At 42.1% G+C, this 516,812-nt stretch overlaps 10 protein-coding genes, 2 long non-coding RNA genes and 2 pseudogenes across 27 annotated transcripts; 7 read left to right on the top strand and 7 right to left on the bottom strand.

Moving 5' to 3' along the window:
• Positions 1 to 13,145: 13,145 nt before the first annotated feature.
• LOC136991179 (U2 spliceosomal RNA) lies at positions 13,146 to 13,260 on the bottom strand (annotated as a pseudogene).
• Positions 13,261 to 20,337: 7,077 nt separating this feature from the next.
• Positions 20,338 to 33,779, bottom strand: PARP11 (poly(ADP-ribose) polymerase family member 11). 3 transcript variants are annotated; one of them, XM_013956260.2, is made up of 8 exons: positions 33,709 to 33,779; positions 29,479 to 29,607; positions 29,265 to 29,385; positions 28,019 to 28,094; positions 26,400 to 26,472; positions 26,182 to 26,312; positions 21,375 to 21,526; positions 20,338 to 20,945 (listed from the first exon to the last, which is right to left on the bottom strand). In XM_013956260.2, the coding sequence occupies exons 2-8, from the start codon at positions 29,566 to 29,568 to the stop codon at positions 20,632 to 20,634; spliced, it is 957 nt and encodes a 318-aa protein (XP_013811714.1). In that variant the 5' UTR covers positions 29,569 to 29,607; positions 33,709 to 33,779; the 3' UTR covers positions 20,338 to 20,631. The 3 variants fall into 3 exon arrangements, with proteins under 3 accessions (XP_013811714.1, XP_013811715.2, XP_013811716.1); XM_013956261.2 differs by lacking the exon at positions 33,709 to 33,779 and adding an exon at positions 32,963 to 33,137; XM_013956262.2 differs by lacking the exon at positions 33,709 to 33,779 and adding an exon at positions 30,046 to 30,100.
• An 18,306-nt stretch (positions 33,780 to 52,085) lies between these two features.
• On the bottom strand, positions 52,086 to 259,187 carry TSPAN9 (tetraspanin 9). Of its 6 annotated transcripts, none has more exons than XM_067304123.1 (9): positions 259,116 to 259,139; positions 246,513 to 246,557; positions 160,119 to 160,198; positions 61,760 to 61,951; positions 59,718 to 59,792; positions 57,975 to 58,076; positions 57,264 to 57,395; positions 57,068 to 57,151; positions 52,086 to 56,247 (listed from the first exon to the last, which is right to left on the bottom strand). In XM_067304123.1, exons 3-9 carry the CDS (start codon positions 160,179 to 160,181, stop codon positions 56,176 to 56,178), a joined length of 720 nt encoding a protein of 239 aa, XP_067160224.1. In that variant the 5' UTR covers positions 160,182 to 160,198; positions 246,513 to 246,557; positions 259,116 to 259,139; the 3' UTR covers positions 52,086 to 56,175. The 6 variants fall into 6 exon arrangements, with proteins under 6 accessions (XP_067160224.1, XP_013811695.1, XP_067160231.1 ...); XM_013956241.2 differs by lacking the exon at positions 259,116 to 259,139 and adding an exon at positions 257,993 to 258,008; XM_067304130.1 differs by lacking the exon at positions 246,513 to 246,557 and having other exon boundaries at positions 259,116 to 259,187.
• A 10,057-nt stretch (positions 259,188 to 269,244) lies between these two features.
• On the bottom strand, positions 269,245 to 324,237 carry TEAD4 (TEA domain transcription factor 4). The gene is made up of 12 exons (XM_013956250.1): positions 324,216 to 324,237; positions 309,662 to 309,916; positions 291,079 to 291,143; positions 290,070 to 290,132; positions 286,097 to 286,231; positions 285,214 to 285,257; positions 282,516 to 282,571; positions 281,658 to 281,788; positions 280,170 to 280,343; positions 273,883 to 274,023; positions 272,239 to 272,391; positions 269,245 to 269,485 (listed from the first exon to the last, which is right to left on the bottom strand). The coding sequence occupies exons 1-12, from the start codon at positions 324,235 to 324,237 to the stop codon at positions 269,372 to 269,374; spliced, it is 1,353 nt and encodes a 450-aa protein (XP_013811704.1). The 3' UTR covers positions 269,245 to 269,371.
• A 4,961-nt stretch (positions 324,238 to 329,198) lies between these two features.
• On the bottom strand, positions 329,199 to 364,491 carry TULP3 (TUB like protein 3). 2 transcript variants are annotated; one of them, XM_013956254.2, is made up of 11 exons: positions 364,453 to 364,491; positions 348,546 to 348,597; positions 343,731 to 343,893; positions 341,661 to 341,837; positions 339,987 to 340,120; positions 339,201 to 339,398; positions 338,593 to 338,705; positions 338,045 to 338,159; positions 335,951 to 336,049; positions 332,171 to 332,342; positions 329,199 to 331,666 (listed from the first exon to the last, which is right to left on the bottom strand). In XM_013956254.2, the coding sequence occupies exons 2-11, from the start codon at positions 348,576 to 348,578 to the stop codon at positions 331,533 to 331,535; spliced, it is 1,338 nt and encodes a 445-aa protein (XP_013811708.1). In that variant the 5' UTR covers positions 348,579 to 348,597; positions 364,453 to 364,491; the 3' UTR covers positions 329,199 to 331,532. The 2 variants fall into 2 exon arrangements, with proteins under 2 accessions (XP_013811708.1, XP_067160161.1); XM_067304060.1 differs by lacking the exon at positions 364,453 to 364,491 and adding an exon at positions 358,542 to 358,555.
• On the bottom strand, positions 363,118 to 368,156 carry RHNO1 (RAD9-HUS1-RAD1 interacting nuclear orphan 1). Its single transcript, XM_013956255.2, has 3 exons — positions 368,134 to 368,156; positions 366,676 to 366,944; positions 363,118 to 365,111 (listed from the first exon to the last, which is right to left on the bottom strand). Exons 2-3 carry the CDS (start codon positions 366,841 to 366,843, stop codon positions 364,473 to 364,475), a joined length of 807 nt encoding a protein of 268 aa, XP_013811709.1. The 5' UTR covers positions 366,844 to 366,944; positions 368,134 to 368,156; the 3' UTR covers positions 363,118 to 364,472.
• A 365-nt stretch (positions 368,157 to 368,521) lies between these two features.
• On the top strand, positions 368,522 to 378,506 carry FOXM1 (forkhead box M1). 4 transcript variants are annotated; one of them, XM_067289836.1, is made up of 9 exons: positions 368,522 to 368,577; positions 370,111 to 370,707; positions 371,830 to 371,978; positions 372,194 to 372,406; positions 372,821 to 372,949; positions 373,544 to 373,588; positions 374,536 to 374,611; positions 375,082 to 375,263; positions 376,298 to 378,506. In XM_067289836.1, exons 2-9 carry the CDS (start codon positions 370,158 to 370,160, stop codon positions 377,345 to 377,347), a joined length of 2,394 nt encoding a protein of 797 aa, XP_067145937.1. In that variant the 5' UTR covers positions 368,522 to 368,577; positions 370,111 to 370,157; the 3' UTR covers positions 377,348 to 378,506. The 4 variants fall into 4 exon arrangements, with proteins under 4 accessions (XP_067145937.1, XP_013811711.1, XP_013811713.1 ...); XM_013956257.1 differs by having other exon boundaries at positions 374,533 to 374,611; XM_013956258.1 differs by lacking the exon at positions 368,522 to 368,577 and adding an exon at positions 368,735 to 368,777 and having other exon boundaries at positions 374,533 to 374,611.
• A 5,271-nt stretch (positions 378,507 to 383,777) lies between these two features.
• On the top strand, positions 383,778 to 384,635 carry TEX52 (testis expressed 52). The gene is given in 4 exon segments (XM_067293501.1): positions 383,778 to 383,876; positions 384,168 to 384,284; positions 384,286 to 384,508; positions 384,511 to 384,635. Coding segments are annotated over 4 exon segments (564 nt in total).
• A 25,360-nt stretch (positions 384,636 to 409,995) lies between these two features.
• NRIP2 (nuclear receptor interacting protein 2) lies at positions 409,996 to 427,753 on the top strand. 2 transcript variants are annotated; one of them, XM_013956236.2, is made up of 6 exons: positions 409,996 to 410,402; positions 415,933 to 416,109; positions 422,202 to 422,284; positions 422,777 to 422,904; positions 425,629 to 425,681; positions 426,547 to 427,753. In XM_013956236.2, the coding sequence occupies exons 1-6, from the start codon at positions 410,172 to 410,174 to the stop codon at positions 426,637 to 426,639; spliced, it is 765 nt and encodes a 254-aa protein (XP_013811690.1). In that variant the 5' UTR covers positions 409,996 to 410,171; the 3' UTR covers positions 426,640 to 427,753. The 2 variants fall into 2 exon arrangements, with proteins under 2 accessions (XP_013811690.1, XP_013811691.1); XM_013956237.2 differs by lacking the exon at positions 415,933 to 416,109 and having other exon boundaries at positions 425,629 to 426,607.
• A 6,389-nt stretch (positions 427,754 to 434,142) lies between these two features.
• FKBP4 (FKBP prolyl isomerase 4) lies at positions 434,143 to 471,303 on the bottom strand. 4 transcript variants are annotated; one of them, XM_067304004.1, is made up of 20 exons: positions 471,047 to 471,303; positions 465,401 to 465,545; positions 463,965 to 464,107; positions 459,345 to 459,465; positions 458,652 to 458,808; positions 458,184 to 458,274; positions 457,754 to 457,837; positions 456,862 to 457,047; positions 456,136 to 456,375; positions 445,773 to 445,868; positions 445,280 to 445,321; positions 444,269 to 444,449; positions 443,801 to 443,940; positions 443,211 to 443,359; positions 441,892 to 441,986; positions 439,264 to 439,317; positions 437,541 to 437,632; positions 436,029 to 436,146; positions 435,224 to 435,397; positions 434,143 to 435,062 (listed from the first exon to the last, which is right to left on the bottom strand). In XM_067304004.1, the coding sequence occupies exons 1-20, from the start codon at positions 471,128 to 471,130 to the stop codon at positions 434,914 to 434,916; spliced, it is 2,541 nt and encodes an 846-aa protein (XP_067160105.1). In that variant the 5' UTR covers positions 471,131 to 471,303; the 3' UTR covers positions 434,143 to 434,913. The 4 variants fall into 4 exon arrangements, with proteins under 4 accessions (XP_067160105.1, XP_067160120.1, XP_067160113.1 ...); XM_067304019.1 differs by lacking the exon at positions 471,047 to 471,303 and adding an exon at positions 470,541 to 470,697; XM_067304012.1 differs by lacking the exon at positions 445,280 to 445,321.
• Positions 446,926 to 449,896, top strand: LOC136993264 (uncharacterized). The gene is made up of 2 exons (XR_010885513.1): positions 446,926 to 447,776; positions 448,144 to 449,896. It is a non-coding gene; the product is annotated as an uncharacterized lncRNA (long non-coding RNA).
• A 9,800-nt stretch (positions 471,304 to 481,103) lies between the features above and the next one.
• On the top strand, positions 481,104 to 496,279 carry LOC106495713 (TRPM8 channel-associated factor 2-like). The gene is given in 10 exon segments (XM_013956233.2): positions 481,104 to 481,866; positions 484,155 to 485,125; positions 487,119 to 487,147; positions 487,149 to 487,214; positions 488,191 to 488,242; positions 488,245 to 488,403; positions 489,142 to 489,309; positions 489,312 to 489,380; positions 491,164 to 491,501; positions 494,998 to 496,279. Coding segments are annotated over 10 exon segments (2,754 nt in total). The 5' UTR covers positions 481,104 to 481,210; the 3' UTR covers positions 495,244 to 496,279.
• A 10,094-nt stretch (positions 496,280 to 506,373) lies between these two features.
• LOC136991141 (uncharacterized) lies at positions 506,374 to 508,337 on the top strand. Its single transcript, XR_010883176.1, has 3 exons — positions 506,374 to 506,556; positions 507,398 to 507,492; positions 507,968 to 508,337. It is a non-coding gene; the product is annotated as an uncharacterized lncRNA (long non-coding RNA).
• Positions 508,338 to 510,204: 1,867 nt separating this feature from the next.
• LOC136991570 (C-type lectin domain family 4 member D-like) lies at positions 510,205 to 512,072 on the top strand (annotated as a pseudogene).
• Positions 512,073 to 516,812: the final 4,740 nt, after the last annotated feature.

Raw genomic sequence — 516,812 nt, 5'->3', positions numbered from 1 at the left:
GCTTGTCCACAACAGGATCTTAAGGTGCAGCTGATGGAAATGGGCCAGCTTCTCAAACTGTCCCAAGTCCAGTTGCCCATGTACAGAAGATGACAACAGATGACAGAACTGATTTCACATCCAATTGATTCAGAGATTTCAAGTAGCCCAAAGTATATTTTGAAAAACGTCATGCTACGATGTGTAAATGTCTGCATCTGGGACCAGGTTCTCTGAGAACATCCCTCCCCCCCCAGAAGAGAAAAAAACTCGACTTAGTTCTCATCGCTGTAGATGTTGCAATGGCAGAAGAGCTCTTAAGGCATGGTCCTCATGATATATTCCCATTCAGCATACTTGCTAGAGCAATTCACCCAGTTGTGTTTGACTTCACAATGGGCATCTTCATGAACTGAGAAATACTTAGAAGGAAATTAAAAGGGACAGCTGAAATAGCAATACAATGGCAGGTGGCATAAAGATGTTTATAGGCATATAACATGTTACATATATAATGATTAAATGTATTATATTACCTGCTCAGTGTACATATATAGCCACAAAAGGCTATGAAACAGACTGCCTCCAAAACTGTCTGCTTCACACAATTATACATGATTAAATAACAGTATAAAGACAGCAATTAGAAGTAAAAAGCTCTTTATAAAGTAGAAGTTGTTTAAAAATAAGAAAAATGGAGAAAAAAAGCATAAATCAGCAAGTAAAATCATAAGATGGCACAATTAAGATTTTTGAAGAGCAACTTAGGAACACTCCAGTTAACACCAAAAACATTGTCAAACAAACCAGAAGCTCAAGCCTGTTGCCAGGATCTGTGGGGCAAGTAGACAACAGAGATAAAGCAAAGTTTGGCCAGAGCTGGAAAAGCTAGGCGAATTGATGTTCAGTATGGAAGATTAGATAACTTCCTTTTCTTTATTAAGTATGAAGAACAGTCTTGGGACTGAAGCATTGGTAGGGGAGGCCTTAGAACACAATACAACAAATTGTAACATATCACAAAGAGATAGCATTCACCCAAATGTTCCAAGGGAATTTAAATATGAAAATGTTGAACTGTTGATTAAATCAGTACAGTGCTAAAGGAGTGGAAGATGATGGATATGGTTAACTACCAACCTGTAAAATGCCATACTGGACAAATTGACCAAACCAAAAAAGAAAACCAGCAGACACATGAATCAATGTGTTAGAATGGAGGAGAGTCAAAGTGGTTTTGCAGAGGGAAGTCATATCTCAAAGAACCAATGTCACATGAACAAAAGGAATCGGGTAGGTAAAATATATTTAGATTTTCAAGAAGTTTGACAGGGTTCCTCATTAAAAGGTCTTTGAAGACCTAGGCTGTCATGAGAGAAAGGGAAATGTCTTCTTGTGGCTTAAAAAGTAATGAAAAGATAGGAAAATAAAAGGTGTGAATACTCATTTTCAAAATGAAAGGAGACTGGCTGATAATACATAATTAGTAGTAAGTAGTAAGAAATTAAATTGACCGTGAAGAGTTGCAGAAGTATCTTATAAGAAGAGCCCAAGTAGGTAATTAAGTGGATATCCCTATCCAAAAAGTGTGGAAGAACTGGAAGGGACACAGAAGAGTATCAAGACTATGAAACAGCTTCTGTATGAACAGAGGTTAATATATTAGGAACCCTTGCACTAGCAAAGAAATGACTCAGAACATCACCAGGAAGCACTGAGAAGTCAAACCAAGAATGACTGTTGTTTGTTCTTCACAAAACAACCACTCCTATGTTTTCTGTTATGAGAAAGGGACCAGTCATTCTGTTCGACTCCCCTTTGTTTCTCACAAAACATTGTGGACAGAAGGGAAATCATCAGGCAGTGTGCTAACAATAGGAAGCTTCTCATAACACACAAATTATGGAATTCACTGGTAAGAGATATGGTGAAGTGATTAGACAAATTCATGGAAGAAAGCTCCTTCAAGAGCTATTAAACATGAAATGCAAAATCAAGATCAGTTAAGTGCTGAAACTATTTACCATTGACACATTGTAGGAGAGGAAATGTCACTTTCTACTTGTTGTGCTTCTTACACTTTAAACATTTGCTCCTAACCTCTATCAGACAGGATACTGGGCTAGGCAGTGGCCATTCTGAGGTTGCCATGTAGCATGGAGGAGTTCACAGACAAAACAAATTCAATCTTAAGAATAGCTATTTTGTAACTTTAAACCTTTTTCAAGCGCTGAATTCTGTTCTTAACTAGATATGTGGGTATTGCTCAAATGATCAGGATGTGGCTTATATTTTCCTTGAAAATATTTTTAAGTAATGAAGACACACGCTTCTGTTTTTCTTAACGGTCTCTATGTTGATCACATCTCAGTGCAGATATTGAATTTCAGGACCTCAAAACCACAACACATGCCTTTCCAGTCTTGAATTTTTCCCACTCAGCGTGAAAGTCCTTCTACAGATAGCTACCAACAATCTTCTGTCTTCTGATAATACAGTATCAGAGACTGAGCCGACAAGTGGAGATGCTAAAACAAATTGACAAATTTGTTAGCAGTCCCAGATGGTACACAGTGCAGAATTCTGATGGAACTTAAAAGACAGCATGACCAACCTATTAGCAGAAAGACATAGAATTTTGAATAATTTAGGTTGGAAGAGACCTCTGGAAGTCTTCTAGTCCTACTCAACCAGGTCTAATCACATCAGGTTGCTCAGGGACTTGTCCAGTCAAGTCTTGAACATCTCCAAGGATGGAGATTCCGTAGCCTCGCTGGGACACCTGTTCCACTATTTGAACACTCTCATGGGTAAAAAAAGAAATAAAAATCCTTAAATCTGATTGGAATTTTCCATGTTCTGAATTGTGTCTGTTGCCTCTCATCCTATCTCTGCATACCTTCAAGAAGCATCTAGCTTTGTCTTTTTTGTAGCTTCCAATGAGGTCATTGCAAACAGCAATAATGTCTTCCCTGAGCCTTCTGTTTTTAAGTCCGAACAAACCCAGGTCTCTCAACCTCTCCTCATATGCCATGTGCTCCAGCCCTCTGACCAGCTTGGTGGCCCTCCACTAGACTTGCTGCAGTATGTCCATGTCTTTCTTGCAATGGGAACCCAAAAGTGGAAACAATACTCCAGATACAATCTCACAAGTATCAAATAGAAGAACTTCTCCAGACCTGCAGGCTACACTCTTACTAGTATCACTCATGATGCAGTTGGGCTTCCTTGCTGCAAGGGAACACTGCTGACTCATGTACAACTTGTCCACCAGGACCTCCAGATCCCTTTCTGCAGAGCTGCTTCCTAGATAGTCAGGGTTTGGTCTGTACTGTTGCATGGGGTTATTCCATCCCAGATGCAGGACTTCATATTTGTTTTTGTTGAACTTCATGAGTTGAACTGTCCAGGTCCCTCTGAAGAGCAGCCCTGCCCTCTAGCTTACTGGCCACTCCCCACAGTCTGGTGTCATCTGCAAACTTGCTGAGAGAGAACTCTATCCTATTATCCAGGTCATTAATGAAGACATTAAACAGTGTTGGTCCCAGTACTGATCCCTGAAGAATGCCACTAGTTACTGGCCACAAGCTAGGCTTAGCACCACTGATCACAGTTCCCTGAGCCCAGCCATCAGACCATTTTCCATGCACCTTTTCATCTACTTACCCAGCCTGTGTCACACCAACCTGGTGATAAGGGGACTATGCAAGACTATATCAAAAGCCTTGCTAAGGTCAGAGTATATGACACCCACTGCCCTCCCCTTGTCCACAGCACCAGCCACTTCATCACTGAAAGTTCAGGCATGATTTGTCCATGTTGGCAGCTCCCAATCAGCTTCTTGTGTTTAGAAATAGAAGAAGATGGTGGCAACATGAGACCCATTCATTTTATGTCCTCTGCTTTAAAATACAACTTTTTGATTTTGCTTTTTGATTTTGCTTTTTTAGCAGAGTGGGGAAAAGAGTTAAAAAAAATTGGGGGCTTGGATCAAAGTTTTCATAGGCAGGAGGAGTGGCAGGAATCAGGAGCAACTATCTATGTCTCTTAGAGGACTATCAACAGCTCACTGTAAGAGACTGTAATTATCAAACCCCAGAAAAGCCACACAAGGAATGAACTACTTTCACAGACTGCATAAGAGTGAGTTTATCCCATTGAAATTCGGTTGGATTAGAATATCTGGTTCATGTATACTACCTTGAAAATCTCAGCCTCCAAGATGCTGAAGAAACATGTTTCAGAGTAGAAATATGCTTTCAAAACTGCAGTCATGGTGACTGTGATTTCTCTCAGGGGTTTCAGATCTCTTACCTTCATATACACTCAGTTCCCTAACTGATAAGGGCAGAGTCAAAGACCCTGACAGATTTCTGCAGCCAGAAATCTATTCTTCAGACAGAGCCAGAATCAAATCCATGATGTCAGAGACTATGAAACTAACTTCAAGGAGAAGGAGTCCAAGAATAAACGTTTTACTTTTGCATATGCAAGAATCTACTTCTTAGCATAAAGAAGCCTAAGTTCTTAGGCTTAAATTACAGTGGTGAACAGAACACTTTAAAGAATTCCGCCCTTTTATATTGGTCCAAAATTGTCCTCAGTGACGTCTAGGGTACAAATTCACTTGCTTTCTTTCAAGGAATAAAACAATAGCAAGAACATTTGAAAAATCTAAGGGTGCAAACCAAAAGATATTGTCCAGAGCCAGGATCTTTCTGACTGCTATGTTTAATGTAAAAGGAGTTAGAAACTGGATGACAGTCTCTACCACTGGGTTATGCGAATGCCAGAACTGTGAACAGCAGCAGGTGCTAGGCACAGGACAGCTTGCAGCACTAAGTCAGGAAATGCCAAACACAATATAAAAAGAAAAACCCTACCCTTTAAATAAAACAGCCTGTGTTGCGGTGATGGGTGTTTATTTCAGTCTGGAGAGCCATCATACTGTCAGGATGCAAAGGGTAGGTTTCTTTCCATGTTAAGGCTTTTAGTAACAGGCCTACTTTTCCACAATAATGCAGCTTTTAATTGCCTTTAAAATTACGCAACCTGAGGGAACGCAACAGTAAAGCTCAACATTCTTTCATCATATGTTTCCCTTTTTTATGCCAAGGGATCAGAAGAAAAATCACAGAAACTAGAGATGTAAACACAATGCAAGAAATGTACAGCTTGGCTATAAAAATGGAAACTGTATTAACTGACAGCTAGGAAACTGGAGGTCCTGCAGCTTGACCTGCTCTTGAATCACCTCACTTTCCAGAGTAAAGAAAATGTTTGACTTTTCATGCTAGTGTGACTTTAAAGATAGAGATATACTCCAAAATTGCAATGGTATAACTGCTTTGCAAGGCTATATTGGGGAAAAAAAGCATGGCTTTTTTTTTTTTCCTTCCTCTCTTTCTTTCTTTAAGATCGAGCTTTAATCGTGGAGTGACTATTTTGGTCATTTATTCCAATCCCCCTGCTCAAAGCATGATCAACTAAAGCAGGTTGTTCAGGGCCTTATTCAGTCAGGTTTTAAAAAGCTTCTAGGATGGAGACTCTGCAACTTCTCTGGGCAACCTGTTGCAGTATTTGACCACCCTCACAGTAAAAAGGGGTTTTCTCATGTTTAAATGGAATTTCTGGTATATCAGTTTGTGTCCGTTGCCTCCGGTCCTTTCACTGGGCACTACTGTAAAGAATCTGGCTTTGTCCTCTTTTCTCACCCCCTCCCCCAACCCAGCAAGCCTTTTCTTCTTGAGGCTACACAATCCCTGTTCTCTCAGCATTGCCTCATGTGTCAGATACTCTAGTAGCTTACTCATCTTTGCTGGATTTGCTCCAGTATGCCCATATCTTCCTTACACTGGGTAGCCCAGGACTGGCATAGCATTCCAGGTGTGGTCTCACCAGGGCTGAGCAGAGGGGAAGAATCACCTCCCCTGACTTGCTTGCAATTCTCTTCCTTACATAGCCCAGGATGCTGCTGGCCTTCTTAGTTGCAAGGGCACATTGCTGGCTCATGTTCAGCTTGTTGTCCACCAGGACCCTCATATACTTTTTTCCAGCCAATACTGGTGCATGAGATTATCCCTCCTCAGGTGCAGGACTTTGTATTTCCCTTGTTGAACTTCATGAGGTTCCTCTCTGTCCATTTCTCCAGCCTGCTGAGGTCCTTCTAAGTGGTAGCACAACCATGTGGTGTATCAATCACTCCTAATTTTGTATCATCTAAAAACTTCCTGAGGGTACACTCTGTCCCATCATTCAGGTCATTAATGAAGATATTAAACGATCCTGGTCCTAGTATCAACCCCTGGGTAACAATCCCTAGGGGACACCACTAGTGACTAGCCTCCAGCTGGACTCTGTGCCACTGATTGCAACCCTTTGAGCCCAGCAATCCAGCCATTTTTCAATCCACTTCACAGTCCATTTATCCAATCCATTACTTCATCAGCTTGTCAATGATGATGTTGGGTAGACAATGTCAAAAGCCTTACTAAAATCAAGGGAAACAACATCCACTGCTCTCCCCTCATCCACAGAACTTGTCATTTCCTTGTAGAAAGCTATATCAGATTGATTTCCCCTTTGTAAATCCATGCTGTCTACTCACAGTCACCTTCTTGTCCTTAGTATGTTTGGAAATAGTTTACAGGAGGGTCTGCTCCAACACCTTCCCAAGATCAAGGTGAAGTTAGCCAGGTGCCTGTAGTTCCCCAGATCCTTCTTCTTGCCCCTCTTGAAGATGGGTGTGACGTTTGCTTTCTTCAAGTCCTCAGGAACCTCCCCTGATTACCATGACCTTTCAAAGATAATCAAGAGTCGCCTGACAGTGATATCAGGCAGCTCCCTCAACACTTGTGGATGTAACCCATCAGTTCCCATGGACTTGTGTATATTCAGTTTGTTTAAATATTCCCTAATCTGATCCTCCTCTACTGAGGGTAAGTCTTCATTGCACCAGACTGTCATTTCTCTAAGGGGCCTGGGAATCCTGAGGGCAAATCTTACCAATAAGAAGGCAGCACTGAGTACCTTTTCCTTTCTAGCCTTTTCCATGCCCTTTGTTACCAGGTCTTCTGCCCCATTCAGCAGCAGGCCCACATTTCCCCTAATTTTTTGCTGCTGCTGATATATCTGTAGAAGCCTTTTTTGTTGTCCTTTGCACCCCTCACCAGATTCAACTCCAGGCAGGCTTTGGCTTTCCTCACCCCATACCTGCATGCTCAGACAGTGCCTCTATATAGCAGGTCATCTGACCCTGCTATCACCTCTTGTATGCTTCCTTTTTATGTTTGAGTTTAGTCTGGAGCTCCTTATTTATCCATGCAGGCCTCCTGCCACTTTTGCTTGACTTTCTGGACACCAGGTTAGACCATTCTTGAGCTTAATGTATAATACATGAAATAATAACAAGAAAAATATTTCCTACCCTGTAACCTGCATTAGAAATGTTTTTTCTTAAATCTTAGCTAAACATTGGTACATGATATTGTGGGTTAATTAAAGCTGTTGCATAAACTGGCACTTTTTCCAGTAAGACAACATCAACTCCATCCTAAAGCATGAATTAATAGGTATATTTGTGTAAATCAACAGTTTAAAAAGCAAGAAGACTAAAGATATGCATTACTTATTTGCCCTGCCCCTCAGGAGACAGTATCCGTTCTTCCCAATTGCAGGTCAGAGAGCTCAGAAGTCTGCTTGTGGCTTTCAAAGCAAACCAAATTAGCTATCTAATCTACAGTGACCTTTTTTGTCCCCCTTAAAAAGTACAGTCTTCATGTATTCCTCATGTTTACCATGCTCCTCTGATCCCTTTCTCTTGAGGCTAAGCAAAACCATTTCTGAAATATTAAGAGCCACAACATTCCCAGTGGGACCTGCAATCAGCTCTTCATGTTCATTTTTTTCATATCACATCTCACAGCCACAGCCTTCAGATTGCTCAAACTAAAATGGATTAGCTTTTCAAGTAAAAACCAAACCAAACCACAGTTTAGGGAAACTTTACTGCAAGGATGTGGAGCCAGAAGTATAGTAGATAGAACTCTTCAAGTCTGTACCATAACATGGCTCTAATTTACTAAAGAGTCCACAGTTTGCTGAACCGTAAACTGGTCTTAAAAACATGCCATCATTAAAGATCTTGAGCTATTTCCCTAAGAGAAGGTGATCCTCCCTTAGGGAGGTGATCCTTCCCCTCTACTCAGCCCTCCTGAGGGCACACCTGGAGTAGTGTGCAGTTCTGGGCTCCCCAGCACCAGAGGAATGTGGATTTACTGGATCACGTTCAGCAAAGGGCTACTAAGATGATTAAGGGACTAGAGCATCTCTCATATGAGGAAAGGCTGAGAGAGCTGGGACTATCAGGCCTGGAGAAGAGAAGACTTCGGAGGGATCTTATCAATGCATTTAAATATCTGAAAGAAGGGTATAAAGACGATGGGGCCAGACTCTACTCAGTGGTGTCCAACGATAGGACGAGAAGCAACAGGCACAAACTGAAACACAGGAAGATCCATCTGAACATGAGGAAAAATTTCTTTACTGTGAGGGTGACTGAGCACTGGAACAGGTTGCCCAGAGAAGTTGTGGAGTCTCCATCCTTGGAGATATTCAAAAGCCATCTGGACACAACCCTGGGCAAAAATGCTCTAGGTGATGCTGTTTGAGTAGGGGGTTGGACTAGATGATCTCCAGAGGTCCTTTCCAACCTCAACCATTCTGTGATTCTGTGTGATTCTGTGAATGGAAAGGTGTCCTGGATCAAATCCAACACTATTTATATACTGCCTATCTAAATTCTCCTATGATTATATTGTGTGGGTAAACTGTGCATTTTTGCCTTCAACCAGTGAATCTGTGGTAAAGCATTACATAGATTCTATTTTCCAGCCCACAAACAGCTGCAGTGCAATGAAAGCTAAAAGCTCTACATTAAACACTCTGGGAGGAAGGGAGGCGGCTAACAAGGTTCAGTTTAAATGCATAGTTATTATAAAAAGAACTATATTGTCTTTCCTAAAGCACATGCTATAAATAGGATAGAGTGTCAAAGAGTGTTCAGTGAAGGATTCTCTGGGTCAAAGGGAAACTTTCAGAAACTAGCCATCTTATGACCATGTGTGATAAAACCCCATTTTTTACAAAGAGACAGAGAAAGCTCATATTGTGAGCTTGTAAATCAATAATGTTTATTACCATAGTAGCTAAAGGCCAAGAAAACATGGAGGTCTATTGCAATAACTAGTATATGCACACAACAGTAGAAAACTCCTGTCCAGAAATCAAATGCTTCTTAGAGTAAAAAGATTTAAAACAACATAGTTGCCTCTGATTCATTAACATAAAACAGAACGCTTTCCTCTCTCCATCGCATAGGAGTGGCCAATTAGGAAAGTACAGTAAAAGTGATATTTGACTCTTGTCACAGAAATACTGCCTGGAAAGAGCTTACAACACAGGCAAGGGAAGAGGGTTTAAGACAAGGTGTATGCAACATCTCTGGTTTGGGGATTTTCCAGGAGACATGTTGGCCCCATGGGCAGCCAGTTATGCTTACAGCAGCTCAATATGGTTCACTAAAAGCAGCAGTACTTTGAGCATATCCCCACACTCCTTACAACAGTGCTTACAAGAGATGCTATAGATACGTCTCTCATTTCTGACAATTCTCTATCATTCGTGTACCACTTCTACCAGTCTGCCTTCATCACAAAGTATCAAGATAGGTGAAAATTTGACTCCAGGCCCTTCTGACTCTCCATCCAATATTCTATCACACTGAGAATACAACAGGTTGCTGAGCATTCAGAAAGATGAACAGCATGGAAAGTGAGCTTAAAAATTTTAAAGGGCAGATTCAGGACAGTATTTTCTTTACATTCTCTCCCCTTCTTGCTCCCTCCTCTTCTTCGTTTTTTTGTTTGTTTGTTTGTTTGTTTCACAGAATCACAGAATGGTTGAGGTTAGAAGGGACCTCTAGAGATCATCTAAGACCACCCCCCCTGCTCAAGCAGAGTCACCTAGAGCACGTTGCACAGGATCACATCCAGGCAGGTTTTAAATATCTCCAGAGAAGGAGACTCCACAACCTCTCTGGGCAACCTCTTCCAGTGCTCTGTAACCCTCACAGTCAAGAAGTTTTTCCTTATGTTCAGATGGAACTGTCTGTGTTTCAGTTTGTACCCGTTGCCTCGTGTCCTGTCACTGGGCACCACTGAAAAGAGTATGACTCCATCCTCTTGACACTCTCCATTTACATATTTGTATACATTGATAAGATCCCCCCTCAGTCTTCTCTAGGCTAAACAGGCCCAGCTCTCTCAGTCTTTCCTCATAAGGGAGATGCTCCAGTCCCCTAATCATCTTTGTAGCCCTCCGCTGGACTTGCTCCAGTAGTGCCACATCCCTCTTGTACTGGGGAGCCCAGAACTGGACACACTACTCCACATGTGGCCTCAGCAGGGCTGAGTCAAGGGGGGGGGGGGGAGGCTCACCTCCCTCCACCTGCTGACAACACTCTTCCTGATGCACCCCCCCCCCCAGGATACCATTGGCCTTCTTGGCCACAAGGGCACATTGCTGCCTCATGCTTAACTTGGTGTCCAGCAGCGCTCCCAGGTCCTTCTCTGCAGAGCTGCTTTCCAGCAGCTCAGCCCCCAGCCTGTCCTGCTGCAGGGCCTTATTCCCCCCTCGGTGCAGGACCCTGCAATTGCCTTTGTTGAACTTCAGGAGGTTCCTGCCTGCTCATCTCGCCAGCCCCCTCTGACCGGCAGCATGGCCCTCTGCTGCATCAGCCACTCCTCCCCGGTTTGTATCATCAGCAAACTTGCCGAGGAGGCACTCTGTCCCTTCAGCCAGGTCGCTGATGAAGAAGTTGAGCAAGACTGGACCCAGGACTGCCCCCTGGCGCGGCGACGCTAGCTACAGGCCTCCACCTAGACTCTCCACATCAGTGGAGCACAACCCTCTGAGCTCTGCCAGCCAGCCAGTTCTCAAGCCACCTCACCGGCCACTCATCTAACCCACGCTTCCTGAGCTTGCCTATGAGGATGTTACAGGAGACAGTGTGGAAAGCCTTCCTGAAGTCAAGGTCGACAACATCCACTGCTCTCGCCTCATCTACCCAGGCAGGCATTCCAGCATAGAAGGCTATCAGATCGGTTAAGCATCATTTCCCCTCGGGGAAGGCACGCTGACCACTCCTGCTCGCCTTCTGGTCCGCCACAGCCTTAGAGATGGCCCCCAGGACGAGCTGCTCCATCACCTTTCGAGGGATGGAGGTGAGCCTGACTGGCCTGTAGTTCCCTGGGTGCTCCTTCTTGCCCTTTTCGAAGAGTGGGGTGACGCTGGCTTTCCTCCGGTCCTCAGGCACCTCTCCTGTTCTCCAGGACCTTGCAAAGATGATGGAGAGTGGCCTAGCAATAACATCCGCCAGCTCCCTCAGCACTCGTGGGTGCATCCCAGCGGGGCCCATGGATTTGTGGGTGTCAGGTTTCACTAAATGATCTCTAACCCCATCCTCCTCAACCAACGGGAAGGCTTCCTTTCTCCAGACTTTCTCTCTTGCCTCCAGCGTCTGCGAGTCCTGAGGGCTGGCCTGAGCAGGAAAGACTGACGCAAAGGCGGCATTCAGTAACTCTGCCTTCTCTCACCAGGGCAGCCACCCCATTCAGCAGCGGGCCCGCATTTTCCCTAGTCTTCCTTTTGCTCCTGATGTATGCGAAGAAGCCCTTCTTCTTGTCCTTGACATCCCTTGCCAGATTTAATTCCAAATGGGCCCTGGCCTTCCTCGTCGCATCCCTGCAGACGCTGACAACGTGCCTATAGCCCTCCCAAGTGGCCTGTCCTCCTTTCCACATTCTCTCTACTTCCTTCTTCTGGCTGAGTTTTGCCAGAAGCTCCTTGCTCAGCCATGCAGGCCTCCTGCCTCCTTACTCATAGCGATGCTCCGATCTTGAGCTTGCAGGAAGTGATGCTTGACAGTAACCAGCTCTCTTGGGCACCCCCCGCTCCTTCTAGGGCCCTAACCCATGGGATTCCTCCAAGTAGGTCCCTGAAGAGGCCAAAGTTTGCTCTGCTGAAGTCCAGGGCTGCGATCCTGCTTATTGCCCTGCCTCCTCCTCGCAGCATCCTGAACTCCACCATCTCGCGGTCACTGCCCCCAAGGCTGCCCCCGACCTTCGCATCTTCGGCCAGTCCTTCTCTGTTTGTTAGTACGAGGTGCAGCAGCAGCACACCTCTCCTCGTTGGCTCCTCCACCACCTGTGTCCAAAAGTTATCACCAATGCTCTGCAGGAACTTCCTGGAGTGTTTGTGCCTAGCTGTGTTGTGTCTCCAGCAGCTATCAGGCTGGTTGAAGTCCCCCACGAGAACTGGCGCCCGTGATCGTGAGGCTACTTCCAGCTGCCTGTAGAAGGCCTCCGCCACTTCCTCTTCCTGATCAGGTGGCCTGTAGTAAACACCCACCACAGTGTCCCCCATGCTAGCCTGCCCTTTAATCCTTCCCCATAAGCTCTCGACTCGCTCTTCAGCCACCCCTAGGCAGAGCTCAATACATTCCAGTTGCTGTCTCAGTTGCTGAGGAGGCACTTTGTCCCTTCATCCAGGTTACTGATGAAGAAGTTGAACAATATTGGATCCAGGACTGATCCCTGGGGCGGCGACGCTAGCTACAGGCCTCCAACTAGGCTCTGCACCACTGATCACAATCCTCTGAGCAACTCCACCACCTCTTTCCTGGCCTGTCCTTCCTAAAAAGCACGTAGCCATCCATGACAACATTCCAGTCATGCGAGCTATCCCACCACATCTCTGTAATTGCAATGAGATCATGGCTCTGTGATCATACACAGATCTCCAGTTCTTGTTTATTCCCCATGCTGCATGCATTGGTGTACAGGCATTTCAGAGAGGTAATTCAGCGTGCAGGTTTCCCAGGGGGGTACAAGAGGATCCCCTATAGTCATGTCTTGTGCGTACTTCCTTGGCTGCGTGCACCTGCTGGAGGTATCCCGACTTGAGCCGTGTTTTGCCAACTACCCGGTCACTCTAACGCTCCCCTTCCGCCATCTTTCCTAGTTTAAAGCCCTCCTTACCAGGCTGGCCAACCTGTTGGCAAAGACACGTGTGCCCCACTTAGTGAGGCAGACAAAAAAAAAAAAAAAAAAAATTGGCCACAGATCTGTTTAATATAAAGTCCTCTCATTGAGAACATATCAGATATTAAACTGATAAGAACAGATACTATACTTGATCTTAGCCAAAAGGCCGAGAAGCGATTGTTTTTTACATTTATCTCTTTTTCCAGGTTTTCCTTTTCTTGTCCCTGTCTCATCCCACTGGTCTGGGTCAAAATCTTTTCTACATCAAAAAAAATTCAGTCTGGACCTGCTGTTTAAAAGCCACTCTCCTATACACTCAGAATTTAGTTGATAGTGCTTTGACAGAAATGCAGCATTCTTTACAGTCGTGTTAACACATGTATGAAGAAAGTATTTGTGTCAGCTGGCCCTTTTATACAAGAAGTAAAGTAATTCCACCGGTTAATAGATAGATAACTGTACAGTATATCCAATCATCCTTTGATAGCCTAATTTGCAACAAGCTTTCTGAGTTGAAGACTTGGGTCTACTTTCTTGAACAACCCTCACTTGCTCAAAGGTAGATATTGAGTGAAAAAAGCTGCCTAGCCACCACCAGGATTGTAACCTATCACATCACTTAATATAATGCAACAGATTGCATTAGTGTGTTACAAAGAGCAGCAAGAGGTAGTAGCCAGACTCAGTGGCAAGCTGTATATAGGAAGAGAAAATCCATACTCCATATGTGTTATAAATATGTAAGACAAAAGATGAGAGGGGAGGAGAGGCACAAAAAGGTGAAGAATCAGGCTGAAGTCACATCATTTCAGTGGCAGGACCAGGAAGCACAAGCTAACTGCTGTTCCAATTCCTATACCTTAAGCCATATGCAAGGCTATTCCAATTAATGTACTTAAAGCTGATTTTTTCTACATATGTTTTAAGTAATTAGGTGATCCTTCTTTTAAGGACTCAGTCTGTCATATGAAGCAACTGTATTGTGCCTGCAATACATTCATCTATAGATGAGTAAAGGCATTGCCTTTCAGGTCTTTTCTGCCTGCTTTAGCATGATGGCCTTCTCATGATGTTTGAGGTGGTGGATTCTCATCTTTACAGCTGACAACATTCCATGCAGGAGGGACTATAAATTGGGGCTACTGCCAAAGAGACAAGTCCCTCATTCCTGTCACATTTGTCCCTGACCCCCTTCTTCCATTCTCCTCTGTGCAAGCAGTTTTTTATGCAGCAGCATGAGACCAGAAAAGGGAACTGAATTGCATTGTTAAAAAATCCAAACCATCCGCCCCACCCCAAATTAGATTTTAACATACAGCTTTTATTATCTGGTTTACTTTATGACAACAGGAACACAAGCAGAAGGTGGGGAATAGAAAGAGGGAGGTGAGCAGGCCTTTTGTCTTGTATTGTTCCTGAAACCAGAACGTAAGTCAGGTAATCACCACCTGTAATTTGTTTACATATTACATTGCTTTATTAGCCAAAGGGGGAAAAAAAACTTATCAGTGGAGAATCCGACTAAAGAGAAGAAATATTTAAGGTTGTTCTTTCCTGTCTCAACATGATTTCTTTCCTTTGAAGTAAAATTTAGCGTATATTGACTTTCAGACTGAAACAGGAAACTGGTCTAGCTGTTCTTCGTTTTAAATTGGATACACAATGTTTTTTCCACTATCAGCCTTCTGATAGGCACACTCTCAGTCCACAAACCAAGCAGCTTCCCTGGATGCTGACAGATTTCTCCTTTCTTATTCTTCTTTCATCCCTCTCTAGCTGCAAATCAATTTATCCTTTTTAAAAGAAGGAAAATATTGGAAAACAAACAAACAAACAAACAAACAAAAAGCCTCAAAGGCATCCTCATGCAACAGGCAGACAAAACACAAACCCAGAAATTAATGACATTTCCAGTTAACAAAGTCAATAGCTGAGAAGGACATAGCTTAAAACAACTGTTTCGAGCAGTGAAGTTAAAAAACAAGCTCTTCATCAGGCCAGTCACAAGCTCTTCTGCAAAAGACTCTAAATATACTAGCTGTAAATGAAATCTTTAAATGTGAACCCAATGGGCAAACATTGCATTGATAACAACTCTGCAAACAGTCAGGACCAGCTGGTTTACTGTCTTATTTAATGTGACAACAGTATCAAACAAATATCAGCTCAAAGCACACAAGGAAAAGACTCATTTTATGGTATTCCATGGAACTGATTAAAGTCTGAACGGGCAGAGTTTAGCTTGAGTATTACATCAGATCACCCTTTTCCCGTATTGTACATCCTCTCTCCCTTACACCACAAATTTTCTTTTTCACTCCCCTACACTGAATATTTTCCTACTTCTGCGCATTCAAGTAGGTCCTTTAAAATCAAGGGATCCACCCAAAAGAACTTACAAGCTTCCAGTCTTTGTGTTCATCTTGGCTGCCTCCTGCCCAGGTGTCAGGATGAAAACTAGGTGCAAATAATTCTACTATGAGCCTTCATTCTGTAAGAATGAAATGTGGGTGTGTAACGCAGGAGGGCTGCAAGACCTCTCCAACTATATCCCCAAGTTAGGACAAATGTGGGACCAGAATTGCAGAGCACATTACATAGCACAATCATCTGTCAATTTACAGCCGAAAAGTTCTTTTCTTTCTTGCACAGGTCACAAATTCCCTTATTTCCTGCCCTATACTCAAGTAGTTTGGAAAAGCTTGAGTACCATACTCCAGATCTACATCTGGAATAAAAACTGCTTTGAAAACCCACAAGGACATCACTTTTGTGACCACAGTCTCTCTCCATTTGCTATGCAATACAATTTTTCTGCAAAAAATGTTTGACCTCTAGTATAGCTTGCTGACATAAGCTGTTCAAATCTGTAAAAGACAGAAATAAAGTCGGTGAATTCATAAACAACATAAGTGGATTCTATCTTCATTAAAGAGGAAAAAAACCCAAACACACACAACTGAGCTATCAAATTCTTCTTTTGGCTACTCAAAAGTGTATGTCTTTAAAGTTCCCCACTAACTCTCTAGGGTTGTGTCAGTGGAGAAAGGACAAGCAAGAGAAGCATGGGGGAGCACAAACACATTAAAGTATTCCATCTAGTCCCCACTATTTTTTGGTGTCTCTAAATAGTAGATGTCTTGTCAAAAGTAGATGGCTATACTGGATCAGATCTAAGTTCTTCTAGCAGTCTGCTGTTTTGGACAGTGGTTAATAACAATCATGGTTATATCATCGACAAACATGCTGGTCAAGGGAATTTTAAGACTGGCATTAAAGGATGTTTTAAGGGCTGCTTCCTCCAGCAGATTCTGGGACTTGAGGATTCCTCCTGCCCAGTCACTAGAGCCCAGACCAGTATGCCCAGGGGTCTCTCTCTCCCAGGCTGATGGATGTGGCTGCTGCTCTCCTGTTTGCTCAACCAGTAGCGCAGCTTGGCATTTATTCCAGACACACACACACAGAGGACACTAACATGACCAGCTACACAGATTGCCACGGACGGGGCACTGTCTTTTAACAACAATCACATTTAACACTACCAGAACTCACATAAAACATAAGTATAGATAGCCAGATCCCATTCCTCCTCTCCAGCTGATCAAGTTCACTAGTGAAAACACACACACTCTAAATCCACAAGCACACACACATTCAGATTCCTTGAATATCAGCACTGGCTCTCTGCCTGTCTAATATCTATGTCAGGATCCTGGGCCCTCTTATGCATTATAAAGGTCTACTCACTGGCTAGTCCAACTTGATGCTCACTAGCTAACAGATGCATGCACTCACACACTTGTCTCACCAGCACACCCATACTCATGGATCCCTCAAATATCAACACAGACTCTCAGCCTGCCTAATATATATGCCTGGACCGTGGGCCTCCTACTCACTGACTAGTCCATCTTGAAGTTTGCCAGCAAATTTTACACCCCTCCCCCCAGTTTAGGGGAAAAAATATAAATACTCCAGCCCCCTCACTTGCCAATGCCCAGGCACACAAGCCCTATTGCCTGTTGTCCCCACTGCAGTTGCTGATGCTGAGACCCTCACCTTTTCCAGTTGCTGATACCACAGACATGGGGGCTGCTATAGCCCATGGTCTGACTCCAGTTGCTGGCACTTAATTCACTCACTCCAGCATCTCTAGTTGCTGGCACCCAAGCCTTGCACCACTCACACATGGGATAAAGAGTAAGATTACACTGAAAAATAGTTAAGAAAGGATTTAACAAAATAGGCTAGACTGCAGTGATCAGGCATAGGGCTTAGGCAGACAAAAATATTGACCAGCAGCTGCTTACACACAACTGGCCCCTTTTATCTCCCCTCCTATTCCCTGATGTTCCCTCCTTATTCCTCCCCGATCCCCTTTCCCTAAACTTTCCTTAATAAACCTTATATAGTCCCACAGACCCCTCTCAAATATCCAAAATCTTCATATGTTAGTCTTATTTCTCCCTTCTTATCGGTTACAAAGTCCAGGCTGGCCCTCTCCAGAGCTATGCTCTGTAGTTTCCTAATGGCCTGTCAGTTAATGTCTGAAGAGCTTTGCTCTTTGTCATTGTCTTCCTTATTGCTTATCTATCAGGTCTGTGTCCCTGTGTTTTGTTTATTGCTTTCCCTTTTACATTTTTAGTTCAAAGGGGATAATAAGTCCTTGAGCTGATAACCTTAGTGAAGCAAATACCCTCACATTCCACATACCCTTACAGCAACAAAATCTCTCATCCTAGTGAGGAACTGCATGGAGAGTTATTCACAAAAATTAGTCTTTGCTTTAGCACTTTTAAGTAAGAGGACAGCCCCAAATGGGAGGAGGGGGGGAACAAACAAACAAACAAACCCCCTCCCCCCACTCACACACAGATAAGGTTCCTTGAAGAGATATCTAACAAAATTAAGCCAGGCGAGTGGGAAAAGTAAAGGATGCATCTGAAATCACTGCATCAAATAATATTTTCTTTGCTGCCATTGAACTACTGCCTACTATACAGTGGTCTAATGTATCAATCTCTGTTTCTGCATCTGAACAGCAGTCTACAAAATGCACAAAGATCACAAACTTCATAACAGTGGTCACTCCAATTAAGTGACAAATATACAAATTAAAAACAAACAAACAAAGGACAGCCCAACTTAGTATTTTAAATACTATTCAAATCTTGAAGAGTTGGTTTCTCCATCTTCTGTGGATGGCTTCAGTATTTTATAAAGATTAAGCAGATACCTTTAGTATCAAGATTCATCAGCGAAAGGCAGTCACAAGGAAACAGAACACTACACTTGGGGGGGGAAAAAAAAAAGAGAGAGAGAGAGAGAGAGAGAGAAAAGAATGGAATTGTAATTGTGCCATGACTTGACAAATTAAGATTCTACCATTCAATTTCATTGAGTTTAGGTAATAAACAAGACACCAGCACACAAGCTACTGGGAAAAAAAAAAAAAGGCATCAAGCTCAGTATGACTTATATTTTGTGTCCATGGGACACTATAAGAAACTTTAGTTTTCTTAGCTACAAAGCCCAGTTCAGACTTCCAAACAAATAAAAACACATCAAAGGAACATCAGCACATGTATTTGTTAGTTTCACAGTGTATGTTTTATAGAATACCATATACAAATTAAGAGCAAATCAAAGTATTAACAGCACATGTATTTGTTAGTTTCATAGAGTGCATGTTCTATATAATATTGTATAAAAATAAAGAGGACTTGGTAACACACAAACTCCCTACATGACTTGCTATTTAATATTTTATGAGATATAGGAAGCAATGTGCCTTCTGCACAGCTGGCACATTAGTGAATCCAAACAATCACACCCACAACAGGACCTAAAGGTTCCAACTGGAATCAGGGATCACAGATCCTATTGTGCTAAGATAAAGGAAGATGCATCCTTGTCCTAAACAGTTTAGGGACAGAAGCAAAAGCTTCTATGAAATTTTAAATAAAAACAAACAGCAGACAACCAACTTGTACAAGATCCACTAACAGGCAGAGATATTGGGGCTAGGGAGAAAGAGATGCTTGTGTGTTCAGTTATGATGCCAGATACATATGTAGCCATGTTCTACTTCCAGTTCCATGGGTTTAAATATGATTTTCAGCAGGTTTGGTCACACAGACTGCAGAGCCTTTCGAACACAATAATTTTTAAATACAGCCTTTGATTCAAGAAGTCCGTTAATAATTCCATGGCAGATCAATAAAGACCACTCTATAGCTGCCATGGTTATATACCATATACTGTGTCAGTAAGCATCTGTTAGTGGTCATAGTCAAAGGCAAGCTTCTAGGCTTTAAGAATCCATTGTTAGACCCTTAGTGTTCTCTAAGTCCTTCAACAAAGAAAAATACTAGGGACACAATTTCATGGCAAACCATTTAACATTTCAGTGTATTTCACAGTAATATTCCCCTGTTCCTTCTTCAGGTATTTGGGTAGTCAAGTTTTGTCTTTACCCAAATCTTGTCTCTTTACTCTTTCTACATGGCAAAACCTGATTCACAGAGAACTATTCTACACCAGTGTTATTGAAAGCTTTTTATTAAAGTTCTTAAAAATGAAAGGATGTTTTATTTTGAAATTTTCATTGTTGGTTTAACTCTGTATTATTCCCAGTAAAGTTAATCTAAACATTGTCTTCAGCAACAGCAAGTACACCAGCACTGAGTTCTTCAACCCTGACAAGACAAGAAACACAGCAGCACAAGTACAGAAGCCAACTGCAGGCACATGCATGTGCACACACAATAACAAAAACATCAAAAAATTCTGTGGAATAAAAGCCAAATGTATTATTCAACAACTGATATCCCAGTACTGAGCTCAACAGTTATATACATAAACAACAACCACAACAACTTTAGGGTATCATTTCTGTCAAAACCAAAGTTCAACTTCTAAGAGTTCTGTAATTTTGCATTTATAGTTGAAGCAGTACCAAGTACGTAAAGTTAAACATAGCAGCTTTGGTGAACTTTAGGCCCTTTCATCTGTTTTCTCCAGATGGGTTCTTCGTCGGTTTAGATTTCAAACTAAGATCTCCGAATGCAAAGCAACACGTACTACAGAATACACACACACACACATAGCCAAGTCCCCTGTTCGTTTTTTTTTTGAATTATAAAAACAATCTTTATAAAAGATTAATTTCATTCATATGCATACTGTATCATAGGCATATTTCTACCACATGAATAAATACTTGTAATATATTAAGAAAATCAGAACATAAATCTTGCCTTTGAAAACTTACCAACACCCAATTTATTTAAGGCTCACTAAGCAATTTCAAATTTGTTATAATCCCTACATTTGAAAAAGGTATCAGTAAAGTTTATTTACAGATTTTAAAAGGAGTTGGACAATGTCTTTTAAATACTTAACAGCTCCACCCCCAACATATGCTTCCACCCCCCCCCCACTTCACCTCTGTCCTTTCATTCTTCATGTTTTTATATTGTTGTATTTGCGAAAGGAACAAAATATCAAAAAAGACACAAACAAATATTCAGTTCAGCTCCTTTCAAACTTAACAAAACTCTATTAAATACTCCGGATAGATCTGGTTGGCATCAAAGATAACAAAGATCTTTGGGTTCCAGGTATTATCCACACAGCTGTCATACAAGTTCACAAAACTTCCATCTTTCGAAGGAGGCCTCATGTATTTTGAATCACCATTGATATAGTCACCAGTTAATACACGAGCAAGAAACATGACTTTATCTGGTCTATGCAGATGAGGTTGCAGATTCACACCATGAATTTGAAAAGTATCTCCATGCTTTATATCTTCTTTGCAGAAACGACTGGAATATGATGCATCTCTTGCAAAATAGGTCCCTTTCAAAAAAAAATCTGATGACATTCTTATCATGACAGCTTTACTACTAGTGCACTGATAGAGATATGAAAATGATGCAAGATGTCTGTTCTTTAATATTCATTAGCAATCCAATGATTATTTTCTAAATCATTAGATTACAGAAACATGAGCCAAATATTCTTAGTGTAAACATTTTAGTAGGGAGGTCATCTTGTGAGTCAACACTGCTTGCTATTTCCCCCCATCCAGTCCTACCAGCCAGCTGTTAAAATTAAATTGCTTACAGCATCCTAGCTTTCTTAATTACACTTGACCTCAAAACCAGAGCTATATTAAACAGCTCTTCACATATATAGAGAGAATAACTCAAAGAACATTATGAGGAACATTTAACAATGCTGAACCGTTAAGATTACTGAACTGTTGCATGTGACAAAAATATTTACCTTTTCCATATACAGCAGCATGCATGCCATTTATTCTCCAATCAAAGTTATGAATACATATGGCTTCTACAAATTCATTACTGGTGCCATGAAATAACATCTGCTCATTAATAGCGGGGACACCTCTTTTCTTCTTTAGCTGAGCTTTTTTCCTACAGAGAAGAAACAATATAGCATTACAAACATCTGTACAATCAAATTAAGTTTCCACTCTGAAAACACTACAGAGAGGACAGACCTAAAACAGTATAAATTTCACTTTCAGAAGTGACTAGAGAATCCTAGTTCTCAAACAGACCAAAATTCTTAAGATAAATGTTTAACAATCACATATTTCTGGATGCTGTGGACTATTTTCAGAACCTAAGTTTACCAAAAAATGGTTTTTTTTTAAAACCAATTTTTTCAACTCTGCTCATCTGACATTATTTTCAGAACGGTCATTTTCTACAGATTTATTTTTAAAAGAAAAAAATTATTTTTCCATGGTGTGCTTTGTTTTTGTTCCCTTCATCTACTTAGATAGCATGTGGTGGCTTAAAAATCAACTAGTAGCTTATAAAGTATAATGACCCAAATAAAATAACAAAATCCATTAAAATAAAATTACCTAAAATTTTACCTAAAATTATGTCTACAGGATTATTTAATAACCGTTTTATGAATTAATGGTTCACATGCTTCGTAACAGAGATAGGTCTTGCTTTGAGAGGATTCTAGCATTTTGAAAAAAAATTCAGTAGATATATATTACATGTCAACCTATATTACACTCTCATGGGCAGAAGACCATGGCACTCCTACAAAGGACAGATATTTTCCATCAATCTTTGTTTGAGTGAGTTTCCATCAGCTAGGTTTTCCACAACGATCCATGAAGAACTGGACTCTGGAGCTATGTCTAAACCACTGGCTATTCACAGACATGAGCCTTGACTGTCCAGAAAAAAACAAGCTGGAGTATATCATAGCTTTGTTCTTGTCTGCATACCTGCATTTTTTTTCCCACAAAAGCACAGTGCATTGGGGGAGATGAGAAGGAAGGAACATTCTTAGGTTTATCAAACTAAGCAATTTACTTATAACTGGAGTGCGTACCTGAACTGCAGAAGTACAGTTTAGATGTAGTCTGAGGAGGTCAGTCTACCAACAAGGCCCAATGAAAGAGATATGCAGCAAAGATTCTTAATATTAAAGGCATTACATTATCTATCACTCTTATTAAATGTACTAATAAATAAATTGAGTAATGGCAATCTTGCAGGAGTTAGCTTGAAAGATATATTTATTCTGTTTTATTGGACTTTTTTCTTAACATTATGCATAGTGAAATAAACTATGTATTGACAATGTTTTAATATGGCATGCAAAAAATGGCTTCCAAATTAGAAGAGGAGCAGTAGAAACTCAAAAGCATCTGGGAGATGTCGTTAATAAACTTATTTGTGGCATTTTTTGTCAGAGGCAGAGAGGTTCCAGGCACCCAACTTTTACTCCATTTGCAACTCAACAGAACCCAGGAGCCAAGATTCCCTGCCTAACCGCTGCTCTTCTCAAGATGCAACAGCTCCACCTCACACCCAAATGCCAACAATGCGGAGTATCATTTGAAAATTTTCAAGTAGTCTTTGGCACCCTGTATGGCTGCCTGCTGAACCCTGACAAAGTATAAAGGTAGCCTAGAGTAACTTTTCTTTATATAGAACAGAACAGATTTATTACAATTACCTGAAATGTTCTGTAACAGTCTTTTGCAAATCTCTGACCAGTTAGATATCATAAAACTAATTTAAAATAGTCAACAATATGGGAGCTATTAAAACAAACGTGTTTTGACCTCTACAATGATGCAAATATCCTTTCAAGCAGTGCTCTTTTAATTACTGACCTGATAATAGACTATATTCAGCAGATCAGGAAGCTGGTTCTGCAGACTGCAGAAACACCGCAGCGGGACATTTGTTGATTTGGAATATAACTGTATTGTATCTCTAGAAGTCAAATTATACCAAAAAACATCATCTAACACTTTCCACCAGCACTGATAAGCTAATCCAGTAAAACAAAAGTTGTCTATCCACCGCTCAGAAGGCTCTCATACAGCCAGTCTGCTTAAGAAAGGAGAAACCTAAAGCAAAATTAGATACCCATAGACATGCTGTTCGTACATAAGCAGATTCCTTCTAAAGATGGCCAGCAATCTCAGTGACAAAGCAATGTTTTCTGCTTGCTATTACTCATAATTTGCTTATTAGTACATTTAACAGTAGAGACAGATAATCTTGTAGTAGTCAGCTTGAAAGATGTATTTATCCTGTTACATTGTTTTAGCGTTATTTAGTGCTATCTTCCACTTCTTCTACAAATCCAAATTTAAGATGCATGAGCCAAAAAATGCTAGATTAAGATTCATATTCTATTACTTTCACCTTCCCTCATTGGACATGAAAAGAACTTTTAGTGAATGTAAAATGTTGGAATTCTTACTTCTGTGTAATATATTACTGGGCAATAATCTCTTCATCAGTGTGCAAGCCCATCTACTGCAAATGACAGAATGGTAACGTACAACCCACAACTGGAGAGAAAGAAAAGCAGCTAAGCCTTAATTGCATATATGTATTCTAGCAATAAGTTATGTAGTCATTTATATTTTTTTCCATAAAGAAAAAAGTTTAAAGAAAAATGACTTTTCTTCATATACCTTTATTCAGATACAGCTACTAAAAAGTATGGTTTTGTAGTTGCAGTCATATGGCAATACTGTAATATTCATGATGTGTGAAATTGTAATTTCCATCCTCGTTTCATACTTTAAGAATATTATAGCACAAAATCCATAGACTTAGAATTCCTAAATCATGAATTCTACCCACTGTCCAACCTGGAAAACTAGTAGACTCTCCAAATGATCATCAGTTCCTTATCTAAGCAAAAAGTTGTTGGGTTTTTGATGGATGGGGGAAGGGAGAGTTGTTTGTTTTCTGCGGTTTTTTTTTCATCTATACTGAGGACTCAGAACTGGAGACATCTAGTTTAAAGTCTGCTTGCCATTCTTATTCTCAAAAATTTACACATTAAAATGGTACAAATATAGCTCTACAGAAACTTAATTTGAACTAAAAGCTGATATACTATAGAACAGAAAAGTAGATGTTAAAACATGGCCAAGCAAATAAGTCTTTATATTTAAATATGTAAACATATCTACAGATTAACAATTAACAGAAGGCTAAGTCTCCGAAACAGGAATTTGAATTCATCTCTTCATGCATATTCATGATATATCTCAATATATAATAATGAATTACAGAGTTTTCAAAAAACAAAGCATACAACCATCATAATTTTTGATATATGTCTCCTCAGTATTTCTTCACTACTTAAACTCATTATTTTTAATAACACAATACATCTTTAAAATTGACTCTCATGTTCCCTTGCCTGGAGACGAGACTGAGAACTTTCGTCAAATACAACTGCTTAAGACTAGGAAATACTAGGAAAGAAGCAGAAACAGAACTTCAGCGCTTCCAGTTCTTCCAGCCCAGCAAAATATGAAAGGGAAAAGCAGAGAAACTAGAAATAGCTTTGGTAACACACTAAACTTGGAGAAATGACATGATTATGTGCTAACTGGACACTTAGTCCTACCATGTGTTTCATAAAGTTGAGAAATTTGACAAGCCCCAAATATTCTTTTCCTTTTTTAACTAGAATACAACTACTACAAGCCTGTCAAGGTTCATTTTACAAAAAGCTTATTTTTCTCCTCTTTACTTCACTATAAATATCACAGGCCTCTACCACATGGACATCCTGAACACTGACCACATGTGAGCACAGGAAACGCAGACAGGGAGGAGTTTGAAAAAAGCTGATTTCTTCTTTTTAGACACAAACAACTGACATCCATAGGCTAATATGTCAATCTCTTGGCATTTTCACATATTCTTTACCAATTGACCAATCATTTCTTGCTCGAAGACTTCCTATCTTTAAAAATGGTATGAAACTGAAAGAGTCTAGCACCTCGTTCTCCTTCAGGAGAGGGTATTGCTTCTACATAAGAAGAATAGGGACTTCTCAAACTTTTCCCAAAGAAATAAAAAGGTTTAGTTCAAATCAAACTATTTATAGGAATGTTAAAGTTAAAAATAACTTTGTCAAATTCTCCAAGAGATTGACATTACTGTAAGAGAATGATAGCAGTGCCAAACATAGCACACTAATTAAAAAATTCTTGGAACGATTAACTTTAATATGGCTGCAAAGTCAGAGCTGAATTATATATTCCTCAAAATTCCAGTTCATTTTGGTTCTTCCCTAGAAGCCCTAGAGCTAACATTTTGGGAATGTTAACCCATAGCAGTAAATGGCTCTAGCCAGTATGACAACTTTGCTATCATTTTTTCCTCCTTTACAAGTAGTAATTATGTATTTAACAAACCAATATATCAAGGTATTAAATATTGATTTATATGCAACTTGTTAGATTAGAATGATACTTGAAGATGATAAATGCCATCACCTTCCAACACATCAGTTTGATCTGCGCTACATCCACATCTAATGCATTTATACAAGTATTACAGTTCTCCACATGTAGAAGTTTCAGAGCTTGAAATTTTGAATACAATCATAGAGGAATGACAAGTAAGCAAATGAAGATAAAACTGATAAAAAATAACAGAATTATTTTAGTCACTTTATAATAAAAGCAATTAGACATATTTCTGCATCATGCCTTCAGTATTTGCCTCTGTTAACAGTCCTAAAATAATATTGGTTTTCGAAATAATCTCACCTGCAAAAAAACTCCCACAAGTCTAGATTTTGTATTCTCTTAATTCTTTTAATTCGGTGGTTATCCATTGTTTTTCCAAACAGACTAGAAACTTCATTATATTCATTTGTTTTCTTTTGCAAAGGAATAAGCTGGAAAGAAAAAGGTTAGTACAATTTCACTGAGATGCACTATTTGATTACCACGTGTCTTTGGCCAGCTCACATACAAACTCTTACCTGATATGGCTCCTCAGTATTTACATTCTCCCAGTGTGAAGGCATAGGGATAGCCTCATTTTCACAGATGAAACTTAAAAAAAAAATCAAAGACATGAGGCATTTTCTTTCTTCACTGGAATGCCTGTTCTGTACAATACATTACAAAAAAAGCTAATACAAAACTACATAGGGTTTTAATTCTCACAGAGACAATAGGTAAGGTCAAAGTCAAGAGGTCTTATTTTGTATTCAAATTCTGGCTTTGCTTATTGTAAACAAACCATGGTAATGAACAATTTTAATACACCATCTATGCAATAAAAGATCAGAAGGTAAATTACAAAAGGTAGTCAGAAAGGTCAGCAACACTGATTTAGAAACACGGGAGTATAGATGTAGCTTGAACTTTCCAAAGTAACAGGAATTACAGTTTGCCTAAGACTCTGGAAACTAAGCCCTCATTTTAAGTGTTTAAAAGCATCATGCTGCAAGTATACGCTTGAAAATTACGGTTGAACTTGTTTATATACAAAAATGTGTATTTTGAGCATATACATAAATGCGCATATATAGTAGTGTTTAAATCATAAAAAAGAGACTAAATTAATCAATCTCTTGAAAGTAAAGAACAGTGTCATCACGTGAAAACAGAGGATACTGTGATACAGTACCAAATGCAATTCTTCAATAAACAAAATAACAAAACTGAATTTCCACAATATTACATGCATTCTTAAGCAAGCATCCCTTGAAAAAGTAACAGTTGACACTTCAAAAAACAAAGGTTTTCAGAATGTCAGTATAAAGATTGCTACAACATTCATTATAAATGTCAAATTTTGTTCTGAAAGTAAAACCAGACTACAATTCAGAATTAAAATTATTTCTAATAAATTATTGAAAACAATCTCACAATCCACATAGTCAATGTTATCTGTGGTATTATCACTGCATAGATCAGTTTGTTGTTTAGTGAACATCCAATTTTCATCAGCACAGTTCTACATCTAATGACTGATCAAAAGGTAAGAAAGAAACTTACAATCTAAAGCAATTAGACTCATAAGACCAGCTGGTCATTATGATGCAATTTCTTGTCATTTCACATTATCTTAGAGAAAATTATGAAAACAACTGCAGGCAAAAAAATATAACTCAATCTTCTTGACTGTTACAATATTAGTTCTACATTATTTATGAGGTCATTATTAAAATTTAACAAAACTCCATTCTTTGCTGCTGCTTCTCCACAGCAACTCTGATTCAATAGGTATTTATAGCAGGGGACTCCAAAGGGGCTAAAGTCAGGCATAGCTATAAGAACCTTGCAAGCTGGATGTGAATATTCAGTATGCCTTACAAGTAATTCCTCTCCCACTCTCCCAAGCTCTTTACTTTCTCCAAAATAAAACACAAAAAAAAAAACAAGCTAAAAATTTTTTTCACTCATCCCCTGTGAAATTTCTTCCTTCTTCACTTGACTTGCTCTCTCCTACCCGATTCCACCTCTCAAATTGTTTGATGTAAAAAATAATAAATGTAAACAATATAAAACATATTTTTGTTTCATTTTATTCAGAAGAATCAAGATAAAATTCAAATAAGGAAAATTCAAATAATTCATTTTATTTCCTTACCTGAAAGCACTGATAGAAAAGGGAGCTCGCTTTATTGGACGTTGCTTAAGGGTAGTTAGATTGGTTTGTTTCATCACTGAGCATAAAACAAGAGTTAGGATGAAAGTTTCTGGAATTCATCTACAGCATATGAAACACTTAAGTGTCATTTTTCTTAACAGCATTACTACTTCAAAAGTTGCCTGACAGGAATTCCTATTTTAACAATTAACAAATCAATATGTTAGATAAACATTTTGAAATACTGGCCTCAGAATCATCATTGTTTGTAACAGTTGGCAAAACCTGCAAATACTGTACAAAAGAAATATGTTTATTGTTAGAATACTATTGGTGAAATATTCACCCCCATCATCAATGGCAAAACTTCCACTGACTTTAATACAACTAAAATGGCAAAATACAGCACTGCATCAGTTATACATACCTATCTATTATTTTTAATGCAAAAAGTCATGATCTATGAGATTTGTAAAGTTGTTTAGCATTTGTATTTGGTTTTGTTTTTATTACAGATGCAAAACAAAGGTTTTTCTAACAGACATTTCAACAAAAGCAAACACGAAACTCCTCCTATTGTCCTGTAGTACTTTACTCCCAGTACATCACTGTTCTACCCACTCCCCTCTCTTATTTGAAATACTATTATTTTCTTTGACCTGGAAGAGATTTCTGTATAAGATAAAGGTAAGTTGATAAATGCCATTAGAATCCAATAATAGTCTGTAATTTACAAGTATGGCATGAGTGCACTCTTTACAGTTTACTAGAAAAGTGTTTTGGGTATCTCCTTGTATTCCAACAACAGAATTGGCTTAAAGCACCTGCTGAATTACAAAATCACTTTAATGCCAGTATTTTGCAGAAAGCTTCCATCACATCAATGTTTCTTATAGAGACTCTGAATGGAAGATTTTTTTCAAGCCTACAAGCTGTTTTATGTTAAAGAACAAAGCTCAAACTTCCCAGTACCATGAACGTATGCTAGATACTACCTGCAGCTAAGGTAAGCAGAGGTAAAATGCTGGAGCGCTACTACACAAGGCATTCTACCTTATTAGTAAACTACACTAGAAAATTTAACAGTGCAGCTGCCTCCAAAATCTCACGCGTACCTTACAATAAAGAGCTTTCCAATTATGAGTTTTTGCACCAGATATGAGGAAAATACACTAGTTGATTTGTTCATTCAGCAAGTTATCTGACACCTCCCATTACTTAATTTATTCTATGACAAGAGACATACCTGAAAAGTCTAATGTGTAGTTAAATTTTGCAGTAGTAAAAGAAACAGATCCTTGTGGGTTTGTTCTGAAGCTCCTTTCAATATCTTCACTGCTAACTGAGCAATGACTGTTTGAATCAGTCTTTAAAACAAATCAAAAGCACATTTAGGTAAATTCAGTAGTAGTTTGACACATGGAAATCATCATAGCTAACATAACTTCATATGTAGTTACCTGAAACATATGCCATTTACCACACTCAGCCAAATAAAACCAGCCCCACTGGGTGTCCGAGGTATCCATCTCTTCAACTGCACTTTCCATCTTTGGAAAAAATTCTTCTGCTGCTTTTTGAAGTATTTCCTGCAATGTTCAGACACATGCAAAAAAAAGTCTTCTATGATACTATTTGCAAAAATGCACTATTTGAGAAATTCAGCAAGGAATAAAAAAGCAGAATAATGTAAAACGAGAAAAAAAAACAAAAAGCAGAGGGGCATATTTGTTTTCTCTTTCTTAAAGAAAATTTCTCTATTTCCTACTTATCCAGTTTAAAAAAATATTACCTGTAAAGTGAGTTAAACATTTGCAAAGCTAACTCTTTCTCAAATGTTTACAGACATGTCATCAGGTCAAGAACTATAGGCTTTGTCACATCAAAAAGAGGTGCTAAATTCACAATGACGGACATATGAGCAAATCCAGTCATAAATACAATAGGCTCCAAGTAACATACTACTCAGAAATAAGATATTGGGGTTACATCCAATAGTTTGACAAAAACATCTACTACATACTCACCAGCAGTCAACAAATCAGATGGGATGTTAAGAGTTGCTAGAAAAAATTTACAGACCAAAACAAGCACCATTATGTCACTGTTAAGTCCACAGTGCATTATTCCTCAACACTGCACGATGATTTGTTTCCCCCCAAATGAAAAAAATCCTTGAAAATGCCTTGAAAAGGATACAGTAAAATTATGAAAAGTGCAGAGAAGGCTGCCAAAAAAACCCCCCAAAAAACAAAAAACAAGCAGAATGGCTTCCACACAAGGAATGACTACAAAAGCTAGGATTCTTCAGGATGGAAGAAAGAACTGAGGAGAGGATATAACAGAAGGCTACAAAATCATGGCAGAGTTGAATAGAGAATAACTGATTACATTTTCTTCCAGACTAAGAAGGGGATGTCTAACAAAACTTGTAAGTGTTAAGTTCAAAACAAATGAGAGGAAACGTCTTCATAAAATAGATGGCTAAACTACGGAATTCTTTTGCATGGTATGCTGTGGTTCCTGAAAGCTTATGCAAATTCAAAAAGTGACTGGACAAGTTCATAGAAAAGACAACCAATGGCTATACCAGGAAAACTTCACAACAGCTCCCACCAGATTTCAACTTAACAATAAAATCCTGAAAATTCTGAAAGAATTTGACTCCACCTGCATATATCTCCTAACTTGTCAAAACCAGTTAATAAACAACAGTAAAAATGCTAATGAGGGCAAAAAAGTTTCAGAGAAACAGGCTTACCCAACTCTCATAAAGAGTTAGCAATTCATCCAATCTAACTGATTAACCAAGACTGGCACTCTTCTCAACTTTTTCCTCAACTTAACTTTTGCTTCCAAAAAGTGAAACACCACACTCCAGCACAAATAAGTCAAAACATTCTCCAGCTAACAGTTTGGATATTTCAGTTGCTTCCTGGACACTCCAACCCAGAAAACAAGAGACCTTCAGAAGGCACCTTGGAGATGAAGAAGTATGAGCCAACTGGCCAGTGCTATTGAGGCAGGAAATGAGAGCAGATTGTGCTCTTCTAGCAATACCTTCCTCCATATTTTTCCCAAGCAAACCTTCAATGGTGTTTTCAAAAATCATAGAAATTGCTTCATGGAATTATCTAGAGACTGTCTCAAATAAGGCATGATTTCTAATTAGCAAAAGCTCCTACAAATCTAAATGCTTAGAAAACAGGGAAATCAGTGATAGACCTCCACGACATCGCTAAATTGCAGAATCCCAGGGCACACCTATTTCAGCACAAATGGAAGCACATCCATTCTTTCCAGCAGGAAGGCCTGATGAAATGAGAGCTCCATACAACACTGAAAGGTCTTGGCAGCTTACTTTCATTATTTAAATCTACAAGGATAACTGCCTCAATTTTAAGCAGAAAGGCCATATTTTCACCTACAGGCTGAGTTACTGTAGTCTACACTTCTTTAAGACTAAGAAGAAAGAGGAAAACTTTTCTGGGGTACATTTTAGTTTTCTCATTTTCGCACTAGAATAACCAGACCTCAGGTCCATCCAACATTAGTTCAGGGCCTGAATCTGATCATTCAAATTACTAATGGCTTTGGAACAGTTACAAACAGAGAGGATATGTTCATCTGCACCTATCAACACACTTATACTCCTCTGGGAGCAGTACAGTCCCCGGGAGGGAAAGGGGGGAAGAAACTTGAAACAGTTATTCCCATAACTTTCAAAAATGTTACTTCCAGTCCACACATTATCCCAGTCAGAATCTTGCGTAGATTCCTGGATACTTCTAAGTATGGAAGAAGGATGCAAGCCGTAAACGCTAAAAAGAAAACCTGAGAGCTGGTCTGAAAGGTAATCCAAATCCCACATGCTCAAAACAAAATTGCTCAATTTACTGATGAATTTAAAATCAAATCCACTCCATTTACAAAGAACAGGTAGTTTTTTGTCCGAAATCTCTGAATGCATGTGCAGTGAGCAGAAACTCTTAGCGTTTTTTTTCTGGATGACTAGAATCAAAGATGCAGCAATGAGAATTTCAATGTTATTGCTAACAGAGGAGCTTTCAACTCCCATTACTAGCACTGTTACTACTGGCCCAGGAGTTATCATGAACTGAGTAAAAGTCACAACTATTACTCTGACAGCAGAAAGTTTCTTCTAATAAGAATGAATGCTTGTTGTGTCATGAAAGTGCTGCAACTGAATGGCTGTAATGCTAACACACTTGCTCATTTCTCAGGAAGTTTTAAATAAATGATAAATATGTTTTACGGTGCCTCCAGATGGGCTATTCTGTTTTCTTTTGCTATCCACATCCATTTGTTGGATTGTGCTTTAGTGCTGGAGACTCTTTTGCCAACAATCAGTAACTCTGCATAGTTCCTGGCTGGGTCAACTAGCAGCCCTAAGCGAGACTCCAGCCCTTCCTTAGGCAGCAAAGTATCTGAGAAGGAGACTTTCCTGAGATGAGAGCACAGTGCTGGGAAGGGGTGGCAGAGAAGAAAGAACAGCATTAGCACAGGTACAGGCCATGACCTGAGGAGCCAGCTCAGAGGGACGAGGCCCTCTGCAGCTGCATTGTCACTTCTGCAGAGGACCACTGCTGTGATCGCCCCTTTTCCTACCCTCCTCCAGAGCTGAGCCCGTAAGAGCTCAGGGACGGGGTGTGGGGAGATAGCTAAATGTACCAACAGTTCCTCCCCCATCTGACTCCTAGCCCTCCCTCAAAGAGAGCGGTGGCGGCCTGTGCCTCCCCGTGCCCAACCTGGCAACACGGTCTCTCAGCGCGCGCTCACTCGCCTGCAGGGGGTGGGGCAGAGCGGGACGGGCCGAGAGCGGCCTGCAGCCTGGAGCGCGCCTACCGAGGAGGAGGCAGGCGGAGAGGGAACGAAACGAAAGGAGTGGCCGTTTCCCCCGTCCCCCTCCCCACGCGCACTCACCGCATCGGCCGCCCACCCCGGGCTCGCTCCCCACATGTTGCCCGGAGGATGGGGAGAAGTGGCGGGGGGGGGGGGGGGGAAGCAGGCCGAGCCCGGCCGCTCGGGGCTCGTCACTGCTCAGGTTCCCCAGCGCTTCCGTTATCGGTGGCAGAAGAAAAGGGAGGAGCAACAGCTGTTATAGGTAGGGCTATATCGGTTCGTCACACAGAGGGGCGAGGCCTGGTATGCAAATTTGACGCGAAGTAGGCGGGAGCCTGGGAGGCAGTTGAGGGAGGAGGCTTGGGGCAGGGGTGGTTGCGTTGGGCGCCCCTTCGCGCCGCGGGCGGGGGGAGGAAGGAGGCACAGGCCGTATGGAGCTGGGCCTTGCCTGCCTACCTTGTACTGTGGCCATCTCTTGGCCTCGCAGCGTGGTGGCATTGCCATGACCCTCACCCGTCAGCCCTGCGGCCTCTGGCAGTCTTGTCAGTACGTTGTGGTATGGGTAGCAGTTTTGGCTGTGAGATGCTCAATTCAGTGTGCCTCACTTCTCTGTACCCTGCAGCTTTGTTTTTATTTTCTTTAATTTTTGGCTGTCATCATGGATAGCAATGGGTCTAGTCTCCAGAAAGAGTTTTCACAGCCCGTAAGGGGCCAGGCCACATGTGCCTGTATATGTGCCATATATTCTCTGCCACATAGCATTTAAAGAATCGGTACTGCGCTAGCACCTTGTAGGACAGTGAAAGTGACAACTCTGAAGTGATTACCTAATGCAGAGAGGAAGTGAAAACTGCAGCTTGTTGCAGGCATTCATCAGCTGGACTTTCAGAGCTTGAAAAATGAACACCTAGTGGCATCTTTACATTGTAATTCAGATCTAGAAGCAAAAGCAGTTGTAGGACTTCTTACTGAGGAGGGCCATAGTCATGAATGTAGCTCATCCCAGCCTTTCTGTGCAGAGTCTAGAATGAGAGCTGTAGAGTGGAAAAACAGGCGGTTAATCAGCCCCAAGAAGCTTGCTAACTCACACTGCCGTTGGTTAGTGGACAGTAAATTCCAAGCTGGAAACTTCACAGAACAGGCAGTTGTCATGCAGTCACGTGAAGCCATTAAAGTACATCCTGCTGTGAAGGTTGTTCATTGGGCAGCATTCCAGAAACAACACAGGTGGATTGAAAATGATGAATTTCTCATATTCTGAAGGAGTGTCAAACAGGATGTATACCCAGATTCTGGCCTTGCTGACCTTGTCTCTCAATACATAGTTAGGAGAGGTTATTTTTTCTGATGTTAAGCAACCTTGGGTGAATCACTGAGGGCAGTTCACTGGCAAGCATGTGATGCCCATGTCTTCAGGAGCTGAGGAATTTACCAGAAGTAGGGATATCTCTTCCCAGACAGGATATTCATATTGGTATGGTTGAAAAACACATAATGACTGTGTGGACCGATCCTGTCTGTGAGGTCCTAATTTATGAATCTGTAAAAAGGATAGATATAAGGGTGGTGTTACCACCATAGCTGTTGCAGCATGCCTGCTGAATGCCCTTTTTTTTCCTTGGAAAGATGCTGCCAGTGCTTTATGTCTAACCTGAGCCTCTGTGAGTCTTTTGCTCCTATTATTACTGCTGCCTGTTGTGTATTTTTTGAAGTACATGGGGGAACCTTCCAACAGGGTGACAATTGGAAGTGGTCAGGCTGTTTGCAGAATTTGCATAAGTAAATATGAAGACAGTTACTGTATCCCAACATGGAACTGTCTAGCAGCCAAAAGTTTTAAAGAGGTTTCTGCTGTTATGCCTTGAAGTGTGGGATAGAGCTGGGAATTTTTTGTGTCTGTTTCTTCCCTGTCGTTGTAGGATAATTAATAATGGAACAGAAGCCTCTTACAAGGCAAGAACATCTTAGATAGATACAATCAAAATAAAGCTTTTTAGAATGACTATATTCTTAGCAAGCTACATGCCAATGCCAGACTCTTCACAGCAACAATTTAAAAAACTTTAAAAGCAGTTATCTCCAAAGAATTCTGTGGATATCTTACATACTATGTGAAACTAACAGCAGTTCTGGTGAAGACATAATTGCAGTAATTGGCTCCCATGAGCCTGTACTAAAAGCAGCAAAAAGGCAGAAACTGGAGAGGTTTGGACACATGACTGGAGTTACAAACACAGGGAATGGTCGAATGGAAGTGGAAGAGAGATTCCCTGGTACTGCCTGGCACATAAATCATAGAATCATAGAAGGATTTGGGTTTGAAAGAACTTGTGAAGGTCTCTAGTCCAAACTCCTGATCAAAGCAGGCCTAACTTCAAAGCTAGATCAGGTTGCTCAGTTCCTTTTTCCAGACAAGTTATAAAAATCTCCAAAGATGGATATTTTACAGTGTCTCCAGGCATATGTTCCAATGATGAACCACTCTTAGGGGCAAGAATTTTTGTCCTTATGTCCAACATGAACTTCCTGTATTGCAACTTGTGTACATTGTCTCTTGTCCTGTCACTTTGGCCTGTGAGAAGAGCTCCCTCAGCCTTTCTTCATATGTCTTTACCTGGACAGGGAAATAGCAGATACAACTTTTACAAGCTGCTAAAGATCACCTGGAAGATCTACCTGAAGTAGAGGGAAATTATAATCAGTGCCTGAACATAATGCTCCTTTAATTGGCTCAGTTGGGGGATTATAGGATTGTAGGAGAATTCAGGTTGGCATGGATCTCAGGAGGTTATCTAGTCCAACCTCCTGCTCGAAGCAGGGTCAACTATGAGGTCAGGTCAAGTTATTCAGGGCTTTATTCAGCTGGTTCTTGAAAATCTATGAGATCGGAGACCGCACAACCTCTCAGGGCAACCTGTTCCAATGCTTGACTGCCCTCATGGTGAATGTCATGCTATGAAGGTTCAATAGTAACAACTTAGACAGTAACGTAATAAAAAATATATTTATTTCCTCATGCAAGCTCTCGGATTTGTAACACCCATTAAAATAATGCAAGTACTAATTTAGAAAGGATAACCCCAAACCATTGGCTACTGCACTGATAATTGGAAACACTGCTTATCCCAGCTTGAAAGCTAGCTTGTTCACTCTCTTAGTGAGAGGACTTTCAACCTCGAGGAGTTACCTTAACCCAGCGTCCCAGGAAAAGGGGAGGGGGGGAATACTCATGGTCCAGCCGGGGAGGATGGTCAGGTCACGTTCCCATCCCCTGCTCAAACTCTCTTAGCTTCCAAGCTTCCTTTTATGCAACTGGGACTCTGGGCAAACAATGCTTTTGCTGACCTCTGCCAGTCGCACAGTCACAGCACTGTTTCTTCTTTTTCTGCTTAGAAAGTCCATGCTAGTGAGGGAAGACCGCCATACCTCCCTATCACCTCCTCCCTCCCTGAAGTCCATGCAGTTTCTATCCCACGACCTTGCACATATTAGTTGGCAAACTTCTTCAGTCCTGTTAACTCTTTACTCACTCTTCAGTGAACAAGCTTTTCTCTATATCCATTTGGAACATCTCATTTCAACTTAAGTCCATTGTCTCTTGTCTTCCCAGCTCCCTCTGTGAAGAGCTTGACCCTCTCTTCTTGATCACCTACCTAGGTATTGGAAGATTGCTATTAGGCACCCCCAGAACCTTCTCTTCTCCAGGCTGAACAAGCCCTGTTCCCTCAGCCTCTCCTCACAGGGCAGGTGCTCCAGGCCATCTTGGTGGTCATCTGCTGAACTTGTTTCAGTTGATTAATGTCCTTCTTGTACTGATGGACCCACAACTGGATGCAATATTCTAGATAGTGTCTCACAAATGCTAATAATCCTTTCCCTTGATCTACTGGCTATGGTCTTGTTAATACAGCACAGGATGTAGTTGGCCTTCTTTGCTGCCACAGCACACTGCTGGCTCATATTCAGCTTTCTGTGCAGCAAGACCCCAGGTCTTTTTCAGGAGAGCTGCTCACCAGCCTGTCAGTCCCAAGGCTGTGCCACTGCATTGCCAGGGGTTATTCCTTCCCAAGTGCAGGACTTTGTTCTTCTTCTTGTTCAAGTTCATAAGGTTCCTGACAGCCCATTCCTCCAGCTTGTCTATGTCCCTCTGAATAGCAGCTCTGCCCTTAAGTTTATCAGCTAGGATAAGATAAGGAAGAAAACTGCCATAATACATTCTCTGAGAGAGAAGTGGGTGATTCTTTAGTGTCTGCCACTTCATAATAAATTAATTTTTAATAATCATTAAAATTTTGAATTAATGCAATGGAGACATAACGTAAATGATAATTAAATTTAGTTGGGCTAGTGTAGATGGGAACATCTCATTCCTTTGGTGCTTTTTTTGGTGAGACTGACTGAAAGCCATGGTCCCCAGCAGTATCTATTCTTCTCCTTAATCCATGGAGAACACAGTCTGCAGCCAAGAGACCTCTTCACTTTTCTCCTATATTCTCAGGTGTCCTTTTTTTTCCCCCCAGCCTTCTCACGCTCTCTTATGCCCAATACTTTGCCATAACTTGGTTGCTTAAAATTATCAGATGCGTTTCTGTCTCTTTGCATGTTAAGACTGAGGTCCTGTGCCTCAAACTCTCATCTTTTTGGCGAGAAGAGGGTCCAGGAAGTCCTATAATCTGCAGCTGACATTAAGAGCACATAAATGCAAATAGATGTACTTGTAGCAGCATCAGAAGGGCAGAGAGCTGGAAGGTCTTTTTTTTTTTTCTCTCTCTCTTTTTTTTCTTTTTTTTTTTCCTCTTTTTTTTTTTTTTGTGGTCCAGTACAGAAGGACAGGGAAGGATTTCACAGCAGAGCTCAGGGGAACCAGGATGCTTGGATACCTGGACTCATTTTAGACTCTTACCTTTACTAGGCTGCTGCAACCATGCATCACTAACTGCAGCACAGCATGACAGTGAGACCCAACCCAGTCATCCAAAACACAGGCAATCAGAGAATGAGATCTCAAGAGCAGAGAGGTTGCTGACATCAGTTCAGTTTCTGAAGTATGACAGCTGAATGGGGCTGATTCTCACTGCCTTGGCTGTAGTGCTGCACCCTCTGCACTGTTCTAATGACCAGCTGCCTCCTGCAGACTGCTTTCTCCCCACAAGACCACTGTCAACCACATCAAAGGTCGACCTCCCCCAAGATCCTGTTTGGCAGCTTTGGCTTTCTCAGGGAGGAGCTGAAGCAATTTTATTTTGTACCAACCAGGTGGAACCAGGAGAAAAGGGAGGTGCTGAAGCAGCTGGGTCCAGTTGATGCCCAGTGTGGATGCACCAGCTGACTGTGGGCTGTGAGGACTTGATCCACCAAGGCCTGGATACCATTCTTCAGCACTGTGTGGTCATAGTGGTGAGTAGCATGTAGCTGGGCATGCTCATCACTGTTAGCTTCTTTCTCCTCATCTGCCCTGTCAGGAGATCTTCCCCAACAGAAAATGGTGCAGCCAGAGCCTGTCCATAGTCATGGAAAGTGTTCTGGGCCTATGGGATTGATCCTCCATGTTGTTTCTTCCCCTCCCAGCTGGCCATAAAGGGGTTCTGCAAGCCCTCAGGTTCAGGCTGAATGCCAGCACTGTTGAGTCTGGACAAGTGGTTACAATGTTTGAATGGAAGTTCCTCTAAGAAGCTGCCTGCCACGTACTGGCAGCCCTCATCCGTGGCACCTGGAACATCTTGCAGCGTTACATCTGCCCCACTCTACACAGCTCAGCACCACTATTAAAGAGAACACAATGGAGTGTTTGAGCACATGGAAAAGGTGACTGGCCATCCCAACAGCTGTTCCACTCTGAGAACAACAGCCCCTACACCCCACTTACCAGCTTCAAGCATGCCAAACCTGTGGGTCATCTCCTTCTCAGCACTATCCTCCATCTTGTTTTCCAGCCCAGCAGCCCATTGAAGAACAACCCCAGCTTGCCCAAGGCGCTGCAGTGGTGCGAATACCAGGTCTTTGACTGTGAGCAATCCCCCAAAATAAAGCAGCCACGCGGTGCATTTAAGAACCTCTCCCTCCAGTAGCTAAATTCCTCTACCTTTCTCCACTATGCCCTCAGGGAGCCTGGCTAATGGTTTATTGTCACATAAGTGCTTCTAGTGTGGTGTGAAGCAGTCCCCTCCTGGGTGAAGAAAGGAGTGACATTTGGGGTTTCATTTCAAATGAATTGGGACAAGTCTATTTTCTTTTTTTTTTTTTTATTTATTTCCTTCCCAAAGGATTTGAGTTGGAATCTGGCCATCTGTTTCTAAGTGGAAGGGATAACTACTTTCTGCAGATTGGGTGAAAAAACAGACATCTTGGCTCCAAGCCTACCCTGCTCTTCTCCTCAACTTGGGATAATGAAATCTCAGTGTACTTTATGAATTCAAGAGGGCCTTCTCTTGCCACCTGGGAAAAGAGCTGAGAGCTTATCAGACACCTCAGTGCAAAATTGCCACACTTCTGAAGTGCCTTTAAATAACTGGGGCTGACTTCTTGCCTTTATAGTGTAATCACATGGTCCCTCATGGCAACAGAGCTACAGGGAGGGGGACTGGATGTGAAAGTGTGAAGACAAACTGCCTTAGCCACACTGGAGGAAGAGATAAGAACAGCTGCAAGAAGGGGACAAGGCTGGTACTCCCTATTTCCCACCCCTTTGTTGTTGCAAACTGAAGGAGCAACAGCAAGAGCTGATCCTGCACGCCCTTCTCACTTCCCTGCTGAAAGGGAGAGGCACTAGCCCATACCAACCACTACAGCCATCCCCATCCCCACCTTCAGCACCACAGCTCCAGCTATCATTACTGCCACTATCCCTGCTCACCCTCCACTCTCAACCTGTCTGGATGGACTGCTTCATTCTGCACACTCAGTAGGAACCAATGACTGAGGTTCCTCCCCAGCTGCACACAAAACTACTATGGTGCTGCCTGGATTACCCAGTGCCTAGAGAGAGAGAACCTGCTGCTCTGCTCCTCTCCTCAACTACTAAAATGAATCTGAGGAAGGGTTACTGTGCCCCACACCTCCTCTGGTGCCCTTTGAGCTTTTTCCCTCCCATTCTACAAAGCACTCTATTCTCCTGTCTCAGCAATCACCAAGGACGTATGCTTTGGGAAAAATCCTTGCTGAATCCCTGCTGCACAACCACATCTCCATGGGCAGGTGGCATTGACCTATCAGGTGAGATGGAGGGTGGTCTGGGTGAGAAGCACCAGGAGTGGCGACATCATGAACTAGCCTCAGTAGGAGTTGGGATACCCCTCCTGTTTCCCAGCATCTGGTCGGACCTACTCACTGCATTCCCCACTGCTTAACCCAGGACAGGACTGCTGTGAATAGCCTTCTCTCCCCTATTTCCAGCATGTCCCACTTACCACCAGAAGAGAGTGAGGGCCCCCAGAGGCTCTGGATCTTGGATCTGATTCCACAGTCCATCAGGGACAGAAGCTGAGAAATCCTTCATGAGTGCACAGGCATAGTCAGGGTGCTCTGGCTCATGCTCTGCCTGTAGGGATTGAGAGACACTGGCTCACACACACATGAAGTGCATGAGGTCACAGCTTCCTCCCATTCCTCCAAATCTTCTTGCTGAGCATTTGTACACATTGCTCCTCATGCCCTTCATTGAAACCTTTTACCTCAGAGGAACACTCACTTGAGAGATGCTGCGTCAGCTTCTTCCTTACCAAGGTACCATGCCCAGCATCAGGAATAGGGAGGATTACAGGGGAAAACCAACCATGGTGGGGGCCATTTCCATTCCCTTATTCTCTTCTGTTTTCAGGCAGAGCTCGAGAGGCAGGTTCCAGTGGCTCCTACAGACCTCCAGGGAAGGAAAGGCACTGCCCACAAGGTGCCCCTTCACATCCGTCATTTATTATCTTGGTTCCTTTCGCCTTTGCCTCTCTCCCAGCTATTCCTCCCTCAGACAATTTGATTCTCCAAGCATCCTATGCTGTATTTGACCCATTTGGCAGGGATCTTTGTATCTTGTCTCTCTTGTCTTTCCAAATGAAGTCTGAGTGCAGCAGTGGAGCAGATGAAGGTGTTGTGGACCTTCTGATATGGTGGGCAGAGCAGTAGAGACGAATCACTGACCAGTGCATGAGTGAATGAAATCACACTACACAGCTGCTTTCAGACCTCAGTGACCTTGCAATCTCCATCCCAGCTGCCCTTCCTGATGCTCAGTCTCTGTCCTGTCAGAAAGGGGGCCCATCCCACATGGGGTCATTCACAGGGTGGAGGGGGCACTGAAAGATGGTCTCAGCCCCTGAACACTTATTGCAGCTGCTGGACAAAACATGGCAGTGCAACAGAGCTGGGAAAAGCTTCTGCCTGTTAGCAGAGAGACAGAGGGAGAGGACGCTGTCCCTGCCATCCAGCAGTTCCTATCCCTTATGCCTATCCCTTTGGTTCACACTCTTGATTCTCCCCTCTTTCCTTCTCTGCCATTTTATCACACATATTGTACCTGGCCTCTTTTCTAGGCATTTCCCCTCCTCCGCACCAGTCCCTCTCATCAGGTCTGCTGAATGGGGAGCTGGAGGAAGCCCTGTACGCACACAGTGCCCTGCATGTTCCACTCTAGTCCACTGGTCTAGGATGGTCCTGACATACAAAGGTGTGACTGGAGTGCCACAAGGCTGAGGACACTTTCATCTGCTTGATGGTCTCCTCTCGATAGAGGAACATAGTCACTCTGCTGCTCTTTCATCTACATTCACTAAGGAAAACATGGGAAAAGAAGACACTTTCCATGGCCATGCCTAGCCCTGGTGCCTTCTTAGCTTCACTGTGCGTTTGCAAGCCTGGCTACATAAGGCCCTGTTCCCCAGCCAATAAGACTCTTTCTGATTATTTCCTATTCCTGCAGCCCCTGTGAAGGAGACAGCAAGGGACAAAGCATGAAAGGGGAGGCCTGGCCTGCTCTGTGTCTTGCTTCTTTGGACCTCAGAGATGGGCTGTGTGATGACAGGGATAGTGTAGGTCAAGCAACATGCCTCCCCACCCCCGCAGCCTGCAACCCTCATTCTTCTTGGGGAAAGGGAGATGGGAACAGTGCTTCCAGGTCTCACTAATCTGAGACACTGGGAGGGACAGAAAGAATGTCCATGAAGCAGAGGTACATCTGCAATAGGCACAGCTGGAACATGCACTTTCTGTGACAGTGCTGGAAAAAGACTGAGTGAAAATTTTATTGCCATCAGTATCTGTTTTGTCCCTTGATCCATGGAGGCCGGAATCCTCAGGAAAGAACATTCATCATCTCCCTTCATTTTTCAAGGTACAGTCTCTGGAAGGGCTGGAATGTTAGCTCATTAATTCACTGGGTGGTCTAGGAACTCCACAGTTAGGCTCTGCACACATGAGACAATAGACTGATTTGAGACAATGAACTGACTTGAGACAAGGTGATTGACTAACTCCTACCTGCCTTCACACCAAAACATTTGATTAATTGTTACAGAAGTTCTGTAGGTGGGAATTTCAGACAGTCCTGGAGCTTCCCCTAGGCCGTTGCTGTTGTGTATAGGGCAACTGATAAGCACTATTAGTATATTTCAGTGTGCTGATTAACATCCTGGATGGAGAATCTTCCTGTCCCAGAGATTCTCACAGGCAATTTCTGCTGCAGAATTGACCAAACTGGACATAGATAAGATACTTGTAAATAGTTGAAACTGTACCCGCAGATGCAGTAATGGTCACAGGACAGTCTCTTGTACATACTGAAGACAGGCTATGCTCTGCATGTAGTTTAAGATAATCAATACCTAAGGATCGTGCATGTACTAGAGAACATTGGGGCAGCTAGATTATAAGAATTCAGCAGAACAACATTTCAGAGAGTCTCATCCGATCCAGCTGAAGGTGCGTGCTATTGCAAGGGCCCTTGCAACACAAGAGTTCCATAGCCATCTTGACAGTGACCAGCTATCCTGTTCAAGATTCCTCACATGAATGTTACTCTACACAAAGGGACCAATGTGTTGGCTTTTTTTTTTTACCACAATCTGTCTAGAAGTGTCTGTGAAACACTAGTGACAGCAGATCATGCGGGAGATCTGCCTTTGTTGTGGTGCTGAGCTTCCAACTAAAGGAGGTGTGTGGAGGGAAGTAAGCAGGCTTTGTAGCATCAGGGACAATGAACAGGAGATTGGCAGGTCTTTTTCTCTGCCCCTGCAGAGAAAAGAACCTGAGCACCGCATTGCATGGAAGAAAGGGCAGTTTGTGGCTATGCTTGAATGAATGAAGGGAGGGAGACTGGAAGCTTGTGAACAACTCCTGACAACAGAAAGAAGGCACCTTCCCCACCTGCACATGACCTTTTATAAAACAGGTATAAGATAGTACATGAGGAGGAGGAACAAGCATCAAGGGATGCATCAGAGCCAGCTGAGCTTGAACCACATCTGAACTGGCACCAGGAGGAAGTGGTGTATGACACTGGTTGGAGACTCCCTTCTATGGGGTAAAGAGGTACACATCTACTGACCTTACCTGCTAGCTCACATGATCTGTTGCTTGCTGGGGGCTCAGACTGGGGATGTTGCAGAGAGCACCAAAGCTTGTCTGGACTTGGGACTGTTACCCCCAGCTGCTCATCCATGTGTGTACCAATGATACTGTCGATGGAGGCCTTATCAAACCAAGAGTGACTACAGGGCACTGGGGCCCAGGTGCTGTTCTCCTTGGTCCTGCCAGTGAAGAGGAAGGGCTTGGGTAGGAGGGGACCCAACCTGCTGGGTAGCCATGGATCCTGGTTGCACACCTAGTGTTGCAGGCAGAGCTTTGGCTTTTATGACCGTGGACCTCTCTTTGAGGAATGGGGAGTGCTGGGCACAGGCTCCTGGACACAGGATGCCTCTGACCAAGTAAGACAAAGGCATCTTTGCCAACAGGCTTTCTAACCTAGCCAGGAGGGCTCTAAACTAGATTCATCTGGGGATGAGGACCAAAGCCTGAAAAAAAGGGGGAGGCAAAGGCAGCAGTGAGGAAGTGCCTGGTGAAAAGGGTTTTCACACTTCTGTCAGAGAGCAGCAAGAGCAGGGATACTCCATGAGAGGGGCAAGCCAGGATGACCACAGCAAGGGCAATGCCCTCAACAACCAGGGTGTACTCCCACAGGACCTGAACAGCGTGGGCAGAGCTGGTGTGTTGGTAACAGGGTCCACCAACACTCCCAGACAAGGCAAGGTAATGAATCAGGTCATGGTCCATCCAGGGAGTCCAGTCAGGAACAGCAAGAGATGCCAGGGTGTCAGGGCACAGAGTGCATGCCCCCTGCTAGGAGTTTAGTTGGCTAAGTCTGGGAGGTCAAGGCAGGGAGCCTGCCCTGGAGGGCGAAGGGGCGCAGGAGAGCTGGTCAGTCGTCAAAACACAAGTACAGTCCATTCTGATGTGGGGGAAGTCTACCAGACCTGGCAGAAGGCTAGCATGGCTAAGCAAGGCACTCCTGACTGAGGTTAACTGCTGAAAGGAAGAGCACAGAAGACAGAAGAGGAGGGCAGGCTACTCTTGTGGAATAGAGGCATTGCCTAAATATGACAGGATGGAATTTGGAAAGCCAAAGCTCAGCTGCAGTTGAAACTAGTGGGCGATGTGGAGGGCAACATGAAGGGCTTCTATAAAAATGCTGGCAGTAAAAGGGAGATGAGGGAAAATGTGGACCCTCTGCTAAATGGGGCAGGGGACCTAGTGAGAAAGGATATGGAAAAGACTGAAATAGTCAGTGCATTCTTTGCCTTGGTTTTTACTTGTGTAAGGTGTGCTCTTAGGCCTCCCAGGTCCCTGAGCCTGGTGGCAGAACCTGGCAACGCAGAGAGGAAGACTGCTGTGGAGACCACTTAAGCAAACTGGACATACATAAGTCCATGGGTCCACCTTGAATGCTTCGAAAGGTGCTGAGGGGGGTGACCAAAGTCATTGTGAGGCTGCTCTCATCTTTGAAAGGTCATAGAGACCAGGGGAGATTCCTGGAATGTGACACAACAGCCTTCCAGAAAGGCACCTCCATCTTCCAGAAAGGCAAGAAGAAGGATCCAGAGAACTGCAGGCAGGTCAGCCTAATCTCAGTCCCTGGGAAGGTCTTAGAGCAAATCCTCATGCAATCTGTTTCCAGCCATATGAATGACAAGAAACTGACTGGGAACAGCCAGCATGGATTTACTGATGGAAAATCATGCCTGACCAATCTGATAGGTTTCTAACAATGAGATAACTGTTTTGGTTGGATGAATGGAGAGCAGTTTTTTTTGACTTGGACTTAAGCAAGGTGGCCTTTGTCACAGTTTGCCATAGTATCATTATGGCCAAATAGCTGAGATAATGTTTGGATAAGTGGACAATAGGGTAGGTGAATAACTGGCTGGACCATCAGGCTCCAAGGCTTATGATCAGCCTCTCTGAACAGCTAGTTTATTAGCTATGTCCCTCAGGGGTTGATACTGGGACTAATATTGTTAATGTCTTTTTTTAAAGACAGCAGGTCAAGAAACATGATTATTCCCTTTCATATAGTACTGCAACCTGGAGTGCTGTGTCCAGTTTGGGGCTCCCCACTGGAAGAAAGACATGGACATACTGGAGCAAGTCCAGGAGAGATCCATCAGGATTGTTTGGGAGACAGAAATGCATGACATACAAGGATAATTTGAGAGAAGTGGGTTAGTTAGAGAGAGTCAGAGGTGGGAGTAGAGGGTCTCATTGCTGTCTTTGTCTGTCACTGGTGCTCATGAGACTGCATCTGGTGTACTGTGCCCAATTTGGGGCTCCACAGTAGAAGAAAGAAACTGACATATTGGAGTGAGTCCAGCAGAGGTCAATTAAGATGATTTGGGGGCTGGAACACATGACATACAAGGAGAATTTGAGAAAGCTGAGTTCAGTTTTAGGAAGAAAAAGGGGGAAACCTCATTGCAGTCTTCAGTTCACTGTGCAGATGGTTTAGAGAAGATGGAACTAGGCTTTTCTCAGCTATGTATAGCGAAAGGATGATAGGCATCCATTCCATTAGAACATGGAAAATTCTGATTAGCTATTAAGAAAAAAACTTCACCATAAATGTAGTCAAACACTGGGTCAGGTTGCCCAAAGAGGTGGTGGACCTACTTTCCATTCTTGGAGGTATTCATAACTTGAATGGATAAGACCCTGAGCAGCCTGATGTAAGTTGGGAGGTTATACTAAGATGACCTCTAGAGGTCCCTTCCAACTTAAAATATTATATGATTTTTTTTTCCCACAGCTCTTAAGTTCACATTCCAGTACTCTCTCTTACACAAAGTTTTTGCGCTCAGTTGTCTCTGATTCTCTTCAGTGCTTTCCTGGTTTCACTGAGATGTGGACTTGGTCTCTGGTGGTCCAGACCTATTCTTCCTGCAGAGTGCAGAAAGTACCTCAAACTACAGAATACAGCAAGAGTAACTAAGTGGATGCACTGGAACCAGAATCAGAGGGGAAAAGACCTGAAGGCATGCTTTTGCTCTTCTGGAGATATAAAAGACCATATTCTCTGGTAAGGAAAAACATTGCACCAAAGTCTATAAAAATAAGGGCCCAGAACCCCTGGACACCTGTATTTTCCTGCCTGGAAGAACCATGTATCACTGCCACAGCAGCACTGCACTGAGACTCAAATCCTGAGCCAGCCAACAAATGCCTCAGCACTCAGGGAATGAAGGACTGTCTGGGTGCCAGCACCAGGGCAGAGTCTCCCAGAGAGGATACAGATGACAGGGCTGCATTCAGGAGCTGATGTGACTGTGTCCCACTGACCCAAAGCTGCAGTGCTCTGCTTTAACCACCATTCTTGCTTCCCTTCCTGTCATCTTCTGAAGATGGATCTTCAGCATGTCAAGCTGCACAGCCACAAAGACTTTGCCTTAGCTTGTTCACCCTAAACACACCTTAAAAATGTGCCCTGTGTATAGGGAAGAAAGAGTTTTCCCTAGACAGGCACCATCCTGCCCTCCTTCCTGTGCAATGCAATACCCTGCTGGAAGGGGAATGCCAGGCCACCAGCTCTCCTTGTGACCAACAGCAAAAGAAACACGCCAGACAGCTACTGCAGCCCCACATAGGATTTGGACTGTGGAGGCACAAAACCTCCTTCAGCTCTGTGGGTCCATGCAGAAGACACGTGACAAGTCCTGTCCAGTCTCTAGGCAGGGACAAACTCTCTACAAGGCAGATGCAAAGTCCCTGCCTCAAGACCCTGCCACAGCCTCCTTGTGTCCTCCTCTTACCCCTCCCACCCACCTCCCAATCTCTCTCACTCATTCAAAGAGCTACTCTGCATGCTTTCAGAGGGTGTTTGATGCTATCTGCCCCAGGTGTACTCTGCATTCAGTGGGGTTCTTCTAGTCTGTCTCCTACTTTCTTGGCTCTCCAGTGGTACTGTGTTCTTCTTGGGCTCTTAACATCTTTACTTCTTTCTTGGTCTCTGTGAGGCTACTTTCTGCTCTCTCAGGATTCTTTCAGGCATTCTGCTAATTTTTTTTTCACCTCTTCAAGGCTATTGTATGCTCTCTGGGCCACTTTCAGAATCTTAGCTACTTTTTTCCACCTCTCTGACGCTCGTCTCTGTTATTCCTGGCAGGTGCAGGCTTTCTACTATTTTGTTGCTTTCTCTAAGATTACTCTGTCTTCACGGAAGCTCTTTCAGGCTCTGTTCTGGATTCTCAGCCTCTGCAAGGCTACTCTGTGCTCTCTGGGACTCTTGGAACCTCTCTACTGCTTTCCTGGCCTCTCCAAAGCTGCTATGGCTCTCTACCATGCTTTTAGCCCACTTATTCTCTCTGAGGCCTCTCTGTGATCTTTGGAGCACTTTCAGGCTTTCTGCTAATTTCTTGACTTCTCTGAAGCTAATATGGTTTTTCCAGGGCTGTTTCAGGCTCTCTTCTAGTTTCTTGGCATCTCAACAGCTACTCTGCTTTCTCCTGTGACTTTTTCAGCTTTTCTGCTTCTTTTATCCCTTCTCCAAGGTTTTTCTCTGTTTTGCATAGCTCTTTCAGCTGCTCTCTTGGAAACTGCAGGTGTACTCTTTGTTCTCCTAGTGGTCTATTAGACTCTCCACTACTTTATTGTTATCTGCAAGATCTGTGGTGTGTTCTCCATGGTTCTTTCCTGCTTTCTACTAGTTTCTTTGCCTCCTTGGGGCTATGCTGTGTTCTCTGAGTCTTCTACAGACTTTTGGCTCTGTTTTTCCCCCTCTTCTTTGATGCTAGCCTTTGGGGCACTTTTTTTTTTTGTCTTCTCTGAGACTACCCTTGGTCCTCTGAAGCTCTTTTAGTATCTCTGAAACTTTCTTGTTATCTCTGAGATAACTCTATCTATCTTGTTATCTATTCTGTATTCTCTTGGTGGTGGGGTGTGACGGTGTGCTTCTCCCCCCCCCCCATGTGCTCTCTCTCCCTCAACCTGACCTCCCTGTAAATAGCACATATGTAGGGGCTAATTGAGCATATGCCAACTAAGATCCATCTAGCATGTAAATATGACTATGAATCAATCATCTCCCTCCCCATAAATAGGGGGCAGCCCAGAGCCCATTGAGCTCTCCTGCACAGCAGCGGGCTGCACTGCAGAACCTCCTCTTGAGCAGGGATGCCTCTCAAGATTACTCCTCGAGGTTGAGAGATTCCTTACCCACGACAGATCCTCGGTAAGCAATTAATAGCATGCTGAGCTTTTGTGAACTTTGTGAAACTTTGCTAAGTTATATCTCTGATTAATTGTGCACATAAACCCTTAGACTGAGTCTGAGACTAGGATCGGATCCAGCCGCACCTATGCTCCTCTCAGGAGGAGTTTAGAAAGCAAGGGGGTCCTTTCCAAACCTCGTGACTCAACAGGCAGGTCTCCTTTGCACACACCCTTTTAGGCATAAACCATTGACCAAGTCCAGGACTACGATGGGATCCAGCCGCACCCAGGCTCCTCTGAGGAGGAGTTTGGAAAGCAAGGGGTTCCAGTTCGAACCTCATGAGTCAACAGGAGGGTCCCCTTTGCACACACTCCTTTAGACCTGAACTGAACTTTTGACCAAGTCTGGGACTAAGATTGGATCCAACTGCACCTAGGCTCCTCTCTGAAGCAGTTTAGAAAGCAAGGGGGTCTTTTCTGAACCTCATGACTCAACGGGAGGGTCTCCGTTGCGTGTGCATCTGACCCTGCCCTTCATGCAGTAAATAACTGAGTGAACCTTGCCAATTGAACCTTGTTAAATCACTCTTATTAATGACTGAACTTTGTTAAGTCGCTATCTTACTGCAATAAACATAGTACTATTTCCCTCTTATGAGTGAAGTGCATCACTCCTCCGCGACATGGTGCAGGGGTGTCTTTTGACTTCTTTGGTTTTTGGCCTCTCTGACACTACTACACTTTGTTCCCTAGGGCACTTCCACGCTTTCTTGCCATTTTTGAGGCTCCTCTATGTTCTCTGAATCTCTTTCAGGCTCTCTATTGCTTTGTTGGCCTCTGCTTGGCTCCACTGTCTTGTCTGGGGATCTTTCAGCCTATCTTCTACTTTTCTGGCATTCAGAGGGCTTTGATCTCTGGGTATCTCAGTATTTCACTTATTTTCATGGTTTCTCTGAGGCTCCTCAGTGTCCTCTGGGTGTCTTTCAAGTGGTGTACTACTTTGTCCTCTCTTCAGCTGCTCCCTATTCTCTGGGACACTTTCAAACTCTCTTCTGTATTACTAGCTTCTCAAAAACAATCTGCTGTTCTTTGGGGGAACTTTGAGACCTGTTTCTATTTTCTTAGAGTATTGATTTGAAGGAGGAAATAGTTTAATCTGGAGTCATGATAAGGATCAGGGTTGAAAGAAAAAAAGAGAGTGCAAAGCCAAACTTGGAAGTCATGCTGGAAAGGTGCAAACAAACAAAAGCAAGGGTTCTCCTCTGAGGACTATGGAGCTTGTGGTTGGAGTGAGGTCCTTGCCCTATGATTCAGGCTAGAAATAGGGTTCTATTTGAGAGAAAGTATAGCACAATGGTTGAAGGGAAGGGGGCTTGAAAGGAACTGCCAAAGGAAACTGAGGGCTGCAAAAGAATTTTCCTCTGAAGAACACTGAGTTTTCCCAGGGAGTGAGGTCTCAGATCTGTGCATCAGCCTCAGGTTACAGTTAGGCTTAGGGCTAGGGTGGCAAAAGAGAGAAAGTGCAGTGCTACACTTGGAGCAGGGTTGCCAAAAGAAATCAAGAAATGTCAAAAATTGTCCTCTGAGGAGTATGGAGTCTCTGGAGGAAGTGGGGTCATAGGACTATAGGTCTGCCTAGGGTTAGGGCTGAGAAAAAATACAGTATTACAGTTGGAGTGTGGCTAGAAAGGGACTGCCAAAGAAAAGTGAGGGCTGCAGAAAGAATTATTTTCTCAGTAATAAAATCAAAATAATGAATAAAAAGGAAGCAGGGTCCTTTGCCTATGGGTCAACCTAAGGTTTGGACTGTGGTTTGAGTTAACTGATGGTACTGCATTAAACTTAGAGTGGGCTGAAAAGGGCCTGCCAAAGGAAAGTACGTGCTGCAAAGGAATTCTCCTCTGAGGAATGCAGAATCTGTGGAGTTAGGTTAGAGTTGAGAATAAAAGAAAGCACAACATAACATTTGCAGTGTAGCTGGAAAGGGCCTGCCAAAGGAAAGCGTTGGCTACAAATAGAATTGCTCTCTGAGGAAAACCAAGTTTCTAGCATGAGTGAGGTCTCCATCAGGGCCTACAGGTTATGGTTAAGGTTGCAGAAATAGAAAGCACAGAGCTATAGTTGGAGTGGGTCTGGGAAAGGCCTGGCAAAGAAGAGTGAGAGCTGCAAAAACAATTCCGTTCCAAGAAAGACTGAGTATCTGGAGAGAGCAGGGTCTCTGGCCCATAAAACACTTAAGGACTGAGAGAATACGCAGTGCTACATTTTGCAGTGGGGCTAGTGAGGGACTGCAGGACAACGCAGACTACAGTTAGAACTCACCTATGAGCAGCATTGAGTCTATTCACAGATTGGAGTGTTTGGACTGGGAGTCAGCTTAGATTTTGGGTTAGGATTGACAGAAAGGGAAAGTGAAGTACTACAGTTGAAGCGGGACTGGGAAGGGGCTGCCAACAGAAAGCGAGGGCTGCAAAGAGAATTTTTCTCCAGGGACTGCTGTCTCCAGAGGGTTAGGGGTCTCCTTCAACACAGATATCCTCTTGCTTTAATCTTCTCCATCTTATCTCACATTATTCTGTACCTCGTCCCTCTCTCCCTCAGTGCATATATTTTCCAATTCCAACCCCCCCCCCCCATAGGGGCATGCCCTCTGTCCTGATCTCAGCTCACATCCTCACCCCCATACAGACGCCCCTTCTCTTTCAATTTCCAGTCCTCCTCCTCTCAGCACACATGACCTCTATTTTCAGTCCTCTTCCTCTCTCCATCCAATTCTAGTCTTCTCATTCTCACTCCAGTTCCAATCCTCTCAATTCACATTTCTCCAGATGCAGTTCCTCTTGCTCCAGGTCCAGTCTTCATTCTCCTGACAAACATCCTCCAGTTCTAGTCACTCAAAGCACATATGCTCCAGCACCAGTCTTCTCCTTAACCCACATAATATCCAGCTTATCTTCTCCGCCTCAGTTCAGACTAACTCCAGTCCTCTCCCTTTCACCTCACATACCTTCCCCAGCTTTAGTGGGGGAAGCTTACAACTTCCACTGTACAACCTCCAGCTCCAGTCCTCTTCCACTCAACCCATATACTACCCAGCTCATCTTCTCCCTTTCAGCCTTTTAACTGCAAGACATAAAAGTCATATATACCAGCTTACACTTAACACATGTATGCTCTAACTCATTCTCACCCTCTATCCCTACAGAGCTTCAAAATCTAGTCCTCTCCCTCTGTCCTACATCTCCTGCCCTTTCCCCCTCAATGCAGATCCTCTCCAGCCCCAGCCCTCTTCCTTTCAGCCACTACCCATCCAATCGCCCAAACTTCTATCCATCCTTCCTCCTTTCTTTCAACTCCCTCTAAGCCCCTGAAGGGCTCAATATTTACCCATCCATTCAAACACTTTTTGTAGCACCATAGACAAATTTAGGTTGGAATGGATCTCTAGAAGTCATCTTTTGGGCTTTTTTGCCCCCTTTTGATATTGAGGTAATTGGGGGTGGGGGAGAAATGAGATCAAAGATGCACCTTAAAAAAAAATCCTTTATTATTATATCATCCTAATAAAAATCTTTCATATAAAGGCTAAAGTAGGTAGAACTTTAGAAGAAACACTGGTGCAAACATTACCTGGTAGGAATAGCACATCATCTGCTACTGTCTATTATCTACTGCACAACAGATGGCCACAGATGGCCAATACATGGCCAAACATCTCCAGGTTTCCACATGTGACCTACAGGATGAAACTGCTCAACTCTCTGGAAAGAAATTACATCAGAATTATAAGCATGCCCTATTCCATTCTGCTCCTGTCTGCCTCCCAAGAACCCTCTGCTAGGAAAACACCTTTTCCCTTCTTGCCTTTTCTATGCCTTCCCAACACACTGTCCGAGAAAGACCATGGGGTTCCATTGTCCTCTACTTGCACCCTTCCTATATGTGAGCTCCTGTATTAATGGCGGGTGGAAAGCAGGGAGGTTGGCCTAACATGAGCATAGACCGGGAGCTCAATGCAACACATACACATCTCCTGTCACCCTGGAGACATTATGCCATTGCTCTTATCATCTCATGTGCCATTTAGCCATGGGCAGACAGTGTGTTCTTTTCAATGCCCTTCATCTGGGCTTTCTACAACTGCCCTAGCACTACCAGGAGGCAATGGAATGATTACTCCTGCAGCCTTTGAGCAGAGGTGCCCTATGCCCAGCCAACCTTCCTCTCTTTTTTCTTTTGGCTCAGTTCTCCCAGTATATCTCGGCTTAAGTTCTGTTACAGCTTCCAACCATGAAGCACAATGAGACAGCAGGTATACTACAGTCTAAAGTAACATTCAGAGAAACAGCACTTTTTACACACCTGAACTGTGCTGTCAAAAGTTAGAGAGAGGTATGCATTTATACAGATGCAAATCAATATTTGGGTACACTAAAAATACTTTTACTCAATATCAGTTTTTATTTAAAAACATGCTAAAAACTTGTAGTTAAATAACTAGTGACATGTGGGGAAAACACCGATGGCCACCTACCAGCATAAGTAAAAAAAAGTGCATACATACAGGAGACTGAGTTTTGTTTGATCAAGCAGTTACAGGACATTTAGTGCTTTCTCTGACAGGCTGACTATTGCAGCCTCACACTTTCCAAGGCTGTTTTTTGTTGCCTGGAGAATGGCATCTTTTCTGCTCCCTTCAACAAGAGATGCTGGTCATCTCCTCCCACATCAGTGAGTCAGCTAGAGACACAGTCAGCCCTGCTCTTGACTCCCTTCCTGTAGGTGACTTTGTAGAGATGTATAAATGAAACTTGTGTAACTATCTCACTTAATACTGTGCTTAAAATGCCAAAAGTAGTCACTGAAAAAAGATTTCAGGATCTATGCTGCTATCAGATCATGAAACAGAATGAAGAATTCTAGAAAAATAAGTTTGGATGGGAGGCAAAATAGCTGAGTTTGCAACTACACATTTCATCTCTTGAGTTACTCATAAACATGTTTTATTCCCTTATTATTTTACTGATATATTTTACCATTTTTGTACAAAAACTGACTGCAGATTAAAATTTAAGATGTGGCAGGTACCACTGTGCGACCCAAAAGGACAGATATGAATGCTCCTGGTCAATCATGCTCTTTTTGAATCCCAGAGAAAGATAGAGAAACCTAAGCATCTCTTTCCAAAAAAAGCTAAGCACCTCTGTCCAAAGGGAGAGAGCAGCGAATCCATCAAATGAAAATCATCTTGTCTTGCAAAAATGGGAACCCATCTTAGCAACTCTGGATACAGTCTCACACGTAGCAGCAAGTATGTTGGGCATCAGAGACCCTTCTTCAACATGGAACATCCATCTCCAGTGGGGTCAGATGCTCCTGGTCCCAGTTTTTTTTTAGAAATGGAAGTAAACCTAGATTCAGTTTCTGTGCTTTCCCCCACTCCTCTCCTGACTCTTTCAAAGGCAATACAAATGAAATAGCTGAGCCTATATGGTGCTGTCTGCTTCTGTTGGAAACAAGAGGCCTGAGAAACTTTGGACACCATGCTCAGATGGGCAAAGGCCATGCTCTAAGAATAATAACCTCCTCTTTCACTGCAACAGCCAAATTCACCTCCATCTCCCATACTCCTTCTTGTCACACTGACCTCATAGGAACTTGAAAATGAAATACAGTTCACACAAAACATTATTGCTGCCAGATGTACAGATGTATGCAGGACCTGGTAGGAAGATAAACACCTCCCAACACCTCCCAGATAGGAACTGGTCCAAGAACTATTTCAGCCCACCAGCAAAAGACTGGTTGAATGATACATTAAAAACGACGTATTTTTAGAGTTTAAAATAAAAATATTCAGACTGGACGTTAGGAGAAACCTCTTTACCAGGAGATTAGTTTGACGTGGCATGGCACTGAAAGGGATACTGCAGCGGTACAAAATCACCATCCTCAGCAGTTTCTGAGATTCAGTCCAACAATGTCACAGTCAACCCCATCTCACATGGGTCACAGTCCCCCTTTGAGAATGATGTCAGACAAAGTAACCTCTGAAGGTCCCTTCTGACTGCTACTAATGCAAAAAGCATGGTGTTGAACCCTGACTAGGCATCCTCCAATGGGTGATGCTTCCTTCCTTCACAAAGCAACACAACTTAAGACGGACCTCTGCAAAAACCTGGAATAAAATGGAAACGGGGGCTGCTTGCAGCGAAGCAGCATTCAAACTAGAGAAATATATATTCAAGCAGGAATGTGGGTAAAAATATGCATCTCTGAACTACCACACTGGATGGACTTGGCAGCTCCCCAGCAAGAACCAGTTCTATGCTGGAGGTGTGAAAACACATATTGGCTCCAAGTGCTGTTTCAGAAATCACCCCTTTCCTGAAACATCTGCTCACCTTTAATCAACCTTACCTTCCTCACTGCCCAAAGCCACCTTGTCAGCTCAGGGAGACAGCTGTCATCTGTCTGAGGAAACCCCTTCAATGAAGGGCATGGTATGACAAGGGCACCAACAAATTGCCATCCCCCTTTCTCATACCCAGTAGCATACCATGCCTTGGGTGACATTTTGGAAACTGACAACACAGCTTGTAAAGTCTGCTGCCAACTGCTCAGCAAGTCAGACTGCAATTCTCTCCTTTGTGCCAGGGAACAACCACTTGCTCAGTAAATACTCTTAGCCTTTGAAGTAGGGTGACATCAAAGCACTCAGTGAGGGGCAGCAATTGCAGAGCCGGATATTGCTTTGGGTGAATAAAAGCATTAGAACTTAGCCTCACGGGAGCAGGAAGCTCGCCATCCAGCCCAATGGGAGGGCATTGCATTCTGTCCAAGGAAAAGAGCCTCTGATGTGAAAGGACCACCTTTGATACAGTAAGGGCATTAAGGCCCTGACAAAGGTGGAAGACGCCTTTTCATGGACTTGAGAAAAGTTATGTCTTTATTTGCCCCCACCAACCACCAGCTTTGAAAAACACGTCCTCTGGAGATCGCACAGTAGTTCCCAAATTAAGGTACAATAAATGTGTAAAACAGAAACTGTAAAAAGTTATAAATCAGGCAACTAAATTCTAAACTACATCCATCATCATAATAATAATCATTATCATAATAAAAAAGTATACACCATAAGGTACAAGAAGCTGCAAACCAAGCAGCTCCAGTTCCTAGAACTCTCAGTTTGAGTGGCTTTTCCAAGTCTTCCAGTAAGTTGGACATGAAGATTGAAACAGAAGACTTTGTAGAATTCTCCCTTAAAGTTGAACACACATCATTTGAGCGCATATGGTATGGATTAGTACAGCAAAACATTTTCTTAAATAAAGTTAAGGAAACATTCTAATAGCAGATCTATGACTTAGTATAGAAACCCATTTGTCCGGGTTCCCCACCACCACCCCTTTTTGGCAAATAAATGGCAAATGTGAAACAGACAAAAAATGAGTCACAAGTTGTGATAATAATCGGACAAGTAACGACGAAGTCGATCAGTCAATAGGACGGATTCTCTCAGCAGGGTCAGGCTCAATACTCTTTGTGGTCATTCCATTTGTTCATTTTTATGGTGGGATAGAAGGGCTGATGTGATTAATGTTTCAGAGACTTTAGGCATCATATTTTTTGCCAGTCCTGTGAATCTGCTGGAAGAGTGTCATGGAAAAGGCCATGCCAAGTATCTGAAGGAAAGCAAACAGTGAAGGTTTCAGTACAGGAAGACTGCCAAAACGGCACTGCTGACCAGTGTTCGCAGTCCAACTGCAGTTCTAAAAGTCATTCTAGGCTAGTCACATTTCTTAAGCCCAGAGCTACAACACTGACCAGTAAACTTGGGTGTGTGTTGTTCAAGCCCACAGCAATATCTGAAGATGTATCTGTTAAGAGCACAGATGGAGACACAAAAGAGCTCTCAGGGCTCTTTGTCACATGTGCAACAATTTTTCAGAACTGACACATGAATCACTTTTCTTTTTTACTCAAGGGTTTCTGCTTGGTTAGCCAGGTAACTGTGACCAAAAATATGGGGATCTGGCATTCTCCCCCCCAAAATACCATAGTTATGCCAGAGGCAAAAAGCCTTAACAGATGATGATGATCCTTTGCATTTTTTTTTTTAAAGAAACATTCACCTACTCAATTCAGTGGCCATGATTTAACTCATTTTGGCAATTTCCAGAACAGGCTTCCAAAACTAAAAAAGAATACTTCCTTAAGGGACAAAGTAACAAATGGCTAAACCTGAAAACTCCGAAGTGGTGCTCTGAAGTCAAATGCACATAAGCAAAACCCCACTGTAACATGTCTTCTTTGAGGGACTGACAGCTGACCTACTTTTGCTTTCTGAGTAGATGACCTCAAATGGACTAGTAAAACAAATCTGACATTTTTGAAAACATGACCAAACTCAAAGTGGTTGAGGACCACTTTTCACACAGCAGAAACAAGAATGCTGACAGTAACAAATTAAGGCCATGTTGACACATATCATACTGGAATTACCTGCATTATGAGGATGCACATCCCAATTGAGCCAAGGACATGCTTATTCTCATCGAACCAAATCATAACTTTCTCGTAACAGCCCTGAAAGATGAAAATGGAATTCCCAAGGTCACATTTCTTTCACATGCTCTCCCTTTCTTTTCTTCCTTCCCACTCCTCCCAAAGTCTACAGCTTGGGCAAAGTGAGCCTTACCGTTTTCCACACTAATTCGGTGGAGTTCCGTCCACAATCTTGGGAGTTTTCTGTACAACATCGGTCTGGGACAGTGTTTTCTCCCAGTACTGGGTACCAATCCGTAAAGTCATTCACACCACAGCATTTCATCTATGGCAAAAGTACAGGGTCAATAAATGAACTTATTAACTTGCACCACTGAAAAAAGAATACCACCATAAACTTTTATTTCTACTAAACCATGGTATATTTTCAACAGGGCTGCCACAACACTTTTGCATTTTTAAGTACTTTGTGCCCAGCACCTCTCTAAAAGCAAACACTTAAAAACAAACAAACAAAACCCAAACTGTCCCACACTATGGGGGGACTATGACAAGTCATTCTTGTCATAGAGACATGAGCCCAATCTGCCCACAACTGCAGACCTGCCAAAGCCTAGCTAGGATTCAAGCTGCAGTTCTGACTTACCATCTGTGCAGGTTTTGCTGCTTCTCATCTCACTCAGATCATCCTTTCAGGTGATAGATGCAGAGAATCTAAGAGAGGTGAGCCTCTTTCACCTTACAAGTACACTTTGTTCCTGGGTTACAGAGTACTCCCTGGATGTTCAAGAGTTCAAAACCAGAAATCAAAGCCTGCACTAACTATCTTTTAGATGGGGCATGGTTGTCGCAGTTAAGAGAATGAGACAGCCTATTATGGCCAAATTGTTAATTTTTCCATTACCTCTGCTTGAATGATATTCCAGGCATTTTTCAGTCCAACATTATTTTCTGAATTGTACAGCTTCATACCTTCCTTCAGATCCTTCCTTGCGCTCTCACTGACCTGCATCACATAAAAAATACAGCAAGTCAGTGCACTGTTATTCTGAGGAAAGAACCCAATGGTACAGACCTGCGTACAGAACACATCTCCCTTACCTTCTATCACCAGACACTTGACCTGGGTACAAAAGCTCCCTCATACTTTCAACACTCTTGCAAAGCAGTGGGACTTTCAGCATCTGCCCAGACCTAGTCTCTCCCTCACCTTGCAAAATCCTGGATTAATTCTCATGAGGTAGGAGAGCAAACAGCTTCCCTTCTACTAAGGGTCCATCATACAGTCATCACCTGATCCAAACTAACTGAAGAGTGATCAGCAGAAACCTGCTGAGCTTACACTAATTTTGGCAAAGAGATGACTGTTGGCAATACCCCAGAGCAACCTTTTCTGACAGTAACACTACTTTCACTTGCTAAAATCTTAAAACCAAAGTCCCAACCTCCCAGTTGTAATGTAGTTGTCCCTTGCACAGGTTCTAGAAGGCTATAATCAATGACCAATACAAAACCAATTGAAAAAGGACATTATTGTTGTTCTTGTGGGGACAGGCTTGTGGGCTTTAATGTTTTGCAAATCTGCCCTTCTTTCTTTAAGAGAAGAAAGCTAGAATGCTTGACACAGGATCTGATATGTCCCATTTCTTGTATCAACTTCAGTCAGAGCCTGCGATCCTGGATGCAAAGAGAAAGGCACCTCGGCTCTGACAGCCAAACCCAAGGAGACTCTGGAAAAAGGCTAAAAACAGCCTGCAACTCAACAGTGAGCTGGCAGTGGAGCAAGGATTAACCTATAGGTCCTGGCCATTAAGGTTAATTATTTCATAGGATCTGTTTCATCCCTCTTTCACATCCCATTCAAAATCATAAGTTCACCCCAGATCCCTGAAATAGGCAGGCATCATAATGACAACCTGGAAAGAGATACAAATCTGATAGGAGCTTTGTTTTAAAATCAGGCTGGATATGCCCATCCCTTAGATTTTGTCCTGTGTATAGCAGAGCTCTCCAGTTCTCTGAGGATTTTTCCAGTCATACATATCTGCTAGACCAGCCATTTACATCCATTTTTCTTAACCTCTATTAGATAGCAGGCTAGCTTCCTACAGATGGGCTTTATGAGAAGCTGCTTCTTGATCTGCCCCCCACCTTTTGTCAAACTGTCTGGGACAGCCTGGTCAAGTGAGTCGCCTGCTGGCAGAAGTGCATCTGGAAACATCTGTGAAAATCCCAGATTTCACTCCTCTAGTCCTGTTGAAGGGGATTATTGACCTTAAGAGGCTAATGAGGCATGATGTGGCTCCTCGCCCACGACCCAGGTCCAAAAGATGCTCAGCTTCTTGCGGAGACAGAAAACAGCTATAATGAAGGGTATCTTAGCTTTTAGGAGAAGACTAAAAAGGAGGCCCTGGACCAGGAGTTTTGTTTTGGGGAGGAAACTGATAAGCTCAGCAGGTTCTTATCTTTCCTCCTGTTTGTCCTCCTCACCCTGCAGAAAGAACTTGCATAAAACAGCCAAGATCTCAAGGTTAGACCTTCAAAGTGAAGAGCAAGGAGAACCCACATACCTTCATCAATCAAAAGCAAACAGAACATGGTTTACCTGCTAGAAATTATAATCAATCTATATGGCATATTTGCTTACCTTGTCCATATAAACAAAGAACAAAATGAGTAATATCAGCTCTGCCAGGAGAATTATCAGCAAAACGATGAAAAACTAGAACAAAGAAGAACAGACTGTGTATACACACTTGCCAAATAAAGTGCAGCCCTGGGGTTTCTAGATGACAGACAGTGGTCATGACAATCTGACCTTAAATCCCATAGATTTAAATCCCTTAAATCCCATTGTGGAATAGCCACAAAAATGGACACTAGAAGCAGTAAGAGCTATCCCATGTAGTTTCCACAGACTTCTTCTAGAAACCCTGGTAACCCAGAGAGCCTCTTTCACCTTTCACCCCATCCAAACTCTCTACACAGGAAGTGTCTTACATCATATCTCACTGAGAGCATCTTTCTTTCCTGACATACATCCTCTCTATGTTTGGGCACCGTACTTCTTCCAGTGTGTTACAGAAGTCCCCAAACATTTTTGACACTGCTATACATAAAATATAGCAGAAGACACTCAACACTGTGGGGTTTTCTGAGTCCTTTGCTGTTTGTGAAAATCTGAAGACTATAGCCCTTGTCCTCCAAACCCTCCCTCTGTTTCCAAAAACATGCAAATCTGATTTCAAACTACTCAGGCATATTAATACAATATTGCCCCTATAGCTCCCATAGGGTTCTCCATTCCTGAGGAAGCTCACTGACAGCGTTCTCTAAATCTTAGGTTTTGCCCTATTATCAATTTCAGGTTTCAGTGGTGCTTGTATCTTGCTTGTTTTGACTGCTGTCACAGCATGCAGCCATAATAGCCTCCGTACAGTCTACAAAACAGATGCTAAGCCCATTACCACAATGATCAATGTGACCTGGCACAGGAATGATTTCCTAACAGGTAGGCTTTAACCATACCTGACTGCCTGTTTGCATAATCATTATATTACTCTGCGCTTCTATCCCTAACTCTCTGTAGCTGAAATACCTCTCTGCAGGGGCAGCCCAAGCATGAACTCCAGCAGTTTCTCACTACTTTTCATGCCCACTAGAGATCTTTACAGTAGTAGCAGTAGTATGCTGCATAGACATGGCAACCCCCACACAAGCACTGGGGGAGATGAGGTATGAGGTGCGGCAAGCTCTCCAGTCAGAAACTCATGATATAACCCATGATATAAAAAGACTTCTGCAGAACCTTGTAAGAATATAAGCACACTCTTTTAAAAAAAAAAAAAGTTTCAGCTGGTGAACAACAGGTGTGCATTTCTGCCCCATTTTAATTCTCTGAGGTAGTCTAAGGAATGCTGCTCAGCTGTTCCCTACCACCAGCTAAGGGAGCTTTCTACACAAGGAAAACTGCATGCTCTTCAATGTCACAGCAGTTGTGACTCACAAGCTCTGACTGAATCGGAATCTGGCTGCTTTGAAAGCCCTCCTCTCACCCTCTGCCACAATACCCATCTCCTCCTAAGGGGGGTGGGGGGGCATGATGAAGTCTCCTGTGTTGATGTGAGAGCAGTGATCCACAGTGTATTGTCTGAGAGGACTTCCCATTTCTGTGCTTCACTATTGGATAAAGGCTGCCAAGGCTCAGGGCTTTTTTTATATACCTATAAGGCCTGGCAGAGACTCTAACTTCTTAACTTTGAGACAGATGGATTCCAATAACCTCTGACACAGGCCTTAGATAAGAGCAAAATTGAGAACAGCTATGAGTGGCTGTGAGTGGCATCCAAAAGCAGCTGTGCTTAAGATTTGTCAGACAATCCTTCCAATAGACTCTTCCAGAAAGACCATCAAATTAGTCCTACAGTTGATGTTTAATTTTCCAGAGGCATCTGATCACAATTTGCTTTGCTATCTAATACACCATGGTGCACAGTAACAAGAATACATTTGCAAATATGTCAGTGATATTACTGTAAATCTGTGGAATGTCCTACTGCAAGACTCAAGATGTTGAAAGCCAGGAGCAATACTAGTGATCCACAGAACTATTTTGCACTGGTCATTTAAATAAAATATTCACAAAGCAAAGGTCACTGGTCTTAGTGAAAAGGGGAATTGATGTCTTACACTCAACAGGAGGCACTTGTTTTCCTTGATAGCACCTAGACAGCCCAGAAAGCCGGTCACCATGATGACTGTGCCAATGGCAATGACTAGGTTGGCAGCTGAAAGCGACGGAAAGCTGGGAGAAAATGTGGCGAAGTTTCCTTGTGACACTGACAGCCAGATTCCCACGCCCAGCAGCCCACAGCCACATAACTGCAAAGAGATAAACAAAAGAAAGGCTTCAGTGTTACAATAAATGGCACTGGCTCCTTCCCCCTACTCTGAGAGGACAGAATTTCTGAGACAAATTCTCAGGTAACTATTCCACAGTAATGCTCTCACTGGGTTGGTGCTGAAACAAAGTGAAATTAAATGTTCTTACCTAGACTCGAGCAAGTAACCTATACTCATAACCTATTCAAAAGCCACTGAATGGCAGAACTCTGTTTTTAAAGATTCAGTAAGCAAATCCAGGGTTGCCTACTGATCTCCCACCAGCACAATCCAATGCCATTTTTCTGTAGGAAGAAAAAAAACATTATTTGAAGGAATGCCCCATAGCACACATTTGTGCAGTTGCACACCATGTCTCAGAGGATCCAGCCCCATAGTTCCTCAGCCTCCAACAGGCAAGGAAGTTTTGGAGAAAACTACAATCAAAATTATCACTCCAATAAATATTTGCACTATGGCCCACTGCCCAGCCAGGCTACTGTCTGGGTTTTAGGATGAGTTCTCATAGCACTACTGTTGTTTGCCAGTCCTTAATGTGGCAGAAAACAGATTTCTATGTTTATTATCCATAGGGAGGTCATCTTCTGCTACTGTCAGTGAGAGAATCTGAAGGAAATGCAAAGCTGCTAATAAAGCATAAAATTAGCTTTACCTTGTGTCTTACCCTTAACACCACCATGTCAGGTTAAGGAAATAAGGTTCCCACCCTAGTCACAGAGCAGGTCTTTAGAACAATGGCCAATAGTATTGTGCTACAGAGGGCCTAAAAGCTGGCTGTCTTTTAGCACTTGCTCAAAATAGCTGTTATGCAGCTTCATACCTGATTTATGAGCAGTGTACAGTGAAATCAGAAGCAGGAGGTAGTTGTGCTTTAATTAAACCTGCGAGCTACTTAGCAACAGCATTTACAGTTTCCTGCCAAATCCAGGTCAGAGGTGAAGTTCCCATCACCTTTACTAGGAAGGAGATCAAAGCACATCCCCCACAAAACTCAAGAGCATTTTGCTGCAACTTAACTGAACCACTGCAGAGGGAAGACATAACCCCAAATCATTACTCGCAGTGGCATCTAAAGCTGCTGGGGCTCACCTGTCAGCACCCACAAGCAGCCAGAGGAACAGAAGTTCCTGCCATCTAGCAGGCTTGCCATACCAGCTCTACCCCATTATAACATCTGCCCTCCACAAACCTAAAACTTCTACTCAAACTGCATACTTGAGATCAGAGAACAGTACCTTCGCTAAAAGAGGGTTCAGTTCTGCCCTGTGATGAGCACTAACCTAGCGCAATGAAGAGGCACAGACTTAACCTTTTGGGCAAATATGCTCACTTCTCCCTGAGATACTTTCACCAGCAGGACAGATAGTTCAGGGTACAATTGGCTCCTTTTGGTTGTGCTGCTTCGCAGGCCATGAAAGAAAAACTAAAACAGTATTTTCTTGCATTCATTTTCACCTTATCTGTGAGTCTGGCTTATGTTTTTATAATCATATGCATGGTTACTTTCTTCCACTTCCCCTGTGACCCTTCTGCCCCTTCCAAACCCCCTTTCTAGTTTGCCTGGGGCTTTTGAAAGTGCTTTGCATCTAGTGAGATTCACCAGTTTGGTGAAGAAGTGAGACAAGGAGTGGGTGTCATGTAAGATTCTCATAGGAATTCCCATGGGAGGCAGAGTAATTCTGCAAGTAACCAAGTCCATGACAGCCAACATCAAGCAAACCAGTAGCACAGTGTAAAGAGGGATGCCTAGGCAGAGAGAGAAAAAGAGATGGGGATGAACTACATTGCATTGGTGGTTATTTCCAGACCCCCTTGCACCTAACCATCAGCAGACATCCCGGGCGGTGGGGGTGGGGGGAACCACCCACTGTCTAAAGCTCCCAAACACTTACGAGAATCACAGGGGAAATTTTCAGTGTCCTTGTAAGGAAGCTTGGAAGCACCTCTGCTTCCAATGCTGAACACACAATAACTTCACTGAGCATGTTGGGGAGTTTTGCTTTGTTGGGTATGGAGAGATGTCACAATACATATTTCCTGTATCAGAGCTGGATGCAACTGCAACATGAGCATGTGCAGCAGGGAAAAAGTCAGACAACTACTTTCCCTATGAAAAGACTGAGACAAAACATAACACATGCCTGTGGCAGAAAGGGATACAGGACCCTCACTTCTTTCCCCCAAATCCATCCTCTCTAAGTAATAGTCTTTAAGTGTTTTCTCATTGCCTTTCATGGTATGTCAGCATGGCCAATGTGAATTGGAATAATTCCAATGTGGGGAACAGGATGGGAGCAAAGCACAAGTCCCCTGATCACATCCTGCTGCCGCTGTGGACATCACCAGAGGTTTAAAACTGTCTACAGTTTACGAAATCAGTCATCCTATCACTCCTGTTTTAAATTTCATCTACTCTACCCTTGAACTGCTGCAGTTTTGGCATCTCAAGCTCTCTCAGGAATCCATTCTGTGACCCAGCTGCTTCAACTGTTAGATGAGAACTGCAGGCAGCTGTTCAGGCTGGGAGCTTGATGGTTCATGAGATTAGAAGCAACTCTCACCACGCAGGATACATTTAAGGTTTTAATTACCAGTGGCATTTCTAAGCTGCCAGGGCCATACATTGCCAATAGCTGATGGTGCTTCAATTGACAACTTCGTGACAGCCCATGGAGAAGACTGTAAACGTTTCCAAAGTAGTTTCTATCACCCCTACCCAACAATGAAATTGTTCACTGAAACTTTCCTGCAGAAGCTGAATTCAGACTTAGAAGGTTATTCACAGACTTGTTGCTTGAATTTTCATACCCTATTAGGCTCAGAAATCACAGCCCTAGCTCAAGTATTTTAGACGTGGGCAGTGAATTCTGAACTCATCAGCACAAAAGCAATAGGTCATTGCAGATAGATAAGGGGGTGTTAAAAGAAAGATGAGAGCAAAAGGCTTATAGAGGAAGGACAAGTAAAAGGAGCACATGGGATCAAGGGAAAAAATCAGCCAATAAAGGGTCAGACCTCAGAATCCAACACTACAATGAGCTGAGGATAATAGCAGAAGAACTAGAAGAAAGAAAGAAACCCTTACCAACATCATTTTCCCACAAGAGAGAGCATTCCTTCAGTTGCTTGTGGTAGCCCACCCTAGTACTTTGGTAAACTCATGAGCAAAACACCTTGCTTTTTGGCAAAAGACTAATCACCCACAGCACCCATACTTTTTCATGGTGTCTCTAGCAGGGAAGAAGCATTTCATGCTTGGCATTTGCAAAAAATCTCGGGGATTAGCAACACACCTGTACTGTCCGAATACAGACCAAGAGAGTACACTATGAGAATACACAACTCGACTTGAATACCAGGCATCTGAACACCTGGGAGAAAAGTCCTTTAAAATGAGAAATGAAGAGGTATGTCAGCTGAGGCAGCAGGCACATTCAGATTCGCTCTTTTCTCCTATAAGGCCAATGCCTTGCTGAAGATAACCATGTCGTCTGTATGTGGGGATTAACTCCTTTCCAGCTGCGGCAGTGATAGGGTTAACATGCCAAAGTGCACACTGTGAGTACAATGCCTTTCAGAGCTTTCTGACCACACGCATTAGTGCAATATTAAAATTATACCATGGTATCTGTAGTGACCACCATATCACCATGGCTGATTTTACAGGCCCAGTGGGCAACACGCAAAAAGCAAGCTAAGGAAAGTTCCCCATTTCACGTTTTTTACTTCCCAAAGTAAGATTTGTCCATACCTAAATTATTGTGAATTTAGATAATTAACCCTGAAGGTTACATAATGAAATCAGATGATGGAGGGAATATTAAACACAAACAGATTTATCTGCACTGACTAAAGAGAATGAAGTAGTTGGGAACACTTGAAAGAGATTTCAAGATGAAAGAAATGACATACTAAAGACTTTCACAAGGTGGCATCCCATACCAAATAGAGCTGCCACAGTTTATGTTTCAGTCAAATTTTATTTTCTATCTCTCCAGCTGCTCCTCAGGTTTTGCAGTTTGTTCTCTGTTTTTACATCATTTATCATTCTACTGAGTAGCTATATGCTACTCGGTTGTTGCTAAAATGTATGTTGATGCTAAAAATTTACATTTTAACCTCAGGTCCCAGGATAAATTTTATTCTCGCTCTTGCTCATGCTCCCCCCAAAATCCAAAATAAACTAAACTGCATGCAACCATACCACCAAAGGTAGTTAGAATTCTAGCAATAAAATAGCTTTTTCTGACACTTTATTCTCCCAGTCTCGTTTTCTACACACAGTGAACATGCTGTAAAAATGCTCTCACTGCCATTTATTCTCACAGCTTTCATCTTTCTCCCCCTTTGGTAGAACAGCATCTTGGAGAGTGAAAGCATAAAAAGTCTTCTTATTCATTCCTCTTTCATCATATAATTATTTAATATATGCTGCTTGGTATTTAGTTACACAAGAGTGACAGCACTGCTGTTCCTTCTCTGGGGAAATGGATCAACAGTCTAAAAATTTCACTAGGTTTTTCCTCTCCAAAGATGTTGGCTCATTTCCCTCTTACAATTAGAAATTATCATCCCTCAGAGAGCTCCCCAAATCTCCCCTTCCCCTGGTGCTTTTTATGTTGGGAAGGATGCTGCGGAACACTACCATAGAGCCAGTCATATACACAGACATATATACTCACTTATAGGGTAATTTGCTCAAGCTATGTCATGTATATTTTGAGCTTGAAAGCAAACGAGAAACACAAACTTTCCTCACTGTTTCTCCCTCACTTTGCTATTTTACTGAATGAATGCCTGAATTCTCTTCAGTACCTCAACATCTCTCTGGCATCATGATTGTGCCCTGAAAACAGAGCATTCTAGGTATATTGAGGAGAATCTCAAATAGTTTCAAATGCTTTGAGACAAATTACAAATCCTCAGATATAAACCCAAAAGGAAGTCCTTTCCTGAGCAGCACAATTGTCAGAGTGGGAAAGGGACTATTTTATTTTCTTCTTGATTGTTCAGCAAGATGTGAACTAATACACCACCACAACCTTTGACAATACAGTGCCATATCCAAATTTGGTTGCCTTAACCCAAATAAGATATAGCAAGAGATTACAAGGCCTAGAGAAGGACAACACAGATGGTCAGAGGTATACCAATACTAACATATTGTACAGAAGGAGATTGTGCACAGGATTATCTAGCCTGGAAGGAATTACTAGATGGGATGTGAATGAAATATTCACAACTCTAGATGTCAGTATGAAAGCCAATCAGCCTATCTCTTTAATCTTCTCCAATAATAAGAACAAAGGGAACAATTAGCAATTATTGTGCAGTAGGTTTAACTTCACACAACTGAGAAGCAAATTGATAAATTCTGCAGTAGGTGATTACAAGAACCAAATACTGTGACCACAATTGCCAGAAAGGGCTAGATAATTCTTTTATCAGTAACAGCATTTGTAGTTTTGCAAGCATATACAAAGGTAATGACATTTCATGCTTCCCAGAGTAAGATAATGCATGCAGAATTCCAGTAAAACTACCAAGCAGCAAACAAGCTGGGGTAGAGAAGGGATAGGATATGCCATTCTGGTAAGGTTTATGGATAGAATAATATTGACAGACTTACCCCAGAAGTAAGTCATTGAACAGCATCAGGAAACAGGAATCTGATAAGGAAGGGACTACCTAGAGGAAAAGGCACAAGACCATACTCTACTGTCTTTTGGCATCCTTCCATCCCATGCACACAGTGTGTGGCAGAAAAACTGCACAACAGGGCAGGGGAGAGATGGTGGGGAGGGAAAGGGAGGGTAGATTTACTCCTGACATCAGACATTCTGCCACTGGTGAAACACCAGGGGAGCTCTAAACAGACTTGGAACAGAACAGAGACACAGAGAAAGCAAATGCTGAGGGACAACTACTAGGGACAAAAAGAAGAGACAAGTGTCTCAGGCTGTACCTTCACACTGAATAACACACTTTAGGCCATTTAGGCCAGATACAGAGAACGGAAAGCTCCCCAACCTTCCTCTGCAGTGTGCGAGAACAAGCAATCTTGATGGAAGCAAAGATGATATGATGAAAAATACACGGAACAGCTTAAATATGGCCACCATGGAAATGATCTGAGGCACAGGAGACTTCTCAAGAGGAATTATGATAGCATGAATGTGCAAATGAGTGTCAATGCTGGGAATTGATCTCAGGACAACTGCAGTGATGAAAATAACACTCTGGATTAGGCTTTGATAGGCCTCTATTTAAACAAGGCAACATGGAGATCATCTGCACCAAAAGGACAAGCACAAGGTCACATGGACAAAAGGCAAAAATGTCTTCCAGCATCCAGCACCCATTGAAACCCTCCCTTCTGTTGGGATCAAGAACACTTTGTAAAAGCTGTCAGTAATATTTTTCCTCTATTTGCTACATCCTAGGAGAAACAGATTATCTGCCTCAGCCCTTCTTTTCAAGACAGAGTGATTTTCCACCATTTCTCCAACTGTCCCTCTGGACCAGTCAGTGTGCAGGGGAGAGGAGGGGCAGAACAGGCCTTATAAGGTTAGCAGAGTCTTTCGTCTCACTGTGTCCTTCCCTCCCCACCCTTCTTTCCCCCTCTTTTTATGGTATCTTAGCCAGCTCACAGTTTTCATTTGGAAGTGGGAAGCAGCACATCTTGGAAAACAGTTTGAAAGGCTGCTCTTTCCCACCATGCAGGAATTTTAGAGAGATCTTCTATTACAAAATAAAGATGGACATCTTCCTGTTTATTAGCTGGAAACCTGATTCAAAGGCTCTTCAGATCAGCAGGAAGAGGTCACATCTTCAGCGTATTTTGGATCTGGTGTTTCATTTAGAAGTAGTCTGGTGTGCAGATTCAAAATAGTAACAGATACTGTTGAAAAAAACACCATCCTGTTTTCCTGTCTCAACAGACACAGGCATCTCAATTCTTGTTTCAATGCACATTAACCAAAGTTTTGGAAGATTTGACCTTGATCAAATATTCCTTGAACAGCTTGATCCATCCAGAAAGATAATCACCAGAAATAAAAGGAGTTTTTTAAACTATTGCAATGTAGTAACTGCTCTGCTGAGAGCACAAAATAGTCTATTATGCAAATAAGATTTAAAAAAAAGAAAAAGAAAAATGAAGGATTCGGGCAGACTTGAAGCTCAGGAACAGAGCCATTACATTCATTTACTGTCAGAGGGAGGTACTCAATTTTTGCCCTTCTAGTTCACTTCCCTGAATTACAGGTCAGAATGATTGTTGAAGGAAGAGGCAGGGGTGAGAATTACATGGTTTCTCCCACTTCAAATCAGAGATATACTTCCTGTTAGGCATTTTTGAATGTCACTTGCCCTCTCTGGATTTGGGTGATTCATCATTCTCTGGAAGGGACGGGCCCTTTCTATCCTTAAAGGAGATTTTCAAGTTAGATTTCCTGCTCTGTCTTGCTGATCCACAGGATTCATCAAAACTGGAGCTTAACAGCTGAAAGTCTCAGAGAGAAAGCCTCTTGCAAAGCAAGATCATCCTCTGAATATGATCCAATATAAGGCAAATTGTATATCTTCTAATTCTCTTGGAGGCCAAAATCCATAGACTAGAAATGAGAATGGAATGTGGAAGTGGGAGAACATATTTAATAATGTCTACTTAGTGCTACTGCAATAACAATATGGCAAAAATTTAAACTCCTCTCCTATCATTCCTACAAACTGGACATTGATACAAGGCAAAGGAATTATTCCTGTGTGTCCTTTGAGTCTAGTGCTGTGACAGCTGTAATGACTGCTTGTCTGTAATTAACATACAGCACTGGAATCTGCAAACGCCAAACTTGCTTAATTCATCCTACAGAGAAAGCAACTATCCCCTTCCTGGAGTCATCCCCCAGCAGTACCGTCAGAGTTGTCCCGTAAAAACTGAAATGAGGGATCAGGATTCTGATTTTTTGTGGGGCTAACAGAGGGACAGCTGCCCTGAGGAGCATTTAATTCTTGAATCTTGAGTGATATTTTCAGAAACATCTGAAACTTGTAAATTACGTTGCAGCATAAAGCCTTAAGCTTTGGCTTGGATGCTCTTACATAGTCACATTAGAGTCCTCCTAGCAGAAATTCAAGGCTGTATTTCAGTAGCATAATATTCTAACTGAAAATTTTGCTTCAGATATGTCTTTCATTCTTTTTGTAGATCTAAGATCTGTGTGTGAAGCTGCTTCATTCAGGTTCTGTATCAAGCCTGACTGGTGTTCGGTATAGGACTTATTTTGCAAAAGAAATTTGTAAGAGCTGGGCTTGTTTAGTTTATCATAGACAGCTTAGCCTCTTCTTTGCCTACTTGAAGGGCAGCTTGGATGGTTCAGGTTGCACATTAGAAGACACTTTCACCAGGAAGTTAGTCCAGCAGTGGAAGAGGTCACCAGAGAAATGGTGAAATCTCCTACCTTAGAGTTTTTCAGTGCTTGGCTACAAACAGCCGTGGCTGACCTGACCTAGCACTTGCAACAGTACCACTTCAGCATGACTTTCAGAGATTCCTTCCAAGCAACATTTCTAAGATTTTATGATTTTCAACCCAGAATTCAGCTGACCATGTTCTTCCTCATTAGTAAAAAGTCCATCAACCAGGCCATTTGTCATGAGCACAACAAATCTACTACCTTTGGAAGGACAAATGCTCTCAGCTCTCACTGTATTCGAGCTGTATTCTCTGTGCACACACTCTCTCTCTCCCTCCCCCCTCTCCTTTTTTTCCACCAAGAGCCAGTATCTGCCCTGCACAGGTAAAGAATAAGCCCCTTCTGTTATTACAGCTTGTGTCCAATGCGAACACAGCCCTGATTTGCTAATGATTGTTGTTAATTATCTAGAATAGGCAGTAAACATCTTGTTAATGAAATTCCTAGTTAATAAATTGTAAGCAGTTAACACACAAATGAGGACAAAAGTAATAGAAAGGGACTTGGAGAGACTGCAAACACTGACAGGAAACAAACAAGAAACTTAAAGGAAATTAACACATCTGCAGAATTAAATTCCAAAATGCAGACTTTCTACAGGACAATTTGAGGAAACTTGACAGGAAAAAAAAAAGAAAAAAAAGGGGGGGGAGGTCAAAGCAAATGAGACATTACGTCGGACTGCAGCATTTCTTCCCCTAAAAGTCCACAGCAATTTTGAATGGTATGCACAAAGGCAACAAAGGGAAACACAACAAAGCTGCCCCAGTCTGCAGCCCGCAGAGCAGCTGTCTGGGAAAGGCCAAATATAGTCCTGGGAATGTCAGTATTATCAGCTTTTTGTATATAACATGCAGCACCCAAAGTGCACTAGAGACTGAAAATTTGAAGGGGATTCAGAGATGCTGTATAAAGAAAGATTAAAACATACATAACATAGTTAAACTCAGGGCAGAGGGGGAAATGGGGCAGAACAGATAGACTTGGAAACACTATTATGTCTCTAAAATAAAAAACAGAACACTTTGTGAGCGATATTTAAGTCTTATAGATTGGGGTATGAGTAAACCTTAGCAGGATAAAATTAATAGAAAATAAACAAAGGAAAGGGACAGCTGTTTTAAATCACCTGGGGAGAAACACAGAATAGACCTCAGAAAATCTAACACTGCTTTTGGCCCTCCATTATCCAGGGATATCATAAAAAGTTAGACCAATAGGAATATTTATCTGATCTATGGCACACAACAGCATATAGAAGTGGCTAAAGATATCAAATTTATTTCAAAGGAATGAAAAACACCTGTGAAATCAAGCTAACTTAGAAGAGCAGATTTTCTGGAGCAGCTTAGGTTAAATCACTTATCACCTATGCATTTCAGCTCTCTCTCAGAAAAATGAACGTACTACTACATCAGCCCTCTAGGGACCAAGGATGGTACCTTGTTATGCACAGTAAGTCCCTGCCTTGTTTGAGACCTCCCATTTCTGTTGTAAATGCATGTAATTAAAAAATATACTTAAAAATTATAGATTAACTACAGAGACACCTGAAAGCAGGACTACCAGAACCTCACTCACACATCTTCTGGATGACAAAGCACAGAAAGACCAATTAGAGTTACAAATATCAGAGAACATCTGTATAATCCAGGGAATAACTAATCCAGAAGGAATGTAGTCATTCCACATCCTGACTGGATGGGAGCTTAATGTATAATTCATACAATTAAAAGCTTGTGGTTCCTACAGAAATATTAAGCTGGTGCACATAATCAAATAGGCAATTATACTGTCCTTGGTAACAGACTTGACATCAACAGTTCCTTTAAAATAGAGTATCTAAGCATTATGCACATTCTTCATATTAAACCATTCTTCTCATTGGCAAGCATGGGGATAGCAGCAGAACTAGTCTCTTAGCAGTTCATCATTTGAATGAAAATACAAGGTATCAGCCTAACAAAACAATCCTCAGCATTAAGCTCTATTTCTTAAAAACTCATAACTGTAAAAAACACCTTTCTCAAATGCAAAGTTTGAAGATTAAAGTCAGTCTCCCTTTAATTCTTGCAAATGAGCCTCTCTCTACACATACTTCAAACTGAAATCAGGCAGCAAATTCCAATGCTGTCTTTTACTACACCACTTTTGAAACTATTTTTCATAAGGAAATCAGTTTAGATCTTTTCCTATGTAATATCATTAATTTAACAACAGAAGTCTAAAGTGCTTGTATTTTATTTTCCTAATTTTTTCCTTGAGATTAATTTCACTTGAAACGTGAATCCAATCTGAAAACCAGCTAGACAGAAAGATCCCTTCTTTTCAATTTACCTGCTCTGTTATATGCCTTCAGATCTGAGTTTGGCAGCAAAAGTAAATAGATGTTGTTGCTTAATTCCATTAGGCCTCCAGAACAGAAAGAGAAATTGTACCTCCAATTCTTGGATTCATTAGCAGAATATTTTACTGCAATCCCTCAAACTTACGCAAGCATAACAATGCACAAGTCTTGTACATGTTAGAGAGCATGATTTGCCTAATAAAAGTATTTTGATTCTTTTAATTATTCAAACCTATTTCCAAAACCATTTGATTCACAGACTCAAAACCAAAACTCAAGGGTTTGGAAGCTGGAAGGAGACTTCTCAGATCCTCACCTGGATATTTCAAGGGAGAAACATATTTACCAAGACAGTTTTCAGAGTTAAAATACAGCACATCTAAATCACAGTCCAAAATCCAGTACATGAGGGCCCAAAGAGAAATGTATCAGACAGAACAGGAAATCCTATTTTATTCCATTGACAGTAGGAAAAAAACCCACCACAGAGCCATGATTTGCTGAGTTCTCCCAGTGCTCTAATTTTAAAGCAGCTGCATTAAAGCTTTTTGAAGACAGAGCTGTATGGATGATCACAGGACTACAACAAATATGTTTAAAACAATATGTTAAATTCATATCTTATGTATTTGCGCAAACATAGAGGCATGTATCTACGGTATTATTTTCTGAAATGTATGTCCCCATCTAGTTTCTTTCATACACTTTCTGCCCCACATGGAGAACAGTCCGTTTGTGGCAAGTCCACTGTCAAGCATACCTTTGCACATTTAGCCTTCACAGTCATAACTTCATGAAATCTAGCTACCTCCCTCAGTCATGTGTTATTAATCTCTCTTCCTGAACCAATCTGCCCGTAGCCTCTTTATCCTCTTTGTTTATTTTAATCATCTGCTCTATTTTTAATACCAAAATAAAAGCAGCAATACCAAGCAAAATTCAAAAATTTCAAGGACTTGCTGGGACAACAGTCAGCAACCCTCACCCAAGATTCATCTAAAAAGTACTAAGAAACTTTCCAACCCCAAAGAAGTTACCATAATTTAATGTATTCTCTTGAAGACATACCGCAGGACTTAGCCAAGACAACAATGTCTCAAGCACTTAGCGTTCTGCATCAGCTCAAAAGATGCTAACGGGGCTTAAACTAAATTCTGTAAATCCACTCGTCTCCTTCGCTTTCAGGTGTTGGAGACATTTCTGAGACAAGATGTAAGGAAATCCTCTACAGAGGTGAGTTGTAAACCAATCATTGTAGTGTGAAAAGTAACAGCAAGTCATGTGACGAGGAAGTTGGACCACCATTAGCATTTTCTCTTGGTCAATTTATATGTTAAAATAACACAAAACTGTAGGGGATGCCTCTCTCCTCTCACTCATTTCTGTCATCCTCTTGCACCACTGACATCTGTTTATGGAGTAAAACTAACTTCCATTTACACTTCATTTTAAGTCAGATAATAGCATGGCTTCCATGCTGAACATAAGGAGAAACTTCTTTTTTGTAAGGGTGACTGAGCACTGGAACAGGTTGCTCAGAGAGGTTGTGGAGTCTCCATCCTTGGAGATATTCAACAGCCATCTGGACAGGGTCCTGGGCAATATGCTCTAGGTGACCCTGCTTGAGCAGGGGGGGCGGACCAGATGATCTTCAGAGGTCCCTTCCAACCTCAACCATTCTGTAATTCTGTGATTCCAGGCCTCAGCAAACTTGTATTTTTTAAGCTTTCAGTACAACTAAAATTTCAATACCAAAATATAACAGACAACAGGAATGAAGGCAGGAAAAAAAATGTTTGCCCTCAGCACTACCTACTCTTCTTGGTATTGAAGTACAATTTTGTGTTAAAAAATAGTGATAATAATAAACAGATTGAGGGGTTTGCTCTGCATTCATTAGGAACAAGATAATCAGTAACTATATTAAATCTACCAGAACAAAAGCTGTATTACAACTGGCTAGTTCAGTGCAGATGTCATTTTTCTTTGGTAGTATTCAAAGCAATCCTGCCTGTCTGTATTAGTATGTTTTGTTCTGGAGTTACTGCCTCCTACCAGATAACACCTCCTGATGAACTGGGAACTCCTCCTACTTATTCTTAAATAACCTGGCAAGAGGTCTTCAATTAAAAAGATGTTACACGTTATTCATCTATTGCCTGGACTGTCATCTGTATCTCATTACTTGCAAAGATTTTTAAAAGCTGAGGCAAATAAAACCTTCTACCTCTAGCCTGTTGGAAGTAGGACAAGGCTGAACACAATTCCCTTCAGAGAAAATGCTAATAAGGACTGACATTATACAGGGGCCAGATAAATAAAAGAGGGTAGGACAACAGCCACAGCTGCAGTGAGGAGAATTATATGCATCAGAGAGTAGACAGATGACTTCTCAGTGAACTGAATCTTGTTTTGCCCTTCTGTTCAGAGATGTCCTTTGGGGATGTGAAAAATAGCCAATTACACTGGCTCAGGAATAAACATGAAAATTCAGTAAAAAAATTCAGCTAATTCCAGGTGAACAAATACCTTTGCTGTCTCAAAGCTAACATGTGACTGTTGCATCAGACCACTTAACAAATACAGACGCATGCTGCAAACTGTCTTCAAGTCCAACACTCCTCCCAATACAAAAAACTGAAAAGCTTTCACTCATTTGTCTGAAAGCAGACCGAGGACTACTGATAATATTATCGATGCAGGAAAAAGAACGAAATGCTCCAATTCTTATGCAGAATATGTAACCTGCCAAACACTACAACAAGTAGTGAAGAGACGAACCTGAAGAGCAATAGACACCAGAGTGGGTTATTTAAGGTAGTAGAGTACTGAGGGCAGGTCTGATCCTGTTCAGGGTTGAGCAACTTCAATGGTCCAGATGCCATCAGATCAATTGCAAAGCACCCATGGATGGTGCTAGGTGTGAAAGATATGTTCCCATTGTATCTAGCTCTATATTTAAAGATACTCCTTAGTATTCTCAGAGGATCATGGGACTTCTTCAGATTCCAAGGTCACCTCACACTAGAATGGGTGGAGCTGGAGTGAAGAGTATCACAAACCAGATGGAAACAGAGACCGGGCTACTTCAGTCACTGTTATGCTATTTTTTTTCCATATACCATGATGAAACATTCTTTGTACCATAAAGACTAGACAAGAAGTTACTGTTGCCAGATAAGAGAAGTGATGTTATCTTGGAATCTTGAAAGCCTTTTGAAGGGGAAAAAGAGACTGGGACAAAATAATTCCTAGCAACCTACTCTTAGTCTCAGCAATGATTAACACCTCCTGCAATTATCATTACTAACATGTGAGCATTCATGATGCATATACATTTAATATTAAGAGGACAAGGGGACAGGCACTGCTAATAGAACAGACAGCACAGGCCATGATGCAGCGATTTCAGAGGAATAGAAACAGGTGAGCCTAAAAGGGACAGCCTAGAAAAGGCAAGAGAAAGCCACTTGAACAAGACAAACATGGACATATGGCAACTGTAAGATAAGCTCATGTATCTTTTTTTTTTTTTCTTTTAAACAGGCCAGACTGAGGAGGAATTGGGGCAGCAAGGAAACATCCATGGCCTTAAGAATTCACAATAGATGAAATAACTTTGAATACCAACATAAACAGGCTCTGCAATCAGTACATATCACAATGACATCTGCTGTCCCTGATACCTAGGGCAAAGAGCAAGGAGTGGCTGGCTGATTTGTGCCTTAGACTGCCCTATTATATGTTCATTTTGCTAACATGCCTACTGGATTAAATATTTCAGGTGGAAAGCATTTTGTGTTGTCTGTGCCTTTAACAATCTGACTGAGACTAGTGTGAAGGAGAGAAAAGTGCTTCCCATTGGAGTCCACTAACTCCTCCTTTAGTCTTCCTAAAGACAAATGCAACAGGTATAACTGTACAAGCAAACACTAGACTCCAGCAAAAATTAACATTCTCACAAAACCATTATATAAAAATACCTTTCAATACAACCTATAGGTAGAGCTGCAGGTATTGAGACCCACTGCAAGAATCATCAGGTCTCTGCAAGTTCTCCACAAACTTCCCATGTATTCTCAGCTCTGGGACTAGGTTAGCTGCACAGAAATTATTATCAAGATAAGGAAGGCTAAGTGAGCAAGTGATGAGTAAGGCTCCTTCCTCCTCTTTCAGTGCATCTCCAGTGATCATCTCTTTAGACCACACAAATTCAGCAAATACAAAAGCTTCCAGTTTGATAACATTACATTTGAACATGGTGAGAAGTACCTGAGGACTGCTGTGGTCACAGCTGGAAAGTTCTGGGACTACAGAAGACAGTTGCATCCCACTGTATGTTCTCTTATACATTTCTTTGTATCCACTTCCGCACCGATATGGAGATTTTACACCAGTCAGACTGGAAGTAATAAGTGCCCTATATTTTGGAGCTGAAAAGCTCAAATAAAATTCAATGATCAACAGAGAAGGTCACGGCTGGAAGTGTGGCAAGTAGCATAAAACAATTCCCCATAACTCTTTCATTGACAAGGGTTACAAAGCTTTCTGAAGGCTTTATTGTTACTGGACAGAGCAATAAAAAGATTAACTAGTGGTAACTATCTTGAATGAAATACTCCTTAACAACTCATATTCAGTTCACTATGACCTTGCAGTCAAGTTGATTTTAGTCTACTTTGTGCTTTTACCTAACAGCAGTTTTGTAATATGGCTGCAACCAGTCAATAAAGATAACAAAGAGCACCCTTTAATAAAGTATTCAAGATTAAGATAAAGAAAGCTTTTGGCCACCACACCATCTAGGAGATCTCCCAATCTCATATTTCTGCTCTGCTACTCTGTCCATGTGAAAGTTAGAACATACCAAATACCAGAAACCAAAGGTAAAATGTAAAGCCCTTTCTCATAGGCATATTTTACTGCATAAAAGGCACAGTTACTGATAACAAACACACTGACAGCAGCAGCAGCAGCACTATTTGAGAAAATCACTACTTACGTCATATGCACCCACGGAAAGAAAAGCATTATGCAGATTCTGTAAGGAACAAAACTCTGTGCCCACAAGACTCATCTGGTATGATGCAGTGAGACCACTGTTAAGGGCTCAAGTGTTCCATGCCAACATTGGACAAATGTAACATTTCCTCTGTGTGGTTCTTTCCATAACTCCCCCTCCCCTCAAGCTTTTCTTCAGACTGATGTATTTATTTCAGTTTACAGGAAAAAGAAGCAAGTTACTCCACCACAGACAATGTAATGAAACCTGGATTCCTGTAGATTTGTGACTCATGGTTGGATTTCCTGGTTTCTGATATGCTGTGAACCAACTTCTTTTAACGCTTGTCCTCTTAGAGGACATTTACAACAACTTGCTCATGTGTGGATCTAATCTAATCTAATTAGATGCCCCTAGCATCTAAATAAAACTGAGGCTTATTCTGCAGGCTTCCTCTTATGCAGGAAGGAACAATAGCAAGATGCGTCCACTATCCTGTTATCTCCTCAGTTTTACTTTTGTCCTTGAAGATGACAATAAAATGAAAATTATGTCCTACTAAAGAAAACACAAGACTGTTTATGGAGTTTCATCCTTTGCCAAAACAGACACCCAGTTTGAGCTAGTCACAATATACAGTGAAAGTTAGCCTCAAAAGTCATCTCCAAAGGTAAACACACCAGTTTGGGGGGGGGTGTTACCGACCAGCAAATCCCTACAGTGGAGGGGGAGATTGACAAGGGCGATGTGCCCATGAAGCTCAGGGAAGAATGTAGGGTGTGACTGACCACAGCTGTTGCACAGAAAGCTGACTTTATCTCAACACAAAGGGGACCAAAAGGGGACAAAAGGGACAGAGGGTGGCCTTTGTTTTAGATGAACAGCTATGTCAGTTGAGTGAATCAACTGGTGCTGTAAATGTTTCTCCTGAGTTCATCAAAAGAGTGTGAACATCTCCCTGAGTTAGCCAGACCAGCATGGGGGTTGGGGGCTGGAGTGTATATGTGGCTCAGGCCAACACAGATTATAAAAACTGAACAACTAACAAAAGAATTTCAGAGAGCAACAGGCTTGAGCTGGTTTCAACCCACGTATTCCTTCCTGGTGACTGTCCCACCCAGCGTTGTGACAGTGAGCATACGCATATTATAGAGACTGGTAATAAGGATTACACTTGTATAGTGATTGAACTGTATATTGCAATTGCTATGTTTTGCTAGAGTGTAACTTACACTTGTACTGTGATTTTAGCATATTGCTGTTATCACTCTGCTAAAACAAAAACCCTATGTAACATCAAATATCTTCAAATAAGTAAATTTTGATATTAAACATTGCATCCTCCATGTGTGGAGTATCTAAAAGAACTTGGTGAGAGAGTATTGGACTCTGATATTTATTGGCATCCCGGACAGCACATTCCTGAGAGTGAATGTTATCAATCATCTTGATAACATATTGGCAACACCGGGATTTCTGATTTAGGATTATAGTTGTGAATAAAAGCCTGACAGAGGCGACTTGCAATGGCTGGGAAGGTTAGTGACAAGACTGGCTGCAGATGGGACCACTATCATTAAAGAGGGTATAAACCATTATGAATCGTAACAAAGGCTGGAAAAAGCCAGCCAATAAATTTGAAAAAAGAGGGATGGAAAAATCCTATCTGGGATTTTTCATGGTTAGAACAACATTGTACTGATCCTAGTGATATTTGGGATGAATTTGAAAAATGGAGAAGTTCTAAAAAGTTGACGACAGGAAAGCAAAAAGCAGGTTTGTGCTTCCCATTAGGAAGTTGCTTGCAAGCAGTAGTGAAGTTTGAAGAGGATACATGTAGGAACAACATGCTAGAGAGAGAGAAAGAAACAGTTATAAAAGATAACATGATGTATAAAATGAGATATATAGAGCTAAAAAATCAGGATAGGTTCTTAGAATCAAAATTGCAGCCCCATATCATAGTTGATGCCCACATAACATGGGGATCATACTATACATACTACAGTCTACTCAAATAGACTCTGTTAAAGTAATGACTGCTATGTATACTGAGGACGATGAATGGTCAGGAGATATCTGGTTTGATGCCAATTCTCCCGATCCTCCTTACAATGATGATTCAGATGACCCTGAAGAAGGAAATAATGTGAAAGTGATTGCTCTCATGATAAAAATCAAGCAAACACCAGATGCACCCACTTGGACAACCGCGAGAGTTTTACTTCCTCAGAGTTAACTGATCTCCAAAGTAAGTTTTCAGCTAAAGCCGGAGATATGCCCCTAGAATGGATGGCCCGTATATGAGGAAAAGGAGCAAATCAGGTTATCCACATCATGGATGAGGCTCAAAGTTTAGTATTAAGACCAGGGATTCTCCTACCAACTCCCACACCACAGCAAGCTGACTCGCTGTGGGGCTGCGCTGTGCGCTGGGCCATGCAACTCCCCACCAGTGAAAGGGGTGGGAAAATTAATGGTTGTGGGAGAGCACACAGGAGTTGCAGACTGCTATGCTAAAATTTGCCATCTTGGACATGCTGAGTAGACCAGAGTCTGTAGGTCACAATGGGCAACCCCCAAATATTAACTCTAGGCAATCCCATGCAACTCAGGGGGGTATGCATCCTGTAGTTAAAGGAGCAACTGCAGCACTTAAGCCTCTTGCTCTTTCTACAATGACAGGAATAAATGCAGATACTTGGTGGCAGACAGTTTTGCAGCCCTTATATGAAACATCATATACCCTTATATGAAACATCAGGCTCTAAGGTGAAGGTTAGGACCATGCAAACGGTTAAACCCAGCCACAACACTATCCATTCCAATCAAATACTAAAGGCGAAAATCCTCCAGAGGGTGCATCTGAGGAATGTAGTGGTGTTTGGCGAAAATGCTTAGATACAGGGTTAACAAAGTGGCAACTGCATGGTCTTCCAACTGCACTGCTAAAACAATCAGCAGGAGAAACTCAAGCACAGGTATTAGGACCAGCTCCTCACATATATCCAAAGCTAGAAGATATCACTCAACACTTTGAGCAAAGAGATTCAAATGAATAGGGGAGCCGGCTCGGCTCCGCTGTCCAGGTCATGACCACTGAGGCAGCTTCACAGAACCAGAGTCCGGAAAGGCTGGTCGCTGTAAATAATAAGTAGAGCACAACATTTGTCATTGATACAGGCGTGCAGGTTTCAATGATAGATCAGTGTACCTATGAAGGTAAAGCTCCTTTAAAGAACCAAGCAGTTTCAGTAGCAGGCATTAATGATGCAATTAATGCTTATGCAGTTCTACTGGCTAAATTAATATTGTCCAACGAATGTATTGTACGACCCCTGTTGTTATTGGGCAAAATAAATATTCTAGGAATAGATATTCTTAAAGGACAGTCTTGGATAAATGGCTTGGGTAAATGGGAAATTGGTAGTCCTCCAGTTACAAGAAAAAATAAACTCCATATGATTAAGTCTATAAATCTCCTACAAATAGCCCCACCCCTGTCTAACAGCACACCAGTTAACATTCATCAGTATAAGCTACCTGCTCCTACCATAAAACCTGTGGCAGAATTAGTCAAACAATTAGAGCAACAGAGTGTTATAGAAAAAAAGCCATTCACCACATAACAGCCCAATATGGCCTGTTAAAACCAGATGGGACATCGCGCATGACTACTGACTATAGGGCTTTAAATAAAGCAACTGGCCCTTTAGCAGCCAGTATTCCTAACATAGTAGCTATAGTTAATACAATAAATGAATGTGGTTTTCCATGGATTGGAATGTTAGATATAAAAGATAAGTTCTTTATGAACCCAATACAAGAGCAAGACAAGCCAAAGTTTGCTTTTACTTGGGGTGGAACACAGTACACATTTAATTGCCTACCCCAAGGTTTTAAGCATAGCCCCACCATTGTTTGTGCTATGTTAGCTAAAGAACTAGAATCAATCACCCTCCCACCTTAAGGAACAATATATAGATGATATTCTAATCAGAGGAACGCATGAGAAAACGGTTCGCCACAGTATGAATGCTATTGCAAGGAGCCAGTTGTGCCTATACAGACTCATATGCTGTATGGGCTGGTGCCACACGGTGGCTAGGAAATTGGGTGAAAAAAAATTGGCAAGTAAATGGTAGAGACATATGGGGAAAAACACAATGGGAAAGGATTTATGATATAGCTCAATCTAAGAACATATCCATAGGATAGATATCTGCACACCAAAAACCTAAAGGCAAAGTGGAATCAGATGGCTGATCATTTGGCTAGAATAAATGCATTACAAAATTCTGAGGCAGAATGGCTAGGTAAGTGGTTATATGAATGGCTAGGACACACTGGGAGTTATGATGGCCTGTGACGAAAGCTCTGACAAAACAAATAGTAGACTCGTGCCATTTTTGTCAAATGGTACAGTACATGTCAAAAGGACAACAAAGAAGGTAAACTACTCTGGGAAACTTGGCAAGTAGATTATATTGGTCCCTTAGAGTAAACACCTGAAGGCTGGAAATATATCCTTACAGAAGTAGAAATAACTAGTAGTATAGGCAATGTGAACCCCACCCAAGCTACAACTGGTCTAGCAACCGTTGCTGGTTTAAACTGGTGGTTTGCTACTTTCCCCTTGCCCAGAAGAATACAATCTGATAACGGATCCCTTTTTAAGAATAAAGTAGTGCAAACTCGGTGTGCTTCAAATGGAGTACAATGGACTTTCCACCTACCATATTGACCTCGAAGTAACAGCATAGTAGAAAGGTGGAATGGACTACTAAAACAACCACAAGACAAGACTGAATCTATTAATAGCTCTAAGTGGGGATCCCATTTGTGTAAAGTTGTTAGTCAGTTAACTAAGTGACAAACTCCCATGGGAAGTCCCGTAGATAAGGGGTTCATGTCAGCAGCTGCACAAATTCCTGTTAAAACAGAAGTAAAATGCTGTTGACATCCTGGAGATGAGGTTGTGGTTAAACACCTGTGGAGGGATGCTCCCAGCTTCCCCCCCATCTTGTGCCAGTTACAAGCAGTCTGCATTCCTGTGCCTCACACTCCAAAAGGGAGGATGTCAAGACCTTGAGATAAGGCCTGCTTGGATGTCAGGACCTTGGGAAATGAAGCCTACTCTCACTGCTGGGGCAGTGTTAATTATTGTGGCCTGGAATTAACTCCTCCTTGTCGGGACCTTGAGAGACAACACTTGCTCTCACCGCTGGGGCAGTGTTAATCATTGCAGTCTGGAATTAACTCCTCCTTATCCCAGCTATGGGATCTCTCCTTGGGACCACCACTGCAAGAGTAAAGCAGTCATTCGCAGTCACTCAAACTCCTTTCTTCAGTGCTGAAGAGTGCTCAAGGCAGCTAGCCTGCTGTTGGGGTTGTTTGGCCACCTCCCCACTCCATGACTGTGGGTGAGATCGTCATAACAACCATGGAGGAGAGTTGAACCCTGCAGCAGCCAAAAGCTAGGGACTGTACCTGCATGAAGAGAACTGCAACTGGCCTAGCGACTCCACCTCCACCCTTCCCTGAAGGGTATAAATAGTTTGGCCCTGGGGCCATCTTTGTCTCTTCATGGGTGACAGTGGGTCTGCCAACTTGCAGAACCCCTCAGGATGGGGACGCCCTTCCGCAGTTACTTCCCTGGGATTGAGTGTACGTTGGCCGCTGAGGCAACACGTGGGTAAGATCAATCAGAATTGGTTTGCCTAGTTCATTCGTTTGGGTAGTTACAGTTAGTATAAAATAGCTAGCTTTGTCTGTTTACTGAGTAGTTGCCGTTAGGTTAACTTTTAGTGTAATTGGAAAGTAAGTATTCTAGTTGAGCTAAGTTTCCGTTGATAAGAATTGTTGCTTTGTACCATTATAACTTGTGCAGTAAAATTTGATCTTTGAAATAAGTTGTGGAGTCGTGCAGTAAATCTCCTTCTCCCCCTCTTCCCCTCCCTTGAGCCACATGAAACCCACACGATCTGGGACTGTAAGGTAGTTGGTCGTTGTGCGACAACACCCAATTCAGGGATCGATCTGGATGACTCTGTTGTTTTACAAAGGAAAAGGAGCATGGGATGCTGTAGACACTAAAGGGATTAAGTTAACCACAACTGAGGTTTGGATTATGTCCAAGACCTATGTGTCTTCTCTTGCAGGAAAATGGAGTGTTGCCTTACCTCCGTGGGAACTCTGATAACCGGAACATACACCTGAAACCTGTGTCTAACAGGTTCTACCTTTTCACTTTGCCCATGGAATAACTTGGGTATTGAAGATAAGTCACGACCCATCTTTAGAACTACAGTTACAGGAGGAATACCATCACTAACTCTAAGATCTAAGGTTAATTTAAATGTAACTGTAATAATACTGGATGGGAAGCTGCACATGGTTTTGACAAGAGAGTGAAATGGGTACTACAGATATGTAAGGCAACTAGTCATACATTAGTGGCCCACAAGAATTATACTCTAACTATAAACAATGAGAACAACATAATAATATATGGTAACTTTTCTGTAAACACCAGTAATAATCGATGGGCAAGTCAATATAAATGGCCAAAATTAAGGTGCCACTTGTTCCTGATTGTGTATCTTATAAAACATCCCCCCAAAATCTTAAATAAACTGGTCAGAGAGTACTGGACTTTTTTTTTTTTTTAATCCCAGGTGCTATTTGTTTGTTTTTGCTAACACATGCTTGACTCAAAAACTTAACAGACAGAAGAAAATAAATCCTTCAATTGAGGCCTAAAAATATCTCCCATTTCTCTACCTCTGACTCCCTATTCACAAGTTAGCAACTTATAGTTCATATCCATTTTTTTCCTCCCATTTCTACAGGTCATCTGTAAGTAGTTTATCAAGAAACCAGTCAAACAGTCTGCTCTTTTAGTAAGTCCAGAACGTACTCTGAAGTCCACTGGCCCCTGTTACTAAGAACAAGCTACTTGGTGCACTGATCCTGGTGTCTTAATGGAACTAGTTATTTGTCAACCACAGACAAGAAACCAACCGACTTTGGTCATAAGATGTCTTATTAATTCCTAATTTGAATGGATTTATTTCAAATAAAAGATTCATCACCTTTCTTGGTCTCTCATCTAACTTTGTGAAGAAAAAAAATAACTGATAAGAACATAACAAAGACTATCCAGTAGCCACCCTTTAAATCTACAAGCACAACTGCAACATTGTATGACTTCAATTTGTACCCAAGTCAACTGCCTTATCTGTCAGGCTACCAAAACAACTCTTACAAGGAAATGCACTAAATTTAAAAAAGCTACACATATAAATCATATAAAACATGTGACGTCCCACAGTTCATGAGCTCCTTTTTTAGTTCATCACTGTTTTGGCAAAAGAGACATAAGACATCACCAAACAAGGGGGACTTTTCCCTGGACTGGAACTGTTCTGAGTGAATCTTTAAGAATGTGATAGTCAAAATGAGTTAGTTACCACCTTTACTCTGCAAAAGTAATTATTCCAGTTCTCTTTCTTGTTACACAAGTTTTATACTCCTGTTCTTCATGTTACCCAAACCAAAGGAGTCACATTGATTAGCCCCATACTGGTGTAAAGAAATGGAGAACCAAGACTTATCCTAGGGCAATACACTGGAATTTTGTAACATGACTCATAGAGGTAGATAGACAGATATAAATATATAAAGCAATACAGGACAGTTCTAATGGGATGAGAATATGTGCAAAACAAGCCAGTATGAATAATGATTGGAGTCTCCTAGCCACCTTTTCATTTTCCCATCAGTCTGGATGATACATACAAATTAGCCATTATAGGGAGCAAAGTCATTATTGTACTGTTCTTAAGGGAGTCACAAGCCTTCTATTATTTCTAAAATACAAGTTTTCCCATCTATAAGATTAGATAATACCACTTCTCTACCCCACAGAGGTATTTTCTTTTTCTAATTCCAACATCATTATAAGAAAAACCAAATAATTAAAGCACCAGAATAAATCAGGGGTACACTTACAGACAAAAATAAAATATGCAAACAGAACATGAGACAAGAAAAACCCTTATCTCCTCACCCCACACAGCCCATCCTTTTGTGCACAGTTTTTGTGATTTTTGCACTGCTACGGCACTTTTGTAGTGTCTAGAAACACTGAGCACAGAACCCTCAAAAAGGTAAGCCATATCTCTATTTTCAGTCACGGTAGTTATCTTCATGAGAGAGCATTTGCTGGTGAAATCTGCAATCTGACTTACCACCTGGAAGACAAGAAAACAGATCTGTAGATAAGCAATGACTTTTCCATGGTAATACCTGAAGGTAAACTCAAGTGATCGAGCAGCACAAATCACCACAAATAAATAGTAGGTGAATCTGGGAATGTACAGCAGAATTTGCAGCTCCCCAGTCATCTAGTCTAACATTTCAGCATTAAACTCAAACCACACTGCTCAAGATTAAGAACACACAACAGGAGACATTATTTAAAGCAGCCTGTAGATACTATACTAATTAGATCCTTCTCTCACTCTCACGTCATTATTACTGCTTGCAGTGATCATCAAATCGAGGACGCCATTCATCATGAAAACACTATACTAATATCATCACAATTTTATCACATAGTCTATGCTAACAGCAATATAATGGTGATGAACTTAAATAATCCTCCATGGATTCTGAGAACTCAATGTTTATTCAGAGATAATTACTACATTACGTAATAAATTTTTACAAGATAAATCTTTATATAAGAACATATAAGATTCCAGAAACAGTGAAAATTTCTTCTGGTTTGAACTCAAAAGGCCAACATTTTTTTTTTTTCCTAAATTGTCCAGTCCTGCTATATTTACAGCTAACATTTGTCGTAACTTTAAGTACCTAAGAGTATCCTTTTCAGTGGAACTAAGAACCTACAACATTCACTCATTTCAGCTATTGTTTTGGGGGCCATTTCAGTCTGCAGAACTGTCAGTGAGGTATTCCAGAAGTAAACAAAGCTCTCCAAATTAGCAGATACTTATGCAGTATCTGCAGTACATGAGGAAGAGAATCTTGAGTCACCTGTCTGCCCCTCCCTTTTTACCATCCCATCCTAGCACTGTAGCTGTTGTCTGTAACTATCTAAATACATATATCTAACCAGGATCTGTGACCCCCTCCATAACTCCTCTAACTTCTCCTGTTCCCTATATAATTGTAAGGAGCCTCACACAACTGAGAATTGCCTCAAAGGATCAGTCCTTACTGAGAACAAGCTCTGAGCGGCAGTCTTTTGCTCACTGGATTTTCTTGATGTAACTCTTCTTGGTGCCATTTTGTGCCTCTGTATTTTGGCCCATTGTTACCATGGCTTAAACTAATGTGCAGCACTAATTATCTAGAGTCATCCCACAATGATGATATGACTGGCTTTATACAAGGACAGATATATACAGGCCACACGCATGGCTGAGAGGCTTGTGGAGTCACAGAGAGACTAACAAAAGTAAAAACATAACTACAGGCTCCTAAATCCATATTTGGGTATCTTTGTGAGTTTAAAATACTAAGGAAAGAACAGTCTTTGTCAAACTGAAGTGCATAGCGATGCACAGCTATCCATAGTCTCCAAACACAGATAAATCTCTAACAAAACCAGCAAAGTTTATTGTTATGAAGGGAGCATGCTTTACGGCTTTATGGCTGCTGAAGGATGTCTCGGTGCACATGTATAGGACTAGCGGATTCTCTCCTGAGGGTGACAATTCATAACACCCACTATGTGGAAAGGCATTTGTTTAAACAGCTCTATATGCCAACAGAAGATGGGTCTGTCAACATCAGTTTCTGAACACTTTATGTCCTTATATATGTATCCCTCAATGCCTTTAGTGATCCATTTGTATAGCACAAATTCAGTTATCCAGAAATGACAACTTCCAGTGTCAGGGGTTTATATTTATAGATCATCAACTTTTCTCACTTTTGTTTCTGTGCTTCCTTTCTAGCCCTCCTTCCAAGCCTGGTATGCCTGGAACATCTCTCCCACAAGGGTTTGCCAAATCACCACCCCTTTTATGTATTCCAGCCCATTTGGGAGGAAACTCAGGCTGTGCTGAGGCTGCCCATTTACTATATAAAGACCTGACAATTATCTGTTATTAAAGCACAGACAACATACTCGGCTCCATGCAAGGCACAACAATGAAAACCATCTCCACGTCACGATTACATTTTAGCTAAGGCAGAAGGAAATCAACTGAACTTGAACTGAGGATCTCGGTAGCTAAAACTGATGTGAGCTGATGTAGCTCACGGTAGCTAAGCAATAAAGGCCTACCACATGGGGATCAGAGCAACTTGTTTTCCCTGTAAGGAGACACAGAGAGGGGTCTGTCACTCACACACAAGCACTCTAATGGCTTACATATGCCATGAAGGGTTTATAATCTGGCAGCCATAAGAAGGCAGAAGACAGAGGAAGAAGAGCGGCCAGCAACCACATCCAAAAGCTTAAGCAATGTATAAGTGAAATCTCCAAATCTTTAAAAATGGAAGTGGTTAAACAAACCCAGAAAAGCAGTTCTATCTGTATCAGAGGCATGTATCATTCAACACGTGCTGAGATTGATTCATATGAATCTTGAACATCCTTTATTATTTCAGCAGATTTCATAATAAAGCTCCAGTTGTTGGCTTTTAATCTGTGCAGTATAATCTGCTTGCATTAGACTGCTTGTCATGATAAAATCGTATCAGGGACATCATCTCACATGGCATCTCACTACTGACTTGTCTCACACAAACTAGTCACTGGAAAATACAGCTAAACCTAAGCTGCAAGCTGTGCTATAGATTTTAATGCAAACACATGGACTAAATGAACGCATTGACTAAAACAATCTTCCCAGCAGAGGGAGTGCCAAGAGATTTCAATCTTTTCAGTCTCTGTCCAGAAAGCTTTCCAAAAATTTTTCCTCTGATCCACAAGTTCAAATAGCTTTTGCTTCAGCTGGGACACCTACAAAACACAGCCCTTGCTCACCTAGCTTTCTATATGCTTCCATCTCTTTTGCTGCATACCTCAAAAAGTAGCCACAGTGGCTTTCAGTTAATGTTGCCAAGTGTGAAACCCATCCAACAAGACCTTAAAGTCAGGGAAGACCTATCTAATTCCTAATTTGACTTCATATGTACTGTGAACTCACATGTTCCTTCACACCACTTATCCTCTGAACTTAAACACATTACAAAGCAAATCCAAACCTAAGCATGCTTTGTCATTTACCATGCATGTCTAGCCAGGGCTTGAGCCCTGTGCCTTGGCCCAGTGAACCTCCCAGCTCATGCTTTTATATACAAATTATAATACAATCGAACACAACTCACAGCTGCAAAATGTAAGGCAATAACCAGATGAAGTGAGTGCTGAGTTATGGAAAGTCTTCTACTCCTGTATAAAGTCAGAGAGTTTAGCTCAAACCACCTGTTATTTAAGTTCACTGTTTGAATTTGCAGCAGGCCTGATCTGAGGAAGAGCAAGCATCAAACTAAATTCTGCAGCAGCAGCAACCAGCGTCCCCTCTTGCAGATTAGCAGTTGGGATTCTTGCATGGCTTCCTATCCATGCTGCAGGCAAGAGGGAGCTCAGCTTCCTCCAGGATGCGTGGCTCTTGTCTGTCTTTAGGCAACGGGTCAAAAGGGACCAGAGCGCTTAACAGTTTGAATGAGTCTAAACTGAGGCACAAAGAAAAATGAGCATAGCACAAAGTATATTAAAAAGACTTTCAGATCCTCACCCTAGACACAAAGCCTAAATTATTCTGAATCTGAGACTAGGAACGGCACGCTGATAGCCAGAGAGAGATATCAGCGTTCTCCCCGGACGTGGAAAAGGAGTGCCTTGCTATTTATACTAGGATCCCTTTGGAGTGACCTATTTTCTCAAAAACAGCTCTTCTAATGGGTCAGGGTCAATGCAGATTGATTTAAATCAGAGCTATTTAAACCACCAACTTCAATCATAATTTAAATCAAGAGCAAGAAATTTTGATTAAATCACTGATTTTAACTCTGTGTTGCAGTAGTAGTCTTCAGTCAGCTTCCTTCAAACGTTATTAAATGTAACATTTGGTCAGGCCAGAAGAGAAGCTATGGTTAGACACCTAGTAGAATTCTTTTTATTGTTACTATGTTAGAAAGCAGTGAATGATTTGGTTTTTTACTTCCTATTTGCCTTTTTTTTTTAAATTCATGGTTCACATCAAAACTGAATTTAGATAGAAATTGGAATTCTATTAAAAAACACGATATCAGTATTTCAGAAGTAGATTGATTAGTTACTAGTTACACAGAACTACCTTTAGTGTGCTGGACATAAGAAACTAGGAGAACTGTCAAACCATATTTTCCAGTTTAAATGGATTTACTCAACAGTGGAAGTATTACCTGTAGTAAATGAACTGAACATTTCTGATCACTAAATTTTTTGAGGTTGTAGAAACAGTAGTTCTCATATACTAATACTTCATTATCTTTTTGTGTTCAAAAACAGAAAGCAAGTTTGTCTGCTTTCTCAGCTACCAGTTTTTCAGTGCTGAACGGACTAGTCACTGAAAAGTACTAAATGAATAATCTGAAATGAAAGCTACCGCTGTCAAAAGCTTTGGTTCCAGCTGCTCATCTAAGACTTCCACAAAGGTTTTGGCTTGCCTTCTTTGCAAAAATTGACAATGAAATGCACTCCTTGAATATTTTTAACTTGCCTTTTCAGAGATTATAGTCATAAAATGGATCATCAATATTTCAAACAGGTTTTATTTTTCAATAGAAAAATGGAGTTAAATCAAAAAGTCCAATGTGATTTTTTTCCCAGCTTAAAATGTAGACAGTTAACAACTAGGAAAAACTGTAGAGGACTTTCTTGCCAAAGCATGAATGAATTCTGGTAATTGACAAATTCTTCACCTTTTCTCTTTCCTGTGGATATTGACCATTTACAACTTGCACCACGAAATGCTAGTGGCTCAGTGGCTCAAAAGCAGTCAGCACATCCCCTAACCTTAAACTCAGAGTTTAATGATTTTTTTGCTGAAGTAGTACACTAAAGTATAGCAAAATAAATAAATTTGCTTAATTCGATTTATCTTGCTTTGGGTCTATTTCTTTGATTTCCCCTCATTTCAGTAACAGGCTAACTCCAGCCACTTCACTCTTACCTTTCTCCCTTACGTCTCTGCAGAAGATTCTTTGTTAATGCTTCTCTCCTACCTGACAAACCACATCTCTCTCCCCTCCTCCTCCCTCTCTCCCTCTGTCTCCCCCCCCTTTTTTTTTCTCCCTTCCTCTTCCTCCCTCTTTTCTGTTCCAGCTATCCCCTTGAAACATAATCCCAGCTCTTCCTTTGCTCCCACATTATGTCCTCACACCATCTTCTTTCTCTCAGCACATATCTTTTGCCACCTCTTTATTCTGTTATCTCCGCCCTACTGCACTGGTTTATTCCCCATAGCACACTGCTTTGAGACCCCACTTCACCATCACTCAGGTACAACCTCCCTGATTCTCTTAGATCCTTATAGGGTTTACCTCTGCCTTCCTTTCCCCTCCCTATTGATGCAGAGCCTATTTCTGCTATTAAGGTTAATGAGACCACTGCTTCCCATCTCCTGAAGGCTTTAAAAAGGGGGCCTGCTGAGGCAGTTCTGGGGACACAGAAGATGACAGGAACTTCTTGCTTTGCTAGCAGTATGGGGGATGACTGAAAAATTAGACTAGGCAGTATATTAACAGAACAAAGACGACTATCATAATTTACGAACTCAGTCATTTGGGATAGGTTTGGGCATACTACATACAATACAACCAAAACTGCAGCCTCTGCTTCCCCAATTTTCTCCCTTCAGGATTTTCCTCCTTTAGAATGCTACTTGTATGTACTTTGCAGAGTCTAATTCCCTCACCCTAATCTTTGCACATCTATGATTAAAATCAAAGGATGAAACACCAAGACTGCAGTTTTTGTATAAACCCTTCTCTCCCCAACACCTTCCAGTCCCTAGTTCGACTTCTCTATCTGCTTGATTTTTTTCCCCTTCTACCAGTTTTTCTTTCCTGTTTCAGAAGACTGCCAGGTTCTGCTTCTGTCTCAGTTTGGTTACATTTCCCTAATTTGATATCCCAGTTTCACTCATATTGTCCTTATTCTTCCAAGTTCTTCTCCCTTTCAAAGAACAAACGTTATTTTCACTTTTTTTTTTTTAAGCCCATTTCCAGTTGTATTTATGCTGAAAGGGCAGGGAGATGACAGATCAGATGCTATATGGATTCAAACTGAAGTAGGAATGGAACAATATGTCTTCATACCATGGTTAAAATAGCCATGTGAAATGAATATCATACTCAAATTCATTCAGCTGTAACAAACAAGGAAAAACATTTCCATAATAAGCAGAGACCTGAGAATAACCGTGAAGACCAGTTAACCGTGAAAAAACGGGTCCATGCTGCTTCTCTAGACACCTTGGTCTGTTAGGCTGCTTTATCGCTATTAAAACAGCACTGTTTCAGTTTGCTTAGGTGTTTTTGTCTCAGATGTAACTGTGATGATTTTGCAGTCCTACCTCTGCATGTTGCTGTCTGTCCCTTAAAAATGCAGCCGAGGTAAATGCTCTAGAAACACTGTAGATTTTCCACAAGTTATAATTTAGTTCATTCACCAAGGAAGTGAAAGTCCCTCCTTCTCCCTTTGCCCACAACAGAAGTCCTTGACATTTCCATTTTTCTATTTTATTTCTTAATATTTCCATTTCACATGCTGGGTGACCAGGGGAATTGTTGTTCCCCATACGCAAACAAAACAGGAGCATGAAATATCGTATTTTACAAGCAAAAAACTTACTTGGATCACACAGCTTCTTAACCTGAAAAATCTCACTCAAAGAATAGGGACTACTTGCAAGAGTCCACAAAGCTTGCATTTCACAGTGAGAACAAAAAATAATGGGATAAATAACTTTTTACTTTTGTGGAATTCATGCATTTGGACATAAGTTATCATTATTATACCAATCATTTACCAGTTCAGGTGTCTCACTAGGTTCATCTACATGCCTGTCATTAAATAATTGGTCCCAGTCATAGGAAGCAATAGAGAAGCTATGATTACAGGTTTGGTCAAAAATAGAAGGGAAATAAAATGCAAGACTCCAACTGACAATTCTGGTATGCCACTATTAACCAAGAGAACACTGTAGAATGCACTGGCTCAGCATGGGTGTGAAGGAAAAGGGAGCACATAAAAGAAAAATCATGTGTTCTTCTCAAATCAAAACAATTCAAAGATGCATAAATAAATTTGACTTCAATACCTAGGTCAGCAAAGTAGCAGTACATAATTGAAAAGGATACTCATCTGTTTCACAGTGTTGGTGGAAGTAGTAAAATAAAAGTTTGTATGGTTTATCCATGTGAAATGATAGTTTTACTTCACATTTTTTTGTGCAATGTTTCCCAGAGGCACGCATGATTTGATTCTGAGATGCACCAAGCCTTTCCCCACAGCAAAGACCATCAGAATCACTCTGGCATGTGCACAGCACATTTCAGACACTAAACTAAACCCCTGTGATGACCTCTAATGCTTTTCTTCCCCTTGCCTATCTCTCCAAAAGTAGGTAGGGTAAGTGGTTGCAGTATCACCATCCTCAGCCCTGAGAGTATGGAAGCAATTTCCTTTTACACAGTTTAAAATAGAAATACAAACCTTGCCAATGGATGAAATCTGCATCGTGTAACATTTGGCAACCAGCATAACTACTGAACAGCTGACTTTTACTGCAATGACATTATTAATTATATCTTTCTTGCCAAACAAGCACTGTAACTGAGCCTTTGCAATATACATGTTTGCTAAACCGATCATACAGTAAGTATGTAGCTGTCCCATGCCTACTAAAAAGATCCATTTGATCCAGCCAAGTTACCATCTGACTGCAAAGAGCTACTATATAAGGGCCAGAGACAGTGCGGTAATCAGAGGGGGGGTGTGTTCCATCCACCTCATCAGACATGGGACAAGAGCCATTCTCAACATTCTTCCCAGCTTGCTGAGACACCAACAACATGAGACAGTCATTCATGCCTACTGACTAATTTGCATAAAACTCTCCTGCAGGCTGAAATATCTTCCTTTTGGACATTTTCCATCTAATTCTTTTTTTAATTGAAATCAGCTGAAGCATCTCAAAAGTCCGTGTATGCCTGCAGACATATATTAAGGGAGCTCAGATATGCACAGCATGTAAAATTAACTCAGTCAAAAGCCAGGACTTAATTCAGGAAACAGAAAAGCTGACAGAAGCCATCACATCCCTAGTCCTTACTGCCTTGAGCCTCAATACTGTGCAAATGTTCTAACCCTACTCACATCAAGTCAACCCAAGAAATATTTGATAGATGTCTAAGTGCCTGCATATTAAATTCCAACAAAATGATCAAGTGCTCTCTGTCCCAAACCCCAATGTACAACCATCATGTCAACCTATCCCTTTTGGCTTTCCTGTTTCACTCACCCAAGCTCTCAGCAGTTCTACCAACTCCTAGTTCCTGATGTCTGACACTATTTCCCTCACACACAGACTCTTGGGGGTCTTCATACTTTAAGATGTTTGGCTTGAATCTGTTGGTTTCCTTCACTTCCCTGATAGTTCCCTCCCAAGTAATCAGAAGCCAGGTGATAAGCAGCACAGAAGCTCCTGGCCACCTATTTGCCTTGAGATCCCTTGGTAACACATAGTCAAGGTGGGATGTATGCTGTCCTCCAATAGACCTCCTATTGTGACTACCTCCAGCACATATAACTACACATCAAAGTTTGTGAGCAGTTCCACTAACTCCATAAACTTGTCTAATTCTAACAGTAGCTTACTGAAACAGGCAAATTAACAGAGTTGGATTGATGCAATCTACACAGGCCCTAATCTGAAGCCCCCTGGAGTCATCAAAAATGCACTGCATCAATTCAGTTGGCTTTGGATTAAGCCATAAACAAGCATATTTAGATGAATGATAACGTCCTGGTATGAAGAAGGCCACAAGGCATAGTCCCTACCACTGCCTCTATACTTAAATGTGAAAATGTGCAGTACTGTTCTCACTTGTCAAAGCTACAGATGGAACCTGTTTTGAATGTCCAGGAAAGTGATGATTGCCACCACGGGATCACTAATCTTCCTCTCACTCTGCAAATGTACCCTGCTTTATCAGTGGATATTTTTTAATTAGAATTATATTCAAGTACATGATACTGTATTTGAACTGACAAGCTATTTCATGTTTCATGGGTCATTCCCAGTACTATCTGGCAGCTTTAACTCCATCATCATACTGCTAAAAATTAAAGCTGCATTAGGAATAAAAATATTAAACCGAAAATTAGAGCAGTGTAGTGCACAACAGTGAGGGCAGAGCACCCCCACATTTCTAATATTGATAAGTCAGTCACTATTGCTTCTTGACAACGAGAAACTACTTACAGTTCACACAGAAGGGTCAGCCTTCCATTTCCAGGGAAGAAGAGGGAACAGTAAGAAGCACAGATCTAATGGCAGGATTCAGGGGATGCCAGTTCCATTCCAAAACATTAGCATTAATGAAAACATAGGAAATCCCCATCATATGTTGCAGTCAAGGCTCCAGAACCACTGTGCACAGATAAGATCTGTGTGCCTTACTGGATAAAAAGACCACTCACAGAAGATAGCACCAGAGAAAGGGTGAAAAGAATGCATATATATTTCAATGACTACTTACCTGGTTTTGTATTGATCCACAGTGGAAAGTTCTTTGAGCTGTAAATTCGGTGATACAACCAAGTGACAACCCCGCAAGAGGGAGTGGGTGAAAGTTCCAAAGGAGCACAAACATGTGCTTTATGGAGTCTGCCACAGTAGTCCCTCAATTCTGTGACTGAAATTGCCCTACACATATGTCAATGGCATGATCAAGTCAGATTGAAGCTGTTAAACTGTTCATTTCTGGGAAGAAGCCTCTGTGAAATGGAAACACTGTTTAAGAGGCTGAACTATTCCTGATAAAACTCATGCTGAATTAAGGCTGATAACACTGATAAGACATAATACTAATGCCTAATTATAACGTTGCTTATCGCCCTTGACCTCCTGTGTTCAAAGGAATACAAATTTGCTTAGGAAAGTAACATTGCTCAAGCCACAGCAAGTGTGCTTTATTATGATGATAACTTTTATCATTCAAATTCTTCTTTGTTCAGTTGTTGAAGAAGCAGGTTGGCATAAAGCAGAAAAGTATAGTGCTAAGAGGAACTAGTCTAGGTAATGACACTGGTTTTGCTGTGTTATGTTTGGCAAGTCACTTTGCCTTGCTGTATTTTTGATCTTCAATTGGAAAATTATGTTCACCTGCTCTTGTAAATGGCTTCGAAAAACACTGATGAAAAGCAGCAGGTAGGTGCTAAACAATATTCTTATTGCTCAAATCCTTCTCAAATGGGTGGCTTCACTTCTGGAATTACTAACCCCCAGCCTCAGCTTAGAAAAGAGGTACAGAGTAACCCCAGAATGATTCCAGCCTTGAAAATGCCACACTGCTGTTAACTCTCTCCTCTCCTCCCCCCAGAAATTGCAATGAAGACACTATCTAGTCTTAACTCAGGCAGTCCAGTGTTCTTTTTCTTTGGAAATATTTTAGAAACCAAACCTAGAAGAAATCTGATTCCAGCTGCCTGGAAAAACAAAAATGACATACTATATTAAGTTCATCAGCGTTGCAGTATTTTTATACAACACAAATTAGTCCTATAATAGGAAGGCCTTAGCAGAGCTACACAGTCCTTAGGAAAAAAAGGAGTATTAACATAAACTTGGTATTGTTATCTTTGGAGTATGATAAAGAAGTTTTTGTTTTCAGCTCTCAAGGAAAAAAAAAAACACTAAACAAGGCCTTGAATGCCTCCTCTTCCGCCTTCTGCGCTCTTCCTTTCAGCAGTTAACCTCAGTCAGGAGTGCCTTGCTTAGCCATGCTAGCCTTCTGCCAGGCCTGGTAGACTTCCCCCACATCAGAATGGACTGTACTTGTGTTTTGACGACTGACCAGCTCTCCTGCGCCCCTTCGCCCTCCAGGGCAGGCTCCCTGCCTTGACCTCCCAGACTTAGCCAACTAAACTCCTAGCAGGGGGCATGCACTCTGTGCCCTGACACCCTGGCATCTCTTGCTGTTCCTGACTGGACTCCCTGGATGGACCATGACCTGATTCATTACCTTGCCTTGTCTGGGAGTGTTGGTGGACCCTGTTACCAACACACCAGCTCTGCCCACCCTGTTCAGGTCCTGTGGGAGTACACCCTGGTTGTTGAGGGCATTGCCCTTGCTGTGGTCATCCTGGCTTGCCCCTCTCATGGAGTATCCCTGCTCTTGCTGCTCTCTGACAGAAGTGTGAAAACCCTTTTCACCAGGCACTTCCTCACTGCTGCCTTTGCCTCCCCCTTTTTTTCAGGCTTTGGTCCTCATCCCCAGATGAATCTAGTTTAGAGCCCTCCTGGCTAGGTTAGAAAGCCTGTTGGCAAAGATGCCTTTGTCTTACTTGGTCAGAGGCATCCTGTGTCCAGGAGCCTGTGCCCAGCACTCCCCATTCCTCAAAGAGAGGTCCACGGTCATAAAAGCCAAAGCTCTGCCTGCAACACTAGGTGTGCAACCAGGATCCATGGCTACCCAGCAGGTTGGGTCCCCTCCTACCCAAGCCCTTCCTCTTCACTGGCAGGACCAAGGAGAACAGCACCTGGGCCCCAGTGCCCTGTAGTCACTCTTGGTTTGATAAGGCCTCCATCGACAGTATCATTGGTACACACATGGATGAGCAGCTGGGGGTAACAGTCCCAAGTCCAGACATATCTTAGCAGCTTTTCTACAACATTCTATATATGAGCACTCATCCAGTAGCAGCTCTCCTGAGAAATCAAATTTCATCAGCAGATGAGTCCCTCTAACCCCCACAGAAGGGAGTCTCCAAATAGTATCACATATCACTTCTTGGTGCTGATTTAGGTGTGGTTCAGATTCATGTTGCTCTGATGCTTTCCTTGAGCTTGTATGGAAGTATTCACTGCTCATTCAAATGTCATCTCTAAGCTCTCCCTCCTTCCTTGCAATTCTCAGGCTCTTGCTTCTGCAGGTTCTCTACAAAGATCCTGTCAATCTCCTGTTTGTCTTCCCAGTTGGCAATCTGTTCACCATCTCTTGCAGCTCCTTATTCGGTGACTTAGTGACTCAACCATGAGTGCATCCCCAACATGCGATGCCACTGTCACACCCAGCCTCACAATAGGCACTGGGTTCTCACCAAATGGTGATGTTCTCTTTCAGGGCTCTGTTTCAGCTAAAGAGTTCAATGTGCCGAGGTAGCTGCTCCTGACAATGCCATGATACGTCCTGTGGCACATCCACCATTCCTGCACAGTATCAGAGAGTCCCACACTGTCTTGAGCAGAGGTTCTGGGCCTTCTTTGCATCCTCTTCTGTGTAAACTGCCACATTAACTACCTAAATCTCTGTTAGCCACATTCTTACCCTGACCACTTTTAAGAAATACAAAAAGAATAGCATAATTGCTACTAAGAAATGCAACTCAAATGTCATGGTAGGGGCTATATAGCAATTACGTCAAGGACACAACGTTCTAAGCTTCCACTCCTAATTCGTCTCCTGGCATGTCATATGACCTCAGACTAGTCAGTTCACAATCTGAGCTAGATGTATTGCCTCTGTTGATCTGTAAAGCTAGAAGATCCTTGAACTAGACAAAGTATCTTAGTTATCACTATATAAACATAATTACTTCCTCAAACATTCAATCTACAGCCCAAAAATTGTGCAAGGCCAAAGTACAGATGCGGATACACACATATGTGGCAGACCATTCAGTCAAGTACAACCACCCTCAGTTTATTCCTCTTTGCCTTCTCCTCACCCCATTCATGAAGAAAATTCAAGATACTTTTCAGTACACTGGGTGTACAATTGTAGCACAGTCTAAGCAAGCTAACTCTGGAACTGGGAGCATGGTGCACCTGCATCCTAGATTCAAAAGAGGCAGCAGTATACCAGGGTACTGACAAGCTAGACTGTGTCTAGATGCAAGGCAGAAGGGCTGTGCTGTGTTGTGGCTTAGGTCAACATTAACTTGGAGGTCTTTTGGCTTTGCTCTATGGACTAACCTCCTGCTGGAAAATCCTCAAGATAACTTGCTAAACACATGCCTTGCCACTTTCAACCAAACATTTTCTATACTATTTCCCAAAGCCAGAGACAGAAGAGTCTATTTTAAGAATACCTCTGTTTTTTCTCACCTAATGCAGAATTTTTTGCACACATACTAAACCACTTGCCACTGGATGTACAATCAAGTATAAACTTAACTACCAGAGACAGCCACCCCATTTCCTCTGTAACCTCTACAACAAAGGTAGAAACAAAAAACGATCACTAAGAATTCAAATTGAACAGTTGATGCTACACAAAACATTGAAAGAGCACACAGGTCAAAAATAAAGCAGGACTAGCCAGCTTAAATGAAATGTGTTGGAATCATTTGTTTTAAGCATCGCTTGTTTGAAAAGAATTACATCTGTCCAAGTACATTTATGAGGAGGCAGCTCAGGATTAATTTCTGCACAAATGAATCCTTCCTTGGTGACAAGCAGTATATGGCAATTCCTCTGCTGCAGTAAAAACTTTCAAAGGCTATTTCCTCCATAAATTCCGTAGGAATCTCTAGGGCAGAATGGTTTCTTAATTCATTTTCTAACAGTCCTTGTAAGAAGAAGAAATGTTTGAAGAAGCTTAAGTATTCCTTTGTTAAAGGTGGCAGTGGCTCCCACTTAATGGTAATGCAGTCATTTCACTGATTTTCAGAAAGGCAAAAAGCCTTGAAGACTACTCTTGTTAGAAAAAGACTAGCGTCCTTAATAAATACAGATTGTAAATCCACTTTCCAAAATGTTTTTAGATTAAGCCTTCAGATTAAATTAAGGCTTGATTTGCCTAATTCAGAGATTGGATGGGTTATGTGCTGGGGGAAGCTGACAGAAGTTCATTTAAGGAAGGTACTACATTTAAATCCATTATTCTAAATTTATTTCTGAGCCAGACTTTTTGATTTCACTGTCATTGCCATATATATGCATGTGTGTGAAAAGAATATCTACTGTATGCATCCAAAAAGCTGAGGTCTGGAGAATAAACTACACAAATGGTAGAAAGACTTCAAAATATTCCATTCATATCTATCTTTATTTCCTTGTAAAGAATGAGACACTGACCTGTTGTTTCCTGAATAGCACCACATTAGAGGTAGAGCCTTTAGTGGTGACTACAGTGTGAAAATTAAAGAGTAAAAGAATCTGAGCATAAACTGTTTTCTTAAACAGAAAGAATGAAATTCTGACTGCAGTGAAATGATAGCATAGCTGCTGCTGACTTCGTTCAACAGAGTCACAGAAAGGAGGGAGGATAGTAAACCTTCGTGATCCTCTTCATAAAACAAGGATACATACCACAAAACTCAAAAAAATCAAAGCAAAAGAAGGATAAGAAGGGCAAGGACTCTAGCTTACAGCTGACAGGCAGGGGCTTAAAGCAGGATCCAAGGAATCTCACTGCCCCATTTCTAAACAGGGCTGGGCTAAGCACACAGCTAGATCCCTGGCATCTTCAGCCCCTGTAGCCCCGGCCAGTTCACCAGCCACCATAACTTGGGATACAAATGACTGTGCCACTCACTCAACACAGATCGAGTTCAGGAATCACTTGAGAGAAAGCTGCAAGTTGGCCACTACTGCTAAAGCCCTCAGCCTTGAGCACAGGAGTGCTCATAAGTGGAAAATACAAGTGGAAAATGACTGCTGCCAGGAAAAAAAAAGTTACCTGAAAGCTTGAATGTTCATTTATACTACTAGTCGTGCAAGAAAGTGAGATCACATGTTTAGATCTGATCCAAGCTTCTGCTGCAACTAAATTAAAGTGGATACTGAAAAAGTTCACTTAGTTGCTTGAAATCACTACTGTCTTTCAGTCGCTTGAATGCACAAATGATCTTAGCGCTGTTCAAAGACTGAATACTGGAGACAACGGCAACAATTTTTCCAAACTTTGGATCATTCTGTAGATCTCAGGTGCTGAAATGCAGTTTGGTGAATAACTAAGAATGTATATGAAATTCCAGTTTCCACCACACTACCTGAACAGCTGTTTTTCAGGGAAAACACTTTTGGGGAGACTTAAAGAAAGATGTGGAAATGTTGAAAATTAGTTTTAAGCACCCAGTTTCAAAAATTTAGTCATATATTTTCTTTCACATTTTAGAGACTGGTGACCTGAAGGACCTTACCTTTTTTTTTTGGGGGGGGGGGGGCAGCCCAAGAAAGACTAAGTTGGAAATGGAATAATGGGTCCCAAGATCTTGGTCAAATCTCTACTTAGCATGTTGATGACACACGCTGACAGAAAAAAAATTACACATTACCCTTTAGTGCAATGAATAAAAGCTAGACAACAAAAGCAGCTAAAAATAGGCACTCAAATACATGGCACAGACAGACAAAAGAGTAAAAAATTGCTGATGTGTATAACACAGGTTTGCAGTAACACAGGTGCTTAATGGGACTTAGAATTTCAAGGATTTTTGAAGTATGAAGCACTGCCAGATTATTAGCTCACATATGTTAAACATATTGTCAGATAGCTGTCCCCTGGTAAAACCTAATAAAAAATTACCATCTATTCCTGCAGCACGTGGCTTTGCAGCAAGAATGTAGAAAGAATGAGCTTTATGCCCACAGCTAAGAGTTAGATGGAAGAGGATACCAACTATTTTACTTATGAAAGTCTAACTGAAACACACAAGAGCACATGTCTGATCTAGATTTCCAACGGTTTTTAGCTAGTGGGAATATATATCAACTGGTGGTGTAGGTGCAGCGTACTTCCTTTTCTGTGGTTATTTTGCCAGGTTTAGTGCTGGTGAAGAAAATAACTCAGAAAGACTTTACTGAGGTGATCATTTGCAAAGTTCTGGTGGGAAGAGACCCCACTGTTCCCAGTGGGGGAGCCAACCCAAGATGTTTGTTTTCTTGCTAAGAAATGCAACATATCAAGGTTGCTACAGACTTGTTAGTCCCCAAGAACTGTGTAAAGACATTTAAGACCTTGGAAGCTACTGACACAGGCTGATTAAGAACAAGAACCAAAATCAAATTCAAATAGATCACAGAAATATCTTACTGGGAACAGACTCATAACTGGAGGTGGCAGCAAACTGAGAAAACCACGCACAGCACAACTTCCTCATCTCAGTATGCTAGTACTCTGTAAATGAATATTCCAGAAATAGCTGTCTAAAATGAAAGAAAGATGGAAATTCTCATATACCACTTTATGAAGGAGAACAGTCTGACTTCAACTTGAATTAACAGAGCCTTTCCCATTCCAGCCAGTCATCTGCTGAACAGTGTTTTCAGGCATCAAGGTGTAAACAACTGCCAATGAGCCTATCAAACAGAAGAAAAAGAGATGGTTTCCCTATTACAGGAACAAAGACATCCCCAAGAATCAATAGCTTTTAGTCACCTCACCCATTTTTTTCAAAGAGAGTAATACACAATGTTCAGTCCTGAAGCAGACTGATGTACCTTTCACTTCACTGGGGTCAACAGTGTTCACAAGGGCAGAATTCAGCAAGAAAAATGAACTGGCCTAAGTTACAGAGCTATGTGCGACTAACCCAGGAACAAAGAGCAAAAAGGAGAGATTTTCAAGCCCATTCTCTAATTGCTGTTCATATGTCTTATTCTATTTCTTTACCCCAAAACATGATTTTTACTTGCGTAACCTCTCTCTCTCGGAGCAGCTGATACCCTTCATTCCCAATGTGGCTGTTTAGAATAGTTAGGGAATCAAATTAAAATAGCTACTCGCATCAATAGTTTGGATTTTCTGGCCCTAAACGATAGGCTCTGCTTAGTGGTGCTAAGATTGGTACAAGATTTGAGAGGACCGTATTTGCAGTTTCCTAATTTTAGGTCTTCCCTGTGGACTATTCCAGCAGCCAAGAACTGAGAGAGAGGAAGAATTTCTCTGGCCATGCTTATGTGGGCTGAATTCCCAAGCGACCTAAAGATATAACTCTTTACAGTTGATAAAGTTGTGTCAAGCAGCCCCAGAAAGACCTGAGGGGGGAAAAAAAAATCCTGTCAAATGGGCAGAAGAATGAAGATGTTTTACACAGCTATTAGCAAAAGCTTCCCAAATTGTTTCTAATCCCAAAAGAATTTTTAATAACAACCCAATATCTATATGAAGAGAAATCAGAAAGAGCAGTAACAGCTTCTTGTTCACTTAGTAAGCATTATGGATTGCACGCTGCCAAATTACATCAACTTCTTTTCCCCTCCCTTAAAAGTTGGTGAATGACTCATTTATATAAAAAGAAGACAGAGGGAGTATACCATCTGATCACAGCTCATATATAACGCTACTATATAATGTTATTAATATTCAATTTCATGGTATGGATTTAATGATGACTAGATCACCCCACTTCTGGACAGGGAGACCATTCCTGTACTCTGAAGAATCTTCACCACTTTTTACAATGCCTTACTAATCTTAACAATAGGAATTACTGTATTGCATACAAATTACAGCTCTCTGGTGTGAATACTTGGAATATCCAATAGAAACAACACAATATCTTCATAAAGGGAACACTGCCTTCAGTATCAAAATACAGGCTGCAAGCATTTTTGCTAAGCTGGGCTTCATTTTTTGAATTCATTTTTCATTTTTTGAATTGGGCATTCAGAACTTGGGCTGAAGTCAGAAGAAACTGAAGATAATCAATACCTTGGTAAATCAGGCCTGAAGCGCATAGTGCTAGTGGATGCATGAACAAGAGAATAGTGTGACTCTCAAGACCTAGAGTCTATCTTCAGCATGACACTGGCCTGTTGGAGGGCATTCAAGGAATGATTTCATTGCCCATGACTTGGTTTCTTCATTAATAAAATAGGTTTAAGGATATTTACCTCCTTTGAAAAGCACTTTTTGATTAGCTAATGAAAAGCACTATAGAAGAATCACTCAGCTCCCCTCCTCATACTGTGTTTGTACAATAAGAACCACAGCTCCTAATTAGCACTCAAGGATCCTACAACAATAAAAACAAAATCAGTGATTTTAACGATAATAATCACCAGGAGGGATCATCACTTAACCAAGCCACCCATTGCTACTTACTTGATCATCAAATCCACAATAAAAAAGCAAACCCCAACCATCTGAAATCTAGTAGTCCTTGCATAGCTTTACCTCATGTTGCAGCACTAAAAGGAAAACAGGCTCTTTACAGAATCATCCATCCTCTCCTTGCAATAACCAAGTTCTTCTTAGTAGTCTTCCATCCACACACTCATCATGTCCAAGCCTGCTTAGCTGCTCCATACAATGAAAGGCAAAGTTGTCAAGAACTTACTTTTCAAAGAGAATTGGTCTGACTTTCCACCAAGTCATTATACATAAAGCAATACAAATTAGGTGGCAACAGATCCTTGCCGCTAACAACTTGGGCTGGATTTGAAATTGTGACCTGCTGTGCAATGCTTTATATCTCAATCTAGTGAGTGGTTCCTGTTTTTTCCTGGGCTCAGATGTAAAAGAATATCATTATGGTGGTATTCCTTTGTCATAACATTTTTTCTTGAATATTACCTTATTACATAGACATACATTGTCCATTACTACCATACCCTCAGCCAGATGGCTGTCTTTATAAATGTTCTGGAGACACCATGTGGCCAAGGCACATATTGGTAATGGACAACTTGTATCTGCATAATGAGATCAGATTAAAGGGAAAAAACTACAAATAAGTAGTATTTAGATACTTTTATTCTTTTAGTCTTTAAATACTAGTAAAGGACTAATGAGCTGCCACATCTGCTTACTACTGGTCTGCATTTTGCATTACTGAATGAAAATCCATTAGAATTCACTGATGCTGATGCTGCACTCCCTTAATCAAGTATACTTCTTGCACTCTATACAACAGTGATTTTTATTTCATGGATCCCTGCAGACCCACAGATTTTCTTTTTCTTTTTGAATCTCTTAAAAGTAACCAGAAAGACCAGCAAGTATATGCATGCTATGCAACAACAAACATATATGGCAATTATAAATGAATCCTTAAGAGACTGCATGGTAAAAAATAGTCAGAAAGTCACTACCACAGCACACCAGAGCAGCGATCCCTTTAGGACAATTTGGTATATCTCCTAGCAGATGCAGGGGGAAGCTTCTGGAGAACATTTGGAAATTAAAAGTGAAAACACAGGACCAAACCCACTCAGTTTCCAAAGAAATTTGAAGTTATTTCTATCTTGTAGAAAACACTGTACATAGCTGGACCCAGGGAGCTTCTCCAGTGTAGACTCAGGCTAAATGATACACAGAACATTTTCAATAATGTAATTTTCTAACTGTAGTGACTTTCTCAGTTCTAAACAAGGCCAAGTACTGCATCTCAGTGAAGCTGATTTTCAGTCTTATTTTAAGCTTCCTTATTTCATCTACTGACTATTCCTGTATGATAATGAGCAAAACAGTTTTTAATTCTTCTTGCAACCAAAGATGATTGAAGTGTATACCCTCAAACTTCTCCCTAAAATTTAGGAAAGTGCAGAAATATCTATGGATAAGAACATAAACATTATTGCAACAGGATAGTCCAAACGCAGGTAAGGAGAAATCAACCAATTGGTGACCTTTTCCCCCCCTTCTTTCATCCCTCTGTCCACACAGGTACATATATACACAGAGAGTAAACCAGATGCTTTGTCAAAAATAAAAAATAAAAAATCCATCTCTGCATCTGTTTTATGCATGCACAAGCATGTGTGCACATAATTAAATTAAAAAGTGAGATTACACTTTCTGTCTCAGTAGATTCATAAGGATGCCTGGAGATTGCCATTACAAAGGTCAATGAAATTCATAGCTACAAAGAAGACAAAAATGTTTCAATGTCTAAGCATTATTTTCTTTTGTTAACATCTACTTTAACTAATTCATTGCAAATGGTCTGAGGAAAGTTCCACTTTCTAATAGCTCCACATTTCCTCCTCATACAAAGAGAAAGTCAGAAAGTTCCAGCATCCTTAGAGAGGATCAATGACAAGAGTCAACATCAGTATTTCAAAAGCTAAAGCCAAGACATTTCTTTTTTAAAGAAGGAAAGATAATCCCAATTATTCAGTTTCTGTCTATATGACAAGGAGTAGGAGACAAGAGCAAAATACTGTTTTCGCTTTGTTGGCCTCCCTGAATCCTGGCAGCTAAATCTGCTTTTGCTATACTCTCTATATATATACACTCACTGATTAAAAGCAAGTTATGCAATGGAAGAAGTGTCCATTGGCTTCTGAAAACCTATTAAACAGAAGGCTCCAGTGCAAGAATTGTGCAAGAAGGCAGGGATTTTTTTTTCCCCATATCACCTTAATGGCATTCTTCTGTTTATGAAATGTTCAATTGCTGACTCTTCTATGAAGCTAATCTTCCTTATAATCCAAGTATGTTCACAACAGTTTCAGTATCTGTATCTACAGCTCACCAGATGTTTTGATAGTATATTGTGAGTTCTGTTTCTCAAATGTGTAGGTTCGGCTAGTTCTAACACCGAGACTAAAAAGCTTTACCCTGGAAGGATGTATTCTAAATTTTGCAGTGTCAGGGCCCTGAGCACCCCACCCAGGGATTTTGCTGCCTGTGCTCAAGGCTAACTTTGATATGGTGCAGCTGTGTGGCCTTGAATAAGACCGCTGTGAAAGGAGTTGTGTTAGAAAGAGCTGTTAGAAGCCTCCCCCACTTTCCTCTCTGTAACTGCATTTAAGCTCAGGCTCTTGCTCTTTTGTCCTTGCCTGAACTACATTGCAGCTTATGCCCAGCCACACACCTGATACATACACTGATCTACACTCTGACTCTCATGTGCTGACTTGATTTCCTGGCTTGACCTCAGATCTACCTCATCATTACAGGCCTGTCTGGTGATCACTGGACTGTTGGCTGAACCAGGCTATCATCACCAGATCCATTTTGCCCTCCTTGCTCAGGCACTGCAGGACTGCACCCCTTGATGCTGACATCGCTGTCCCTGCCTACCTTGCTTCCACCCCCAGCTCTTGGCTCACCTTTCCTCATGGAGCAGCTCACTCTTGCTGCTTCCTGACATACATAAATCTCATGTGTAAGAGAGACAAAGGCTCCAAATTATTTACAGTAGTACCTGAAAGCCCAAGCTCAGTCAGCTAAATCGCTCTCTAAAGTACGAAGAGTAACTTTTTTGAAGATTATAACCACTATTTGCAACTTTCTTTGGGTCCCAAGTACCTAGTAACATTCAGATCAGAGCAAAGTGACTACATAAACACCTAATAAAGCTAGAGAGGATGAAGGATGACCAATATATCCTTTTTTTCCTATTTATTAAAGGTGGCACATAAAAATGCTGAAAAAGTTGAAGGTGAAGGCATTCCCCTTTCAATAGTGAAAAGACAAGAGACACACTCAAAAACACTGTACTTTATTTATTTATTGCTATTGAGTAGTAAAACCTCTGAGTCACATTTTCTCACAGAGGTATTTGAATGGTATTTAGTCCCTCATGTTCTATTAAGATCACTTCTAATGAGTGTTATTTTTAAAATATACACAGAGGACTATTTTGTAACTGCAAGAGGACATCATGAGGCAAGTGCATGATACTGTGAAAGCATTGCTTCATAGCTGGTAGGAGAATTCTGCTCCAAATGTCACCTTCTCTTTTCCATAAAGAACAGCAGTGTCATAGCATGACAGTACATTAGTCAGTCATGAAATTCTTGCTATGTTAGATAATCCTATGCCACTGAAGTTGTACTGCCACTACTTGCAAGAAGGTTAATGGAAACAGGTTTAGTCTAGAGAGTACGTGATTGCAATTTGCAGATGCTTAAGGAACTGAAGAGCCTTTCCCCCATTAATATGATCAGCACAGGAGCTAGGCATGTTCTCTGACAGAAATACTTTGAAACTACCCCACAGAGGCTGGGAAACTCCAAGTAGGAACAGATGCTACCAGAACACAAAGTGATGCCATATAGGTAGCTTATGGTGGCATGGAGGCAAGCGTCAATCATATTTCTTATTCCAAGTTCAGTACCCAAGTTTCTAGTATTCTACTACATAACATTTGATCTAGTAAGGCAATTCTTAAGACCCCACCACTCCAGTAGCTTGTCTTTGACAACAGGGCAAAACCAGATGTATCAAAGGGAAGCATAATAAGCAAAATACTTCCATGAAAGTTAAAGAATATCAGCTGACGTCCTAGAGACAGAGATCAAGATTAAGCCACAAAACAAATGAGATTTTCTTTTCCTCTGATATTAGACTAGTAGGTAGTCTTGTCATGCTGAAGCCCAAACTCTCTTCGCATCATATTGGTGCTAATAGCATCTTGTAGCAATGAATTTCACAGCCAGAGCATGCACCGTGACCACAGCATCTTGAGAACTTTCTGAGTTTCAAATGTTTTGCATCTTCCTTTCTCACATATTGTATAACAAGATGAAGAGAAATTACAGATTCACTTCTTTATAAAATTTCATTATTTTGTACTCCATTTTTGCTTTATTCTTAAACTGTATTATTCACCATTCAATTCATTTCTAGGACAATTCCAGTCTTCTCAGGCTCTTCATTGTTGTTACATCTCTCTGAAGTGAAGAACAGAGAAAACTTGCTCCTTCACACCAAAAGCACCTTTGAAAAGAAAAAGGATCTTTTCTTCCTCTAGGAAGTGACAGTATTTTATCCCACCTGTTTCCAGTACAGATAAAGCTCTAACATAAGACATATCATCACACAAAGAAAAACTGTAGATTGGACCTTCCACAGCTCATCTCCCTCTGACGTGTTTTCAGTCAACCATGAGCAATTACAACTTGGCCTGCAATCCCACCAACCTCTGCAATTCATTCCTCCAGAAGTGTTAAAGGTAAACGCATTTCTTTTGAGCATAGACAAGCGATCACTGTCAATTTTTAAAGGCCTACAGTTTAAAAAATAAAACAGAAAACCAATTATTTCTTACATTGTTAATCCATACCAAAGTGATTGTTCCCTGCTCTTTTCATGCAGAAAAGCTGCTTAGCTTTGTTTGCTAACAAATACCCACTCGACTGCTGACACTCAGTGAAAATTCAGGGATCTTTCATAAGGAATTGGATAATTCTGTATCAAGGTCATGTGATTGCCTCCCTGATGAAGCCAACATATCAAAGCAGGCAGCCGCTAGCCTAAGAGCTGAGTACAGCATCTATTTTCACATGGGACTCACTGTGTCACTTGGCAGAATTCTATTCTATATTAAGTGGGTAAGATAAACCAAAGCAATGAACCATGGAAGCTGAGTCTCTCTCTCCCTGTTACTGCACCCAGAGCTAAAATGCCAGCAAAACGAAACCTGCCCCACGCCAGAAAAGTGTATGCTGAACAAGCATTTTGTGTCTTGCTTGGTCCTTTATTCTGATAAGGAAAGGCTAGGCTCAGCTTCATTAATAATTGAAATTAAATATGCATAAATTATATTCACTGATCAGAGTGAGAAATAATCCTCTGTGGCAATACATGTTTCAAAATGCCGTATTCCAAAAAATACTACTGTGTGCTAACATACAGTATGCTACCAATTAAGAATTCTGTCCAAATTACAAACTTTTTAAAAAATAAAAACAAATTTCTTTCTTAATCCTAAACTGGCATGAGACAGAGAGAAAAAAAAAGGAAACAGAAAATTATGCTGCAGAAACAGTAAGCCAGAGCTCTTGGGAGGGAGCAGTGTACACCCACTGAAATGAATCTCAGAGCAGAAATATTTTTTTTCGAAGAAGAGAAAGTTTTTGTTTTTCTTCATCACTTATTAAAAAAATTACAGACACTTCATGAAAATGTAGCTTTAAAAGGGAAATATTGTCAAGGAGCTTAGGCTTAACATTCAGTCTAGTAATAAAACTGACAGATGGAAGGAGAGGACAGAAATGAAATGAAGTGAAATTCAATTAAGACAAGTATGAAGCGATTCACATTGATTATTCCTTCCTAATGCAGAAAAACAAAATGGGGGTTAAATGGCTTGGCAGCTGTTCCAAATGGACAAATCTCATTTGTCACACTGAGCACTAAACTGAATACTCAGTTTGGATGCCAAGATGATAATCCTCCCAAAATGGAAAAATGACAATCTCAGTTGATGACATATAAACAAGTTTTTCTGTTTGGTTGGTTGGTTTTGGTTTTTTTTTTTGTTTGTTTTTAACATAAGTGAATCCATCAGACTGGATTGTTTCTTAAGGCAAACGGGAGGCTAATGGTTCTTAATTTGCTGTTTAGCCACCAAAAGCTAGAGGTCTTCCTGTTCTGAAGTACTGCTCACTGGCTAACATAAACTGGGGCTGCAAGCTGGCAGTTTGGCTTCCCAAATCAGGCTCCTGGAATGGAGATGCCTCACTAGACACCCTTGCCTGGAAACCTCAGCCACTATTTCTCACTTGAAAAATTCAGCAGTACAACTAAATTTACTCTTACTTACTGCATGAGTCTCTCTATAAGGTAAAGCCCTGCATTAAGAAATTTATATATTTTATTTTTCCTTAAACAAGTCTCTCTTTCTTTAAATTAAGCTAACTCTATGTTATGTGATGAGTAATGCCAATGAATGAGGGGTTACAATAACACAATAAATTTAGAAAGCAAATATAAGACAGGATATATGCACAGCTGAGGGAAGAGCTCTACCCAGGACATGGAAGGCTTGCGAAAAAAGGGAAATGAAAATCTCATTTCCCCATTAGTCAGTAAAAAAAGAATTAGGAATCCAGTTTTCTCAGGCTGCTGCAGAGAAGGTTAAATTTAAGACACATCATGTTTTAAGGAAGTGAAGAGAATGAAAATAACAGCATTTTCTATAGAAGAAGTAGTAGAACAATGAGTGCTCGGAACCTTAGAGTCATGATCACCTTGGTGATCTGAGTGCAAAGGAATTCTATTATTCTGCAAAATGGCGGGAGGAATTGAGGATAATCATAATTAAACCCAAATGCTGGGGGCGTTTTGAGACATCTGTTTTTTCTTAGAATGACAGCAGTGTTTTTCAACGGATGACAAACAAAACCAAACAAACCCTAAGCCAAGAATCCAAGATAAAAAAAACCCTTAGAAAAAAGACTGGGAGCATAGGGTCTTTTGATCACCCAAATTTTCCTGGTATCCCCTTGGCCTCAGGGCATACAGTTACCTTTTAGTTAAAATTCAAGTCCTCCTCCCTACCCCCAGCACTTTCAAGCTTTCTATAAACAGCCTGTACAAGCTATTCCTTTCTACTTTGTCATAGGGTTGTCTTTCACTTCTCAAAGTCCATTTCTGATGGTCTTGAAGTTAGCACTTACGTTTTACTGGATTTGTTGCTGCAGTGTCACATGTGAAAAGCTACCAGCTGACTCTGAAATTTCAGCTCCTCTTCTGTCTCAGCTGTTTGAACTAGACCACTTGCACAACTGCCCCATTTAACAGTCACAGCTGGTGCCCAGCAGCAGGAGCTGGAAACACTTTGCTGAAGCACTTCTTCACCTGAAGTCTCCTGTTTGGGTTACGGTGCTGCCCAACAGCCAGAGACTGCACTCCTTGTTTTGTCATGGTTCTGACTATTTGTTCACCCCCTAGCAGTGTAGGCATATACACTGATGACAGTGGTTAAACCTTTTGAATGGCTGGATAGGTCACAACATTAGTATCATCCACTTAGTAAAAATTCAGTCCAATTTATTTCTTTCCTCCCCACCAAACACCTTCCTTTCTGCATAGAAGCTTTAGAAATGCTTAACTATAGGGTTTAAATTACATAAAAGTCAGTCACAATGAGCAGCAATGAAGTTAAGAAAACACAAAGGTCCCTTACAGACCCTTCCTTCCCCTGTGGGGAGAAGGACATGGTCTAATGAAGAGGGCTTTCCCAGTGAAATTCCTGTGGATTTTTAAAGCTCCTGTCATGTTTAGGTGCACAACCAACCATTAGATTACAAACATGTGGGTTATCACCAAAAAATGCAGAATCATTCCTGCAGAAACTTGTAATTACAGCATGGTCTTGCCAGGAAGACAATGCAGAGTAAAACATCTACACAAGTAATCACTCTCCCCTCCCCAAGTATTGACGTGCAGAGTTTGCATGCAATACAGAACACAGTTTGTGCATAAAACAGAATTTATACACCCACCCATACCCAAAATTCTACACTTAAAATGACACTAGACATACTCTCAGTTCAAACAGCTTTTTCTTTGACGCAAACACCCTTGTTAGCTTTGTTAAAAAATTGAGGGGATTAAACATCTGATTTTTCTACCTGCTCATTATTTTTGCATTCATTTTGAATATCAAACAATTTGATAAGTGATAAACATATGTGACACTTTGAAAGAGAACAAAATGTAAGGTATACTGTTTCTCTGCCTGTGCATCTGACTTGAACTGGAATCTCTCCGAGACAGAAATGCTGTCTCCCCCTTTATATAGTATCAACAGCATTGGCTCAGCAAGTATAAATAACAATGCTCAGCAATTATACCACAAAAACAAACCACATAATTCATATCAAACCCTACAGGGGGACACTAGCTGATAAGATCATCTGCAAAAGAAAGCAGGATGTAGGTAGATTTCAAAACTGAAGAAAGAAGTAGGGAGGGAGCGGCCAATGGAAGGACTGGCACAGAGAAGACAATTCTCTCAGGCTACAATGCTCTTGTCACAGAAAGGACCAACAAAGCCTAGCCACTTCATGACAGTAAATGAACCACACTGAACAGAATTGTTATCTACAGGGGAGGGCACAGAGTCTACGAGAGACAAGGAAAGAGCTGAAAAACACATGTTTTAGAAGAACCAGAGCTCTGTAGCTGGAAGGGAGAACTAGCTGAGAAAATGGTGCAGGAGTCTGGGGGCTTGTTGAAGAGCTGTGAGATGCTGGAGTTGTGGAGCTAACCCCAGTCACAACCCAGCAATTACTCCTCCCTTCCCAGCTTTTCCAATCAAAAGGCAATTGGAGGCTGAAATAAAAATAATCAGTGTATTTAAACCATCAAAGCAATAAAACCAGTGATAAATGCAACAGTCAGACCTACAGTGCATTACAGTAATTGGGTGGGTTTTTTTAAGCTTTATGGGGAAAAAGTAATAGGTGTTTGATTTTTCCGGTCAGAAAAGGCATGCAAAATGCAAGCCAAAGGCCTGATGTCTGTATTATTCCCTGGGGAAGCAACCTCATAGAAATAACGTGAAACGGAAGTATGTTTTCCCCTTCCCTTCTCCTTCCACATTCTCAGCCTCTTCCCAACTCCCTCTTCATTCTGGCATTTTCCCTCTTTTCTCTTAAACCACCCAAATCTTTTGTTTCTCCCCTGAAGTCTTTCTGCTGCTCCATTTCTCTGTTGCTTACTGGCCTGCAGCCATCACCTTTTTCCATTTCCTTTCCTGCATACTACACTACAGCATGTTGCCTCTGCCTCTCTGCTCTGTCCCCTCAACACCCATTTTGCAACCAGCCTGCATAACAGAGAATGAAACTGCCTGTCTTTTAATAAGGTTATTGGCCAGTACACAGCAACATGAGTTGTCAACCATTCTGAAACAGGGCAGGGGAGATTCTGAGTGCCTGGACAATAAGGAGAGGGAAGGAGATTTCTGTGAGGGAGTTACCAATTCTGCCCTGAACACAAATGCAGCCCATGGCAAGATAATCCCTCTGTTGTACATAAGGCAGGGAAAGATTGCTGCTGGAAGGCACTGAATATGCCAGTGCTCTTGCTGCAGTGACAAGGAGCACTCTTGGCTGCTTTTATGCAGTGGACTTGGGCGAAGGTGTGGCAACAGCAGCACTTGAAAATGGACAAAGCATAAATACTTTCACTGTTTAGCAAGGCTGAAATTAAATCACCTTGGAATACCAGAGCTGGAGTGGATTTCTAGACACACTGCTTCATGAAAACGATTTACTTCTGTAGTGTTATATACTGGCTCATCCACAGGGGGATCTCTCTCACGTTTTACATTCTCTGCAGGACAAAGCAGTAATGGCTTTTCCCCAAAATGGAAGTTTTGCTCTTCTTTATTTTCGTCCATTGTTTTTCCTCTAATCAGAATCCTGTGCTCACTCTGGACGGAGCCAAATAATTCTTCATGTTATCTTTCAAGGAAACATTTTAAGATACTGAAGTTGAAAGATGAAGTCTAGAAATAATCACTGTAAGGAAAAAGCAGCATGGTACTTGCTCTAATTACTAGAGGCAGAAATAAAATACTTGTCTCCACTAATTCTTAAATACAATTTTAAAGGTATCATCAAGTGAGCCTATAAAACATAAGACTTCTTTTTAAATCCATAAGATGGATTTATTTCTATCCCACCACTTTAATTTCATTTTGTCATAAAAAGTTAACTATTACTATAGAAAGTAAATTTCATTTATATCATATAAAGCTAATTATTTTTATGGTACCCACTCCTGCAATAGGCTCTTGACAATACTACTGAAAAGAAAAGGAATAACATTTCCAAAGATGCTACACCCATTTGCAGTACCCACTTTAGCTACTTCGGGATCATCGGAAATCAACTAGAGTTAGAATAGTCAATTCCTACATAAATTCTTTTGGATGTTTCATTCTGGTACTGCATTATGACAAGCTTATTATCTGATTCTAATCACATCAGTTTGTGGAATGGACACTGGTCTACTAAATTATTCTGTATTTTTGCTGCATAAATACTTAGAAGGCACTTTTGTAGAGGCAGAAGCTTTTAGGTAGTTTTCTTATATTGAAACTTTATTGGAAGAGGTAAATTAACTAGCAAAAAAGCCCCCTAAACCCACAAAGACATAGTCTGAAGTCTTATCTCTATGAACAGTCTATTACACACCGATGATGTTGAACAAGAAGTTCCTGTACTAGTTGGAGGAGAGGGAAGAAAGCTATTGCATGTTGTGGTGAGTCACTTATAAAATACTTGCCACAAATACAAAAAATAAGTCGACCTCTTTTTTGATGCTATATAAATCCATTTGATATGCTTCCCTTTCCACCGTCTTTTCTATCATCAGTCTAAGCTGCCAAGAAAAAAAACCCAACATGAAAAATTAGTGAAAGCTATTAAAAAGGAGTAAGAGGTCCATATGAAAACTGTAATTTTTATAGCTAATTATTTTCTCAGCTTTGGAATTCCAACCTGCAAGAACACATTTACAGTTCATAAACACGATTAAAAAGGTTTTTGCAAAATTCATAACTGTCACAGATGGAAGCAGTTACACCCTTCAGCATAAGCACAACAGCTGGCTGTTTGAACTGTAAGCAGCTGGATGGAATCTACTTTCAAGCCAAGCAGTTAAGAAAAATACAGAGAAATAAACTACCTCTACTACTTTCAAATCTGAGAATCAAAAAAGAATGTGGAGGAAAACATAAATCAGAACAAAATAAAACCCTAAAGTAATTCTTTATAAAGAGTTTTAATCTGTCATCTCAAAAATATACCATACAACAGCATTTACAGAGCAGACAAACTCTTACAGTTGTGCTGGACATAAAGCACTAGCACATTCAGTTATGATTTTGGGAGGAAGATCAGGCAGAATAAAGTATATTTTGGTCTGAGCAAGAGTAGCAGAGCTCTACAAGATTTCATCTTATTTTAAATAAAGTATATACATTATAATTATATTATTCTAATTTTTTTTTAGCTCCTCTCCAAACATCTAACCAATTAGACTTAAAAATAAAACTAGTTCTAACATCAGTTCAATCTGTGCACTAATATTGGAACTTCAGGTATTCCTTTAGTCATTAAAAAGTTAGTATAGCATACAACGGAAAAACACTCACCAGAACACTAAATTTGTCATACATCCCACATGACCATATCTTATGTAAGTACTCTGATCAAGAGGCGAGCACACAGCTGAAGTAAAATTCATCATGTACCTTCTCTGATGCTCAGCTTTTCTTATTTTTTCCTAAACACTGAATTTATATAGAAAAAAATATCACTGAAAATGCAATGCACCTGGCTTTTGTGCACTGGAATATGTGCATATACATGTCACACATCCCTCCACTTTCATTATATGCAGAATTTGTCATAAGATATCAGATCACTGGGCCATCAAATTCAGTCAGTTGCCTCTGACAATGGCCAGTCATATCTAGTTGAATGTGAGGTCATCCCTTACTATGGAAAATATTCCCAGCTGAAAACAGAGTCCTTAGAAAACATGCATTTAACAAGAAGACTCCAAACTCCTTTATCTTTGAAGGAAGTTCATTAATAAATTTGAGAAGAAGATTCCTCTTATCAAAGAAAGGTAATGTCTGACATGTCTGAGACCAAAAGAAGGATTCTGATCCTGTACATCTTCAGTCATGCTAATAAATCTTTTGCCTTCAGTGGGACCACATCCGCAGATAAAGCCTCCTAAGGCAAATACATTTAACAGGAATAAGATCTCAGAACTTATATGAGTGAACATCACAAGAAGCAGTCATTCTGATCCCTAACATCACAGGTGGAACTAGCCATGGCATGACTGCCTGGTGAGAAACAGCAAGGGAAGAGCTGCACTTTTGTGTTGCTGTATCACGCATGCAGGGAAACATGAGAGGCGCAGAAAGGTGCTAATGAAGGCACTCTCCCCACAGCAATCACGCCTTTGCAGAAATTCGTAGATAGGAATGATAGTATTAGTCTATACTTCTAAGACTGTTAGCTTGGGATTACTGAATTCTCCACCAACACTAACAGTTGCATTAGTCTTACTCCTTACACAGATGTGTTCTCACATGAAGAAAACCATCTGCTCCCAAACCAGGACAAGCAGAATTGCAGTTGATGCACTGACTGGAGTCCTCAGTGTGTTTCTCTTCCTGCTTGTACCACTCAGCTGTGCCCCATTTCTCATTTTGAAGTCACATCACCATTGGCAGAAAAAGCAATACTTCTCAAAGAGGCATAATGAAAGGTGCATTGCTCCCCAAAAGGGCTACTAATAGGTCTGCTGTCCTTGCTTCCAGGCTACTCTGCCTCAGGTCCAGGCAGCTTCACATTCCCTAACAGAGTGTCCCAGAGGTGTGCATTAACCTGAAAGGAGGTCTCCAAATACAGAAAAGCACTTAAAAGCACTACTAACTTTAAAGCGTGTTGAGCTCAGGCCTAAGTCTCATACACCTTTACAGTGTTTCCTGCTGTTTATAAAAAGGAGTTTAACTCCACGTTTTACAAGTTTGTCAGACATAGGATTAAAACCTGGTTTTCCCCAATGACACTTCAGAACAGTAAAGCAAGGCTATAAACTAAATACATAGATTAATGTATGGTATGTCAAATAAAATTGCCATTCCAAATGATCAGTTCAGATACATCATGCAGGACACCATACATGCTAAACAAAACAAGTCTGTCTGAGCATAAAGCATGCCACACCATTCTTATCCAAATCAGAAGCACTACCACTGAAGCCTTTTTTTTGGTCTCTCTGTTAGCTCGCCTTTAATTAGTAAGGGGTTGCTCATCATTTTATAAGTGATTATTTTACAGTGATCATGCAATCATTGAAAGTTCTCTTGTGATTTGGTTCATTAAAAAAAACAAGAATCCACAGACTATATATGGTGTACACCTAAGGAAAAGCCAGAGACTCAGAGGCAGTAGATACACAGAGAAAAAGAACTAAATACAGGTAGTTAGATATCTGTGCCGCAGCACACGACACATAAAAACACTAACCACAATCAGTTCTGATGAACAGAAATACTGATGGTGTTTTTGTGGGCAGACAAAACAATTAAGCAAGGTCTTGAAATGCACATACCATGTAAAAACTAGCACCACTTATTACAGCACTCTGAAAAGCATCAGTAAACGACCCAAGGAATATTTGCAAGTCATTATAATCACCGTATTTTAGGAAGAGTACTACTGCAGAAGAAAGCAATTTAGATGACTCAATTTTAGGTCTGAGCTGAGAGAGTTGATTATTTAGACTTGGCTTTCATAGCTCTGACAAACGGAGACCAGCAAATGCTGGAGAAAAATCAGACTCTTAAAAGAAAGGAACAGATTGATGCCAATAAGCAATCTGAGATGGTACCTAATTTTAAATAATCATGAACTGAAAGAAATACAGTCAATATTTCTGAAGTCCAGAAATAAATAATCCTGTAAATTTCACCTGTGTTGCCCAAGAACCTCTCTCTTCCTCACCATACAAATCTTTCCTTTTTATCAAAGGTGCATGTTGTAAGACAGAGAGACGCCTACAGTAATAACAAAAAACAGAATGATGATCCCAGCTTGGGACATGGGTGCATGCCCTGCAGAAGTGAACAATGACTCTGGATATGATTTCCTGGATTCATCTTCTTGACTATTAACCTTTTAAAATCGCTAAGGCTTTTAATTTAAAATTCCTGCGCCAAGTAGCATTCAAATAGAAATCTTTTTAATACTGCAACTTTGACGGTCCTGCAGCAACAATGTGCTTAAACAACTAAGCCTCAATACTTCCATGAAGTGGGTACCACTGCATTTTCCTGTAAAGATAACAAAACAGAACAAACAAACAAAAAAGGACAGAGTGTAGTGGCCAGTGGAATTGTGACAGAAAGTCATCAGCAGCCCCTGAAACAGAGCTCTCAAGAATGAGTTCGCAGTTCCCTACCCAGTAAAGAACGCACTTAATTTATTTTAAGTACATTTTCAAAGGCAGAAAAATGAGCGAGCCACCCAGCTTCCACTAAAAGGCAACTTAGAATTAGTATGGGCAGGAGAGAGAAGCCAGTTCTCATTTACGTCTTTTAAAATCCCTTTGCAAGGGCCTTAGAGAAGTACCTCAGTCAAAAAAAAGCACTTGACAAAAGCTCAGGCAAAAAGTAGTTAAAGTGGAGAGAGATTTCTTAAGGAAGTGATGTATTTTAGACTGTGTAGACAGATGTAGGCTGTATTTTAGGATCTGAGGCAGTAAGCTTTATTAAAACTCAGCAGTTAAACAGGCAGGTCACAATGACCCCCTCCACCATATTGGTTCTTCAATAATTACTATTTTTCAGAAAGAAGCTAAAGGAAAAACACAGGCTTATAACTGGTGTATTAAATAAATAATGAGCAAGAGGGAAAATATAGCACTGTGTAGACCTCAGTTCAATCTCCTCTCCCAAGAATATGCACAACCTGGGTCTGGTTCTTCTATTTTATTGTGTGTAGTTCTGCACCTACCCTAATTTACATGTGGCATGCAAGACTGCTGCATTCTCAATTAGCTGATCCTCCACCGCTTGTTAAATTAGGTTTTATATTAAGTCAGTAATTGCCTTCATGGAGCTTGAGGTTTCAGACTAGTTGAAGAAAAAAGAGGGCAGGGAGACAAAAGTAAAGAGTAAACGATGAAGTGATGAGCACAGAGATGTCAGCACTGGCAAAAGGCACACATCAGGAACTGATAGGTCTTTCAAGCTGCCATTCACTGGTGACAGAAAGAAGTACCCAGGATTGTCAAAGGAGCTCGATGGCATCTTTCAAATGGAGTAAACAAGAAGTTCCTGATGAACTTCCCATTTAGATTTTTTTCATGTTATTTTTTTGGAATAAAAAGTATACTTAAGAATCATGAAACTATTTGTTGATTCACTGGTGTATCAACCATTCCCCCATGGTTGCCCGAAATACAGCAGGAAGAATGAAGCCATATTTCTTTCAGAACATCTGCATTCACAGAACATTTTTTCACACAATTCTTATCCCCCCCTTCTTTTTTTAATGTTACTGCACAACTTGCCATTTTGCAGTGAGCATACTATTTTGCACAGCTTATTCTCACTCCTGAAGTTTTGCTACAGCAATATTTAAGTTGACTAATTTACCAGTAAAAATCTCTGGGTCAATGCCATGCCATTAGTTACACAAAACGATGCACACTCCCCTCAAAAGTTGACTAATTTTCCACTCTGAATCAGGGTCCCCTTCCTTCCATACTTATCAAAAATGTTAATTATTTATTTCTAGGCATGTCAACTCTATTAGAATTATCAATAAACTCCCCACCCTTACTTTTCCTTTGTCTCCTTTTTCATTTAATTTGATTGTGCTAGGAAGTCAGAGGATATTTTTGGGTTTTACAAAACAAAACACTACTTGTGCTATGAACTAACATAGGAGCACAAAATGGAGATGGCATCTTGGAGAGGAAGAGCAATCACTATTGACTGGCACACCTTGGATGCTGCTCTACATTCACTGCATAATATAGAGATGGCCCAGGATGCATGGGAAATCTGAAGGCCAGATAGACTGGTTCTGTAGGCAAGATCCAATCCTTGGGCTGCATGATAGACACTCCACAGCTAGACAGGCAAGATAGACAAAGCAAAGGAAAATAAAGCTGACTCCATTTTGTTGAAAGCAAGAAGCAAGGAAAAAAAGTGATCCCAAAGGTCCACAGCAAAATCAAAAGCTCAGTATAGATATTGCCAAGTCCCCATCTTAATTATCCTTGACCTCTTCCAACACAATACAAACCTGAAAGAAAATTCAATACTAGACAAAGAGATTGAACACGAACTGCAAGATCATGTTGAAATGTTAGTGTATTTGGGGAACGAGGGGCAGGAGACAACTAATTCCATGACAGACATTGCAACCTTAACAAATAAGTAGTTGTTGCCATTTCTTATCTCTACATTTGGGGTGCTCTTCAAGACATCCCAAACTTCCTTGCTTCTACAAATTGTGACATCACAGAGAAGGATTATGACATCAGATGAAGCAAAAGCAGATGGAGTACCAAAGCAATAAATGCCTTTTCATGGATATGGTTTACCCATTTAGGAGGGAAGAAACTGCATAGAAACAGATGAACAGAACTGTCTGTAAATATGATGTTTTCTAATGTTTTCCTAGAAAGCAGGTAACCATGGCTCTTTAGCATCACTGTGCAGGCTGTCTTTGCAACAATGTCATTAACAAGCACACACAAATTATCAAGAGAATATCACAGTTTATAGCGTAAAAGCAATATTACCATTGTTTATCTGGGATGTAAAGGCTTCTTTTTATAAACTTAAAAAAAACAGCTTATCAAGCTCTATACCTAGGGAAATGAAGTAGCAATGGGTTTAGAAAGATAGCTTTAGCATTTTTAAATAATCCTATTCTTTCCATTTTAGTCCCATTTGGCTGGCAGAATGCCACCACAGTATGCAATTTAATACAGTCATAGCTGTCACAGGACTTGCTAGATTGCTCTACCCATGGACTGTCTTCTATATATAACTGATAAGAGCTTGCATAATTAAAGTTGCATTTAGAATTCTCAGCTAGGTAACTAACTGCTCTTTGTGCTGAGCTTTCCTTATATAAGGAACACGAGCTTTCCTCATAACAGTAATTTTTCTTCTTCAAAAATGCTTAATAGCAGCCTCAAATGTTTTGATGTTATATTTACAATAATCTTCAATCTTAACAAGGGCTGTAATTTTAGAACCTGATGCAAATCCTTTGAACTTGCAGTATTAAACTGCAGACTTTTTCTTGATATAGAATAGAAGCAGAATTTCATGAGTGTTTTTTGAGTGTTACAGAAGGAACAGTGTGTATATTATTATTATCCACTGAATTATGAAACACCTGTGATTCCTTTTCCTGAAATTCAGCAAGTGCATCTCACTTCATACACAGCACAAAGAAAAGCTGTCAAAACCATGTATACTTGCAAAGCTACTGGGGAAAAGTAAATTTTATGCAGAACCGCGTTACTGTTACTTCCAAAGGAAACCAAACACACCTAAATGTGATGCAAGGCTTTCCCTTCCCAGGCAGGGAGCAAGATATCACAAGAACAAGATCTTACACGACAAACATGGGAGGTATTACATTTCTAGTCCACAGGACTATTTATCATAGAATCTTTTGCTTGTAATTCAGAAAGCTTTCCGCATCAAAGGAACTCTTGATTTGTGTGTCAGTTATGTACTTGTGTACTAATTCATATAATAAATAGAAAAGTTTTTGAACCACAGAGGCTGAACAGAATTAATTTATGATAGCATCTTTAGGGCAGTCTAATTTTTTTCTTGTTTGGCACAAGGCAATGAAAAAAAAAGTTAAGTGCTAAGCACTCAGTACCTCTTTAACATCAGTGGAAGCTCAATACCTTTGCAGGGGAAAAGAAGCCACTTATTTGGCAGCCAGTTAATTCATTTGGTGGCCAGTTAATTCGAAGACATTCATTTTCTTAAAAACAGCAGCTGCAGTAAATGTGATATGCTGCAGCATGAGTATTTCCCAAGATGCTTTTGAACTTCCTTTTATCACTATTTGTTCCTCTATTATTTTCTAATAAGTTGGCAAAAAGCCCCCAATATACCATGAAAATAAGGTCTGAGCCTTCTAACAAACTTTTACAGCTGCTAAAACAGAATTCAGTTCACTAGCAGTGCTTCATGCAACATTAAAGTTATGCAAAGGCTTCACATTCTTTCAAAAGCTTTCAAGAAATTTTTCTGACAGGCTCCATTTTGCTCATTTTTAAATAACGTTCAGAGATGTCTATTAACCCCAGCCAAGTGTAGGCCATTTTGACCCTATACATATTTAAAGTAGTCAGAAATCAAAAGAATTGAATTCTCTATTATACAGCTCTAAACATTTTGGTCCAAGTGCAACATAATGAAGGGGAGGAAAGTCTCCCCTTTCCCCTCACTTCCCACACTCGCCCAAAAAGGGGAGACACTACAGTAATAATCCTTCTGTGAAAACGGTGACTGCTGTCCAGTCCCCTCAAATTCCCATGCTATGGTCTAAACCCCTAACACCACAGATAATAAGATACCTGATCCTTAGAATACCCTTAGAAAATGCACATGTTCTGTACCTCACAGCTCACTTGCCACCAATATCTGTGCATGCCGAGACTTTATAAAGATGTTACAATGAGACATCTGCACACTATCTTCTGAGCACACAGGTAACTGCATCTGCAGGTGGTACAGTTTCCAGTTATCTATCTATCTGACTTCCTTTCCTGTACTACTGAAACATTTCACAAGCACTAATGAATTTCTCCAGGCAATAACCATGCAAATTAAACACGATTATCTCCATTTGAGAGGTGAAGAACAGATACACGCAAGGAGTGAGTGCACTGCTCAAGGCTGCATTGAAATTCTGTGAAACAACCATAATCAGAATCACAGCTTGCCCTATAAAGCTGTCCTTCCTGCCATGCTGTCTTGGCTGAACAGGTCAAAAAGAAGCGATAATATGATCTTTTGCATCTCAAGTTTGAGACAAAATTATTACCTCCGAGTGAAACAAGATGAAAATGTCAAGAACTGTAAGACTTCCTGTGGCATGCCACAGCAAACACTTCAGTACATGTAAGTAATTTATCCCTAATACTCTTAACAAATTGCTTATATCAGGGCTGTCCCACCAGTACTCCAAAATGTAGCTGTGTCAGAGCTAAAAGTGGCTACTTTCATCATGCAGAAATAAATCTGCAGCAGCTTGTAGTGAGTTTATATTGTTTGGGAGCACAGATGACACCAGTATCCTACTCAGGAGCTTTTCAGAACACTTGTCCTGAGCCATCAACTTTCATTAACTTTAAGTCTGAGGCAGGTGGGTGTCAAACCTAGCTGCTTCCTTGTAAAACCTATGGGTGTGATTTAGATTTGAAGAAACGTAGGGGTGAGAGGGGTTCAGACCTAACAGAGAGCTTGTATGCCTGCAATCATCTTTTTGTCTTTGTTTTAGTATCAGTTGGCATAATAAAAGCAGTATGTTTCTCTACAAACTCTGCCTTGCTTATAGCCTCAGAGTTTTGCACTACAATAACCCTACTTCTTCGAGAATTTCATCCTAGACCACAAAGAAAAAAACTCAGTGATCACATTAGAAACTCCCCATCACAAACAGCTTGATGACAACAGGACTGATGCTAGTAAGCAAGAGTATTTATTTATAGCAACTCAGTATCCTTCAAGGAACTTTAGCTGACAATGCCACAGCTGAGCACAGCACAGTGACAATAGTTTCTTGCAACTTGACACTCATACACCTGTAAACACAGCTGTCATTGTTTTCTCTCCTCCCCTCCTCTGCACTTGTTGCAAGCAGGTGCAATTTCAAATGGCACCTTCCCGAGTGATTTTTGCCACATTCAAGATTTAGAAACAAGCAAACACAACGCCTAGAAGCTTGGTTTTGATGGGTTTTGTGTTTGTTTGTTTTGCTGCTTAGGGCATATAAAACACAGATTTGCTAGTTTTGCAGTATTCCTAACATCGGGGAGCCACCAGGCAGCTGACTGGTGCAACTTGGTTATGAAAGCAAAGCAAACAGGCACAGATTTTGGCTTAGAAAGGAAATTTCCCTGAAGCAGGAATTCTAGGCTCCACAGGCAGTAACTTGCTTACTCTGCAACACTGTCCGCTCCTAAGGATCACATGGTCATTTCTGACTAACAAAGATAATGTTCATACTGCTGCACAGACCTAGAACTCTAGACCTTTCCTGCAGCATGTGATAGTTTTCATAAGTATTTCATTCTTTGTAAAAAAGACATTTTGTTTGTTTTAATTTACCAGAGCATTTTGTGACTAATGCATGTGGACAGCACAGCTCAGAGTGGGTGCTTATGAAGCCTTTCTGCACTGGACATGTATCACACTGTTGTATGCCTGAACAAATCTGTCCTGGCTTCTTATCTTACCAGCAAGCCTGAGAAAATGCCTGAAATGGGCTCACGCTGTTCCTACAGAATCTGTTATCATAAGGGCCACACAAACAGCAGCAAACAAATATCTAATGTAACTTAGAGGATGAAGAGATCAGCCCATGATTTAAAACCCTATAAGCTTTCAGTGTCATACACAACAGCTGGGTGCAAACAATAATTTTCAGGTGCACTGATTCTGTCCAGGTAGCTTAGCAATGATCAGAGGCACATTTAATGGATCTGAAGCAGCATGGGTTGTGTATCATGTAGCTCAGGCTATCCCAAGGAAGCCACTGATGCAACCAGTAGCTGAATGTCTCCCCCTTTCACCCATTTTGGCAACCATCTTGCCAAAAATGATAAGTCCTAATGACAGAAAATCATCAGTGTTCCCATTTCACATTAAACAGAAAACACCAGAGGCAGGAGCTACATCACAGCACAATCGATGTGAGGCCCTTCTACACCATTTACATTGGATGGAAACGTGTAAGTCAGCCAGCCAACCACTCTTAATATATCTGAAATCAGCATTGTGATTCAAATGTCTACTGCTGAGACAACACATGTGGCAACCTATAGAGCTGAGATTAGAACCTGGTACTACTTGCTGGCACAGTCTTTTCTGTATCAGAAAAGGCTTAAAGGCCAGGAACAAATCCCCTGAATGGAAGCTACACAGGTCTCAAAGGACTTCATCTTACTGAGATGACAGTGAAGCTTTAGCTTTAATATGAGAGTTGTAGGCAAAATCACCAAACACATCATTCCAGCAATCCTCTCTGCAGAAGCCTGTTTCTTACTGCAGTAAGGCATATTTATCTGTTTCTGAATGAGAACACAGAACACCATCTGCTGATTGCCAACATCACATCCTGCAGCAAACAGCCTCTCTTTAGTATCACACAGTCCAGTCCTCACCAAGCCCTACTCCAGCATAGACTGCACAACCAGACAACAGCTCAGCTCAAGATGGTGTGATATGAGACTGTCAGATTCCACTACCTGGTGTGACAGGGACTTATCTTTCATAAAAATTTCAGACATTTATTGAGGGTTTTTGCTTCAGTGCATACTTTTCCACAATAGGTCTCTAGATTGTTAAAGTCCCCCAAGAGTTCCCAAGTCATTTGTTCCAGCTATCTGTCTCTATTTCCCCTACCAGCTATTCACCTTCATATTCCCTTTCATTAAGCATCTAAAACAGACTCCAACCATAAAGGATCTTCTACTATTTTCCTCTCACTTTTTTCTATACAGAGCATTCCATCTGCACTATCACTATAGCCCAAAGTCACTGCCTATGTCTGAGTGCAAATTTCCTCTCACAACCACTTCTACACAGTGTCTAACCTTCCATATTGCATCCCAGCTGCACAAGCCTTCCTGTCATGTCTCTAACAATACCACAGGCAAGACAAAGTAAGACTTTTCACCAGTATTTATCAATTCAAACTCACCATCAGCCTCTGCCCCTGGACTGAAAGAATCACTTGTTGCATTCCTCAGGAGAACAGAATATCATGGACCTGTTCCTTTCTTCCCATCATCAGCTGTGGAACCAATGTTCATGAGCAGCAGAAGGTTCAAAGGTTTTTTTAAGGTCCATGAATTTACTACATCTGGGCACAACAAGCCTGATGGCATCAGAAAGAGACACTCTTTTCGCAACACTTTCAGCCTCCCTTTGCATACATCAACTCATCTAAAACACCAAAAGTGCTTTCTTTCCCCTGAGTGCATCCTTTAATTAATGGATGTACCTCATCCTTTAATTTCCCATGGTGCTCCACAGATCCTTTTGATGCACAGGTGAATCACTTCTACCTGTTTACTAGCACTCCCCAGCAAGCCTTAAAAGGCTGCAAAACAGAAAGATGCCATACTTGTGATATAGGTACTGTTACATTTCCTTCCTTTAAAAAGGTGGCTGCCTGCTCACACTACATACTCACAAACTTATGTCCTCCATCTTTCCCTCCCACAAAGACAGCCTTATTCAGCCTCCCTCAAAGACAGTGTTTCCTTACTAAAGTCCTTGGGTTTTCTCACACATAAAATATTTTGAGTATATGATACCTCTACCAGGATGACACAAGACTCACAGCAGGGAGTTAGCTTCACGTCAATACTTTCATTCTCAGCTTCTGGCTTTAGTTCTTAAGCCTACTACTGATTGTTAACACTTGCACCTAGCTCTGATGTTGACACCTAATGGCTGTCAACTTGCTGTGTGACCCTGGGCACATCATTTCAATTTTGTATCCCATCTTTCTTATTTGCAAAGAGCTTTTAACTGTCTGATGGAGGAAGCCACTCATTCCAAATGCCAAATACTCTTACAGCAAGCATGCTGAGATCCTGTGATGAAAAGTTTTACAGAAGTCTAAGGTGTTAGTAAAATGTTATTATTAACATGGATATGATTTGAACTTATCATTACCGGAACTTCCAGGTAGCTTTTCCCTCCCAGAGAGGGCATCAGAAGCAAGAAACAGTACTGCAAGAAAACTAGCATTACATGAAGGGTACAATAGTAACAATGGACATTTTTTTTATTTTAGATGAAGACAGACCACAGTATTTTTTTTTCCTCATGAGTTAAACCACAACAATAATGATGTTTTTACAATTTCTGGCATCAATCAACACTAGAAGGAACAAGCAAGGTGGTTTTCCTCCAACTGTACAAGACAGAAGGGGGGAAAAAAGAGTTCTAGCAGTGGGGGGGGGGGAAAAAAAAAAAAAAGAGTAAAATGCTGACATCCTGACTTAGCTCTAAGCTTATCCACCTCACAAAAAGAAACATTCATATTCCTAGCTATCTATCTATCTATAGAGAAATAGGTCAGCACTTATTTCCTTTATCTTTATAACAAAATAATTTGAGTTGGTGTGCAGTTTAATTTCTGTCTACTATTAAAGTCATGATACACATACACGCACGCACTTTTGTACAGCAACTCTGAGAAATTAATTCATGGTATAAAGTAACTTCAATTTTTAACAATTTTACAAAGGTGTGCTGGGCAATTTGACTTTGGAATCAGGCCAAATCTAAAATGCTTTACGGCAGCTGTCATTGCTTGTCTGTCATGCATCAGAAGATGTCAGGTCATACTATGACATCAAGTGAGAACAAACATCCTTTTGTCTAAACTACTGTCTAGTTCCAATGGTTTCATGATGTCTCTTGTGCACATTCCTTATACCTTTAGTTGATATCTGGCAGCAGATTACAAGTAAAATTCCACTTGTGCCTGTCCATTGTCTATTCTTTCCTATCATAAATATGACAAAAGAAACACAAATATTCTTAGGGGTTTAGTCGACTTTAAGCCTTGCCAGTTAAAATTTAACAGTATAACTCATTAGCAATCTCCAGTCACTCAGCACCTAGACCAGCAGCTTTCTGCTAGTTCTGTGGATTCGCAATTACAGTTCCTATTATTTATTATTCTTCTCCAACTGCAGAAGATCTGCAAGTACCTTAGGCAAAAATGAGACATAACAAAGTATTCTCATTGCTTGTCCAAAACTTTCTCTAATATGCAAACTAGTCAACCAAAAAGCTCTTCTGTGGAAAATATTTCAAGTGCACTATGCCAAATTAATTAATATACCAAATTAATTTACTGAATCACTGCTGACAATCACAGAAGTCAAACACCTGCACTTATTTTCTTCATTTATTACAGTAGTCAAGCTTTTGTTATGGTGAGAGAGGAGTGTGCACTTACCATTAGACTGAGAAACTTGCTTCTTTACTGTGTCTGACTATCAGTAGAGCCTTTCCATTAACATATTCCCAAATACAATTTATCACATTTATCCAAACTAAAGTTGTAAAAGTGCCTAATATGAAGAAGACAGGGCCAAACTGTAAAGTTACCACAGCATACCAAACATACATCCTAAGAAGTGTCACCATGACCCAAGATTTCACACTTGAAAACAAACAATATAGTGGATATTTGAAGACAAGTATATGAAAAACAGCATCTAGGGGATGCATAAGCAGCATAATTGCTCTAAACAGAATGCTGTTGCAAGCTGGTTATTCAAGATAGTTCAGTCTGATTCAAGGTAGTTCGGTCTGATCCCTCTTTACATAGTAATCGACTTTTAAAGTCTATGAACCTATATTGTAAAAATATGTAAAAATTAGCTTGGTAAAGGACATGTAATTTAGGTGTAACTGCTTGTATTTGTTTCATGTATTACTACTACAGCACATTTCTCTTGCTAATGTCTTTAAACTATGAGCAAACTGCAATTACTCTACATTGATTTTAAAAGCAACCTTAGCACAATAATGTCTCCAATTTGTAAGCAAAACAGCAGCAGTATAAATCAAACTGTTAAAGTCACTGTTTGAGCCAAACAAGAACGAGTGAATAGAGAGCAGGCATGGAGATTTGTCCTTAGATCTCTGTATATTAAAAGTGTGGACTTTAGTACCATTACACTGTACTTCATGTCATTCACACAGCATAGAAACAGAATTGCTGAATGATGGTAACTTTAATTAAACCTTTTCCCTTATTCCCCATCATTAGTCAATATACACAGAACTGAAAGTGACTTGCAGTTTGTTCCAGCAAGGTTAAGAAGCAGGGACACAAGAAAGCCATTTGCTTAAAATTACAAGCCTTTCACATAAGGCTTTACAGTGGAAATGCTATTAAAATCTCTAATCACTGTGCCATGAAAATATGACATAAGAGCAGGATTTTGAATGAGCAATTGGTAATTACTTGACAGGAGATTTGATTAGATGATTCTCTGTATAATGTAATGAAGCACCGTATGTCAGCATAGATTAAGCCTTCAGTGCACTCTCAGACTAATGAAACTAGAGAACTGCATTTTATTTAGTAGTTTCTGGCACAGAAGACTAGAGAATTTTTATAGTTAAACATGTGTGCTGCTTACAATAACATACATCTGAGAAACAGGCAACAAAATTAAAAAAAAAAAAAGAAAAAGACTACCATTACAATGAGGCTCCGCCGCCTCTTCATCCATACCCAGTGCAAATGTGCTCAGCCCACAAATGAAAGGCTTATTTTTCATCCTGCCAGCTTCTAGAAGGCCACCCGAGAGATGTGCTGGGCTTCCTGACTTTTGCCTTATCCATAACAGAGGTCTCAACAACTGGCTATGGGATTCACAGCTGAAGGAAACGCCAGCACTGCTGCCATATCTGCCTAGATGCCACAGGCACTGAAAGACTGCAGAGTTGCTCTGGACAGCAAGACACGTGGCTAAAGCAGAGTCAGGGCCTGAGACAGATACCTGCTCTCAGCCGGACCCCTGCTCTAAGGGGGGAATGCACAGAACTGTTTTCTGACTTCCAAAAGGAGAGTCTTGAGTAGCTTCAGGTATACCAGAGAGGAAGGGAGTGTCTTCTTCAGTGGTCCTGGCAGAGGGACAGAGGAAGCCTTTGCTAGTCTCAGCTGTCCCCAAAAACGTAGAGGCCACAAAGCCACCACAAAACAACAAGTATTTCCTCTGACTATCATTTTAATACCAAAATAAGAAGTTGCTGCTGCTGCACTCTCACCAGAAAATGGCTGCAAGGCACTTAATTTTCCCACTAATTAAATCCTACCTCTAAATGTAGAGGTAATCGATGTGTCAACATAGGCAAAAGAAGCAATCCTCCACATAAAAGCAACAGAGTTGCTTCTACCACTCAATACTGGATGATGGATGCTGTTGTTTTCTGTAAAGGATTGCTTCTGTGAGCCACGCAGCAGCTGTGGTTATAAACCTTCTTATAAAAGGTGCCTCTCATCCTATCATACTCCTCCCTGCAACTCATCCCCACCAAACACACCTCCTCAGTGCTTCAGCTATAAAAACTCCTGTGCCATGTTTTGAACATGTATGGTTCAGCTACGTGTTCACTGACAGCTTTATCTCCCAAACACTGCTTTCTTCTTTGCTAGCCTCACTGCATGGGATCAATTCAATGCTTAAAATTGTAGACAGATGCCCGGTCCTCTTATATTCCTTTTTTAAAAGTTCTCACAAAATGGCAGCCAACTGTTCCCAATTAGACTGATTATCACCAGCCAGGACTTTGAGCACTGAGAACCTAACACACACCAGTGAATTCACTATTTGCCATTAACTTAACTTTTTGACTGGGCATAAACAACTATATTCAGTCAAATTCCTTAACTACAGTCTTTAAGGGACAAAGACTATCTTCAACGCATTCATTTGTAGCAACTACTACAACGGTGGGCTTACTGGAATCTGTCAAATGCTACCGAAGTAATAAATCTGGTAGAGAGTTACAGGAGAGCCAAAACAGCTTTTAGCAGGGAAACATGTAACTTTAGAGCAATTCTTCCTTGTCTTCTTTGTTTTACAGACTCAAACACACACAGAGTTAGCAAGCAGTGTCCAGAGCTGTTGTCAGCATTTTTGTAATTCTAGCATGACTTTTTTTTTTTTTTCCTTCCAATCTATCCAAATTATTAGCTCTGGGTAGGAAACTGTGTTTGACTTAGTCTGCCTCTCAAATTCTTGCTGGAAAGTTGCAAACTCACTGGCAACTGAGGCATTGCAAATGAAAGTACTCACACACCCTTCGCTTAAGCCATGCAGCTACTGCAGGTCACTGTCAGTGTGCTCAACAATGCTTCAGAGTTCTTACAGCTCCATCACCATGCTTCTAAATAACTCCTAATCTTCCTTTAAAAGAAGAATGTTTTAAGAGGGCACCAGAAATTTAGTCATAATTGGGGGATACAGGTTTCATGTAGGTTTAGATGATCTTCTGAAGGAAGTCACTTAATAAATGTTTTGTGGTTTAGCTGTGATCTAGTGCATTCAGCCATAAAACCAAGGCATTGTCCAGTCTTTCACCATTTAAACTATAAATGCAAAGACACAGGGATGGGAGCAGACCAGGGATGATGGCTGGCCAAGGGATACTCAACCTTTCACCTCCATCTAGGTCACCAGTTTGAAAAAGACTCTGGTTCTTGAAAGGCAGAAAAAACTGCTACCTGACAGTTATTTCTATTCCTTAGGAAAGGCACTGCCTGCCCATCCCAGTTTTCATAGATAGCTACCCACATCAACTGGCAGGGTTTCTAATATCTAATCAGCAATAACAGGGAATGAACAGACACAGAGACAATTAACATCTCCAATTATCGTTCCCCTCTGGAACACTATCAGGGTGCAGAGCTGGCTGGACAGGCGTTGGAGGCTTGCCTGACAGAACCCAAACTCATCCATTCTGCAGCCAGAAACATGCTTACATTAAGGCTAGCAAATAGCTAACCTTTCACTGACACTGGAGGCTTCAACACAGATGAACAGAAGGGAATTGCCCTTTCAAGAAGAGAGAGATAAATAGCTCAGTCTGTTCCTCTGGCAGCACTTCTTTAATCAAAGACTTTCCAAACTCTAATGCACAGCACCTGAGGCAGATGAAGGGACAATTCAGGTCAGTTCATATTTTAACTTTTTCTGAAATCGTTTAGATGCCATTCTTCTAAAGTTGTTTAAATACAAGGAAATATTACATTAGTCACATGAAACATTGGCTGAAGGACCATCATATATCTGAATTCCAGCACATTCATGGCTTTGACTCCTGCCTGCACATACATCAGATAAAAGAGAGGTTATCACAATGGTTCATATAACACCATCTGACTAGAAACCAGCTCTCTAGGCACGCATCACAGTCATCGCAAATGGGTATAAATGAGAACAGATGCTATCAGAATCCACTCCCAAAACACTTGGGGAAAAGTTCATTCCCTCCCCACTTCTCTGCTACTTTAGAAACACCCCTTGCCGTAGAATACCCAAGGTTCACAACCCTACAAGCAGCAAAATTGCAGCTCCTGGCTATATCAGAACACTCGCAATTGGTGGTGGCAGTGGGGGGCATTGGATAGAGCCTTGAACTCTGCTCACAAGTGGGAGAACAGGAAACAACAGTGGCTTTCCAGAACCCACCACTCCAACACACAATATGCTGGGCTTGGCATGCAGATATATCCCTTAACTTCCTGATGTCACATTCAGCAGCCCCCCAAATATTGCTTGCTTCCTTCTGCAGGGATTGCATTACCCAGCAGCTTGCTTCTGGCTGCATGACTAAACCCCACACAGCGGCTAACCTTGAAGTGTTCAAGAGCTACAAAGGAGCCATCCTAAAGTATATGCTTTAGGCACTCAACAGCTGAGTTCCTTCCTAATACCAGAAACAGAAAATCTCCCAGAGAGAGCAGTAACAAAAACATCTTACTTAATAAAGTACACAATGAGTAGCTGTGGCTTCCAGCAAACTTTGTCTCCCTGTTAATTCAGCTATATTCAGAGGTGAATACAATCAGAGATGGCTGCTAAAGCAGCTTATGATATAGCTGAAGAGAACACCATGAAAATATTCAGAAATGTATTTAAAATTTAATCTCTATTTAGAGACTTCATTTCCAGATGCTGCTAAAATGTATATGATAAATAAGCACTACACTCAGCAATCTCTGGTGGCATGAAAAGTGCTGATTAAGCATTTTATCCTTTTGTGAAACAGATTTCAAAAATAATACAGCACAGTTCATGACTTAAAAAAATCAAACCCAGCCTGTATTGCAGTTATATAAGAAATTTTGTTATATGAGGAAAGGAGAAAAATCAATTCTACTTTAATAGCATTATTGTTTATTTGCATGCACCCATGCTAGGCAAGATACTGTTCTAACATATAAGGAAGCCCAACTGTTGCCCCCAAAAGCTCCACATGAAACCAGCACTGGAATTTCAAATCACAGAAGAAATAATAAGAACTAGAAAGTATTTCAAGAGAGTGCTGCAGCTACTTGATACTCTTTGCTTTGAAATATTCTGCTTTGCTGTCACTTCCACACCTAAAATTGGTCCTCACCATTATAGCCAGGAATGATTTCACTATCCTCTAGAGTACTTAACTCACTTTTTTGTATTAACTCCCTTGTTCTGAACACTCCTTTCAGTTCTCTCAGTAAATGGGTCCATTTGAACATAAGAGAGCAAGGTGCTGAGTTATCACTCACCTTCCACTGAAAACACAAACAGCTGAGCATAATCAGTCAAGGGAAGGACTTGCTCTTATTTCTCTCTTTCACTTCTGACTTCATGCCAATTCCTTCTACTATGACTGCCTTCCAAATGCACCTGTTCCCCTTTTTACCTCTTTACTTCATTTGTTTACAGCAAAAATTATCAACCAGATCCATCCAAAACTCATGCTTAAAAGCTCAAAAAAAAAGACAGAAAGATTTTTATAAGTAATATATTCACAATTCTTTTTCTGTCTTTCTTTTTCCCCTTACGCCTTTTGACTCAGTTTGCAAGCTTTTCTCCAAAACTGTCAGGGCTCATGTTTTGTCTAGTTTTCTGGTTTGGTTTAGGTTTTCTTCAGCTAGTGCTTTGAAATAATCACATCTACAGCCTTAAGATAACTGTTGAATGATTTGAGATGCTAAATCATGATATTTGGCAATACTGAAATCTTCCAGTGTTGAATCGCTACATCAATATCTTGCTATACATCAGCTATATCATTGTTTGCTAGTAAAATCTTCCTATCCATTCCACTGGTTTCAAATGGAACTTTAATTCAGTCAAGGAAGGTATCATCAGTAGGTTTGTAACGTGCTGTATCTACTCATATGGTGCTAACACATGCACTTCATACTAAGCATGAGCTACTACAGAAAGAGAAGGAATTTAGTTTGAATCAGGAAAGCAGAACAGCAAAACAAATCAAGTTAATGCTGACAAAACAAACCGCTCAGAATGAACATGCAGTACTGCAGGTGTTTAATAGAACTGGATTTTTCTTTTTTTCATAAGTTTGAGAGCCTCTTCATTGTTTTATTTAGTCAGAACATTTAGTCAGAAAACAAAGAACCAAAAAGCCTATTTAGAATAGCCTATCTCTTCTTCTCCTCTTTTTCCATTCTCTGCTTTTCTGCTCACTGAACTAAGATACACTATAAGCCTTACAAGACAATATATCAACCTTAATATGTGCATAACACAAACGTGGAAAATTGTTCTCTCGGATGGTCACATTCTGCTGTTCAATAATGGGGTAACTAAGGAATCAGGAGAAGAGAGTCAGGAATCATTAAGAAAAAAGAAAGAAAAACTAGAGTTTGATTAGCAGACTGCTCAGAAGCTGTGATAACATGCACTTACTTTCATTCAGCAGTCAAAAAATAAATGGAGACCTGGGCATTTTGTCAGGGGGTTGCTTTTAAACAATAAAAACAGCACTAAGAAAAGTGTGTTGCATTCTCCCAATCCAGCACAAACACCGTAACAAGCAAAGAATTATTCTGTTCCTCAGGCCTGGCTACTTCAAATATCACTTGTGCTCATGTAGATATGGGGGCCATGCCAAGTCAGTAGTGAGAGAGATCTTACCCCTACCTCAGTCCTGGGCCACTTGCAGGCCAGTTGCTGTGGTCTGCATGAACTGACTCACCAAACCACTGTGATTTCTTTATTTGATTGCTAAAAGGCATGCAACCAGCAAGTTCTGCAGAGAACAAAGGAGCGAAAAATCCACTTATCCAGGGCTAATTTTTACATAAATACTCATTATAAAGTAACTATACTCAAGGGCACTAACAAGAACAGCAGATGTGTTTATGGCAAGTGTTCCCCAGTACCACAAACAAATAGTGAGATCTCCACAGTAGCTGGAAGAGAGTCACTTTGCAAGCAGGTGGTTTGGTGAACAGTCCAGAATTCTCTTAAGACAATCCTGATCAGAGAAAACTCCTCTCAAAGCAGCAGCACTACTCCAAAGCTAAGTGCCCTTTCCTCCTTGCTATCAAAGATGGGGAGCTGGCTCATGTAAGCTGCTTAAAAAGCTATGCAGCCTTTTCACTAGTGGCCAAGTAGCTGCCCTGATGATAGCAGTCACCTGTTATGTGACACTTTCCATCCCAGCACCATCTCTCCCCAAGTGTACGTGCAATGTTTTGTTGGAAATGAATGAGTAGATTCAATTGGGACTATCTGTATTCCCCAACATATCTTAAAGGCAAGCTCTGGAACGAAGTGCCACTCCCCATTTTGTGTCCATAGACACTTATGCAATATTACCCTCTCCTTCTCTGCATTCATCCCAAGCCATGTAGAACTTGGTACCAAGAACCAAGACCACAGGCCAAGAAAAGGAGTCCCAGCTTATTCCATAGTAGGGAAAATGGGTACTTATGATGCCTAGAGAGATTCTTCTCTTATTCTAGCTAGCTGCTTGCTTCTGCTTGCTCCAACTCCTGCTTTCACAGCTGGCTGATCTTAGCTCTGCCCTACCCACTTTCCCTATCTTCTTTGGCCTTGAGTCTCATGCAGTCCCACCTCTTTTACATTTCTTTTGTCTTCCTATGTCTTGTGAGTTAGCTCGTCCTCTCCTGAATGAATCCCAGTCTTGTTTCAGAGAAACTTCTATCATCATCTCATTATTCACTTTGCTTGCATATTTTTATCCCTTTACCTGCCTTATCTACTGAGTCTGTAAGCTCTCAAAACAAGCTTGCCTACAGTTCTGCATTTATACAACACCTTGCACAACCAGGCCCAGGTCTCTACTAGTCTCCAGACAGCATTCTGACACTTGTTTTAAGGCTTTTTTCTCCAGCTGTATTATTCAGTCAAATAAACATATTATCTCTTCCTACAACCTCAACATAATAAGAGGAATGGTAATCCTGGGGTTTGTCGAGGGCAATCTCCTCCTTTATCTTCCATTGCTGATAAAGGTTAGTTAGACTAGCCACTGATAATAATAATGATGGTGACACCAACAGCAGCAGCATGGTGTGAGTTCCATGGAATCAGCACAGGGTACAGCAAGGCAAGCATCTAACTGTACTCAGTGATACAAAGCAATTGTTTGGGACATGAGTTGAAGAACAGTCTGCCCACTAGGACGCTGGGTGGAATTTAAGAAGGCAGCACATAATTAGCCAGGCTAGTCTTGGCTAGGACACCAGGATTAGCACTCCAGCACTTCTGAAAAGTGGCCAGGAAGGCTGTTTTGCCTCTCATCCAAAGGAAATAAAGCAGTCATCTGCTAGATGGCTCCCAAACACTATGTGAGGCATCATTTCTACCTAGGTTTGGGAAAAGTGCCTTTACTGATCTTCCTAAGTGACTTGTAGCAACAATGAAACCCGTAAGCATTACACTGGACCAGTTTCAATCCAGAAAACCAAGCACTCCTCCCTGGGTAATCAAAAACACACTCTTTACTACCTCAGTTTTTCCTTAGATTTCTCAGCCAATTGCAGGGTGACATTAAACAAAACAATGACCTAGTTTTGACATTGCAATTTCATAATGTAAAGATGACCTAATTCCTCTCCAGTCCCAAAATCACTCTTCTTGATAACACACGTCCTCTCTAGAGCATTTGATGTTACGCTTGGCAATAAGAGGACTAGATGGAATATGTTGGATATGTACATTGAAAATTCAAAAACCTTGATTTTCCTTGAGATAATTAGAATGAGGTGTGCAAACACAAAAAAGGAGTATGGACTTTATTAACGTGCAGCTCTACATGCTAAGATATGGGTAATCAAACCTCATGCTTCAGCAAGTACTATGATCACTTCAGGGGTCATGGAGGAAAGTTGTTTTCTCCCCAAAGTACAACACTGTTCAGTTGTTCAGATGCACAGAAGTTGTATTTAATTTTCTTTGGCAACACCAGATATTGGCCCTAACAAGGCCCAAAAGAAAGGTCTTGGTTGAGCAGTTCTGATTAGCATTAGCAAGTGAATAGAGCCAAAGACATCTGGCAAATGAAAACATGATAGATTCTTACCATATTATTAATCTGATCAAAAAGGGTCTACACAAATAAAAATAAATAAATAATCAATCTTGGGCCCTAACAAACAAATTTAACAGAAAAATGCACTTACAATCCTCCAAAAACAGACAAATCAATGAGGATACAGAGCAGGTTAGCCTAATTTACCATCATACACAGCTAAAAAGAGTGGAGGAGGATAAGCTAGGGAATGGTCACGGGTTTTTCAGGGAACAGGCTAACTGTCTGTGTTCATTAACACAAGCATGTGGGGAAGAGCTGTGCAGCATGACAGTGGGCAAGAAGTATCAGCATCCTAAATGCATGATCTTACTTCATTAGAGAAGTGCAAAAGATGAAGGTAAGTTTTACCTTCCACTCTTTCTACATTAGGAAGAACTAAAATATATAAAGGTTAACTTCTCTTAGAGCAACACCTTTTAACTGTTACACCACTATATGCAGGCACACACACAGTGTAGTTATTTGCAACCATCATTAAATGGCTTGGAATTGGATTCTTTTAGTTCATAAAAACACTAACAATAAAGTTGTCAAATATTTGATTAAAATGAGGGCTACCTTGTTGGATTTCTTTCTAGCCAGAATGCTTGCTCAGCATTCACTTTTCACTTCTGTGATCTTTTTCTCTTTGAAAGGCCACACATGTCTATGACAGCCTTATGTTAAATTATCTGTGAATTTCTACATACAAAATTCAAGGTATTTTCTTTGAAAAGAGTACTACTCATGAACTCATGAGTTCCCACTACTTCCTCCTATTGACATCAGTTGCAAAATTCCCATGCAGTTTAAAAGAAGCAAGATACCTCCTCCACTCTGGCATAAGAAACTCAAACAAAAATGTTTTTTGAAGCAACAAGACTGCATGCGCTAAACAAAATGCCAGGCTTGACCATGAGGAAAATCTTCCTTTCATAAAGACAACTGATTCAGTAAAAGCAATAGGATGAAATGTAACACTTCCAGACTCCTCCTGGCTCAGACCTATTGCTATTGTATCAATGTAGCAGTATCCTCACTGGAAAGGATACACCGTAGCCCTTCTCTCTCCCTCACAAGTACTCTCCTGTAACAGACTGTTAAGTTTACACCTGGCAAGCTCAGTTCTCATTAGCCATCCCCCAAGAATATGACAACTCCTGCTCATTGTTTTTTTCAGTGAATATCTGCTTCATTTCATGGTAAACAGCAGCCAGCAAAACAAAAGTCAATTTCTACACTGAGGGTGTCTGGAGAGGCTGGACTGCAGATCCCTAAGCGACACAGTTAGAGGGGTTGTCCCTCAAACTCAGGGGAGGATTCATAGAGTATATTTCATATTCCCTTCAGCTTTCAACTAATTCTCTCTTTTCAAGAGTTCTCCCCACATTTACAATCAACTGCTCCACAATTATTTTTAGAACACAATGATCATATATACAGACTAGAGAAAGACTAGCTAGCTTTATAAAAGCATAGATTTACTGTTTCTCCCCTCCTGCAACTCCTCTCCTCGTCCCCAGTTGGAAAAGCCAGAGGGACAGCAAAGAGACAAAGCACCTTTTTCAAATTTCCCTTAGCTCCTGCAGTCTACAGACCACTGTGAATTCAGCATCACTTCAGAATGGAGACATTGTGGAAACTGGAAGTGTCTACAGACTTACTGACTTCAAAAAACCTCTAACACTCTAGAAAGCCCATCATCACCTAGAGGCCCTAACTGAAAGAAGAGCAGTATTGCATTTGAGAACTTTAACCAAGCCTCTGGAGACATGGGTTCAATTCTCAGCTCTTTTATATGTCACACTGTAACTTCATGTTCCAGTTCACCATCTGTAAAATATATGGAGTACTTCCTATGTCTGTCTTGCCTGTTTCAGATCACAGACTCTCAGTTGCTGGGAGCACCTTCTACTGTCCCTTCATTCAGAAGCTCATCAAATAGAGCCTCAGTTGCTCAGAGGTATCCTCAGAAGGTACTCTATGGTATGGCAACACTGGCAGAGTCCCACTGTGCTCCTCTCCAGGCTATCAGTAGGGTCCCAACAAGAGCGGTAGACTTGCACAGACATAAAATAACAGAGATTAAAGCCTCCTTCCATGACTAACTTCTTGGCTAGTGAGCATGTAGCATGTACCGGGACTTAAGTCATTTTTAGGCTTCTCTTTGCAGGTCACTTATCAATTCTCCACTTGCTTCAAACCTCCCCTGAGCCTATCAACAACCTGACTGCATGAAAAAGGCTAACAAAAAGAAAAAATAAAAGCAGATCACTGTTGGGAACTAGGTCATTTTAACTCAAGTTAAACACACAAGAAATAACAGAAAGCTTCAAACGTCTACCAAAACATCAAATCATTACAAAAGATTTCTGCTTTCCTGTTTTCAAACAGTATGGATTGTTTGACCTTTTAAAACCCAATAAAACAGTGACATACTCCAATACAGAAAAAGTTGCTTTAGAGAGCTGTGTTTATATGAAGAAAATATTAATTTCTTAATCTTTAAAAAGAATATAAATTTTCTTGTATTATTCCCCTCAGCTAATAAGACTGTGCAAAGCAAGACTGCAAAAATCTTAAACTGATTAATATCCAAGTTTTGTTGGTTACAAAGTTTCATCTTCATATTTCATCTTTTGTGTAGTACTGTCTCAAATCATTCTGAAATTGAGTATTTGTGACCAGTATGCCAGTCAGTAAAGAACAGCTCTTTTCTACTACCAGGTCTGATTCCTAGAGAAAAAATTACAATTATCAGGACAAGTTTGTTTTATGTGGCATTGATGACATACAATCCCTTCCACAGGCAACTGTATTTTCCATTCCAAGCAAAAATGTTTTCTGTCCTGAGTATCAGTAATTTAACCTCTCAAGCTGTTTGGATTGGGCATGACCCTCTTTCAAAAGACAATGGTTAAAAAAAAAAAAAAAAAGGAGTAGGGAGGTCCACTGTTACATCATATCTCCATTTTTTTGCATCAGTAATGCTTGGTTCGCAGTTATCAAAGATGGCTTTATTTTTCTTTCTGCTGACTCTGAATCCTGAAACATCAGTCTTGGGTTTTACAATCAAGCTGACTTATTTTCTTTGGTCATACTTTCACTAACAGCAAAGCTTTTTGCTAGACAAATTCTGCTCTTCAGGAAGTTGGTGCAATGCTACTGTGAAGGGTCTTGCTGACTGGACAAAGCAACCAGTTCTGTGAATCATGTAGAACCACTCCTGGGCTGGATAAGCACTAAGAGAAGGAGAAGTGAAAAGCTCTCCAACTGACTCTGTAACCAAAGTTATTAGATACTACTACATAGATCACAGGTGGCTAACCTATGGCACTTGAGCCATGTATAGTTCAAATGCTTCAAGTGCAGATGAAAACAATGGGTCAACCCTAGCTGACTACATATCAGGTTAGCCTCATGCAGCAACTGAGCAGAGAGACCTGTAAGAAGCTGCTGTCATCTCACACTCTCAAATTACTCATCGAACCCCCTTCTCCAGAACTCTCTTAGGTATGACATATGCGCCCTGCAGCACCCTGCTGCCCGAGAAATCTAATGCAAGTCTCTCAGGGTTGGGAGGGTTGGCCAGCAATGAATACACCCACAAACATACATGCTAAATGTCACTTTTATACAGCTCTCAGGCCACAAGCAACATGGCTAATAAAATGTCATCTTCCCTGCTTGCTACTCCACAGGTTGTTACAACTACAGCACAAAACAAAAGAGAAAAAAAGAGCAGAGAGAATCTATAGCAGACAGGAGATCTGACTCAAAGAGAGAAGTACACAGTGCTCTTCCCAGTTCTGCCATGACCTGCGCATGACCCTGGTCAGGCACAAACCCACTCACATATCACAGGCATCCACCTTGAAATCCAAGAGAAAGACAATTGCTCTCCTTAAGGAAGTGCTATGAAATCTGACAAAGAAAAGTGTATTAACATTCCTTGTACCCATCTCCCTCTTGGATTTTTTTTGGTCAGTCTTTCCTTCAGGAGGATTAGCACAGGAAAAGAAATGGGCTTCTCCTGAAGTCCTGACTGACTTTATTTATATATTTGATTGATTGGTTTACACTTCTGAAAGGCAGCAGTAGGAAGCAAACTGCATGTAACCACCAAGCAAACTTGGATCCACCCAGGTCCCTGGGCTCTTCTGACTTCTGAGCCCCACTTTTTGCTTAGAAAACTGGAAGAACCACTTGCTTTGGAAAGCAAGGTCCTTCATCTACAACACAGGCAACAACAATATATGACATTCTCATGACTTCCTCTGCAGATGCATCCCAAACCTGTTTGGAAGGCATCACCACCAGGCATCTTTTTGTAAGCAAATCTAATAAAGGAAGCCTCTGTAAAGAAAATGCCTCAAGGCTGCAGCAGTTCAGTAGCAGCTATGGCAATGGGTTTTGTGCTATTAAGCTTGCACTCACTATGCTATGGAAAGTCCCCATGAAGTCATGCATAAATAGAGTTCTTTATGCTTTTGCCATGGGATCACATGGGGGCATCAGTCCAGAATGAGCAGGAATCTCTTTTACAAAATCACACTATTCTGGAGGTAGAAGAATGGGTACATTTAAGCAGCTCTTCCCAATTCAGTACCTTTGAATAAATGTTAAATAAAAGTTCATGTCATTTGTCAGCTGAAATGTATTTGTTATCCCTATTGTTATAGTTGAACAACCAGGCACTGAAAACAACATTTAAAAGACTCTTCCTAATTAAGACATTAAACAGAGATAACTTGCCATCATGTGACTCAACAGCAACAAAATCAAGAGGACAGCTTTTGCTCAATGCCAAAGACATTTTAAATTAAGTCTCCCACAAAATGACAATCCTATTTATCTGAAACAAGCAAAGAAAACCCAGTAAAAAAGCTAGAACAGAGCAATGTGCCCTGGGAGTCTGCAAATTGGAAATACCTTTGCCATTGATCACTTAGAGAGACGCATAACTGAACATTCAGGATAAGATTCATCTCACTTTGTTTTAGCCATCTACAAATTAACCAGAAGCCCCAGAAGCTCTTGTAATCATGTTCACCTAGCCAATTTTAAGCATCTACCTTAGAACAAGTCCCTCTTGTCTATGAAGGGAGTTTTTGAGGAACCTCTCAGACACAGCATCCATAGGATAGATCTCCATAGCAAGCATACCATAGATAGATAAGTAAGGCAAGATGAATTATGTCTGCGGTTTGGAAAGACAATGAAGTTTTCAAGACACAAAAAAAACCCCACCTCTGTCACAAGCTGTTGAGAGCAAGCTTAACAAATCAAGATGCACTAGCTTCTTCACATTCCACCTGGCAAGTCCCTGAATACTGTACCAGGCATTCAGGAGGTTTGATCACTGGCCCTAGACCTATTCTTTTTCAGTGAGCTGACTTCAGTCGGCAAGGTCCAGCCAGTGAGGAATGCTTTCAAAAAAACTGTTTTTGATTTTGGATGTTCCAGTCCAGTTCAGGACTTCCCTTTAAAAATTTTTGTTCTCGTCTGTTTTTTTGTTTTGTTTTGTTTTTTACAACTGATGGCTCAAGCAGCAATCTCAAGTGTTAAGTGTTATAAAATAACAACTTTACTGAAAAATACATACTATTAAAAAGGCTGAGCAAATAGGAGAAAGATTATGATATATGATTATAGAAAGCATAGGGGGTAAAATCACTGCTTCCCTCTTCATAAATTTATTGTAATAAGTTATGAAGATGTCACTTGAAATTAATGACAAATGAAATAAGAACAGGCAGATAAAAATATTCATGTACCTTCTAGAATTCCTTGCTGCAGAAAACCTTTGATTCAAGTATTGACACTGGCTAATTGAGAGGACTATAAGGCTTACAAGAAAAATTTTTATGACTGTGTATGATGAAGTCTTACAGGGAATAAAAGGATAGGAGCACACACCAGGAAAAAAAAACCCAGTCTCTGTCCAAATGTGGTGTTTATCTTAGACATTTTAATGTTAACTATTGTCAAATACTCAAAACCAATTTAAGTTAGGCATATTCATGACCAAAAGTGCTTAGTTGTTCTCCAGTGCCTCTCATTTCACCCTGGAGAACTATCCCTTTTACATCCTCTTATTGCTTCTTCTCTCTCTGGAACACCAGGTAAAAGGCTGCCTCTGATGAATCTCAAAGAGCTGAGCTGTGCTGTGTGATCAGAACAATCTCAAACCCTGCTCATGTGCAATGTCATGATCTATAGCAGTGTTTCTTAACCACTTTTCAACTAATGTAAGGGACACCTAGTATAAAAAAAAACAAGCACCCCCAATACTGCCTAATCTTTCAGGAGAAAAAAATAATTCAGGGGCCATCTAGCACAGTGATGACATTGTCACGTCTCTGTAGCAAGTTTTATGTTCCCATGGTTTTTTCTTTCTGCCATGTGCTCCTGATTCTGTACACTGCCTTTTGTTTCAGCATTTCAGTGCACATTCCAGCCCTAAGACAGATCTTAAGTCTTATATAATCCTGAGTAGCGCCATAATGCAGTAAACCTGTTTTTCCCCTTCATGCTATTGTTTTTGAACACTTCCTTTGCTAAGCCTACCCATAACACAGATAACCTTGAGCTGACCAGCCAGTGAATACATTGCATCAAGGACCAGCCATAAATTTGCACTGATATTGCAGCAAAAAGAGCCAGAATGTCACATCAAGTTGTGGTCTCATAAGAGCAAACAGAGGTAGGAGACACTACAAGGCAGAAACAATGAGGGAAGAAGCCTCTCCCTCAGGCTGCAATGAAGCAAAAAATTATGCTAGAGGTTGTCATTATAGCAGGATTGTAATTATAGCTTCTAGAACCCTTTACCAATGAGTTGAAGACAAAAAGAAGGATCTTTAAAGGGTGCTGAGCTTCTTTCAACATCTCAGAAAAAAATATAATGAATGTGGCTGCCTACCTATTATCCACTCAAAAATCTGAAGTCATGTCAGAGGAATTATGCGGGCGCAGGCACAGTGCTATCAGATTTATAAAAGCAGCACCTCACACAAGTGCAAATGAACCTTCTCAGCTTTCTTTGACAGAGGCTGTGAAAGAAAGCAAATAAGCAAGCAGCTGTTATTCCTCACAAATCCTGATCATAACCTGCTCAGGACCTCTGCTTCCCTCACTCAGTTGCTCAAATTTTGAATCACAACAGGGCAGGTAGTACATCAGTACTAGCAAGGCTGGAAGTGGACAAGAAGTAGGTTCGGTATACAGCTAAACCTGGGGCAGTGACAATTTGCATGCTGGTGATCCTGGCAAAAGGAAGGAGGCAGGAAGAGATTGGCTGGGGTGGGAGCGGGAGAAGAAATGGAGGAAGCTTTGATCCTCCCCATTTTCTTTCATATTTCTTTATGATGCACATAGTACAGCTTTAAAAAAAGCAAAAGTTCTTCTGTGCATGTGTTCACACAAGCAGGAGGCCATAGAGGATTACAGTAATGTTGCTGTCCTCCTCTTATATTAATTTTATGCATATCTTCCTTAAACATGTTTGCTGGAGAACTCTTTGTAGATTCAAAATGGGAATCTCCAAACTGGGGTTTGGGTAATAAGCAAACAGAAACCATCTGGGTCCAAAAGAGAGTTCTTTCTCCTTTCCATTTTTCTGGCTTCACTCCCTGACCTTCTTGCAGTGCCATAATGCTCTCCGTTCTCCAGCTGTCCTGAGACTCTCCCAAGACACAGGAATTGGGACAGCCAACACCTACATTTCCAAAATGGAACAGTTACACACACACACCCCACAAAAGCTGGTGAGACAACCTATGAGCAAGAACAAATCTCTTTTCCCATTTTTTGCAGGTCACCCTTTCAGATTTAAAAAAAAAAAAAGTGCTGTGAAGAAACAATAGTTTCAAGAGAAACACATTCCAGGGTAGGAAATAGAAACAAATTCCAGTGGTTAAGAATCAGCAAAATTAGGAATAAGTAATAGTCGTTATACCAATGAAATTCATGGTGATGTTTCTATTTGTAGAACACACAAGAAAATTCACGGTGAAGTTTCTAATTTGGATGTATGGGAGAAGTACATAATTCAGTCAATCTTCAGCATGCAGCAAGTATTTAAGCTTTCCAAAACCATGCCCTGCTACAATCAGGATATGCCACTTTGAATGGATTTGGGGGAACTCATTAAATCACTTGGTTATTATTCAAACCACAGGAATGTGAACTATATTGGCAAAATGGAACAATCGGATAGCAAAGAGCTATTCTCTGGAGTCTGCATTAATCAGCCCAACAAGCTGTCACTAAGGTCAGGTCCTAACGTAGCATCCAACCAGTGGAGAAAAAATCCCCAAGACTGCTGAAATGGGAACAGTTCACCCATTTAAGCTTGTCCCCAGAGGCCTGTGTCGACCGCTGATTACTGCTCACACACAGCTATGGAAGCTTTTAAGTGAGAAACCTGCATTCTTGGACCTTCCAAAACTGTGTGTGATGTGGAAACATACTTGAACACAGATATTTTCTGTGAGGACAAGCAAGATAAAGTATCATGAAAGAAATACGGTTTGGCTGCAATATAGCCCTCTAAAGAAAACATATTCAGGAACTTTAAAAATGGATTAAAAATAGGACGCGTCACAACAGATGCACTGTTGGGAAACACACAAAGTTGTCATGGAGTCTGCACTTTAACAAAACGTCAGAACCCTCCCCCCCACCTCTATTTCTGCAGACTACTTTCCACAGAGACACATTGTACTCAAGGTTTAGTTGTTCCCTGCCCCCATCCCCCCAATTTCAGTCTAAAATATAAAGCATCCATTTTAAAGTGTCATGTGTGAGAGACCACCCTAAAAATTAGCTTTTTATAAAAAGAGATCAACCCCCCTCAAGCCCCAGTAAAAATCAAGAGATCGTGAAATGTCATGGTTCTGAGAAACACGCCCTGTTAATGAGACTAAACAGAGAAAACAAATACTGGCTGGGCTGCAAGAGTCACAATCAGACCAGAAATACTGTGGAAAGCAAACAAGCAGCTGGCAGTCCAAATAAATACTGCAAAGCAGTGTAACATTTAGCAATGCATAAAAATCAATATACTATGCTAGAAAACACAATCTACACACTGCTGCTGCTTGGATGGGAGAGTGACAAGATCAATGCTTTTGTTCTTGTCAGCACTTGTGCCAACTGTACAATCAGGCTAGATGGAGTTTAAAACTAAGTACGACTTACAGTGACACAGCTGCATGATGGGCTACCAAAAGTGCTGAATGGCACAGAAAGGAGCCAAAGTGTTTTAGCTGAAGCATATTTCAGGAGAGATTGAGTAAGCATAAGGGAAAGAAGTCAGATTCACTCTTTCAGGGACAATACAATAAAAGGACAAAAATATTTAATTGCAGTATCATATTATGAATGTACATGCTCAAAAGTAAGGAATGAAAGTTTTCTACCCTCATAGTAAAGTTTATTCATCTCCCTGAACTCTACATAGAGTGATGTGCATTCCACTGTGCTAAAAGCTGTGTTAAAAGCAGTACACCGGGACAGCAAAAATATTAGTGTAAGCATCCCAATCACGTGTCAGGCTGCATCAGCAAGAGTATACCCAGCAGATCAAGGGATGTGATTATTCCATTTTATTCAGCACTTGTTAGGCACACTTGGAATACTGTGTCCGGGCTTGGACCTCCCAGGTAGGAAAGACATTGAAAATCTGGAAATGGTTGAGAAAAGGGTCACCAAGATTATTACTGGACTGGAGAACTTGACAAAGGAAGAAAAGTTGAAGGAATTGAGTTTCTTCAGCCTAGAGAAAAGAAGGCTTGGAGGGATCTAATCACAGTCTGTCAATTACCTAAAAGGCAGTAACAGAGAAGATGGAGATTCTCTGTTCATGAGGACGTGCAGTGTCAGGACAAGCAATGGGCTTGTTGCTGCAGGGAAAATCTTGGTCTGGATGTAAGGAAACATTTCTGCAGTTTGAGAACCATTAAATATTGGAATAGGTTACCCAGACAAATGGTGGAATTTCTCTTGCTGTAAATATTCAAGGCTTAGCTTCATAGGGCCCTGGATAATTTAATCTAAGGCCCTGCTTTCAAGAGAAGGTTGGACCAGATGATCTCTAGAGGTCTCTGTCAACCTAGACTTTTTCTTTGTTATGTTAAGCACTGCTAAACACTACTTCTGTTGTTGTTTGTCTCATTTTTAAATTAAATTTCTCTGATCTTTCTTCCCATTCTAGTAATAAAAACAAACAAACAAAAAAGGATGAGAAGCAGAAAGGACAGTTCCCTGTTTTTCTGAATGACTATAAGCATCTGTTGAAATTATCAAGCAGTAGGCTTAAAAGGAAGTGTTCTTTGACACAGCACATATTTAAAGAAGGGAACTCACTGGCATAGAATTCTGGAAGGCCAAAGGATAAATGGATTCAAAGGTATTATACAAATTTGTCTAAGTCCTTTAGTGTCTATTAAGCGCAAAGGATATAGCTGCCACCTCCAGTTTATGAAATCCCTAATCCAGTGTCCCCTGGAAAATGGGAAAGTAAGCTGAGGGAAGATTACTTTGCATTTATCCAATTTCATAACTGCTTTGCTTTGCATTCTTTAGCAGCTGCCTTCAGAGACAGGATATGAGGTAGATGAACTTAGGTCTGATCCAATATACTCAGTTTTATATTCAAGTCTCACATATCAGAGATAAACCAAACCAAATATATTTGTAACCCCACCATTGTTTATTTGGATCATCAATTCAGATGCTCACAGCAGAATGGAAAAAGCCTCATCACTGACATCTAACAAACCATGAAAGATAAGAATACTTTATTTCAAGTAAGTTATAGACGGAAGAAGAGGCTAAGAAATAAAACAAAAGAAAATGCAACAATAAGGCCAACTTCCATTTCTACCACAAGGCAGAAAGAGAGAGTTAAAATTCTCAAGACCTTCCAATCTACCAGAGTAATAGATAGTTCTGTCATGCTAAGATCATACATCATAGACACCTCTGCAGGTCACATCTATAAGCACAGTAGATAAAACCTAAAAAAAGAACTCCAAATGAAAAAGCAAACACAACAGCAACAAAAAACAGGATTGAAGATAACATTGGCTATCTGCATTTTAAAGTACTCCCAATAAGACACAAAACCACTGTTGCACTGGAAGACATAAGCCCAGCACCCTCCTGGATGCTGTCAGTGGGGAAAAAAAAATCCCACAGAGTTCTTTCCACATCCCACCGCCTGAAAAAGCCATTAGAGCAAACACTGCTCTGACAATAGGAGACAAAAATAAGGCTTGAGGGGCTCCAAAAAGTAAAAAAATATATATTATTACCAGATATCAAATACAAAGCTTTTTAATCAATAAGTTCTTTCTTCTCACCTCCACCTTTCATAAGTGTTAAATATAATGTCAGTGTATTTATCATTTATGGAATGGTTCTATTAGCTGGCTTGGAGTGGTAAAGAAAAACATTGCAATGGCCACTGGAAAGAGAGACATCCCATAACAAAGTCTTCACTGTGACTGAAGTCCCTTGACAGTCTCAAGAAGAGAACTTTATTTTTCTTACTGACACTTTGGGGAGGACAAGTTTAGGAATTATGCTACGTGTCACAAGGAAACTTTCACTAGAAGCCAGTGATGTGCTAGACTTCCGGAGGACACACCCAAAAAAGAGGATAGTCTAAGGTCCTAAAACTGAAAGGATTTCTGTGCCTGCAGACCATCCTGCACAAGCATGTGGAGTTCAGGGGTGGCTTGCTTGCATCAAGTCTCTCACAAGGCACAGGGTCTAACATATGGCATGTGGGTTAAGACACTTACCAAGGACTTTAGAAATCTGGATTCAAATTTGGTTTGATCTTGTACAAGTTACTTAGTAGGACACATCTACAGCATGAATACAGGCAGATTTATGCTGTCTTTGCTCAAGCTAATCTGGAAATGAAAGTGTAGGGAAGAAGACTGCAGTCACACCCCAGTTGGAGGTGCATGATAAGCAGGATCTCTGAGCTGATGGACAATGCCACGCAAACACAGCTGAACAGAACTCAACACAAGTCCACCCACACTGAACTGCGCTATACATGGACTTGCTAACTCTGGTCTCCAATAGCTCTCAACCGTCTACCTTGTGCTCTGCTGCAGACATTCCCTTTGCTTCAGTGGCTCTGTTTTCCATCTGTATCATTAGGATAAGAGCACTGCCCATACCTACGTAGGCATCAAGAGGATCACATGAAGCAAACCTAAGGCATTCTGGCATTATGGCAACACATAAAATATTAATTCCTTAAAGTAGTGAAAACAAAGATGACTGGCCTATCAAACTCCAAGGAAAGAGCAACTAAGAACATAAACCTTGTTTTTTCTAAATTAACTATGTCTTGGTTCACATCCTGAGGACTCTGAGGAAGAGGCACCCTTAGCTATGGCATGGCCAAAGCTAAATGAACTGGAATGGGGAAATTAAATAGGTCACTGTGATTCCTGGCTAGCAATTTAGTTTAAAACTGCTGCTTATAATGAAATGAAATGTTTACACTTCTGAATTGCAGTCCAGTGACAGGCAGCTCTTTTACCTGGTTTAAGACCATAACTGGCTGGAAGGTCTCCAAGACTATACTGAAGAAAAAATTAGCTTTATGAAGGAACCAAGCTAGTCAGCAGTGACATAGCTACTAACAAAATATAAGTATTGGTCATGCAGCAGCAGCATTTAAACAGAAGAGTGCTTAATAATACATTCAAAAAGACTGAAAGAACAAACCTCTGATTCAGAAGTAGCCCTTCTAGTAACTGAAAGCTTAAAAGGTGGAAAAAAATCTAGAAGGCTCCAAAAATACGTAGTAGATCATGCTAGAATTAAAAGAATTATGAGAAAGAGATTCCCATCCAAATCAAGCCATCTAAAAGGAAAAATCAGAACATGCGCTATAGGCTCAGGAAATACAAAAAGTTAATAAAGCACAAGTGGTCACATGCAGAGATCGATCGTGTTAGATTAACAAAGCTTATGTGGACCTCAGTTCTCTAAGCCAGCACATTAAGCTGGCATATTTTACTGAATGCTTACATACACATTAGTGTGTACTGGATATGAATACATTTGGACACTTACAAATGCAAATTAGATCCTCACACATACATTTTCATATATTAAAGATGACAACAGGAGTCCTGCCATTAATTTTACTGAGGTGTGGAACTGGGCTATTACCTTCACTTCTTATCTCTTACTTTGGAGCTCCGGAAGATATGGGTTTCAGGTGTGGAGAGGAAAAATATGTGTTTGGAAATGGTGGGAACAGAAGGTGTCGCAGATACAATGTGTATCACTGCACAGGCATAGCCACACACATCAGCACTAAATTTTATCTGCAAGGTTAAAAATACATTTTTAAAGTCCTTGGTTTAAAAGCAGTGCAAAAATAGTACAATGCCTATTCTTTTCCCTCTTTTTCATTTTTACATTATTTCAGACTCAGTGATTGGACAATACTGTATACACAGATGATTACAAACAACAGAATTGTTTTGAGTTAACTGCTGCCATAGTTAACTGTTACACATTTACACATTCTATCTGCAGAGTAAACTGCTTTGTTTCAGTTAACATGCTTTGCACCACACATGCAGCATGGTAGAAGTATGCACATAAGCAACTAAAACATCTCTGCTAATGACTAGTAATTCATTAAGCTGATGAACCCCTACAGCTTATAATCCTCTGTTAATAATCTTATCATCCATAGCATATGATTTTCTTGTTTCAGTCCTCTTCATCATAAAAAAAAAAAAGAGAGAAAGTTATTTTAGGAAAAAATACTTGTACATCACAGCCCCTTACAGTCTAAGAAATTAATAGTTCTGTAATTGTCAAGAGATTAGCACACCGTTTGCTTCTGTTTTTTATTCCTTGCAACAACTCTCAACACATGTTATACTCTTCTCAAATACTTAAGGGTGCTTTGAGGATGTGCATTTAGGAATCAGCAATCATCTCATCATTTCCTACTGTAGACCTACAATTTATACCTACAGCAGTTGAAATTGCATGTGAATGCAAGTAAGACAGAAGTTTGGGGGAATCCATAAAATAAATCAGAAAGATACAAATTCTATGTCTGACATCTCATGACTTGCCAGGGTTGTACTGGAACAAACATGAAAGACACTTACTAGTTCAAAATATTTCCAAAAGTATACACCTCTGGTGCAGTGATTAGAAACAGCACGAAGATTTTGGTTCAGGAGATACAGAAGACAGGCAAAAGGTTTCATGAATCACAAAAGGACAAGATTGCCAAATTCAGCTTGTAATAAGGATCAAGTACATTCAACAAGAATTGATGGGTGCAAAATTCCTTCCCCAATAAAATAGAAGCACAGGGGTTTTTTTGTTTGTTTTTTTGTAAACATTAATTCTTTTGACTTGGAAAATTATATTTTCATTTACTGCATTTAACGACAAACACACAGGAAGCAAAATAGAGTAAAAGTAATTGCAAGCTAGTCATTCTGTGCTGAAAGGGATGCAAGGGGTAACCAACAGGTTTGTGTTCCCAGCCAGCGTAGAGTACAAAATCTTGTGTTCTGGATGGAAGATCAGACAAGACAGCCAGTGTGCCAACTGTGACACTAGACACCTATATGTGAGTGGGGATGGTTGTAGTGGTTGTAGGGACTTGGCTACGGTTTGATCAAAGACAACCACAAAAATTGCCTGAATATATTGTAACCCTGTGGAAAAACCTAGCCTTACCTGCACTATCTCAGCAGTGATAATCCATTGGCCATGGTGCCAAGTTTTGGCTGACACTAATGAAGATGAGCTGCAATGATTTTTAAAAATCATAGTGACAGTGGGCTGCAAGAATATTCACTATCCCTGCTATACTGGATGGAATAGTTAAAGAGGTTTGGATAGCAGCATGAACTTTGGCCCAGCTCATGAAAAGCAGGAGGAAGGAAGAAGGATTATCTCAGTCAAATTTCCAAACATTTGGAAGTTCGATTATCTCTGCTCAATACATACAGCAATTTAATTTGCTTCTAAGCAGTAAGGGGCTGAACTGAATGGAGATGTTCTGTCTGAATTGATTTAAAGCTAATTTGTTTTGGAGAGTTGTGAAATTGCTTTAAGTTCAGTGCCTGCAGTCATTTCTGTAAAGTGGTATTAAAATGATTAAGTCTTATGTGACCTCCCAAACAGGTTCAGCAAATATTCACTATTTAATACCACACCTTCAGCCACATCAGGTTCTTTTACTTTGCTGACATGGCGTGGCTTATTTATTTCTGCAGGATAATTCAGGCAGAGCTCCAGATACCCAGCAGAATTTCTCCTTTGATTCAAAGTTTCACTGAGCTGCTGAAAGGTTAGGTTACTTTACCAATGATAAGAAATGAACACAGAAGAACTACTAAGTATATTACACAATATTAACAGTGAGTCTGTGATGACTCAGCTGCCCGTTAGGCACATCCAATTTTTTTTTTTTTTAATGTACAATGAAACCCCAATTAACTTTACTTACCACAAATTGGACTGCATGCTCTGATCTTTTGTACCCAGGTCTTGTTCTGTCTCAGCAGCATTTAAATAAACAAATTACATGCCTCCTCTGACAGCCAGATAATAGAGTTACATGCTCATCCTACTCTATCTGCGTGAAGAAGATTATACCGCTTTGGACTGGCCTCCTGCACACTTACTTAGAAGGTGGCAGGAACAGACAAAAAGGAAGCATGAAAACAAGCCAAACTGAGTAGCTTACTGAAATGTTCTGTATGGTCTATGAGCCCAGAGGTAAGTAAGAAACATTACAGTTTTTAAGCTTATTAAAAGTTAGCAATAATTGTATCCCATGCTTATAACCTTAGCTTTATAAAAGTTGATATCATCATTACTTTTAAAATTTAGGGGAATCGAGTCACAGAAGGCTGAAGAAATTTGCTCAAGGTCACACAGTCAATCAGAGGATATGAGGAAGAGAACCTGAATCATATATTTAAAGAAAGAGGTTTAACTCTGTGACCAGGGGAGAGGGGGACCAGTCAATTATTTTCCATTTCCAAACTGTATTCTGCTTCTCACATTCAGTGGCTATACATCATTATCAATACATCATTTATCCATAATAACAGACACAAATGGCTTTTATACCTACCTACAGCTAGAGTAAAAATAGTTTCAAAAATTCCACACTGAAGGAAAAACAAAAACAAAAAGCAATGGAAAAAAACAACTTGATCAGAATACAGTGTTAGGAAAGAGCAGTAAGTGAGAGGAATACTGTGTAAAGTGTTGTATCAGATGTCTCCCCTGTCGAGTTTAAATAGCTTAGACTCATTCCCTTAAAAATGGTTATGGAGCTCCTGCCACCTGGATTAACTAGTCTAACACAGCTCTGAAATACACCTCATAAAACTGGTCTCAGGCTTCAATAATATTTGACCATTATTCTCTAATGTCACCTGAACATACAATATATTCATAAGGACATCACTCAGCTTGAACTAAATATAACTTCTCCTCCCAGCCAAAATGCTGACATGCAGAAACATTTGCCTAATTGTACCCCAACACTGACATGCATGGTTGCATAAGCCCACTCAATAATGGTATACCATTTGGAGAAGAAACTAAAGCTAAAAGCTAGAATCTTTTCAAAATATCTTGAATCTCTATTAAAACCTGATTTTTTTTCTATCAATGAGACCGAAAATATTAGCCCTGTGAATATTAAGACTATTCCTTTTTGCAGATTTCAGTATGCTGCTCTTAAAGTGATTTCTTTTTCTTTTTTTGAGTAGTCCTACTTTCATGGGATTGTACTGCAGTTGTCACTGGACTGCTCACTTATGTCATTACAGCCAAAATATGACAGAAATAAATACTGCCATTATGTCACGGGACAAGCATCTCAGGGTCATTCACTGTCTCTCCTTGTCATTATTCCCTGTGTCAGAAAACTGCAGCATACAGGGCACAGAATATATTGGTTACAAGATCATGCAGTCAGGGCTGGACAATAAAAGGGAGTGAATTTGATTGTGTTCCCTGTTCTAAGCTGTCTGTAGTTTGTCATTTTTTTCTCATTTCAGGGACTCCACAAATGTCATTAAACCTGAAAGATTAACTTTCAGTTATGTATAGGACAAAGCCTGTTCACAAGCTTCAACTGTTTGTCCAGCAGGTTCAGATAAGCATTAATGCTTTGTACTTCAAACTAAATAGTGTGTTATAGTATATATTCCAGCTGGGAAGAAAAATACCTTCAAGTATGGATTACCCTATACAAACCATTCTAGAATTCTTAGTTGCTTTACAGTATTAATATCTGTGACAGCAGCCTCACCCAAAGAGACAATAGACATGCTCGTTCTCTTTCAGTTCGATCCCAGACCTCAGACTTCAGTAAAAAGTGACTTGCATGGTTGCTGAACTATTGCATTTATGTTCACTGATAAATACACAACAACATTTTTCATTTATAAGATTGTAAGACTAAATTAGACAAATAATTAATCAAAAAAAACTTTAAGAGCATTAGCATTTATCTATTATTTTCACAGCAAAGAATCAGTGAACAATTTACTGTGTTTAACTTTTTGCTATTACTTCTGGGCTAGCCAGCTTTCCAGCCCACGTTTTTCTCTTCTAGTCTTATATTTTAGCAGAAGGAAAATGCCTACAACCTATTATAAAATTTACTTTAAAATTGAGTATCAAATATCTGAATTTGGAAAGTTCACTCAGTTTAATTTAGATAAATGTTAACTACCGTTTAAGGTTAATTATAGCATTAATAAATAGATATTATTCCTAATCATAATAGGTATTATTCCTATCAGAAGATTTTTATAGTAGTCTAAATTTAAACTTAATTTAACAAATAAACCACATTAAGGGACTTTCTGGCTATACTTAACTTTCTTACCAATTGCAACAAAGAAAACATCAAGATTTAATAATCTTGCCAGATATTTCCTCCAACAAAATGCATTATATTAAACTTAAGTAATGCTAAAACCTAACAAAATGTGTATTATGAATGTTTCAATGTACATGGAATCATTAATCTTAGTTAAATGAACAGAACAAACTAAAATTGATCCATGATCAAGCATTATGTGCAAAGTTTTCTACTGAAGTTTTGATAATTTATTCCTGTCACTTTAAACTTTCCCTTTTAGGACACTATGAAATTCTCATTTCACAAATGAAACTTCTTTTTCAAAATTTCTGTTTTGTAGAAATTTTTTTATAGGCAGTAAGATTTTCCGATATACTCTGTGAAAACAATTCATCTAATTCTTTTGCCTAATTTCACTGAAGTGAAATCCATCCTATAAACACCTATGCCCTAATCTTTGTACTTGGTTACTATTCTTCTTGGCAATTAAGATGCTATCTGTAGAAATTTAAAAAAAAAAATCAATATTCAATTCTTTCTACAGGGCTATATTGGCTACTTTGCCATCTCCATACATGTGCACGTAAATATTCCTGAAGGCAAATTAAATCAACTAACGTATGTACTTGCCCAGGCCCTTTGCAAAACATATTATGCACTTAGATGAATTCACTGTAAATCATCATCCTAGCCACACAATTAAATACTATAAGCTTTCTTAACCCTCAGCTCAGACTTTCTTAATCTCCAAAAGAAAGCAATGCCAGATGGCCAAGAACAACTGCTAAGAATCACAGATGGCCACAGAGAAATACCTGAAGTTCTTAGTGATACAGTGGAGAAACACCTTCTGTTTTAATTTACTGTTAGGCCCCTCTTTGATCAACTTGCTTTGCAGAACTCACCTGCAATCCTTCCACATTAACTAACAGATCTGTTACTAATTTTCAAGAACTATATTTTGTTGTCTTGAATCTAATTCACCAATATTGAATTTTTATTGGGCAGCAACAACACACCACCTCTTTCTCAAAGTAGTCACTGTGGCAGTATGTTTGGTACCTAAAAACAGAGACAACCTACTAATCACTGCACATTTCCATTATCCTCAAATAGACACTTAGGTGGTCTTCAAATGTGTATGGGCTGGCTGTCAGGCTGGAGGACCAGTACAGCTCGCTGCCGCATGATGGACAGATTAGGTCCCAGTCTTTTTCTTGGTGTCAAGAAGCAAACAATGGAAAAAGATTCTTATTCTACAGAAGAACATCCTTCTTTGGGCCAACATGCAAGAGCAACCCTGAGGACCTTTCATGATAATAGTACCCAGCCTTCCTGGGACACCAAAGGTTACCACCACTTTTCATGTGGCAGGAGAAATATCCACCAACTTCTAAGAAACACCAGTTTACTACAGGATAATAATGCTTCACATGAGCCAAGCTCTCTGCACCTGCAGGCTCAAAACAATGTAGCTTTGTGGCATGTAAGCTGGTCAGTCAGACTGCCCATTAACTGCTTCATTCACCACACAGCTGCTAGACTGGCACCTGTTTAAAGACTCCCTGAAACACAGTTTTTCTACTACAGTCTCCAGTTGCCTAAATCAATGTCTGCATAAAAATCCTGCTTCTCGCACAGAAGTGGTCTCTTTACCTCTGAGGACCAGGAGTCTCATTCTGCTTTAAACTACAGGCTGAGACAGATTTCATGCTCAAAAATTGGTCTCTCTCTTTTTTAAAGGAAATCACCTTGCATTACAAAAGATGACAGTCATTGCTCAAGACAAGGCCACAACTTCATGGTTTTGGACTTGGGTATGTTAACAAAACTTCAGAAGGAGCAATGCTCAAAATGCAGAGGGGTGCTGCAGTCCCAGACTGGGCCCTGATAGTGATGTGGGAGAGAGGCTTTGGACTGTAACAGCCCAGTGTGCTAGGAGACCAGGACTGAGGAGAACTGGCAAACGTGGGAATGGGAGCAAAGGGCTGAAAGGGAAGACAGGATTCAAACAACAGGGAGTGCTTTAGGGCAGGGTAGGAGTGCAGGTACTGACAGAGCTATATGGAGAACCCAGGGCTGGGCTAGCAGAAAACTACAGGATAGGAGCGAGGGACACTGACAAGAGCACAGTGTCAGCAAGGAGCATACACAGAACTCAGCTAACATCCAAAGCCTGTCAAACAGTTATGGTGGAACTAGCATAGTCTCCAGGTATGAAGCCAGAGACGGCAAACTACAGAACACCTGTCTATAGTATGCTTCAGTCTAGTTATCATTTTCATGAAGAAAAAGAGGTGACAGTTGTATTCATCTGAGTCCCCCAAGACACAGGACAATAAAACGGCCTATTTAAAAAAAAAAAAAAAAAAGAGAATCCAGCAAGACTGCAGTCCTCTTCTGAAAACACTGGAAAGTTGCACAGGAACCTCAAGACTGATCTGTAAGATTGAATTTAAGTCAGCTAAAGTAAAAAAAGCAGAACTTCAGAACAATCTAAACATGGCTAGTAGATCAAATTTCTGTTGTAAACTACTTAAAAAGTATTTGACATCTTGCATTCAGCTTTTCTCTATAAACCCTCAGATTCATTATTCTACAGCACCATTTACATTTTGCGTAGCCTGGCTCATACAAAAAGCATTTTTAGAGTATCAAACAGAGATGCAGTGACAAAGATTAATAATAAAGAAAAGTGGTAAAAACCCAGCAAGCAAAGGCATGTTGGGAAGGGGAAAAAGGGAATTCAGAGGTTAGATTAAGAGCTGAGGAAGCACAGGGGTACTAGAGACCTGTTCCAGGTGGTAGTAGGTAAGTCCTAGCCCAAGAAGCAATGTGTTTGTCCAAAGTCTAGTGGGAGCTGAATAGGGGGAATACAGAGATGAACACAGAGAGGAGGCTGGAAATACTTTGTGCAAGTTCAAGAAAAGGAAAAATGGATATGGAAGCCCTGCCTGCACACAGTCAAGAAAAATGCTGCTTGGGAGGGAGATAAAAGGAAAGAAAGATATTGAGTCTAAGGAGATGAGGGGAATGGCAAGGTATTCCTAATGGCTGATCCCAGAGAACATAAGCAATGACATCAAGAGGGCTATTCCAAAACTAATTGCAACATATAGCATGAGAAAAAGAGAAATACTTCCAAGGTGTCACAGCAATGCAGCCTTTGGGTCATATAGCCAGTCTGATATAAAGCTAGTGTCTTCAAAGGGATATATTCCAGAAACAGGTGAGGAAACTTGGAAACTTTCTGGTAGGGTTGGTGTACAGGAAAAAACAAACAAACAAAAAAAAACACAGATGAACCAAGGAGCTTGGATCAGATGTTCTTCAGAGGCCAGTCCCACTTTTCTATTTAATAAAGATTTCCACCTTCCTATTTAAGTAAGATTCCCACACCTTCAATGGCTGCAACATTTCAGTTTATTACTGCTAAAGCTCACTATTGCATGCTTGGTCTGGTCCAACACCATACCAAATCTCCCATTACCTCTTGCTCTTAAAGGTTATTTCAGTATATGGGTCATGACAAACAGAGAGGCTGTTAGTAAGACTCCAGATTTGAACATAGCTACCTCTGCTGTAGAGATATCAATCTGAACTAGACTGTTAATGCCCCTTCTTCTTCCAAAATAAATCCAGAGAATGTGTTTTCATTTACTTCTGAGTACTCTATATTTCTGGATTACAACCTTGAATCATTTTACTCATGCGCCCAAGCATTACAGCCATAAAGAAAGCAGTGACCTTTGATTTCAGTTAAGCAAACCAATTTCATACTGGGCTGTATTCATGAAAAATCAATATTTCAATTAGCTTGTGATTTTCCCAACCTTGTTCACTCAAGGATGCCCAGCTGATGGTTGACTTGAACCTTAGCTCCCTCCCTTGCACATGGCATTACTTTGCTCAAAGTATTCATTATGCTTTTAATCTGCTTGCTGAGGCACTGTTACAACTCCTTATGCCTCTTGGCTGATGGAGGAAAATCAATTTTGATCCCTCAAAAAAAAGCACTAGCTTCCAACTTCACATGCCAGTTTGGACAACTGCAGCTGAAACTGAATACAGATTAATTCATCATTTCAATCATTCCACATTTATGCTGACACCTTAAGTGGTTAGAGTATTTTATTTTTTTTTAATGAAGAAATGAGACTGAACTTCCTTCAAATGAAAAAGCAGTTTGTCAAATGAAGTTTACAAAAAAGTGGAATTTATGGCGACAATGAGAATGTACTTGAAATTTAAATTAACCTGCAGTTTAATGCAACATGAGGTATTACAACAGAATGCAAAAACCCTGCTACAACAGGATTTTAATGCTAAAACAGTTTTGCCCTTCCTTAAATAACCCAGTTCAAAACACATATTAGAACCTTGAGCTTTAAGAATTGGTAGTCAAAGTACAGTAAGCAGGTGTCAATAAGGATACAAAAAACAAGTACATTTTCCTATTAGGCATAGGTTTAACACTGAAAATATTCCTTACGTTTATGAGAGAGAGGGAGAGAAGTGGCGGGGAGCTTACTGTAGTGCTTTAAAGATGCACTGTACACATAATGCAGTAGTACAGGATACACTAACAAATGAAGACAACTGAAAAGGCAGTACTCACCCAAAATATTAAATTGAAAAGGAACATCACATATTTCAAACAACACAGGCAGCCTCTTGCCATGTTGAACTTCTTAAATTCTAAAAGGAAAACAAAGGATAGATCCAGGTAAAAGACCACATATTTGCTGCCTTTGGGTGCACTGTATTTGTCACTTTTTACGCCAGTCCCAGTCCCAACGCCGGTCCCAGTTCCGACCCCGGTGTGGCTCTGTGTGCGTGATCCAGCTGTACCATAGAAAGCTCCAGCAGTAAAACCTCGACCAAATTGCTTCCCTGAGGTAGAAGGTTTAGCAAAGTCAGAGTCTTTGCTATCCAAAGATGGACTCCGGTGAATTGAAGAATCCTCACTACTTGACTTTTCCATGATCTCTCTTTTCACTGTTGTCAGATTTAATGTTTAGCATTTCTCAGCATTAAATGCAGTGCCTCGCAAACTCCACAATACTACAAGGGCTGTTTGTGTTTTGCTTCTCTTTTTCTTTGTACGTAAATCAGATAATGACTGCAAAATTCATTGCCATATTCACTGCATTGTTGCTGCTTTTATCTGTTTTTTTATACCACAGTAGGCTGTACTCTATCTATCTGTAGTGTGGATTCACACATTAATATCTCATGCAGAAGCATACTCATGATGTATCTTGATGAATCAGTTATGCGGAACTTCAATTTTATTCAAAAGAGCCATAAGCTCACTCTCTCTGTCCTTAGTCCACAGCCCCTGATCTATCCGCAGCAGATGGTCCTTGCATCCATTTCCAAAAAGCTTCTGCAGTACACCTGGGAGACTTTCCTCTAGCCTGAGCACTTTTCTTGCTCTCAGCTTTCCTCTCTCTCTCCCTCTAACTGCTTCTCATACGCTGTTGCTTTTTTTTTTTTCCCCACCCGTTTGCAGTATCTCAATCAGTACTCAGCTATTGGAGCACACTGTGTTGCACTGCTGTTGACGTGAAATCATCAGCAACTGCAACCACTGGGCATTTCTCACAGAAATCCCTGACCTAACTATCAAGTAATAAATCCACCCTCTTGGTTGCCCCTCCCCTCTGCTTTCCATCTAACCAATGAGAAGAAGCACTCTCCCCCAGGGCACACCTCCATGACATAATATCTTTAATAGGATTAGAATTACTCTTGACTATACAAGTGCACAACAGAAAATCTCTTTAAATGTCAAGTACTGTTTGGCTGTTTGAGAGTTAGAACCATGAGGTAACGATACTCCTTTCCTGCAATAAAATATTGCAAACGTGTAGATACATAGGAGCTAACCTGTCCCTGCTCATGAAATTAACAGTAACGTTCGCATTTTTTTCTGACTTAAACAAATGCCATGGGACAAGGAACTGGAACAGACTAATACATTGAATAGGCACATGTGTCAATTAAATATGAACATAGTGTGACACCATCAACTGTGATATAATTAATCATAACAAGAAAAGCAGAGCTGCTCTCTCCTACAGGATAATCAAACAATTCTTAAATTTCTTGAAATGTAAGGGTATCTGAACCTTCAACTATTTACACACTATTTAAGTGGTAGGTCAGAGATTACTCCTGCATACAGTAATCAGTCATTCTACATTGCGTGTAACCTGTGAATCAGAAACACTGACTCAAATGCTGTATTTCTTTACCAGAGAGCAATGCAACATACCTGCTAGGACTTGAACACAGGGGGCATGAGTGTGCACGTGTGCCTAGGTACATGTGAGCGAGTGCTGGGAGGGGAGGGATAGAAATCCTGGTGCTTTCGGGGTTGTTTCATATTGGTTGGATACAATGTATTATACAGTAGATGGTAAGTGTAAAAAGAGCACACTGATAGCACAAAGCAATAAAACAGATTTATAATGCAGGTTATTCTTTTCTTTTTGTAAAGAAAGAAATGATATTAGGAGACTATTATCAGTGAAGCAAAGCTACCAGAAAAAGCAAAAATTATGCAGAATTTCAACCGACCTTTTCACATGCATGTTATAATGCACTGTTTAATTATTTTATCAGATACCTTTGAGAAAAGACAGTATAACATTTCTTCAATCTTAGACATCTACGGCCGGCAGCCACTTATAATACTATTATTTTTATATAATAACATCAGAATCTACATCCTAAAGTTATGCTGTATCTTTATTGATAGGCTTCTTCTGTGACAAGATCCCTCTACCATTAACTACTTCATGCCATGAAATAAACAGTATATGTACATGTAATTTTTCTCTCATCTCTTCTGCTCCCCATTAGAATAACATTTAAAACATGCCCAAGCCCATATCAAACATGTTTGTTCTTTAAAAGTCATTCCAGAACTACCTGCATCAAGTTTCTCCATCATGTGACTGCAAGATAATGACCCAGTAGTCCCTATGGTCCAGTGCAGCAGAAAAAAGGCTACACAGAAAACACCCATGCAAAAAAAGATAAATTAGCAGTGACCACAGTGGCATTTCTATACATGTCTGTGATGCACATGCCACCTTCACAGCGAGCAGTCAACAAAGGCCAATATGCTTAGAAGAAAACATGGGAGAGACTTCTAGATACCCGCTTCAGCCACTAGAACCTGTGGGATGAATAGCATTTGAAGCATGCCTTAGTATGGTTTTAGAAACTTCAAGAAGCTCTTCTTTTTGAAAGTTTAGTTACTGCCTGAGTAAAGTTGTGCCATTTCAACTCTATGCTGCAAGTAACTATTTTCACAGGTTTTTACTTGTCACACAGAATTGAGCCCTCAGCCAAAAATAGTATGAAAATTTACAAGTATTTTAAAGCATTTTTCTTCTCCTGCACCCATTGGCTTATCAATGCAGAACCACTGTTGTTCAACAGGTACACAATCATTTCAAGTTGTCATAAAATTTACACTGACATAGACTAGAAAGCAAAGAGATAAGATCTTCAGAGGAAAAAAAAATTATGGTGTGTACTCATGAAAACCAATGCTTTATAAATCTCTGCCTTGACTTCCAACTGTTACATGACAATAATAATTTATCTGATCTCCCCAAGGTTAAAAAATTTGAAGGAATACTTTGTAGCAAAAAACCCTCCAGAAATCCAGCCATCAGAGTTTGCAAACAGTGGAAACATTTCTATTGGTGGTTAATAACAAACAACCAAAAAAGTAGTTCCCCACCCCAAGCTTTTTTTTTTTTTTTTAAACAAGTTTTCATTATTGGGTCACATTTAAGTTTTCTATTTTTGCATTCAAATACTACAAAATATTTGCTTTCTTTACCATTACTTGTAACACACCTTTCATAAAAAACTGGTTCGCATCAGAGTTTTTACTTTAGAAGGAACAACAAAAGGAACAAGTATGGCCCATACCCACCTTCAAAATCCAAACCTGAGCAACGGACAGCGGGGCACAAAGTTCCTAATCAGTCTGCCCTTCTGCTAAGTACAAAGGAAACGAGTGACTCTCTTAGGGTTAGGCTTTTGCCACCAGGGAGATTTTACAAGCTTCAATAACCTTCTGCCACTTGAATCGGAGGCCACAGAGCAGCATTACAGATTAGATGCCACTTCCTCCTACTGGAACAACTCGGTACTTATGTAGCTCAGTTAATAAACCACACAGAACTGCTTATTTAGCCTGAAAAAGCTGTATCTGTTACCCAAGTTCTGACTGGCCATTACCCTTAAATCTGCATTTAATTGAGACTTCACTTGTTAGAGTTGCAGCAAGACCCTTTAGCAGTACCTAAACATTGTCCACTTGTCAGTGTAACCTCTGCACAGGAAAGAATGCCTTTTGCCTCACTGCAGATCTCACCTCTGTTGAGGAAATAGAACATGAAAAACATTCAAAAATCCATTCTGTACTTCATCAATCTTTGATTACTGAATCACAGAATTTTTCCCCCTACATGAAAAAAAAAAAAAATCCTTTCAGTCCCACACAAAAGTGCCTGGGACAAAAAAACCAAACTTCAGCCCATGGCATCCAAATAGCTCAAGCAAGTATTAAAGGAGAGAATTTAGAGCACTTTTGCTTACCAGGTAGGCAAAGGAATGTCCCAGTATGTGCAGCAGAAGGAAAGGAAAGGAAAGGAAAGGAAGGGTATTAGTAACAAGGTCCAAACAATACAAGCTGGTTCTCCAACTGATATTGATTTGCACAGTTCCCTCCTGGGCGCAGCACGGCATAGTCCTAAAAATACAGATCCCAAATCCTCCAATTTTTATTGTAAGTCACCAAGTACATGGTATTTTTCTTGGCCCTTAGTTTTATCCTACCAGGAGTTCAGTGTCAACTACACACAATTACAGTGTTCCTGAACCCCTCCACTTGTTTCTGATCTCTTCAGCTGTTTTGCACAACTAGTTTGTGGAGCCACATTGCAAACCAGAGCAGGCAACTGACAAAACTTATATACATATTCATAACTATGTATTTATAAAGACATAATACAGATATAAACATATTTAACCAACATATATAACTGATGCATATATTTCCCTTTGTAAAAGTCCCTGACCCATTTATAAGACAGTCCCCTAAATGGCCATGCTGATCCACTGATAGGGATAAGAATAGAAGCAAATGCTGAAGTCTGAGCAAAAATATCTTAAGCTGGTGTTATGACCCCATGATTCCAGCTTGAAAATATTAAACTTTAGGAGTTTTTAAAAAGGGAAATCAAAACTGTAGCCACTGTGATATATGAACATTTTACAATCTATTATATATATTACCTTGCAATTTCAATTATGTAGGACAACACTACCGTTGCCATTTTATAAACAGGGAACTTGAGGACCAAGCCATTTGCTGAGGATCAACAGGAAATAGCTGGCAGAGGAACAAACTGAATCTAGACCTCCCTTGGCTCTGAGTAGGGCACTAACATTGCACCATTTTCAAATTAATTATTTTTAGAAATCATGAGTTTTAAGAATCCTGCTGCATGATTTTGGAACTATATTGGGCCCTAAAGAGAGATACACAACTGTATACACTATCAAACATTCCAGGGATACCATTCGTAAATTCATTGTTTTCTTGTAAATGATATTGACCAAGACTTCCATTATAAAAACCCTCCTCAGAGCGCTCTAGGGAGACAAAGAACCTAGACATAAACATAAGGTGAACACAAACTCGATGACTATGTCTTTCCAGTCAGCAGTTCAAATCACTGCTCAGAATCCTGAAATGCCATGAAAAGGAGATATGTAAAAAGAGTTGGAAAGAACAGCCTATTACTCTGGCAGAGGGAGCCTCTATGTTTTTTCCAAAGCAGCACAAACAAGCTAAAAGCAAAAATAAACCAAAAAATCCCTGGTATACAGATGAAAATTTAGTTTAGGAAATATATATATTTGATTTTGGAATAAGTTTAAAAGGGATATAATGTAAAAAAAATCTGAATAACTGAAATGAAGTGTCATCTGAGAGACAGAAAACACTGTTCTCAGGACTTGCATGCTCCTGCCTCTACAACATAGAGCTTACAAACTCTGGCAAGTCAAAATACCCTGACTTTGAGGTCCCCCAGCGATCCCAAGCTGCAGGATTTATAACAAAGATCCTGGAAGCTCTGAAGGTTGTGTCCCACACGCTGGGGCCTTCCAAGCTCCCAGCTCTCATGTTGTAAATACAAAGCATTCTGCCAGGCTGGATGGAAACAAGGTAGATTTCTAAGAAAACTCTGTACAGTAGACAAGGTTTGGAACCTGTCAGTATTTTTCAGAAACAAATATCTCAACACATATTTCACCTTTGATACATCCTAATTTTCCAACAGGAAAAGTATTCCATTAGAAACAAACAGATCTACTGTTACTTCAGTTCTGGACTTTCCTACTCACTGATAAGAACTTCCCACATTACTTAGAGCATATATGAGCAGCTTGTATGTTATAAATACTACAAAGAATCACTACCAAGTGTTCAGAAAAGAGCAAAATGTGTGATTAGTTTCCCCAGTGTAAACAAGAGCCATTTCAGGACCTGGGGCAGGTAAATGCGCATACAAAGTCTGAAGGAAAGCACACACACTGAAGTAGGAAAGCCAGGTAAACACAATGTGATGGGTTGCTAGAGATCAAGCTCTACTTTCCTGGACTCTACTTATGGACCAATGACTGCATGGCTGAAGCAAAAGGAGGCCTGGCACAGATACAGGAGTGGGACAGCAGTCCAAAATGCAGGAACTATGTAGAGGAGAGCCCCTGAAAAGACATGGAGTTTGAGGTCTCTGGAGACAAGATCTGTTCTTATAGAAATTAAGTCTCCAGCTACCTCAATTCAACACCTACCTCTATCAGTTCTGACCTCACCCAGAGAAACTACCTTTTCTTGAATTGTTACTGGAGAGAAAATGAATTCATTTGTTTCCTCTGGCACAAAGGCACTAGCATAACAGCTCACAGTTGCCTTATCAAAGACACAATAGCCATCCTTGTCCACCCAAGGTGCAGAAGTCAAATCTCTTTGAATGGCCTAAACCAACACTTACCTAATTTATACTTACATATAATAATAAGAACAGTTTAGCCTTCTAGCACATGTCCTCACTGGATGCAAGTACAGAGTTTTGGCTAGACAGCCACAGATGACCATGAAAATAAGACCCAGTTGTAGAACTTTCCATTGTGCCAAACATCTGTGGCATTTGGTCCCTGGGATTTCCTTTAAAGATAGTTTACTGTCAACAGCACACATATGCCTGAGGTTTGAGATTTAAGATTTTACACCAGTGACAACAGGTCATTCTGTTTCAAAATTGTACACGGGAATTAGTTGTAACACGTCAGGAGCCTTAACCTGCTGTGATCAAATGCAAATGACAGAATGATATGCTAATGTACCAGAGATATGGGGAATAAGTGTCAAAGTGCAATATAGAGTCCCAAAGCTAAAATACTGTCATTATGTTACACGTTCAATGACAGCTGTCTCAATTTATTATCAGTTGCAACAATCTCGTACCTGATAAATGGCTTGATACCTTCTAACAACAAGACCAGAACAGCAGTCCATAATACTCAGATAAAACATAAGTAAATACCTATCAACATGTCCAGACTACTTAAGTTTTTGAAAGATAATTCTAGCACACACAAATGTGATGAATACAGTGGTATATTACCATGGAGCAGTGGAAACTAACTGACCAAGCAAATCCAGTCTTTTTACAAGATTTACAGAGAACACAGGCATGAAAGTTTGCAAATCCCTTGCTTCTTCAGGCACTGGTAGGATGGCCTGGAATTTACAACCGGCTCACTCAGAATCTTCTGCTATGGGAAATCTCCAAGGAAATACTCAGCGCATCCTGATCAGCCTTACACTTTGTGATTTTCACCTCACCTTAAAACATAAAATGGCACATTAAAAGGGCACACTACTAGACTGGCTTAAATGATACATAGTTCTGGGGAAAACGGTTATGTTTGATAAGCGCAGTCCATTATCTGACCACACACAGTGTCCTATCTTATAAATAAATTCAATATTTCAACATTTCATTTACTGCTTTTACTGCAATTTTCTGTGTTTGCATTTCTTTCAGGTAGAGCTTTGATTAGCCTTTGTGTCTCACCAATGACATTTAAAGGGACTCTCAGACTGAACAGGAAAGAACGCCTGGGTTTCAGAAACTAAAGAAAAACATTACTTTATAAAAAATAAAAATCCCACTATCTACATTTAAGCTTTTAAATTGAAACATTTGTACTAGTACATTAGTTTTTTGGTTTCTGTTTTCACTTTACAAAGAGCACTGTGAACTACACTAGATCTGAAAGGAGTCCTATAAAGATTATTTCTAGAATACAATTCACCATTGATATTTTTGCCTTTAAGAACTATAGTCTAGAAAGTCTGTTTGTCATTTGCTTCTGGGAAGCCCTGGATGTCAGAACCTTCTTGGGCTTGGTAGTGTGTAATTGGAGGCCAAGACAACCTGCACAGAGTCTACAATCCTGGCATAAAACAAGCAACAAATAGCTGGATTTGAAGAGGTCAGGAAAGCATAATAACTACACCTAACATTATTAAAAGCTCACAAACTACCTTACCAATTCTCCCACTAGTAGATGTTAGAAAATATTGGGGCAAGAAAACAGGACTTGCCCAATCAGATCAGCCTGTCCTATCAGACAGCAGAGGGTACAAGATGCTTTAGAAAAGTTTGCTTATGTCCTTACGTATAAGAATTTGTATCCTTCTAATCATGTTTTTTTTTAATCTCATCTTCTATAGCAGTGAACACATCGTTCTAGCTACATTGACAGTTAATCCTTCCTTAATTCTGCTGGGATCTTGGCCTCAATATCTTCCAGCAGTAAGTTCCATAGGTACGCATTATTTTAAAAAAACAGCTTCTTCTTATTTGCTGTCAGTATTATGACTTTCAGTTTCAGTATTTGTCCCCCGCTCTGGCATTTGCCATCTTCACACAATTCTTTATTTTGTAAATCTCTATTATGTCCCAGGTTATTTGTTCTGCACTTCTAATCTTTTCAGTGTCTCCTCTTATTGAAGACTCTCCAACTCCCTAATAATTTCAGGCAGCCATCTTAGGGCTTCTTTCTGTTTGAGCTATATGTTTTTTGAGACAAGCACCATAACCTTTTCTGATCTGCTGAAGACAAGATCTTTTTCTTTTTTTTAAAGGACAAAATTTAACATCCAAATTTAAACAAATTCAATCAATTCTGTTCCTGTCAACAGCTTATCTTCAGGAAAATGAAGTCATTTAGATTCAACAGACCCTTCTTCATCATTCCTATTCTGCTTTTTTATTTCAGATTCAAAATTCGGTCTCTGAAAAGCCCACTATATTCTAATCTGGAGCCTAATAGGAAAACCCTTGTAGTTTAAATTCTGTATCATATCTGCAGGAGGGGAGGGTGTTCTCTCGCTACAGAAGCATTAGTTTAATAGTTGTTATTTACAAATTCCTCAATATCCCTATCTTCAAGTAAGGGACTCCCTGTAGAGAAGCTAACATAAGCTGAATGAAGTGTTGGTCAGCAATGATGCAAATAAATATGTGGCACCAACTGCCGTCCCTTTCCAGCACACAAAAAAGCATATGTACAGAATTGTTTTTTACTGCGCATGCAGAGAAAACAAGATTAAGGGAGCAGAAAGTTGTCAACAATGGGCAGGAAGGCAGCAGCCCCATAGCACTGATGCCCCCATGCAATGAAACTTCAGAAATCAGATCTCTAAACCCACACTTTAAAAATTAAAAAAGAAAGCAGGAAGCAGGGAGGTGAGGGCTCTTTACCACATAACTTTTGCAGGGATAAGTTCCATGATCTGAGTGCTTCTCTTCCACTCCCACTTTAAATTACAGTTTATATTTTTATGACATCCCAATTGCAAGAGCTACAGATTAAAGAAACTTAGCAAATAGCACAATACTTTTGCCTATCATGACAGATGACATCCCTTCCTCCTTGTAGCCAGTGTAGGAGGAATTCATTAATATGAGAAACACCTGTCCAGTGTATAAGAATCCCTTAAACAAAATCAAATGGTTATTCTCTAACCTCTATTTTAAAAAGGCCATCCTTCATCAGCAGTCTGGTGTTCTGAACCAAGTGGCAGCTGGCATCTATGCTCTAATATAACTATGACACTTCAAACAACCACACAAACTAACATAAATAGTTCCACCTGAAAAAAGAGCCAAGAGAATAATGTGAGTATTCACTTTTAAAAGACAACACACCTCTCTCCAAACTACTTAATTATGCCATGACAGGACATTTGCAGGCACATTCCTTTCATAATTGAGTGAATTCCTTCATTGCTAAAATATTCATTTTTGGCACATAAGCATAAGCAGGTGTGATTCCATGAATAGAGGCATTTAAAACCACTGTGTCAGGGCTGGCAGACAGACAGATGTCTACAATGGGCAGCTCTCTTACTGCATTATCTGCAGCTCCCTCCCCCTTAATTCATCACTAGCCCATCCTCCTATTTAAGATATTGCTGAGAGTGCCTGACTGATTGCCTCACTGGAGAACAATCTCCTCAGAGACGGTGAGCTATCAAAAGGCTCTTTACCAGCAGCATTTCCAAGCAAAACCTAATTCCAGATTCCATGTTCAGGTCAAAAAGCCACAGCTCTCACTAAGGAACCAAACTGCCAAATGAGTTAAGTATCTGGTAAAGACCCAGAGCCAGTAGCCTCACAGCAGAAAGCTATCACCAGAATGGGCTGAGTTCAAGCCACAGTACAAGGTTCCCCTCTGTTGGGCCCTCAACGTGACTCAGGGCAGCAATCTCTGGAAGCAAGGGTGGCATCTAGCCTCTAGAGCTATTAAATCCCCAGCCTGTTCCCTGCCCTCCCTAAGGGCTAGCAACTGTGGTAACAAGCTCTATTGCCTAGTAATTCCTCATCACCTCCCCTTTTGTCTTTCAAGAGACATTCCTGAAACTATGAGAAACATATTTTGAATAATTCAAGATGAAAGTGCAGATACATGAGGTGCCATTAATAGTACTTCTAAAGTTCCAGTCAAACTACTGCACAATAGTTATATTTTACCCAGCCAGTTTGTGCTGGACTCTCTTCTATGGCTTCCCACAAGTTTCTGCAATATCTACGCAGCGCAAAGCCCAAGGATTTCCTTCCTGTCTTCAAGCTGTTTAGTGTGGAGGGTCATGACAGGGTTAAACTGGTGGAAAGTTTCAAGCAGCAAGCAACAGGAACCTCAGACAAACGTACCCAAGGACACTGGTGCAGCTGGGAATGATACATCCTGAGAAAGTACAGATAAACTAGCAGAAGCCAGTGGGAACCAAGGTTTAGGGCAAGACAGCTTTTCTAAACAAGTAGCAAGGTACAAGGCATGACCGCTGCGTGCGTGATTGGTGTAATGATTGGCTACCTGTGACATAATCTGCATGATGATTGGCCTAGCAAAGTGTGTCTGTGAAACCACTGAAGCAGCTAACTTTTTAAATATGCTCAGAAACAAACAATAAAGGTCTCAGGACGCAAACCCTCCTGAGTCCGTGCCATTCATCTGCCACAGTTTAGATTTATAAAGGCAGTCTTATTTGAGCATCTGCATCTACCCTTCCACAAAGCTTCTTGCTTATTTTGTTGCATCACCGTGGAATACTGGCAACTTCAACATTAAAAATAGGATGTGTCTGCAATGTAATAGTCATGCAATTAACACTTCTGCTTTGCCAACAACAACAAAGTCAGATTTGAACCCCAAGAGGATGCAGATACTTTATCCATCTTAGTCATCTCACAAGAATGAAGCTAAATGGTTCTTATCTATTCTGCATGAGATACAAGAAAGGGTGTAAAAATGAAACCAAGGTAAACCTCTTAGTGTAATCCAGCAGGTTTATGTAACGGTGCTGCTATTCATAAGCTTTGTGATCAGCATCAGCTCTTATTACAGGAGTGTGAGAGTTTTAAAATAACAAAGGAGGAAAGGGAAGGGTAAAAAAAAATAGGGTACGATTTGACATGATGCAGTCTGTCAATTCACAAAAATTATACAGCAGTTCAATTACCTGATCTACAGTATAAGCCATTTAACTTTTTACTGTGTATTGATTAATGAGCCATTTTAAATGCAGAAATCTTACTACAATATGTAATCTATAGTTTTATGACCTTATCCACATTAAGGAGGACTCATTTACACTTGGTGAGAATGCTATGTGCTAGCTGTAATATCAGGCATTCAGAGCCTAATATGGGGTGTAAAGAATGTATGAAAGCATGTTCGACTCCTTGCCAAAAGCCAAGCCACATTCACTTCAGTTTTGAAAAAGTTTATTTGTACCATCAACATCTCTCAGGGATGAGAAAACCAAAATATTCCTGATCAGCAGCCAGCAATTAAAAACCCTGCAAAAATTCCTGATAATGGCATTTGAGAGACAAAAAAAGGTGTTTTTAGAAGAGGAATTACTTGTATTATTCAATCTGCTATGATCCATTTAAGCATGTAACAAGTATGCAGTAGTTATGGTATGAAATATCAGTTGGCCTTTAGAAGCAGCACTGTATTAATTCATCAAAGGCAGATATTTTCCGTTTGAAAATTAATTGGGACACTGGCATTTTGTTTCAGAAATAACCAATATGATGCTGCATGCTATGCTGTGCGCATTGATTCAGAGGAATCTACCAAATACACGGTCATAAATGCTTAGTAACTGGTGTGCACCAGGATGGGTCTTCAAACAACATGAACTAAAGGCTGTCAAAACACCATACCACATAAGGGAAGATGCCGTTAGGTTTGGTCCAGGTATGCCTTGTAGGAGTCAAATTTGATGCTCACAGGAATAATATGCAAATAACCCTTCTCTCATCTCTCCCCACTGTGCAAGTCTACCCTAATTTCAAGCCTAGCCTTTCAAACCTAGCCTAATTTCACCAAAAAGGCTTTCCAGACTTTTTCCGTTCAGAGGAGTAAGTACACAGTAAACTTGCGATGATACATTCCACACAGTAGTGTATTGTTTGTTTTTTGTTACTAGTTTAATGCCAGAGTCTCACTGAATGCTTCCTACCCTGTACACTGAAAACAAAGGTTCAGAAATTCTAACTATATTAAGTAATTTTGCCTGAGACAGGGCGAGAAAAGCCCTTCTCAGTTCCAGACTGCTGTACCATTGAAGCTCTATAGGTTTAAAGAGAACAAAAAGCAATAAAAACTTTATCAATAGAATCAGGAGCTATGGATCTCTGAACAAACAAAGGGAACAGAGCTGAAGAGTAAGAAGGCGCCATTTCTCTTTCTACACAGAATACTCTTCCAAACAGAACGATGCTTTGCATCTGTCCTGTAATTCGATGTCAGGTTTATATATTAGGTTGCAAAAAAGACTGAAAAAGTTTCTTGATCTTTTCAAAAAATATTACTCTAGTTCAGTGCCTCTCAAAGACTGCCTATGACCGTTTTGTAGCAGAGCTTTCACCTCAATATATAAAGATGCCTAAGTTTTGTTCACAGCTAATATGCCTGCTATGTATATGTAGGATGTCTCAAACATTAATGATCTCTAATTGAGTCTTTTAGACTACATCAATACCCAAGCTGTAGGCAGGTGGAGGTGGGGGGATAATAATGAATTGTTCCCTAATGAATCATTCACAGACACCATAGCCTTCAAAACGTCTATCTCATGATTATCCTAATACATTTTAAGCATCCCTCCTATTTAAGGTACAGTTATTTTTATTTTAAAATAAAGAATAAATACTTAAAGAATCCAAAACAGATTTGCACATTGTATCCAGCATTCTCAAAGAGTGTGTGTATGTGTTTGGGGTGGGGCAGGGGGAGAGTATCATTTCAAGGCCAGGCATGGTACTGTACACTAGTGCTGCAAAGCTCTGTTAACCAGATGCCCTCTCAGATTTCACAGGCTGGGCTGGTCACCAGTAGCCCTGTGTGCACAATCTGTAAATCACATTTTTAAAGCAACTAGGAATCCTTCAGAATGAAAAACCAGATACGTATTATTGACACAGATTTCTAATAATGCTGAGAAAACTAAAAGCATTGACTTCTATTAAAAAAAAGGGGGGGGGAAGAGATCTCCTTAGCGGCAGAATGCCAATTAAAGGTATCTTTAAGATGTGCTACATACTACGTTGAAATAAAATTTTCAGCCTGGAAAATGTTAATATTAGGGCTTTAAGCAGACATAAAATCTGGACCAGATGTTCTGCCTACCACCTAAAATACTGTCACTTTTCAGGAGGCTAAACAGTGTCTTCCAATACCTAAAGGGTAGTTACAGAAGATGGAGGTACTCTCTTCACAAGGATGCATGGTGACAGGACAAGCAATAGAAACAAGTTGCTTCAGGGGAAAATTTGGTCTGGATATAAGAAAAAAACACTTTTCAGCATAAGAACAATTAAATGTTGGAAGAGACTGTTCAGAGAAATGGTGGAATCTTCCTTGCTGGAATTATTCAAGACTCAGTTTGAAAGGGCCCTGGATAACCATGTTCGCTTCCAACTTATACTAAGATTCTAGCATTTTGTTCTAATATGCAAAACATGAGTGAGTCTCTGACCCTGAAGATGGGCTGTATGATTCTCTGCCACAGCTCAGCTCCTCCCCAGAGCATGAAAGACTGGGATTAAACTCCATGGTGCAAAGCTCTCTATAGACAGAGTAGTAGTTACTTACATAAACACAATGTAAGCACAGTTGGTAAGTGTCAGTAAGACACTGAAATACTGGTAAACTGAAGATACGTAATCTGAAACTGCAATCACTCTGACAAGAGAAAAAAAAAAGTGCTTCTTATCAATAGCTAGATTTGGCTAACTAGCAACTTCCTCATCCTACCAACTGAGTTTCTACAGAGCATAAAGCCTGTCTGATCTTTGTGAATTATTTTGGTAATTATTCTTTCTAATCTGTTGGCTAGTGTCTTGGCCAAGGTTTTGAAATCCACATTTAACAGAAGAAACAACACAACAAACTCCAGTCTTTCCCATCACCATGTTCTGCATCTTTTCTGTCCTACTAGAGAGTGAATCCCATACAGGAATTTGTCAGAATGAAGGGCCTTCCCCAAAGAGAAGAATATAACTTATCTGAAAAAACAGGGATTAGTAATTCTTTAAAGACTTTAGTAACTTCTACAGGAAACCCATCTGGCCCCAGGGATTTACCAGTTGCACAGATGAAGGGTTGGATTAATCTCAACAGTAAATTTCTTAAAGATCCCACATTACAGATGTTTATATGGGAAAAGAAACTTTGATACTCAAGCGCAAAGATATAGAATTTCTTTTGATGTTGCTGCTATGTCATGACAGTGGAAGACTACTTAAGGATTTCAGTCCAGAAAGCTGATAGTTTTAGACCAACCCATTGCCTTAACTGGGCATTATCAACAAAAAATAATGCCAGTTTTTAAAAGCAGCATTGCAAGCTGTTTCAGACACACTTAATGTCCCACGTACCTCCCTAGAGCTTTCCTACATACTATTCTCTTCTTGCAAGCATTTCTCTCTCCCTAGTGAGGCAGAAGGGAGAGTCAGTGAAACTTTGCACAAAAACAATCAATCAATGGAGAGGAGAGGAGGGGAAGGAGAATAGGGGCAGGAGAAAAAGGAGAGAGAAAAAATGCTTTTGCTCGCTCAGTCACCTTAGATCAGGACATCCCGGATGCCAGTGTAATAAGATTGAATAAAACTTTTCAAACAGGAGCCTGACTTGAGCAGCTGTTGTTCCTCTAAGTGCTAAAAGAGATATCAGATTGAGTGTATGAATAAAGTATATTGGTCTGATTACTAAAGCCTTTTATTAAAAGACCCAGTAAAGGGCTAGTCTTTCAAAGGAAAATCCAGGGCAATTTACTTTGTCCAGGCCCTCTGAGCATCCACAAATAATTGCCTAATTGTTAGAGCCTATAACAGTTGTGAACAATCTCAATCCCATCACTGGGCTGAGCCCACCTACATGTTTTATTCTGCAGCGGACACATTGGGTGCAATTTTCTTTGAGATCTTAAATTATTACTCCCATTGTCTCTAACCTCTTTGTCACAAGCCCCTCCACTGTAATCATTAGCACAGGGGAACACCTCCTCTTCAGTGTTTTGCTGCGTGTTTACTGTGCTATAGGAAGAAAATAAACAAACATGCTTTTTTTCCTTCAGTGCTGATAATGTTAAAGAGACACTTTGAGAAAACTGCTGAGAGAATTTAAATCTTTTTAACTACAAAATACAATTAATTTTGATGATCGAATACAAGAATTTACTCAGATACCTATAAAGCTCTGTGTGTTCCTTTCATTTTTGAAGAATTGAAAGGATTTTCATACCCTGACACAATTTATTATTTCAAGGCTAATCTGGGTAGCCATGCAACTTGACAATAGCATTTTTTCTGATAGCAAGTGACAATATTCTACACTAATCTAATATTGCCTGCTGTTACTCAGCAGAAAAACAACACAGGGGTAAGCCATAGTCCAAAAAAACAGACAAAAAAAAAACCCCACATGGCAAAGCTCCTATAGATTTAAAAAGTTATTCTGTTCCTAACCAGATCAGGTCTCCCTGAGAGTTTTTAAATTCTCATTTCAGCATCTCAGTACAGCTAAATGCATAGCTAAGGAGCTGCAAGAATCAAAGGCAGGGATGGACATGTAGAAAATTAACTGAACTTCCTTTTTAAGATCTGAAAAGAAATACAGTCAGTGACAAACCTGAGAAATTTAGTGGTATTGTGGTTTCCTTTTTTCCAATAGAGAGGCCTAAACTATTATACATTTCTTCAGAATGTTTCTCTGCCCTCTTCTCCAAAGTCTAAATGGTTACTGTCCTTCTGCAGGTGTACCTGGGTCCTGACCTCATCAGAGTACTCCTCCATGGAAGCATTTCAGAAAGTCATCTGAATGATCAGAGAACACACTTTGAATTCTAGTTTATCCTGGAGGTCTCTTTGCCTTGGTACTTTTTAAACAAAACAAAACATGTCTTTGCTATAAGCAAAGTTGCAACATGGCAGCAACAACAGATTCTAGCCATTCTTCCTTCCCTAAATCACACAGCTTATTTTCATTCTGGATTCCTAAGGAAATAAGGTTCATTCAACTGGACTGTTTATCAGAACCTTTCAGTAATTTTTTGAGACGACTTGACAGCCTCAGTGAAATTTGAGGGAAGGGAACAGGCAGAGTGCAACACAGGTCATGGGAACCCCCACAGAGCTCACGGCAGCATGCGTTTGTCCTGTCAACAGCTGCAAGGTGGAACAGTCCGCAAGACTCACCCAAAGGCTGTGTGACCAACAAGCACGCACATGTATCCAGACTAGCACCCTGTACAGCCCAAACAGATAAAATGGGGATATGAAGACAAGCTGGAGGTCTTGGAGTGTGTGTGGGAGTAGAAGGGGGAGGGGAAAGGTGGGGCAGGAAGGGAGAAGTCTGTACTGAGGTTAACCATAAACATAAGTACAAAAGAAAATCAGGACTCATTCATTCTGCTTTTGGGAGAATTATTTAACTTTGAAAGATACAAGACAATTGAAGCTGGGAGGCCATACATTCGACTCTAAGGGTGTTGTGCATAGCAGCCTCAAGTACACATTTCAATGGAAGCAGTAAATGAATATTCACAAGTCAGGTCAAGGCAGTTTGATAGCTGTTCCCATGAACCATAGGCATGTCAGATTGCCCCAGACTCTTCCACAGCTGGGCATTCTGGAAGGAAATTTATGGATTCCCACCAAGAAGGGGCCATGACTTGGCTGGAGGGCAGAAACTCCATGTATTAAAATGAATGTCATTTCTATTTCTACACCTATCAGAAATAAGTAAATACTTTATTGCATTTTTTTGGAACAACTGAACCTGATTCACAGGCATTCCTGGAATCACAACAGGGAACAGGGAGCTAAAAAAAATGACATGCCTCATATGAGAGCCACTCCACTGAAGCTGAGACAGAGTGCTTCAGTAAAGCCATTAGAGGGATTTTGATTGAAGCTGTCAGTTGAGCAGGAGTCAACATGAATGCAACAATTGAAGTAACATGGTTAGGAGGAGAAGAGGCAGGAGCTCACTTTAAAGGCTGTCCTGATAAAATCACTGAAAAAAGAATTCTAAAATGCTAACAGATTTTAGACATTTGACATGCAGCCCTTGCAGTTCTCAAGCACTGCTGAAGCAGACCACTCCCAATAACACTGTCTTTTTTTTTAAAAAAAATATCACAACTGCTGTTTTCTACAATATGCACAAAACCAGATACAAAAATCAAAGCAACATGCCACACCCTAAAAGCACTGAGGGTCCAAGTAATATAATTCCTTACCTCAATTTTAAGGATCTCCACACCAACAGGAGAACAGAATACCTTGGCCAGGTATTCTGAAGTCACCCAGAACACAAGATAAATGCCAAGGTGAAACTGCAGACAGAGAGCACTAGTGACAGTTCAAGCCGTTAAGCTTATATACACAAAAAAGACTAATAATATTCACTGGTATATGTTTATTTCTCTACTTCAGCTAGCCAACAAATCTTCAAGACTCTCACAAAGACTTGTAACTGGGATCCAGACCTCATGCAATACCTTCACCCTATGAACATCTCTCCTTGAGGTTATGTTCTGATTGAAACTTACCTCCCAAGAAGCCGTGATTTAACCAGCTCATTAGTCCCAACATTCTTTCTCCAAGAGTACAAACCACCCTTATCTAAATCTTAGTTGTGCTAATGTCCTTCTTAGCAGACAGAGAAGTAAACAAAACTTGATAAGGGTTGCCCTGACCCTTAACTATCTCTAAAAAAAAATAAAAAATAAATAAAAAGCTTAAGAGAGAATCACAGAATGGTTGAGGTTGGAAGGGACCTCTGGAGATCATCTAGTCCAACCCTCCTGCTCAAACAGGGTCATCTAGAGCACGTTGCACAGGATCGCGTCCAGGCGGGTTTTGAATATCTCCAGAGAAGGAGACTCCACAACCTCTCTGGGCAACCTGTTCTAGTGCTCTGTCACCCTCAAAGTAAAGAAGTGAGACAGTTTGTGATAAAAACTCTTTTCAGCCCAGGAAGGTGAGGTCAATCACTACCGCATAAATTCTTTACAAACAGCTTTTATGCAATGAGATTAAATATACAGATCACATGTTTTCACATAAAGGATAATAATTCACGTGGCTCAATCAGCTCTCAGCTTGCACCTATAACATGGTAGAACTGAACCACTCTGCATGCTGAAGGGTCAAGGTGGTGGGGAGGTTGTGAAAAACAATAAAGAATTTGAGGGATTCCATGATAGTTACACTAAACTCTGAGCCAATCATCATTTTCTGCTTTGTGTTTTACAGCTCTTAGATCTGGTCCCTGACTTCAGTTTCTAACCTAAGGTTGCAATACAAACAATAATCAAATAAACTTTGGCATTGTCCAAACCTGTTGAAAGCAGGTGCACGCAATTCTCATTGACAGAAGTGAGCCATGGATCTGGTACTTCTACTTATTCTTACACAATTGCTCACAACCATGGTAACAATAGTAAAAAAACCAAACTTATCCACTCCCTTGCTAGCATGGACAAACCTTATCCAGGAGCAGTGGAGTCAGAGGACATTCTAGATTGCAGGGTGCTTTCTGAAATGATATAGACTGTGCGTCATACAAAATACACATCATCAGTGCTATTTTACAAGCGATATTCTGAAGCCCTACTATACAAAAACACACTTTCAGCTGTGTATCCTTTTCCTAATACTGCTGAAGACCACAACACCTTCCTTCACAAGCTGTGACATTAAGCCCCATGCTCCCATAACTATGGGAAAATTCATTCAATTCATGGTCTGAACAGCCCTGGGTGCAACCAATTCCATCAGTCATTTTCAAGCCCAGCTTATCCTTGCAATACAGATGCTTCCAGAAAAAGAATGTTATCAACAGGTCATCCTAGTACTTCCAAAATACTGATGTGGATAGGACAGTTTGTACAAAAAAATTCTGCCAACAATTTATCATGTTGTTCAAGCCCAATGGTATGGCAAGTAGTTTAAGCTGGCCATGACTATTGGCACCAGCAAGGCTGCTTCACCTGCTCAGAGGCAGTTCTAGAATACCAGCTGCTGTTTTCAGCACCACATCTCTTTTGAAAACCTCTCCCCTCACTTCCATTTAGTATATAGGCTTCAGATAGTTCTCCCCAGATTTAACAGTTCTCAAAGTTGAATCTCATTTTATTTTCTCCTTACATGTCTAACCCCATTGTCCCATTTGTGTTATTTTTCTGCTCTCACTGAGGCTCACAGTTCCCAATTTATCTTCAAAGCTCATTAAAGTATTTTTTCTCATCCTCCCATATAATTAATAGAAATGTTAAACAACACTAGTCTAACTCCCAAGTCCTCTGTTTTCATATGTAACTAATGCATTGTTGTTGATAATCAACTTTTGTTTACTACCTTTCACCAGATTTTCAATACATCCGATACTCTTCCTACCAAAACCAATTTCAATGAATCTTCAGGTTAGAAAGCAATCTTATACCTTCTTCCCTCTTCCTTCCCTAAATCCGTTAATTTTGTAATTCTATCAAAAAGCAATTACATTGTCTGAGGAGATTTATTTTATATGAACTCATGTTGTTATTATTTACAGTTCTGTCCTCTTGCAGACTCTTGGTTTTGCATACCCTTTTAATATCAGGCCCATTATTTTACTAGCAGTTATACTTTCAGGACAGCAATTGCTAAGAACCCTTTGCCTTCCTTTTGAAGTTCAGTACTACAGTTGCCACTTCATTCATTCACTGACAGTCTCTTTTAGCTACTATCCCACAAAAACAATTGTCAGTGGCAGTGTAAAAAGGCTTGCTAAATTCAGATTATATAGAGTCTGTGATAGGAGGAGAGGAAAATATCGACCAGTTTTTCACATACTCCCTTAATTACTACTTAATATTAAAAGAAAATTTAATGGTCAGCCTTCTGCTACAAGAGACCATTTAATAATACTGTTTGGACTCACAGAACAATTTAGGTTGGAAGGGACCTCCAGAGGTCACCTAAGTCCAACCAGTGCTCAGAGTAGGGCCAACTTCAAAGCTATATCATGTCACTTAGGGCCTTGTCCAGTTAAATTTAGAAAACCTCCAAGGCTGGTGATTCCACAGCTTCTCAGGGTAACCTCTTCCCAGAGCACTGCAGCACTCTCAGGGAAGAATTTTTTTCCTCATGTCCAGCTGGAACTTACCTTGTCATCAGCTGCGACCACTGCCCCTTGTCTTTTCTGTGCATCTCTGAGAAGAGACTGACTACATCTTCTCTACAAGCCCCTTCAGGTACAGAGGACTATGTAAATTAGCCTGTTATTGAGGCTAAATGAATACAGTTATGTAAGCCTTGTATGTCATGTGCTCTAGCCCCTTAAAAAACCTACTAGCCTTTTACTGGATTTACTTGTCAGCATCTCTCAGTGGGAGGCCTAAAACTTGACACAGTATTCCAGATGTGGCTTCAAGAGCAAAAGGAAATAATCACTTCCCTTGCTTACTGGCTACACTCTCATCATTGAAGCATAGTGTGCAGTTGGCCTTCATCACCACAAAGATACTCATCTGAGTTATCAAGAGCACACAAATGATACGTTCAGCTTACATGTCTAATACACCGAAAGATAAAATTTGCAGTTGCTTTATACAAGCTTCCTCATGCTTTTAACCAGTTTTCCTCTGTCAATAAGCAAAACCAGACAACAGTGAAAAACAACTTATTGAATTGGCTCATGTGTGGAGGAGGCAGCATTTGACCAAAGTCTGTTACTTGGACCCTAATGTTAGAGAAACAGGGAAGATAGGTAAGTTGCAGACAGGATCATCAGAATGCAGTCAGAAAAAAAAAAGATATACAAGTCTCAAAGATGGAAATAGGTGACAAGCAGGAGTGACAAGAGAGAAGAGTTGCAACAGACAGGCCAGATAAGAGAAGATGGATAGGAATTCAGACCTAGAATTTCCTAGAAATGGAAATACATACAACAGAAGCAAAAGCAAGGTAGTAGGGTACAAACTGTTTTTATGCCAGGGGGTTGAGCAGCACGGAAGGGAGGGAAGGCCAGCACAGACAAGAACAGGTAGTGACAGCAGCTCGGTCACTTCAGAAGATTTAGATTTTACTAAGCTAGGAGGGGTAGGAAAATACATGGAAAAAGAAAGACATTTCTCATGTGTGTGCATAAAGGTCGCAAAATAAAACACTAACTCAGGTGAGCTTTTACACATGCCTCTGTATAAATTAGATTGGGAAAGAGATTTTTTAGAACCAACCATATTACAGGGAACATATAAGGTGGAGAAGAGAAATGAGTGAAGATGGTCTGGTTTCTCACATGGACACTGTCACAAATCAAGAAAAAGACAAGACTAAAGCACGGCAAAGATTTTAAGGGGCAAGTTCTGTTAACTGTAGGTACTAATAAACTGAAGGTATAGGAAAACAATGAAGGCACAAACAAGACTGATATAGTGATAGGAGGAGGAAGGAAGAGAAGCAAGGCAGAGAACAGGAGGTCAGGGGAAGTGGCAAAAGATGGTTAAAAGTGAACAGCACAGCAACTGTGCCACATCATCTCTATAGAAATTAACAGTTAAACTGCAACAGCAATGAATAAAGCAGTGGAACTATACACAGAAAAGGTTTAAAGCAAGAGGATTCAAGTTGGCAGTAGCTAATAAAACAAATGAACAGCAGGCCTCAATGAGCACAAGGAGAGGAGTTCTGAGGACATTTCAGCAGGGTCATGCTGTTCTGGTACAAGGCGCAAGCCAATGGCTCCAGCAGAAAAATAAAGGGGCAGTGCTGTCCAGGAGTCCATGAAGGGAGGAAGGACACAGGAATTGTACATTGTATTTGTTCTTGTGTTTTACTTCAGCTGTCTGTGCTAGGATGCATACATTAGCCCCTGTTTTCCACCCTGCATTAATAGCAATGGCCTCATGGACCCAGAGTGACTGTTACAGTTCAGGCATAACACAGACTAGCTTTACTCCCAAGATGTTTATTGTATTCATGCTTAACAAGGAAGCTAAAAAAAGAAAAACAAACAGTGAAGAAACAGAATGGCTTAAAAGTAAAAAGGTTTCTTTGCAAACACTTGAGGGCTGTTATGAGACAAAGGCCTATAGACCACACAGATCACAAGCCTAAAGAAGTCTCCTCTCTGTCAAGAGGCCAGCTCTTCGTGACAGTGGTTTGGGGAACCAGGCAAAAATGCCACACACTGCTGTACCTTTGAGGGAAGCTAGGCTTCCCTTGTTTGCCATGTAGGAATGGTAAGGAGCTGAGAAAATCTCCTGCTGCTTTGCTCCCAGCGTTAAGTAATGTCTGCTTAGTCTCTAAATCATCAGTGATCAAAGATCAACAGGGGAAAAAATAGAAACAACTGAATGTGCAGGACTTTCTAGATAATTGCAACTGATCCACTGTGTGCTGAATTTGAGGTCTGCTCTGAAAATGGGACAATTCTGCTCCAGAAGAAATAGAAATACAGGGTCTGACATCTGAGAGGAGAGGTCTTACAGACCAAGAAGGAAACAAGGCAGCATCTAGCCCTGTAACCATCACAAAAAAAATATAATTTAATGTCATTTTGATTTTCTTCATCTCTAGTACTTTCAAGATTCTTGGAAGAGGAAAAGGACTCAGGCACTAAGGGGTGTCTGCAAACACTTCAAGAACTTTTCTGTCATGGTTTCGAAATACAAGAAGTGCAGCTCTATGTTCAATTACATACAGAGTTTATCTTGTAAAAATCTGTACAAGAAACATTTCTGAGCCAAACTTCACATGATGCTTCCTCCTTTATATCACAGTTTCACTGTCCAAAATCACCAGAAAAGTCACACATGCACATGGATGACAAAATCCACCAGAAGTTATTTTTAAATAAATACACCATTATCAATTATCAGCATTAGTAACAGCATACTGTACTGCTGACAAAACCAGCTGTGCACTTCTGCACAGTCTGCCCTCATAATCAGATTAGCCAAACTCTTCTACTCAGGATGTCCTAGAGTGCAGGCATTGTGTGTCCTGGAAAAACTTAGCAGGGATGGACCAATGTTATTATTCAACAGCCAGATTTCTGAGATGGAGAAAGGCCAATTGAATGTGCCAGAAGGATGCATAGAGTATAAGACATATGACTGCAAGCACAGTCCCAGTTGCTAACACAGGCAGAGGCCCAAGAATACTGTGTTACTACTCATTTGTGTAAAAGGTACCAAATTCTTTATAAATCCCTTTATTCTCAAATGTCCTTTTCAAAAAAACAAACACACACACACACACACACACACACACAAAAAAACCCCAACAAAACAACCCCCCCACACTTTTCTCCCATAGATATACACACATACAGACACAAGCACATCCTCTGGATCCCTCCAGTAACTGGTCTTAGACACCTAGTTTATCCAGTGCCGGACCACTGATTCCCCTGGTCTCCCAGTTACCTCATGCACACACAAAAGTGTCTCTCTGGTAGCTGGTTCAGACCTATGGCTTTCCCCGTAGCTGACCATCAGACTCCCCCGGTCTGCCTAGCAGCTGGCTTGGATGTTCTGGTCCCTCCACAAGCGGACTGCTGTCAGAGCCTCTGGTCTTTCCAATACCTGGCCCAGACTTACTGGAGCCAGGTATTGGAGAGTCGATATCTCTTCTCCTACTCGCTGGCTAGTCTACTATTACGTTCACTAGCAATTATGCACACAGATATACACACCTACACACAATATGCACGTATTCTGGTCTCTCCAGATACTGGCCCTACAGATGCATGACCCCTATGACCCCAGCCCATTCTCTAGCTGCTGACACTTAGACCTCCATACACACACATGCACACAGAATAGAGATCTTCTCACCCAGAAAAATAGTTAGAAATAAAGTTGAATTAGAAGACAGGACAGACTGCAGTGATTAGGCACAGGGCATGGCCAGACAACCATACTGACCAGCAACCTGTTTACATGCAGCTGGCCACTTTTATCCCCTTTCCTCAGTGTTTTCCCATACTTGTTCAGCCCCTAATGCACCTTGATGCCTCCCTTTGGTCCTTCCTTTAAACATCCCATAGTAAGTCTTGCACAATCCCCAAATGCTCTTCCCAGCACCCTATGATGAGTCCCATACCCCTGCAGGCAGTAACCTCCCTCAGACAGTAAGGTGATCTGGGGAGCCTCTCCCACTGATGCTTGATGGGTTTCCAAACCTGGACTGATCACTCTCCTGTGATAGCCCTGGGAGGAGCCAGAGCAGGGTGCTGCACTGGTTTGGTTAGTGGGGTTCCTCCGCCTGCCATTGCTCCTCTGCTCCCTTGTGTTTACAAAGATGAGCCTTTAATCACGTAACCTAACATAATCCTCTGGAATTTGAGCTGAATGAGTGGATCGTGAGTGCATTCTGCTTACCCATCACAGGTTTTCTCCCACAGAATCAGTCTAGGCAAGGGGAGGAGAAATCAGTCTAAGGGGCTGCATATGAATATGAACATGCAGTTGTTTTCATAAACTTGCAGAAGTCCCTTGTTAAATATCGGCATGAAAATTTAGAACTTGCTCTTAAACATTAAAATTACTCTCTTTCTCTCTCTCTCTCTCTCTCTCTCTCTGTGCGCACATGAGTTTATAAAATATATGAATAAAATGATGGATTTACACCATTTTGCTGCCGGCTGCCAGCAGGGACACTAAACTAAAAAGTGTACAGCCCCAGAGATACTTTGCCCAGTGATTTGTTTCTTGTGAGATGTCTTTGAAAACTATTTATTCTTCGCTGAAACCCTGCATTTATCAACACAGTCACCTACACATTTAGAATGATCAAATTGTGGTGTCTTATTAAAAAGTCTCCTGCTCTGCACACTGGAAATTAAGTAAAATCAAATATGCTGTTTTCAGCCCTTCTTTTCTTTTTCTTTGTTGCCTTTGTAATATCTTAAAAAAGAAATAGACAGGGAAAGCAACCTCCTACAAATTTAGAGTAATGTGGAAGAGTGCTAAGTTTGTTCTGCAAGAGAAAAGGGCTAGGCAAAAGAGAATGAACTGCTTTGATGTTCAGAATAATTCCTGAACACAGAATGAGTCCTTAGAGATAAACGCTATGGATTGCATAGCAGAGTAATAGGAGTTGACTCAGCACAGAAAGGTAAACTCAAGAACAAGTAACACCAGGACTGCATGGAATACAGAAAGTGAGCAGAGGATCACAATTTCTCAACATATTTAAGATGGACTGCAGAAAGCTCTAAGAATTTTACTTTAAAACACTATTCCACATGAGCTTTCAAGTGAAGACAATCTGGATACCATCCTCATGAAGAACAAAGCTTCTTTGCACTGTACATAGCTATTTATTCAATAATTACCTCATCGTTAACAGTGCTCTAGATTGCAGGGTTTTGTCAACCTTAGCCCTTGCAAGTCCAAACTCCTGAGTTTCTCTATCTCCTCATTTTCTCTGCAGCACCTCACCCTTCCCATGTGCTGACATTAATACCTATTCAGTGAGACATCTCAAGAAGCTGCACCAAGCAAAATCTATCCTTCGGAAAAAAGCACCATCAGTCTGTGGCCAGTTGAGCTCTGCAGGGTACCAGCACAAGGAAGAAAGTGTGCTCATGGGAAAGGAGGGCAGGGCTGGATTACAGCAATTCCAATTTAGGTCAGCTTCAGCAGCTGTGGAACCACAGCCTAAATGTCTCCATTCTGTAACACTTACCCTCTGGATATTCTTCTGCAGTAGGACAGGCCTGTTATCCTATTTCACAGATGGCACAGGGATGCCAAGTAAATTGCCAAAGCTCACACAGGAAACCTCTGTCAAGAGTGGGAAGCTGAGTTTACGTTTCCCATGATTAAAGTGGTGCCTGCTCCAACAACTGGACTGAGTCACTTGAAGCTGTCTCTGCAGCAAAGAGCTGGAATCCTAAGAGACAATGGAAGTACTATTTTAAAGGGGGGAAGCCGATACCCGTATGAGAAAAGTGACTTTCCCCAAGTCAGAGGCAGGTGTCCTGTGATAGAACCACAGGCAAAAATTAATTCTGAACACCATAAGTTTATGTTTACAAGACAGTCCTTGCCTAATATTATATATCCACATCTTCTAGGATCCTAAAATGAGTAACTTTCATTTTTTAATAACCCCTTAGGTTCTCCTTTTCAGTGAGGGAGAAAACAAAAGTCTAAAGAGCCAGCTGATGAAGACCAACAAAATACATTCAATACGTGAGCAATGTTTCAGTTTTGCTGCTTGATTCTTCTTGAGAAGACATCCTTTGGCAAAATCAAAAGTAGCACTTGCAAATAATTTCTTAGCCAGGGCACAGAGGAGTACTAAGAGAACATTAATGTTTGTGCATCAAGTCCTATTTTTATGTCTCATAAGGCACTTCGATTTTTTTGTCTATATATGAATCTAGTAAGCCAAGACAGGTTCTCTCTTTTAGCTTAAATAAAAACAGGAGTACAATGATGGTATTTCACAACCAACAGATCCTCTGAACTTTCATCTCTTACCAACCTAGAAACTTTTACATTCTCCCTGTCACCTTTCTCAGCTTTTGATCACTCTCCTGCTACTCCATCTGTGGTAGCGGTGACAGTGTTTTACCAGAGGCTTTAGATGCTAAAGGGTATAAGGAAGAAGGTTATACATAAAGTATCTATTTCCAGCACAAGAATGCAAGCATGCAACTATCACATGACAGAGAACTCAGCTCAAATAGAAAGTGTAAGCCCAAACATATCACAGTACTTGGAGGACTGCATCTTGAGAAATCAGTGAGAAACCAGGGGGAGAATGAACAATTACTTAGGTCTAAAAGCAGAAAGGAGACTATAAGGCAGACACTGGAGTTTTATAAGGGAGGCTGGAGAGCACCTCACAGACTTAGGCTGAAAGACTCAGCATATAAAAATAGCAGAACAAAAGTCACAGAGAAAGCTCAAAAAAGAAAAATGCTGTAGTGGAAAAATGGCTACTTTGGGGGTGAGGGAGGGCGAGGGTGTTAATATTAAAGTTTTTGTCTTAGGTCTAGATTCTTAAGACAGCTCAGAGCCCAACAGCCTTACTTTCAGTAAATAAATATCCAAAGACACTCAGCACTCTACAGGTCTTCCCCATAGATGACTGTGTCTCAATAGACATTCGCAGGAATGATGGATTTTGAGGTGACCACATGAGAACTAACCCATTTTAAAAGATCTATTCCTAGATTTTTTCTTCCCTCACAAAAAAAAAAAAAAAAGAAACAAAACAAATCCCGAACGCTCAATGCCAAACTCAAGTATTGCATAATTGTTTTGAAGGTCACACCTTGGATGAGTTAGGAACATATAGGCTATGTGTACAGCTTAGGAATACCAATATAATTTCATTCCAACTCTCCCACCCCACTGACTGCAGAATTGCAGCTTTCCATTTACATACATAAATTCAAATAATGCTGCCATCAGTAATGTATTACCCACAGAGAGAATAAGGGACCTGTTCTTATCAGTTAAAATGATCTTTCATGGTTGAAGCTTATAGCACTCAACTCTGATCACAACAGGGCGTTATTTAGATCACACGTGAATAATTTTTGCTTTCTCTATAAACTCCTGCTTATGTGTGTGCTAGAACACAGGTCTAGTTGAACACCACCACGGAAAAAGACAGGTAAGTATTTAAGGAAATAATTCACAATTATTGTTGGCTTCCTTTGTGGAAGGGACAAAAAAGAACCAAGAAATTATTCTGAGATGGCAAAAACAGCCAACATATTAGTCTTAGATACTAGAAGAAAGTAGGGAGGAACACACAACGTTATTAGGGAGTTAGTTGAATTAACCCCATAAACAGGGAAGGGACATTCAAAAACATCACTTTCAAGTCCTCAGGCACAGGTGATATTTCAGTCAAAATGTTCTTCAGAAGCAAGAGAGATATTTATTGTCAGATTTAATGATAAAATACAACAAGTGAAGAAAAGCCAATCATTCCATCCTTACAAGAGCCAATTCCAAGAGCATGCCTTATTTGCAATTATAAAAGTATCAATACATTTATTTATAAATACATTTAAAAAATGCATGTTGTCTTCAAAGGAAGCTGTATACCAGGGACATGTTTCTCCATGTCTACTTTCCACATAAGAAGCGGTTTGTTAAATACCATGCAGGATTTTTAAAACTCATTAGAATGGTGTAGAAAACACAGCTGCTTACACTGACAACCTTCGGAAATACCAGTAGGAGAAGCAGTGCAGGATGTCCCCTTCCCCTTCCCTAGACACATCCCCCTCCAGCACAAAGAATAGAAAAAAAGCCATGAAAAGTAATTGATAAGGGGGAGACTGAAGGCATAGAGCAGCAACAAAGAACAACACAGATATGAAAAACCTGCAGAGCACAGAGACATGAAAAGAACAGATGAGGAGAATGGGACTAAAATAAAATCACAGATACACGAGTCACAACTGAAGCAGCATAGTGGAGACAATCTTATCTTGTAGGGAAGGGAAACTTCCTCCAAGAAAGAAATAAATCACTCCTTAACAGAGTATAGAGGGAGACTCAATTGCCTTTTTAAATATTCCACTGCACAACTAACAGCTGCAAAGCCCAAAGGCAAAGGGTCCAACTCTCTTTAGTGCACAAGGAGGAAAACCATTCTGCAAACACTGAGGTAACATACAACATCAGCAATCGTGGCAGAGATTAGTGTTGAGAATCTAAGGCTGCCTGCCTGCAACCCACAACAGCAACATAACACACATGGAACAGTTGAGGGGGATTTACGTTTGCTTTTTTAAAATCTGGAAACTAATGCACAGAGATCTACATTAAGAGGACATCACAGCTGCAAATTCACCAGCAAAATGCTGGGAAGCATCATTATCAGCCTGCTCCAGGACCACCACAGGCTTATTTCTCATGTGACCACTTCCCTGCTCCAGGAGCGTGACCAGCTTGCTCTGGAGAGGAATCAGGAATGTGTACGAGATAGCCCATATCCTCACTTGTTACACAACAAGAAGGTACGGAGTCAAGGCAGCCAGGGATTGCACTAACAGGAAGAATGCTCTTGCAGTCAAGGCAGCTGATTCCTGTCCTTGGAATCCAATGCCACCCTTGCCTTTACCACAGAGTTTTTATGCAATGCATAACCAGATTTCTCACATAACAGCTACTAATCGTGTTCCTTGTCCTTGAGTTGTGTTGAGACCGAGGTTGCTTTACAGACAGAAAGACATTTTGCACCTACAGCTATACCTACAATTACAAGAGGACCTCCACCGTGAGCACGTGCTGTTATTTAACACCAAGTGTTAAACACCAGTTCAGGACACCAGTGTCCTGAAAAATTATAGGATCTAAAAATCTGGGCAGTTAAAACAGGGAAATTTTTTGAACTAGCTTGTATCTCACTCTCATGCATTAAAAGGGAGAAAAGCAACCTCCACTTTCCTTCAAATGAGTACCCCGGAAGATGAAGTCCTAATGGTTTATGAAGCACTCCAGTATCATCACAATAAGGTCATGTTAGGTTGTCTTCAGAGCAGAGTTTGAACATCACGCACTAATTACAACTGAACAATGAACAAAAAGCAAAATAGTGACTAGGTATTCCTTGGCTGCACGGTGCAGCATACAACTCTGAGGTGAGGCAGCATCTCAGGGAAACAACTGGATGTGATTCCATACTGACAAGCAGCATCACAATGACTCCACATATGGGGAATGAATAAAAGTCATGGAAGTTACCTTAAGCCCAGTGTTCCCCCTAACTTTCAGAGAATTAGAGTTACAGCAAAGTAGGGCTCAAGAATTCATTTAGCACACCCCTCTCTCCAAAAGCAGGATGAACAGACACAGACATCTGCTCAGCAGGGAAGCCATGTACCAGTTTCAGCTCAGCCAGATGCTGCATGCCACTGTCACAGCTGGGAAACAGGAGAGATGCCCTGTAAATACCCCAAGATGCCCCAAGAAACTAGTAGAAGAAATACACTACCTCTCAACAAGACTGGGGAATACGTCTGCCAGACCTCACTAAAACTGCACGAAAAATCTACTCACTGACCAGGGCTGCACTCACCATCTGAGTAGTTTGTGCAATATCTGTTCCTAAAAGTCTCCAAAGATGGAGGCTCTGCACCTTCTTCCATCAGCCTATTTCAAGGCTGTCCTTTCTTCAGTGTTAAGAACAGCCACCTTGAGCCCCCTTTGCCTCCTCCTTCTTGACAGTACTTAACTTCCGCAACCTCAGTAATGCTCTTTTAGCTTCCTCTTTAGTAGGTAAAACTGATACAGTTTATTCCTATTATTGATTTTACTGTATTTGCAACACAGCTTATTATATGTTGTCATGTAGAAACAATACAGCTGCATCTGTACAAAGTCTATTTGTAGCCCAACTCTTCCTTACAGTCTATTCTGAAACACAAGAAGTCACTTTCTCCACACTAAGGTAACATCATAACATGACAACATCACAGGAATTCAGTTACCAGGATCGTTTTCTGCCTTGGCACCTCTGCTGAGACCGCAAATAGGCAGTAAGCAGTGAAACTGCTTTTCTGTATCAGAAATCTCTGCCCACTAACTAAGGTCTGGACTGGAGCTCATTTCTCACAGGTCAGCAAAAAGCTATCAGATGGCAACAAATTTCAGACCTTACCAGCCTGGACTGGATGCAAACCAATGATATGGACATGGAGAGACTATTATGATTTGTACTGATCATACATACCATCCAGACCTCCTGGAATTTTTTCCTTAAAGGTAGTGGAATGATGGGCTTAAGGGAAAAGCCAAAAGGAATACAGCTAGGAAAAAGAGGCAAGCTGCAATATTCTACAACTTGAAAGATTTAAGAGAAGTTCACAGAATCACACAAAATTGCTGAGGTTGGAAGGGACCTCTGGAGATCATCTAGTCCAACACCCCTGCTCAAGCAGGGTCACCTAGAGCACATTGCACAGGATCGCGTCCAGGCGTGTTTTGAATATCTCCAGAGAGGAGACTCCACAACCACTCTGGGCAACCTCTTCCAGTGCTCTGTCATCCTCACAGTGAAAAAGTATTTCCTCATGTTCAGATGGAACTGTCTGTGTTTCAGTTTGTGCCCGTTGCCTTGTGTCCTGTCGCTCAGCACCACTGAAAAGAGTCTGGTCCCATCCTCTCGACACCCTCCCTTCAGATACTTGTACACATTGATAAGATCTCCTCCCAGCCTTCTCTTCTCCAGGCTAAACAGGCCCAGCTCTCTCAGTCTTTCCTCATAAGAGAGAGCTGCTCCAGTGCCCTCATCATCTCTGTAGCCCTTCGCTGGACTTGCTCCAGTAGTGCCACATCCCTCTCGTACTGGGGAGCCCAGAACTGGACACACTACTCCACATGTGGCCTCAGCAGGGCTGAGTCGAGGGGGAGGCTCACCTCCCTCCACCTGCTGACAACTCTTCCTGATGCACCCCATGATACCATTGGCCTTCTTGGCCACAAGGGCACATTGCTGCCTCGTGCTTAACTTGGTGTCCAGCAGCACTCCCAGGTCCTTCTCTGCAGAGTTGCTTTCCAGCAGCTCAGCCCCCAGCCTGTCCTGCTGCACGGCCTTATTCCCCCCTCGGTGCAGGACCCTGCAATTGCCTTTGTTGAACTTCAGGAGGTTCCTGCCTGCTCATCTCGCCAGCCCCCTCTGACCAGCAGCACGGCCCTCTGCTGCATCAGCCACTCCTCCCCGGTTTGTATCATCAGCAAACTTGCCGAGGAGGCACTCTGTCCCTTCAGCCAGGTCGCTGATGAAGAAGTTGAGCAAGACTGGACCCAGGACTGACCCCTGGCGCGGCGACGCTAGCTACAGGCCTCCACCTAGACTCTCCACATCAGTGGAGCACAACCCTCTGAGCTCTGCCAGCCAGCCAGTTCTCAAGCCACCTCACCAGCCACTCATCTAACCCACACTTCCTGAGCTTACCTATGAGGATGTTACAGGAGACAGTGTGGAAAGCCTTCCTGAAGTCAAGGTCGACAACATCCACTGCTCTCGCCTCATCTACCCAGGCAGTCATTCCAGCATAGAAGGCTATCAGATCGGTTAAGCATCATTTCCCCTCGGGGAAGGCACGCTGACCACTCCTGCTCGCCTTCTGGTCTGCCACAGCCTTAGAGATGGCCCCCAGGACGAGCTGCCCCTCACCTTTCGAGGGATGGAGGTGAGCCTGACTGGCCTGTAGTTCCCTGGGTGCTCCTTCTTGCCCTTTTTGAAGAGTGGGGTGACGCTGGCTTTCTTCCGGTCCTCAGGCACCTCTCCTGTTCTCCAGGACCTTGCAAAGATGATGGAGAGTGGCTTAGCAATAACATCCGCCAGCTCCCTCAGCACTCGTGGGTGCATCCCATCAGGGCCCATGGATTTGTGGGTGTCAGGTTTCACTAAATGATCTCTAACCCCATCCTCCTCAGCCAAGGGGAAGGCTTCCTTTCTCCAGACTTTCTCTCTTGCCTCCAGCATCTGCGAGTCCTGAGGGCTGGCCTGAGCAGGAAAGACTGACGCAAAGGAGGCATTCAGTAACTCTGCCTTCTCTCACCAGGGCAGCCACCCCATTCAGCAGCGGGCCTGCATTTTCCCTAGTCTTCCTTTTGCTCCTGATGTATGCGAAGAAGCCCTTCTTCTTGTCCTTGACATCCCTTGCCAGATTTAATTCCAAATGGGCCCTGGCCTTCCTCGTCACATCCCTGCATACTCTAACAGCATTCCTATAGTCCTCCCTATAGTCCTCCCAAGTGGCCTGTCCCCCTTTCCACATTCTCTCTACTTCCTTCTTCTGGTTGAGTTTTGCCAGGAGCTCCTTGCTCAGCCATGCAGGTCTCCTACCTCCTTTGCTTGACTTCCTACTCATAGTAGTACTCAAGTTCAGAGAAATATTTTCAAGTTTCTGTATGTAGAATCTCATCTTGGGCAGGGGAGACCAAGAAAGGTTCTTTCATCCATTAAGATTTATGATTACTCTTAATCAGCATTCCTTCCACCTCTGTTTTACCACAGCAGTTTCTTAGTTCAGTACATGGCCATTAAGATAACACAGGGAAACACCTGAAGCAAGCTTTAAATAAAACAGTCTCATCACAATATGTATTAAAACTGAAAGTCGCCTTGGAACCTAAATGCTCATCAGCCTCCCCATATCAGCAAGGCTTTTATCAGAGAGAAAACAAACAATCATTCCCTGATGGAAAGACCACCCATTAGGTGGTCTCACCCTCTCACAGCTGTGAGAATGTCTTATGCAGAGGTTCCTGAGGTTTCTTTCATGATGCCAAGGTTTTTATTTTATTTCATTCTTTCCAGAAGACAGACAACTGCTTTATATGCTTTTAGTTATAACTTCCCAGAAAATTAAGGGAAGCAGCTAACAAAAATCTCACCAACCATAATTTATAACATATGCCAATGAAAAGTAACTTAAAGTTAGGTTCCACGTTCAGTAACTGTATCATCTGTTTGTGAAAAAAAAGAAGTTAGGAGACAGTGATTCCAAGGATAGAATCTCAGGTTAGGATCAGGCTATTGTAACTGAGTTGATCAGAGGTGCTTGTGTTTTATGGTCTTCATTCAGAAAGGGCTGAATATAACCATATAACATAAACAGTGCAGCTCTGAGTAAAAGGACACTAATTTACTTTGCCTGGAAAAGGCTCTTAGCTTTTTCCTGGTAATTACACTGAAATGCAAACTAACTGTAGAGTTACCAGGGAGCAACCATGGGGAGAAAAACAGAAACATACTTTCAGTGGGATTTGAACTTGGAAAAATAATCCTGGAATGTTCAGAACATGCACCATCACTTTCATCTCCTCAGGTGAAAGTTCGCACAGCTCAGCTCTACTAAAGCATTTGAAACAGCAAGGGGAAAGGGAATCATAGCAGTACTGAGAGGGAATGTGCAGTGCCTCTAATGAATGGCTCAGTGCCCAGACAGCTGCTGCACAAATGCCAAAACTGGGACCTTCACTGCTTCAGCTGAATCCGTCTTCAAGTTTTGAATTACAGACAAATAACTCACTTTATGGGATTCTGCTGCAACATGGCAATGCAGAGATTGCTTGCCACATGTGTCTTTTTCATTCCTGAATTGAAGCCCTGAAGGGAAACTAGCTTCTCCAACAGTCTTGTATAGCAGCTAAAGAATATATATCAGCAGTTTTATATTGGAGCTAGTAAGAATTAACACTATCCCAGATCTCTTTTTGTCTTGTAAATGCAAAAAGCTACATAAATATCACAATTGAGTTCAGACAGCCCGTTTTTTAAAAACAAAAAATTAAAAAGCTATGGTCCACAGAGCAACTGAAAGAAAATGAGTTTTTTTTAAATAGGGTGAACAATTTTGAGGGAGATAGATTGCTGCATTTTAAAGATGAGCCATTTCAGTTTCTACATTGTAGACAGAAAAATGTTTAAATATATATATATATATCAGATGTACTTTCAATTATACGGCATATTTTTCTTCTAAATTGAATTTAGCAAGAATTCCAAATTATGACGGCTTTTAAGAACTAAAAAATTTTGAATTAGATAAGCATATGTGACTATTCCAGGTTTGCTGTTAAACAAAGTATAGAATAGAACTGGGGGATGTCACCCTTGATGGCAGCAATATTTTCTGAGAATGTGTTAATTTCAGTTTAGTCAACTAGTTCATTTCTGCCTCCGCCTCATATGAAGTTAGGAGCTCAATGAAACTGACAAAAAAAAAAGTAAAACTCATTTTCTTCCAATCTACAGATGGTGCACCAGCCTAGAGGTCCATGTTTATATACAGTGACTAAGCATAACCAGTTCAACAGACTACAGATACTTTGTCCTTTATTTAAAATACTAGTTTTAAATGCAAAGTATGTTTATAAAAACATTTTTCTTTAAGCCTCCAGCACAATTAATGTAGCCTAATTTAACTAATAACAAATTTGTATAGTTTTAAGCGAGTTCCAGACTTCAATCCACATCCAGTGGATGTGGATTATGATACATAATCATAAGTATTACACCAGCAATACTTTATGAGTTTTTAACATAATGAAAAATCATGTAGTAATTAAAAATCTCAGTCAATGGACCATTCATTATATGAGTAGAAATAGTATAACCCATAACTATTTCCCTCTCTTGCAGCAAAAAATAAATCAAAGTTTATCTGCCATTGTGAATGGACCCATTTTTCCTGCAGGATAACAACTAAATTAATAATGCAAAACAAGAATAAACCTGACCCTTTCCTTTTTGATTATTTAAATTATAATAAAATTGGCAATTTAAAACTGGCCACTACAGAAAAAAATAGGAGATTTTGTTTTAGACTTTTTAACCTCTTAGATATAGCAGAATGAAAGTTTTGTTTTTTCCGTTTTCTGAAAATGGATGATTCTGCTGTGGACTTAGAGTTCTTCCATCCTTAAACTTCTCACACAGTTCATAAAGTGTTGGAATTACGTACATTAAAAACAAAAGGTAGAGATCTTTAAGTAGTCATTTATTTCAAAATTTAAGCAATTTGATAGATGTCATACTACAACTTTCGAATTACCAAAGAGGTCTTTTTAAATTTAGCCAGACCTGAGTTTCTATTGATAGAGGTTGAAAAAAACATGAAAGAGTCTTCCAAGCTTTCTTTAATCAGCACAAACAAGAGGGAAAAAAATATGCAGAAGCTCATTTTTCCTTCCTTATGTGCCAATTTGCCATTGCTTTGTCAAGGTTTTTACAGCTCTTTCACTTGTTTTAACAAAGTTGGAATAAAATTTATCTGAGAAGAATCTAGCACAGTTCTACAAAAGCACTAAAGTCCACATACCTCACTGAAATCACCTGAAGAAAAGCAAATTCACATCTTTCCCTGTAGCTATTGCTGACTGAAAGAAGTTTTCTACAAGTCTGAGACAACAGAGCACCAGTGTATCTGTTTATATCACCAGACCTCTGCTTTGGCAACTGCAAGTAGTTTAGGTTTGTTTTCAGAAAGAAGCTCAGAGTGGTCAGAATGAAAAAGGTGAGAAATAAAGCTTGAGGTCTGATGTGAAACAAAGAAAGCAAGGGTTAAGATCGGTAGATCACAACTTAAACAAGAAGTGTCTGAGCTTTCACTGAAAATTTACAGAGTGATTGGGATATGTTTTGTCAATGTCATACCGACCTGGAAAGAACTGCTGATAAATAGTGTCAGCTATTTATCAGTTTCTCTTCCGTTTTGCACTTATTTCCATTTCCCTTTCAATGCTGATGGTGAATGAGAAACAGCAGAAAGGGCGACTTCTTGTTATGCATCGCAGACTTCTGTTAACATTGTATTTGCACACAGGGTCCTTATGTGAAGGCATTGCACAGGGAGTTAAGGAGTTGTAGCACACCATGTCTACAACACCAAAGCAGGCATCCTTTCTCTAGCTTCCTCCCTTCCCTTCCAGCTGCACTGCTTCCATTTGGTGACCACAACAAACCGTACTTTATATGACTGCCATGCAGGCACAGGCAACTAACAGATAACTGATGTGGATTATGACTGAACAAGATTCAAACTCTTAGCAAGCAGTACACAAACAGGTAAAGTTCTGTTCAACAAGATTACACCTGAGAAACAGCACCTAAGTGGAAGATACAGCACTACCCAAGGAAGGGCTCCTGAGAGATGGATGCTGCTTCTCGCTTTGACACAGGCTTGGTATGTGGCGTGAAACAGGTCATCTCTCTCTCAGCATCATTCTTTCTCTGTCTGTCTACTGACAGTTCAAGCTCTTTGGTTCAAGCACTACCTCTTCAGACTGTTCTTCACAGCAGAAGTAACTTGAGTTTTTTCTTGTCTTTTTCATAATACACTAATGTTTTTCATCTGGACATCAGATAAAGCCAGGTGCTACTTTTGCTGGTACCAGTTTGCAAGACTGAGGACAACTAACTAATCACTCCTATGTCAACAGCCTTTCAATGCCTACCCAGAAGTCCTCCTTCCCCTGCAGGCCCCGCAAACCACATGCCTAAGTGGACAGGCAAGTTCTCCTACAATTAACCATAAAAAAGTAATCTTGCAGCACAAAGCAAAATCAAAACATGTCCACCCACAGAAGTCCCATAGATGCACATGAGGGAAGCTGGCTTCCAGAAAAAACAAAGCCAAGTAGACAATCTCAGGTTCAGCTTTAAGATATGGGTACTCACACCCAACCACAAACCATCAGGGATACCACTGCAGTAACAACAGTGATCTCACCAAACTTCAGCATTCATATGGACTGTTTCATCATGTAATGACACTTTAATGAAAGCAAGTAAAAACAATATAATTTCTCTACATATAAAGCCACTCCCAATTCCAATGTTGTGATCTATGGCTTGACAGCATTTCATCCTCTTGTGTAGGTTTATTTCTTTTTAATACAGTAGCATGGTTTTATTTCAAAGAACAGGCTTAAATAATATTCAGTCATTCATTTTCCTAAATGGTGCTGCATTGTCAGCACCCTATAATCATTTTAATATATGAATGCAGTAGTTCAAAATAAAAGTATTACATTTATGCAGTGTTGCAGCACTTTTGGCATAAATCACACATTGCTAGATGTTTTGCATGATAATGCAGCTTGTACAAAACTAGCAGGCTCTTGAAAATGCCTTGTATTACAGACTAGCCAGCAGAAGATGTATTACATTTATAATGTAATTCTTGTTGCCAGTACTGTGCAATTAAATTCAATATAAATTATCACTATAAAAAATAAAATCCAGTTAAGTCCAAACTGCCAGCCAACTAGAGCAAGAGGGTCTTACCTTAAAATATCTAGCACTTGCAGCTCTCATTATTGTGTCATTATTTCTTGCATATACCTGCCTACCTTTTGTCGTCCCAGTTCCAGAAAGCATGCAATTACAACACCTTCATCTTTACATGTAAAGTGTCTAACCCTCAAGGTTGAAGATTAAGACTAGACAACATAAAAAAAAACAAATTCCCAAGGTGCTGTTTATAAGAATAGCAAGACTTTCAATGCTTAGGCCTTCCCATGCGCTACAGGCATCCCACTCTTTGGAAAAAAGGGAAACGTTTGTGCCTAGTAACCCAGCAGCACCCAGAAAGAACATTCCCAAAAGGGAGTTTTGTAATTACAGCCATTCGATGGAGAAAACTCCACTCTCAACAACTGAGGCATGGGATAAGGCTTTTATCCAACTCAAGTACTCAAATGTGGAGCAATAAGAGACCCCTCATATGCTCAGAGTACAGATAAAGTACACCTTTCTATGGCCATGCTCCAGCAACACTCCTCAGACAAGCCAGCATGCAACTACATCACAGCTAAAAGCTGGGACATCATCAGAACCCTCTCAAACCCAACGATAAATGCATTTTGTTCTCAACACAGTGCAGTGCTGGAGAAGGTCCTGACTAGTTCACTGACTGACTCACACAACCACGTTTTTAATAGGGAAATAACTATAGGAACAATTTCAACAGGGCCCAAACTTCACATTAACTGTTTTATTGACAGTCAGGATTCTTGTAGAACCAAGCAGGCTACCCATTAAGATGAAGCAGATGACAGCCAAAGTAGTACAGAACGGGTGTTCCAAGAATTGTTTTGGTGTCATCTACTTACCGAAGACAGTCAGAGTAGGAAACTTCTTAGTTGCTTGGTTTCAGAACTCTGTTCAAAGAATCACTGAAGTTCCAAAAAAAAAAAAAAAAAAGCATTGCAGGTTCAAGGTAATATCCATGACTAATGTGAAATGAACTGTCTACTGCTTCTCAGATGGTCTTACAAGTCTGTGAAACCTGGATAATAAATAGTTGGCTTGGTTTTTAGAAAGAAATTAATTAGTAAAAATGTCAAACAGTAACTCCTTAGACAAACACAGAAACCTCACATTCAAAGTTTAATGAGGATTGGATTATCGTCTTAGTGGTCCAAACTAAGAATACCACCCAACTTTTGAAACTTGTTTGCTTAGAGTTCTGAAATTGATATTTAAATTCAATTTGTAAAACTGTCAAGTATCCACAATTTTATTACAAATCTTTTAAGGAAAAAATGGAAAAACAGATTCAAGTTTGTATTTTTATGTGCAAAAGTTTGAAAACGTTGTTGTAAACATAGCTCTGTGGACAGAGTTCCACCATCATCGACATTTCATCTGTTCTGAGTCAAAACACAAACTATGTGGAATAACTTTGGAAATAAGAAAAAAGAATAGAAAAGAAGCTACATAGATTTGTCAAATTGTCTTCAAGAGGAAAAAAGTTTTAAATTCAATCCTACAATTACAACTCCAGCTTATAACTTCATTAACAGCTTTGCAAATTTTTCTAGTTAAACTGGGCATTAGTTTTTTAAAACAAAAAAAAAGACAGCACTGTAAAAAAAGTCATGATCAAATTCCAAATACACTAAATACAACAGAATTTTTGACTTCAACATTCATGGATTAGAACTTTAGTATTAAAAAATAGCGTTCAGGTGAGATTCAAGCATCAAGCCTTAATAGAACTCAAAAATGCCTGACTCCTGCATCAAATAAAAAAAGAAAATAGTTCCACGGCAATCATATTTTAAAATTAAAAATTAGAAATAAAAATTTCCATCAACACATGCAGGAATAAACAGCTTTAAAACAAGGTAGGAGAGGCATGCTTCAACATACACTCCTTCACCCAAATGAGACAGATCCATCATCATACTCTGAGTTGGGTATTTGTAAAGGTACACTAAAACTCAAAATAAGGAGGGTGCTAAAGTTACTGAGGGTGACAGGAAACCTAGCAGAGTAAGAAGTTTTAGACAGTTATTCACAGATATTTTCCTATGAGAAAAGAATGGTAAGAATGTAGCTTGAACATTAACAAATCCACTAGAATATCAGTCTGCCTGGTATAGTCAGCAGGTTTGGACAGGGGGGGTCAGTGGGTCTGGAAATCCAAACTTTAGCTTGTAATCAGAAAAATCCTGCTTCAGATATTTGAACCGGCAGCTAGAAATATGTAATACAATATAGAGCTCTCCTAAAAAGGTATCCAGCTAGATGGAGCTTATACTGTGTATATGAGGTACATGACTGTAGCCAATGCCAGGTTTAAAATGTAGCTGAAAAAAAGCTAATGTCACTGAAACCCTTTATTATTCTGTAGGGACCCATTCAAAAGTGAGTGACATGGTCAAAACCTGAATTTCCTTCCTGTTCTTTCTTTGGAAATGGCACTGCAGATTGTGTGTGCAATTCCTCAATTAGAATGTCAATGGATCAGAAATTAAAGATACACAGAAAATAAATGAGAATGGAATTTTAAAAGAAGATCATTCAAAATGTGGCCTGGGCAACACGAACTAGTTACTAGTTACTAATGTTTTCCTGTCAAGTAGGAAGAGACATGCAGGGAAATTCTACAGGAGTCCCATTTCATATCCAGCAAATAGTCAAGAATTTCATTGTCAACTTAAGAAATGAGAAGTACAGTAAAAAGCAGAAGGCCCAGAATTAACTACTTTCCTGATGCTTTAGCACAGCAAAGACGTGCAAGACCTCTTTCATATTGTTCTCCCAACCCACCTACACACCCCCAAGTAATATCACTATGTAGTGCTGATTTTGCAGAGTACCAATTTTTCTTCAAAGAACACTGCTAAATACAGCACACTACACAAGAAGCTCTATGAGGTTCAGCCAAGGAGCAGCTCATACGTTAGACAGTTTGGGCTTTTTTGAGAAAACAGAGTATTCAATGAATAATAAATAAATAAAGGAGCTGAAAGAACAGATTTGGGAATTATTAGGAAATACTTATCTGGCAGGAGAGAGCAGGCAAGAATCAATGAGGCTTGTTAAAGATAAGTCCATAAAACAACATTGTTAACTGAATTATCAACATGTGACACAAACCAGGTAACTGTTCCTCATCCCTAATGAAGTTGGGAATCAGTTTTCAGTATCCGGTTTCAGATCAGTGCTCCCAGAGTTTAAAAGCACTGTTTACAATGATCTCCTCACAACCTTTAAGCCAAGAAACACAAGGTAAAAGCTAGCTTTCAGCACTGTTTTCTGAGAACATTAGCCATGCTGGATGCAGTTTGCAGCCACCAGCATTCAACACCAGTTGGAGGAGGACCAAACATTCTCTCCTGGATGGAACTTATCACAATCACATGGCCAACAAGTCACAGACTCCTCAAGAAAACAGATCTCTCTTGACTAGTAAGTCAGTAAGAAACAGATGGGTCCATTCAAGATGCTGACAAAGCCACAGTTATTTACAAAAAGTTGCCTTCCCCTTTTCTCAAAATGTTCCGAGTATCACTCAGATAGTGGGAGACAGTACCTGCAGCCCCTAGGACTTCCAAGAGACTCAGAAGGATTTCCATCTAGTATCTCTTTGACTTAAAGGTTTAAAGGTAATCATCAGAAGCATTCACTTGAAAAGAGTTCTCCATTCTGCCTTTATATCAGCAAAGGCTCAGTAGCACAGGACATCCTTCCTGAAGTATTAAAACATAGAAAGGACACATACAGTGCTCATCGGTGGGAAATTTCAAGAGTTGAGAAGCAGAGGAACACTCTCCAAGCTTCATACAATGGAGTCCTAACTGTATTCAGCAAATATTCTTCTGCCTAGGAGCCGGTTCCTGCTCTCACTCTAAGCTACCAAAGCAACTGAGAATTCAGTGAAGCTGTATTTGACACCATCACTTCCTCCCCTTTGGTATCCCACCTTGCTGACCACTACTAGACAGGATAAGACATGTGGATGTGCTCCAGTTCTGCTGGCAAACAACTCACACTCAGCAGGGGACATGCCTTTATGCCAACACCAGCTAACATGTCCATGGACTTCACCGCCAATGACCAATAACCGTTACCAACTCAGTTTACAAAACCTGTAGAGGTGACATCATATTGCCTTCACTTTATTAACATCTTCCGAAAGATAGGCATAAGAAGGCCATGCTTCTTGCACAGCATCTCTGCCGAACCCCCAAAGGTTCAAATATCTCCACACTAAGTGCTCAGGTTCTGTTCTATTCCTTCACAGAAATATGCAGAAATGATGCATCTTGGTCTCACTGCATGTTCAAAGCAAAAGGCAGCAATATCTTAGCTAACTATGGCAGCAGTAAAGAGAAATTAGCACTTACAAAGAGCAGCAGTGGCAGAATACAAAGCAGAACAAGATAATGGTGATCCTGAGAAGCTTCTGAATAACTGCCTGTCCACAGTTGAGAAGCAGCAATTGTCCAGCAGTGAAACCACCACAGAAGTAAAGATTCAACAGTCATCAGCAGAGAAATTCCTTTTGTCCTAACTCTAAACAGGACATCCCCTTCCCAAATACTGCTTTAGTCACATCATGTCAAGCATTCATTACACACCCCTTCCTCAATTTGTCCACCACACTGTGCTAGCCCTAGAGACAGACAGACGAATTGGATGTTCACATGACATGATCTGTTCAACTGATAAGTAACACAGATCTCATAATGCCTCACTTCAATATTGCTCTGTCTTCATTGGATTCTGTACACCTCAATCTTGCTCTTCCTTATTTGTTTATATTAGTGCTTTCATCGCATTGCTGACTTTTTCAAGGCACTAAAACAGGCTAGGCCCTTGCTTTGTTAGAGGACACTTCATCCAGGATACATGGGAACAATCAATGCCAATAAGAATGTATCAGCAGGAAAAGACAACTAGGGAAAACATGGGCCCACTGCTGAAGGCCAAAGAGTACCTGGTAACAAAGAATACAGAAAAAGATGAAGTACTCAGTGTTTTCTTCACCTCAGTCTTTACTGGTAAGATTGGACTTCAGAAATCCCAGGTCACTGTGAAAGGGGACTGAGTGTGTGAGACTTTCCCTGGAAAAGTCTGGAGCAAGAAGACTTACCCTCAGTGGAGGAGGATCAGGTTAGGGCATATTTAAACAGACTGGACATACACATGTCCATGGGACCCAATGGGATGCACCCAGCAGTGCTGAGGGAACTCACCAATGTGATTGCAAGGCCACTCTCAATGAGTTCCCTGAGAACTAGAAGAAAGCAAATGTCACCTCTATCATCAAGATGGGCAAGAAAGAGGATCCAGGGAACCAGTCAGCCTCACCTCAATTGTGGGAAGATGATAGAGCAAACCCTCCTGGAAACCATTTCCAAACACACTAAGGACAAGAAGATGACTGAGAGTAGTCAGTGTGGATTTACAAAGGGGAAATCATGCCTGACCAACGTGACAGCCTTCTATGACTTCTATGACTGGTTTCATGGATGAGAGGAGAGTGGTGGATGTGTTTACTTCGACTTTGGTAAGGCTTTTGATACTGCCTCCCATAACATCCTCATAGAAAAACTAGTGAAGTACAGGACAGGCTAGACAAATCAACAGTAAGTTCAAGGGTGGATTGAAATATGGCTGAATTGCTGGGCTCAAAGAGTTGGGATCAGCAGCCGGCAGTCCAGCGGAAGACCAGTCACTAAAGGAGTACCCCAGGGTCGATACTGGGTCCAATACTGTTTAACATTTTTACTGGTGACATTAGCAGCAAGACAAATACACCCTCAGCAAGTTTGCAGTTGACACAAAACTGGGAGGAGTGGCTAGAACTCCAGAGGGTTGTGCTGCTATTCAGAGGGACCTTGACAGGCTGGAGAAATGGGCCAATAAGAACTTCACAAAGTTCAACAAAGGGAAATTTAAAGTCCTGCACCTGGACAGGAATAACCCCATGCACCAGGACAGGCTGGGGCAGACTGACTGGAAAGCAGCTTTGCAGAAAAGGACCTGGTGGTCCTGGAGGACAAGTTGAACATGAGCCAGCAATGCATCCCTGAGGCAAAGAAGGCCTGCTATTATCCTGGGCTGCATTAGGAAGAGTGTTGTCAGCAGGCTGAAGGTGGTGATCCTTCTCCTCTACTCAGCACTGGTGAGGCCACATCTGGAGTACTGTGTCCAATTCTGGGCTCCCCAGTGCAAGAAATATATGGACATACTGGAGCAAGTCTATCAAAGGACCATGAAGATGATTAAAGGATTGTAATATCTGACATATGAGAAGAGGCTGAGACAGCTGGGATTGTTTAGGCTGAAGAAGAGAAGGCTCAGGGAGGATCTTATTAAAATGTATAAATACATGATTTGGGGGGGGGGGGCAGGGGGCAGGGGTTGTGAAAAAGATGGAACCACTCTTCTCAGTGGTGCCCAGCGAAAGGACAAGAGGAAATGGACACTAATTGAAATACATGAAATTCTGTTTAAACATAAGAAAAATCTTTTTTTACTTTAAGGGTGGATCAAACACTGGAACTGGTTGCCCAGAGAAGTCGTAGATTCTCCATCCCTAGAGATATTCAAAACCCAACTAGACAAGGTCATGAGCAACCTACTCTAGCTGACCCTGCTTTGAGCAGGGGGTTGAACTAGACAGCTACAGCATAACTGTAGAATATACTTTCCTGCAGATTATTAAAAGTAATACTAACGTACTTGTATATCAAGTTTAGAGATAACTAATTCAATGCAATTGGTACCACACATGAGGCAAAACCTAACAGCTCACTCAGGGTCTCTTCTACACACAAATAATTCAATATGAATTGTGTAGATATGACAAACAAGACAGCAGTACAGGACCAAGGTACAAACATGTTAGAACTCCAAGCTCATCCTGGGGTCAAAATTAAGATGCACTGCCAAGGTAGTGGAAGGAGCCCAGGATTGGAATAGCAGAGGAGACTGTAAGGAAAGGGCAATAGCACTGCCTGAGTAGAAGGAAGCCAAGATGAGTGCCACAGGGACAAGGCAGAAATGAAGACAGTGGAAAGGAAGAACTTCACAAAAGCAATTGATTCAAACACACACATTTACAGAAACCTAAAAATCTACTGAAAAAATACATATGTACAGACAGAAGATTAAGAATATTAAAATGGGCAGTGGTTTCATACCTACTTTTTTTTTTTTTTTTTTTTTTTTTTAGGATCGGGCATCTAGTATCTGATGCAACTGTGACAGTCAGTGAGTGACATGGCACCAAAACTGCCAAAAGTAATAAATAACCCGTATCCAAGGTTAAATCAGATATCAATAAGGCTCACTATAGTACAGTGGCATTTGAAAAAAAGAACATGGGACAATAAAACCATAACCACTTGCTGCCAGCAAGCATGCAAATCTCAGCATTCACATTTCTGGGACCTGTGTGTGCCTCTTACCAAGAAATCGAGCCTTTCAGCATTCAAAGGGATGTGGTCCTTTGGCTGCAGATCGCCTAGCAATAATACACATGCAAGGCACACAAACGACATTCCCCTTAGCACAGAAAGGACTGTGGTGCTAATGGGAAATGTGGTATTTGGAGAAAATGATGAAGTTCCAACAGCTGCAGCACACTGGGAGGGGGGGGAAAGAGAGAGGGGGAGAGGGGGAGAGAGAGACACAGCAGGAGGGAGAGCAGAGACTGGAGCCAACCTAACCCCTGAATCAAAACAACGTAAGGAGATGTTATTTGGGACAACAGAGAGATATCTTTGGAGTTCCCACACCCTTTTCCTCTCTCTTACATTTTACCAGTTGCAGCCAGGAAAGTAATAGTGCATAAATAGAATAACCTAAAATTGTTCTCATCAACCGTGTCAGGCCATCATTCATCACACCATGAATCTTCTCTATATAAGCACTTAAACACACTGATGATGGGTAGTAGAGAAAAGCCCTTTACAGACAAATAAATGCAAAGATGATCAGTAATACAGCCAAGCATCAATCACTGTTAGGTCCCGCACAAAGCTGTTTTGCAGCTACCCAGTACTTTAAAAAAATGTAATAGAAGTCATACAAAAACAGAAATGAGAAAAAAATAATAAAAACTTTTAAAACTCCATCTGCTCTGCATGGAGTTGGGTCAAAGGCTGGGGCCTGCTAACTCACCTTCTTGCAGGTGGTGACTGTTAGGTTATGTGATAAATAGCTCATCTCCTCACACACAAAGGAGCACAGAGGAACAACGGCAGGTGGGAACTACTCCCAGGCCCATCACAGAAGAGCCATCAGCCCAGAAAAGGCTCATCACCACAAACACAAAGGAGCACGGAGAGAACCCAAACAACTCCCTCAGAGACACGGGCCCTGCCCTGGCCCCTCCCGGGGCTGTCCCAGGAGGGCCATCAGCCCCAGGGTCCACGGGTGAAACCCACCAGATCAGTCAACAGGAGCAGCTCTCCTGGTCATCCGAGACACCCACGGGGTTACTGCCTAGGGCCGTGGGATACATTATGGGATGCAGGGCAAGAGCATTTCGGGATTGCATCAGGCTTATTATGGGTGGCTTAGAGGAGGAACCAAAGGTGGGAAAAGGGAAGGATCGAGGTGGTCTGGGGAGGAACAAATGTGGGAAAATAGAGGCATAATGGCATAAAAGGGGCCAGTCGCATTTAAACAGGTTGCTGGGCCTGAGCAGTGCAGTCTGTCCCGCCTTCTTATTAAACTGAGTGGAGACCACAGGTCACAGGGCCCATGTTTCTGTGGTGCCAGCAACTGGAGTGAGTGAGGGTATGTGTGTCAGTCTGTCATCACTATCAAACAGCAAGCTGGGCTTGGAAGTCGTGGCCAGGGAAGAGAGTTTCTAGACACCACTCTTTTTCTTTTGAGAGGGAGGGGAAGGAAAACTTGAATGAGTGAATTTTAAAGGCAAATAAAACAAATACAAAACATAGCTTTACAAGAAAATAGAAGTGGTAGAAAGAGGGGACAAAGTCTTAATGTTCCCCCTCCCCCTTATTTCTCAGCTCTGGTTCCCTCACTTCCTACCAACATCCGACTTGCTTCCATCATAGTGCCGGGGTCTGCCCTTGTCACACGGCCCAGCACTGGAAAAGGTATATGCAGGTTATTTTTCACCCCCCATTCACACTGGGGCTGCCATCCACACTGCCAATGTAATCTGATTTTTCTTCCTATTTTGTTTTAACCTGGATATATGAACATGTATACTTCCTACACTGCATATAGTTCAGGTTCCTTGCATTAGAAGCCTCAGCAATACCGTATCACTTCTCTTGTTTTATTAGCATTACCTCAAAGAACAATTAGAGTAGCTTTCATAGCCCTTAAAAGATCCACATGCTAAATGTTTCACATGCACAGTTTTTCTCCCAGGTGCTTGTCAGGTATTTGGTTAAAAAGATGCAAACACAAATCATGTTTTAAACCTCAGAAATATCCCCTCCATTGTTTGCTGCCTTGATTTTATAATAGCTCACTCAGGCATACCAGTCCTTAGAAAAATGGCATGGCAGAGGCTGGAGTACAGTTACACACGGGAACTGTCTGGTCCATCAGAATGCATCAGAAGATGAGTAAGGCCACTGCTTTGAGGCCTCTTCATTAAGCTTGGTTCAACAACCCAAGCTAATTATCGCTCCAGACTGTGTCACCCTGAGCACAATCTAATTCTTCAAGCATTCTGAGGAACAAGGTAGCAGTTATCTGCATTTCTAGTGCAGAGGGATGAACAACGTAAGTGAAGAAAATATATAAAAAGAAACCAAGCTCTTTAAAGGACTTCCCACAGTACAATAGCCCTCTCCCCCAAAAAGTTTTTTTTTTTCCTCCCTCCCTTATTTGCACACCAAATTTACTCTATGAGCTTTAGACTATGCAGAGAAAGAGCAAGGAAGGAAAGCTTACAGGAGGCCATCTTTAAACACATTATTGGTAATTATTTTGTGTTTTTAAATTTACTTTCAATTGAAATGATTTTTCTCATGCATGCTTACAGACTAAGGAAAACAGGTACTCCTGGAGAGCAATGTAAATAAACCACTCCAGCAGCCATGTTTGTTCTTTGTTTTGAAAAGACCAGAATTACAGTAGCACATGCACATTTTTCATCAACACTCCTTTTTTTTTTTAAATTACATTTTCAGATTATGTTCTCCTGTCCTGTACATGTTTTTATGCTACATGAACAGACACAACATCCCTTTGTGTTGCTCCACATCTTGGACAGTTGCACACTCCTGACCAAACAATGAGCTGGTGGGAAACAGAGCTGATCTTAACTCACTGAAGAATAAGTTCAGTGAGACATGAAGATGCTCAGTTTGATTTTTTTTCCAGTCTAGAGATCACGAAATAAGGCTCCAAATGAGCCATTGGCTCACACAATACAGTTTTGTTCAGTGCTTGCTTGATTTGGGGGGAGAAATTTTTGTTTTTCTCACTGCAAAGTGAGCATCTTATTTGTAGGAACAAAAGCCTGTTTAAAAGCCGTTAAACAATTAGTGGTGATGATGTATTATATGAAGCAAAAGCAGAAAAAAATTCAAGCTACTAACTTTTACTCCTTTGTCTCAAGTGGTCATCCATTTTCTGCATACTGGCTACACAAAGTTGTGATAGAAACATACCATCCCTAGTAATCAGCTGCATGAAAACCAATTTCATTTTGTCAAGTCAATACTTTTTACAAGCAGTATCCCATCTAGCAGATAGGAATTTTGAGGCAGAGAGTGGTAAAACTATTGCACCATCATCATAAAATGGGTCAAAGAACCAGGAACAGAATTCCCAGTTCCCCTGGCTCTCCCTGATCATATCCCTTTCCACTGGGTCATAGCTGCCATATAGAGTCAATGCACTCATCAGCTCAAACTCTCTGAAGACTGCTAACTGCTCTCCATCTTCCCCCACTCTCAGGTCCCGAGTTTTCTGATGCCATAGGTGCTTTCTAAACACCCAAGTGAGAGTCAGAGTTGACCACCATTTGGAAGGCAATCAGAAGCATGCTCTTGCATATAAATTTAAGCCCTTTTCTACAGTGGGATAGGAATGCACAGCTGTTACTACATGTCATTTCAGAGAGGCATCAGTAATTTGACATTCATGACCACCACAAGCACTCTCTGAAACTCTGCCCTACTAAGGTCCTGGCTGGCAATCTGCCAGGCCTGTGGTGGGTAGGACCACTGCACATAAAACCTATCAGATTGCATACTGCCTTTGTCATTTCTGGAAATTGGATGAAACAAGAGGACTACTGCAACACTTCACCTTGGTCCCACTGACCTCCTACCTCATATGTAGATGGAGCATTACTCTGTAGTCTTATGGAGATGTAGTCAACAAATAATACACATCCCAGCATGCACTGTATCACTCTGATTCTGGTGACTTTGAGTTATGGAATATTTGATGATACTCCACAGCAGAAAAATAAATGCAGTTCAGCATGTTCAGTAAGACAAAAAAACTTCTAAACAAGAATTCCTTACTGCAGCATCTTTCAAATCAAAGAGCTTCTGTTTAGCACTTACGCATTGACAAAGCTCTTGGTAGAAGCAGTCATAGTCTGGGTCTGGTGTATATTTTATCCTAAAAACATACGATTATAAAAAGCCAGGAAGCCAAGTAGTTGTTGGTGAATCATCTAGAAGAAATCATCTAGAAAATACACCTTCAAATGAAGTCTTTAAATTTGGTGTAATGGGGTTTTCAAATACAGTCTAACAGTTCAAGCAAGAAATTATGGCATACTGCCTGCAGACTTACAGGTTCTCCTCTCAGCTACAACCCGGACTTCATAGGTGGCTACACCAGGTCACTTCACGCTACCAATGCTCTGGGATCCCACATCCAGAAGGGGCATGGTAAAAAACACCCATCTTTATACCCCACTTCGGGATCTTCAGGCTTACACAGCAGCAAACCTTTCGTCCTTCAGCTGCCTGGGACATAAAGCTCAGCTAGCCTACAGAGAATGTGATACGTGCTAATTTGTTACATCAACTCGGGAAGTGATTGTACGATGAAACTAGGCGCTAAGTATGGGCTAAACTACAACATCCTGTAATGAGAACATGTCCCCCACCTGAGATGATTTCACTGAGCTAGCGAAACTGCAATGTTAGTTTAGATTACCTAATATGGCGGTATTGCACAACTGTATTGTGAAATGTGTGCACACGACCTGAAGGTCATCACTCACAACGCCGAGGAAGACTCCAGCCTTCATCCCCACGACCACCAGAGGGCTGAAGAAGACTCCCTAGCAACAGTCGGCGCAACCGCAGAAGTTACAGGAAGTGCCACGTATACCCGGAACTAGAGCCGCATATAAGGAGACTGTGAGCGGGGGAATTTTGCGCGCCGTTGGTGGAGCAGAGACTCCCCGGCCGCCCAGTGCTGTTTTGCTTACTTGTGACTTGCTCAATTATTTTATTAAATTGGAATTAATGCAACCCAGTTAGAGTGGTCGTTACGATTTGTCACGTTTACCTATAACAGAGAAGACCGAGGGAAAAGAAGAGAAAAGAGGGGAAATGGAAACATGGGGAAAAATAAAATGTTAAGTGATTTTCTCCTCTCAGCTGTTTGACTATCACATTTTCATTGCCTTCATCAAGAATATTTCGGCAGTTTTCTGTTCTACCTGTAGTGAGCAAGAAGCTGAAGCAGCATCTTTTTTGCAGACAAACAGTTGAAAGTTGTGAGCTAATGAAAGCAGAGATGTATATTTTCAGTATATGGTGGAGAACCAGCTGCACAGTGATTACAGAAATTGGAGTCCTCTGGCCAGATGGCAGTATTTACATAAGCAAGAGAAGAACAGTATAGTTTAAATCAGGAGCTCAACAGTATCCCAGTGTGTTGACTGCTGGAGACAATTTATTTTCAGTACAGACTTTCTTTACTTTTATACATTCCAAAGCTACTCCTTAAGTTATCATTCCTCTGCTGAGCCCAGATTTGGTCCTGGTTTCAGTTCAATACAAGTCATTTACCAAGTGTATCTTGGACCACTTGGTGTCAACATTTTAATTCAGTTTTTTATGAGGACAGTCTCACACTCAGTGTGTGAGGGTATCTCATGCAGCTCTGTGTATTTTAAAATAAGATCAAGATGCCCTGTGGACTGTAGTTTACACATACCAAGCAGCTATGACTGCAGAGAACCACACCACGTCATATAGTCTGAACAGCTACGATCACTGTTACCTCAGGGATCTCCACTCCAGAGCACTGGGCAGAACAGACCCACCCTACCACATACCAACCATCTGCAAGCAAGCCACAGCCATTGGCGACAAGACCCTTTCACAATGCAATCACAGCAAATGAAGAAGCTAAAACCACGACCAGAGCTCTGAAGAGCCCTATTGACCAAATGGACAGAGTAAACATTGCCCACAAAACGGTACTTTAGCAAGTACTGCTGCCCATAGGCCAATGAAGGCTTGGTGTCATTTGTCTACTCTTGAGTTTTGCCAGTACAGCCATGCTCTCTTCCTCAAGTCCATCCTTAAATTGACAGATACACCTGGAAGTTTATACTTAAGTGCCATTACATCAGGAAAAAAATGTATTTGTATGTCTTTCCACTTAAAGAACTGATTTAAACTGCAGCTCAAAAAGGAAGTTTACTTATGTACTTCTACAAGCAAAAAATTTTACAGAATAATAAATAAGCTAGAACACTAAGCTCCCATATGGCTACTACTGCACATCCTCAGTGCATTTACAGCATTACATTTTATTTCTTTCAACTCTTCAGCTTCCTGATTTGGCTTCCAGGCTACTGAATAGTTACTTTTCCTGAATTTTAAAGTTCTTGCTTCTTCTACACCAGTTCCTCAAGCATAATTCACTTGGCTGGCACAGTCACACCAAAGCAACTTACAGACATCCCACCAAACTATGTATTTTCCAGTCTGTACAACCCCCTGTTTTACACTAGAACAAAATAAAACCTCAGGTTCTGATACCACAGAAAAGTTCCTTTCCTTCCAATCTCGTATCTTCTGAGAAATTCTGTTTTTGGATTTTCTCTCAGGCTGCTCTTTACATTCCAATAATTAGAATCCCCCAGCTTCTTTTATCAGCCACACATCCTTCACCGCTGTTTATCTGTTTTAGAGTTACTTTATTTACTCTGTCCTGCCATGCCTTTAGTCAAAATAATGCTGCCAAATATATCTGCATCAAAGAAACAGACCACTGTGGCTAAGCACATAGAAGTGCACACTGCATTTAGTATGAAGCCAAACTGTTCAGTTCAGTGCTTTCAGGAGAATGACTGATAGAAAGTGCAGCCTGGGTCACCACATTCAGGTCTCCACTTTCATGGTTTACTCCCTTATATACACTCCCTCATGAACTTAAGCTCTGTTTTAAAACTTACTGCATTTCATACTCTTGCTACTGCTAACAGAAGGTCATGCCATTGCTTGTATAGGTAGAGGCTCCCCTGTCCCTAAACTTTATAATGAATCTTACAGAATCTGGGAATTTTCTTAAAGTGCTAGCTGATGGGATCAAGCTGTTACTTAAAAGTCTAAGCTTTCACCAAAATATGTCTTTCTAGTCCTAAACAATAAAATGTTTGAAAATACGAACTTCCAGCATTCAAGAAAGCAAACATACTTTACACTGGGGGATTTTTTTTTAATTTCATTATTTTCAGTAGTCTGACTCATTTTCAAATGATGAAGAATAGTAAGTGTGCAACCAAACTGTGAAGACAATCCAAATAAAGTACTGTGAGTGACGTAACATCTGTAATATCATGATCTCTGCCATCCGCAGAAAACACTGCTAACACTCAACTACGTCCTTTCCCCACTCCAGATGTGACAGTGATTGGAAAGAACTTTATTTAACAATTTGCAAATTGTTATTAAGAAAGTGTCTGACTACATCGCTGGTGCCCAGTCAGTGCAGAATCACACTAAATAAAACCACAGGCAAAGCAAACAGCATTGTGCAGGCTATCTGCCAATTAGCAGATCCAGTGGGCAGAAAAGAAACCCTTCCAGCAAAAACAAGGCCTTTTCATGTCACCCCTTAACAGAATTGAGACACTTCCCAAGAGATTCCTTCCCCAGAGACGTGTAGGTGCTACAAAGTATCTGTCAGCTGCAGGTCATTGGTCCATCTTCAAACGCACTCGATTCTTCATGGGATAACTTCAGTTACTATTTGTTTTATATTATTTAAGGTAATTGCTATTAATACTGTATAGGCAGTTCAACAGAGAAGTAAGGCAGTAACTACCACATTACCATATTCTGCAAAAAATTCTTCTTCATGAATTATTGCAGCAAATTAGCATCTGACAGGTACCTAGGGAATGGAAAGAAGAAGAAATTATCCAAATTCAAAACTTGATAAATAACTGAGTTTTTAAAAGACAGTCTGATATCTTTAAAAAGAAAAAAAAGCTAACTTAGGAGAAACTCTTTCTTCTGCTCTGCACTTCCTTTATGGTCCTGTTCTCTTTCCCTACAGCTACACAGATTCTTGAATGAAAAAGGAAAGGTGACACCTGCCATTTGAAACAAAACCAATAGTCATCCTAATTTCTGACCTTCCCATGTCAATCTAGTTTTTAGCAGGTCCATGCATCTTTCCATGCAATACTGCAGGCAGCTGTAACAAAGCTGCCCTTCTGGATCATCTATTCAGGAAAGCTTTGTTTCTCTAATACCTGCCAGAAAGGTATTCTCTAGGGGATGTGCAAGATAAAAGGGTCTCAAGAGCAACCTGAAACAGGAATTAATCATATAAACTGCATGATAACTGCATTCTGAATTATCAATCAGATTAAACTGGTAAATGGTCTTTACAATAGAGAAAGCATTAACAAGACAAACCATCCTCTCAAGCTAAGTAAATACTAGGAAGTTTGATATAATATATGCAAGTTTGTGGCAAACATTCCAATTATGGGAGAATTTCTATACGATTCAGTAGGAACAAAACTCAGAGAAATGTGATGAGTTTCTACAGAAGTGTACTAAAGAAATCCCTGTTACCTAAATGTACTACAGAAAGTAAATACTACATACTTTCTAGAAGGACTGACTGTGCAAAATACCTGATCAAAGACTGCTGGTGACTTTTTAGCAATTTGAGCAGTTTCAAGCTATTGGGCAGGTAGATTGAGTAAAACTATGAATTAATTTTATAACAGGCTAACTTAACTTGTCCTGAGGTCTCTTCTTCCCAGAGACTGGTCGTGGTGCTTGTATTTGCTCTCTAAAGCAACTAAGCTTGTATTCTGTGACTGGGAGATGCTTTTACCTGCTTAGCACTTCCCTCCCTCTTTTGTTAAACCTGAGCGAGAAAAAACCTGAGCGAGAAAAGCCTGCATGCTTTCAGAAACTTCCTATCTTCCTTAGACAAGCTACTACTGCCCTTCTGACACACAACAATACCCTTTTCTTGCATACTGTACTATGATGCAAAGTAGAGGCCACTTCCTAGGAAATTCCGCATTTAGCTTTGGAATAAATTCTAAGGGAAAGTATAGCTTTAGCACTTATGCTATGCTAATTGTGAGCTGACACAACCTCCAGCCCAGAGCTGCTCCCTGCTGAAACTATAGCAATTAGAAAGGGTCCTGACAGATCAACAGATAGGAAACCCAAGAGGAATAAATCAGCCGGCCCAGTGGAGAAAATGTTAAGGTGCTAACCAAATTTAAGTAGCAAGGGTGGGCATTCTCTTATTCTTTGGGAAGTCTACAAAGCAGAATGGCTGCAGGTTTAACATTTCACATGCAGATGCCTATATTATCATTAGTCCTGAAAAGCACATATTAGTAGCAGTCACTTTAAAACAAGGAACACATCCAGTTTGAATCTGTAATAAACACACATAGTTAACGAAATTTTCCCTGTTTTTCCCAGCTTTCCATCTCATACAATATACAAAACAAAGTGTCAAACCTTCCACAAGTCTGTTTTCTTTTACAACGTAACTTTGAAGTTTAACTATTATTGTTCTCAAGCTCTTAGTGTTTACCTAGGTGGATAAGAGATTGCTATATAAACTAGGTATTTGATTTGAAGCACAAGAGGAATTCTGTACTCTCCCCTTCTAACGTTGTGACGATAGAGGGTTTAAAGCCATATAAATCACAGTACTGCAGTTCGGTATACTTATGCAACTAATGGCAAAAGACAGAGATGCCCAGCAAGCAGGGGAGAGAGGAAAGAACAGGAACAACACAAGGCATGCTACGTGTTCAGTTTGCATACACGTCAGAGATCACTGGAAAGTAGAAAAAAAGTGTTTACACAGAAACAGCTGTTTCTCTGTGTTCTCTTTACTCTTGATAACCAGGCACCCCATATTAAAAAAATCCCACTGAAAAGTTACATAAGGAGTTTCTTCCCCATCAAAAGCCCAAATTACTGTGCTGTCAAGAACACACCTTTTTGTTAAGATGGAAGTTTTGCTTTCAATAAATCTATCGATTGAAAGTAACTGTTTGGGAATTGAGTAATTCCTATACTGTCAATGATTGTACTGAAAATCTCGTAATTTCTCCTAAAGGCCCAACTCACGCAGTTCTCCAAAGATACAAGTCTAGATATGTTTTTTCAAGTGTGTTTTCACTTCTCCTGATTCCAGAAATCATTGTTTTAAAGTATTCTGTGTGCGCTTAAACACCAAAAGAAAATATCCCCATTGATCCCACCAAGAAAAAAAAAGAATTCTTTAATTTTACCTGTTCTATCACATCAGGGAGGCCTGATTCATACTTCGAAAAATAAGTAGCACTGACAGTTAATACTAAAAAGCCTTTCCATCTTCAAAGCAAAGCCATGTTTCACATGAGAAAATCTACTCTCTAGAATGGTGAAGCCTTTGGGTTGCTGGCAAATTGCCCATGAGAATGTTGCTTGGGCCAACTTGAATACTTGTGATATAAGGATGTTTACAGAAAGACACCAATTATGAAGTGCTGTGGAGCCAAATTAATATGACTAAACAATTTAAATGAGAGAAGGAAGAGTCAGCACTGGACTTACAATTTTACAAACCCTCTTAAGTTTTTCTAGCTAAGGCTGAGTCAGCCATGACCCTGAGAAAGTTTGAACTTTCAAGTATCTACTGAACCTTGAATCAATCATTCATTCAGCCTACCTTTAGGTACAAGAAATAAAGCAGAAAATTTTTTAGAAGTGTGGAAACACTCTGGTTTTTTTAATAGCTTCATATATTACACAGATTATATAGATTTGCGGAAATTCCCAGCAACCTTGTATGTTCCACATCTTTATTCTAAAAGCAATTTTACAGAAAAGGGGAAAAAATGAAAACCCCCACAAAACAGCACCTGTTGTATAAATTAACTGACATTTTCTTTTTTCTTTTTTTTTTTCCCCTCTCTCATTTCTTTCCCCCCCCTCCCCCTTCTTTAATGGCAACTTTGCCAAGAGGCTCATAATTTGTATGTAGAGACAGAAAGGAAAAAAACAAGTATATAAAACTTGTAAGAGACTCTGCCTAGATCTGAGCACTACTCAGTTTCTGTAGTTTTTACTGGAACACTGTAAGGGTGTTAACCTGGTTTAAAATAAAAAAAAAGTTGTTTCTTCCAATGTTTCTGAAATGCTAAGTCCCAGACCAGTTATAATTTATATAGCATAAAAGTGTACTATGCCCTTATTAGATCCCTACCACACCATTAGCTAGAACTCCTTATAAACTGTTAGCTCCAGAGTCATTTTCAGATCAACCAATTCTGCAAGAGAGCTATTAGAATCAAGTTACATTGGGTGTTTAAGGAAAACCAAACTAGGAATTTGCCAGGAACAGGTGCCAGTTAGAGGCTATAGCCAACAGAATTATTTTGCTCCTGCATCTCATTATAGCAATGCTCCTCATTGATCTCCCAGTCACATCTTGCCACAACAGTGCGTGAACTTGTCACCTCCAGATTAGACTCCTGAGGCCTACGTGGTGTGATACCATCCAGGCTCTGAAGCTGGCAAGGAATGATGAAGGATTTATTAGGTGGCATGGTACCACTGGAGCACATCAGACTCATGTTCCAAGGATTTGCCCTGGTAAGCTTTAAAATGCATGGTTCTGATTTTAACCATTAAAGATCCAAATTGCTTGAGAGACAATCGAGAGACTAAGCCCCTGGTGACACGCTTAATTTAACAACTGTGGCCTTGGAGAACCAACTGAAAAGAAACTGCCAATGGGTGTTCTCAAAGATGGGTTCTTGATTTGATTTGTTCATGCCTACAGAGAGTTCAACACAGTCTAAATTTATCTGGACGCGTGAGGCCGCTCTTTCTCACCTCTCCCAAGCCTTTCCCAAGCTCTAGCGAAAGGATGGGTTGGAGATTATGGGTGGCTGACCTATAAGTAGTCCTTTTATCTGCATTTCATTTGTCAAGCAAAGGACCTGTATCATAAAAAATGCACTTACAGACTTCAGTTGCATTTCAAAAAAAACATAACCTTGATGTTCAAAAAGCCTAAATCTTGTAGACTTAGCAAAAACCTTTCCCATACAGATATTCTGACCATCTCACCTGACCTCCTAAGCAACACAGAGCACAGAAATTCACCTAGTAATTCCTCTCTGACAACCATCACTTCTGGTTCAGTTGGAGCGTGTATTTTGGAAAGACCTCCAAATTTTTCTGTAGTTACTTCCAGTTAAGGCTGGTCTAATCCATTTTGAACCAACACGATCATCACAAATCCATGAAATTCCTAAAGGAAATATTAGCAAATAAATCACACTACTCATCTCCATAACCACACCTGTCAACGCCTCTCTTGGTTTGTACATAAGAACACGACATCCCCTTTCAATTTAAATAGGGTTTACACATCCAGTTAAAAAAAAAAAATACAGACAGGGGCTACCTCCAAGTGTTTACTTTAAAGACATGTAATTTAAGCATATTATCAAAATACAATCATCTACCTCAGAAATATCTTCAAAAGCTTCCACACTCAAAGTCTTTTCTGAAATCACTGAAAACAATTTTCTCTATTAAAAAAACCCACTAAACTATTTTCTTCTCATTCAAAACATTTCCCACTATTTCCCATTCTCTGCATCACCTGCAGTTAAAAAAAAAAATCCCACATATTTTTTAAAGTCAAATGTATTTCCTACAAGTATGACATCCAGGTCAGATTTTAAGCAAGTAAATACACATATTGTAAGGTGCAGTTTTGTATAGAAGGGAGCAGCTGTAGAATTACTTTAGGAAGGGACATACTCCCGAAGTGTTGATCCATGGCATTTTGTGTCACTGAGAAGAAGGTAATATCTAAGTGGTTTAGATAGTAGCATTGCCTTCACTACTGATTTCCCACATTGTTAGGAACAGGAAATACACTAAGCAACCATAACTGAGTTTGTTTGTGAAAAGTTCCTGCATTGTATGACTCAAGCTCCCCCTAAAAAAAGAAGAAAAAACTTCCTGCAAACACATTTATATTTGTCTTTTTTTTTTCCCCCCTCCTATGGATTACAATCACTGTATATGACCCAGCATACAAATTATGATGACAGGCTTGGTCATGGGAAACAGTAACTAATCACAACCCAAAACTGACCAAAAATAAAATGCTTGTAGATTTTGTCTCTTTTTTAGAGAATGACATTACCATGCAACAAATAAACCTATTTTGTATTGCTCCCTCCTCCCCTAAAAAGCCTCTGTAAAATTGAAATATAATATTATGTCACTTGGCAATGTATCAGGATTTATTGTCTGTGAAAAGACAGCTAAAGGCCATACCAGATGCTTCTTTATCAGAAAACTAAAAGAAACTGAGCAAGACAGAGGAGGTTTTTCCATGTTTGTTCTCAGGGGTTTGACACCCTTAGGGACAAAGAGACCATTACATTAGTTCCTCACAGAATTAACTAACTTATAAGTGGAATTTAAGCTATTCTGATCACCAGCCAAACCAGTGCAGTGGTGCTGTTACCAATACCAGTCCAACCCACATTACGCAGAAAGAGACACAGGGTATACAAGCTAGTGCTGCTGCAAAGCTCTTCCACTGGGAGACTTTTCTCAACTCCTGATCTTCCAGAGAAGGCAGGATTATGGAGGAAAGTCTGCATATTTGACTCCTATTACTTCCTCACACACAAGCACACCACATTGCAACAGAGGAAACACGGTTGTTTGCTTAGCCATTCCCATCCCACCCAGATAGACTGAAGTGTAGTATGGAGAGATGCCCAATGTTTACTTACAGTGATAGAGAAGAGATTCCAGGTAGAAGAGAACAAGGCTCTTAGCCTCCTACCATAGGGCCGTTTTACCATCCTGATCTGTTTGACTCCTTCTGACTGCCCCAGTCTAGTCTGCTTTCCGTCCCATGAGACAGAGGTCTGCTGCAAGCAGAGCTCAAACAAGATCAAAATAAAAGCCCATGGTGTATGAGAGGTAAACAGTAATGACACTAGCACAATTTTCTATGTCCAAAACTTCAAAAGTTTATATTTTCTTGAAGGACTCCTTCCTTTAAACTCTCACACATATCACCATCAGAGGAAGCTGTACTGGAATATCAAAATATAAAAAGGTTGATATGAACTTTTCTTCTGAGAGTACAACATAATTGTTGCCAGGACATTGCATAACCAGGTGAAAAATGAAGCAAGCTACTAATAGGTAAGTCTTCCTATTGCTCATATTCTAAATGGAAAAGCAGAGCAAGAGCAAAGTAACAGATGCCTACTAGGAACTTTAAATACAAAATTTTTTAATATTAAGATGTAAAGTGTGCCTCCTAGAAAATGATTTCTTTTACAAAAGCCACACTAGAAGAGGGATGGCTGATAAAGCAGTAAAATTCAAATACAATTTGCCCTACAATGTCATCATAACAGCATTGTTGTTCCTCCAGGTCTATTCCCTACATACAGCCAATTTCATCCTTAAATGTAATGACCAAAATAGCCAACAATCTAAGAGGAGAGCCAATAATCCTTCCTCTTTGTCCTGTGGAGGCAATGCAGTTCAGAGAAAAGGAGCTGAAGTTTACCCTTGACTATAAGTCACCAAAATAATTTACTAAAGTTCAATTGGTTTCATATCTGCACATCTACAAACAACGAGATTGCATAGTGACAATTCAGGGCATAATCACGACCCAGCAATTAAGCATCACTGGAAGAAAATCTGGCCCTCAGCAACTTCTATTGTATTGGTTATAAATAAAGCCTGCTTTCATTCCTCAATTTATAAGGCTGGCAATTAGGAGGAGGAAAAAAAAAAAAAGCTACCTTTTGCTCATTTTAATTGGTTCCTTCTTGTAATGCAGACCAACAAGAAAAGTGCTCTACTACTGTATTTTTTTAGAATTACTCCTAATAGAAATCTAGCTCTGACTAAAATACAGTTAAGACCATGGCACTGCTCAAATACCAAGCAGCCCTGCACTTGGTGGAACCCCATATGAAAGAATTAAGCAGACATCAGCCATTTTCATACTTTATCTATCAGTTCGGCTGCTGTAGGAGTAAACTGATTAATGCCTGTGGAAGTAAAATAGTTAATGCCTCATAGGCATTAACTTCATTAGCTTCTGCTTGGATCTGAACTTACATTGCATTCTGGTTACTCCACTACAACTCTCATGTCAGTGTCAGATTCACACATTCTGCTTAGCCTGGGAGAACTGCAGACTGCACCCTGTCAACCCTCCCTGGTGCCACTCAGAGAGGTGAGGCACCTTCTGAAATCCCCCCGGGGCTTCAGCCAAGGATCGTCTAAGAGGCTCCTGTGGCATTCTTGGACTGTCGAATCTGAACCTTTAATGCAGGTCAGTCCAGAACCTAAATACTGGCTAAAAGAAGAAAAGGTATTTACAATTTTGGTAATTCTGGTGAGATTATAGAGAGGTAGGTCAGGAAAGTCCAGGTTGCAGTTATAAATATAGCATCAATGTGGAATCAAAGAACTGGGTGCAGGACAACTCTGGAACCATATGCAGCTGCCCTGAGAGACTCCCAAGCCACCCCAGCAATGACTGTTGTAACTTGAATGTGAGGGCATGCGGTGGTGGGTTAGTCCTTGACTGCCAGTTATCCTCTTCCCTCCCCTGTCTCCAGCTCCAGCAGAAGCCTCCTTGGGCTCCGCTGCTAACAACCCTAACCAAGACAGTGGGCTCGGGCTAGACATGATGACCAGGAGGACCTGTTGTGTGTTTTGTCTTTTTCCCTTAAGTCTCTGGTTTTACTGTGGGGGTGGATAACCACCTTGGCAGTGGAGACCATGGGCTGATACTCAGGCAGCCCAGGTTCATTCTGACTTCCCTTCATCTCCCTGAACAAGTGAAAATGCAAACCGGACAACATACATATACATGTATATGTACATATTAAAAAAAAAACCAAAACCTGCAGGTATTTACATAAATGGAATTTCTGGACCAGGGATGATTCCTCTAGGCAGTTTCTTGTAGAAGGTACCTTCAACTTAGACAAAATAGTGCACTTAAGGGGCACCTTGGTCCAGAGGACCTAAAGTACCCCCAGGTCAGAACAGAATCCCACACTAGAAGTTTGAGACACTCTAAGGAAAAATTGAAAGATCAAGTAAAGCATCTTAAGGGGTAGTTAGAAAATACCAAATCCCTGCTAACCCTAGTGCTGCCTTACACCCTTTTCTCCCCAAAGAATCGCCTCAGATGGAGGAAGAAACTAGGAAGGATGTTTTAGAGTTCCCTTGCCCTCCACCCTGTAATACTGGAGGTGCCACATTGCCAATATAACACAGACAGCCTGGGAGACAGGGGCAGGCTGTGGCCAATGCAAATTAGGACAGCCATTCTGACACAGCAAAAGCAGGAAATGAATAGTGTTAAATGGTCTTTTACAAGAGAAACAAAAAGGAAAAGGTTGAATTTTCCAGCAGAAGCAGCCAGTGCTGCAGTGAGGATGGAGACAGTGGTGAGGGCAGAGACAGTGTTAGCACGCACTGCTGCTGCTGCCACACAACTCCAGCTGCCCTGGGTGCCTAGGCAGCTGCAAGAAGACTAGGCAGGGACACCAACCCCTCCACAGGCAGAGCCAGCAGAGGCGGTTCGGAAAACAAGCAGGTTTCAAAGAATGATAAAACACTGGAACTAGTCCAGGTTGTAATACTTCCTAACCGCAACAATCTATAAGCAGCCTGGGCAATATCTGCTAGTGATGATGTGCAGCAGTGGGACTGAGAAAGAGCTATAGGTACAAAGCACTGTGCGAGAAAGATACTAGGAGTCCCAGGCATGGTAGGAGGGGAGAACCCTGCAGGTGAAGCCCTTCACATGTTTTCCAGACAAGTCTGAAAGTAAAGAAAAGAGGCACATGCACAAGAACACCTGTCTATTATCGGATGTAAAGCAGCTAGATTGAAAGGTTTGAGCAGAGCAAATCCAAAAGACATCAACATAAAAGAAGCAGTTTACACTTAGCGTTAGTATTGTTAAATTCAGTGCTGTGTTCCCAAGAAAGCGACGGGAGTATATGCCTGAAAGAAATTTAGGAGGGGTATCAAACAATGGAAAAAAGGATTGAAACAGAGGAATGCTAACCAAGTGCTGTCAATACTTTAAAAGTTGAAAAAAAATAGTGGATTAAGCATGTATATGTGAAGTTTTAAGGAGGGGATAATTAATGATAAAATATTCCAATTGATTTGGAATAGAGCGCACTTTGAAAGCCAACAGTTACACAGTAACATAATTCTACTTGGTGTGCTAACACCAACATTTTTTTTTAGAGTGAAGAAAAGGTAAAATAAAAAAAGAGAGAGAGAGACATCATGGTAAAACTTATGCATTAATGTAATGAGTGTTCATTTAAATTAAAATATAAAGCTCATCTGTTATAGAGAAAAGATGGAACCAACAAATAACAAACATGGATGGGGTACTGGGGAACAGTTGTTTAAGAATATTAGCTAATGAATTGGATTAAAAATGTGAAAGCAAAGATGCACAAGATCTTTGCTATTTTCATCTTCCGGGGTAGCATAGAAGAACAAGCAATCTGTCACAATCCTATGGATATTATTAATTGTATGTTGCTTATCTTGTTCTTTGCTGTTTTTATTTTGTTTTATTATCGTATATGAATGGATGAAAGGAAAAGTATAATCTCTTTTTTTAGATCAGTTGCTGTGGCTGAAATTCAAAGAGAAACATAAGAATAAACTAAGGTAACAAGGAGAAAATTGATCCAATTTAAAGGGTCTTCATCTCCAGACAAGAGAAACCCTGTTTCCCTTGGTGAGGATGGACATACCCTCTATTATGAATAGTGATAGTTATTAACAGATCACCAGCCTATGACACAACGCCTGTCTTTGTAACACAGAAAACATGTAAATGTAAATGTGTATCTGCAAAAACATAATGTCTTGAGTACTATGAAAAACAAAAATGAATCAGTTAAGTATAAAAAATTCTACCATGATAAATTACCTACTCTTAGTGTGGCTTTACAACACCAGAACTGGGAAGACCGCACCTTCACATAGCATAGTTTTGAATATATTTTAGAACACTTATGTATAAATGGATGGTCTTCAGATGGGTAGAAAACTGAAAGTTCCTAGTTATGGGGATATCAAAACACTACATATGTGTATGATATGTAATCATGTATCAATCCAATGAAAAAATTGTTTTGTTATAAAGGAAACAACCAGGTGATTTTAGAAACAAACAGCAGAACTGTTTCTGCGACAAGAGCCCTGCACCAGCGACAGGCAGCCCAGCGAGGGGGAACATCCCAGGCTGCCTCTTTGGAAGGATACCAGCAAAGGAGGAATCACTTATATGCATGAACTAAATAGGAGTAGATACCAGCCTTCAATCACTAGATCATTGTTTAGATCAAAATTTAACCAGATAAGAATATGAAATTTATTCTTTGGTTTCTAATGGTCCTCTAATTATTCATGTGGGATCCAGCTGTGTTTGTGTGCACACCCAATATCCAGAAATGACTGAAATCCCCTCAGCGTATATAAGATGCCTGATAACACATATGTACATAACAGAACTTTAATTAAAAGGTATGACTGAATTATGCAATGCTTTTAGAAGTGACATGAAAGTTACTAAAAACTTTTCTGTAATTTTGAATGTGTCCTTGTCATTTTAGGTATGTTCTCAGTACAGTTTGAGGCCTATCCTTGTAGAAATGCAGATGCTACAACTGTTGCCAAAAAAAAAAAAGTTACCAAGAGAACTAATTCCTTGGTTCAGTATTCCCCTAACATTAGATAGCAAGAGGGGGACCCATTTTACCAGACAAGTAACGCAGAAAATTTGTGCAACCCTACAAACAGAACATTTCATTGTGCTCATCACCCCCAATCCAGTGGGGCTGTAGAAAGGAAAAACTTTAATTTGAAAACCAAATTGGCAAAGATTTGTGCAGAGGCTGGCCTGAAATGGCCAGATGCATTGCCTTTTGCATTAATGCATCTAAGAAGTACAGTGAATATAAAACATGGGCTGTCACCTCATGAGATCTGAACAGGCAGCCCTATGCAGCTGCCTCACACAGCACCCTTAACTCCTACACAGACAAACTTGCCATTGACAGATGACACACTTCTAAAATATTGTCAGGCATTAATGAGATGTAATAAGGTCTTTCCACACATAGGTGAAAGGAGCCTTACCTGAACCTGCAACTGAAGTCTGTCACTCCTTGAAACCAGGAGACTGGGTCTACATTAAGGTATATCAGCAAACACATGCACTTCGACTGTGCTGGAAAGGACCTTATCAGGCGCTGTTAAATACCCACACTGCAGTACAGTGCAAGGGCCTGCCCAGCTGGATTCATGCTTTCCAGTGCAGAAAGGTCGCGCCACCTGCAGACACAACGCAGATGACACCACTGCCACAGGAGAGCCGAACAACCCTATGAGCTTTGAACAAACACCAACACAAGTACTATCTACAGCCGCACAAGCAGACTTTAGTTACCACCTGAACTTCTTGCTACCTTATTCATTTTAAGAATCATAACCATTTCAGGACTCTATATCTAGTTTTACATTCCAGTCCTGTGCTAACTTGTAAAAATCATTATATTATAGACCATGAAGAATGAATACTACTAATCCGTGGGAATAACTGAAAAACAATTGGAATTCAGAAATTCCCCAAGGCATTACCATTTCTGTAGTATTTACTCTCTTGTTTATTGTATTAGTCTCTTGCAGGAAACCTAAATTTTAATCATGAAATGGTATTGGATTAGTTTGTGGGTAACCATAGGCACATCAATAATAATCGACCCAAGAAACATCCCTTATTACAAGTGCACCAAAATTTAGCAGCAATTCTAAATATTAGTAATTGCTGGATTTGTCATCACAGAATCACAGAATCACAGAATTGCTGAGGTTGGAAGGGACCTCTGGAGATCATCTAGTCCAACACCCCTGCTCAAGCAGGGTCACCTAGAGCACATTGCACAGGATCGCGTCCAGGCGTGTTTTGAATATCTCCAGAGAAGGAGACTCCACAACCACTCTGGGCAACCTCTTCCAGTGCTCTGTCACCCTCACAGTGAAAAAGTATTTCCTCATGTTCAGATGGAACTGTCTGTGTTTCAGTTTGTGCCCGTTGCCTCGTGTCCTGTCGCTCAGCACCACTGAAAAGAGTCTGGTCCCATCCTCTCGACACCCTCCCTTCAGATACTTGTACACATTGATAAGATCTCCTCCCAGCCTTCTCTTCTCCAGGCTAAACAGGCCCAGCTCTCTCAGTCTTTCCTCATAAGAGAGAGCTGCTCCAGTGCCCTCATCATCTCTGTAGCCCTTCGCTGGACTTGCTCCAGTAGTGCCACATCCCTCTCGTACTGGGGTGCCCAGAACTGGACGCACTACTCCACATGTGGCCTCAGCAGGGCTGAGTCGAGGAGGGGGGGGGGGGGAGGCTCACCTCCCTCCACCTGCTGACAACACTCTTCCTGATGCACCCCAGGATACCATTGGCCTTCTTGGCCACAAGGGCACATTGCTGCCTCGTGCTTAACTTGGTGTCCAGCAGCACTCCCAGGTCCTTCTCTGCAGAGCTGCTTTCCAGCAGCTCAGCCCCCAGCCTGTCCTGATGCAGGGCCTTATTCCTCCCTCGCTGCAGGACCCTGCAATTGCCTTTGTTGAACTTCAGGAGGTTCCTGCCTGCTCATCTCGCCAGCCCCCTCTGACCAGCAGCACGGCCCTCTGCTGCATCAGCCACTCCTCCCCGGTTTGTATCATCAGCAAACTTGCCGAGGAGGCACTCTGTCCCTTCAGCCAGGTCGCTGATGAAGAAGTTGAGCAAGACTGGACCCAGGACTGACCCCTGGCGCGGCGACGCTAGCTACAGGCCTCCACCTAGACTCTCCACATCAGTGGAGCACAACCCTCTGAGCTCTGCCAGCCAGCCAGTTCTCAAGCCACCTCACCAGCCACTCATCTAACCCACACTTCCTGAGCTTACCTATGAGGATGTTACAGGAGACAGTGTGGAAAGCCTTCCTGAAGTCAAGGTCGACAACATCCACTGCTCTCGCCTCATCTACCCAGGCAGTCATTCCAGCATAGAAGGCTATCAGATCGGTTAAGCATCATTTCCCCTCGGGGAAGGCACGCTGACCACTCCTGCTCGCCTTCTGGTCCGCCACAGCCTTAGAGATGGCCCCCAGGACGAGCTGCTCCATCACCTTTCGAGGGATGGAGGTGAGCCTGACTGGCCTGTAGTTCCCTGGGTGCTCCTTCTTGCCCTTTTTGAAGGGTGGGGTGATGCTGGCTTTCTTCCGGTCCTCAGGCACCTCTCCTGTTCTCCAGGACCTTGCAAAGATGATGGAGAGTGGCTTAGCAATAACATCTGCCAGCTCCCTCAGCACTCGTGGGTGCATCCCATCAGGGCCCATGGATTCGTGGGCGCCAAGTTTGCTTAAATGATCTCTAACCCCATCCTCCTCAACCAAGGGAAAGTCTTCCTTTCTCCAGACTTTCTCTCTTGTCTCCAGGGTCTGGGGTTCCTGAGGGCTGGCCTGAGCAGGAAAGACTGACGCAAAGGCGGCATTCAGTAACTCTGCCTTCTCTGCATCCTTTGTCACCAGGGCACCCACCCCATTCAGCAGCGGGCCCACATTTTCCCTAGTCTTCCTTTTGCTCCTGATGTATGCGAAGAAGCCCTTCTTCTTGTCCTTGACATCCCTTGCCAGATTTAATTCCAAATGGGCCCTGGCCTTCCTCGTCGCATCCCTGCAGACGCTGACAACGTGCCTATAGTCCTCCCAAGTGGCCTGTCCCCCTTTCCACATTCTCTCTACTTCCTTCTTCTGGCTGAGTTTTGCCAGGAGCTCCTTGCTCAGCCATGCAGGCCTCCTACCTCCTTTGCTTGACTTCCTACTCATAGGGATGCACCGCTCTTGAGCCTGGAGGAGGTGATGTTTGAATATTAACCAGCTCTCTTGAACGCCCCTTCCTTCTAGGGCCCTAACACATGGGATTCCTATCCAATAATGTACGGGACCCGATAGGATTGTTTCCCCTGAAACAATCATCTGAAATATGGCTCATAAATAAAATTGTCTTTATGTTAGCCAACAAATACCATGATTCAGCACATTAGTATCCACAAAATAAGCCAATGGTCCAGTAGATTTTAAATTAACAGGGAACCAGAAGATCAAATTTCCCTGGTGTCTCTCTTCAAAAAAAATAGGTTGCACCCTGTTGGTAATATTCCAAATTCTCAATGCCAATATACCCTCACTCTCAATCTAACTTCCAGTTGGTGGGCAGATGATGGACCCTGGGAATTGATGCTGTCTATACGGAGGCTCGATGTACCTGGGAATTTTCTGAACCAAACTTTGCATCCCCCAAACGGAATGTAACTGTTTATATTAATGATTGTATGTATCTAACACTGGATTTGTGTTAATGAACAACTCTCATAATGATGTCGAATCAGATGAATATCCTGAACATAGTGCTGCCACCAGAGTAAGAACAGGAATTATGGCAGGAATTTATGGCCAACTTATATGTGGGTTTAACCACTGAATTTTTTAATTTTCTATACCCTTTACTAACCAGGATGAATATAAAAAGGTAAAACTTGGCATAAATCAACCAACATCTTGGGAGAAGTAAATTATTTAAACAATATTTTTAAAATTTCCTGGATTACATTTTATCCGTGGAAACAACACAAGGAAAACTCCACCCATATCTTGGGTAGAAATATGCTCACTAGATTATATTATCCCAAATATTATTTAATATATTAAAAAAAATACCACTCACAGGTACGTAATCAAGGAAGCTTTGCCCATCAAATTACAAAAAGGAGTTGCAATAATCTTCTTGCGTACTAAAAAAGCTGATTTCATCAATTTGCACATGCTGTATTGCCTGCTCTTGGAATAACCAAATTAAAAAAGCCATCATCAATATTTCAGCCACACTACAACAAGGTCTAAACAAAACACTAAGTGCTATACAAGACATGCAAACTGAAATTTCTTCGCTGGCAAACATTGTGGCTGAAAATAGAATGGCCCTAGACATATCGACACCTTCTCAAGGAGCTGTGTGCCTTAATACCACCTGTTGTACCTATATTGATCAAAGTGGTCAGATCATATGAGATGCCAACAAAATTAAAGAAACTGTAATAGTCTTACATAAAGTAGCTGAACAAAAACCTTTTGATTGCTGAAGTTGGCTCCCAGACCTAAGAGGATGGTTAGGAAAACTGCTTAAGATGGTGTTAAAGTATATTTTATTAAATGTTATTGACCTTGGTAATTGTATATGTATTAGTTCTGTTAACCTTACATTGTGGCAAATTGATGTGTAAAAATTAGACCAAGGTACAACCCAAGCAGAGGCCCAGATAATGATCATGAATATATTAAAGGGTAAGGATGAAAAAAAGGAAGTACTTTGACTAATGACTATCAATGATTATAAAGGCTAGAGGCAAGAATGGATGATGGGACAGCACTGCCTATGCAGTGATCTGTCCTGGCTTCCCAGGAGTTGTGAGCAGGGCATCTCTGACCCTTCCATTGTACTCTAGACCTTTAAGATGATGTGAGACTACAAATCTCAAAGGAAGGAATGTGAAAGTAAACTGGTTAATGCCCGTGGAAGCAAAATAGTTAACGCCTCATAGGCCTTTGCAGGCCTATCTAGCAAAAAAAAAAAGAAAAAAAAAATCTGCAATGACCTTGCTGAAGTCTGTCTTCCTGGCTATTAAAGGAATGTACCGTCTGTAAAAAAACTGTATTATCTGTTCTGTTGGGGCCTCCTCTCCTGAAGTGATTCATGTGCTTTTTCTGTTTAGCCACACACCTGGAGTCCTGTGAAGCATAAGTCATATAATCCAAAGGTTTATTAACTCTATAACAGCCTCATTAGGGGGAGTTCACATCCACAGAAGCTGCCACTCTGCTGCTCTGAGTTCTCCCATAGAGCTACAGTGATAAACTGCTTCTGCTCGAACCTGAAACTACATTGCATTCTGGTTACTCCGCAACACTGGTGATACTTCTGCTGTGTACAAAACTGCTAAGGAATCATTATAGGATGCACATGTGTGAAGGTGTGAGGGAGTACACAAGTCCTTATCTATGAGGCTGGGGCACACAACCATCCACCATAATTTTTAACTTTTGTCTAGAGAGCACGAAACGTGTAACAACTTCTTTACAGGTGGTTTGGTTCACTAGGACTTGAGGGTATCAGACCACCTGAAAAATCAAAGTGGGCACTTTAATTTCAAGCTCTCTTGGGATACGCAATACACAGAGTTGACAACTTTCAGAAAGTTCCACATGTGATATTCTGGTAAGCAAGAACAAGTCATCCATTTAGCCCCCAAGCTCTCCTCCAGGCAACTGGAACTGGCATGGGAGGGACAGAAGTCTAAGTCCTAGTGCATTAAAATGCAAGAAGGAGGCAGAGAGGGATTAGGGGAGCCGAGACCAGGTAAAGTGTTCAAAGAAGCTTACATCAACAACACCTATTGGTAATGGCCAATCGCTGAGCAGAATCTATTAGGAGGACTGTGGAGAGACTCAAAGAAGCCCAAGACAGATAGGAGAGCATAGTGCTGAGGGACCAGAGAAGACAACTGCGTATCAGGCTGTTTTACAAGGAGAAAGAGTAACTCCTTCTATCCCTCCCATTACACCTACTTCTGATTAGAGCATGCTGCCACCACCCCCAACTTCCCCTACCCCACGGTTCTCCGCTGGCCTAATGCCAAGAAGGACTGCCAGGAAACAGAGAGGCTGCCTGCAACCACATGTCCCAGTGGACCTTCTCCACAGCCTGATGACGCAGATTCTGCCCTGCTGAACGCATGAGTACTCAGCATAGTGTGTATACAGAGGCACAACAGAGCAACAAACTGAATGATACTGGATAGTACTAGATACAAATTATACAGTCTCTCTCCTGGCTCTTTAACTGGGCCTAACCAATATGAAATAACAGTAAAGAGTGTCACTTCAGTCAACATCTTGGATCCAATGTGAAAAAAACAGAGAGAATAGTCCATTCACTGTATTCCTCCTCCTCTCCACGTCACTTATCCTCCGCAATCCCTATGGGAAAAGCTTCATTTTTATTTCATCCTTAGCTTGATAAAAAGCATCTTCCAGTTCTACAACAGGAAACATACTTCCTTGCTAATCTGAGTCACATCTTTCTGAAGTTTTCAATTTATTAGGCCTGGATGGTGACCAACAGCTTCTCAGGTGCATAGTAACCCTTTATGTTATGATTCCCCTCCTTGTTTTACAGGAACTAGTTATTCTACATCAGCCTTGGTCCATGAGTGTGCTGATAGATACTCCCTGCAACATAAAGAGGAAATGGTGGGAGAAACCAAACAATTCTTGAAGGCACAAATAAATGCAGCATTTTCAAGATGCCACCAAAAACAAAAACAAAACACTATAAAGCCACTCCATTCTCAGCTGGCTCCAGTCCAGGCCATTCTCTTCTCAAACCTCAGAGAACTGCAGTTCACAGTTCTTTATCAATCCCAACATCACAAGCCAAACCACAGTCCAGTATCTGCAACCAGTCTTTTTTTTTTTTTTAATAAACAATGAATTTGGTTTTGCTCCTTGTGTCTATAGCTTACATTTTTTAATTCTTCTCTCTGCCTCTGAGAGCTAAGAAAAGCTTTCAGTAAAAATAGAGAAAAATCAAAAGTTTCTTAAAATAACATGATTCCAGGAGCTTAGCTTGAAAGAGAAAACATTCTGTCTTGACTGTCGCTGTAAAATTGCTAGGGTGCGATATGTTCCTAAAAGGGGCCTTAGTTACTTCTCAGAATACCTAATTTGTAGAGATGAAACCCAAAATATCTGATACCAATCCAAGGAAAAATCAGATTAATTTCTTGCGGTAATCTTAACTCACAAGGAGTTCCTTTCTTAAAGTCTCAGTGTTATCATTTTGTTATTGTGGCAAATACCTTTCAATGTTCAAGTGCAAATAAACATTTGATCATTCGACTGCTGAACTTTATTGTTCAGCACTCTCAATAAGTCTAAAGGATTCAAAAGAGGAAGAGAGGAAAAAAACCCTCAAAAGATACATGACTATCCAACTCACTAGCCAAGATATAATAGGTTCTTATAGCCAGAAGAAGAGATGAATACCAAACCACTGAAAATATACCCTCTGAAATAACTTACAAAGTGTAGCATGTTTCACTATGGATGTCATCACACTTTCTTAAGAGAATATGTAATATTTCCAGTTTTAGGTTTAAGTCAATAAAAAAATGCTGTGACAATTTTTATGTGAGCTGTTTTAACTGTTTTGAACTTTTCTTTTTAAAGGCTTCCTATTGGATATTGTTCTCCAATTACTGAGAGGGTAAAATAATGCATCTGCAAGTACACAAGCTTCCATTTTGAAGCTTAGCTTGGGAAAAAGAGATTACTTTGAAACAAAGCATACAGTAGGGAAACAGACCATGGAATTCAATTTAAAATTACATTCAAACAAAAACTACAAAATAATTCAGAAGTGCTACAAAATAAACAAAATGGACAGCATAGATCTTTAATACATTCCCATCCCTGTCTTTGACAGAAAGTCAAGTTACAGTGCTGCTGCTCTATAGACTTAGCTTATTGTATACATGGACTTTGAATTTAATCTTAGTGCGTACTGTCTCTTGTTTCTGAAACAAGATAGTTCAAATCATCCATCTAATCATATAGGAAGTACAAGCAACATATCCTCATCGCTACTAAAATAGGAAGCTATTTTCCTTCCCTGACTTCTAGCAGTCTGATTGCAAGACAGTGCTATAAAAACACATAGAAGGGTACGTTGGAAGCTAGATGTTTAGTTTTTAAAAGTACTGAAAGAAGAAATTAAATTAACCTAAACATCATCTTAATGGCAGTCAACAAATCTCTTCTTCCTGCAATGAAGAATGAAAGTTGTTCTCCTAAACTGAGTTTCCCAATAGAACTGAAGTGTTTCAACTGCCATCTAGTGTTAAAATGAATGCATACATAGTCGAGGGCAAGACTTTTTAGAAAGATACATGAGTTAAGATCTTACACTGATTAACAAGACACCACAATAAATAAAAATAAAGTTGAAAATTAAAAAGCAGATTTTTAGAAGAGTAGTGGGACATTTCTGGGTCCAAAATGAAGGTTTCCAAACACATCTTTGAAAGATGTGATTCTGCTCCACGGCAGTTGGCTATATGAAATCATGTTTTCTTTCCAGTCAGTTTCAGCCCTACATTTCTGTGAATACTGAAAACAGTGCCCAAGAAAAAGTTCTGCTTGATGCTGATGAAGTGAATGACTAGAATTTTAAAAGACAAAGAATTAATAATCTATTTCCATAGCCTAAGCTGCAAGAAAAAACAAAATTTTTAAACCAGAGGAGAACTACTGAAAATTAATGGGATTTTACAATTCACTTTAAATAAAGCCATTTATATAAACATGCAGCTGAAAATTTCTCCTCCTCCTCCTCATGCCCTTACCCATGAGTTTTAACTGAAGTTTAACTATCATGTTGAACAAGGAAATCTCAAAGAGAAATCATTTCTAAAGGGCATAAAGTCCCTCACCAGTAAATTAAATGAAATCCTGAATACCAATAGCAAAATAATGACTGAAGGTAACATGCTGAAAAGAGAGGCTCCTAAGAATATGAGGTAGATAGAAGAAATGCTCTGACAGAAGTGGTCAATATAAGCTATCTAATGAGCAAAAAAAGGAAAATACAGATAAGGTTTTCATGACTAGGAAAAAAACCAAAATCACCACCTTTGGATTGCTAAATGAAGTTTAGCCAGGGTTACTACTGAAGGACCCAGGGCCAAGTCTAAAGATAGATATAATGCACATAGTTCCACTGAAATCAGTGGATCCCTTATTCACAGTAGGTTTGTAGCATGAGATACAGAGCTAGTACTGACCAAGTTTGCTGCAGAACCAGTACAGTGCTGTTCCTGAACTAATTAATCGTGCTGAGAGATAAGGGTGATCAGCTCAGTTGTAATGCTGTAATAACACAGCTACTCTGCTTTCAGGACTTACATAATATCTCCACATGCTACCATTCACACCATTTAGGTGCACCGCTTCAGTCTGCAGCAGCTGAGGGTTTTCTGAATGCAGTGTCTGATGTTGCATATGTACTTCTGTATTTGCAAGATTAAAATTTATATTTATTATTGCCTACCAGCAGGCCTGTCACATCACCAAAATCTACATTACATCTAGTTCAGGCCTGCAGTCTCAGCAGAGTTAGTAGACTGGTATGAAACAAACTTTCTAGTTCTCAAACCAGGGAAGGAGAGACTGGCAGGTCTTTAATGACAACCTTCTCAAAGCACAAGAACAGTCCATTCCCATACTCAGGAGAATGAGTATATATATCAGAAGACTGGTTTGGTTAAACAGGGAACTTATGACTGAGCTCCAGTGCAAAAAGGACATTTACAAGAGATAGAAGTGAGGACAGGCTACAGAGGAGAAATACAGAAACTCTGCCCTGGAGCATAAAGTGTTGCTAGGAAAGTCAAAGCTCTACTTAAGTTGAAACTGGCAAGGGACATCAAGGCCAGTAAGAGCTACATTAGAACTAAAACAACAAACAAGGAAAATGTTGGCTTGCTGCTGAATGGGGCAGATGATATAGTGACAGCAGATACAGATGCAACTGAGGTTCTTAATGACTTCTTTGCCTCAGTTTTCACCAGTGAGATCTCAGGCCCCTGTGTCTCAAGACAGGCTTCAAGGAGAATAGGAATTAGCAGTAGCAGAAGAGGACTGTGAGTCAAGGATTTCTTAAAAAGACTTCAACCCTGTAAGTCCATGGGACCATATGGGATGCACCCTAAGGTGCTGAAAGAATTGGTCAATGTCATAGCAAGACTGCTTTCTATCACATTTGAAAGGTTGCAGAGATCAGGGTATGCCCCCCATGACTGGAGAAAGGAAAATATTGCACCCATCTTCAAAGAGGACAAAATGGACAATCCAGGCAACTATAGGCTGGTCAGCCTCACTTCAGTCCCTGGGAATATCACGAAGCAAGTCTCCTTGGAACACATTTCTAGGCATATGAAGATGATGCTGGTGAGTGAGAACAGCCAGCATGAATTTACCAAAGGTAAATCATGCCTGACCAACTTGATTGCCTTGTGTGATAAAACAACTGGATTTGTAGACAAGGGGAGAGCGGTGGATATCATCTACCTCAGCTGTAGCAAGTCTTGCAATACTGCCTCCCTAAATTTTCTTGTATTGAAGTTATGACCCTGCAGTCTGGATGGGCAAACAACTAGATGGGTAAAAAGCTGTTTGGATGGTGCATCTCAGAGGATAGTGGTTAATGGGTCAGATTCTACCTGGAGGCCAGCAACAAGGAGCAGTACTTGAGGCTTGTCCTGTTCAACTTTTTATCTTAACTGTTTATCTCTATCAATGACTTAGAGAAGGCATTGGAGTGTACTCATTAAGTTCGCAGATGACAGGAAACTGGGGGATGCAGGCATATGCTCCAGGACAGGGCTATCATTCAGAAGGACCTAGACAGTCTGGAGGAACAGGTCATCAGGAACATGAAATTTGATATGGACAGGTGCAAAGTCCTGCACCTGGAATGGACTAACCCTCTACAAAATCCAGGCTGAGGACAGACTGTCTAAGAAAAAGCTCTGCTGAAGAGGACATGGGATGTCGTGGTGGACATCAGGCTTAACATCAGTCAGAATTATGCTGTGGCATCCACAGGAGTACACTTAGTAGATCAAGGAAGTGATTATTCTACTTTACTCAGCACTATACTGTATCCAGTTTTGGACCCTCTGGTACAAGAAAGATGCTGATAAACTTGAGTGAGTCTAGCCAAAGGCCACCAAGATGCTCAGAGAGCTAGAGAACAGGACCTGAGAGGAGAGGCTGAGGGAACTGAACTTGTTTAGCCTGGGGAAGGCTTTGGGGAGACTTAACAGCAGCTTTTCAAAGCCTAGGAGGTTACCAAGAAGAAAGAGTCAGGCTCTTTACTGAGAAATGCAGTAGGTCAACAAGAGACAATAAATTGACATTGCTCATAAATTGAAACAGTGGAGGTAACAACTGAAGATAAAGGGGAAAAAAATCACTGCTGTGAAGCACTGGAACAGGTGTCCAGAAAGGCTGTGGAATTTCTTGCTTTGAGTGCAGGAGTTGGACTAGATGATCTCCTGAGATCCCTTCCAACCTGAATGATTTTGTGGTTCTGATATGTTTTATCTGCAGAACTCTACAGCACACCATTTGCAGACACTATATTCATCAATAGGGCATGGACCTAGGATGACTGGCATAAACACAGAAATACCTCATCAATTAGATCACGATGGTTACTGTGCCAGGTGTTAGCTCGAGATGTAATCTCACCTTACAACCCTGACCACAAGGGAGTCTGGAAGAATCACAGATTCAATACCCTTTGTGATAGCAACATCACATACATCAGTATTTCCTTTTGGGTACTCATCACTCTGAAGCAACAGCATTCATAAATGCTGTTAGAAGATGGTATTTGAAATGGCATTAACAGATGGCACCTGCCTATACCAGGGTTTCCTGTTCTGCATTCATGAGGAGTGCTGTCACATGTTTGTAGTACAGAGGAATGTTTGGGCTGCTCACCCACAGCTTCTGTGCTTAGTTAGTTGTTTCAGGGAAAGTGAAATTAGTGTCCCCACCTCCTCCTTATGTTTCCCTCAGTACAACTGCAGTGATATGGGTGCCCAGATGCATAAGGCAGTACAGACATGAGTCAGTCTGGAAGCAAGTCTTTGGAAACTTTCCCTGCTGCAGACGGTCCCCCTCAGCCCATGTATCACATCTATAGTGACATTATCCATATTATATCTGTTCCATAAGAACAATCATTAGCAGGAAGCCTGCCAGTTGTAGAATAGTATCAAGTAGCTGACCACACTAGTCAGTGATGGGACCCACAGTTAATGTCATCAATCTAGATTAAGACGTCATGCCAATCATGAGCAGGCTTGCTGACACCAAACTCTGAGGGCAGTGATAACCCAGCAGGGCCAACCCAAATCATTGCCTAGAATGCACAGTCTGAGGTAAGACTTGGCTTCGAGTTGCTCCCATGACTCAGTTACACATACAGTCACCCACATTACACAGCTACTTTTGTTCAGTAGTTTTGTGAAATCTCTCTCTCTCTTTCTCTCTCTCTCAAAAAAAAGACTGTTCACACCATTATTAGCAGCAGGCATTACATCACAGTAAGCACCCTAGATATCTGAAGCACGATTAAATACTTATGAGGACAAAAGATAAATACAGTTTGAAAAAAAAGAGAATGCTATTTATAAATATTTAAAAGGAACATCAGTGTACCTAAAATACAGGAGATCAGAGTTCATCAAGTATAGAAATTTCAAAAACACTTTCCTCAGCTACATCCCTCCATGGTGGTGTTGCTTTCACTGGCATCCACTCCGACCACATGCACATTCACAGCATGTGAATGTAATTCTGAATAGGTGCTCTCAGATACCACAACCAGCACACATACCATAGTTTGGGAACCTCTGTTAGCACAGTCTCCTGTCCAGCAAATCACTTTTAGACAATAACCCACCTAGCCCCAAGCACACCATCTTTGCTGTCCAACAGCTGTGGGCAGACTAACTCCCTTATGGCTCCGCAGCCTGTTCCCTTTCTCCCTCTTTCTGTTTTTTCCCCCCTCCTGTAAGTGCAGTTCCATTGCATGACAGAAGTTACTAATAAGGGAGGAAAATGCCTCCGTTTTTTTGCTGAATAATAAATATACATCTAACCACATGTAATAACCTTCCATTCACGTGGTGCAACACAGGTGCACTGTTCTGACAGTGCTAGAAGTTCACCTGTCGCTTGACAGGAAGCATGTGGGCACCTTGGTCAGATCAGAGTGAAGACACCATTCTGCTCAGCATGGAAGTGCTTCACATGAGAAAATACAGGATGCTGTGCAGTCCTGAAATGCTGGGCATTATATCCTTACAGGAAGGGACAAAAATTTCATAGCAGTCAGTAAAGAGGGAATTTGTTCCCACTTGAAAATCTCTAATTAAACACAACAGGTAGAGACTAGGCTTAAAAGCTGAAACCAGAGGTTTAATATCCCTCTCCAAGTAGGTTTTCTTCACTATATTTGGACATTCATATCTACATATATGCCCAACCTGTTTCGAATGCACTTGACTCACAAACCCACCACCTAGCTTGATGATGACTTCTACAACGTGCTGTATGAAAAAGTAGTACACAATTTTCTTTCATTCTTTTCCCACCTGTTGTTTCACTGAACTTGCCTTTCTTGTATTATGACAGAAAGGGATCAAAAGCTTTGTTGGAAGACTACCAAACTCAAAGATAAGACGACCTATATAAGAATACTATATATTTTGAATTTTAAGTATTTACTTCACATTTTTATTCTAATTGGGTGTCCATGGAATTATGGTAGCACAAATAAAAATGCATAAGATGAATTAACTGAGTGGTTATTTTGAAACACAGGGATACAAACATGGCTTTCTGTAAACTGAGTGCAGAGAACAAAAATGGACATAAAGTCACCAAACAATTTCAGTATTTTAACCTATAAAAATGTTGAAGAATAACCCTATCCTCTCTCTTCACCCACTCGCCCTTAAAGAGAGAATTTGCATGTCCATATTACATTCTTTCTTTCTACATACTGCTACTACCTTCTTATTCATCTAAGGCTCATCAGCCTCATATAATACATTTCAAATAGGGTAGTTCTAGATGCTTTAACAAACAGGAATTTGTCTGAGCTTGGCTGGATTCCCTCAACCACACACTCATCCACCAGTTGTAGATGGCTGGTACTAGCCAACTGTAAGCCACTGTTCCTGAACAAGTAACAATTGTTAAAACAACTTAGAGTTTAGTCTATTCATTGTTCTGCACTGCTATCAAAAGAAACACTCACATGAAGATACAAAAGCAGGAAACATTTAAAAAGTACATTCCTTGGCACCAGCCCTTTGCCTGCTGAAGTCTTAATTGCACAGTGCATCATACCAATAAATAGAAGATGTACTCTGCACAGCTTTAAAAGAAAATAAGTAGATTGAAGACTAAAGCAGCAAACACTTGTGACTTGTAACAAATCTTAACAAAGGTCAATGCTGCCCCCAGGATTTTTATTTCAGCCGTTAGCTTTAAGTGCCAGACAGATAAAAAAAGTTAGTGGGTGTCAAAGGTAATAATTAATACACTGACATACACATACAGCCATAGACACTGGCTTTCCACAGATTCTCTCTTTTTAAATTAGTTTACAAATTACAAGAAAGGATACCAGTGAGTTTTAATAGCTTACTAGTTGTCTGATGAAAAACTACCGAATATCAATATTCAGTTAACCTCAGGAGTTATCTTCCTATTTACATGTCTCTGGACTGACCTGAACAGCACCAAGTATCAAAGGTGTGACTGGACAAAGAGCACACTCAACAGTTTTTCCTCTGTGAGGTCTCCCTACTAACCCATGCAAAAATCAGCTCCCAGAGCAACTTTTAATTTCTAGGAGATGAACAGAACCACGAACCACAGAAAAGAACAAGTTTAATGTTGCATATTTTAAGCAACACTGATCATAATGCCCTTAAGTTTACATTGTGTCGCACCTGTTAAAATACTAACATCAAAATACTGAATAAAAAGTACATATATAGCCTTCACTAACTTCTTGATCATTTTTATGTTCTTTTATAATATGTACAAGGCATGTAAGAAAAAAAGAAAGAAAGAAGTGTTATCAGAGAAGCATTAAAACACTTAAACATATTTTAGAATCCATAAATGCTATTTAGGCTAAAAATGAATTCCTGGAGAAAATATAAATTAAAATAATTGTTAAATATTGTAAAAGTATGCTCCTAGAAAAGCAAATACATTTTAAAATAACAATTGCATGAAAAAATTAGAGACTTCCGAAACTATCTAATTTTTAGTTTCACCTTAATTTGCACGAACACATCAAAAAGATTACAGAAATCAACAGCAAAAAAGAAATATATCATGATGAGTTTTGTGCAGTAACTGGTTTTAACATATTTATTATTTTCAGCAGCATTGTATGACAAGTCCATTATTTTCAGTTTCTTTATGCTGGGAACAATTCCAAAGTAACTCTTTAGTATCCATGTTGTGTGTGCGGACACTCATTCAAGAGGCAGAGCACCTGCAAAGTCTGATTCTGCTTTAAGTTTACATTTTACCCAAATTCAAACCAACTTTTCTGCAGGGATGAGATTTCCTGCTTTTGCAACTGCCTCCCAAAAATCTGCATGGCCTGCCCCGCTTAGATTCATTCACACTGTTCTTTAGCCATACATGGTTCATTCTCCATGCTCCTGAGCACTTAGCAGCTCCAGCTCCCTTCATTCTTGCCACTGTTAGAAAAGTATAATCAAACCTGACTTAATGCTCTTCTCTGGAAGAGAAAGTAAAAATAAATACACAAAGGCAAACCAAATGCTAGCAACCTGGGGTGCAAATTTTATCCATCTTACTTAGTATCAAATGGGAGAACCCAAAACATTTGCTGCTTAACCTTTCTGGTCCATATGATGGAGTGCTTTGTCAGCTGGTATTTCTCTCAGTTTCATTCTGACTTTATTTAATGCCTGGCTTTGTACTAAATACCTCACCAAAATCCAAACAGGTTTCAACTATCAAGTCAGTCAGATAATTGCATCAGATAAGAGTCTGGGATTTCCTTGATATAACCCGATTATAATAAGCAGAACTTTCCAGTTGAGTTACTTTGGGGAATCTCTCCATGGGCCTCTAAAAAACAATAGTGAGGGCAAATTAGAGGAAATAAAATAGGCTTTCCTTCTCACATCCTGAGCACTATATAGCCACAGTGTATTCATGTGATGCTTTTCTTGTTAATGATACTGCATTATCTTTTATGCCCTCAGATTTTGCACACCAAATCCTAGCTAACTGACCATTTGTTTCCTAATTCCTCTATTATCCTTCTTAAACAGTCCTGGATTGAGGACTTTAGAACAGGAAAACTTCTACAATATTGGGTCAGCTAATCCCCCTGTGACACTGAGGCAATATAGATCAAGTAGTGAAGGAACTGGCAAGCTGGGAAAGATAAAACAGTTGAACAGCACAGTTTAACTGAGAGCATCACAGGGCTGAATACAGGATAACAGCATCACAGTCCTTCAAAGGTAGGAACACAAAGGAGAGAGCATTTACTCAGCATGACAGAGGGGACAGAACTAGGATTAATGACCAGTCTTGTTGCTTACATATATGCCCAGCTTCTTTCAAATGCACCGAACTGTCAGCCCAAGCACCTACCTTGGCAGCAACTTCTACGATCCATAATGATACTCTATACAAAAACAATACAATGTCCATCAAGAAAAAACTTCCCTGCTTCTGCCTGGAGGGAAACCCAGCTGACTGGAAGTTTTCAGCAACTGAATCAGACAAAATGCCAGGAAGCACACTAATAGGAAACAAATTGATATTAGCTCTACTTATGGCTGGGAAATTTAATGTTTTCCCTCCCTCTCCATCTCTAACCTCTGTGATACTACCAAAGCTTCTGCTAAGTGACAGAGATATCCCTGAAAATGATGGAGAAGAGATCAAAGTTACAAGCCAGCAAAGTTGCACAGCTCCTGAAATTTCCACTTATGCCCACATATTTCCACCTGTAGAGCCACAGACTGGCCTAATTTCTCTCCTACATCAAAAGAAACTGTTCAGGGAGAACGAAGGTAATAATTTTATGTGAAGGAAAGCACAAAGAGTGCAAAGAATCTACTGATGATTTCTTTAACGATGTAAGCTTTCGCACCCTAATAAATTCATTTTCTTGGTTCCTTAAAACAACTGCACCTAACCATACAAAGTTTCTCTGAAGCTGAGCAGCATGAACAGTGTAGTGTCAATAATGAACAGCCAGGCAAGGATTTTAAATACGACAACTCAAAACCGGAGTTCAAAGTGGTTTGAATTGACTGTACAGGGAGCTGCACCTCCAGTGCAAAATGTTTAAGGACTATGAATAGAAAGACCAAAAACCATTACTTTAACAAATTAAATTTAGTTCACAGTTCTCCAGTAGGCTAGCATAAGATCATATACACACATCACTATAAAAAAATGATGCCTTTCCATTTCATCAGAGATGCAGAAAGCATGCTGCACGCAAAAAAAACATATACCATGGACCAGATCATACCACAGAGAGAAGTACCTGATTGCTTTCAGAGACAGCTATGCCAGAGAACTGCTGTATGGAATGTATCCAGGCACCACAGCTCTGCAGTGGCTTTGTGACGATGAGGAAAAACAAGCTAAGGAAGACCAGAGAGCGAGGCTCCATCAGTAATCACATTGCTCTCTGCATTCTCTCTCACCTGACAGACAAGTAAGAGACAGCCTGATCTAAACACTCATAAGCAGAAGATTTATTTTCCTTTGCATGTATGTGTCACTTTAGACTCAAATGAAAATTCTTCTCCATATTAAAAAAAAATTAAATAAAAACTGACCTGTGGGAGTATGCCACAAAGCTGATATTCCAGTGTAGCAGAAGTAATAAGAAAACATGTTTTCTTGATGACTGTGGCACCAAAGAGAACTTCTGAAGTTAATTAATGATAGGGGCAAAAATTCCAGGTTAAAGCAACCTGAAAAGAGCTGATGATTAACTCTACCAGTACTTCTGGGATAAATCATTTTCCTTTCCCCATAACGAATTTATCTTTCACCAGTGGGGTGCTCTTATACACTGAGGTTTAAGTTTATGGCACATTAAAGCTTAGCTATATCATATTACTCAGGAACTTGCAGGACTGAATCATTTACAATTCTGTCTTGAGGCCTTAGAATCCAGTTTAAAACCGAGACCCCTGTAAATGAAATTACCTTGACCTAGCAAATGGCCAATCCCAAGGCTGTTGCCCAGTGGAATTTTCCTTTCCTCAAGCTATCCTATTAGGACTCTTAATAATGTTAGTGACCTTGATCTAACCCTATCCATTTAAGTGGACAAGCAGTATCTTCATCTGACAAAGTAAGAGACCTATGTCAAGAAGTTACCTAAATCAGACAAAAATGAAATGTTAGCTAGACTGTGGAACACCAAGGCACATTGCACTCTTTTTACAAATAAAGATCTCTTACATGACTCAGGTCATCAAGTTGCTTCTGTAATTGTAAGACAGTCAAAGAGGTTAACAAAATTTGTTCTCACACCTCTCTTGCTCACCTTGCTTATCTGATCTCATTTTGGATTAAACTGTGCGGTTTACTTTTGTACAGTACTTATCACACCCTCCTCTCTGTATCTTGCTTTGCTCAGTGTGGTACAAAGACTTTGGTAGAAATAAACCTGCTTAAAGTCCAGAATAAACTAGATAAATGAAAAAGAACTGCCCCAATTTAAAGACAGGGAAAGGGGATGACTTATCCAAGGCCACCCGAGGAGATCCCACACTCTCTTGGATGAGTAAGGCATGGTACAATCTCACCACCCCTGCACAACAGTATCCTTAAACATTTAAAATCCATTATTCAATACATCCTATTATACGTTCAACTGTCCATCTCATTTGAAATGGCTGCCTGCCAAAAGCATATCATCACAAAGCTTCTCACACATCCTTTTTGGTTCCATTGCAGAACGGTGAGAACAAGTTGGGCTCACAGTGCTTTAATTAATTTTAAAAAATGAGAACCCAAGAAGTGGTGTTTTTAAAATATAACTGAAGACCATCTCTACTAATCAACCAAGCGTGACTTCTCTACTAAGCAGTTTCCTACAATAAGTTTTGCAATACACTTCATTTAATTTTGAATGATAAAGAGGAATATTTCACTCGACTTGTGCGTGCATTTTATCAACACAAGCTAGCAAGGCATTCAATCACCTTATTTTAACCAATCAATATATTGTGCAGATATTAGAAATTCAATTATTTAAAACCCTTTAATATACATAAATACAAGTATTTTTCACAGTAAAAAGCACACTTCCCATTCTGCTCAGCATGACAAAGTCCTATCTTCTTAGGAGAAATGGATACTTTTGAAAAGAAAATCCCTCAATTACAGCAAGGGGGTTTCTAAAATCCTGTAACTAACACTGATCAGCATGCTAAGAAAATGAGGTAATTTGGGGGCCTGAATTAGAGAGGGGATACCAATTTTTCAGTCTGCTGTGAAACTGATTTCAGGACCATAATGGAAAGGGGAGAGAACTGCATATTACCATACATGCAAGAAGAATGTTAGAAATATGCTGTTTATTTTCTCTCTCTCTGATGGATGTGCATTCTTTTCTACTCCTCAATGATGTGATTCACAGATCAGCATTCTGGGAACCAAGCCTATGCCCACTTACCAGTGTGATCATTTAGCATAATTAGCATATAACATTTCTGCACTGCCATGATCTTAGACCAGATTTGTAATGTAAATATTTGGCAAATACTACATCCCATGCCCATGATCGTGTAACTTAAGACACCCACTTGGTGCACATTCTTTTCTGGGGACAGAGTTAAGGCTGCCGCGGGATTTCTCACTTTCATAACATAAGCGAGTTGGAACATCATATTTATTGTTACATTAATTTCTGCAGCATCAAATTTTAAAGGGGTGGAAACGAGATGAAAAATATCACAATACAACAATCATTTCAAGTGGCATAAGGAGAGTCAGTAAGAAAACCCTTGTGCCAAAAAATTGACCATTTCAGGCTTCCCCAAATATCTTTTCACTGGTGTACTCCATCACCTAAGAGTCCAGCTTTTCTGAGAACACAGGAATCAATGGAGTACCTTTCAGTATGATTCAGAGCATGGCACACATGCAAAAATAATCCAAACAATCATTACAAGATATCAATATACAACAGCCTTACAAGGAGACACATTCTATGCCTAAACCCAGGCTGTTTATATCTGGCTTAAAATCTGCAGCATGAGATTTTATAGGTTCTTTATCTTATATACTGTAACATTTTGTCTCATATACTGCAAATATGGATGATACCTATATCAATGCCTAACACTCTCCATCTCTTTCTTCACTCTGTCTGGCAACAAGAAGTTCCAGAAGCTATTTATGCCCAATAGCACAGGTAGGGATTTTTTAAGCTTGTTGTATATCTCTTACTATACACCTTATTACTAATTTTTTCACAGAAATATACAGATCCCACAATAAGATTTTCCATAACAGTTAGACCACAGAACTACTGCTGCGGCATCCAAAAATTCTGGTTGTTATCTTTCTCAGTTCTCCCTTACAGGAACAACTTCCCAAGGTCAATCTATCTGTGCCATATCCCTGAGAGGGAGTCATTAGGTTTGTATGTCATCACCTGAAACAATTTTCTGGTTGATTTACACAACAGTAAAGAAAAATTTCAACATTTCCTTTTCTTAACCTCACCTAATATTTTCCTTGCCTTTTCCAATTGCAAGGAAGAGATTTTTTTCCTCTACATCACTGACACATAATAACAAACTAATTTTCATTCATTCTTTCAAGCTTTCGTCATATCACTCCTCCAGCCTGAACTCTAAACACTTCTGCAGTTGCAGCTTGCTGTAACTCACTGGTCACTCAAAATATACAACAGCAGATGTTATTTGCCTGCAGTTGTCTTTACAAGTTTTACACAAGCAGCACAAAAATACACAGTGCTGCTGTCAAGCTGATGACCGGACTATTATTGCTCTGCTGCTCCTGTTCATACAGCCTATCAACCTGCATCCCTCACCGCCTTTGGCAGCATACACGGCTATTAATCAAAAAGGTGGTTCCTTTTCTTCCATTCTCTGATGGTCAGGAAGCTGCTTCCTCTACTGTGTCCAAAGAGCAATAAAAGAAAGGCAGTGACACATTTTCTACTCACTTGTTAGCCAAGGCCAGACACTTGAATAACTAGGGTGTGCAAAGAAACGAAGTGCCAGCTTCACATTCCATCCCACAGCTGCACTAGGGCACCAAACTTGAGGATAACAGTGGGTACCTCCAGACTGGCACATTTTTCAAAGCCTCTTTATAAACATATGCTTGCAAAAGTGGACAAAACTTACATGGCCAAATATAAGTAGTCCATATACTTAATATCAGTAGCAACGATGATAGAGCTCTTCTTTTCCCTCCAAATGTCAGAGACAGGTAAAAAAACAGAGGCAGAATGATATTTGTATATAATGAATAGAACTAATATCCTTCTCCATTACACCTCCTTCAGTAACTACAGCAGCACTTGGAGACATCTCCGCCAACAACAACCTTACTCTGGACTCTCAGCATTTAAGACAAAAAAATAACACGTTACAAAAAGGTTTCTTAAGTGTTGGCCCAGCTCTGCTCCTCTTAATATCAGTGGGAACAAAGTTAAAGATCACACTGACTGATTCTAAATATCCCTCGCAGAAATCCTACTCACCTGCGGTATTTTTATGTATGCCAGTGGAAAACTCCTGGACAAAACCTGAAGGGATGAGGAAGACAAAAATAAATTTTGTTACCTTCTGGACCCACCTCTCATCACAAGCATACTTCCCTCGAGAAGACAGAAAGGAGGGTTTCAGGAAAAAAAAAAAGTTATGTCAAATCCCACATGCTTCTGAACAAAAGGAATAAGGCTAAACAGCCTGGTCTCTATGATCATAATATACTGATTGTATTTGGACAAGAACTCAGATAATGGCAATAGGTAAAATATTAAAACAGACTCAGAGAGAGTAAGGGGAAGAGAGAGACCTTTGTGTGTCTAGTTAAATCAGATTCACTATTCAGAAAAATCCAATGCTCCTTCCCCTTTGTGTTTAGGTCCCCTATCACCACCAAGACATCTGAGTACCTGTACAGCACCAAGAACCAAAATTAAGCAAGATTTCTCCTACTGAACTCTCCTGCACTAGCCCCACTTTCTGATTGGTCTCACCTTTGCTTCTAGCACAACAAAACACTGCTGTAGTGAAAAACACAAAACCAAAACAACAACATGAAGCACCTCAACTGTACACCTTCCACTTCCTCCAATTCATACAGATACTTCCAGGGTTGTATCAGCACCACCCCAATGCTAGAAGGATGCTGCAAAAATAGCTAGGTGGCAAGAATGAGACCAGGACTTCCTCCAACCAAGTGGAAGTGCTCAGTGCCATCTCCAGTGTTTAAAAACCCATGAAAATTATTGCAGCTGCATACAAAAACTATGGGCTCTTTATTAACAAGCCTTCACAAAACTAGTTCAATGGAAATGTTTCCATTATTCCTTTGGGGTTTTTTTAATGAGTATTTTCCCTCTATCTGTGTAACTGTATCATGTGTAAGATTCTGAAACACTATTTCCAGAGTCTAGAGGGCATCAAAAGTACTCAAGCACATCTATAAGAAAATAATTAATTTTTTTTAATGTTTTCAGATTTCTAACATAAGACATTATTTGTAAGGCAGGTAAGAAAACCCAGTTTTGAGAATGGCATTTTCAAAGCTTGACTATTGTCCCATTCCAAACAGTGAGCAAGAAGCTAATTAGATGCTTTCATCTTTAATCTTTTCACATTCAGCTTTAAGAACTAATCTATCCTTAATCTCTCCTTTGTGTCTGTAGCCAAGAGAAGGTCTTGTTGATTTCTCAGTTCACAGTCTACTTAACCTACCTTCTCAAGCACATGGACTCCTCAACAGATCACGCACATCACTTCTATGCACTTTCTATAAAGTAAACTAATACTGTATGAACTCAAGGCTAATCCCTGATGTCAGGGACGTGTGCATCAAGCACATGCAGGCACTTCCGTAGATACACAGGAGACAACTTTATTTCAGCAACCAAGTTATTCATATAGAAGTTGAATGTGGCTTAGCAAAAAAAAAAAAGTCTAGAATGAAATAAACGAAATAATCCAAGTTCTCCATAGTTTCACTAAGCAGGTGTTAGCCAATTATCCAGACTGATGCCACAAAGCAGCATGCTGTCATCTTCATTTAAAAATCAACTTAATTCACCACTAATGTAAGCCAGTTATCGGTGTAGCATGATGTGTAGCACAGGCAGAAATACTGGTCCAAAATGTGCCCTTCCAGCCATGTAATCCAATATGCAAGCAGTAATCCTAGTCACATCAGAGATACACTCATTGGCTTGATGGGGAACGTAAGGCAGACCCATATAGTAAAATTAAAAAAGCAAAAGCAAAAGCCTCCAAGGAAACTGTTAGACGAACAGACAAGCTTTTGCTGTAGATCAAGGCAAAAGCTGATAACAAAGAAACAAGAACCTTCTGGCAGAGTGGAACGCAAGTTGGTGAGGAAACAATTCACAAGCTCAGTTCATGCCCCCCTTGATTTACTACAGGCCTCAGTTAAGTACAGGCTGTTGTAACAAATGATGATGGAAGGAACAGACAGCCCTTGAGTCCTTGAGAAACTAACATGTTTCACTCTGTTTTCTAAAAGAGTGGGAAACTGTACTCAACAGCCAGGCAACTCATCCAATCCACTGCTCACAGCAAAAGGAGGGCAGGAGATAGGTCTGCCTTCCAAGCCAGGATTCTTGTAACCAGACAGTTGGGGAAAAAAAAGCAGAAAAAAAAAATAAAGCTCTTTTCTCTTCTAGAAAGCTCAATGCTATGTAAGCACTTATCTCCTTACAACCATTAGGTACATTACCACATCTGTCCTCTAAAATAAAGCACACACATCTTTCAGTTCCTCAAATCATGTCCCAAGGGCAAGCAAAGCTTTTTTTGTTTTTTAAATGGATGCCTCAGACTAATGCCATCAGCACTAGGTAAGCGCCTACTTTGGTGTCACTGACAGCTTTGAGTTTGCTGTGGGGATATTTTGCACCTGAAACATGGGACAAGTGCCTTTTATTAATCAAAATAAAAGCTACACCTCTATCCACTAACTTATCTCTCAAACAGTAACAGGCCTGTCTAGTGATTCAAGCTGAAACAGCCTGATAGTTATCTTCTATTGACTTCAGAGGAACATAGAGCAAAGAACATAACCTCTCAATGCCTCTTAACAGTAATGCCTTGGCACCTCCAAAAGAGACAAGTGTCTTGAGGAGAGTTCAAGAAGTGACTTTGAAGTCTAAAAACAGAGGAATGAAACACTGTTTGCTAAAGCAGGAAGAAAGGTGTAGATTCCTGCAAACTTAGCAGCATTTCTTCTTAAAGCCCTTTAAAAAACAGCTGCAAATCTAAATGACTTGAGCTACAGTTTTGTTTCTCCTGTGGTGGTTTAATGTAAAAACGGGGGGGGACACACACACAACTACAACTACACACACCAAAACAGGATAACCTAGTTCTACTAAGTACATTCATGAACTTCCTCAGCTCTTCAAAGAGGAGAGGGGAACAACAAGGAAGAGTGGAAGATAGAGACTACATAGCTGGGAAAACCAGGCTACTTTCAGACCCTAGCTAAAATTTTTGCTTACTTAAAAGAAAGCAAGACATAGTAGATATCACTTAGGGGTCCCTGGAGAGTAGGAAACTCCAACTAGTAGAGTGAGAAAAGGAAAGCCTAAGAGCAAAAGAGAGAAAGAACTCAAGATGAATTAAATTGTTTAGGAAAGACCTCCTTGAGAAAGGTGTCTTGAGAATAGACTCAAAAAGGGAAAGTCTCTTATATAACTCTTAGGAGATATTCTATGGTAACCACCCCGCAAGGAAAGGGTGGGAGAACATGGAACAAGAAAAATTCAGAACCATGCAGATGAATTTACATGGGTGCAGGGACTTAAGAATCTCTCTCTATTCTCATTTCCTCCTGCTGGTTCTCCACAGGAGATCCCTTCTGTTTCACAGTCCTTTTCACTTTGTCTTCTATATTCAGAATAGAGAACACTCCCAAACAACTCCTGTTCACAGCAAAGTCTCTTCCTCTCTTTTATACCCTTCTTTATGGACCACTGGTTCCAGCAATTACTCTTAACAGGAGTTTCTTATTCTAATCTATAATTGCATTCACCTGAAATATTATCCTGGATCTTCCCCATTACCAACATAAAACAGGAACAGCTTCACAGTGTAATGCCAAGCCCATCCCCCACCTCAAGCGCCTCTGAGGGGAATAAGTTGAAATTTTTTTCCAGAGTTGCAGTTCTTCACTTTCCTCTTCCTCTTTTATGTCACCAAATAGCTAGGTAATAGGTATCTACAGGATTTATATACTCCCTCTAGCTGCCTCTGTTGCTATCAAAAGCATCCCAGGTGCTATGAAATGCAAGATTCTTTCCTGTTCTGTCACTTTCCCTGTTTCTGGCAAACAGATCACCAGAGTCTTTTTAACACTCAGAGCCACTGTTAACTTGACAAAACTCAGAGACAGCAAAGCAGCACTGAAGAGACCCATCTGAATACTTTGCCATAAGAAACAGCATCACTTTAAATTATTTATATTTGGAAGGTTTCCTTTACAGGCTTTTAAGCCAGCCATTTAGTTTTATTTCACAAGGAGATGTACTCTGGACAGCTGGTCAGTAAAGGTCTCTTCAATTGCCAGAGCCATTATCCCATTTCCCTGATGCTATCTTCCCCATATGTATATAAATACACATAAACAGCACTGTCCTCAAGTTAACAAGGAAACAACATGCTAGACATTCTTAGCATGTTGCATTCAATCCTCCATAGCTTCAGATGCACTTTCTTCAATCAAGGTAGAGCAGCATCCTTCATTTGCATAAGATTACACTCTCAACATAAAATTCAAAGCAAAGCTGATTTTGAGATAAGTAGATATTTGAGAAATCACAAAACTGTTTAAAACAAAGCTAGCTGAACATCCCAGGCAGAGTCATCTTACTCTGAACTATGTATGCAGAACTAGGGTAAAAAATGGTGACTAGGTCACACAGAAGAAAATATGCTTTCAAAAACTTTCTTGAATTATTTAAAAAAAACGAGAAAATCCAGATAGAAAGTCTCCTTACATGTGCTCAATATGAGTTCTGAGGATGGCTGCAAACACCATAAAAACAGTGTTTATCACCATACAAACAGTGTTTATCACCATACTGCCATATCTCCCTTCAGCAGATAGCATTCACTATTAAACTGCAAAAGACTAAGAGCTGAGGTTAGTAACAGTAGAGTATGTAAGGGTGTTTCAGAGACTTTGAACCTCTGTAGCCATATTCATTTGGAAATTAGTAGCGATTAACTGAAGGTTTTACAGAGCAGTGCAGACTTCTGACATAGATAAAACTGTATCAGTCAGAAAGTACTCATCTAGCCTTGTCACAACATTATCTTTCCAAAGAGTCCTTCTCACCAGTGTCCTATACCCAGGAGTCCTTCGACTTCAAGCCCTGCCTCACTCAATCCTTCAGGTCAAATGACTTTAATTAGAAGGTAACTTGAAGGACACCAAATACAGGAAAGCTCAAGGAGCCCTCTACTCCTAGGATTTAAGTTAATCCCACTTCCCCAGCACAGAGTCGCAAGCTTTGAGCTTGTGACCCTCAAACCCACTATGTGTGATATTTCAGTTTCTCTTCCTCTGTTCACTGTGCCACCTTATCCTTCCTTTTCAGTCTTTCCTCCCAGGGGATGGCTGCAGACTTCCTCTCCCTTAGCCTACTGCCTTCACAAGACTCCTGCAATTTCACTTACTCCCTCTTGAGTTCCTTCCTCAGTCTAGCCCTGTCGCCTCCCCAGGCATGCCCCATAAGGTTAATACAGCTCTCATGATCCTGTGCCTCCATGAACCTGATATATCCCAGCATATCCTTATTATGAGAATACACAGATCAGTCCAAGCAATTATAAATCAGTGAAGACTGCCCACAGCAAAGGCAGTTCTACTTTAACAGTATCAGTGTAAAAACCCAATGTCAGTTCACACCATTAAGCTGGTTCTAGAGACATGCAGTGGCTCGACCTCAGAAATATAATTAGCTTTTCACTAGTTAATGCAGTTTGTTTCCTTTTCTGCGCTTTTAACAACAGGGATCATGAAAATAAACTCCCTAGCTATTAGTCATTTCCACCTTCAGAAATATCAGGCATTAGAACAACATGACAGAGTTTGCACTTGAAAGGCTATGACAGCCAACAGAAAATATGTTTTTAAAAGAACTTAAATAATAAAAATATTCCTACTGTACATTTTGAAATAAAGACCAATGTAAACTTCAAATCTTTTAAATTGCTGTTATTACTTCAGAGTTATTGTAATATGTATCGTATTCACTTCACTGAAAAGAAATACTAAGCTTAATTAATTCCTTTGTCCATTTAAAGTTATTGGAGCTACAAATGCTTATGATTCAGGCTGCCTCATTTCCCTGAAGCTAGTAAAGAACTCCCAGAACACGTCTATCTGTTTTAAATGCTTGGTTTAAAAAGTTCTTCAACAATAGGATTTTTCACCCTTCCTCAACTAGCAGTATGACAGCCTAATACATCCCACTGTCATCAAAATGGAGTTAATTACCCATTGGGGATGCCATGTTTCCTATATGTGCTTTCTCCTGTGTGAAATGTGGAATTCAGATGCACTCTGTTCTACTTTGCTTGCAGTCAGGGCAAAGGCAGCAGTGCTTTGCCCAAGGACATGCCCTAAGCTACAAACTCCAGCCCTCAAGGTTTATTTTTGACAGCAAGGAATACAAGTGGTGAATAACAGCAAAAATGGTTTAATATAATCTGAAGTGTTTTCCAAAGCAGTCTGTAAAGGAAAGGAAAAGTTTAAGACTGGTACCCCCTAACGAAAGGGATAGACTTCTTCTCACAGAGACACTTCATGATGTTCCCAAAGACACCTGTGCAATAAAGAAAGCATCTAAAATCTTGCAGTGGAGACCAACATCCTACCTCATTACAAACTGCACAGAAAGGACACTACAAAAGTGGAGGAAGTAACCCATAAAGCCTGAGGTGATGGTCTTTTTCCAGGAAGCATAGCACTGACATCCAGCCATTTGAGTTTCACTTAAGAGAGGCTGGAAGGAGCAGCAGAGTGTTGGGGAGGCAGCTTCAGCAGACCAGGAGAGCTGGAGAGAGAGGACGGAGTATACTCTTTTGTCACCAAGAGAGCATTTTGTTACACATGAGCAAACAATGTAAAAGTTTATTTCTTCCCAATGAGAACTTTAATAAAAATGAAATTCTACCATGCACTGCACTGAGTAAAGAGGAGAAGACAGTTCACAGAATGGCTGAGATTGAAAGGGACCTCTGGAGATCATCTTGTCCAAGCAGGGTCACCTAGAGTGCGTTGCCCAGGACCCTGTCCAGAGAGCTTTTGAATATCTCCAAGGATGGAGACTCCACAACTGCTCTGGGCAACCTGATCCAGTGCTCAGTCACTCTCACAGTAAAGAAGTTTTTTCTTAGATTCAAACAGTCCTTCCTGTGTTTCAGTTTGTGCCCACTGCCTCTCATCCTGTCACCACTGAGAAGAGTTTGGCCCCATCCTCTTTACACCTTCCCTTCAGATATTTAAACTTATTTATAAGATTCCACTAGGCCTCCTCTTCTCTATGCTAAACAGTCCCAGCTCTCTCAGCCTTTCCTCAGAGGAGAGATGCTCCAGTTCCTCAGCCATCTTAGTGGCCCTTTGCTGAATTCACTCCAGTAGCTCCATATCTCTCTTACACCAGGGAGCCCAGAACCGGACACAGTACTCCAGATGCAGCCTCACCAGGGCCGAGTGGAGTGGAAGGACCATCTCCCTCAACCTGCAGCGCTATTCCTAATGCAGCCCAAGATACCATTGGCCTTCTTGGCCACAAAGGCACATTGCTGGCTCATGGTCAGCTTGGTGTCCACCAGCACCCCCAGCTCCTTCTCCGCAGAGCTGCTTTCCAGCAGGTCAGCCCCCAGCCTGCACTGGTGCATGAGGTTATTCCTCTCTACGTGCAGGGCCCTGCACTTGCCTTTATTGAATTTCACGAGGTTCCTGTCTTTCCATCTCTCAAGCCTGTCAAGATCCCACTGAATGACAGCACAGCCCTCTGGCATATCAGCCACCCCTCCCAGTTCTGTATCATCAGCAAACTTGCTGAGGGTATGATTCACCGTATCATCCAGGTCATCAGTGAAAAGTTGAACAGTACTGACCCTTGGGACACAAGCCTAGTGACCGGCATCCAGCTAGGCTTTGCACCACTGATCATGACCCTCTCAGCTCGGCCATGCAGCCAGCTTTCAACCCACCTCACTGTCTGCTCATCTAGCCCATACTTTATCCGCTTGCCTATGAGGTTGTTATGGGAGACAGTGTCAAAAGCCTTCCTGAAGTCAAGGTAGACAACATCCACTGCTCTCCCCTCATCCACCCAGACAGTCATTCCAGCACAGAAGGCTATTAGGTTGGTAAAGCATGATTTCCCCTCTGTGAATCCATGCTGACTACTCCCAGTCACCTTCTTATCCTTCATATGCTTGGAAAGGGTATACAGGATGAGCTGCTCCATCACCTTTCCAGGGATGGAGGTGAGGCTGACTGGCCTGTAGTTTCCTGGGTCCTCCTTCTTGCCCTTTTTGAAGACTGGAGCGACATTTGCTTTCTTCCAGTCCTCAGGCACCTCTCCTGATCTCCATGACCTTTCACAGATGATTGAGAGTGGCCTTGCAATAACATCGGCCAGCTCCCTCAGCACTCGTGGGTACAACCCATCAGGGTCCGTCGACTTGTGGATTTCCAGTTTGCTTAAGTGATCCCTAACCCGATCTTCCTCCACCAAGGCAAAGTCTTCCTTTCTCCAGAATTTCTTCCTGGTCTAAACAGCCAGGGATTTCTGAAGATTAATCTTACCAGTAAAGACCGAGGCAAAGAAGGCATTTCGTACCTCAGCCTTTTCTCTATCTCTTGTCACCAGGGCCCCTTTCCCATTCAGCACTGGGCCCACTTTTCCCCTAGTCTTCCTTTTGCTACTGATAAACTTACAGAAGCCCTTCTTGTTGTCCTTGACATCCCTCACCAGATTAAACTCCAGATGGGCCCTAGCCTTCCTAGCCCCATCCCTGCATACTCAGACAACATCCCTATATTCCTCCCAGGTTACTTGTCCCTGCTTCTACCTTCTATATACTTCCTTTTTATGTTTGAGTTTTGCCAGGAGCTCCTTGTTCATCCATGCAGGTCTCCTGTTCTCTCCAGTTCCTTAACATATTCCTGCTTTATCACAATTGTAGTGTTATGCAGAGAGGAAAAAGCAATGACTCATTCCTGATCCACTCATATTCTCTGGATATTGCTAAGCTGGCCATGGGCAGGGTTGACTCGACCCTCAGGTCCATAACAAATCACATGACAAGTGGAGAAATACTATGCTGATCCTAACATATTTATTCTATTTTCTAAAGAGTCAAAGAAGGTAACCCTCAACTATGAACTTTTTCCCGATCATATATTGTCTTTTTCCGAGCGCAACACCCTGCTGTACTGTCATAACACTCCCTACATGAACTTTGAAAGAACAGGGCTTGACCTTTTCCAGAAATCATCTTTAAATGACTTTACCCTAAAAAACAGCTTTGTACATTGGAGATCCCCAAAAGAAAGTAATTTTCCAAATAAAAGGATTCTTCAGTCATCCCACACCTTTCCAGAATATGCCCTTACCATAGTAAGGACATTTTAACATTAATTTAAGTTTTAAAAATTCCTTTATTAAATATCTTAGCAACACATCAGCATCCTAAAACCTTTCTCTGTTTCTCATCTGTGCTAATTACAACTACTGCCTTAGTTCGCATGTAACCAGCTCTTTCCTTCTCAGCCCAAACTTCTCTTTGCTCTTACAGTCAGAGAATTCAGGTTAGAGCAAGCTTCAAGAGGTCATTAATCCAGCTCCTGCTCAACACAGGGTCAGCTGTGAAGTCAGAACAGGACTCTGCCCAGGGCTCAGGGCTTTATCTAGTCAGGTCTTGAAAACTTGCGAGGACGGAGACTGCACAACCTCTCTGGGCAACCTGTTCCAACACTTGACTGCCCTCATGGTAAAAAAAGTTTTTCCTTATATCTAGGTTGAACTTCTTGTTTCAACTTATTTGTTGTCTCTCATCCTATCCCCATGCACCACTGTATAGAGCCTAGTTCTGTCTCATGATAACTTCCTCTCAGGTATTTGAGGCTACTATTAGGTCCCCTCAAAGCCATCCCTTCTCCAGGCTGAACAAGCCCCATTCCCTCAGCTTCACCTCATAGTGTGTCAGGGCTCTAGCACACTACCTTAGGCCCTGAATGGCCCTGACCAGCCTCACGTGGGGACTCTACCCACACCCTCTGCCCATGGGCTCCATTTAAGCTCAGGCCTGGGCCTTCAGTCCCTGCTTGAGCTATGTTGTAGCCATGTCCGTCTCCAGCTCTGTCGCAGCCATGCCTGTATCTGGCCATGGGCCCTGACCTGCAGAATGACTTCCTAGCTTGACCTCAGACCTGCCTCAACACTATGGACTTGCACTGGACTGTGTCTGACCTTCGTTACCATCACTGGACCTGACTCTGACCTGCTGATTGACTTACCATGTTGACCTTGGACCTGCCTTGTCACCATGAATTTTTCTGGTGATCTGGACTCTCAGTTGACTCTGGCTGCCATCCTGGGTTTGCCCCACTCACTTCACTCAGGTTCAGCAGGTACAGCGGAAATGGGGTTTCACTTGTCAAATCCAAGAGCAATGGAAATGTTAGTATACTGTTTCTAAAACAAGCAGTGTCTTGTGATCAAGGCCCAACAAACTCCATGGCATGTCTCAGAGAGCATTACTGTGAGACAAAGTCCTGGATTCTCTAGTAGAAGCTTTGCTACAATTTCAAACGCATTTAAAAGTTAAACTAACTCTTCCAATCAGTGCTGCAGTCTTAACATTGCTTTGCTATTTTATGCTGTTCCTGTGCTTCTCTTCTTTTAGCACAGTATTTTGGTTTTGGTATTTTAGGGGGGGAAGGGGTTAACACATTGAAAATACACAGTTGTATTGGAAACACCCCCACGAACAGGCTGAAGTTTGGGCTGCTTTGGAAGAAAATAATTTAAAAATAGCAAGGAAAGCAAGTACTGTGGAATATGCATCTCTGATCGATAAATATTTTCTGTTATAATAATCACAATACCTAAGATAACACCAACATTCACGAAGATGGTCATTAGGTTTCAAAATTAACCCTCCACCCTCCTCAAGGGAGATAAGCATGATCATTTTAACTTCTGAGCTTTGTCTGAATCATGCAAATGATGCTGCATGAGTTATACTCTGACCTCAAGGTCTTCTTATGCAGCTTTACCAACAAAAAAAATTTAAAGAAAGTGCAGATGCCCAGAAACAAGTTTGCCATAAATTCCACATCCCTATAATAGAAAAGGCCTTGTTTGTAGGGATTGCAATTTGAAGAGCACAGGTCTAAAAATAGGAAAGTGAAAGATCTGGAGGCAAAAGCTACATTAGCTCCATCAGTTTTCATTCCTACAGCTCAAAAAAAAAAAGCAAAATGGAAGCAAAGAGCATAGAACAACGACAAATAACTTTTTCTTTTTTTTGATTAACGCTTTTATTAATCCTTGGCATTATCAATTACACACATCCTATCTACAAATTATCTTTTGAAAAAAATATATATATATTTTAACTGCTAAATTTGGCCTCTTATTCAATGCTGATATAACTCTTCTGAATTTATTTCTTCAGCAGTAATTACCTGTGCCATTATATTTACTGGCTGTAAAGAACTTCAGCTATCAACTGACCAAATAAACTACTAAAGCTATCTGTGGCACCTGCAACTAAGAGCTTTGCTACAGTAATATGTTAAGTCTTCCTATCCACATGGTGAAGATAAAGTTTAGGCCCATCTAGGAATAACAAAGCACAAAGAAACTGAAAGATTTGACTATTATGGCTGTTCTGGAGAATACCCAACCTCTTCCCAGTCAAGTCTCAGGTAACTCACCCAAAGTCTTAAAATAAGTCCAGTGCAGAGTCAGGTAGGAAATTCAGGTGTTCCCAATCCTAGTCCTGTGGTTCAAACCACAAAAGTACACAGAGTAAAAGCACAGAACAAAAGAGCTGATAAAAGGGCTAAGTCAGGAAATGCAATTTTATTCACCTTTGCAGTCTAGCTCTTCCCCAACACAGCATCCTCATACCACAGATCCTCTTCTCTGCCCATCTGACATTTCCTGAGCTGAAGGCCTTTTTGAGAGGCAGAGCTCAAATTGGAGCTCCCACCTCCCATCAGAATCTGGGTGACAGGCAAGTACCAAGATTCAGCAAGAAAAGTTTCCAAAAGCTTGAACAGAAAAAGAGCTGCAGTCAAGTATCCAGGGGAAAGCCAGAACCTGTTAGCGCACCTCTGTGGGCAGCTTATGAGGGTCTGCCCCATCACCAGCCCCGATGCTTTTTTCCCCGATCACCTTCCCTGAGCCGCAGCTTCCCTCCAGCCACCCAGACCTCGCGCCTACAGCCTCACTCGTGCCCTACCCTCCGCAGCGGCTTCTCCCCACTCCCCCCTGCCCAAGGCTCAGCTCTGGTCCACACCTGTGCCCTGCACTGCAGCTATGGGGAGAATGGGAGGGAAGAAGAAAGAAAACCTCCCCTCCTGCAAACAAGCAGCACAGTATTTCAGGTGCATTTTCCCTCTGTGGCGGGGAGAACCCCCCGGATGAAGCCATCTGTTCCCACGAGACACAGACAACACGCATCTTCTAGCTCAGAGCAGGACTGTGCACACAGACCCGTCCCTCTCCACTAACTTTCCCATTTCCGCAAAAATTGCAGAGCCGCTGACCCGGGGGAGGGGAAGGGAGAGAGGAGAGAGCACTGTTTTCACCACACAGCTCTTCACCCCTGCGAGTCACCCTTACCCTCTCACAGCCTCCTCCCGCCCATCAGGCCCTCCCCGGCGCCTCCACCGCCAGGCCGGGCCCCCCGGCCCCGTGCCGCCGGCTCCCCACAGCACCCCGGCCCCGGACCAGCTTCCCCCCCTCGCCGTCCCGCTTCTTCCAGTTCCCCAGGCCAGGAAGTATCCGCAACTGTCCCGCCTACTCTTCTCACCCCGCAGCGCCCGCACTCACCCGCGCCTCCCTGATCTGATCTGATCTGATCTGAGCCGAGGCGGGCTGGGCCGGGCCGGGCCGGGCCGGATGGGGCCGAGTTCTGGGGGAGCTGCAGCCGCACGGCGGGACACGGCTCCAGCTCCTGCCAGCGGAAACGGGAGGAGGAGCTCGGAGCCGAGCTAGTGAGCCGGGAGGAGCTGGGGGCGCTGCCCGGGGGGGCGGTGCAGCCCCGCGGGGTGGGGACGCCGCTGCTGCCTTCCCCCAGCGCAGGCCAGGCCCTTCGCGCCGGGTCGGGCTTCCACCCGCGCAGTGCCTTGCCGGCGCTAGCCAGGCCGAGCCCTGAGCAGGGGGCTGTGGACGTCGTGCTGCGCATCCCCTTTCGAAGACATCTACTTAGGGCCTGCTTCCCCTCACCTGCGCCCCAAGGGCCCTACTGCACCGTGTGCAGCCGATGCACCCCAGGATGCACAAGATCCCCCCGGGATGTCCCCAGGGGCCCCGCTGCTCCATGTGCAGCCCACGAACCCCAGGACACACGAATCTCCCTGGGATGCCCCCGAGGGCCCTGCCACTCTGTGTGCAGCTGATACACCCCAGGATGCACGGGCTCCGCCTGGGACACCCCTGGATGGAGTCCATGCGCAGCCTGTGTCTGCATCCTCCAGGGGCTGGAGTTTGCTCTGAGGCTGGCGTGTCAGCGATTGTCTCTCTCCCTTCCCCAGCTGCATTTCCTGAGAGGCCAACAGTTTAATGCCTACTCTGCTATAACAGGCACAGGCAGTAGCCACCCTAAGCTGTGTAAACCAGCAGGCCAGGATGAATGCAACCCACTGGTACCTAGGCTGTTAATGCAAATGGCAAACTCTGAACTAAGCTCCAAAGCCCACAACTGTCAATACATTGTTACAGCTTCTAGCACAGAGAGTAAGATGCTTGTTTGAGCTCACTGCCCATGCAGCAGGAGTCTGCATTCTCCACAGCACGTTAATCTGTGATGCTGGAGATCCTACAGAAAGTCCTCCACCTGCCTTCTCCTAGGTGTCAGTGGAAGTGCAACAAAAAGTTAATGGAGCCAACTTCAAACACTGTGTCCAGCAGAGCTGTCTCTACAGCCCTAATACAGCTGGGGAAGGTCCCAGTGTGGATAATTAGTGGAAATGGTGTGTCAGGAGCAAGTGACAGAGGGGAAGAGACATCAATAGAAAAAGACCAGTGTAGTTATGAAGGTGGGCTTGTAGGAGGGGCAAACTATATTTTACAGTATGTAAAGAGCACCTCAAGGCTCTTCCTGTAGGTACTTCTGCAGAAGGAAGCTGTTTCACATTCTTCAGTCCTCATGTTTTCTCATTTTCTTAGCAGCACTGTTGTTATACTTCTCAATTCAAGGTCATGTTCACATCAGATACGTTCTCTCATGCCTTCTTCTGGATTATCAATAATGGAGATATACAGTCTTTATCCTGAGCCATATCATGCCTTTGATTCTGTCCTATGTGGATTCTTATACCCTGCTTGATGCACCAGAATCTGAGCATGCTGACAGTAGTACTGCCAGCAACACAGCTATCACCTGCCACACGTTTACCTCTCTCTTCCCCTGGGAGAGAAGCATGTGCAGCAGTGTTCTGTTCTTCATTTATTTATGTATAAAAATACAGAAATGTTGCTATGTGTTTACCTTAAAACAAGCAATGAGGGAAGCATGTGTTACAATGTAGCAGAAGATAAAGAGGTCTGTGGAGAGAAGATTATTGAGCTCTTTGCTTCTACGACATGAAAAAGCTCCATCTCCTGTTAGAGAAGCTGTAGTTGTAATGCAGTAACTCCCTTTGTAAATGAGGAGTAAAGGATCTTCATTTCAGAACTGTTGTCAATCATTTAAATAACTCAGGCTCAGACGATGGTGTACCTTGAAGATAAAGAGCCACTTCCTCAGAGATGATTTGGTGCAGCACAGGAAACCAGTGCAGATAATGGAGGACAAATTTGACAAGCTTTTAGTAGCAGAGACAACATGCTGCTGTATTCCTTACCTGCTGTCATTTTCTAAGCACAAGCAGTTTTATACTCAGGTGTACTGCATTTCTGTAGCTCAAGTGAAATATAAAGGATGAATAGCTGAGGTAAAGTCATCATTTGGAGTCTATCTTGGAAAGAAGGTAAAACATGCTACTGTATGACACATGGGATCATACAGATCATACATAAGGTATTACACATAGGTATTACTGAGGATATCAGCATCACTGAAACTAGGATGTGGAGTGACTGACACCACAGAAGTGTTTTCTACAAAGAGACTGCATTAGGCTGCAGATCTGTCCTTGATATGCTAATAAGCATAGAAAAGTAATCTCTTTAGAGTTTGATTTCAGCTTCAGCTAGCTGTCTTTCACATGTGAGCAAATCTAACATGGAGGCACTCTAGTAGTCTTCATACCATTGCATTCAATGAGGAACAGAAGGAGTTGCACCTCAATAGCAGTATACAAACACTTGAATCTATGGCATCTGACCAACAAACCTGAAGGCTGCATACAGCTGTTGAAAATAGATAATAGTACCTCCATTTGAGGGATCTAGAAATAGACATGCAGCTTTCCAGTGTGACTTGCTGGGTATACCCCCTCACTCGTAACAGGCTGCATTGGGTCCCAGACACCTCTCTGAGATGAAATAATAGCATGGCAACAGTACTGAATACTGCAGGAAAATTAGGGAGGGTGAAAATGAAAGTCTGTCCTTCTCCCTTTGGCAGAAACGGATCATCCATCTAGCCTGTCTAGCTTTGCTATATTCAGAGCAGGTTCTTCCCATCTTTATTATCAGAACAAGCACCAGTATTTTGTGACTCATTTAAGAGGTCAAAAATGGCACAGATGACAGGTTTGGAGCCTTGAGTACTTGCTGAATCCACACATTCAATTATGCAGATGCAAGCAAAATGTGAATACAAGTGCATGTAGGAAAGATATGCTTTTTAGATACCTTTCTGATTTTGCATGATGTGGTGCCTAAGAGGAGGATTGTCAAAAAGCCCAGACCTTCGTAAAGTGTGGGGCACACCTTGATGGGAGGGGAAGCTGCTCTCAGGGTCCTGAGTGCACTAATAGGCTTCAATTGCCCTCAACAGCCTGACCTGGAATCTCCATCCATGCAACCACTGTGATTAGCCCAGGAGCTTCATTTAAGTTTAGGCCTGGGCACTCTAGGCCTTGTCTGAGCTACATGGTAGGCGTACCAATGTTTAGTTCTGGTTCCTGAATTGTTGATTGGCTTTCCTAGATTGACTTCAGCCCAAACTCATTACCTGTCCTTTTTCTGATGGTGACTGGACTATCAGTGGAATCTGTTGCAGCCCCTGCTCTGGTCCCCTGCTTAGATGCTGTGGGACTGCACCCTGGTCTGTGAGGTCACTAACAGAGCTGTGGTCAACCTCAGCTCCTGGTCTGCCTTCCTTCATAGCATAGCCCTGCTCTTGCTGCTCCCTGACAAGGATGCCAGTTCTCAACTGCCCTTGCTACTCAGCATTGATGCAGACTGCGCACATAGGAATGATGAAGCAGCATGACTCCTTGGCAGCTCCTTCAGAGCATTCTGTGGGCTTCAGCACAAACTTCAGTACAGCTTTAGCACAAGCTTAAGGGCATTCTCACCTGTCTGAATCAGTTCATGTACTTTGCTGTCACCACTCAAGTTCTTCTCCTCTTTCATTGGGTCCAAAATGTCAAAGAGTCAAGGAAAATGAGTTGGATAATGGGGAAGAAAAAGTCACTGGGAAACCATTGTGCCAAAGGCCAAAGCTGGTGTGCAATACTCAAAGAAAGACCGATCCTTGGGTTTAGATACTGAAAGAGAAGGGGCTCCTACTGCTGCCTTTAGATCTACTTACATGTTATATTTTCTTTGCTGGCAATGTCAGCTTAAGAAGTTCCCACCCTCTCATCACAGATAAATAAATGAATTCAAATGAACTTGTCTTGCCTGAAGTGTTTCTTTTGGCTTTGAAGTGAAGATGAAGGGAGGACTTCTGACTTATTTAGCCCCTTGTTGTACAGACCACAGGTCTGAACACCCCTGCTCGGTTGTGTCTTATCTCAGAAGGCTGTCTTTAAATGGAATCATTTCAGTGATCCAGTTTGGCATGACTCCACAAGCAGTTGTAGCTACATAACTGAGGGCTGATAAGCTGAAGTGTGTGGGTTAGAAAAGAAAGGAGCAAGGGTTGAGTGGAAACTTTTGAGCTGCTTTCTCCTGAAGAAAACATGGATATTTAGATTCCAGTTCTATCACTTCATTTTCTAATGCCCCAGTGTTGTGGCTGTAAAGTGATCAGGGGAATCAGCTTTGGTGCCCTGCTTTTTGTTTTTACAACAAGTTCTTACAGGTTAAGATTAGTATTTGCCAAGGGTATATCTGTGCTCCAGCACAAATTGTGCTCATAAGATGCTCTACAGCCTAATATATTTTTGGTTGTTTAGAGTATAATTTAGCCATTCCTCTTGAAGCTGGGCTAGGTCTTTTTTAACATGTTGCTTTTTTTGGTGTTTGCTTTGCTTTATTTTCAGCAGAATTGCAGCTGGCTCTTAGTTTTGTTTTGCTGCCTGGTTTCTTCCAAGAAAGCAAGCCTTGGGGACAGAGATCTTCAGCCCTTTCAATTTCTGAAGTATTTATGCATGGATCTCACCCAGTCTGCAAGGGGAAGAAGCCTTTTAGTTCAGGTCGGAATTTCCAGTCTTCCTTCTGGCTCATGGATAATGCAGCTCTATTAAATATACTTCATCTGGCAGCCCTCCATAAAAGTGAGCTTTACCAGACACATGAATATTCTGTTGGTTTCTCTTCTAGGTTTGGAAGGTAGGTAGATGTCTCTTGCCAATGCCAGTTATTGACATGAAAGAGGTATGAACTCCATGAGCAAGAGGAGAGAGAAAGAGTGCCAGAGAAGAGGCTTTCATTGCTGCTAGGTGCCCCTAAACAGTCTGTCCTAGATTTGCTCAGTTGTTCAGCTTGTTCCTTGTATTCATTGTTTTGATAACATCTTACAGCTATGCTAGCTTGGTTTTATTTATTATCAGATGCTTGACAAAGCAGACTTATAGGGTTCATCTCCCTGGACTCCTCCACTGGGGCTGCTGTGCCAGTGCAAACCTGCAGTGGATGCATGCAAGGCACCAGGTGCATGTCTGCAGAAGAGCCATAACACACATTACAAGCAGTTTTCCATTTCTGGGGACTACACACTGCCCTTTTTCTGTACAAGCTTCAATCTCAAACCATATTTGCTGTCCAAAAATTTCAAAATTTGCTATCTGTGTTGGCCGAATATATTTTCCCTAGAGTCAGTCTTTTTCTCATTAGTGGGCTTTATCTGGTTTGTTGTGTGTTCTACACCATGCTTTGGGGATTAGGGAGGGAATTGCGTAGGGCTGCAAAGAGCAGGTGCGTGCATGGCTAGTGAGCTGTAGCCAGTTGGTGCCATTCGTACCTGAGTGGCCGACTGTGGGGGCTGGGGATTACAGAGAAGCAGGTAATTTGGTCCATGCTGTGTGATGACACTACTGTGGTTAGCAGTGACACTTGATGGACAGAGTGGGTCTGCACCTGCCTGGGTTTTGGCTGTGTAACACAGAACATCAGGCATTTCAAGATGCTGTGTTTTCTGGATGTTTAAAGTCCTGTCCTTGGCTTGCCTTTATTCAAGCTTGGTTACCAGCTATACCAGATCTTATGGAAAGGTATTGGCAGTATGCAATGGAGAACCCTGTCAACTTGGCTACTGCCACTAGATCTGAAATACAATCTGCTAGTTCTGTGTTGCTGTTTGGAAGTCAGCTATAGAAGGTGCTTGTGGGTGCTGGAGAGGGTAGCCACAGCAGGAGCCTCTTGCACAGGCAGATAGGTGCAAAAAGTACCACTCTCCTCTTTAGCCAGTTTTGGCTCCTGCATGGAGAAAGTTAACAGTACTAGCCATGCACATTCCTTAGAAGCAGCCTCTGGCAGTGTAAGGTCTGCAAGATCAAGGGAAGATCCCTTCAGTGTATTAAAAAATAAAATGGACCCCTCTTCCCATCACAAGAATCAAACCATCTTTCCCCAGCTCCAACTTCATGGCATCACCTTTGCTATCCTCTTAACCTACAAAGCACAAGTTCTGACCTAGATGGAGGTCCCAAGCAGAAAAGTGCAGAGTGCATGACAGAGAAGCTATAGGAGCTGCTACCTCACATGGAAAGATACCACCACATGCCAGCTGCTCTACAGAATGGCTGGTAAAGACTCATCCCTTTGAGGGATGTCCTACATGCAGGCAGAAACCTGCACTTGAGCGGTTAAAACAGAGCAACCGGCATGCAATAACTTAATGGGAAAGTAAGTCAATTAGTTTCTCCTCCACATTGAATTGAATATCCAGACCCATGTGGACTCCAGAAGTGCAGGGCCCCAAGCAGGGCTATATGCCATAAGGCTAGTCTTGGTGCAGCTTGTACTTACCTGAGTACAGAAACTGCAACCGCATGAGAATCACATCCAGGAGGGCTTTGTAGGCAACCATACTCTGGTCTTCCATTTGAAATCTCTATTAAGACGGAAATCTTTGGGACCAGTCATGCACTAGGCCACATGAAATATCCTGTGTAGGGCCTGACATCACCTCCTTCACAGGTAGTGAAATCTTCATCCGCCAGTGTATGTCTGCACTTCATTGAGTGGGTAGCATTATGAGACTACTTTCATCTGGCTCTTATGTTCATCTGTCATTTAGTTTTGCATTTGTGCATCTGTTCTTTGGCAATCAGCTCCAACACGCTTTATTTTTTAGCATGCTCTGATTATGTGCAAAACCTCTCATGCCTCAGTACCTGTCAGGCACTGGATACCTTTCTGACAGGTATCTAATTTACCTTTCAGTTGTCATCTGTCTCTGTTTTTTAAGAACATTTTAAATTATATTTCAAATCGCCCTTTTCATTCATACTCCCAGTTCAAGCCTAGTATTTCAACAGGGTTCAAGTCACTGTTTATAGTTCTCTCTACATACTCAATTGACAAAATCTTCCTTCAGCACCATCTGCAGATTAATTTAGCCTAGTGTTTTCTTCCTTTTCCAGATCACTGATGAAGATGTTGAAAGAGAATGGGCCTATATTGATCTTTTCAGTCATACCAGAGAAATTTGCCATTGTCTTTATTGATGATCTTCTAGTTCTTTCCTTTTCATCTAACTGCTAACAGCCACACCAGTGTGAAATCATACTTCAGACAAAATTTTTTAGGAGATCCCACATGAAAAATTTACTGTAATAAACTTGTCTAACTCACTTGATTTATGAGTTCAGTTTTAGTAGTGTGTTTCTTATTGTTGCTTGGATATGACTTGCTTGTGAGGAATCACAGCATTCAGGTGCAACATGGCGTCAGGAAAGATTGCATTGAAACTTAAGATCATAAACTAAGTACTGTGAAGGACTGGAAAGTTTATACTATGCTGGAGAAAGTATTATAGGCCTGGGCAGGTTCTACACATGGGTTGGGCAACAGTTCAGTAAAGGAAACACAATACTGTCAGTCAGCGAAAAGCAAGAGGAATACTAAAGATTTTAAGTCATTGAAGGGAACATTGCATGTTTCTCTATGCTCACTAGGTAGCAGAGGACAATTGTTCCTGCTAGCAGCTTCAAAATAAAACCATGATGATATGAAGGCATTAGCAGGTTCATCCTCCTAAGAACTGCATGGAGTAGCTGAAGCTACCATTATCCAGCTAAGTTCAGTTGATAACAGAATTTGTTTAAAGCTGGGTAAGACAAAGCAGTTAGTGAAGCTGGTAAGGAAGCTAAAGAGAGCAACAAGGAAGCACAGCTAGTGAAAAATTAGATCATTGAAACAAACATCTAAGGTAGCAGATTGCCCAAAGGGGAGAAAGAGGTGGGGAGCCAGAGAGCCCCAGGTAGGTGAAATTGATGCGACGGAAACAGCCATCAAAGGCAATGAGAAGAAGTGATGACAGTGCCTGTTCTTAAAACATACCAGTGCTTTGAGCATAATGAGGAGTTTGGAGATGATTTGGTACAATATCAGATCGTGTTTAAAAGGAAAGTTTTCCAGTAAAGTAATTCCCCCCTTCAGAATCTGATATACCAGTAGCGGTGCATACTGCAAGATGGCTAGCTAAGCATTTTTGATGAATTTCAGTGAGAAGATGGGGGATATTCACCTATATGTGTGAAAAAGCCCAGTGGAGACTTAAACCTTCATGTTCTTAAAGGATTCATTTGACTCCATAAAACATGGGAAGAACATTCTATAGGAGTGGGAGAGTTTCAAACTTTAAAGGGAGTTGGGATTTAAACCTGCAGGAAATGAGTGCCAGTTTATGAGGAGATTTCTGGAGTACCTGGTAAATGAGCACAAGTCACAACTTCAAATCCAGAAACAAAACATGGTCAGGAAGATGGATAGGAATCTGGAGGAGATATGTAGGTCTGTGGGCCTCTACAGATGCTATGGGAAGATTTGTACAGTATCTTCAGGGAGCCTACAGCACCTTTTTACCAGTTGACTGAGAGTTATATGGGGGGGTACCAACAAGCTCAGGAATTCTTCAGAGAAGTCAGATTTCATCTATGTGTGGCTCAAGTCCTTACCACCTGGCATTCCAACAAATCCTTTGGTTTCTACCAATGAACATCTCAGATGTCTCAGGTGCCGGTGAGTATTTTCTCTGTGCCAAAAATGCATGGATGGAAATATCTGACACAAATGTGAGAGGTGTTTCCTAAGGTGGTGTGATGAACTGTGGAAAGAGTAGATGTAACAGCATTTATACAAATCTGTACCAAGGGACTGTGCCTGGCCATCCAATAAATTGCCTGCTCAGTGGTTGCCAGACAGTATTACACAACCCACTTCTTTCCTCAGAGTCACATGAAAGGCTTCCCCCACATTAGCAGCACTGTAGGGACCAAGATTACTGCCTCTCAATGTCTTCAAAGTAAACAACTTCTTTTACAAGGAAAACAGAAAGGTTGTTTGCCTTGCAAACATGGAAAGCTAACCTGTTTTCATTCTTCTCTCTCCTCATTTTCCTGTGATTTGCTGGCCTCATGGCACTCTTTGCAATACCTGTGCACCTCACTGTCTGCAACAACCAGGTATAACAATTTGATCTGTGAGGGTGGTTGAAAACTGGAAAAGGTTGCCCAGAGAGGTTGTGGTGTCTCCATCCTTGGAGATATTCAAAAGCCAGCTGGACATGGCCCTGGGCAACCTACTCTAGCTGACCATGCTTAAGCAGGAGGGTGGGACCAGATGATCTCCAGAGGTCTCTTCCAATGTCAACTGTACTCTGATTCTGTAATCTTGGTAGACAATTATTTTGCTGCTGCACAAGGAAAGAGCAGTGTCTACCTCCATGAGCTGCACAGGGAGAACAGGAGCAAAAGCAGCAAGAATTATTTAGTCAGTCAAGTCAGCAGATCTGACACATGGAGGAAATCTGCTAGAAGGACAACATGATTTAACATACTCAATTTTCTAAGCACAACTGCATTTTAAAGGTCAGCTTTAAAGGCAGAAGAAAGGTTAGCCTCTCACTATTGTGCATGGAAGAGAGGAAAACTATGTCCAGCCTCCAACAGTATAGCTGAAGGAGGATGTGACTGCCCATCTGCGAAGGCAGACAGCTAGACAGGCAGATGTGTAGGTTATTATGTGCATCTCTACACACATATGCATATGCCCGTGAATGTCTAACTGTACATGTATCTATACATACATATAGGAAGTATGTCTGTGCATGTGTAGACCTATGAATTTATACATATGAGTGCACACACACACAGAGGGCATATCACACACCCTTTCAACCGGTACTTAAGTGGTCTAGCTTGTGGAAGCTGCTACCACTGCCATAGCTGCATGCTCAGGTGCATACCAGTCTTTTTATCTGCATGATCACACCCGGTGCCTGCTCTGAGGCCTGGTTTCCCAGTGTGGGGGATACATCCCAGAGAATGCTGTTTGTAGTTAAACCCCTTTGCAATTATTTGCCTGTTTCTTCGACTCCAAGTCTTTTCCCCACTTGCACAAACCTGGAGATACAAACTTATTATTTGGCCCTCTCAATTATAAAACAGCTCAGAGGTGCTTTTCTGAAAATACACAATATCTGCAGTTTATTTTTCGAGTTGACAGTGGGGTATGGGGGGGTGCTCAAGCATGGGCATTTTCTTCAGACATATATCCCATGGATGACTTGGGGTAGAGAGTCTCTAGTCCTTCACCAGCCGGTAGATGTGATGCTGGGCACCGTGGTCACTAGTTGACACCTCAAAAACATATGCTATGCACAGCAAGATCTCCTGTGTGTCCCTGTTTGTCACAACCTAGACAGAAATGGAGAGGAAGCTGAGATGGCAACTGCTATTGTGCTGCTTACAAATTGCAATACATTTAACATAGAGCAAAAAGTCAATAATAGGCAAAGAACAGAGAATCACAGGAATGGTACACAGCTCAGCCGCCATAACTCTCAATTCACGTGCCCACACAACCAGCAAAGGAAACCCTTTAAGCCCTTTCCAAGCATCAAGACTACAGTGCAGTGAAAAGACAGGGAGGTGAGCAGAGTCCACTGTGGAGGAAAGAAAATTGAAATCAAGCAGTGACAGGGAAGTGGGTTTATTGGGCCCAGGAGCAAGCATGTGGTTCCCTTGCTTGAAGAGACAGCAAGTTACCCTGCTCCCCACCCCTTTGTGTTGCAGATTTCAGGAGAGAGAAGGTGCTTTGTGGAAAACCTCTCTTTGCTCTGTTCTTTGGGTTTTGAGACGTCATTTGCTGTGGCACATCTGCTCCTGCTCATGTGATGATATACCACAGCCATGAACAGTTCCTTCCCTCCATCTGTTCCTGCTTGTCAGTGGTAGACATAGACTGTGAGGATCACAGAGTATTTCTCATTATACAGGAGACATAGAAGTCTGACTTCTTTACACCTCCCATTCCATACGCTGTAGATGTCAGGAGAATAATGACTATTATACTCATGTATTCTTACAGAAGCTTGCTTCTCTTTTTGTGCTTCTTTCTCTGTGGTACCTTTGGAACCTCTGCAACCTAGTCCAGTGTCACTGAACTGCAATGCAGTCTGGTGATGGAGCAGTGCTGTCTAAGCTTCAGAAGCACTCACTGCCTACACTACATAGCAGGGACAGGTGAAATGTTGCACTCAGAGCTTCTAGCTCAGCTTTCCGTTCTCCCGTATGTCTGACACCACAGGCCTTTGCACACTCTCATAATTCAGGTTTGTGCCACAGCTTAAGATTCAAGCAGTTCTTTCCTGCTGGAGGAGCAACATTTTGATCAGGAGTAGCACTGACTCATCTGCAGAAGAAAAGGATACCAGCTGGAGGCTTGTACTGTACCAAAGCCCAGCCACCCTTGTGAAAACAGAAAGAAAACAGATGCTTTCAGACTTGCTTATTAATTTTAGCAGCTTGATTTTAGTCTATTTTTTTTTCTTTCCTTACTTTATGATTGGTTTTGCAGCTGAACTAACACTTCTCCTTCCCTCTGTAGAGTTGTGAATTATCTGCATCTGGGAATGGTAAGGCACCAGAGCCCCTTTGGAAGATCTACACCAAAATGGGCTCTGAAATCTCAGTGCTAGATACAGAGCAATGTACAAAGCAAGATAAACTATGATTGTGAAAGTAGGGGTATCTAAACTCATAAAAGGGTCTAGAAAAAGTATAATTAGACTTGCCTCAGAACTTGGCAGTGGGAACTGAGGTCTAGCAGCATGCCTTGCATTAAGAATGACCATTTTTCACCTCTCTGTTGGGGGGGTGGAAAATTCTCAGCCTGCCGCTCAGAGAGCAGGACTGCAAAATTACAACGGAAATATGTGAAAGGCCATGCCAGCACCCACATGAAATATGCTTCTCTGTGACTGCAGGTGAGAGAAGGCCATGAGATTATTCAGAACATAAAGTCCCAGAGGACATATATCTATATGACAGCTTCGTTCATAAATCTAGAGCAAGCCCAGGGCTGGCTGAGGAATGATGCGTGCAGAAAGCAGTTACAGCATTCCTCAATATGAATTGCAGCACACAGGCCTTTCATCTCTCTGGCTCTGCCCATTTCATACCTTTGCTCACCTGAAAAAAAACCCATAGCATTTACATTCATCTTTTCTTCCAGGCACTAAGAGCTTGGTACAAACATGAAAGAGCAAAGCCTTCTAAAGCCCTGTGGGGTATACGGATGCTATCAGCCTTGTTTTATAGTTGAAGTACCTGAGCCACAGGGCAGTGAAATGAATTGCCTGAAGTCCCACAGGATCTTCAGCAGATGGAATGAAGACCACTTGATTTCCATTCTTTCATATAGCTTCTACCGTTTCTTCCACTTACCCAACCTCAGGTTCTCTGGGGGAAGATCTGTGGCACACCTTGTGGAGGTGAGGACAGAACTCACAGCCCGTTAAGAAAATATACCTTTTAAGCTATCTTTGCCTTCTTCCCCCAATTTAGGCTTTTCAGAGCCTGGAAAGGCTACACAGACAATAATGGAAATCTAGTTACTGTAGCCTTATAGTACTGCCCTACCTAGAGGCTGCAGCACTTCATGAAGGTGTCACAGTGCTTCCCACAACATGCTCCTTCCTCTACATTCTTTCCAGGTTCAGGATGGACCTGAGGAAGCAACCTTTTTCTTCTGCCTACTCAGGATGGAAAATTCTCTCCATGCCAAAACCGTATGGCCACTTGATAGTATTCTTGCTTTTTTACCTTGCAAAAGGGGCCTCAATGTCTGTCTAATAATGGAACAAGCATTTTTATTATTGCAACTTTTGCATCCTCGTTCTTCCTGTATCTCTCTGTCTCAGCAGTTCTCCTTTCATCTTTCCTTTTTCTTGCTCTTACTCAGGGCTCTCATTTTTTTCTGCTGCTTCTCTGTATGAGCTATGCTCTCTAGAGATCCATAAATTGTCCTGAGGTGCAATCTGCATGATATAACTAAGTGCAGTTAGATACTGAGCTGTAAAAGGAAATCTGCTTTGACTCATAACTGTGAACCCCTACATGGGGCTTTTATGTTTCTAAACTTCAGCAAAAACAGTTCAATGTCCCACCTGTAAAATAGTAAAGTTCTCCAGCACACTGTTCATCATATACTTCTCAGGGAGGTGCTTGAGTTTATGGATGAAGTTAATCATATATTCACAGAGAGGGGAGCGGTGGATGCGATAGGAATAGTGTCCATTTTCATAGTGTGCATACTCTGTCTGCAACGTAAAACAGAAAAGGGGCATGTGGGGTGCGGGGTTAAGGTTATCACATTAATCACATAAAGGGACTCTGAACAGGAAAAATTACCGCAACATTTTCAAGTCATTTTGCTAATGTTAATGAGCTGATTAATCATTCCTCTACAGTACTCCACAGCAAGGCCAGTCTGCTTGAGTCCTCTGATTTCTTCAACTTTTTTTTTTGTTTGTTTTGTTTTGTTTTTTTTTAAGAACAATGGGTTCCAGCTTACAAGTGTAAAACTGCCAAGGAGCTGTGAAAGGTAACTAAGAGGAGCAAACCAATTGTCAGCTATATTAGGGTCTGCATTTCTACTGGAAAAGCATTAGGTGTCAGTAAACTAAAAAAGTTAAAAATGACTGCTCTTAGCAAGAATAGGAAGCTCCTAGTAATGATGGTAATCATACGCTCAGGGAGCTTCACAGCTGGGGAGGACTAGAGCCTTCTGTGCTACCCTTCAGAAGAGGGGATGGCACATACAGGGCCTTGGGTCTGGCTACTGTTACACAGAGGGATTTTTCCTCACATTCACATCTTAGCTCCTGTATATTTCATCTTCCTTTGAACAGAAGCTGACACTGGATTTTATCATTTCACAGCGAACCCTTAAATGCCTTTTACCTCCTTTCATTCTACAAGATTGATGTCCTCTCTCATGCACCATGATACCCTTCCTTGGCTTATGTATCCCATCATATGACCACACAGAAATTCATAACCAGACTTCAGGCATGCTATCATGTGGCTGGAGATGGGTCCTGGGGAAGAATGTAGCTTAGAGCTGATTACTGACACTAGAATGCACAGTTTTGTGAACAGAACTGTCCTTCGGCACCTAAAAGCTTCTTGAGAAAGAAGGCAACAGGGAGTCAGAGCAGCTGTCTTAGCAAGTGAATCTGGCATCAGAAAGAAGAATTTCTTCAATACCAGATATATATAAAATTAAGCAGCCCCACTGTTGCTAGAGCTGTAAGTATACAAGCACTAACAAAAGCCTCAAAATCATAAACCTATAGTCTATAAATGATTACAATCTATTAATTTGTGACTATACCCTATAAATGATCTGTTTAAAACCACTGATGAGAATGAGGTGTTGTCTACTTGCTTTCAGCTTTCTGGACTACAAAGACATGGGCCCAGGTTTCCCAGCTTCTCTCTGCTCCCAAGAAGCTGAGTCTCATGTATTCACATGTTTTCAGAAGCTGAGACTCAAGGAAAAAGCAGCAAACAGTACCAGACCTTCAATGAAGTCTTGAGAAAGGGCCACGTTGCAGGCTGGAGCATTCTTACACTTGCATGTCTCAGAAATAACAATCTATGGCATGAATGTCAGTGCTTCTCCAGTCCACCTCCCTAACAAAAAGCATGGGATACATTTTGCCTTGAGATATATGCAGCATGCAAGTACTTGCAGCAACAGAACAGCAGCCCTGAGAGAGCCTTGCACCCAGGTGACTGCTGCATACCTCCACTTTCTCCACCACCTGCTTTCCAAAGGAGCATACTTTAGTGGAACAGGTAATGACCATGTTTTCAGGGCTCTCATATTGGCTGGAAACACCATAGAAAGATCTGGATTCATCTTCAATTTTGGTGTTCAAATCAGCCTGCAAAAGAAGAAGAAGAAAAAGAAAAAAGGCAAGAAGAATAGATGGTTATCAAGTGTGGTGGTCTTTACCATGACCTAAAGGAGTTTTGCTTGGCCAAGATCGGAAGGTATTGGAGTGCCCAAAGATCCTTAATCAGATTAATGAGCATCAAACAAGTAGAGGAAAGGTAAAAAACATGCACTAAAATCCAGTTCCCAGTTTGGAAAATGGTGGTGGGGATTTGCATATACTTTGAGGAAATCTAGTGGAATATACTCTGATCTTTAAAAACATACAACACAGTCTGTTGCCTTAGCTGATATTTACCATAATGGGACAGTGCCAGGATGACATGCAGGTACTCAAGAAGCACATGGAGGGCAGACAGGAGGACATTGTAGAGACAGGGCAATGTGACAGATAGGCTAGACTAGGCTGCCTCCCTGAGGAGGAAAGTTAAGGGTACAGCAATTGCAAAAAAGCTTTTTTTTCCATTCTGGAGATGCAGTGAGGGGAAAGAGAGCAAGGAGAAGGAAAATGGGAGTGAAGGAAGAGCATTAGATATGGTGATCCTGACTATGGTATGAAGAATATAAGTAGACAGGATGCAACATGAGGAAGGTAGCTTGATGATGGATCCAACCCAGTTCCACCTAAGCCCAAACCCAGTTGGCCAGTTTTCAAATGCAGGTCCCTACCATCGGTCAGCTGAAGCCTCATGTTGAGATGTGACTCCTTAACTCCCAACATATGGCTCCCTCAAACTTCCACCAGGGGTCATTCTAACCCTGCTTACGAAAAGAAGAGCAGCAAGGTTTACTTGCACCCTGGAAATAAAAAGCAGGTGGGAATGCCCAGCTCGGCTTCCTCCCTTTCAAAACTAAGAGGGTAGAGCTTGTCTGTACTCAGTAAGCTCAGGTGCTAACTTACACTACCCGAAAACCAATGACCAGTTCCCCTGGGTTATTTCAGTCTATTCTATTCTTCCTGCTGAGTTGAGGGAAACAGGAAACAAGAAATAGTGTTTCTGCTATAATGCATTCTATTGCCCTGTCCACAGTGCAAAAAGGACTCTGTATTAAATGCAATTCTAGCATGTTTTTCCTATCTAGTGTCAGTGGTGACTTTTTTATCCAAAATCTAGAGTAGCCTCTAAGACAGGCAATGTTAGCCTGGGAACTGAAGCACCTCAATAATGAAACTCCCTTTTCTTTGCCATACACAATACCTGTCCTTTCTACCATGAGACAATACTGTTAGCTTATTTCTCTAAAGTGGCAATTTCACAAGAGGTTTAAGTCAATCTACATCTGTGTTGCTAGTAGAAAGCAGCAATGCAGCTGTCTGCCCATACACAGCCACACACGCCTGCTGCTGTCCTTGTGCCACCACTAGCAATTGTGCAACTCTGCAATTAGACCAGAGAGCTGATCCCAGCTGAAACACTTTCTTGTTTTGGTGGGTTAGTCAGACAAAAAAGCTCACCTGAATCTCCACGTGGATGCAGGGGAAGGAAGAGGTGAGAACACACACACAAAAGTTGAGGGTGCAAGGCTGTCTATTTCGATAGAAGCACAGGCTCAGCATGGCTCGAGCGTTTTGGGAAACCACACCTCAAAGCTGTAGTTTGATGAACATGAAGGTGGTCCTGCCACCAAAAGCAGTCTCACTGTCCCACAGCAGTTTGTGCCTCCCCATCCCTCTTGTGCTGGCAGAAACTTTTGTGTAGCTGTAGCACAAAACCAACCGAGGAACTGCTCAGTTAGTTCTCAGTGGGATCAGTTCCCAGACGTGGTTCAGAAATGCTAGTATGCATTCACACAAAGAGCATCTGTTGAGAGGATGAGCAGCAATGGGGAAAATAGAGTGCAGGACTGCTTCTTACAGCAAATGAGTTTGAGTACTTAACTATAGCAGAATACCTGCAAGAAGCCAGAAAGTCACTACATTGCCATTCCTTTCAAGTCAAAAGTTTGGCTCTGAAAGTCAGGCTGGGTGATCTAGGATCTCTGTACCATACCACTCACCAGCAGCTCCCACGTCACAGACTTATGGCCACAGAAGAACTTATCGCTTTGCCAAGAGCGATACCAAGACCATTAGAAGTGCTGTGTAATAATATCCAGTATTTCTCCTCACTCCAGTTCCCCTGGCAGTTAACTTGCTATGTCGGGCACATGGAGGATGAAGATGAGTGGAAAAGGAATAAAATAAATCATTTCCCCATTTATTTCACCAAATCAAGTTCCATTTTCCACTTAGCACAATACTCGGACGCTGATGCCACTCTGCCTTTATGCATGCGTATTTCCACCTGGAAAAAAACTACCATCTGCCTTAGATAAATGATGCCACAGAAAGGCCAAGCCAACAAGATGAAAGAATGGTTGAATGTTTCAGGATCAACACTGGCTGGCAGTACTAGGAATGAATATACAGGTTTCTCTCTGCCCTTAATGGAGAGCATAACAGCACAGTATTTAACTACATGATCAAAAACCACTCTTCAAAATGACATACTGTTGTTTCCTACAGTTTCCACCGAAACTCTCAATAGATGTAGCATCTTTGCCACAGATTATGGATGAAAGAAATCCACTTGTCTTCTTTTCTGTGATTCCAACTCTGAAGTAGAATCTCTTCCTCTGAAGTAGTGACAAATATTTAACTATTGTAAATCAGCTTGGTTCTACTCACATAACAGGATTATACCAGTTTACAGCAGCTGTGGACCCATCCCTTTTATGTCTTCCTAAATTTGTCAGCTCCTACATACTACATATTAAAGAGCACCCTTTGATTTATCAGGGGAGAGTAGTACAAAGCTGACGATTATTTTTTTTCCTCACATCTGCTTCTCCTTAGGAGGTAGTTTCACTAAACAATTTATCCAGCTGAATACGTTCCCATCTTCTCTTGCCACTTTATCCCTTCTTGGCCCCACAATTTTCTGTCTCCTCCCTGTGCTGAAAACAGATTTGGGGCCCACAAGTCAAACCACATCAGTAAAACAATTTGTGTTTAACATTTTTTTAAATCATTTTACGTCATTTGGATTGGCACCACTGAGGCAGTGATAATGTCTCCACAAGGTTTGGAAACAAGTGGTTGGAAGAAGACTGGAAATCTTCACACTGGCATGACCATCAGAAAGATTAATGCAGTGTTGTTTTCCCATGGCTTGTCTACACTGAGGTCTGGAGCATATGTGGGCAAATCCAGGCTAGATTTAACTCGGTAGCACAGGTGTTAATAGGAACAAGGAAGGCATAGGCATTACACAGACTTCTTCATAATTCAGGCTGCCTAGTGAATTTTTATGGCCCCTGCTGAAGTCCTCGCTATCGAATGTCCCCTACTACAGTTTATCCAGCTTCTTTACTCCCACCACAAAAATGTATACTGTATATTAGAGAGTAGCAAAGCTACTCTGTCCTGGTTTAGGTTTTATCAGGTTACCGTAATACTCTTTTTACATAACAATGCAGCTCACTGGACTGTTTACTTGACCCACACTTTAGATGTCTGAATAAAGATTAATTCTTCCCCTTCTCCAAAGAGGAACCAGACTGGGAGTACTTTACAATATTGTTAAGCCGTTTCCTTGGGCGTTAGGTGATACGCATGGACCCAATCCTGCTTTCTAAATAAATTGTTCCACTGAGTCAAAAGAACAAAGGGTCAAGGCTACAGAGTGCAAGGGATAGCTTGGTCTGACCACAGCTACATAAACATAGAGGAGGTCCCCACTGCAGAACCAGACAAAGGTTTTTAGGTTCTCACCAGTAAAGTTAAGGTCACATTCCCATGAACTCTTAAATATGGTAAATTCAAAAACAGGTACAGTCAATACGAGGTAAAGCAGAAGTCCACTTCATGAGAAGCTTGACAGAAGTGTAAAAAGCCACTGCAGGTGCCTTCACAAGTTGGCAAGCCTCCCACCAAAAGATCAGACTGTAGAATTTCACACCTAATTAACACCTAATTAATCACCATTAAACTATTTGTCAGGAAGCAAAATTATGGTAATATTGTTTGAATTAAGTAGTCATCACCATTCACTAACATCATTTCCAAACACTTTCCTGGGAGCCCTGTCCCAATGAAGCAATGGGATCATGTTTGAACCACCTGATGTTTACACTGCACCCTTTATTCCAAATCACTTAAAATATTATGCACTAGGTTTTTCAGTTGTCTTAGGGAGTCAGTCAGCAAAAGTGGGGCACCCATCTCTGTCACCTCTGAATATATCAGCACATAAACACATATACATGGAATTTCAGTAACTCCAGAAAATAATAGTAGCAGCCAGCCAAGGGTTCTGATTAGTGTTTGCAGGAAAATGGAGCTGTAGCACCTCAGACAGATAGATACTGCCCCAAGCTGCTGGCTTCTGCCCTCTCATGGAAGTTACTGCTCCTGTTCCAGGGACGATTTAGCACACATATCTGCACTTGAATTATTTACAGCCTGGTTTATTCATGTAAACTGAAAATGGTAGTGACATATATGAATACAATGAACAAAGAACTGCAGGAGCTCAGGAGTGGATCTCCAATCTGTTCAGCTTTTCCTGCTATGGAGATGATTACTTCCTGGTGGGAGGGAAGGCAAAGGACTGAAAGAAGTAACATCATTATTTGCCATAGCCAAATCAACCTGTAAATGTGAACTGGAGACTCAGGTAAGTCCCAAACAGATATGGTTAAACTTCCCAGTATTACACCAGAACAAAATCTTACAGCATCTCATGGGGTCTTTAATGGACAAAAGAGCTACTGCTTTGAAGGTAACGTCTACAAATGCTACAGCCTCCATGCCCAGATTCCTATGAGCTCCTCACAACACCTAGGCCAGCAGGACTGAAAGCTGCCTTGCTGCTTTGAGGAAAGGACTCCTCCTTTCTCTGCACTTCCAAAGTTTCTTTCTCTACAGAAAAGTTTGTTCCAAATCATACCCAGTCCTGTGCCTGCTCACAGATCTCCCTGCCCAGTCTGTACCAGGCACAACGCTGAGCAGAGAAACGTCTACTCTACTCTGTCCAGTGCATTCCATTCCTTCAAGATGCAAGGGAATAATAATATTATTAATATTATTAATGATAATATTAATAATATTATTGACTATGATTTGAAGTGAATTAATCTTCCCAGCAATTCAGCAAGTAGGAAGGTCAAAACATAACTCTACATGTGATTCAGACTTGGGAGACTAGAACCTAGGTTTCTCAGTTCCTCATCAGCTAATGCTCTAGTTGCTCACCAAACAAGCAAAATAACTCTTGAGCATGTACCTTATCCCAGCCTAGGCAGCCAAAGGAGAAACAGCCAGGACTTAGGAAAGCCCCCAGGCACTGTGCTGAGTTGAATTGTAAGTGGTAAACTTAAGGTGAAAGGCTCCATATCCCATTACACATTCCCTCAGCCATCTAGACTGCCATTGCCCCAAGCTGCTATTATTTTTAATTGCGTAATACCTATGATAACATCTAAAACCAGAAGTATTTTGCTTGTACCCTGAAGCATAATGGCACATGTTTTGCAAATATCTGCTAGGTCATGAAAATATTATCCAGGCCAATTGATTGAATAGATTTTTGCCAGGCTGATTTCTTCCAATTTACCAGAAGTAATTTCAGCAATATATTATCAGAATAAGCCAATTTTGTGATATGTGTCTGTCCTTGTGCCTGCAGTAAATGCACATTTGTAAATTATTGGTACTTGGATAACACAACATGCACCTAATTAGATAGGAAAAGAGATGGAAAAATGCTGCCTCTGACTAAGTTACTCAGCACTGAGGAAAGTGAACACATATGCAAAGGAGAATGCAAAGGAGAATAATTTCCTCTGAATTCACCTGTTACACATAAATAAAAATTTCAAAGGGCCCAAGTCACCATTGGTAAATAAACTCTCCAAGCACTAGTCAAGAAGAACTGTACAGAAGACATGAAGGATTTGTCTTGCTCCAGGCCAGAATGTGGGCCTTTTGCAATCAAGTAAAGATACCAGCTGACAGTTGTGGCTGTATGAACAGTTTCCTGCACAGCAAAAATTTGTTAGATCTTTGTTAGTCTTTAACAGCTACTGAGGCCACCACTTTTACAGTGAGAACTTGACAGTAAATGGGTACCCTGCAAAGGGTCCTTCCCTTACCCAGAATTTGACAAGGAAGAAGGCATTAGCTGGCCCCCTTTCAAAGAGCTCCTTCAAGCCCCCTTTCTTCTCAGGGAACTTGTCATAGATCTGCCGGATATCCACTGCCTCGAGGTAGGGGTCATTGTAGCTGGGGCTTGACTGCCCAATGTGCACAAACAGGTGTTTGTTATACTGCAAGGAGAGGAAAAACATGGAATTAGGAAATCGTTCAGTACATACTGAACACTCACAGTTCTTCAGAGAAGAAAAGCTGAGACTTTTCAGCAAACTGGTTGAGTCCATCTCAGCACAGAAATCCAAAGAGCTCTGGACAGGGTCAGACCATTAAAAAAGAACTTCAAGCCCAGGAAGTGTGCAGTTCACTTACCAATTCATGCGGGGAGTGTGAACAGTAAACAAAAGGGTGTGCTGCAGAAAATGGTAGGAGTGATTAGACTGAAAGCTTTGTGCCCCCCTACCAAGCAAGGACTGAACTAACACTCCAGAACTGTGACAATAGATGCTCTGTCATCTTTATCTAGAAGTGAGGGGTAAGGCCTGACTACTTGATGTCAATGAAGATTTGATATCACTTTCTAAGAGAGCAGAGGTATTAGCACAAATATCTCGGCTAACACCAGCTCAAACAGTTATTTCTTTCCTATTGATACACCCATACTTCTTGCTTTGTCTGAAACATTGTTTTTTTTCCTATATTTACTCCTAAACCATCGCCTCATGCTGCTGTTCTATAGTCAGAAATACCCTGAGATGCAGAATGTTACCTGTCTCAGGTCACTCAGCCAACAAGCATCACAGCTTCCTGTCCTGTGAAGTGCTGTCTGAAATCCCACAGCAGTGCGCCAGCCAAATATTGGCACCAAATACATTTCTGAACAGCAGTTTTCCTGTCTCAGAGACAGGAAACATAATTGGCCCAGCACCAATGTATGTCTCAAGATGCAGATTCACAAGGCTTTCAAGAGACATGCAGATCTTACTTCCATTTTATAGGTGGCACCATGGAAACACAATGATGCAAATTCGTCCCAGTTGCCCCCAAATAAATTTCAGTTCTTCTCAACACACCAGAGAGATGACATGTGGCTTCAGGTGATCTTACCACCCTCTGATTCTGGGTCTGTCCTCAAAGGCAAAGAATAGCTTTTGTTGTATTTGTACAGATTGTACAGAGGCTGTACAATTGGTTTATGACCTCAGCGCCTTGAACTCTGGTACACATATAGAAACAACAATGATACTGGAAGGGGAGACCAGAAACAGAAGACAGAGCTTGCTATATTGCTTTTAAGCAATTCTGTCCTCTAAGTGGAGAATCTGTTTTAACTGGGTTCTGTGTTTCCCAAAGATGCCTTTCTATTCTCAGTAGATCAATGAAGCAAGTATTTCCACACATATATAGTAGTGCATAACACATCCATGATGAACAGAAGCTACCTGGAGACCAAAAATAAATGAGGGGTGGCAGTCAGGTGTGTATCTTACTGTGTCTTGGTCTTGTTGTTGTTCCAAGAACGCAGAGAATTCTAACATCCAAAGTTTGGAGCTAGCCACCCTTCGTCCTTGCCAAGCTGGTGCTGATGGGGAAGGTGAGAGACCAGTAGGAGGCTCAAACCCTAAGCAAACAGGATTTATATAACAAAATTTAGAAAGAGACAAGTTGGTAACAGCTTTCAAGTAAAGCACCTGTTGTTGGAGCTGACTAATTAGATTTGATTCTGACTTCAGTCTTCATGCAGAAATAACATTCACAGGCTCCTCGCTCCACCTGTGCTCTAAACAGCTTGTCAGTTATCCTCAGCTAAGACAGTGTTGGTATGATGTAAAAGCCAATCTAGCTGATTCTGAAACCTCACCAACTTTAAAATGAGCCTGATTGAGCCCTGAGGTATCACAGAGAATGAGCATCACCATTAACATCACCATTAGCCTCTCACAATAGGGGAATTCAGAAGGAAAAGCTCCACTTAACCAGGCACTGAAAAGGCAATAGTGGCATGATGGGAAACAATGCATTCCAGCAAATACAGCATGGTGGAAGGACAGTAGAGATATGTAAACTCGTATTTTCTGTTGAGCCAGGGAGAAAAGAAACCTAAAACCAACCAAAAAAACAGGGAAAAATATTTTTCAAAATACGGCAAAATTAAAAATTTTCAGCTCTCAGTAAAACGATGGGAGCCAGTGGTAAGGGGAAATCATATACAAATTTTGAGCTCACTGAAATATTTCTATAGGCCCAATCTTTTTTTTTAATTAGCCGTTTTTAACCTTTTTTAAAGCATTGGCTACTTTGAAGGTAGAATATAATTTCAGCACAAGGAACTGTATTTCCTTACCTACCTGGTAAGGGAAGCGGAGGTTGTACAGCATAGGGTTGTTGAGGAAAAGGTTTCACGCTACAGAAACACACAAGAGAGACGGTTAATAGTAACAAAAAACAAAAGGAAAGTAAAAGAATCTTGGCCAACCGTGCAAATTAGATTAAGTATTTCTCCTGATGGACTTATTGGCGTAAGTGGCTTTGCAAAGTACATTTGTGCGGGCAAGAGAGGGTCAAGAGAAGAACTCAAGAAACAAAAACAGCCTGGGTTCGACTGAGTAAGTCTTCCCTGCAGATATACAACAAGATCCCCAGATTTATTTTATTTGGAAATCTTTATTCAGCTTGTCAACATAGGCACTAGGACCCATTTATTTACTTTTTCCTTTCACCTTTGGATGGATTTAAATACATGCAAGTCGGTATATTTCTAGGCTGGGCTCCTCCCAGACTTTTAGGTCCAGATTTTCAGAGCTGTTCAACATCCACAATTGAACCTAGTTTCTCAAGACTGCTCAGCCCCATTTTAACACCACTGTAGGAAAAAACTGCACCTAGAGATAACATTTGACCTCAGGGGCAGCAGATATTTTGAGCTTGTAAAAGAACCTTTCACACTGACCCTTCCCGATTCACTTTCAAGCTAAAGGCATAAAATATACCTTTCATTCCTCTCAGAACTGCTCCAGTCCATTTACTAACCATTTTCCCCCTCAAGATCGCTTAACAGGATCTGTTCCCTGATCTACCCCACAAACATTAGCAATAGCACAAGAAGACAGCAGGAACACATGGCTAGGGGTGAAGAACTAGCCTCCCTCTAAGCAGCTTGTATTTAAGTTGGCTTGCAGTGCTCACAGAACCATTTCCTGTTAGGTTATGTGATAAATAGCTCATCTCCACACACACAAAGGAGCACAGAGGAACAACGGCAGGTGGGAACTACTCCCAGGCCCATCACAGAAGAGCCATCAGCCCAGAAAAGGCTCATCACCACAAACACAAAGGAGCACGGAGAGAACCCAAACAACCCCCTCAGAGACACGGGCCCTGCCCCGGCCCCTCCCGGGGCTGTCCCAGGAGGGCCATCAGCCCCAGGGTCCACGGGTGAAACCCACCAGATCAGTCAACAGGAGCAGCTCTCCTGGTCATCCGAGACACCCACGGGGTTACTGCCTAGGGCCGTGGGATACATTATGGGATGCAGGGCAAGAGCATTTCGGGATTGCATCAGGCTTATTATGGGTGGCTTAGGGGAGGAACCAAAGGTGGGAAAAGGGAAGGATCGAGGTGGTCTGGGGAGGAACAAATGTGGGAAAATAGAGGCATAATGGCATAAAAGGGGCCAGTCGCATTTAAACAGGTTGCTGGGCCTGAGCAGTGCAGTCTGTCCCGCCTTCTTATTAAACTGAGTGGAGACCACAGGTCACAGGGCCCATGTTTCTGTGGTGCCAGCAACTGGAGTGAGTGAGGGTATGTGTGTCAGTCTGTCATCACTATCAAACAGCAAGCTGGACTAGTCAGCAAGTAGGTCAAGTGGCTTGGGAGCCAGCACCTGGAGGAGTTGGCTACTGGAGAGACCGAAGGGGTCCAGGTCAACTGCTGGAGATCGTGGGGCCTAGGAGTTGGCTGAGAGGGGCTTGCGCGCGCGCGTGTGTGTGTGTGTGTGTCTGTCTGTCTGTATGAAAGGCAACTGGGAAGAACAAGGATCCAGAGCCAGCTACTGGATGGACTGTGTGTCTAAGCCCAATTACTGGAAGAATCCACAATGCATGTGCGTGTATGTGTGTGTGAGTGAGAAGGTTGCTACCAGCAACTGGAGTGGGGCTGCAGGTCTGGGGGATCGCATACTCAAGTGCCACCAACTGGGGAAATGGGGGATCCAGGACCAGCTACTGGATGGACTGTGCGACAAAGGCCAGCTACTGGGGAATCCATACTGTGTGTTTATGTGTGTGTGGGCTACACGTGTTTGTGTGTCCGTTAGTGAGGGGGACAGAATCAGCTACTGGAGTGGGGCTGCGGGCCTCAGGGACTTGCATTCCCAGGTGTGAGCAACTGGGGAGACCAGGGATCCAGGGGTCAGCTATGGGATAGACAGAGGGTCTAAGAAGCCCAGCTACTAGAGGGATCCACATCGCATATATGTATATATTTCCCTTATGGGCCTTCATCCTCATCAGCCAGAGAGAACAGGATGAGGCCATTGGTGCTGTTTCTGTTTGCGTGTCTGGGGAGAGTTTCTGTCTGTGTTGATCTGTGTGGCTGACTGTATGTGTGTGTATGTGTATTGTATACATATGTTTGTGTGTCTGCCTATTGGGAATACATGTTCAGCCTTGCTACTGGTTGGACTTGGGGGCATAGAGCTGTGGCAGCCTCACCTCTACCAGGCTGCCAGATTCAGCAGCTCCCTAACATAATCCACACTAGGCTGCTTGAGTCATGGGACATCTTAAAGGGGTGTAATCCATGTTGAAGGAACTGTAGGAAAGCATAGGTTTTTATCTATTTAAGGCTCTCTTATGATTCTCAGTTCATCTTCAACCAGAGGCCTTGAGCCTCAGATCCATGGTCAGGGAATCTGTCTGTCTGAGAACAAGGACTACTTTATCTTAGCATTTCCTAAATCTTGAATAAGCTAACAGTATTCCTCAGGAAGCATACAGGGAGTAGCAGAAACACCTGCTTCAAATGCTCAGGGGAAGGAATACTCACTCTTGGGAAGATCTGACTTGGCCTGGCAAAGCTCCTTGCCAAAACTGCAAGAGAACAACATACAGACAAAAGTCACCACCCTCAGGCTAGAGATGAAAGCAAGGCTTACTTCTGTTTGAGGAAAACTGCAAGCTCCCAGGCTTTGAAAAGAGCAGATTAGCTATATCTTCCCTTTCTGTCTTCCTGGTTTCATCCCTGTGGGGGTGCTGACTGGTCTCAGCTTTCTTTCTATACACTAATAGTAGTGACACGCAAGTGACTGACCCAATAGCAGTTTTAATGTTAAATACTGTGCATGCATCCTGTACCTAAGTCTCCAGAACCTTTATGATGCTTCCCCTCTTGGAGGGAGCATTTTCCCCAGGAGAACCTCACAGGAGTAGTTTGGCAGAAATCAATGTTCAGCAAAGCTGACTAGGCCCAGCTTCAAGGTTAGGGCATGCTGACAGGCCTTCCTCTCTTAAAGGTTTTATACAACGGCCATCAATTTGTGATCTACATACTCAGGAGCATACTGTTCCAATGGTGAACTTGGGAAAGGGTCAGGATGGCCCAAACAGTTTTATCCAGCAAGATTGTGGACTGAGAGAGGGATACAGAGATCTAAAAATATTTCAGACAGTTGAAAACCCAAAGGATCTCATTCTTCTCTCACTTGTGTCATTTTAGAAAAAGCATACAGTGAAAATCTATTGTTTTACATGTGAGCAGAGAATCAGATGCAAACTATTGCAGCCACATGACAAATTTGCTCTACAAAGATAGTGTCTTTTGGCCTCATTCTTTTTGATATGTCCCCAGGATGTTCCTAAACAGGTCCCAATACCCTTTCAAATATTCGAGTCTCCTCTGCCCAACACCTCCCAGTCTCTGATTCACTCACCCCAGAAACAGCAGGGTAGGCTGGTCGTGGGAGACCGGGCAAGGCCATTTTACTATGGAAGGCCGTTGCGGAGATAATCTGGGCAGATGACATTGTAGCCATACTTTGCATGGCTTTATCTTTAGCTGCCTGATCCTATGGGCAAGAGGAGAAAGAGAAAAAACAGAATGATTATAATGATAAATACATTTCCTGGTCTAATACTGCATAACCAGGATTTCTCACCCCCTTCTTTGTAGGAGACAAGCATTTCTGAAAACCAGGACAGCAGATTTACAACAATCCTAAGAATTCTTCAAAGCTAAAGTCTCTTGCCCATTCCTGCAGCTTCAGATATGACTGATCTTCCTTTCTGAAATGCTGGGACCATTCCTGTGTTTATTCCTGTGTTTTAATCACTGGTAAGAACATTCAATGGGAAAGATGCTTGATCATCAAAAAGACACTAAAAACAACCTCATTATTAAAACAGAAGGAGTTTGTCATCATGACTGCAAAAATACAACCTCAGTTTGGGATTGCACTAGTCTCAGAGTTGATCATTTTAGTCCCATCCCTGGGGAGACAGGCAATCTCCCAGGGCACACATATTAGGACATTCTTTTTTGTATTTTAACATGGCTGTGGAATTGCACACGTTTTTTAGAAGCAATGACACAGTGCAACAACTAGGGGGTCTAATGTATGTTTAAAACTAAAAGCATTCTTCATTTCTTCTACCAAGAAAAGGGCAAGCAGAAGAACTTCCCCACGTACTGCCTTTCTTCCTACTCCTAAAACTAATCTTTATCCTTCAGAGACTCTACTTTTAACTGTGACATTGTAATTATAATTGTAATGGCAATGCCACAGGTGAGTTCCCTGGCTTAGAGAAGTTGTTGAAAGAGGTAAGCTCTTTTCTTTTTCAGCAACTCTCATCTCCTGCTTGCATTCATTTAGCCTGCTGATTTTAGTAACTGCAGTAAGTTCTCACTGTTAGGTCTCCATTCGCTTTACCACCCCCACTTTCTCTGAGGTTTTCTAAGTTTAAATCCTAGGGATTCTGTTGCATGTAAGAGAAAAACATTTAGAGGAAGTATAAAAAAAGCTCAATAATAAATGATAATTTATAAGTGGAATGATCTATAGAAATGGCCACAACTTGGATATCATCTTCTTTACATCTGTGACTCCTGTTAGTACCATTCAAGTGTATGGAAGGGAAACATTTTAATTGCTGAGAACATTCCTAAGCCTCTCCAAAGCTAAGGGAAAGTTTTTCAGAATCCAGTTTAAATGATGCTGTGGGGAATACTTTAAAGCTTACCTGCAACATTTTTAAAGGGTAAGCATTCTTTTCACTTTTTTTTTTCATGACACATATAAGGACCATTTCCCAGCTGCCAGTACCGAAAAAGGTTTTTTTTCTCTCCTTACTTTCTTACTAGAAAATAATGTTTTGTCTACCTGAGTTTATGGAGCAGAGAAAAGATTTTAACTATCATCTCCTGTTCTGTTTTTCTGTTTCGCTTAAATGCCTGACAGGCTGCTGGAAAAAAAACACGTCTTCATCAAAGACATCTCCTTTCTCTTTCAGCTAATAGTTCTGTATTCATTTGTCTTTTGCATTTCTAGTACAAAAAACCCATGCAATTGATGCTTAAATAATAAACCGAAAATGAAGCAACAAAAAGTCTTATTAAAATATTTGCATTTTTTGTTTACTGTTTTGTCCTTCTCAAAACACACTGGAAGAACCCCCTCCCCCCCAAATTCCCTCTTTTTCCCTTAGTACAGGTGACATCTATTAACCACATAGGACATTGAAAACTACTGACATCTGGGGACATATTTTTCTTCAAGCTTTACCCTACTTCCCTATCTCTGTTATAGGCAATATGCACACTTATGGAAGACACCCCAGTTCATGTTGAGAAAATAGTACTACATTAATTGCTCTAATAAGTCATAACGTGGCAGCTCTTATCTCTAGGATGTAAACATGAAAATGTATACTTGGCATGGAAAATGAACAGTGATAGAAGAACACACAGCTCTCAGCAAGAACTTGGAAGAAGGGCAGCAGCTTTTGTGATTTCATTTCCTTGCTCTATGAAAATGACTAGGGAAAGCAAAGAAGTAAATGAGTTGAATCAGTGCTACAGACTTGCCTCTGCAGGCAGAAAGGAACAGTCTGGTACTGAGGAATGGTTCACTGCAAGCAGCTGAGTAGAGCTCACAGCATGGCCCGAAGTAGTGTAAAAGGAGAACAACCGATGGCTCCATGGAGCTCCCTGAAACACCTTCATTCCCTGAGAACAAAAAAGGCTTGCTCCTGTGTGCTAAGTGGAAACTGGCTCGGCTGGCTGGCTTTTCAATCATGCCAAATCCCACAGCTGTGACACGCAAGGAATGGAATCAAGGTTACAGATATAAGCAGCACCAAGTCTTTTAATGCCCTGGGCAGTTGTTGTTTCCTACTTGCTCGAACTTGTCACTCAAGCAGGCCTCCACCTGAATTGACCACTTAACGGCACCACAGGCTTCAGGCTTAGGCAGCCCTACCTAGAAGCACTGAATTAGACAGTTGTAATTTGTAACTTCTTTCCCTTATCAGAGCAGCTGGAAACACAACAGGCTAATTACAGACACAGCACTGTTTTCTAAAATGGAGCCAGGAATGGGATGGGGGGATACAGTCATGACTCTTGGAGATAATCACTGCTCACAACAGAGATGCATGCAATTCAGCACTGGTCAGGATTGAGTGCCAACAGTTCACTCACAGACAGTCCACTCCTCATGAGGCCAACAGAGAAACGGCCCAGATAGCCAAGAAGAAGCACCTTCTAGAAACTGTCCACTTAACAGTCAGGGCTGGACTGGTCTGTCAAGACTATCATTATCATCCAAAGCATAAAAGATCAGGGAGAATGTGCTTCATACAGGGAAGGAAACACGATTCCCTCCTGATCACTTATTGGCATATCAAATAGGGAAGGTCAGTGTGTACCTTACTTCCCTGTCTGTCTTGATGGCACAGAACAAGGATTGGACCTCTCTTCTTGCTCAACAGGCCCTTTCTGGACAGCTCACATTCTAGCAGGGAGAACCCTCTTGTGCAATTGTCACCCATAAGCTTGACCTTCTTGACATTTACATCAATTCAGTCTGAGCATATAAACCATTTTCCTGCTTCAAATCTGAGTGAAAATAAATGTCAAGAGCTATCAGTTCATTAGCTTGTTCTCCGAGCTCTTCCTGTGGAAAGAAAAACACTGAGGTTTACTTAAGCAAGTGGGCAGAACTCAGCCATGTTTCTTCTGATCAACCCAGGCCTCTTCAAATCAAGTCTGAATTAATCAAAGGGCAAAGTCAACTCAGCTGGCACCATTTTCCCTGAGAAGATGCCAGACAGCTTTGTTACTTCCTCGCAGTGGTTATGCCAACTCAGGACACTATTTCTTGCAGACAAGTCCACAGCACTACCAGTAGTAGAGGTGGAACTAGTGCTGCAGTAACTGTAAGACTACACTTTCCCAAGGCTACCACAACGTAAGGGACTGAAGTACTGGCCAGCATTTGTAACCATAACCCCCTCCTTCTCAAGTAACAATACTAATGAGGATACCCAGCCGCTGGGTCATTCACCAACATTCCATAACCCCCCTCCTTTTCAAGTAAACACTTCTCCCTTATTCCCCAGGGACTCTCAGACCTGGACGACAGCAGCATAAACTAGAGGCAAAATATAAGACACATCAAAACTAAAGGTATTGTTTCTTTATTCTTTAAATAGAATTGCCTCAGACGTCACAGAGCCTCAACAATACAAATGTTTGCACAACACTTCCTGAGAAGTACCTTTTCCTTCCCAGCTTACTAGAGTTTGTGGCTGATCTCACCCTTTATCGAGGCCATTCAAGGAGGGAAAGGATGAGCGAATGTCTGACTGGGGGGGCTTGAAAGATATGTTAAAGGATACACATCATACCTTGAGCTTAGCTTGGATCTCTCGAGCTTTTCGCCTTGCCAGGACCTGGATATGACTAGATACCTGCATTGAAAGACAAAATCCATCTTTATTCCAGAGAAGTAGTTGGTAGCACTTGCAGAAGTAAACAACATACTTTGGGCACCTTGAGCAATAGGTAATTATTTAGGATTTTCTCCTTCTTTTTTAGTTTGTTTGAGATAGCAGTGAGATGCTTCTCTGAACATAAATTAACTGTCATGAAGTGAGATGGGGGAGAAGCAGAAATGGACCATTTAAGGCCTCTTTCATTCAAATGGCTTTATCAATCCAGAGACCTCTCTAAAACTGCAGAACCCACCCTTAATTCTGGGGGTTAAGAGTTCTGATCTCTTTGCTCCTCAATTTAGCCTCCTCTTAGGAGAAGGGAAACACATGTTCTGCATCCCTAGCCATTATACAGTGACCCTCAGAACTTCTCTATATCTAGTCTGGGCTGAAATGCATCACAGAATCATAGAATAATTTAAGTAGAAGGACCTATGGAGGCCATACAGTCAACCTCCTACTCAAAGCAGGTCCAGGTTACTCAGGAATTTCCCAGCATTGTCTTGACTGTCATTCCCAAATCACATAGAAATTCCTTTATGCCAAGTGTTTTGAAAATCACCATTGCTGTCCATCCATCTGGGCTGAAGAAAGAACCTTGATATAGAAGGCCATACTTACACACTGATGGTCACAGAAATGCTCATTTGTAGACCAGACAAATAAAATTGCACACTGCTTAGCAGCAGAAAACATTGTGTGTCGTGATGTGATTGGGAGGGATGAGCGTCACAGTCCAATTGTAGAATTTGTGAGCTGACTCTGCCCACCACTCTTATTAGCCAGCTCAGCACAACAATCTCTTTCGAAGAAAGCCAGAAGCTAATAGCAAGTGAGCAGCAAAGGAATTTGTTCTCACAAGCCCTCTCCATGTGGAATGGCACAAAGCAGCTAATGTTCACAGAGGAAACTTTACACTTACCTGTTTCCTTGTGCGTGTTTTCCCTGTTCTCAGCTTAATATAGCGGGCAATCAGCTCGTTTCGGCCTGGAACAGAGAAATAATGCAAACACAAGTTCAGAGAGCTATGACCACAGGCAAAAGATGCATAATGGAACTTTATATCATAGAGGTCAGCAGAGAGATAACATGCTCTCACACTATCTTCTATCTCAGGAAGATCCTCATTCAGTTCACGTTGTAGAGGCCACAGTTTTAGAAGCAGAACTTTGGGCTGCAAGTTGTATTTCCCAACTTGCATCTGTATAGCTTAAAATGATCAGTAAAAAGGGGAATTAAATGCTTTGTTTAATACTTGTATTACCATGGTGTATAGAAGCTGTAAGCACGGATCAAGACCATCAGTACAGAGAACAAAAAAGAAAGCTCCTTGTCCTAAAGCACTCAGAATCTAACTACAGGAAAATAAACAACAAAAAACAATGCAGAAGTACATGGAAATAGTTAGATGGTATTTATCAGTGTGACATAACACCATGAATGAAGTGTTTTCAGGCTCTTGTAGCCATTACAGAAAAGGAGCATTCTTCAAAGAGATATAGAGAAGGAAGCTTAGCTTTGTGGAAGTTAATGGGGAGCTCCCATATTATGGGGAGCTCCCATAAACAGGAAAGTGGGGCACAGGCTGGGAAAGATGAAGGAATGCTTGTTTGAACAGAAAACAAGTGGTCACTGAAGGTTTTACATCTCGATTGTAAGAGATGCCAAAGTGAGATTAGGCCGTTCAGGGCCCAGGGAAATGAAGACAAGCAGCTCTATGTGCTGCTTGTCAGTGTGAGAGAGAAGAAAAGGCCAGTGAAGAGATGCAAACAAAAGATGGTCATGGTGACAGATGAGGGAAATTGCAGTAACAGAACCATGAATGAAATGAATAATGAAACGTAAAGCTAGGAGGTCACTGGTACAGAATTTGAAATTGCTTGGAACAAGAGCAGAAGACCGGAGAAGACCGAGGTCCAGAAATTAAAATCAGAAAGAAAAGCAGACAAGAGAAGGCTGAGCTACCGACAACTTCAGCAGCGAACAGGAGAATAAAGCCTAGACTCTGATTCACAGCTAGCACTATAAAACTACTTGAGAGTGTATACCAAGACATGAGGCAGACTATGCAGGTTCCATAAACTCCCATGTGCCAAGTCTGACCAGATATCCAGATTCTCTTCCCTTCTTTTGAACAGCAAGAGCGTGATGGAGGAATAAAGAGCAGAAATAGAAAAGCAGCAGTTGCGCATCTGATGTCTAGGCTGATTCAAGGCAGGAAATGTGAGAGAAAGACCAAGCTTTGCAAAAAATACATCTGTGTTGACCACACTAGTGGTGACACGGTACCTTCAGAAGAAGTCGGAGTGGGAAGTGCAAGGCTGTGAGAAATCTTATATGTCTGCAACTGTTTAAGGAATAGAGAAGGAATAGACTGGGAAACAAAGCCGCAACTCTTGTAAAGCTTATTTATAACAAAGGTCTGATTTTTCTCCTTTTCTTTAAAAGGAAATGTTAAAAAAAAACACATTATTTTCTATGAAATACTTAAGGAGTGAATGGAGAACTTGTACATGAAAACATCACAGAAATCAAGAAAGCAAGCACTGAAGAAAGGGGCGATTTTTATTCAGATGGTTTAATATTCCATGAAAGAGTTGTCACTAGTTTTTATTTTAAACCCTTATTTAACTCAACCTCTGAATAAACTGAATGCAAAGAAGGACTCAGTGCTAGAGATTGACCACCCAAGCCTTTATGGAAGGTCTAGCAAAACCCCTAATTCCATCTGTTTCAGAAACAGAATGTAAACATTCATGATTGCATTTATGCCATGTTCATGAAATGTAACCAAAGCACAGTTAAGGATGGGAAAGCATTTTACACTCACAGATCTTAATCTTTTCCTAATGATGTCATTACAGAAGCTCTCCTTGCTCCCCTGGGAGAAGAATCAGTTTCACAGCTGAAAAGAGAGGACAACTCCAACTCCTCTATACACAAATTAAGAACTATTTCTGTGCCAGAAACACAATGCCCAGCATGTAGCACTCTGACCTCTTCAGTTCCCACAGTTCCAGCATAGCACCGTCACGTGCCCAGGACAGTAAGATGGGACCAGATGCTGTTATGCTACCTTCCACCTGGCTGTTTTGACAACTAATGTAACCATTTTTACAAAGCTGAGACCAATTGCTTATGAGACACATCTGCACCACTTTCTTCTAGTGCCCAGAATAGTATTTATGGCTTTCCAAAGCCTCCATCTGTTGGACATGGATCAGATTCACAAGGTAAGAAACAACAGAAGTGATGGGGAAAATGCATGGCTACCATAGATGCTGACATAATCCAGAGTTTCAGAAGGACACAGTTTGACACACATCAGAGGTGGGAAATGAGGAAGACAAAATAAGGTGCTCAAACCCTATTATCTATAAAGAAGGAATGTGTATCTGCACCAAGAGAAACTTCCTTTGGGGGAGACAGAACGAGTCAATGAAAAACTAGCCCTGAGAAGAACTGGATGAGTAAAATTTCAGGCAGACAAACTTTAATAGGTGGTAAATTGGGCTATACCAACAATCTGAACGCGTGGAAGCTTTTCAGACACTGGCTGAGGATGGATCATCCTTGCATCAGAACTAAATTTTAATAGATTCTCAACTAAATATTTTAAGTGTTATGGGACAGGTTTAGCTTTGTTGTGATTCCAAGAAAGTCAGGGAATTATACAGAGAGAGCACAATCCCTCGCAACTGTCTGAACTGGGCATAAATATCAGGGTTTTGGTAGCAGAGGGCTGCAGGGATGATCTGTGTGGGAAGAGGCCATGAACTGTCCTGTGCCAGCTACAGCTAGTTCAAAAACAGATTAAAAACAACCCATTGTATGCCAAAACTTCAACCACTCAGGAGTACATGTCACGTCTGCTCAAACATATTTAGGAAAGGGTAGTAGCCACTAGGGACAGAAGACACAGGTGGACACACAGAAGGACATATGTGAGGACTCACATGAAGAGACACAAAAGGAGACACATGAGGACACACAAAAGGGGACGCAAAAAGGAAAAACATGAGAAGACACAGGAAGATATACAAAAGGCAGGGAGGAACATGGGAGGAAATATACAGAGAGATGTGTTTGGAGAAAAGGAAGGAGAAATGGGGAAGACACATGGAAGGAGACAATAGGGGAGACATAGCTGGAGACACACTCTTGAAAGGAGGCACTCCATACCAGAGGAGGTAGGCCCCTGAGCGGACTATTGCCTGTGGACAACCCATGCCACAGCAGGTACACCTCTGAAGGGATTGTAGCCTGTGGAGAACCCACGCTGGGGCAGGAACACCCCCAAAGGTACTGTGGCCCATGAAGGAACTCATGCCCAAGCAGGCACACCCTTGAAGGGACTGCAGCCCATGGATAAGCCACGCAGGAGTGAGTTCACCCTGAAAGGACTGCGGCCTGTAGAGGACCTATGCTGCAGCAGGTACACACCCAAAGTGACTGCAGCCTGTGGAGAAACCGCACCAGAGCATAGGAGCAGTAAGAAACAAGGAGCAGTGGAAGAAAAAAGTAAGAAGCAAGGAGCAGCAGAAAGAAATCATCTTACGAGCTGACCCAACCTCCTGTGCAGTGCATTGCCTCAGCTAAAGGAATTGGGAGGGACTGAGTGTAATACATGGCAAAAACAAGGGAAGCTGAGACTAGGAAGGGGGGAGGGAGAGAGATGGTGGACTGAAACTGAAGCTGGGGAAGGGGGAGGAAAGGTGTTTCCCCAAGGGTTTAATTGTTTTTCTTCTTGTTTTTCTCAGTACCTAAATCAGGAAATAAAAGTTTATGTTAATTGGCAACAAATTCAATAGAGTGAAATTCCTCAAATTAAGACCATTTTGCCCATAACAGTATCAGCAAAAATTACAAAGCTCTTTCATGTCATGTTCTTCACTGGAGAAGACTGAGGAGAAGGGGAATAAAGATACTGGTAGCAAAAACAGGTCACCTCACAAAGACATTATCATCACAGTTACCAAAGACAGAACTATGCAAATCGCCAAGCCTAGCAATCTCCCAGCAGGAAGGTATTAAATTACAAAAATTCAAAACTGCAAAAGAAGCAAGTCCTGTATGTCTTTTGTTTTCCTTATTAGAAGTTAGATGTATGCAGACATTAGACTGCTGGCAGTCTGTTGGTTCACAGACTATGGAAAGCACTTCCTTTGTTTCATAACCCTGGTTACAGGGTAAGCAAAAGCTAGCACTCCTCTCTCAGCTGGAACAGACAGAGCTGTCATAAGCTGTCAGATGGTTCATTTTTTAGGACCATGTAAAGCGTCCCTCAGTAATCTGATCATATGTTGTGTTCTTAGAATAACTCCTCTTGAGGCCTGCCATGGTCGCCAGAACCTGCCAACAGTTGTGATTCTTCTGTTGAAACTGAGCATTAGGTTTCATGAAGCTTTAGCCAACATACCAACTGCAGCCCAACACCCAAAAGCCCTTTATCCTCCCTGAAGCCTTCCCCTTGGAGGCACGTTATGAAAAAAAAGAGGAGGAAAGCGAGAGATCTCATGTTCTTTACTCATACTCCTAACAGACAAACTTTTAAGGGCATCAGTTCCACTCCCACCCCCTCTCACACTGAATTGCAAAATTTTGCATTCAGCAGTTATCAGAAAAGTGTTGTTCACAGAGGTGCAGAGGCTTTTAGATTCTGCATTCTACACCTGTGCTTATTCCTATGTAACAGGAGAGAAGTATCTCCCTCCAAGGGGGGCGGAGGGGGAGCAGGAGAAATTGAGGAAATTCCCAGAGCCATAGAAGACATTTCCAAATCCTACTTCACAGCTTCGTGTTGGCTCTCTGCTAGTAATGGTATAATACTGCTTGTACAAGAGGCAGATAAAGCTTCTTTTTAAGCCTGGGAATTGTCTTATCCTAGCACATCTGTTGACAGAGATGGATGGAAGAACCAAAAGCCTCTCTTCTAGATGGATAAGAGCTAAGAACTCATAGTGATTTCTGCAAAATCTTTCCAGTGGGAAACTGTGTGAAAGTATTGCTTCTTGATAGAGATAACTGCTGTCTTCCCAAAGGAAATGTATGCACCTACCTATGAAGTGCAGCAAAGATAAGAGATCTATAGAAGCAAAAATCCAGCTGTACCCAGTGAAAGGTTAACTGAAGCAAGGTCCATGGAGCTATCTTAACCATTATTTCAATCTGTTTGTATCACTTAATGATAGCTCCCGGGACATCACTGTCTCCTGAACTTGCTATGCATACAGTTAACTGTTTGCTACAATCAACATATACATAACATAACGGACTGCATGCAGTGGACACAGCATGACAAATAAATCTAGACACAAAAGGGAAGTTAAGGATATCCAGCTGTCCACCAAATGTTAATGCTTCTCTATGCACACAAATCAAAATTAACTGCAGAGCAAGTCTTAGATTCCCCTAGAATGACACTTAAGACAAAAGCAGTGTGTGTTATGTTCATGAGTGCATGCACAATATGAGCTAAACTGTCACAGGGTCTGCCCATACTTAGCTGCGCAACTTTACTTTTCATCAGTCTCATTCCACTGCTTCCTCCTCCCAACTACACTAATGCCCTCCTGAGCATCACCTTTTCCACAAACAGGGAATTTGTCAAAAACTTTTTGTCCTTCTGCTGGCTAATCCTGTCTTCTCAGCAAGATACCCAGACACTTGGCTCTTACTGATATCTTCCTTCCTTCCTTTAATGCCATCTTTATTAGACTTTCCCTCCCTCACAAACCATCTTCCTTTTCTTACCAAAACCTTGGTGAGGAGCTTCTGTTAGCCTCCCTGTTTTCCATCCCAGCTTTTTCCAGGCAAGAAGATATGCCATCAACACCCTTTCCTTCTCTGGCTTGGGTTCCCTTCGTCCCTTCTTATCTTCCTTGGCTTTTGGCTATCACTAATGTCACATCTTTCTTGATTACTTAGCATGCTTGTTTTCACCCTTAAAATCTCTTTTTTAGGGAACTTGTCTATGGAGCTTTAAAATTTGGCTTCTCTCTCTCCTATAGCTCCTTCTCTTTCTTGGTATACCATGTATATCATACAGTGCTGATGTTCAGCACTCAAGATTCTTCCACAGGCTTAATCCTTCCCTCCCTCTCTGTTTCAGTGCCTACTTTTACTATTAATTCCATTACCACAGCTGAAACTATCCCGGAAGCCAACAGAAATTCTACAATAACCATTTTCCTATTCATTCCTATCTCTCAACCTTTCCACTTCCCTCCACCCTTGCTCCTCCACCATTATTCTCTGAACGCTGCAGTTTGCTCTTTACCAGCAGTCTTCAATTTTTGTTGATACGCACAAACTAAGTATACTGAGCAAGAAATGGTGTCTTATTTTTCCCATTTATCTGGACTGCAACAATGGCAAATCCATCTGGCCAGTGGCCCTGACAACAATGGACATTCTCAAGAGCAGCATGTTGACTGTGTGTCAGGCACTAAAGACAACTCTCTAAACGATATTAATAATGACAAAGTTCACTCTGATCAGGTTCCTTTCAGGCTTCTTAACAACCTAATTTCTCCTTAAATGGCCAATGCTGAATCCAGAGAAACGTATTCAGAAGACAATATAAGAACTTAAATACATCACTATGATCATCATCCTGGGATCACTTTGCATGAAACAGACCACAGAAAATCACATGCAAACATGGGCCATTGGCCAATCATATCTGGACATCTCTTCCCAGCCACAGCAGAACCACAGTGCTGAATAGTCAGGTTTGAGTTCCCATAGTACAGTTACACATGCCAGAGAATTTCATATTCAATTGTGAGAAGAAAGTTTCATCACTCTGATCATTTACTCCATGCTCAAATTTGCTCAGTTTTAACTTTTAACCTTCCATGAAAAGATTCCCTGTGCTCATGGAGTCCCTAAAAAAAGATTTTGCGATGAAGACTCAAAGTGAGCTGAGCCAGTACTTCTGAAAAATTATAAAAACAATTAGATCCCTAAAAAATATGACAATGAAGCGATCAGCATCACCACATCTTCAGTTCTGCTCTGACATACCCATTTTGACTGTGCAAGTGCTGAGCTCCTTCCTACTCTGAAATGACACAGAAGTTGAGGCCTTGTCACTACGCAGATTGCACTAGTTAAACTGAACCAGGACCATTTCACAGGACACACACCCTTTTAGAAAGAACATGCTACACTTTTCAATTAAAAATCTAAATGTGCTTTACAGAGATGACCAAGTTAGATTTCTCCCCATACTATATATGGGGAAACAGTGGTTTGGTGATCAATCTGTCTGAGGTTCCAGTTACTTAGCTGTTCCAGTTACTAATTGGCATAAATACTGGAACCCTGTCTTGCATAAATGGCCTTCTGCTGGGAAGGGTCAGATTTATTTCTCTCATTTCCACCATATAGCTTAAATCCACACCTAGAAATACAAGAACTGCTATCCCCATTCAGAAACTGATCTTTCTTGGTGTCCAGTTTAAGATTCTTCATGCAAAGTGCATGAATGAGGGATAATGATCACAGAATCACAGAATGGCTGAGGTTGGAAGGAACCTCTGGAGATCAACTAGTCCAACACCCCTGCTCAAGCAGGGTCACCTAGAGCACATTGCACAGGACCCTGTCCAGACAGCTTTTAAATATCTCCAGAGAAGGAGACTCCACAACCTCTCTGGGCAACTTCTTCCAGTGCTCTGTCACCCTCACAGTCAAGAAGTTTTTCCTCATGTTCAGACGGACCTTCCTGTGTTTCAATTTGTGCCAACTGCCTCTCATCCTATCGCTGGGCACCACTGAGAAGAGTCTGGCTCCATCCTCTTTACACCCTCCCTTCAGGTACTTACACACGTTGATAAGATCTCCCCTAAGTCTTCTCTTCTCCAGGCTGAACAGGCCCAGCTCTCTCAGCCTTTCCTCATAGGAGAGATGCTCCAGTCCATTAATCATCTTAGTAGCCCTTTGCTGGACTCACTCCAGTAGCTCCATGTCTCTCTTGTATTGGGGAGCCCAAAACTGGACACAATACTCCAGATGCAGCCTCATGAGGGCTGAGTAGAGGAGGAGGATTACCTCCCTTGATATAATAATAATAATAGTAATTACAGAACCTGTAGGCTTTGGGAAGCTTCTTGCTGGTTCCAAACAATGAGTGGAGATAGATGGAAAGTTAGTCACCACAGGTGTAGTTACACCAACATATTCTTCATCAGCAAAGCTACTTGAAGATGTTCCCCTTTCCTCAGGTGGTCATTCCTGCCCAGTGCAATACTCCATCATCTCCTGCCTGCAGCTGTACCAATTAAATTGCTGGAAGAAGGTGCAGGGGGAGAGGGCACATTTTGTAAATTAGATTACCAAAATTAAAAAAAAAAAAAACAAAAATAAAAGTCTCTCCTCCCCCTAAAAGAAAAAATTGGATTTTTTTTGGTTATATTTCTTTTCAGTCTGTTTGTTTTTAATTGGATTGCTGATCCAGTTCCCATTGTGGCCACATTAACCACAGCACTGGCACAACAGAGAGAACAAAGTAAGAACCAGGGTGAAACTTCTTAAACCATCTTTGCCATCAGAGAAGCTGTAGCCTGGAACTCTATTCCACCTAGCCCTCATGCACAGACTGGTATGAGACAGGGCAAGGTCTTCCTGTCCTTGCATCATTTGCCTAATGGCTAGGCAGAATTAAAGTGCCTCCTAATTACTGCCCAAAAGGCATGTGGGGTTGCTCCTTGGAAAGATGAACTTTTACTAAGGTGCAGCAACATATGCATGCAGCAATCCCTTACCATCAGTCTACTGAAAAGCTCCAGGCTACACAGCTCTGCATCACACCTCAGCCTTGAGTGCAGTTTTTTGGTGCATAAATTGAATGTCCTAATCAGCTGCGTTTTCCCACATTATCACCTCAGCCCATAGAATTGCAAGATAATCCTTCCAATAAAGCACTCTTTCATATATACATTAAGGGCTGCAGCAGAAACAGATCAGGGACCTGTTCTGGTGCTTCCTAGAGTAAGACTGATGAGAATCTTACAGGCACTGTCTAGATTCATTTTGGCTGGGAAACCCCACAATTATACCAAGGCAGCTGTTTCTAATAACATGAATCTTTCATATGCCAGAGAGTGTAGCAGATACTACCTGAAACAGCCAATGAGAATCTGCATGGAAAGTTGTGTCAGACTGACAGCTTTCAGTCTCTTAGGTCACCTATAAACAAAACTATACATGCACAAGCATATTTTTACTCAGTAAGGCCCAAGTTCAGAAAAACATGATTATTCAGGGTAGCACTGCAACCTATGCTCAACTCCAACAACACCCTATAGTTCCCATGTGTCCAAGTCCTACATTAGGGACCTAGACACCTGCCAAACTCTTCCTTAGGTCAGTGAAAGTCTTTCTGCTTGTTTCAATAGCTTCCAATGGCTAAGGTGATATTTGAAAGCAACTCTCAATAGTGCTTCACTGATATTACTTCAAAGGAAAGCAAAAGCTTCAGCACCTTCCCTCCTTTTGACCTGCCATCAGCTACCTCTGTTGGCACCAATAGCGTACTGTTTCTTGCACGCTTTGCCCAAGTACTAATCTGTTTTGTGCACATAACTAGATGGCAGGTTGACCAAGTACAAAAAACTCCAACTATCATAGAAATCAGGACTGGAAGGGGGAAGGGGTCTGTGAGATTCAGACCCTTGCTGTGTGACCAGCAGAAAACCGTGCAGTTCTCAGTGCATGTGGCCTAGTCTGGCTTAGTTCTATGATGAGCTGGGACTGCTTTGCTTGCCTTCTAAGACAAGGACCCAGTCCAGCCCAGCTAACTGGAAAATATGCAGCAGCTTCAGGGAGAGCAAAAGCACACAGAGACTGTTCTTTAATTATATGAAGAAATGAATACTGATTTTGTATGAGGAATGGCTCCAACTCAGCGTTTCCTAAGGAAATATACCCTTGGCCTCAACACAACAGCCCTTCAGCACGGAGCTGTATACCATCCCAATACAAGCAACAATGGTTGTTAAGGAAGCCATATTTTTTAATAGGTGAAAATAAAATATTCATCATTGCTGGTTATAGAAGAACATGGACAATTCTGCAAAAAAATGAGGTTTTGTAGGTACTGTCTGGATCACTTCCTGGGTAACTGAAATCTGTCAAGCTCATAAAATTTCCTTGCAGTAGCTTGTGATTATTTTCCCCCTATCTTTCTGTTCTTAACACTGGCACAGTTCTGTTCTACGTTCTTTAAACACCTGTTCCCCAACTGAGTTTACAGCACTGCCTGACAGAGAGCTGGGCAACTGTAATTCGGGGAGTGACATGAGGGCAGGAACAAGAGGCTTACAAGAACTATCTAAGCTGCCAGTGCTACCTAAAAAACGCACACAGATTCAAAGGAAACTTGCAAGTATCTAGGTGCTTCAACTTCCTTCTAGCTGAAAGCTGCTGTATCTAGAATGTCAAATCACCCTCCTCCAATTGCAAGCATAAAAGATCAGGCTAGACATGAATAGCTTAAGTAGACCTGTGCCTCTGGGCACAGGAATGGACTACATGATGTTTGAAGGTCCCTTCCAGGCCTGTTTTATATGATTCTGCAACTAAAGATGATGATGCAGTCTCCAGTCAAGGCTCAAGGCAACGTCATGCTAAATCCCACACATGCACATGTGTTTCACTGTAATACTGTCATGCTTAGAAACAGGCCTGTGTCTATAGCACTTGCAATCAACAGCTTGGGTCATTCCTATTGGGTTATCTCATAAAGCACTGGTCATGCTCCCTGTGTTCAGTCCACAGACTCACATCTGAGCTCCTGAACAGGGATTTTCAATTCCTGCACACATTGCGCTCTAGGGGAAAGAAGAGTGATTCTAAAGTCATTTCAGATGGAAGAGTTTCAATGAAAACGGTATAATTTCCTGTTCAAGAAGCTATGGACGGAGCAAGACAGAGTCTGCATGCGTGTGTGTGTGCTGAGCTGCCGAAAGTTTGAGGGAGCACCCAGAAGATGGGTCAGAAGTCCAAGGTGACAATTAACAAGGAGCAGCTGCTGGTTATGCACCCTTCAGCAGCAGGTGGGTCCGGGCCGCAGAGGTTTAGGTCAGCTCTGCCAGTGACCAACAGACTTGCAAGACCATCTGTCCGGGTGCAAACTGCACACAGCCTTCCTAGTTTTGTTGCCCAGATCTTCATTATACAGGGACAATACAGGGTTTGTTATGGAGTAGCTAATGAACAGCTGATTAAAACCAATAACAGTTCTAGTTCTCCTGTACTCCTTTTCTGGATCCTATATGAATGAGAGTACTGTCTCTTCTTTTAGCTGTAATATTGTCTTTCTCTCATCAAGTGGCTTTTCTTTCCTTTCGGGCCAAAACTCTTAAGGCAATGGAACCTGGGAAGGTTATGTTATCTTGCCTTGTTTTTGCCTAAAAAATGTGCACAGATATTTTAATATGCAATAAAGTTTTGCTAAGCTATATTTCACACATGCCTGGCCACTCTAAGGCATACATTTAAAAGAAAATTGATTCATGTGATAGACTTCACCTGCTTGCACTGTTGAAGCAAGAAAGCTCCTATTTTCCTATGGCCAGGTCTCTGTACAATCTGTGTATTCAGACTCATCCACTACCTCTATGTATGTAGATCCCCCTGCTTGAGAAATGCTATTACCCTCCTCTACCCAATGTCTGACTAAAGAACAGAATTAAGATAAATTCTGAGAAATTAAAGGGCTTGTGAGTCCACTGGTCTAACAGACTTATTCACATCACAGAAACACAGACAGTATAAAACATAATACTAACAAATTTGAAAAATCTGCAGCTATTCACAGTGAAAAGTAATATTTGGTCACCAGCTAATGCCTACTGTCCTCTGTTTCTTGTGTAAAATCATAGTATGTTTAATCTAAAATCCATCTCTCATTGATACAAAGCACCATCCCACCAGGCTATCCTTTGGGACTAGTTTCACAGATATATTCCTTATAGTTTTCTCTAATATAGTTTTAAAAGTCCCAAATAACAGTGGAAGAGAAATCTCTTCCTTGTGGAAGAGAAATCCCCCAGCACAGGACATTATGCCGCCACAAAGCTGCTTCTGATATCTATCCTATATTTCTTCTTTCTCTCCCATTAATCCTAGTCATGCTCATATGTTCCACAGAAAATAATCCCTGTCCCTCCTAAATGTTAACACCCTTCAGATATTTTTAGACTGTTAGTATGTGTCCTCCCCCCTTTCAGTCATTGCTTAGCCAAGCTATGTATATTTAGCTACTTTAATCTTTCCTCCTAAATCAGTCCCTTCAACTCCCAGATCAATATTAAGTCTGGTATGCTTGCTGCTCTTCTCAGAACTTACTCTATGTTTTTGAGATCTTTCTGGCAACGCATTTGTAAAAACCTGGCCAGAAGAGAGACTCATATGTGTTTGTTTTCAGAGAAAAGAAACCCAAACCAGTGGACATCTATTTTCATTTTCCATATTTGATGTTACCAGGAACCGAATTCAATCTGAAGCTGTAAATGAATGTCTTGTATATATAAGAACACATTAGCAATTGGAAATATTTGGATCCAATTGTGAAGGAACTCTGTGTTTTTAAAAATGGAAAATAACACTAGGGCATTTTACTAAATCTTTCAGAAAATAACTGGAAATGTGTAAAGCACAGCAGAAGCAAAACAATGACTGCAAGAAGTGAAAACATTGACTAATGAAATTGAAACAGGTACTCTCAGATGTAAGGTAGAAGAGTGGATGCAGCTACAAACCATAAGGCTGGCTTAGCAAACAGGAAATCTGATATACTGGCAGTGTAATTTACAAAATAAAAAAGAAGAACGAGTACCTTGCAGAGAAATATACTCCTCCCAATCAACTCAGTCTTGCAGCATTACTAAATATTTGAAATTTAGAAATAAAGCCAGAGGAAGAGCAAAAAAGGTCATGGAGATTTGTTAATGAAGGCAGTTACTTGAACATGAGGAAAGCTCTGTGACTGCAGACATATATACAGGGAAAAACTTAAGCCTACATAGCACTGCTGGCTTTAGGCCTGATAAAAAAAAAAGGGAATACAGAGCTGCTAAAAATTATGAAGGGACTAGAGAAGATTTGTGCCATTTTTTTAAACAACAAAATAAAGAAAAAAAAGTAGTCATAATTTAGAGAACATCTAGGGCACAATAAAACCATTAATTTATTTTTGTTCATTTCACTACTAGGCATGTTAAAGAAAGAAGCCACAATAGTTTGATATTAACTGTTTGGGGTTTTTTTTCTGCTGCAAATACCAGCAGTTTCCTGGCTAGTGGGCATTTCAAAAGAGGTAAATTCCTCAATTCTCAGGAAATGGTTGGAACTTGTGGAAAAATATTTCTTTATATTTTTGCATGGAACACACAGAAGATATCAGTTAAACGGAAATGCAGTTTAACATGAAGAGCCCTAAAGTCAGCTTACAAAGAAGATGGAAGGAAAAACTTCACAAACTCCAGCAAAAGCTTAATCTGTTGCAAAAATCTCCAGAAATCTGGATTTATATAGTTAAAAACAAAGAACTAGAACCACATAAGGGCAAAATTGAAAGCTTACTTAGTGAAATAAAGTCTTGTTAATTAAGCAATGTTGCTGATCTCAATACAAAAGTCACACCTACACCAGAAAAGAAGAAAGGAGGAGAAAAGCCTGCATCCTGACTGATTGTCCATAGATTTAAGTTTCAACTGTCTTGTAGTGTTAAACTCCCTTAAAACAGGAGATTCAATTTTGTTACCAAAACTGCAGGATAAAGGGCTGTTCTATGGTTCTTTAGGTCACAGTGATGGAAGGGATAGGAACTGCAAACGTATCTCCCTGAGGAATGTCACAGCTGAAATCCAAATTCTGCAACTGCCTGGGCCAGGCAGTTCAATCTCAACTAAGCACGTCTTCAGCATGTTCTGATCACTTGCACTGAGACAGCATAAGGTGAGATGCTAAACCAGACAGAGAAAAATACTGACACCTTGAAGGTTTTCATGTGTATAATAGCTGCCATGCTCCTCCCCTTAAGGACAAAAAGGGTTTAAGAACAGGGACAGGCAGCATATATTTTGTTTCTTCAGATTTGTTTGCTTTTCAGTTTTGCTGTTAGCTGGATATTAGAGGTTGGGGAAAACATTAACTAGTAATGTATTACTTTGAGATGAAGACAATATTCTTTTCATTTGCCTTGTCACTTCAGAAGGGGGGGGTGGGATGAACTACCTATGACATGGTAGTTTTCAGCATCAGACTGACCTTTTATAGCAGCTTATTTCATGTTGCAGACTCAAGTCTTTGCAGTTCACTGCAAAGGTTCAGGTTTTAACTGCAAAAGCTTCAGGTTTTAACCAGTAACATGGTTAAGTATGCTTCTCCTGGCATTCAACTTCTAAGTTTTGAAAATTGTTAAGAAGACAATTTCTATCAGTCATAAGAGGGCTTTTACTCACAAAGAGAGGGCACCAGCTGCAGAGATGACTGCCTCCAGCTGTCTGCCCCACAGAAACAGCTGTGCTGTTTGGAAACCAGCTGCTAAACTACCGCGACCTACAGAAGAGCATTCTAACACAAAAAACCCCACTAATTCCAGCTTGCCTTACAAAACAGTGCTCTAAATGTTGGTTCAGAAACAGCTAGATGTTTGTGCAATGGAACACTGGACAGCTAGGGTAGTCACTCTATCAGCAATCCCAAGCTTTACTTCCTTGCGTGTAAATCAACGCCCCAGCTGTGTTTTGTCAAACTAAATCTCACTGTGCTATTTTCTATTTTTTATTTCTCTGTCCTCACTGGTGTTAGCAGCCCCTCTCTATTTAGCATCTCCATGCAAATCACACTGAGGTAGTAAGGCTTTTCCCTTGTCTTTCTCCAGACCAGATGCCAGGAGATCCTGACTCTAACACCAAGCTCTGTGATTACCTTTCTGGTACAAATGCTACTGATATCATTTCTCCCATGGAAAAATACAGTTGGAAAAGGTAAAAGTCAGGTTCATAATACCACGTTCCCATGGTATTCAAGTAGGCAACACTATTATGAAAATAATACCACAGCACCTTAGTGGTTATCAAAAGACACCTGATCGGTAAGTTAATATGCCCTGGACTCACTGCTTTTAACGTCAACAGAATGATCAGGAGAAAAGATAGGATCCCATAGCAAATAAGATAGCTTTTTATGCTTCAAGCATGTGGTAGGCAGAGACTGCTGGAGAAGACAGCGAAGGCTTGTACCTGAGCAGTGATATGGTCTAAGCTTATTTGGTCAGATTGCTGCCTATGGTAATGGAATATGACCAGAAGGAAAAAAAGAAAAGAAAGAGGAAGAGGAGAAAAAAGTCAAAGGCCCCAAGTCACTCTACAGAGAGGAACTTAGCTGACCTACAGATGTAGTAGGAATCATGTCCACTCAGCAAACTCCACACAGTAATGAGCAGTGTAATCTGAAGAGCTGTGAGCAGCAAGACAACCCTGAGGAGGCTAGGGAACATGAGCATGAGGCCCTGTGTATAGACTGAAACGATTTTAACAAAAGGTGCAGTTTTAAACCTATTTAAACAAAACAGTGCAAGTTCTTCATATTCACTTGGTTCTCAAGTTTAGCTTGTTCAACAAGTAAAAGCTATGGAACTACAACTAACTTTAAACTGATTACTGGTTGCCCCCCAACAGGTGAAAGCTGTATAAATTCCACAGGCAAGAGATCCTATGACGTGAAATATCATGCCCAAAAGAATGTATGTTCCATGCAAGCCATCACCAAGTGGGAAACAATAGTAAGGTTCTCCTTTTGTCAAGGGAAAGAGCTCCTGCAGTTCTCCGTAACGCTTCTACGCCATGGTTCAGTGAGTTGTTTGCAAATCAGTCAGGGGACAGCTAAACAATCTTCCCTTGGATGCAGGGCCTGCTCCACGTACAGCTTGTCCTGTTCTGTGAATTGGCTCATAAGCAGTGAGGATGAAATCAGGGACTATATTTATTCTCCCTGCTTGGTCATATCTTTCTACGGATCACAGGCTGGGCCCCTCTTCCTTGGCATGGATGCTAAAGACTAGTATGCAAAGGAGGGCATAAATCAGAGTCTAGAGCTCTGTCAGGAGTACATTGAACTAACTGTCCACGCTGGGAACAGGTGCAGTGAAGGCAAGCAGGGACACTGTCCCATTTTGGGGGTGGGGATGGATTTTGCAGAAAATCTATTCATTTCTTCTCCCAGAGCCTAGTCTAGACTTTTCACCCTGCACATAGATTATTTACCTTCTGTACCTTACAGGTTAAGTTAACTAGAGACTTTCCACCAAAACTCAGTGCATGCTGGGTCAGATCCCAGTTAAGTCTCTTCTGTTTCTGCAGCTCACTCTACTTTGGTTTTGCTTTTGCTCCCACAATTCTCTTATTTCTTTTCCAGTCCATTTCACTCCCAGCCCCAAAGCTGAAGTATTTCAGAGACAAGGGCTATGCAGAATGATTAGCAAATGAAGACAGTCTTAAAACACATCTGTTTCATTAGTAATTTTAAGGATCAGCTGTCACAAACTAGCATGGACTTACAATGGCGAGGAGCACGTTACTACTCTATCCTTTGTAAACCTGACGAGCCACAGGGTAGATTTTCAAGTCAAATTTTAATTGTTCAACATTTCAAGCAAGCATTGCTTCTGAAAGAAGCAGTCCTACCCTCACCTCAACCACGGCTGCTCATTCCCATCTCCATCATCCCTTCCCTAAGTGCAAGCACAAGCAGTTGTGCAGCAAGGCAGTGAAACAGATCATGGATCCAAATTAAAGTTCCCTCCTTCTCCATTTTTGGCCATGTTAGTTTTAAGCTGGATCAGTTCCCTGGTCTGTTCCATGTCATGGTCATAAAAATATTTGTACCAGCACAGAGCAGGAATTGATGTCTACATCAGAATGCTGCCTAGTCTTAGGGTGATCACACTCAACATGGAAGTGTAGTTCTGCAATCAATTTTCTGCCACAGCAAAGCAGGTTCAAGATATTGCTGCCTTCTCCCTTCCTTGTTTCCCATGGTGCAACATGCCATTTCTCCCACTGTGTCAGCCAAACTGTTTTTACAGTTATGATTAAACCTGATCATAAGATGGAAGTGGAATTTGGCTTCAAGTTTACAGCTATAGGCGTGGCAGCTAGCCCAGTCCAAAACTATCACAAAATCTAGATCAGCAGTTGTGCTTGTGTGGATGAGAAAAGCTAGGAAGAGAACCTAACTAAACTCTGCACTGAAGATGACATCTCTCTCTCTATATATAATTATGAGTATGCACACACTTAAGCCATCCAGTGTAAATAAGACCTTGTAAACAAGACTCCATCCAAGCCACCATAGCAGTCTATTCCCTAGCTGAAGGAACAATGACCTGATGGATTGGACAGAAACCTGCAAAATGACGTGTGAAATGCTGCATATGAAGCTTCAGGGTATGGTGCTCCCACGGTGGGGCCTGCAGAGCCACACAGATTCAATAAACTGTAAAGGAAGAAAAAACTCTGAGTATCCGGGGCAGCAGAGGGCTGTTTTCCACAAGATTATTGCAAGTGCAATGAGAAATAGTTTTAACCTTGGACTTTTACCGAAAGATTGTGCACTCTCAGCCTCTGCTTTGCTTTTGAGTCACAGAAGTACCAGATGCCTCCTTCCAAACTAAACAATCCAGCCCAGACCTGCTTTCTGTGGACAACAGCAAGAGAGAATTTTTAACAGCTGTGGAATGGGTGAAAAATCACTTCTATCACCTAGAAGTTGGCTTCTGCTGCAGCTGCAGGCCAGTACTTCTCTGCTTTCAGGACTGAGTAGCATGCTAGCTGAGAACAACTCACAGGTGACAGACATTCATGCTAGTGCTGTAAGAAGACAAACTAGAGTGAAAGAGAGCAGCCAGAGGGGTCTGGTTTCTGCTCAGACTTTTCCCTTTAAGTATAGGTAGCTAAAGAACTGTATACTGTATGCTTGTACAACACCAGCAGGGCCATTCAGGGGTTCAGGAGCTCAATCCGTGACCTTCAGCACCAGAGACACAGACCTTTACCAGTTAGAATAACAAGAAGGTTAGAGAGGGCAATAGAAGATACCTTAAAAGATGGATTTATTCACATCCATGGAGCCATTATATTATACTTATCCAAAACTTAGCTCAGCAGCATGCCCAGCTCTGGGATCTACCTTCTTGGTTCTCCCCTGAAACAGACACCCTTTAACTTGCAATGTTTTTGATTTGGGGAGTGTGTGTGTGTTTCTGTTTGTGTGGGGGGCTGGGAGGGGGGGAGGAACAGGGAAGTTTAAAATCTTATGCTAATTAAAATCTTCACTGACTTTCCTAAATATAACTTGAAGTGACCAACTGCTTCCATTTGGGATAGCCCAAGAGGAAGGAAATAGTTCAGAACATCATTTGATACAAGGCAAGTGGCTTGCACAGGGCAAGTTGTCTGAGGTGCTGTGATGGGCCCTTTCTTTCTCCTTACCATACATCTTGCCTTCGTCTGACAAGATAATCTTCCGCCGTCCACATGGTGGGTAGATGGCTAGCGCTTCCTGGAAGCTCTGCTCAATGTCTGGACTCCATACACCCTCAGCATCATTGTCAATTGGTTTGTCCAAGGCCTCACTGCCCCCCGAGTCGTTGCTCCCCTCAGGGGAGGTGGGAGAGCTCCACTCGTTGGAGGTAATGGTGCCAGCTAGAAACTCCAAGGTGCCAAGTGGAGATGCAGACTCAGAACCTGCAATGACAAACACATCCCATCTTTCAGTTAGAAATCCTCCTCTCTAGGAAAACAGAGGAGATACTAAAGAAAAAAACCTAACAAATACTCAATGAGGAACCCATGTGTGCATGAATTGGCCTTCCCAAGAGTGGAGCACTTCAGTTAACAGCAGAGTTCTACCAAATGCAGAGTTCTGTCTCAACAGGCTCTATCCCTCTGCTCTATCTTGAGATTCAAGCACACAACTGAATAACCAAAACGGAAGGGGTCTACCAGCTTGGCATAGCAACTAACTATATGTGCTCCTAACTCATAACTCATGTGAGTTTTAAGTTCTTCCACCAAGGCTTAAGCAAACACATTTTACTTCAATTTTACCTTAAATGGTAACTCAACCACGTGGTTGATATCATTACCATTGAGATAAAAGCCTTTTCTTCTGCAGACCCTTCTGCTAGAAGAGCCTGCTCTGGATCTTTTTGGCTCACTAGCTCTATATCACTTTCCAATTTCCTTCAAAAGCCTTTGTCTCTTAGTTTCCTTTCCCCTCTGCTGTCATTATCTTTGTAATGTCATTTAACTTTCTGAAGCATGCATACAGGGATTCAGTCTGGGTGAATGACATGACACAAAATAAAGCTGTGATGAATTATCTAGTCATCACTGAGCACTGGGATTGGAATTTTCTTAGATACTGTTTCACTGGACTGGAGTTAGTGGTTGGTGTCATTTTTAAACACTGACATTTCTGCTTCTTAATGATCAGCTGCACTTTTAAAAAGCAGTTCCTGGAGCCAGGCAGTTTAATGGAATGTCTCCCAAATCTCAGCATTATACGCTGGCAGGGGCAGAAGGCACCATGAGTTAAAGGATAAAGGCCTTGGGTTGCAGGTCAAGAATCTTGGGTGCTTAGCTTGTTTCTACCACTCATCTTCAGAATGACCTTGGGCAAATCCCTTACAGTTCTCTGCGGCTCTCTGCCCCTTTATCCTTTACAGATCTTGGGCTATTAGATTGCCAGTGGACAGGAGTAGAAACTTGAACCTAAGTAGGCAGCTACTAGCTCTTGAAAACTACAATAAGTTATAGTCTACTTATAAACCCCTGCAATAAGACAGAAGTCATTAACTGGAGCTGCTAAAACTGTGGTTCAGAAAACACTTCTGGACCATATGGATGCTTCCAGCCAAACACACAGACAAATGTCTTCTACAGACCTCAACCATTCCCCTGCTTCAATTCCAAAACTGTTTACCTTTTTAATAGCTTTATTATCTGAGCCACAAAGAAGGCTCACAAACCACCAGCTAACCTCGTGAAACAAAATAAGAGAGCTCAAAACTTTCTTGTGTATCACCACACTGAGCTGAGTAGCAATGAAATCACAATATGACTTTTTTGCAAGAGCAACAGAATCATCAAGAGCTCAGACATTCCAAGACAGACTGGCTCAGAAATATCACAGTGATGATGATAAGCAGGACAGAGGAGAAGACTGGGCATGGTCTAAATGGAAAAGTATCTAGAATAAAATTAGTGTAGTTTTGCCAAACCCTAGCTGGTAAAAAGATAAAGCAGACCCATTCAGTCAACTTCAAATTTTCAAAAATTCAGGGCTCAGGCATCCAGAAACTCTCATGACATTGACTTAAAAATGTGACATCATGGGCTCCTTTTTATTCTCTGTATTGTTTCTGACCTCTTTGAATTTCATGCTTTGCAAACTTTTCTCCAAGACCATGATTGGCTATATATATATATTTTTTTTAATAAAAGCTGAAATTCTGATGAATTTTATCACTTCAAAAGCTGAAACTGTAAAAGGTTGTAAAATTGACAACACTGGTTCTCAGAAGGTTCTACTGCTCTTTAATGACTTTAGGCAGCAGCAAATATCTATTTTACATCTCCATAAGCTCAAGAAACAAGTAAGATAACACTGGGTGTTTGTATAATAAATTTTTGGATGCAGTATACTTCTCACATCATGATGCAGAGTATCAACAAGTGGTTGAGATGGAAATTCAGAAAATCTAGTACAAGACTTATTTCTCCTGTTAGGATGTTTGGAATATATGAACCACTAGTATGGCCTACCACCATCCATCAGTCCATTTCAATCCCTACATTACATTATTTTAATCCTCTTGACCCATGCTATGCATTTTTAGCACTGTAATAAATGTGGGAAGAAATACAAATTGGGAGGGAGGGGGGGAAGGGAGCTCGGACTTTATCACTCGGACAGATATCTAAAGCAGACTGTGAATGGCACCAAAGCAGGCAGTGTGGCTTTTAGAGGCCCTGAAATAAATGATAACAGTTGCTTCCTTCAGTAAGCATCTATCACCAATGCTCTCCCTTTCATTGGCAGATGCTCAACAAAAAATTATGTGGGTATTTGAGAGACTCTGCTGCTGGGGAAGCAGAGAGTAGAGGAGTAAGTTTCCACATGGAGACTCAGACACAGGAAGAGAAACAGAAGCTACCTGTTTCAGCTGTTCTTTTGAGGTTTCCCCAGGCATCCCTCATCCCTGGTGGCTATCCACACTCTGCATATTTAATGAACATTAAAATCTCCACAGACACAAGGCAAAGACTAGTTTTAACTTAGGCTGACAGACTGAGAAATGGAGGCGTGCATAAAGAAGCCTAAGGTTTGATGTAGGAAATGTATTCATACTGCAAACAGCACAGGGAGCTGCAATTGTCAAAATAGTCAACAGGCTCTCCACCAAGTAAAAACATACTCTTACTGCTCAGCAGTAGGACTTCCAAAGCCACTGGGAAGCTACAGCCACTGCTCTCAAGAGCCGAATCCCCCAGCAATGTGTGTGAGCAGACAAAATCATGTCCTAGGCAATGTATGGCCATCAAACATAGAAAGAATCAGTTCTGAACCAAGTTACTTTAATCTCAATGCCCCTGCAGACATGGATGAACACCTAGCAGCCAATTTGAGCAAGATGCGCTCTATGCTGGAAACTGAACAAACACATCCGAGACATAACTTTTCTTTTTGCCTCTGCATCCACACTCTAGAAGTTGCTGCCTGATCATTTCATGTTTATGAGGCTTCAGTTCTGTGCCAACCATCTTTAGTGATGGAGGAAGCTCTAGGTCCTTTCTGGTCCAAGCTCCAAAATAAGTAGAGGAGGAAACACATGCTGTATGCAGCACACTGTCAACTCCCAGGACTCTTTTCTCCAAATACAAAAGAAAAGCTGCACTGACTTCAGCTAAAGTTGTTTCAATATTCAGGAGAATCCACAGAACAAGAAACAGAATATCTGAACCTTATCTCACACTGGTCTAAATCAAGGGAGATGGGGAACATTGAAGCAATGAGAGAAGAAATGGGATTAATCTTGAAGTGACTAGATGCATTTAAAAAAATTTAAAAAAAAATAAAAGGTTTCTTCTCATTTTTCATCCTAGATCAGCAATGTTAGTCCTAGCCCAAGCTACACCTAAGTCAGTAGGCAATGACAAGCACTATCATGGCCAATCCTAACTTTTCTATACCTTGGAGCCTGATTCTCCTCTGCCTTCTTGTCACTAAAGCTATTCCTGACTGATGGTGAGGGAAGTGGAATTGGGTGGATTGTAAAATTAAGCAGAATGTTTGGTGATCTCTGCCTGAAAAATCAAAAATCACCAGTACACTAATACTAATCAGTCTTCTTTCTGACAGCTTAAGAAGAAATGCCACAGACTGAAATGACCATGAAAATCTCTCATTCAGTAATGTGCTGGGGGCTTTAAGGGACTGCTTCATGTTAAGAACTTAAAGGGCCTGTGCAGTTTTCTTAAATAATTTTGCTCAAATAGTATGCTCCATGTGCAATACCACCCAGATCAGAGAAAAGAAACACTAGTATGGCTAAATTTGGACAGATGCTACCTGGGTCTGTAGCTCTCTTCAGCTGAACACTTCAGGCCTTCAGTGTCCTAGGCTGTTGAACAGAACTTTGAACTGGCTGAAGTAGCCATTTATTAAACCAAGCAAAGCAAACTATAGAGAAAGTGGGGGCCAAACTCTATGGTAAAAGGTTTGGTAGTATGGCAAGACAAAAAACTGTCAGTGGAATCACTTTCCATCAGAAAAGGAGTCTGATCAGAATTAGAACATTTATGTTGAATATATTGTTAATAGGAAAGGTTTAAATAATATTCATTAATGTCTAACTACTTTGCTTTTCAGCATCTAGATTTCAATTTGCTTCTATTTTCCTATTCAATAATAACTATATACATACAGTAACTTTAATGGTGTTTTGTTTTATTGAGTGTTCTAGTATCCTAAGGTATTTTAGTATTTGTAATTTTTTTTTTTTTTAATTTCTGCTTGTGGCAGAGTCTGTAACCACAAAGTCTTCTTCTGTTGTGGGAGGAATCTGATTCTGAAAGGGAGTTTCTCACTAAACAGACAGACTTGCCCAAATCTGAATGCCCTCACTAGCCACAGTTCTTTCGGACAACAACCTCCGACTCTGCTGATCCTCTCTCATAATGGCAAACTTTGCTAGAGCTTCCAGGCTAGATTCCCTCTTTAGATTCCCTCAGTTTTAACCTTCCACTCCTTTTCTTAGCTTTTGCATTTCTGGTCTTGTACCTTACAGTGATTCTTATTCTGATCCCATTCTTTATTATTTTGCTGAGAGATGATTAACTATCTTTCTTTGCGGACTCCAGTCATGCCCTCTCTACAAGGATCAAAGACACTAGCCCCTCACAACACCTCCACCTCATCACCACATCTCCATTTCCTTGTTACGTTGCCCTCTGTTCAAACATTCTCAGTCCCTGTATTTCTTTCTGCCATGGCCCATCTCTAATTCACAGCACTCACAGAGGCAGCCTTTTGGGTCAGAGGAAAGGAAAACCATGGAGAACAGCACAAAAATCTTTCAGCTCCAGCAGCTTCGGTTTAATTGTTCTGCTACTGATAATTTCAATGCTAGCTCTCTTCCCTCTCACACATGGCATCTCATTGAGATTCAGAGATCCTGCAGGGCTAGACAGCTGCCAAGAGCCCTTCAGCAGAGGACTCACTGACAGGGAGTGCATCTTTAATAGACTCTACAGTCTGACACATCTGCTTTCTAATATCAGTCCCACACTTAACTGCTGTTGGTAACAGCTCCCTCCTAAGTGTTTGTAGCAGCTGCTCAACACAAAATCATACTTTCCTGAGGATCTGAAAAACTGTAGCCAGCTGTCTCCAGTTGTTCAGTTTTCTTAGAGCTGCTCTGTCCAAAAGACTCTCCCCCCCTCCCCCCCCCATGTCCACCCCCTTTCCCTCCTGGAATCAGTATCAAGCATGATACACTAAGCAAAGACGCCCCTATTTACTCCTCTCGGGCAGGAATGCTTGCCAGTACAGCCTTGGGGAGTCTGACAACATGGTTCTAGTCTCGGTTCTGAGCAGGCTTCACTCTGAGCAAGTCACTTCACTTTACTGTGGACCCCTCTTCCTCACCTCATCCTTTGCCTCATTTAATGGAATTGCAAGCTCTTGGGGCAGGCACTGCTTCTCATTACAGGTATTCCTTGGTGTTATTGTAATGCAAATAAAAATGCACAATTCTGGCACTTGCTGGCTTGGTAACATGAGCCAAATACTGCTACTACAGAGGATCCGAACCACAGCATTTTCATGTCTGATCACCAACAGACGCAGTCAAATAGATAATTTCAAAAAAGAATGAGTCCAGCCAGAAGAGATGTCCTACTGGTCAAACTATAGCTTTAGAGAAGTAGTTTATAGCAATAAGAAAACCTGGAAACAGCAAGAACCTGTTACTTCCATGCAGAATATACTAACAAGTGTGTTTCCACAATGTAGTGTAGTAATACAAGGAGATTTGGTTTTAGAAAACTAACAGTTTGGAACATGAGGAAAGCTACTGAGTAAGGCACAGTGGCACACAGTGCTGAAACTTACCAGCAGAAGACAGTAGGGAAATTCTACAGGACACTACAGGCATACCTCGGAGATATTGTGGGTTCAGTTGCAGAGCACCGCCATAAAGTGAATATCGCAATAAAGCAAGACACATGAATTTTTTGGTTTCCCAGTGCATATAAAAGTTATGTTTACACTATACTGTAGTCTATTAAGTGTGCAATAGCATTATGTCTAAAAAGACAATGTACAAAATGTGACACAGAGACACAAAGTGAGCACATGCTGTTGGAAAAATGGCACCAATAGACTTGCTTGACACAGGGTTGCCACAAACCTTCAATTTGTTTAAAAAAAAAAAAAAAGCAATATCTGCAAAGCGCAATAAAGCAAAGAGCAATGAAATGACATATGCCTGTACAATAATGGCTCAGTTCCTCTGAAAGAGAAGAATGAGTGCAATCAGTAGATGAGTAGCTCCAAGGGGGAACAACTCAAAGATTGCAAGAGAAGAAAAAAAAAAAAAAGTACTGGAAAGGGCAAAGGTGGGGAAGCACCTATGCATTAGTAATTACCTTGCAACCAGTCACTCGGGCTCCCCAGAAACTGTACTCTAGTCATTAAATCAGTCTAAAGCCAGAGACACTCTGGTTCTGTCAGAAGCTCCAGTGACATCGGAGACAAGCAGGAACAGTTCACAGATACTTTTCAGAGGGCTTCACTCCTTCTGTAACAACTTATCCAAGTGTTGAGACTGTTTACAATCTCAGCTTTCGCCCTGGGCCTCCTGCAATCCCTGTGCAATGCTGACTATTACCTGTGAATACCCCTGTCCATCCAGGACACCAAAGAATCACTGCTGAATCCTGTGAGTAAAACCAGTCCGGGTAGGTGTTACATTGTGTAGGTGAAGCAAAAACTCTTTAACAGGCAGCAGCACAAGGCCAGGCCAGGAAGAAAGGAGAACTGAGATTTCCCTATGTGCATCAGGCAAGGTGATGCAATCACTACATTTCATCTAGAGATTGTGCTCTGAGATTTTTGTCTCTTTCTAAGCACTGAATAAGACTAGTCTACAAAGGAAGGAGTACTACTAGTCTCAGATCACATCTGACATGCGCTTGGGCTCCAGCAGAATGCTTATCACACTGCCTAGCACAAGATCAGGCTCGGTTTACTTGGTACACTGAAACTGCCTGCAGCAGCTGCTGTTCAAAAGGCACCCGACTTCCTGAGCAAAGCAAAACAACACTCAAATTATTGCAGTAGTTGAGCTCTGGCTGAAACAGAGAGAGGATGTAGTGTCCAGCACAGTGATATAAATCAAAACAAGGAGAGACGAGAACTTCTATCAGTACAGCCCTGGATAATGCAGTCAAACAGGATGTGATAAGATAAGACTGTGTGTGGCCTTGCACACCATCCACTCAGTTACATTTGTGATAAATGAAACAGAACACAAAGTCTTGCTGCCCTAAGGAGAAGAAGAAAGAAAAAAGAAAAAAAGAAAGAAAAGGCAAATGCCCACTGAGAAGCTGGTTCTGTTCCCACTAGTCCAGGGTGGCCAATTTGGGGATTAATTGTGAGCCACAAACAGTTCAGATATAGCTCCCCTGTATGGGCTATGTTACAAGGTCACTAGCCAGGGACTGTGCTGACAAAATGACTACTGGGTAATCTACATCTCAACTGGAAGAGAAAATGAGCCAGAAAGGGCAGCTGAGACTGACACTGCCAGGTTGCCCTGGGATCCAACAACACACTGGGCTGGCCCCAGCCCTCAAAGGAACAGTGCAGTTCCTGGGGAGTCACTGTTATCTCGCACGTGGGAGCTCTTCCCAGAGTTCCCATTCTCCCTGATGTCCCGAGACATGTGGCATGTGTCTCGCAGCTTTCCAAACAGATGAAGGTTGTGGTAGGGTGGAAAGGGTTAGCCAGGCTTGTGCTAGTAGCAGTTATATTCCCAACAAGCATGGAGCTGGTTAGGAAGGAATTACCCAGGAAGAAGTACAATAATCATGTTCCTTTACTACCACAGAATCATCTGTAGTGTTAACTAACATGTTTAAAGCATGACTGACTCTTCAAGTACAGGCAAGTGTAGAGACTGATTAAAATGACTTAGGTCTTACCAAATCAAACTTAAGGCAGAAATAAATCATGCTTAGCATTTTACCAAAGAGTATTCTTTACCTTAGTATTAAAGGTTAGGGAACTTTTAACAGGAACCTAAAAAAGTCTTGCTCCTAAATTCACTGAAAGGCAGTTCTCTGAAAATCTCATTGTCAGACTCAGAGAGCCCCCCTTTGACGTATGAAAAAACTATAGCACAAAGAGGCAAAAATCAGACTGAGGGTAAAATACAGTCAAGAATTTCAAGACAAGAAAAGATGACCTTTAAAAGCAATTTGTAATCGCAGGTGCTTTAACTTCAAAGGGGCTCATTTTTCTTTGGATTGAAGTTTAATACTTTCTGGAAATCGCGCATCTTTTGAGTCTATCAAGTATTCCAAAATTGAGGGACTCATAATTTGGATATTACAAAACATGAGGGCATTAAGTGGTTGTTTCCCATTCCTGACTTCTGTTCATGATGCCTCTCATCTTCTTGTCTAGGACTCAAGGGTAGATGTCCTAAAAAACCTCACGACTGTGACATACTTAGGTTCCCATGACACCAATGGCATAATTTCACATGAATTCAGACAGGAGACAGATGTTGATCCTCTCTAAAATCTCATCCAAAGCAGTGAAAATATTCAGCTCCAAAACAATAACGAGCCTACAACAAAAGCAATAGCTGAACGCGGGCTAACAGTCTTTCCACGGAATAGATGCAAGCACTGACCACAGCTCATGAGCGCAGCCAGATTTCCACATTTGTAGTGTTTTCAGGTAGTCTGTGCTGTGGAACAATCTGTGCATCGCCCTGTCCAGCCAGGGCTAAGAAGGTCCATTATTAAAGCCCCAAGACAAAAACAAACCACACACAGGCAGACTGTGCATATAAAATGGGACCTCAGTTCAGTCAACCAACTAAGCATATGCCCTGACTGTAGTAGGAGTTAAGCAGGAGCTAAAAGGTATTTGGTAATTTTGATAAACCAGTGCCTAAAAGTAAGGAACAACCATGAAGCATATATGCCCCATGGATGAGCTCTACTCACTACTGCCTACCAAGCAGCATGTTCTCTGGGGACTCAGAACCCACCTCAGCTCAGAGTTGGAGTACACACACTCCATCTGAAACATGCAGCAAGTGAACACTCACTGTTTACAGCTCAAAAAACTCAAAAGATCATTTCTTAAGGACTGACACTCAGAAAAGGCCACCAGATTTGTTCTTCCATAATGCCTGAATCTTGCTAGCAGACAAGCAGATGCCAGACATTTTAGCCAGTTCTCCCACCAGCTGACAGTGGAGCTGTCCTCAACTCAGAGTAGTGTAATTTTGTGGTCAGAACCCTTCCCTTCGGAAATAAGAGCGTGTTTACTGCCACAATTTAAACTGCTATATACGGATTTCACAGAAAGCAAGCAAAAACCGTGAGCACCTCTAACTACGACCCCCAACTCTCAAACTGGAAGCGCTAAGCAGAGAAAGAGGAAAAAGAAAAAGCAAAAACTGAAAAACACAAGTTAAACTTACCCCTAGATATTACAGGAAAGCACAAACCTTCTAATTTATCTCTTTGCCCTTCCAGCCCCTTCTCCCCAGGAAGGTCAGCAGGTTGTACACCTTCTGCTGGATTAATCTACAGGGGAACAAGGGCAGCCAGCCAAGCAAAACTAGATTCTTAAAGGGACACAGCCAACATAGACTTGACTCCATTTTTTTTAGAACATGTTCTTACAAATAAAAGCTGTGACCAAAAACAAACAGTGGAAAAAGATGTTTCTTCTTTAATTTTCAGTTAGCTTACTAGATGGATACAATACAGCCATTTTCATTGTTTGTCCTGCAGAGTCATTTTCTTCTATTTGTGTAGATGTTTCACACATGAATGAGGGAGGGAAAAGAATTTTTTTTTTTAAGTTAGTGAGATAAAGTAAAAAGTGGTAAGTAAGGAGAAAGTCCTCTTATGCAAACCTATTTCAGACCTCTCTTTCTCCCCCCCGCCAAGCTGACAAGATTTTCAAACCAAGAGAACCTCTCTAAATCCTGCTACTCTGATATCAATGAGTTTTATTTCAATGACCTGTTCAGGAGATGCATGGTCAGGCAAGATGAACTTACATACATCTGTAAATCATCCTTTCTTTTGCATTTTCCTATCTCAGTTAACACATGTTCAATGCTCTCCTGACTTTTCCTTCAGTTAAAGCAGTTCTGGTTACAATAGATTAGACTTTGTCTGGACATCTGTCATTAATGGTTACCATACTGTTCGAAAGGAAGCACTCTGAGGACTATGGTAATTTATTTTCTCTTTGGCAATAGCAAAGCAGAATTTTCAAAGGCTTGTATCCAGGCTTTGAAAGCCACTCACAGTCATGTCTCAGAAGCACAGCAAAGTAAAACATCTAGCTATTAGCAATCATATTCTAAGATATGAACAAGGTAACTATAAAACTACAACGGAACAGAAAAACAGAGCCAATGACTCAGCCAGTGGCACCAGGAACTGGAAAACCTGCCCCTCCCTATCAGGAAAATATCTAATTCATATGGTGTTAAAAACAAAGGGGATTGACTGATCATCTCCAGAAAAAGGAGGACCTCAGGGGCAGGAACAAAACAAAACAAAAATCAAAAAAAAAAAAAAAAAATTCCCCCACCAATCCTCTCACCATGTAGTCTCAGATCTTGTAGTGCGCTCCATGCAGGCATACCGCTGATTTTTTGTAAGGCTCTTTCCCAGATCATGGCTGTAGAAAGTAACGTGTTAGGTATTTATTTAACATGGCGATGAGCATATTGCAGAAACCGCGGGAATGAGAGGGGAGTGTATTATGAACAATAAGTAGCATGAGTTTATAAATGCTACTGTAAATCTTGATAAACTTGATTGCTTTTCAAAGGAGGAGAGAATTACTATGAAGTTAGAAAATGAAAAGAATACAGTGGATGATGTAACAGGTTTACATTTAGAATTGCATTTGCTACTTTCTAAGGAAATCATAGCTGAAAATTAATTTAAATTGCTTGGATAGTATTGCTTATATGATCAGTAAATTAACTAACAGCTTCAAAACTAAAAATAATGATATATACTCATGTAACCAACAGTCACAGGGATGTCTATTGGTTTGTTGCAGGGATCTGTGCTAGTCCAGTTTTACTAATTAATGATCTAGAAGACTGGAACAGGCATGTTAATGAAATTTGCAGATGATATAGAATGAAATTTACAAACACCAGTGTGCAGAGACAATTCAAAGGGATTCAGACAGCTCAAAAAACAAGACAACAAGGGTGGAAAAATATCCCAAAATAAGACTCTCTGGAAAAATGTAAGGCCAAGAAATTGAAGAAACACCAACAGAAAACCAGAGATAAATCAAGTGAAGAAAAAGCCCTGTTAGAAGCAGGAGCTCAAAACATGCAAGAGTGAGAATGAGAGAGCAGCTTGAAAAGCAAATACTTCTACAAAATAATGGATGTAACTTTTGTTTGTCTGTGCTCAGCTATCACTTCATGCAACAAAGAGATATGAATCACCTCCAACATGTGGAATATCACATCTCATTCTGCAAAAAGGACAATGGACAAATTGAAGAAAGCTCAGAGAAGAGTATCACAACAATCATTAGGCCTGGAAGGACAGACATTGAAAAATATTAAAAACTGAGTCTGTTTAATAGTCTGTAACAACTTAGAAGGTGCAAATGCCAAAAAAGAGAAAAAACAATCATTTCAAAGAAGTGCACCAAGGCAAAAACTGTTGCAGTAGAATACGACGAATTAGTCTGAATGTCAGGTAAACTTTCCTGATGACACTGGGCTATGGAAAAGCTGCCTATGAAAATTAATGGAAGATCCACTGCGTGGTATTTAGAAAAAAAGAATGGACAAAGGACAAATCTGAGCTATAGGGATGGTATGATAGATCTTTACAAAGAAGTTAACACTGAATTGTTGCTTTCCTAAGATACAGTCCAGTGGCCAGGTAAGACAGAAAATCATGTGACTACCACAGAAGTGACTACAGGCCTAGTCCAAGGAACACTGGTCCCAAAGAGCTGGCATAAGATGACAATACTGCCAAGAGAAACAGCCCCAATCTTCCCCACCACTCAACTCTAGTCATTGTGCCTCATCAACCACACACACCAGCATTTATGTGACCATATGGTTAACCGGACTGGGGAACAGATCTGGCTGAAAACTAATTCGCTAAAAGATAGGGTTATTTTTCATCTGGATCAGCTCCCTGGCATGGGAGCTCCCTGGGTCAACAACTGGCAGTGCAAATACCCACACCAGCGACAAAGGAAAGTACCACCACCAGTAGAGAAACGCACAATTGGAGGCTGTGTGGACAGCTTCTTTCTTCAGCAGTACCAGTCTAAAATATTTGTTGACCCACCCCTTGAACTCTGTTGAGATGGAACAAAGAGCTCAAAGATACGGTCAGGAAAAAAAAAAAAAAAAAAATCCCACGTTACTAAGAAAGGAAAGCTGTGAGGATGAGTACAGCATCATTCCAAACAGGAATAATTTCAGGCAGGAACTACTGGAGACTCTGTACTTTTCAACAGCCTTCTCAAAACTCTACTTATTGTACGAGTTCTGTAAAACAAACATCTGACTGAAAGAACAACAACTGTGACTTTATTTTAAACACAAGCAAGATTCTGTGCCATGGAGCCCTTCTTCTCTTCAGAGCTTGGTAGTACTGTACTCATGCAGTTTTTCACAGAATTTCCATGATATATGAACATTAAAACATGTACCACAGTAATAACTTAAAATACTTTAAAACTGACAGTAAAATTAATTCAAAATCCAAAAGATGTACCAGGAAGCCAAGAGAGTGGGGAAATTCCTAACATCTACCACCAACAGGAATTCTCATGTACACTGATTCCTCCAGAAATCACCTCTGAGAGGCCACGACCAATGAGCGGATACTCCTGTTCAGACATAACAGACGTGTCACACTCTTGAGTTTGATCGAAAAGTCCAGACCAGGATTTTGGAAAAACCCGTAAGGTGACTCTGCAACCCTGGTTGGCTGCCTTTAAACTCGCCTGTGAAATAAACTTCCAAAGAGAACCACTGAGTCCCTCAGCATCCAACAGCTTTCATAAAGAAATCCCTCTGTATTCACTACAGCACAGCCCGGGCTTTTCTCTGTCGTAAGAAAAAGCTATCACGACCAAAAGTTTTTAACTTTACTGCTGATCGTAGAGCAGCTTTAACCAGGCCCTAACCCTTGTTATACCATCAGTCTCTGTTTTGCCCCTTGTTCTGTCCCTCTCCCTCCTCTCCCTTGCTCTATGCCCTATCCTACTGCCTATTTCTCTCTGTAGAGGCATAAACAACAAAGTTTCCAACATCTACACAGACGGACAGACAGGTGAATAAATGCTCCATCCAGTCTGTACACAGGCAGTGGGATCAAGTCTAGGGGAAGCCAATCTGTTCTGAGTGGTAGGAGACAAGAAAGAAAGAAAAAAAATTTCTTTTTCCCCTCTCTCCCACCTATCCCCCTGTGTCTGAAAAGTATTGGGTCATTTATCTGTCGAGTGCTCAGAGAGCTCATATCTTAAGGTTAGAAGTGCAGCTTCAGGTTCAAAGAAAGCAAGACAAAGGTAGATTGTTTTTTTACTTTTTTTACATATAAAACATCATAAAGAACTTTACCAAAGTCCTTTTTTGCCTTTTTGAGTTACACTCCCCCCCTCCCCCGCTTCTACAAAAAAGCACTGTCTTCAGCATCATATGCAAGGAGTTAAGTGGAATTATCTACATGAGACAAAAGATAAGTTAGGGAAGCTTTTTTGTTTGCTTTGTTTTTAAAAATCCCTTCCCGAGGCATGCCACCAAATTTCAACTGCTCTAACTTCTGAATAACTTATGTATGAAAACAGTATTATTTCATCTTTTGATTGCCATATAAAAAACCTCACATGCTTTTTCATGGACGGGCTTTTTTTCCCCAAAAACATCTTCCAGAATTTATAGTAAAAATCATACCCTTACTACAGAACGTCCTAATCCTCCTCTCCACCCTCCCCTCAAAACATCTCTATAAAAAGGTACAGAAATCTATTTTTTCTCCATTAGAATTACTAGCAGTTTTCTCTTGCTACAACAAGCTGCCGAGTTCCCAAAATCCCAGCGCATAAACGGAATGGGGGAAGCGGCCAGCAGCCTCCATTGAGAATTTCCTGATCACTTCCTTTGTACATTTGTGCCTTTTCTGTCACACACGACCAGCTTCAAACCCTTCCTTTTACCTTTTCTCCAGCAGGCACCCATTCCCCTTTGCTCCGCGCGGAAGCGAGTGTGAAATTGCGTGTTCTGACCTGAGCAAGCGGAGAGCGGCTGTTGTTCTGCAAAGGCAACGGGGACCGGCTTCAAATCCTTCTTCTGCTCCAGGACTTTCTGCCAAAAGAGCAGATGAGGATTATTACTATGTGCCTGCCTCTCTCTCTCTCTCTCTCGCCCGATTCCCACCCCCGAGTCTTCAGGGGTGGGAGAAAGGGTTGGGCCGGGAGAGCAGGCAGAGCAGTTTCTCACTGAACACCGCCAAAGCAGCGAGAGAAAAAAGTTGTCAGGGAGCCGCGTCTGCCCCCAGCACGGCTGTATCTGGGCTTTGGGGCTCCCCCCTCGCGGGTCCCGCCGCCGCAGCGCAAACAATGCCGGCAGGGCATGCCCGATGGCCGAGCTGGCCGGGGAGCGGGGAGGCAAGTAGAGGCAGTAAACGTGAGTGGGAGAAGGGACGTAAAGCACCCCCCAGGGCAGGGGAAGGCAACTCACCTGAGGAGCGCGAGAAGGCAGCGGGACGACAAACGCAAGCAGCAGCGGGAAAGGGAGGAGGCGGCCGGGCAGCAGTTTGGGAGGAAAAGGAAAGGTTTTTATTTCCCCTGGAGTTTGAAAGGAGGAAGTGAGGAATGCGAGGAATGAGAGCTGGTATGAAATGAACGCGGCCGAGGGAGGGGACTCCTGTCTAACGTAGAGGCTGGAACAGGGCTGGGGAGGGAACTGCCCCCGGGGGGGAGGTGAAAGAAAGGCTGAGGCGGAGTTCGGAACAAAACCCAGCGGGGATCGGCGCTCGCTGGCCCAGGGCGTGTGTGACCACGGAGGAGGGAACACGGGCAATAGCCGGAAGAAAGGGGCGGGGGAGGCGCGGGAAGGCGCTGCCCCACGAACAAGGAAGCACAGGAAGGAAACTCCAGGCATCCGCAAAGGAAGGGGGGGGAGGGGAGGGGAGGGGAAGGGGGAGCCTGGCGGCAGGAGCCCCAGCAAGTGTCGGGAGCGGCGGCCAGACGGCCCAGGAAGCCTCCAGAAATCAGTGCGGCGCAGAGGGCGGCGGCGGCACCAGAGGAGGGGGCGCCTGGGCCGGGCAGAGAAGTTGGAGTCCGTGTTTGGGCTGGGTCGTCCTCCTCTCGGTGGAAGAACCGTGAAAACACTCCTGCTTGCCTGCTGCTTTCCTAAACTTGGGGACACAGACGGGAGCCAAACACCCCCAACAGACGGCAGGGGCTGCTGGAATATCCACCGCGCCAAGACGGTGCCGCCCGCGGCTGCGCAGCCCCTCCCGGCCCCGGCAGGGGCTTACTGTCTCTTATTCAGCGGTCACAGTCACTTACACCTTTGGTCAGTCTATGACAGCTTCTGCTGCCCTCCTGTTAAATTTTCATCAGCATTCTTTCTCCTTTGCTGTTGTCATACTCGGAAATAGATCACCATAAACATCTGAAAAAGCAAAACCACAGTCAAAAATAAGCCAAGGGACTTTAGCCATTTCTGTCTGGAGCACTGTAACTGTGGGCACTTTTCACTGCCTGTGTGCCTATCCCCCTTTTCATTTTAATGTGCACAAAAATCATCTTACTGATTATGAAATCCTAACTTCAAAATCCCTTTTGCATATCATGATAGCTAAAGAAAACTTTACCTTTAGGCTGTTATGTTAAAATGTAGCACATCATCCTGATTCAGCATTGCCCCACTCTTTCCTTATACATCCTTGCCTTCCTGCCTCTTTTGTCTTTTTTCCTACATTCATTTAGAAAATTTTGGGGGATGGTTGATTGTTTTGTGCCATGTAGCACAAGGGGTCCCAACCCAAGTAATACCAGGCCAGTAATAACGCTGAATTGAAAAAAGAAGTATATTGGTAAAAAGCCTATTACACTGTTAAGTGCATGCATACTAGAGAGTTTTAACCAGTTGATCAGCAAAAACCATATAAAGTAGCAAAAATGATCTATTTTCCAAGTTACATGTATACTAGAAACACTTGACCAGCATAGGAGTGCTGCACTAGAAAATGCTGATACAATGAAGTTCAGAGCTGCACTAGAGTTGAAAAGACACATCCCTAAGAACAAAAGCAGACAGTCCTAGCAAAATTGCAAATTTAATAAATATAAATACATCCTATTAGGGGCTTTGGACAGTGCAGCTACAACAACAAAACAATCAAACTTCTTCATGTCTCCAGCAGGTGACATTGTCACAGATGTTTGTAGCGTGCATATAACTACCTGTGCTAGAGTTACAACAAAGTTGGTTTTGTCTGAAACTTCAATCTATTCAGGAAATGGTCTGAGAAAAATCTCAGCTTTTGGTAAGGAAAACCCAAAGCTAAGAAGTTCATAACTCTTTCAGTTGCATAGGAAAGCCTGAAAACAGGACCTAAATGCATTCTAAAGCCTCAGAAACCAGATGGCAAAAAGCACCACTTTCAAAAAAATTAGTCTTGTGATTTGGAAAGCAATTTTTTTTTTCTGAGGTTGGCAGTGCTGAAGATAACTATTGCTGGTAATCTTTTTAAATACAATTATTTTTCTTTGTAATGCAATGCCGTAATCATTTTATGAATACTTAAGGAAAAATTTTTCTGATGCAACTGTAGGAATCAGAAGTATATACAATATAAATAAGAGGAAGTTACTAAATTCAATTAAATTATTCAGCCTTTTTTAATATAAAGCCCTATAATGATCTCATCCAGCTACTGCTTCTATTAAGTCCTATGAAAAATATGTAATTTTATGAAAAATGAGCATATATAAAAGGTAGGTCATTTCTCTTCGCATCTGCTCCCTCTGCGAACTCTAGGCCAGGTCTGATGATAATGTGACTAATGAACAGTTTTGCTCCCATTCTCCTGCAGAATCAACATAGCTCAAAGAGAAGGAATTGAATCCTATTCCTTCCTGTGAATCATCACATAAATTGTTTGCAGGACTCCAGTCAAATCCACTCAAAAGAATGGAGTATTCCCCCCCCCCCCCCCAGTGGTGATGGTGAAGCAAACCATTCTGCTTAGAACGGGAAGCAGAGGGAGCTGGGCAAGCTGAACAGACCTAACTCCCTGACCCTTTACTCTGTTTAGCTGAATGATTTTGATATGCAACTTTTAAAATAAAGACACTGTTCACAGTAAAATATGCCCCTTAATAAATAGAGGGCTCAACTCAATTAAGCATTAAGAAAAATCAATCCTATGTTTTCTTCTGCATTTTAAGCTGTTTTGTTGTAGAGAGTGCAGTGGTCCCCCTTGTCTGGTCATTTACTTAAAGTAATATTTCCACCAATTCCATCCTCTAGAATATATTCATCTATGTATATAATCTCTAAATTAAATGTTAAAATACCAGAGTAGGTTACAGTTATAATAGCCTTTACCTTAACACATTTTGGTGAAGTCTGGTTTGCTTCTGGATTTGTTTCCTCCCATCTTGGGACCAAAGAAGTGACTTCCAACTTCCAGCAGGGAAAGAGTAACTCCACATAGAACATGTTAAGGGACAGAATGAGAAGACAAAAACTCTAGAATGTGCAGTTCAAGAGATGTAACAGTAACAGCTGGTACAGGGTCTCTGCCTTCTTTCATTGCAGGGCTTCTGATTCTTACTACCTCACAGTTGTAGAGGTTCTTCCCCTGTTAGTAAGGAAACCCTCACACCACAGTTGTCTGTGCACTGGTCTAGGTAGCAACAAATTGCTCAGCTATAGATATCTTAGTTTCTTTCTAAGTTCTGGGATTCAGCTGTAGTGACTCCAAACTACAGTTAAGGACAACAATTTGACACTATAGCTGAGAGGTTGGAACTGACTATCAAATAAGAAGCCAGTCCATAATTCTGTTTCACAGGACTTTGCACAAACTCTCAGCTCTTGGCCTATAAACCATGAGGAAGGCTTGCTTGCCTTCTGTAACAGGGACAGGAAATCTAATTCAATTACAACTGAGAGGTTTATAGAACTATTAATATCAGCAAGTGGAAGAGTACTCTAAGTACTGTCTGCATAATAATTCTATTATACTTTAGCAAAAACTCTGCTATTGCTAATACCAAATTCAGCAGCAAAACTTCAATGAGAGTGGGACTCATCCCTAAAAAGAACAAGAAATTATTCATTGCCTTTGATGTTTGTGAGCCTATGAGCTGTTGTAGTCTGCTATGCCTGCCTTTAGGATTCATACTTAACAGTTTAATATGATGCTTTCCTTGTTCTAAGCTCTTCTTGGGATTTCCTGGATGTTACATTTGTATGCAAAGGTAAATAAGTGGCAACTAATATTACTTTACTGAGCAAATCACAGTTTTCCCTCCCAACTATACCTAATTTGGCTGAGATGGAAAGAGTTGGAAGAAGAGATAGTGAGCAGCTTGCATCAAAGAATAGGGCCTACACAGACAGCCGTGTCAGTATTTGATTGTTGGAACCACTGTATCTCCGCTTAGTGAGGTTCATACGTCTTCCAGTGAAAATAAGAAACATAATCATTTCAACTTTGTGTTCCTCTTTGCCTTACATTATTTCAGTTCTTGATTCAGAAATATATTGTGTTGTACTTGGCATGTACAAAGGCTTCAGATGGAGGGTAGGAAAATGCATAAAGAACCATCCCAAAAGCCCTAGCTGGAGGCTGGGAGAAGCACTAAGAATATGGGGAAGAGAAGTGTAACTAGCTTGAACAAAGAATCAAACAGGAATCAAGAACAGCACAGGAAGCTTCCTGGTGGTGGAAAAACAGGCAGTAGCCCTTACATTCATTCTCATACTTTTAAATGTATGTAAAAACCACCACAAAGGAAGAGAGAATTGAGAATTATAAAGGAAAAAGGGGAGTAAGAAGAGAGATGAAGTATGAGAAGACAGGAAGAATGTGAGGTAGCAGGTAGTACAGGAGGAACAAAAAACCACCCACACATAACAGCAAAATCCTACAAAAATAATTTGGAATTAAAGAGTTTTTAAATTTATAAATTAGTTTATTTTCATTAAGATATAAAAGTTGTAAATACAATTCATGTAATACAGTAGCTAATCAAAGAGCACTGAAGCAGTTCATCTGTCTGCATAATTTGACAGAAAGACCTAGAGGTCAGGGTGACTCTGCTAGGATCATTTTGAAGCCAACAAATAGCTTGAAAAGCCATTGCTGACTGACCTAAGTGAAAGGATGAGTAAAGGGATGCTACCATGGTCTTCTCAGTACAGAGAAAATTGTCTTGAGCTGGAAATTAGTGTCCTATCTTCAGGTCACCACAAACTAACAGAAGGCAGTCATACAGTCCAAGTCAAAAGACAAACAAACAAACAACCCCCCCCCCCAAAAAAAAAAAAAAACCCAAAAACGATCAAGACAGATTTTGAACCGATTTCTTAGTTTTTCTGGAAGGGTAAAGGGAGTGCAGAGCCATCAGGCGAGAACTCATCAGAGCACAGCTGGAAAACACTGCCAGGTCTTGTTCCGAGGCTGAAGAGCATGAAGTACACAAGCACAGAAGACACATACAATTCGATTTCTCTTTGTCAAGTGCTCTGCCAATGAGATCACTCTCAAGACAACAGCTCCCCAGCTAATGTAGAATGGGCATCAGAGAGAAGCATTTTCTAGAGCTGGAGCCCTCAGCAACAATTCACAATTTACAGTTAAATACAGAGTTACACATAAGTATGATCAATATTTTTTTTCCTGGCAATATCAGAAAATGTCTTTACAAATTTTCATTATTTTGAAAGACCACGTGGTATCTACCACTGTGAGGACTCAGGAGACCAAAAACAATAAAGCTGGCCTTTGGGAGCATGAAACAGAGCTAGTCTGCTGACAATGACAATATGCAATAGGAGAACACCTATTCTTGGTTCAATGGAGGGATACAGTTTTCCAGAATCATCATGGATATGCATAATGTCACAAAATAGGCAAGCTAGTAGCTGTTCTTTGCTTTAGTACGCAGCAGATGTGTGGACTATGAAGCTTACATGACAGTGTGCAGCAATTCACTCTGATGAGTCAAGGCGATTTCAATCAAGAAATGTTCCATGCTAGGTCCTGCATTCTCCATGTTGTACAATCCAGCATTAAATATGGAACAGCAGAAGGACACATTGCAGAACCCCATGATGCAACTTTTTTTTAAACTTACTGGTGCCTTTGAAAACACCCGTACTCTCCTTTGGAAAGAGGTTTCTCCTTCCTATATTCAGATTAAAAATATTTACATAAAATATATTTCAATAGGTCATGATTTGAGATATTATGTTAAACAAAAAATGAATTCAGCCAGTAGCTTATTCCTAAAAATGTGACAAATTTTACAAACAGTATACAAATTGAAAAAAAAAATAAAAATCCTGATCTGCTTAGAGTCAGAACACTACTACTGTTCAGTCAGAACACTACTTTTCAGGAATAGTACTGTAAATTGTTACAATACTACCTTCAGCCAAATTCAGTCAGATTCTATCATCTATTCAATCTCATTTTTCAAGCAGTTAAGAATAAGAGAAAGAATGGATATGATATAATATCACCAACTAAGAAGGGACTATTGGAGATCTGATTCTTCTTTATTTGGTAAAAAGATCGTCAAGGGATATGGAGCAATTAGAATAATGAAAGGGAACTTGACCATCAGCCTTAACAGAGAACCATTCTTCAGAGTAAGAGAGAAGTGGATTATTAAAACCAGTGTCTCATTCCAGCTCTTTATTCGTTGAATACTACCTACAATTGCACAGAGGCATAAGCTGAACCCTTCCCTCTGTTTCTGTGAATGTTGTAACAGACAGCAAGATAACACACAGAGCAAAATAGAATACATACCATAACTATCCTCCTTTCTCTGAATTAATCTCTTCAGGAACTGAGTAAGATCAGCAGCATCAGCTCCAGGGGCACTGCTGAAGATCCAAGGTATATGGACACTAAACCACCATTTTTCTAATTCCAGCTGAACACGTTCCAATTAGTAGCCTAAATTTCTTAGCCTGCTCTCATGCAGCATCTGTTTCAGAATTTTGAAAGCAGTATTAATACTGACTACAAAAACATTATGCATATGCCTTGTTCTTCCACAATACGTACAAAGAGTGCTCCGTCTTGGGACAGTCTCCCAAGATAGTCTACTGTTGACTACCACAATGCCCTTAGGCCTGCTATTTACTTTCTAATAAGTCTGCAGAAATTTGTCCTCCAGTTCCCTCCCATCCCCAGTGTGTTTCTCATTACTCCACCTGGAACTCATACAACAAGATGCAGGGATGACAGTGAGTTCCATGTCTCAAGTCTGTTGTCTCGCTCATTCACAGGCCAATTTACTATCAAAGCTGGAAAGTCCAATAGCAAAGGCCTGGAGAGCACAGAGAGGGTAATTATAGTCCAGAGTGAACACATCTTCTGCTACACGACCAAACTGCATCACAATGTAGTCAGCTGGGGAAAAAAGAAAGACTCAGAGAACAGCAATTTCACATGGAGGCAAAAAAACTACAAACAAACAAATCAAACCAGGAGTCAAACAATACCAAATATATGTGGTTGGTGTATCTATTCCTTCTTACCAAATTGGCCTTAAAATCTGTTCTCTAGAGTGACTGTGTTGCTGGGATTACCTTCTTTCACAGAGCCAAGGCTCAAACCACTATTTGGTTGGGCAGAAGGTGTCATGTTAATCCTTTTCTTTCCCTTCAGGAGGCTTGCATTTGTCCCCTATTTTGGTGCAGCTGTGGACAGCAGCCTCTGCACCCACCTCAGAAAAAGGGAAGTCTCATATCATTTGCTTGATAGATCAGAAGTCCCCAGTATCCCCTGGGCTGAATTTCTCCACTCAGTCTCCCTTCTCCAGGAAGGGTGTCCTACATCTCCCAAACCTCACAAAATATACTGGGATTTCCCTGTTGTAATGACAGCCCCACAAGCTCTCCAAGAGACTCTTACGGTCATTGTCATGGACAATCTGGAAGTTCTTCACTGAGGCCTGAGTGACTCTCCCATGGAAGTTCAAAACATAGGATTGAGTATCATCATTCCAGACTGGAGCCTTGTTGTGTAGCTCAATGAGGTTCTCCAAGTTTTTGTTTTGCCACTTTGATAGCAGACTCTCATGCTCCTGTTCAGAAGAAATAAATATGTTTATCAGATTTGGAACGGCTCTGTTTTCAAGTACTGCCTCTCAAGTGTATGCACTCTATCACTTGAAAGTCATTCTGTGTTTGAGGGAACACAATGACAGCACTTAAACTTTGTCCTACTGAAAATATCCTACAGGTACCAGGCAGATACTTTCCCACATTTCCAGTCCAAGGGTTTCTTTCCCCTCAATAACCTATCATCATATCTCTAACCAAAGAAGAAAAAAAAGAGCGAAAGAGAACAAGTGTGAGCTCCACAGGTCACAGGTATTTATTTTTTCCACAGACTATCACCCTGCTGGCAGGAATCATTTCCAAGACTCACATAAGCTTTCTCCGACAGGATCTCCAACTTTTAAACAAAGAAAAATCATCTAATTTAACTCCAGAGTGCCAGGCCCTAGGGTGTTTCTGTAGGAAGTCTAAAGGCTACAGTGGGCTGCAAGTATGCCTTAAGTAGGTTAAATGTCATTCTACCAGGTCTAATAAGAGAAATAAAATAAGAAACACAGAGACGAGAGAGAGAGAGAGAAAAAAAAAAAAGGTAAAACAACACATTATGTTTGAGAAACAGAGGGAATTATAAGGAGCTGCCAACAGTAGTGAGGAAAACACATGACCTATGATTTAATTTTAAAAGTTATGCAACAAATAAAATCCAGCCTGAAATAATATAAGCTAAAAGCTACCAAGAAAAAGAATCCAAACTGAAGTTATTTAATGGGAAGGAGATGATCTGGAAAAAACCTCTTGTGCAGGTCTAGCAAATACAACTATGGCAGATGTTTTAGTACTAGTATATACAGATATGATAATGGATTTTTGAGGATAATCAATTTTTATATTTTCATTAAAGCTTATTGTTCAAGTTAATCTACTTACTTTATATCTTTATTTTTATATTTGTCTGCTTTTATAAACATGCAAAGAGAACTTCGAGAATAGTTGCCAAACTGCATTTAGAAATGCAATTTTTTCTCCTTTAAAGTGGGGACAGTATTGCTTAACTGATGGCATCAGACTACGGAGAAGGAAGCAAAAACGAAATGTCAAACTGCTACCCTGCAGGCTTTGACAACATCTCAGAACAACTTTGTATTTCAGCCTTGACCACTGCCACCATGCTTACCTGCTAACAAAACATTGGGGAAAATGGGAGAGAAAAATAAAGGCAGGGCCATGAAATGGTTACTGTACTGTTTGGTGGAGATGGAAATACCTATAGAGAGATGATGAATCAGTGACCATCTCCAGATTCAATTCTCCTGCCCATCCACAGAATTAAATCTTTTTTCCAGACTCTTATGACTCTTAGTTTCCACTCTTAAAGATTCTTTTCTCTCTTCTCATATCCACTCAAAACATTGCTGCAATACTATTTTCTAGCTTATAACACTGACCATGTCTCTCTGTTTACTCCATCTTTCCTGCCACTGCCCTCTTCTCTATTACACTAAACATGAAACCCACACTAAGGGATCTGAACCAGAAGTCTTTTTCATCCCACACTAAAACATCTTCACAGAATCACAGAATGGTTGAGGTTGGAAGGGACCTCTGGAGATCATCTAGTCCAACCCCCCTGCTCAAGCAGGGTCACCTAGAGCACATTGCCCAGGATCGTGTCCAGGCGGGTTTTGAATATCTCCAGAGAAGGAGACTCCACAACCTCTCTGGGCAACCTCTTCCAGTGCTCTGTCACCCTCACAGTGAAAGGGTCGCGTAACTAGTTAGCATGACAGAGTCTCGTTCGTTATCGGAATTAACCAGACAAATCGCTCCACCAACTAAGAACGGCCATGCACCGTTCAAATACACTTCAAATACACTTCTCACAGAATCACAGAATGGTTGAGGTTGGAAGGAACCTCTGGAGATCAACTAGTCCAACCCCCCTGCTCAAGCAGGGTCACCTAGAGCACATTGCCCAAGACCCTGTCCAGACAGCTTTTAAATATCTCCAGAGAAGGAGACTCCACAACCTCTCTGGGCAACCTCTTCCAGTGCTCTGTCACCCTCACAGTCAAGAAGTTTTTCCTCATGTTCAGACGGACCTTCCTGTGTTTCAGTTTGTGCCCGTTGCCTCACGTCCTGTCACTGGGCACCACTGAAAAGAGTCTGGCTCCATCCTCTTTACACCCTCCCTTCAGGTACTTACGTTGATAAGATCCCCTCTCTGCCTTCTCTTCTCCAGGCTGAACAGGCCCAGCTCTCTCAGCCTTTCCTCATAGGAGAAATGCTCCAGCCCATTAATCATCTTAGTAGCCCTTTGCTGGACTCACTCCAGTAGCTCCATGTCTCTATTGTATTGGGGAGCCCAAAACTGGACACAATACTCCAGATGCAGCCTCATGAGGGCTGAGTAGAGGAGGAGGATTACCTCCCTCGACCTGCTGGCAACTCTCTGCCTAATACAGTCCATACCATTGGCCTTCTTGGCCACAAAGGCATGTTGCTGGCTCATGGTCCACTTGGTGACCACCAGCACTCCCAGGTCCTTCTCCGCAGAGCTGCTTTCCAGCAGGTCAGCCCCCAGCCTGTGCTGGTGCAGGGGGTTATTCCTCCCTAGATGCAGGACTTTGCACTTGCCTTTATTGAACTTCATAAGGTTCCCCTCTGCCCATCTTTCCAGCCTGTTGAGGTCCCTCTGAATGGCAGCACAGCCCTCTGGTCTATCAGGCTCTCTGGGATTCTGAGGGCTGGTCTCAGCAGTAAAGACTGAAACAAAGAAGGCATTCAGTATCTCTGCCTTCTCTATCCTTCATCACTAGGGCCCTGCCCCATTCAGCAGTGGGCCCACATTCTCCCTAGTCTTCCTTTTGTTGCTGTTGTATTTAAAGAAGCCCTTCTTGCTGTTCTTGACAGCCCTTGCCAGATTAAACTCCAAATGGGCCTTGGCCTTCCTAGTACCATCCCTGCATACTCGCATGACGTCCCTATATCCCTCCCAAGTGGCCTGTCCTTGTAAGCTTTTAACTAGAAAATCTCCCACATGTATGAGAAGTCCTTACTAAATAGCCAGCACAAAACTCCATCCTTTTCATCCCAGTTTCTCAGTACAGAATCCTCTTTTTCTGTGATTCCTACAAAGAGATTGACAACATTCTGATCACAAATGTACTTACACTCTTGCTACTACACCAAAATACTGCCTCAATCTTTCTGTGGGCTACTATCCATCTCTTGTAAATCATATTTGACTAAATTTAAGCTTTTGGGAGGTGCAAATTTGTTCTGTGTTGATACAACTCTCAGCATAAGTGTCCTGTCTATGAGAAGGGGTTGTAGGCGCAATAGCAACAAGATACAATAGTCATTGCAATAGCTAAATAAACAGCTAGATAAGGTCCAACTAAACAGCAAGTAAGGATACAAACACTATTCAAAAGGCTACAAATGAGGCAAAATGCAAGGACATTAATCAAGACCTTTACATTGCACTGTAAAAAGTGTACTGCCCATGAAACATACTAACAATCCTTGCCATCAACAACCTTGCTCTGACAACCACAATTGTCAGTAGCAGCCAGATCTCTAGGAGAAAGTTCTAACCTCTTCCTCCAGACTGAAACATGACCAAACTCACATTTCGTGGCCGGACTGGAATTCGCTTATGATTCTTATTCATTCCTGGAATGATCACAGACATTTTCCTGGGACCCCTGAATCCTAACACATTGGTTTCCTGAAAGACAAGGAGAGACATTATTTTCAGGAAATTAGATACTCCATCTCACAGAAGGAAAGACAGCAAGGCTGATCTTGAATCCACATCTGTACTGTTTTTTAGAGATTTGTTAGCTACAACTGTACTAGCAGTTATCTAACTGCAATTGTGTTTAACTACTGAGAATAGCTGCCTCTCTCCATTTTGAGAGCTGTATTAAAAGACGTACATAGTTCTACTTACTTAACTTGTAGCACACCTGTATTGTTCTAATGAAACAAACATTTACAATAAAATCAGACAAGGGTGATCTCAGGCAAAAATTTTTGCATTTGAGACAAAAAGATGCTAAAATATTGCTAGTGAACAAGGCTTAAATGTGATAAAATTGATGGGTCTTTGACTGGGTCTTTATATTATCTAAACGACCACCACTTAGGCTAGAATGTTCCTGGAGAATGAATGACTTATTTATCTTTAGGCTCTGTTATTTTTGTTTAAGAGTATATCTACAATTTTCTCTGAAATTGTGCTCTTTTATAAATGATGAAGAACAGACCCAGAAAGCAAAGTAGTCAGGATCTATCTGAGCTTCAATTTTAAGACAAGCAGATCTATCTGAAAGTGCAGCAAGAGACTGCTGCAAGTGGACTGGGTATAAAGCAAAGAAAAATGGTCTTTCTTGGTCTCTTAACCATCCAGTCCATTTAAGGTGCTCTGTAACATCATGTCAATAATAACCTTTAAAATTCCCAAAGAACAGATTAAAAACAAACAAAACAACTCCCCAAAAAACAAACAAAACCAGGCTCTTTTAGAAATACTGATTAATAGAAGTTATACAGCTTCTTCTAATGTGCTAGTACAGACACAGAATAAGTCTTTGGAGGTGCAACCTCTATTATCTCATTTCAGAAAATCTAGGGGTACATATGAGAACCAGGGTACTGATTTTATTCATATGTAAACTTTAATAATTTGATGTAGATAAAACATTTCAGACCTTCAGAATTCTGAAAAGCTGGCTTTATATTGTCTGCTCATTTTAACACCTCACTGCACAATTAGGCAGGGAAGTGAAGAATACTGTATGCAAAGAAAACATCCAGTGACATTTACATAAACAGGTTAGTACTGGAATTATCTCATCTTTCTTTTTTTTTTTTTTTCCCAAGTGCCATTAAGACCATTAGCAAAAAGATCAGGATCATGCTCCAGTAGACTAATACCCCTTTAAATTTCTGCTGCTGTAACTATAGTAAAGATAAAAATCCCTCTACTTGGCTGACTATCATTTAGTGAAGAATCTCAAGTTTTCCTTCCAGACCTCAAACTTCAGGACTGAAATATGAAACAATGCAGCTTGCGAATCTTCACATAATTCTAGAGTGATGTGGCTACAAGTGCCTCCCCTCTCCATAGCCTGGATTGAGGTTATCCACAAGATCAGAATAAGAGAACATGTTTAGGACACAGCTAGTGAATCATGATTTCCCCTGGTAACATACCTTTCCTAACAACATGCTGCTACTGAAATAATACCAGCTCTCTCCTATCCACCACAATACCTTTAGTCCTGCCAAAAATACCTCTCCTTCACATGGTACCACCAGTTCCTTCTTAATGTCCACCAGATACCAGCTGAGCAAAAGGCAAATCATGCTGTGCCTGGCTCCAGGTCAAGGATATGTTGGCTGGCCACATGCCTGATGATGGGTCAGGTAGCAAGCTCAGAACAGGTAATGAATGTGCTCACACTGGCATCTTTCCCTCAGTGAATATATTAGTTTGGGTCTCTCTCCCTCCTTCCCTACCCCAGCACTGATTTTTTTCATGAAACTTGGAACTTTTCTTTGAGGCCTCTGCCCTTTGTCCAATCTGGTTGAAATTTGTCGGCTAGTTCAAAAGTTAAATAGGGGAAGTTGCCAGACAGCATGATTTTGTGAGCCTAGCTTCCTTGGAAGCCAGGCTACAAAAAAGGAAAGGGGGCAAAAGGGGAGAAGCACTACTTACATAACAAATGGCTGCAAGCTCCTGTCGAGTATGAGCCTTTTCCACTAGATCTTGTGCCTTGATTGGGCTAGCTCCATGATCATAAACTGTAAATTTAGTTCCCATGAGGTTTGACCTAATGTCAGGTAATGGGAAGAGACAGAAAGAGAGAGATGTGTCAGTGGAAAATTTTGTCATCTTCTAAAGGTAGCTGTGCAGCACAGCGAAACCACTTACACATCTCCAGGCACTCCCATCTGAATCTTCCTATCGTCAGCTCACTAAGGAGCTTCAACAGAAGAGTCCATAGTAAACTAAGCTTGTAACCTGTCCTGGAAAAGCATCAAGACGGGATTCCTTCTCTAAATTGCACCGTTGAATGGTAACTCTGAAGAAAGGTTGCCAACCCAGGTGAATACAGATTACATTAACCAGGATGAGGCAAGTTCATTCTTTCTGAATTGAGACCAGACTGCTATTCGCAATTCCAAGTCAGCTAAAATGAAAATCCAATCTCTCCTACCGCAGAAGCTGTATATTTGTCTCTGTTTTTCATCTGTGGCTCTCACCTGAGTTTTCCAATGAAACTTTCCCCTTCCCGAGATAAGTCAGTTGGGTCAACTGATATGAGGTAATTGGACGTTTTGCTCTTTTTCCGCTTTCGCCCTGCAAGAAGGAATGTCTGGAAAGACAAAACTTTGATCAAGGCTGGAGTTTTCAAAGAACCCAGATGCATAGCTAGGCATTGCTACCCAAACTCTCAGCTGTTTCCCCTCACCCATTCCCCTTTTTGCTTTGTGCTGTTACTACTGTCTCCACACTTTTGACCTCTTCCACAAGTGAACAGCCTGAAATCCTAATCCTCCAATCAGCCCCCTCAACAGTCTAGATTCAAAGCAACTTTAATTTTTTGTCTGCCCTCCTTTTCTTTTGGAACAACTCAGTCCCTTTGTTCTCCTTTATCCCTTACGCTTTTATACTTTTGTATTTCAGCTTTCATTTTATTATTGCTTCTAAACCTTGCTTAGCGCCTTGCCAAATATAAGCTGTTCTCATCAGCATGCTTTTTCTCCTCTGCTTCTGATTTCTTACCAGTTTATGCACTGCTCCCCATTACACCAAAAACAGTCTGTGGTAGGAGTACAATAGCCAAGATACTGTGCGCTGGTCCCAATACCTTTCTGTTGTCATCCCTTTCCAGATGCATGTAATAAGTAGGGAAGAAGCCCCGGTCCATTCCCTTCTTATCTCTAGTGATTCGACATTTGATTGTAATACCACGGGGTGCAGGGCGTAATGCAAAATCCTCCAAGTTCTCTACTTCTCCCAGCTGTGCATCTGCCTGAGGGGATGGAGTATAGGAAGCACCTGTTTCCTGTGGGAAGAAACATCATATTAGCAGATTAGGATCAGATCAGAGGCTCTGGTATTCCTCAAGAAAAGAAAGGTCAGTTGAAACAGAAGACCTCATGTTTCAAGAGGAAGATATTTGGGAAAGGGGAGTTTAGCAAGAAACCACCTGTGTTTCCCTGTTGAGAAGAGTCCTGGCTGAAGACTTTTTTGATCTTAGGAAAGACTCCTGCCTCCCCCGCCCAACAGATCTCTCCGAGGGGAGAGTTAGTTACTCTTTGTCATCTTGGCGAGTTTTGCACCAGAGACAACGGACTCATCTTTCTCCTTAAAGGGTCTCTGAGGAGTAGCCGATTCATTGTCTTCTCTTCTTCACTGATGATAAGGTTACTTGTGTTCCTCCATCCACTGCTCCTTTGATCATTACTAGGTCTTTGTGTTTAACTTGATGAGCCAGTCATATAACCTGACAATTTTGACCTTTCTCTGCCTTCAGGAATGAGCATGCTAGCTACAGCAGTTGCAACTACTATTTTACATAGTGCTCAAGGTGTGAGTACTAAAAACAAGTACGTGCCCAATCCTTATTGGAAATGGATTTCATGACACTTACTTCAGAAGATTTTAGGCTGGTTGCAGAACTAGGCCTCTCAGATTCAGGATATGGTGAATGATATGCTGGTCTCTTACTAGTTTCTTCATCCTCTTCTGTGTCCTCCTCATCAAAATTCAAACTGCCTGAAATTCCTGTCAGAACAGAGGATCAAGCAAGCAACCTCTGAAAGAAGCATCATAAGTTCATGGAATCACTAATTCACATATGCCTCTTACATAGCTGTTCTGCTTCTACCCTCATAATTAATCTCTGCTGTTCCAACTGCTTATTTTCTTCTTGTGGTATATTGCTTCCCGAGCCTTGTAATCCAAACCACTAGTGACATTTTTCACTACTCAGCTGATTAAGCAGCTGTCTGACTTTTATCACTACACATTTTACATGATATACTGTATTGCTTAGTTTATGCTTTCATTCATGATTGTGGTATATAATTAAAATAACTCTGGCTAAATGAATTTAAAAGAACTTCTGTACACATTACTATTTGATGTTTCCTTCCACTTGGAGTTGCATCATCTTGTTCTGTGATTTCCTTCCTATAATTTGGCTGTGAAATGGAAAAGTGCATAAAGCACTACAGAATAGGAACAGCAGCAGCCTGTTAATCTGAATTCTTTCCTGTGAACCAATATTATAGCAGTATTCCAACATGGCACTGAATAGAAAGGGCACTGATGGAAGTTCTCTGTCTCAGAAGAAACGGAAAAATGTAGTCTTAACAACCTGTCAATAAACTTCCCAAAGCACATTTGGAAAGAGGAAAGGCGTTAACCATAGTGCTCTGGCCGGTTTCAAAACTCATTGTTTACATTCTGCCTCCACTAATTTCCCCTGAAGTTTCTACTCAGACATTCTATCCTGCTTCCTGTCCTAACTCTTGTATAATGTTGCTATCCATAGGTAAACAGCTGTTGCATCTGACAACTGAAAGTATTTCTACATATGGTGGTACCTTAATTCATAGTGTTCTGGACACATTCTGGGAGACAGGTTTTGCAAAATAAAGCAAGCTGTGTACCATATTATAGGCAAGTCACTTTTATTTTGCTGCAAAGTGCTTGGACAGCATGCAACAAAAGATTTCCTGTGGTACTGGCAGCAAATTAAGATACTTGGCAGGCAGGGATGGACACTCCAATGTGAAACTACTCAGTGGGATTGAGTAGTTTCAACTATTGAAAATAAAACTCCAAAACTGCTGATTGTGGTATCTTCTGACTCAGGAAGAGTACCTTTCCTGAAGGTCTCCTCAACAATTAAATAATTACTGCATTATTGTCTATAAAAGGTCCCTCTGTTGTCATAATATCCAGGCATTATAGGCATATATATTATATCTGGAATAAAAATACCTTGAACTTTAGCAAAATGAGAAGTGTAGTTTTTTGTGACCAACTTCCTTGGAAAGGCCAGAAATAATACAGGACATTGACAAACCTTTAAAATATAACTAGTGCTCCAATCAATATCAGCACATCAGAAAAAGGAGAAACTGCAGTTCTGCATTTAACTACACACTGGAGAAACTGCTAGCTGTGTATTTAAGAGGAAGGTCCTACAGACACTTGCTTGATCTCCCCCCACACACACTTTTTTAATGTTACAGAAAAAAAAAAAAAAAAAGAAGTAGAAGAACCCTGAAAAAAGACCTCTGCCCCATTATCTTACCTCGTTTCTGTAAGATTTCTTGCAGATCTGGCTTTCCTGCTGTATCTGTTAGAGCCTCTCCATCATTTTCCTGATCTGCATTGTCTTCTGCTATGGAAGATCCAGCAGAGAGAGTTTGGAGTTTGGTCCTTAAATCTTGCACTTCTGATTTCAGGAAAGCAGCTGGTCCATCAATGCCTGCAGGCCAAAATTAAGCAGAATCCAAAAGCCAAATTTTTACTGCTACAGTAGTGTCCCAAGATAGTCCCTCATTTCACCTTCCTTTGCTCAAGCATCCCTTTAAAATACTGATTTATTTTTGTTCGCTTAAACTTTGGTCAGGAAAATTGTGAGTAATTTACTTTAAACATGTCAAGCATCAGTTTCCCCCATTTATAAATATTGCAATTGTATTTATTTTATTATTATTATTTTTTTTTTTTTTTACAAGGGCTTGAACACTTAAGGCAGTGATATTTGTCATGCACACTAATATCCTTCAATTTATTTATTTACAGCTACTCTATTTTCTTTTCCTGTCCTGATATTCAGGTTCTTTGTTTGCTCCTGTGCCATTAAGTGGGGTGCTCTACAGTGAACATCACAATTGATGTGATTAGATATCTACAGCCACAGGCAGGATACACTATAAATAGATGCTATCTACCTTTTTGGTAGAAATGAAAATATCAAGTTTAAACAGGCAACCCGGCTGTGGACTGCACTTCTTAATTGCAAGAGATGTCTTGATTTCAGGGACTGGCATAATATTGCAAACACGTTTGTGGAGCACACAATACATAAGTGTAGTTTCAGCTTTGAATTTCTTGGATTCCTATTGTTTTTCATTTTAAAACTATACTTATCTAGTTTATCTAGTCATCAGATTTCTGAGATGTTTACAACCGTTACCACTTCTTAACAAAATCTGTTTGTATAGGGAAAGCTTCAGAACTGTGTAAGCTAGTGAGAAAGTGGTCAGTTTTCATTTTTGTTCTGAAGGAGTACTGAAGTTTTCTAATTTCAAAGTTAATCTAATTTTTTTTCATCTTGTTTTACTCTCTCTTTGACTTAGAAGTGTCCTGTAACAGAAGCTTTCTCCAACCTGGTTTTAAACACACAAATGCTACCACCCATGTCACCGCTCTACGATCCTGAAAGAAATCTGGAGAACGAAAAAACATTTAAATGTGATCTTCAAGCCAAGTAACGCTGATTTGTTTGTTTGTTTTTAATTTTACTCTATTGCTGATATAATGGTGGTATTATTGCATCCTGCATCTCAAAGTCAGAGGATGCTTCCTGTTACCTCCTTGATAGGCTGATGGGATCACGGCTCTCAAACTCTTTTCTGATACTTCCAGCGGAATGTAGGAGGTTTCATTGCCCGCCCCACCACACATACACATGGAAGTCTTTAAGGCTCTACTATTCTTTTTCACTCCTAACAGAATGGTCGCTATTTTACTATAATGCTGTGAGACCACTGAGTCATTGCCTTTGGCTCCCTGATATCTCATTGGGCTTATGACTTTCTGGACCACTACAGCTCGTTTGTCATGTTCCTGTTCTCTCCCAAAAGCTCACAGAAATCAACAGATGAGATAAAAAACAGTAAGAACCTCATCTGGTATTCATAAGCCCTCTGTTTTGCTCTCATCTACTTTATCATTCAGTCATACCCAATCTTGAGAGTTCTGCCTTGAAGGATAGTATAGGCATCCACTACTGGATTATTCTCTCTTCTTTATCCTACTGCTTCTGAAAACTCTTACTCCAGATTCTTATCTCCCTACCTTTCTAGAAGTTCCTAACTCATTTTGGAAGTTCATTGTAGCCTAACACAAGAGAGAGATTACTCAAAGGCAGATGATTCTCAACTGTCACAAAACTCAAGATAAGGATTTGTTTGTTTTTACAGTTCAGTATTGCTCAACCATGCTGTGTTACAATTCTAATTTTACATAGAGAAATGTGTAATCAATCTTGTTTCTCCCTGACCACTGTCACAGCAATGTAGGTGACCATCTCTGACATAAAGTGCATGCACTGGCATTTTTGGGAAGTGCTGTAATCAGGATGATTACTTACCATGTAATGTAACATCACTGTGGAAAGGAGTTGGGTTTTCTACTAAGAGAGTCTGCTCCTCACACCCTTTGGGCTTTGACCTGCACAGCTTTGCCTCAGGATTTGGCTGTACCATCAAGGGATCAAGACGCTTCTTCCTCTGCTTCTTCTCCAGAAGAGCTCTCTGTGAAATAAAGAAAGAATATGAAATAGGGATGAGTAACCACATTCAGAGAGGCAGAAAGCATACTTCAGATATTGGCAAAGGCAAGTTACTAACCAAGATCACTGATCGACCTGGAATGCTGTGATCTGACAGAAATGCTAGAGACAGATATCACAATGTCTTTGGAGCGAGACACTGCCTTTGATTCTCCAACAGTGGTGGATGGGGATGAAGACACTTCCTCATTTTCTCATCTATCCTGAGGCCATCAGCAAATAATTTTAACTCCTTTTATTCAGTCTAAACTGCACTAATCCATAATATAAATAGAGATAAATTCAGCAGAGTCATTTAGAATCCAAAACGAAGCATTTCACAAAGTAAATTTTACAATATACAACATGTCCTTCTGATTTTATTACTCTGTGCATCATACTTATTTAAGCTGATAGAGCAGATAAAACAGCTCACAAGGACTCTCCATTCTTTCCACTGCAGTTATGATTGGACTAAACATTCTGTCTTTTAGGACAACATCTTCTGGTGTATTTAGGAAATGGATAATTTTTCCTCACTGTTCAGTACAATTAAACAAACTTCATATTAAGAGAAATATGTTTATTATATTGCTATGGTTTGATCTTCAAGACTATCAGGAAATGCCAGAGTAAAGATGACAGTCTTTGCCCCCTGCATTACATGGGAATAGAGACTTATACTAGCACATACCATTTCTAAAAACCCTTAACCAGGGCTCATTCATTCAGTTGACTCTGCTGCTGAAGTTATGAATGCCTTCACAATGCAGCAAAAGCAAGTCAAGATTTGCAAAGGAAACAGGTTTTATGACAAAAGCTGTGACCTAATAGGGAGAACTCACAACAGACAGCTCTCAGAAACTGGTTCTCTGAGATAAGACACAAAGGTAGGGGTAAAATAAGTAAATTAAAAGGAAAAGAAGACGACAGATAATTCAGTCATTAATATTGGACTTATTCAGTGATAGGAAATCTGATCTACCTTGCAAACTTTTCCCATGCAATTTAGGACTGAAAGGAAAGAACTGTAAATCCACATGTTAGTGTTAAAAATGAAACAATACTTTTCCAACATGCATATAGATTTGATGTTCATGATTTCCTAGTAAATGAAAATAGAAACAACTTCTGAACATAAATCAAGGTAAATGGGCACATCATATCATTTTAAAGACAGCCATACTTAATTCTTTTAACTTTTAAGGTGCATTAAGGAAAGGGAAGAATCATATTTCAATATTCTGTAATGCACCACTATGCCAAACAATGTGCAAGTTCCTTGTTGTAGGTGCAGTTTATCCATGCCTGCTTAGACACCTTATTAACCTCCTGAAAGTTCTTCAGGATGATAAAAACTCTTTCTCCATCCAATTCTTCTCAGTCTCCAAGTATCCATCAGATAAATAGGACAAGAACTCAATCCACTTGAGACATAAATGTCTTTAGAGCCCTTTCCTCTCCTGTTACGCTTTTTATCTCTCCTGTTGGTTTTTTCCTCGTTAGGCTTTTTATCTCAAGCAATGGTGGTTTCTCATCCAACCTCTCCCTCAGGAACTCCAAAACAAGTCAATTCTTGATCCTCCTTTACTCTTTCTACTTTTAAAGTAATTTTCTCCAAAACAATAATTTTTTTTAAAAAGCACAATTACATTTGAAGACTAGACTGCAATATGTTTATTTTCATAATGATGCTTGTGAGAGTGATGCTACCTGACACAGTTTATTATTCTCTCTAACATTCCTGAGAAGTGGGCTGCAACTAAGGTTAGTGTATTGTTAACTGTGAAAGTTATTCTTTCCAGGTTGACTTGTCATTGAAATAATTTCTGAAACCTGTACTATTTGGTAGTGTTTGTTATTGCAGAATTATATGCAAGGGCTGGCCTGTATAGCAAAAGTTACATAGAATTTTAAAGAGATTAAAGCATTGGTCTAGAAAGAAGGAAAGAAAAATAAGCAGAAAAAATACAATTCTTTGCAAATGCTCACCACAAATCAGAATTGTTTTCTAGAAAGATAGTCAGGCCCTCTAGGAGAATTTCAATCTTTTTTTATTATATTTTAATGCTAAGTGAAAAGTAAAAAATTCCAGAATATTTTACAAATCTCTAATAGTGGAAATAAAAGGAGAGGGGGAAACAAGAATCAAAACATTATCCTCAGAATAAGAATCTGAGAAAAATTGTTGCCAAGGCTTCTCTACCTGGCAAATGGACAGACAAGAAGGAAAAGAGACATATCCTAAAGGCAGTAAGAAAGTGCATAACTACTGTTAGAACTGGAAATCGAAATTGGGGCCAAATAGAATAAATAGTTTTAAAGAGCTACTTTACTAATTAATAGATCACATTTTTGAAATATTTTACTGCTCACTGGTCTAGTAATTTATTTTTTCTTATTATAGTACATTCTGTTTTATCAAAGAGATTCCAGGACTCTCCTTAAGAAAAAAAGCAGGCTTTGGGTAATAGGATCATATTGAAACATATACTTTATTCTTGGTAGATGAGACTGACCTTCATTTAGGAAGAGCTTCAGGATAACCAGAGGGGTAAAACATGATAGTTATTTCATTTGTTTTAGAAAGGTTTCTCTCTACTACTTTGCTTGTTTGAGACATAGAAAATCTGCTAGCCCACTGACAGGATGTTTGGTAGCAGTTCATTCTGTCTACACATGGTGGCATAGCAGCTTTACCTTCAGAGTTGTGTGTTCTTTTGAAACTTACTTCACTAAAATAGAATCAAAAAACCACCCAAACTATATTTCTTTTCATTTTGTCTACTAACCAGGCTTTTCCTCCAGCTCTGTATTACATTAAAAATTCATATAGTATTACAGTTAAAAAATTCAGATAGTTCAGGGATAAGGCACAGGAGCATGTAATCCATTAAATAAATAACAGACACTGATTGTCATGATTCATTTTGTGAACTCCATGTATTAAAACTTCTTCAAAAACATTTTCCCTGCACCACAGAGAAAAGCATAACATCAGAATACAAGATGTTTAAATAGTCAGATTTTAATAAACTCAAACCAACAACACTGGTTCTAATGAATTTGCATCAGGATGAAAATACCACAGCAGACTAATAAGACAGCTAGTTTGATATTCTTTGTACAACTGTGATCAACAGTAAGATGGTACACAGGAAGGTTCCAACCCCTGCACCACTGAGGGTGCGATATCATGGCATGGTCCTACCTCAGTAGGCCATGCATGCTGGATCCTAGCTCTGAAACCTCTTCACTACTCTTCCAGCTCCTCCTCTACCCTAAGTTCATACTGAGGCAGCAATGATAATGCCAATGATGATGGCATTAATGAAAGTTACTGCCAAGAGTAAGTGCCACACTAGGGGCATTCAGAAACATGCCATCAGCTTCACCCTCTCCACCCATGTGGACATCGCAGCAGTACAGTTTGGGCTCCAGATGCCTTACAGAGCACAGAGAAACCAGTTCTGTTGCAGAGGAAGAAAGCACTGCCTGAGCAGCCACCCACTTTCTCCTCCAAGGAAAAGGCAGTAGGCTAGACAAAAGCATCCTGGCAGACAGATCTAGCCCACAGATGGAACTTGATGTTATACATTATTATAAATAATATATTACATCAGTTAGTTTCCACTGGAACAGTTCTCTAAAGACTTCTGTGTCTGGATTTAAAAATCCTCAGCCGAAACAGAAGGTCCTTTCTAAAAAACACTAACTCAAACTCAGCTCTATGTTCTATCTAGTTGAATTGTATGTTATTCAATTTACTGCAAGATGCACTGTTTTCTGGTCCACGTGGAATGGCCAGCCTGATAATCACAATAACCATACATCTTAAGACTTTTAATCTATAAGCATTTAAAATGTCACAGAAGCAGAATATTAAGGACGGATACATTATGACTTCGAAGAGTATGGTGATCTAAGCATCCAGCAAACAGCACTCAGCTGCTTTAGAAACAGAAGTACTTTACCTAATACATGGTAAACGCTTGGCTGTAAATTTATTCTTAGAGAGAAAAAAGAAAAGGTAGAAAGATGTTGGAAATCTGTCTCAACAGCAGTGTTAAGCAAATCTTTTTATAGCTCAAGGAACATTTTTCTTTGATGTTTAAACTGGATAGTTCCCTACAGAGAGTTTCCTCTATTTTGACTGATTCCTGCCTTGTGGTGACTCAATCCCAATGAAATGAGTAAGAGTTTCTATATGAAGCATAAATGTATCAAAGAAATCAAGCCTACCAACCATGGCAAGGATGATTTTCAAACTAACAAAAGCCAGGAAAATTTTTAAGGAGAAGTGTTAGAAATTAGTTCTGTTTCTATTGCTTAGACCAAGCGTTTTTAATCACATCACCCCCAATTCTCAAGTCTCCAAGACATTGATTCTGAATCCACATACAGCCTTACATATCACAGAATAGGGGCTGGATTCACTGCTGCCACAAATCTTACATAGCTCTAGGTAAAACATTACAAAGTAGATGACAACAACAGGCCAGGCTATCATGACGAAAAATGGGGGAGAAAGGAAAGGAAGTACAAACAATTTCATCTCCTTCCTACTTAGAAAAAGGAGATGGCTAATGTTTGTTTTCCTATACTGATTCTTGCCAGCTTCTGCGCTACCATTACCTGATTTTCTAGTTTCAGTTGTCGTAGTTTCATGCTTTCATCCTCAAAGATGCTGGGAAACAGAAAGAAATAATTATTGTTAGTAGATAGTTTGCATTAAAAGAGTGTACAATATTTATAGACTACAACAACTTCACCATCAAGACTTTAAAACAACTGTAAGACATAATATCTACCCCATAGGGAGATCAAGTTACAAAGATTTGAAGAATAAAACAAACATACTTCATATTCAGTGATAAATAGGACCAAACAGTGATTTAATCACCTTAGTAAACTGTTCTGAAAACATTTTGTAAGCAAAAAAAAAAGTTTCACTGCTGATGGGTGGATTATGAACCAGTAGGTAGGTGGGCTATGAGACAATTTACATCTGAAGACTTAACACAGCTCAAATGAATTCACTAAAATCCCTGTTCCTTCATAAAATACCCAATTCCAAACTAACCCAAAATTTGAGGGTTCTTCTTGGGTCAACCCTACACCAATTTTTCCTCCCACCAGACTTGCCAAAATTACTGTTAATAACCTGAGAGAATCTCTGTTTACACCACCTGATATTAATTCTCACAGATGGAAAAAAATAATTATTTCATTATTTAAGCATTTTATAGCTAACTTTCACAACAGCTCTGGTTTTTGATCCTGAGTCATATTCCATATAGACTTCCCACTTCCTTTTTTATGATGAGTAAGTATTACATAAAGAGCAATTTAGAGCAGCTAACCCTAGAAAAGACAAAGGTTAATTGACAAGTAAGCACACATTCTGACTACTACAGTTGTGCACCTTTCTCCCGCACTGGGACTTTGACAAAGACATCTCTTGAAGTGGGAGAACCTTAATGCTGGAGAAAGAAGATACTTATACAGGAAACATTATATATTTTAGCAATGCTAAGCAGAAAAGCAGGACCAGCCAAAGTTCCTATTTAAACAGGAAATTCCCTGTTTGGTTGAGGCATGCAGAAATGACCAGTGATGTGATGTCACAAACTGGCAGATGTTGGTGAATATAACCCCAACACAGAAAACAGTAGAGAGACGGATGGAGAGAGAGAGGGAGAGAGGGAGGTAGCAGGGGTGCAGTCGCTACAAAACACATGACATGGAGCATGGAGCACAGCATATGGTGCTAATGAGAGAAGAAAGGGCCCAGAGACCCCTTGATCCCTACTAAATCTGTATCTGACTTAACTTCCAGTCAGCTAAGCAAATGAACAGAGCAACAGCTCCGAGTTTCTTACTGGCAGATTACTGTGTACAACATGGGCCCTGTCCTGGGATGCTGAAATGTGCAGCTCTGGGGCTGCTGATTAGAGCAAAAATTTCTTATTAGTACGTTGTAAGTAACACTTTAAATACCCTAAAATTGGTGCTTACTGCCCAACTAATGGTATTTTAAAGGGAGGTCACAACCGTCATTGGTTTTTATGTTGCAATTTTTCCCATTTCTAGAATTGTTTTTCTAATATTTGTAAAGTATCATCAAATAAGAGGTCTAGAAACCTGAAAGCACCTCAGTTTTAAAAACTGACTTTATTCTCCAAAGGGCCAATAATAGGTATTCACCTGGGATTCAAAGGCAAAGGAGGGCCTTGAAAAAACTGATGCCTTTCTTGAAGACTGACAGAGAGCTAGTGAGTGTCCTTGCAGCAACAGTTATAGTGGTGCACTTGTCTCCATCTCAAAAGAGTCCATCGTTTAAGCAAGAAACACAGAGACATTTCTACTGAGTGCAGCAAGATAAACATTAGTTGTCACGTGAAACTTGACTATAAGGTTAAAATGTGAAATGCTCTTTATATAAAGCACAGATGATGGAAAAGGATACTTCTGGCATAATCAGAATAATGCTTGACAGTTTCAGTTAAAATATTCAGGACAAAAAAAAAAAAGACAAGGCAGTACTGACTTAATAAATGGATGACGTTTATTGACTGCTATCAAAAGTTTGTTATAAAGTGATATATGTAGCATGCATCAATATTAGATTATGAACACATTCTCATGTAATTAAAAAGAACCACAAAGTTGTACTCTGCAGATACAAACTAGCTTCTGTATTTCTGTTACTTTTCCTCTAGCAACAGAAAATACACCCTCAGAGTCTTTTCCTCTCTCCTTAAGAAAAAAAAAAAATTTTTTTGGAAATAAGGTTGCAGATTTTCCTTTTTATGTAGAAGATGACAAAATATTAACATATTAACATATGGAATATTAACACTCACATATAAGACTTGCAGATATCCTCAGTAAAAATTGAAATATTTGTCATGCATTTTTAAATTTTATGCGTGCACTGGAATAAAGTTATATAACTTCAAAGATAGGTCTGAAGACTGTAGGAACAGGACCATAATGCAGATTACATAATGCCTCACTTTTAACCACTTAATTGGGACTCAAAAGTGGTTAAAAGTATAGAAAGACTAACAGGTCACAATGTCTCCATAATGGTACAGCAAAGGTCACAAAACTGTCTGAAGACAAGCAGAATCTTAATTTTCCTTATATAAAACCACACAAAAAGTGACTGCACAGTGAATGGAGATTCCCATTCTCCCTTGAAAAGATAGAAAGGGGGGACAAAAGCAAAAACACTCTTGAAAACTTTTTAGAGGACAAAAGACAGTGTTCTCCTTTACAATTTACTGTTAAACACAGACTAAAAACATCTCCTAGCATGCCACAAAGTGAAAGAAGCCATCAATCCTCCCTGTAATACAAGGATCTACATAAAGGATCTACATAAGAAGAAAAGGTAAAACCATGGGCACTGTGACAGTGTAAATTGTAACTAAAACAAACAAACAAACAACCAAAACAAAACAACCCCCCCACACTATTTTCATTTATTCCTCCTGCAACCTTCCTTCCAGCACTTGGCCACCAGGAAAGTAACATAATAGCCAGACAAAGGAGCTTTTTTTCCTCCCCACTTCAAACTTTTTCTGCCTGCCACCGCGAAGCTGGTGTTGTTACGAACCTTCCAGGAAAAGGCTTTGCAAGAGGCACTCCCACAGCTCATCGGCAAAGAATGCAAGCACAGCTGCTGGCTACAGCAAGAATCCTCCTGCGGAGGGACTACACAGCACATCTAAGAGCACACAGCTCTTCGGTCATGCCTGCATAAAACCACAACGCTATTCACTATGCTCTTTTCTGTTTGCTGGATTTACATGCAGGAAGAGCAGTTAAATATTCACTGGGAACAGAGAAAAATAGCATTTCCATAGATATAACAGCATAGTCGGGACAGGGCGGGGCTGGAACGGTCCATTTACCCTTGATAAATATGAACTGAAAGTATTCAAGTAACTTGTCACGATTTTCCTCTTTCCACCTGTTGTAGTGGAGAATAGACTATCCAATTCCTCAGCCACCAATTCCTTTGCTATGCTTAGCTGAATCCACTACCTCTCCTATGGCACATGCAGCAGAAAAAGACAGCCACCCAAAGAATAACATAGCAGTGAAGACTAATGATTACCCAGTATATAAAATAAAAATGGAGTGGGAAGGCAACTGTTTAACAAAAATACTCAATAGAGAAGATACAAAAACATGTTTGAATACCGAATAGAATAGTGAGAGATAATGGCATTCCTCACTACCTTTCCAGGTTCAACACAGTTCAAGACGAAGTGAAACGCTTCCTTTTTAACTGATAGCACCTCAGATTCCTGCTGAAATCAGAATTAGCCCGGTTTTCATATCATAAGCAGAAATTAAAGTGTTGCAATAGGAATATGAATGACAAACTTATTAACTATAAATGAAATAACTTGCATTTATTTGGTCTTTCCTAACCATTTTCAGAATACCAAACTAATTGCAATGAAGACATAACTCAAATTATTTAATAGACATTCACATATAATTAAGAGTCCATTTTTATGCAGTTTGTATGCTTTTCACTATTGTAAAAAAGGCACAGTATTGCTAGCTCTTTTAGAAGCAAAGTATGACTTTTTTTAAAGAAAAGACTCCTGTTTTGTAATTCAAAAATATGTTGTAAAGCATAAGTGTAGATTGGCAGAGTTAACATGCTTTCCTTCCAACTTTCCTATGTTCCTGAATATATTAGACTTGAAAAACCAAAAGAGTTATAATCTAAGCACTTGGGAATAATTAGGCAAAGGAGCATTAAATTAACCAAATACAAAATCACAGTATGATGTCATTCTGTGAATAATGAAATACCCTGATATTAAAACAGGAGAATAGAAAATGCAGGGCAGGAAGAATGGGAAGTCAGTCAGAATGGGAAAACCATTTCCAGCCTGAAGGTCACACAACGGGAAGGAGTCCGAAGAACTGGAATGACTTCAGCAGAAAGCAGAAAAAATTGACTGAGGACTGGAAAATATACCTTCCATGGATATGAAGCCAGAAATGACTATTCAAGTGAGCAGAAGACAACAAAATCCAGTCATAGGAAGCTGAAGTTAAACAAATTCAGACTGCAAATAAAAGTTATATTTAACACTGTGGCTGATTAATCATTGGAATACCTCATGGAGCTGTGGAATTTCAACAGAAAACAGTACCCTTTAATCACGGCTGAATATTATTATCCTAAAAACTGCTGTCACAAAGTAACACTATGATCTACCTCAGATTACAGGTGTGGTTATCCCAAATGGAAGTGCAAAACACTCTTCTTTCAGGTTACATCAAGGGATCAATTAAGTTTTCTTTTGTACACTGACTGTTGAAGCCAAGAGGCAAATAAACGGCTGCTTTCACTGGGAACTGATTTGGTGAAGAACTGCTTGGTTGCAGCTGTGAGAGAGAGGCAGCAAGCCAGAGGAAATGAGAAAAGCCATTGGAAGAGCAGCCTTTAGAGAGAAAATGCTCTATGTGATGCAGAATTCACTGGAAAAACAGGTTTGAAATACATTAAGCAATGGAAAATCTGATGATTGCTTTTCCTGTATTCAGCGAAATAGGTTCATTCCTCATATCAGAAGTTCCCTGAAGAAACACCCTATTGAGTTTCTCCTCCTAAATACTCAATGTAGCAAGGCATTGCAGATTAGCTACAACTAAAGACACCCTTCCCTCCTTTTGTTTTAAAGCTATTCTGTAGCTCAAGTAGTTACACGCTTGATAAATAATTCAAAAAATAAAGTTCACTGGCCTCTCTTAAGCAGATCAGACTAGATGGCAGAAACAGAAACCATCCCAGCCTTAAAATAGAATCAGACATGAGAGAAGATTGTTTGTTTTTAAAAAACTGTGTTCTAAACTTAGTCTGAGCATATATTGACAGTACATATGCACTGAATTCTTGGTGAAAGAAATTCAAGCACTATCGCCTGTTTGTACACAGTTGTAAGAAAGTCATTAAAAATTCTGATACTCTGCAGTTTGGCATAGAAATTCAGGGAAAATCTCCAGTAGAAACTTTTAGCTCATTTTAAGTTGACTAGAGATCATGTTTACTGTGTCTTGTTACACACAAGCCTGATACTGTGCATCAGTCTGTCACATAAATCCTTCTAGGTCCTGGTCTCAACTGACACAGTCTTCCAATATTGATGCAAATATTAGCCTAATTCTAAACAAAGATCCTTACATTTTTAACTGTTTCCATTGTTATATTTCCTTTAAAGGTACTCCATAACATTTTTTTCCACAAAAGAAGCTACAGTTGCTAGTATCTTAATGTTTTACCCCTCACTCTACAGAGGGCTGCTTATATCAGGAGTCTAACAAAGCTAACACAACTTTTTTTTTCCTTTCTTTGCAGAACAGTTTATTAATATGGTAGCAGTAGTTATGTCTCAGAGCAATACACTTAACATTTAACAGGAGTCAAGGAATGATGGCTTGTGGCACACATCTTTGTCCATTAGATTTTATTTTTAGTGGTAGAAACATGAGAAAAAGCAACTTCATTAAGAAGTGTTAAGTCAGCTGGTTGATTCAACTGAAAGAGTTTTTACTATGAACTTTCTTGGGAATTGTTCTCATCTGATCTCCAGCTACGAAGGAAAACAGAAGCTGTGGAGAACAGATATTTTAAGCAGGATTTTGATCTTTTAAAAAATATATTCCTAGCAAATCTAAAATTGCAGTATTTCTTCTGGAAACTGCTTGAGAAACAAAATTTATCTGTAAAGCACCTTACTGTCCACAAAAGGGAGGAGTCACATCTTTTTACTTCCCTTGTAACTGACACAATTGTAATTACTCATGTCTGGGAAAATGCATAGCATAGCACCCAAAGGAGTGAGGATTATCAGATTTCTCTGCCTTCCCAAAGGCAGAGAAGTTTTCTTTGTCAGATACTGAATATTTTTCCTTCATATTGAAATGAACTGCCAGAAAGCCTTGTAAGGTAAAACTATGCCTGTTGTTAGGCAGTTATGAAACACCACACCCATTTCTATGTGACACAGCTGAGATTGCATCAACATTTCAAGCAGCTGATACTTTATCAGGAACAAATTTTAGCCTCTGGCTGGATTTTCACAAGGACAATCCTTTCTCCAGGGAAATCAGTTTTGCCTTTGACTTCCCCCACAGAAACAAGCATAGATTTTTTTAATGCCAATAACAATTTTTGGAATGGTTTCACAAAATTTGTTTATCTTGTCTTTCATCTACTAAACATATCACGCACATAGTCACACAATGCACAGAGCAGCAAATGTTTAATTTTGGAAACAATTCAGAATGAATGAATATACTGCAGCATATAAAGACTCTCTTGGAAATGCTTAAATACACAAATATATGCCACATGTTATATAGACTGAAGAGCAGCTATCTTAGAATATTTGAAAAGAGGTATAAAATGAACTAACAAGAGCAACAAAGTCAAATGCCAGACTAGGGTGTGGTGGGGAGTAGAGACAAAAATCTGGATCTGTATGTCCTACTCCACTTTAAAATACACTGCAGTCCTCTAACTACTGCATGTTTCTGCCAATAACCAGCAGTGACTATCTGAACCATCTAAACAGTCATTAAATTTATTAAAGAATATCCTACAGAAACACACGGGCAAGTTAGTCCTTTACAGCTTCTATTCCTGCCTACCTTTGAGTTTAATAAATGAACTTCACTGTGGAATTATTAGGTACTTTTCTTTGAAGTCACATGGACTAGAAATATGCCTTAAAAAAAGAAGATGGCTGATACTCTTAAGAATAAGACCTGGTTTGTACTTAGAAAGTGATTTCACTTAAAAATTTGATTTTAGGAGCACCATCAGAACCAACTTGAGTCAATTGGAGTCTATAGGTGTTTTTTTTTCTCTCAATTCATCCAGCTTTCACTGCATATGCAACCTTTACAGTATTAATAACATAGCACAATTGGTCTATGGGTTACTTATGTTCAAAGAATATCTCAAAAAGAAAGGAAATAGGATAGAAAAAAATTATTCTTTCAAAACAGATGAAGCTTAGCCAAAGGAATAAGGGAAAAAAAATCATGTCTGTTACATGATGTTATAAGTCTTCCTTCCGTATGTAAACAACCAATCAGAATATCTCACACTATCTGTATATTCATCTCAATTATACATTCTAAGTTTTACTCATCTTCCAAACTTTAATTTCACATTGAGATAATAGGCAATGTGGTAGTTAGGTCTTCAATTTTATTTTGTAACTAGTTTACAGTTTAGACCTGTACTATTTTGTAACTTGTTAATAACTACTTTCTCAGTCTTCTAGACTGAGTATTTGTTTGACTTCCTCAGAGGATTTGAGAGTGTTTTTTTGAAAAACATTCCATACACATGGACATAAATGTATAACTTCCATATGTACAATGCAAATTAATTCATCATCCTCTACAATCCTGTAAGAGTTATCCACAGCCACAATCCCTTCCCTTCCCTCTATTTGTAAACCACAGGTAAAAACCACTAGACAAGACCTATGAAGTAAGCAGATATTATTTATCCATTAATCTGATGTCACGTGCAAGTGACCCCAGAATCTGTTCAAATGGATGCAGATGACTTGGCACACATGAAAGGAACACAGTGACTTGCATATTACCTAACAAGAAATGACTATCCATTACAACCAAACAGACACCTTACTTCCAGAACAGCTGCCAGCACTGCTAAACCATGCATTTTGCAGCATCTGCATAATCTTGGTTTAAGAAAGGAGATGACTGTTCAAGGGTGGCACAAAAGGTATTGAGCAGAAAAGCATGGGAGTGGAACCAGAGTAGGAGTGGTTTAGTGAGGCTGGATGGGAAACGTGATCTCAGAAGAGTTAAGGCAAAACAAGAAATCTCACTGCACTCAGTGATCTCATTATACCAATGACTAATAGAGGTAGAACTATATATTTTAGTACAATATACTCTTTTTCCTAACTGTTAGGCTTTGGGGATTGGATTCATTTGGCTGGGATATCTTATTTTAAGAAATACAACAAATAGACAAAACTAAGAATAGATAATGAAAATTGGGACAAGCAATATGACAAGGAAAGAAGAAAACACTACATTTGTGGAAGAGGGGGGACAAAAGTCTCGAAATTTTGACAGCTCCTTATTCTTTGGACATAATCTAGACTTATGAAAATGGCAGTAATACATAGCAACAGAATCCTAAAAACAGCAGTCACCTTCTGTTTTACTTATATCATTATTTGATAACTCAGGACCAGGAGCCTAATGCAGCAATCTTAGGAATTACCTTTTTGTTGCTTATTTCTGCTACCCCAACAATTCAGCAAGTAACTTGGCACTATTTCAGAACCCAATGCATTTTTTTATTTGAACAGTATTGTATTTAGCAATTCTGGGGTAAAATTAATACCAAAGTCTTCACACAAACTCATTTGAAACTCACTATTGTGGCAAAACAGCTGCCCCAGCAACACGGAGCAATAGAAATACCATACTGAAGAAAGGAATTCAAAGAGAAACAATCGGATGCACATGTGGTAAAGAAAAATCTTTTGTTTTGAAAACATGAACAGCTTAAAAATTATTTTTGGGGTAAAGCGAAGAGAGCAACCAATTTAATCCAAACCTACCCTTGCAGCACCACAGTCTCCATACTTACATGATAAGTCTATAATGCCATTAAACACCCTCATAGTGAGTGAAGAAGTGACAGGCTGTTTGAGTTAAAACAGCTCAGAAAAACACATTAGACTTGGCCTAAAGGAGTTCCTTTGGAAATTCATGCCATCTGTTTTAGGGTGACTGTTTGCATGTCAAATGCAACTAGGTTAATATTGCTGCAGTCTAGTACTGACTACCTGCAGCTAAGGATGCTCTTCTCACTGAACAGAAAACAATATCAGAGAGTGTAAAGGTAAGAAAGAACCTGCCATTTTCCATTAGAGAAACCCCTGTGCAGAACTAGTTAATGCAGAAAACTATCTTTATCAGTGTAGAAGACACAAACTTTCTCTTCTTTACCTTACAAAATCATTGGAATGAGTGCTGTTAAATAAAATGAAGTAGACAAGCTGAAATGACCATTCAGAAGAATCATCCCTATCTTCAGTTTCAAAATGGGAGCCGGTGGAAGCACAAATCCCTAGCATAGAATTAGTAAAATCACATGATCTCATAAATGCAATGGGATGTGCTTTGCACTATTAGATACCCACACAAACACACCGTGAAACAGAAAAGTCTAATGTTGCAGGAGACTGTCATATAAACTAATCAGGAACCTGCTAGTAAAGTAATAGAACATTGAGAAATGAAGGGTCTATGCAAGAAGTTGAATTATGGTGAGATAAAGAATAAAGCATATCCTATCTCAACCCTTTTTCAGAAATGGATTGATACTGTCCGTTTCAGTTCTGGAGATTACAAGACAAATGGAAATAGTTTAGACTCAGGTATGAAAGGAGCTAGATGACAATAAAGAATACAGGCTGTTACAAGAAAATTCTATAGGAACACAAGTGGCACAAAAAGGTTAAACTAAGAATTCAGAGCTATTTAAGCTGATGTACTGGTTAGTATTTCATATGCCATTCAAAACAGACTTACCGGGTACCAAAGATTAGCTCCTACTACTTGTAACTACAGAATGGAGCAATGAAAATAAAGCAGCACTCTCTGGACAGAAGCTAGCAAATCTTGTATCTGGAAGACAAAGAAGAGTGCAAACAAAAGCATGTGCCATTCTCTACTATACTACAGTAGAAGAATAGAAGGTAGATCCTTTTATTAGCAAGAAAAGGCTTAAGTAGTTCAATGCAGTATATCTAAAGTGAAAGGAATATCGTTTTCCTGGAAGGCAGACCAAGTGGAACCAGAAATCAACACAAGCCATTAACCGTTAAAGCCATGAGGGAGGTTGGGAAGGAGGCACAGAGGAAGACAACAATAAGAATAGGGACTTACATGTTCACTTATGTTCAACTGTGTAGCCAAACAGAACAAGAGGAAAATATTTTAAGTTTTAAATTCTGGAAGAATTAATCTCAACAAACCACACTGAGACTGAGCAAAAAAAAAAAATTGTTTTTAATTACGTATACTTGTAAGAGGAGGGGGACAAAGGAATCACCTGCCAGGTACATTCATTTGAGAGTTCATAACTGGTGACTCCCAATGACCCTGGAATTGACAGGGAAGATACAAATCCATGACGTAACTTGAGTAAGGTCTTTTCAGCTCTGGACCACCAACACAACTGCAGAATGCTATGCTTCCAAAAATGAGTGTTCATTTTTTGTTTAAATTCAGCTAAAACTTGGGTTTCAGACAGGGAAAAGAAAGGACACCTTTATTCCATAAGCAGAACACCAGCTTTCTATTTAGTCATCTCAACTATATGTTCCAAATTCCCAAGGTTGTTTCATTTATAAAAGCTACTCTATGCCAAGCAACTTAAAGGTATTATGAAATAGACTAGGGAAAGAGAGGAGCAAGATCCACCAGGGTCTTAGAATCCGGACTCGTCTGATTGCCACTTTGTGAATTATTAAACCTTGTCTCGGTCACTTTTGCTGACATTGTACTCCATTACACCATGAAACCAGTGAAACATAAAGCAATTGCTATTCTATTCTCTCCTAGCAACTAGTTTCCACCGCAAACCAGGTGACTAAGCAAAATTCAGCTGCTAGATTGCAGAAGGTTAACGTGTGACAACACAGGCTTCTATAACAGTATCATAAGATGTTAAAGTTCAAGATCCCACAGAATATATATTTTAAACAACACTAGTAGTGAGAATAAGTATTCTTGCGGTAGTCTAAGACAACAGATTTGGGCATATCAGCAAATTCACTTACAAATGGCTTCCATGATCCAACTACACCAGTCAACAATTTTACTGTGAAGAGCATCCAACTGTGTCCCAATGACAAAACAAGAGTCTAGAGCTATCCCAGTGTGAATCAGCAGAAAGTTTTCACACACACGCATGCGCAAGCACACACACACAGTCATAATTCTCTTGTAACCAGGGCACTTGTCCCTCCTACAGATGCCATATTGACAGTGGTTTTAAAAAAAAAAAATGCAGGAGCAGAGAAAAATAATGGTTCTCTCTATAAGGATGGGTCATCAGTAATCAGTAAATGGGTCATCATTAAAATGTTAGAGGATAGGGGTAGGATGGGAGAAGAACTATCAAGTAACCTTCAACTTAAAGAAGACTCGCTCATTGTTCTAACAATTACAGTTACCAATTGCATTTCAAGATGTATCTGGAAATTTTAGTGACTGGTATACAGTTTTGCTACTTCTTCCTCTCTCTTGCCAGTGTCGTCTACCTTACAGGGAAATGAGGTGATTCCTTCTTCATTCACGCTGACTATAGCAACATCAAATTTCAGTCACAAAAGATTTTCTATTATTTCTAAAATGTACTCCTATGAGCACAGCTAAATCACATTTGTAAACATTTACAAATCTATCTCAGTTTGGACAGATTTCTTGGTGATATTGTTCAGGCTTGAAAGGGATGGGACAAACAAGATATTAAGCCAGTTCTCTTTTATCTAAGGATAAGATTTGCAGAATAATAAATCCTGGAATTTACAAAACAGTGCTTGTTAATTGCAAAAAAGTCATTCATATCCAAATAAAAATACCCCCAAGGACTAACAGAGATGTACATAGACTTTTAAAAGGAAATCTGTCTCATCTGGATTATAAGTATACCTAAACTCATTAGCAAATCTGTTGTTCTTTTTTTTTTTCCTCCCCCCCCCCCAAATTATAATTTAGGTGTATCTGTGCAAAACAGTCAAGCCTAGCAGACTAAGATTCTTGATATCCCCTCAATAATGCTAAGGTTTTTCAAACATGGCAAGGATTTTTGGCTGAGCATCAATATATGAAATGACTTTTGAAACTTTTTAAGTCCATGGACTCCTAATCATTTTCAAATGGAGCTAACTGACAATAGGTTATTTTCTTCATTAACTTACATAGACACTGAGGAAGTATCCCAGAGCTCCTGAGTTCACAAACTGAAAACCACTAACTCATGCATCTGTGGTCACTGGAGAAGCATCCAAATTACGGAAGCCACCAAATGGTTATACCCATGTTTTGCAGTTTCCATAAACTCAGTCAAAGTTTTGCACCCTGAAAATGATGTTCTTTATACATGACACCCTCAGGTCAGAAGCTGAATCATATTTGGAAGACTGCCTGTGGGAAGCTGGAAATATTGTTGTATACTGCATAATTACTGTGCAAAAAGGTAAAGTCCATCAGTCTCCCAAGATTCTCAGATACATACCACCATAATCCAAATTCCCTTCTCAATATTTTAAAATACTACAATGTTTTTAGAACGAGTTTATCTGAATGTTTCTATTTTGTTGAACATAAACCATTTTTCATTTCATGTCAAATCTCAGTATGGACTTTCACAAATGAAGAAGGAAGGCTTAGTACTTAGCAAAACCATGAAACAGCACTATCAATCTTAGCATTTTCTAAAGTATCAAGACAGTTGTGCTATGTCTAACTGCAAGCCAATCAAACTTCAAAATGAACTCGAACATTTTCAATTACGGCCATCTTAAATAGAAGGTAGCACTGGTGGACAAGCAGTAAGTTAACACAATACCATGGTTTTAAGGGACAACACCTTTCAGATAAGGCCTAAAGTCAAGATCCAAGGTGCTTAATTATCATCAAGTATCCCACAGCACATTTACAAAACTACAGGCTTTTCTTTTCTACTTATTGCCTTCACCACTGTCCACCGGAAATCAAGTATTCTTTACTTCCTACTGTAACTTTTACATACTGCTCAATAGTTAAACTATTTCATTTGAGAAAAAGCTACAAATGTAGGCCAGCTGGCTATCATGTCCAGCTTAAAATACTTTTTTGAAAAACTCTTCAGAGCCTTTCTTCTATAAAGTCATATGTAATATCTTGATGGCTATTAACTGTCCAGTTATTACACACCATATTTACTTTCTCCTACACAAACCACTGTTTGAACAAGCAACAATTACTTTACCAAGGAAGAGTTCTAACTATTGAATTAACAATTTCTGCTAATGTAAAAATAATTTTACTCCTTTCTTCTTAGGAAGGATATAGTCTTTTGCCTTCCTGCAATTTATTCTAGTACTGCTGAACATTCCAAGTCAGACTCCTGCTCAAAATAAGAAATTTTTAAATAGATACATAAGGCCTACACACCTTTATTTTGGCTCATGTATTCTAGTTTTCATACCTTACCATGGAGACTAAGAAAGTTGAGGAAGGGGACTGTTTGTTTAATAAACCAGGGGGAGGAGGGAAGGAAGTAGCCATAACATAAACTGGCACTGCTGTTAGGCTATTTTGATGAAGCACCTATAGAAGTAAGCAAAACAAGTTTCTTAGGAGAGAGAAATTATACTGTTACAGTTGCTATCAGAAAAAGAAAAAACATATCCTCTGACTTCAACGCTCTCAAACATTAAAGTCTAATATATCTATGCAATGAAATTTATCAGCATCTGCTCATCCTTTTGTTAAAACAGGTATATAAACCTCAGTCTTTAAAGTCTGCAGAAAGAAGTCTTCTAATGTGTCACAGCGTATTTGGTGGTCCCAGAAGATTATGGGTTTCATAATAACTCTATTGCCTCTTTTCACTCTTCCCAATAAAATTTACAGGTGTATCTCACAGATAAATACTGTTCTACACTGTGTTTATCATAATTCAGTTGTTTGAAATTTCTTTAAGTTTTTCTCTTTACTAGCTTTTACTTCCCCCATCCAAGCATTACTGGCAGATTTTCTTCTGTGTTTTTACAGAGTCTCACTACAGGAATCACATTCATTCTGTCAAAATCTGTTTTCACTGCCTGTCCATAACCTCACATTTACCTGTCAAATAATTTTATTTTTGATCTATTCAAACACCACAGGAATGATTTCTTTCCAAACTAGCTTCTCTGAACTTTACAGTTTTTCTTGTCATATTGGTTAAGTTCCCTTCAGTTGTTCCTTCCTTTCCCTTGCAATAGTATACACACTGTGCTACCGTGTGCCTGTAAAGCTTCTTTAGGAACAGCAGAGCAAAGTAACACTGCAAAAATGCTTCACAGCAACAACTAGAAACAAGCAAAGCAGATTGAGACTCCACAAAACCAATTTAATCTACAAGTATTTAGATGATGCATAATCTGTATAGGATAGTGAGGTACATAAAATACAGCCAGGTTTTATAACATTTTGTATGTGTCAACTGAAAGTGAATTTTATTATGCTATGATTTCCACAACACCCAGGGTGAGTACAGTTACGCTAGCATGCAGGTACTTAATGCTATTCCAGCAAGGTAGTAAGTGCCAGTATGCTGCTCTAAGCACCATTCACCATTTACAATTGCCCATAGCTTTTACCTTGGTAGGGTTATGGCAATGTAAACGCTATATCGTGTTACTATACTCAGGCCCCGCAGTAGATGCTGAACAACACGGCCACAAGGTACTCCGTAGCCGCAGGAACCACTCCTGAAGCGACCCCGAAGCAGAGCACCCCGAAGCGTAAGGGACCCCGCATACCCGTCGCCCGCCAGGTCTGCTTTGGGCAGATACTACCGCCCACGCGCGACATGGTGGGCCCGAACCGGGAAGCATCCGGAGCACTGGACCGCCTCCAGCGACCCGCGGCGCCGACCCGAGCCGCAGTCCTGGCCGCCGCCCGCCCAACTCCTCCCTCCCTCGCTATCCCGGCCGCCTGGGCCTGGCTCACCTGCCCCCGCCGGGCGCGCCGCGGCCCCTCACGCTCTCCATCCTCGCCCCCACCGTTGCTATGGGACCCCTGTCACTCGCGCCCAGCCCCGGCCGCTACCATTGGCAACGGAACTCGGTACTGAAGCCCGCCGCCATTGGCCGGAGGCGCAGCACTCGGCCCGCCCATTGGCCGTGACGCCCCTCAGAGGGGTGGAACGAGGGCCGCACATGCGTAGTGCGAGCCACCGCTCACGCCTTCCCCGGAGCGCTGCAGCCAGACCGCGCCCCGCCCCCGCGAGTGGTGCGCCGGAGCGGTGGGAGGGAAGACAGGCGCCGTCGGGGGCAGCGACCTGAGGGCGAGTAGCGTTAGTCCTGCCCAGCATCTCCCTTGAGGGCTCAGAACCCTCTGTTGTCACCTCGCCTGTCGCAGCTGAGTGCCAGGCCCTTCTCCATATCCCAGTGCTCCCTGCGTTTCATCACCACTGAGTTTAGAAAGCAGCTTTTGCAAGAAGTCATGTAGACTAGAAAGCTGCAAAGGAGGCACCCCATTCTGAAAGGAAACCTAACCAAAATAAAAAAAAAATAATAAAAATAACCCCACATCTGAAGAGCATTTCTCAGTAGGATCAGCAAGCCATAGTACAGGTTTTGGCTTAAGTTACTGACTTTCTTTATCCTTGAAAACACCATTTTCTGTTTAGACTTGTCTTCACATATAACTGAATTATTGCTCCCACCAAGTCTAAAGTCACCTTGGCCTCTCCTAGAGAGATCAGGATTGATTCATCTTCACGAATATGTCACCAACACTCAGCTTTCCTCTCTCCCTCAGGTATTTCATTATATGAGGCCGCTGTCTCCAGGTTACCTTTACTCCATACTCATGCTCTGGAGTATCTGTAACCAGTACTGTTGCCAAGTCCACCCTCCCAGGGGGATCAATACTGGGTGCCAAAGTATTATGTGGAAGCCAGGCATGGCTACTCATCTGTGGCAAAGTGCTGCTGCAGCTCCAGTTCCTTACGGAAGGCAGATTTGGAGTCTGTATGTCTGGGGAACTAGAGACTTCTGGTTCTACAGGCTGAGCGACAGGTAATGAAGATATTTCTCTACAGTTTTTAGGACTATCCACTTGGATGTTGGCTTTTGCTGCTGTCCTTTTTTTGGGCTGCCTATGAGAGAGTTGTGTGTTCTTCCTTGAGTGATCCAGACAATCTGAGTGGACTGCATGTTCTTCTGAAGTCTCAAAAGTTAAAGGAGGAAACTTGCAGGCTATAGCTTTTCGGCAAGCACCTCCTGGATGAAGCAAACTGTGGTTGGCATCCCGATTCTGGGCTTTGTGAGGACCACAATGCTTCTTCTGACATCCTTTCAAGCTTACTGGCTCAGATGTTTCAAACTGTGGGCACACCTAAAAGGCAAGACAGATGATGAAAGGATTAATTTTCTTCAGACAAAGGAATGTCAACCCCATTCTACTTCCCCCCTCCCATCTTTCTTCAGTGTTTTCATTAAGTGGATAATCTGGTCTGCAGCAGAGAAAATCAGTCATTAATCAAGTTGGTAAGCAGGAGACCCCATTGAACTTTGAAACTATGTTCTGCCACTCTTCTCTGAAAAGGGAGTAAAGTTTAAGTGAGCTGCTGTCTGCAACTTAAGCACACAAGACCTGGGATTTAAACAAAAGTCTAATTGACATCTGCTCCTCTAACCCTTGCTGATTTAAAACAGTTCAGAGCTGGATACTGTTTCTTGCTGTGTCTTAGCATAACTCTGAATAAATTAAACAAATTACAACCTCACTGTCCCTAAACAGGCTCAGGTTCAACTGACATCAATACTTATAAGATGATTTCAAGTAAAGGATGCCCACTTAGAAGTATTAAGTGACTGCAGTTACCTGTGGCTTTCTGATGGTGTGTTACTTTGGAATACAGAGATTAACTATGTGTTATGAAATAAAGATGTTTTGGGGGAGTATTTTGAAAGCCTTATTAATGTAATCTAAGGTGAAGAAACCAACTGGGCATCCAATGTCAGTGTTTTATAGAAGATAGTCAAAGCTGAACAATCTAAGTTTCTGTGAAAGATTCCAGACTATTACTCAAAGGCTAGAAACCCTTCTATTAAAGTATTATTTATCTTCCTGGGTCTCAACAGAAAGGGTCAGGTTCAACATTCTGTGCTCTGCTTTCCTCTAGAGGATGTGGCCCTCGGAATAGCCTAGGATCTAGCTACAACAACTACAGTACCCTTTCAGCGTTTTGAAGTTACTGCAGTCTCTCAAAAATTAAATACTACTGTGTAATTTATATTAAGGGTTGTGATTTTCTATTGTAGATCTGTACACATTACATGATAAAATATAGTGTCTTGGGACAGTGCAAACAATCCCTGGAATATTCTTTCAAAACAGAAAAGGAGCCCATTAGGATGCCTTGTTTGAAGAGAAACTGTTCAAAACACACAGAATGAAAAAGAGGGCAGGTTAGGGAACTCCACTCCAGGCCTCCACTCCAGGATTATTTGTTGTAAATTTAACATAGCACCAGAATACCTAGAGCCTGATTTAAATGAAAGGCCTAGTACTTTAACATCTAACATTTAGAGTTCAGGAATTATTTCAAGCAGTAAGCCAATTAAAAAAAAAAGCCCCAGAATAATGTTTTATCACATGCAGAATTTTCAGTTGCCATATAAAGCAGAAAGTGTTCTCATGAGAGTTAGTCTTTCAGAAGACAAATAGTAATAGTGATCAGTATACACTGTACAGTTTTATGCTTTCAAATAACCAAGACATCACTGGTTGTTTGTGACTTAAATGTGAAGCGACTCAAACATACTTGCTATAATGAATGCAGGTCCATGCTACTGATTTTCAGTATCTGAGACAGATAGGTTTTTGTTGAGACATGAAAGAGAATATTGAAAAAACATTTTGGTGGGACACAGAAGGAAAGATGATTTATACCAACCCAGGCAGGAAAGGTGTTTTGGTCTACAGGTTTGGTAGGAACAAGTCTTGGATTCTCAGCCAAGAGTAGTGGAGATTCATAGGAATGGATAGGTCCCTCTCGCGGCCTCTCAAGGAATACCAGTTCTGCCTTCCCGGCCTTGTGGGTACATTTCTTCTTTGGAGGCATCAAGAAATATGGTAAAACCACTTAGAAACCTCATGATGCTTGTTAGTATCAATTGGAGAAAGAGGAAAGCACCTTAAGAAGATGATAAAATGCTCTCCAATCTGTAGAAGGCAAATAAATGGATTTGAAGACAAACTTATTTGGAAACCTCAGATCTAATTTTTAACATGAGTAGAACCTTTATGCAACAGCACCATGTTCATAGCTCTATGTAAACTCCACATTTACACTAGTAGTTTTGAACGTCATAGCTGATTTCATGCAGATTTAGCAAAAGCACAATAGGATAGATAATTAAATGCCCTCTGGCTTCTTGAAAGCAGGTAGCCAGATACAGTGGGGGAAGAGAGACAGGCAAACAACATAAAAATGCCCCAGCTGCAAAGGAAGTTCTGAAGTGGCATTTTGAGCAAGACTCATCATTATTGGGAAAATTAGCTCCCTATGAAAGTACATATTTTAGATACACAAATCAGATACTTTAAACTCATATAAGCATTTTTCTTCATTAAAAACTTTTAAAAGAAATACATCAGTCTATGATAAGGCCTGACTAAAATACTGAAATATAAAACCAGCTGTATTCAGAACAGGCTTGGTCACTGGAATTTTAAGGAAATTCAAACCACTAAGCTGCTAGAAAAGAAACAAATATGAAATAAGAGTCTGTTGGACTATTGAACCAGCTCTCCAGAGGACTTAAAGAAATAATTTCTTCACAACAGCACTATATCTAGTCTAGTTGTATCTGAAAAATGGCTTAGGAATTGAAAGTCAGCTTTATCTATGAATTGAAAAAGGAAGTTTTTCTGCTTTGCAAGGCTGAGATCTACTAGTCTAAAATTAGAAAGGACCAGAAGCCTTTCCATTTCTAGTTGCTAGCCACCCCTATTTTTTCCATTTCAGGAATTAAATTTTTTTTTAAACACAGAATATAACTTGCTGTTTCCCTCATGTATTCTATATACTTGCATGATTTTATTTATTTAGTGAATAAGTTTTAATGGCATTTTAATTTCCATTCAAGAGCAGGTTAGCACAGGTGAAGAAGTTTAAAGAGAGAACATTTTCCAAGAAACACATTTTCTGATTAAGGCATAAGAGGCTATACAACAATTTAATTCTTTTGCAGTCTTTAACAAAAGCTGTACATCGTATTTAGTGAATCTTGTACGCTTCCATAGCAAGACAGTCTTAACATTTGTTAGCCAATAAAACTCAGCTGCCCTTCACAAAACACACTTTAATGCAAGCTACTGAAGTCAGTGCTTTTTATACAGCAATAGGTACCAGTGCATCACGCAGAGACTTGCGGCCTCACAAGGACACGATTAGGGGGATTTTCCACTCAACCCCACGCCAGCGCCCCTCCGGACCCGCGCCAAGCAGTGAGAAGGCTCCTCCAGCACCCGCTGTGTAACATCCCCAGGGAAGGGGAACCCTCACCAGAGCACGCGCCACCGCCGCCAACCCACCGGCACATAGAACAGGGACAACCACAGCGCCTCGCGGCTTCCCAGCACATCCGTATCCCCCGCCGCCGTCGCCGATTGGCCCGCGGCGCCCCGCCCCTCGCAGGCTTGCATCTCATTGGGCCAAACTGGCACGTGATGCCAATGAGCCGCCGGGCGCCAAATTCAAACCGGGAAACGACCTGCGCCGCGAGCGGTGGTGGAGTCCGGAAGCGTCTGAGTCGCCTCCTCCCTCTACGTCTCCTTCCCGGCCGGGAAGCTGGTGAGTGGCGATCTGTACCCGTCATCCCTCGCGCTCCCCCCCCCCCCCCGATGTCTTCTCGTGGGGACTGGAAGTAGTGGCCGGGCACCCGTGTGAGAGTCGCGTTAAGGGCTCAGGGTGGCTGGGGTGTGGGAAAGGCCTGGGCCTGGGCCTGGGCCTGGACACGTCAGGGTGCTGGTGGAGGCAACCCAGATTCACCGGTGAGTGTGGCAGGCTTGGCAGTACCCCACGGTCTGGGAGGGGAGGATGGGGGATGGAGAAGGCTGAACTTGGGGAGAAGAAAGAGCTGGGGCTCTGTGTTTGGCCCTTTAGCGCTCACCTCCTTACTGCCCCCATGGGGCTGTGCATACAACAGGGTTGCTCCCGGGCTTCTACTGGTAGCAGCTTGGGCCTTTTCAGGAAGTGACTTGCTCCTGTAGGGATGCAACCTATTGGAAACTGGCTAAAGGTTACACATCCATCTTTATTTTGTGGGGATCTCTGTTTAAGGGAGTGGAGCAGAACGCAAAGGGCCCTGACATGTGCCTGGGTGACATGACCTCTGTGTAATGCTGAGTGTTCCTGCTGGTGGCCTTCAGCTGCTGGGCAGCGTTTGATCCCATGGCTGTCCACTCCCAGCACACAGGACAGCAACTCAGTTTTTTATCTGCTGGACTTTTTCCCTTTTGTAGCTGTGTAGGTGACTCTTACTAAGAATTTTCTTGTTTGCTACTTGGCTGAATCAAATCCACCAATACAGAATGACATATTTTCTTTTTGTTTCTATTCTGCCTATGATGTCAAATGATAAATAATCAATACAATGTGTGTGCTGTTGTTCTTTTACAGTTTGCCACAAGAGACAATCTCTGTTCAGTTCGTGACTGGAATGATATTTGTCAGTGGTGCTCTCAAAAGGACCCCACAGCATCTTACCCTGAAATCAGTGTCTCTGAATTTGATCTACTCCCTTGTCCTGTCCTCTCCCTGCCATTCTAAAATTTACATATTTTTTTTGTCCAGAAGGTTTAAATTAAAATTGTATGCTGCCCTAGGATGAATATTTTTCTAGTTCTTAAGAAGCCTACAGAAGGAATGGCCAAAGCATTTAGTCTGAATTTGTTTTAAAGCACTTCTAGCTTCAGGTGTGTTTATTGTGTGACTTTGTAGTGTCCAGGAGACAATATCTAGAAAGAGCTTTGCTTCCTAGATCTTATACCATCTGTTAAATCCTCTTTTCTCTAAGGCTGTGTGATCTGATGTCTAGAGCAATGAGCTATAAGAATCAGGACTGCTATTTTTCTGTTCCAGCTTCTCTTCCTTCCAGCTTGCTGACTGATTCTGGACAAGTCATTTCACAGCTAAGTCTTGAGGTTTAAGGCACCTCTTGTGTCTATTTTGTGAATCTTGTTAAAAGCATTCATTTTTGATTCTTTCCTTGTTTCTAGATTCATAGCAATTGCTGAGCATGTGTGTGCACCCCCAGTGATTTGCCTCACCTTTTCTAGCTGTTCCTGCCCTTCACATTCTCACTTTGCATCCTTTATTTTGCAGGATTTGTTCTTGTCCTTTTCAATGGAGACTGACTGCACAAATCAATAATGAGGACCAGCCCTCGCAGGCCCTTAATTCTCAAAAGACGGAAACTGACCCTCCCACAGAAGGATGCATCCAGTGCTTCAGCAAGAGATGAGCCCAGTGGTCAGGGTAAAAAGACTCCTAAGCAGGAGTACAGCCAAGGGAACCAACACAACAACCAACCCAGACACAAAATGGACTGTGGCCTGCAGAAATTCCCAGCAGGAATAAAGATCATCAACCATCCTACTATGCCCAACACACAAGTGGTGGCCATCCCTACAAGTGCTGATATCCAGAGCATCATTGAGGCACTGACAGCAAAAGGAAAAGAATGTGGCAGCAATGGGCCCAACAAATTCATTCTCATTAGCAGTGGGGGCACCTCTCATTCAGCAGATCCAGCAGCATTGCAGCATCTCCCATCAGAAGAGAAAGCCAATACAGCACCCAGTGAGGCAAATGGTTGGGAAAGAGAGAAGAATGTTATCCAGACCCCTGATTTTGCAGGAGGGACAACACTCTGGCGCTCAGGAACTGATTCCATGTTTGGGCAGGAACAGGAAGGCAACAGTATGTAGTCTTTACCCTTTTCTTGTCCTGCCATGTAGAGAATGAGACCTGAAGTATACCAATGAGTGTGGTGCCCAAATATCAGTACACAATAGTGACAACTATTCAGTTAACTACAAAATAATTGATGTGCATTAGCTATTCATATGTAGTGAATCCTGAAGGATCTTAGTGGATATATTTTTGTACAAGAAACAGGCCTGACATATCAAGGTGTATATAGTAGAGCAAAATTTTAGTGCTGGGGAAGAAAGAGGAGGTGGTTTGAGGAAATCAAGACTAGAACAAAATACTAACTTCCATTTAGCAAAAGTTTTGTGACTGGAATCAAGACTAGCACAGAGCATTCTAATGAGCAGCAAAACACATGGGCCTAGAACTTTGAAGCAGAGATGATTTCCCCTCCTTTAATAACTGTGTGGCAAGTCTCTTTCCTTCTTGGCTGTCTCATGAAGCTTCAGGCCAAAGGCTAGAAGTGGGATGGATTTTATTTTGAATGGCTGCTCGGAACAAATGTGTGTTTACTACTTAAAAAAAAAAAAAAAAAAAAAAAAAGCTTTGGTTCTTTGGGGCTGTAACAAATCTTATCCCATGGTATAGTACTGTCTGTCAGAATCCATAGGCAGCTCCAGTAGCTGTATTGCTACAAACAGCCTCACCAGAAGTAGTAAAACCATATCTGTTAGCTTTCATCACTGCTGTTAAAAAATCTGCAGATATCTGAGCTTCTGACTTAGGTCTTGTGATGGGATCTTTCTGCTGGAGCTTATGCCATCACCTTTCTTGGCCTCTGCCTATTAGATTTATCCTTTAGCTAAAAATACTTGAATTCTTGAAGTACTCTAGTCAACATAGTCCTGTTTTTGGTCGAGAGCAATAGTCTAGTTTCAATGGGGATTTTCGGGCTGCAGCTTTTTTTCAGAAATTGGGCAGATTCCTATGAAATCAGGAATTCAAGATATATCCACAAGACACTATCTTTGCAATACTATCTTGTCCCTATCCTGAGACAGAGAGATCTTTTTGAGAAGAGTGGCCAGGCTCTTCCTTTCGGCACTTGGGATTAAGGGGGAAGAGTGTTACTCATGAGTAAACAGAGCTATGGGCTTGTTATCCCAACAGGCAGCAGTGAGGCAACTAGCTCTGTATTGGATAATAGTCTCACTAACATCCAGTGGCTGGGGAAGATGAGATCTGATGGGCTAAGTCCTTGTTCTGTGAAGCAGGAAACAGAGAAAGAGAACCGGATACCTCTGCAGGAAAGAATCAAGGTAAGCAGGAGGAGACAACAGAGCATGCACTAAAACTATAGGGAAGCAATGCCTGTGGGTCAGATGGCTTGAAAGAACCAGGCATGACAATCTCTAAGTAATCAGAGATTCCCCTTTACTGATTTGAATAGCAGGACCTGGAGCATCCAGGGGTGTTCCATGGCCCTTTTCCTTGGCTTTGCAAGCACTCATGTATTATTCCTTCTGTATCTCAGACTGAAGAAGATTCTGCTGCTACCATTCCTACCTCTTCATCTTCCTCCTCCTGGCAGGATTCAGTATCAGAACGACCCCCTTACTCCTACATGGCCATGATCCAGTTTGCCATCAACAGCACTGAGAAGAAGCGTATGACTCTGAAGGACATCTATACCTGGATTGAAGATCATTTCCCTTATTTTAAACATGTGGCTAAGCCAGGTTGGAAGGTAACATGCAGACCACCAAGTAGCTGTGGGCCACAGGGTGATAATATCGTAAGCCTTTTGGATGAAAATGAAAAGTTGTTCCCCAGCCTGCAGAGCAAGATGGAAATTTTAATTTTAATTTAAAACCCCCCCGCCCCAAGTGCCCTCTCATTCCAGATGTCCATGTTCCACTTCCAGTATCCTTTTTTCTCATGCCACATAGGAAAGATGGTGGGATGCTTGGTCACTGAAGTAAGAATAGGGATCTCGGGAGTAAGGAGGATACGAGGCTTCTATGACAGGGTTGGCTGGGTATGCAGCGAACATGAAGATCCACTTCACCTAGACTTTGGAACAGAATTATTGTGCCAGGGCAGTCATGTCTGAGGCATGTCCTGCTGTGCTTATAAAACTACCGCTTTTTCTTTCCCCCAGAACTCTATTCGGCACAACCTGTCCCTTCATGATATGTTTGTCCGTGAAACATCTGCTAATGGTAAAATCTCCTTTTGGACTATTCACCCCGATGCCAACCGTTGCCTGACATTGGACCAGGTGTTTAAGGTGAGTGCCTCATGCAAAGAAAATCTCACAGTCTATCCAGTCCTTAAACACCACACTTGCCAGAGGCATCTTATTTTAGCAGGAAGGTTAAGCTGCTTTGACATCAGCCTTTTTGTAGAAGCTGGATTAGGTCTCTCTTGCTTGACAAATAGACAAGCTCTGTATTTGAAAGAGAAGGTGTCGTGGCTGTGTACATAAACTGGAACTTCTTTGGGACATGTGTATTTGTATTCTTCAGGTGGCGTGCCAAATGTAATAATGAGCTTGTTTGACCTGTTTCCAGGAGCCTGATGTAAACTCCTAGTGGGAAGGTTTCCACTGAAGTGGTCATTAGTACAGTTCCTATGCTGTTTTGACTAAAGAGTCACAAGGCAGACTTGCCCTTTCCCAGATGGATGTTTTAGGAATTATCACTTTGTGAAAGAAACCAGAGTCTGGTGTAGGTGTGGTCAGTCTTTCCTGTTTCTTGCAGTGGGTGGGCAGATTCAATTTCTAGTTTGCTCAGATTATACAAGGTTAAAATGCCCCATTTGTTCCCCTTTGGTTGATAACTTCCTCTTATTTTTCTCCCTCTCAATGCCTTGCTGCCACCAGCCGCTGGACTTGGGGTCACCAACATCGCCTGAGCACTCTGAATCAGTAAGACTTTCCCTCTGGCTCGGGGCTTGGGCTTCCATTTTCCTCTTGCCAGTCATTGAAGGAAAAGACAGAAGGCTTGGGGAGGGAGCTGGGTCACTGCTGCACCTAGTCAAACAGCTCCACACATGCCTGTTTTGGGGAAAAGTGTTGAGCCAAAGGTCTATTGCCTTCAGCTGATACGCTTTTTGTTAGCTGGTAAAACTGTACAACTTTGAGCTACTAGAAGCCTATTGCTGAAGTAGGCTGCAAAGAGCCTTCTGAGAACAAGCCCAGCCAGAGGTTTCAGGTACAATTCTGGTCTCCCTGGCTGAAGTCCCAATCTGTTTTGGGGCTCAGACCCAGAGAGAGTAGGATCTCTGTGTGCTCCTTTTCTCATATTGAACATAGCTGCACTGTGACTTGGAAGGATGAACCTGTTTGTTGTCTCTCTTGCATCCAGCTGTTTTAACAATGACAGATGTGCAAGCAGCCAATCAAGCACTCTTCTGTCACCGCTACTGCCCTGGCCCTCTTTCCATCTGCTTAGAGCTCTGATTCCTCCGTTGCCTCCACTATTCTACTCAAACATCCAGTCTATGGTTTGTGTAGAGATCCGATACACAATGAAGTTATCCTGTTTGCCTTTGCTCAGGCACTGAGGACACCAATACCCGGTTACTTCTGCAGCAGAGTCCACAGCTGGAGCAGCTCTGTTGTGCCAGGTCTTTTTCTATGTGGCTTTTGGTTGGTAGCTGGCCTGGAGATGGCATGCCACAAAATAGCAAGTGGCACAGAAATAGAGCCAGCATGAGTGCTTGGTGGTAACAGCTTCTCTCTCTGTATTAGCTTAGCACAAACCTCTGGATTCACAATTCTGAATGAGGCAGCTGTACAAAGATGGGTTCTTCTTTTTAAATCTTTTTCTTTTCTCCTTCTTCTCCTCTTTCTTTTTTTCATGCCTGCAGCAGCAAAAGCGACATGTTCAAGATCCCCAGAAGAACATGGGAAGCAACAGCAGCAGCAAAACTGAACCTCAAAATGCACGTGAGTGTCTGCATCAGCCTAGGCCTAAAAGAATCCATCCCCTAAATCTTGGATACTGTCCCAGATTCCCACAGGAAAAAAAAGTGGAAATTGTAACTCAGCCTTGCCTGCTCAAAGGCTTCCTAGAGCTGTTCTCTTCTGACAGGTTTGGAGCTGAGACAGTGCTGCTATGTCTGAGAGAGGATGAGTGGGGGGGAGATGGAGGGAGTTAGGTGCTCAAAATGGAGTGAGAGCAGAGCTCCCTCCGACTTTAGGTCTAGGATTTGTACAAAGAGCTATATTTTCTTGTTCATCAGGGCTTCTGGCTTGGGATTTGTATCCTCAAAATTAGCAGAGAAGGCTGGTGATTCTATCTCTGATCAGCTGGTTATTTTAGGGGGATTTAGAAGGACTTCCTGCCAGGTGCCTGGGTTTCAAGAGGCAGTAGAGGAAGGGCAGGAGGCTAGCAAATCTGTTCTTTTCCCCTCCAGGCCGAAAGATGAAGCCTTTGCTTCCTCGCATCAACTCCTACCTGGTTCCGATCCAGTTTCCTTTGAGTCAGCCTCTTGTCTTGCAGCCTTCTATGAAGGTCCCTCTATCCATGGCACAAGGGACATCCCTCAACAGCTCGGAGACTGTCCGGAGCAATAAGCGTGTGCGCATTGCTCCAAAGGTTGGGATTTTTTGTTTGGTTGTTTTTCCCCCCATAGCTGTTGCCTTCTTTGGACCCTGTTCTTTGCGTGGTTCCTTTGTGCATCTTTACTAGGTCCTCCAAAAGATAAGCTTATGGCAAAGAACTAGCCAGTGACAATCCTTGCTGCCCTTTTCTGTCCCTAGGGTGACTATTACCCACAAGTTGACTTGCTGTAAGGATGTTGCTTTAATTCGCTGGAGGAGGGAGAGGTCTTTCTCTACTGCTCAGATCTGAAGAAATAAGAATGTGAGCAATGGCTCTGTCTTGTCACTGAAATACTCAGATTTTGACAGCTCTGAAGAGACAGCCCTAACATAAGGAGCTGCTACTGAAAGAACACTTCTTCCTATGTAGTCTTTTCTTAGAGTTTTTGGAATTCCACAGAATTAGCAAGAAGCAAGTAACCAGTTAACTCTGGGCTGAATCAAAATGGCTATTAAACATTAAACTCTTGGCATCTCACTGACTGTTCTTCAACGCCTAGACCTTATAAAGCAATAACTTCTTCCATCCTTTCTTAACTCAGTCCTATTTTCTTTGTATGCCTGCTGCTTCATGTTCTTTCCTCCTGTGATTTATGTTTCCCCCATGCTTTTCTTTTCTTTTGATTCCCTCCTTTTTTTTGTTTCCTCCTTTGTTTCCTCATTTGTTTCTGTGAAAATTGTGCTCCTTCGTTTTGTTATTTTACATGTAGATATTGTAAGGAGAAATCAAAGGGGTTACATTTTCCAAAAATATTTAGCTTTCCTCCTGCCTGTCCACCTAGAACAGTTCTTCATAGTGGTCTCAAGGGCATGACTTCCAGTCACTTAGCTAAAATCCTTCCCATGTGATCTGTAGGCTTCTCTGTATTAATTTCACACAAAGACCAATCTCTATCTGCTGTTATTGCTACTGCTTTCTGAAGATCTTTACTGCCAGTATTTCTATTCTTCTTTCCACTATCATTTGTATATTTGGATGTGTTAGATCCTTGCTTACTGACTGCTTATCACTTGTGGGGTTTTTTGTAGATGTCACTCTCTACTGAAGAGTCATCCTCTTTACCAATGACTGCTGTCAAGGAGGAGAGTCAATGTGATGAAAGTTTATTTGCCTCAAACCATTCTCTAAAGGAGAACAACTCCCAGCCTGGTGAGGATTCAACTTCTTTCCCCGAGGCCCTCTGTATAAAGGAGGAGGAAGGCTCCCAACCAGATGACTGGCTGTCTCCATTCACCTCAACCTTACCCATAAAGGAAGATCCAGGCTTGTTCCTCCCAGTCTCGGCCACAAAGCAGAAGAAACACTTCACCTTATTGAAGTCCCCGTCTAAGGGTGTTTCCGACACATTAGTTATAAAGAGACAGGAGAGGTGGGAAATGGGCAGATCCAGAAGGAAACAGCGCCTAGCACTGCCTTGCTCAGAAGAGCCGGTCCTTGTTTTGCCAGAGGGCACTGGCTTTGACCCTTTCCGGTTAGGGGCAGACCTTCCCTTCCTGCAGGAAAGCCAGACTCTAGAGAATGTATCACAGCTCTGCTGCTCCCAGGAGGAAGAGGGGCCCTTTAAAACACCAGTCAAGGAGATGTTCAGCAAGTTGCCAGTTTCTTCTACTCCCAGCAAAGTCCCAGCTACTGCCCCCCCACTAGGGTGCCTTGATCCCTGGAAATCTGCATCATTAGCCAAGGAAAGTAATGAACTGGACTTCAGTCCAGTGAGAACCCTTCAGTTGCCATTCACACCTCTCCAGGAGAACCAGGACTTGCTGGGTTTTAACAGCACTCCCCTTAAAAATCCCCTCTTTGGATCTCCTCGGGACCTGCTCAATACAGAATCCACTGAAACGGTGCCTGGCCCCCTTACAAGCTCTCCAACTTTTATTCATGAATCCACTAAGCAGTCATCTGTTGAACTGCCAGCCTCTGGCCTTACTGAAAACCGGTCGCTCATGGAGGGCCTGATCCTGGACACCATGAATGACAGTCTGAGCAAAATCCTTCTGGATATCAGCTTTCCTGGTCTTGAGGATGAAAACCTAGGAACAGACATTAGTTGGTCTCAGCTCATACCCGAACTGAAGTAAACTGGCCCGAGGGCTGAAATTGGCTTATGCTGATATTGCAGAAAGCACTCTCCTCTTCTGAGATATGTTCACATAATCTAAGATGTCCAATATCTGCTTATGACTAGTTCCCCCACCCCTGGAAATACAGGGCATTATTGACTCCTGCTAGGCTGGGAGACAGGCCCATTGGCTGCTATAAGCTCCCTTTTATGAGCCGCAATAGACTATTATGCAGGACAAGATGGAACCTCTCTAATCTTGTGCTAGAGACAAGTCCCTGGAGAGAGATTATTGGGAGAACATCTAGGTAGGCACCGGATGGCCTTTGCTGCTGAAGGGATTAGAGAAGATAAAGACACACTCCTCAGTTACATCTGATAGGGAAGGGCCTAGGAACTTCTTCCTAGCTCTGTCCTTACTTCCCTTCACTTTATTCCCCTCTTAGTGTAGTTTTAATGTCTGTAAATACTGTACATGCCTTAAACTAGCCTTTAATTATAATAGTAACTTTATTCCTGTAGGCTTATTATGGGAATATTTGGGCTGGTAAAGGGTTTGGCTTAGAGCGTTCTCCATATGTTCCACTTCTGTACTCTTCCACCCTGGATGAGAGCCCCAATATACCATTTTTTCTTCTTTGACTTCAGAAACACATTGGCCTAGGCTGCTCTGAATGTTGCTGGGGAAGAGATCTCTATGTGACTGAGCAACAAGTCAAGTTATACTTAAACAGGTTATCTGGATTGCAGTATAAATTCTTGGTTCAGCTTCCTCTCACAGCTCCTTTCTCCAGGCTGGAATAGTGAAGAGCTGTTGCTCTTGGATCAAGCTCTAACTCTTCTGGTTCCAGAGTCCTACTATTATGTACTTAGAGGACTAGGTAGAGTCATTGTTGCAGTAAGACTGACTTCTACTGAATGGTTAAAGTGGCCCTCATTACAATCATCAGTTGAAATGGTAAAAGAGAACCTGTCAAGTAGATGCTGATATTTTCACTGAAAAGTGACCTCTTATTGAATTGTGCAACAGGGCAGCTCATCCCAGTTCTGTGGAGCTCATGTCATAGGAGGAAAGTGCCATGTAAAAGATCTTATTCTTCTGCTTACAGACAAATGATGGCTCATGCACCTCAAGCAAACACAGTTTGTGGTCACTACCTACTTAATAAAGCTTGTGTGGGAACACAGCTGAGTAGTGTCTTTACTGTTGTCAGGATTCAGGATCAGCAGTGCACCTGCTTGAAGTTTCACCCTTCTCACTTTGCCTTTTAGCAGCATGCTCAGGCTGGGGCATAGAATGAATAATTGCTTTTGCTTGCCTAATGAATGTGCTTTAGCCTTGGATCTTAATTCTGGGAGTAAGGCCAGGTTAATTTGGGAGGGGACAGGAGCAATTGGAAGAGGATGCATTTAGTTCTACTCTGCCTCAGGAGGAAACACTTTATAGGCAGGTGATAGCTTGAGAGAAGAGATGGTTTAAATGGTTTCAGTAGTAGGCTGAACAACCACAGAGATGACCTAGGCAAACTGTTTAATTTATGTGCCAGACTTTACAAGAGGATAGTAGAACTATCTTGCCTCAAAGGATACTACAAAGTTAAGTGTTAGAATGTGAGCTTCCTGGGTACTGTGGCAATGACAGTCTGTGAAAGACTCTCATGAACTGTCTAATGCCAGTTCTCTCTCCTGTATTTTTCTCTTCCCTCAGGCACCATGGTTTCATGGGTCTCTTTGTCCTACCTAAAGCCCTGAGGGCAGGAACAAATTTTTTTTGAGCAGTCAAGGAACATGAAAAGGTATAAAGAAAAGGAAATCAAAGCCAAAGGGAAGAGAGAGGCCAAGCATACACTAAAGGGATTTATCCCACCACTGTATCATGAGAAGGAACTCTAATAGAGATGCTAAGGGAGAGTGCACTACCTTTTATCCTCTATCTGGAATTCAGGATGTGCTTAATGAAGACTACGTGTCTGATCTTTGGTCCATCATGCCCAAAGATCTGGCTGGTACAAAACAACCAAGGAAATGTAGCAAACCTATTTTTGGTAAGGTAGAGAACTACAGATCTGTGGGGATTTATTTTTATTTTTTAACTTCTGCTAGCCAATGGTTGGTTTATGCCCTGCACTGCAGGATCTCATTTTTTGTTTCAGTTCTACTGGAAGAAACTCTTATCTAATATATGATACACAAAGATAGCTAATTATGTTCTGAGTTCTTCTAAGCTTCTGTTTTCAATCATAGACAACATAGGTATACTCAAGATTAGTGGGAATCTAGTGTTGAATTACCTGTTGTCATTGTTCACACAATTGCATTGATTTTTAGCAAACCTTTCTTATTTCAAAAAAGAGAAGAACAAGTGTGGCTTTACAATGCACCTCTAATCTTTTTTTGTGTGTGTATCTTTTCTTCAGCAAAACTACTCTTTTTCTAACATCCTGTTTAATGGGAAGACTTGGTAGCAAAATCCCACTGCTTCCTGCTATCACTACCTACATCCTCAAAGGACTAAGAATTAGGTATAATCCCTATTACTCCTCTTAATTACTGCAGCAATAACTTAAATATTTTTTTTTTCTGAATGGGTGAAGCATAGGGGGGAATTTAGAAAAAGGACCAAAAGCTCCTTGTTCCTATCACCAAATTTTCTCACCTGTACTATCCTGTTTCCAGCAGCATGGTGCTTTTTCTGTGATTTCTGGATAAGTGATCATTAGACCATTTTCAGTATTGCTCAGGCCATCTTGACTTTACCATGTTAAGATTTGGTTACTCAACCCCTTGCTTCATATCAAATACCTTTTCCTGCTGTTGATAGACAAATCATAACTTTACAAGTTAGAAGAATACTAACCTACTCTAAAACATCACCAACAGACTAGTTTCTGTATTTTGTAAAGGCAAATAAATTTCCATTCAAAATTTCTCCCTTCCCCCATAAATGCAAAAACAGATTTGGCTAGGTACCCTTTAAGAATTGTGGTTACGTTCTCTTATGTGCTCTTGTTATGTGCTTAAACTTATGTGCTTTGGTTTGAATGTCTCTCAGAAGATATTTAAAGCACTTAATTATTTGTTTCAGTCCTTCTGGGGTGGAATATTGGACTCCCTAATCTTCAGTTTTGTCTGTGCCTAGCACAAGTGACTTCTCAGCTTGAGGCCAATAGTGATAAAAGATTTCTAGCCTGCCATGTGAATCTCAGAACAGAAGATTTTTGTCAGTAATTCAGTCGTTAAGTCCATCGCTTCTGATTGAGCCCAAGGTTTCCTCTCCTCAAAGCAGGAAATAAGAAAGGAATTCAGAAAGCTTTAAGGTTAGGAACTGCTAGGTGCCAGTAGTCTTTTAAGTATATTTAGTTTAGGATTGATTTGCTGATGCTGCCTAGGAGGGCAGGAAGTCTTGATTCTTTTTTTGTTTATCTGCAAATGTCCTCCAGTGAGGAGTTTGCCTCCTGCAGCCCTGACTGAAATCATCATTCTCTGATCACGACATCATAACAGACAGCTGTGAAAACTGATCAAAGCTACACAGCACATCTCTCTTCAGGGAGGACAGCCAAGACTGAGGGGAAAGCCCTAAACCTAGGTCTAGGCCTAGAGGGAAAAAGAGACATGGGCAGAAGAGACAAACTGCCAGTTGTGGGTTTTCTTTGAGAGTGCTTCCAGTCTGATACTCTCTTGACATGAGCAGAGGTTAGTCTGGGCAATTTCCACTGTGGGCTTCTGATAAATGCCCTGCTAAAACACTTTGGAGTATCTTGCAATAGCGTGACTCAGTGTCGCCCCTGCTGCAACACAGGCAGGGGAGAACATACGCATATCCTTGCTCACATGCACGCTCACATTTGTGGATCGCTCAGACTCGGAGTGGACCTTATGTCTGTCCAGAATCCGTTCCCTTACCGTAGGCCACTTCATCCAATCTCTAGTTCTGACCTTAAGTTTCTCAAGATGCTGCTCTGCTAATCCCTAGCTAGTACAGCCTGAAGTTTGTTAGCAGATCTCATATGCATGTACACATAAAAGAGAGCACACTTGCACAAAAAATAGGAACAGAGTTTAATAAGACAGTTGGACAGACTGCAGTGATTAGGGAAAGGGCTTGGCCAAACAAGCTTCAAGCTTGTCAAGCAGACAAGATCAGCTGCCTACTTGCAGTCAGTCAGCCCTTTTTATCCTCCCACTTCTTTCCCTTTTCCAAGCTTGTTCTTCCCCAATTTTCCTTGATGCATCACTTTATCTGCCCTTGTTCCCTCTCAGATAAACAACACACCGCTAATTACTTTTTTCCTCATTGGTCCTGGTTTTGCTACAGCTGTACCCAAATTTGTTATTTGTGATACAGTTACCTAGGTAATATCAGACCTACCTGGTATTACTGATGCAGTCACCTAGGTATTGCTGGCCTTACAAGATTCTTATCCTCCAAAAGCGTCCAATACTCCCCTTCAGTTACCTGTAAATTTCTGCCTTTTCTCACATAACTGCCCAGTAACCACCTGTGAAATCCAGCCACCCCTCACAGTGCTATCTGTAATTTTTGCCAGCTTCTCACATTATTTTCTCTCATGTCCAGTACTTTGTCATGACATGTCAGAAATTCTTACCTTCTGTTCAGCTATCTAAACTCAAACCAGGGCCTAGTCACCTCCCTGCAGCCTTAACAGACAAAATCTGAGAATGAGTATGACAGTGCCTCAGTCACCATAGGAGCTGGGATCACACAGGTTGATACACAAACATGACATAGCAGCTAGAACTCTAGTAGTCAGTCTTAGTTGAAAAACAGAGGGTTGCTTTGAAGACTTTACCTTGAGATGTCCAGGATGGTGTAATATTTCAAGCATCTCAAACTGCTCTCCTGAAAGACACACCTGGTGGGACAAAATGTAGACATGTCTCTAGATACCTACATAGTGCTTTGTCAGGCAGCTTCTGTTAGTCTGCATTAATATTTATCTGTTCTCCTAATTCTTATGAGAACTAGAGAGTTGAGAAAGTGGTCTTGCTATAGCAAAAGACTCATCTATTAAATTCTATAGTAGATATAGAAATACTCATTTTCTTTTACATTCTGCAGGCTTTTAATACAGTTTCTATAAAACTCTGTGGCTGCTATTCCCTTCCATAATGCTGCATTTCAAGAAAGTTCTTTTTCAGACAAGGAAGATGTTAAATGCTTCAGGAGGCAATTGGCTAGCTTTCCCTCCACTGTAACTGGTTGGGAAGATTTATCAATAAGCATGATGTTCCATGGGTCATAGTCTGGTTTTTGGAATCCTATGCATGTGTGCTACACTGAACTAAGCCTTCTGGCATTTGTGTCATTTAAAGCAATGCCAGTGCTTTTATTGATCTCCCATTTACTGAGAGTTCCTAGGGCCAACCAAGAATGAAACCTCAGTATGTTGGGCATATTCAATCAGTCTATGGGCCTTTAATGCACTTGTGTCAAAGACTAACTGACAGGGAGGAGGGAGAACTTAAAAGCCAAATGAAGACTGCAATGGCTTAATTTGGTTATTTCAAGCTTGTCAATGGGGTTGTGACACAAGAGGAAGGGAAGGAAGAATGAAGAATATAGGCAAAAAAATGGAGAAGAATAGTTGCAGCAGATTGCAGTCAGCAAGGGATGGGTCAGATTACCCTTCAAAATATAAGCCATGAGCTCAGCTTCCTTGAATAGAGGACCCGGGCTTCACTGTTTGTGTAGATTGTTCCCATAAAGACACCATGGTTTTCCTGTGGTAATGGAGCACTGGTGATCAGGATGACTGCTGAGTAGAGGAGCACACTGGTTTCTGGATGTTAGAGAATATCGGACTGAAGCTGTCTAGAATTAATTGCTTAGCATAACTTGCTTAGCATTAGTAGCTAAATTTGCTGAAGCCTTAGGCCTCAAGGTGTGAATTTTTACCTAGATAAGTAAAAGGGGGCCCCAGAGCTGGTTCAAGCTGGAGGGATAAAGAAGTTACATGGACAGCAGGAGTAGCAAACCTTGAAGATAAGAAAAGAAGCAGCCTGCCTAGAGACAATGAAGGGGCCCAATGAAGAAGGGGATGAACCCAGACCTAACTATTACTATTGGTCCAAACTATTGCTTAAGGGGCAGGGAATTTAGATTATAAGGGTATAATTGCCCAGGGATTTCTTTGTTCGGGGTCCCTCTTCGGAGGCACCCAGCTCAAGCTGTAATTACCACACATGTATCATTAAATTTTATTTCTCTCCAATCTGACTTCGAACTTCTGCCTCAGCGGGAACCTAGGGTCGGACCCTGTTATGGTGGCTGGCGAGCCTAATAGTTTCCATAACACTGGACTGTGTGCTGTTCCTAGCCACAAGACACATGTTTTGTTTTCCTCCTGGACAAAGCTATTTCAGAACTCGGGGCTGCAGACTATGTAAGCATAAGCAAATTGAAAGAGTGGGAGTGTTCAGAAGCCATGTTTTGCACTCTTGGAGGCAGGGAGAAAAACAGTAGGAGCACCTTCCAAGAGGCAATAGCAGAGTTGCACAGAGTTGTGCCCAGAATTGCAGCAGAGGTGAGTGGTGGGATGAAGGACTGCATGTGTAGGGATGTCTGTGTATTGCTCAGCTTTGCTATATTTATTTGATACCCTTGGAAACAAAGGCAGAGGGAGGGGAAGAACTCTGGCCAGGAGAAATGTTTACTAAGTACTTAAACCGTTCTTTTTTTTTCCTTCTTCTTTCTTTCTTTTTCTTCCTTCTTCTTTCTTTCATTCTTCCCCCCACACACACTTGTACCCAGCTAGACCTGCATCTGGGATGAGCACCTGGGCAAACAGAGTTCCTGTGTGAAGCATGTGACATAGCCAGGATTCTCCTTGGGACCTTATCATCAACTGGCCATCACAAGACCATCATGCACAGAAACCAAGATTAAAGTCCATCAGAAACTGCGCTCAGCCTGGGAAGATGATGGCCAACTGCCATGTCTGGGGTTACAACAACTGACTAGATGTGATGAGACTGCCACGGCTTTTTCCTAGAAGGCCGGGTGTACCTTATGACAGCAACATATGGCGATGGATTATAGCACTTAAGACCTACTGGGCATCCCACTTCTCTGCCCCTACTCCTTCTTTCATGAATGGGAATACCTACCTGAAGTTCATCAGGGAGTGTGTTGTGTTTGTGAACCAGAGAAATAAGAAGTAGCAGTGGTGCAAGCACAGAAAGGATTAGACACATATGAGCAACTGGAGGTGAGGAGTGTATGCCAAGCTGCCCCTCTAGGGAGCAAAGGACACATCTCACTTCCTGAGGGCTTTAAACAGTAAGAAACAAAGATTTTCCCCTCCTTTGCCCCCCTAGGTTTCACTGAGAACGTGCCAGAACACTGGAACCCAATCACTTTTCCACTGGGGAATGATGGGCTCTCCACTGTGTAGGAGGCACCTAGTACTGCCCTTGTCCAAAGTAATTGAGCAGATGGAAACTTCTCCAGGATTTGGTTGGAATCCTTGCTGGTAACACTGCTGCTATCTGCCCTGTACAGGAGAAGGTGAAGAATAGGAGACCACGCACAAGGCCGAAAGACTCCTTGCTTCTGAGTCACTAGTTGACATCAAGAAACTTGAGTCATGGCTCTTTGCTTCTGCTCCCCTGCCTGAAAAACAGCAATACCTACCTTCTTTTGCAAAGCACTTGCATGCTTTAGATGACCTATGGAAAGGCAACATAAGTGGAACAGAGCTGCCTTCTGTCTTTCTTCAGTATATAAACCTTCACTGCCCATGAACAACAGCTGTTTCTCCTGGACATCTGCCAGCACACATTACACAGTCCTGAACACTATTCAGGTTTCTCACTATTTCACAAAACGGTTGAGGTTGGAAGGGACCTCTGGAGATCATCTAGTCCAACACCCCTGCTCAAGCAGGGTCACCTAGAGCACGTTCCACAGGATCGCGTCCAGGCGGGTTTTGAATATCTCCAGAGAAGGAGACTCCACAACCTCTCTGGGCAACCTGTTCCAGTGCTCTGTCACCCTCACAGTCAAGAAGTTTCTCCTCATGTTCAGATGGAACTGTCTGTGTTTCAGTTTGTGCCCGCTGCCTCGCGTCCTGTCGCTGGGCACCACTGAAAAGAGTCTGGCTCCATCCTCTTGACACCCTCCCTTCAGATACTTGTACATGTTAATAAGATCTCCTCTCAGCCTTCTTTTTTCCAGGCTAAACAGGCCCAGCTCTCTCAGCCTTTCCTCATAAGAGAGATGCTCCAGTCCCCTAATCATCTTTGTAGCCCTTCACTGGACTTGCTCCAGTAGTGCCACATCCCTCTTGTACTGGGGAGCCCAGAACTGGATGCAGTACTCCAGATGTGGCCTCAGCAGGGCTGAGTAGAGGGGGAGGCTCACCTCCCTCCACCTGCTGGCCACACTCTTCCTGATGCACCCCCCTCCCCCCACACCACCCCCCAGGATACCATTGGCCTTCTTGACCACAAGGGCACCTTGCTGCCTCATGCTTAACTTGGTGTCCAGCAGCACTCCCAGGTCCTTCTCTGCAGAGCTGCTTTCCAGCAGGTCAGCCCCCAACCTGTACTGGTGCATGGGGTTATTCCTCCCTAGGTGCAGGACTTGCCTTTGTTGAACTTCGTGAGGTTCCTCTCCGCCCACCTCTCCAGCCTGTCCAGGTATCTCTGAATGGCAGCACAGCCCTCTGGGGTTTTGGCCACTCCTCCCCGGTTTGTATCATCAGCAAACTTGCCGAGGAGGCACTCTGTCCCTTCAGCCAGGTCACTGATGAAGAAGTTGAACAAGACTGGACCCAGGACTGACCCCTGGTGCGGCAACGCTAGCTACAGGCCTCCAGCTAGACTCTCCACATCAGTGGAGCACAACCCTCTGAGCTCTGCCAGCCAGCCAGTTCTCAAGCCACCTTACCGGCCACTCATCTAACCCACACTTCCTGAGCTTACCTATGAGAATGTTACAGGAGACAGTGTGGAAAGCCTTCCTGAAGTCAAGGTCGCCTCATCTACCCAGGCAGTCATTCCAGCATAGAAGGCTATCAGATCAGTTAAGCATCATTTCCCCTCGGGGAAGGCACGCTGACCACTCCTGCTCGCCTTCTGGTCCGCCACAGCCTTAGAGATGGCCCCCAGGACGAGCTGCTCCATCACCTTTCGAGGGATGGAGGTGAGCCTGACTGGCCTGTAGTTCCCTGGGTGCTCCTTCTTGCCCTTTTCGAAGAGTGGGGTGACGCTGGCTTTCCTCCGGTCCTCAGGCACCTCTCCTGTTCTCCAGGACCTTGCAAAGATGATGGAGAGTGGCCTAGCAATAACATCCGCCAGCTCCCTCAGCACTCGTGGGTGCATCCCAGCGGGGCCCATGGATTTGTGGGTGTCAGGTTTCACTAAACGATCTCTAACCCCATCCTCCTCAGCCAAGGGGAAGGCTTCCTTTCTCCAGACTTTCTCTCTTGCCTCCAGCGTCTGCGAGTCCTGAGGGCTGGCCTGAGCAGGAAAGACTGACGCAAAGGCGGCATTCAGCAACTCTGCCTTCTCTCACCAGGGCAGCCACCCCATTCAGCAGCGGGCCCACATTTTCCCTAGTCTTCCTTTTGCTCCTGATGTATGCGAAGAAGCCCTTCTTCTTGTCCTTGACATCCCTTGCCAGATTTAATTCCAAATGGGCCCTGGCCTTCCTCGTCGCATCCCTGCAGACGCTGACAACGTGCCTATAGTCCTCCCAAGTGGCCTGTCCCCCTTTCCACATTCTCTCTACTTCCTTCTTCTGGCTGAGTTTTGCCAGGAGCTCCTTGCTCAGCCATGCAGGCCTCCTGCCTCCTTACTCATAGCGATGCTCCGATCTTGAGCTTGCAGGAAGTGATGCTTGAAAGTAACCAGCTCTCTTGGGCACCCCCCGCTCCTTCTAGGGCCCTAACCCATGGGATTCCTCCAAGTAGGTCCCTGAAGAGGCCAAAGTTTGCTCTGCTGAAGTCCAGGGTTGCGATCCTGCTTATTGCCCTGCCTCCTCCTCGCAGCATCCTGAACTCCACCATCTCGCGGTCACTGCCCCCAAGGCTGCCCCCGACCTTCGCATCTTCGGCCAGTCCTTCTCTGTTTGTTAGTACGAGGTGCAGCAGCAGCAGCACACCTCTCCTCGTTGGCTCCTCCACCACCTGTGTCCAAAAGTTATCACCAATGCTCTGCAGGAACTTCCTGGAGTGTTTGTGCCTAGCTGTGTTGTGTCTCCAGCAGCTATCAGGCTGGTTGAAGTCCCCCATGAGAACCGGCGCCCCTGATCGTGAGGCTACTTCCAGCTGTCTGTAGAAGGCCTCCGCCACTTCCTCTTCCCGATCAGGTGGCCTGTAGTAAACACCCACCACAGTGTCCCCCATGCTAGCCTGCCCTTTAATCCTTCCCCATAAGCTCTCGACTCACTCTTCAGCCACCCCGAGGCAGAGCTCAATACATTCCAGTTGCTCTCTCACCTAAAGAGCAACTCCACCACCTCGCTTTCCTGGCCTGGCCTTCCTAAAAAGCAGGTAGCCATCTAGGACAGCACTCCAGTCATGTGAACGATCCCACCACGTCTCTGTAATTGCATGAGCTCATGATCATGGCCCTGCAACCACACACAGCTCTCTAGTTCTTCCTCTTTAGTGCCCATGCTGCATGCATTGGTGTACAGGCATTTCAGAGTGCTGATCGAGCACGTGGCTTTCCCAGGAGGGATACAAGGGGCTCCTCCGTAGCCACAGCCCATGCGCACTTCCCTGGCTGCAGGCACCCCGCCTCGAGCCATGTTTTGCCAACTACCCGGTCACTCTAACGCTCCTCTTGCCCCATCTTTCCTAGTTTACAGTCCTCCTTAGCAGGCTGGCCAACCTGTTGGCATAGACACATGTGCCCCGCTTAGTGAGGTGGAGCCCAGCTCTCCCCATCAGCTGTCGATCTTCAGACAGGGGCCCATGCTCGTAGAAACCAAAACCCTCTTGGCAACACCAGCGGTGCAGCCAGCTGTTGACTTGGAAAGTCCGTCTCCTCCATCCCCCTCACTGGCGGGATTGAGGAGAAGATGTCCTGGGCTCCCAGACCCTTCACCACCATCCCCAGAGCTCGGAAATCCTGTTCGATGGTTTCCAGTTTGCCCTTGGTGTCATTAGTGCCCACATGGCAGAGCGGCAGAGGGTACTAGTCCGATGAGTGGCCAAGCCTTGGCAGTCTTTCCATGACATCTCGTACGCGAGCCCCGGCAGGCAACAAACCTCTCTAGACAAGAGGTCAGGTTGGCAGATAGGTGCCTCCGTCCCCTGCAGCAGGGAGTCCCCCACAACAATCACCCACCGCTTCTTCCAGGCATTCCAGCAAGGCACAGGGTGTGTTGTCCCAGGGGCATTGCTGCAAGGGAAGTACATCTCCTCCTCATCCTGGAGGGCACTAAACTTGTTTTTCAGCTGCAAGTCTTTGGGAGGAGTAGGAGCCTTTCTCCTTCCACGAGCAGTGACCAGTTCCCAGCCTTCTTCTACGATGTTATGATGTACTGTTTCACACGGCACAGAGCCCTCCGGCAACTCCGCTGCTGTGGGGGCTTGAGACTCCTGGAGCTGTACAATCTCTGAGAATACCCTATCTCCTTCTCATCCTCTTGGATGCTACGCAGCATACTGACCTCCTCCCATAACTCCCTTACTTGACGACACAACTCATCAACAGCAGTACACCTCCTGCAGGAGAGCTGACTGTCAACCCAGGCCTCACAGAGAGGCCCCAAGCACTCCCTGCAGCCTGAGACCTGTAGAGCAGCATCTACTGTCAGAGGGTCTGTCTGGGTCCCAGCCTCTGACACAGCCGACGCAGCGACTCCAATGGCTGCTGGGGAATGTGCTCTGTGGCGTGTCATGACCATACTTGAGGAAGCATACACCAGAGGGATCGGAAATGAGGTGCCTTCTTGTGCCCTGCTGTGCAAACTGCTGCCTCTGGGAGCTGTACTCTAGGCCTGGCTCTTATATAGGCCTCTCCCTAGCACTGACTCACAGGGTGCTTGACCTGCCCCAATCGAGGGCCACCTGGATCAAAGGCCCCAACTCCCTCTGATCAGGGGCAACCAAGAGAGCTCATTAGCAGCAGCTACTTCTAGCTAGAGCTTCTCCCAGGAGAAGTCAAGGCCTCCTGCAGTTGTCCTTGCCTAGCTTCCCCTTTCCTGTTCGCAGCAATCACCTTCTAGTTCCTCAGGAGTCCTCAGAAAGCCCATAATTTCCAACAAGATCCTTAAATTCTAGTCAGAGCCCAAACACTGCTGCGCAAACCACTGCCTCTGTTCACTGCCTCTGTTAGCTGCGCTCTCCCAATCCCCATTTCCCTCCCAGTCACCTCACTTCCTGTTCCTGAGAGAACATGTGCACATAACTGACATTTGAGAGCCAGCTAACTAAGGATCACGTCCTCAATGCACTATAAACTTAAACATATAAAATGCTTTTATCCTTCAGATGGTGTCCAGTTCCAAGCGGGGGATCCACAATCCCTGCCAGTAGAGGTGCTCTGAAGGCCACCTCACATTGCTGAGCAGACAGCAAGAAATGGCCTTTTTGTCCTGCCACAGCCCTGGCAGGGGGTTTCAACACTGCAGCCAGTTCCCTTTCCTACTGGAGAATGGTAGTACCGTTCTCATGGCAGCTATGAGACAAGGTAAGTGCCTGGCTGCTGGGGTCCAACACTGCAGGCACTGTGAACTTGTGCAGCCTTCACACTCATCCCTTTGCATCTTGTGGCCAAAGAAAAGGGAGAAAGACTTTTGAAATAGGGATTTTAGCTGAATCCTAGCACACTTGCTGTGGACATGGCTATTTGCAAAGGCAACTAGAAGGGGAATGTATGTAGCTAGTGAGTATGTTCATTAGCTAGTTTTTATGCCGCTTAGAAGATTTCCATGGAGGGAGCTGCAGGGTCTACATCTGAACATCGTTCACAGGGCTGTCAAAGAATGAAGAAAAAGGTAAACAAAAAAGGAGAACTGAAGATTGTCTTCTGCATTCAGTGACTGCTCAGTGCAGAACTAAGATGTGCATGCAGTGAAGGCTGCATTCCAGTACCCTCAGTGCTTAGAACAGAGGCTGCAGATGGTCTCATAGAGGAGCTGTCTACTAGCTTAGGAGACTGCTGGCTGCTTGGATTGTGATATGGCTTTACAGCAGAGATTCTGTGATTTTTAGTAAGCAAGCTGAGAAACTGCCATTCTGTGTGAGCCCTGGAGAATCATCTGTTATATATACAGGTACAATGAAACTGAACTATGGAATCAGTGGAATTATCTGTGAGAAAGTGGGAAGGAAATGCGTCTGATCATAAGTGTAAAAACAGATTAACTCTGTTAAAATCCTGAATGGGAATGTCTGTAATAGCAACAAAGAAGGAAGGTCTGGCTGAAGAACACTGGCATATTTCTATGCTAACAGGTCTAAGCATGACCTAAGTCTAAGTCTATGCTAAACAGTTCAAAGCATGCCAAATACTTGTGTAAGCAGGAAATATTTGTTCACAAAGGTTACACGATGTTCCCTCTGAGTCCAGTCTCTAGAGTTTAACAACTGCATTTGGGGTTTAGCAAACTTCTTTCGTTCAACTCCATGTTTTCCCATATAACAGAACTCTTGACTTGCACCATCTACCTTCTTGTTATGTTTTGACTACAGTGGCGCCAAACACTTATTTCCTCTACCACTAAGTTTAATTAGAGCCACCACTAGAGAGCAGTCATATCAAAAAATAATGGGGACAGAAACATACAGTTCAGTTTCCTAAGCAGTGCTATCTACTGCTCCCACAGTAGATTTTCCAATGTTTTGTGCACCTAATTCAAAGCTACTCTTGGTGATGATTTCATCACATCCCTTAGGAAGACTACTTCATTGCTCAGTTAATTTCTCTGTCTATAAGTGTTTCCCTGATACTCTGCCTGGATATCCTTTCCTTTATTCCATCCTATTACCTTCACCACCATAAAGCTGTACAAAAAGCTAAAAAGCAGTCACACATTTGCACCAGTCTCTGAGTGACTGCAGCCACGTTGTTTAAAACAGTAAGTCTTGACTTCTCCTTGTGTTCTCTCCCTGCTGGTATTTACATGTTTTTTACATGTATTTTTATGTATTTTGTATGTGTTTTTACATGGTATTTACATTTATGGGAATGAGTTGTTACTGCAGATAAATTACGATGAAGAGAGGTTCTTCACAGTGTGAAAGAATCATGAATATTTGCATCTTAGTAGTAAGAATTTTCACATCTCTGGGCCAGTTGGGAAAGATTCTGTTGCTGCCTTTTGCAATTTCTGTAATGGTTGCTCCTGATAAAATCCATTCTCTTGGAAGGCTGCTGTCACAAAGGGAGAAGGGCACTTGCTCTTAGTAGCCCAGGATCAGCCCATGGAAGATTTGGAGAATCAAATCAGATCGGATGTTGGAAGGTAGACAAGTGTAGCATGAGACAGAAAAGGGAGAGCTGTGCTTGTAATAGCCTTGACTGCTCAGCTAAGCAACTGTTTGGAGAATGTCAGATTAAATTTGTAGAGTTTGCTGTTGCAGATGTTTGCTGAGGCATCTTGTATTTGAGCAACTGGACTATTAAGAGGTGCCATTGCTCAGGACTGAAGTGATGGAAAAGTAGGACAGCTGGAACTCAAGTATTTTGTACATTAGGGCAAGCACGAGAGACATAAACAGAGAGGTCATGATGGGGATACTGTGGGAGGCGGGCTGCAGAGTAGGAGTGTGAGGTGTTGAAGATGTTTGTCATGAACCGAACACAAAAACAACAAGATGATGGGGCTGCTGGGCAGAAGGAAAACACTGTGTAAGAAACAAAAACAAAGGCCTTATATTGGACCAAGGGGAGCCATTTAATGAAACTGAGGTACATGGGCAGAGTGGGGGAGTGACTGAGCAGGACAGAAATTCTTCTGCAGTCAGGTCAGAGGCATAGTAGATAACTTTGTTGAGCACAAACTCATCATCCTGTCCTAATATGCAAAAACATACATTCAGTGCTCAGAGCTGAGCAGTAAGATTGCAGTAGTCCTCTGTTCCTGTGAGAAGTTGCATTAGAGTTCTAAGGAAGAGTTCCTGCCCTGGTTGGAGCATTTTCTCCACATCCTCACCCGCTCACAAAGATACTGCAGAAATTCCCATCTCTGGAGGCAAGCAGCACATCTCTTCTTTGAGTTCACATACTGTTGCAGGAGAACTAAAGCTCTGGAATGTAAATATTGATTTGCACGTAGTGATTGTTGGTTGAATCAGATCATGACCAAGAGAAGGAATCTATCATTTATTACATGAAACAATATTCAAACTATTATTGTTTTTCTTATTACTAATGCTTCTATTATATACAGGCAATATCTTACCTAACACTGACACTAGACATCACATGGGTTGCCCAGGCAGATGTTTCCTTAGTCACCTTGCCATGATTTCATCCAATTGCCATCAGTCTCTGGCATACCGTGAATTTGTACTGCTTGTTTTGACCAGTCACCTCAAAGCTACAGTTCACATATTTGTTCCTGGCAGGCCTCAGGCTCCAAGGAAAGGCTGTGTGGACTCCTACACAGCATGTCCTATTCCCTTGAGATATACTTTGTCCCACTACATTGAATGCATACAAAGAATGAGATTCTGCTTCCCATGTAGCTCAACAGCATGAATATTCTCCCCTTTCTTTGGTAACATAACCTCAGTTTTATCTCATTTATCTCTGGAAATCACCTCAATGACATGCCACCAAATCCTAATGGTTAAAACCATGTATATGACAGTCTAGTTCTGAGCATATTGCAGTCTACTGGAAGCCACCCATGAAACCCTCCTCTGGGGAGCAAACATTTGCTCTTATAGCTTCAAATACCAGCTTACCACTGTCCAAGATCAAAGTCCTTATTTCCGTGCAGGACAGAGGGCTTATACCTAAACTGTAGGACCCAAGAGTGCTTTCCAGTGCCCATTCTGTCTGTATGTCCTGACTTCACAGCAGTATGAGATGGGAGCATGCCTCATTCTCTCCTCCTAGGTAGCGGTAGCGTAGGTAAGAGGTATGGACAACAGACATGAAGCAAATATCTCATCACACAGACTGGGAAGGAGACAAAGAATGCACTTGCATGCAGGTTAGATTTAGCTCTACTCGCCTGTGACCACCACATTATTAAAGGTTATTTAGTTAAATGACTGTATTGCATAATATATTCATATTGTTCTAAAAAAGGGTACCATCTAGCACCCTATATATTTTGGGAGTCTGAGTAGCCCCTGACTTCTTCAGTGGAAATTTAGATTAGGCCCTTTTTTTCTTAAGATATAGTTTCCCCTGAATTGTACTTTCCGTGGATTAAGAAAAAGCTCTTGATCCTGTTATGGTCTGGTATTACAGAGGAATGGAGCTCACTAATGAGGAACTAGACAAGCAGTTGTTGTCTTTGACTTAATCCTCCCCTCTACCCTCACACAGGGTGGTTTGGTTGACCTGGTCTGTGAGCAAAGGATGTGAGCATGGTGCAACCGTAACAGGATCCTGTATATTCAGGCTTACAGCCAAGCTTTAGAAAACACATTATTTTTGTGCAGCAACATCTGGTGGTTCAGTTGGATGAAACTCATTTGAATTGGAGTAACTAATTTCATTTTATTTCATTTGAATTGGAATAATTGGTCAGCTGTCCAAATTCTTTGTTTTTTGGCTTTGTTGTAGAATACTTCTATGCTTGTAGCTGTGTCAGGAGGAATGCAAGCTTCACGCAATTTACAGTAAGATGGAAAATTTCTTTTTAGTAAAAGACCTAATGTTCTCTTTAAAATACATCATAGATTCAGATAGCAAAATGACAGGACTGAAAAATGTGATCTTGTTTCTGAACTCAAATAAACAACCCTTTTTTTCCAGCAGAGGTGAGTTACAAGAGGATAAAAAGATTAGCTGTCTGAGATTAAGAAGAAACTGTCCTGGTTCACTAGTCACCTCAGACTGGTTTCTTGCTTTGATATGGGCAGAGTTTTAGAGTGTAGAGGCCATGAATCTGAATTGCTGATGAAGTTCGAGTGACACATTTGTCTTTGAGTTTCAGTGATAACTTTTCTTGGAAAAATAAAGATGTTAAATACCTTGCTACATAGTTCGCTAATACAGGCAAAAGATTATGTAAAGCAAACTGATTCCATGCTTCAAAATCTGTGGGAAATCATTACAAGGAACACACTGGTAAACTGTTTACATAGAAGAACTATCCTCAGAATTATTTGTCATACACATTTTCTTCCATTTTTTTTAAGGTTTCCTATTGGAAAAAAAACAACCAAACAATGATGATATTTAAGGTCAAGCAAAACAGTCTGCACAAAGGATTGTTAAAATACAATCAGACATGGATGGCTCATGTTCCCTGCTGTGGGTCTCTATTACATTCTCACAGACTGGTAGGAGGTTGCTGCCAATAGAGTCCTTGTTTATTTAGTAATCTAACTTATAGAAAGCAAGTTCTATTGTACTTATTTGTGGTTACAAACAAGAAATCAGCTCATTAGAACTAGGACTGTTTGAAAAACGGCTAGACCAAATTTCCAGCAGAGAGAAAAAAAAAGGAACTTCACTGGAAAACAAACACATTGGAGGAATCTCTTAATATTGATTAATATTTTAATATTTTCAACAAAGGCAAGTGCAGGGTCCTGCACCGAGGGAGCAATAACCCCATGCACCAGTGCAGGTTGGGGGCTGACCTGCTGGAAAGCAGCTCTGCAAAGAAGGACCTGGGAGTGCTGCTGGACACCAAGTTGACCATGAGGCAGCAAGGTGCCCTTGTGGCCAAGAAGGCCAATGGTATCCTGGGGTGCATCAGGAAGAGTGTGGCCAGCAGGTGGAGGGAGGTGAGCCTCCCCCTCTACTCAGCCCTGCTGAGGCCACATCTGGAGTACTGCATCCAGTTCTGGGCTCCCCAGTACAAGAGGGATGTGGCACTACTGGAGCAAGTCCAGTGAAGGGCTACAAAGATGATTAGGGGACTGGAGCATCTCTCTTATGAGGAAAGGCTGAGAGAGCTGGGCCTGTTTAGCCTGGAAAAAAGAAGGCTGAGAGGAGATCTTATTAACATGTACAAGTATCTGAAGGGAGGGTGTCAAGAGGATGGAGCCAGACTCTTTTCAGTGGTGCCCAGCGACAGGACGCGAGGCAGCGGGCACAAACTGAAACACAGACAGTTCCATCTGAACATGAGGAGAAACTTCTTGACTGTGAGGGTGACAGAGCACTGGAACAGGTTGCCCAGAGAGGTTGTGGAGTCTCCTTCTCTGGAGATATTCAAAACCCGCCTGGACGCAATCCTGTGGAACGTGCTCTAGGTGACCCTGCTTGAGCAGGGGTGTTGGACTAGATGATCTCCAGAGGTCCCTTCCAACCTCAACTTTCTGTGATTCTGTGATGGCATTTCTTATAGAATACACTTGTTTTCAGTATCAATATGCTATATTTTCTTGGTGTACTATATTCTTTCACATTTTATGTAATATTTATCAAAGCAAAAGTCTCGCTTTTGGGGAAATTTAAAGTATTATTTTTTCATTCCAGCTGGAATAAAAAGAAATTTCAGCAAATGCACAGGACTGAAAATTCCACTTTTCAGCTTTCATCATCCAGCCCTTAGCAACCATCTATCACCAACACCTTTTGGCAGCAGGGCAAGGATTTAAAAAATGTGGAAGAACTTTTGTCAGGATGTCACTCTTGCCTCAGGGAAGTAGAAGTTCACAAACTTTAAGACAAAAGTGTTTTAAAATTCTGTGAATCATACCAACTGTTTTATCTCAAATCGTTATTCTATGGAACCATCTGCAAAGAGCAAAAGATACTTTATCATCCTGACTTAAATTTAAAGCAAATGGAGACAACATATGATCCAATACTAATTTTCTGTGTCTATAGGTAAGAGAGCAGGACAGCATTTTTCTACAATAGCTGTCATTTTGAGTTGCTTCACAAAGGAGAGACATCATGAAAACAGCATGTAAAAAGCAACTTTATGGTTATGTTATTCCATCCTGTTTAATATCAAGATCTCAGGTTCCACAATGTATAGTGTAAGAATTTGGCTACAACTGGATCAAATAACACCATGAGGAGAAAAAATGTGAATGTATTCAAAGTGAGCTTCAGTTTAATCCACAACCACAAGGCCTCTTTTGCGTAAGTCTTAATAAAGATGAAGTTTTGCATAATGTCATTACATAGGCCAGGACATCCAGTCTCAACTCCATGCTTTTTTTTTCATGGAGTAACATGTTTAAATTACTTTTAATTTTTTATTCTGCATTTTTTAATATTACATGTTTGTCTATGCATGAAGTTATTTAGAATCATGGAACAGTATGAAATTCCAACTACAATTTCTATTCTGAATAATGTATGTATGTTGTTAAGCCCTGAAACATGTGATTTAGGAGTAGTTATATGAGACCCGTAATATAATCTGCCCTGAATTATCAACATGTATTTTCCAATTTCAGGTTTGCTTTAAAAAAGCATTTGCTTGGGTCAACTACAATTTTGTCTGCTTAGCTCGTTGTTACACATACACAGGTAAATAGAGGAGGAATTGCTTCTAGCTTCATCAAGTTAACAATACATGAAACTTCAATATGAATATTTGATTGGCAAGAGATCCATCCTCTCAGGGCTACTTCACATAGGCTGGAAGTGGCTGTTACCAGTGTAACTCTTGAGTGACCTGTGCCTCTGCTGTCTCTCCCTTTAGACACTCTCAGTTCTCTCTTGTACTCATATTCTCCATGACCATACCATTTCTTCTCTCCTCTTTGCTCCATATGCAGTGTCTGTCTCCTTCTTTACTTCTACCTCTCCTGAAGGAGGACATGTTACAAGTTAGGACACAGATGCTAGGAACAACTATGGTGCTCCCTGCTTCGGGCCCTCGATAGTCCTACCTGTCCTCTGGGTGGGACTTCATGTTTGCAAAGTTTCTGCCACAGTCTCCTAGGAGAGCAGGTGTCCCTCCACAACCACAAGACTTTATATGCAGAACAGGACAACCCCCACCCTCCCGTCCTCCAGCTCTGCCAGCTAGATAATTTTGACACACATAAACTTGCTCTTTTTAGTCTTCCTCCCACTCCCTCTTAGCTCCTCCTCTCATTTTCTGCTCTTATTAATCTAGTCTGCTTCAAAAGCCCCTGGGTCCCCTCTAGCTCAGCAGTTCTCTCCTGATGTCGTTGCCTGGTAGTCTGTCCTTCACCTGTCTTCCTTCCACTGAAATCCTTACAAAGCAATCCCTTGCTATTTCTTCATGCATTTGAATAGCACTGTAGTCTTAAAATTTTGGACAACAAACAGTGTTTGATGTATTTAACATCCAATAATAGGAGGGGAAGAAAAGTCAGAATGAAGCAGAACTGTCACCATGAAGCTCATTACTTGTGACTTGTGGGTTCACTGCAGGTGCTTTCAGGATCACTGTGCTTTTCCAAGTGTTTACAAATGATAAGATCAATGCCAGGGAATGGTTTGGTCTTTGGACCAAACCTATAGTTAATCAATGCTTGACAGTCAGCACTCTACTATGAATCCACATGGGATTGGCACATTACAATGGTGAGAAGAGCTGTGTTGCCATTTCCCATAGCCGAATCTCAGTTTTGATTTATTTTCTGTTTTTATTAAAACCTTGACTGCTGGAGTCATGAGATCATGAGACAGTCTTAGCTGTCATTAAAATCATATCATGGCCTAGGTATCAAGACTGCAAAGAACAACTGGGTGACACGATATATGTATACAGCCCAAAGGCTAAGAAACCAAAGGAACCTGATATCTGTAATTCAAAACAAAAGTACATTTTTAAACCAGCATAGTTATCGATCAAATCCTGGGGGTATTAACACATTCTTCTGTCTTCCAAACAAACTAGTCCTTCACTGTATGTAGGACTGTTGCTGCATCATGTACACCAAGCCGCTTCTGTATTACTAGTTACAGTGCTGGGTAATTCCTTCACAAAATCCTGAAATCATTTCTTTATACACTTATTTGAGCAGAAAATATCCATACTGAATATTGGTCTTGATCAGATTTACCCTTCCCTTTACTGGGGAAGAAAGAAACAGAAAACATAAGGAATTCAGTTCAAACAGACCTATTGCTGCTATAAATGAGAACACAAGCCTCTCTGCTGTCAGGGTTCTTGGGTTAGATGTATTCTTTTTTACCAGCTGAATGAAAATTTTCTAACATTTGGCTGAGTTATAAGCATTCTAAAAAAAAAAAAATCAATTTCACATCCTTAAAAGAGACTTAGTTGGAACCAAAGCCTGAGAAGAGACAGTACACGGTGTGCTCCGGCAGCTAAGAGAGGCATTCAACAGACATAGTAGTTTGTGCAGCAGTCTCTAAGCTCTGATTAGATCTTCTGGGGACTTTGGTGGAGATTGTAGGGGGATTCCTGGGAACCCTCTTAGGAACTAGAGGGGCCCTGCTGCTGACAGATAGGGAGAGCCAGGTAAGGACAGCCACAGTAGACCTTCACTTCTACTGGGAAGTTCTAGCAAGCTCTAGCAGCTGCTAAGGAGCTCTGTTGGCTGCCCCTGATCAGAGGGTGCGGTGGCTTTTATTCCAGATGACCCATGACTAGGGAGCGTCAAGAACCCTTTTAGCCAGTGCTAGGGTGAGGCCTATATAAGAGCCAGGACTAGCGCATAGCCAACAGACACAGTAGTTTATGCAGCAGGATACAAAGAAGGGGTCATCATCTCAGTTCAGGCCAGCATGAATGTCCTCAGGTATGGTGGTGAGGTGCTGCAGGGCATGTTCCCCAGCAGCTGTCTCTACAATGCTGGAGGCTTTGACCCAGACAGAGCTTCAGTTGCAGGATGCAGCTCTGCAAGTCTTAGGCTGCAGGGAGTGCCTGGGCCCTCTCCCTGAGTCTGGGACAGATGGTTGCCTTTTCTGCAAGAGGTCTGCTGTTGTTGAAGAGCTGTGTTGACAAGTAAAGGAGTTAAGGGAGAAAGTCAGCGGACTGTGCAGCATCAGAGAGGATGAGAGGGAGATAGACAGGATGTTCTTGGAGACCACACAGCTTCAAGAGCCCCAACCCTCAGTGGCAGTGGAGTCAGTGCCTAGTGAGATGGCAAGTAGAAACTCTGAGGAAGGTGAAGGCTGAAAGATGGTGACTTATACCGGGAGGAAGGCTCCTGCTCCACCAGAAGGCTTGCAGCTATGGAACATGTTCACTACCTCAAAGCTGAGGAGGAGCTGGGTGCGCTTTCAAGTGAAGTGTCTGGGTCAATGGACTCTGAGCCATGCAGAAGCACCAGGAGGAAGCAGAAAGCAATAACAGTGAGTGACTCCCTGCTACAGGCAATGCATGACACCCATCTGACAAGCTGACCTTGAGGTTTGCTGCTGCTGGAGGTTCGGATCCCAGATGTTGTGGAGAGACTGCTGAGGCTTGTCTGGCCCTCTGATTCTTACCTCCTGCTGCTCTTCCATGTGGGCACCAATGATGCTGCCAAGGGCAACTTGGAAAGTGTCAAACATGGCTACATAGCTCTGGGAGCGATGGTTAGGGGAGTATAGGGGCCCAGGTGGTTTTCTCCTCAATCCAACCAGTGGGAGGGAAGGATGTGAGGGGGAGTGGACTGATACTGTGTGTCAACAATTGGCTGTGCAGCTGGTGTTGGCAAAAGCATTTTGGTTTCTGTGACCATGGGACCAGGTCAAGGATTGATGTCTGCTTGGGAGAGGTGGGATCCACCTCACTAAGCGGGGCAAAAGTATCTTTGTCAACAGGCTGGCTAACCTCGTAAGGAGGGCTTTAAACTAGGAACAACAGAGGGGGAGCGTTACCAGCAGCCGTGTGAGGGAGTGATGGACAGGGTTGACAAGCAAAGGCCCAGGGGTGATGTGAACAAAAAGGAACATATAATCAGTAAAATTGGGTTTAAGTGGGGCACTCAAGCATTTGCATGTAGGCAAGGTAGTGCCTACAAGACAATAAACCTCAGGAAACTTCTCACACCCTTTCTGGGAAACCAGCACGGCTGGGTGCCTCTCTGAAGTGCCTGAACACTAATGCATGCAGCATGGGGACTAAATGGGAGGAATCAGAGATCTCTGTGCAGTTGCAGGGCTATGATCCTGCTGGGATCATGGGCATGTGGTGGGATAGCTCACATGACTGGAGTGCTGCAATGGATGGATACAGGCTCTTTAGGAAGGACAGGCCAGGAAGGCAAGGTGGGGGGGACTCGCCCTTTATGTGAGAGCAGTTGCAATGTTTGGAGCTCTACCTAGAGTGGACGATAAGCCAGCTGAGAGCTTATGGGTAAGGACTAAGGGGCAGACCAATATGGGTGATGTTGTGGGTGTTTGCTACAGATCACCTGATCAGGAAGACGTAGAAGATGAGGCTTTCTACAGACAGCTGGAAATAGCCTCATGATCACAGGCCCTGGTCCTCATGGGGGACTTGAACCATCCCAATATCTGCTGGAGGGACAGCACAGCAGGGCACAAGCAAGCCAGGAGGCTTCTGGAGAGCATTGATGACAACTTCCTGATAGAGCTGATAGAGGAGCCAATGAGCAGAGGTGCTCTGCTGGACCTCATACTTACAAACAAGGAAGGGCTGGGTGGAGATATGAATATCAAGGCAATCTTGGCTGCAGTGACCATGAGATGGTGGAGCTCAGGATCTTGAGAGGAGGGAGCAGGGCAAAAAGTAGGATCACAACCCTGGACTTGAGGAGAGCAGGGACCTGCTTGGAGGAATCCCATGGGATAGGGCCCTAGAGGGAAGAGGGGTCCAAGAAAGCAGGTTGATATTCAAGGATCATCTCCTCCAAGTTCAAGAATGGTCCATCCTATTGAGCACAGGAAGTGGGGCAAAGGTGGCAGGAGGCCTGCATGGATGAACAGGGAGCTCCTGGCAAAACATAAAAGACATAAAAAGGAAGTACACAGAAGCAGGGACAGGTAACCTGGGAGTAATATAGGGACGTTGTCTGAGCACGCAGGGATGGGGCTAGGAAAGCCAAAGCCCATCTGGAGGTTAATCTGGTGAAGGATGTCAAGGACAACAAGAAGGGCTTCTGTAAGTTTATCAGTAGCAAAAGGAAGACTAGGGGAAAAGTGGGCCCAGTGCTGAATGGGAAAGGGGCCCTGGTGACAAGAGATAGAGAAAAGGCTGAGGTACGAAATGCCTTCTTTGCCTCGGTCTTTACTGGTAAGATTAATCTTCAGAAATCCCTGGCTGTTTAGACCAGGAAGAAATTCTGGAGAAAGGAAGACTTTGCCTTGGTGGAGGAAGATCGGGTTAGGGATCACTTAAGCAAACTGGAAATCCACAAGTCAACGGACCCTGATGGGATGTACCCACGAGTGCTGAGGGAGCTGGCCGATGTTATTGCAAGGCCACTCTCAATCATCTGTGAAAGGTCATGGAGATCAGGAGAGGTGCCTGAGGACTGGAAGAAAGCAAATGTCGCTCCAGTCTTCAAAAAGGGCAAGAAGGAGGACCCAGGAAACTACAGGCCAGTCAGCCTCACCTCCATCCCTGGAAAGGTGATGGAGCAGCTCATCCTGTATACCCTTTCCAAGCATATGAAGGATAAGAAGGTGACTGGGAGTAGTCAGCATGGATTCACAGAGGGGAAATCATGCTTTACCAACCTAATAGCCTTCTGTGCTGGAATGACTGTCTGGGTGGATGAGGGGAGAGCAGTGGATGTTGTCTACCTTGACTTCAGGAAGGCTTTTGACACTGTCTCCCATAACAACCTCATAGGCAAGCGGATAAAGTATGGGCTAGATGAGCAGACAGTGAGGTGGGTTGAAAGCTGGCTGCATGGCCGAGCTGAGAGGGTCATGATCAGTGGTGCAAAGCCTAGCTGGATGCCGGTCACTAGGCTTGTGTCCCAAGGGTCAGTACTGTTCAACTTTTCACTGATGACCTGGATGATACGGTGAATCATACCCTCAGCAAGTTTGCTGATGATACAGAACTGGGAGGGGTGGCTGATATGCCAGAGGGCTGTGCTGTCATTCAGTGGGATCTTGACAGGCTTGAGAGATGGAAAGACAGGAACCTCGTGAAATTCAATAAAGGCAAGTGCAGGGCCCTGCACGTAGAGAGGAATAACCTCATGCACCAGTGCAGGCTGGGGGCTGACCTGCTGGAAAGCAGCTCTGCGGAGAAGGAGCTGGGGGTGCTGGTGGACACCAAGCTGACCATGAGCCAGCAATGTGCCTTTGTGGCCAAGAAGGCCAATGGTATCTTGGGCTGCATTAGGAATAGCGCTGCAGGCTGAGGGAGATGGTCCTTCCACTCCACTCGGCCCTGGTGAGGCTGCATCTGGAGTACTGTGTCCGGTTCTGGGCTCCCTGGTGTAAGAGAGATATGGAGCTACTGGAGTGAATTCAGCAAAGGGCCACTAAGATGGCTGAGGAACTGGAGCATCTCTCCTCTGAGGAAAGGCTGAGAGAGCTGGGACTGTTTAGCATAGAGAAGAGGAGGCCTAGTGGAATCTTATAAATAAGTTTAAATATCTGAAGGGAAGGTGTAAAGAGGATGGGGCCAAACTCTTCTCAGTGGTGACAGGATGAGAGGCAGTGGGCACAAACTGAAACACAGGAAGGACTGTTTGAATCTAAGAAAAAACTTCTTTACTGTGAGAGTGACTGAGCACTGGATCAGGTTGCCCAGAGCAGTTGTGGAGTCTCCATCCTTGGAGATATTCAAAAGCTCTCTGGACAGGGTCCTGGGCAACGCGCTCTAGGTGACCCTGCTTGGACAAGATGATCTCCAGAGGTCCCTTCCAACCTCAATCATTCTGTGATTCTATAAGCATACAGAAATTTTTTTCTGAATGCATTCTTTCTGGCTGGCAGGAGCTGAGCACAAGAATATGAGCTCTGTTGTGTACCAGAGTTTTCTGCTAGAGTTGAGGTAGTAGATGACAGGAACAAAGAACTTTATGGGGAAAAATGTGGCTTGAAGAGCCAATGGTGTCAGGAGCCAGAAGACAAGTAATGGACCATCCTGTGGGCAAAGGCAGGAGGCCATAACCAGTAGGTAACTCCCCTACTGAACGCAAGCTGAATGCAGAAGTGTTTTTCTGCTGTCCAAAATAGCTGTAAAGGACTCCTCTGTGGAAGCACATCACTAGTTCCTGTGTAGGTTAGTTCAGCATGTCACACCCAAGGAGCTCAAGTGATAACTTACACAAAGATTATCTCAGAAGAATACCAGGGTCACTGAGACAACAATCCTTAGGATTACGGTTGTTGCAAAGCGTTCAGGCACTTCAGAGAAGCACATGAGCACTCTGTTTTCAGGGCTGGGTTTCATTAATGTTTGAGGGATGTGCCAAGGGCCATGCACCTACTAGCAAGGAGAAAATATAACATGGAAAGTCACTGAGTAGAACTGAAATACTGCTCTTGAAGAACAATCTACAAGAGTGTGCAGTCATGTCTTTAAAGATTTAGTCAGAGAGCACTGAAACTTGGATTGCTGTATTTCTAAGTGAAAGTCTGCCTGAACAAGACAGCATGTGTGAGTTGCAACATCCTTTAGAGTGGTTCACTCTTGCCAGACCTACGTGTGAGCATTTAAGTAGCCAGCTGGAACTGCTCCAGTCGAGGTGCTCACAGAGCATCACACTGCAGCAACCACAAAGGTGCTACAGACACAAATATACATGACTTTGACTGTGTCTACTGACAAATATAGACGGTTAAGGTGATTATAATTAATTTCAATAAGATATGCTGCTGATTGATGAACATTCTGAGTTACGTCTATTTAAGATGTAAAGCAAGCCATTAACAAACAGACAAATATGACAAGAAACATTACAATAGATCTAACAAGTGCTGATGGGAGTTTTCTGCAGCTCCTGCTGAGGGACCCTAAAACCTATTACCCAAGAAAAGGAGACTGGAGTCAAAGCATAGCCAACCTATGGCTACCTTCTGAGGACTATAACTGGGCTTGATGGGTCCTTCATTTTCAGCAGGACAAGATCTGCTCTGACTGTACAGGTGGCTATTGCATAGGCCAAAATTTTATAGGTGGTTGTCTTACTTCTTTGCTTCTGCTGTTGTTGTTATAACTGGAAAAATAAAAAGTTTTGACAGAAAGCCCACAGACAGCCACCCAAAGCACCATGCCAAAACTCCATAGTTGCTTTTGGTAATAAGCTCGCACATATGCACACCAAACTAAGTTTGCTGAGGCAACTTGAACGGTGTTGTTTTTTACTGTTTGGGTATTCAGCTTTGAGGACATCCTTTCAAAGGAGCCTTAAGGATATATGTATATATATATATATATATATATGTGTGTGTGTGTGTGTATACACACACACACACACACACACACACACACACACACACATATATTTACTATTATGGCAGCACATAAAAACCTCAGAAAAAATCTCTGTGTTAGGGACAAATGCATTGTTTGCCTCAAACTAAGTGGATAAAAGAAATACTATTCTCCCCATATATGAGAAGCTGAGAGGCAGTGAAATGAAAGTAATTACCCCAAGGTGCACAGAGAGGACATCTTTGAGGCTGAATGCACATCTCTAAGTACTGGGCTACTGGTCTTAAATACACAACTATTGTTGATCTCAGAATTTTGCATCTTTTTTTTTTTTGTAAGCATATTACTACTAGAAATTATTTTCTACTTTAAACATCCTCATCAGCACTGAGAAGCCCTAGCATGAGCAAGGCCATTATCATTGTTATGTGCATTAGCACTCTGTAGTAAAAGTGAATATTCTTTTTCTGCGAAAATAAAGCCAAAGTCATCTAGTGCAATTAATATAGCCATATAATGGAGGTGGGGGGGGAGGGGAATTTTGTATTTCCTGCTGCATGATAGGCATCTGTTCTGTAGCAAGGCTAGCTATTCTAACCAGTACCTTTGCTGCTATGCAAACAGAGTGGGCTCCTTTGTATGCAGCTTACCTCAAGCCAATAAAATCAATATAGACCGAACACAAATCATTACAAGCAATACTTAAACAGTAGGGTGGTTTCATATGGGACAACACTGTACCAGGTCTGCCACACTGTTTTCATAGATCTAGCCCCTAAGGCAGATGACCATAGAGATTTGACCCAATATTATCTAATTAGGCAACCTGTTCTACTTTCTGACTGATCTTACTGACAGAACACACTTTGCTGTCCAGCAGCTGAGCAAAAATATTATGTACCTCTGAGAAGACATTAACCTCAAGGAAACTTGCCAGACATGTTCACAGATATAAATACTGTAACCCGTTATTCATCACTTGTAGAATAGTAGGGAGGAAGATATTTTATTATCCAAATTAACAAACTGGAGGGAATTCAAAGCAGTGGAAGCTTTTTTTACACTTTTTTTTTTTTTTCCCCCAGAGGAAAGCATGTATGGTTTGGCTGAGTAAGGTTTGTCCTCTCATTCCTGCTCTGCACCATCTGCAGCTGCCCACAGGCTGTGCAGGGGCTGTGGGCACAATGCAAGAGGATGAGCAGAAATTTGTTTGATAGAGCTTCTGCATTGGGCCACTACAAGCAGTCTCCTGGCATTGACACGGTTGCTGCACCATGAGGCAGATTTACAGCCACTCGCAGATTGTTCTATCAAATTGAGACAGTGCATCATAGACTGATGTAACATAGAAACAACTTCTTGGCTGGTTATGTTATATGGGAGAAATTTTTGATCTCTTTAACAGTCCAGCTTGACACAAAAGAAATTTAAAGCTCTTTATCTGTGACCCACCCTCCCACCTGGACTGTGTTGGCTCTACAAGAAGACAAATTAATAGTCTCTGAACTGTTGAAAGAGCAAAGATTTAAAGATGGAGATGAATTCTCTAAGAAAGGGGAAAGTATTAGAAGTATTAGAAGTTGCAAAAGCAGCAGAAGAGTATTTTAAAGAGGAATAATCAGGTTAGGTAAAGTTTCCCAGAAGTGAGATACAAGGAAATTCCATGATGAAAGATTCCTTGTGAAATTTAAAATCAAACCCAGTGACAGTCTTCAACACAACAGCTCCTCCAAGATTTGAGATATTTCCTAATGCTCCTGGCAGAGGGTAGTAAACTCCACTTTGTCTCCTGTTCTTTAATGTGCGAGTTATTTCTGTCAGCAAAGGAATTCGTTTAGCAGCTTCACTACTTCAGGTACTGCTCACGCATTTCTTCAACAAAGGTTGAGAGAAGGAATGGCTGGATGGAATATTGACCCACTCCTATTTCTTAGCTGGGCAAATTTAATTTTCATCTGGCTACTGGGAGATGCTGTTTTTCAGTGCCTCAGAAATTTGGGCACTAGTTCTGAATTCTACAGCATTTCTCAGACATGGAGAAGATCAATATCAGGGACCAACAGCCACATATACATATACAGTGCTGTGGTTTCTTGGTCAGAAGCTGGAATCTTTGCCCCAGAGCTCTCACTGGCCTGAAACTGCTTGAATCAGAAGGCCAAGCTGCTGGCAGGAGCAGGGCTTTTATCTTCTGTGCCTGTCCCAGATGAAGCATAACCAAGGTGAACATTGACTAAGACCAGCTTCATAACAGTGCCTGTGTGATGGAAATGGAGTCATTCTTCCATAATCTGAATGCATTATTATGTGACACTACTATACATCCCATAAGAATTTCTGTATGAAGTATAAGAATACTGAGGTACATATGTGACTGGATCAGAGAAGGAAAATAATTTCTCAGTATGTATGAGATTGTGTATGAATGTTTTTATCTAAATCAATGTTAACTTCCTCTTCTAACACAGACTGTTGGTGATCCATGTGCTATTTTCTAGGGCCTGTGAAAGACGACTGGGAAAGACATAGCAACTGGGAGTAAGCTTAAATTCACTACACAGTGGTCTGGCTCTCCCTTAGAAAACCTTTAGGAGCAGCCAAACTGAAAAAAAAGCTGAAAGCTGCTAACCTACTTAATAATGTTAATAATGCTCTGTTTAAGAAGAACAAAATGGAGAAAGTAATCGCTAAACAGAAAAAGCCAGTGACCTCAAACCCAGAATGCCTTTTAAAGGAGAAGATGTTATCTTAGCTGGCCCCATCTCCAACAAAATGCCTTTTTTTTTTAACCAGATCTGGGAACTGACACATAACAGGATATAAAGAGTCAAGTGACCTGCACTTAGGAGCAGAAGGATGAAGGAGGGGAGAAAGCCTTAAAAAACATTTGAAGAATTCTTCCCTTTGATGGATTAGAAGAGAAATGTTTTTTGAATTAGGGGACTGGATTAGCTGGTCAGACTCTAAAGCAGAACTGCTCAAACACTGGCTCCAGCACAGCTGCAATGCAAACCAGTTTTGCCTGGGCTTTGCCAAAGTGCGGAACAAGAGCAAATGATAAGGGTGTGGGGGGTCTCCTACCTGCAGCAAGTGGCAGACTGCAGGAGGAACTAGGGCTGGGAACTATGAGCACTTTCTCCTCTTCATGCCCCTCCCAAACACCCAAGGTGAAGAGGGGATCTTGTCAGAAATTGTGTAACTTTGCCCCAGAGGTTTCAGGGCAGGGACTGTAGGAGATGTGGCCTCAAGATGGTCTGTTCTACTTTATTGTTTTAAGATATGTTCTAAGTCATTAAGAAAATTGACAGTCATTGCTGCCAGCAGAAGCAGAGCTGCCTTGTTGGGGCTGGCATGCTGAGGTATTTACAAGGAACACAAGGGGAAACAGCTTGGCCCTGTGTGAGAGTAGAGGTGCATGATTCAGTGCTGGTTTATAGGGATGGTTAAAGGCCTTGAGAACAGGGCTCAGGGGATGCTCAGTGAGGCTGCAAGAGGTCAAAAGTGTGTGTAAATCAGCAGTCATGACAACCTAGGGGCAAGAAAACAACCCCATGGGAATGTGGCTTCCCTGGGAATACCCATTCCTTACACACCCCTATTTGTAGAGACACAAGAGCAGATAAAGAACAGCTCTGCTGAGTTCGATGGGACTCTGCCTGCATTAGGATGTTGGGGTTTGGCCATGTTAAGCAGCTGGAATCTATTTCTACCCCCGCCCCCCATTCCTGTCAAATCTAGTTCTGAAAGTTGGTGCTGTGGGAACCATGATACTCTGTCTAAAGTAGTTAGCATATGGGGGAAAAAAGACTAACCAGTTCAAATTTTAAAATTACTCTAAAATTGAGCAGCCTCCTTTAGAGTGTTTGAGGATCACCTCCCAACTCCTAACTTTGTGATGATTAGCAGGGAGTAAAAGGAATCTGATTCATTTTGCTTTGCACTGAAGCCGACTAACTCATTTGGCAGTTTCTGCCATCCCAGTGAAATCTCAGAGTGGCTGACTGGACACATCTCTGTACATGGACTATTTGGTTTACTTCCTAGCACCGTAAACTCATTGCTTTATTTTTATATACAGTTTGGAACACAGGAATTAAGTTATATGAGTAATGTTGGAATGTTACATATTACTAAGCTGGAAAAAATATAATAAATATGGAGCAATAGAAAGCCTCCTTTTGCTGTAACTTTCGTATCCTGCTGCTGCTATTCCTTCTATGTGAGTACACCAAAGTGATTTCATTCCCAGTTTATTAAAGCCAGCTGTGATTCATGTAAAGGTAATGTTGTCCTCAGCTGCACAGTTGATTAAAACTCAGTATCCTCCTCTGTACATGACATCAGAATTGGTGCCTCCCAGGGAACTGCACTCAACAATGAAAAGAGATCAAAACAAAGCAAGCTTCAGCTACAGTTTCAAGGAGGGCAAAAGGGCACTGTGGAGGCAGAGAGTTGAAAAAGTAAGCTCTGCCATGTCCCCTGTTCCCTGAGCTAGACCAGAGCAGACATCCCACACTGCAACAATTTCAGCATACTTTCAGTGTAAGCTTGGAGTCAAGTCCACTGATATCTACAAGCCAAACAGTGTTTTTAAGCTTGTGCAACTTCAGGGGATTTACTTTAGAGTGTAAGTAAGAGCAGAGTCAGGCTCAGTGCATTTGCACTGGTCAGAAACAAAAAGCAGGCCTTCAGCATTTCATTCAAGCTACTCAGTAAAATCTTTCAGTGCAGCCTATCCCAAATATGTACCACTCTCCACAGAAATGAGACTGGGCATGCCTGCCAGGAGCCTTGAAGCAAATATTCTCTCCCATTTACCAAAGCACTGCATCATCTTCTAGACGGAACCATGTTCTTGCCAGTATTTACAGTCTTACTGAGATGCATCAAAGCCCCCCAGCAGAGATACTGAACCACATAGCCTGCAGCAGTGAGATTTACTGTCTCCTCAGCGTATCAGTGGGGGACGGGGCAGTGCGTGCGCACACACACACACACACACACACACACACAGAGGCACGAATGCAGCCAGAGGGAGGTAGGTCCAGCCCCCCAGCAGCAGGGCCATCCTTCTGCTGCTGGATTTTTCCAGCTGGAGCATCATGCCGGCACTGCTGTAATTTATGGAAATTGGTTTCTGACGTGGGGCTTTTTCTGTTACGACAGGGACCTACTGACTGGAGGAGGCAGAGCTGCAGTCAGGGCAGGAGAAGAGAGGGAGGGGAAGAGGTGGGGAGCAGAGGAAAGCTGGGATACTGGAGACAACAGAGGGAGAAAAAGACAAAGACACTTCAGAGATGGGTGAGTTATAACTAAGAGAGCAGGAAGAAAGGCAGAGAAGGGGAGAGAAGGAGTGCTGTGGGAAAGGGAAAGGAGCTCAGAGACTGAGTTAGCCTCAGGAGGACAAGCATCAGGACACAAGTGCAAGGAACACCCCATCATCTCAAGAAGGATCTGTCCTGTCCGAGTCATCACCATGAGCACAAGGAAGAGCTGCCCTCAGCCACTGGGGCAAGGAGACAGAGAGGAAAAGGAGAGTGAGGGTATTCCAGACCTGGAGCCACAGGAGTGTGAGCTGGAGCTGAGGAACAAAGCTATTCTGCAACAGAAAAGGCGCCTTAAACAGGCCACACAATTTGTGCACAAGGACTCTGCTGACCTGCTGCCCCTGGATGGTTTGATGAGGCTTGGTACCTCCAAGGATCTGGTGAGTCCAAAGGGACCCCATTTGGGAGTGGGTTCACATCCTAATGTCCCCTCCTCCCAGTCATCATTGGGAACTGCCCTCAGGTTTAGCAGAGTCACAGGTCCAGCAAAGACAAAACTGCTCTTCAGCATCATTTAGGGGCAGGTCTGGGTGAAAGGAAAGAACAACCCCCCCATTTTTTGCATGTCTTCCTATGCATCCCCATAGGGGCCAAGCACAGAGGCAGGCAGACATGGAGTGGGAGGATCCAATTTTCCACTCACCCGGTACATAAATACATTCATCTGACATGTATGTTTCCATGTGGGACTCCCCTGAAAGTCCACACATATTCCTGCAAAATCCAGCTCAAAAGCAGACCCAGTCCTCCCTGCACTCAATGTGAAGGAGCAGGAAGGGAAGCACAGTTCCTGCAACTTTGAGGGGCTTATGTTTGACCTTGTCACCTTTTTGGCTATTCTCCTTTCCCCTAGTCTTTGGGTTTTCTTTTATCTGTTTCCAGAAGGGCAGAACTGCTAGCTGTGTAGTGCTAGTAACAGTAGTGATCAGCATCTATTGGTGACACCTTTAGGGAAGAGGCATGGGAGCAAGGTGTCTGGCTGTCTCCCTGTGAAAATATAGAGCAGGCAGCATCAGGAAGGGGATTTGTTCCAGAAATCTGGGGAGAATCTGTAGTCAGGACAGACTTCACAAAGGAAGCATGGCAAGACAGGGAACCATTTCCCATGGGATTTCTTGCTGATTTAATTGCACACATCTCCCCCTTCCTCACACGTTCTGCCAGTTTTTCCTCTCTAACTTCTCCTCTCCACTGTGGAGTATAACTGCTCAAGGATGTGGGGGTTTAAACCCTTTTCTCAAAAGAGGGCATGACTCTTCTGCCCAATCTGCACTGTGTTGCTACACTAATAAGAGTTCCTTATTTTTAAATGTGGGCCAAATAAAGGCACAGATGTATCTTAAGCTGCAGCAGCACCCTGGGCCTGTCAGCTGGGGCTAGGGGGTGGATCAGAGGCAGCCTCTGTGGCAGAAAGTTCAACCATTTATTCCAGCTGTGTCAATGGGTGTCATGAAAGACATTGCCCCTCCCTATAGGCAGCACTTCCCTTTGTAATGGGAGGGATCATCACGACGACAACAACAACAACAACAACAACAACAACAACAACAACGTTGCTTGTGTGCCTGTATCTGCCTCAGGCCATTTCTCTTCTGCTTTATTTGCTCCCTTGCAGGCCTCACCACTGCTTGCAGTGAGGCACTGCTTTGCGCTGCGGCACAAATGTGAAGGACAGGCAGGTTCCTGGGCATTGGGGCCTGAATGTAAACTACCCTCTTTGCTTCTTCCTGAAACCTTTGGGACTTAGCAGTTCTGCTCTGAACAGCCTAGGGCCAGTGCCACAGGCTCTGTGACTGCACACCCTCCTGCTCCCAGCACGCTTTCCCCAGAGCTGTCCCAGCTATAGAGGAAATTCCTTGGTCAGGCAGGGACAAGGGTGGATCCTCAAAGTAACACTGAGACTTCACCCCATGCTCTCCCAGTCCTTGTCAACAGCACACACAACTTTCAGCAGAGACTAGTCGTCAGTGTCCCTCTGGGGCAGAGCACAGTCACTGTCTGAAGTCTAACAGGGAAGCTGCAAAAATGGCCCATTAGCAAGGAGCAGGCCTCTTCAGAAATCTCTGCCCCACAGGAAAGCAGGTCAGACCAAATCTGAGTCTGAAAGAGTCCATCCAGGCTGGCAGACAGACCAGCACTGACCCTTCATGTCATGCAGCGAGAACTTCAGCTTCAGGAGTGGATATCCAGGTATACCCCAAGGCTTGTAGTTGTACAGTTTTCAGCAGGTAGGGCAACTTTTTGGTCTTTGTGTGCTTTCTGAGCCCAGTCACACAGCTAGAGAGAAATAATACTACCTGCTTTGCTTTGATATTGACTCTTATCACACCATGCCCCCCAAATAAAATTGTGGCGCCAGCCAAAGGCCTTTGTGCATTTTGAGGCCTCTTTGTACAGCGACTCCTGTATATTACAGATTATAATCTTGGCTTTAAGATGCTGACAGTCAGTCTTCTTGAGTAGTCGAAGAGAGGCCTTGTCAGAATCTTTTATTATGAACAGTTCTCCTGATTAATTTAATGTTTTTTTAGGCGTGAGAGTTCCTCATATGTAGACAGTATTTGGTCACTCAAAATCACAGTGTATATGTCATGCATGTTCCATAACAGAATGACTGAAAGCTTTTTATCATGGAGCTAGGGAGCAGTGAATGAAGTATAACATCTTTTTTGCCATGGAAATTTTGCATTGGTGTCAGAAGGCACAAAATAAAGTGTGGCACCTGAGCAAGTTCACACACAGGGGTGAATGTGGTAGCTCTGGTACCTCCATTTCTGGTTTACTTTGGAGCAAGACAAGAACCAGGCTTCAGATTTCCAAGAAGAGTGTGCTGCATTCAGCAGTCCCTGAGACTTGATGGGCCAGTGTAATATTACTGTGACATTTTGGGGGCTGCAGATCAGAACCCAACTGTGTCTGTTGAGCTCATGATGCTTGTAGGCTTTATAAAAGAGCTTAATATTTTTGTCCCCAATTTGCAGGGAGAATGTGGAACTAAGGAAAGTTGTCCAAGGTCACCCCACAGGCCTGTTCCAGGACCAGAAATAGAACTGAGCTCTCCTGTTGGTCCTGTTCTGCTGTGGCCCAGGCCATGTCCTGTAAGAATGATAAAAGGCAGTGCAGACTCTCTTGGACTATACTGATAACAAAAGCCAGAGGGTCCTTCACAGGCAACAGAACAAAATGTGCTCTCAGGCAGTCCTCCAGCTCCATGCAAAACCCTATCTCTATTTCCTAATTTCATACTGCTACCCCTGAGATGACAGGAAAGCAGAACAGCAGTAGGAAGTACTGGTGAGGTTGTTCTTGGGGAGAGTGCAAAACACCCCAGAGTCTGATAGCACTTGCAGGGGAGGAGACTTTATTAATTCCCCAAAACATGTCTGCACTGGCAAGTCAGGTAGCAGAGACTCACACCTTGGCAGCCCGTATGTCCTAAGATTAGAGCAAGGCCCCTGACTATTCTGAGTGGCATTTCACAAATGATATGTTTTCTTACACAGTCAAAGTCAGGCTGTTACTTTTTGCCACCATTTTCTGCGTATTCAGGTTGTTCATTCAGTTTATGCAATGCATTCAGTAGTCTCATGGATTTTATGGGCCCATCACATCCCCAACAATGGAGAATTAGACATTTCAGGGAATAGCTCACATTTCCTGCTTTCTTACAACCACGAGTGTGAGATTTTTTTTTTAAAAGGGGGAAGAAAAAAGTAGCTGCATGAACTAAAATATTCTGAAAGTAACAAGAAGATCCAAAGATCTGGCTTATTCCATACCCAAAATCAAGATCCCTAGCTCATACCACTTCAGTAAGTCAGAGCAATGCCTTGACATTTCACAGTGAGAAAATGGAGAGTCTAAATATGATATGTTGTGCTGGGAACCTGCTCTTTCCAGGAGTCCTGAGAGGGTCTCCCTTGTCACTGCCTGCTGCAACTCTCTTCAGGTCCCCTCCCATCATCCTCTTCTTCTCATTGTTTCCTACTGGTCCAAGACAGACAATGTTCTCCACCTCTCCATCTCATTTGGTGGGACAGAAGACAGGGAGGGCCCCAGAAGCCTGTTCTTGGAATGGATGCCCTCACAGTCCCAGATCTCAGCTCTTCCCCATCAGTGTTTGGCCTTTTCCCAGCCTGAGTGACAAGAAAGGGACAGAGGTGGCAGCTGCAAAGGGCTTGATCATTGCATGGGAAAGGTTGCAAGGAGAGGAAAAGGTCATTTGTATGCCAGACTGTGAGAGGAGATGGCAGAAGAAGGATAGGAATTTGGAGACCTGCTGTCAGCTCCCGGCCTTTTTCCGATGGCCCAGATTTTAGCTGGCAGCCAAACTAGCACTGTGCTCAGAGTATTTAGGGAGCGGAGTCAAACAGCCAACTGTCCTGTGGACTTGTGCAGTGGGCTGGGAAAGGACTAGGCAACAGGAACAGAGGGATATTTTTGCTTCACTTTTTCAACTCCTGCAGTGTCTCTCATGCAGAATGTGCATGATCTGACTCTCACCCCTTGAATGATGGGGAAACAGAGGCACAAGGGACTTAGCACCATGCCCAGAGCCATGCTAAGTATGACCAAAGAGCCTGTAACAGCTCTGCTGCTCCAACCATTGGGCAAAACTGATAAGTCAGTGTGCTTGAAGTTGTAATTTATACACTTCCCTGACCTCAGCATTCCAATCAACCGTAAAGCTAGACAAAAGCATACACATGCTGTAGGATTACGACAGCCCAGCTCATTGCTAGGTCTGTTCTAACCCAGATGTTTGGCCTGCACACTGATAAACTATTACACCAATCCCCTGCATCATATAGTAGATGATTTTTTTTGGAGGAAGATAAGAACAACTGTTTATGCTGTCATGCATTAGCCCCTTCAGAGTCATTGTCCTTCACCATATATGCAACTGTTACTGAAAATGTTATTGTCAGCTCCTGCAGAAAGGTCATGGGGCCCAGCACGTGGAGAATGGGCCAAGTTACCTCCAACAGGCCTAATTCATTTATGCTGCCCATTGTTGAATCAGTAGCTGTGCAGGAACTGGAGGAACAGAATCAACGTTGGGCAAGAACCCGAGCATCAAGCTGATGATGAAGGGAGCTTTCTTTCCAAAGCAACATTTTTCTGTGATGTATGTATGCACTATGGGGGCAAGCAGGTTTTCACCACTTTCTTCCCTTTTGGTGCATCTTCCCTTCTTCTGCTTAGAAGAAAGGGAGATGAAACTGCTACTGTTATATGGGACAGGAATAAAGCAGAATCTTTAGCCATTGATCTGATGGTGTTCCCTTCTAGCAGTGTACAACATGGGGCTTCACAGATGATCCTCCTACTAGGAAGGCATCAAAATAACATCACTCCTGATCGAGGGGAGCAGAGACAGGCTCCAAAGACCATTAGAAGCTGGGTTTAGTTTCCTATGCAGGGGAAACTTTCTGCTTCCCTCCAAATAATTGCTTGTACACCTAAAGTTTCTGGAGTCCTGCCTTGTTACCCATATGTACATCACCCACCCACCCCTGCCTCCTTTGAAGTTGTAAGTGTGCTTGGTTGGGTGTCAGCACATATACACCAGGTACTGTATTGCAGTACCTGGACAGGTATGAGACTGCTGAGTGTATGTTTGGCTGAAGGAACAGATGTGTGTGGGAAAAGCATGCATCAGACATGTCTTCCTCTCCAGCAACTGCATCCCAGAGACCTGCCTGTCACAGACAGCCCAGCACTTTAACATCATCTCAGAGGCTGCAGAAAACGTTTGGGATTTAAAAAAAGGTTCTTGGGATAACCTGTCCTACATCAGGTTGATCAGCTGGGCCAAAGCATTTGCAGGCTGATTCCCTGGGCTAGCAAATCTCCTAGTCCTTAGGTCCATACTTAGCTGGGATTTCTCTTTCTTTCTGGTGGAGACAGCAGCCACATAGCGTGGTCCAGCGGCGCCTCTTGGAAGGCAATCTGAACAAGCTGCGGGGCGAGACAAGGGTTCAATCTGCATGGGTTCAATCTCCGCTGGCAAAAGACCAGGATGAAAAGATGGAAAAGGGAAAGGACAGGAGAAAAGAGACTCCACTCCTGCTAATACAGTGCCAGGTAAGGCAACAACATAGTGCTGCTGATTTCACAGTGATGGCAAATATTCAATGAGTTCCAGTTGCTCCAATCCCAAAGGACATTCCAAGTTATTACTTGCAATGCCAGCTGGGCCACTCTTCTGCAACTGGAGAGAGTAGATTTTCCACATGGCCTCTCCTAGAGTTTGGATTCAGTTCTTCCAACAGACAGAGGAAAGCCCTTCTACCACATTCATGCTAGTTGTCCATGTATTTGAAGATAAATTACCTTCATTACATCTCCTTCCTTTGGAAATAAGCATTCCCATGAGAAGAGGTGTTCCATGCACTTGAAAACAGATACAGAAGCATGCAAGAGCAAGCAGCGTCTCCTTATCACTTCAAGGCAGGTGCTGCCCTAGATGATTTACACAAACTGATCCTGCCCGGTCTGATTTTTCAGGTATCACAGGACCTCCTAAGAAAGTGGCTAACTGTGCTCTGAATTAGCACTGTTTCGTTTCCTCCATGGAGGCAGTATTTTTTCCTCTTATAGATCTTTTCCTCTTATATTATGGTATATGGCAGAACACACTCCTCTCTGGCCCTTACATATAACAAAGCAAATCCAAAGGCTAGGCCCCATAAAATGGCTTTCAGTGCTGCACGGTTAGAGCTGTTCAGTAATATGCAGATATGAGACTCACCAAGAGGTGGACTTGGTATACAAAATCCATTTTACAGCTGTGTTTGTTTCAGTAACCTGTCCTACAAAACCTCTCATGTTACAGTGCAAAGCCTACACTTGCAACAAAAATACATTTGCCTTTGAAAATTCAGCTGGCACAATTAATTATCATATGAACACAGGCTGCTGGCAAGTTTCTGACATGTTAAGATCAAGTCTTTCAGGACCATGCAAATCCATTGACTGGTTTGTTTTCCAACCTTACTGCTGGAGACAGGCATTGCTTATCCTGGGTTTTAGCCCCTGCTGTAGTTAGGCCAACATAACTGCACTTGGGAAAACAGACTGGTAGGATTGCTCTCAGTGCAATTTCTCTAGGTACCTGGAGTCTTCTTTGAGCAAATGAAGGTATTTCTTTTTCTTTAATCAACTCTCTGTATTGCTCATGAAGAGGAAACTCAATGGTATGGGGGTGTTTTTGCTAGGAATGTACATTATACAAGGATAGCGAAGCATAGGTATAATATCCCAGAGGCAGTAACTAACTCAGCATCAGAATCCACTACTCATTCCCATTTGTGTTTCTAACAGGCTGTACCCTTGCTCTCACACACATTACATTTTCCTTCATAGAGGAGGGTTTGCTGGACATCACAGACAAGGTAATAGGTCTAATGTGCACTTAACTCTCCCTGAACTCAGTACCTTTTTTCACAGGTGTTTCTCTCCTTCTCTGTCCAACTTAAGAGCAACCCAGTTTGCCACACTTGAATCTTCTAACATGTAAAGAAGAGAAGCTCTCCTCCCCTTCTCTTCAGTCTTGCTGGTTTTCATGGTCATAGTCCATGTGTGAACTTCAGAAAGCCTTGTCTATAAGTGATGGTTCTACAGAGGGAAATAGAACCCATAGGTTGTAGGTTCATTTTAACCAGACGGATGAGTGGGGACCTTCTGGAGAATTGCTTACTGCTGACTACGGTGTAGTTGTTATTAGAAACAGGACGTGGCCCCAGTGAAGTCTCTTCTCTGTGAAAGAACCTTGTGAGAAAATATCATCTGCCAGCATAAAGCTTCTATTTGCACTCATGCAAGCATACTGAAAATTTCAAAGTGGTGATAAATGCATCAGCTAGTCTTGGCTACAAAATAAAGCTGAATATATGTAGACATCAGTGATTAGCACACAGGGAGACCCAGGCTACCAGCGTTTTCACTTGAATGGTTTTATAGTTGCCCTGTGACTAAGGCCTTGTTTGGTACCAGAGATAATGGACAGCCCCAGTCTGTAATATTTGTACTGCAGAGTCACTCACCCTTCTATTTACTTATGTGGGTTGCTCACACAGTATTTTAGCAAAGTACCCCTTCTTTGTGGCAGTTTTCACAAAGCACATTGGAAAGCCTGCCATGTGACTGACATCTGCACAGTAAAAACAAGCTGTTATTTTTGTAATGTGGCTTGCCTTGTGTTGAATTAGAAATAGATGCTGAACAATTCCAGTGATATCTAAGGCTGCTTTTCCTCTGTGCCAAAGCCACCTGGGATACAGATTGGTTGATTAAAGCAGCTTCTTGACTTTGGAACTGGTATTATTTCAGAAAACAAAGTTTTTTATAAATGATGATCCTTACTGATTCCCATCCTGTCCTTCACTTTCTTGAAAATCTGAATAATACACATTTAAATAAAGATTAACAGTAACTGATGATAGCAGACAAAGTTCTGGGGCAGAGATTAGACTAGGTAACATGATGAATAGTCCTCTAAGTCCAAGAAGGCTTGAGGTTCATCAGTTCATCATGTACTCTTCACCTGGGTTATCTTTGTGGTATGGTGGACCAAGAATTCTTCCCTCGCTCCTGGTGAGTCTTCTGGGCAAATGGTTAGCAGTGTAATAGGAAGGCAGATAGCTTTTGTTCTGTGAGGCTTCTGGAGCTGATTAACTGCTCTGGGCTGTTTACCACCATTAGAGAGTTTGAAATGTCCTATAGAGAAAAATCACTGTCCTGTTAGATCCTAGCAAATTTCTAAGTTGCAACTTTTCCAACTTGCTCTGGAACAAAACTCAAGAGTCTGTTCAGTGATATAGTTTCGGTTTATTATCACAACAATGCGAACAGCTTATTCCTCTTAGGTCTGTCTGCTCCCATAGTGATTCCCTAGGAATTTCTATCCATATTCCAGCTCTCCTGTTTTTGAAGACCTGATACAATGCCTTTTCTGTATGGAAAGCATAGACATTACAGAGCTCTAAAAGTGGAGAGAAGGGACATTTATCCTTTGGGTCCAGTCCATTTCCAGGCTGTTCTCTACCTAGAAGCCTGAAGTTTATATCACCAGTTTTTGCTATAAACAACTGCCACCATGAAGCAAAGTGTGTTCTCTCTGATGGGCCTTGGGGAAAGGAAAGGAGTAGACAGCAGAAGCCTCTGTTGGCAGGCACTGCTGCAAGACCTGGTTGTTTAAAGTCCACATGCCAGATAGCCTGGAACTCTGCTGCAGTGGTTTCTTCTGAGCAAACAGAAGTATTGGTAAAGTCAGAAGGTTCAAAATTCAGCACTTTGCATCTCTTCCCCTTTTGTAAGGCTCTAGCATCTTCTCCCACATACTTACAGCTGTTTTTTGCCAAGGGGCAGAGGGTAAGCATGAATAGAGGGTGAGAGAATGGATGTGTTTTGGAAATAGGCAACAGCTCAGCTGGGTCTCCATGTGACATGCATTACCATGGAAGAACAGTTCAAGCTGCTCAGGAATGTAAGCTGGGATTGCTCATTTGTGAAAAAGCCAGGAGGGCTATTTCTGTGTGAATGTGTAAAGAACTTCAGGGAGAGCTTCTGGGAGCTGGTTTCTCTGGGTTTTGATTCTGTTCCATGAATCTTCCAGCTGGGATCAAGCTGGTGGAGTTCTGTGTGCTCCCAATATGTGACTTCATAGTGCTCTGGCAATTTCCATATCATGTGCTAAAGAGCAGCCTTGCAGATGCCAATAGTGGCTGAGAATGTAGATGCCAGTGTGGCTGAGACCATGAGACTGGCATAATGTAATGGGGAAGGCACAGCCCTAGCAGCCAGAAGTTTGTGAGTTCTGCCTTGGCTTTGACCATGCTAAATTGTTTAATGCACCCACCTTGCTTGGGTGTTGTAGGGAGTCATAAATGTTTACAGATACATGGGATTATTAGCTAACTTAGGCTAGTAAATCAAACTGAAAAAGAAAAGCATTGCAAAAATACTGTGAGAGATGACAATTGTTTTTGAGTGCTATAAGTAGGAGAGTAGTATGCTTTCATCCCAGTCTTTACTCTCCATTGAGATACTGTGGCAATCTATTCTTACTGCCTTGAAATGTTCGTGACATTTGTTCCAAAGTGGAAGCTTGACCTGAACATAATTCTTTAGGAGTAAGACAAACTTTTTTAAATTTAAAAAAACCCCAAACTATAATAAATAAATAAGGAACTGTTGAAAATATGCATCTGTGTAGATTCAGCTGAACACTTCTCTCCTTGTTCCTGGATGTGGCCACACATGGTAAATGCTGATCCACTAACATTCTTTGAATATACATCATATATATGTGATGCATATATGAGTCTTACATGATTTGTGGTGAACTCTGTAGAATAAAATAGGCTGAGCTATCTAGCTCCAGTGGTCTTGCAATTACAAGAGTGACAAATTTCTCAACTAGACAGCTCTTCTAAGAATGTTCAGAACGGTGAAATTCTCGACACTGATGTACTTCAGCTGTGCCTGGGAGTTTAGATCAGAGAAAAAGCTGCCAGGCAAAATAGACTTGAAGCTTCCAGCACACACTGTCTGAGGTTGCCTTGGGTACAATTAGCATTCAAGCTACTAATGGTGCCATCTCTGCAGCAGTCCAGTATTTCTCACAGGAGCTGCTTTCTTCTCTCTCTTTATGTAGTCACAAATAGCACATTTTTGAAAACGAAATCTTGGAAATACTGGTTTTTGCTCTCCTTGATTAATCCATGTAAAAATCATAAACAGATTTAGTTAAGAAATCAGGAAATTGAGACATTTTCCTTTACCCCACTGATGCTGTGCTGTGAATATCTGATGGCCATACTGATCTGCTTACACTGTTTCAAGTACTTAAGCTCTTGACAGGGAGTGAGCATAAGGGTAGGGGAGCTGTGGGAGCATGCTGCTGTTTGTGATTAGCCCATGGCACTGGCTTCCACAGTGGAAGAAAAAAAAGGAATCACAGGCAAATATTAATGACAGCAGGAGGAAAATGAACCTCCCAAGAGAGAAACTCCATGGTTCAGTTCTTTTAGTGTTTGTGTAAGACAGAGTCTTGAAGAAGTAGGCCATCAAAAATGGGTATAGTTAGGCACTATGGGTGGTGCAAGACATATTGTTTAGCTGGGAGTTACTCCATGTTTTCCAGCGTCCTTTCTAAGTTCCTGTTCCTCCTTGTTTTCTGCACAGATTTCTTACTGATGTCCTTGCCAACCTTAGTTTTCTAGGCCTCTGCCAAATATGAGAGCTGCTGTTACTTCAGCACCTCTGGCCTGTCACTAAGGTCCTCTGCGCAGAAGGGACAGAAAACAGGTGGTAACCACATTTTTGCTCCCTTTCAAGTGAAAAGGGGTGAAGAGATGAAGTGGGAAAGGCATTGTTCCAGTAAGATCATGTGGTGGGGACTTTGGTGCGGTGTGCAGGGTTCAGTCTTTCTCTCCCTTCTCTGGATGACACCAGTTGTGACTATTTTAACTGTAGTATTCATGTCAATCTTCCTTAAAGAGCTGCCTAGGAATTTACTGTAAGCCCCACACAAAAGTAGACACCACTTGATTAGGTAGCCACTCAGATTCAGGAATCACTTGGATGTGCCAGTTACCTGGGGAACTGCCTTAAATTCAAGCTCTTCTCAAGGATGCTTGTCCAGGATGCTCCTACTTCTCACACAGACTCCTCCTTCTGAAAGCTGGAGGCCCAAAGTATTCAGAGCAGACATCTAGCCCTGGAACATTTTGCCCTGCGACACTAGAAGAAATGGAGAGAGAAAACCTGCAAAGGCTGAAACATATGCTTATATTTCTTTAGAACCTTTCTTATCAATTATTGCTCTGCTAATAAAATCCACATGTGGTTCCTGAAAAAAATCATCAGTTATGCATCTCTTGACCGGAATACTGCTAAGTTAAACTTGCTAATAATAGACTAGGCTAATAATAGTCTAGGCAATCAAATAAAAATTAAAGAAGACAAGAAGTTCAAAAGGAAGCCTTTGGCAGAAGTTTGCAGAGCATCAGGGAACCTCATTGACTTGGATGAGTCTCCTGCCTTCTGACTACTGCCTAAACACCAAGCCTTTGGCTGTGTTGCTACACAAGATGTAAGGGCTTGTCACAATATTGGAAGAGTGGGTATGTCTATTCTGAGACCATAATAATCTGTTGTTATGTTTTTTCTAGTGCCATGGTCAGGTATTGAAAGCAACTATTAACACGGGATATCAACCGAATCTCATCTCCAAGAGCTGTTTAAAACAGCTGGGGTAAGTCTTGCACAGTAGAAAAGGACAGATAGCTAAAAAAAACCCTATGGCAAAGACCCAGGCACTGAAATTCCACTCTTGATTCCCAAATCACATCCTTACATTGATTCCCAGTCCCAGTGATAATGGCTATAAGTTTTGCATGTGCACATGGCTGTTTAGAACAAGATGCAGAGGGTGGGCTACAGGGCAGGCATCAGGAGCACTGGAAAAGTTCTATGTAGACCCCAGACTCAGAAGCAGAGCTGTGTCATTCTGGCTGTGTGTACTGCATGGCAAAGAGGACCAGCTGATGCTCACCAGGTGATGTGAGGAACTCAGCTATGGTTTGCCTTGTGGAATCTGCCTCCAGACATCACTGCTGTATGAATGAGGTTCCTCCTCTTCTGGGCCTGTTCCCAATGGGATCAAGAAGTGCTGGCAATCAGTGAGAAGTCCTGTTCTTCATCCTCTTACTCCAGCTGAGGCAGTAACACCTTTTGTGTCTCACAGGCTAGAAGAGGTGTCTGTCATGGACTGTGGAGAACTCTCTCTTCCCATCCCCAGCGTTGTTGGCCGAGTAGAACACGTGGAGGTGCAATTTGGCCAGGAGACTGTGCTGTGTTCAGCACTGGTTGTAGGTGAGAGCACCAGCCCCTCCTTTCCCCCAGCCTTCCTGTGTCCCTCTCTCCCTGCCAAGGGCATTTAAATGGATCTGTGAGAAAAGGGTAAGGTGGTGGGAAGCTGGTGATGTGGTCACCTGCATTGCTGACAGAACTCATCAAGGGCTGTGAACACCCTCAGTGTAACCAAAGGCAAAGTGCATAGGAAGAGTACAGAGAAGAGAGACTGATGCTGAAGGGGGATAGAAATGAGGTGCTTTTTGTTTGTAATCCAGGATGTGGAAAATTCTCTTTTCTTTTTAAAATAGACCTCTCTTAAAATTATCCAGACTGCTTGATTAGTCCTCTGGATGTGCTGTGCTCTCCTGTGCCCTTGGCTCGGTCATCAGAATAGTGCTCTTGGCTGGCTGGATGCCACTAGAGAAACTGACAGAGGGCACAGCTTATTCACTGGAGTGTTTCTCTGTGTACCCATCTGCCTCTGCTGCAGGGAGCGCCCTAGAAGAACCTAGTAACCCTGGACTGCTGAATCCCCTGAGATGTCCTGAGGTGGGACACTTTGGAGGAAGGAGCTGTAGAAGACAAGGCCCAGTAACTAGGCACAGGAGCACACCCAGAGAACAGCAGAAAGACCGCATGTTCTGCATTTACATTAAGCTCTATGCATGTTGAAAACAACTTACTAGCCCTTTTTTCTGTCCTTTCTTCCCTTTAGCCACCCCAGTCATCCCCTGTTGCCTTTATCTGCCTCATCTTTGATGACTACTGTTCAGTCTTTTACCTCCAGGGCCTCCCTTGCCCCCTACCTCTTTCATGTCCATTCTTCCTGCTTTCCTGATCATCCAGAGAAAAGTTTCTCCTTGTCTACACCTCAGCTCACTCTCCTTCCCTGATTCCCACTCTACTTGCTCTTGTCCTTCATGGAAAGATTGCTTTAGTGCTGGCACAGGTGAATTTAGCCTTGTAGCACCTATCCACTGTGCTGGGATATGGAAATGGCTGCCTGGAAGAAGCAGAATTGCCATATCTGTGCTCAGTGTGTCTCAGAATTGACACACAGTGCTCTTGCTTATGTGGAGTAAAATACATACAACGGTTACAAGGCAAGCAGGCATGCAGAAACTGTGGGAGATGTTAAGGATGTTACAGGTGTCTGCAAAATCCTGCAGAATCCAAGACCTGGGGATTCCTCCTTCCTGGCCACTGAATATCCAGCTGGGTGCAATCTAAGACCCAGGAGGTCTCTCCATCCCAGTCCAATGAATGTGGCTGCTGCTGTTTGAATTTGCAGGTCTGGCCAGCAGCAAGGTTCAGTGTATATTCCTGAGAGGCACGTACATGAATGACACTAACAAGGCCAGCCACACAGACTACCACAGACAGAGCAGAGCCTTTACCAGCACTCTCATAAACATGAACTGCACTCACATACACATCAGTACAGATAGCCCAGTCCTGTTTCTCCTCTCTGGCTGATCAGGATTGAAGTTCACTAGCAAAAACACACACTCACTCTCTAGATTCACAAGCACACTCTCATTCACAGATCCCTCGAAACTCAGCATGACCTCTAGGTCTGTCTAATATTCATGTCTGGACACCGGGCCCTTTACCCAGCTGCTGGCTCAGACCTTGAATCTTTCCAGATGTCCTCCTACTTGCCAGCTAGTCCAGCTTGAAGTTTGCTAGCAAATTATGCATATGCACACACACAGCGTTAAATTCACTGGGGAAATGTAAACACACCCAGGTCTTTCCAGTTGCTGGCATTTAGACCTCTCACATACACCCTGGTCTCTCCAGTTGCTGACTCATAATCTTACAGGCCCTGTGATCCATGGCCCCTTCTCCAGTTGCTGGTACCCCGACCTCTCCTACATGCTGGTCTCTCCAGCTGCTGGCACCCAGACCTACTGCCCCTGTGACCCACAGTCCCTTCTCCAGTTGCTGACACTTAGACCTATGAGTTATATGACCTGCAGTCCCTCCAGTTATTGGCACAGAAACCTCTCTTGCATGCCAGTCCCTCCAGTTGCTGGCACATAGACCTTGCATACTCACACAAAGGATAGAGAGTGAGATTACTCAGAAAAAACAGTTAAGAAAAGGATTTAATAAGAAGACAGGATAGACTGCAGTGATCAGGCACAGGACTCAGTCCAGACAAGTGAACTGGTCAGCAGCCTGCTTACATGTGATGGCTCCTTTATCCCCCCTTTCTGCATTTTCCCATGTTTGTTCCTCCCTGATCCACCTTGATACATCCCTTTCCCTACTTTGGCCCTTCCCCTAAACAATTATTATAAGTTTTACATAATCCCACAAGCCCCTTCTGATATCCCATAATAAGTTTTGCACAGTCCCACAAGCCCCCTCAAATATCTTATAATACTCATTGTGATCCTGTTTTCCCCTTCTTATCAGTTACAAATTCAGGTTGACCCTCTTCAGGGTTGTGCCTGAGTAGTTCCTTTAATGGCTCATCGATCTGTGGCAGGGGAGTTCTGGTCTTTGCTACTGTCACTGTTATCACCACTTGTTAATGTTTGTGTGTCCATGTGTTTAATTCATCACTTGCCTTGTTATCTATTTACTTTATACTGAATAGTCCTTAACCAGATAACTTAATGAATCAGATGCTCTCACATTCCACATACTCTTATAGGAGGGAGACACTTTCTTTAGAGGGGCAGTCAAGGTATGTATAGTCTTGAGCCTGACCAGTCTCTTCTCTTTTCTCAGATGATGAAATGTTGGAGTTTTGCATTGGTCTCCAGACCCTGTTGTCTCTCAAGGTAAGGAGTAAGCTTCTTGCTTATTGCCGGGCTCCTCTCAATGAGTCCTCCAAGTTTTGGCTGCTGGAAGCATCAGAAATGCTCATGCCCAAGCCTTCTGGAGTGCCACTTGCACTGCTTGCTGCACAGCTCCCTGGCTGACTGCAGTATGCTCCAAGTCACTGATGCCTCTCCAGTCCCTCTTAAAAGGGACTAATAAAGGAATCACCCCATAGGACACTACAGCATCTACCATTCTTGTTATTTCTCACAATGGTTGCAAATGAGAAGATGAAATTGAGGAGGAAGAGACTGTAAAATGGAGGGCACAATGTGCCACTTGAGTTATATCTGTGTTGCCTTTTGTAGGTAGACATGAACAAGCTCTGTCCTTGCTTTGAGCCAAATGAAGCTGTATGGCCACATGCAATGTTGAACAATGACTGGATACGGGTGGAAAGAGTCCTCTCCTTTTGTCAGCTCAAGTCAGGTTTTGTGCTGTGATCAGCCTGTCTCCTGGGCAGAAAAGAACATGGCCTCAGCAAGCTTGCTTCTGCCTGCCAAATATGTAGTCACATGCTGGGACTCATAAAGCAGGAAAAGCATTGGGCCAAAAGGCTGAGTGATGTGAGGACATGACCCCAGAGGGAGGAAAACTGGAGGAAGGGAGGAGGATGGCCCCATGGAGGGTTTGGAGAGAAATCCAATGGAGGGAATAGGAGCCAGGAGGTAGAGCCATGGCAGGGAGGGGGAGCTAGGAGGCCTCTCCAAATCCAAAGTGGGGATGTCTGATGATTCTCCAGCTTCTCCCCAGTCACAGACATCATAAGACTGAGGTATTTGCTATCTGAAATGTCCAGCGAGTAACTGGCTCTCCCCTTCTTAGTGCTGCATCGACTTGGAGGAAGGAGTCCTGAGATTTAAAGCACTGAGTCAAGAGCTGCCTTTCCTACATGCCTCTGAAGAGCTTGGTCAGTGACTGGCTGCATACCCCATCTCTGGGGGGTGAGGAAACTTGCTGCCATATGAGAGAGATGAGGGTGAGGTTCACATGCCCCTAACCTTGCTGAGTTCTGGGCTGAGGCATTCACTGGGGAGCGAGAAAAAGGCAAATGGGAGCTGGAAGCTGTTGTTGCTGGGAATGCCTCTTCTTCGGAGAGTTCTCCCCTCTTTCACTGAACCCTCCTGCTTGTCCCCATGTGCTGAGTGGGCACTTTATTCTTGTTTTTCTATCTGTCCCTGGTCCCTCCAATTTCTGTTTCTGCACTAAATTCACCCTACCCTTTTAATAACATCTTTTTACAATGCACTCTATTCATGAGACAAGTGAGAGTCACTTTGAACAATCTTGCCATTCTGTGGACAGGGAGACGGTGCTTTCTCCAAAAGCTTTCAGAGATCGCTATGAATGCTTGCTTCCCTTTTTTCTCTGCCTGGATGAGTGGACTCCATTCCCCTTGCTTTGTGGGAAGAGGTCTGCAGCCAGCCCCCTCACCTGCATGCTGTGAAGCTGGATTTTGTTTCTTCTTGCTGGCTCAAAGCAGAACAGGATTTTCTTGGAAAAACCTTGCAACAAGAACAATGTCAGAGTTCTTAATTCTAAGAAACCTTTGTAGAAATGCTGAACTTAGATGTCCAGAGTACAGTGAATGCTCACAGGTGCTTCAGCTTTGCCAGTGCAGCCTTGCTACTAGGCTATATTAGTGTGAATGGCAATGCTTAGCATGTCTTGCTATACATAGTAACCAGACTTGCACACCCTATTCTTCTGACCAGGCCTCTCCCCTCTGCACTCCAGCTGCTAGAGCTACATTCCTATCACCTCTGCTGCATCATCAAACTGAGTTCCTGCCACTCAGTTTAAATGCTGTGATGAATTACAGCACCTAGAGTCTTCTGCTCTGTCAGTTCCTTTCTTTCAACTTGAAATCTAGTGATTGGACACAGATACATCATCAACCTCAAGCCCTGGCATCTCACAGCCTTTGGTACTCCTTTGGTACTTTGGTACTCCTGCATAAAACCAGAGAACTAGACTTTCTTGTAGTATCAGCTCAGGTCAGAGAACTGTGGACTCATCTGGGTTGAACAAGATGGATATTAAGTCACTTTTTTTTTTTTTCATTTGCATCCATAGCTGTGTGATAGATACATTGCCTATTTTTACTACCTCTAGGAAGGATGTGCCAGGACAGTTTGCTCCATGCCTGAAAATGATCACAACTGATATTTTTCATAATATTTAGCTCAAGTTTTTCCATATCACACTTGAAACCCAGTGAAGTCATCTCCTCCTCATGACTACTGATTCTTTATCCAATCTCTCCACAATATCCCTTTATCCTCCCATAGAATATCGTGACATTCTCATTTTGCCCATCCAGGGATTAAACATTGCTGACTCTCTTCCTGCCTTATCAAACCTCTCATTGTTGCTGTTGTGCTTCTTAAAATACTTGTGGTTGCTTCCTTGCCCCCCCCTCCACCTTAGTTCTTTCCTAAACCAGATGCAGAACTCTAACACAGTAAAACCAGGGAGTTACTGCCTGGCTGATACATGTGACACACTTACTAATATTAGCTGCTGTGACTGGCATCTGCCCCTCCTAAAAACAGCCTCAGGCTGGTGACTTTTATTGTTAGTCATATCCTCCAGCCTCTGATCTGTTGCTTGGCTTCTGAGCCATTCTTCCACTTGTGCATCTGATTATTTCTTCCTGTGTGAATTGCTTTTCATGCATCTCCTGAATGACACCAATAGTTCAGAGTTTTATCTCATTTGTATCTGCACCCACAGGCTTCTTGATGATCTTGTCTCCCAAAGTACCAGTAATCCCTTCTGGATTTGTATCACCTGCATGTCTGACTGCCTTCTCAAGCCTAGGGGTTTTTAGTAACAGTTCACACTTGTACTGGACCCATCCTGCATGCCAGCTGGAATCTACCTGGTACCTAGGTCACTCTGCTGAAAAAATCTTGTTTGTGTTAGATGAGACACTTGCTCCTATGTTCCTGCGTGTAGCAACTCACCTAGCTTCCACCTCTTGCTTCCCTCTAAAAATAGCATGGGGAACTATGGCAAATAACCTACTAAAGCTGACAAATAGCATGTCTATTGCATCTTGTTATTCATTAACCTTCCTGATCTGTTAAAAAACAAAAAATAAAAATCAAGGATCTTCACCAAATCAGACTGAACCTAACAGAAATCTTTCCATTCATTTAAGGGGTGCTGGATTGGATCCTATAGAAAGTTGGCATGATTTTGGGTTGACATCTCCATTTTGACTGCTACCTGTCACAGCCCTGCAGATGCTTGCACACAAGCTGCTGTTGGAATTCACCAGGTGCTGTTCGCACACATCAGACTTGGCATACTCTCTTTTTTTGCTCATCTTCATTCATCAAATCATTAGAAGTTCATATTCCTCTGCTAAATAATGTGCTATGGCAGGTGGAAATATCCAGCTCTGCCTGTCTCTTCCTCTGCTCTCTGCATAATGAAACCTTCTTGGCATCCTCTCTATCTCTGCCCAAGTGAATCATCCACTCTCCCACACTGGTAACAAATTTGCTCTTTCCAAAAGGAATCTTTTCCTTCTTTAGATAATCCTTTTAACAACACTTTCATATACACTGGTTGCTAATACTCTCTTACATTCTGCCACTATTTTGTCAGTCTTTCCTCTTTGCTCTTAGCAATTGCATGCATGAATGTAGACTGTACCACTTCTCAGTCACAGACAGGATGTTTTCAGCAAGTGCTAAGTCAGTGTGGGAGAGCTTTATAGTCAACTGTGAAATCAGCTCCAGAGCATGAGACACGCTCTTCACCCTCCTCCTGCCCACGTCAGTTAAACATCCAGGTCCCCTCAGTAAAATTATCTTCCTCCTGAACATTGAGGAACCTGTTGGAAACAGTTATCCTGAAACCTCCTCATCAAGCTTTGTTGCAGGCAGAGTTTACAGAAGAAGCTATGACTAAATGAGACCTGCTGGTCATAACACCACAGCTGACAGCACACTTCAACTCAGTCTCTAAGTGACAGTCTAATCCTACATTGTCAGTACCTGCTTTCCTCACCATTGAACAGAACTCCTGGTGGGTTTTCATCTCCCAGAACTCTCTGGCATTAAATGACATGTTGTCACTAATTCTAACACATGTATTCTGAATTAATGCACAAACTGGTGTTTTCTCAAAAGACCAGCCTTCTTGGCGTTGTGTCCTTACATGGGACTCCCAGTTTCCATCGTGAAAGAGAAAAATTTTGTCTTTCAAAGATGTAAAGAGGAGTTATAAAACAGGACTGATAATGCCTCAAAGAAGCAAGCTCAATCCCATTCACATGAAACATTATTATTTTTTAAAATCTCCTGACTTTAGGGAGTCCAATATGTCATTTTTTAAGCAGGTTGGCAAGGCTGAAGACCGTTTCAACTGTAGTTTCCTTTGGAAAAGCTGGTTACACGGGCGCATTTCTGTGCCCCCAACACCAGTTACCCCAGTTGTTTTTTTTGGGGGGGGGAGGGGAAGTAGGGAACTGTCTAAAGGTCTTTTCCACTGGAGACCAAAAAAATGCTAAAGCTTTCATATGGAAGGTGGAAATTTAGTACAAACTGCCATCCTAAAGAAGGACACAGCTACATCTTCTGTGCGTCCAACACCTTCTTTTTAAGGTGGCCCACCCCTTAAAAATAGGCAATGGTATGTTATCATTTTAGGGAGAATGTCTCTGAACCTCCATGTTGGTCAGCTCCTACTAGGGCTACTTTCCAGCAGTGTGGACAGAGCAGCTCTGAAACAGTGATACAGGGAAGTATCTGTAACAGCAAGCCTTTGAAATAGTCAGACAAGTATGTGTTAGGTGTGAGATACATATGGCTGAACTTGCCCTGAGATGGAGAGATGGACTAAGTGACTTTTCGAGGTCCCTTCCAAGGCCTGTATGCAAGAGGTAAACCCATCCCAAGAACATGCACCATTCTGAAGCCATAATCACATCATTTGCCTTGCCAAGCTTGGGGGACACTTGGCCTTTGAAAGGAACAGCAGCTTCAGCCAGACATTATCCCAGAGGCTTGCTCCTCCTCTCACCACTACATGGTGAGTTACAGAACTGAAGACTATCCAGCTGCCTACATAGATTTGCAGTCCTCCTTTACAAGAAATTCAACTGGCAAATGCCAGGATATACCTGGAGAGTAATGGAAATGACGGCATCCAGCAAAGTGTTCGTAAGAATTGGAGCAGGGATGGACAACAGGTTTATTGTCTCTCAGGAAAATAAAGTAATTCCCTCTCTTTATTTTCTTGCTAGTAAATTGAATGCCACAACCAAAGCTGCAAACTGCTTATCCTCAAATGCCTGCATTGTCTGAAACGCTGCTGGACTCCTAATTTTTCTGCACACTGTCCCTCATACATAGAAATGCGTCTGGCAAGTCCTGCCCCATGGCAGAGCTTCCTGCCACCAGTAGGTATGCTAACCTGCCACTGAGTGGGATGCAGCAAACACTACTTGTTGCTGCATAGAAACAACTTCTAATTCCAACTCTTTGAAGTACGTTGGCTGTGTAGAACAAAGAGGCATTAAGTTACCATGGAACTATAATAAAGTAACCACACCTCTCCAGAGAAGGAGCCACATCAGCTCAGTCTCTGAGCAGACGTACATGCCACAGAAAATTGGGGCCAGCGGAAGTGCCATCAGTAGCCAGCCTTTAAATTGCCACTTTGGTGTTCAGGGCATGAAAAGAAGTGGGGAAGGCACCTTCTGGCCAAGGAATAGTACAAAAGTCCTGATACACTTTGCTAAGACAGTTCTCATCTTTTTCTTTTGTGTGTAAGGGGAATGGGAGCGAAATGCATCTGCAAGTCCCTTTAAGTACTATAAGCAAAACAGAACTGTTAGGAAAAACCCTCAAACACTACTATTTTCCCTCTCCAATGGTTTCAAGAGCTGTAGAGCTTTGGGGGATCAGATGTTCTGTAGTATGAGTATCCTCTCAGCTCTGCTTTCCACAGTGCAGCATGCCAGTGCTTGCATGGTGCACAGCAACATTATCCTCAGGCCAACAGGAGAAGAGGGCTAGGCTGCACAAGTTATACTTGCCCTGTCCAACACTCACAGGTTTTTGTCCCATTTTCTTTTAGAGATGATTCATAGAAAAATGTCATCTCTCTTGCACTAGCTCTTTCCTGTTTCTTCTAAAAAATTAACAGTCCAGTAGTGGATCAATTTGACCTTCCTTCCTTGGAAATCATTTGACCTGCGTGGCAAATTCTGTTTTGTATGAACCAGTTCCAGTCATACAACCCTTTGTACCCCTTTGTGCTTGTGTTGCTAATAAAGGTTTCCATTGGGCATGGACAGCCAGCATTGAGTTGTTCTGTTACCAGTGTAGACAATTCTCTTTTGCTGCTAGGGCTCAGGAAAGATTTACAATGCAGTAGAACTGCAATAGCCTGTAAGCCTGGCTGCCAGATCAGTTCAGCCTGGCCTCTCAGGCAAATAAAATGCTTCAGACAGTTGCTGCAGGAAGCTCTTAGATCCCAGAAAGGGATCATGAGAGAAAGTATTTCTGTGAAGAATGCCTGCTCTACCAAAAACAAACAAGATGCTAAGCAGCACCATGGCAGGCACACATTGTGGTAGGGCTCCCTCCAATCCTATCAAACTTGATGGCACAAGCAGCTGAAGAGCTCATCTTCTAGCAGCAGTACACGTGCCAGGTTGTGCAAGCCAGGAACGAAAACCCAGACATTGCTATGTTGTATTGCTTATAAGCATCCTGTTTCTGTCCCAAAGTGGAGAAAAAGCAGCAGTCTGTGCTCAGGCTCGAAAAGTAGCATATACCAAGACACAGGTCTGTTGTTCAGGGACATTCTGGAAATGCTTCCAGAAATCTGCTTTGCTGAGCCCTGCTCCACTGTGGTCTCTCTTGGTGTCAGTTTCACTAATTCTGAAGTGCAAGACTAAATCCAGGTAGTAACAGGGCTAGGGAGAAAGTATCTCAGAATACAGTGAAACCTAACTGTTCACTCCATGTGGAGGGGCATCTCCTCCTACCCAACTCAGCTGGATCCCCAGGGGAGGAGACAAGGATAGTAACTGTTGCTATTTCACCTGAAATTCTTGGGGAGAGAAGGAAGAGAATTATCACTTGCTCCTGTCATCAGAGCAGCAGCTCTAGGTTTTGGGGATCAGAAACCTAGAAGTAGCAGGAAACCAATATACTGAGACTTATCAGATCTCATCTTCATTAGGAAAGTGCAGCAAGACTGATTAGAGTCAAAGGGTCACACTAACTAACCTGTCAGCAGCTCTGTTCTGTATGGTAGATGCCCATTTGGACTGGTGGCTTTACATCTCAGCATCATAATAACTGGCAGAATTTCTTGAGGTTACAAGCCCCAAGATAATTCCTTGCTTTAGCACACCAATAGACACTATCAGTTCTCCAAGGCTCAAGCCTGCTCCCATCTTCCCCTAGCCTGAGCCCTACTGTTACCAAAGCACCACTATACCTTCAGAGCTTCTGCCTCAATGAACAGTCCAGTTGGACAAAGCACTTAGTATTACAGGGGGACATTTAAAAATGCTTCTCAGCAAAGCCATTATAATGGAGAAGCTTTCCCCATAGAGTCAGAAGATAGGAGTGGTCTGAGAAGCAGGAAGAGTGCTGCTCCACAGCTCACTGTTACAGAGCAGAGCATACCACCTCACTACTCCATGCTTCAATTTCTAGAGCTATCAAATACAGAGGACAGAAGCTGCCCTCTATAAAGCTCTCTGGAAATATATGGAGGTAAATTGCAAAGAAAAGCTAGGGGTTATTATGTAAAAATCCTGCTCTTCTCCCATATAGTCCCTAGTTCAACAACAGACCTTTTGGCCCAACAGCAAGACAACCCCTTCCTCCATACAAAGTTCCTTCTCCTTGTTAGGGTTGCTCTTGGATGTTTTGCAGAGCATGGCATAGCAGACTTTTGAACAGGCTGTAGTATCTTTAAGTGTTATCATTTGCTAAAGAGAGATCACTGAATTAATTATATTTGCTCTGACCTGGATCCAGCCCTCTCAGGCTATCATAAGGGTGAAAGGATAGCTCCATCTATTATGCATGTTCCATAGAATATCACATAAATGACCAGAAGCTAACGGATGCAACACAGCAGGTGAGCCTGCTGCTCCTGTCCTAATAAGCTGAGATAGGTAAGCAGCAAGCCGAGATGGGGGAAAAGCAGAACACCAGCAGCATGTGGCAAGGTTCCTGCCTGGGCCTTTGCAGATAAGCATCCTGGGCAAGCCAGGACCTCTTCCGTACTCTGCATGCCAGCAAGTGGAGCATCACCACCAGTCAATCTCTTTCAATTGTGCAGGATTCAAAATAGTAGGGAACTCTCCACAGCAAGAGGGAAGTGTGGCATTCCCACTGCTTTTTATGGAACAGACAAGCTATCGCTGCACCACAGATCCACAGTTAAGACAAATTCCTTTTATTGTCCAGTTTACAGTTGCTTTGCTAAGTCACAACCATCTCTGGGATCACTCTGCCCAAGAGGATGAAGGCAAGCAATGCTTTTTGAGTACAGTTGGGGTTCCTTGGAGCTTTGATACCCCCTGACAAGTCACCAGTGAAAGTTGTGGTTCTCACACGTGTTCCCAGCTCTTCAGAACAGAAGGCAGCTTGTGAGAAACTCAGCCTGGCAGAAGGGGAGCACCAGAACAAAGGCAAACAATGCCTGGGTCTACTGAAGAAACCCATCTATATTGGACAGAAGGGAAAGCCATCTCCCGCTGCCCAATTCAAGACCTCAACCTGCAACTCCTGTGCTGTGAGCCCACTAGGAACTCAGAAATTATCACTACAGCAACTATAAGAACAACAGGCCAAAAGCAAGACTGAGCTTGACTATTCTCTCCCATCTGTTTCCTCGGAGCTCCTCTACAGTCACCTGAAAAGGACTTTGGATAGTACAGAATACGGAAATAGGCAATGGAAGGCCAATGAACAGAACCCTGGACTCTTGCTGTCCTGATAACTTCCTCAGCTAAGCAAATCAACTTGCCACCGTGCCTCAAGCCAACAGGCAAGCACTTGCCTCCCTGAAACCCTGGCCTGTAGACTCTTAGTTGACTGGAAGCCTTGACAGAGAGGGAAAAAAGAACAGTCTGATCTTCATGCAATGTGAGTGCCTGATTCCAGTCAATGAAGAGTTTGAGCTAGGATGAAAGGTGTCAAAAAGTTATAAGGGGCAATGGATGATAGTGTGGTAGGTAGAAGAATCTATTCCAGCATGGTCTTGACACTGTGAGGGGCTGTTGCGCTGTTGTTTCTCAGGCAAATACAGTGTTTTGTGAATCAGATCTTTGACAGAAGAAACGTCACCTCTTTCTAGAAAAAGAAGAGAGAAAGATGATTGGTAGGGATCCTCATCAGGTAGTAGATTAGTCTCCTTGTCAAGAAGTACCTGGAACGCTAGTTCCTAGCATGCCACCTGCCAACAGCCCTTCCTCACTTTTTTCCTGCATAAGCCTCTCCCTTTCTGCACTTACCTACACCCAGCTGCTTCAGGAGGTCTCCAAACTCTGGGTCACTCTCCAGGATTTTCAGAAGGTTGGTGGATTCCATTCTCTCCAGCTGCACATCCCAATAGATATAGATCTTCTGATTGAAGCTGACATAAACCAGGCATGGGCTGTTACTTCCTCCTTTGCATGCATAGAGGCCTGGAGAAACCAAAAGGATAGAGTTGCTGCACAAAGGACAGAGAAAGCAACTAGGCAGCTTCGCATGATGTGGTACCAAAGCTGTTAGCAGAAAGCAGTGAGCAGCCAGGGTGAATAGCAGAGACATGAACTTGGGTATGTGAAAGCCCTCTGAGATAATACAAGAGATGCCTACCAGCCTGACCATGGGCAAGTGTCTCTAGAACTGGGGTATTAATGCATGGAGCTTGGGAATTTGCACACTGCTTCTCATAGGTCTGAGAGCAAAGCCAAGGGTCAGGCTGGCTATGTAGGGCTCCATATCTCTACTGGCAACAGCTTACTAGTTTACAAATTGAAAAGGGGTGAGGAAGACAAAAGACCACCTGAACACTCCCAAACAGGACAGAAAAAAACAAAAACAAAAACCCAACTATTCTCCATTACAGACACAGCCCAGCATCACTTCCTTTCACCATTCCTTTTCCCAGATGCTACCAGAGGGAAGACTAGCTTGGCATCCTGCAGTATACACACCCCAGGGGAATTATTCCCCACTGCAGACATTCAAAGGGTCTCAGGTCTTCCAGAGAAGAACATTAGCCTGGAGGGAGAAATGCTGTGAGGCTGGCTTTGCAGTCCAGCTGCCCACCTGCACAGAATGCACTGACATTCTCATCTGCTTGAAATCTGGCGACAGTCCGATTGTGGTCGATGATGTATGTCTGGCCATCCCATGCACAGGCAATCACTTCCTCATGTCCATTGCCCTATGAGAACCGTAAGATCTCTGATTAGCACAGACATCAAATATTTCCAGAGGCAGGCAGGAATCCTTCTTCCTTGGAGAAAGAAGCATCTATTCTGGCACACTGCTTTAGCATGTGTTCAGTGCAGAGCCCTGATAAAGGAATCACTAATCTCATAGCTGCAGCGGCAGATAATCTCTTCTCTTTGGGAAAAGCTTCTAGGCTTTCTGTGCAACAAACTGAAAAGTGAGAGCATGAGCAGGCAACACTATAGGACAGTATAAAACACAGGAGAGAGGAATCCAACTGTTCCATCCCACAGTTCCCTTACCCTTTGGGCTTTATCCTCTCTTTCTTTGGTTCTTCACTGCTTCCTTCTCTGCCTTCCACAAGCACACTAACTACTCCCAACTCCCGTTCCTGCCTACCAAGTACCTCCTCCCAATCCCAACTCTCTGAGGATACCAGATCCCAGAGAGTTTCCAGACTAAGGGAATACAGGACTCAGACCTACTATGCAGATGATTTGGGACTCTGGATCTAACAGTGGCTGCTGCCAAATGCATCAAAATAAAAAAGTTTCCCAGCAAACAGATGGAAAATACTCTGTCCCTCCAGCACCATGAAGCCTGAATCTTCTCTCCCTCAAAGTTGCATCAATTAATTACGACAGCTCCAAATATTCTAGACAGTCATATAAACACCAGAACCCTTTTAGAACCATTTTATATTCTTCACCTGAACATTGCTTCATGGCAACAAATCTATATTTAAACCATGAGCTATATGAAGTTTTCCTTGTTTCACTCTCCTCCCATGTCTTTAACTTTATTAAGCAGCCTAAGAGAAAATGGACATGTGACAGGAGAAAGAGGAAGGAACGAAGGCAGCAACTCCCAAACCACCTTTTCTAGAATATTTGCTGTTGTGGAAATGTTTGTGTCACTCCCCTCTTTGCCTTCTTTCTAAAAGTCTGCACACAAGGATGGTTTCTGGCCCAGGATTCTTCCTGAAAGGATACTAAAATTCAACAGAGCTCAGAAACAGAACATTAACTGAACAAGACATCTCCTTTCATAACTTGGTGCCAGCTCCCTCTTCTCTGTCCTAATCCTTATGCATCCTAAGAGCTTGTACACAATCAGGTATATCAGCAGTGAGCAAAACCACTGGGTCAAACAGGCAGACACAACTCAGCCTCTTGCAGGTGGATGGACTGACATGACTGGACTGTATGACCTGATGGAATGCATTGGGATGGTCAGAGCTCTTTTTATGCCATCCTGGGACAATCCCAGCATTTTTTAGCTGAGACATACTCCCTCTGCCCTTCCTAAGTTCATGTGGAAAGCCATGTGGAGTTTTTGCTCCCACCCCACTCCTTTCCTCCCAATCCCATTAACAAAGACACTTACAGTAACATCCAGCTTTTCCAGAGCAAACAACTGGTGATCAACCTGCACAGACCAGAGCAGCTTATCTGCCCCCTCCATGAGTTTCAGTGTTCCTGAAGGGAAAAAAAGATTTTCTTGAAAACATTATGAAGGAGCAAGATGTCCACTAGCATTGGGCCCTGCACGCTCCCTCTGCACTCAGGGTCTTCAGATGTAGTGGATCCTGTGGTGCAGGTTGTGGTTGATAACATATAGCACAGCCTCATTTCTGGGAAGTATGACAGTCCATTATCTTGTCAGCAGGAACTGGAGATGGAGAAGAAAAATTGCAGGAGCCCTGCTAATTGGATTGTACTCCAAGACAGGAAGAAAACTGCCCCAAATGGGCTCCCAGAATACAGTACATCAACAGATCTCACATCAGACACAGTGCTTAAAGTAGAAGCTCCTCACCATGTCCCACAGATCATGCAATCTCAGGAAAGCATGTTGGCAGGTATCAGCTAAGAACTGGCTGGCTGACAGTATGGACATGCCTCTTGGCTACTAGAACCATACTGGACACTTACCGCACACTCCATTTTCCTATTATCCAGAGAGAAACTGTGGTGGTACAGGGCAGTGGTGGGCATGTGGCCATGAGACAGATCAGAGCATAAACACAAATCCATCCTCACAGTGCGCTCCAGCCTTAATAAGGCTCAGGAGTGAACCACGGTGAGGTTGGAGGCTTTGCCCAATGCAGCAGCATCAGAGTTCAGGCCTGAGGAATAATCATAAAGTCCCTGGCTGGACATCTTAGGACAGGTAGACTTCCAGCCAAAATCTGCCAGGCTGCCTATTTGGGTATACAGAAGCACAGCATCTTGTTGTCATACTGCGGGTTTTTGGACAGAATCCCTGTACTAGCCTGGAGAACCTGGCTCCTAGGCCTGTGTAAGGCCGGTTCCTGTCTGAGCATCCAGAGCCCAGCATCCATTTCCTTTACTGCTTCTGGAAACAACCCAAGTTCCTTCAAGTGCAAGGACACGTCTGCTGTGGTTTAGATTCTCTTGTCTACATGAATGGCACAGCTGAATCAGCCTCTCAAACAGCTGTCTAATCATCGGGTTAAGCAGGCAACTAGGAGTCAGCAGTTGCAAGTTTCTAGTCTCACCTTCTATCTCAAACTTGCAGTGGCGCTTTGGGCCAATGACCTAACCTCTTCATACTCCAGGCTGCTCACTGCAGCATGGCTTTAATATTTCCATCCCCATTGGCCATGAGGCCATATGAGTAATTAATGTTTGTAAAATGCTTTGAAATCCACAGATAAAAGAACTGCACCAGGGAAGACAGAAGGCTGAATATTAATAACAACAGAAAACACCACAGGTTTCCTGGAGGGAACAAACCTGTGCAACACTGTACTCAATTCAATAAGAAACAGAAAGACATGTTCAATTTCACAAGATTTATCATATCCTCAGATACAGGCATGCAATCACACACCTGGTTTAAGGGGGACTTACTCTCAGTGAGAACTCCTACACCTTGGCTCCTGTCTTAGCTTTCATGCCTACACAGATATTAGTAGAAAGAGTCTCAATACCAAATTCTCTTGCCTGATCCAGGAGCTGTTTCTGAAGTCTGATTCCCTTGTGTTTCAAGACCAAAAGCACTGAGCCCCTGTTCCTTGCTTTGAATTACTGACAGGCCTTGGCTGCCCCATGGGGCTCTCTCCCAGGACAGCAGAAGGACTTACCATCTAGAGTACAGAGGGCAAAGAGGCCTGAGCCACTATTCACCTTGGAGCAGCCTGTAAATGCAGAAGAGAATTACATGAGTTGATGCCTTTTCTGTGAGTCTTGTCCCCTCCCTCTCCTGAGGAAAGATCCAAAACAGCAAGCTGACCCATACTTCTTTCTCCTTTTCTGCCCAGCCTTGACACTTTGCATAACAGATATCTGCATAGTCTTCCAGCTAATCCTACTTCCTGACAGCTTTTATCTGTGGGGCACTGGCATCTCAAAACACAAGAATCCCGAACCTTTCGTTTGCACTGAAGTAGGCCTGTTTGGTTCTGCTGGCTGCTCCTAGGAGTCTGCCTGTGCCATATAAGCACCTGCTGTAGGCCCTTCGTGATTCTGGTTTTAATGAACTTCACTACATCCCCTCCAGTCTCCAGAAATGCCCAAAGCACAGGCAGGAGCATCACGAGGGACAAAGTAGAGAACAGCTGAAGCCAAACAGAGCATTACAACTGTACCCTCACCATTTCTTTCAGGGATGGGAACATCCCCGAGCCTTCAGCTGTTCGAGGAAGGAGCAAGAGAATGAGGACAGACCCCACTAGGGGGATAAAGTATTAGTCATGTTAGCACAAAAGCACCTCCACGGCAATTCCTGAATGAGTCTGTGGAGAGAAGCTCCAAGACCCATGCTACCAACTCTACTGTTGTCACTAGAGCAGAACTGTGCAGAAGCTGTGGTCTCCTCCCAGCAGACTTTGGTCAGATGTTACACAGTCCTTGCTTTATGAGCAGATTGGACACCTGCCTTCATGCTCATCTGCACACTTACCCCTGGCTTTCCTGGGCCATGCCCATATAGCTGTGAACTTCCTGCAAACAGTATCCTCTTCAAAGCCTGTATACCACACAGTTGTGTGCAAAACAGCATTGGCAGGTGTGACTAGTTAAACCTAAAGAGGAGACTCCCTTGGACACCAGGTTGCTCCAGCCCTCCTGTACACTCTCTACCTAGCCACCAGACAGAAAGGACATGCAAGGTTAGGTTTTGAAAGTATGTCGCACTTGGCAGGAGGAGCACTGGAGCTATATTCAACTACAGCTCCATTTAATTCTTTCAGTGACAATGTGGCAGGAGAGACCCATGCTCTCTGGGGTCTCTAGAAACCCAGGAAACCTGGCAATCAGGGACAAGACAGCAGAGCTGAAGGCAAATAGGCAGTTTCCCAGAAAGACACAGTACTTCAAACCTACTTCTGCCGCCCATGGCCAGCTCCAGGCTAGTGCACCCTGCACCCCCCTATGACAGGAACTGTCCTATTTCTGCTGGTCATCTTAAGAGAAACAGTCAGCTGGTTGGGTGCCTTACAGTCCCTCACTGACATTCATCCAGACAGGCACCGATTAAAAAGATCTGCTGTGCCCTCTTTATAGACCTGTCACAATAGCACTCTAGCTGTTTCACTACTGATGGTCCAGCACAAGAGGCTTTTTCACCCTTCCCTCATTCTTTGTTCTGTGTGCCTCCATTTGTTTGCAGGCTCTTCTGATTAGGTATGACATTTTGCATGCAGTGAAATAATTGATTTCATGCCCTGGTGCCCATGGTGCTCATAGTACCAACTGAGATGCAGAAAACATAACAGGCTGAGCAAGAGCCTTAGGCATTGGGGAGGACAGGGCACTGTGTGAGTTGGGGGGGCAGGGCAAGGTTCAGTAGGCTGTCCATCTCCCCCAGCTTTAACTGTATAGGACAGCCTAAGTCCTCCTCGGACAGTGCTGCAGGGGTAACACTCAAACAGGGTAAATGCAGCTGGATTCCAGCCAGCTGCAGACAAGGAATGAAAGTGATCTACACTGGGAATCTTGTGCCTCTTTGCATTAACCCCACATGCTCCAAGGGTGAGTGAGAGCTGCACATTCTCCATAGTTGCCAGAACAGGGTCCAGGAGGTGGGTTCAGGCACAAATCAGAGCACAAAGCAGTTGCGCTGGAGAAGCAGTGGCAGTACATAAGAAATGTCGGAATAAAACAGCAATGTATAAGGGCTGACAGGAGCCAGCATCTGTGGAGAGCTTAGGCATGATAGCTGAACAGAATACATTGGTTGGACACAGAGCACACTGAAATAGAGAAGCAGCTCTGGAGGGATTGGAATTATGTAAGGGAAGAGCAAGATATAGCTGTTGGAGGACAGGCATCAGGAATCAAGCACTGCAAAGCACAAAAGCAAGTATGAAGATGAGGCTGTCCAGAGAAGGAGATACATCTCAGGAGTAAAAAAGAGGGCATAAGCTGCAGCCACACAAAGACAAGGCTCAAGGACATCTGCAGAAGCAGGGCAGCTATTCAGGATGAGTAAATGCAAGGCAGTGGGGGCTGCAGAGAAGCTGCTATGCTGGGTGAAGGCTAAGAGCTACTCTGGGAGGAACAAAGGCTATAGGAAGTTTGAATGCAAACACCCACCTGTTCTACTTTGGGGGCTGGCTAACATGAACTGAGCAACCTCTGTTCTTGTAGCTGCCTCCCAGAGTTATTATCTTTCTATCACAGGAAATCTGATCTCATGCTGGACTGATGCATTGACAAGCTCTATCAGGGACAACTGCTGGGTCAGAGACCCAAGGCTTCCTATCTCTCACCTCGGCCAATACTACCAATTAGATGAGTGGAAACATTCTTGTTGTGGATACGACCAGATGTTTGGTGGAGAACAACATCTCGAACAGGTGCCTCCCTGGGGAGAAGAGAGACAGACATCATGCCAGGGACTGTGCCAGAGCAATCTTATGGGCAGTGCACTCCAGAGCTCTCCAAGTCCAGAAGTGGATGGAGGCTGTGTACAGACTAACTCTCCAGTGAAATACTCAGCAGCAAAGAGTGACAGAGGAGATCAGTCTGGCTTAGCAGAGGGATAAAGACTGATAGGGCTGATAAAGACTAAGAAAAAGAATGCATGCCTCCTTGAGTATGAAAGGAACTTGCTAATGTTTAAAAAGCAAAACAGAATGATTTTATGTATGAGAAAACTGGAAAGAGCTCAAGAATCAGGCAGTGAAAAAAACCTATTCCAACCAAGGGAAGAACAGTAATTCTTATCATTACTTTCATGTAATCCTGGCTGCCATTCACTCAAATTCACACATTTGCCCGGAGCAGAACAGGTTCATGTGCCTGGGTCCTGGCTAGAAGGGTACTCTGTCTACTAATGTCTCTAACAAAGCAAGGAGAAGACTTGCCCCAGGACACCAACAAGAGATGAATGCCTTCAGCTCTTTGCCACACAGCTCAGAGCAAAGCTGCCCAGTAATAAATCCCCTCCTACTACAGTTTTCTGGGTCAGCCTTAAAGTCTCACAGAAGACCGCAGGAACACCTCAGTTCCCAACGAGGGTCCCTGAAGTGCCAAGGACAATAACCTCCCTGCTCATCCTGACTGCTCTGGTTGTGATTTACAGCACTTGCTCAGGGTCTCATTAGGAAAACCTCCAGCTACCACATCTGCAAGAAACCAGTGAATCCACAGCGTTGTCCCAGGGCTTCTGACTTACTGGGCTTAGCCCAGCTAACAGCCATCACACTCCCCACCATTAGATAGATGCCCAGATTACGTACTCCTCTTTCTCTGGAGATACAAGTTGCTCTCCTTCCTGCCTTAGCCCTGGATACTGCCTTGCCTTGGTAAGCTGTTTTTGCCACTTTCCTTGTGCAACCCAGGGAGTAAAGAGTGAGATGCAAGGAAAGCTGCATGTGTCTGTGATAGACACATGAAAAGGAGTTCACTTGGTACTTGGGTACAGGTGGGCTTAAGGGACTGGGACAAGTCATGGACTCCCAGCAGCAGAGCAGGACATTAAAGATGAACTGCAGCCCCCCACAGAAAGTTGATGTGATGGTGCTCCCTTGCAACAGGCCTCTAAAGCAGATTCTCCTTATTTACCCCATGCAGATATGCTGCTCACCTGCCTGGGGCAGAGTTGTCTCTTCCCTCTGGTGTGGGCTGCTGCTCAGAGTCCCAGGTGCACAGCAGAATGGCATAACCACAGCCAGGCTGAGATACCATCATCTCAGGTGAGCCATCAGGGCCTGGGTTCACAGACAAGCTGTCCACCTGTACTGGCACAGGAAAAACATGGAGCGAGTCAAATCGAGAACTTCATACACCTCAAAGGACTCCACTGTGCTTCCTGTATCAAAATTTGAAGGTGGTAGATTTTCTACTAGAAGTCAAGCAGGGGCTGAACAAATTTAGCTAGAGGGGCAAAATATCTAAATTACAGCAAAAGGGATCTTCTCCTACCAAAAGCCACCTAAGAACATTCCAGTGAAAAAGGCTCTCAAGAGTCCTGTGAGAGCTGATGACTGTTTCCCAGACCATCCCAACCAGCTGCTCTGCATACACAGGACAATTGCTGGGAAAGTCTCCTTTCAAATCATCCCTTCTCCAAAAAATTTTCTTTGTTCACAGGACTGAGATTTTATGCCCCTTTCCTTGGGGAACCTCATGAAGACTATATTTGGCTTGTTCTATTCCAAGTATCCTGTTTCCTACCTGACCTTCTAGCAGCCATTTCTTCAGCAGGAGCAGCTGCCCTGAGATATGGTCTGAACTCTCAGAAAAGTCCTCCCAGCGGAAGGCACGCACCACCCTGTCGGTGTAACCCACCACCAACTCACACTTCCCATCTCCATCTGCAGGGAATACAAAGAGATAGATGAGCGCTCTCAGGTTTTCACAGCCTCAAATCCCCAACATTCAGAAACCACAGTGCTGGTTTCCACCAGATGGCATCTCAGAGGATACCAATTCTGCAACAAGAACTTGCACTTCAGGAAAATTCCTGAAGTTCTCACTCCTCTCTCAAGTACTGGGCTGCATTTGCTAGAACACCTACTTCAGCAAGTCACCTCCTTCTGCATCCTGACACCTGAACTATGATACACTTTCTCTATCCTCCACCACTACCTCACACCCACACACTCCCTCACCCTGCATTCCCACCCCAGCTGCCCTGCTCACCAATGTCGTTGATCAGCATGACCTTGGTGTTGGCAGGAATGTGCTGCTTGAACACTGGCTTCTGCTCTTCTCCTGCTGCCACCAACTCATGGTGCCCTGAGGCATCTGGGTGCTTTAAAGCTGGAGAACTCAGGTCAAAAAGATGAAACCAGCCTTCTGCACTCACTGCCACTACGAGATTCTAAGAGGGAAGGAAAAAACCTTCTCATTTTTCCTCTTTTAGAAGCTGTCCCACAGCAAGGTAAGGGAAGAAATGAGGTAGATCCATCAAGATCAACAGATGCTACAGAGGGAACAGTAAAGTTTCTGGACAGCATACAAACTACTCAGGTCCTGCAGAGTCCAACCTTCTTGTTCATTCCTGTCTGTAGGCTGATGTGCTCTTGCAGTCCCCCAAAAATGTATGGCTTTCTCAATCCTCACTTCCGCTCCGCTGCCCTCTGGAGCACAGATAGCTATAGTATGTTAGGCGGGGTGCCTAAACTTGGCAGTTTTGGACTTGGTAGCCCTGCATTAATCCCAGAAATACCAATCCAGCAAAAGGAGTCATATTAGACACACTGGAATTTGCTTGGGAGTCTAGACTGTTCTGTGGCTTGGTCTTGTTTGGGTGACCTTAAATGCACACAGCCAAATGGCAGAAGGGCCATGGTCCATAATAGGGACCATCATAGAGCAGGGCAAAATCCACTGGGGAAAGCAAGCAACCCCCAAACCACAGAAGCCTCACAGGGCTCACACAGGGAGACGTGGTAATCAGTAATGCTTCCTGAAGACAGAATGGGTTTCTTTGCTTACCAGTGCCTGCATATGGCTCACAAGCACATGCAGGCTATGTGTAAACAGAGGAACCGTTTTTAGAACAGTAGTGCTAAAACTCTTGAGTTATGGCAGATCCTGGACAGAAAGCACCTGTTCTCTTCCACATTCAGCGTATGTCATAACTGTAACCTCCTGAGCACCACCCACAGGCCCTACAGACAGGGCTGAGGAGGGTTTGGCTGCTCTCACCTTTCCTTTATTGCATATGTCTCCCACACCAACACATGTGAGCTGCAGGAAAAAAGAAGGCTTTAAGAGTCCATACATGAGAGAAGACAACACAGATCAGCATTTGGGATAAACCTCTGCTAACACACCCTACACCTCTCCTCACAAAGCATCTCTCGACCTCTAACAGCCTTTTCAAGGACAAGAAGAGCTGAGGCAGGGACAGAAACACATCTGATCTGCCACACAATTGCCCAGAGTTCTGGGGCAAAATCCACAGTGCATGGGAGCAGGATCAAGGTGGAACAGAAGCACAGTTCCTTTGTTTGTTCAGGCTGGGTTCACAGCTAGTCCATGGGGTTAGCTGCTGGCAAAAGAAGGGTCTTATATCATATAAACCAGTTCTGGCTACCTTTCCTCTCTGGCCTACACATTCCTAGGCAGTAGTCAAGGACAGCAGGCTGCACATACCCCAAAAGGCACAGACCATTTAAAAACTTTGTCCAAAACTGACCATTCCTTGGCAGGATCGCACAGTCCAGGGTTTGCTGTCATCATTCTTGTACACATAGAGTTTCCCATTGGTGTCCCCCACCACTAGCTCATTCAGCTGGACAAGAGAAGGGGGTTAATAAGAAGAAACTTACACAGCAACACAACATTCCCATCCCAGCGGGAATTACAAGATTCGTATCTAAAATCATTCTGTGGGAAGAATCGGCAAAGTGAAACAAGTTAAAAAGAGAGCTATGATTCAATAGAGAACCTCTGGGGAAACAAAAGCCATAATTTTACTCTAGTAGTCAAAAGGGTGAGAGAGTGGTTCTTAGGGCCCCTCATAACAACATCCCATTATCCATTGCTTCTCTAGCCATTGTTTCAGAGTTCTGTCACCAATCATTAAACATCCTGCTCTGATAACCATCATCATTACCCCACCTTCCATCCTTCAATCTAGATTGATTTGATCTTTCTTGATTCTTCCAAGGAAGCTGATGACAATAATGAAAACATGACCATCGAGAAAGAAGTTGCAAGAGCACTCACAATAGGTTACACTGGGTGTTCTGTCTCACTGATGAAGTGCCTAAGATCTTTCAGAATGGTGATCTATTCTGAAAAGAAGGCTGCTGAAAAGTCAGCATCTCCTCCAGTTTACAAGCCTACTCCAGCTACTCCATCCTCCACATCATGCCTCTGTATATTTAAATTGTGTGCATTTCATAAGTCCCTGCATACATTCCCCCCCCCATTACACTAATTCTAATGGGAAAAACTGTTTTGCTGCCCACTGCATTGCTAGCCACCATACTTTTCAGGATTGCCCAGTAAGGCTGTGATAGAATTTGGCTGTTGAGGAAAAGGGTCAGTTTTCATTTATCTGGTAGGGCAGTAATCTCTTCCTAGTTATAGCCAAATTAAACCCAACAGAAGTAACTCTTTGTGGGGCTGACAGCAACATTCCTGATGCACCCCCATCAAGCACACAGGTCAAGAAACACAGAGTCTTGACTGGACCCTGTTCCCTGCAGATACCTCATTGTGTCCCAGCACAGACTGTTTCCCCATGCTTCCATATACCTACCCATGCTACAGTGGCAGGAGGAGTGTGACTCTTTGGAAGCAAAAGCTTATCTCTCTGCTGGCTATACAGCATCCAGTGCCCACATCAAGGGTGCCTAGAAGGTCTAATGGTGATGCAAGCATTGACCAGTTGTAGCCCAGAATCACAGAAATATTCAGTTTGGAAGGGATCTCTGGATTCCATCTGTTTCAACTCTTGCTTCTCTGACATTAGCTCAGGCCCCTGTCAAGCTTTGAGCATCTCCAAGAATGGAAGTCCCACAGCCTCTTCTAGGCATCTGTTCCAGTGCTGTATCACCCTCAAGGTGATTTTTCCCCCCTTTTTAATTTCCTTTGTTGCAACTTGTGACTGCTGCCTCTTGTTCTAGCACTGTGTATCTCTGAGAATGGCCTGGCTGTGTTTTCTTTACAACCACATTAGGTAATTGTAGATAGTGGTAAGATCTCTCCCTTCATCTTCTGCAGGCTGACCAGGTGCAGTTCCCTCAGCCTCTCCTCACATGCCACATTTTCCAGCCCCCTAAGCATCTTCAAGTCTGCGCTAGCCTCCCACCGGTTCGTCAGCGCCCCTGGACCCGGCACTCCAGGTGCGGCCTCACGACGCCAAGTGAGAGGAAGCAGAAGGGAAGATCGGTTCCCGCAGCTCCAGCTGCCGCGGGGGCGGCGCCAAGCCGCAGTCCCGGGCACGCGCCGCTGCCGGCAGCCGTCCCGCTCCGCACCCGCAACACGCCCCTGCGCCGCCAGCACCGTTCCGCCCACACGGGGGCGGAGGCGGGCCAGGCCCCGCCCGCTCTGCCTGCAGAGCCACCACCACCTCCCAACACCGCGCCCCACAGGCGCACTGCCGCCTGTCCCCAGACCGTGTCGTTGTCGGCGTCTCCCAGGCATATGGCGTGCGGGAAGAGGCTCCCGCTGAAGTCGAGCGCCACGCATTGTACGTAGCTGACGGACCGCATCCCACCGCCGACCATAGAGGCGGGCCTCCTCTAGCTCGGGGCCAGGCCCGCTGTCCGCGCTACGGCAGTGGAGACGCTAAGGCGGCCCTGTAGGTCCAAACTGAACGGGGGCGGGGGGTTGGGGAGCGCGCGCGCACGCGCCAGAATCACGTGGCGGCGCCAGCGGCTAGGGCCGTGCCAGGCTCTGGGCGGTGAAAAGGAGCCGCGCGTGCGGCTGGAGGGCGTGGGTAGGCGCCTGCGCGTTGCGGCGGCACCGCGCTGCTGCCAGCCGGGCGGGGCCAGAGCTTCAGGAGGTAGAGCGCCACTGCCTGCCTTTTAAAAGATCTGCGTTTTTATTCCTTACAGACAGGCATAGTGCCACTCGGAAGCTAGCGCAGAGGAGGAGATGGGGTCGTCTCATGACTTCTGAGTGCCTGCAGCTGATGACACTAATGCCTCAGAACGTGACAGGGCCCAGCCTGGCTCTGGAAAGCTGTGGGGCAACCAGAAAGACTAGGGAGAAGGGAAGGGCCAGTCCAGGTTCATGATCTTTATTTGAATCTATGGATTTGTTTAAAAATGCACCTTTTTCTTTTCTTTAACTAAGCCCCCCAATTCTTGGAATCTTATTTTTGCAATTGCATGAGGACATACCTCATTTTAATGATGAAGGTGGGAAACTTAAATACTGGCATTGCTGATCTCTATCAGGTATTGGAGCAGCAATCAGGGATACTAAGTGCCCAGCTGTCTACCTTGATTTCTCACATAGCTTCAAGCAAATCATTTAATAATTGTTTCCCTCTGTCAAATGTGAATGACTAAGGCATACACTGAAAGATGAGTTGCCTCTTCACATGTTGCATGACCAAAGTGGTCATAGTGGCACAACAGAAAAGCAATCTAAGTGCTTATGGTGATAGTACCTGGTTTGATAAAGAAACGTGGGTCTTGGAAAGCATATTATCTTTTTTTTGCCAAATAAGCAAATTTTCCACCAAATCCTTAGAAGCATGTAAATTCACATGGAACTTTTTCCCAAGCTGTGCAACAGCAGTACATGAGACTCTGCAAACCTGGTGTTCCCAGATTCCCCTGTTGTAGTTCAAACTGGTAGATTATTTTATCTTGTCCTAACCAGTTCAGTAATGTTCCCCTTTAGAGATAGCTGTGTTTTCATACAAGAATACAAAATCCACTTTTTATCTGAAATGAACAGATAATCTATCTGTCCTAGCTTTCTGTAGTCCTGCAGAGTAGGCAAAAAAACAAAACATCCCCACTTCTAGAGCAGAATGGAGACTAAGGTTTGACTAGATACCAGGATAAACAAGAGCAGATATATTTGACTGCTACTTTTTTTTTTTCTACCCCTGCAAGCATGGAATAAAGTACTTCAGGAAGAAGCAGGAATATCAAATAAGGGCTTTCCTGTGAGATGGGGATTGCTAAACTGGCTTTTGTCATTAGAATCACTCAAGAGTTCATAGTTCATTAGGAGTTTTAAATATTTGTCATAATTTTAAATTACTATTACTTTTCTCTTTAAAGACAATTACTTTGTCTGAATTTTGTTCTGAATTAATGGTGTTTTTATGGTCCTGTTTTATAACTTAGGGAAAGAGGGTAGCAATATAAAAGTTCTATGCAGAGGTTACAGACTTCTTTCCCCTTACACTTTTCATCACCCCACTTTCCTTTTGAAAATAAATAGGTAAATAAGAGTATAGGTTATTGTGGAAGTTTGCTACAGCAGTGAACAACAGAAAATAGAGATACTGTGGCTACTGTACAGCTACATGGATGAGAAAACACTGAATGACTAGAGAAGAGTAAGTTTGCTTTCAATTCTGTGCATATTCCAATAAAAACACACTATAGGTTGTTTTCTTGAGTTTAATTGGAGCTTCATTACTCAAGCTGTGACTTCACAGTCTTCACCTTCAGCAATGTGTGAAGAGGGGGCATACAAGGAAGGTTATAACACTTAATGGAAGGGACTTCCTACTTAACAGGAGGGAAAGGGGCAAGACCAAGCCAGAAGAACTGGGAGCAGTGATTTGTTCTCAAGTCTCATGTGAGGACTCCTGGAAAAGCTCGATTACTTAAAAAAACAAAACAAACCCAAAACAAAAAACCCTAAGGAAATAAATTTAGAAAGCAGAACCTGGGATTAAAGTGAATTGGAACCAGAAAGAGACAAACACCAATGACAAACTGCAAAGAAACCAAGCATAATAAATCCTGACAGAACCCCAATGATAACAGGTTGAATGAATAAATAAAGTCCTTAGGATTAAACCAGATTTGTGCTGCCACTGAGCTTCTTCCACAGACATGTAAAGCGGTAACTGACTGTGGCACAGTGGCCTCAGCCTCTGCTCCCCTGAAGCCACTGTCCAACCAGGTAGAAAAATAAAGGTCTAATTCACTGGAAAGTTTTGTTTACAAAACTAATGGAATAGGGTTTGCACTTAAGTTTCTGTGTCAACTTCCAGCTTATCTTCCACTCCATTCTGCTCATTTTTCATTTCTGCATCTTCAGGGTGGCTGGTCTGAAGAGTATCAGCTGACTAAACAGAGAGACAAAGAAAAATACTCCTTTGTTATACAAAGTTGCTAGAATTTGCAAACAATACCACAAACCTGATATTGTGCCTGGTAGCCATTAGGCTACCCAGTCTCCCAACAAGACTGGATTAAGATATTAAGAACCTTAGCCAAGAGAGACCAAAAATTTCTTTGCATTTTTTTCTGCATCTAAGAAACCAGGAGCACTTTATAAAGAGGGCTGAGCAGTAATATTGGTATTAGGTGGTTATGATTCTTAATATTACTTGCACATGCTTCTGGCATGTATATTTACCACCTAATGCTTTGTTAATGTGTTCTTCCACAAACAAATTTATTTAGGACATCTCTGCACAGAACTGCTTTTGTCCTGCTTCAACTTTAATACAGCTATTATTTTCCTCTTAAAGTTAGAGGGGAGAAGGGGGAAAACACCTTCACAGCACACTTGAACTTGGCAAGGTGCTTCTTCACAACCTAAGACTGCTTTTGTAAAGAATGTAGAAGAGTGACTTCAACTCTATGATAGACACCTAACTAAGCTCTCTTGAAGGACAGCCAGAAGAAAACCTATTGAGTGAGAACTTCCCTCATCTTCTCTGAGAAGGCAGCTGTTCTAAAAACTCTCCTTGCTTGAAGATGAGCTTCTCCTTGAAGATGGGATTTCAACTGTTACAAGGGTGTGGAAGGCAGAGAGCCATGGGGTGAGAATACCAGATCTGTTCTACAGTAGGACATTGCACATCAGCAAAATCTCCTCTCCACAGAAAATACATTAGCTAGGAATCTTGGGGTCAAGATAACATAATAAACATCTTAACCTTTAAAAATTCATACTCCATGTATGTGAATATCTGAATTCAGGGAAAGAATTACTGTTGCAAGAGTGGCTGTCTTGAACTCCAGCAGACTATAAGATCTGTAGATTTCAGGAATTTCAGAACCATAATCCAAATTGCTTTCTTAGGAATCAGAAGACATTTGCTGAACAAACCCTCTTCTCCAAATCTGTTGAACTTCTCCGACCAGACAAGAACTGTTGGAACTAGAGTAAGGTAGCAAGATAATTGATAAAGTAATAGGAAAACATCTTTTCTTGCAAGAAAAAACCCCAAGAGAGACCTAGGGAATAAGTGTCCTTTGGTTACAGTTCCATATGCCATCTTCATATAAAGCCACATAAATTTGAAGTAGCTCTCCCAAAACAGTGTAACGATATGCAGATTCCCAAGATTGTCTGACTACTGAGAAGAATGAACCAAACTGATGCTACCCCAAAGTACATGGGAAAACTGGAACAAAGATTGCTGTCTTCACAGTATCTCCAACAGTATGCAACGCCTATGGGCCTGCCTGTTGCTAACAGAACTCTGCCAACTGTTTTTTTAGGGGCTGAGGAGTACATTTTAAAAAACATGAAGACAACCCTTTTGTACTTTAAGTATAGTGGGTCTAACTTGTTTCAGTAATCAACTCTGCCTCTTTGAATGAGAGTTGCCTCTTTGAGTGAGGGATCTTGCAGTGTTCCATACTGTGTGGGAAGCCAGATTCCCAGCAGTTATACTACCTGAAAGAAACATGAACAGCAGAGCCTGATGGTGATTAAGAACTGCAAATTCACAAGTGAAGATCCCTAACAGTGAAATAAAGATACAGTAACCAAATTAAAATGATCTTGCTGAGATTATTTTATTAAAGCCTCCAGTAAGTGAGGACTGCTGTGGATCTTAGGCTGCTTTAACTGGATATCTAAACTACCTTACTCATGGGTAATGCCACTTTCCTTGCAGAATCAGTGGGGAGTATCTGCCTCTATGGTTTTGTTTACGCTCCTCCGTGAGGAGAACCAGATCCACAGTACCACTGCTCTTCTTTAAAAAGAAAACACCCCAAAATAGAACACTCAGCCCACCAAATCATCCAACTATGGGCAATTACCCCATACCTAACATATGACTACTTTAACAGCGTAAATAGATGAAGAATGAGATACAACTCCCATTGTCTCTGGGCTAAAAATTAATTTCAGATACATCCCATTTTGAAGGACTGGAAGGGGGGGAAAAGAGGAAGAGAGGTTTGTGAAACGTTTCATGTAGCATATAGTCAACTGATGCAATCTGAGATGGCTGAATTCTGTCAGGATAGTCTCATCCATCTGAGGACAGAGGGCTCTAGGACAGACTTACTGACACAGCAAAGCATAGGCTAAGGGACAGGAAATTGACATACCCAATACCTGAATCTAGGACAATTTTTTCTATATTCTCTATGCACATACTGGGAAGGTAAGTGTAAAGATCTGTGGAAATAACCTTGTGACAGGCAATCTTCTAACTGCTCAGTGTTACGAGAAAATTGAGTAAAATGTAGACACCAAATTTCTCTTGGAAGTCACTCAGTCCAGGGCCATCAGATTTAAAGGAAAGAGATGAGCATTTTCTTGGGATAAGAGATTCTCACAGGCAACACTGAACGTTTCTTGCTAGCTGATATATCCTATTGTAATAATGGCAGTATTTGATTACAGGTTAACTGGACTAATATTTACTAAGATTTCAGTGAAAACTTAGTAGGAAAACCATCCATACAGTAGAATAAAGAATCTTCTGATAGCCCAAAGAAATGGCTCAAGACCAACACTTCAAAATGAATCTGTGACACTAATGGTTGATGCTCTCCATCTTATATTTGTCTCCATGAGAAGCAAGACAATTCTCAAGGTTTTGCTTGGGACCATCAGTACAAGAGGCATGAATGGACCATGCAGACACCAAAACAGACTGTTCTTTATGTGAGAGAGCAACTGGAATGTATTGAGCTCTGCCTCGGGGTGGCTGAAGAGCAAGTCGAGAGCTTATGAGTAAGGATCAAAGGGCAGGCTAGCATGGGTGACACTGTTGTGGGTGTTTACTACAGGCCACCTGATCAGGATGAGGAAGTCGATGAGGCCTTCTACAGACAGCTGGAAGTAGCCTCACGATCCCAGGCCCTGGTTCTCATGGGGGACTTCAACCACCCCAATATCTGCTGGAAAGACAACACAGCTAGGCACAAACAGTCCTGGAGGTTCCTGCAGAGCATTGGTGACAACTTCTTGACACAGGTGGTGGAGGAGCCAACAAGAAGAGGTGTGCTGCTGGACCTCATACTAACAAACAAAGAAGGACTGGTGGAAGATGTGAAGGTCGGGGGCTGCCTTGGCTGCAGTGACCATGAGATGGTGGAGTTCAGTATCCTGCGAGGAGGCAGCAGGGCACCAAGTAGGATCGCAACCCTGGACTTCAGCAGAGCAAACTTTGGCCTCTTCAGGGACCTACTTGGAGGAATCCCATGGGTTAGGGCCCTAGAAGGAGCGGGGGGTGCCCAAGAGAGCTGGTTACTTTCAAGCATCACTTCCTGCAAGCTCAAGATCGGAGCATCGCTATGAGCAAGGAGGCAGGAGGCCTGCATGGCTGAGCAAGGAGCTCCTGGCAAAACTCAACCTGAAGAAGGAAGTATACAGAAAGTGGAAAGGGGGACAGGCCACTTGGGAGGAATATAGGCACGTTGTCAGAGTATGCAGGGATGCGACGAGGAAGGCTAAGGCCCATTTGGAATTAAATCTGGCTAGAGATGTCAAGGACAAGAAGAAGGGCTTCTTCAAATACATCAGTAGCAAGAGGAAGACTAGGGAAAATGTGGGCCTGCTGCTGAATGGGGTGGGTGCCCTGGTGACGAATGATGCAGAGAAGGCAGAGTTACTTAATGCCTTCTTTGCTTCAGTCTTTACTGCTCAGGCCAGCCCTCAGGAACCCCAGATCCTGGAGGCAAAAGAGAAAGTCTGGAGAGAGGAAGACTTTCCCTTGGTGGAGGAGGAGTGGGTTAGAGATCATTTAAGCAAACTTGACACCCACAAATCCATGGGCCCTGATGGGATGCACCCACGAGTGCTGAGGGAGCTGGCGGATGTTATTGCTAAGCCACTCTCCATCATCTTTGCAAGGTCCTGGAGGACAGGAGAGGTGCCCGAGGACTGGAAGAAAGCCAATGTCACCCCAGTCTTCAAAAAGGGCAAGAAGGAGGACCCAGGAAACTACAAGCCAGTCAGGCTCACCTCCATCCCTCGAAAGGTGATGGAGCAGCTCATCCTGGAAGCCATCTCCAAGCATGTGGAGGAAAAGAAGGTGATCAGGAGTAGTCAGCATGGCTTCACCAAGAGGAAATCATGCCTAACCAATCTGATAGCCTTCTATGATGGAATGACTGGCTGGGTAGATGAGGGGAGAGCAGTGGATGTTGTCTACCTAGACTTCAGCAAGGCTTTTGACACTGTCTCCCATAGCATCCTCATAGACAAGCACAGGAAGTGTGGGTTAGATGAGTGGACAGTGAGGTGGATTGAGAACTGGCTGAATGGCAGAGCTCAGAGTTGTGATCAGTGGTGCAGAATCTAGTTGGAGGCCCGTAGCTAGCGTCGCCACGCCAGGGGTCAGTACTGGGTCCAGTCTTGCTCAACTTCATCAGCGACCTGGCTGAAGGGACATAGTGCCTCCTCAGCAAGTTTGCTGATGATACAAACCGGGGAGGAGTGGCTGATGCAGCAGAGGGCCATGCTGCCGGTCAGAGGGGGCTGGCGAGATGAGCAGGCAGGAACCTCCTGAAGTTCAAAGGCAATTGCAGGGTCCTGCACCGAGGGGGGGAATAAGGCCCTGCAGCAGGACAGGCTGGGGGCTGAGCTGCTGGAAAGCAGCTCTGCAGAGAAGGACCTGGGAGTGCTGCTGGACACCAAGTTAAGCACAAGGCAGCAATGCGCCCTTGTGGCCAAGAAGGCCAATGGTATCCTGGGGTGCATCAGGAAGAGTGTTGCCAGCAGGTGGAGGGAGGTGAGCCTCCCCCCCCCCCCTCGACTCAGCCCTGCTGAGGCCACATGTGGAGTAGTGTGTCCAGTTCTGGGCTCCCCAGTACGAGAGGGATGTGGCACTACTGGAGCAAGTCCAGTGAAGGGCTACAAAGATGATTAGGGGACTGGAGCATCTCTCTTATGAGGAAAGGCTGAGAGAGCTGGGCCTGTTTAGCCTGGAGAAGAGAAGGTTGAGAGGAGATCTTATTAACATGTACAAGTATCTGAAGGGAGGGTGTCAAGAGGATGGAGCCAGACTCTTTTCAGTGGTGCCCAGCGACAGGACGCGAGGCAGCGGGCACAAACTGAAACACAGACAGTTCCATCTGAACATGAGGAGAAACTTCTTGACTGTGAGGGTGACAGAGCACTGGAAGAGGTTGCCCCGAGAGGTGGTGGAGTCTCCTTCTCTGGAGATATTCAAAACGCACCTGGATGCAATCCTGTGCAATGTGCTCTAGGTGACCCTGCTTGAGCAGGGGTGTTGGACTAGATGATCTCCAGAGGTCCCTTCCAACCTCAGCGATTCTGTGATTCTGTGATTCTTTAGAACAATCAGTTTAAGGAGAAAAGGTGCTTCTTTCAGTTCTTGAACGTTATCATGTTTGCATCTCATCATTTCAATTGCTCACTGATATTAACAGTGCTTTGCTGAAAGATTAGCTGAAATGAAGTAAAAGCATCCCGTGCAACGCTTGGTACTGCTAGTTGTCTTGTTCAGGCAGGACAGCCTGAAAATCATGAGAGCATTGGCTATTCCCATTTTTCAGAGGCAGCTACTTCAGTGCTCTCCCATTGTGCTATTTATCTGTACTAAAAAGTAAGCTGAATACAATAAAAACTCACTATTCTTTGCCTAACACTTGACATCAAACCTTGCAGTTTTCTGGAGTAGTGTTGCTTACCTTAAAGTCTTTGTCCGCAAGCCTTTGGAACATGTTGGCATACATCTTTTTCTCTTTCTCATGCTGCTCCCGTATTTTTTGCTGACAAGTTACTAGTTGCACTTTGGCAGCTTTGTTACTTGGGTAAAGTTGTATCACTTTCTGGAAATCATTCCGGGCTAATTCAAAGTCATTAACAGCCAGGTGGGCTTCCCCACGTCGGAAGAGGCCTTTTTCATTGCTGCTATCCAGTTCAAGTGCCTGCATAAACAATTAATGCACGATTTTTTTTAAAATAAAATCCAGCCAAATCACCAGAGACGCCTAGAAACTGGACTTTGATTCTGAAGTACATCTCTCCTGGAATTCGGGGCTTACTAATAAGAGAGGGTTGAATAGAGTAGGACTTCAGACAGAGAACCAGGAAATCAGATATTTAATCCTGGTCTATTACCAGCTCTTTGATCTTTGCCAACACCACTGTCTTTGCCTCGTCTCCCTGTTTTTACTTTCTAAATGCTTGAATGTTCTCAGTTAATACAGCAGCAAGTTATTAAAAGATATTCCAAGAATAATGACGAAAATGTATTGTAGAATATTTGTACATTGTGTATTTGGTACTACCAAAGCACCAGTTGGTAAGATAGGCTGAACAGCATGAGGTCTGGTCTCCCTTAAATTGCTAAAGTGAGGGATAAGCTGCACAAGCAAACTGACAGAGTTTAAGAATACAAAAACTCTTACTACCTTGTTGCAGTTTTCCAAAGCCTGGGAGTATTCCTTCAGCTTGAGATGGCACATAGCTAGATTAAGGTGGGCAGCAAGCCTCAGGCTCTTGGCTTTTGTATCATTCTCATCAGAAACTCCTGATTCATGCTCCAGCCATGACACAATCTTCTTATACTGTAATGTTGCTTGTTTGTATTTCCCCTCCTGTAAACACAGCAGTTTAAATATCCACACAGCTCATGACAATAACCTTTATCTGCCTCTTGCCCCTTCTGCTTACCTTGAGCCATACCTCAGAGAAAACAATTTTAAGTAAACAAACTAACTTCTATCATCAAACAATATACAGTATTTGTCAGCAATTCCTGCATAGGGCCAGAAACTCTTTAGGAATCATACTACCCACTAAAGCTGCGGGTATAGGCCAGCACAGATACTTTGCTCTGAGCTCCCACCTTATACTCAACTTTAAATACAAAGGAAGATGAGGCAATCTCAAAACATCAGGGCTACCACTGCACCAGGAAGATCATGGGAGTCTTCCAGAAAAAGCCTGTCATGAGCTGGTCAAATCTTTTAAAGCACAGCTTCTCCACACATCTGTACCCTAAATGAATTTTTCTCATTCACAGCACTATCTCATAGCAGCAGCTTCAAATACTGTAACCTTGCCACTACTCAGTGTATGCCCCAAAGCTACCTCTAGGTACAGCAAACAGCTTTGAGGGGGAGAGGGGAAAAAAAGAAAAGCTAGCCCTGCAGAGCAGCTAATACTTGGATAGTGCAATCCTATCTGAGGCTATCTGAGGATACCATGAACAGCACTCTGAAATGACAAACTGTAGATCATCATTACCAACTCATGACATGAGTTAAGAAATGCTAACAGAACTTGGAGGCTGTAATTTACCTTGAAGTACTGAGTGCCTCTCTCCTTCACAATGCAGCTTTGTTCCAGCTTCTCTTCCGTGTTCATTTCCCAAGATTCTTTAGCCTAAACAAAAATAAAGAGTTCAAGTCAAGGATGCAACTTCTGGGGGAAATCCACGTGGCTATGCTGTTTCTCACTAACAGGTATGGTAAAGATAGGTTTGGCAAAGGAGAGTTGTGAACTGCTACTGAAGAAAACGGAAACTGGGCTAGACCAGAAGAGACACTGACCACAAAAGACAGGGATTCAGTAAGAACAAGGGCAATTTCAGCCAAGTACTCTGTGTGTTGTCACTACAGCTGTAGCTTCCATACTTCAGATCAGAGTTCAAAGATTCATCTTTCTTGTTTGAGTTCAACACCTCTTCCCTACCTCCCAATCTGTTTGAGACTTCATCTCTCATTCCCACCTTTTCAAAGCTTTTGAGCTTCACTTCATACTGTAGCTCTGCATCTGGAGGAATATGAAATTTCTCCTTCCCAGCACTTCCAAAACCATAGCTGTAAGATAGAGAAGAAAACTGCTCTGAAGCTGTCCAGATAGCCATGCTTGTACATCAGAAGCTAGAGGCAAAGAAAACATGCAAGTCTGGGATGTCTATACAGCATTATTACAAGGTTACAAAAACAGAACAACAGTATTTGTTTTAATATTCACTAGTATTAACACTATAAAGACTAAGGTCTTTTTTTTTTTGCTACTCAATCTAGCAGTTAAGTAATGAGTTTCATACTTCCCATACATTAAACTTTTGGGCCTGACCAAGTCTTTAATATGGTATTAGATTAAGCTGAAAGACTTTACAGAATGCTACTTCTTTCTTGCCAGATGCATAGTATACACTCTTCAAATATCAAAAAGATCAGAAATAGCTCACTTGGGTTTGAGATAGAACACAGATTCCTCCAATTTCTCCATTTTCTGAATTGCTTTCTCCAGACCATGAGGCAGATCATAATTGTCACCTTCTCCAATCTCAAACTGCAACTCCCGCCTGTCAAACATGCGATCTCCATATCTGCCTTCAAATTGGACTGGTCACAAAAAACAAAACAAGCCAGAGACAAATCAGAAGATACCTGCATAGTGAGCGGCAGGTAGCACAGGTAATACAGGGAATGACAAATTCTCCATCTAAATAGTCGTCTTCCTTGAAAGTAGCTACCCAAGCAAGTATTAGCAACTGGAAACACTGGCTAAAGCCAGCAACCCCCCCCCCTTTTTTTTTAATTCAAGTTTTCTTTTCACTCCAACAACAAATGCCAGAACTACTTCCCCTCTTGTTTCTCAGAAAATGAAAATACATTATTAGACTTATCTAGCTTTTTTGGTCAAGTGAGCACCTGAGCAGACTCAGAATCTCTGAAGAGCACAAGTTCAATCCCTGCTGGAAAATTTAAACCTCTCCAGGAACAAGAGAATGAAAGGCTACTCTAGCCTGGCTCCTAAGTTACTTAGTAAGGGAAAGAGAAGCCAGGTATTCCTCTCTCTCAAGACAGAGTTGTGGGTGGTAAAAAGGTTCTGCCCTCCCACGTGGTTAGCCCAGTTACTATTCATGTAACTGACTTACTCTCTACAAGTGCACCCTCATTGGGCTTGGAGTAGCCTTCCCCTTTCTTACGGATTCTTCGGATTATGCCACCGTCTTCATCATCAGTGAGGTCCTCCCCCTTAAACTCAAACAGCTCTATCTGCAGAGAGAAGAAAACACCTGCATTTATTCGCATCAATTCAATAACTCACGGAATTCATTCTCCAGAGATCTTTAGAACTGTAACTGTTTAGGCAGGCACTATCTTAGGCATGATGATCCAAGGTTCTGTAAGATATTAGATAGCTAAGGCTATGCAGCTACTGTATTAAGTTGATACTAGATGGAAACATGATGAAATATCTTAGATTATATTCAGACCTTTAGAGATGGAGGATGCTGGAGAACAAAGCCCTGAAAACTATAAATTAGAGAAGATCTTTAATGGAAAGGACTGTGTGAGCCTAGCCTCTGAATAAAGCTTAAATGACCCACAATGCTTAAAGACTACTATGGAGAAAATTGTCCCTTTCTCCTACAGGCTTTAATAGCATTTTTGCTCATGTCTGCATGCAGGATTCCTCCTCCCCCCCCCCCCCCCCCCCCGGCCAAGGAAAATGTCTTTTGAACATATGAAAAATACAGCAGAAAGCCAGAAAGGATTTGCTTACACCTGCCAATCAGTGCTAATGCATTGATCATCAGCCTTCACATGCTGTCAGGCTAGAGTCTAGTATGAGCAGAATCATCAGTAGTGCCATGGTATCCAAGAGGCAAAAAAAGGTCTAAGTAACGCATGGAGAAAAGGAGGAGGAAAATTAAATACAAATGAGATCCTTCCCTTAATGCTTGATCATACCCTTCCACCTGCAGTCAAACTCAAATCAACTTCAAAGGGCTCAGAATTGAGCCCAAACTGATTTCTAATGCTTGTCCTGCAATATTAAAGCAAATTCAAAAACATCATTTCTGCTCAGATTTCAGCTCTTCCCTACTCATTTCTTCAACCTCTTACTCTTGTGCTAGAGGACAATAGTTTCAAAACTTCTGTGTCATTCCTGCTTGCATATCTCAATACAATTACTGTTCTCATTTTAAGCCTGTTGTATTTTCCCCTCTAGTTTGACCTTTGTGTATTGTGGGATCACTTCAGAAAAAAAATCATCTCCAAAACAAAGAAGAAACCAAGATGACTAAATTTAGTTGCTAACAAAGAAATGTAAATAAGGTACTTTACAATAAAAAAGGGAGATCTGGCCCACCTTTAATCTAAAATTGTTGCTGCAACAAATTGTTTAGAATTTGTAAGAGCTGATGTTAATGTAAAAGAGATGACTATCCAGCCTGAAACTTCACATGCTCTTCAAAGTCTTTAGTGCAAATCATAGTTTGAAATGGGAGTACAGGACAAGATGGAAAAACTGTCCAGTCACAAAAGAGAAACTTGTCATTACTGCTATGAAATTAAGAAAACTAAAAACAAGTTTTGCTATCGTATGTTTGAGTAAGACAATGGTAAAAAGAGCACAAGAGATCAAGCCATTATAATCAGCATTGTTTAGACTAAGTACATTGTTTAAAAAAAAAAAAAAAGCTCAAGGTTACTGCTGTGGAGGTTCATGACAGTGGACTTACAGATACCTGGAATACAAAAGGAATTGGATATTCATCACAACAAGTCCCACTTTGTATTTTGATGAATATCTAATCCCAAATAATATTCGGACTGAAACAAGCTAAGTCACCTCAGGACAGCTACTTCTCATTTTGCACAAGTTACCTAGAAAGAAGGCTTTTCACCTCAACCGAAAGGTGATTCATGTTGGAATTTTCAGCCCACAAAGCTAAATAGGTGGTTTACTGAACTGTTAGCTTATAATGCTACAGAGTGGGCCAATTTAATCCAAGACTGCATCAGATAAGCTCCGTACTTCTCAGCAGTACTCGGAAGAAAAATCCCTTGTTGCAATTGTACTTCTATTTAATCAAAAGGTTAGGTACCATCTACTGTTGAAGAAAAACTAAGTAGCCATCCTGTGTGCTACTGACTAAGCCCTTATGAATGCTTTATTATGCAGCCATGCAGTCAAGGTAGAAAGTCTGAGCTTTTAGACAGCATGCATGGACAGCAGAGTGAGCAGAAGGAGAACAAGAGCTGTTTTTATCTCCCCTTTCAATCTGGTCCTGTGTTACACTTAGTATCACTTACCTTGGTGTAAAGCACACAGAACTGTGCATTCCAGCATGTGTGTAGCTCAATCAAATACAAATGAACTGTGACTATCTTTAGGTTTATAAGAAACCCTGTTTTTAAGATGAGGTTCACAAGTCATTATTCTTGAACCATTAACTGCACAAATAATATTAATTTTGGCATACCTGAAATGAGCAAGTGCTCATCCTTTGGGGGCCTGGCATACTACTTTCTGGCAGTATTTTTTGAATCCTTCCACAAAAAAATACATCTCTAATGCTATTACCCACAAGTTCATGGAAAAATGAAATAAAAATACAAGTATCCAACACTGATTACTTTACCTTTAATAGATACTCATCATTTCCATTTAGAATTAAATTGGCTTCCGATCCCTACTCCAAGAACTGTTTTTACCTTCCTCAGTTTTTGGATAAAACAATCTCAGAGCAATCAAACAGAACTCAAGAACCCTCATGCCCCCAGAGTAAGCACCTTAAAAGTATGAGTCTATTCCACTGGTTAAGTGCTTAAAACAAACAAACAAAAAACCCCATACTTTAAAAGTCCATCCTCCTCCTCTTGAGCCCAATTAATTTTGAAGCATTTCTTGGAAAATGGAATAGTTTCAAAAATGAGAAAAATATATCCTCCCAGAACACTGTACAGGCTGTTTGTCAGGGCATGCTCCAGGAGAGCTTTGGTATTATTCTCTAACTATGAGAAATCAAACACAGGTCTCAGCATTCTGAGAAACTACTCTACTGAAGCAATACAGAAGAGAACTGCTATTTCCACCACCCTTGGCAGAGAAGGCACCTGACATGGTTTCTTGAAAAGTAACCTCCCCAGTAGAGGACAGAATTTAAGAAACACTCATCCTAACCAGCTCCATGCTTATTAAGATACTAAGATGATACTTGGAGTTCACCTCTGAGGAGATGAACTCTTCATGTGAATTGTAAAACTAGTGTTACCCAGACACCAAACTCAAGACTGCTGGATCTGTCTCATGGTCAAGTATATTCAAATGAGCTTGTGACAGTAAGATTGATCAATGAAGCCTGGAGCCACAGAAAGACTTTGGTCTTCACCACACAACCTGAATCTGAACAACTGTTTTTTATGGCGTTTCAAGGATTCCTAAAATGTTCTGGTCTTATAGAAAACAGACTTCATACTTTCATGGCTGTTCAAATATATAGATTTTAGCAGTTTACACAGCCTAGTTATCTTTTTTTCCTGAGCAGCTCATAAAAGATTGTGTTAATGTTACAAAAAAAAAACCCAAACAAAACAAAAAATGAAAAAAATGCTCACCAACCCACCCACACATACATATATATGAAAAATACAAGACTGAGGACACTAATTGCCTTTTCTATTGTTGAAATAAAGTTTAACATAAGTATGGTTATTTTGAGTCTTGCAAAATGAAAACAGAATAAAAAATTTTTGTTTTTTTTCAACTACTTCACAACCTTAGCCTGAGAGTCTTCCATTGAAAGTTTTCAGCCAGTTGGTAAAAAATACAAAGCCTTGGGAATCCACAGGCTCCCCTTGTAAGGCATCCATAAAAACAGAAGAAAAACAAGCCTATGAGCAGACAGTTGTATTTACTCATGTGTTAAGTGAAATCATGATATACAGCTCTCCACCTCTGTTGAAAAATATTTAACAACCTGCCTTTTACACCTTTTTTCAACCTTCATTTTCCTATATGGAATCATTTTTTTAATTGTCAGATCAAACCTAAGAGAGAAACATTCAAATATTTTAAAAACTCCAGAATAAGGGAACCCCAAACCTTCCAAATCACCAGTACATCTCTGTTTTGCACCCCCTTCCTTAGTGGATCATATTTTCTTTCTTTTTTTTTTTTTTTTTTGAAAACGTAACACTCCTGTTTAAAAGCACACTGAGACCTTCTGTAATGTAGGATCCCTAGCTGCAGAATGTAGGATCTACTGTAAAACAAGACATGTATATCTCATCATGCTGTCCAATACCAACTTGTATTGCCAGATTTTAGCATTAGCAGATTTACAACCACAAGTTGCAATGCCACTCCACACTTCTTAAACCTCATTAGAACTTATACACCTATTAATGGCCACTGTCACAGACAACACGGGGAAGGACGAACCTTTGGCCTGACCCAGTACAGTTGTTGTAATTGTTTGCTCCTCCAGCCTCTTGCTCCAAAAATACAAGATTGACTACCTGGGATAACAGGCTAACGTTCATATCCAGCTGTGACATGATGATCCTGAATTCTGAGACACAAGAATTATTCTGTACTGATTTCATTAAAAGGAACTGTTCAGCTACAGTCTTTCTAAATAATGAAATAATAGGTTAACTATGTGTTGCACAGCACATTACATCACACATTTTCTACAGTAAGACACTTTTGTTGTAACTGTTTTTGAAGTGTACAGTTTTAGTGACTGTCTCCCACTCACCTCAAAAATCAGTGTAGCATTGGGAGGTATCTTTGGGGGGCTCCCAGCAGAGCCATAGGCGTATTCTGGCTTACATGTAATCCGACAGATTTCTCCAGCCTTCATAGTTGCCACGGCAATGTCCCATGCTTTGATCACCTCACCTATGCAAGTCAGATTTCAATCGCATGATTGTTAGGCACATATGAAAGTGATCATCAGCTGTGAATCTTGGCATCATCACTTTTAGCATACAAAACTTAAGAATCTGCCAGACAGAGCAAAAGTACTGAAGGACTTGATCGCACTCACTCTTGTTTGCATATATCAGTTTAAATTCTAATCAAATTACAAAGCTACTTGAGGATCCAAATCTGAAATTTCTTAAAATTTCTTCATTCTGAATGTAATGATTCTTTTCCTCCCCCTATAGAGAATACAAGCCATTTGAACACAGACCATATCTGAAGTGTCTGGCACAATCTCAAGTGCTAGAAAATAACAATAAACTCTTCAAAGAAGAAGGTCTTAGGGTGATAGATTGCCTGCTTATATTTTGAAAATAATCCAAAACAACAGTCTTTTCTCTCTGTACTTTATCAGTTGGCAAAGACCAGCATGAGTGGTAACTAAAAGTTACATACACTTGTAACAGAAGGGGACAGGAAAGGGGAAGACATATTCCTTGTAAAGCCAAAAGTGAACAGAAGCTGGAACCTAAAGTAACAAAATTCTCTCTCTCACTCAAGCTCTCCTACTTGCTGCTCCTTTCAACTCCATCAAGTAGCCCGTGTATTAACCTTGTATTAATTGGTATCCCTCATATCACCCAATTTCAGTACACTACAGAATTTATCCCCCAAATAGAAAAGGCACCAGGTGGATAACTGTCAGGGGGAATCAAGAAACTGAATAGTAAGATTTGTCACACTAAGGATGCTTTTTGCATCCAAAAAAATAAGGCTTTTGATAATGAAGAGGTGTACTTTGATACCCAGATTTGGATTAACTTGAAAGTTTAGGGAAAGAGGGAATAGATTTCCCCATTCTTCAACTGCAGTTGACAGTTGCCCAAGTACACCGTCTCAGTAATTGGTCACAGTTAAGCATACTTAAACGAGACTTTTGCCAAAAAAGGATCAAAAAATGCACATGCTGGCTATTTAACTAACTTTTATCATTACATTTCAGGGTGAATTCCCATGAAGGTGAGTTTGCTTCCCTTGGGGTCATTTGTCTGAAGTCCTCCAAATTCTTCACAAACCTCATGAAGTGGTTATGCATATATTTTTTCCAATTCAGAAAGTTCTCAAAGCAGTTCTGATTGGGCCATTCTAAGAGAAAAAACCTTACATTTTGAGAACAAGTTAAAATAGCAACTTTAACATACAAAGGAGCCACACATGCAGGGAATCCTCATCTCAGCATCATTAAGACTAGTCAACATCAAACATTACCTTTCCCCAAGTCAAATGAAAACTTGTCTCTCCTGTCCAGACTGGAGTCAAATTTTGTGCCATCAAGAAGCCATCCTGTATAATGGACAGTCACTTTATCACCTATCATTGGAGACTCTGTCCTACTGCCTTCTCTCTTGACAACCTGAGAAAAAGAGTAAGTGACACTAAGATGATGAAAACTAAGTTCGCCAACTGGACATTAATTCCATTTATTTAGGTGTACACATTATCATCTTCAGTTGATATGAGATTTGCAGGTTAACTGGAAATATATTACAGATTAGTAGTGTTGCAAATGCATGGACACTCAAGACAACTCTGCTGTGATATGAGAACTTGAATGGCCACAGTTGGCACTAGCTTAGAGATCTCCGCATCCATAGTTAACAATGTCACTTATCCTTCCCCAGCAAATTTTAGATGTTTGTGAAATGTAGATAAAGCCATAGGCAAGTTTTTTTACTTTATCTGCTTATGGTACTTTCCTTACCAACACTGTATCATTACCCCAAATTTCCATGTTCTACGCAAAGCATTTTAACAACAAAAATGTACCAGTTCCTTGTTAGAATAGATGTTGCATGCAAGGAATTTGAGATTCTTGAAGGTTACTCTATAGTTTAACAAAGATAACAGTTTCACCCCAACACAGGTTAGTTCTATCAGCTAACACAGTAACAATCAGGAACTGAGCTCAGAGGGTTGTGATCAGCGGCACAGAGTCCAGTTGTAGGCCTGTAGCTAGCGGTGTCCCCCAGGGGTCAGTCCTGGGTCCAGTCTTGTTCAACTTCTTCATCAATGACCTGGATGAAGGGACAGAGTGCACCCTCAGCAAGTTTGCTGACAATACAAAACTGGGAGGAGTGGCCAATACACCAGAGGGCTGTGCTGCCATTCAGAGAGACCTGGACAGGCTGGAGAGGTGGGCGGAGAGGAACCTCATGAAGTTCAACAAAGGCAATTGCAGGGTCCTGCACCGAGGGGGGGAATAAGGCCCTGCAGCAGGACAGGCTGGGGCTGACCTGCTGGAAAGCAGCTCTGCAGAGAAGGTCCTGGGAGTGCTGCTGGACACCAAGTTGACCATGAGGCAGCAATGTGCCCTTGTGGCCAAGAAGGCCAATGGTATCCTGGGGGGTGGTGTGGGGGGAGGGGGGTGCCTCAGGAAGAGTGTTGTCAGCAGGTGGAGGGAGGTGAGCCTCCCCCTCTACTCAGCCCTGCTGAGGCCACATCTGGAGAACTGCGTCCAGTTCTGGGCTCCCCAGTACAAGAGGGATGTGGCACTACTGGAGCAAGTCCAGCGAAGGGCTACAAAGATGATTAGGGGACTGGAGCATCTCTCTTATGAGGAAAGGCTGAGAGAGCTGGGCCTGTTTAGCCTGGAAAAAAGAAGGCTGAGAGGAGATCTTATTAACATGTACAAGTATCTGAAGGGAGGGTGTCAAGAGGATGTAGCCAGACTCTTTTCAGTGGTGCCCAGCAACAGAACGCGAGGCAACAGGCACAAACTGAAACACAGACAGTTCCATCTGAACATGAGGAGAAACTTTTTCACTGCGAGGGTGACAGAGCACTGGAAGAGGTTGCCCCGAGAGGTTGTGGAGTCTCCTTCTCTGGAGATATTCAAAACTCGCCTGGACGCGATCCTGTGGAACGTGTTCTAGGTGACCCTGCTTGAGCAGGGGTGTTGGACTAGATGATCTCCAGAGGTCCCTTCCAACCTCAGTGATTCTGTAACTGTAATACTAATTTCGGCACCCCACAACTATAACATGGATTGTCAGCACCCCTATTTCACATATAAAACTGCAAGGATTTGACATTCTTTTCAAGAGGTGCTACCGGTTAGTGAACAAAATCAGCATCAACTAAGTCTACACTGTACAAAAAGCAAGTTCATCCAACCTCTCTGGTATTCATTTAAAATGTATATAGAGAAAAATGCCCACTTCTCTCATGCAACATGGATACGAGGCCTTGCCAATAACAGGACTTATAAAGTTCAAGTTCTGTTTTTCTCCAATACTGACTGAAACCACCTGGCTCCTAGCCAAAGTTTGGCATTACTTTAGCTAGGCAAAAGGGAATTAATGGGGGAACTTACTTGCTTACATCTATGCATATCTGGAAAACATCATATTCCTCCATGCTTTTATACTGATTGCAGGTTTGCACTGAAGGTGCAAGCCCCCTTGGGACTCTCACTCCCAAATTGCAACTTCCTGCAACCAATTACTACCAGAATCTCCTGTTTTGTGCCCCCCCCCAACTATGATAGTGAAATTCTAGGACCCTCAGCCTGAAACAGAGGCAAATGTGAACAGCTTCTGTCAGAAGCTGTCTTAATAGAAGCTGTCAGTAGCTTATGTCTTGACAAGCTGAAAGTATCTCAGTAGAGGCAGAAGAGAAGTTACATCCGCTCAGTTACCTACAGACAGAAGGCTCAATGTAAGGAGGGATGCCTTATCTAACTACACCACCCCCTCATCCTGCATAACCTGAATGCTACAGCAGTTCTTAATGCTACAGAACTAAGACAATTTATTAATTTTTTTTTCCCATGGAAGACAATTCGAGCAACTGTAACTGAAAGAGATAAGTAAACAGACACATTTGAAAATAATGGGAATCTGGTAACCAATTTGAACTATATGATGCTTTAAATAGAGAAGGGAAAAAAAGGACTGAAATTGTTAGGAGAGACTAGTAGTTTTAAGACAGCCAACTTGGAATCATTTTGAAGTAACTGCATTTAATGAGAATTTACTAAGCTCTTTCAAATGCCAGGTTCTTCAAGTGTCATATTAAGTTAGACAACATTAAAGTCATGAATATCTCATTTTCAGTATTTATATAATGTTATTCTTTCACATTTTATTTGTTTTGGAGAGGAATCAAGTTTCTTTTTTTCATATACTCAGTATTTTCAATAGGGTAACCCACTTCCCTTTCAAATGCAAAATCCTGCCTTTTCTGTTCATATTGGGATTGCAAACTCATTTCTATTTCTGAACTTAAATGCTTACATTAGAAATGATGCAAGTACATTCAACACCACCGGGTAAAAACCTCTGGACACTATCCTGATATGAAACTGATGAACGAATCAGAACTTTCCAGGAATCAGTGAAATGATACCAGTACAAGATTGGTGTAGACTAGTTGAGAGTTAGACCCTTGGTTTCTGTAGGTGTATTCTGCATTTCTACATCACTACAAAAATAAAACCCCTAAAGGCACACTGGATTAACTTCATGACCTCTACATTCTTTTATACCTCTTCAGTTCAAAGTTACACCTTTCCTCAGTTCTCTTGCCAGTGTTTTCCTTTTTTATTACCTGGTTCTCCCCTATCATCAAAAGGTAGTACATGCAATAAGAAAACAGGCATTATAACATTGCATTTTACAATGTTCAGGGAGCTGAGATGACAGACCAGCAGGCAGCTTTGTGGGCAGCCACGTATGTGACAACTTTAACTTGATACTGTGCTGTATATGAAACCTAGAAACCCTCACCAAAATACGCTAGCAGAAACATGGGTAAAGTAGGGTACAGGAACCAGGTACACATCTTCAGTCTGGTCCCAAAAATCTTTCCTGAAAGTAGAAGCAGTGCCCTGAAGACAAGTCTTGCTAAAGCCAGAATTTTGTTTTTACTGCCCTGCTGCTTTTCTTCTTTGTAATGGAAAAGGGGAGGGGGAAGGGGAAAAGGGGAGGGGGAAGGGGAAAAGGGGAGGGGGAAGGGGAAAAGGGGAGGGGGAAGGGGAAAAGGGGAGGGGGAAGGGGAAAAGGGGAGGGGGAAGGGGAAAAGGGGAGGGGGAAGGGGAAAAGGGGAGGGGGAAGGGGAAAAGGGGAGGGGGAAGGGGAAAAGGGGAGGGGGAAGGGGAAAAGGGGAGGGGGAAGGGGAAAAGGGGAGGGGGAAGGGGAAAAGGGGAGGGGGAAGGGGAAAAGGGGAGGGGGAAGGGGAAAAGGGGAGGGGGAAGGGGAAAAGGGGAGGGGGAAGGGGAAAAGGGGAGGGGGAAGGGGAAAAGGGGAGGGGGAAGGGGAAAAGGGGAGGGGGAAGGGGAAAAGGGGAGGGGGAAGGGGAAAAGGGGAGGGGGAAGGGGAAAAGGGGAGGGGGAAGGGGAAAAGGGGAGGGGGAAGGGGAAAAGGGGAGGGGGAAGGGGAAAAGGGGAGGGGGAAGGGGAAAAGGGGAGGGGGAAGGGGAAAAGGGGAGGGGGAAGGGGAAAAGGGGAGGGGGAAGGGGAAAAGGGGAGGGGGAAGGGGAAAAGGGGAGGGGGAAGGGGAAAAGGGGAGGGGGAAGGGGAAAAGGGGAGGGGGAAGGGGAAAAGGGGAGGGGGAAGGGGAAAAGGGGAGGGGGAAGGGGAAAAGGGGAGGGGGAAGGGGAAAAGGGGAGGGGGAAGGGGAAAAGGGGAGGGGGAAGGGGAAAAGGGGAGGGGGAAGGGGAAAAGGGGAGGGGGAAGGGGAAAAGCTTCTAGTGATTGTTTAACATTAAAATTTCTAGAGAGACTGAAGAAGCTTCTACAGATTGGGAAATAGGAAATTTTAGAGAAAAGAGGAAGTTAATGTAACTCCCCCCTTATTCATATGAATTCTGCCGCTTCTATTAACTGTCTTGCAAGTACAGAAGAAAGAAGCCAGGCTACTGGCATGCTGAATATACAGCAGAAACTGTGACCACAACTAGCTCTGCAGTCCATGCTACTAACAGCCTCACTTGCAGCTTGCTAATAGCTAATTTTTCCCATGAAATGGAACAAAAGGCAGCCTTTCTGGCTCTTGCCACAGAGATGGAGACTACATTTACTTCAGGACCAAGTGAAAAGGCACTATCTAACGTTTAAGAAATTGCTCCCACCAAGATGGAGAGCCTCTTTTTCAGATTCTTAAGGTCAGGTTCGAAGAGCACCATTACTTTATACCAATTACGGATGAATACAAAATATACATTATACTTTTCCATTTTTATTTTTTTTAAACGTCCCTGTCCCCAAGAACACATGCTGTAAGAAAAAAAAAAAACAATCAACACTCCCCCAAACAAGCGAGCAGTGGGGACAGAAGCACACTCTGGGAGAACTGCAAAGGCACACAACTTTCTGATCGCCCCCTCGCCCACATGCGCGTCGTGCAGCAACCTAAAGGCATCGAGCAGCGTCTCCTCCTCGCAATCCGTTTTAACCTTCCCAGCTGGAGGCTGAAAGCCCGGTTCGCCGCGAGCAGAGTATCTCCTTTCCGGTAAGGGGGGGGCGCCCGCTGGCCGGTCCGAGGAGTCCCCCCCGCCGCAGCCGCGCAAGCCCACGCGCACGTGGCTGCGCGCGCAAGGCGGAGCGCCGTCCCGCCCGCTGCCCCGGGGCGGCGTGGCTAATATTTAACTGCAAGGTCCGCACGAGTCTACCGGGCGGCGGGTAGCCAGGTAACAGCCGTGCCCTTAGGGGAGGAAGGGGAGAAAGGAAGGAAGGGGGGAAAAAAAAGGGATCACGCAGCCCGACAAGCGCCGGGGCGGCGGGCAGGGGGAAAGCGCGCGCGCTCAGGGGTCCCCGGGGTGCCGCGCCAGACCGGCACCTCACGCCTTGTCCACGAAACCCTCCCGCCGGCCCCGCAAGCCAGAGCCGAGAACGGTGCCGAGCAGCCGCCGGGTTACCTTGAGAACGCCCTCATCCCGTTTAGGGGTGATGTCCACCCCCTCCAGAGGGGCCCCGTCCGCCTTCATCTCCTCCGCCGTCATCCCGCCTGCCTCTGCCACCGCTGCGGAGGTGTGGGGGGGTCGACGCGGGGTCCGCAGCGGCCTCAGCCCTCGTCCGCTGGCTGCGACTGCGCGCGGCTGCCGCGCGCGACTCCCGCGCTGGCCGGCTCGCGCCCTGGCTGCGGCGGCGGCGCGCGGACAGCGGGCAGGCGCGCGCCTCCTCCGTTTCTACCTCCAGCGCAGCGCTGGCCCAGAGCTCGATGCGGAAGGGGAGGAGACAGGGGAGGGGAGGAGGGGCCAAGAAGTTTCTAGAGAGGTAACGAGAGGATTTAAAAAGCCTGAGCGCGCCAGGGCTTGAGGAGAAAGTACGCATTACGCGGCCAAGGGGGAAGGGAAGAGTCGCCTAGTGGGCGGGCGCGTTGTCATCAGCGCACAGCAAATCTTTTTTCTGCTATATATTTTAGATTTATGTGAAAGCACAAATAAGTACAAAGCAAAGTGCCTTCTCAGAAGCGGTAGTGGGGGTAGCTTGCACATCTCTTGGCTTGCCAGGCTGGGGAATCTCGTTGGAAAACTATATGCTTAAAACTGAGTCAGGAAAGGTGGAAGCAGGCTTAGTGTGCTTCTGACACAAGTTCTTTGGCTAAGAATTACCTTTGAGTTGTAAAACGTTTGTATGGGGGTAAGTCCTGCCACTGGTTTTGTGCATTGACCCACTGCCAGACTGATGGCATTGTTGTGGATTTGCATTCATTAAAAAAGAAACCCGCTTTGAAAATGAAGATTTTTAGTACAAGTGTAGTGGAATTAGCAGGCCAGATTCTGCCGCTTATTTGTATCAGCACAAAGGTTATGGTGCTGCGTGCTACCTTCAGCCAAAGTATCTGCAACTTGCAATGATGTAGTATCAGACCAGGATCCTGTCTGGCAATTTTGACATAAATTAGTAAATCAAAAGCTAAGGTTTTACAACGTTAAACTTTCTACTGCAAACCATTAATGCCGGGTTCCCTGGACTACCGTGTGCAACTCTGCGTGCTTCCCGCTCCGCGCGGTCCGTGAGAGTTGTGAGGTTGCTGGCATGCTCCCGACCCTTCCTGAACTTTCTTTTCCTCCTTCGTTCTCTCACTTTCTCGAGGCGCCCTGGGCGGTGGTTGGGGGCGGGCGCTGTCCCCAAAAGCTCTCTGCCTGCCCCAGAGCGGCCCCTGCTGTCTGCGCGCGGCGCACATCGGCAGCGGCGGCGGTGCTGCCCCCAACCGCGGCCGCCCGCCGGCCGAGAGGGGTGCTTTGCGGCGGCCCGACCCCAGTTAGAGCTGGCTTTGAGTGAGAACGCCCGTATGGCGTACATGGGCCCCAGAGCCGAGGAAAAGACAGCTGCGTATTTTGCGCTTTCTGCTTTAGCTTTCTCAACATGATGTTTGACCCTTCGATGGCAAAAGCCAGTGCTGAGGGTAGAAGGGAAGAGGCTTGCAGAGTGATGCTCGGTACTTCCAGAGTTGGTTTTCCAGTCCCCACTGCCACCTCATGGCATTGGTCCGTGCAGTTCAGACCCCCCCCCCCATTAGTTTGGAAGGGATGCCTGGGAAGGCTGCAGGGGAGTGGGCAGCAGTGTGTGCAGTTGGTCTGTGAACAGGCAGGCTGTGTTTGTCCTGGCTCTGCAAGGAGCCAGGAGTTGCTCTGTGCCAATATAAAACTGCATGTGTGCACAGTACACAAAGACTTCAGCACCCTTAGCCTGGCTCTGCCAGTGGTAAAGGAAAACAGTGGAAAGAGCCTAAATAAAGAGCAAAATCATCAGGTTTCCCCTCTAAAAAAGCGTGCCTTTCAGCCCCAAAATAAACATGCTTTGGTGCAGTTTCAATCTGAGGAGTAAGTGGGGGTGAGGGTAAGAGAGAAAGACAAGACTGGTTTCTGGGTGCATTTGGTCTAGAAATTTCTAGCCGCGCTCAACTCTCAGTTTCCCATGGATGAGTTATTTAGATTGCAGATTAAATCTGTGGGAGGTGCAAAGCTGTTTCTGTGCATGCTAACCTAGATCTTGACACTCTGGGGAGCACAGAGAAGCATCAAATCGGGTTCAGGTCCAGCAAGTCTAGCAGGTCTTATTAGCTGAGGTACAGCAAAATCATGGAGATTCTTCCTCTGTCCCCTGACTGATGAGTCTATACTGTACTGGGTTTGTAGTCTCAGGTCAGCACTAACACACAAGTTCTCTGCACTGCCAAGTCATCGGGTCCCTGACCTCTCTTTTTACCTAGATTTTCTCATATCATGCTCTATGCTGATTTAAAATTTTTTGCTGTATGCAAAGAGGTTTGAGTCTCCCGTCTTTTAAGCCTCTTTTCAAATGTCCTTTAAGGTTTGTTTATATTACCGTGGCATTGGAAAAGACCCTGAGTCATATGAGAGACCTTTTTCAGAAGATATACAGTTGAGGTATCTGATAGTTTTGAAAGTAAAGACAGTAACTACGCAAAGGAGGGGAATTCAAAAATAAGGTTTCAGAGCTTGAGAGGCATGATTAATAGTGATGAAAATTAAAGTTTTGGCAATAGATTCCATGCAGACTGAAAGACAAGTAAGATGAACATCCAGAATAGCAGAGAGTAGCCTGGGCAATCAAATGTCACCAGAACAACTAGTTGCAGCAAGACTCTGGAACAGCCTCCCAACAGGTCAAGCCTAGCTAATGTTGGTTTACAACTTGCTACATTTATGAATAGATTTGTGTAAAGATTTGCCAGAGATTGTAGGGTTTGGACAAAAAGCCATGAAAAGATAGGCATAGTATGACACAGCTGGGCTGTAGCCTGTTGGAAAATATGATTTAAAAAATCAAGGATAGCTTGTAATACTTCTGCTTGTTGCATAAAATATAATGATGCATAATAAGGAGGAAACAGTTGAATCTGTTTGATTTGCACACTTTTTTGTTGCTCTCAGTGGTATGACCCTTGAAGTACAAAGCAGAGCACAAGCTTTCTTCAGGGGAACCCTACACTGTTATTGTATGTAATACCCATGTTAGACCACTCAGGGTATCAGCCGCTGCCCTCCAGCCAAGTTACACCCTAACTGCTCTTCATTCATAGGGCTCTGAAAAGCCCAGAGCCTGAGAAGCTTCCACTGCAGCTTCACCGAGGTGTCCTGATATACCTGCTTTCCTTACTCCTGGCAGTATCTAACACAACAAGCCCCATGTTGTCTTTTTGGTTCAGGAGAAGAGATGAAGTCAGTGTTCCTCCTTACCCTTTACTGCATTACTACAGACTATAGCAGGTTGGCATGACCCCCAATCGAAAAGCATTAGACACAGGCCTCTCATGTTCCTTTTCAAATATAAACAGTGGTGTTACGCTCATCCCTCACTTTAAAACCCAGCAAAATTCAAAGAGAAATGATCTGAGCTGTTACATAACAGGCATGCAAATGAGGCCCAACCCTTCCAATGTGCAGGAATGGAAGGGCTCTGGATCTGCAGTTCTCAGTGATTTCAAAGCTGCTCTTCCAATTGTTCATCAACAGATGTCAACACTTTTTGAAAAGTACAGGCCATAGGACTTGCATTTATATAAGTTCTCTTCTTTTTTATTTTCTGGTAAAATTATTATTTTTTCTCCTGTGCTTCTACACATAACTACTTTCTGTTTAGCATTATCTGTGAATTCCATTTATGCGATAGGTGCTGCCCTTTTTTAGATCACAGATACAGATTAAAAAGGCTAAATTTAGCACTTTCTTGTGTAGATATTTCTTCTGATTCAGTATATCTGTCTCTACTGATCATAGCCTATGAGCCTATTTTTAGTTCATAGGATGCTAGTCAAGTATATTTGAATTAAGATTTTGATTACCATTCCAAACCAAATGCAAAGTTATTTTATCCAAACAAATATCATCAGCTGCTTTCATTTTGTTCTTTCCTTTTGAGGTTTTATCTTTAAAAAGCAATTAAGATTGCTGGGCAGATGTATGTTTACACACTCAGGTTTCTATTTCTTTGCATGGTAGCCAGTGAGTATACCCTAATGGATGCATGCTAACCTCACCAGAAAGGATGGGCAATTCCTGGTTCTTTCATTAAAACACAGCAGTATTTTACTAAGCTTGGAAATTGTAGTGTTTTGTGATCTACTGCTGTAAAGTGCCATAGGAAACTACTGTCAGTAATTACAAATAGGTGATTGCCTGGTTGATTCTGATGTGTTCATACTAAAAATGGTACTGCATTTGTTTTTAATCAGTTTTCTAGTAACTCCAGCACAGTAACTGTAAAAAAAAAAAAAAAGTGAATTGCTTTCTTGACTTAAAATGTCTTTGATAATCTGGTTCTGTCAATTTGTATGGATTAAATTTTTTCCCTACCTGACTTTTATCAACAGCCACCTTTGGAAGGTATACACTATTGGAGATTTTTGTGATGTTTTTCTTGGTGAATCCAGCTTTTAATTGTTGCTTTAGACTCATTATTAATTTTACAACTTCACCTACTTTTTCTCTGGCTCTTAGTTTCCCCGTGATGTATTTATCTTTGTTTCTTTGATATTGTTAAGTAACATAAGAGGGATTTCTTTATTGTTTTTTTCCTAATTTATCTTTCCCATGCAAGCTTCTGTTAATTCTGTTTGTTCTTTATTGCTTGGTTGCTTCCAGCTTCTTCATCTCCAATAGTCTATTGGAGCAGTTTTGATAAGCTCTTTGGGAAAGGCTGTTGCCCGAGTTTAGGTATTGTATTCTTGTTTGTGTTCTGTCTGTTGCACTTGAACTGTAGTGCTTTTTCTCTTCATCTTTGTTGCACATTGGTTGGTCTTTAAGTTTCATGGCTTACTGCTGTAGCCTACCCTGCTGGTGGCTTCACGGTGTTTATGCTTTCACAGGTGTTGAAGGGGGATGGAGAAGCATGTGAACACAACTGGAACGTGCAGTCCAGAAAGTCATTGTTCCCATCTTCAGGAAAGCACAGGTTTGAGCCCATTCTCAAGTATCACCAGTTACTCTGAATGATGTTCATATGTGAGCACACATTGAGTGTAGGCTGAGATCAAGTTCCAGACCCACTGGCAGGGAAAAGCCTGAGCACATAACTGCCCTAACATCAGGCCAGGCTATCACCTGTGTGCTTAAGCCAACTCTTGAGCCCACTTACTCTTGCTGTATAGACATGGATTTTCTTTATATGAATCTGAAATAGAACTTTCAAGTGCACTTTCAGTTGTTGCGTGTTAAATTCGCACTCACACTACTCAGCATACTAAGCATATGTGACTCAGTTTTACAGTGAGTTAGTGAGTCTTCCCTTGCTAACAAGGGCATTGTCACACTGAACTCAGATGATCTTGCTGAGAAGAAAGAAATAAGTCTTCACCGTGTATTATATATGCCATCAAATTTCCTAAGCACTTCAAATTATAAGTTCTAGGGTTTTCAGGTTTTTTTTGATTGCATTGACATAAATGCATCCTTATTTCCTGTGTCTTCTTGCCTTCAGGTTATCTTTTAGGTTGTGCACTTGCAGATCACTGTTTCCATACAGATGCTGGGGCCTGCCTGCCATGTGACACCAGCAGTCCTACAGTGCTTATGAGGACAGAAGTCTCCAAGTTTTATTGGTCACCCTCCTGTGTTTCCCTCCCAGCCTAGTGAGAATGAATGATGTAGACTGTCTGTGGAGGGAAGGATTTTTGAAGCAGCTAATATTAGCATTTTTAGTTTCATTTTGGAATAGCAGGAAATAGTTGTCAGTGAATAATTATTTTAAGATCGGGCTGGGTGAATGTCTGGGGGGAGCTTTGAGGACCAATTTCACATGAGCAGAGCAGGATTATGATATTTTTCTATTCTGGATTCGAAATTACAGTCATGCAACAGAACATGGAATGTTAAAACTGTAGCTTTGCGTGCTTGCCCAGCATGCTCAAGGGCACATCTCAAGCCTTGAAATTCAAGTTGTAAGTTAGCTACTTTTGGATAAAAGGCATTTAAGGCATTTTTGGAGTTCAGCATCATTTAATTTCTCCGTGTAGGCCTTGGACTGCTGAGACGGGATTCATCTAATTGGAAGGGATTACATCAGAGCTAATTGTCCTGAGCTCCCGTTGTAATTAGGAGAGATCCAGGCAGTGGAGTGTAGGAAGTGATCCATGTCACCCTAAAGAAGAGGTTTAAAAAGTAGGCCAGAGAGATTGCTCCCTCCAATGGCTTGTTTCTTTTCACTGATAATAAACGGAGCCCACAGAGACTAGCTGAGCTCTAAACATCAGCATTCTAAAAGGCCACATCCCCCATCTGCTTTGCAAGTCCCTCAGTGATCCCCAAATAGTTTTGCCTGCCTAGGAGAACTTTTTTTGGAGAATCCACTCGGGCCTTCTCACTCTGCCCCAGACTATGGGTTAGCTGTTAGTCTATCTAATCTCTTTCTGCTCAGTTTCTTAATTAAGGTGTGTTCTCCCCTATAAACACTCTCATCTTGATAATGAATGGACATAATGAATATAAGCCCTTTTGTCTCTTCAGCAAATGCTGAATATCAGCATTCCTCTCTGCTCAATTTTATTAATAAACACGTTAGAAAGACAATGGCCCAGCACCATTCTTCACATCATACTAATTCTTTACTATCTGCAGGCCTTGCAGCATACTGGTGCTTGAATACTGTGCTTACAGCTAGACTGTAAAGCAGAGAGAGAGGAAAGGGCAAAGAATCTCCCCTATTTAGGTATATCAGCCAAATCTGTAGGAATCAGGTCTTCCTCACTCACTGGACAGGTTGCATGTGTTCCTAGCCAGTGATTCATCCCCAGTGGCTGTCCTGTGCCTTGTGTTGCGTCCCTCGCACAACCCCCAACATTTTACCCATGTGGATCCTTGCAGGCTTCAGAAGGACCCTTAAGGATTGAACCCAAAGTGACTGAGCATTCGACACACAGAGTCTATTCCCATATTCACCCTTAGAGTTCCCCAGCCATCTGTCTTCCTCAGTGGACCAAGGGGTTTTCCTTCTTTTGTACCACATCCCTTTTGCTTGGCTGCTCTCTTTGCTGTAATGGCTCCCTGGCTTCAGAGGAGTTGATGGAATCTTAAGTCTGCTTTTAATGAAGCTCCGATACCTTCCCATGCCATTTTTGTCCATTTTTCAGAGGCAGAAGAAAGGCAGGATTTACAAATGTATGCACCAAACCTTACTCTTGATATTTTCAACTCTGGGGACAGTGAGAAGTGTCTAGAGATCAGAGGTGGAAGGAGCAGGAGGAGGACAAGGAATGGGGAATCTTCAGCTCATTTCAAACATTGTCCCGGAGAGTTTGCACTTCCATGTTTATAAGGGAGCCAAGATAATCCTCTTCCCACTGTGCATACTTAGAACCAGTTGCTGTTTCCTCCTAATTCACATGACATACATCTCAGTCTTCTGCATCTTCCTGTAATTCTTGTTAGACCTTGGTGTTCTCTCTCCCTGCCACATCCTCTCCTGTCTCTCTACAAAGGAGGGCTTGTCTTTCATTGTGTCTGCTCTGAGTCCCATATAATGGGTATACCCATATAATGGGTATGCTACATTCTTTTTCTCCACACTGAAATCCTATGCATGCTGTGGGAACACAAAAACAAGCAAGCCCTGACCAGTTACTGGGCTTAGTGCAGGAATTATTGGGTAATTCGACAGTCTATATCACTTCACAGTTTTGAGGTTTTGCCTGTAAACTAGGGAGAAAAACAGAAATTAGCTGATGTATGTGCCAAATAAGCTGTTCAAATTTCCTCAAGATGTTGTACCGTTTTATTACTTCAGCTTGACTCCCAGTATATGAATGCACTGCTTTAACATAATGCCATTCATATGAGGAGGCACTAGCAATCATGAGAATGGCCACAGAAATTATCTGAAGTAGAGCTTACTTGCTAAGGAATTGAGAATTGAACAATAGTCTGAGGAAAAGCTGACTATTTTGCACAGTGCACATTCAGGTTTCTAACATGGGGTGGATTTCATTAGACTGTTTCCCCTCAGCCCTGGTGCTCCTACTCCTACTAACTTACAACACACAAAAAAGGCAAGAAATTCCTCATCCATGACTCCTGCTTGCTCAGTAACTGTCTTTCTCTGTGGCTCCCCCCTCAAGTCAAAAGCACGTTGTGGCAGAGCTGAACTGGGAGTGTAAATCTTTCTGGGATTTAGGACTGCAGTAAGTGGAGGAGGCTCCCACATTTGAATTAATGATTCTTCCTATGGGAAGTGGATAGACTGACAAAGCTGCAGATCTTCCCTTAGCTGTAAATGGATATGTAAACTTCTAAGAGGGGCATGGCTGTTTGAGCAGAGATTTATTAGTTGATTAATCATCCCAAAGAAGAATATGAATTTGAACTGGGCTGCACTCAAATGCACCTATATAAACCATGTTATAGCTAATTGTTATAATACTTCAATATAAAGATGCTGAATTAGTTGAAAGCAATTGAGTACTTCAGCTCTATGTTTATGCAAAAATGAGAGTAAATGGTTAATACAATAGTAAGGGTGAAATTGTAAATACGTAGAAATTGGGAATTCTAAGCATAGGGTGATAGTTACATTCTGTTAAGAGAGAGTTAAAATCCTTCCGCAGACAGCCGTGCCTGGTTCTGGCTAAATAAGTGCCTTTAAATTTAGGGCTTATTCAAATACAGGGAAACAGTTCAAAATGAGTCAGCAAACAAGTGCTAAATTTCTGGGTGATACAGCTTTTTTCCTATGCTAGTCAGCAGCTTCCACTGAAAAGTCAGATTTAAAACAATTCCAGAGTCTCAGGAGAGTTTCAGAGAAAAAGAGGAGCTTCCAGGCATGTCCGGAGGACAAGCCAGGGAAAATTATGCTGTCATTCTTGGTCAAGTTACAGTTTCTGAGCACCTTTCAGCTTGTGATGACTAAATCCATATCAAGGATGCTGCTTTTCCAGGATGACTCCATTTCTCTGTGTTTGCACGCTAAGGACTGTTTTCAGGGTAGCACATATGAAATTAATGTGAAGACCAGGTGTCTTTCCGGTGTTGCCATATGACATGACCAAGAGGAGGGCCAAGCCCGCCCCAAAGCAGCTCTTTCTCTTGCCATAGGCGTTCTGCTCTGAGTCAGCCTTGGGAATCCTGAATGACAGGAACTGGGTGGGATTAAGTTAAACTCTCCGCCTCAAAACCATCCTGTTTGTACAGTCTGTTACACAGCAGCCCCGGCTCAGTAGCAGGGATAATTTTGCTGAAGAAGACCAACTTTCAAACTGGGGGAGCCTAAATAGAGCACGTCTCACCCATAGACCTCAAAGGGCTTGGCAATTGAGGTCAGTATCATTCACCTCACTTTATAGGTGAGGAAACAAAGCTACAGAAAAGGGAAATGACTTCCCTGAGATCATGTGGCAGTTCAGAGCAAGGAACTAGGGCATGAATTTCCTGCTCCCAGACCTGTTCTTCTAAGTCCCTATTCTTCCAGGAGTGCTGATTGTCTTCATCATTTATACTGAACCTCCTCCTCCCTCCCAGTACCTTGTAATACTCTTTGCTTTCAATGTCTTAATGCATATAGAAAAGCATGACTTTGGAAGCTCGTCTGGGAGCAACCGTGTGTAGTTCTATATATATTCAATTAGGAAGAAAAGTGGAACTGCATGTTGGAGTTATGCCATGTATTGTGCTGATAAGTTCTTTACCTTCAGCAACATCTGGGTTTTGTATTGCTTCCATCATTTTAGTTTCTGGCACTTTCCTTGTAAACCGCCTCCACCAAGGAAGTTCTTTGTAGACTTCCTGGAGTCTCTAGCACCCCTCCCTCTCCAAATAAATTGTTAATGGGAAAGTACTCATCTTTATTTACTTGATCTCCTTCATGATGAATAGGAGAATTTATTACAAAGTCTCTTTCTTTTTCTCTGTCATCTTGATATACTTATCACTTCTGTTTAAATGGTAAATAGTGTGATAACAAAACCAAACAAGAAAAAAAAAATCCCAGTCACTGAAAAGTTGTGCCCCTGAAGTTGCTTCCAGTAAATGATTCCTGTTTGGTTTGGAGTTCCTATTAGACTACAAAGAAATGACCCTGCAGTTTTGTCAATAGCAGTTCTTTAGAGCTGAGCCATCCTGTAGTGAATGTTGGTCTTCTCTCCACCAGATAAGAGCGACCTGAAGATGAAACTCTCTGCCACCTATGGGCTGTTAGTGGATGGTGTTGGGCCATGGGACTTCACTGGAGGCTTTGTTCCTTGTGAGCTGCTGCTTACTGGAAAGGATGCCTACCCTGTGCTTGTGAGCTCTCAGAAACAAGTTCTGATTGCTGTTTCACAGTATGGGAAGGGCCGGATGGTGGTTGTTTCTCATGAGGGAATCCTGAAGGACTCCAAGTTTTTCCAGTTCCTCATAAATGCTGTCGACTGGCTCAAGACCTCCCTTGGGGCCCTGGTTGGGGTCCGTCATTGTTTGGATTCCCTCTCCCAGCTGCTCCTCAGGGTTGGCACCAAAGTACAGGCTGGGGCAGAGCTCAGCATCCTTCTGGGGGTGTACTGTATGGATGCCTATGACAGTACTCATGCAAAAAACCTGATTCACTTTGTAAAGGAAGGTGGGTGCCCGCTCATTGGAGGCCAGGCCTGGTACTGGGCTAGTCAACATGGCAAGGAGAAGGTGCTGTTTGAATTTCCTGGGAACCAGGTGACCAGTGTGGCTGGTGTGTACTTCACAGGAAACACTGTGGAAAAGGGGATCTTCAAAGTTGTGAAGAAGATGCCAAAGATTCCCTTACTTGTCCCGTGAGTGTCTGAATTGCTATCTCTATTTAAGTGGCTGATAAAGCTGTACAGGTGAGATGTTTACAGGAGATTCTTGAGGTAAGAGATGAGGATGATGAGGAATGCTGGTTCTTTTGTAGACAGGGATGCAATTTTTATCTTGAAATTTAAGAGAGATCTTTTTACTATTTGCCGTCTCAAAGAATGATGTCTGACTGCTTCCAGGGGAGCTGGGTAAAGCGCAGGGAATTCATTCAGGGACAAGAAATGAAGGTAGCCATTGTTTAGAACAGCATATATGACCAAATGCATCTGTGCGCAACACACAGCAACTTGGGGAAGTGAAGAGTAACTCCTCTCCTTTGCCCCCAGAACTGTACATTCAGGGCAACTGTGGCTTTCCTGTGGTTCAGAACCAGATTTGAGATGGAACATCTGGCTAGCTTTCTGGGCCAGGCTCTGGCTGGCAGCTATTAAACCTGTTCAACCTGTTAGCTGCAGAAATTTACTTCTGTAAGTGAAGCCCCAGGGCGAGTACAGAGCTGAGGAGACTGGCCCAGTGCCACATCCCTTCTCAGCACCCGACACAGACCATGGGCAGGAAACCTCTGTGCTCCGAGATAGTTTGGGATTCCAGAGTGGCCCTTTGGGACCCAAAGCAGCACGTATAAAATTCAGGGCTATTGTGACTCACATGACAGAGCAGACAAGTCACCAGAATCTTGGGTGTTGTTCTGCCGTCTTCCTCTATCTCCCCTTCCCACTTAGCATGCCAAGCTGTGCCTAGCACAGCTTTCTCCAGAGTTACATAAAGTGCAGTGGGGTCTTTGAGGAGCATGCATGCTGCTTTGCTTCCTGTGTGTGGCAGTTTCATTTCATTGCATTGAAAGCTGCAACAATTATAATAAAATTCCCTACAAGTTTTTTCATTCATCACAGTCTTGTATATACTAAATTTCAACAAATAATTGGATTTGATACTTCCTGGATGCTGAATTTATGCCCCAGTAAAGGTAGCAGAAAGCTCTGCTGTTGAATTCAGAAAAGTGCTCAGGACACAGCCAACAAATGAAGTTATTTAATTAAAATTTTCTGAATGATCTTTTCCCCCACCTCCAGTTCACAGGCAGATGAGAAAGGGAGGGGGGTGGAAAATTCACCAGAGAGAAATTACATAGCAATTGACAAGGCTTTAAGTGGTAACTGACAGTGAATTAGAGCTTGTTTAGGGTGCTTCTGTGGTGTTTTTGTTTTGACCCAGAGCCACAGAGGAATTTAGATACATAATTTCAGTGCAACACAACAGCTCTGTACATCTGGGCCTTCCTGCTAGCCTTTGTTTAACCCACAGAGAATCAGACTGCGGTCTGATGCAGGTGCTGTGCCGTATGCCTGGATACCTATTCTGTGTGACAAAGGATTGGAGTAAAGTGATAATCAAAGGAGGGCTGCAGTTTTAATTTCTCTCCTGTGGGCGTGCATAAGGGCTGAATCATTTATTCTCACTGAGTTGGCTGCAATGGCCACGTAATGAGATGCTTTCCAGTGCCAGAGTGAAAACTGTGTTTGGTAAAACTGTATGGCCAAACCAGGAGAAAATATAAACAAAGCAAAACCAAGCAATTCAATACACTGTTTACCACAGTGACATATAGGAGTTACATGGAAATAGCAGAGATAAGAGGAGGGCCATGCACAATAAAATCTCTTTATGTGGTAGAGGTCAACTGATGGGCATTTGAGGAGTATGTGTTAGGAGCCTAAGTCAACTTCAAGTCACTCACTGTCTGTATGCCTATCTGTCCATTTAGCCAAGCTATCCTTTCTTCAGTTCTGAACAGTGACAGAGGCCAGGAAATAGCACAGAGAAATCTTTTGGGCTTGGTTAGCTGATGATTTCTAGGGAGGATAAAATGGATGAAGTTTCCCTTACAAGAGATTTGCCAATCCCCACATCAAGGTTTAAACCTGCAAGAGACTGATTAAAATATATGAAAGGCCTTCTGATTTTTGAGCTTCTGTGATGTATTTAGAAGGGATTTTCAAGCTGCTCTTCAAAGTCACAGGCCTAGAAACTTCCTTTTGACCTTTCTTTCTCTCTTGTTTTTTTTAAATGAATACTGAGATTCTTACAGAGATACTTGACCCCCAAACCTGAAGCTTTAAAAGGAAAAATGAAGGTATTTTTAAAATTGGTAGAACTGTCAATGTGATGTGAGGGTGGAAGAAGAGGCACGGATGGACCAGGCAGACTTGTGTTTAAAAGATTCTGGGACTTGGGCTAACTTGGATGTCTCTTGGTTTTGTAGACATCATGCCAATCTCAGCCTTGATGCTGAGTTTCTCCTGTGTGGTGTGTCAGAGCTGGATGTTGTGACAAGGGGTGTACCCTCTATCTTGCTGGTGCATGGTATCTTCTCCTTCCCACTCTGCCTGGACAGCTCACACCGCTGCCTCTTAGCTGCAGCGTGCTATGGCAAAGGGCGTGTTGTGGTGGCAACTCATGAGAGTCAGCTGTTCTCCTCAAAGTTGGCTGGATTCCTGCTCAATATTGTCCAGTGGCTGGATGCGGGGAAGAAGGGGCTGGTGGGTGTGGATGTCAGCCTGAAGAGACTGTGTAACCTGTTCTCTCAAGGAGAGGTGAAGTTCCAGGTGTCACACCTGACAAGCGATATGAGTGTGTACTGTTGCCCTTCTTACAGTGACAGAGAGATGGAGAAGGTTCATGCTTTTGTGGCAGAGGGAGGCGGTCTGCTGACTGGAGGTCAGGCCTGGTACTGAGCTTCCCAGAACCACAACAAAGCTGCTGTGGCAGAATATCCTGGCAACAAAATCCTCAACCACTTTGGGCTCAGCATTCTGGGTCTGAACGTCCAGGCAGCTAAATACCCAGCCGTGGTGCCTGGGGAGCACTACCACTTCTGCAAGGTGCTCTCTCTTTTCCAGAGGCATGTAGACAAGGATGAGGAGCTCAAAGCTCCCTTGAAGGACTGCCTGCAAAGACTGACACAAGACTGTGCTGCCTTTCTGCGCATCTCAGCCAAAGACTGCCCTGCATATGCCTCACTCCACCGCATCCTGACCAAAGTTCTTCGCAGAAGTGGGATCCCACATGTCAGCAGGCACTGCCCTGTCCAGAGCAACTCCAAAGAGGCAGCCCTTCTCTGCATGGCAACTGAGCTGTCCTGTGCCATGACGGACTGTGCAGCCTTAGTGCAGAAACCCACCAGTGGGGTCTGTGACCTCCCTGTTACTGTAGAAATTGATGGCACAAACCCAGGTGAGAAGCATATCTCCCTCCCTCTTGAGTAATGCTGCTGCTGGGAACAGTGGCTCACCTCACATGTTTGTCTGTGTGTACGTATGGCTGAACATGGGGACACTTGTACAATTTTGCTTTGGGCTTGTGAGGAGGCTGATCTCTCTGTAGTGACAGACAGGCTCCTGTTGTGGCCAACCTGGAGTGCAGTGCTCTGAAACACCCTGTGGAAGTTCTGCTCCCTCTCTGTTGGTGTACAGGGCACTGAGGGAGATGAACCACCTAACAGAGGCACTTCGGGGGAATTATGCAACATAATGGTTTTGGCAAGAAAACTGCCTTAAGAAAGTCTTGGCCCTGCACTGCAGATTGCCATCCCCATAGTTGTGCTGATACAGCCATCTATGGGGCTGTGCTATGAAAAGATCTGAATTAGGCACAAAGGGCTATTTTTGATCCAAATCATTCCAATCCAATTTATAGCACAGTCCCACAACTTGCATCAGCACAACTGAAGGAGCAACCGGTTGTGGTTTTGGGGGTCCAGAAGTAAGGTGGGAACTTCTTAAGCTGGCATTGTCACTAAAGCCAAGGTACTTTGTAATCACATCCTGAGTAAGAGGTCTAAACTTAGGTTTTTTATCTATACAACCCTGCTGAGATTCCTGTGTGTAAATAATATGTTTAAAGTCTAGGTAATTCCACTAGTAAGGTATTTTTCCCTGGACAGATTCACCTTATATTTTTGTATTTGAATATGTTTGAGAGGAGTTGTTTGAAAACTGTTCTAATGAGGATAGACTGTTCTGAAGTGGCAATGTCTGAGTGCAGAGGATATGTAGAGAAGAAGAGTTGTGGAACAACTGTTCACTGGTTTTCAGTTCTCTAATGAGTCAGGACAAAAGAAGAAAATTGTTTAGCACTGACTAAATTGAATGCATTGGTTTAAATGCCTTGTTTTGTTTGGCCAGAAATTATTCAGTGTTTGTATAGTTTCATATAAAAAATAAAGAAATGCTAGCAAACCATGATTTAAGATTAAACACCATTTCAAAAATGCTATCAGGGCAAGCCAAGCAAAACTGAGATGAATTGGTGAAACATGGTATTTGGTGAACATGCTATATGGTGAAACCGGATATTGTCTAATTTGCATTTTTTCTTGGAGAAAGTTTTACTTGAAAAAATTGGTCATTCTTTCTTGGAGGTGCTTTATGGAAAGGGTGCTTTATGACCGTACAGCTCTTTTTAGGACTGTTAACTGTTTGTGCTGAAATACACTTGTGTAAAACATTATTTGTGAACTAGTGAGTGGATTTTGCCTGGACAGTACAGTAGAGATGGATCAACTTTGCACTGTGTGTCACAACTGTCCACAGAGATCTTCTAGGCAGAGGAGACTTGCATTTCCACGGAAGGACTGTCTAGAAACATGCTGAATTGTACTGGAATGATGGGGTACCCAATTTAGAGTTAGACCTAGGATAAGACAGACCTTTTAGGCTTTCTCATAACTTCAGTCTGCTAGGAATGGGAATTTGTGTGGGCCCCAGCTTGTGCTGACCAGACTCTAGGGAAAAATCTGATGTTACTGTCTGTCTGTTATCTAGGAAATGATTTATGACCATTATATCTTCAACTGTATTTAATATCACTGCAGTATGCACCTCTTATGAGGGCTTTACTGTGAGAGAATCTGAGTGGAGGTGTTGGGGTTTGGGTTTCTTTTTTATATTTTTAAATTGTTAGTAAGTGCGTTTAATCTTGTCATTTTCAGAAGTTCAAATTTGGGTGGGCAAGCATGCTAATTGTCTGGCGGTCTAGTTCACATCACCTTTTGCTTTAAAACTAGAAATGTATTTCTGACAGTTTGGGTAAAACACAAGACAGTTTTGTGAGTGTAGAGCAAGGCAAAAAAGAGGATGAAGATTCTTTTATTGCAGCTTGACATCTCCAGAATGCATGACGTTAGGCTGAAAAAGTGCTGACTGTTCAGGAAAGTCTTAACTTTTAGGCAAGACAGCCTGGAGGAGTACAGAACTCTTATCTCCCTGAAGGACACACGGCAGTTATAACATTCACTTGCATGGTGGTTGGTGCTGGTCTGCAGGTAAGTTCTCTTGAATTTGGCTACTGTACACTGATGTATTTGTCAGGTGGGCACTCAAATACAGGCCTCAGAAGGCTTTTCTCCGTACTAATTTTGCTGCCATTTCAATCCTTGCCTACTGCTGCCACCCTATGTCACTTTTAGTGCATTATCATGATTTCTTACCTTGTTTCCCACTCTTTACTGTTGTTGTTTCTGTGTGCTACTTGGATAAATGTGCTACCTGAAGGCAGCTGTGCTTGTTTTGTTACCCTGCAGATAGAAACAATCAAGGTGGTTGCCTGGCCCAGGATAAGTGCTTGGGTCCTTCTAATCGCCAAACTTAGTGTTGTCTCTTTCCAGATCTCTCGTGAGGTACTTTCATAGTGCTGTCCCTGTTGCTCATGTAGATGTATCCAGATCAGATACAAACTAGCTACCTGGGCTCCTGCTATCTGTAAAGTACAAAGCAGGCAAGCACTCACCTGCTTGGGTATTTTTTGCAGAAAGCTCCACGTAGCTGAAACCCAAGGTTAACTCAGGTACTTCTGTATGATCTTGCAGCCACATCCTGTTTTACTGTATCAGTACCAGGGAAGAGGCGCAAGAAGGGAAGCCAGCAGTGATCACATCTCCTCACCTCACGTTTTTAGTATGTGACCTCGATGCTGGTGCAGAGTGAAGAAAATATCAATACAGTATTCTAGTGAAGGAAGTCACTGCGGAACTCTCCGCTGCCAGTGAAGGAGGTAGCTGACCTCAGTAATAATGGGAGTAGAGGTGTAAGACTGTGTGACAGGGACAGCACTGAACTTTTTTTTTTTCTTGTTTTGCTGCTTCTGCTCACCACAAGCTGAAAGCTTGAGTAGGGTTGGAGTCAGAAGGCTGCTTTTGTGTGTGTGCCCTACAAGGCACACCAGGGGTCTCAGGGTGCTGTGGCCTGTCAGCTTGCACTTGGAGCATTTTGCCCAGCTCTTCCTACCCTTCTGTTTGCCAGGTGCAGATTGGGTGTCATGCGGATGACCTGTCTCATGCCACAGAGCTGAAACGGCCCCAGTGGTGATACACACCTGTGATATTACCTGCCACAAACAGTCTGTTTCCTGCCTCTGGGGTGGCCTTATTTACATCACAGTACCAGGAAAGAGTGTCCTGGGGAAAGTGTCCATCACTGTAGAAGGGGCAGTCAGAGCTCCTTTCTTCAAGCTTGGTAGGTTTGTTTATTTGGTGTCTTTCTCCTTAGCACTGCTCATAGATGCTGTTATTCTTGTGACTGAAAAGAAAGATGGCCCAGTGTTTAGGGTCACTGGTCTGGACTTAGGAATACCCAGGTTTAGCTTTCTTGTTTTGTATTCCTTTGACTTCCCCTGGAATTCTGGGTAAGTCACTTAACCACTCTGTGGCGGGAGGCAGGTGAGAGGGTTGTCATGAAATGGGCAATGTTTGTTCAAAATGACATTTTTTAGAGATTGGAGTTGTCATTTTCAATGAAAACCACTGTGTTGGAGCGATACAGGCTGACCTCAGTTGTGGTAAAGCTTGCCTTGCCATATGCCTGCTTTAGGGTGTCCCCATATGGCCACCTCCAGTCCCTACAGTAAACGGTAATCTCCCCACTGGTGGGTTTCCCATGTTTCCATCAGTTTCTCTTGTTGTATGGAACTTCTTTTTGCTCCTCTGTCAAACTAAACAAAAATCAGTGTTGTTATCTCTTTGTTGGAGAACAGGGAATGAGATCATCAAGAGAGGCTGGAGAAGTCTGATGCTTCTTTTTCTCAGATAGGAAACAGAGATCTGTTCTTGCTGTGCTACTACTTTGGTGTAAGACAGTCCTTTTCTCTCTCTGTCTCCTATCCACAAAAGAGCCCTGAAGAGACTTCTGAAGTACATGTTTCTGTGGCTTGTCTTCTGGGAGTGTGCTCAAAATTGATTTTCTGTGTTGATGTAGGGGAGACCTGTGAAAGCCAGTGGCAGGCCTGTATCCGGCATTACCCTGCTCCCTGGGCAGAATTAGCTGTTGAGAATCTTATCCTGACTGTACCAGCTGACAGCATTCTACACATAGAGAACCCAAAGCCACTGCTTAGCCTGTGGGATGAGATCATGGTGGCAATAGCACATTGGCAGCCATACCAACAAAATTCCCAAGGCTGGAGAGGATTGTAACAGATGTCCAGATCTCATGTGGTAGGTATATTGCTGTATAGCCTTCTCAAGGAGCCCAGAGAAAAGTGGCCTCTAGCAGCAATGTCTGTTTCTTTGAGGTTGTTGTGCTAAAATTGGACTGCAAACTTATGTAAGGGGTGCAAGCCTTGCATAACTGTGAGCTACTCCATCAGGATGGAAATGTGGTAAGGCACGGCTTTCAAAAACCACAGTGACTGGTGCAGTTGCCCCTCTGCTTTCAAAACTGGTATTGTCTCACTCAGCTTTTCTGCTGCCTGAGTGTTCTGAGAGGCAGAGCTGCTGACTGCAATGGCTTTGGCTCACTCATTCTCCCTCCTAAATGCACTGCAGAGACAGTACAACTGGGAGATAGTGACCTGATTTCTATTTTCCCCTGCCTCAGTCACAGGACTGTTTGCTTACATTCAGTTGCAATTGTACCTGCTGGAGACAGGCTACACAAGAGTTACTGTGGGCAAAACTTAGCCTGAAAAAATATGTGTCCGAGCTGAAGGCAAAGGAGAAACAGAATGTGCATCACTATCAAAGCCTGTGAGTTTGTAGTTTTGCACTGATGCTCCTCCACATCTCCACCCTAGCTTCTGAAGTTGTAAACCGAGTGCATTTGATTTAGAGTCAGTTAGATGGTAAATGTGGAACCTTACAATGTCATTTTTATTCAGTTGTTTTTCAAAGCCAGCTGGTTAAATTCTTCATCCCACAGTGAGGGCAAGGGCTTGGCATGAACCCTGATGTTCTAACCTCTGGCTAGACCACAGGGAAATAATTTGTTGCATATCTTCGGAGTGTGAAATTCTACTGTCCTGGGAAAATGCCAGTTAAAATTACCATAGTCTGCAGACTCAAGATTCCCTTGTGGTTTGGATTGTCTAAATGGTTTGGCTCACATTTTTGGACTTGAACTTTTGGGGTTGCCAGGCATTGCTATAGGGTTGCTCCCCTTGAGGGGAGCTCAAGATCTTAAACAGTTTCTGCAAGAAGGAGTATGTGATTCATGTCCTCTACTTTGGGTAGTCTACAAGCTTTGTGTTCAGTCAAAGCCAGCTATGTAGGCTCCCTTTGTGGTGAGTGTAAAGGGCTGTTTAACCCATCCTATGACAGGTGTTTGAGTTTGGGGGGATGACTCTCATATAAAGTTTTGGGATCCTTCCAGAAGGACAAATCAGGGATGAAGCCACCCAGGAGACATGGGTAAAATCCCTTGCAGTGCCAAATTCTTGCCCAGCATGATGCTGGTAAATTGTTTAGATAACAGCTGTTCTGTGAAGTTAAGCGTGATGAGCGCTGTGATCTCCATGTGTTTCTTCCACACTGCTAACTCTTGGAGTGCAGACGTGCAATATCCACACTTTACACAGGAAGAGTCAAGCTCTGTGAGAGTGCTGAATCACATTTTTGCATGGTTGGATTGGCCTCACTGTGCTCAGTTTGAAAGAGTTCAGGTGTGTTCTGGGCAACGTTCAGGCTTTCTTCTTCGACCTAAAACATCAGTGTCAGTCCAAATGTGAGCGTACGCTTATGTATAAACAGGGCAAGTGGGCAAAACTGCACTTAACTGATAGTTCAATGTTACCCTTACACCCCTTATTTGACTGTCTGTTAAGGTGAAGTTTGTAGTATTTCCTTATCTCAAAAAAGGAAAAGATTGTCACTCATGGTGATAAAGTATGGTATGTGAGATGGAGGAAAGGCACTAGAGAAATGAAAAAATACAGTCATTTATATCTAAGAGGTACTGGGATAAGCACTTATGCTGTGTGTTGATACCTGTCTTTTCCTGCAGGTTGGATGCATGCTGGCTACCCTATCATGGGCCACCTAGATTCAGTGAAGGAGATGGTAGATATGAAGCACATGCAAACCACTGGTCTTTGTGGTCCTGTCCATGAGTTGGGACACAATCAACAGCAGCAAGCATGGGAATTTCCCCCTCATACTACAGAAGCTACCTGCAACCTCTGGTCTGTCTATGTGCATGAGAAGGTGCTGCGGATTCCCAGGCATCAGGCCCATAAGGCGCTTAGGTCACAGTGTGGGGAGGAAAGGATAAGAGGGTATCTGAAGAAGGGTGCTCAGCTAAAGGACTGAGAAATGTGGACTGCACTGGAGACATAGCTGCAGGTGACTCTGGGAGAGGTGGGTTCATTCTCAGTGCCTAGTGACTGCAACTGTTTGCTTACAAGCTGGATTTTTCTTAGGTCTGGAAAGCACCAGAGAGATACATGGATAGTTTGTGTATCACTAATGTCTCCTGATGCCCTTCCTCTGCAAGACTTCGCCTCAGCCATGTGGAGAGAGAACCGAGTGCTAATCTTTCTTCCTAGGAGAGAAACAGGAATTGTTTCTTGATACAGAGTGGGAAAAGGAGGATCAAGTGTCGGTACAGTTCTTTAATCTGCTGCAGATTTTCTGTGGACTTTGGGCTAGCTGGCAAAAAATGTTTGGCACTGTAGAACTTCTAGAAGAGTAGTATCCTGATAAGTTACAAGGCTGAGCTCCCCTACACAAAACAAAGGAGAGACCAGGGTGTTCATATGAGCCAGTGCACTGAGTGGGGCCAGTGTAGTCTATCAAATGGCAAGGGGATGGATTCATCTTATCTTCTCCCTTCCAAATGTAGTTAGATGCCTCACTGCATTCAAGACTCTAAATCATGAACCTTGTCCTCGATTAAGGTGCACTCTCATGAAAAGCATGTGAGAGAGCTCTTCCCCTACCCCCTTTACCTTTCTTCTTGTAGCAGCCAGTAGTCTAGTAGAGAGAGCATTCAACTTGATTTGAATTTGAGATTTCAAGGTGAGTGTCCGTTATGATGGCTTAGGCTGTTGACTGTTGTGAGGTGAATATCCCTCAGCCCCTCCTCTGGGAGCTCTTACATCTCATACAAATACCAAAGTATTTGTTCTTGTTTTTTCACATCTCAGAGGAATGCCTGAATCATCAAGCTGCAGAGTCAACTTCTGTTTTCTCTGGTGCAATGAATATCAAAATAGTTAGACAGAGGGGAACAGTTTCAAGAGGGGAGATTTACCCACATTACCTTATAGGCTGGCAGTTTGGCCACTGCCTGAGGAGGTGGGAAACTTGGGGTCAAATCTGATTTCCAGGTCTTGCAGAGTATGGACCGGAGTCTGCCATCTCCTGTCTGGCTACTGACAGAACTGTTGGGACAAACAAATGAACAATCCTCTTCTTCCCCACTGTGCCCCTCAAAGTCATCATGAAATAGTTGATGTTATAGTGCAACAAATATAGTGGTATTGAGCACTGAACATCAGACTAGCAAAGGATGCTACAGCTACTTTGAGAATCCGCAAGACTCTCAAAGTGATCAGGGACTCTCAAAGAGTCCACAGGGTGTTATACTAGGGCTCTGGGGCCGGGATTTGAATACTTTAGTACATATTCACTTGGAAAACCATGAGTTTCAGGGATGATAGGTGCCTATAAGTTTTTAGGTGTCAGCCGAGTGGGAGTTTTGAGGTACCTTACCTGAGGTCTGCCTGGGCTTTACCTCTGAAGAAGAGCCACCTTCCCTCTTTCCATTGCTTTTTTTTTTCCTAATACTTCCTAGAGATGAGTTGTTGGGTTGATGTAAAGTGATATTAGCAGGTCCCTAGCTGAGAAGTAAAAATGAGTTGCCGTTTCCTCACCTAGTCTCATAACTTAGCCTGTGCTGAATTTCCGTGCTTGGGAGAGGATGTGTTAAGCAAAGGAAAAAGTTTAGGGCCTCTGTATTGCTCTTCCTGTGTGGAAACAGAGAGACTGCTGGATGGTACCAGGCTGAATTTCCAACCTTGACTTGGTCTTTGACAGCAGTCTGGGATGCCTCAGAGGAAGGTGCACATAATACCTAATTTCTATATTTACACCTCAAAGATGCTTTGTAGACAGATGAGAAACACTCACAGTTTACAAACTAACCACACCTTCTACAGACAAACAGAAGACCTATGTATAATTATTGTCTAGATACCTTCCCTCTTCCAGCCATAATGGGTTTTCTTCAATTGAATGCTCTCCATGTTGCTTTGAGCCATACATCTGGATCCCATTTAGATGTTTTTCACATTCCTTTTATCCAGAAAGGCTTCAGCATTGACCTTCAGGCCTTTCAGATCCACATCCTGTCTGCCTCTTACTTGCATGGCAGGAGGGTGCTGTCTGGTCCTGACATTGCCTGACAGAGCATACCATCCCTCAGAGTTCAGCCTAGTCATGCATTTCTCTCTCCAGAGTGGTCTCTGAAGCCTGTAACACGGATCTTGGAAAAGAGAATATAAAGCAATTAGAAAATCAATCAATTGGCCCAAGGGATGTACAGATTTAAATTGGCCAGCAAAATTCCTGTCTGTACTGTTCTGTCTCCACTTCCTCACTGTTCTGGAACTTGCTTTGGACTAAGGTCAGAGCCCTCCAAAGCTCTGTCTAAACTAGGCAAAAGAAGCACTTTGCAGCATGTTCCAGGGTACTTGTTCCCCCAGTTATCCAGTTGCCCCCCACAAGTACCTGTGTTTTCTTCCCATAGAAGACTGTCTGTAAGGGAGTGAACAGACAGTTTTCATTCTGGTCGTGTTGTGACATGGAGCTGGGAACTCCCCATTCTCTGAGGTGAATACTTGAACTCAGGATCTAGGAGATGCTCCTGCATTCTGCAGGTCAGATATAACTTAACATGGTGAGGAGCCTTCTGTATAACTTGGCTTACTGCTTTTGGCCTTGTTCAAAACCAGACCCTTCCTTTTCCTACCTTCCGGTCAGCCTGCTCATGACTCTCCAACCTTCTTACCCCAAAATATTGCCTACTCCATAGCTAGTCTCAGCACCAGGGGTTTCCATGTGAATATGGGAATATCATAGGCAGACAACCCATTTGTTTGTTCTGCCTAATGTAGAAATGTTGTCTGCCACTGCTTAGCTGTTCCAGCATGATGGAGGATTTGTGGAATACATTTTAGTGTCAAACTAGTGTCAAAGCGTGATGCACTTTGACTTGGTAATGAACTACTGACACTGACAATCAGTAAACATTCTGCATCCTGTCAAGCTATTGTTCCAACTCAGCTCTCCATATTAACCTCGCCTTGAACAACAAAACAGGTTTCTACTCCCTCTTTACTTTAAACTCATTTCTCATACAACAGTAGTTTTTCTGTTTTTATCCCCTTTGTTCTTATTCCTAGACAAAACATGCTCTGCTCACAATCTCTCCTTCCTGTTTTCTGACTACTCCTTGTTCTCTTGTCTTCCTTCTGTCCAGGTTCTCTCTCAGAGTCCTTACTGATGGTTTTTCACTGCACAAGAAGCTTTATTCTGCACAAATCATCAGCTTGCATGGTTGGTTGCTGCTGAGTGCTGACATTTCTATCTGCTCCCAATGTACCTTTTGTCTCCATTTGTTCTGGCAGGCCAGTGTAGTGGAAATGTGTTTTTTTCTGTATGCTAGTGCTGTAAGTTATGCTCTGAAGCCTAAAAGTTGGATGACTTCATCTAACTTTACACCCTTTCCAAATGACACTGCAGAAACCTGTGGAAGTTTCTATTACTTGTAACACAAGAATAATGTCTATGAAATGAGAATTTCATTGTTTTTACACTCTATATTTTTGTCCCTCAGTTGCAGGAGGGCTTTGGTTGGGAGCCCTTCATCCATCTCTTCTCTGACTACCAGAAAATGTCCACCATTCCAAAGGACAACCCTTCTAAGATGAACTTGTGGGCACAGAAGTTTTCTCAGCAGGTGAACAGGAACCTGGCTCCTTTTTTTATGGCCTGGGGATGGCCTATCAAGAAAGAGCTGTCCATGGAACTGTCCTCTTTACCCAGCTGGGAACAGGACCCAGTGAAGTCCTATAGACTGTGAAGGAAACACATCCAGACCTTGATTCTCAGAACTAGCTACAGCCTGTCATTTTCTCATTGTATGCTGCATGATATGCTCACTGTGTATTTAGCTTTACACTGAATTCTTTAGCTTTTTGCTGTCTTAGAATGGAAGCCAACCCTGGCAGAAACTCAGCAGAAACCTGTGTGCTGCTCAGCTCCCATCTAAGCCATCTTCTGAAGAGCTAAATAATGAATGAGCCTTGTGCTGGGTTCTTCTCCTCGGGAGGAATTTAATTCTGGGTGGATTTAGTTCCTGCAGAACCTTTCTCTGCTGAAATTGAGGTTTTCAGGGTGCCTCAGTCACTGGAGCAGTCTCAAGGACAATGCAAATAGAATATGGATCTGTAAAACAAATAGTAGCCTTCATAATATTATGTTCTTCAGTTATGATCTCAGCAACACAAGATCTTCACTACTGATTTGATTACCTGTAAAATTCCTACTCTTTCATCTCTCTAAGTATGCAGAACTTCTACACCTACTATCATGAAATTAAGTGACCTTACAGTGTTTATACGCAGAGGCTGCCTAGCAGATATTGAAATGCTGTTGATTTCTTCCTACTTTATATTACTGTGTGACCCAAGGTCCAGCTTTATCTGAAACAAGTCAATGATGAGTTGTACCTGTCACATTTACCTTAGTCTGTGAGCAAGATACTGTGAGCAAACCATGCAGGATGGGAGAGCAGAAACAAAGCAAGAGGTGAGTTGATTGTAGTCAGTAATGGTTTAACAAATGGACTTGTTAAAGTTTTATAAAAACAGGCACTGACATGACAGCATGAGGGAGCAGAGAGGAGGAAGGCAGAAGCTCAGCAAGATGGAGGATCAACCTGTTCCAAGGAGCAATGGGAGTTAACACTTCCCCCACCTCACTGAGAATTGCTTGGCTAGTTCAACACACTGGTTGACCATGCCAGGGCTAGTGAGGATATTAATGCTTAGCCTAATAGCATGCTAGTCCCAACTCATACCTTGTGTATCAGCAATAAATAAGACAATTGTAGTGAACTCACAGGTTATCTGTATGGTCTTACTTTCAAGTCTCTATGCCCAGTAAGAAAAATGCCTAAAAGGAAGTGACACAAAGATTTGTTACAGCTGCTTTTTACTTTTGTTCTGGCTCAGATGCAGTTCTGATTTTTCTGTGATTCATTGGCCTATTTCTTCCCTTGTCTTTCAAGCATTCTTTCCATTCTTATTCACTACTGCTATAAGTTGTTCTTCCAATAAAACATATGCAGAGGGAAGTCCTAGCTTAGACAGTGGTTCAGTACCAGTTTAGCCTGTTCTGGAGACTCAGAAGAAAATTTATATGGTGCAAAGATCTATATCTGATCCTACCTGCAGTAGCAGATTTCATCCCTGCTGACTTTATGAGCAAAGGTTAAGAGTTTGTATAGTTACAAAAATTGCTCAAAATATTATCAGTTCTGTTACCTGGGGGTGGCATGATCTATTGTTTTTTTTTCTTCATGAATGGCATAAAATGGATTTTGAGATATTTAAGAGCAAAAAGCAAAAAGAGAAAAGGCCAGGGAGAAAGATGATAGGTCATATTCTGAGCCTGGATAGATTAGTTCAACCATAGGGATTCCAATTGAGAAGTTAGAGTTTGCACCAGCTCTAAATACAGCCTGAAATATTTAGGCATACATAACAATTAAATTCGGAATTGGACTAGCTGAAATTAACGTCACCCTTAGAATGATGCCTATTCTTTAGCCAAAACAAAAATGCTATGTAGAATAAATCAGAGAAAGGATTGGCACATTGTGGGGCTGAATTCCATGAATGCTTATCCGCTAATTGTGTGTGCTGGAGTAGCCCATTGAAGCAGAAATGCCCGACTGAGATTGCAGCAGTAAGACAAGAAAATGTTAGCACAAGGACAGACTGCAAAATAAGACATGGAATATTTAATCATTTCCATGAAAATGTATTTGAAGCAGCAGGCACAGAGCAATTCAAAATGGGGAACAATATCTGGGAAAAGCCTACGATGCAGCTGAGAATGACCTGTGCAGGAGCTGAAATGGAAAAAAAAAATAGATTTGGAGGCCACATTAACCTTAGCAAAATTAACCTTAGCAAAAATAAAACCAGCAACAGAGGACTTTCTTGCTCTAATAAATTCCAAGAATGAATAGTTTCACTTGTGAGGTTTTCAAATGAAATACCAACTTAATGGCTTCATTTTTACAGTCAGTTTACTTTTAATGAAAGGTCACGTGCTGGTGCTGAAAACTCCCTTCTGCTAGAAGGGAGCAGTAAGCCCAACAAAGATCCAACAAAGACTTCTGATACTATCAGGTCAAAGGTGATTTCATCTATAGGTGAAGTGTAAGATAGGTCAAGACACTTGAAGAAACACGTAGAGGTACAATACCTCTTCAAGAGCAAAGAAGGAACATGAAATAAAATATCAATGACTGGCAATTATATTATCTTCTTTTTTATAAGCTTTCTGGCTAGCAACAAATTATTGTCAAATGTGGCTTTTCCTTTTCCTGCTAGTAAAGCACTCAGTGTCATTGAATGATTTAATAATAGGTTCAAGCTCTGTGCAGCTCCTTGGTTTCTGCTGTTTTTGGTTTCACAAAATTTAGTTAGAGAACTAGAGAAAGTTGTGCCATTTGCATTTTTTATTTTAGCCTTTGACTCTCCAGCAGCAACTGTGGGAAGTAATCCACAAATTCAAACAGGTAAAATAGGATTAATCTGCCCTAATTTAAGCCTCCAAAAGTCAGACATCTCAATCTGAGCTGCTCAACCCAAGGCTTCCTTTGGGGCCAACGCAGAGAAGGAGGTGCCTGCAGGGGGCAGTTCATCTCCTCCTAAGACGACACATGAATTGCTCTTTGCAGGTGCCTTTTCCTCTCCAGTGGATCTGAAAAGGAGCCTTGGGTGAGCAGCTCAGATTGAGATGGCTGATTTTGAGATGAAATAGGTAAGGTAGGTGAGATGAATCATCACCTTAGTGTGAAAGGAAGTGAACTTTGCTGTGTGGCAGTGACATACATAATTTTTTGACTACTACTCTGAGGTGTTTGGTGCTATGTGCACTTGTCTTAGGGATTTGAATACTCTTCCCATTCTTAATCCTGCATAGTGCGCAGTATAACAATGCCAATAGCTGAATGTACATAAGAAAAACATGTACATGAAAACATGTACATGAAAAGCTGAGTGTACATGAGAATGGGGAATGATGGCTGGAGAGGATGAAGGACTGAAAGTGACAATTGAAAACTGTGGCGGATGAATGGCACGGACTCAGGAGGGTTTGCGTCCTGAGACATTTATTGTTATTTCTGAGCATATTTAAAAAGTTAGCTGCTTCAGTGGTTTCACAGACACACTTTGCTAGGCCAATCATCATGCAGATTATGTCACAGGTAGCCAATCATTACACTGATCACACACGCAGCGGTCATGCCTTGTACCTTGCTACTTGTTTAGAAAAGCTGTCTTGCCCTTAACCTTGGTTCCCACTGGCTTCTGCTAGTTTATCTATACTTTCTCAGGATGTATCATTCCCAGCTGCACCAGTGTCCTTGGGTACATTTGTCTGAGGTTCCTGTTGCTTGCTGCTTGAAACTTTCCACCAGTTTAACCCTGTCATGACCCTCCACAGAAAACATGCAATATGGGTTCATTACTGTCAAAGCTGAGCTGAAGTTTGATCTCCATAGTAGAGCAATGGGGTATTAGAGGTCCAGGGAGCTCTGTGGGAGTGGGATTTTAGACTTGCTGAGTGATTTAATACTTCATAGCCGAAGGCTACATGAGGAAGAAGAGAAACCTGTCGCCCATGGAGAAAGTTTGGACAGTTGTATAGAACTGTGGGAGAGCTCAAGTGATGTGAGTGAACTGAAGCTTGAATGGGACAGTATTCCCTAAATGAAGCTCTTTTGGGACACAGAATAGCTGCAGGGGACTACACATTTGGGCTATTCTGAGGGCTGTTCTAAGGCTGTTCTGCCTTACCCTGTAATCATACAAAATTATAGAATTATTTTAAGTTTAAGTTGCCTTTCATAATAGTGAGCATCTGAGCAAAATGCTGTCCAAAATAAACAAAATTCTGCAGTGGTATAAAGGGAATTAATTGTAGTAATGGCCGCCTTTTCTTTTTTGAAGAAGGAACACTACAGTACGGGTTGAGTGACATACCCTTTGATAGTTCATATTGCTTAAAATCTGCAGATTTTATGAGACTAATCCCAAAACACTACTTAGATGAGATGTCTTTTCAGTAATAGATTAAATAAATTGAATTCTTAAGTATCTGATATTATTTTTCTTGTATGCAATATTTCTCTACCTTCTATTATGGATCTACCTTGAAATGGGTTAAAAGCAGGAAACATTAGTGAGGGTCTGAACTGCATAAATGATTCAGTAGCAGTTTTATTCTGCATTTGCCTCTACAGTAAAAAAATTTCTTCACTGCTTGTGACACTGGATTAATTCCTGGATTGCCAATAATTTAGATTGTGTGTCTGGATAGAGTAGGAAGAACACCTGGTAATTAATAATACTGAAAGGCACTTGGTAAGGGAAAATATGCAAATATTAGTGGCTGGCTGAGAGCACAAATGCATACAAGCAGGAAGCCTTGTCTTTAGTCCAGCATGGCTGCTATTTGTGGTGAAAGGAGGTGGTGGAGTAACAGCCCAGGAGGTAAAAAGTTGGTAGACATCAGTTTGGGTTTCTCCCACGGTGCAGTTCCTTCATGAGGCATCATATAGGTCAGCTACTTGGGCCTTTGGAACTATTTCTTCTTCTGAGTCCTTAGGGACATTGGCATCTGAACTTTCAGTATCATGGACCTTCAGCTCACTACATTGATCACTGTGATCTTTTTCTTTGGGAGTCACTTTGGGTGTTGATCTGTTTGTGAATTTCGCTGGACAGCATTCATGTGGGACTGGATACATCATTTTTCTTCCCTAAATCAAGTGAAGTCAAGAACCTCTACGCATGATGAAACTGAAACACAAATTTTGGCCACCCAATGATCCGTAATCAGGAGCATGGCATGCGTGTCTGTGAGCTTTGATGTAGAATTGATGTGTGCACTGATGTAGACAGACCATGGCTATGTTCCAGCTTTCAAATAGGAAGCTGACATGTGGTTGAGATGACCTGTAAACAGTGGAAAGCCCAAAGATAAACAGAAAGGATGATGAAAATATATAGCAAAGCAGTGTTAGATATTCACCAATAGAGCTTGGCAGAGGCACAGTGTTTGGTACTAGTTAGGGATGTGGCCTCACCTGCTTGGCTACAAATAAACTCAGGCACAGTTTAGTGTGGTCCAGCTCATGGCATGGTTAAAAATGTACCTGAAAGCCAAAACAGAGCTGGGATGTGTGGCCTACTGCCATTTCTCAAACAGGTAAATACAAGGTCAGACACTGAATCAGCTGGAAGCTGCTGCTGCTTCTGCAGAACATAAAAGCTATGCATGTGACATACAACATCGAAACTGGGATCCAGCTCCTAACTCTGAGGATTAAATCAGTCCAGAAGCGAACCTATATCCAGTGTAGGATTAAATAATGTATTTGAATGTTACATGGTTTCAAATAAACATACATATGTGCCTGCAAAACAGAGGAAATAATTATCCCACAGAAATGCAAAGTGTAGCCAAGGGCTTAATCTTATGTTACCCATTGGAGTAGCAATTTTCTACGCACCCAACCAATTTTTTTTGAAACAGAGCTTGCTGTAATTCTCCAGTGTATCAAAAACAAGTAACAGGGCCATAAGCTCCATGATGGGTTAAACTGTTCAGTGGAAGAGCAGTGTGGAAGTGCAATAGAACAACTTCATTTATAATAACATTGCAGAAGAGACAAAGAAACTTAGACACCTGTGTCAATGGAGATGCATACTTTTAGCTGTGCTTTGTGATTACCCAGAATGCTCACACAGAGGAGAGGTTCAAGGATGTGCCAAATACCAACAGCTTCAGAGGAGAGGGTCATGGCTGTCATTGGACTGTGGAATGGGACATGGGTAAGTCAGGCACCTGCCAAACCTCTGTGGTCTGAGAGGAAATGCCTGACCCCTGTAGTAGGGGGCAATGTCACCTATATAACATAAAAGAGATGATGCCTGCTGGCAACAGATCATTTTGCATGTCAGCAAATTCCAGCTGAAGCATCCTCCTGCTGGTTCCTCTCCACTGAGGCACCCAGTTTTGCCTGTAAATCTAAGTCCAGAAACAGCCACAGTGTGTGTGGGTAGAGTTTTCCACCCTCATGGTTTGCATGTGAGCAAGAGTGCACTTATCTGACAGGCAGCACTGGGGGTGGGGAAGGGAGTTAAGAGTCCCCAGATTGCTCCAGAGTAAACCACCTCTGGTATTTATGGTCTTTACCATGCCCCTTATCTTTAATCATATTTCATTCTATTATGGATAGCTATAGAGTCTGTCCAGCTTCAGTGCCAAAGACACTGTTTATCCCAAGTCTGTTCATATTATTGAGGTAAGGCTTATTCTGGTCAAACTCACATTAAAGAATGCATGTAAGTGTAAAACTACTCTGCCCTCAGTGGCCTGTTTTTGCCTTTTCCTACTTTTAAAACTACAAGGCTCAGCAGCCTCTGTAGTTTGACTAGAACAAACACACAGAGGAAATATCCTTAGTGGATGATCTCAGTGAGGAATTAACAGATCTGGTTTGATGTGATTCATATTTTCTTTAGTTTGACATTTCATGCAGGGCATGAGTTGTACACTGGAAATCAAAAGAAGGTTACCTTGACCTTCAAAAAAAAATAGTAATAAATATTCCAGTGTTCACCAAAGCCACCAGACAGAGTAGTCTAGAAAGCAAAAACATTTACTTAATCATCAAAGAGGTTCAGCCTAGGAATTGACAAATGTTCACTATTATTTTTAGACCATCAAAGGGTCCTGTGAAAGTGAGGGCCTTGTTGTGCTGGATGTTGTACAAACACAAAGAAAGAAATAGTACCTGCCCCTGCCAAGTTACAGTTTAAATAAGCAAAGGAAATAGAGGTGTAGAAGCAAATGATTTAGCCACAACCAGATCAGGATGAGAATCCATGTTTTCTGAGATTACGTCCTGGACCCTGTACTTTGAATGAACTGTGTTTGACTACATTCCTTTTGTCATGTGTCCCAAAATTGTGTGCACAAGAGACTTTCCCTCACAGCGAGATGGCCAGGGAGGCTCTGCAGCACTATCAGGCTTTGATTTTTCAGTGTCAGGGAGCAGCAAGGGCCAGCTGCTCTCTAAGGGACAGTGAGCTTGGAGTTGAGGGTGAGCCCAGCACAGGCAGTGCCCTCACTGATGGGGCACAGTCCCACAGGATCTGAACACAATGGGCAGAGCAGGGTGTGGGTAACACAGTCCATCAACAGTCCCAGGTAAGGAAAGTGATGAAACAGGTCCAGGGTTCATCCAGGAAGTCCAGTCAGGAGCAAAAGGAGATGGTGCCAAAGACAGGACTGGAGACAAGCTACAATGTATGCCTGAAGGGTCCATCCAGGAGACAAGCTCCTACAACAAAGATCCAAGGGCTATCCAGGACAAAGGGCCAGAGTCACAGAATCACAGAATGTTTGAGGTTGGAAGGGACCTCTGGAGATCATCTAGTCCAACACCCCTGCTCAAGCAGGGTCACCTAGAGCACGTTGCACAGGATCGTGTCCAGGCAGGTTTTGAGTATCTCCAGAGAAGGAGACTCCACAACCTCTCCGGGCAACCTCTTCCAGTGCTCTGTCACCCTCACAGTGAAAAAGTTTCTCCTCATGTTCAGATGGAACTGTCTGTGTTTCAGTTTGTGCCCGCTGCCTCGCGTCCTGTCGCTGGGCACCACTGAAAAGAGTCTGGCTCCATCCTCTTGACACCCTCCCTTCAGATACTTGTACATGTTAATAAGATCTCCTCTCAACCTTCTCTTCTCCAGGCTAAACAGGCCCAGCTCTCTCAGCCTTTCCTCATAAGAGAGATGCTCCAGTCCCCTAAAATCATCTTTGTAGCCCTTCACTGGACTTGCTCCAGTAGTGCCACATCCCTCTTGTACTGGGGAGCCCAGAACTGGACGCAGTACTCCAGATGTGGCCTCAGCAGGGCTGAGTAGAGGGGGAGGCTCACCTCCCTCCACCTGCTGGCAACACTCTTCCTGATGCACCCCAGGATACCATTGGCCTTCTTGGCCACAAGGGCACCTTGCTGCCTCATGCTTAACTTGGTGTCCAGCAGCACTCCCAGGACCTTCTCTGCAGAGCTGCTTTCCAGCAGGTCAGCCCCAGCCTGTCCTGCTGCAGGGCCTTATTCCCCCCCTCGGTGCAGGACCCTGCAATTGCCTTTGTTGAACTTCATGAGGTTCCTCTCCGCCCACCTCTCCAGCCTGTCCAGGTCTCTCTGAATGGCAGCACAGCCCTCTGGTGCACACTCCTCCCAGTTTTGTATCGTCAGCAAACTTGCCGAGGAGGCACTCTGTTCCTTCATCCAGGTCATTGATGAAGAAGTTGAACAAGACTGGACCCAGGACTGACCCCTGGGGGACACCGCTAGCTACGGGCCTCCAACTAGACTCTGCACCACTGATCACAACCCTCTGAGCTCTGCCAGCCAGCCAGTTCTCAAGCCACCTTACCGGCCACTCATCTAACCCACACTTCCTGAGCTTACCTATGAGGATGTTACGGGATACAGTGTCAAAAGCCTTCCTGAAGTCAAGGTAGACAACATCCACTGCTCTCCCCTCATCAACCCAGCCAGTCATTCCATCACAGAAGGCTATCAGGTTGATTAAGCATCATTTCGCCTTGGTGAAGCCATGCTGACTGCTCCTGATCACCTTCTTTTCCTCCACATGCATGGAGATGGCCTCCAGGATGAGCTGCTCCATCACCTTTCGAGGGATGGAGGTGAGCCTGACTGGCCTGTAGTTTCCTGGGTCCTCTTGCCCTTTTTGAAGAGTGGGGTGACACTGGCTTTCTTCCAGTCTTCAGGCACCTCTCCTGTTCTCCAGGACCTTGCAAAGATGATGGAGAGTGGCCTAGCAATAACATCCGCCAGCTCCCTCAGCACTCGTGGGTGCATCCCAGCGGGGCCCATGGATTTGTGGGTGTCAGGTTTCACTAAATGATCTCTAACCCCATCCTCCTCAACCAACGGGAAGGCTTCCTTTCTCCAGACTTTCTCTCTTGCCTCCAGCGTCTGCAAGTCCTGAGGGCTGGCCTGAGCAGGAAAGACTGACGCAAAGGCGGCATTCAGTAACTCTGCCTTCTCTCACCAGGGCAGCCACCCCATTCAGCAGCAGGCCCACATTTTCCCTAGTCTTCCTTTTGCTCCTGATGTATGCGAAGAAGCCCTTCTTCTTGTCCTTGACATCCCTTGCCAGATTTAATTCCAAATGGGCCCTGGCCTTCCTCGTCACATCCCTGCAGACGCTGACAACGTGCCTATAGTCCTCCCAAGTGGCCTGTCCCCCTTTCCACATTCTCTCTACTTCCTTCTTCTGGCTGAATTTTGCCAGGAGCTCCTTGCTCAGCCATGCAGGCCTCCTGCCTCCTTACTCATAGCGATGCTCCGATCTTGAGCTTGCAGGAAGTGATGCTTGAAAGTAACCAGCTCTCTTGGGCACCCCCCGCTCCTTCTAGGGCCCTAACCCATGGGATTCCTCCAAGTAGGTCCCTGAAGAGGCCAAAGTTTGCTCTGCTGAAGTCCAGGGTTGCGATCCTGCTTATTGCCCTGCCTCCTCCTCGCAGCATCCTGAACTCCACCATCTCGTGGTCACTGCCCCCAAGGCTGCCCCCGACCTTCGCATCTTCGGCCAGTCCTTCTCTGTTTGTTAGTACGAGGTGCAGCAGCACACCTCTCCTCGTTGGCTCCTTCACCACCTGTGTCAAGAAGTTGTCATCAATGCTCAACAGCCTAGAGACAGTCATACCTACAACATAGCCCAGGCAGGGACTGAAGGCCCAGGCTTGAGCTTAAATGGAGCTCCTGACCCCATGGGCAGGGTGTGTGTGTGAAGGCCTCTGGTGAGGTTGGTCGGGCCAATTAAGGCCTATTGGTGCACTGAGGACATTCCTCTGAAACTGGCAACAGAAAACCATACATGATGGCTATTTTGCTGACAGGTTCTCTGCTCCCTGGGAAATGGATTAGATCAGCTATTCACTTCATTGATGTTATAGGAAGCAAATATTAAGTGGTTAGAGTTTCCAGTCACTCCAGTCTGGGATAGATTTGAAGAAGCACCCTAACTGTGAAAAGCTTGCCCTCAAACTACTATAGTGTGTTACGGAGTACGTATCCCTTGTGTAGCAGGATATGAGCACTTTGTGAGAACTGCCCATGGTAATGCAAACAAGCAATTTTATATACCCAAGTTTTCTAGATGCTTGAGTGGGTTGCAGCTTATTGGCCACTGTAGACCACTACTCCCCTGAGCCAGCTTGCTCGACATTCCAGCTGATATGGCAAAAACTCCCTATTTCTTCTGACAATGGGACATATCTCTAGGTCTCTGCTCTATCCCCTTACTGATACAGGAATGCACCCAGAGTATCACTAGGTCAGCTTGGGTAAGAAGGTGCAACTCAGTGCAGGATTGGATCCTGAAATATTCTGTTAATGCAACTTTACCCTGTGAGTTAATTCTCTTCTCTGGACAGGTAGAGATATGTGGAACCTGCTACATCAGTATAGCCCCAGAGGAGACACACTGATCAGAAACAGAAATCCTCAAGCACACATAGTATCCTGTTGTACTGATCAGGAAAATGGACAGGAGGCAATGAGAGTGCACTGCTTACACAGAACATGTGCACCTAAGCCCACAACTCTGAGAAAGGATCTGTCTAATTCTTCAGACCTCCAAAAATGATATTCTGGCAGGGGCTTGATCTTATTTGTAGTCCAGCAAATATGCTGCTGCCATTGCTAGCTGCAGGCCATATGCCTTGTACTAATTTAACAGCTCAGGACTCACTAGTAATTGTCTTGAGAGGTCTTGAGAGGTCATGCATCTGTTTTAGATGTAACTCCCTACCTATCTGATCTGTTTGGAAGGAGATGATTGAACTTGTACTTTCCCAGGGGATTCCTGATGTTTGTGCTGACAGCTCAATCAAAGGCAGCTGTGAGGAAATAGTTTAAATCAATATAGCCACAGAACTCTACAACAACTTCCCTGACATGCAAAAACAAGTATCTGCTCCCAACCAAATCTTCCAGAAATGACCACGTCTCTAACTGTAGCTGTTCAGACTGATGGAAGAAATGAAGGTAGGAGATATTTTTCTATGTCTTTCTTCAACAGCACCCAAACTGTGGCCTGGAATCAGGTTGACCAGTCTAATCTATTTGATCTGCTCTTTGCTCTCTCCCTCCCCCCCCGCCTTTTTTCTGGCATCCCATGTCCACTATGTAACCAGAAGTGCCTCTGTACTATGATGAATGCTGGCATACTGGTCATTTGATGAGTGCAGTTTTGGTCAGCTGATGGATGAATTTTTGGTTATGTAATAGGGAATAGTCCAGGCACATGGTCCACAAATGCTTCTAGAAGACGGTATTTAACTTCTTAGTTGATGTGAAGCACCACTGCTGCTTTCTGTCAAAGATTTCATTACATGGGGGTTGTGTTTTGTCTTGCTTGAGGTGAGCTTCTCTGAAAAGAAAAAACACAGCCCGAACTGTTATGGGGTGTTTCTAAGGCATTTAAAATAATAAGTTACTTTTGGACATTGTCTTGCATTCTTTTCTGAAACAAGCATCACTTGTGTGGTTTTGGGTTTTTTTGTTTTGTTTATGAGTTTTAGCAGGAAGGTCACTTTGATAGAAAATTCCTCCAGCTGAACTAAGTGAGGCGAGGGTGGGGCAGGCCTTTGTTAGTTTAGTTTGAGATTTCAGTGCATTTTCTTAATTCCCCCATAAATCAGTATAAATTGAAACATTTCAAAAAAAGTTCAGCATTAGCTGTTGATCAAATGTGGAAAGATTCAGCTCCAAAGGTGAAAGTTTCAGAAAAGAAAGGAATTAGAATAGAAACTGTTGATCTATAACTTGAAGACTAACATATGATTTACATGTTTCTATCCTGATAATGCCTTTTTTTTTTCCCAAGGTCCAGAAGCATGGAGAAGCACTGGACTTTATATTCCTCCTAGAAGAACAGCGAGTCTGCAGTTTCCTGCTTCCACTGTTGCAACTAACCTGATGGTGAACATTTTCATTTGTTTCTCATTACAGTCAGAAGAACCTCCCTTGCTCCCATTCTCATTTCTTTGAAGTTTGTCTCAGCCTTACTGAGATGCAAACCACAAGCAATTCCTCCCCAAGTTTCTGCTATTCTAATCCTCTTTCTACATTCCTCAAACTATATTCTCACACTTCGGTCCTGAAAAAAAAAAATCCCCTAGACGGCTGTAATGGACGTACCTCTGATTTTTACTTGCTCCAAGCTGTGGCCATTTCATGTTAGTTTCACACTTCCTATGTGCCCTCTTCCATTCTCCTAGAAAAGGCAGTGGTCAAAAGTGACAAATATCTATATTGTTGCTGTCAAAATGAAGGGAATAAACCCTGTATTCACAGTGAATAAGATGAAAAGTAACATGATTGAAATTTGCCTGTCTAGAAGAGACTATTAAGATATTTCTGCCCACTATAAAAAGTGTCTCTATGTTTCTCCCAGCAAAAGATTTCTGAAACAAAGAAGAGTCCGTCTGAAAAAATGTATAAAAGAAGCAAGAAATATTTTAACTGAGAGAAGAGAAATAAGTGGGAACAAAGCAGCAGTCAGAACCTGGTCTGACAGTGCCAGAAGTTGCCCTGCAACTCTGCAACCTCTGTCTAGAACTGACGATACATCCTCCCTGTTGGATGTGGTGGGTAGGGGACTAACAGCAAGGGGTGCAACAACTTTGGTGTGTATGTGACCTTGTGCATTCTCACTGGCCCATTGATTGGCAGACTGTAGGGAGTGATGTGGGTATACACAAAGTTAAAGCACCTGCATCTCTAACAAGAAGTGCATATAATTAGGGGAACACACACTCTGAGAAAAGGGATATGTTCTTGTAACTCACACTTCCTGTGGGGAGGAGGGGCTGGGAGGGGGAGGGGTTGTGCAATTAACCATGTGAATGTGTGTGTGTGTATGTGTGGGGATTAGAACTTTTGGTGATTAGTTACAGAAACATATTTAGAAATTTGAAAGTGTTTATTAATATTTTGTGTCTAGTCTTGTGGTTTATCCATTGTATTGCTGACAGTGATCCTGAATATATAGGTAACTCTTTGCCAGTTAATGACATGTCATTAATATATCAATAAACTGCTTTGATCCTGATTAGATTTAAACCATGTGAACTGAGCAGGTTTTCCCTGTGACAGTTTCACACCTTCCACAATCTCCATATTAATCAACTGAAGTTACCTTCCCTCCTATATGCACAAAATCAATTATATTTTAGACCAATAACAAATATCAAGTAGTCTCATTTATGAGCATCTGTGGTGCATTTCAGCTCTGTTGTCAAGCTCTGTCCTCCAGCATAAAGGCTGGGAACTTCTTAAAATGCCATCTGAGAATCTGTTACTGTATTGTGAATCTAGTAGCTAGTGCCATCTAGTAGCTTGTACCTTCTAGGACAATAACAGCTAGCATATCTATGGACTATCTTTCCAGTGCAACAAAGCTGTTGGGTGGTCTGACCCTGTCTGCAACCTGTTGTGCACAATAAAAACACTCAAAAGATATTTTCTACACACACTTTATGCTCGTCCTCATTTGTAACCAGCTTTACGCCCTGCTCTTTTGAGTCTTCTATCGATATGCTGTGGTTATGTTTGCTATCCCATTCCTGCCTCAGTGTGTGCTTGTATGCATCTTGACAGGGAAAAAAATGTAGCTCATGGAAAGTGGAAGAGCAATGGATGCATACCCCCACCAGTCAGTTCAGAGTACAATGAGATCCAGTCAGGATTCTTTATTCTTAGGGATATCCTTAGTGATACTTCATCCTTCAGGGTTTTGCATCAAGTCACCTTGAGCAGCGCTAGAATCAATATGTGTGGCTGTGCCTCATGCAGCAGGAGTAAAGCTTCATGATCTGTAGTGCACAGGGATTCTGACATGGTCTAGTGATCCCTTCTGACCTCTACCTCCAGTATGACACATCGCTTGCAACCTCTCCTCTCTAGTCAAAGCTCCATCCTTTTTCCTGAGCGATTAGTTAAAAACAATGTTGGCAAGTTCCCCATTGTGGTCTGGGTTACTGGTTTCAGGCTTAGCATAGGGACTTGCCAAGACTGAGTCACGGACATCATTTCCTGTGGTAATCTGACCATCTTTTGCAGGTCTCTGTCAAATACCGTGGGTTTAGCCCTTTGCTAGCAAATTCCAACAGAGTAGGCATTTTCACACACACACTCACTGGGGAGAATAAACACAATGGAGGCAAAGCCAACAGTATGTCCTGAAAGATTACCTGAATTAAGTGCAAAAGGAGGTTGTTTGAGGTGGAGTGATACTACATTTCAGCTGTTTTCCTTTGCCTCTATAAGGTTCTGTGTTGCAATGAGCCTCTTCTGAAATGTCTTGGCAGAGAGATAATGAAAACTCCCCCATTCCCACGTGTTGTGGGGAACATCCAACATTTGGCTTTTTCTGCACACCAGATCAGAGACTGTGAACACTCCCTACTAGCGTGAGAGCTGCCCTGATGCAGTCTTCTGTACAAGAAGAAGGCTGTATTCATATCCATATCTGTAACATGAACTCTTGGTAGGGAAGAGTAATACTGTGGCAGAAACAATGAACTGACGAGGGAGAGCCAGTCCTGGAATTGCAGGTAATCACAGAGTCTTCCTTTCTGTCTTCCTGTGGAAGAAGGATGAGGTGGGGGGAGATACAAGGTGGGGTAGGTAATGGGTGTGGTACAGTGCCTGGCCTCACAGGGACCATAGGGAACAAGGGAAGCAACAGAAGAGGGAAGTGGGGAGTGACTGGACTGGGAGAAAAACCCTTTTCCCAGGATCAGGGGGAGTGAAAGTCAAGACAGACCATGGTCTGTCCTTTCCTTCAGTGGTTCTTCCATAAACAGCAGAACTGAAGAGTGCTACCCTACTAGCATAATCCATGTTAAACTGTCTGGATCAAGTCAAGCACAAATCATTGCTCCCATCTCTGGTGTCTCTAAGAAAGACCAAGCTCACGCTGTCCCAGAGCTTCAAGGTCCCCCTTCTCCTGTGGAAACAATTTCTCTGTGGCTCTGTCTGTGCAAACACTGAGCTAGACTGTCACTCCTTTGAGTAACTCTGACTATACGCTATTGCATAAAAGGGGCAGGGCAATAGAGCAAAAATAGAGTTGTGTACATGAGAGAGAGAAACTCTAAAGAGAGATGAGGAGGAGGGAGGTATAGAAGGAGGGTTCAGTGAAAGACAGGAGTAATGGAGGGCAACAAGGAAGGAAGTGTGCTTCACACTGAGCTCACTGAGATGAAAGATAGCACATCTTGTTCAAAAATGGGCTTGTTTTCCCCCCACAGAGGAAGGCTGGACATGCTGCCCAATGGGCTGGAGACTGTTTCAAAAAAGCTGCTGCTACGTGTTAGCTGATGAGATGTCCTCGGGTGAGAGTGAGAACTGCACTGGGATGGGCTCCCACCTGGTGGTGATCAATACAGAAGCAGAGCAGGTAAGTGCAGGGCTGAGAGAGGCAACACAGCAGCCCTGGGACGCCAGTGCCAGGTCCTGAAAGGGACTCCAGAGCCCCTCCTTGCTCCTGCAGTAGAGCAGGGAATGTCTTCTCTGGGTCCATTCAACCCTGGCTCCCCTCTGCTACCAGCCCCATCCCACAGGGATTCTTGCCTCCCCCCCAACCAATCTTGCACCTCAAGGACACTGCATTTTATCCAGGACTTCCTCTTCAGCTTGGTGAAAAGATTATTTGCTAGTGGATATGAAACAAAATACTACATAGGCTTGACTGCTTATGGAAAAGGGCAATGGCACTAGGTGGATCAGACTCCATATAATGCAACAGCAACATGAGTAACCTGTAGGGGAAAGGAAGGTGTTAAAATTTACACCCTTTTGTCCATGTGTCAGAAAGTGGTCTCTGTCCCCAGCTGAGTCAGGGGGCATGTCCAGTCTTCTCCTTTGCCTTAACCAAAGTTCCTGATCTCTGTCACAGGAATGTTCCCTTTCTTTTCCAGAACTGTTCTAGTTGACTCTGTCCCCTGCTTTCACTCATGACAATGCATTGCCAATAGAGAAACTTTTGTTTACAGGTTCTGGAAACCTGGGGAACCCAATTTACTCTTTGCAGAAAAATGTGTTGCAATTCATGTGAAGGGAAATACAGACTCCAACACTTACAGTAACTGGAACAACATCCTTTGCTTCACAATTTGCTTTAGAATTTGTGAACTGGCAGCCAAATATGTCTGAGGAAAGAAACTCCACTCTGGATGAGGGACCTGGAGGAGCACCCTTGTGATGGGGCAGCTTATGAGGAGCTGATGGAAAGGCTGGACTGAACCCTCACAAATGTCTTGTCTTGCACTGTCATGGGATTCCAGCTCTGAAGAACCTCAGTTCCCTACCTCTCCTCCTAAATTTTTTTCCAAGCTGAAGACCAGCCCTGGACAGAAGCCCTCAGGCTGATGTCAAGGATCTATTGGGCCCCTTCCCACCCTCCTCCTTCAGACACAGTGCACCGAGTCTTCAGTACTTTCTTTGACTCTGTCTAATTGTTGTCTAAATGATGCAGAAAAGGCCCTCTCTCTGCTTCGTGGATGGAGACTGGTCCTACAAATCACTGGAGCAGAGTTTGAAAGAAGAGCATTCAATGGAGAGTCCTCCTAAAGGGAATTGCTTATTCATGTCCTATCTCTAAGGCTTCCTCCTTCCTTCATTTCAGACTTTGCTCCTTGTGGATAACTGGCAACCTTCAGCATGTTCTGTGTTGATAAAAAAAAAATAAACCAGTAAATGTTGATCCTGTTCTTTCCTTGAGGCTGTCTTCTGAGTGACCAGTCCCAGCCCCAGCCAACTCACATCCTGTGCATAACAATATGGCTGCCACCATTGGTGCTAGAAAGATGTGAGCAAATGCTGCTTAACGGGCAGTATATATGTAAGTGGATATCTCCTACAGGGGCTGAAAGCCCCTGAAACTTGGAAGTGGAGAAAATGAAGCCTGCTTTTCCCTAGGAAAGGATACTGGTTCCCACTTGGCAGGACAGAAAGGAGAGTGACAAGCAGCTTCAGCTAGAGGATGTGTCCTCTTACAGAAGACCCCCTGGCATTCATGGTCTGCCGTTTTGGGACTTCTGTGATGCTAGACTGCCAATCTTCTAAGCCTTTAACTCCAATGATGCCACCATCAAAGTAGAAGCGGTGTTGGCCTCAGCAGGCCCTGCTCCAGACAACAGACAATAATCATTACTCTGCCATGGTCCACAACCTTCCGTTATTTGTTCAACAGGTCAAGGGTTGCCAGAGCAGCCAAAATAGCTCTTCCACGTTGTCAGCAGCCAGCCTGAGCTCCCTGCCAGCCTGGAAGAGAACTGAAGAGGAGGAGACCTGTCTGTGTGACAAGTTCTAGCACTTCATCAGAGCTTTTCCAGTCTCAGAGGCAGCAGGGGAAGAATGGCTAATGTGGGTCTTGTGTCATTCAGTCCCAAGAAGAAGAGCTAGGGCATAGCATCCTGAGGGATGGCTCTGGGGTGCTGGCTAGGCAAGGGGTGCAGAGGCAGGGAGAGGGACTACAGCACTTTCCATGATTAGGCCTAGTCCTTAACTACGCCCTGTCAGCTCTCTCCCCTCTAGCTTAGACAGATAGTGTGCTTATGCGCCATGGCCTACACAGGCTGGGGGTGTTACCTTAGATGGAACAGCATCTTCCTAGCCACCATTTTCCTGTGACCTCAGGGTGCTTCAGGTCCACCAGAGTATGGTGTGGAGCTTGTTTCTCCACCGGATTTTCTCTGACCAAGGGCCCCATCCACAGGAGCCCCTAGTATAGAATTAGCAACAAGAGGTCTGCTTGCTTTGGTGAGCCCAGGCCCACCTGACTGAAGAGCAGAGGGTGTGGGATGATTTCAGTGGGAGAAGGAGGCCCTGTCCCAGCGAGGGACATCGCTGCTGGAGCAAAACCTTTTCCACTAGGACTGACAGCAGGGACTGTGGGAACCGCAGCTGCAGCAGCAGGAGTGCCTTCACCAGGAGCAGCTGGAACAGATCCTTCCCGAAGGGGAGCTGTTCATCACAGGACAGCGGAGGCTTCCTCCTCCCAGAGATAGTCCTCTTGCAGTTCCTCCAGCTCACAGGGAGGCACCTCCGTCCACCTCTGCAGTGTCTTGGTTGACTCTGCTGACTGCACTACTCCCTGACACATTCTTGTTTCCTTTGGAAAGAAACTCAGGTTTGAGGATAGGGAAAGAACCATAGTGATATACATAACCTGCAGCTGAGATGCAGTCTGATTGCAGCAAAAATTTCAGCAGTGGTTCAAACCTAAACTGGCTTCTGATTTTCCTCTGGTTCAAACCCTGTGATGTCCAGTCTTTGAGAGATGCTCTCATTAGCTGGAAACCAGTCAGAAAGCCCACACTGGAAGGACAGCCTGGGAATACACCTCATTCCTCTGCATATGTGCTCCTTCCTGCAGAGAAAAAGCACAGCCAGGTCTCCCTACTCCCTCAATCTTACCCTTCTCCAGGAGTCCTTCAGACAAGGTTTAAAGGAGCACTCTCACTCTGCCAATCTTTTAGAGGTTTCCTAGTGGGAATATTGTGGAAGAGTTGGTGGTGTGCCCTGCTGGTTATGCCCCGCCTACTTAGACAGCAACCTAGGGAGAAAGTGAGGTCAGTTTCCTTGCTGCTGCCGGCAAGCACAGTGCTCACAGATGGGATCCTCAGCAAGAGACAGGAAGAAAATGCCTGGCATCATTAGGGAGAGAGAGAAGCAAAAACTACTGTGGTCTGACCAATGCAGGTACTATCATCTGGCTTGTAGGATCACATTGGAGAGGAATGGTGGTGCAGGATCTGTTGCAGTAATACTGTATCCACCTGCTTAAAAAAATTCTCTATTGCCTTGGTGAACACTGTGATCCAATGTGCTGCCTTACTTTTCTTCCCTCTTGCTCAGGGGAGTGACACCAAGTCCTCTGGGAGATCACAGCAATTAGTACTGACATTGATTGGTTAGGGGATATATAAAGCGGTCAGTGTTCATGATTCTTACGGTCAGGCTTGTTAATTACAGCTGTCCACTGTGCCTGCTGCTGTCATTATGTTTAATTATGACAGCTGATTCCTCTTTACAGGATACACATGACTGTCTGCAATAAATGATGATCCTTGCTAAGCCAAGTGATGAAATGAAGCAAAATGTATGCTTTTTTTACAACAGCCACTGTCTCTTTTTTAATCACTTTTCCATGAGAATTTCCTCCAAGAATCTCTGATCTTTTTTACATGAAGCAGGGATTTCCCCCTCCTCCTTCTCACTTATTATTTCTTTTATCTAGTATTGGATGAGCTAATATGAATGTTACCACCACTCTGGGCTGGCCAGACTAGCTGGGAATTACCGAGGATTTCTGCTGCAAGGAAAATTTGTATACATTCCCTACCTTGAATGGCTCATCTGTTATGTGGTGGATGGACTATTCTAGTAAAATCTTTAAGCCCCAGTGTTTGCATTGCACAGGAAGACAGTGGAGACAGGAGATGCCCAAGGCAGCAGTGTGTTGTGGGACAGTGTATTGTTTATGCACTTGCAGCCTCTTGCAGGGGCATTGTAACTCTGGTTGGGATATCATCTGAAGAAATTCCCACTTTGGCATCTCATTACTATCCCTGTGGTGTGGTTAGCTGTTCTTTCTGTGATGATACAAGTTTCTGTGTGCTGTGGTGCACCCTGGATCATTAAAAAAAAAATCTCTGTCAAAAATAACTATTTTTCTCTTTCTTTTTTTTAATGTACAGGAAATATAATCCCCATTCTTCTCACAGATCACTTTCATTAAATATAAAAAGCAGTATCAGCACCACACAATAAGGTCTGAGCTGTGAGGGGAGAGGGGGGAACCATATGGTGAGAATGTTGAGGAGAAAGCAAAAAGATGTGGAGGAGAAGTCAAAACTACCTGAGCACTCTTTGCCAGGGAAGCCAATTATCATGCCCTAATCTGCTGGGAGGAAGGCATACAGGGGAATAAAAGTCTGCCAAACATTTTACAGGAGAATAAAAGAAACTGTGAGAAAGGCAGTCCTGAGATGCTGATCAGAACAGGTCAATCAGAAGGTCAATAGTTAACCCTTTCATAGCTGCAAACATGTTTGTTTTCAGTTTCTGCAAGTGTTATCTCGGGAGCTGACTCTCCCACTTACACTGCAAGCTTCAGACATTATTGATTCAAAAGACTATATTCAAGAGACTATTGATTTAGCAATACACTACTAAGAAACTAATAAATCAATTGAATGATCAATAAACTAACTGCATGAAGTGAGACCCTGAAGTCTTACATTGTAAGGGTCTCCTATACAGCTGAGTCACTTCAGGTTTGAATTCTGCCCTGCCTCTGCACTCTGATCCTACACACTGCCTGGACTGCTCCACACTGACTAGTTCAGAATGAGACAGCTGCTCTCCAAACAGGGCAACTCAGGTGTGAAAGGGTTGGAGAGGAACAGAGAAAAGAATTAATTCTTAGTTAAGATCTGCCCTAGCAGGTAAAGAGGAAGAATCCGAAGCTCTTGATTTCGCAGACTTGATCCTGAGCTCAGATTCTAAAGGCAGTTGTATGGTACCCAGCAAGTACCAGCCAAAGAACCAGTACCAGAAGAAGCACAGCATCAGACTACTGTGGAAGAAGTGTATGAATTAAGCACTCTATTTCTTCTAGAAAGGGATCTCTTGATAATGCAGCTGACTGATGCTCTGTCACAGATCTCAAAGTAGCCATGAAGGCCTAAGTGGACTTTGGCAGAGGAATCCTGCGGGTCGGGAAGCACTGTGCCAAAGCAATGCAGCCACTTTAGAAGGTAGTTGCTGGATATGATGCTTTCTTAGCTACAGCTGCTCTACTGTAAGAGTGCATTATGAAGCTGGGCTACTATTTGGTACCTCTGATGAATCATAGAGTACTTTAAGTGGGATGGCACATCAGGAGATGTCTAGCCCAACCTCCTGCTAACAGCAAGACTAACAATGATAGATGAGGTTGCTTAGGTCCTTTTCCTGTTGAGCTGGACAGTCTCAATAATGGATATTCCACAGCCCCTCTGGGCACCTGTTCCAGTGCTGCTCTGCTCTCAGGTGGAAGAATTTGTTTCTCATGTCCAGTCCGAATTTCCTTTCCTTTGGTCATGCAACTCATGACAAAAACTCCTTTTGCTGCTCTCCAGTATACTGACTTGGTAGGATGCAAGGGAATGTATGGAGTTAATGAGCTCATGAAGAAGGAACATCCAGTCTGTGCCTTCTTAAATCCTTTTACATTGAGCCATCAATAC

The sequence above is a fragment of the Apteryx mantelli genome, chromosome 1 (genome assembly GCF_036417845.1).
Source record: "Apteryx mantelli isolate bAptMan1 chromosome 1, bAptMan1.hap1, whole genome shotgun sequence".
Lineage (NCBI taxonomy): Eukaryota > Metazoa > Chordata > Aves > Apterygiformes > Apterygidae > Apteryx > Apteryx mantelli.
This window is presented reverse-complemented; position numbering and strand designations above follow the sequence as displayed.

What these genes read in the sequence shown, in the direction of transcription:
- FKBP4 (XM_067304004.1), bottom strand. Translation starts at nt 471,130, where the DNA reads ATGACGGCGGAGGAGATGAAGGCGGACGGGGCCCCTCTGGAGGGGGTG. An exon ending in GTGTTCTATCTCAAACCCAA is followed by an intron (nt 458,275 to 458,651) that starts GTGAGCTATTTC and finishes TCTATCTTACAG; the next exon opens with CTATGGTTTTGGAAGTGCTG. An exon ending in AATGGCTGCTAGAAGGTCAG is followed by an intron (nt 443,360 to 443,800) that starts GTAGGAAACAGG and finishes GTGCCAGTACAG; the next exon opens with GTGGACAGCTTGTCTGTGAA.
- FOXM1 (XM_013956257.1), top strand. Translation starts at nt 370,158, where the DNA reads ATGAGGACCAGCCCTCGCAGGCCCTTAATTCTCAAAAGACGGAAACTG. An exon ending in CATTGGACCAGGTGTTTAAG is followed by an intron (nt 372,950 to 373,543) that starts GTGAGTGCCTCA and finishes TGCTGCCACCAG; the next exon opens with CCGCTGGACTTGGGGTCACC. An exon ending in GTGTGCGCATTGCTCCAAAG is followed by an intron (nt 375,264 to 376,297) that starts GTTGGGATTTTT and finishes GGTTTTTTGTAG; the next exon opens with ATGTCACTCTCTACTGAAGA.
- NRIP2 (XM_013956236.2), top strand. Translation starts at nt 410,172, where the DNA reads ATGAGCACAAGGAAGAGCTGCCCTCAGCCACTGGGGCAAGGAGACAGA. An exon ending in TTGGTACCTCCAAGGATCTG is followed by an intron (nt 410,403 to 415,932) that starts GTGAGTCCAAAG and finishes TGGTGGAGACAG; the next exon opens with CAGCCACATAGCGTGGTCCA. An exon ending in AGCTGTTTAAAACAGCTGGG is followed by an intron (nt 422,285 to 422,776) that starts GTAAGTCTTGCA and finishes TGTGTCTCACAG; the next exon opens with GCTAGAAGAGGTGTCTGTCA.
- RHNO1 (XM_013956255.2), bottom strand. Translation starts at nt 366,843, where the DNA reads ATGCCTCCAAAGAAGAAATGTACCCACAAGGCCGGGAAGGCAGAACTG. An exon ending in AAAACACCTTTCCTGCCTGG is followed by an intron (nt 365,112 to 366,675) that starts GTTGGTATAAAT and finishes CTTGCCTTTTAG; the next exon opens with GTGTGCCCACAGTTTGAAAC.
- TULP3 (XM_013956254.2), bottom strand. Translation starts at nt 348,578, where the DNA reads ATGAAACTACGACAACTGAAACTAGAAAATCAG. An exon ending in AGAAATCTTACAGAAACGAG is followed by an intron (nt 340,121 to 341,660) that starts GTAAGATAATGG and finishes CTGTTCTGACAG; the next exon opens with GAATTTCAGGCAGTTTGAAT. An exon ending in GATTGTCCATGACAATGACC is followed by an intron (nt 331,667 to 332,170) that starts GTAAGAGTCTCT and finishes TTTTTTCCCCAG; the next exon opens with CTGACTACATTGTGATGCAG.
- TSPAN9 (XM_013956240.1), bottom strand. Translation starts at nt 160,484, where the DNA reads ATGGAAAAGTCAAGTAGTGAGGATTCTTCAATTCACCGGAGTCCATCT. An exon ending in TTTTCAATTTAATATTTTGG is followed by an intron (nt 61,952 to 160,118) that starts GTGAGTACTGCC and finishes ATCTCTTTGCAG; the next exon opens with TTATGTGGCTGTGGGCTGCT. An exon ending in TCTTTGTTTATATGGACAAG is followed by an intron (nt 58,077 to 59,717) that starts GTAAGCAAATAT and finishes TATGTGATGCAG; the next exon opens with GTCAGTGAGAGCGCAAGGAA.
- PARP11 (XM_013956261.2), bottom strand. Translation starts at nt 32,998, where the DNA reads ATGTGGGGAGCGAGCCCGGGGTGGGCGGCCGATGCG. An exon ending in CGGGGTGGGCGGCCGATGCG is followed by an intron (nt 29,608 to 32,962) that starts GTGAGTGCGCGT and finishes TGAACATTGCAG; the next exon opens with GAAATACTTCAAAAAGCAGC. An exon ending in TGCTGCTGTATATGGAAAAG is followed by an intron (nt 20,946 to 21,374) that starts GTAAATATTTTT and finishes TTTTTTTGAAAG; the next exon opens with GGACCTATTTTGCAAGAGAT.
- TEAD4 (XM_013956250.1), bottom strand. Translation starts at nt 324,237, where the DNA reads ATGGGTGCCTGCTGGAGAAAAG. An exon ending in GGGTGCCTGCTGGAGAAAAG is followed by an intron (nt 309,917 to 324,215) that starts GTAAAAGGAAGG and finishes TTGTCATTGCAG; the next exon opens with GTTCTGAGTCTGCATCTCCA. An exon ending in CAAGTCAGATCTTCCCAAGA is followed by an intron (nt 282,572 to 285,213) that starts GTGAGTATTCCT and finishes GTGTTTCTGTAG; the next exon opens with CGTGAAACCTTTTCCTCAAC.